A 487,587-nucleotide genomic window follows, 5' to 3' on the forward strand; every position below is an offset into this window, starting at 1 on the left:
AACAGGTAAACGCAATTCACCACTCCTACTGGAGATGACTATGTTGAAGTGTTAAAATAATCACTAGGTGGCTCTGTACTCTGTTTCCTCTGTATTTGCGACAGAGTTTCACCCATCCTCTGCCAGGCGCTCAGCACTAGATGGCACCAACAGCTGACAATGTGGGGTTTTTTTTTAATCTTTCGAAGTTAATACTGCTAAACATAGAAAGTATTTATTTTCCCTGTACAGCAAGAAATACATGATCAATGTCTGTTTTTATTCCCAGAATGCTAAATATTTACTTTACTGTCAGCTTTCAAACTGGGACTTACCTATATATCCTACCAAAAGGAACATTTTTGAATAATGATAGATTAAAATAATGCATTTGGCTAATAGAAGCTATACGGTTAGGAGATACAGAAAATTAACCTAACACATTAAAGTAGTTCCCAAGTATCTACTTCTAAATTCTATTTTGTAAAACATGTAGACATGAAATAATTTAGTAATGCAAAACTAAAGTTGACTTCGCTGCTTTTGTATTTTGGGTGAAATGAAGCTATCATTTCTGAAATCCAAAGAAATGATATATTAACGCACCCTCAGTGAAACAGAATCAATCCTACAGGTCACTGCTTGACTTTGTGGGTTAAAATTGCTTTCAAAATATTATTATTAGCATTGTTGCACTGGAGGCTTCTAAATCGATTAAGGTAGAGGCAGGATTGCATTTTTTTTTATAAGAGCTTGCTAGCTTTCAAAATGCAAAGTTAGAAGTACAGGCCACTTTGAGTAGACTTGATTTTTCTAAACTGAAGGAGATTAAGTTCAGTGTCTTAACTTGTCACAAAGGCAAATTTTCAAAATTTACAAGTTAAAAGTGCTGGAATAATATATAAATAAATAAATCACTGGCACATTTAAAATTGAAATGTTTTTGAAATAGCTGGCTTTATTTATGATTTGCTCATTTTACCTTCTTTACCACCTTCTTAATTTAGATCTGCCTCAAGCTGGAAAAGAATAAATGAGGGAATCCAATTATGTCATTTAATTTTACTGCCAAATCCATACTGTAATTTCTTTTCCACATGCTGTTTTCCAAATGTCATGAGATTAGAAGGTTGTTTGTTTTTATTCAACTCTAAGTGGTTCTGTATATGAGAAATGAATTGCATTATGTGTGTGCATAACCGGTGCATCTCCAAGAGAAAGAATAGCTCATCAGTCAACAGATTTAAAATCTAATAAAAATATTTTCAGTGAGATACAATTCATTGCATCAGGGTTAAGCAAAGCATATGTAGTTATCTCTGCTTCTTCATTCCTTTTCATTTCCATATGAAAAATGAGTTTTGCTTTGATCTCTTTTTATTCACGTGTACATTAAATCTACATGATACATTCTGGAACTGATAGAATGCTGTTACCAACTCAAAACAATGTCTACTTATTGTCATAACTATGTACCAACAGAGAAATAAAGGTTACCCATTGTCAACTACAAATTGGCACTTGCCATGGGCACTTGCCATCTACCTCTACAATGATTAAATCAGGTGCCACTGCAGCTGCTGACCCTCAACACCCCCTGAAAGGAATTCAGGGTGGAGATCAGGAATGAAGCACTCAGTGCTTTGAGCAAAACTGGCAGAACAGGTCTTCAGATAGTTAGATATTTTCAGGAGCTGATTTTATGAGCCCAATTCTTGCATCTCCTCATATCTAGAAAAGCACTAAATTCCTTCATGGTGACGTCTGCTTCTCGTCACCATGTGCTTGACTGCATGTATTCCCCCTTCACCAAAATCATATATATTGACCTCCCCCCAACTACCTCTTTGAAGCATTTTTTCAGAGCTATGTGAAATGCTGTCTCCGGGCTGCAGTCCTCATTTTGCCCCAAATAAAACTTAACTCGCAACTCTCACATTGTGCATTTTTTTCAGTCGACACCGCAGTTCTTGAAGTAGCATCTCTAATGATGCTAGCTTTGTTTGTTTGTTTGTTTTTTGGCCCTGCCACTCAGCTTGCAGGATCTTAGTTCCCCAACCAGGGATTGAACCTGTGCCCCCTGTGGTGGAAGCTCAGAGTCTTAACAACTGGACCACCAGGGAAGTCCCAATGCTAGCTTTGTTTTACATTGAACATAATTTCATTTCTCCTTATCATTCTTTAACTAAACTATATTCATCTGAATAAAAGATCTGAACACATTATTTTGATTAGTCAGAATATTTTGTTCCACTAAGGAAACTAACTTTGCTCTTTCTAAGAGATTTTCAACTGACTTTTTGGGAGTAGTATATTAAAAACAAACCAAGGAAGGATGTCTGTGCTTTAAATTTCACTTTCTTAGTGAAAATCTCATGTAAACTACATCTACACAGCATAAAGTTGGAAATGTAGTTGACAGTTATATAGACAATTGAGGTTTAAATGTTAAGTCTAAAAATAAAATTCAGATCTCAATGATTTTCTAAACTATTTTCAAACAAGTTCCCTTAATATCATTAAACTTCTGTTTTTTAACCACATGCAACTGACAGACCAATCCTATAAACTAATCCAACAGGCTTCTGTCTCCATCCTTATATGTGGTGTATTAAGCACAATGGTAGTAAAATGGCATAATCCTAAGGATAGCTGTCAGTATAAGTTTATGTTCCACTGTTAAATGTTCCCTTTAGCTCTAACAGTTTTGTCGGTTATCCTGAGTTGTTTCATAAATGATATTATCTGCAAATACAGATTCCCAACTTTTTGAAAGTTCGTTTTTATGCCACTTCACTTTTACTAAAGGCCTACATTATTACGTGTTTTTGCTAACCAAAAGAAATCTGAAAAGGGTTTTTGTTTTTACAAAAAAAAGGCGAACAGTGAAAATGGTGTTCAGCATTTGTTTTACAGCCAGCTGTTAAACAGGCAGCACGCACCCCAAGCAGAGAGAGTGGCCCCTCCAAGCTCCTTCCCTGGGAACTACACTCAGCTTCTCAGCATCAAGCCACCCTGGCTTTGAAATGTGTCTGTGAACATCTCTGATTTATCTCAATTTATTTTGTGCATCTGTCAGCAAGAAGCGTCCTAAGGTAATTGCTTCTTCACGTTATGTCATTTTGGTTTACGAAAGGTTTCATAGGAACGCTCTACTTTCATACAGTGGGGGGAAATCTGTAATATTTTTTTCCTCTTCTTTAACTTTTACATCCATGCTCCGTATTTTTTCTCTTGTTTTATTGTAATGGGGAGGATTTTTAGCACAATTTTTTTATAAGAGATGATATTTTTATTCCTGCCTTTAAGGTAAAGTATTCGAGAACTTTGCATCTTAAATTGTATATATATTTGTTATAGGTGTCTGGTAGATACACTTATGAAAGTTAACTTTGCCAAAAATATTTATCTTTAATTGTTACTACATTTTATTCAATGGTATGACAATGACTGTTAATGAAATATTTCTCTCATTTGTTATTTTAGTGAATTACTTTAATAAAGTATCTAATATGGTACTATTCTTGCAATTTTGAGATTAGCCCTTCGTTTTCATGTAATTTTTATAAAAAACTGTTGATTGTGTTTTGCTGATAATTTATTCAGCTCTTAGTTTTGTTGATCTTTTCTATTGTTTTGCTGGTCTCTATTTCATTTATTTCTGCTCTGATCTTTGTTATTTCCCTCCTTCTGTTGACTTTGGGCTTAGTTTTAAAGTTCTCTTTCTATTCAAGTTCCTTGAAATATAAAGTTAGGTTGTTTGAGATTTTTCTTTTTTCTTCAAGTAGGCATTTATTGCTATCAAATTCCCCCTTAAAACTGCCTTCGCTACATCCTACACATTTTGGTAGTTGTGTTTTGATTTTCATTTGTTTCAGAATTTTAAGAAATCTTTTCTTTTGAGTTCTTTTTTGACTCATTCATTTCTCAGGACTGTGTTGTTAATTTCCACGTATCCATGAAATTTCCAGCTTTCCTTCTACTTCCTGGAGCTGTTTACAGGTCTACAGCTAAGAACATGGTCAGCACGTCAGCTGCCTGGGTGTGGGCCTGTCTTCTCAAAATGGCTCTCCTCATTCTTGGACTGCACTGGGTTTTCACAGCCTCTTACCTGGATCCCAAAGCTCCCACAAAGGCACTTTTGTTCATGGATGCATGGCAAATTATTGCTGTTGAGGGAGGGATATTTGACCATCTTGCTAACATCACTCCTTTTCATCCTAAATTCTAAGCTCTCACAGACTTTTCTTACTTTTCACACTTCCACTATCACCCTTCTTCCCAAACCAGGGAATCTTTTTTCTACTTACCATAATTTCTCATTAATAAATCTCCGAATACAAATTATACCTTATTTTTCTGATCTTAGATGTTTGAAATTGAAAAGGCAAATTTGATTATTTGTATGTCCCCCTCTCTTCATTTCTGCTGAGTCGTGCACAATGGCTATTTGACTGAATGAGTGATAGTCAAAGGGAAGAAAGAACTATCCAGAAGAGCGTAAATTTATTTAGTTCTTCCTAAATATCACCCTGTGATGATATTTCCTGGTGTTGACTGCACTTCCATTTCTTTTTCATGACCTGCTCTTCCCTTCACTCCTTCCTTCTGCCACAACCTGCAAAATCAGGCACTTTCGAGAATGAAAACACTTTTTGGTCTTTATTAAGAATAAGAACATGTACCACTTCATCACTGGGCATAAGAAACTGCAAAATGGAACTTTTAATATTATAAAGCTATTTAGAATACAGATGGCATAAATAATTTCATATGATTTTCTAAAGATCTATGGAAAAATAATGACCCTGAAGAATCTGAACTGACAACCATGGGACAAAGACATGTGGGAATAACTTGTAACTATATACTTAATTGACCTTGAAGGAAAATGAGTCTCATATTTGGTACTGAATACAATTTAATAAAGATTCAAATATATTATAATCCAAACAAGTTACCTAGGCTATTTTATGATATTATTAGAATCATATAATGTTTACGCTCTGAATTCTTTTGGCTGTCCTAACAATCACTATCCTGATTTAGAGCAAAAGTAATGGAAAGTAGTTAGATAAAATAAAGCATACCATCCATCAGTATTTTTAGTAATTTATTTTCACACATCACTTTGAAATGTTATATCTGTAGTTAAGTGAGATAAAATGTATAATTTAAGTTGGCTTACTGAAATTATACAATTTCTTGTAGTTTTTGTTGGAAAAGATTATACTTAACTCTCTATAAAAATATTAGTATTGTAGAAAGTGTTACATCTCTAAATATTTATTACCTTTCAAATAATGGCAGACTGAACAAATTCCAAAGTATACCACTGTTTGTGAAGAGTGAAACAATTATTTACTTACACACACACACACACACACACACAAACACAACGTCAATGTGTTATGATTATTCTGACAAAAACAAATTTTGAATTCTTATACATTAACAAAGTACTGAATTTTAGATTTTGAGAGTTTTCCCAAATATTTAAAAAACACTTAAATTATTTATATATTATTTATATACTTATTATATTTATACAACATATAATTACATATATCCACATATATATATCCTTAAATATATACATATATATATATATACACACACACATCCTTAAATAACAATGTGGTGGTAGATTATGCAAAACTCCTTAAGTAACAATGTCTGTAGATGGGGATGATAACATTGTAGCCTCATTTTACTAATGATAAAAAGGATGATTTTAGTTACAATTCAGTTTAAATGAAAAACATGATATGATATTTACATTTGTGTTTTATTCTGCTTGTAAATATAAATTTTATTTATATTTAGGAATATGATATTTAGGAGGAACTAAATAAATTTACACTCTTCTGGATATTTCTTTCTGCCCTTTGACTATCACTTATTCAGTCAAAAAGCCATTGTGCATGACTCAGCAGAAATGGAGAGGGGGGACATACAAATAAATATAATTTTTTCATTTTTAACTTCTTACATTACATTATTAATCCTCATCATATACTGTAATTCTCATATATTCACATATGTGTATTTAGCTCACATTTCAGCTGTAATCAGAAAACTTGGCTGTCAGAACAAAACAGACTTTGATGGTTCCCACACTGTATTTAAAGGCATTAAGGTATTCAGACATTGGAACTCTTCCAATGTTGGTAGCAGACAAGAATTAAAAACATGTCTTCTGAATCCTTTTCATATGCTTAATAATTTAGTAGTCCTAATGTTCATGTAAATATTATTTGCATGGCAGGCATAAAAAATAAAGACCAAGCATGCTTCTGAGGCAAAAATACTATGAGCACATAAACAGCTGTTCTCTTTGACACTGCTCTTTGACGCTGGTATCAAAAATAGTATTTTCCAGGTCAACAAAGGGAGAAATAACTAAATGATGGAGTTATGTATCCTCTGGTGACAAATAAACAAACACTCTGTAGAAATAAACACTTTGCTCTGCCATCCCACTTCTCCCCTACTCCCATCATTTCCTCTAGTGAGTTTAGATGTAGACTCCCTGGCAACAATATTTCAAGGCCTGTGACACTGCTAGTTAACTTCAGGTTGAATACATTTCCAGGAAAAAATGCCCCCTTCCCTAACTCAGTTTCCTGGTATCTACCTTTGTGTTATTTACAACCTTGTGAAATCAGTAAGTTTTCTACATGTGCTGTCACGTTGGTCAGAGCTAAGAGAATTGTTGTTGTTGTTGTTGTTGTTGTTGTTGTTGTTGTTGTTTTGCAGTATGCGGGCCTCTCACTGTTGTGGCCTCTCCCATTGTGGAGCACAGGCTCCGGACACACAGGCTCCGCGGCATGTGGGATCCTCCCAGACCGGGGCACGAACCCGTATCCCCTGCATTGGCAGGCGGACTCTCAACCACTGCGCCACCAGGGAAGCCCCTAGAGAATTGTTGTTTTAAAGAATGATTAATTCTATTTTTTCCAAGGGCATATGTCCTAAGAGCCTGTTCAGAATCCTTTAGAGGACTAAAAAGATAACAGATATAAAAAGAAACACATTAGCTCATCTAAAAATAGAACTCAACTAATATCCTATGTATAAGGGGAAATGGAAAGAAAAAACTTTTAGAGGTTATAAGGTAAGAAATGATCACTATTTAATATGAGAGAAAGCAAAAGTATTTTCTCAGACCCAAGACATAAACCAGGCAGTCACTTGCTGTGATTGGCAAAGATTTGGGGTGAAAATAGAGAACTCTAAAGGCACATAGGAACTGTGAATTACTAGAACTGCATCTCAGCTATTTATAAATACATTTCCATTTAGAAATGTGTTCACTGCAGTGATGACTCTCAGAATATAAGCCACGAAACATCTGGCAATGTTTAACACCACAGCCTATCTGCCTCCATCTTGGGCTGTATTAAAAGAAGTAGTGTCTAATTCACAGGAAGGAAAAGTCCCACTGTAATGATCAGAAACCACATCTCTGAATTCATCCTAGGTGTACCCCAAGGTAAGTAATACAGAATAATGACATAAGGAATTCTTTGATTTGACAGTATTCTTGATTTCATTTTTTTAGTCAGTGTAAAGAAGATTTCAGGAACACCAGTTATATTCTTCTAAAGAATCTTAGAACTCTCATGGAAAAAATAATTCGATTTAAATGCTTTTGTTTTACCAGAAAGTAAAAAACATTTTAAAAACTCAATAACAAAAAAACAAACAACCCAATCAAAAAATGAGCAGAAGACCTAAACAGACATTTCTCCAAAGAAGACATACAGATGGCCAATAGGCACATGAAAAGATATCCAACATCACTAATTATTAGAGAAATGCAAATCAAAACTACAATGAGGTATCACCTCACACCGGTCAGAATGGCCATCATCAAAAAGACTACAAATAATAAATGCTGGAGAGGATGTGGAGAAAGGGGACCCTCCTATACTGTTGGTGGGAATATAAATTGGTACAGCCACTATGGAAAACAGTATGGAGGTTCCTCAAAAAACTAAAAATAGAGTTGCCATATGATCCTGCAATCCCACTCTTGGGCATATATCTGGACAAAAGTATAATTCAAAACAATACATGCACCCCTATGTTCACTGCAGCACTATTTACAATAGCCAAGACATGGAAACAACCTAAATATCCATTGACAGATGAATGGATAAAGAAGACGTAGTACATATATACAATGGAATACTACTCAGCCATAAAAAAGAATGAAATAATGCCATTTGCAGCAACATGGATGGACCCAGAGATGATCGTACTAAGTGAAGTATGTCAGAAAGAGAAAGACAAATACCATATGATATCACTTACATGTGGAATCTAAAATATGACACAAATGAACTTATCTACGATAGAGAAACAGACTCACAAACATAGAGAACAGGCTTGTAGTCGCCAAGGGGGAGGGGACATGGGGGAGGGATGTATTGGGAGTCTGGGATTAGTAGATGCAAGCTATTATATATAGAATAAACAACAAGGTCGTCCTGTATAGCAGAGGGAACTATATTTAATATCCTGTGATAAAGCATAATGGAAAAAGAATATGAAAAAGAAAGTGTATATATGTATAACTGAATCACTTCTCTATACAGTAGAAATTAACACAACATTGTAAATCAACTGTACAACAATAAAATAAATTTTAAAAATATTTTAGCTTACTAGATATACGGTCCAGTGACACAATATACTTCCTATCTACATTACTAACTCTGGGATAGCATGGTAGATCATCAAGGCCCAATTTGCCTAAGGATTCTTGAATAAAATTTATGGGTGATTTTTTTTAACACCTTTATTGGAGTATAATTGTTTTACAATGGTGTGTTAGTTTCTGCTTTGTAACAAAGTGAGTCAGTTATACATATACATATGTTCCCATATCTCTTCCCTCTTGCATCTCCCTCCCTCCCACCCTCCCTATCCCACCCCTCTAGGTGGTCACAAAGCACCGAGCAGATCTCCCTGTGCTATGCGGCTGCTTCCCACTAGCTATCTATTTTACGTTTCGTAGTGTATATATGTCCATGCCACTCTCTCGTTTTGTCACAGCTTACCCTTCCCCCTCCCCATATCCTCAAGTCCCTTCTCTAGTAGGTCTGTGTCTTTATTCCTGTCTTACCCCTAGGTTCTTCGTGACACTTTTTTTTCTTAGATTCCATATATATGTGTTAGCATACGGTATTTATCTTTCTCTTTCTGACTTACTTCACTCTGTATGACAGACTCTAGATCCATCCACCTCACTACAAATAACTCAATTTAGTTTCTTTTTACGGCTGAGTAATATTCCATTGTATATATGTGCCACATCTTCTTTATGGGCGATTTTTAAAGTCCTCAGACACTAGAAATACAATGTTGCATAAAAGAGAGAAATTGCATAATGCCTGTCTTCTATGTAATGGAAAGAAAAAGTGCTCCTATTGATGCAGGGAACAATAAAGACATAAGTCCCTCTTCCCAACACAGAGTCAGAGCAGGAAGAGGAAAAGTAGGTGTGCAGGACATAGTACCACCATTCTGAGGAGCTTGCCAGCCAATCTCCTGAGAACTTCATTCATTCATTCTTTTAGCATCGACAAAGGGGAAGACACTGAAGACGAAACAGGAAGATAGTGGGCTAGAAACTCTGAGTACAAAGAATATGAAGTAGTTACTAGAGGTGAAATTTCTGGAATGATGGAGTAAAGAGCATGGCAAACCCCCTGCCTAGCAAAACTATTTATCCAGTAAAAATTACAAAACAAAAAAATCTTTTTATTAAAGTCTCTAAATTTTCCTAAAATCATACAGCATAGGAGAAACATTTATTAAAGAAAATCTATGGAATCGTGGTAAGAATGGTGAGAGTCTGCGGCGTCTAAGCTGCAACCTGCTCCATTACCCACGCATTCCCAGTTCTGTGTTACAGATGTTCTACCAGGCATGTAAAACAAAGAACATGGCAGATCCCTCTCACCCCACCCCGCAGTCTGTGGCTATATTTTCATCCCAGGAGGGTCAGACTGCTGGTTTTCCTCACTCCTCTCACTCCCAAAGTGCAGAACCTCTATTCTGAGTGGGCAGAAGAGAGGAATGGTCTTCCTTCTCATATCCAGTCTCCACTCATAAGATGAAAGCTCTATCTCAGGTGCTACGGGCCAGGAACCCTGGCCCCAGATCAGTGATAGAGTGGAGGTTTCATGCCTGGAGGTACAAACTGAGAAGACCAGGCCTAATGTTTCAGTCCCCCAGGGCCCGTTCTTAGAATGAGGCTGTTGCACTGGAAAAGCGGGTCCTCACCATCAGCTCCAGTGCAGTGGCAAAGGGATTCATCCAGGAGTAAAGGAAAGATTGATGGGACAAAACCCCCTCGGCTCTGCCTGAGAGGATGGATGGACATTATTTGGATCAGTGAGTAGAGAACTCATGCCAGAGAGTGTTGCTGAGAACAATGGAGACCTTAGTGGACTAGAGATGTAGTTCAGATATAAACAAATTGGCAGAATGGCCAGAAGTTTAATAGCAAGGACCAGGGAATGACAGCACAATAAAAAGCCCTCCTAGGATCAAAGTCAGTCCTAGAGCTTGAGAAGGCTGTGCATATGCATTATGTTGCATCCACTCAGAAGCAATCAGAGCAGGACATGAGGCAGAGCCACACATAGACCCATTAATACAGGGCAGAAGTCTTACTGGCACAAGAGGCTTAAACAAAACCTCTGACAAAACACTGACTCTCCAATGAGCTCCTTGAACCCAGGTGTGACTCCTAAGAAAGGCTTAAAAATATCACAATCATCGCTGGTAGTATGGCACATTGTATACATGCCTAAGGCTGCACTCTATCTAGAGTTATCAGAGATGAAAACTTCAAGCCACTAGTGCCAGCTGAATGTGGCACAAAAAAAATGTAAATTCCCCGAACTCACATAGCAGCCTCCGAACCATACAAATATCCCATGGTAAAGATTAAAAATCTAACTGGCTAAGGGTTCTTAAAACACAGCCTTTGACCAATAAGTGCTTTATGACAGCAAAAGGTAACTCCAGGTAGCCAAACTAAAACATAAAAACAAAGGGAAAAATAACTCAGAGCCCATACACTGAGGGGGAAATAGACTTTTCAGAAATAGTTGAGCCATGTTACTAAACAAACAAACGAGAAAAAAAACAACCATAGTTACCTCTGGAGAGAGGTCAGTATCCAGAGTTGCTATAATAAATTATCTAAAATGTCCAGTTTTCAAAAAAAAAAATTATGACACATAGAAAGAAACAGGAAAGTGTGACTCACACATAGGGAAAAAAGCTGGCAATAGAAACTGTCTATAAAGGGTCCATGATGGTGGATTTATTAGATTAAAAACTTCAAAGCAGCTATATAAGTATGTTCAAAAACTAAAGGAACGCATACATAAAGAATTAAAGGAAGGTATGATGATGGTGTTTCATTCAAAAAAGAATATAACTAAAGATACAGAAGTTATTAAAAAGAACAAATGGAAAATCTGAAGTTGAAACATATAATAATTGATTTTAAAAATTCAGTAGAGGGTGTAACAGTAGTTCGAGCTGGCAGAAGGATCAATGAACTAAAAATATAGATTGATAGAGATTATGCAATCTAAAGAACAGAGAAAACAAGAATGAAGAAAAATAAACACAGCCAGAGAAATAGGAAACCATTAATCACACAAATATACATATAACAGGAGCCTTTGAAGGAAAGGAGATAAAATGACAGGAAAATATTTGAAACATAATAGCTGGGAATGAAACACTAATTTACAAATCCAAGAAGCTCGAAGAACTCCAAGTGCTATAATGCAAAGAGATCCCCACCCAGACACATTATACTCAACAATGTTGAAAGCCAAAGAGAATTCTGAACGTAGCAAGAGAAAAAAAAAATGGCTCATCACATTTAAGGGAACCCCATAAGATTAACAGATGACATCTTATCGGAAGTAATAGAGGTCAGTGATTTTAGCAAGATGGCAGAATAAGAGGACCCAATGCTCATCTCTCCACACAAAAACAATAAAAACAATGGCTAAACAACTGATAAAACTAGCTCTGAGAGAGTTCCAGAATGAAAGAAGGCTGCAAAAACCCCATAGAACACAAAAAAACTCAGGATCACCACATAGAAAGGCATAGGAAAACATTTTTCCTGCATCATCTAATCCTCCATTCTGGCAGGACTCAGCATCAAGAGGAATTTCCTTAGCTGCAAACATGCTTCACATGGGTAAAAGAGAGCAAGAGGACTCTAGCGACCCTTGTCATCACTTCAGACACTTGCAGTTTTTGCCACTGCAGACCCCTGTAGTCTTCACTGATGCTGATACAAGTTGATGGTACAGCCTGGAGTCCATACTACCCCCCCATTAAACTGATATCCCACATTAAAATGAAAGAGAAAACACATGTGATCCTTGCCCTAGACACAGAAAAAGTATTTGACAAAGTTCAACGTGCATTCATGATTAAAACACTTAACAAAATAGGTATAGAAGGAACTTACCTGAACACAATGAAGTCTTTATATGAAAAGCACACAGCTAGTATCATAATCAATGAGGGAAAACTCAAAGCTTTCCCTCTAAGACCTAGTATAAGACAAAGATGTCCACTCTGACCACTTCTATTCAACATAGTAGTAGAAGTCCTAGCAAGAGTAATTAGGCAAGAAGAAATAAAAGGCATCCAAATTGGAAAGAAAGAAGTAAAATGATCTCTGTTTGCTGATGACATGATCATATATGAAGAAAACCCTAAAGAATCAATAAAGAATGTTTTAGAACTAAGGAATTCAGTAAAGTTACAGGAAACAAAAATCAATCATGCTTCTGTAAAGTAACAATGAACTATCAAACAAGGAATTAGGAAAACAATCCCATTCACAAGAGCAACAAAAGGAATAAAAGACATAGGAATAAACTTAACCAAAAATGTAAAAGATTTGCATACTGAAAATTATAAAACTTTGATGAAGGAAATTAAAGAAGACACAGATAAATGGAACGACATCCTGTGTTCGTGGATTAGAACACTTAATATTGTTAAAATGTCCATACCACCCAAAGTGATCTACAGATTCAATGCTATCCCCATCAGAATCCTAATGGCATTTTTTTACAGAACCAGAAAAAACAATCCTAATATACATATGGAACCACAAAAGACCCCTAAAAGCAATTTTGAGCAAGAAAACAAAGCTGGAGGCATCACACTTCCTGATTTCAAAGTATTCAATGTATTACAAAGCTACAGTATACTGGCATAAAGACACACATACAGACCACCGTAATAGAATAGAGAGCCTAAAAGCAGAACCACGCATGTACTGTCAGCTGATCTTTGTCAAAAGAGCCGAGAACAAAGAATGAGAAAAGGATAGTTTATTCAATAAATTATGTTGGGAAACTGTATGTTTCTATGTCATATGCATTAGAATGAATTTGAACCCTTATCTCATACCAAGTACAAAAATCAACTCAACATGAATTAAAGAATTAAAAGTAAGACCTGAAACTACAGTATACTATAAGAAAACAGACAGAAAAAACTTCTTGACATTTATCTGGGCAACGATTTTCTGGATATGACACCAAATGCACAAGCAAGAAAAACAAAAGTAAGATAAGTGGGACTACATCAAGCTAAAAAGATTCTGCACAGCAAGGAAACAATCAACAGAGTGAAAAGGCAACCTACAGAATGGGAGAAAATATTAGCAGACCATATGTCAGATAAGGGGTTAATATCTAAAATATATAAAGGAACTCATACAATGCAAAAGCAAGAAAAATAAAACAACCTGAGTAAAAAAATGGGCAAATGATCTTAATAGACCTTTCTCAAAGTAACACAAAAAAAGGGCCAACAAGTACAGGCATATCTCAGAAATAATGTGGGTTCAGTTCCAGACTGAGGCAATAAAGCAAATTTTTTGGCTTTTCAGTGCATGTAAAAGTTATGTTTACCCTAAACTTTAGTCTATTGTGTGTGTAAAGCATTGCGTCTTAAAAACGTACATATCTTAATTAAGAAGTACTTTATTGCTAAAAAAAATGCTAACCATCATCTGAACCTTCAGCAAGTCATCACCTTTTTACAACAGTAACATCAAAGACCACTGATCACAGATGACCATAATGAATATAATAATAATGAAAAAGTTTTAAAAATTAACAAAATGGGACACAGAGACACAAAACGATCACTGTTGGAAAAATGGCACTGATACACTTGGTCGATTCAGGGTTGCGATAAACCTTCAATTTGTAAAAAACACAGCATCTGTGAAGCACAATAAAGTGAAGTGCAATAAAACAAGGTAGGCCTGGATATGAAAAATTGCTCAACATCACTAACCATTAGGGAAATGCAAATCAAAACCACAATGAGATATCACCTCACAAACCTCACATTAAAAAGACAAAAGATATCAATATTGGTGAGGATGTGGAAAAAGGGACCCCTTGTGTGCTGTTGATGGAAATGTAAATTGGTACAGCCATTACGGAAAAGAGTATGGACGTTCCTCAAAAAAATTAAAAATAGAACTAACGGTGATCCAGAAATCCCACTTCTGGGTACCTATCCAAAGGAAATGAAATCAGTATCTTGAAGACATATAAGCATTCCTATGTACACTGCAGCGTCATTCACAATAGCCAAGACAACAATCTAAGTGTACATTGAAAGACTATGGATAAAGAAAATGTGATACATATCACAAAAAAGAAGGAAATCCACCATTTACAACAACATAGATGAAACTAGAATATGTTATGCTAAGTGAAATAAGCCAGACCTAAAAGACAAATACTCCATGATCTCACCTATATGTGGAATATAAAAAAGTCAAACTCATAAAAGCAGAGAGTGAAATGGTGGTAGTCAGAGGATGATGGGGGTGGGGGAAATGGGGAGATTTTGGTCAAAGGGTACAAAGTTTCATTTATGCAGGATGAATAAGTTCTGGAACTCTAATATACAGCATGGTAACTATAGCTAATAGTATGCTGTATACTTGAAATTTGTTAAGAGAGTATTCTCACCACAAAAAAACTATAACTATCCGAGGTTATGGATATGTTAATTAATGTCATTTTTGTAATCATTTCACAATATGTACATATATCTAAACATCATATTATATACCTTACGTATATACAATTTTTATTTGTCAATTAAAACCTTGACAAAGCTAGAGAAAAAAGAAATGAGATGAAAAAGCAGCGAGATGACATATTCGAAGTGTGGCAATTTTTTGAGCATGAGCCACCTGTCCTCCTTGCTTGGACCTGCAATAAACCCTTCTCTGCTCCAAACTCTGATGTTTGTTTGGCCTCACTGCATGTTGGGCACACGAACTTGTGTTTGGTAACAAACCAAGTCATCACATCTATCGTAAATGGCACTGAGCCTGGTCCTTAGCAATCCTTAGCAAATGATACTTTTCTAACTATTTAGAAAAGTTTGGAAATCAAACTTCATAACCAAATAGTTTATGATCAAGAGTTTTATAACCAAGTAACTGATTTGGGAGTATCTTGTTCCTCCTGGAAATCATGTGTAGAAAAAAGGAGAAATGAAAACCAAAAAACTTTAAATTACATTTTCAGTGAAACTAGGAGATAAGAGAAAACTCAGACTCAGTTGCATATAGATTACATTGAAGGTGAAGCTGCACAGGAAGCTGGTGGCTGTGAGAGGACTGAGGGGGTGGAAGGGGGGGCAAAGAGCTTCAAAGAGCTCTGGGATCTCAGCCATCTCCAACCAATCGTTGCTTCCCAAATGAGGGCATCCTATCTGAGCGGGAAATATCGGGAGCATAACTGAGACTGAGAACCTCAAGGGCCCTGGGGAAGGAAGAGAGAGACAAGGTCCAGAAAGAGTTCGGGAGCCCAGAGGAGGCAGACAGCAGGACATGCCAGCAAGAAACAGCATCTAAGCGTGCGTGATGGTGGAAGAAAGGGCCGTGGAGGGAACTAGGAAATCCAGGGCTGGCAGGAGAAGTTCGCTGTTATCAGGCTGGACTCAGAGAGTCAGAGCAGGGCTGGCTAGAGTTGACCATATTGTAAGGAACTCACTGTAGTGACAGAGGAGGGAGGTGTGAGCTGTGAAGCTGAGAATGATATCATGGCACATCCCCGTATTCCTCACACCAGCTCCCTACTAGAAGTCCAGGAAAATTCATCTCATTTACATGAAAGCAACAGGAAAGGAGGAAGCTCTGCCCACACAGAAAGGTACTACAGAATAAAGCATGAATGAGAGGAACATTAATTCCTATAGATAATAGGAAAACTCACCTGAAAATGGTTTTGATGAAGCAGATAAAAATTATAATTTAACATTGCAATAAAAAAATTTTAAAAAGGAAAAAAATAAAATAGAAAACAAATAAAAACAAATGCTTGAAAAAGCAATTATAGTTATGTGGGAATATCATGGAATACAAACGTAAGAACTCAAAGAAAAGGTGGCCAAAGAAACAGGAAGTGATGGCCTGAAAATAGGATGATATGAAATGTGAATCAACAGAATTCAGGAAACAAATTAAAAAAATATTTTAAATGAAGATGAAATTACAAGGAACACAAGAATAACCACTACAGAAAGCACAGTAAAGGATAGAGAAGAAATAAATGAAGAGCAAAGTTTATGGAAACGTAAGTAAAAAAAGAGATTTAAAAAATTAAAAGCAAGTCTCCCTGTAGAAATGGCTGATTATATACCTGAGGATGAAAATGTGGAATGTGAGCCTAGAACATCTGTTCATACTAGGAGATTATTAAATAATATTTGAATCATGTCACACCAACTAGAGAAGAATTATACCCTGCCAAAAATGGGACATTTAGGGCATGGATAATAAGCGCAAAGAATGAAAAACAAATACATTTTAAAATATCTTTAAATGCATTTGTACCTCTCCCTCCCTCCCTCCCCCCCCCCACACACACCCCATCACACTCACTGGTCAACTCTGAGGGATGCAAAGGAATGAATTCATTACTTAGAAAATAAATAAAAGGAAAGAATTAAGTATTTATCTTGCCATTCTAGAATTAACTGGAACTTCAGGTACTTCTTTATAGAAACATCCTAACTAATAAATAAATGAAAAAAGAATAACAGAATTAGAATATCATCAATTTGCAACCATTATTGAAATAATGGAGCAAGACAATGCCTATCAATGGCTGTTACTCTAACAAAGATAGCATCAGATACTCTGTGCCTTCTAATGAAAGTACACTATACCACTTACGAGGCAGTTTTGTTAAAAATGCAGATCAGAATCTAATGAAAATTCTATATCTAATCAACAATTTACATAAAATACAAGAGACAGGGGAGCATGTTAAACTAAACTATAGGGATTCAATTAGTAAAATCCAGATTGTGTGAAAGAGTATAGAAGAAAACATTCCGTTATTTGTCGCTGTTTTTTGATTTTCTTTTTTTCAAAAAATAAATGGCAAGAAAATAAAGGAAAGAGAGGCATTTTATCAATAAAAAGAGTCAAGAGACATAACCTATTGCAATGTATAGGCTTTACATGGAACATAATTCAAACTAACTATAACAAAACATGTACATGGGGCTTCCCTGGTGGCGCAGTGGTTGAGAGTCCGCCTACCGATGCAGGGGTCACGGGTTCGTGCCCCGGTCCGGGAAGATCCCACATGCCATGGAGCGGCTGGGCCCGTGAGCCATGGCCGCTGAGCCTGCACGTCCGGAGCCTGTGCTCCGCAACGGGAGAGGCCGCAACAATGAGAGGCCCGTGTACCGCAAAAAAAAAAAAACAAAATAAAACAAACAAACATGTACAAACTGGGGAAATTAAAATACTGACTAGATATTGGATGATATTAAGCTATACTTACTGCATAGAGGTGAGTGATATTCCTGTTTTTAAAGAGCCTTTTTCATTTAGAGATACATTCAGAAATATCTACAGATAGAATAATATGATGACTGGGACCTGCTTCAAAATAATTGAAAGGGTATGCTGGAAGATGGCTTGGATGTTTGCTAAGAAAGTGGGTAGGTATATGGATGAAACAATATAGATGTCCATTATTTTTTGTCTATCTTATTTTTACTTTCTCATAATAATAAAACATGAAAATATTTCTAAACTTACTAACTAATAAAAGGAATGCTCCTGAATGACATTTCTTTTAGGAATTTTACAGAAATTTTCTTTAGGTTAAGGAAATTCTCTTATCTTCTTAGTTTACTATGTTTTTATCACAAAATGTGGTGAGCTTAGTAAAAAATTTTCTGCTTCTGTAGAGATGTTACTATTTTCTTCTTTTAAGCCACTGATGTGGTTTTTGTAGATTTATGTCTTTTACATACTTTCCAAAGTTGAGCTATTCTTGATTCCTGAGAGAAACTTTATTCGAATCCAATGCAAAAAAACTCTCACAAAACTATAGAAATTAGTCAGAAAAAAGTTTCAACATGCACATAACTTGACTCCTCAAAGAAGTTCAAAACAATTCAACAAAACAAATATTCAAAACTATTATTTAAGAAAATGCTCCTGAAATAAAGGAAGATTTGAATATACATTTGAATACCAACTTCATGTACCTGATGAAAATGATCCAGGATAATAAATCTCAAGACATATCCTGGTAAAATCATTGAACTTTTGAAGGTATTTTTTTAATATATATTTTATTTATTTATTTTTATTTATTTTCTTTTGGCTGCGCCAGGTCTTAGTTGTGCCATGCGGGATCTTCCTTGCGGCATGTGGGATCTTTAGTTGCAGCATGCAGGATCTTTTAGTTGTGGCATGTGGGCTTCTTAGTTGTAGCATGCGGACTCTTACTTGCAGCACGCATGTGGGATCTAGTTCCCCAACCAGGGATCGAACCCAGGCCCCCTGCATTGGGAGCATGGAGTCTTACCCAATGGACCACCAGGGAAGTCCCAAAATCACTGAACGTTTAAGATGAAGAAATAATTCTATGGCCATCCAGGTAAAATGCAAAGGTAAAGGAAACTGGGTTGGTATTAGATCTTTTTCAATAGCACCGTTAAATATAAGAAGACATTGAAGTAAGACTACAAGATATTTTTTAAAAAAAGTTTGAAACAATGATTTTGTATCCAAGCAAGCTGTCCTTTAAGAATTTAAAACATTCAGTAATAGAGGGGTGGGATAGGGAGGGTGGGAGGGAGGGAGATGCAAGAGGGAAGAGACATGGGGACATATGTATATGTGTGACTGATTCCTTTGTTATAAAGCAGAGGCTGACACACCATTGTAAAGCAATTACACTCCAATAAAGATGTTAAAAAATAAATAAATAAATTTTAAATAAACAAATAAATAAATAAAACATTCAGTAACCAGGGTGTTATCATTTTCATGTGCCTTTCCTAGAGAATGAGCTTTAGTCAACTAGTGATGATCAGGAAAACTTTTGGCAAAAAGACTGCTGATAAACATAAGTAACTATATATTTAAGATAAAATAATGGCTTGAAACAGCATGTCAGAGTATGATTTAAATATTATATGTTCTGAAATTATATATAATACAAATAACAAAAAAGAGAAAGGAGGAGAAAGACAGGAAGTAGAATAAGCTTACAGATGACCTCATGTGTATGAGCTGTAAATCAGATACAACATTAGGTTGATAAACCAAATAAGGTATACATAGCCTCAGGAGAATCATAGGATTCTACAGTAGAACATCTGGCAGGTACTAATATATTAAAGGAATTAATTGTAGGCATTCACCAATGTGGTTTCTGAAAAATACAAATTTGAAGCAATGATTTTTAAGTAAAAAAAAAAAAAAAACCCCAGGTAAAAATCTGGACGATCATTTGCTAATATGGCTTTTCCACTAGTTATGTGATTTTAGGTAAGGACTCTATTCTTCAGCTTTCAAGAAGTGATTCATTAGGCGAATGAAGGGGTGGACTTTTGCTCTCCTAGTCTGATTTGAAGGAAAAAGCAAATGTTTTCAACCAGTCAGCCCTGTGTTAAAATATTCTCTCTTCCACTTATTATCTATGACTTGGGAAAGTAGCTTAAAATGGCTGAGACTTATTCTTCATATGTACAATGGAAAGATGGGCATTATCTGCTAGTGGCCCACCTGGGATCTATTTTTCACTCTTCTTTACTAACATAACCAGGATGTTGTCCAGGCAACATGTTCAGCTAAAACACTTGCTTCTTCAGCCTCCCTTCCCATGAGAGATGCCCTTTCACACAGTTGTAGTCAATCACTATTATTATAAAATACTCTTCCCCTCATTACCTTATTTTCATACCAAAGAAAAAGATAAATTATTTTAAAGCAACATCTATTATCTTCTTTCTTGCTCTCTGGGCTTTGTCTGGAGCTTTATTGTTTGAAGACATGTTTACTAAGGTTTCCAAGTTGTTTTCCAAAATGCTGTAGCATCTGCAACGGAATAGGCTACACTTGAGTAATATTTATCTCAAGTTATTGCGGTTTAAATTGAAAGTGGCTTTTCACTCCCTCACGATTAGCCATATCCAAATAAATCTCGAAAGAAAGGTCATCGAGCTTTCTAACCCAAAGAATCTCTTCACCTCCCCTGTCATTAGCATTAAGCTTTCCTAAAAAGCACGGAGATAGCAAGTTCCTTTAGAACACCTATTAATCACGCCACCATGTCTGTGCCCTGGGAGGATGACCTCAATGCATTATATCAATTGGGTCCCTTTGAGTTCTGGCTTCTGGTTGGGTTTAGGCAAAGTGAGACACCAACAGGAGATCAGGATACACATTCTTTCAGCCTCCTGTCTCTTGGGTCAGGATTTTGTACGGTCTGCTTTCTTCTCCCAAGGACTTGAGTTTCTAACACGTGGCTCTCACCTGCAATTATCAGTTCTCTTGGCGTTCCAGGGGCTGACTCCCCCTGCTTCTTCACACCTAGCTGCTACTTGTGATCCACTATTACAGCAACGGGAACCTTCACCAAACCCTATCAGTTCCCCTTAACTCTGCCTTTCACTCAACCTCAATTACCACTTTCTGAATGTGGCATTTACTTCAGGCCACAAAACTGACCTACACCGCCCTACATAACACAGTGCTTAGCCCATAATCAGTGCTTAACAGATGCTTCTTGCTATTATTGTTTTTATATGGACAATGTGGTTAATACATCTAAATTTGATTTTGTCCAATTTCAAGCCAGGGTTTTTTTCATCTCAGGGTATTTCCAGCACTGGAGAATTTCTAGTCATTGCCAGTCTTTACAAAACTTCAGCTTAAGGAGTACAATGTGATGATTAGAGGGGCCAACACATATGGATGTATTTCCAAAAGTTCAAAGCATGGAAGTGAAAAACAGTTTAAAAATCTCACCCATATGAACTCTAAGTGTCAATGTTTTTTTCATTTTATAAGAATCTGTCAAAACTATTTTTGCTGAGAATATTTGTCTAGTTGGCTGAAGTCTGGAATTCTCTGCATTTTCATTTTATTAGTTTTAGGGACATATTTACTGTTATTTGGCTTTGAGTTTCTAAGACCTATGTCTATATGCTTCTCCTTGTAATTATCATGACACAGCACCCTCTTCCTCTTGTTAGTTATTTTCCATGTGCCTAATATTTACTGATAAGTTTCTGATCTCTTTGAAAGCAGGGATCATAAATTTTACATCTTATTTCATCCACAGTTCTTAGCGCAGTATTTGACCCATGGCAGGAGAGTAATTGATATTTACTGAAATAATACTTAAGTGTAGAATATCACATTTATGGGATAAGACTGTGTGTGTGTAGGTGCATCTACGAAATGTTCAGGCGATAATAAAAGATTAGGTGATTTAATAATAAAGTACTACACAATGGGGTACAGAGTTCACTGAGAGAATGCTTCATGGGAATTAGAATAGCCAAAGAGTCATTAAACCATCCAAGGAAATAAAAGCTTAACCTTGAGCTGCACCTTGAAGTTTGTAGGAGATCTGGCTAAGAGAAGAGGCAGGGACTGACATACAACTGCCTGAAAATGGTGGTTCCAGGTGAGTCATATGTAATGAAAAAAGTGTGGAGACAAGTAGCAATGAATAGGGACTTCCCTGGTGATCCAGTGGGTAAGACTCCGTGCTCCCAGTGCAGGGGGCCCGGGTCTGATCCCTGGTCAGGGAACTAGATCCCACATGCATGCCGCAACCAGAAGCCCACATGCCTCAACGAAGATCCCACATGCTGGGCTTCCCTGGTGGCACAGTGGTTGAGAGTCCACCTGCCGATGCAGGAGACACGAGTTCGTGCCCCGGCCCGGGAAGATCCCACATGCTGTGGAGCGGCTGGGCCCGTGAGCCATGACCGTTGAGCCTGTGCATCCGGAGCCTGTGCTCCGCAACGGGAGAGGCCACAACGGTCAGAGGCCCGCGTACTGCAAAAAAAAAAAAAAAAAAAAAAAAAAAAGATCCCACATGCAACAACCAAGACCTGGCGCAGCCTAAATAAATAAATATTTTTAAAAATAGCAATGAATAAAAGATGTGGGACTGAAGAGGAGAGAGAGAGAGTCGAGTAAGTGAAGGTTGTTAGGGTTTGGAGAGTTCAAAGAGCCTGGGGAGTCTGGGCTTGGTCTCCTAAGTGACTGGCAACCACTGTAAGTGTGGGGGACAGGACGGCTGGGGTGTAGTTGTCTTGCCCCTTGATGGGAGGGCTGTAGGGCTGGGAGGCCAGAGAGGACATAATAAATTTAAGATAATACAGGCTGCACGGTCTCTTTTTCCATCGAGTCCAAATGAATCAGAAAGAAGTTCTTCATGTCTGCCTTCTCATTATGGGCCCTGGGGCATAAGCCAGGCTGTGGACCAGGGTTTGGAGTCTAGAAACTCTGTGGGGAAGTGGAGACCGTTCAAACTAGCCTTTAGTCTCTACTACTTTGGAAACGCCTGTCTTCTTCTAAATCCCCACAATCCACAACTCTCTGTGGACAGAGACTTCTACAGAGAATGATCTTTTAACAAAAGAAAACCATTCAGGGACTTCCCTGGTGGTCCAGTGGGTAAGACTCTGTGCTCCCAATGCAGGGGGCCCAGGGTCGATCCCTAGTCAGGGAACTAGATCCCGTATGCACGCCGCAACTAAGAGTCCGCATACCGCAACTAAAGATCCCACATGCTGCAACTAAGGATCCTGCATGCTGCAACTAAAACCCAGTGCAGCCTAAATAAATAAATAAATATCAGTTACAATTGATAAAAAGAGAAAACCCTTTATTATTTTGAGAGAGGCACAGGGAGGTTGTCTTTTGCCCAAATACATCTCTATTTTACTTTAATCAAATGCACGAAATGTGGTGAGATAGTTGCACAGAGGAAAGTGGCAGTGTTAAAATCATGATTTTTTTTTTCCCCTCGATCAACCCCATCTTATGAGTAATGTGAGCCTGACTAAATGGCAAACACGTTCTCTTGCTTGAGAGGACCAAGAGCATCACACATTTTGAATAGGAGCACAAGTTGTAGAGCAAGATATGCCACGGTGAGGGTGGGTGACATTACGGAAATAGAAAGTAGCAGTTATCTGCGTGGGCTTGCCACCCTAGCAAGACGTGATTGCCCTTCTTTCTGTCCTGCCTACTCCCAGATTTTCACACAGTTTCCACTGCACTCGCCAAGCTCAAGTCAGGCCCAAGATGTTCTATTACTAAACTGTTTTCAGAACAACAGCATAACCACCTGCGTGCTACGATGCTGCCTGTGTGCCTGGCTGATGGGAGCCAATAAACACCCCACGCACCTGTGTTTCCACAGTCGTGAGGCAGGAGAACGACAGTATTTCCTAGGGGAAGAGAATAAAGGCAGACATGTCACCAATCCAGCTGTGAGTGAGGTTAAGTCCAGGAAAGGAGCCTTCTAAGGCAGCGCAGAGACTCATTTCTAAGGATCTCTGAAATCAGGAAGTCCCCTCATTCCAATTCGCAGTGATATCTGGTGACAGAAGTTTCTTGCATTCAGGCAGTTGAGCGAACAGTCAGCCAGGCGATATGGGAATGCTCGCAACGAGACACCTGCCGCCGAGATAACGCCCAGCTGTGATTTTTATTTCTCTCTGTTTGGGTAACACGACTCGTTCTTACTGCCTTCACTGAGATAGACTGCCAAAGAAACGGACAGTTTGGAAGAACACACACTGAAAACTCAACATTCCCGACTCATCGTGAGATCATGGCAGCAACAGGAACGTATTTCCAAAGATCCAGAATAAAACAGCAGCAAGTCGAGGAGAGATGTGGTCTTGCCAGACTATGGCATCATCTCACACAAACACACAGAACTGAGAGGATGAGGGTGGGCATGAGACTTTCACTGCAATATTATGGATTTCTTGGAAATATCAAATGTCAAGCACAACACGGTCCCCACTGCAGCCACCGATCTTTCGGTAACTTCCGTTTATTCCTATTTCCCTCCTCTGTTCATTTGCCACTTGCACAAAATAAAAAGATGCCAAATTGGTTTCATTTTTAAATCCTAATATTAGTCAATATATATGCCCCTCAGGAAATGGGTTTGGCTCATAAATGCAGAGCCTTGCTCATTTTTCCTCTTAATATGGATGTGATTACTCAAAATGCAGGGTGTTCTTATTGTTATATTTCTGATAAAACTGTGATTATTACATAGTTGATTTTAGCAACAGAGTTTTCTACTTTTTTAATATTTCATTTCTGGGAAACCAAAGATTTTAGTAGACTGGATTCTGTGCAGAACTGAGGCAGAGACAGGGATGAAAAATTCAGGATTTGCAATGATAATTCACCTCATGAATTTCATCTACTTCTAAAGCATATCCAATAGCAATAATGTAGAGGATTTCTACACAAAAACCTGGCTACTTACATTTTATCTCTAATATGAGCAAAATGGTACAGGAGCCTTAGCTTAGCACACCCTTTCACCATTTCTTTCTTTCTTTCTTTTTTTTTTTTTGCATGAACCTCTCCGACTCCATCCCCACCATTATTCATGTTTCAAATGTATTTTCCTAGATTCGACATAACTTCTAATTGTTCAACATATGTCAATAATGTCATGCTTTCCACCATGGAAAGCCTTCTTCCCTGATTTTTCCTACAGGAAAAAAATGGAAAAGAAAAAAAAATTGTCATATCAATGTCATGTGATATTTGTCTTTCTCTGTCTGACTTACTTCACTTAGTATGATAACCTCTAGGTCCATCCATGTTGTTGCAAAAGACATTATTTCATTATTTTCTGCCTTTTTTAAACGAAGTACCAGAAAATTTTAAATTACGTATGAGGTTCATATTATATTTCTATTGGACAGTGCTAGTACAGACTATTAACTACAGTTGTTCTTCTAAGTAACTGCTTTGCAATGAGAAAGCCAGTTCATGTGAGATCATGTGATTTTAAGGAGTTACTAGTGGGTAAATTCAAAGCCTTCTGTCAGCCCTGGTACTAGTTCCTTTTCAGCCTGTTTGCAACAGTAGAGATGAAGGATTTATTCAAAAATAATGTGTGGAGCACCTGCTGTTTGCAAAGTGCTGCATCAGGTACTGTGAAAAGACACTGTTATTTCATGGCCCAGATGCTCATGGAAGTTAAAATCTAGCAGAGGTGGTAAATAATTGCAGCAATAATTATTCAATTACAGTTGTGACGAGCTACAAAGGAAATGCACAGGATTATTGCATTTAGGGCTAGAGGGGTGACTGGATAAAAGGGCCAAGTATAATTTCCAGGTAACGTGGTATTTAAGCAGCATGGTGTAGTGTGTTATATGTGTGTATATGGTAGTTAATGTTAGAGATGTGTATCTCGGATTCCAACCCTGTTCCTGCTATTTTTAAACAGCATGTTCTTAGGAAATTCACTTATAACCTTTCAGAGTTTTCACTTTTCTCATCAATAAAACAGGGATAATTATATCTACCTTATAGGCCTAATGTAAGGGAAAAATGAGATACGATATGATAAACAACTTGCATGGTGTTTGGTACATTAGGCACTCATCAAAATTAATGCCCACCTTTTCATCTTTGCTTTCCATGCTTCTGGCTCTGTGCCTCGTTTCTTATTTCACACAGTCTCCTTGCCATCTATGATATCAGTCATCTCTATGTTGATGAATCTTAAATCAACATCCTCAAGTTTGTTTCTAATTCAACGAACATCCCAAAAGTTTGACAGACATAACCAGATAAAGGTACCATATTATACATGTATTTCGAAAAGTAAAGGTTTGTTAGTGACCAATTATTTCAGCTTTTGTATATCTGAAAAAGTATTTTGTCTTTGTTTTTGAAAGATGTTTTTGCTGGCAACAGAATTTTAGGTTTACAGTCTTTCTTCCTCAGTGCTTTCTTCTCACTTTTATGGTTTCCAACATGATATGTGTTGTTATCCCTAAATTTATAACTTTATGTAACACATCTTTTTTCCGTGGCTGCTTATAAGTCTTTCTCCTTATCACTGGTGTTGAGCAATTTGATTATGATGTATATGGGCGTAGCATAAGGATACCCTGAAGATATTGTGGGTTTGGTTTCAGACCACTGCAATAAAGCAACTATAACAATAAAGCGAGTCACACAAATTTTTTGGTTTCCCAGGGCATATAAAAGTTACATTTACATTATACTGCAGTGTATTAAGTATGAAATAGTATTATGTCTATTAAAATGTACATACCTTGATTTAAAGGTACTTTATTGCTAAGAAATGCTAACCATCATCTGAGCCTTCAGCAAGTCATAATCTTTTTATAACAGTAACATCAAAGGTCAATGATCACAGATCACCATGACAAATATAATAATAATGAAAAAGTTTAAAATATTCCAAGAAGCTAATGGCTTTTACTAAGTTTGAATACAAAGTTTATCATAACAACAAAATACTACTAAGATAACTACTACTGTTCCCAACCATGTCCCATACTCCCCCCTCACCCTGAAAAAAAAAATTTTTTTTTTTCAGAGACAGGGGGATTGAATGAAAAAAAAAAGTAATGTGTTCCATTTAAAATTTTGGTATATGGCATTTTCTAAGTTAGGAAGCCGCAATGTTCTTGACCCATCGTGACATTGGGTAGCATTAACTGTGAGTTTCGTGCTTCCAAATCACTTTTGTTTTTAAGAATTTCTTGATACTCTTATAGCCTGCCTTCAATTTTGATCCTTTATTCTTTCTATTTGTCAGGTGCACAGGATTACCTTTTTTAAGCCTTGTGTCTTGTCACCAACTGTTCCTACTTGGTGGCCATGTACTTGGGGAAAAGGCCACATGATCTTTCTGGCTCCACTCAATGCCTAAGGATACCCTGCTTCCTTTGCTTGCATCCCACAAACTATTTCCCTCATCCTATACACTGCAGCAAATCTCTCCTTAGTTGATGAGATTGTGTTTCTCTCTCTGTAAACCCTACCTATACTGAATGGTCTGTCATTGTCTTTACCTTTAAAATCCTTCCTCTTCTTCTCTTTGAATAATGATGGGGCTAAGTTATACCCAAAACTCACCCTACAAGCTATTTCCTCAGTACCTTGAAGAAAACACCAAACAAAAATACCATTTTAAAAGAGGTGTTTTTTTTCTTTTAGAATGTAAGCTCCTCGAGAGCAGGGGCAATGTTTTCTGTATGTTCTATTGTGCCTAGTACACTGTAAATGCTCAATAAATACTGATGATGGGGGAAGAAAATTGCAAGAATTACCAAAATGTGACAGAGAGACACGAAGTGGGCAAATGCTGTTGGAAAAATGTTGCCAATAGACTTGCTTGACACAGCGTTACCACAAACCTTCAATTTGTAAAAACCACAATATCTATCTACTAAGTGCAATAAAATGAGGTACACCTGTACTTTATGTTTCTTTTGCTTCAATTTTGTTGAGTTTCTTGGATCTATGAGTTTATCATTTTCACCAAATTTGGAAAATTTTTGGTCATTTCAACAAAAGTTAAGTAGCTTATGCAGAAGTTCTTGTTTGATAAAAGGGATATTTCAAGTCAAGTGGTGAAGCTGGTGGCAACACAGAGGTATTTTTTTACCTTTTAATTTATATGAGTTCCCCTTTTCTTCAATAAAATGGTATCACTTATGTAATTTAAATAAGAAAGAAAAACAACAAAAAAAGAAAACAAAAGAAAACAAATACTCTGATATTTGTCAACATAATACAGGCACACCTTGGAGACACTGTGGGTTCAGTTCCAAACCACTGCAATAAAGCTAAAATAGCAATAAAGCTAGTCACAGAATTTGTTGGTTTCCCAGTGCATATAAGTTATGTTTACATTATACAGTTCTCTATTAAGTTCTCTATTAAGTTTGCAATAGCGCTACATCTAAAAATACATACCTTAATTGAAAAATACTTTATTGCTAAGAAATGGAACCATCATCTGATAAAACAGGGTTGCCACAAATTTTCAATTTGTAAAAAACATAGTATCTGAAAGCACAATAAAGTGCAATAAAACGACGTATGCCTCTAAGTGAAAAGATATTCATTATAGTGCATAATGTCTCATTTTTTGACACTCTCCTCAAGAAAAAAAAGTCGTATTTTTGCAAGGAGTAAGTGCTCTTGGGTAACTATTTTGTTTAATCTGGTAAGTATTTTGAATTATGCAATTGTCTAAATTTACTTCTATATCGAATGTTGGAAACTTGTGGCCCACAAAATGTAAGTCATAATTGAATGCATTTTAGCCTAATTTGTCAGTGTGCTTTGTCCTCACTCTGCATTTTCTGTTTTCTCATGGCACAACTTTAAAAAATTTATCATACAGTTTCCAATCTTAGATATTCTTTTTAAGCTTCCTCAAATTTTTGGAACATGTTGTATAAAAACACAAATTAATAAACAAAACGTGATTAAGTGGTTAGTTCTGTTAAATAGTATTATACATGGATACACCCTATCTATACCTGTCAAAGGGCCTAGAATATTCATGGCAAATGGTCAAGTTACACTCTTGCAAAATAGAACAATTCTTACTCTCTAACTAATTTCTTAAATTTCAACAAATCACTTCCCTTCATATTACAGAAAAATACACAAAGCAGGTGGGCATTATTGTCAATTTCACATTCTTTTACATGAATTACATTTCAGTGTCTCTGTCAGAGACTTGAGATTTGTCCTAATCCATACGTGATGATAGGGAAACATGCTAACTTCAGCAGGAATATTTTCACAAATCATCTCTAAGGACTACTACCCCTATATATGTCCCAATGTTTCAACTATCTCTTCCTGATTAACAATCTGATCCATATTAAGTGGTGTAAAATAAGAACAATTTCTAATTATTATTTCTTTACAGTTCTAGGGGTTGACTAAGCTCAGCTTGGTGGATTTCACTTGGAGTCTCTCACTGTGTTGCACTCGAACAATGCCTAGAGTTGGAACCACCTCTGAGCCTTCCTTACTCGCACGTCTGGTGGTTGATGTTGGCTGTTGGTTGGGACCTCAGCAGGGGCTAACAACAGAAACACCTACACACGGCCTCTCTATGTGGACTGGGCTTCCATGCACCGTATCAGCTTTGTTCCAAAGGGAAGTGTCCTAACAGAGCCAGTCAGAAGCCGAGCTGCCTTTTCTAAACTAGCCTCAGAAGTTATACACCATCACTCTAGCTGTATTCTCTTTAGTAGCCACTGTTAACTAAGGCCAGTCCATATTTAAAAGGAGGTGAGGTGGGAAATTAGACTTCACCTCTTGGTGGGAAGAGTGTCAAATAATTTTCAGGTATGCTTTAAAACCAGACACTCATCTTGCCTCTGTGATATTGAGACTTACTAGTATCAATTTGGGATGACTACCTTTCTCTTTCTAAGGGTTCCTCCATTCCTTACTAGGCTTCTTCAAAGTTTAGTGACGAAGTAGTAACTTTGTCTAAAGTTAAACTAAAGTAGTAACTTTAGTTTAGTGATGAAGTAGTAACTTCATCACTACACAGCATACAGCATAATTACCTACAACTCCCTATCTGTTGTCATTGTGCTTTGTCCTAAGACAACATTGCTGCATTCTGTCTTAACTTTCTTGAGCTTCAGGGGACAACGGGCTGTGCCCAGATTAATAGGAGCTCTCACTCTGTGTTGCTGATGGTAGGGCTTTGGTAGGGCTAAAAGACTCTCTGGATACATTAGTTTCTGGAATCAATTCAGATTTCTGGAAGTTTATCATTATTCTATTGCTTTCAGTCCATGAGGTGCTATTCTTGAATGATGCACAAAGGCAAGAAGACTCACTGAAGACCATGTACAGTTATGCTAAGTGAACTAAGTTGATTTCAAATTTGATTTAATTGTCAATCTGTCTGGTTGAAGAGGTTCTGATCAAAGATCAATTTATTCATAGTATGGTTCCAAGGATCAAAAGGTTTGAGTGTCACTGTAGTCATGTGAGATCACTGGAGAGTCAATAGATTGACCTTTCTAACTACTGTCCCTTTATGACCAGGCTTCCAAGAAATTACTGTTTGGGATAGTACTCTCTGCTCTTTGAAATTTGAAACCTTGAAAACTTTCAACAATACAAATTTGTCATTAATAAATGCAAGACCGTAAATATTTCTACAGTTAGAAAAGTAATGAGAAATACAATAATTGTGATTATCCTCCTATTTGTTAACCTTATTTGCAACCAGTTTACTGCTTATTTTTTAACCAGTAAACTACAAGTTTTAAATCAGGTTGACATCCTACCTGATTAAATTTGCTTTATGGGATTTAATTTGCTTTAATCAACATTAATAAAGAAAATTAAAAACACAAATAAGTGGAAAGACATCTCACGTTCAAAGACTGAAGAATTAATAATGTTTACATGTCCATACTACCCAAAGTGATCTAAGATTCAACACAATCTCTATCAAAATCCCAATGGCATTCTTAACAGAAATAGAAAAGACAATCCTAAAATTCATATTGAATCACCAAAGATCACGAAGAGCCGAGACAGTCTTGAGCAAGAAGAACAAAGCTGGAGACATCACACTCCCTGATTTCAAAATATTTTACAAAGCTATATGGTACTGGCATAAAGACAGATACACAGACTAATAGACAATAAAGAGTCCAGGGGCTTCCCTGGTGGTGCAGTTGTTGAGAGTCTGCCTGCTAATGCAGGGGACACGGGTTCGAGCCCTGGTCTGGGAGGATCCCACATGCCACGGAGCAACTAGGCCCGTGAGCCACAACTACTGAGCCTGCGCGTCTGGAGCCTGTGCTCTGCAACAAGAGAGGCCGCGAGAGTGAGGTCCGCGCACTGCGATGAAGAGTGGCCCCCGCTTGCCACAACTAGAGAAAGCCCTCGCACAGAAATGAAGACCCAACACAGCAAAAATAAATTAATAAATTAATAAACTCCTACCCCCAACATCTTAAAAAAAAAAAAAAAAAAGAGTCCAGAAATAAATCCATGCATCTATGGCCAACTGATCTTCGACAAGGGTGCCATGAACACAAAATGGGGAAAAGATAGTGTCTTCAATAAATTGTGTTGAGAAAACAAGATATTCACATGCAGAAGAATGAAAGTAGACCCTTAATTCACACCATATACAAAAATCAATTTAAAATGGATTAAAGAGTTAAACATAAGACGTGAAATCATAATACTATTAGAAGAAAACATAGGGGAAAAGCCTCTTGACATTGATGGCCTGGGCAGTGATTTTTTGGATAAGATACCAAAAGCACAGGCAAAACACACAAAAAATAGACAAGTCAAATTGCATCGAACTAAAAAGCTTCTGCACAGCCAAGGAAACAATCGAGTAAAAAGGTAACCTCCACAATGGGAGAAAATATTAGCAGGTCATATGTCGGATAAGGGGTTAAGAACCAAAATATAAAAGTAACTCAAACAACTCAATAACAATAAATAAATAAGTAAATAACTCTATTAAAAAATGGGTAAAGGACCTGAATAGATATTTCTCAAAAGAAGACATGCAAATGACCAACAGGTATATGAAAAGGTGCTCAATTTTACTAATCATCAGGGAAAGGCAAATCAAAACCACAATGAGATATCACCTAACACCTGGTAGAATGACTATTATCAAAAAGACAAAAGATAACAAATGTTGGCCAGGATGTGGAGAAAAGGGAACCCTTTTACACAGTTGGTGGTAATGTAGATTGGTACAACCATTACAGAATACAGTACGGAGATTCCTCAAAAAATTAAAGATAAAACCACCTTCTCAACCAGCAATCCCACTTCTGGGTATATATTTAAAGGAAATGAAATCAGTATCGCAAAGAGGTATCTGCACTCCAATTATCATTGCAGCATTATTCACAAAACCAAGATATAGAAGAAACCTAAATGAAAAGGGGTGAATCTAGAGGACATTATGCTAAGTTTAATAAATCAGACACAGAAAGACAAATACTGCATGATCTCATTTGTACGTAAAATATAAATAGTCAAACTCATAGAAACAGAATAAAATGGTGGTTGCCAGGGGATGGAGGGAGAAATGGAGAGGTGATGGTCAAAGGGTACAAATTTTCAGTTATGCAAGATGACCAAGTTATGAAGATCTAATTTACAGCAATGTGACTAAAGTTAACAGTATGGTATTGTCTACTTGAAATTGTCTAAATGTTCTTATCACAAAACACAACAGAAGAAAACAGTAACTATGTGAGGTAACAGATATGCTAATTAGCTTGACTGGTAGTTATTTCACTATATATGTACATCAAAACAGCAAGTTGTGTACCTTAAATGTATACACTTTCGTCAATTAGATCTCAATAAAACTCGAAAAATTAACGTGTTCAATTTGAAGCACAACTCAAATTCATTTGCCTAGCACGGCTATATGTAATTTCTAACAGAGGCGGAATCTCCCACTGTGTTAAACTTTGAAATATAGTTAAAGAGGATTAAAAAAATCCTAGCACTTTATAGTCATTTGCAGGTGAAAATTGCCTTTGAAATAATTTATGAAGTGGGAAAAATGAGATTTTAATAATATGAAATATAAACCAGTTTCTGGTAACATTTGTACAACATTAAGGGATATTTAGTGTGTAAATATGTTTAATAATATACTTTTGTGTTATGTTAGCATTTTCATTAAAGACCCTAGAGCATTTTAAATAGGCTTATTAAAATTTCCAGTTCTCTGCTCTGATTAGGGAAATGCTCACATCTTATACCTGGTATTTCCCTCATAGTTCTAGAATAGTTACACAGAGGATTATAGAGCAAGTGAATCAGACCGCTGACTGTGAAAACAGAATTATTTATTACGATGACCATAGGTGAGGAATTTTGAATAAATCCAAAAATATACATATGAAACGTATATTATCACCATCTGCTTTGTTCTTTGACCCTAAAAGATAAATCAAGTCTCCAGGAATGGAAAGCCTTTGTACAATGCTGTCTCTCTCAGAGTTAGCAGTCAAATGTTCTTCCAGCAATGAAAAAAAATCAGAGGACCGCCACCTCCACCCCAAACACTCAGCTCCAATAAAACATGTTAACATACACAGTGTCAGAAACCCTAGTGCTCTTCCTGGTTGTGTTTTGCTATCACAAATTGACACCATTATCACAATTTCTTTATCAATCACTTCTCCCTCAACTAACAAGTTAGTCTCTTTATGGCTTCCTTTGTAAACTATGATTAACTTAATTTTTCCTAGGCATCCATCTGTCTGAGGGGTGAGTGTTAACTGGTTACACAAGACCTAGGTAATATTCGTTCATTTTCTAAATTGGATTATGACACTAGGTGGCAGCCTTGCAAGACTCGTATTATCTTTAGAGACTATTTTCCAAATCTTAGGCTATGAAGCATCAGCCATACAAAGCCAATTTATAGTTATTCCTTATCCCATTCATGAATGACTTTAGGCTCTTAAGTTGACTTTTCAATGGTACAAGGAAAATAGAGCATAGGGGGAGTTTAGAGAAATACTGCCCTTTTCTGGCTAAGAAATGATGTAAAGAGGAAGAAAAGAAAGGAGAGAGGAAAAGAAGGAAGCAGTCACCTATTACCCAGCTTATAGCTGCAGATTACAGGAAGGAGGTACGTTTTAAAAAATTTAACTACAGTTGATTTACAATATTGTGTTAGTTTCAGGTGTATAGCTTCAGATTCTTTTCCATTATAGGTTATTACAAGATACTGAGTATAGTTCTCTGTGTTATACAGTAGGTCCTTGTTGTTTATTCTAAATATAGTAGCATGTATCTGTTAATCCCTTTCTCCTAATTTATCCCTCCCCCTCCCCTTTTCCCTTTGCTAACCCTAAGTTTGTTTTCTGTCTGCGAGTCTGTTCCCGTTTTGTAAATAAGTTGATCTGTATTCTTTTTTAAGATTCCACATATAAGTGATATCATATGGTATTTGCCTTTCTCTTTCTGATTTCACTTAGTATGACAATCTCTAGGTCCATCCATGTTGCTGCAAATGGCAATATTTCATTCTTTTTTATGGCTGAGTAGTATTCCGTTGTGTATATATACCACATCTTCTTTATCCACTCATCTGTTGATGGACACTTAGGTTGCTTCTATATCTTAGCTACTGTGAATAGTATTGCTATGAACATTGAGGTGCATGTATTTTTTTGAATTAGAGTTTTCGTCTTTTCCAGATATATGCCCAGGAGTGGGACTGCTGGATCATATGGTAACTCTTATTTTTAGGTTTTTAAGGAACTTGTATACTGTTTTCCATAGTGGCTGCACCCATTTATATTCCCACTAACAGTGTAGGAGGGCTCCCTTTCCAGGAAGGCGGTACTATTGATAAATAAGGATAACATTAATGACTGAGAAGGAGGATACTGCTTTTATTCTCCATTGAGGGATCTAGGAAAAGTCAGTTGTTGGGCTGTCCCTCTCCCAACAACCTTGAACAAGACTCTAAGAATTTGGCCCGATAATGAGATCTGACAGAGGGAAGCCCTGAAGTTTGCTTTTAATGAGCCAACCCCAATTCCCATATGGCACAGACTGAAATCTGACTGGCTTGATAAGGGCGGGGGGTCACTGTAGCTGTCAAGCCAGCAGGTGTGAAGGGGCATTAGTTGCAATCAGTAACCTGCCACTGATGGAGACCAAGCTGAGATTCAATTATTCTGACCAAGTTAAGAGAGACCAGATCATTAATTGAACCAATAAGAAATTTCTCCCACACTGTTAGCCAGGTTAACCACGCTCATGTTTACAAGGAACCTTGTCCCACAGACCAGAGAAATAGAGGGCATCATATCTGAGGCCTCTGGATCTTTCTCATGTCAGGGAGATCCTTAAAACCCTTCTGTCCATCTATCCTGGCACCACCTGAGGGAGGGGAGCAAGGGGAAGGGAAGGCTCCCTGAAATATGAAATATTTCATTCAAAGTCTGATAATCTACACTTCTGAATGATGTTCCTCAATATTTTGGGATCACACTAATTTTATACCAGATTGAATACACAGCGATGTTTTTTTCTCCGCTGACAAGCTGGTGGGGAAGGGGGCTCTCTGAATGATAAAATAAATTACATTTTATTCTGAGCTACTTTACTCTGCCAGAAGAGTAGAGCAAGTGTTCCCCTAAGCTGCCCTCTACAGAAAGGGTTCCTATCGAGTCAGTGAGAAAGAGAGAGAACATTATAGGATCCCTGTGCTTCTGACACACTTTGTGAGTCTGAGTTGATGTGCAAATGTCTACTCATCTCGAGATATAGGAAAAGAGGCTCTAAGCTCCACCTTTGAAATAAAAATTAGTTTTTAATCAGAGTACAGTCTACTGAGCGTGAGAAGCTGTGCTTGGGGCTGTAAATGCAAGTGTTCAGTACAGGTTGTCATCCTCAGGGTGAAGTCTGTCCCCTCCTCTTGTTCCCTATCCAGTCTCTCACACACTAAACCAGTTCTCCCCCACTGCTGTGAGTGCTCCCTCTCTGGCCGCCACGTCTATCAGTCCATCAGCTCCTTTCTAGTCTCATTGTGCCTTCCTAGCTTGGACCCCATGAGTAGCTGTGTTAAAGATGAAAGCCCAAATTTTATGCCCTAAGTTGATGCCCTCCAGAGAGAGACCACCAGGGACACTTAGAGTCCACAAAGTTAAGTTTAGTGTTGCAACAAGGGAGACTGAATCAGGGGAACAGTGGAACACTCCAATAAGGAACTGGGGGATTATTCTAGGATTTGGGTTTATGCTAATTGATTGCAGGGAGGCTCCAAGGAAGTATATGTCTGTTCTGGAGTGCATGTTGTCAGAAAGCAGGAATAACTTGAGGATTGGGTCACTGTAATTACTTTCTAGGTGGCAAGGAGGAAAGGAGTAGGGCTAAGGTTGTTACTGGGGAAGCAGCAGCAATTACTTATATTAGCTGAAAGAGGGAGATGTTTGGTTATTTTTGTGCTTGCATGATTATGGAGTAGGTTTGTTCTTGTCCTGTTCAATCACAGTCATGGAGAATCCTTATCTGATGATGATAATCTGTGATTTTATCTTCAGCAGAGGAACATCATGGCTTAGCTAGAAAGAACTAGAGCAACTATGAGCTATCATTTCTCAGAGCTCTTATTTTCTTTCCAACAATGAAGCTTTTATGCTCTGAACCACCGGTCGGCCTTGCCACGTACCAACCTTTTGCTGTCAAGTTGATGTGAAGAAAATTATGATCATTTGCTTTGAAAATCCACTACAAATTAATGTTTCCTAACTCCAAGTGCTCCTTCACTGCTCCTTGACAATTAAAAAATACACTTCTTGTTGAATTTCTATTACAATGACCATAGAAGCTATTTCAAACTCTTCATGCACTCCTCGGGGTATAATTTAATCACAGTATCTCTTACTCTTGATAAATGAATACACTTACAAACTACTGAAAGAATAAGACCATGTAATAATAAAATCCTCTTTGTAATTACCTCCCTTCCTCATTGCCTGTAAATGCCTCTTTGTATTCTAGCTCTTCTTCTTCCTCTCTATAAAGAAGAATTCCCACAATCCTGTCAGATCTACTGGAGCTTCTAATTCCATGTCATCTAATTGCTCATGTGACGCTGTCTAATCCGTCGTTTCCTCTCTGTCCACCATCTTCTTTTTCTTCTTTTATTTTCATATACTTATTATGGGCTGAATATTTTTGTCCCGCCAAAATTCTTACGTTGAAGCCTAACCTCCAATGTTACTATCTGGAGATAGGGCCTTTTGCAGAAGTAATTAAAGTTAAAATGAAGTCATAATGGTATGGCCCTAATCTAATGGGATGTGTGTCCTTATAAGAGGGGGAGGAGAAACCCGAGAGTCCTCTCCCCACCATCTAACATACAGGGACAAGGCAGGCTTCTGCAAATTGGGAAGAAAGATCTCAGCAGAACCCAACCATGATGGTATGCTGATCTTGAACTTCCAGCCTCTAAAACTTGAGAAAATTAATTTCTGCTGTTAAAGCCACCTAGTTTGTGTTATTTTGTTATGGCAGCCAGAATTATTACATACTATATACCAATTTCCCCTTATACACATATATTCTCATCTTTCCCCCAACTAGAAATTAGCTAACCTATTCTTCCTTGTGTTCTCATTTCTTAACAGACTCATTTACTCTCCTTGCCTTCATTTATTTTCTTTTGAAAAATGAAAAAGAAATCAGAAAATTACAGAGAAAAATAGAACACCTGTGTTTTTACTGTCAGGAATTAATAAGTGCTCATGTTATGTTAAAGACTTTTTTAATCCAAAAATTTACAAAAAATTATCAAAGTGTAACTGACACTTTGTTGTCTCATGGACACTGCAAGAATTACCCAGGCTGAAGGCCAATATAATGTTATAAATACCAAAATAATAATATAAAAGCAACTAAGTTCTTCCCTGGAATTTCATTTATTTTCTGTTATAATTACTTTGATCTCTAAGTCACTATAGTCTGAAATTCTGTCTGTTGCCTCCAGACGAGTTCTTTAAATCCTAATGCTTTTTCCTTCTCATAATCTCTCACAGTGGTACCATCTTTCTATGGAAAAGATCAATATCCAAACCCAAGCCTTATTTCATGCAGAAGCTAGTCCAATATTTTTCTTATTAGCCTCCAAGGTCTAATCCCAAATAATTTTAATGTGAAAGTCACATGACAAAATTAGCCATTTTAAATTGAACAACTCAATGTCATTTAGTGCATTCACAAGGCTGTGCATCCACCACCTCTCTTTAGTTCCAACACATTTCCATCACCCTAAAAGAAAACGAGGAACCACTAAACAGTTCTTTCCATTCCCCCTTCCTCCTAGACCCTGGAAACCACCAGTTTGCTTTCTGTTTCAATGGATTTACCTATTCTGAATATTTCATATATATGGAACCATATAATATGTGATCTTTTCTTTCTGGCTTCTTTCACTTAGCATAATATTTTGGAAATTCACACATGTATCCATGTATCAGTGCTTCATTCCTTGGTATGGCTTAAAATATATATATATCTCGGGGCTTCCCTGGCGGTCCAGGGGTTAAGACTCCACGCTTCCACTGCAGGGGGCACGGGTTCAATCCCTGTCTGGGAACTACGATCCTGTAAGCTGCGGGTGTGGGGTGTGTGTGTGTGTGTGTGTGTGTGTGTGTGTGTGTCATAATTTATTTGCTCACCTATTGATGGATGGTTTCATTACAATGTGTCCCAGTGTATATCTTTCAATTTATCATATTTGGAGTTTGTTGAGCTTCTTGGATGGGTAGAGTCATGACTTTCATCAAATTTGCAAGTTATTAGCTATGATTTCTTCAAGTGTTCTTTCTGCCATTTACCTTCTCTCTTCTCCTTCTTGTACTCCCATAATATGGATTTTGGTATACCTGTTGATATTCCACAGGTCCCTTAGGCTCTTCATTTTTCTTAATTCTTTTTCTTTCTGTTCCTCAGACTGGATAATTTCAATTGTCTTATCAATTGCCAATTTTTTCTTCTGCTTTCTCGGATCTGCTGTTGAAACCCTCCGGTGAATTTTTCCTTTTGGGTATTGTATTTTCAGCTTCAGAGTTTCTGTTTCCTTTTTATAATTTCTACCTCTTATTGATATTCTCTGTTCATACACTGGGTTTCCTGATTTCATTTAACTCTTGTCCATGGTTTCCTTTAGCTCCTTGAGTATATTTAAGACAGCTGATTTAAAGTCTTTGTCTAGATTGGGAGTTTGGGCTTGAGATCCACACACTGCTATTTTTAAAACAGATAACCAACAAGGACTTACTGTATAACACAGGGAACTCTGTTCAATACTCTGTAATAACCTAAATGGGAAAATAATTTGAAAAAGAATAGATACATGTATATGTATAACTGAATCACTTTGCTGTACACGTGAAACTAACACAACATTGTTAATCAACTCTACTCCAATATAAAATAAAAATAAAATAAAATAAAGTCTTTGTCTAGTTTGTCCCATATCTGGGCTTCATCAGGGACAGTTTTTGGCAACTTCCTTTCTCCTGTGCATATGCCATATTTTCCCATTTCTTTGTATACTGTGTAATTTTTTTAAATTGAAAACTGGGTATTTCAAATATTTTATATAGTAGCTCTGGAATGCAGATCCTCACCCTTCTCCAGCGTTTGCTGCTATTGATTGTTGTGGGTTGGAGCTGTCCATTTGTTTAGTGACTGCTCCAAACTATTTTTTCAAAGACTGAATTTTTTGTTATGTGTGGTAACTGAAGTCTCTGTCCTGTTATGAGAGATCAGCCAGTGACCAAACAGAGATATCCTTAAGTTCCAGGAGCAAAGAAGCAAAAACAAAAATGTCTCCTGGTCTTTGCATATTGGCTCTGAGTTGGAGTACTCCTTCAACTTTAAGCCAGGATGCCTACAACTCTGTTTCAGCCTGAATCTCCTGCCTGTGCCATCCACAGATCAGCCCAAGGTACAAAATCTGGGTTCCTCTTACGTTTTCATTGAGCATGTGTCTTGCCCTAGGCATGAGATTACACTACAGTTTCTTCAGTATATACAGTAGCCCAACCAAGGCCTTATTCCCCCAAGTATCTTCCTCCTGACTCCTCCTTCCCAGACTTTTGGGTCTATCTGCCATGTGCCCTGTCTTTTATCCTGTGCTCTAGGTTACTATGAATAGTGTATATCTTTAAATGATTTCAGTAGATGCTGCCACACAGAAAGCCCCTCCAGCTGAAGTTTAGCAAAACAAAGGTCCGCTTCTGTTATGGTGCCTCAGTGAACCACCAGACAGGAAAAAGATACAACTACAGTTTTTTGAGAATAAGGTCTGCACTGACACCAGAAAGCCACATCAGGATCATGGGCTGCCATCTCTATGGACTGCTGATGCCCAGGGGGATGGGAGATGATTGGCTAGTAAGTAAAATCACCATGACACTTTTTTTGGTTAATATTTAGCAGCCTGTTTCTTCATTAAGCACTTACCTGGTAGCTGTATCTTTTTATATTACATTCAAGAGCTCCAACAAATTTGATACTCTCAATTTTTTGGACCTTAATGATTGCTTCAGTGGAAGGACTGATTCTCTGAGCCCCTAGTTTGCCAATTTTTCTTCAACTCATGATTTATATGTCCAGATTTACCTTCCTGAAATACCTCAATGAGAGTACCTCTTGTTTGTTAAAACAACAATCAGTTACTCTCAAAATGTGCCCATATTCTTTCAGGTGCCCATATTCATCAAATTTTATGAATTGCAAAAGAGAATTTCAAGCTGCTACTCTGGTGAAAGAACGCTAAAATCCAGCCAGACTCAAATACTCACCATTCTTCAATGATGCACTGTTTTTACTGTGTTAACTTCTGTTCCCATGTTTTTTATTTACCTTGTATAGAATTCAGTCTTAATTATTTCGTTATTAATATCTACCCATTCTTAAGGCTAGTTGGCTTCCTCCACCTTGGTGATTTACCTGCTTAGCCCAGGTCTTCTTAATTACAACTTGGTATATGCCAGTTTGTGAGTCTGGTCACATACCATCATGCAGCAAAAGCAACACTAAGAGGAAATTTTATACCAATAAATTTAAAAAGAAGAACTATCTCAAGTAAACAATTTAACTTTACACCTCAAGAAGCTACAAAGAGAAGAACAAACTAAACCCAAAGTTAGCAGAAAGAAGAAAATAATAAAAACTAGATAGAAATAAATGAATAGAGATAAGAAAAACAATAGAAAAACTCAACAAAAACCAAGAGGTGGCTATTAGAAAAGATAAACAAAATTGATACAACTTCAGCTCAACTAACCAGCAAAAAAAAAAAGACTCAAATAAATAAGAAATAAAAGAGAAGACATTATAAACCATTGCCACAGACATACAAAAGATCATAAGAGACTACTACAAATAGCTATATACTTACAAATTGGATACATTAGGAAAAATGGGTAAGTTCCTAGAAAAATACAACCCTCTAAGACTGAATCATGAAGAAACAGAAAATCTGAACAGATCTATAATGAATAAGGAGATTGAATTAGTAATCAAAAAAACCATCCAAGAAAGAAAATCCCCAAACCAGATGGCTTCATTAGTAAATTCGGCCAAATATTTAAAAAGAACACCAATACTAATCAAACAATTATAAAAAATCAAATAGGGAAAACACCTCCAAACTCATTTTATGAGGCCAGCATTATTCTGATACCAAAGACAGAAAAACACACTACAAGAAAAGAAAATTACAGGCCAATATCCCTAATGAACACTGATGAAAAATACCTCAACAAAATACTAGTAAACTGAATTTAACAGCACATCAAAAGGATCATACTCCATGATCAAGTGAGATTTATCCCTGGGATGCAAGGATGTTTCAATATATGCCGATCAATAAATGTGATATGTACATCACATTAACAAAATATAGGATAAAAATCACAAAATCATATCAATACATGCAGAAAAATAATTTGACAAAATTCAATACCCTTTCATGATAAAAATTATCAGCAAACTAGGTATAGATGGAATGTACCTCAACATAATAAAGGCCATATATGGTAAGCCCACAGCTAACATCATGCTAAACAGTGAGAAGCTGAAAGCTTTCCCTCTAAGATCAGGAACAAGACAAAAATGTCCACTCTTGCTACTTCTATTCAACAAAGTACTGGACATCTCAGCAAAAGCAGTTAGACAAATAAAAGAAATAGCAGGCATTCAAATCAGAAAGAAAGAAGTAAAATTCTCTCTTTTTTCAGACAACATGATCCTATATGCACAATACCCTAAAGACTACACACACACACACACACACACACACACACACACACACAACTGTTGGAACTAATAAACAGGTTCAGTAAAGTTGCAGGATACAAAATCAACATACAAAAATCATTGTGTTTTAGACACCAACAATCTAAAAAGGAAATTAAGAAAATAATCCCATTTACAATACAATACTTAGGAATAAACTGACCAAAGAGGGGAAAGACTTATAAACTGAAAACTAAAAAACATTAACAAAGAAAATTAAACGAGACACACAAAAGTGGAAAGACATCTTGTTTCATGGATGGGAAGGCTTAATATTGTTAAAATGTCCATACTAGTCAAAGTGATCTATAGAATCAACACTACTCCCAACAAAATCCCACTGGCATTTTTTACAGAAATAGAAAAAATACTCCTAAAATTCACATGGAACTACAAAAGACTCAGAATAGCCAAAGTGATCTGAAGAACGAACAAAGGTGGAAGTATCACACTCCCTAATTTAAAATATATTACAAACATAGTTTTTAAAACAGCATGGTCCTGGCATAAAGACAGATATAGAGACCACTGAAACACAAAAGACAGACCAGAAATAAATCCATGCATATATGGTCAACTGATCTTTGACAAGTGTGTCAAGAACACACAATGAGGAAAAAATAGTCTCTTCAACAAATGTTGCTAGGAAAACTGGATATCCACATACAGAAGAATGAAATTTGACTCTTACTTTACATCATAAACAAAAATCAACTCAAAATGGATTACATACTTATATGTAAAACATGATACTCCTACAAGAAAATTTAGGGGAAAGCCTCTTGATATTAATCTAGGCAAAGATTTCTTGGATATGATACCAAAAACACAGGGAACAAAGCAAAAGTAGACAAGTGGGACAAAATCAAACTAAAAATCTCATGCACAGCAAAGTAAACAATCAATGGCATAAAAAGGCAAGCTACAGAAAATATTTACAAACCATATATCTGATAAGGAGTTAATTTCCAAAATTTATAAGGAATTCTTACAATGCAATAGCAAAGAACTCAAATAATCTGATTAAAAACGGGCAAAGGACTTGAAAAGTCATTTCTCCAAAGAAGTCATACAGATGGCTAACACGTTCATGAATAGATGGTCAATATCATGAATTATCTGGAAAATGAAAATCAAAATTACAGTGAGATATCACTTCACACCTTTTAGGATGACTATTATTTAAAAAAAGATAGCAAGGTTGTGGACCCCAAATGTGACCTTCTTTTTATCAGGTTCTGAGGAAATACCCCAGAATGAAACAAAATGGTGGTACTAAACTTGGAAAGCCTAACTACAGCCTTGATCATGTGTGGACCGCCAATAATCCCTGGGACTACCACTGTGTGGGCCACTTAGGAAGTTCACTGAAATTCCCACATTTTCCATGCTTTACTCTAGGAAGTAACCACAACTCTGACATCTCACCAAAACCACCAGCATCATCACCAGAGGGCTGCAAGAACCCCAACGTGCAGTCCTTCACAATCATCTGGCATTGGAAATGATCTGGCTTCCCCAGAGGGTACTTACACAGTGGTTGCAAGTAACTGTTCCCCAGAACCTCTGACATCTGTACCATCGCTTAGGGTATTCAGATCACAAACTGGGAAATCACTGCACCACCACAGCTGCCCTCATACCACTGACCTGAGATACTTTTGAATCCATGGCCTGGAATCCATTGAAAGATTGCCTCCTAATGTAAACTCTTGGTGTTAACCTCTTATCCATCTACTAATCTTTCTCCTTCTCTTTATTTTTAAATGCATTCACTTGATAAAATGCCTCATCAAAGAACCATCCAGCAACTATCCGTCAGGCAACACACCCAACAAAGGGTATGAATGGTCCTCCAGGAAGAAAAACACCATGTGCACTCTGGACCTGAGGACTGTTTCACTCAGCCGTCCCCTACTTATCTTTGAGTTGTCAAAGAACAATCTCTTTGATCAAATGTACCCGACATAACCTTAGACTGGCTTGAATAAGACAGCTTGACCCTAAACTCTTTACATGAACTTCCTACACTATAACTTCTTTTCTCCATATTGGGCCCAGACCCCAGCCTCACGTGCCTAAGAAAGACAACATTCTCTGCCTTGACTGTCCTGTTAATGCAATGCTTGATGCAGTTCACTGGCTTTCTAGAACTCTCCTAGCAGTATTTAGCACCCTGCTTCCTCTTTCCATACCTACCATCTCTGCATATAAAAGTTTTGCTTCTCTACTCCTTCCATGAGATGTTTCTGACTTAGGCTTTGAGGGTCTCCCTATTACAACAGCCTCTCTTAATTAAGTCTATCATTAATAACATCTGGACTTGCATTTATGTTTATTCTTGACATTCACAGTACTGCCTACACCCCCCAACCATGCACTTCCTGCTAAGTCCTCCCCTCGCCTTGATGCCACCTCCTGCCAGGCACTTACTACAGAGCACTCACCTAAGCTGGATGCTCCTTCCACCTGAAGACTTCCTGTCGGAACCTTCGTTAGGCTGGCTGGATCTTCCACGTGAGCATCTCCTGCAGAGTCCTCCCTTTGGCTCTATGCTGCTTCTACCCATTTGCCTCCTGCCAGGTTGCATAAGCTGAATGTTCTCTCCACCTTTGTACTTCCTTCTGGGTCATAAATTCGGATGGCTGCACCATGCATCCATTCACCTCTGGTCGTGTCTTCTAACAGGCTGAGGGCACCATCCACCATGCACCCCCTGCCAGGTCTTCCCTTAGGCTGGTTGCAACCTGAACACATGAAACTACCTTCATATCTTCCATATGATGGTCGCACATTCCACTCATGCACCACCAACTGAATCTTCGCATAGGCTGGATGCTCTGACCACCCATCCACTTCCTACCTGATCCTTCCCCAGGATGACTGCTTCCTCCATTTATGCATGTCCTCCAAGTCTTCCCCTAGGTTGGAAGGCCCTAACCTTATGCACCTCATGCTGAGTCTTCCCCTAAGAGGACAACTGCACCCACAGACATCAACTATGTCCTCCTCCAAGATCACTGCACACTCCATCCATCCACCACCCACCAAGTCCTGTCCTAGTCAAGATTCACACTCTACACATGTACTTCCCATCAGGTCTTCCTCTAATCTGTCTGTATCCTCCACCTGTGCACTTTCTGCCAGGCTGTCTGCTAGGCTGGCTGGACCATCCACCCATTTACCTCTTGCCAAGACCGTCTATAGGCTGGATGCTTCCCGCACACATGCACAGCCTGCTGCATCCTCCTTTGAAGGAATGTTCCTTCCACAGATGTACCTCCTACTGGATCCTCCCCTAGGCAGGATGCACCATTCCCTAATGAACATGCAGCAGGGTCCTCCTCTAGGCTGGCTACATTCTGCATTTATGCACTCCCTGCCATTTCCACACGTGAGCTGGATACAACATGCACCCATACATCTTTAGCCATGTCCTTCTAGAGTGGATGTTCCTTAGCACTAATGGACATCGTGCCATGATTTCCCATGGGATAAATATTTCTTCCTCTGGAGTCCTAACTTAGGATGACTTCATCCTACATTCATGAACCAAATGATTAGCCCTGACCCCTAGGTTGGCTGCATCTTCCACCCATGCACTTCCTGCAGGCCTCTCACCTAAGCTGAATACTCCATCTACCTACACACCTTCTGTCATGTTCTTTCCTGGGCTGGCTACACTCTCCACCCATGTTCTTCCTGCCATGTATCCCAAAGTGGGCTGCAACATATACCCCTGCAGTTTCTGACAGGTCCTCCCAAAGGCTGACTACATTCTGTACCCATGCAACTCATGCTGGGTCTTCTCCAGCCATGTCCTCCTCAAGACTGGATGCTCACTCCACTCATGCCATCTCCTGGCTAGTCCTCCACTAGGCAGGCTGCTTTCTCCAGCCATGCACCTTCTGCCATGTCCTCCCCTGGGCTGAATGTTCCCTCCATCCATTCACTTCCTACAGGATCCTCCTATAGGCTTTCTGCACGATTCCCCCATCCAAGGTCTGCTGAGTCCTTCCCTAGACTGGATGCTCCTTCGACCAATCCACTTGCTGCCATTAACGCAACTAGACTAGCTGTAGCCTCCACCCATGCATTTCCTGCAGGACCTCCTCTGGGCTGGCTGCATTCAACACATATACACTTCCTGTCATATCCTCCCCTAGGCTGTATACTCCCTCTATCTCTGCATTTCAGCCAGGTCCTAGGATGACTGTACCATGCAGCTATACACCACCTTCCATATCCCCACCCACCAGGCTGGCTTCTCTCTCCACACATACATCTTCTGCCAAGACCACCCTTAAGCTGGATGCTCCCTCTATACTTCCTGTTGGAGCTTCCCCAAGGCAGGCCACAACCCACAAACACACACCTCCCTCCACTGACTCGACTAGGCTGGAAGCTAGCTTCATGCACCCACTTAAGCTGGTTTCACTGTGCATTGAAGCATACCCTGACAAGTTCCCTCCAAGTCTTCTTGCACTTTCAACCTATTCATTTCAAAGTCCTTAGTCATTAGGGAAATGCAAATCAAAACCCAGTAAGACACCATTTCACACCCACTGGGATGGCTATAAGATAAAAAAAAAAAAGGAAAAATAATAAAGTTTAAAGTGGATATAGAGAATATAGAAATCTAATAACATTTCTTGGGATAATATAAAATGGTGCAGCCACTCTGGAAACAGTTTGGTGGTTCCTAAAGCAGTTAAAGATAGAATTACCATATGACCCAGCATTTTTACTCCTGGATACATACCCGAAAGAACTGAAAACAGGTGTTCAAATAAAAACTCGTACATGTCTGTTCATAGCAGCACTATTCACAACAGCCAAAAGGTCCAAATATCCAAACAACCCAAATGTCTGTCCACTGATGAATGGATAAACAAAATGTGGTGCAGACACTCAATGGAATGTTATTCAGCCATTAAAAAGGAATGGAGTACCGATTCATGCAACAACTTGGATAAACCTGAAAACGTTGTGCTAAAATGAAAGGAGCCAGACACAAAAGGTATGATTCCATTTACATGAAATATCCAGAATAAGCAAATCCATAGAGACAGAAATCAGATTAGTGGTTGCCAGGGCCTGAAGAGGGAGGAATGAGGATTAACTTCGTAATTGGTATGGGTTTCATTTTGCAGTGATGAATATGCTCTGTTATTAAATAGAGCTGATGATTTCACAGCACTGGGAATGCAAAAACATTCCCCCCAAATCCTAAAATTCAAGTGGATGAGGACAAACCATCAAGAGACACATTACCTGCATGGTATCAGTGTCTGTATGTGAGTTTAAAAAAAAAAAAAGAAGAAGCAATGGCACAGCATCTGACTAACTTTATAATAGAGAATAGCAAACTAGTCACTAGGTACTCACTGGAAAGAACAGCTGCAATTGGGAGGGTTTTGGCTTTTCCATAGCAGGCAAGTGCAAGGAGCACACCTCAAGAAGGACCAAAGGTACTAGAGCAGAAGACCACTGTGAACTTTCAAAACTGGTACCTCAGTGTTTCCTTCTAGGGCAAGACTCCATGATTAGCAGAAACTCTGGGGTTGGAAACAATTCAGGAGGAAATTGACAAGAGAGATGAAGGAAAGGAGAAGGTGCAAAATTGTGTTGTCCACACATGTGGCCACTGAGCACTTGAAATGAGGCTAGTCAGATTTGAGATATGATGTAAGAGTAAAATATGTACCAGATTTCAATGATTCAGTACAAAAGAACGAAAAATAGCTCATTAATAATTTTTATATTGTAGTATTTGGGATAGACGGAGTGTTAAAAACATATTATTAAAGTTAATTTCACGTTTCTTTTTACAAAGAATTTTGACTACTAGAAAACTGTTAATTACATTGTGTGGCTAGTATTAAATTGCCCATGGACAGCACTCTATTATTACTGACGTCTGAGATGCCTCTTAGACCTCAAATGGAAAAACCGATTACACAGCTGTATGAATGGAAGTACAAGGGAATGAGTAAAAATAAACATACATATTTGAAATTCATCAACTTAAAGTGACATTTTAAAACATGAGTCTAGATAGGACCCCCTAGGAAGTGAATGCGTGTAGAAAAAAATGACCAAAACCTAAAGCCTTGGAAATTCTAACACACTGAGTATGGAAAATGAGGAAGTTCCAGAAGAATACAAGGTGAACACAAAGAGAGAACTCTTTAAAGACCAAGAAAGAACATGTATCAAGGAAAAGGAGTGATCAACTGTATTAAATGCTGCCAAAAGGTCAAGTAAGATGATGTCTAACATGTTTCCATTGGATTCTGCAGTGTGAAGGTCTGCTATGTGATGGTATTTGGTCCTTTCTTAAGGAGAGAGAATAGGAAGCTCTCAAGGTCAAAGGAAGGAAGAAGAGTTTGTGGGCAGCTGGGGCTATGTAGATTTTGGTGTGGAGGACCTGAGTTAAGGACACTGGATTCGTGTCCAGACTCAGGCAGATCAAATGCCAAGGAGACCTATTAAAACCATAGGATGAAGTAGGATGGTTGGGGCTTTGATTCCGCCTGCAATGCTGGCTCACTGAAGGAAGGAACCAGACCTAAGGCCTGAAGTACTGCCTTCCTCGACCTCTCGTATATGAGGGGGTGTTCTGTGGTCAGGGCTACCTCCAGGAATAAAGTGTAGCTTCCTAGATATACATCCCTGGGTGTTTCTAACTCTCTGGAGCTGGGCTACAGAGCTAACGACACATACACACCCACCACTAACTTTTGCAGTGCCTATGGCAAAAGTAAAATGGAGGCCACCAGCCCATGTCCTGGATCCCTTCTTCTCATGGCCATTATGTCCTACACCATGCAGTGCTTCACACCTAACACTAACAGCACCTCAACCCACACCTCCAAGCTTTGTCTACCCCTTGCTCCCACAAACAGTGACCACCTAGCCACCTTTTGTGCCCAAGATTGAGCATATCATAGGCCCAGCTCTTCTTTCCTCTGGAATGACTTTGAGAATAGGACCTTGCTGGCCCTGGAAGTATCCTTAGGGAATTAGGGTACCTGATATATTTCCTACAAAAGTAACAGGGTGTCAGGAGACTCATCACCTTGTCCCTGTGGACTTTCAGCTCTAGCATGAAAAGCAGATAAGGAGGGCCTAATACAGGGCTCAGCACTATGACCCTTCTTGACCAGGTCAAATGCCAGTACTGGCCATATACCACAAAAGTAAAAGAAAAGAGAGGAGAACCTAGAGATTATTGTACTAAGTGAAGTAAGTAAGAAAGAGAAAGACAAATAGCATATGATATCACTTATATGTGGAATCTAAAATAAGACACTAATGAACTTATTTACAAAACAGAAACAGACTCACAGACTTCAAAAACAAACTTATGGTTACCAAAGGGGAAAGAGGGCAGGGGATACATTAGGAGTTTGGAATTGGCAGATACAAACAACTATATATAAAAGAGATAAACAACGAGGACCAACTGTATAGCACAGGAAACTATACTCAATATCTTATAATAAGCCATGATGGAGAAGAATATGAAAAAGAATATATATCTATGTATAACTGAATCACTTTGCTGTACAGTAGAAACTAACATAACATTGTAAATCAACTATACTTCAATTAAAAAAAAACACTACTCAGAGTATATGTAAACCTGGCCAAAAAAAAGAGAGAGAGAGAAAGAGGAGAAATATGGGAAAGGAGGGAGAGGGAGTTCATTTTAGTGTTTGTTTGTTTGTTTTCCACTCCACTCACTTCAATGTGGTTTCCTACCATGTTTCCACAACTTAAATTTTTGAAAAACAGCTAAGTTCAGTCGCATCACAGAAATGACGCTATGATCAAGGTGAAAAAACAACTGAATATATATCTTGTTCACAGCATGTTATATGCCCATCCAATTCTATACAAGTGTCTACACACACATACACAATCACGCTCACATATCTACTCAAAAACTCAGTCACAACTATTTTTTAAACGAGATTATGCATTAACATCCATTAATCTTAATATCCATTAATATTAAGCGAAAATCTTTTTTTGCTTAATATTTGACCATTTTAGCACGTCAGTCATTAACCGTGAATAGTTGCCCAGCCCCCTTCCTCCCCATCTTGTAGGCTTCAAAAGCCCCTGTTTCCTCCTCTAAAAACCAAGACCTTCACCCCAGGCTTCTAACCTCTGTCTGCTGTTTCCTCCTTCTTGATTCTGAATCTTCCTCCCAGCCCTCCCTATTCCTATCTGGGTTATCCTCCTCTCTCATACACTTGATCATGCACTGCCTCTTTCCTGAGGCTGGGTACCTCCATCACCCCTCCCTTTCTCTAGACACCTTGGGTTAAACTCTAGTTCTCTTGTCCAAGTTGTAAATTACCTATGCTAAGAGGGTATGAACTGTCCAAATGGGAATTTTAGGGTCATAACTCCATTTCAAATAAAGGACATAAATGATGACCCTTTGTCCCTTCTAAAGAGTCAACTAGCATGCTACTTTCTTTTAAACCTCCAAATATGACATAAAATTAACAATTTTAGAGACCACAATAAAAAAATTTACATTAAAAAATGAAACCAACACTTCAAGTTTTACTTATTAAAAAAAATCATTCTATGAAGAGATAATTGCCTATAATTTTTCAAAACTGACTGAAGATATCAAGCTGCAGGATTAAAAACCCCTACAGACCTCAAGCAAGATAGATACAAAGAAAACCACGCCTGGAAACATCAAACTAGTGGGAAAAGTATAAAAATGTCAATGAAACACACACACACACAAATCGCTAGATAAATGGTAATATACACTATTTTCATGGACAAGAAGATTCATTATTACAATAATATAGACTTTGCAAAATAACCTCTAAATTCAAAGCAATTTCAAATAAAACCCCAATGGGATATTTCATGCATTTTGACATACTAGTATGTATATGAAAAAGGAAAGGGTCATGAAGTATGAACAGTATGAAAATACTCCTGAAAAAGAATGATGTGAGATATTTGCCCTACAACACAGAGGCTTTTTATAACAGTGTGGTATAAGTGCAAACAGAGACAAATGACCCAGCTGTACAGAAAAGAGTCTAAACATAGATCCATGCATAAATTAAAACCTATTCCACTTCAGGGCTATGGTGCTAGATCATGGGAAAAGGAGGAAATTTTTATTTATTTATTTATTATAGATTTATTTATTTAATTTTGTCTGGGATGGGTCTTCACTGCTGCGCACAGGCTTTCTCTAGTCGCGGCGAGCGGAGGCTATTCTTCGTTGCGGTGCACGGGCTTCTCATTGCACTGGCTTCTCCTGTCGTGGAGCACGGGCTCCGGGCACGCGGGATCAGTAGTTGTGGTGCACGGGCTTAGTTGCTCCGTGGCATGTGGGAATTTCCTGGACCAGGGCTCGAACCCGTGTCCCCTGCGCTGGCAGGCAGATTCTTAACAACTGCGCCACCAGGGGAGCCCCCGAAAAGAAGGAAAATTTTAAATGCTACTGGACAATAGGTTATCCATATGGAAAAAAGGAAAAAAATGGGAATCTCTCCACTAAATTGTACACGGAAACAAATTTCAGGTAGATAATTCTGTGACAAGTAGGACTTAAAGCATACAGAAAAAAATAAGACTATCTTATATACATTGGGACTAGTAAAAGATTTCTTAGTTAAAATATAAAAAGCACGAACTATAAAAGATAGTCAAGGGCCTCCCTGGTGGCGCAGTGGTTGAGAGTCCGCCTGCCGATGCAGGGGATACGGGTTCGTGCCCCGGTCTGGGAGGATCCCATATGCCGCGGAGCGGCTGGGCCCGTGAGCCATGGCCGCTGGGCCTGCGCGTCCGGAGCCTGTGCTCCGCAACGGGAGAGGCCACAAGAGTGAGAGGCCCGCATACCGCAAAAAGAAAAAAAAAAAAAAAAAAAAAAAAAAGATAGTCAAATTCAGCTGCAAAATAATTTTAAAACTTTTAGTTATTAAAAGAGAGTATTGGGACTTCCCTGGTGGCACAGTGGTTAAGAATCCGCCAGCCAATGCAGGGGACACGGGTTCCAGCCCTGGTCCGGGAAGATCCCACATGCGCCTGAGCAACTAAGCCCGTGCATCACAACTACTGAGCCTGCGCTCTAGGGCCCACGATCCAAAACTACTTAGCCCGCGCGCCACAACTACAGAAGCCTGCGCGCCGAGAGCCCGTGCTCCGCAACAAGAGAAGCCAGGGCAATGAGAAGCCCGCGCACCGCAACGACAAGCAGCGCCCCCTTGCGCAACTAGAGAAAGCCCGCGCGCAGCAACGAAGACCCAACGCAGCCAAAAATAAAATTAAAAAAATTTTAAAGAGAGTATTTACAAGGTTAAAGAACAAGACCAAACAGTGGAAGTATTTGCTCCACATGAACCAGAAAAAGGGTTATTCATAATGCACGTTTTTTTCAAATAATGAGTATAAATAGGCATTTTACAGAAACATAAATGCCCAAAGACAAGAACAAAAGAAGTGTTTACTTTTACTTGTAATTATGGAAAAGCCAGAATGAGATACCATTAAAGAAAATTTTGTTCTATAAAAGGCAACTTGGAAAAGGGAAATTTCAGCTCAGGAGCAGAGGCAGGCCATTTACAGGGAGCGGGGGCTGTTAATCAAGGGTTAACAGCAGATTAACTGCCGACTGCTGGAGCCATGGGGAGGAGAGGCTTTTAAATTGCTCTAAATCTTGGTTAGAACGCTTGGAAACCTCACAGGTGAACACGATCAGGCAGCCCAATCACTGCAGTGGCTGGCTAGCTGTTCCACGTTTGCTTCTAGGAGGTTGCTTACAGAAGGTCACAGCACAGTAGGTGGGGGGTAGGGGTGTGCCGGCTCTCCTGGAGAGGCAGGGCTCGGGCGCATCAAGTTCAGGCAGCAACACGGGCCTAACTCTCGGAGGACTAGGCTTGGAGTTGAAGCTCAGGCAAAACGAATCATCATCACGGTACGACGGACAGCTGAGCACAGAAAACCCCATGAGGGAGGAGAGGGGCGCAAACCAACAGACTTGAAGGAGGAGATGCTCTCAACGCACTGCCCAGCAAAATGAAAGGAGAATGTGCCACGAGAGCATTAGAGGAGGCACTGATGCAGACGGCATTACCACCAGGGCACAGGGGAAGAGCAGCCTTCCTCAGGTCAATCTAGGGGGGAAGCAGGACTCAGGCCAGCCGGCCCGGAGTGGAAAAGGGCAGCAGCGAAGCACCGTTCTTACCTGTGTGGCGGCTCAGGAGGGTCGGGCCTGGCGTGGGGTTGCGGCTGGGAAGACCAGGGTCTGGCCGGGATGCTGGACTCCAGACAAAAGCCTTGAGAAAGGAGTCTGCTGCTGGGCTGAGACTTTGGAGTAAATAGCAGCAAAAGCTCAGACCTCTGAGTCCTGGAAGCTCTAGGAAACGGAAAGCACGTTGGAGGATTCCGTATCCCGGCAGGCTCTTCCTGGTGGAGCTGCTTTTGGGCCCACGTTTACCCTAAACCACGGTCCGGGCTCGTCCGTGAGGGAGCCAGTGCCCCTTGTGGGTCGTCCCGTGGCGGCCTCGCTCCAGCGTGCACGTTCTTTTTCTTTTTTTCTTTTTGCGGTACGCGGGCCTCTCACTGGTGTGGCGTCTCCCGTTGCGGAGCACAGGCTCCGGACGCGCAGGCTCAGCGGCCATGGCTCACGGGCCCAGCCACTCCGCGGCATGTGGGATCTTCCCAGACTGGGGCATGAACCCGTGTCCCCTGCATCGGCAGGCGGAGTCTCAACCACTGCGCCACCAGGGAAGCCCTAGCGTGCACGTTCTTGATTCTGGTTTTTCTGGGCCCACGTACCTCTGAGGTCTGAGCGAGAACCCGTGCAGCCCTGTAGATCAGAACCTTGCCAGTCCTAAGATATCAGTAGCGGCAGGGGCGACCTCGTTCTTAGACACACTGGCCACCTCATCCTGCATGAAATCAGACTGCTGCTGCTTCTCTCCTCCTCCTAGCTGACCGGGCGGCCATAATGCCAGGTTCTCAGAAACAGGGAGTCCGCTGCAAACGCCGGCTCAGGTAGAGCCAGGGTTAGTAGAACGAGGAAGATGGGCGGGCCCTGGTGGAATCTTCACTTCTGATTGGTGAGCTGGATATCACATGACACTCATCCTCCTAGAGTCCAACCCAGATCCTTCGGGCAGCAAATAGGAGAGTGCACCACCGCTTTGGGGTCTGCCCTGGGCTGGTCAGTTATATGAATTTCCTCAGTATTTAAACATAGCCCCTAAAAGTGTGTGACTGTGTGTAGGAGGGTGGGGTCTCTAGATAAACAATTTGAGTGACCCCCAGCGTGTCAGCATCACGCTGGTGGCTCAAACCGAAGAAATCACTTGAAAGAAATACCACACTGGTCAGAAAGAGATAATCCCCTAGCTAGGTCGTCCTCATGGAACTGGTCAGAACACTGGGTCCATGGATGACCCCAGACGGAACAGTCCTGGGACTCCTCCTGGAATCTGGATCACCCCACGCCAAACTGGTGTGGGTTTAAGAGTTGGAGCGTGGCTTTATGAAAGGGTAGAAATGGGATGGGGCCCCACACTGTTCTTTTTTTTTTTTTTTTTTTTGCGGTACGCCCTTTTGCGGGCCTCTCACTGTTGTGGCCTCTCCCGTTGCGGAGCACAGGCTCCGGACGCGCAGGCTCAGCGGCCATGGCTCACGGGCCCAGCCGCTCCGTGGCATGTGGGATCTTCCCGGACCGGGGTACGAACCCATGTCCCCTGCATCAGCAGGCGGACTCTCAACCACTGCGCCACCAGGGAAGCCCCCCACAGGGAAGCCCCCCATGCTGTTCTTGAAATGTTCTGCCCTGCTGCCTCGTGTTTCCCAGGCACCAGAGGGAGTTTTAGACATTTTCCCAGAAGACTGCTTTGGCCCACCTGGCTCCTTCAGGCAAAGGCAAGGGTTGCCTGGAATTAAAAGTGGTACTGCCCTTAAATACACATCAACATTTGTATAGGCTACACAGTGATGAGTGTATGCTATGTATCTGACCTAGTCTTCATTCTTGGCCACCGATGTCTAGTTTCTGTTAATATAAATATGTTGTGATGCACAGACTTCAAGTTTAACATTTGGACATTTATTTTTAGTCATTATCACAAAAGGGTTGCATATTTAGTACCCAAAAAAAGAAAAGCAAATGTAAGAAAACTTGAACCTAAATTTCCACACACCCATAGGTAACTACTGCAAATGTTTGATTATATGTTGGCAGAACGGCCATTCATTTATTTCGTAGTTTTTGTCTTGTTTTATAAAGGTAGAATTATTTATCCATACAAATTATTTTTTAACTTGTGATTTAGACCTAGAAAACCCACTTTCCATGTCAATTAATAAATTTACACAAGGCCATTTTTTAACTAGAAAATACTCCATTTACAGAAGAAACCTACATTTCCAAATATTCTTATATTGCCAACATTTGTGTTGTTTTCAACTTTTCACTCTCTAACACATCACTGTGAGACACACCCTTCTTGCTAAAATTTGTTCATAAGTTTGCCATTGTTATGCATAAATTCCCAGAAGTGGAAATTGTTGGTACATATGTAATTGTACCAACACATATGTACCAGGCACATATGTACTTCTTTGATAAAAATATTGGGAAGCTGATCTCCTGGAAGTCATTTTTATAACAATTTTGGCAAAATGGAATGGGATGTTTAATGGAATTCATGAACAACTGGAAAGACAACACAAAACAGAATGGAGTGGTATTTGGAGTCTTAAATAATATGGAATGTAAAGTGGATTTGAAATGTAGTACAGAAGGGGATGAAATGGAGACTGGTTGCAGAGGAAACTAGAATGAAATGAGGAATAGAATATGGACCTGAACAGGGTATGGAAAGGAAAATTGAATAGGATGGAAATTGAATGGAATATAATGGGAAAATGGAATGGAAAGGAGAATGGAAATAAATATCTAATGGCATACAGAACATAAAATATAATGTCATATAAGAAAAGGAATGAAATGGAATATATAATAAAATACAACTTTAAAGAAAAAGAACGAGGGCTTCCCTGGTGGTGCAGTGGTTAAGAATCTGCCTGCCAATGAAGGGGACACGGGTTCGAGCCCTGGTTGGGGAAGATCCCACATACCGTGGAGCAACTAAGCCCACACACCTAGAGCCCGCGCTCTGCAACAAGAGAAGCCACCGCGATGAGAAGCCCGTGCACCGTAATGAAGAGTAGCCCCCGCTCGCCACAACTAGAGAAAGCTGGCGTGCAGAAACGAAGACCCCATGCAGTCAAAATTTAAATAAATTTATTTTGAAAAAAAGAAAAGAAACGAAATTGAAATTAAATAGGAAGGAATATAGAATGGAACTGACAATGCAGTGGCATGAAATAAATGGACTATGAAATATACACTGTAGACTTTTAAATAGATATAGAAAAAATGGAATGGGATTTGGATTGAAATATAAAATACAACGTTTTGAAGGATGGAATAGAAATTGAATAAAAATGAAACGGAAGATGGAAAATGAAATACTGATGAATCAGAGGATGCACTAAAATGAAGAATAAATTAAAAGAATGTATTTAAATCAGTTACTGCTCCATAATTTGGTGTTGTGAAATGACAATTATAGATTCTGTACATCTAGAATTCAGACAGAGCTTGTCTCTATTCCACTATATCTGGGCCCTCAGCTGGTAAAATTTGAATGGCTGTGAGGTCATGAGGGAAGAACAATCAGTGATGACTCCTAGACTTTGGCCAGAGAATCTGGGTGGATGATGGTACCACTCAACTGAAATGGGGAAAACTTGCTCAGTAGAGGAGCAGATTGGGGAGAATGGAAATTGGTGATTCTGTTCTGACCATGTTGACCACTACAGTCCGTGTGGTTGTGCTAGTCATTTAGAGGAATAACCCCCCCCCCAACTTATCTCATAACATTCCATTAACTCTAGAGGACAACTTTCACCAGTTTCGTGGATCCAGTTAGTCCTCTAGGGTATCATTTCAGGTTACTCTCTGATATCTATCCCTTTACTCCTTTCTGGAATCTGTCTGGGCCTTAGTTATGATCCTTGACTTACCAAGATGCCTCCATTTGTCCTTGCTCTCATTTAAAGATTTTATATATATATATATATATATATATATATATTCCTATATATATATATATGTAAGGAGAAATATAGAGAGAAAATATATATTTCTCCTTATATGTATATTTCTCCATACATTTTCTATATATAAATATATATTTATATAAAATTATAAAATTATCTTCACATATATAAAGACAATTATTTTTAAATAAAAATATATATATTTCTATATTTTTGTATATAAAGAGAAATTATATATATATTTCTCCTTTATGAATATAATTGCATTAAATATATACTTTTATATACAATATATATAAACATTATTTCTCCATATATATATTTCTTTAGATGAGGACAATATATGTATTTTTTTCTTTCACTAATTGATTTGGCTATCCTCTAAGATCTCAAACTTTCTTCGATAGAAGACCCTCTCCTCTTTAACTCTTCTGGTGTATCTTTAATGCTGTCTTCTTTCTCTTCCCCAACTGCTCCTGTTTAAACAGTATATATATATATATATATATATATATATATATATATGCTTAAAGAGAAAGAAAATTCTGGAAGGAAGATTTTTTTCCTCTTCATACTTTATTTTCTGAATGTTTTCAATGAATATACATTACCCTTATATTCAGAAAAAAACCAGCTTTTTACATTTTGAAAAAATATGAGTTTTAAATGTTTAATTAGGTTTTAAGCTGTTGTAAGAAAGCAGACTCTCTCATGTACTACTAGATGGGGTTTTAAATTCATAACATTGACAGATGGAAATTTGACACTATATATTTAAAGTCATAAATATGAAATCCATTTGACACTATAATTCCTCTTCTAGACATTAATTCTGAAGGAATACTGATGTATACCCACAAAGTTGTATGCTCAAAGGTGATTATTATAGTGTCAATTATTTTTAAAAGTCTGAAATGATCTCATTTTCCAAGAGGACCCCGGATGTCCATAAAATAAACTTACGCAGCTTCCACATTGTTGTTTCTAAGAAGTTTTAATGACATAGGGAAAAAGCTATATTATACATGTAAAAAACATGATAATTGTGTATACCGATCAATATTTATATCTATTTATCTATCTATGTATCTGTCTACCTACTTACCTATCTATCCATCCATCTATCTATCTTAATTTCCTTTGGTTTCTGTAAAAAATTACCACAAGTTTGGTGACTTAATATAACAGAAATGTATTCCCTCAAAACCCTAGAGGCCAGACATACAAATTCAGTATCACTGGGACAAAATCAAGGTATGGGCAGGCCTGTAGTCCCTTTGGAGGCTCTAGGGGAGAATCTGTTCCTTGCCTCTTCCAGCTTCTAGTGCCTGCTGGCCTTCCTTAGCTCACTGCCATTATCACCCCAATCTCCACCTCTGTCTTCACATAATCCTTCTCTGTGTATTTGTATCAGATCTGTCTCTGCCTCTCTCTTATAAGAACATGTGGTTGCATTTAGGGCTTACCTGGATAATACAGAATAATCTCCTTACCTCAAGATCTGTAACTTAATCACATCTACAAAGTCCTTTTTAGCCATATAAGGTAACATTAACAGGTTCCATTGATTAGGACATGAATATCTTTTGGTGGATCATTATTCGACCAACCACACTATCATCACTCTCTCAACCTACCTATCTTTATACCTACACCTAGCTTTTTACATATATTAGGATCTCATTCTCTAAGGAGCAGTGGTTCTCAACCAGTTACATTTTGTCCCTGAGGAGACATTTGGCAATTCCTGGAGATATTTTTGGTTGTCCCAACTGGTGAGGGTGGAGGTGCTACAGGCATCTAGTTTGTAGAGAACAGAGATGCTGCTAAACCCCCTCAATGCACAGGACAACATCCTACATGGAATTATCTAACTGATCCATAATGTCAGGAGTGTCAAGGTTGACAAACCCTGATGGAGAAAATTTAGACAATTCAGAAAAGTTGATAACAAAATTTAAATCCCAAGCAATCCTGCCAGTGATTGATAACTATTGTTAAACACTTGATATGTCATCAGAGTGAAGTCACAGGAAGATGGCAGAGTAGAGAAATCGAAAAATCTATCCCTCCACAAGCAATGATTAAGTTGGCAAAACTATCAGTATCAATTTGGTTTTGAACTCTGGAATTTAATTTAAAAAACTTAGAACAATCAGAGAGTGCTTAATGAAAAAAGATTTCTAATTTTGGTAAGAGATCTCTGTGGTGATTTTGGTTACCTGCCTACCATCCCCATTCCCCAGCTAGGCAGTGGCTATGTGGATGGCAGTCTGTATTCCTGGTTCAGCTTGCTGGTGTCAGAGGGAGAAATATAGACATAGTTCTCAGAGTTGTGGTTGTGCATTTTGGCCTGTTTTGTGGTTCCCTGAGGAATCAGCTCAGAGATTTGTCTTTGCTTCACCAACCTTAGAACTGTTAGGGCTGGAGCAGCCTCCCAGGTGAGCATTTGTTGAAAGCATTTAAAAGCAAATACTACCTCTCACACAACTCAATATCTAAAAAACAACCAACCTAACTAAAAAATGGCAGAAGATCAGAATAGACATTTTTCCAAGGAAGACACACAGATGGCCAACAGGCACATGAAAAGATGCTCAACATCACTAATCATCAGGGAAATGCAAATCAAAACCACAAGGAGCTCTCCTCACACCTGTCAGGATGTCTATTATCAAAAAGACAAATGTTGGGCTTCCCCAGTGGCGCAGTGGTTGAGAGTCCGCCTGCCGATGCAGGGGACACGGGTTCGTGCCCCGGTCTGGGAGGGTCCCATGTGCTGTGGAGCGGCTGGGCCCGTGGGCCATGGCCGCTAGGCCTGCACGTCGCGAGCCTGTGCTCCGCAACAGGAGAGGCCACAACAATGAGAGGCCCGCCTATGGCCAAAAAAAGTTCTCATCACAAGAAAAAAAAATTCTGTAACTATGTATGGTGATGGATGTCAACTAGACTTATGGTGATCATTTAACAATACATACAAATATCGAATCACTATGTTGTATATCTGAAACTAATATAATATTGTAAGTCAATTATACCTCAATTTAAAAATAAATAAATAAATAAAAGTATGGTATTGGTAAAAATAGACAAATTTATCAATGCAACAAATTGAGAGCCAGAAAATAGACCCACACAAATATAGACAACTGATCTTTGACAAAGGAACAAAAGCGATTCAATGGAGAAAGGACAGCCTTTTCAATAAATGATGTTGAAACAATTTGATACCCATATGCAAAAAGAAAATATCTAGACACAGTCCTGACAACTTTCACAAAAATTAACTCTAAATGGATCTTAGACTTATAGGCAAAATGCAAAAATATAAAACTTCTGCAAATAGGGAGTTCCCTGGTGGCCTAGTGGTTAGGATTCCAGACTTTCACTACTATGGCCCAGGTTCAATCCTTGGTCAGGGAACTGAAATCCCGCAAGCTGCACGGCACGGCCAAAAAAAAAAGAAAGAAAGAAAACTTCTGCAAATGACAGGAGAAAGTCTAAGTGACTTTGGGTTTGGCAGTGTTTTAAAATATAACACCAAAAGTACATTACATGAAAGAAAAACTGACAAGTCGGACTTTATTAAAATTTTAAAATTCTACTCTGTGAAAGACACTGTTAAGAGAATAAAGAGACAAGCCCAGAACAGGAGAAAATACTTGCACAACACATAACTGATAAAATGACTTGTATTTAAAAATATACAAAGAGGGACTTCCCCCGTGGTCCAGTGGTTAAGAATCCATCTTGCAATTCAGGGCACGCCAGTTTGATCCCTGGTCAGGGAACTAAGATCCCACATGCTGCAGGGCAACTAAGCCCACGTGCTGCAACTACTGAGCCCACGCTCTCTGAATCCAGTGTGCCACAACTACAGAGCCCACGCGCTCTGGAGTCCACACACCACAACTAGAGGGAAGCCCGTGCACCCCAACGGAGAACCCACGCACTGCAAGGAAAGATCCCGCGTGCCGCAACTAAAACCCACCCAACACAGCCAATAAATAAATAAACAAATAAATAAATAAACATTTAAAAAAATTTTTTAAATAATAAAATATACAAAGAACTCTTAAAAATCAACAATAAGAAAACAAACAACCCCATTACAAAATGGGCAAAAGATCTGAATAGACACTTGACCAAAGAAAATATACGGATGGGAAATAAGCATGTAAAACCATGTCCAACATCATTTTTCATTATGGAATTTCAAATTAAAACAACAATAAGATACCACTACACACTTATTAGAACAGTTAAAATCCAAAAAACTGACAGTATCAAATCCTGGCAAAGATGTGAAGCAACAAGAATGTTCATTCATTGCTGGTGAGAATGAAAATGATGAAAAACTGTGGAAGACAGTTTGGTAGTTTCTTACAGTCTTACCATATGACCCACAATTGCACTCCTAGTCATTTACCCAAATGAATGGAAAACTTATGTCTACACCATAACCTGTACATACATGTTTATAGCAGCTTCATTCATAATCACCCCATACTGGAAACAACCAAGGTGTCCTTCAATAGGTGAATGGATAAGCAAACTGTGGTACATCCATACAATGGAATATTATTCAGTGATAAAAACAAATGAGCTATCAAGCCATGAAAAGACATGGAGGAAACTTGAATGCAAATTGCTGAGTGAAAGAAGCCAATCTGAAAAGGCCACAGACTGTATGATTCCAACTATATGACATTTTAGAAACGGCAAAGCTATAGAGACAGTAAAAAAAAAGTGTGGTTGCCAGAGTTTCAGGCAGGGGGAGAGGAAAGATGAATGAATAGCGAAAGCACAGATGAAACTGTTCTGAATGAACTGTAATGGTGGATATATGTCACTATGTATTTGTCAAAACACATAGAATGTGTAACACAAAGAGTGAACCTTACTGTAAACTGCTGACTATAATTAATAATAATGTATCAATATTGGTTAATTGTAACAAATGTGCCACACTAATACTACCATCTCAATTATTCTGTAAATCTAGAACTACTAGAAATTAGGTCACTTAATTGTTTTAATGCTCTTAGCATACAATCCAGCAATTGCACTCATGTGCATTCCTTCAATACAAAAATCTTACACAATCACAGCATCCTTATTCATAACAGCCAAAAACTGGAAACAACCAAGATGTCCTTCAACTAGTGACTGGTTAAGCAAACTGTGGTAAATCCATACCATGGAGTGCTATTCAGCAATAAAAAGGAACAAACTATTCATATATGCAACAATCTGGATGAATCTCCAGAGAATTATGCTGAGTAAAAAAAGCCAGTCCCAAAAGGTTACATACTATATGATTCTACATATATAACACTCTTGAACTAACAAAATTATAGAACTGGAGCACAGATTATTGGTTGCCGGGGTTAAGGAGGGAGAGGGGGAGGAGGGAAGTGGGTGTGACTATTAAAGGGCAATATGAGAGATCCTTGTGGTAAAGGAAATGTTTTGTATGTCAATATCCTGGTTGTGATACTGTACCAATACCAAGATTTTGCAAGATGCTATGATGGGGGAAACTGGGTAAACAGTACATTAGTACATTGCATTTGAATCTACAATTATCTCAAAATCAAAATTTGTCTAAAAAGTAAAAATTTTTGTCTAAAAATTTTTTTAAAAATAAAAAAATGGGAAAAAATAGGCTCCTCTTACTTACCTCAAATGATCTGCCAGGTTGTCCTGGAACCAGGGCAGGAAACCTCGGGGGTGATTTCCCATTAGCTGGCATGTTGACTCTGAGTACCAGCCCACCTTCCAAAGCTGGAGAGGCCTTTGTACGTGGGCTGCAGTCAGAATAAATGGAAGATCCTGCAACCTCCAATATGCGGAAAGTTCAACAGCTCCACAGAGACACCAACAAATCCTAAAAGGACAGTATCCATGTCATCATTGTCATTCCACATTCGCCCCACAAAGTTCAGCAACTCCCACTCTGAGTATTAGTGGGGGTAGATTGTGGAAACAATCATGATATTTGGAGTCAAATTAATGAACTCAGAGTTCGTTACTCTTGGGTGGCTCCACAGGGGGTGCTTCACACTTTACCCAACCAGCTCATCCCTCAATTCCGGCAGATCTGGGTTTGGGGAGAAGGTGGAAGTGAGGCAGTGAATGGTGCTGAAGCCCCATGGGGTAGTCAGGGGAAGGACTTGTCCATGGGGTCCTGGTGAGTGACTGTGGAGGCAAAAAACCTGGAAACCTGGTAATCTTAATGAAAGGGGTCTCTTCTGTCCACTTTAATTATTTCACCATTTTAGGGTGAAAAATCCCTCTTAAATTCTTCTGCGGAGAAGCTCTGAGCCTCTTCTTTCCAGAAGATGATTCAACATTAATAATATTTATTAAATCAACAAATTAGAGGGGGGGGAGGAAACATGCTGCTTTTAACTTACACCAAAAAAGCATTTGACACAATTCAGCAGTCATTACTAATAAAAACTCAAACTAAAATTAGGGAGGAAGTAAATCACTTAAATATCACGAAAATCATTTACAAAACATATCCCTGAAATACTATGCTAAAAAGTAAAATGATGAAGCAACTGCCATTAAAATTAGTAAAAAGATAGGGATGTCTGATACAACTCAAAATTGTTTTTTCTGGCTCTAGCTCACACAATAGAAGATGAAATAATCAGAATAAATACTGCAAAGAAATGAAAATGTAGCTTTCTTTGCCAGTGATATGATTTTATACATAGAAAACCTACCCCAGACTCTACCATAAGTCATAGGGTAATTTGATAAGGGGCTGGATACAAGATAAAATTACAGGAGCAGATAGTTTTTTCCCAAATGAAAATGGAAAAAAAATCCATTAGTAATGATAATAAGAAAAATATAAAATATGTAAAATAAACTCTTTAAGGAGCTGCACCTATAAATTTAAAAAGTAAAAAAAATTGACAAATATAAAATAGTCACACAGACATATCATACCCCTAGATAAAAAATTTAATTAAAATGTCAACCCTCCCAAAACATTATAGTTATGTAAAGAATAAATAAAAAAGAAAAATTAAACACAAAGCTCAATAAGATGGTGCATATAACATTTTGTGGAACGCACCTAAAGAGACTCTTAAAGGGAAATTCATGTTTTCAAATGCCTTTTAACAAAGAAAGGCTGAACATTAATGAATTAACAACCAATTTAAGAAGTTAGATAAAAGAGAAAATAGCATAGATAGCAGGAATTAGGGAAAGAGAAAACAAAGGTACATCAGAGAGGATCAACAAAGCCAAAAGTTGGTTGTTTGGAAAGGCTAATAAAATTAGCAAATCTCTGGGGAGACTGAGGAAAAAATCTAAACGCACTCACACTATTAGGACTTGACAACAAAATGCAGCAAGGAATCTAAAAACTGACTACCTCAGAAGCCTCCATCCCTCCCTGACCCGCATACACTCCCATTCACCAGACCCTTTAATTCCCCACCAACTGACCCCACAAACTGTCATTCCCAAAAGCCAACAAAGCCATCACCTCAAAATCACTGATGACTGTCACGCCACAAACCCTCGTGTACTGGCTTTAGTGCCGTGCGCCAACAAGGCTTAAACAGCCTCTAAGGGCCACTTCTGTTTCCTGTCCTCACCTCTGAACCTGCCCCTTCTGGGGCTGTTAATTTTGCACACGATCACATAAGAGCTGTGCGACTGTGGTCTATTCACTCTGAACAAGGTGCATCAACAGAGGAATGGATAAAGAAGATGTGGTATATATATACAATGGAATATTACTCAGCCATAAAATGGAACGAAATTGTGTCATTTGCAGAGACGTGGATGGACCTAGAGACTGTCATACAGAGTGAAGTAAGTCAGAAGGAGAAACACAAATATTGTATATTAATGCATATTTGTGGAATCTAGAAAAATGGTATAGATGATCTTACCTGCAAAGCAGAAGTAGAGACAACGACATAGAGAACAAGGGGGAGAGGGGCGGAGGGATGAACTGGGAGATTGGGATTGACATATATACACTACTATGTATAAAATAGATAACTAATGAGAACCTACTGTATAGCACAGGGAACTCTACTCAGTGCTCTGTGGTGACCTAAATGGGAAGGAAATCCAAAAAAGAGCAGATATATGTGTAAGTATGGCTGATTCACTCTGCTGTACAGCAGAAACTGACACAGCAGTGTAACACAACTATACTCCAATTAAAAAAAAAAAGTCATGAGGCAAAAACTGATAGAAATAAAAGCAGAAATAGACAAATCCACTATTATCCTTGGAGACTTCAACATTCCTCTGTCAGTAATTTATAGATAATTCAGGCAGAATATAAAGATATTGATAACCTGAACAACACTACTAATCAACTTGATCTAATTGTCAGTTATGGAACACTCCATCCAACAACAGCAGAATATATTTTCTTCTCAAGTTCACATGGGATTGTGACCATGATAGACCATTTTTCAGGTCGTAAAACACACCTTAACAAATTTATAATAATAGAAATCATACAAAATCTGTTTTCAGATCATAATAAAATTATATTAGAAATAAGTAACAGAAAGATAGTTGGAAAATCCCAAAATATTTGAAAATTAAACAGTATACTTCTAAACCATGAGTCAAAGAAGAAAACTTAAGAGAAATTTTAAACTATTATGAATTAAATAAAAATGAAAATACAACTTAGCAAAATCTGTTGGCTACAACTAAAACAATGCATAGGGAAATTTATAACATAAAATGCATATATAAGTATAGAAGAAAGATCTAAAATCAATAACCTAAGCTTCCACCTTAGGAAACAGAGAAAGAAGAGCAAATTAAACTTTAAAAAAATTTATTTTATATTGGGGTATAGTTGATTAACAGTGTTGTGTTAGTTTCAGGTGTACAGCAAATTAACCTTAAAGCAAGGAGAAGAACTGAGTAATAAAAATTAGAGCAGAAATCAGCAAAATTTTAAAAAGGAAAACAATAGAGAAAAATCAATGAAACCAAAAGCTGATTGTTTTTTAAAACTCAAGAAAATTGATAAGAAAACAGACAAATCTCAATTCAGGGACATTATAAAAAATACTTGACAAGGTACTCCTCAAAATTGTCAAGCTTGTGAAAAACAAGGAATGTCTGAGAAACTATCACAGCCAACGATGAGCCTGAGGAGACATGATCTAACATGCTATCCTGGATGGAACCTTGGAGTATATAAAGAACATTAGGTAGAAACTAAGGAAATCTGGAAAAAGTATGGACTTTAGATAATAATGTATCAGTACTGGTTCATTGATTGTGACAAATATACCATACTAATGGAAGATATTAACAATAAAGGAACTGGATGTAGTATATGTATATGGGAAATCTCTATACTATCATCACAAGTTTTCTGTAGATTAAAATTTTCATAAAATAAAAATTTATTAAAGAAATAAAAGACTAAAACAGGAGCTATTATTGCAAGTACACTTGTTACATTTATAGAAAAAAGTTTCTATTTCAACTTTTTGACTCAACATGTATCATGGCCATTGACAACTGTGCTTACTATACTATTAAAATACCCCACATTAGTGTAATTCAGAATTTTACCCATTTTAAAGTACTTTTGCTTTAAGATGAGACATGGTATAGATGCAAATACTACATGAAATAAAGAAGGAATCTTTAAAATTCCAGTTGACATTAATTCTACATACTCAACAAATAATGTCTCTCTAAAAAAACCCCAAACATATAGGAAACAGAACAGAAAACATTTTATGTTAATAGTATAGTTCATGAGAGTTGACAAAAAGAATCAAATGAAGACATAGAAACTTGATTCTGCCTTACTCTCATATCCCAGTCTCAAAAAAGGAATGCACATAAACAAAATACATCTAAAGAGCTCTAAAATGATTCCAAGGCAAGATGGACTAGGTGATGAAACTGCCTCACAGTATAATCTCTCAAAAAGCAAATGGAAAACCCCCTCACTGGACCTTGTGCTTGAGACTTTAAGCTTTTGCCTGAGCTTTACAATATGCTACTTGGCATTTAATCACTGTGATCAACAGCACTTTGTGGGCTGATCTTACAGATCAAGAACTGGAAATGCAGAGGTTAAGTCTATAAAAAACAGAGAGGTAGAGTATAGCAATAGTCAACCTTTTAATTTTATTGTTTCTCATTTCTCATAGCCTAGGGAAAGAAAGGTCTACTGATTCTCATAAGCAATACTTAGAACACCAATTATATATCTCAATACTCTTGGTACCTCAAGACAATATTTTCAGACAAATATGCATTAGAGTTTTAATTATAGGCTTAGTCATTTATTTTTTTAATAAACAAAAATGCTAAATCTATATATACACAGAGGTCCTGTAAAGTCTGGAAATATAGACAAATATATAAAATGTCATTGAGAACATGTTCAGTCTGCAAAATATTAATAAAATAATGTTGTCTGCGTTTCCTGACTTTAGGGCCACTCTGAAGACTGTTACTGTACATGCTTCAAGATGCATTACTAATTGGGGGGGGGTTGAAAATCAATATGTACTTTATTATTATATTTATGTAACAGTCATAAGCACATTTCCATCCATTCAGAATAAACTCATAATAAGGTTATATGGTGGTGAGGATGAGGGAGGGGATTCTCAAGACAGAATTTTGTTATGACAGTATGTTTGGAATTCTTATAGTGAGAAAATAGTCATAGAGCACCACTTCAGTATTTTTAACCCATCAGTAACAAATCACTTGCAAAACACTCCACCCCCGCTCTGAAGCCCCAGTCATTTTGAGTACAAGGATGGAAACAGCGGATGTCAGTGTGAATCCTCCTTCTGGCACAAACTGTGTGATCTTGGACAAATCACCCCCTCCCTGTGCTCCAGGCTCTGCATCCACAGAATGACATTTGTTAGGTTCTTTCCTACTTTGCCATTTCAATTATTTATCAAATGATTAGAAGTCAAGTAAGAACATATATCCACCCAGTGGGCCTATGCTGGCTCTTAAAACTCTTCACTTCAGTATTACAGGAAGTGGTACAATGTTTCCAAAGGATATGGACAAAACTACCTTAAAAAAAAATGTGTCTACATGAGTCTGCACCCTGTAAATCTTTTGGAACAGAAGATTCCCAAGTGTTTAAGTCTGGCTAGAGAAGAGACCTCTGACGGGGTGTGTGTGTGTGTGTGTGTGTGTGTGTGTGTGTGTGTGTGTTCTCTGACAGTCCAGCAGTTGTTCTGGACACATACATATAAAAATCTAGCCTGGGACTCAGACTCAATCTCTATGAGAGTTGCAGTTTTGACACATGTGCACAGATTACTTCCTTAATTAATAAGAAATCTTAATCAAGGAAGGAATTAATCAAAAGGACTGTAGCCAAGAGAAGGATCTTGAATGAGGGCTGAACGTGGCCACTCACCCCAGAAGAGAGGGGGCCCTAGAGAGCCAAGCCGCAACTGTTCGCCATGGGAAGCTCCAGGTAGAGGTGGCCGGGTGTTGCAACCTTTTGACTGTCTCCTAGGGGGTTTCATCCAGGCGAAACCCCCTTGGGTTGCCTTGCCAGTTTCCATAATCACAAGAGCCCCTCTTCCTCTCTTCCTCTCTCTCTTCCTCTGGCCGGCCTTCCTTCCTTCCTTCCTTTCTTTCTTTCATCTATCTATCATCTATCTATCTATCTATCTATGTATATCTCCTAGTGGTTCTGCTTTTTGGGATAACCCTTACCTATACATAACTTTACAGATATAATTAAACCCCTAATTAGTTGACTTTAGTAAGAGAAATTATCCTGGATAATCTGAGTGGGCCTGATTCATCAGTTGAAAGACCATAAAAGCAGGGTTGCGGGGATACATAACTAATTAAACATTTGAAATCAGTCAATGTAATCCACCATATTAATAGGCTAAAGAAGACAAATCACATGATCTTATCAACTGATGCAGGAAAAGCATTTGAAAAAATTCAACACCCATCATGATAACAACTGTCAGAAAAACAGGAATAGGGTGTAACTTCTTCAAGTTGATAGAGACCATCTATAAAAAAAATCTATAGCTAACATTATTCTTAATAGTGAAAGACTGCTTTCCCCCTAACACTGAGAACAAGACAGGGATGTCTGCTCTCACCACTCTTGATCAACATAGTGCTGGAAATCCTAGCCAGTGAAATAAGGAAAGAAAGGGCAATAAAAGGCATACAGACCAGAAAGAAGAAATAAAACCATCCCTGTTTGCAGATGACATGATTGTCTATATACAAAATCCCAGGGAATCTACAAAAAAAGTAAAATACCCCCTTGGGCTAAGAAGTGTGTTCTGCAAGGTCACAGGACACAAGGTAAACATATATAAAACAATTGCATTTCTATACACTAGCAATGAACAAGTGGACACCAATATTACAAATTTAATGCCATTTACAATCACTTAAAAATTAGATACTTAGATGTACCTTTAACAAAACATGTACAGGACTTGAATGGTTAAAACTATTGAGGCTGAAATTCTGAAAGAAATCAAGGAAAATCTAAATAAACGGAGAGACACACTATGTTCATGAATTGGAAGACTCAACATAGTAAACATGTCAATTCTTCCCCAACTGATATATTTACTGTAATTCCTATAAAAATACAACCAAGTCTATTGTAAAAGTTATAAGGAAATGTAAAGGAACTAGAGTAGCTAAAACAATTTTGAAAAAGAAGAATAACATGGGAGGAATCTGTTTATCAGACTTTAAGACATTATATAGCCACAGTAACCAAGGTTGTGTGGTATTGGCAGAGGGAAAGACAAATAGACCAACAGAATAGAGAACCAAGAAATAGGCTCACCTAAGTAAGTGTGCCCAACTTATTTTTGTCATCTGCAAAAGCAATTCAATATAGGAAATATAGCCTTTTCAACAAATGGTGCTGGAGCATTTGGACATTCATAGGCAAAAAAAAAAAACTGACCTTGACTTAAGCCTAACATTATATACAAAAATTAACTCAAGATAAATCATGGACTTAAATTTGAAACTTAAAATGATACAACATTTAGAAAAAAAGGAAGGAACATTTCAGGATACAGGGTTAGGCCAAGAGTGTTTAGACTTGACCCATAAAGCATGATCCATAAAAGGAAAAATTCATAAATTGGCTCACACCAAAATTAAAATCTTGTGTTCTGTAAAAGACCCTTTTAAGAAGATGAAAACACAATCTACATACTATAAGAAAATATTTGCAAACCATGTTATCTGAAAAAGAACTAATATCTAGACTATATAAAAACTCTTAAAACTCAACAAGAGAAAAACAATCCAACTAGAAAATGGGCGAAAGGCATGAACAGACATTTCACTGAAGAGGAAATGCAGATGTCAAATAAGTACATGAAAAGATGTTCAAAATCATTAGCCATCAGAGAAATGCAAATTAAAACCACAATGAGCTATCACTACACACCTACCAGAATAACTAAAATAAAATAGAGTGACCAAATGCTGGTGAGGATGCAGAGAAGCTGGGTCACTCATATGTTGCTAATGGGGATGTAAATGGTACAGCTGCTTTCAGAAAGAATTTGGCAGTTTATTATAAAACTAAATATACAACTACCACACAACCTAGCAATTACACTCTTGAGCATTTATTCCTGGGAAATGGAAATGTCTTTTCACACAAAAATCATGCATAATTATTTATAGGAGCTTTATTCATGATAACCAAAAACTAGAAAAACCCCAGATGTCCTTCAATGGATGAAAGGTTGAACCAACTATGGTATATCCCTTCTACAGAACACTACTAAGCAATAAATAGGAATGAACTACTGATACGTGCAACAACCCAAATGAATATCCAGAGAATTATGCTGAGTATGATTCCATTTATTTAAATTTTTAAGATGATAACTTTATAGAGATGGAAAACATATTAGTGGTGGCCAGGCATTGAGAAGGGAATGTGGGTGGGAGGGGGGTGGTTGTGGCTGTAAAAGGAACAACATGAGGGATCTTTGTGGTAATGAAAAAGTTCTGTGCCTTGACTCTATCCATGTCAATATCCTGGTTGTGTTACTGTGGGTTTGCAAGATGCTGCTCTTCAGGGGAACTAGGTAAAGGGTATATGGCATCTCTCTGTATTATTTATTTATTTGGCCACACCACGTGGCATACAGGATCCTAGTTCCCTGACCAGGGATCGAACCCACGCCCCCTGCAGTGAAAGTGCGGGGTCCTAACCACTGGACCTCCAGGGAAGTCCCCTCTCTGTATTATTTCTGCTTCTCTGGTTAAACCCTGACTGATGCACTGAGGAAAAACACTTAATAAACAAAGCAAAATGAAATAACAAGGCACTTAATTCGAGCTGTCTGTGTGAGGATGGTGAGGAGGAAACAACTTGGAGAGCGTGAGATAGTCAGTGACTGTTGAAATAGTGTATGTGTGTGGGTGTCCATAATGAGAATTTTGGCTGACTAAACTGAAGTTATTCCTCTTAACTGACATTTAGAATAGAGACTAGAGGAAACTGGGGATAGAGAAGGAGGGAGAGTTGGTGGCGATTTGAGTTAGAAGCAGACATGAGGAAGGGGGTGATGGTTGAGGTCAATGTGAACCACTTAAGGTTCTGTGGGCTGTGTAGGTGGAGATGTCCAGTGTGCAGTAGAAAACATGGGTCTGGTTATCAGAAGAGGGGTCCAAGCTGTAAATTAGGCTTAGCTGCATTAGTAGAGATCATTTAAGGCCAAAAATTTAGGTAAAATCAAGTGTTGTATATATAGTAGCCCACATGCTATAGTATGTCATACTCTCTCCTGTAAACACAGTTGGAAACCCAAATTACATGGCTTATTAAAATTAAAAGCTTAAGAAATCCAGGAAGAACTTCAAAGGGGAAAGTACTCACCCAGAAACCCACCAATCAGAGACTTTTCCTGTTTCCTTAAGCTTTCTTTTCTAAGCATATAACTGTGCCTTTGCATATGCCTGTGTATTTGTGGCTTATATATAAAGTTAACTACCCTGATTGTTCAATTTCACCTCTTCTACCTTGGGTGCCCTTTAGGACTCTACTCTTGACAGCCTTTGTCCAAGGTTGACCTTACACTCTGCACCAGTACCCAGACACTTATCTGCTATCATTACTCTGTTTGTCTTAGTCAGCTAGTAACTCTCCATTAACTCAAGTTTCTCTCCACATACAGAGCAGGGTGTTGAAAGCAACTTTGAGCACAGGTCTCTGAAGGCTGAGACTCCATAATGCATGCCGTATCTAACCGCCAGACAGTGGACATGAACATTTTTGACATGAGACTGCTTATTCCGGCTGAAGCTTTCTCCAAAAATCCAAACAATGAACATAAGGAAGGCCGAGCAGTCTGGGTAAAGTGGGGATGCAAGCCCACAGCCTTTTCTTCCCCCTGGGGACAGTGGGCCCTGACACCCACAGAACTCTTGGCTGCTGCCTGAATACTGCTGGGAAAGCTTGGTACTAGAAGACCCTGCCTCAGGCATGGACTTCATCTAGGGATGGCAGCCATCCTAAACACACAGAACACATCCTCGATGTGATTTTGTCCTGCATTCTATATTGGCTTTGTCAGGACACCCTAAATGTCCTGTATTCAGCTTTTTCAATAAGTTACAAAAATTCAGCAGTTAGAGCTATTTTTCAACCACAGTAATTGGCGATTAAATCACTTAAGGCAACACTAGCTGAGAAGCATACCTCCACAAATAAACATCTGGTCCCTTCTGCAGGTTTGGCTGAGGGAAGATCAAAAGGGTGGGGGGGGATTTAGAATTAAAGGAAATATTCACAAAAGAAAAAGCCTGTGTTTCTGGCCACAGTCCCAAGTTATGAACAGGTAACCACCACTAATTAGAATCAGCCCATAAGTGACTGCCTTTCTCCAGTAATAGGCTTCTGAAAGACAGCAAATCAATGACAGAGCCAGGCTTCTGAAAATCCAGCCAATCACACTTCTAGTCAGCAAGTCCATAGCAGCCTTACTCTAGTGGCAACAAGATCACCCCTGAAAGTCTGTCAGTCCCTAAACGCTTCCGCTTCTGAATGATCACCAATCCTCGAATCCCCAAACTAACCAAAATCTTACATAGCATCGGCTCTGGATTGTTCCGGAAGACTGAAACTTGCAGGGACATTTCTCCCTTTAGGCAAGCAGGATGTTCAACTTTTTGCATCAAATACCGAGTTCGGGACTTCCCTGGTGGTCCAGTGGTAAAGAATCCGCCTTCCAATGCAGGAGACGCAGGTTCGATCCCTGGTCAGGGAACTAAGATCTCACATGCTGCGGGGCAACTAAGCCCACGCTCCACAACTACTGAGCTAGTGCGCCTCAACTAGAGAGCCTGCGTGCCGCACCACAACTACAGAGCCCACCGTGTGCACTCTGGAGCCTGCGTGCCACAACTAGAGAAGAGAAAACCCACACGCCACAACTAGAGAGAAGCCTGCACACTGCAAAGAAAGATCCCGTATGCCTCAGTGAAGATCCCGCATGCCACAACTAAGACCCGAAGCAGCCAAAAATAAATAAAATAATAAATAAATCTTAAAAAAAAATACCGAGTTCAATTTATTTATACTCCTAAGTTCACAGCCCTTTCAACCATTCAACCCTTGTTTACCTGTGAGTGACAGACACTAACATGGCCTTGAGATTTTCAAATTCAGTCTTTTCAATTCTTGCAATGGTTGCATTCATCTAGTTTTATCTGTGTATATTTGAACCTTGAAATGCCCAGACAAAAGTGTAAATATTGTGACGAATTTTATGAATAGTACACTTTTATTCAATGAGAAACAATCCCTTTCAAAGATATTTGTGCAGCATACAATTGTCCATTCAATATAGAAAATGGTGGAAAGTCGGTTATAGACCAGCAAATACTACAGCGCAGCACGAGAGATGTATGATTTCCTCAGCCAGTACCAAAGACAGTAAAACAAATAAACAAAAAAACAACCCTTTAACTGATTAAGAGAAATTCACATGAAGAAGATAAAATAGTCACAGTGGAAGTTGTAATGGTCTTCTACACTATATATGAAAGATATCAGTTTTCAGCTCAAATGACTGTTTGAATATACTACCACCAGAATTATTTTCTGATTCCAAAACTGAAAGCAAATTTCAAAATGCCAGGGTGAAATCATAAAAAATGTAATAGCTCCATTTACTATTACAAAGATTATCAAAGATCAAAATGGTAAATCTAAATCATCCATGCTAAGATATCTAAACCTTTTTACAACATGGCCACAGATGCATGTGATGACAATGCAGGAAACGTTTTTTTCCTTGGCTTGTGTAATAGTTTTCTTATGAAAAAGGCTATTTTGAATAAAATCCCTTCCAGATGAAATTTCATAAACAGATGATTTTTACAGAGACTCTACTTGAGTTTGGAGTGAATTTAAAAAAATGTACTGGTTTTTGTAGGGATTATACAAGTTTTGGTGGAGACTGTATATATCAATACTTGTATATAGGTGCAAAAAAATTTATTCAAAGTTGAAGCAGAACATGAATGATTCTACAGAAAGTGTTGGCTGTACTTCTCATATTCTGCATAATTGTACTCAAACAGTATCTGATATCCTTTCTATTGACATTGAAATAACGGTCATAAAATTTTTCTCTTATTTCAGCATTTATACAATTTGAACATGGGAATTCCCTGGCGGTCCAGTGGTTAGGACTCTGCACTTTCACTGCCGAGGGCATGGGTTCGATCCCTGGTCACCTGGTTGGGGAATTAAGATCCCACAAGCAGTGAGGTAAGACAAAGAAAAAAACAAACAAAAAAAACTGAACATAATGACTAAATGATTTTAGTGATTTTATTAGCATCCAATATTCTTCAATTCCTTCTCATTCAAAAACCCATTGGCTCTCTTTAACAAGTACAATTGAAAGCTCTTCAGGCTTTTTTTTTTTTTTAAACACTGAATCATACTTTAATTGTGAAGGGAAAAAAAACCAAATTCTTTTTGACTTTTTAAATTATCTATTGAGGGGAAGCCTACTTATTTCTTGCTCAGACTTTTAACTATCTCATTTGCAAATGGATTTTACAAAGTGAAAGAAAGACAGGGTTACTGAAGTACTCCATTGCTTAAAGGAACTTGTTGAATACGTTAAATAATTGATGAAAAAGTTCATCTCTTTAAGTGTCAAGGCTTTTCATAAAAGGGACAACATTACCTACGAAGGGGAAAGAAATTCTGACTTGAAGTGGATAATTATTATGGCACTTGCCATGAGTATGTTTTGAAATGGACTTCATTGCTTGAAGAATCTGCTTCTTTCACTCGGATATTACTATATACACTTCCAGCATGGGAACAAGTGAAATCATACGTAGCGCTAAAGAAAAAGGGGATTAAAAAATGAAAACAATGTTCTGTTCTGTCAGTGGACAACAGCCGAAAAATTTGTGGATCAACAGGTACAACACAATCCGAAAGAAAGGAAAAACAAGTTCTATTATGCTTATATCCAATTTGGAGAAAAATTCTCAAAATTGTTAACTTTATGTCAGTACATGTTCAGTATGTGAACTAAAAAAGCTGCCTGCCATGTCAGTAAACAAAGGCTGTTGCAGCCATCAGCCACTACAGCTGTCCTCGACAGTGAGCCCTGAGGGAACTCAGGATGAGAAAACACAGGATTCCCTCCCCAGATAGCTGAGGCGCATATCAAAGGAATGATTTCAGTGAGCCCAGACTCGTTTCTTCTCCTACACAGAAAAGCGCTGAATTATTTAACTTGAGATGTCTGGTTTTCTTTCATTAACAGTAAGCTTTTGATGTTCCCACTACCTGGTCTTTGTTGCAAACACTCCTATATATCTTGGCTCCCCTAGTCTCCTCTTCAGAGCAGTCTCTCAGAGTTATCTGAGATGCTGTGTTCTGGGCTTAAGTCCTCACTTTTGTCCACCAAATAAAACATAACTCTCAACCTTTACGTTGTGCTCGTTTTTTCAGTCGACAACTATACTGGCTGATAATGCTAACACTGAATTTATGTTCTCATTAATGATTCTTCAATGAATGAAAGAATGAAATAAGTTGGCAGTGACCAGTGTAGAAGCTATGCTACAATGTAAATAGACTGTAGCTGTCAGGAATTTTATAAGCAAATTTTGCAAAACAAGGAATTGTTAAAGAGAAGCAAATAATCAGGGAAATATAATTAAAGAAAGAGCTATATAATTTACATGTTCATTATTTCAGATAACCAAAAGACAATTTTTATACGTATCTTCCAAGCAATATTTTTCTTTTATCTCTGTGCATATATACACATAGGCAATTAAAAATTATTCAATTCAATTTTGAAAAAAAGAAGACACAAAAGGGCACATCCAGTTCTGTTTATATAACGTTCAGGCTAAATTAAACAGTATATTCTTTATGATTTCGTACATATGTCATAAAACTAAAAGGAAAAGCAAGGAGGAAACTCAAGACTCAGAAGGTAACTCTAGTGGAAAGAGAAGGGGATACAGTAAGCAATGAACTCACATAGGGTATCTGATGTGTTGGTGGTCTCTTTTCTTACATATGAGGTTCACACTCTTTTCTACCTTTTAATTATTCTTTAAATTATGCATATATACATCTTTCTATACAAATATATATCTCAATAAATATTTAAAACATATTTCATTATAAAGTTATCTCATAAATTCCAGGAAGTCTAAGAAGGAGATTTTAAAAAATTATTCAACTTACTATTGATAATAAAATGCAAAACTGCAAGACTTTGTAGACACAATCTCAAAACTTGGATTATTATCATACAGAAACTACTGACTGATATGAAACCACTGACTGGATTAATAAAGATGGGTTTTACAATGAAATATTGAATTTTAAAATAAAATCCTAAAGAGTTGGCTAGCATTCCTAGACACATTAAAGTTTGCCCAGCTTTACCTCTATGGAAGTCCTGGTTTTCAGAAAATTATAATGAACTACATAACTCATTATTGCAATGTGTTAATCCAACAAAGTATCCATGTTGCTGCCATAATTCTCTTTTAGTTTCACCATCACATCTTTACTCCACACAGAGATACATTTTATTTCAATGCCTATGTCAAACTGATAACTGGAAGTGATAAGTCACTCTAAAATGAGGAAAGCTGTCCACAAGCAGTTGCTCGAGAAGCTAAAAATACATTTTCACAGCTGACGTGTTAATGGGGAAATTAACTCTGCCAGCAACATGAAATGAGATACTCAAGGCATTTTGAGCATTCGAGAGGCAGCTGATCTCCATTTCACTGGTATTTACCCTTGCTGCGCTGGGACCTCTGGCTGGGGACCAGCCTGCTACCTCTACTGTGACTGTAAGGCCCCCAGTCCATCTCTGTACTGAGGGCAGAGGACTGGAGGAACCAGCAGGGCTCTGAAGATACATCTTTCCTCCTACCTACCACGGAGAGAGAAAACAGCGCTTTTCTGTGAGGGGAAAACCTGCTCCTCTGTATATGAATGAGCTAGATGTTGTCAATAAAGCCTTCGGAAAGAAGGAAGCCTAAAAATAATAACCAAATCACTTGGAAGATTTCCCAAGATATTAAAGCAGCATCCTCAGTTTCAAGGCCACCGTCTCCACCGATTTCTCCTGAAGTTCCCTAGGTCAGGGAGCCCTAGTGCCCGGAGGAGCCGGTCAGGGAGGAGGAGTGTGGGGGGAGAGTGAGGAAATGGCTACAGGACTCGGAGATACGAGGATACACGGGAGAAGAGGCTCAGCCTTGCCTTCGAGTTACTACGGCCTTTCTTCTTGGTCCTGAGTTATCCTTTTTGTCTATTTTCATTGATTGAATAATGGCATTCTTGCAAAAATTCACTCCACCCGTTGCTCTGTGATCACAGAAGGGCAGATGTACCGTAACTGGATCTTCATTCCTCTCTGAGGTGGAGCACACCACCGCTTTCAGAGCAAATGAAGAGGATATATTGAATTCAGAGCAAGAGTCTCCTATAAATGAGCACACCATCATCCGGAGTGTTGCCTAAGTGTAGATTGAGTGTAAATGGCCTTCGGTGGAGTATGTAAATAATTCATTAGGCAGGAAATGAGAATTGGCCATTTTACTATTAGAAACATAGTGAGATTCTTTTTTTCTTTATAAGAAAGCTTTTCATGACAGACGGGAATCAATCATCTGATCAAATGCCTTTTCGGCCTTTTGAAACAGCAGAGTGCTAATGCATTTTCCCTTCTTCCTCTTCATAAATGTGAATTCTTATTACACACAGTCTATTGTTGGTAAAGAGAAACTATCACTCTGGCTTCAGAGTGAGCAAGACACTCTCCAGAGTCAGAGCAGTGCCCCACCCTTTCTCTGACCTGATCTGCCTCAATTTAGTTCCCTCTTCCAATATCCTGAGGTTCTGTAGCCCAACACTTCTAGGGTAGGATTTATTTCACTGGAACAGAGGATAGGTTTTTCAAAGGACCTGACCTATGAAATCTGTACTTGAGCAGCACCAATCTCCTCAATTCTTCTGACAGTTTTTCCAACCAGTAAGCAGTAGTTTCCCTAAAGTTCTCTGAAATGAAGTCACACACACACACACACACACACACACACACACACACACACACACCCCTGTAGATACTGTGTCGTAATAACATATTTCAAATTTAACTTAATGCCTGGAAGAGAATGTTTAATTGCTTAATAATAGGTTCTTATTCCTTTAGACTGAAGGGAGAAAAAGGTAAGAAACTAGAGAGAGAGAAACAGAGAGAGAGAGATCAAGGTGGGGAAGACAGAGAGGTAGGGAGGGAGGGAAAGTGGAATTAGGAAAAGGTGATTTGAAAACAAGAAGTCTGAGAAAGGGGCAGCATGAAAGAATATTCCTCTTTGGTCTGAAGAATCTATCATAGTGTTGCTGATGGTCTTGGATGAGATATTTCTGGGGAGATGGGGCTGGGGAAGTTCTGAGATGATAACACTGCCTCTGCCTAGTCACCACCACACAACCCAGATGCATATGGTTCACAGGAGCCTCCTAGGAATTATATGACAACAAAAACGTAATGGTGTCTGTCTTTGGATTGTGATTTTTACCATTTTCTTTGTGCTGTTCTACCCATTCCACAATGTGGAAACTATTCAAATATTAAATACTTTAAAAATGATCATTCAGACTCTTTTAGGTGTTATCACAGATCCAACTCTATGATCTATCCAACTCTTTGGGTCTAAGAGGGCCTCATCATTTAATGAGTTACTCCTCAGAATTATTAGTGCCTTAAAAAGTAACACACTGGGGCTTCCCTGGTGGCGCAGTGGTTGAGAGTCCGCCTGCCGATACAGGGGACACGGGTTCGTGCCCCGGTCCAGGAAGGTCCCACATGCCGCGGAGCGGCTGGGCCCGTGAGCCATGGCCGCTGAGCCTGCGCGTCCGGAGCCTGTGCTCCACAACGGGAGAGGCCACAGCAGTGAGAGGCCCGCATACCACACACACACAAAAAAAAACCACTGATATTTTTATGATTATACAGACATTATTATGGAATTTAGATAAGCTACAAGCATAAAAACAGAATTAAAAGACGTACCTAAAACCTCATCACTTCATTACTCAGAGTTACTATTAATATTTTATGTATTTTAATATTTTTTTAATATATAAAATTTTTATTTTATTTTTGGCTGCATTGGGTCTTCGTTTCTGCGCGCTGGCTTTCTCTAGTTGCGGCGAGCGGGAGCTACTCTTCATTGTGGTGCGTAGGCTTCTCATTGCGGTGGCTTCTCTTTGTTGCAGAGCATGGGCTCTAGGCACGCGGGCTTCAGTAGTTGTGGCTCGCGGGCTCTAGAGCGCAGGCTCATAGTTGTGGCACATGGGCTTAGTTGCTCTACGGCATGTGGGATCTTCCTGAACCAGGAATCGAAGCCGTATCCCCTGCATTGGCAGGAAGATTCTTAACCACTGCGCCACCAGGGAAGTCCCTGTATTTTAATCTTTTAATTATCCAAATACTACTACTACTACTGATGATGATGATGATAATAATAATGGCTAGGGCCTCCCTGGTGGCGCAGTGGTTGGGAGTCCGCCTGCCGATGCAGGGGATACGGGTTCGTGCCCCGGTCCGGGAGGATCCCATATGCCGCGGAGCGGCTGGGCCCGTGAGCCATGGCCGCTGAGCCTGCGCGTCCGGAGCCTGTGCTCCGCAACGGGAGAGGCCACAACAGTGAGAGGCCTGCATACTGCAAAAAAATAATAATAATAATAATAATAATAATAATAATGGCTAAGTGCTTTCTTTGTGTCAGATCAGTTTTAAGTATTAAATGTATTAACTAATTTACCTTTCACCCAATTCCATGTGTAGATATATCATTATCTCCATTTTGCAAGTGGGGATATGGACACTTTAAACAATTAGGTGACATGGCTAAGGTCCCAAAGTTAGAGATACAGCCAGAGCTTAACCACTCTAAACTGCCTTAATTGTGCGTGTGTGTGTGTGAGTGTGTGTGTTGGACATGTGACTTATGCATGCATCAAAACACAACTCGAGGCTTGTAGCTCACAGCTGTTTCAAAACCCAGTTAAGAGGGTGAGTGGGGGTAATCTTTCTTTGCTACTGGGTGAACATTTTGTTTATTCATATATCCATGGATGGACACTCTACCTCTTGGCTATTGTAAATAGTGCTGCTATTAACATGGGTATGTAAATCTCTCTGAGATCCTGTTTTCAATTTTTTCGGATGTATATCCAGAAATGTAATTGCTGGATCATACGGCAATCTTAATTTTTTGAGCTGTTTTCCATACCTGCTGTATCATTACATTCCCACCAACTGTGCACAAGGGTTGCCATTTAACCACATCTTCACCAAAACCTGTTGTTATTTACATATTTTTTTAATGTTAACAGTAGCCATCCTAAGGTATGAGGCAATATCTGATTGTAGTCAGTTTAGTCTTTTGAGGGAGGCTTTGTCTCCTTCTGGGAATCTGACACTTCCATTAATCCTACAGTGTTTATAAGCGAATAGAAAATATAAACTATGTAAATTGTACTATCATTAGTGGCATGCAGATTTTAAGATAATCAGTAACAACTGCCACAAAGAGAGAACACATTAAATGTATTTAGAGGGAAATTTTTCGAAAGGAGCGTATTCAGAATCTCCTATCTATATACTCCCCATGATCTTCAAGGAATCACCCACAAACAGATATTCTAAATTCTCAAGCCCTGAGATGATCTTTACATTTTAATTTCTTTCCATCCAATGAATAACCAATTGCTATATCTAGTCATCTTTCTTTGTGGCAATGACAGATCTCATGCCAAGCCCCTTGTCTAAGTCTTGACTCTGACTTTCTCTAAACCAAAGCATAGCAAGCCCTAAATTTTAAATCATTTTCCATTTTCCATTTCAGATATACTGTACTTGCTCACAACAATTCAGGAGCACCCCAGGGTTAGATACAAATTTCTGGCTAATCTTCAACATTTTCACCCAAAATTCAGTGTTATGTGTGTCCTCACTTTTGAATGATCACCCCAAATTTATGGGTACAATTCCCACATTATCCCCAGAAAACATCTTCATCCATTTATTTTAAGAATACAATTCTGTACTTAGAATTATAGAATCTAGAATCCTTTGGAAGGATTAATAGTAGTTTAGCCCAACCATTAATATTTTATAAGTTTTCTATCAAGCTTGCCCTAATTAAGCTTCAATTTCTCCAATGAGTAGAATTGTCTCTGCCCACAGTTTGCTAACCAGAGCTTCCTGTGAAGGAAATGACCTCTGATGGTAGGAATAAGAAGAGAAGGTAGGGCTTGCTGCATGACAAACGGTGTGTCACTACTATTAGTTCTAATTCCTGAAGCTCTGTACCAGAAGGGAAATCTAAGTCAAAACTGAGGAATCAGAAGAATAGAAGTTTGGAGGTACAAAAAAAAAAATTAAGAATATATCTTGAAGAAGTTAAGCAGAAGCAGGCAAAAGGAGAAGGGAAAAACTCAGTAATGAGGAACTGAAGCAAATTATGTACAGTGTAAAAAACTTTAGCCCTATATACTGCCCCTGTGTGCTTCACAGACTGAGGGTGGGGATGGAAAGGGGTTGTCCTCTTGTCTGGCTCTTTTGTGAGGTGCTTTTTCAGATCTGCCCATCAAAAGGCTGCTGGAGGGTGTCTATAGGCTGTCACTCCATGAGACATTGCAGGAGACATCAGGAGTCCAGAATGGCCTAAGCATCCCTTCCTGTGTCTCAGCAGCTCTTCACTAATGACTGAGGTGGGCGGGTTGTGAAGAGGAGCGGTGCTGAACAGCTATCTGTGGGGGATTAGAATTAAGGTCCATCATCTAAAAAGCAGTACAAATGAACTTATTTACAAAATAGAAACAGATTCACAGACAGAGAAAACAAACATGGTTACCAAAGGGGAAGGTGGGGAGGGATAAGTTGGGAGTATAGGACTAAAAGATGCACACTACCATCTACCAAACAGATAAACAAGGATTTTCTGTACATCACAGGGAACTATATTCAATATTTTATAAGAAACTATAATGGAAAAGAATTGAAAAAAATACAATAGATATATACATGTGCATAACTGAATCATTTTTCTGTACACCTGAAACACAATATTGTAAATCAACTATACTTCAATTAAAGAAAAAACAGGAAGCCATCCAGATTTTTCTTAACAATGTATTTATGGAAAAGATTTCTGATTTTTCTGATTTACAGATTTATCTATAAAATATCATTGCTTATTAAAATCAAAGTTCTTCATAAAAAAAAAGAGAATTAAGGTCCATCAGGGCTTAACTGAAGAAAGGGAAACTAGCATGCAAAATAGAAAACCAGAAAGAAGCCACCTCTTGTCTACAAAACTCAAAAGTAGGGAGCTGGAAGCCTGGCAAACCCTTGGCACGTCAGGTGCAAGGCTTTGAGGAGTATGACTGCCAGATCTGGGAATGAAGCTAATATGTTACCAGCCTTGGTCAAGATCTAATTAAGATCAGAAGTTAGGGACTTCCCTGGTGGTCCAGTGGTAAAGAATCCACCTTACAATGCTGGGGACGCTAGTTCGATCCCTGGTTGGGGAACTAAGATCCCACATGCCGTGGGGCAACTAAGCCTGTGTGCCTCCACTAGAGAGCCCGTGTACCACAAACTACAGAGCATACGCACCCTGGAGCCTGTGCACCACAACTAGAGAGAAGCCCACACGCTGCAACGAAAGATCCGCATGCCACAACAAAGATCCCAAGTACCGCAACTAAGACCAGATGCAGCCAAAAAAAAAAAAAAGATCAGAAGTTAGATGTGGCTTGAGCCTACAGTATGAGTGATCTCAGTGTGTGCGGCTGAATGAAATTTTGGTAAGAGAGCAATGGATATTCACTATTAAATTGAGGAGCACACAGTGAATAGAATGATTATCGGTCAATATTCATTGTAAACCAAATGAATACTAGCAATTTAATCACAATGCAAACTCTCAATTTTTTTTGGTGCCTTAAAAAATATGTCCTTAAAGGAACTTTTCATTCTTTTTTCTCCTACTCTCATCTCACATTTTGTCTTTTGGCACGTCAACCTTGAGGATACCAAGTGTTTGCCTTTGGAAAGAATTTGGGTGGCTTAAGCCAGATGGGAAATTGGACCATCTGGGGTTATCTCTGCATGCAATGTAAGTTTAAATACTGTAAGAGGGACTGGCTAATTGCCCAGATAACACCACCGATTCTCTAGATTTATTGGGTTTTTCCAAGAGCTTCACTTCACCATGGGAGTTTATTTTCAAGCAGAGTACTGTTCCGATTTCCTTGGAAGAAAAAAAATTAAAGGAATGGATGAAAGAATAAGACTTAAAAATGCAATATTTTATTGTTATCATATATCTCGTACTAGGCTTTCAGCTTCCTAAAATTATTCAAATTAGCACCTCATGAGGACCAAACCTTCTAGAAAGATATGAACACTGTAACCTTGAATATATGTAGTATCTCTTTTTCTTATCTAATGTAATATTTTTTTTCCAACTAAGGAGATTCCTTTTGCAAGGTTGTCTCAGGATTGTATCAGGGGAATTCCCCTTGGATGCTGTAGTGTAGTAAAGAAAATTTGTTTCCTCTACTTTCTCACCTGGTGAGTTCTCAAGGGGTGTATAAAATCAACAGCAACAAGCACAACAAAAAAGAAGTGTAATGCCTCTAGAAGGGATGTCACCAGTGGGACTACTTCACCTTTTGCCAATTCACCTTTAGAAAAATTCTTGCACGGTGACCCATAGGCACTTTGTCTCTTGAAAAAGTCAGGTTTTGTGATTCTAGTGCATTGACCAGGTTGGATTTTAAGAGATACTCTAAGCAGGAGCCCAAATAAAAGACTCACTCAAGGATTTGTGGACAGAGACCATAACTTTCTTGTTCTTTAGCTTTGCTGAATACCTAATACAGAGCTTGACATAGAGCAGTAGTTCAAAGATTAAATGAACAAACTATTTTCTTATCTGTTCCTACCTCACTCCTAACTCCATATTTTTTATTTCTTTTGCCTAAACAACTCATTACTTTTCATTATATCATCATTTCTTTTTATTACTGTTTCTCCTGCTATATATGCTCCCAAACTTCCTGGGTGTCACATCAACTTTTCTCCATGTTTACTTTCATCTTTCCATTAGTGTTTGACACATTCATAACACTGCTAGGTAATTTCACCCTAGCCAGGTCCCAAATACTCCTTTCTGCATATGCTTACTAAAGGTCACCCCCTCCCAACATTTAAAAATTAAAGTATCGGGAACCACCTTATCTACCTTCATAATTCCTAAAGAAGATTTAATTCTTATGGTTTAGGTTAGGGAAGAAGATCAATTCAGATTTATTTTCATATTGGGTTGGCCAAAAAGTGCCTTAGGTTTTTAAGTAAAAACAAAAGACACATTTTTCATTTTCACCATGAACTTTATTGAACAATGTATTCACCCTTTTGTTCCACTACCTTCTGCCATTTTTCAGGCAACTTCATAATTCTATCTTCCCAAAACTTTTTACCTTTTTGAGCAAAGAACTGTTCCAGGTGCCTTTTACAGTCTTCCAGGGAACTGAAATTTTTTCCATTAAGAGAATCTTGTAAAGACTGAAACAAATGGAAGGTGCAATGTCTGGTGAATATGGCGGATGAATCAGAACCTCCCATCCAAGCTATAAGTTTTTGCCTGGTCATCAAAGAAACATGTTCTTGTGTTATGTGTTCAAAGAACATGTGTTCTTGTGTTATCCTGAAGGAAGATTATGCATTTTCTGTTTACTAATTCTGGACACTTTTCGTCAAGTGCTGCTTTCAGTTGGTCTAATTGGGAGCAGTACTTGCTGGATTTAATCGTTTGGTTTTCTGGAAGGACCTCATCATAGAGGACTCCTTTCCAATCTCACCATACACACAACATCACTTTCTTTGGATGAAGACCGGCCTTTGGTGGGGTTGATGGTGGTTCATTCCACTTGCCCCACGATCTCTTCTGTTCCACATTATTGTACAGTATCCACTTTTCATCACCCACCACAATTGGTTTTAAAAACGGAACGTTTTCATTACGTCTCAGTAGAGAATCCCATGAGTAAATACGGGGTCAAGAAGGTTTTTTTCACTTAACTTATGTGAAACCCAAACATCAAAGCGATTCACAAAACCAAGCAGGTGCAAATGATTTTTAGCATTTGATCTGGATACTTTGAGTATGTCAGCTATCTCCTGCATGGTATAATGCTTATTCTTCTCAATTAATGTCTCGATTTGATTGCTATCCACTTCAACTGGTCTACCTGACCGTGGAGCACCGTCCAGTGAGAAATCTCCAGCACGAAACTTCGCAAACCACTTTTGACACATTCGATCAGTCACAGCACCTTCTCCATACACTGCACAAATCTTTTTTTGCGTTTCAGTTGCATTTTTACCTTTCTTGAAATAATAAGGCATAATATGCCAAAAATGTTGCTTCTTTTCTTCCATCTTCAATATTAAAATGGCTACACAGAAATTCACCAATTTGATATGTCTTTCTTAAATGCACGCTGACATGACAGCTGTCACATACAATCTAACAAAATTGTTTTGAATGAAATTAAAGACAACTAAGTGCTACTACAGCCATCTTACGGAAAAAAACGGAATGAACCTTTTGGCTAACCCAATAAAATTCACTTTTTGTAATTACGTAACTCCTCAACTAAAGCTAAGAACATATGTGATTGAGGCCAGCTTTGAGACCCAGTGCCGTTTATTGGAACTGATTCATATGGTAGAACATGAAATGATAAATCAGCAAATGTTAATAGCCAACAATCTATGTCAGGGCATCCTTATTAATTTGGTGTTATATTTCAGCCTAAATCCTGTACATGTGTGAGTGTGGGAGTCATGGTTTATGTTGATATGAGTTACAGAAATCACACATCAGATGAATTTTCTATTGACAATTTCCTTAATCTCAGGGGAGGTAAATTCAGGCACCTTTTCAGAAATGGTTGTATCTGGCTATGTGTTGCAAATAACTGATATAAGGGAAGGATCATAGCAACAGAAATGTATACAGAACTACCTGTTCTCTGAGTTATTATATTTTGAGATGAGGGCATTTCAGTCAAACCTATCTTTCCTTTAAGATTGAATCATAAATTCAGGCTTCTTGGTCAGTACCATGTAAATACAGGTAACCTGGTATATGCTTCATTCTTTTCTAGTTTTTCTTAGAACTAATCAGTAACTTATCAGTAACATTCTAACATCCATTTCTTTATCCATACAGGGGGTTATAGTATATACTACATGTAACACAGCTAAGAAAATGACTACTGCTTTCATCAAATATCAGTGGATTTTCTCCACAAAGACTCCATTTGTGGAAAGACTATTCATGTGGATGGTTTTGAACAGTTTGGTTTCATACGGTGCCTTCTTCACTTTTTACCTGCTATAAACATATACGATGGCAAGCAGTTTATTAGTGATCTAATTAAATAAAGGTGGATCCAGAATATTCTCAAATGTTAACGTGCTCCATGGCTGACTCTACTCATTGGATATAGTACTTTTAGCTTTGGGGCAAGTGAAAGCACAAAAAGCCAAATGCTGAATGAGACAAGATGAGGGAAAGGAGTTGGAATGAGAAAGTGAGGAGCATCAAGAAGAATTATGTATCTGCTTGAGGAGGCCTATGGAGTATCCCTGGATGACCCTATCCCTCTACTTCCATCCTTCGCCCACAGCTCACAGTGACCCAGGCAGCATGGCGTGTCTCTGTGTGCAGTACAGCAGTGGTGCTAGACTACTGTGTTCCTTCCCCACCCACACCCCATCCCAATCTATCTGGTTTTGGAACAATCATCTGATTCATTTGTGACCCTCCTATGGCCTCATTAGAGTCAGTATATATTTTAATTCCAGGAAAAGCAGGCCAGACAGTACTGGAAATAGGTAGGAAGGGTCTCTCTACCCTTCTAAGCCATCTTCCTCTGTAGTCAGCTGAGCACCCAGATGGTGAATTCCAGGAAGTAGACCAAGCACTTCTTGCTATCCAAACCATTTATTTTAAATGACGAGCCTACTCATTGTTCAAGCTGACAATCAATTCCACTCTTATACCAATAAATAGTCTCAAGAGATGACCATCTGTCACCAACATTTTCTGAAACAGTCTATGCTCATTTTAAGTTTCCAGAAGAGTATCAAGTTAAGTATAAACAAAGCAAAATACTCTAAATGACTAGCTCCTTTTCAAATTCTGGTGGTACACATGCCCCTCCCCTACACACACACACACACACACGCAGGCACACACATGCACGCACGCACTATCAGTACCAGAAGCTGGGTAAGCATATCAAGCATGTGAATGTGAGCGTGAGGGAGCCAGGGCACAAACAAATATAATTGTAATCAGTGACTAACGCAATGGAAGAATGCCTTCTCTAGACTTGAACTAGAACACATACTCTACACCAGTTGTGTTCAACCTTGACTGCCCATTAGAATCACTTGGAAAATAGTTAAAAATCCGGATGCTAAGGCCACAACCCAAACCATTAAATCAGAATCCCTGGATGTTGGGTCCAGTCATCAGAACTTTGTTTTTTTGTTGTTTTTGTTTGTTTGTTTGTTTTTGGCTACACTTCGCAGCTAGTAGGATGTGGGATCTTAGTTCCCCAACCAGGGAATTGAACCCGGGCCCTCAGCAGTGTGAGCACAGAGTCCTAACCACTAGACGGCCAGGGAATTCCCTCACCAGAGTTTTATAAACTCTGCAGGTGATTCCAATGTGCAGCCAAGTTTGAGAATCACTGCTTTATAAAACAGTTTGCAACTAGAAAAGCCTTGTTGAGGACTATCCCTTCATAATCATCTATTCCAGTAGTTTGTGCTTCTATAATGGACATGGATCTGAATAGATCTGACATAACACAGACCTCCAAAGATGCAAACTCACTTTGATAAGATATGAATTTGTGGCAGGTGTGATTCTTTCCTAAGTCAGATGTTTTAATAAGTGCTATGGTTCTAAGAGCACGTCCTTTGTCCACAAACTGCTCTCAGAGCTAGGCGTTCTGATATGATGCATCTTTCCCGTGGTGCATATTAGCACGTGCAGTAAAAGTCCACAGAGGCAGGTGTCATTAGCAGGATGCCAGTAGAGTCAGGAGAAAAAATCAATGCGGCTCACTCACTGCCACCATTGGGAGTATTTGATATTTAATATTCACTAAAGTGCATGCTGAAGGGCCATTTTCTATTGATTTTCACTCTGCAGTGAGGCAGTGGGGAGGCACAGCAGTCCTTTAAAGAGCTCTCACAAGCCCATCAGTGAGGTCTTCATGCTATTATAGTATTTAGTGTTGTAACTGGTCTTAGTCTTATATTCCCAAATTCTGATGGGGTTACACATGCTACTTATTACTGGAATATTAAATAAGAGTTCAAGGCTTCCCTGGTGGCACAGTGGTTGAGTCCGCCTGGCGATGCAGGGGACATGGGTTCGTGCCCCGGTCCGGGAAGATCCCACATGCCGCGGAGTGGCTGGGCCCGTGAGCCATGGCCGCTGAGTCTGCGCGTCCAGAGCCTGTGCTCCGCAGCGGGAGAGGCCACAACAGTGAGAGGCCCGTGTACCGCAAAAAAAAAAAAAAAAAAAAAAAAGAGTTCAGTTCTACTCCTCAAGAACCTTAGCACTTCTGTAAAATCTTTATTTCCCAAATTTATGCACTTCTGAAATCTGCATAACTTGAGATGGAGCACTGAATCATCCCAGGTGCTTACTCTGCCAAAGCAATTTCCCACTACTCTTTGCTCTTTATCCCTTATTTTTCATTTCTTTACCTCAGTGTTAGGAAATAAAGAAAGTAAAGGTGGGGAAGGAGATGGAATAGTATATTTCTTATTGACAACTCTCTTGAACACTTACCATATAAAACTTGGTTTAGCATCTAAAACACTGGTGGAGTTAGAATTTAATCAGTGCCCCATATCTCTAGAATTCATAAAAATCCCAAACTCTTAACATTGCTTAGTTTTAAGGATTATAGGCTTTATTTTAGACCTACTTCTCAGGGCATGGCTCAGATTCTAAATACATCATGTATCAATTCAGCCTGGGGAACCATGATTTAACCAAATGAGTTTGAACTCATTTTTCTTCGAAACTAAATCCATTCTCAACATTAAAATGAAAATGAGGACAAAGTTGTAAAAGGAACTCTTTGTGGAAACATTTACTGTTTCCATTGTAGAGGAATAAAGATGTTACAATTGGACTAGATCTCCAAAGTGTAAATGATCTTCATGAGTGCAGAAGAAATTTAGATTAAAACGCGTGATGTATTTCCCAAGTTTATGTTTCTGGGTCCAAAGCAGAAGTTCTTGGAAGTTATACAGGTGGACTGATTCAATTATTTTTGTCAGAATTATTCAATGAATACCTGGTATTTTCCAAAAATTGACCCAGGTGTGAGGATACAGTATGTGTTCTCAGGACATTTCCAATATAGAGAAGAAACACAAATAAATACACTCAATTGGGACTGCAATGGCTGTGCGTATGAGGATGCTATGGGACCACAGACCATGCTGCATGGCTTGCAGAATCTTAGTTCCCCTACCAGGGCTGGGGTACCAGCCCTCGGAAGTGAAAGCACGGAGTCCTAACCACTGGACCACCAGGGAATTCCCTAATGGTATTTAAATAGAGGAATCACTTATACTGGAGAGAACTAAATGTAGATGACCCTAAACTTAGTGTGAATATTGTTGCTGTTCTTCCTTTTATAAAAGAAAAACAATCCTCAATATGCTCTGTTGTTATTGAAATGAGCCCAAACATCAACTGTGGTCATTTTCAGGAGCTCCACATTAGTCATTCTATTTAACGCCAGATATTTAGTGCAGATTAGAGAAAGATGACAAGAGGAAAAATATAGCTTTTTGTTTAATGAAAATGAGTTTGAAAGACAACCTATGAAATGGGAGAAAATATTTGCCAACAGGGCTTAATTTCCAAAATATACAAACAGCTCATACTGTTTAATATACATATTAAAAAACACAACCCAATCAAAAAACGGGCAGAAGATCTAAATAGACATTTCTCCAAAGAAGATATACAGATTGCCAACAAACACATGAAAAGATGCTCAACATCACTAATCATTAGAGAAATGCAAATCAAAACTACAATGAGATACCGTCTCACACTGGTCAGAATGGCCATCATCAAAAAATCTAGAAACAATAAATGCTGGAGAGAGTGTGGAGAAAAGGGAACTCTCTTGCACTGTTGGTGGGAATTTAAATTGGTACAACCACTATGGAGAACAGTATGGAGGTTCCTTAAAAAACTACAAATAGAACTACCAGATGACCCAGCAATCCCACTACTGGGCATATACCCTGAGAAAACCATAATTCAAAAAGAGTCATGTACCAAAATGTTCATTGCAGCTCTATTTACAATAGCCAGGAGATGGAAGCAACCTAAGTGTCCATCAACAGATGAATGGATAAAGAAGCTGTGGTATATAGAGACAATGGAATATTACTCAGCCATAAAAAAGAATGAAATAATGCCATTTGCAGCAACATGCATGGCCCTAGAGATTATCATACTAAGTGAAGTCAGACAGAGAAGACATCATATGATATTGCTTATATTTGGAATCTAAAAAAATGATACAAATGAACTTATTTACAAAACAGAAGTAGACTCACAGACATAGAAAACAAACTTATGGTTACCAAAGGGGAAAAGGGGGAGATAAATTAGGATTATGGGGTACATACTACTATAAATAAAATAGATAACCAACAAGGACCTACTCTATAGAACAGGGAACTGTACTCAATATCTTGTGATAACCTATAATGGAAAAGAATCTAGAAAAGAAAAGAATGTGTGTGTGTGTGTGTGTGTGTGTGTAACTGAATCACTTTGCTGTACACCTGAAACTAACACAACATTGTAAATCAACTATATTGGTGCTGGGTTCTAAATGTCCTAACTACCTTTACCTTTTGCCACTCATGAGGTATCGAGGGCTCCAATGAAATGAAACTTATGCATTAAGTAAGAAATTGTCAGGAAAATGGTCACTTAAGCCCATGGTCTTCCCTGTTAGTTCCACATTTTCAAATTACTGCATTCTGATGCCTTACCGTACTTTACCATTGTAGAAGTCATCTGTGACAAAAGCTAGAGTTAACTCCCAGACTGCCACTATCAATAAATCTGTTGTTTTCATGGATTAAAAAAAGGAAAATAAAAAGATTAGCAAAAAAAAAAAAGTGGAAAATATGCGTTCACTCATTCATTGAGCAAACATTGCTAGATACTTCCATGTTCCATACAACTTCCTAGGGCCAGAGAGGAAATATGGTACATAGCTCCTATTCTGAAGGAACTTACAATATGTAAGTTGACAGAAGACAAATGTGTGAAAATGGGAGAAAGAACCACTCAAGGAAGAACACAGTGCATTCATGTATTATGGGCACAACACTATATTTGTAGTGGCCCAGTCTGGATAGTTAACATTCATTATGTCACAAACCAATCTGAGGGGTTTAACACAATAATGGTTTAATTCTCATTCATACAAAGCCTGGTCATGTGGTTCTTCTGCAAAGGTGATGGAAGTCTGTGTAGCTATATCCTACACAAATGGTGTCAAGACTGCCATTACACCATCCATTTGGCAGCAAGTGTGGAGAGTGAACATGAGTCACACCCACTTTTAAATGCCTCGATCCAGAAATAGCATACTACTGCCACCTGCTTTTCATTTGCAAAAACTTGTTATATGATTCCAAATAGATTCCAGGAGTGTGAGGAATACAGTTTTAGCAGCGTGCCTAAGAAGAGGGTATAGTTTTGGTGAGTATCTAGTCAGTTTCTACTAATCTACACTTCTGGTCATCATATGTCTCTTTCACTTCTTCCCCACATAGAAAACAGTCTCCCTTTCAGCGAGATACCTCAAGGTCCCTCTCATTGCTCCATTCATATGCACATGTTCTAAGCACTTTCTGCAGTTTTGAGTGAAATTAATCTTCCCTTTGATATCTTCATCAATTCTCCCCACTCTTCCAAACCCTTTATATCTCTTAAAGATAAGGAGGTTCTTTTAGTTTTCTTTTCTATTCGGATGAATCTATTCCTAATTTACGAAGCCCTCGCCTCTCTAATCCAGTCTTTCTTTCTCCGGCTTTGAAAGGTGATTCTTTAAATACCTAAGAGTCTAGGATCTTATGAAAATTTTCAGTTGAGAAATGATCTTTCTTGTTGGTAAGGTAAATTATTACAGCTTCATGTACTTCTGTTTACTGCTTAAGGGTTTTGCACAATCTTTCTAATTACAAACTGGAACTAAGTATATTTGAAGCCTGTTGTGCTGGGGATTGATGTGGGAGCTTTATTGGCAGAGAATATTCCCAGGTGAAAAGAGAACACAAATATCTCTAATCCCATGTTCCTTGGGCTTCCCTTAATAGTACCAAGAAATTTCTCAATGACCTGCAAACTTTCCTTTTCTTAACAACTCTGTCATTTTGCCCTTTATTGCTCTTCTTATTTTTCTATATTAATTCCCTTTCTATTCTTTTTCCTTTTTTTATCTTGATCTTATATTTGAGCCAGGGATACCCATATCTTGTCCAAATTTCCTAGGAGAGAATCTAGATGTTCTGGAACATGAAGCTAATATAGTCTGGCATGGGGGACTCTTTAGGAAAAAGCATATAACATTATCATAACCACTCAGAGCCTCGGAAGCAGCCTGCTCAAGTTAAGGGCCCTGAAGATTTAGCTTCATTAGTTTAATGGTAAATCTGCTTATCACAGTCCATTCCAGATCCGTTTTTCTTTCACATTCATTTCTTATTATATATTCACTAGAGGCCATATTAACAGAGTTTCTGCTACATTTATTCAGCATCGCATTTTTACCTATTACAAAACAGCTACTTCTACAAAGAAACAGCAGTGGACTTGTCAGAAACTCTCAGAGATTTAGTTCTTAATGTAAATCTGCCTATGAATAAAATTGGAGCTAGATGGGATTCTGAACTAGACAGGCAATGCAAATTTTCCTTTGAAGGAGAGGGAGCTGAAGTTAGAGAAGCACAGATGGAGAGAATTGACATACAGTTTTGTATTACTTATTGTGAAAAAGAATATTTAAATGCAAAGGGAATTTTGGAAGTAGTTGACAACAGTCAACTTTTTCTTTTGATCTTCAATTTCCTATTCCTATTGCTAAAGAAATGCCGTGAATTGATAGAAAGGCTTCAGGCTTTAGTATTAAATAGACCTCAAAGCAAACCCTGGGTCTGACACTTACTAGCTATGAGATTATAACATCTCTGATGCACTGCTGCATCGAGTATGAATGTAGAGGAGAATATCCAGTTTGTTGTTAGGATTTCTTATAATATTTGTGGGTATGTGTGGTTACTAAGTGATACTAAATGAATCAAAGCCATCATGTAATTACTATCATTAATCAATCAATATATGTGTATGTATATATACATATATATGATGTTAGGTATATAATGTATACATATAATTGATGATACAGTAGGCATTTAAGAAACATTAGATAAAGGCTTATAGATATTCATATTTAAGGCAGAACAGTAAGCCTGTTATTTAAATGATTTTTCTCTGTAACTGATTCTCTGAAGATTTTTTCATAAGAATTTTGCTTTATTATCATTGTAGTAATAACTTCATAAATTAACAAATGTGTCTTTCACTTCTTGAATTTCACAGCTTGAATAAAACTGCCACACCCCATCACTTGCCCCTCTCTCAAAGGTGCATGCTAGCAAATTTAAACTTATGTCCTTATTACACATTTGTTTTAGGAGAAATAGTCATCCAAGTGCCAACTGCATTTCCATTGTCATAAGCATTATTCTATTTAAAGTTATGAACCATCTTGAGTTCTGAGTCATAAGCAGAAACTGAGTTAGGCTGAGATCGAAAGGTAATTTAGTGGAATCCTATGTAGAGCTCACAGAATTGACAGTACCAGTACTGGAAAAGAAACAAAAATCTAGGTAACTCCTGAGGAATTAGCTGAAAAACCTGCATCAGAAATCCTGTATCGCTAGTAGTCTAGTCCAGTATTTTTCACACTTCAGGTAAGGGCTTATAATGAGACAGGAAGTCAATTTGTGAGTCCTGACCAGAATTTTTAAATGGAATGGAATGAAATGGAATAGAATGGAATGGAATAGAATAGAATAGAATAGAATAGGATAGAATAGAATAGAAACAGGAACAGTACATTACATGAATAACTGTAATGAACAGTCCACATCCTTGATGATTCACTAAAGATTCAATATATCAAGAGAGGGCCCAATTAGACAAACCTAAGTCATGATCTTGCTCTATAACATTTTCCAAAATTCATTTCATTCTACTGCAATAAACAATGAGCCCTGAATAAAGTCCAATATTACATTAAGAGGGCCTAAAAACACTGGGCCTCTGAACCAACATAACTTACCTATGCCTGGCACGAAACACACACACTGTTGGTCTGTATCCCTCATGATTCATTCTGCTATTGGAAGTTTAAAAATTTCAGCATGTATATCTGGCTGGGAAAATAACAAAAGTTCTCACTCTCAATCTCTCTTTTATTCCTTTTGCCCTATGCACAAATACTTGGAAAGTCCAAATACTTAGAAAGCTCAGCTTGTTTTGATATAGGCATTAACTAGGACTAAATGGTTTTCTTCTTCGGTCATTTAATCCTTGTGTTAGGACAGACCGCTTGGCTAAAAACTAAGCTGATGTGGGCCAGGGTGAGGTCAACATGAAGCTCTGTTGTCTATGCTTACTGAGGCTTGTCCCACCTGAACCACCTGAAAACCCACAAAGATCTAAAAAAAAAGAGCAGATATATGTACATATATGTATAACTGATTCACTCTGCAGTACAGCAGAAACTAACAAACATTGTAAATCAACTATACTCCAAAAAAAAAAAAAAAAAAACCCACCAAGGTGAAAAATCACATGACTTATGAAAGCCTTGAAACCTGATGCCCCCTGTCCAGGCTGTGTCAGAAGCATGGATCTTTTCTTCCCCAAAATATCAGTTCAAGATTTCCAGCCAATGTGGCCAAGATGTTGGGGTATTAGGTTGCCGATGAATAGCACACTTATTCCTTTCACCCAAGTTAGAAACTAATTTAGTGACAGGCAAAGGAAACTAACGGAGAAAAAACATCAAAGTAATTGTTTTATTACTGATAAGGCTGAAGGAAAGATTCAACTCCTAACAACAGAAAAATATACAAAGTATAAATAACTTTAACAAATAGTGCATAAGAATTGAATGGATAAAATTACCAAATATTTTTAAGGTTCTAAGAAGAGTTTAATAACGAATTATATATCATATTCTAGAAAAGACACCATATTGTGATATGTGATATCAGCTATCCCTCAATTAATCTATAATTTTAAGACAGTTCCAGTAAAAATCTCATTGGTTTCTTTTTTCCATGAAACTTAACGAATATCATTTTAAACTTATTTGAAAAAGCAAGAGACTAATAATAATGAAGACAACTTTAGGGAAGCAAGAACAATGACAGAGACTCGTGCTTTCAATTATTACAACATATCACAAAAATTCATTGTGGTTAAGAAAGTAACGTTTCAGCAAAAGGATAGAAAATCAGACAACAAAGAATACAGAGTACAGAAAGATGCACAGAAATAAACAGGATCTGTACATGTGACAGTGACAGAATAATCAGTGGAACATGGGTTACTTATTTATCTATATGAAATTAATTGCCCAAATGAAGTAATAAAATTAAATTAGAATCATTACACCTTACCCATAAAGCAGTTACAGGCAGATTAAAACATGAATTTTTTAAAAAATCTAAAGAAGTATAGCACTGGACATGTATTTGAGACTTTAAGTTAGGGAAGGATTTCTTAATCAAGGCAAAATATGTACAATGTATCAAGGAAATCAATTTAAAATTTGACTCCCTTGATATTATACATGTCATAACAATAACCACAATAATCAAAAGGATAAAAGCTGGATCATTTTTCTTGGATCACTTTTCCCAAGTTGTGGCCCACATTTCCCTCTCTGAGCTACAAACAACTTTTGGAGAGATGCCAATGGTAGACAGGAGCCACAGAAGGAATCCTTGGTGCAACTTAACTGCTTGAGAAGCACAATGGAATCCAATGCTATCCAAAACACTTCCATCTCTGTCTCCAGAAGGATTATTCAATTACTACTGGAAGAGTCCCACATTTCTCCTGGCAAATCTACACACCTTGGATAATTTCTTATCACTAGTAACTACTGTATACTGATAATCTCTTATCAGTAGTAACTACTGTATACTGACAATTTCTTATCACTAGTAACTACTGTATACTGATAATCTCTTATCACTAGTAACTACTGTATACTGACAATTTCTTATCACTAGTAACTACTGTATACTGATAATCTCTTATCACTAGTAACTACTGTATACTGATAATCTCTTATCACTAGTAACTACTGTATACTGACAATTTCTTATCAGTCTTAACTACTGCCCTTCTTTCTCAATTCCATGGATCCAAAGTGAGTTTTATGAAAAATTTTCTTCTTCTAAAAATGACACATTAAGTTGGATATTTAAGTACAGTGAAAAGGTAGGGTTTCAAAAAACCCATAACCCCTGTGTTTAATGCTCGTAGCAATGTTTTTGTCTTTTCTCTCAGACAGAATGGTCACCTGTGTTAACCATTTCCCAGATGCTTCACCATTTGGCTGTATCCTAGTTCAACTCCCATGCGTTTGGAAGATGCATTGGAGTCACCTAAAACTTCCCCCACGGTAGCCATTGACAAATTGGTCAGGAAGCATACACTGATGCTCTGATAATTGGGATAAAAAAATGAAATCAATTCTGTGCTAAATGCGAACTTTCAAGAAATACTCTTCTAATCACATTATAGTAGAAAGAAGAAACCAGATAACTCTTCAGTTAGGTTCTAAAAGATTTAGTTCATTTTAATACGAATAAAAGGAACTCCCTTCATAGACATACATTACAATATAATCAGTCCTTTACATCATTTAATCCAGGAGAGAGAGTGGTAGGAAATTGGACCCTAAGGCAGTTTTCTTTTACTGTTGATGGCTGGATGATAGAGCAAACTACCTTGCAACTCTCAAAAATGAGGTATTAATTAACAGGTTATACACAACAACACAAAGACATGATGCTTTTCAAAGGAATGAAATAGGACATAAGAAAGCTGGAATATCCTCCCTCCCATGCACCCTCACACCTGCATTTAGCAATCTCCATTTGGGTGGTATGTGCAGTTTTAATAAGTAATGAAAGGAATAATGAAGCTTTCAATCCAGAGCATAAGAAGAGCACCCATAGAGATTCAGCAGGGCCAAAGATAGCCCTGAGGCTGTGCATTATTCAATGGATCTGACTCTGTGATTACACACATGCAGTCACACTGCCTGTTACAGTTATAAAGGCTGACAGTCCTTAAGGTTAACCCACTCCATCCCCCAAACTTATTCTCCTTTCCTCCTTGAGCGCCACCCCCCAGGTAAATATGTTTAAAAGTTTAGAGTTTCCAGTTGCTGCAATTGATTTGACTTGTCTTTTTTCAAATTATTTTAACTTTGGCACATTTAATGTAGCACAGCCGTGTGATGAGAGAGACAGCTGGCCCAAGAGAGGGCTCCATGGTGAACACCGTGCTTCTTCCCAATGTCAGGTCCACAACCTTGAACTCAAGGCAGCCCCTCCATTCCCAGAGCAGAAGGAGAAGCAGCCAGGAATGGTGAACCTTTCTGCATGTCATTTTGCTAATGTCCTGCAGCTCAGCCTGCAGGGATCGCTTCCAGGTGTAAGAGGATAATTCAGTGTTCACAGCCCGTTGATTTCCTGGCCACAGCTGCAGAAATGTCAATAAGGTGCCGACCGTAGCAGGGGTTGCTGAGTGATCCATTCTCTTTTCTGCTGAAACTCAAGTTTGTCAGGGCTGCCAGATAGTCCAGGACGATGTTTTGTCACTATGGCCTGGGCTGGATTTGGGTCATCGACTTGGTTCCCACATTAGTTACCTAATGTTCTAGAGTGTAACCATTGTGCATATTTATATCAGGGTATGTATCTTGGACAATTACGATGTTTGGAGATTTCAGGCCTCTGCTTTCAGAGTGTTCAATGATATGTATTACAAGATGCATGACAGGCTCTGAGCAGGACGGCAGGAGAACTGGTTTTCCAGGAACTATCTCAGTGGTGTCTGTCAGGTCCCATCACACGCTGGGAAGCAGATCGTCCATTGCGGATGAAATGCTTTATGACACTGTGACTGTAAATCACACCATCTCGAAGGCAAACGTGCAATTCCCCAGGGGGCCCTGCAGAGCAGCGCTACAGCCCTTACTCGGGAGGGGACTGCACTGCCTGCATCAGTGTCATCCCGGCTCCCCCGGCAGGGGTCCAGGGGCAGGACCCGGGCTAGTCAGAGCGGGTAGGTAGGCGCCTCCCAGGGACTCCACCGAGTGCATGGGGCGGGGCTCCTGCTGGCTGCCTGTTTCCATATCCCGCCCAGCCTCCCCGTTGTACTAACGTTGAGGGGCTCCTATTTGCCTCAGAAGTGTCCCCTGTTAGACCCCAGCAGCGATGCTTCAGGGCTCCTCCTCTTTGCGCTGTCGCACCCCCTCCCAAGTTACACATGGCCCTGGGGGTCCGCGCTGCTCCTATTCGCCTCGTTCACACCTTCAGTGGTTGCGCAGCTTCTACCTCCCGGGACAGGTCCACCATGGCCCTGAGGGGTCGCCCTCATCCTCTGGGACCTGGTCGCACCGGGTCTGGACCCATCACTGCAGTGAGTCTGGCTGTGCTCATCCTCGGCCCGGTCTCCCCTCTGGCCAAGCGCAGTGCCTGGGGGAGGCTCTTCCGCTTTGCTCTGCTCGCACTCCCTGTGCACTCGCGCAGGCGCACTGAGGACAAGCGGCTGCCCCTACTGGCAGCTCTCCTTTCCCTTTGCGTCAGCTTCTCCTCTAACCTGTTCACAGCCCGACCAGTTACGGAGTTACGGAGTGCAGCGACTCTCCTTCCGCTTTCACACGCCCCGCCTGTGCGCTCCAAGGTGACGCCCCCGCGAGGACGGCCCTTTGCGTCTCAGCACCCGCCGCCGTGCACTTCCCCCGCTGCACCGACCATGCCTTCCTCTACCCTGTTCACATCACCCGCCCAGGGACCACGCTGCAGGCTGCTGCGCACACACTGGTTCCGCCCCGCTCGTATCCTGTGCAGCGTAACCACCGTGCTGGTGCTGCGGGGTTCCTCCTCGGGGCCCCGTTCACATAACCCCGCCACGTTACATGGTTTGCCCCGTTCACGGAGCCTGTCACCTTCCACCTCGGCAAGAAGGGTGTGAGGATCCTCCTGTTTCGTCTGTTCACGTCCTCATGGAGAAACTCCCCCTCTTTTCCCTTCTCACCTCCCATGTCAGTCCCATCTGTGCACGGACAGACCAGGGATCACCCTCTTTCCCCATTCGCTTTTCTAGTCCAGTTGTCCCACTGCACCGAGCGTGTGGGGCTCTTTCTATTTGCCTTGTTCACATCCCTGCCCACGGACATCATGGTACTCACGGGTGGTACCTCATCCGCTTTTGTCGTGTTCACATCCTCTGGCCACTGAAGCTATTATAGTTACGGTGCTGGGCTACTATTCTTTGCACAGAATACCCTGGTCAGTTATGCCAGTGACACCAGCATATGGTTGAGGCAGGGCTCCACCTCTTTGCCCCATCTGAATACTCTGCTCAGTGACATCAGTACACTGATGCTGCCAGAATGCATCACATCCCCTGATCATATCCCCGGTCCAACTATCCTTCTACACTGATGGTGGGGGGTTGCTCTACTGCCCCGTTAATATTCTTGGCCAAGTCACACCACTGGTTACTGCTCAGGGCTCTTCTTCTATGCCTTGCTCACATCTCTGTGCCCTGGGCCCTGTTCCCCCTCTGCTCTAGTGAGAGATGGTGCTGGGTCCTTCTCTTTGCTGAGTTCACATCGCCTGTACACTCGCAACACTCTCTGGTGCTACAAGCCCTATTCACTTTGCCCCAATCACATACCCTGCTCATTTACAACACTGCACTAATGCAGTGATCCAGCGCTCTTCCTCGTGGCCCCGTTGGCATGCCCTGCACTGTATTTTGTACTGATGAGAGAGGGAGGTTAATTCTCCTTGTGCCCTTCACATCCCTTGTCATTTATACCACCACACTGATGATGCTGGGCTCCTTTTCTTTTTTCTTTCTTTTTTTTTTTTTTGTGGTACGCGGGCCTCACTGTTGTGGCCTCTCCTGTTGCAGAGCACAGGCTCCGTACGCGCAGGCTCAGCAGCCATGGCTCACAGGCCCAGCCGCTCCGCGGCATGTGGGATCTTCCCGGACCGGGGCATGAACCCATGTCCCCTGCATCGGTAGGCGGACTGCCAACCACTGCGCCACCAGGGAAGCCCTGGGCTCCTTTTCTTTACCATGATCCTGTTCTCTGTTCAGAGTCACCACCACATTGATGGTATGAGCATGTGTCTCACTTCCCGTACACCTCTTCCATCCGGGAACTGACGGTGTAGGTGTCCCCCTTGCCGTACCCACAATGTTTGGGGCTTCTCAGCTCTGCCCCTTTCAGAAAGCTCCTCAAGCTGCACCACTGCATGACTGACTGGGGATCCTCCTCTATTCCCGATCACTCCACTGCTCTGATAGAGTAGGGTTCTTCCTCTTTGCCTGTCCACATCCCTTGACCAGTTACTCCACTGCACTGATGGTGCAGGGGTCCTACTGACTGGCCTGGTCACTTCTCCTCCTGCCCAGCTGCACTAGTTCTCTAAAGGTTCAGGGAAGCACCTCTTTGCAGCTTCACATCACCTGTCCGGTTACATCACTGCATCTGGTTTAGGGCTTCTCCTCTTTACCCCACTCACTTACATGCCTTGTCTAGAGACCCACTGCATTTATGGGACAGTACTCCTACTATTTGTCGCATTCATATCCTCTGTCCAGCTGCTCTAATGAACTGATGATGGAAGCCCCTTTTCCTTTCCCCTTTTTACATCCCCTGGCCAAGTACATCACTACAGTGATGGTGGGGGCCTCGTCTTCACTGCCTTGCTCATATCGACTGTTCAATTCCTCTTTGCCTTGTTCACAATCTGCCATTAATGCACTGATGGTGCATGGGTCCTCCTTGTTAGCCTGGTCAAGTAGCCTTTCTAGTTACTCCCCTGGACTGAAAGGATGGGCCTTCTCTTTCCCCGTCCACATCGTTTGTCCATTTCTGGCATTCCACTCCTGGGACAGGGCTCCTCCTCTTTGCCTTGTTCACATCCCCTCTCCCTCACAACACTGTGCACATTGGACAGAGCTCCTTTCTTTGTTCTGTTCACATACTCTAATTACACCAGTGCACTGATTGTGCAAGATCCATTTTTTCCCAATCACATCTTCTACCAAGATGCCCCGGGGCACTAATAGCACATGACTCCTCCTCTTTGTAATGTTCATATGTATTCCCTTCTTTCTTACTCCACTGCACCCATAGTGCAGGTATCCTCATTCATATTCACTGCCAGGATAAACCAATGTATTGATGGACGGCCAGTCGTCCTCCTGGCCCTGTGCACACCGTGTCATAACTCCACTACACTGATGGTGAAGGGTTCTTCTTTGCCCCCTTCACATTGCCCACCCAGTTCCTCCACTCCAGTGATACACTGGGCTTCCTCTCTGCCCTACAAAGAAATGACCAGGTGCACTCTGCATGTCATTAATAACCTCAATAATGGTAAAAAAAAAAAAAAAGAGGGGGGGTGCCTTGATGGACAGAATGACTGCACTGAGATGGAGATCATCTAGAGTTAGGTGTAATCTACACCCTAATTTGTCTGCCTTTAGCTATGGCCAGACAGGGCTATTAATAGGACAGATGGCAGGAACCACGACGCCAGCTTTAAAAAGATCTGAAGTAATGGGCCTCTGTCCAGCCGGACCTTGTTGTAACTTATCCTGAGACGTACTGACAATCTTAATGGGAGATGGAAAGTCCACACGTTCCCACCAAGCAAGTTCCACAGCAAGTGCTACCGATTTTGGCTTGTTCCACTTTAAGAGATTTCCCAAAATGGTGTCCATGCCTATGACTAGATGGACCAGAGACAGGGGCAACTAGCACTGGGAATTTAGTTAATTTGATAGATCTGATCGTAACATCGAGCAGGACCTATATGCCCTGAATGGGGTGACATAATACGCCCTGGATTTTAACTGAGTTACCACAGTTTTTGAAAAGGGAGGAGTTACCCAGAATAACTGTGACCTGTGCCCCAGTATCTAAAAGGGCCAGGAAAAGTTGGTTACTTTGTGGGATCCAATGGACCATGAGAGTAGTTTATGTGTGATTATCCCCAGGCAGTGGGACAAGCTCCAGGGAGTTGCCGTCATCCTAGGTGAGGTGGTTAGGTGACTGTTACTGTCGAAGGGCAGGGCAGGGCATGGGGCATTAGGGCCCCTAGAACTAGGAACTGACACTGCCTCCCTCTGGCTGCGTGGAACTTCCCCTATCCAACAAAGGGAACTCCCTCCTGTATGAGGTTTTTTAATTGTTGGATTTCATAGATGGATTAGCCCCAATTTTTTTCATGAGGGATGCCCCTGTCTCCAAGTTGCCAACAGATAGGTTTGTCGGGATGATAGTTGAGAGCCTCGAGGTGTCACTGCAGAAGCTGACTGTGGATTAGGAAAAGGTCCTAAATTAAGAGATGCCTCCTTTCTTAGAAAAGGGAACCCACCTACACTGCTGGTGGTCATGTACATTGGCGTAGCCACTGTGGAAAACAGTAGGGAGGTTCCTCAAGAAACTAAAAATAGTTGCCATATGATCCAGCCATCCCACTCCTGGGCATATAACCAGACAAAACTACAATTCGAAAAGACACACGTACCCCTATGTTCACAGCAGTACTATTCACAATAGCCAAGACATGGAAGCAACCTAAATGTCCATCAACAGATGAATGGATAAAGCAATGTGGTACATATATACAATGGAATATTACTCAGCCATAAAAAAGAACGAAAGAATGCCATTTGCAGCAACATGGATGGACCTAGAGATTATCACACTAAGTGAAGTAAGTCAGAAAGAGAGACAAATACCATATGATATCACTTATATGTGGAATCTGAAATATAACACAAATGAACCTATCTATGAAAGAAAACCAGACAAACAGAGAACAGACTTGTGGTTGCCAAGTGGGGGAAGAGGTGTGGGAGAGGGATGAAGTGGGAGTTTGGTATTAGCAGATGCAAACTATTATATATAGAATGGATAAACAACAAGGTCCTACTGTGTAGCACAGGGAACTATATTCAATATCCTGTGATAAACCACAATGGAAAAGAATATGAAAAAAAGAATGTCTATATGTGTATAACTGAGTCACTTTTCTGTACAGCAGAAATTGACACAACATTGTAAATCAACTATACTTCAACTAAAAAACCATAATGGAAAAGGATATGAAAAAGAATGTATACATATGTATAACTGAATCACTTTGCTGTACAGCAGAAAGTAATACAATACTGGAAATCAAGTATACTTCAATAAAATAAATTTTAAAAAAAGAAGAGAAATGCCTCCTTTCCAGAGTTTGAGTTTTTGAAATGGCTGCCCAGCTATGAGGTATTGGTGAACTACCATTACCCACTGATCCCCAAGGAGAGATTTATCTGGGGGTCCCTGAGGGAGGCAGTCAGGAAGTAGAGGTCGCCGCACAGAGGGAGAAAACACCTAGAGGGTCAAGCCAGTGCTGGCTCTGATAAACTAAAACCTGTTAATTGTTGGGTGAGTTGTTCTCAAGTCAACTGGGATAGCTATTCCCTCTAGGGTCTCCTGGACTGTGTGGGCTGAGCCATAAGAGAAACAAAGGCAGGTTTATAATTTGGTGAGAGGGGAGGGGCCTTGGAAAAGTTCCTTGGACTGTGGGTCAAGGAGGGCAGACTCTGGGTTTGAAATGGCTTTATGATCTGCAGGGTCAGGGTTTTCTACAAAATAATAAACTGGCCCAACCACGCCAATTTTGTGTAATAATGTTTTGGCCTCCTGTACTATTTGCCATTTATCACTGGCCTTAGCAGTGATTGTGGCTATGCTAGGGTAAGCCCATTCCCAGACCATAAAAATCCACTGTAATAATAGAAGGGGCTTGCTCCACATAGCGATTTTCTAGGGGCTCTTCTGATCTGCCTGACCAGTGGCACTTTCATCTGTTTGACAGGTGTGCTGAGTACAGGTGCGAGTCTAGCCAGAGTGGACAGAGGATCCCTGAGTACAGTATGTATTTAGGGGTCTCAGGCTATTCCCACTGACTGCCTCATTTCTTAGACCATGAGCCTGAGTGTGGAGCCTATAGTAAAGACCCTTACAAACCATTATGTGCCCTTTTCCTGAATGCTCTGTACGAAGTCCCTTAAGATGGTTTGTACTTCTAGTCTTATGAAACTTCAACTCTCCATCTCAATTTCTTGCTCACTCCCAACAGTTTTTACCAGTTGGGTGTTTACCAGAAATACCTGCAGCAGTGGTTTGGTGTCAGCCTCCCATTCTAAGGCATCCCAGTTGACCTCCACAGTGTTGGGGTCCGCCTGCAAGAGGGCAATTGTGGCACTGCCTGATCTGTTCCTATGCTTTGTTCTGAAACCAGTTCTCGGAGTGCTGATACGCTGCGGCACTGACAGCACTCCAGAGTGTTCTCGTGGTATTTCACAAGTCTTAATCAAATCGAGCACATCAGCAGGAGTTTCTGGAGGTGCCAGGACAAGATGTTCCATATGCTTCTGGTTTTTTTCATTCACTATTGTGCCAAAGGCCTCTAAGGATACAAACTCTTAGAATCCACAGGGTCCGGGGACAAAGTACACTAACAGCAAGGCAGACAATAGCAGAGGAGTTTGGGAGTGACACGGCAATGTTTGCAGGGAGCCATGGTCTCAGGGGAAAGAGCGGACCACATCACTGGTCACCAGGTCCTTTCAGTGTAAGGATATCTAGTTAGGCAGTTCCCTGCTACCCACAGAGATAGGCCCGTGGAGCTCACACGTATGAGGAAGGGAGTTGGTTTTAGTTGAGTAGCCTCTACGGCCTTCTGCACTAGTGAAGGTTTGGTGGATCAGATTCACTTGTACCAGGAGAGTGGTAACCACTTCTTATTCCTTTGGGAGGACTTCCACATAGTACAATAGCTAATTACCCTAGACTCTCCTAGGGACCATGCCCAGATTAGCTGCATCATAAAGGCTTAAGGGAACCCTCCTACACTGTTGGTGGGAATGTAAGTTGGTGCAGCCACTATAGAAAACAGAATAGAGCTTCCTCAAAACACTAAAAATAGAGTAGCCATATGATCCAGCAATCCCACTCCTGTACACATATTTGTACAAAACTATAGTTCAAAAAGATACACGCACTCCCTATGTTCATAGCAGCACTATTCACAATTGCCAAAACATGGAAACAAGCTACATGTCCATTGGCAGAGGAATGGATAAAGAAGATGCGGTACATATATATATAATGGAATACTACTCAGCCATAAAAAAGAATGAAATAATGCCATTTGCAGCAACATGGACGCAACTAGAGATTATCATACTAAGTGATGTACGTCAGAAAGAGGAAGACAAATACCACATGATATCACATATATGTGAATCTAAAATATAACACAAATGAACTTATCTATGAAACGGAAACTGACTCACAGACATAGAGAACAGATTTGTGGTTGCCAAGAGGGAGGGGGGAGGGGGACGGATGGATTGGGAGTTTGGGGTTAGCAGATGCAAACTATTATATATAGAATGGATACACAACAAGGTCCTACTGTACAGCACAGGGAACTATATTCAATATCCTGGGATAAACCATTATGGAAAAGAATATATAAAAAAAGAATGTTTATATGTATATAACTGAATCACTTTGCTGTACAGTGGAAATTAACACAACATTGTAAATCAACTATATGTCAATAAATAAATAAATAAAAACTTTTAAAAAAGACTTAAGGAACCAACTGGAGACCACTCTGCCCAGACCACAGCACTCTGAGCTAGACAGCTGCTCGGGGAGGACTCAGCTTTTTGGGCTGTGCTACAACATAGATTGGAGAACCACAGCAAAACCAGACAAACATAACACAACGCAATGGCCACTGAAGCACAAGCTGGCCAACAGCCACCAGTGCCTTCCCACATAGTATTTGCTGTCTAATGAATTCAGTTAGTAAACCGAGAGGCCATGTCATCCCTGTCACCACTACCCTGCTCTCCACACCGACCGTTTTAAAATACACTCAAGATTTGTTTTAATCGCATTGGGTAAAGTATGGACATGAAGACAGCTGCCTTTCAAAGAAGAGTTGATTACAAAGGGTTGCCCAGTGGACAGGAGGCCCAACATGCCACAAAGGGCCACATGAGGTCATGTGCAGGGAGAAGCAGAGAGAGAGAAAGAGGAACCGGGGCTTTTATCACTACAGTAGTCAGAAGTAGCTCTACTGGGCTACTGGGCCAGAAGCAAAACAGGCTGAAGCTTGTTGAAGGTTTGTAATAAGATTCCTTCATGCTCACGAAAACGCAGGGATGGTGGAGATGTAAACAACCTTGGGCCACTGGCACAGCCCAATGATTCCAAGATGTCAAATCAATTAGAGAATACCAAAAATAGTTATTAAGTAAGTTATCACAGCCTGCTACCCATGAACCTCCTGCTGAGTAAGCCCCTGGGCTGCACACTCCTACCAGCCACACATTTCCTATCAGGACCCCCCCGCCAGCTTCTCTGTACTCTCCACCCTTACACCTCTTGCTGACTGCTCCCCCAGGCTGGCTGAATCCTTCACTTACAAAGTCTTACATGATCCTCCCCTAGAATGGCTATTTCACCCATGCACCTCCCTTCTGTGTCTCCCATCCACTCCTCCCACAGACTAGATGCTCTACCTTTCCATGCACCTCCCTTCTGTGTCTTTCCCTGGGGTTGGTGTTCCATCCACTGCTTAGGTCCTACCAAGTCTTCCCCATTACAATACTCCTTCCTCCCTTGCACTTCCTCTCAGGCCTTAGCCAAGGGTATCTACACCCTTCACTCAAGAACGTCTTGGAGGGTCATCTCCTAGGTTGGCTACATTGCCCGCTACTATACTTATTGTTGCATACTTCACCAGGCTGCTTTCCCTCTACTCACTCATAGCCTAGAAGTCCTCCCAGAGGCTAGATGCTCCCTCCACTCATGCATAGCTTTCTAGGTCCTACCACAGGATGGATATTTCCATCACTCATGAAACTCCTGCCAAATCTTCCTCTAGGCTGGTTTCTCCCTCTTTCCATTTGCCTTCTAATCCATCAGCCTACAGAATGGCTGCACCTTCCACAAACGTACCATCCTCCAATAGATCCCCTAGAGTGGCTGCAACCTCCACTCAGGAACTTCCTGGTGAGTCCTCACCTAGGCTGCCTGCTTCGAGCACCCATGCACCTCCTGCTAGATTGTCAACTAGGCTTACTATGTCTCCTCTGCCAAGACCTTTATTCACATAAAAAGTTATTGATTTTTAAAGGTTAACAGATAACTAATTTTCTCTAAAAACATTTGTGTAGGACTAGCAAACCCATCTGTGGTCCAAATTAGACATGTAAGCTGCCACTTTGAAACTGCTCAGAATGGCCATCATCAAAAAATCTACAAGCGATAGATGCTGGAGAAGGTGTGGAGAAAAGGGAAACTTCCTACACTGTTGGTGGGAATGTAAATTGGTGCAATCATTATGGAGAACAGAAAACTGAATATAGAACTACCACACGATCCAGCAATCCCACTACTGGGCATATTTCCAGAAAAATCCATAATTCAAAAAGAAACATGCACCTCAGTGTTCATTGCAGCATTACTTACAATAGCCAAGACATGGAAGCAACCTACATGTCCATCGACAGAGGAGTGGATAAAGATGTGGTACACATATACAATGGAATATTACTCAGCCATAAAAAAAGAATGAAATAATGCCATTTGCAGCAATGGATGGACCTAGAGATTGTCATACTGAGTAAAGTAAGTCAGAGAAAGACAAATATATGATATTGCTTCTATGTGGAATCTAAAACAAAATGGTACAAATGAACTTATTTACAAAACAGAAATAGAGTCATAGATGTATAAAACAATCCTATGGTTAGCAGTGGAGAAAGGTGGCGGAGAAACTGGGAGATGGTATTGACATATATACACTACTATACATAAAGTAGATAAAAATAAGAATGTACTGTATAGCACAGGAAACTCTATTCAATACTCTGTAATGACCTATATGGGAATAGAATCTAAAAAAGAGTGGATACGTGTATATGTATAACTGACTCACCTTACTGTACATCTGAAACAAATACAACACTGTAAATCAACTATACCCCCCAAAAAAATTAATTAAAAAAGATAACTGTAAAATAGATAGCTAGTGGGAAGCAGCCACATACCACAGGGAGATCAGCTCCGTGCTTTGTGACCCCCTAGAGGGGTGGGATAGGGAGGGTGTGAGGGAGGGAGACGCAAGAGGGAAGAGATATGCGGACATATGTATATGTATAACTGATTCCGTTTGTTATAAAGCAGAAACTAACACACCATTGTGAAGCAATTATACTCCAATAAAGTTGTAAAATAAAAAATAAATAAAAAAAGAAAAAAAAGAAAAGAAAAAAGGAAACACAAGCTTTAAATGATACATTAAACAAGATGGACTTAACTGATATTTATAGGACATTCCATCCCAAAACAACAGAATACACTTTCTTCTCAAGTGCTCATGGAACATTCTCCAGGATAGATCATATCTAGGATCACAAATCAAGCCTTGGTAAATTTAAGAAAACTGAAATCATATCAAGTATCTTTTCTGACCATGACACTATGAGCCTAGTTATCAATTACAGGAAAAAAATCTGTAAAAAATAAAAACACATGGAGACTCAACAATATACTACTAAATAACCAAGAGATCACTGAAGAAATCAAAGAGGAAACCAAAAAATACCTAGAAACAAATGACAATGAAAACACGATGACCCCAAACCTATGGGATGCAGCAAAAGCACTTCTAAGAGGGAAGTTTATAGCAATACAATCCAACCTCAAGGAACAAAAAACATCTGAAATAAACAACCTAAACTTACACCTAAAGCAATTAGAGAAAGAAGAACAAAAAACCCCCAAAGTTAGCAGAAGGAAAGAAATCATAAAGATCAGATCAGTTATCAATGAAAAATAAATGAAGGAAACAATAGCAAAGATCAATAAAACTAAAAGCTGGTTCTTTGAATAGATAAACAAAATTGATAAACCATTAGCCAGACTTAACAAGAAAAACGGGAGAAGACTCAAATCAATATAATTAGAAAAGAAAAAGGAGAAGTAACAACTGACACTGCAGAAATACAAAGGATCATGAGAGATGACTACAAGCAACTCTATGCCAATAAAATGGAAAACTGGGAAGAAATGGACAAATTCTTAGAAAAGCACAGACTTCTGAGACTGAACCAGGAAGAAATAGAAAATATGAACAGACCAATCACAAGCACAGAAATTGAAACTGTGATTAAAAATCTTCCAACAAAGGGCTTCCCTGGTGGCGCAGTGGTTGAGAGTCCGCCTGCCGATGCAGGGGACACGGGTTCATGCCCCGGTCCGGGAAGATCCCACATGCCACGGAGCGGCTGGGCCCGTGAGCCATGGCCACTGAGCCTGCGCGTCCGGAGCCTGTGCTCCACAACGGGAGAGGCCACAACAGTGAGAGGCCCGCGTACCGCAAAAGAAAATAATAATAATAAAAAAAAAAAAAAAAAATCTTCCAACAAACAAAAACCCAGGACCAGATGGCTTCACAGGCAAATTCTATCAAACATTTAGAGAAGAACTAACACCTATCCTTCTCAAACTCTTCCAAAATATAGCAGAGGAAGGAACACTCCCAAACTCATTCTACGAGGCCACCATCACCCTGATACCAAGACCAGACAAAGACGTAACAAAGAAAGAAAACTACAGGCCAATAGCACTGATGAACACAGATGCAAAAATCCTCAACAAAATACTAGCAAACAGAATCCAACAACACATTAAAAGGATCATACACCATGATCAAGTGGGGTTTATTCCAGGAATGCAAGGATTCTTCAATATATGCAAATCAATCAATGTGATACACCATATTAACAAACTGAAGGATAAAAACCATAGGATCATCTCAATAGATGCAGAAAAAGCTTTCCACAAATTTCAACACCCATTTATGATAAAACCCCCCCAGAAAGTAGGCACAGAGGGAATTTACCTCAACATAATAAAGGCCATATATGACAAACCCACAGCCAACATCGTTCTCAATGGTGAAAAACTGAAACCATTTCCTCTAAGATCAGGAACAAGACAAGGTTGCCCACTCTCACCAATATTATTCAACATAGTTTTGGAAGTTTTAGCCACAGCAACCAGAGAAGAAGAAGAAATAAAAGGAATCAAAATTGGAAAAGAAGAGGTAAAGCTTTCACTGTTTGCAGATGACAGGATACTATACATAGAGAATCCTAAAGATGCTACCAGAAAACTACTAGAGCTAATCAATGAATTTGGTAAAGTAGCAGAATACAAAATGAATGCACAGAAATCTCTTGCATTCCTATACACTAATGATGAAAAATCTGAAAGAGAAATTAAGGAAACACTCCGATTTACCATTGCAACCAAAAGAATAAAATACCTAGGAATAAACCTACCTAAGGAGACAAAAGACCTGTATGCAGAAAACTGTAAGACATGGATGAAATAAATTAAAGATGATATAAACAGATGGAGAGATATACCATGGTCTTGGATTGGAAGAATCAACATTGTAAAAATGACTGTACTACCCAAAGCAATCTACAGATTCAATGCAATCCCTATCGAACTACAAATGGCATTTTTCACAGACTAGAACAAAACATTTCACAATTTGTATGGAAACACAAAAGACCCCAAATAGCCAAAGCAATCTTGAGAAAGAAAAATGGAGCTGGAGGAATCACGCTCCTTGACTTCAGACTATACTACAAAGCTACAGTAATCAAGACAGTATGGTACTAGCCCAAAAACAGAAATACAGATCAATGCAACAGGATAGAAAGCCCAGAGAAAAACCCACACACATACGGTCATCTTATCTTTGATAAAGGAGGCAAGAATATACAATGGAGAAAAGACAGTCTCTTCAATAAGTGGGGCTGGGAAAACTGGACAGTTGCATGTAAAACAATGAAGTTAGAACACTTCCTTACACCATACACAGAAATAAAGTCAAAATGGATTAAAGACCTAAATGTAAGGCCAGACAGTATGAAACTCATAGAGGAAAACATAGGCAGAAAACTCTATGACATAAATCACAGCAAGCTGCTTTTTGACCCACCTCCTAGAGAAATGGAAATAAAAACAAAAATAAACAAATGGGACCTAATGAAACTTAAAAGCTTTTGCACAGCAAAGGAAACCATAAATAAGATGAAAAAACAGCCCTTAGAATGGGAGAAAATATTTGCAAATGAAGCAAGTGACAAAGGATTAATCTCTAAAATTTACAGGCAGCTCATGCAGCTCAATATCAAAAAAAACAAACAACCCAATCCAAAAATGGGCAGAAGACCTAAACAGATATTCCTCCAAAGAAGATATACAGATTGCCAACAAACACATGAAAGAATGCTCAACATCATTAATCATTAGAGAAATGCAAATCAAAACTACAATGAGATATCATCTCACACCAGTCAGAATGGCCATCATCAAGAAATCTAGAAACAATAAATGCTGGAGAGGGTGTGGAGAAAAGGGAACACTCTTGCACTGCTGGTGGCAATGTGAATTGGTACAGCCACTATGGAGAACAGTATGGAGGTTCCTTAAAAAACTAAAAATAGAACTACCAGATGACCCAACAATCCCACTACTGGGCATATACCCAGAGAAAACCATAATTCAATAAGAGTCATGTACCACAATGTTCATTGCAGCTTTATTTACAATAGCCAGGACATGGAAGCAACTTAAGTGTCCATCAATAGATGAATGGATAAAGAAGATGTGGCACATATATACAATGGAATATTACTCAGCCATAAAAAGAAACAAAATTGAGTTATCTGTAGTGAGGTGGATGGACCTAGAATCTGTCATACCTAGAATCTGTCATACAGTGAAGTCAGGCAGAAAGAGGAAAACAAATACCATATGCTAAAACATATGTATGGAATCTAAAAAAAAACAAAAAACGAAGTGGTTCTGAAGAACCTAGGGGCAGGACAGGAATAAAGACACAGACGTCGAGAATGGACTTGAGGACATGGGGAGGGGGAAGGGTAAGCTGGGACGAAGTGAGAGTGTGGCCTGGACATATATACACTACCAAATGGAAAATAGATAGCTAGTAGGAAGCAGCTGCATAGCACAGGGAGATCAGCTCGGTGGTTTGTGACCACCTAGAGGGGTGGGACAGGGAGGATGGGAGGGAGATGCAAGAGGGAGGAGATATGGGGATATATGTATATGTATAGCTGATTCACTTTGTTATAAGCAGAAACTAACACACCACTGTAAAGCAATTATACTCCAATAAAGAAGTTAAAAAGAAAAGACCTAAAAAAAAAATTCAACAAGCCCCCACACAATGAAAGTTGGCAAAGAATCTGACACCCTACTTCAATGATTAACTGAAACTAGCTTCCTCTTTCTCCCTTTAAAAACTTTTATGGCCAAGCAGAATCTTCAGAGTTGGTTCTGGGACCTGATTCTGCCTTCTCCCCAGGTTGCCTGCCTCCTGAATAAAGCAACCTTTCCTTTTCCAACCAACACTTGTCTCTCAAGTACTGGCTTTCAAGTGGCAGCTGAACCTGAGTTTGGAAAAATTTCAGTGACCTTGGTCAAGTTAATTAATCTCTCAAGGATAGATAAGCAGATGCTTATTTGAAGGAGATGGATTAAATTATTTTGAGAATAACTCTAAAGTCTTATGAAACTATACCTTTTTCAAATAAATTTATTTATTTATTAATTTTTAAATTTTTGGCTGTGTTGGGTCCTCATTGCTGCACACAGGCTTTCTCTTGTTGCAGCAAGTGGGGGCTGATCTTTGTTGTGGTGCACGGGCTTCTCATTGCGGCGGCTTATCTTGTTGCAGGGCAGGGGCTCTAGGCACATGGGCTTCAGCAGTTGTGGCACACGGGCTCAGTAGTTGTGGCTCCCAGGCTTTAGAGAGCAGGCTCAGTAGTTGTGGTGCACGGGCTTAGTTGCTCCACGGCATATTGGATCTTCCCAGACCAGGGCTCAAACCTGTGTGCCCTGCATTGGCAGGCGGATTCTTAACCACAGCGCCACCAGGAAAGTCCCATATCTTTTTTATTGCTAAGTACAATCACTGATATATTGAGAATTCTTTAGAAACAGTATCATAAATTCTGATATTCATAATCTTTCCATAGGCAATGGATATATAATGAAGAAGATAACATAAATAAAAGATTTTGACAAGTGACCATAAACTCAGCCACGATAAAGGATTTCCCTAGCTTCATCATGGATATTACTAATAGATTCTGATTTTTAGGTGCTTTCTTGTAGTGCCCCATTACCTCTAATAGGTGATGTAAGGTACTTCTTTGATGATGAGATACTTCCTTAAAGAGTAGAACACTATAGTCTTCTCTATCATTGATTAAAATAGGTGATAACTTTAAAAAGTTGCATCAGAAGTTAAATAATTTTATAGATCGGTCTCATCGGCTTCTTTAATGATTAATGAGAAATTATTCCAGAAAGAGTGAAGGCAGATCTGTGTAGGTTTTGCTTCACTGTCTTTCTCTGGCACCAATCCTCTGTGATGCTCCAAACTCCCCTCCTATTTGGTCTGTACCGCAAGCCCAGCACTGTGTCCCCTAACAACGCCTCTTACTTTGAATGCATCTGTCCCTTTCCCTACAACTCAAAATGTATTACCTTCCCAATCGTTCTTTGTGTCCTAGATCACTGACAACCAAAATGATTGTTTGCGAGGCCCTGCTGATGGCCCCAAGTCATTGTTTCCTGTTATTCATGGTCAGCATTCATTTCCACTGCCTCTGTTCCGAGGGTTTCTATTTTCTGATAGGGGAATATCCCGTACTCCATTGTATGTAATCATGCTACCTTGCTTTTTTCCGGCCTCCCTCCCTCCCTCCCTATTAAAAAGAACTGCCAATCTATAAACTATAATCAGTACGAAGTTACAAAAGAAAAGAGTTTCTAAGGTCTGAACCCAAAATCAGTTAGTTTGTCGGTACAAGATCTGATAGAATCCAATGCGTTACAATTTTTATACATTTGAATTAATGTATTTTGCTTTTATTACCATTTTAAAATATTTTAATATTATGTTAAAATGTATAATTCAACAAAACTTTTATAGAATCCTGAACATAAAATGCAGAATCCAGGCAGCAAAGCACTGATATTACTCTTTCCCTATCCTTCTAATGTGTTTCAGGATCAAAATGGTTCCTTCCTAAAACAACGCCTTGCAGCCAAGAAAGGGGCATACCGAAGTGGACAACTGCAAATGTAATTTTGCCAAAGGGGATTGCAATCTGATTTGGGTGACATTTATAAATTAGAGTTTGTTGTTTAATTTTTTGCAGGGCAACTGTGTTTTGCTTAATGGTAAGAGTTAATAGAACCCAGATAATTTTGTAGCTGAAGTCAAGGGGCAAATGGATTAAAAACCACTGCAATGTAAAAAAGCAAGTCTGTTGGAAAAATAATGATGTGTAAATTGGAAAAAGTATATTACTTCGTAAGAAATACTTAAAGGTGAAAACTAGCCTCTATGTGATAATTTCAGAGCAAACACTGAAGATGGCTAATTGCTTTTTTCTTCTTTCATAAATAATTTTCCAAGTGGGAAAATTTTAGCTCAACAGTGAAATAGGAAGTGTAAATGCTAGTCTCATTTAATTACTAATTTACATATTACCTTGTAGGAGCTATTAATTTCTGCATTAAAAAAACAAAATAAGGGGCTTCCCTGGTGGCGCAGTGGTTAAGAATCTGCCTGACAATGCAGGGGACATGGGTTCGAGCCCTGGTCTGGGAAGATCCCACATGCCATGGAGCAACTAAGACTGTGTGCCACAACTACTGAAGTCCGTGCAACTAGAGCCTGTGCTCTGCAACAAGAGAAGCCACTGCAATGAGAAGCCTGCACATAGCAATGAAGAGTAGCCCCCACTTTCTGCAACTAGAGAAAAGCCCACATGTAGCAATGAAGATCCAACACAGCCTAAAATAAATAAATTTTTAAAAATAAAATAAAAATGATAAAATAAAGTGAAATGAGACCAACATTTACAATGAACCTAGAAAGGGCTTAGATATCTTCTCTCACTTAATTTAGATATTTAGATATCTTCTCTCACTTAATTCTCTCAATAATCTCAATAGGAGTATGTTGTATCTCCATTTTGCAGACAAGAAAACTGAGGTTGAACTATATTAATTTGCATATGTTAATACAGCTGTTAAGATATCCATCTGGATCTCAAACTGAGGATTTTCTAACTTTATGATAGATGCTTACTACTCTGCCACTGCTCTTGTGTATATACAGCTACTTAGGAAACTTGACAGATACATGAACTCTGAATTAATGTATATGTTATTATCATTGCTTGAAATATATTACAAACTTGGGAGGACTCTACCTCAAAGATTATATTATTTAATAGTCATTAGGAGATAAGGAAAACATACTATTTCACAATTACTAAAGAGACAGAATCTAGTTAAATAGAAAAAATCATACAGTGGGGAATAAAGGGAATAAATAGTCTTTTGAAACATCTGATACAAATGAATAAGCACTAAGCATGTTTTGTCATGAAAAAAAGAAAGGAGGTAAAATTACCAGTATCAGAAATTTAAAAAAAACAACAATACAAACCTTGAAGGCATTAAAAACATATGAGAAGATGTTGGTGGAAATGTAAATTGGTTCAGCCACTGTGGAAAACAGCATGGAGGTTTCTTGAAGAACTAAAAATAGAACTACCATATAACCCAGCAATTCCACTACTGCATATATAAGTGAAAAAAACCCAAAAACAGTACTTTGAAAAAATATGTACACCCCAATGTTCACAGCAGCATTATTTACAATAGCCAAGGTATGGAAGCAACCTAAGTGTCCCTCAACAGAGAAATGGATAAAGAAGGTGCGGTATATAAACACAATGGAATACTACTCAGCCATAAAAAAGAATGAAATTTTGCCATTTGCAGCAACATGGATGAACTTGGAGGGCATTATGCTAAGTGAAGTAAGTCAGAGAAAGACCAATACTGTATGATATAATTTAAATGTGGAATCTAAAAAATACAACAAACTAGTGAATGTAACAACAAAAAAAAGAAGCAGACTCACAGATACAGAGAACAAACTAGTGGTTACCAGTGAAAAGAAGGAAGCAGGGATGGGCAACATAGGGGTAGGGGGAAAAAAAGGGTTATTATAGGAGTATATGAAATCATGTGTGTGAAACTTTAAAAATTGTAAAGCACTACAGAATTTAAAACAACTTTCATTCAATAAAAAAGTAAATTAAAAAATAAAGTAAAAAACATATGAGAAGACATTAATAGCTTTTTAGCAATATATTTGAAGACTGATTATATAAAAAAAATCATAAACTCAAATTACCAAAACTGATACAAGAAGGAATAAAAAACCCAAATATTTCTATATCTTAAAAAAAATTAAATTTGTAATTTAAAATCACCTCACCCCCACCCTCACAAAGGTATTGTCTGGCCCCAGATGGTTTTACCTATAAACTCTACCAAATACTTAAGGAAAAAAATAACAGCAATAATATGCAAAAGATAGAATACTTTGGTGCCAAAAATGAAAATGGTATTACCATAAAGAAAAATATGGGTCAGTCTCTTTCTAGAGCACAGATGCAAAAATCCTACATAAAATATTAGAAAATAGAAACTCTTAACCTATAGACATCTGGGTTAATACACCCCAAAATTCTGCAATCTCCAATTTTCTCTGAATTCTCTGAACCTACAGAAGTGGTCCACTCCTACCTCCTAATGACTAGCACTACACCCTTCTTTGACAAGGATTTGAAGATGATGCAGAAGTTTCCTCTTTATAGGGCAATATGCACATCAAAACATATCATGTGGGCTTCCCTGGTGGCGCAGTGGTTGAGAGTCCGCCTGCTGATGCAGGGGACATGGGTTCATGCCCCGGTCCAGGAAGATCCCATATGCCGCGGAGTGGCTGGGCCTGTGAGCCATGGCCGCTGAGCCTGTGCATCTGGTGCCTGTGCTCCGCAACGGGAGAGGCCACAACAGTGAGAGGCCCGCGTACCGCAAAAAAAAAAAAAAAAAAAAAGTATTTATAAATCCGCCAATCCATAGAATGCTGATGCAAAACATAGTTGGTTTCTTCTTAGTTTTTATTAGAAATTAAAGGTTTCTAAGGGTTAAAAATTCTAATATGTAATTAAAACTACTAGAAATAATTAAGAAAAGGAATTTTATGTGTGAATAAGATTAGAATAAATTTAATTAAATATGAGTTTTAATTCAAAAGTTAGGTGGTGCAAAACTAAAATTTGGTTTTCTGCTTGTTAAAAAGACAAGGTTTTATTGGACTACTGGTCTCCTCTTGATACGGAATTGTGAAAGATTTTCTTTAGCTTTTAAAATAATTTGCCTAGAAAACAAAGATTCTGTATTTTGTCAAAATACTTTTTTTTAAGAAAACTGAATCTTCTCTTAAAAGAGTAAAGTTTTGGTTTTTGTTTTTTAACTATTTACCTTTCTGTATTTACCTTTAACATCTTCTATTATCACTTTGGTTAAATGAATAACTATGAACTGTTTTACAGTGACCTATGATCCTATTTGACTAGGTGTTTTAAAACCTTGTTGATATTTTTGAAAAATTTACCAAAATAAAATTCTAAATGAAGTCTTTTTTTGACTTCCAACTAACTTTGAAGTTTTCCAGAGCCTCCCTGGAACATTTCAAAAGATTTGCTCTCTCTCTCCTTATAAAAAGGGAAGGTGTTAAACTAATTAGGCTTATTTGATATGGTAAATTACATGCAAAGCATTGTCAAATAAGAAGTAATACAAAGCCTTTTAATGTTGTGCTTATATAAGTATATGTTATAAGTATTTCAGTAAATGTGTGAAATTCCTGGAAATCTATTTCCTGGTATAATGTTATCAGTCATAATTCCAGTTATTATCTTAAAATGTTGTGTGTCACAGAAATACCCAGATCTCCTTATCAATTCCATCATATCTTTAGTAATAGGCATTTTTAAGTCTTCTGTAATTTACAGAGAGTTATTGTTTTATTCTGATGCTCTGCAAAGGTGTTCCCACAAAAGTATTTCATCTTCAGAAAAATTCAAGAAAAGGACTTCTTGACAAGTGAAGGTTTCTGATAACTTTAAGATCATAAAACTGAACTGGTAAGAACAAAGACTGCCCTTGAGTCTTCTTGGAAGGGACTATACGAGGTCCTCCTCACTACCCAGATGGCAGCCAAAGTTCAGTAGTCAAGCCTTAGGGACACATTTCATAGCTAAAGAAGACTCCACTTGACATCTGGTTGCATACAAATGCTAAAAAGCTCAAATGAAATTGACTAGGAAGAGAAGTAGCTAACATTAAAGGAGACTGCTTCCTCCTAAGATGCCAGATCAAGACTTCATACTTTTATGAAACATGAAACTTCCTCTTTCTTTCCTCTACTTTGACATTGGCCTAGAAAGATACCACCATCATCTGTATCTCCCAAGCCACTGTTAAGAGGGGTGGCCTTTCAGACTGCTGCATCTGTCAACAAATCTCTTATCTGTCTATGATAGTAGAGACTCCCTGGTTCATTTTTCTGCCTCTGGTTAACACCCCAAACTTTGCAGCCAGGCTGTATTCAAAGGAAGGGACACAAGGCAAAAGTAACCAAAATAAAACTGCCTGTGTGGGCTACAGACCCTTAATACCAGATGGCATTCATAATTCAAAATTAGTTCCCTTTGACAGATCCCTACTTTCCTGGTTAAGAGGAAATGCAAATGAGGAATGTCTCCTTAACTCCTGAAGCTATTGCAGTTTCCATTGCTAAGAGAACAGTTGACCAACAAAGATCCTTAGATTCTCTGGCCAAAGTTGTTCTTGATAATAGGACAGACCTTGATTATCTTTTAGCTGAGCAAGGAGGAGTCTGTGCTATGGCCGACACCACTGCTGCACCTGGATTAACACTTCTGGGGAAGTTGAATCTCAATTATATAAGATCACTGAACAAGCCACTTGGCTTAAAAAGCTGACTCCTTCATTAGGGTCTTTTCTTTGATTTTGATTGGTTTGGGTCTTGGGGACTATGGCTCCAAAATGCACTCCAAACATTGGGAATTATCCTGCTTACTACAATCACAGAAATCTCCCTGGTGCATTGTGTTCTTTCAAAAGCTTTAAATGTGTGTTTGCAGTCACTAACCACCAAGCAAATGCTCTCCCTAAGACTAGAAGGTCAGAAGAGGAACAAAGAGAATGACCAGCTTAAAGATTATGAACCTGAAGTGGTGACCTGTGAATATGACAAGGATTAAGCAAAAACATGACCTGTGAATACCACACAGAGGATCAACAAAAGCTCTGAGAACTACAGAGCAGTAGCTGAGACTGGTGTTAATGCCTTAACTTTTGATCACATCTCTCAGTTAATGTGGGAGTCTGATCAAAAGTGGGGAACTGTTCAAAAGGAGTCATGTGCTAAAACTAAGACTTAACATGTAACCTAACTGCAGTTACAACCTTCCCCAGGAATAAGACCCTTTTGTCCCCAAAGGGAGATGACCTAGTCTGAAATAATTTGTTTCTGACTTCCTTGCCTTGCCTTTAAAACATTCTCCCTTTTGGTAGCCCTCTGAATCTCCCTTCTATTGATACTTGCTAGATGGGATGCTCCTGATTCATGATCACTGAAAAAAAGCCAATTAGATCTTTAAAATTCACTCAGTTGGATTTCATTTTTTAAAGGGAACTAAGAGGAAGGAATAAATTCTTTGGAAAAAAATCTCACTCTAAATTAGTTTGGAATTAGTCCTTAAATCAAAGTCCAACATAGCATCACTTGACTATCAGCTACTGAAGATGAAGAAGCTATTTGCTCTCTGAAATTGAGATTTTTATTTGACCTTAACAACTGTCCTCTTTCTTTGAAGTGTCTTTGACTTTTCAACCTAAATTTTTCTTCTATGAAGAAAAGGATAAGTAACCCAATGGAAGATCTAAAGACATGAACAGGTATTTCACAGAGGAAGAAGCACATATAGGGGAAAACTGTGCAAAAGTGGTCAGCCATGAGTGTGAGCAAGGAATCACAAACCAATACAAGAATGAGGTGCCATTTCATACCCATTTTATTGGTGAAAGTGAGAAATCGGATAATTCCAAGTGTTGGGGAAGATCTGCATTGCTGTGATTTTTGGACATTGCTGGAAGAAGTATTGATTACTACAACCACTATGGAAAACACGTAGCAATATCTTGCAAAGATGAACATTCATATTCTCTACAGCCTAGCAATTTCCCTGCTAATCATATATCCCAAGGAAACTTTGCACACATACACCACTACCACCACCATCATGAGATATGAACAGGAACATCCATCGAAGCTCTTATATAGTTGTAAAAATATGAAAAAAACTCTCAGGAGGAAAATGGATAAATAATAATATAGAAATGATTGACAGCAGCTGTATGCAATAAGGATGAATGTTAGCACTATAATTTTGAATCAAAAAACTAACCCCTGGAGTTGCAGCCACTGATGGCTGAGCCATGTAGCTGACAGGGTCTTGGTGCTCCAGCCAGGTGTCAGGCCTGTGCCTCTGAGGTGGCAGAGCCGAGTTCAGGACACTGGCCCACAGGAGACCTCCCAGCTCCACGTAATATCAAATGGCAAAAATCTCCCAGAGATCTCCATCTCATTGCCAAGACCCAGCTCCACTCAACGACCAGCAAGCTCCAGTGCTGGACACCCTATGCCAAACAACTAGCAAGACAGGAACACAACGCCACCCATTAGCAGAGAGGATGCCTAAAATCATAATAAGGTCAGAGACACCCCAAAACACACCACAGGATGCGGACCTGCCCACCAGAAAGACAAGATCCAGCCTCATCCACCAGAACACAGGAACTAGTCCCCCCCACCAGGAAGCCTACACAACCCACTGAACCAACCTTAGCCACTGGGGGCAGACACCAAAAACAATGGAAACTACGAACCTGCAGCCTGTGAAAAGGAGACCCTAAATACAGTAAGTTAAGCAAAATGAGAAGACAGAGAAACACACAGCAGGTGAAGGAGCAAGGTAAAAACCCACCAGACCAAATAAATGAAGAGAAAATAGGCAGTCTACCTGAAAGAGAATTCAGAGTAATGATAGTAAACATGATCTAAAATCTTGGAAACAGAATGGAGAAAATACAAGAAACGTTTAACAAGGACCTAAAAGAACTCATAACGAGCAAACAAACAATGATAAACAACATAATAAATAAAATTAAAAATTCTCTAGAAGGAATCAATAGCAGAATAACTGAGGAAGAAGAACGGATAAGTGACCTGGAAGATAAAAGAGTGGAAATAACTACTGCAGAGCAGAATAAAGAAAAAAGAATGAAAAGAATTGAGGACGGTCTCAGAGACCTCTGGGACAACATTAAACACACCAATATATGAATTATAGGGGTACCAGAAGAAGAAGAGAAAAAGAAAGAGACTGAGAAACTATTTGAAGAGATTATAGTTGAAAACTTCCCTAATATGGGAAAGGAAATAATCAAGTCCAGGAAGTGCAGAGAGTCCCATAAAGGATAAATCCAAGGAGAAACATGCCAAGACACATATTAATCAAACTATCAAAAATTAAATACAAAGAAAAAATATTAAAAGCATCAAGGGAAAAGCAACAAATAACATACAAGGGAATACCCATAAGGTTAACAGCTGAACTTTCAGCAGAAACTCTGCAAGCCAGAAGGGACTGGCAGGACATAATTAAAGCGATGAATGGGAAAGACCTACAACCATGATTACTCTACCCAGCAAGGATCTCATTCAGATTCACTGGAGAAATTAAAACCTTTATAGACAAGCAAAAACTAAGAGAATTCAGCACCACCAAACCAGCTTTACAACAAATGCTAAAGGAATTTCTCTAGGCAGGAAACACAAGAGAAAGAAAAGACCCACAATAACAAACCCAAATCAATTTAAAAAATGGTAACAGGAACACACATATCGATAACTACCTTAAATATAAATGGATTAAATGCTCCCACCAAAAGACATAGACTGGCTGAATGGATACAAAAATAAGACCCATATATATGCTGTCTACAAGAGACCCACTTCAGACCTAGGGACACATACAGCCTGAAAGTGAGGGGATGGAAAAAGATATTCCATGCAAATGGAAATCAAAAGAACGCTGGAGTAGCAATTATCATATCAGACAAAATTGACTTTAAAATAAAGACTATTACAAGAGACAAAGAAGGACACTACATAATGATCAAGGGATCGATCCAAGAAGAAGATATAACAATTGTAAATATTTATGCACCCAACATAGGAGCACCTCAATACATAAGGCAAATACTAACAGCCATAAAAGGGAAATCGACAGTAACACGTTCATAGTAGGGGACTTTAACACCCCACTTTCACCAATGGACAGATCATCCAAAATGAAAATAAATAAGGAAACACAAGCTTTAAATGACACATTAAACAAGATGGACTTAACTGATATTTATAAGACATTCCATGCAAAAACAACAGAATACACTTTCTTCTCAAGTGCTCATGGAACATTCTCCAGGATAGATCATATCTTGGGTCACAAATCAAGCCTTAGTAAATTTAAGAAAATTGCAATCGTATCAAGTATCTTCTCCGACAAAAACGCTATGAGACTAGATACCAATTACAGGAAAAAATCTGTAAAAAATACAGACACATCGAGGCTAAACAATACAATACTAAATAACTAAGAGATGACTGAAGAAATGAAAGAGGAAATCAAAAAATACCTAGAAGCAAATGACAATGAAAACAAAACCTATGGGATGCAGCAAAAGCAGTTCTAAGAGGGAAGCTTATAGCAATACAATCCTACCTCAAGAAACAAGAAACATCTCAAATAAACAATCTAACCTTATACCTAAAGCAATTAGAGAAAGAAGAACAAAAAACCACAAAGTTAGCAGAAGGAAAGAAATCATAAAGATCAGATGAGAAATAAACGAAAAAGAAATGAAGGAAATGACAGAAAAGATCAATAAATCTAAAAGCTGGTTCTTTGAGAAGATAAACATAATAGATAAACCATTAGCCAGACTCATCAAGTAAAGAAGGGAGAAGACTCAACTCAATAGAATTAGAAATGAAAAAGGAGAAGTAACAACTGACACTGCAGAAATACAAAGGATCATGAGAGATTACTACAAGAAACTCTATGCCAATAAAATGGACAACCTGGAAGATATGGCAAATTCATAGAAATGCACAATCTTACGAGACTGAGCCAGGAAGAAATAGAAAATATAAACAGACCAATCATAAGCACTGAAATTGAGACTGTGATTTAAAATCTTCCAACAAACAAAAGCCCAGGGCCAGATGGCTTCACAGGCGAATTTTATCAAACATTTAGAGAAGAGCTAACACCTATCCTTCTCAAACTCTTCCAAAATATAGCAGAGGGAGGAACACTCCCAAACTCATTCTACGAGGCCACCATCACCCTGATGCCAAAACCAAAGATGTCACAAAGAAAGAAAACTACAGGCCAATATCACTGACGAACATAGATGCAAAAGTCCTCAACAAAATACTAGCAAACAGAATCCAACAGAACATTAAAAGGATCATACACCATGATCAAGTGGGGTTTAGCCCAGGAATGCAAGGATTCTTCAATATATGCAAATCAATCAATGTGATTCACCATATTAACAAAGTGAAGGAGAAAAACCATATGATCATCTCAATAGAGGCAGAAAAAGCTTTGAACAAAATTCAACACCCGTTTATGATAAAAACCCTCCTGAAAGGAGGCATAGAGGGAACTTACCTCAACATAGTAAAGGCCATATATGACAGAAACACAGCCAACACTGTTCTCAGTGGTGAAAAACTGAAACCATTTCCACTAAGATCAGGAACAAGACAAAGTTGCCGACCCTCACCAATAATATTTAACATAGTTTTGGAAGTTTTAGCCATGGCAATCCAAGAAGAAAAAGAAAAGGAATCCAAGTCGGAAAAGAAGTAAAACTGTCACTGTTTGCAGATGACATGATACTATACATAGAGAATCCTAAAGATGCTACCAGAAAACTACTAGAGCTAATCAATGAATTTGGTAAAGTAGCAGGATACAAAATGAATGCACAGAAATCTCTTGCATTCCTATACACTAATGATGACAAAATTGAAAGAGAAATTAAGGGAACACTCCCATTTACCACTGCAACAAAAAGAATAAAATACCTAGGAATAAACCTACCTAAGGAGACAAAAGACCTGTATGCAGAAAATTATAAGACACTGATGAAAGAAGTTAAAGATGATACTAACAGATGGAGAGATATACTGTGTCCTTGGATTGGAAGAATCAACATTGTGAAAATGACTATACTACCCAAAGCAATATACAGATTCAATGCAATCCCTATCAAACTACCACTGGCATTTTTCACAGAACTGGAACAAAAAATTTCACAATTTGTATGGAAACACAAAAGACCCCAAATAGCCAAAGCAATCTTGAGATACAAAAACAGAGCTGGAGGAATCAGGCTCCCTGACTTCAGACTATACTACAAAGCTACAGTAATCAAGACAGTATGGTACTGGCACAAAAACAGAAATATAGATCAATGGAAGAGGATAGAAAGCCCAGAAGTAAACCCATGCACATATGGTCACCTTATTTTTGATAAAGGAGGCAAGACTATAAAACGGAGAAAAGACAGCCTGTTCAATAAGTCGTTCTGGGAAAACTGGACAGCTACATGTAAAAGAATGAAATCAGAACACTCCCCTAACACCATACACAAAAATAAACCCAAAATAGATTAGAGACCTAAATGGCAGGCCAGAAACTATCAAACTCTTAGAGGAAAACATAGGCAGAACACTCTATGACATATGTCACAGCAAGATCGTTTTTGACCCACCTTCTAGAGAAATGGAAATAAAAACAAAAGTAAACAAATGGGACCTAATGAAACTTAATGGCTTTTGCACAGCAAAGGAAACCATAAATAAGATGAAAAGACAACCCTCAGAATCGGAGAAAATATTTGCCAATGAAGCAAGTGACAAAGGATTAATCTGCAAAATTTACAAGCAGCTCATGCAGCTCAATATCAAAAAAACAAACAACCCAATCCAAAAATGGGCAGAAGACCTAAACAGACAGTTCTCCAAAAAAGATATACAGATTGCCAACAAATATATGAAAGGATGCTCAACATCACTAATCATTAGAGAAATGCAAATCAAAACTACAATGAGGTATCACCTCACACAGGTCAGAATGGCTATCATCAAAAAAACCTACAAACCATAAATGCTGGAGCAGGTATGGAGAAAAGGGAACCCTCTTGCACTGTGGTGGGAATGTAAATTGATACAGCCACTATGGAGAACAGTATGGAGGTTTCTTTAAAAACCGAAAAGAGAACTACCATATGACCCAGCAATCCACTACTGGATGTATACCCTGAGAAAACCATAATTCAAAAAGTGTCATGGGCTTCCCTGGTGGCGCAGTGGTTGGGAGTCTGCCTGCCGATGCAGGGGACACGGGTTTGTGCCCTGGTCTGGGAGGATCCCGTGTGCCACGGAGCGGCTGGGCCCATGAGCCATGGCCGCTGAGTCTGTGCGTCCGAAGCCTGTGCTCTGCAATGGGAGAGGCCGCAACGGTGAGAGGCCCGCATACCGCAAAAAAAAAAAAAAGTGTCATGTACCACAATGTTCATTGCAGCACTATTTACAATAGCCAGGACATGGAAGTAACCTAAGTGTCCATCGACAGATGAATGGATAAAGAAGATGTGGTACATATATACAATGGAATATTACTCAGCCATAAAAAGAAGCAAAATTGAGTAATTTTTAGTGAAGTGAATGGACCTAGAGTCTGTCACACAGAGTGAAGTAAGTCAGAAAGAGAAAAACGAATACTGTATGCTAACACATATGTATGGAATCTAAAAAAAAAAAAAATGGTTCTGAAGAACCTAGCAGTGGGACATGAATAAAGACGCAGACATAGAGAATGGACTTGAGGACACAGAGAGGGGGAAGTGTAAGCTGGGACGAAGTGAGAGAGTGGCATGGACTTATATACACTACCAAATGTGTAATAGATAGCTAGAGGGAAACAGCCACAGAGCACAGGGAGATCAGCTCAGTGCTTTGTGACCACCTAGAGGAGTGGGAGAGGGAGGGTGGGAGAGGGAGGATGGGAAGGAGACCCAGGAGGGAGGAGACGCAGGAGGGAGGAGACATAGGGATATATGTATATGTATAACTGATTCACTTTGTTATGAAGCAGAAACTAACACACCATTGTAAAGCAATTATACTCCAATAAAGATGTTAAAAAATAAATAAAAGTCAACTCAACCAAAAAAAGTATTTATTGCATATATTTGAGGAATGAAAGCAATCACAGGAAATAAAGGATTGATTTAATAAAAATAAAAGGTAGTAACATTTTATCAAGTAAATGTTTTGGATTCTACAAAAAACATTTCAGCTACGTTAATAGAAAAACTGAAAAGACCTTTGATTCAGAAAATTGATTTGGAGAGGAACAGCATCTACCAGAACAGTTTGTCTTCCTTTATTTTTTTTAAAGTTAAACAAAACATCTTATTCTAATTAATTAAAAACTAATACCCCCAAGAAGGGGAGAGAGGGACACAGAAGTTTGCATTCCTGCTTGCAACAAGAACCAATCCAAACTCTGTACACTACTGAAATGGAAGTAAAATGGACTACATTGGTTAAGAATAAATCAGTGAATATTTTTGTGAGTATGTAGTAGGGTTAAGGCACTTTCATAATTACTGGAGGAAAGGCACATTTGACAAAACTCTCAAAATTGCAAATGCACATATCCTTGCAATCACCAATTCCACATTTAGGAATTTATTTTGAAGATACCTTTGCATACATTCATGGGAAATGTTACATGTAGAAGATTATTCCTACAGCATAGTTTGTAATAGCAATCTGGAAACAAATGTTCACAGATAAGGGACTGGCTCTGTAAATGACTGTGTATCCATAGAAGAAAATATTATTGAACAGAATGAACAAAGTCATGGTGTACGTGAAGGAAATAATTTCCAACTTGTTTTAGATGAAAAAGGAAATACACAGAAAATGGATGGGTAATATACGGATAAAATATATATGAGTATGTAAAGATATTCATGTGTATAATACTTTGTGTGATATCTTTATCTATCTATCTATCTATCTATTTATCCATCGATCCATTCCCTGGTATAACTCTAGAAGAAACTTATGGCATTTGCTGCCTTTGATGACTGAGGGTAATGTTAGAGTAGTGTGACTGGGAACAGGTCAGAAGACAAACCTTGATTATAAAACGATTTTTTAAAATTATAAGCAATGTGTAAGCTATTACCTATCTAACAAAAGAGATTTAAAATATATAAATTAGTGAAAATCCTGAAATCTGATGTGATGAAACAGGTTACTACCTCTTCACAAACGGATAATGCACAACACTGCGTACTCTCCTGGAAGAGGTTAAATTCAGCATCTGCTTTCTGGGTGAGAACAATCCCTTTTGTTCTCTAATAGGTACCACTTCCTTTCCACTGGATATTGGCATTGCTGCCCATTGTGGAACTTAAATCTCACAGACATCACCAATGTCAGCATTAACATCAGCAATAGCTGGCAATAAAGCCAACATCTGGGAGTTTGTTTGCAGAAAGGGAGCAGCCCACCTCAGGAAAGGAAGGCAGAGTAATTCGTTGTACAGGTCAAAATTCACATCGAAGAAGGATGTCATATAATAAGAAATGAATGAAACCTGGGGCGACATCATTAATCAGAGGAGTTATCAGATTGCCTCCCAAATCCTCACGATCAGCTCTGCCAGAAAAATACACATATCATACAGGAAACACTGATAAAAATGCTGCATGACCCTTATCTCAATGTGTTTGGGATATAACATGAAGCCAGAAAATGTGAAGGTTAACCCAGAAGCCATTGCAAGGAGAAGACTCCACTTAGGCTACTAAGTGGAATGGCAAAATGCTCCATGTGACAATGACACAGAAATGACTAACTTCATGTGGGAAGGGTGATGACAGCGTTACTTTGAAATATCTGTCTCTTTTATAAAATTAATACGTAGAACTTCATAAAAATGTTTTACTTGTCCTAAATATATACTTCATAAAACTATATTTTTCTTTCTTGTTTTTCTGACCTGTTATCATAATAACATTTATCCCATACCCATCCCATGCTCCACTGAATGTATGGAATATTGAACTTCTCTGAAAAGGAATGCTCATTTAAAAAACTTTGACATATGGAATTCTGAAATCAAGTCATGCCAAATGAAGTCCCTTTTTTTCTGTGAATGAGTGACTTAGTTTACTACCTTATCTAAAATCTTGTAATATGATTTTAGAGTGTTTAGTTAAAAAAATAAAACAAGAAATAAAGCTGAAGGATAGAAAGAAAAACGGAGAACTGGACATCAGAAGATCTATGGTAAATTTAGAAATATACTGCCAAATAGAAAATCAGGACGAAAACGTTTTAAGCATCTTGGATTGACAATTTGCAACTATATTCATGTAATATAATTTTATCTTTAGTGAAAATAATCTGTTCACTACTGCAACAAGTTTACTAGATCAGGGTTGGTGAGATGGCACGCGGCTATACCATGAAATCACATATGAGTGACACCAAATATAATAATTAAAAACTGACAATGGTTTCCTCTTTTCTTTCCTTTTCTCTTTTTTCCTTCCCTTCCTCCTTCCTTTCCTTTCTTTTTTAATCTCTACCCTGAAGTACAGGCTAGTCTAGTTTATATACCATGATTTACGCAAGTAGTTTTTGGTAAGCGTGAGTTAACCACCAATCCAATTCCAATTTATTTTAGTGGTGTTTTATCAAGCCCTCATACCTTGACACCCTCCAGGAATGTGTCTTGATGGGCCAATCCTCAATCAATTTCTGAGCAGTGAGAAGCATATACAGTGTTATGCAGCATGTGAGTGCTCTAATGAAGCTGTGTACATATGTGTAATATGCTATGGGATGATAAGAAAGGAGGCAATTGATCGAACCTGGGGGAATTTGGAAGACTTCCTCTAAGGGGTGACATTTGATCTTGCATGAAACAGTAAATAGAAATTTGCCAGACAGACAAGATGGGGAGGCATACAGAAGGGAGTTAGGGAAAAATGCCGTTAATTCAGTCAATAACAACAGATTAGTTGATTTAGGAAATATTTTTTGATGTGAATTTGTATAGCCAGAGTCTAATCCTACTTGGTCCCTGCTGGAGTTAAGTGAGTTCATGTTGAGACCACATTCAAATAATGCCAGACTTAGCCTGAAAGGACAAGAACGTGCTGTTGACCATCTCATAATGTGGTTCACACGGGGCTGTCAATGCCAGGATGACCTAGACTGCCCTCAAGGTGATCAAGGAAGACTCTGGAAATGTTAGTGCACCGTGATGACAAGACGTTGGGGAAACATCCTGAAAACAGGCATCCATAAACGCACGTGCTCTAATTTGGGAGATTTCTCGAAAATCTGAAACTGTTTGCTCTCAGTTAAAGTATCCAATGGCTCATGCAGGGCACTATTTGGACGCACTCAAATATTTCTTTGCACATCCAATAATATTGATGAAAACTCTTAACCATTTATGGAGTTTTCTTTTAGGAGCAAGGAAGAGAGATTCTTTGTAGTCATATTAGACTTTTTATTTTCCCTAGACTATCGGCACCTTCATGTAAATATAATTCCCAGGTTGCATGTACTTGAGTTTATTTGTTGTATAAATCCACTTTTATATCTTTTTGGTTGTCTAAACTATATTTATCTATAAATATAGCCCAGAATTCTATTCACAGATGTGTAGGTATGTAAATTATAAAGAAAATGGATTTATTTCTGTATTTTCTTTACATTGTTGATCTGAAACTTGAAAACTGTAACTTGATCCCAAATCATCTTTATGCAATGAGATTCAAATGAATTAAAGTTATAGAATTGTATAGCCTGTAGTCATCTTAAAAATGATTTACTTCTGTCTCCTCATATTGAATAAAGGAGACTTAGGTCAGATGAGGTCATGGCTTGCTCCTGATTCCTCAGTTATTGTAAATATCCTAGAATTAGAATATCAGTTTCTGGATTCCCAGCACTGTGTTCCTTCCCTTGCTCTATTATGGATACTCCTATATGCCTACCTTTTCTTTAAATATAATCATAAAATTAGAGGTGTTGAGGGACACTCAAAGATCACTTAGTGCCTCTGTTCTTTGAGTGGATAGAACTATTGTGTTCTGCACAGACTTTAAGCTATTAATTTCTGAAACCGACATATAGTAAATTAGAGTATTATTCAAATGTCATCCCCGAATTATCATCTTTCCCTTTAAATAAATGAAAGTGAGTTTCATTCTTAAGGGGGATATTATTATACCTTGGCACAAATATTCTTTTGTATTATAGAAAAATTCGATGGAAAACGGGTTATAATTTGTCAGCAACATATCCATTCTAAAATTTTTAAAAACTCATTACTGTCTTTGAAAGAGCAGTATCATTAAAAGATGCTTATGAATTGTCTCGGTTGCCAAGGATTCATTTAATCCTAATGAGTCATTATGTGGTAGAAGGTTTTTTTGTTTTAGTTTTTTCTCTCTCTGGGATTTTTGCTGTGAAAATCAGCCTAGATATATTTCTGCAAAAGAGAAGCAGGCTACTCTATGATCTGGTGCCATCAGTTCCCAACAGTTTGTAAGCCAGCTCAAAAGCACCAGGAACAATTTTGCTTATAAAACCAGTCATTCTCCAGGTACCACTGTACACAGGCAGGATTACTATTACTACATTATTCAAAGGATCTACCGAGACCATACTCCATGTGGAGCACTGTACAACAAAAGCACTCTTACAAATTGGGCCTCAGACTCTACCATCATGCTATCTTGGGCCACTCTCCCCTATGTCTTTGAAGGGGCTTTGAAAGCAGAGGATCTGGGTTCCAATCCCTGCTCTGGCACATGCTAGCTGAGCAACTCCTCTCTAATCCTCAGTTTCCTTATCTATAAAATGGAAACAAGAATCCCTAGTTCATGAAGTTTAAAGGAAGGTCGAATAAAATAATACTTCAAAAATACTTAAGAAAATTGTCTAGCGTATATATAGTGTGGAATTGGAAATGTTTAAGCACCAAATATTGTGATTCATTTTGGTTAGAACAAAACCATAAACTAAATATTTCAATAGTATTTAATAAGAAAATGTTAGAGGAAATCATTGATTTTGATACAAGTGCATTGGGGAATGTACCATACAGGGCCCTTTGTTAATCTTTATTGAAAAGATAATAGAGAAGGCTGGGAAATATTTGCAAAACAATTATCATTAAGGCACAAGGTATAAAAAGCATTAGCCACGTACTGATTTAGCTTAATCTCTATATATTCTTTATCCCATCATTGTAAAATTGATTTTTGGCCAAATCTGTTGCAAATGGAAGAAACTCTCTTGTAACATTCTGTTTTCTTTTACAGAGTTTTATTTTTATCCCTAGTGTAATATAATCTTTAACCTCAAGACTATAATTACAAGGGGCTTCTCGTACCTGTTTTCTATAGAAACTGTCATCTGTTAGCGTACGTATGACAGGAAATTGGATTTACTCAACAAAATTGTAAAGTACAGACTAGCCCTCTGATGTTTAACTCAGTATCTATGTGTGTCCTTGGTAAATGTGGTAACACATCTCCTATATATGTGGTGTAAATTTACTTGTCCATGAGAAAGCTTTCTAAGGTTAAATTTCTCCTTTTGGGGCTGTCTGCAAAAAGAGAAATCTGTGACTCTAACACACTCATCTCAAAACAAAACACAGAGATTCTTTCTTCTACAATGAATGGTATGTACAAAGCCAATGTTGACTGTGGCTAGTTATACTTTCATTACTTGTTCTCCCTTCTACCATTTGACAACTGCTCTAAGCCTGATGGAGTAATGAGAGCAGAGTCACCAGGACTCACAATTGAGTTAACTGTCCTGCTGGAACCTGGGGTTTTGTCCTAATCCTTGTCCCTACCTTGCTATAGTAATCACCTACAAATATCAAGCCCCCCCTTTAGAACTTGGGGCCATATATACTCTCGCTATTTCCCTAAGTACTGGTGTCCTGACCAGAAACCCAAGATTATGGCTGGTGTCTGACACCTGCTGAGAGTTCTCCGAGTCCCAATGTCTGCTAGTCTGTCTGCATCTCTGAACAAGATCTTCCCCAAGGTGCCCTGAGCACTTGCTTGTCAAAGAAATAACAACCAAACACCAGCTTTTGTTATATTGTGCCTCGATCACATCCCACAGTGAATAAAAGTAAACATAAAATTCTGCAGTTTGAATCATGGATCTGGTGTTGCTTTTCCCTTTGAGTGTGAGGATCATCCTAGGTAATGGCATCAAGACTGAGGCTGTCAGTTTAGTAATTGGTTAGCCTTGGGAACAGAAAGGTAAAGAGAATCTTAATTGGTGAAGAAATTTCTACACTCTGTTTTTTGTTTTGTTTTTAACAACGTTGAATTTTATCTGAAACTTGCGCTCCTGGAAAATACGGATGGTTAAAGAAATCTCATCCATCCATTTGTGTTCAAGGAGATGGCTTACTGCAGAGAAATACCCTCCCCCAAATGACTTGGAAAAGACTCACAATGCTCGCTTTGTTTCTGTAAGACAAGGCCGGACTCAGACCCTCCAAATCCCCATTCTTTGTCTCATAAAAGATGAGCTAAACTGATTTTTCCTACTGATCAATTAGAATAAAATGCTTGTTAACCAGACTTTGATTAAGCTTCTCTACTTCCCCAGGTCCCTGAACTTTGACCCATCCTCAGCCTGAGCTAACATATAATCCCTCCTGTGTTTAGAATGGCCTCAGGGTAAAATATTCTCTGATCTAATGCCCGATTTCCCTTTCATCCAACTTCCCCACACCTAATTATTTCTAGCCATGTTTATTCTTCCCCATAAAAGAAAAACCCTTTGTGCCTAACCCTTGAGAGGCTTGCAGACCTCATGATGAAAGCATTCTCCCTATTGCAAGTCTATTCCCTCTTGCACTATCCCCCCCCCTTTTTTTTTTTTTTGCGGTACGCAGGCCTCTCACTGCTGCGGCCCCTCCCGCCGCGCAGGCTCAGCGACCATGGCCCAGCCACTCTGCGGCACGTGGGATCCCCCCCCAACCCCGGACCGGGGCACGAACCTGCGTCCCTTGCATCGGCAGGCGGACTCCCAACCACTGCGCCACCAGGGAAGCCCCGCACTATCCCTTTCTTTATTCAACTTTATTCCAGATAAAGAAATTACCTTAGTATGGATTTTTTTTTTAGTTTGATGGTTTATTGGTTTGCTTTTTGGATGGGGAGCTGGGCATGAAGGGTAGGTGGGGAGTGGTTGGAAAACTAATAGAAGACAGAAGCAATGAAGGAAATTTGCAGGTTTTGTGTGTTTGTTTTCATAGACAATATTCCCCTTATGGGAATGAGAGGTGGAGTGAGAGCAGAGTCGAAGGAGGGTGTTCCAGAGGCTGTGAGGTAGAAGCTGGCTCTGGATCTCTTAGTTCCAGGTTGGGTTCTGCACTCAGATCTGTGACTATCAGGGCAATCTCACCCCTGGAGGTAGGGGCTGCGTGCAAACACTCCCCCTCCTCATCATTCCTTCCCTTGAGAGCTCAAGTGTAAATCTTCTCTAGGCTGACTTTCTGGGCAAAAGTATTTCCCGTCAAGGCAGCAGGAGTCAGAGGAGAGAAAAGGAAATGAATCTTGAAACAAGCTGATTAAGCAAATTTCAGCAAAGGTCAGAGGTGTACCTAAGGACTGTATTTTTAAAATCCCAATGGCTCCTGGAGTTTATAGTTGTATTATTTTGAAATTTAGTTTTATCAGGTCCTTCTCACTTCCTGGGGAGAATATTAACTGAATAGACCATTTTCTATCTACACTATAATCACATTCTATTCTCACCATTCTTTTTACTCAATTTGCATTGTAAAGACTTAACATTGACAGTGAACTTACTGTGTTCCAGGCACAACACACACAGTGTCCTATTCAGTCTTCACAGTAAATGAGGCATCAGTGAGGCATTATAATTTCCATTTTATAGATGAGGAAACTGAGACTCAGAAAAGTTAATTGCAGGAGATTCTAGAGCTAGCAGGCAATGGAGCAGAAACTTAAATCTTTCAATTAATTATATCTGACTCAAAACATCCTACTATTTCTATTATACCATAATGCTTCACTATGTACCTATACATATCCTCATCTTCAGTATACACAAAACATCTCATGTGTTACCCATTTTATGAAGACTATTCACATATTTTGTTTCATTAGTATTTCTCACCAGTTCTGTGAAATAGGCCAAATTGTATTATTGTCTCCATTATAGATGAATTATTTGAAATTCAAATTGAAAAAGGAACTTTTATAAAGTGAGAGACCTACTAAAATGGCAGCATCTAGACCCGAACCTAAAACTTTGATTCCAAATCCATGACCCTCAAAAATACAGCACATTTTCTTGATCAATTCTGTGTATCTCTTTGTATACTGTAGTGTCTAAGGAAAACATCATAATTTGTTAACAAACTATTTTCACTGTGAGGCAAAGTACATATCAGAAAGGAATACGTATGTTATACTCAACCAACAATGGAACCAGAGTAAAACTAGTATATCTAAAGAACATTAGACATAAAATTTTAAGTTATTCTTTTAAAAATATTTAATTTTATTAATTTTTGCATATAGAATTGTACAAAAAAACATAAATGTAAAGTTTAAGAAATGATTAAAATGTAAACATCTAGTCGAAACTGGAACCTTACCAGAACTTTCAGGCTATAGGTATAAGAGAGAGGAAAAGATTCCAGGTGGAAGATCCAAGAGGCAAGGAGGAAGAACAAAAAATAGTAAATACAAGTGTATTCACATTGACTGTGTTAAATTATTATTAATGTCTAATAGGTTTATAAATAGAATTAAATGCAGGGCAGCATTACATGTTAGGATGAGATTAATTCAAGTATATAGGCTTACTGTATTATCTGGGAAGATGGTAAAAATATTGCCCTTATTTTTAAATTAACTTTATTGTGAAATGTAGCAAACATATAGAAAATCCATAAAACATTAAAGCATAGTTTCATGGAATACTGGAAGTGAATACCTGCATAACCATCCCATTTGCCTATTAATCACAACCCCTCCCCCACCCTCCCAACTTCCCCTACCAGAGTAAAGCCTTCCCTGACTTTCATGGTAATCACTTCCTTTGTTTGCTACTATAAAAATTAAGTTTGTCCACTTTGTGGTCAATATTTATAAATATTCTATGTGTGAGTAAAAATAACGTGCATCATGTTGTTGGTGCATGCACACACACGCACATAACCATTAAGCTATGTTTGTTAATGGAGTTCAAATCTTCTATATCCTAATTGATTTTTTGTGTGACAATTACCAAAAGAGGCATACGTTAAAATGTCCCACCATCAACAGGAATGGATAAAGAAGATGTGGTACATATACACAATGGAATATTACTCAGCCATAGAAAAGAATGAAATAATGCCATTTGCAGCTACCCGGATGGACCTAAAGATTATCACACTAAGTGAAGTAAGCCAGACAGAAAAAGACTAATATCACATGATATCTCTTATATGTAATATCTTAAAAAATGGTACAAATGAACTTATTTACAAAACAGAAATAGAGTCACTGATATAGAAAACAGATTTATGTTTACCAGGGTGGAAATGTTGGGGAGGGATAAATTGGGAGATTGGGATTGACACATACACACTACTATATATAAAATAGATAACTAATAAGGACCTACTGTATAGCACAGAGAACTCTACTCAGTACTCTGTGATGACCTATATGGGAATAGAATCTAAAAAAGAGTGGATATGTGTATATATATAACTGATTCACTTTGCTATACACCAGAAACTAACACAGCATTGTAAATCAACTATACTCCAATAAAAATTTTAAAAATCCAATAAAATACATCCTACCCTAAAAAAAAGTCCCACAGTGATTGCTGAGTTTACCCATTTCTCATTGGAATTCTGCATCTTTTAGGTCTATATATCTAATTTGTTTTATCTTCTTAATGAAATGAGTCTTTCATCTTTATGAACTGACTCTGTTTATTTCTCTTTATCTCCTGTAAATTTTTTTTTTTTTTTTTGCCCTAGCTAATTTACAGTAGGGCTGACTCATGACAAAGTGTCCTGGATTTTTTTTGCTTTCCCTTTTTTTCCCACTCTGGTCAGCACCAAGATAGCTTTTCTGTACCCGCTGGGGATGAAATTAACTCTGGTTTACTTTAACACTAAGGTTGTAACCCTTTGCGATCCTGGACTTTCCTGCTTGGGCAGGCCCTGGGCCCTTACTTCTGTCCTTCCATCCTTCTTTCCTTTAAAGGGGGAACAGAATACATCATCCCAAAATGCGCCACTTTGGCATGGTGACTGTATGGAGCTGAAGACAATGGAGAACCAGCAGACGTATGAAAAGCTTTTTACATCTCCCTTAACTGCCTAAAAGAATTTAGACGGGGGTCCTGTACCAAGAAGAGAGCTATTATCAGAGGTCATTTTTACATCAGAAGGACTTACTGAAGGGCAGGGCAAACATTTGTTTACCAAACATTTGCTCTTCCCACCTTTCTGTGAATCATCTTCCTCCCCTTTGAAGCCCCAGACCCCTACCCCCTTCTCCTTAGCTCAGGATGGCATATAGGCCTCAGTGACCTGACTATCTTTGAGTCTTCGTCTTTGTGGGGCTCCTGTGTCTACACAGTTAAGTTTGTTTTTCTCCTGTTTATCTGTCTTATGTCAATTAAATTATTACACCAGCCAACAAAATGAGAAGGGAAGAAGGAAAAAAAATTTCTGCCTATAATCCCTCATCCCTACTCAAGCCAGAGAATCTAACCCCAAATGAAGGAAGCTCAAAGTCTTTGGGTATGAGGGAGGGGGAGGGGAATTGAGTGTTCTGTGTTCTGCTAAACTCCCTGGGTTCTCATTTTAAAGTATAACTTTGGCCTGGAAAGTCTTCTATAGTCTTACTTGCTCTTTGATGCTTTTAAAGTGATGTTTTAAAATTTTTATCCAAAGCTTTCAGTTGTTTCTAATGGGAGAATTCATCTAAATAATTTAGCCTACCATTACCAGAAACCAAAATTCAACAGATACAGCATTCTAGCATGGAACAAACAAAAATACTTGTTTATCCATGGAATTTAAAAAACTCAGACAAAATATTCTTGATATCCAAGGCTTTTGAGTATAAGAGGTGAGCTCTCTGTATTGAGGAAATAATTAGAAACAAAATTTCCTGCCAATCCAGAAAAACCCTCTACAAAAGTACAAAAGAAAGAATAAACAAGACTGTGATGTGCATCACAGACATCAGCTCAAGTGATTAGAAAGACAGAAATCTTACCATTTTACATAGCCAAACAGATATTACCATTACATATATGTTCTTAAGATAAATGATAACTAATCCTTAAGAGGACATGACGGTGCCATTTGTTACACATAATTTATCCTAAGTTTACTTGGTAATTGAGGTGGCCATCTGTATCAGCTAATTGCTTTTATCCAAAGAAATAATACAACTCCTCATACGTATATAACAGGTAACTAGTTACAACCTGGTGTCAGATGCCTAGGTCAACCTCTCAGGGAGACTAGAAGATGGGGTGGTATCTTTCTTAATGCTTACATTTCAAAGAGATGTCTTCAGGCCTTTAAGAAAAATATCTCTGGGGTGTAAAATTGGCAAGAGGATTATTTAGCCTTTTAAAAGCCTTATATATTTACATTTTGAAGAGCAAAAAAATATATATACATATGTTTTATACAGGAAGTATTCTAAGAAAATGGATGGGAAAGTTTCTTTGCTTTATTATATCATGGAAAATTAATTTTTTCCTTATTTTGGGTTTGTGTTTACTCTAGCATTTCAAAAAGGAAACTTTTCCCCTGGCTTCCAAAATCTCCGCTTTGAACACTGAGAGGTAAGTCTCACAGAACAACAGGTATAGAAGAACGCATATTGATGAAAGAGCTGGTCTTTCCTACCCTAGGAATATAACTCTTTGGAAGAGAAGATAGAACTGGGAAAGGAGCAGAAGAGAGTCACTGATGTAGGTCCAGAAGAGGATGCCACTAGGTGGAGGCAGAGCTCCCAATTTGAGATGAAATAGGCTCACAGATATGATTTATGCCCCACTTCCTACTTAGAACTCCAGGAGTGCAACATGCTAACATCTACAGCCTCACAGAAGAAATGGCCATAGGTCAAGTGTCATTGTGGAAAAATCCTGAGACTGTCCCAAGTTGCTTGCATTCCTAAGTTTTTTTCAGTCTATGATGGCTATCTAAGAATGTAGAAGGTTTTGAACCAGAGAAGATTTCTGGTGAACCTGAAAGGCGTATGGAGAGAGTCTGAGGAAGACTCGGTGGATGTGAAGGGACTCAGTGTTTTAGATGAGGAAGATGACGTATGCCCTTTGTAGATCTGGTATCAGAGAGCAGACATCAACATGTCTTCATGGGACTGATGACAAATTCAGAGGCATCTCAGCAGAGGCCATAGTGTGCAGGAAGTGACAGGGACAAAATACAAAGCCTAATATGACAATATAAAGTATTCCACTGTAGGAAGAAAAAACAATTTTCCTTCTACCCTTCTAGGATCTTTTTTTTTTTTAAATTTTATTAGTTTCTGGTTTATAACAAAGTGAACCAGTTATACATATACATCTGTTCCCATATCCCTTCCCTCTTGGTTCTCTATCCCTTCCCTCTTCCTTCGAGGTTCTTGGTTGAGACTCCCCTATAATAAAAGACAGATTGACAGGAAAAAAAAAAAAAACAAATAGAAGTTTAATGACATGTATACTTCCTTTATACATGGGAGATGCCCAAGAAAACCAGGTACCTCCCTCAAAAGGCCCAAGCTAGCACCTTAAATACCATCTCCAGCTAAAGACAAAAGAAGATGTTGTGGGGGAGGAGTGGGGAGTCAGTTATGGGAGGTTTGGGGGGGTGGGGGGGAAGCACAGTAAACATGGGTAAGATTGTTATGCAGATTTAAGTCACTGTCTTCTCCATTGATGAGAGTTTCAGAGATTCAGTCATCCTTCTCTTCCTGGTAAGAGAGGGAGGCACCCTTACAAATGGAGATTTCGCTGGTAAATCTCAATATCTCTTACAAAAGGGTAACTTAGGTTTCGCAACTTTTCCTATGTTTGCTATTTCTTGAAAATAACCAGCCTAAAATAATCCTTATGCCAAAGAGACATATTTGGGGGTGGCAAATTCTGCTCTCCTTTACCATCATCCACAGTATAAGTATCCCAGAGGAAAAAAAGATGATGAAGGTTAAAATCCAGAATTTCCTCCCTAAATAATACTGATAGAAATCTAGAAGTGGCTGAGTTCACCATAAATGTTCAGGGTTGTTTTCTTTCCTTCGCAAATTGGGAAATGGAAAATGAGGTGTGCTAAAATGTAACACAAGTTGCATAAGTGTACACCGGATTTTATGATTTTAGTATTTGTAGTACCCTAAATGAGGCCTGGTCTGAGTTTCCAAAGAATTTTTATGCACTATAACAATACATCTGCCTCAAGGACTAATACTAACAGATGGGAAGGGGTGTGGTTAGCTTGAGGCCAAACTGCCACCTTGTGAGAGAAATGAGACTCTCAGAAGTATTTAATGATTTGCAAACAATGGGTTGTAATGAGCCTGAGTATAAGAGTATTGCATAATCCATCATGTCTCCAGGGCTGACACAGGAATGTCAGCATAAGGAAAAACACTATGGATGGCTATGGGAAAATACCATGAAGGCCTCTATGTGAACTCTGAGTTGCTCCTGCAAGTACTAAACTTCTTCTCAGAAAGGAAAAGACGTTTCAGCTCACGGTATAAGTGTGTTACCTGACAACGTTGGTTTTCCAGAAAGAAGTAGGAGTCCACACCTGAGCTAAAAAGCCCAGTCAGTCCCTGGGTTGGGAGTTAAAGGTCTGGTCACCAATTCCAACATGTGGGTGTATGTGTGTGGGGACGGGTGTTCCCACACCAATAAGCAATTCTCCAACACCAGCTGGGTGTCCTACAATTGAACTCAATTCTGACACTATCTAAGTGGGGATAGTGTCATACCCCACAGGTTAAGGGGTCAATCCTACAAAACTGCCCCCCTCCTGCAGATGCTGTAAGCAGGTAGGGTATGGGGTCCCTAGAGAAAGAGAAGCAGCATGGCTTTCTTGACATAAGAGAGGCTATTTTTGGTCTAAGTCATTTTGTGATCTAAGCCACAATGCTTTCCCTTGAACAGATCTCAGTAATTTATGATCTTAAGGGAACAAAGGAATGTGGGAACAAAGTAAAAGCAGTCAAGAAACAATAGTTCAGTGATAAAACAGAGTCCTACTTCCTCCTCAAGGGATATACATAACAATCTGATACATATCTTTGAGTTATGCAGGAACAAAGGTCCCCACCCAGGTGGAGGATGGTACTACACCTTGAGACCCCAGATTGGCCAGAACCTGAGGAATGATGATGTTGACCTTTACTGATCCTCGTGACTTCAATCACCTAAAGCTTAGGCCCTGTCAACCTCTGCCCCAATTCTATGCTGAATTCTCCTCTGCTCAAGCCCCTTCATGAATATACATGTACCCTTAGCTTAAAACCTCCCCAATTTTGCTGTTCAGGGAGACACTGCTTTGGGAAAGATCCACAGTGCTCTCTTTACTGGCTGCAAGTGATAAATCCTTCCTTTTCCTGGTCTTTGACTTGGTTGTGTCTTCTGGCTTGACACCCACCAAGAGGTAAACCCAGTTTTTGGGTAATAATCCCAGTGGCAAGTCTAGGTTATCACCTGTGCTTCTGACTGACCAGCTATAGACTGGAGGTTCCAAGGACCCCCTCCTTGGGCTCAACTAATTTACTAGAGCAGCTCACAGAACTCAGAGAAACATTTACTGTGTCATCAGTTTATTATAAAAGGATGTAACTCAGGACAGCCAGATGGAAGAGATGCACAGGACAAGGTATGGGGAAAGGGTGTGAAGCTTCCATGCCCTCTCCAGAAGTACCACTTTCCAGCACCTCCATGGGTTTATCAACCCAGAAGCTCTCTGAACCCCATCTTTTTGGGTGTTTATGAAGGCTTTATTACACAGGCATGACTAATTAAATCCTTAGCCATTAGTGATTGATTCAACCTCTAGTCCCTTTTCCCACGCCAGAGGTCAGGGTGGTGAGAATAAAAGTTCCAATGCTCTAATCACATGATTGGTTCCCCTGGCAACCAGCCCCCATCATTAGGTGCAGTTCAAAGGTCACCTCATTAGTATAACAAAAGACACCTTTATCACTATCATCACTTAGGAAATTCCAAGGGTTTTAGGAGCTCTGCGCCAGACAGGAGACAAAGACCACACATACATTTCTTATTATAAATCACAGTATCACAGAAATGGTAGAGCATTTCCACAACAACTGAAGCTCTCATTATACCACAGCATCCTACTCTCTGTATTCCCTTAAAAAAAAAAAAAGCAAAACAAAAATTTATGTAATAAGCTATAACTATTAAGATAACATGACCAGTAATATGGAAGGTGAGGCAGGATTAGGAGGTCACTGAGGCCCAAGTGACTTCAGGAGTAGGGTCAACATATTACTGAGACAGCTTGAAGCTGTTCTTACCTATGCTTCTTTGGAGCCAGACAGTTAATGCCAAGAGACAGACCACGACTCTCCTCTAGACAAGAGAGCACGGCCAGAGATTTGTGTTTTGAAATCAGGCTATTGTAACTGAACTTTCCAAACAAAGACAACACTATGCTGTTTTCTCAAGGCAATTTAAGACTGAACACTACTATTACCGGGATTAAAAATTCGTTGTTGAGGTGGGAGGAAGATGAAGCAACTGCTTAGAAATGCAGTCTTCTGGGAAAAACAAATATTGACTTCCAATGGAAGAAGTTGAGAACATTCCCTCCCAGTAGAAGGAGTTGTAAATGGCACCCAGGATCCAGGCGACCTATATGATGACAGTGGGCAGGGGTGTTATACTGTCTACAATTTATTTAAAATTTTACACACAAGAAACTGAAGAAGACACAAAAAAAATGGAAAGGTATTTGGTGCTCATGGATTGAAAGAATTAGTATCATTAAAATGTCCATACTACCCAGAGCAACCTCAGATTCAGCACAATCCCTACCAAAATTCCAATGGCATTTTCCACAGAACTAGAACAAATAAATCTAAAATTTGTATGGAATCACAAAAGATCCTGAATAGCCAAAGCAATCTTGAGAAAGAACAAAGCTAGAGGTATCACACTCCCCAATTTCAAACTTTGATGCAAACTGATAGTAATTAAAAAGTACAGTATTGGCATAAAAACAGACACAAAGATCAGTGGAACAGAATAGAGCCCAGAAATAAACCTGCACATATATGGACAATTAATTTATGACAAAGGAGCCAAGAACATATAATGGAGAAAGGACAGTCTTTTCAATAAATACTGTTAGAAAAACTGGACAGCTACATGCAAAAGAATGAAACTAGACCACTATCCTACACCATACACACAAAAAAATAACTTGAATGTAAGATTTGAAACCATAAAATTTATAGAAGAAAACATAGGCAGGGAACTCCTTGACATTGGTCTTAGCAATGTTTTTGTGGATCTGACTCCAAAGGCAAAGGAAACAAAAGCAAAAATAAACAAGTGGAACTATAGGCAGTTAATATCCAACATATATAAAGAATTCATACAGCTCAACAACAAAAAGACAAATAACCTGATTAAAAAATGGGCAGAGGATCTGAACAGACATTTTTCCAAAAAAGACAACAAATGGCCAACAGACATATGAAAAGATGTTCAACATCACTACTAGGGAGATGCAAATCTAAACCACAGTGAGAAATCACCTCACACCTGTTAGACTGGTAATCATAAAGACAAGAAATAACAAGTGTTGGAAAGCATGTGGAAAAAGGAATCCCTGTACACTGTTGGTGGGAATGTAAATTGGTACCGCCATTGTGGAAAACAGTATGGAGATTCTTCAAAAAATTAAGACTAGAACTACCACATGATCCAGCTATTGCACTTCTGGGTATATATGAAGAACAAGAAAACACTAATTCAAAAAGATATATGAAGCCCCGTGTTCACTGCAGCTTTATTTACAATAGCCAAGTTATGGAAACAACCTAAATGTCTGTCAAGGTATGAATGGATGAAGAAGATGTAGTATACAGAGAGAATGGAACACTACTCAACCATAAAAAAGAATGAAATCTTGCCATTTGTGACAACATGGATGGACCTTGAGGGTACTGTGTTAAATGAAATAAGTCAGATGGACAAAGACAAATACCATATGATTCCATCATATGTTTAACGTAAAAAAATACAAAAGAAATGAATAAATAAAACAAAAACAGGGTTTCCCTGGTGGCGCAGTGGTTGAGAGTCTGTCTGCCAATGCAGGGGACACGGGTTTGTGCCCCGGTCCGGGAGGATCCCACATGCCGCGGAGAGGCTGGGCCCGTGAGCCATGGCCGCTGGGCCTGCGCATCCGGAGCCTGTGCTCCGCAACGGGAGAGGCCACAACAGTGAGAGGCCCGCATACCGCAAAAAAACAAAAACAAAACAAAAACAAATTCATAGATACAGAGAACAGAGTGGTGGTTACTAGTGGGGGAGGGAGCTGAGGAGTGGGCAAAATGGGTGAAGGGGGTCAATTGCATGATGATGGATGGTAATTAGACCTTTGGTGAAGATCACATTATAGAGTACACAGATGTCGAATTATAATGTTGTACACCTGAAAACTACATAATGTTATATACTAATTTTACTTTAAAATATTCTACACACACATACAGATGCACACACACACACACATATATTTTACATGTATTATTTTAAAAGTTAGTTCAAATACTAACTCGGGTCCAGATATCAATGTACAGTCTAAGTGTGGTCAGCTGGCACTCAAGTAGGAAGTCCATACACAAGAGGCGGCTACTGAGAGTGCCTTTGTTCCTTGTTTTTCAGTCAACAAACTGCGCTTTGCAAATTAACATATTAAATGCCAGGAATGAAATCTTATTGGTGAAATAGGCATGTTGTCTAGAATGATGTTTTTTTGTAAATGGACTCACATAGGTGAAATAAAAAGTAATTAAGGTTTATGGACTGGCTGAATCTAGGGCGGAAGTTACTGCCCATCCCCGCACAAAGAGTTTTTAAGAATCTAATGAGGTTGATAGACTTTACCCTTTGGAATGCAGCCCAAGATCATTTCTCCTGCTATTTGTTTAGGAATGCAGTTCTTAAACTTGGCTGCACATTAGACGTACTTGGAATGCTTTAAAAAGCTGCAAATGCTCAAGCCACACCTCAGAACAATTAAATCAGAATCCTTGGGGGAGCAGTCCAGGCATTAGGGGTTTTTTTTGTTGTTGTTGTTTTTTTGTGTGTGGTACACAGGCCTCTCACTGTTGTGGCCTCTCCCGTTGCGGAGCACAGGCTCTGGACGAGCAGGCTCAGTGGCCATGGCTCACGGGCCCAGCTGCTCCGCGGCATGTGGGATCTTCCCGGACCGGGGCACGAACCCACATCCCCTGCATCGGCAGGCGGACTCTCAACCACTGCGCCACCAGGGAAGCCCATAGGGGTTTTTAAAGCTTCCTAGGTGATCCCCATGTGTACCCAAGTATGAGAACCATGAATCTGAGAGGATATATAGTGATAATTATTATAGTGTTTGCAGATTCCAGCCTCTGCAATGGTTTTGGATCTGTCTAGGACCCTTTCATGCAAGGAGGTAGCTGAAGTACCTAGAGGGACAGAATTCTGGAGTTCATGGAACCCACAGAATAGGCTGTATGAACCGTTTTATGTCTGCTTGATAATCAATGTTTGATTACTCTATGTTTGTATTTATGGCAGCATTTGTTCTAAGACTTAAGATATCCTGACAGAAAAGTTAAGAGGAAGCAATTACCCTTACCCACACCCAACTTTTGAGCAGCACTGTCTGTCAAAAATAAACTAAGCATTGGGCAAAAACCAAATAGGCCTAAGTCAGATTGCAGTGGGTGCTGGGGATGTAATCTGTTACCCAGGCAACCATGAGCTGTTTTTTCACTATTTATACAGATAGTCACTATTTTAGGATACTAAATTCTGGACAGAGACCTAATTACCATATTCATCAAAGGGTAGAGACATTAGATAATAAGTAAATAATTTGTCTCTAATGAGGAAAGCAATGCTGTCCTAGGGTAGAGAAATATTTATTGGATACAGTCACCAACAACAGGAGAGCAAACATGTCCCTGTATTTTTGCCTCCATAACTAAACAAAATTTTGAACTTGAGCTTTCATTTCAACTCAGTGGTAGAAAATTTAATCTTTCAAATTCAAGGTACATTCAGTAAGTTCTGGTTTGAAACTCAGTCTCTCCTAAGGTAGAATTTCCTTTTTTCCCTTTCCTTCTATTTGTCCTGATCTATATTCCAGGGGGATTTATAAATAAGCTGGCATTTGGGATGGATGAATGGATGGGTGGGGGGATGGATGGATGGATGGATGGGTAGATAGATAGATAGATAATGTATAACTTAACATTAGAATTAAGAACCCATGCTGGCTTTGGCTGAGATGTATAAGCTTAATCAATTTTAATGATTGACATCTATCAACTACCTCTGTGGCTCAAATGCCCATATTCTTTCTGCTCTGCCATGCCCAATTTATTACAAGCCGATGCGTGCCTTCATTTTCCTGTCATTTTGAGGCTTCTAAGTCTCCAGGCCACTCTTATTCATTTTTATATCCCTCTGAAGGGAAGATGCCATTTTAGATGCTCTCTGACCTACTACATTGAGGGACATGCACTTACAACTTGCCACTCTAGATTTCAGATGCCAAAGTGGCTTTGGGACTTCTCCAGGGGCCTTTCACTAACCCCTCTTTATGTTTGGGTCCCACTAACTCTGTCTAGATTTCTCACACACACTAAACCCTGGAATATTTAATCCACAGTTTAACTCCCTTGATTACCTCTGCCAAATACATGGGTTCTTTACCTGCCCATAGGCAGAAAACTGTTCTTACATCCTCATACAAACTTTTGAGTTAAATACATATGGCATAAACTCTAGGTCTGCTTCCTTAAAGGCTGAGTTTCTTGGCATTCCACAATGTCAGGTTTTCACAACTTGTGTGTTCTATGAGTTTATAAAATCTACTCAGAAACTCGCTTAACTTCTTTAATTCCCAGCTGAGTTAGCCCTTTCCTGACTCATGGAATACCGGCAACCCAATTGGGTGGTGTGCCCAAGATTGTTAAAAATAACAGGAAAAAGAAAACCTTGGTTACTGTCAAAATATTGCCTCCTGCTATACCTGTAACAAAGACTTGTGCCTTTGAATGACTGGGATAAAATGGATAACATTTTATCAGAATATCTGTATTAGCTTGTATTTAAAGTGACTTCTTGTAAGAAAACCGAAGCTCTGATATATCAAGTGACATGTCTGAGATTGCAATGCTAATTAATAGCAACTCTGGGAACAAAAATGTGCAGTGTTTTCCTGTTGCTGGAAGCTCTAAACTTGGATTGGAGAAACAGAAAGTGGCTTCTAGCTGTACAAAATTAATAAACAGAAACCTCAATTAAATAGTCGGAAGACCAAAAGGGGAGCTCTCATGCCCTACGATGATTGCAGAGTCCAGCAGGTAGAAAGAAGAAAGATTCCTGTTCTTTCATGGCAAGGACTCAGCCAATGAAAAGCCATGGACTCTTTGTTTACTATGGGCCTCCCAAGTCCTTCCCCCCCCACATAAAAGCAGTTTCCTTCCCTTGCTGGGCAAGCACTTGCACAAGGCTCGTCATGGGTGCAGGCCCAGAATTGCAATTCTCTGCTGATCCTGAATAAACCCAAATTCGCTGGAGAAAGACCTGGCAGTCTACTTGCTTTAGGTCAACACAGCTAGCTCCGTATCAATGATTCACAAACACGGCTGTGCGCTAGAATCAACAACAGATCTTTTGCAAAATACATGAGACTCTCCCACAGCATGCATGCAGGTTCACCAAGCGTGGGTTAGTTTCCATACCTCTCTACTTAAAAACAGCTTCCACAGATAATTTCTATGCTTTGTAAAATAAACAAAGCTGAAGAGCATGTGTAATACACATCCAATCGGCTTCAAATATTACCTTCCCTCGACAGCCTTCCAGTAGCTTTTTCCCAGTCTCTTCTAGCTCCTAAAGCTACATGTGAAAGAACGAAATTAGAACATTCTCTAATACCATATTCAAAAATAAACTTAAAATGGATTAAAGGCCTAAATGCAAAACCAGATACTATAAAACTCCTAAAGGAAAACATACGCAGAACACTCTTTGACATAAGTTGCAGCAATATTTTTTTGGATTCGTCTCTTAGCATAATGGAAATAAAAACAAAAATGAACAAATGGAACTTAAAAGCTTTTGCACAGCAAAGGAAACCATCAACAAAACAAAAAGACAACCTACAGACTGGGAGAAAATATTTGTAAACGATGTTACTGACAAGGGATTGATTTCTAAAATATACAAACAGCTGAATATCAAAAACAACCCAAACAACCCAATCAAAAAATGGGCAGAAGACCTAAACAGACATTTCTCCAAAGAAGACATACAGATGGCCAACAGGCACATCAAAAGATGCTCAATATTGCTAATTATTGGAGAAATGCAAATCAAAACTACAATGAGATATCACCTCACACTAGTCAGAATGGGCATCATTAAAAAGTCTACAAATAATAAATGCTGGAGAGGGTGTGGAGAAAGGGTACCCTCCTACACTGTTGGTGGGAGTGTAAATTGGTGCAGCCACTATGGAGAACAGTATGGAGGTTCCTTAGATAACTAAAAATAGAGTTGCCATACGATCCTGCAATCCCACTCCTGGGCATATATCCAGAGAAAACTCTAATTCAAAAAGATACATGTACCTCAATGTTCATAGCAGCACTATTTACAACAGCCAAGACATGGAACCAACCTAAATGTCCATTGACAGATGAATGGTTAAAGAAGATGTGGAACATATATACAATGGACTATTACTCAGCCATAAAAAAGAATGAAATAATGTCATTTGCAGCAACATGGATGGACCTACAGATTATTATACTAAGTGAAGCAAGCCAGACAAAGACAAATATTACATGATACCATTTATATGTGGAATCTTAAAAAATGATACAAATGAACTTATTTCCAAAACAGAAAGAGACTCAAGGACATAGAAAACAAACTTTTGGCTACCAAAGTGTATGTGTGGGAGATAAATTAGGAGTTTGGGATGAACATATACACATTGCCATATATAAAATGTGTAAACAACAAGGAACTACTGTATAGCACAGGGAACTATATTCAATATCTTGTAATAGCCTATAATGGAAAAGAATCTGAAAAAGAATACGTGTGTGTGTGTATATATATATATATATATATATATATGAATCACTTTGCTGCACACTCGAAATTAACACAACATTGTAAATTAACTATACTTCAATTAAAAAAAGAAAAAAAGAGACCAAAAAGGAGGGGACTAAGGTAGCCATTAGCTCTGATGTAGGCACAGCTTGAGGCAGTGGTTTTAACACTGTTGTGTGCTTCTGGATCATCTAAGATGCTTGTTAAAAACGCACTTATCAGGTGCCACTCCCAAGTTGCCTGAACTGCTTTATGGACACTTGATAATGGGTAATTAAATAAATGGGTATATGCTAGAGTTTGATTCAAAGCTGGCTTTTAGTATGACCTGGAAGTGAGGCTCTGGGGCTTCTTCAGCCGTTATCCACATCAGAACTGTGCCTGCTCTTGTGTATCTACCAAAAACAACTTAATATCTGTGCGTGAACAAATCGGTTTAGGTTGTAGGGTTTATTTATTCAATCATCTGTCTCTAATAGTTGAACCTTCCTTCCTTTGGAGGCTACAGTCTGTTTCCTGGTCTTGGCTTTGGAACATAGTCTGGCAGTGAGTAGGAAGTGAGAATTCTGTTGGGGGATTTGGCAGGACGGCATGTAAAAGCATTTCCCAAACTATTTCTGAGCCTGCTCAGAGAAATACCAACACTTCCAAATCTATAAAATGAGCTGTGATGTTTACTAAGTGGTGAGTTTGAAAGCACTGAATTTGCTGATTGATAAATGCCTGTTTGGAGAACAGAAAATACCTGCCAAGCACAATCTGCCACTCAGTAATTTTCAGGAAACACAGATGGCAGGCGTATTTGGACCTTAACAGCTCTGGTGACCTAGAGAATTTGTTTGTAGTTTAATTACTTTGCAGGTAAAACAGAGGACAGATGTATCACACTAGGTCCAGCAGCAGGATGAGCCTAGGTACTGGCCCAAACCATTCCTCCTTGGCTCCTTGCATGAATCCCTGGGAATATGGAGATAAAGAGTCCAAAAATCTGTGTGATGAGCTCTGCAGCCTGTGCTGCCACACAAGGCAGGTGAGAACCATTAGAAATGCCCCTGTTGGGATAATTATTAGGGCAGCCTCCTTACCAATAGATTGACATCCAGTGGGAGGAAAACCTGAGAGAATGGGCTGGGGGCAGGGTGGCGGGGGGAAGAGTAAGAGAAATAAGACAGAAAAAGAACTGGAAGATGAAACTGCAAAATTAAAGGTGATCCTGGCAAGACAGTAAGGAAATCCTATTTTGGCCAATCTTATTTTGGCCTACTGATTTGCTTTGCTGTCTGCTCCAGATCCAGAGAAGCCTAAAGATAGCAGAGAAGTCAGAAAACATAAAAGAAGTGATACCTGAAGAGCATGGAAAGGAAACAAAACAAAAAGTACTTATGGAAAAAATGTCATCCTTTTTGTGACGGGTTTTATTCACAGAAGTGACAGCGATATAATTGTCTTGTTATATAAATTAATGTATATTACCCTCACTGCACTCTGAAAACTCTGAATGGAGGCAGGATGTGGTATTTATTGTGGTATTCCCGGCACAAAGCATAATGTTTATAAATGGCAGGTGTTTTTTAAGTGAATGAACATAGTGAAAATGTCTCTGTTCAAGTGGAGGGGTAGTGGGCGGCTGGAGATGAGATATGAATTCTATGGGCACATGTAATAACACTCATATTTCAGAAACTGTGTCCCTTTGTTCCCTTACTGTTTCTTTCCTCTGTCCCTCTGCCATTTATTTCCTTCCCTTCCCACATTTCTTTCTCTCCCCCCCATTCATTTCCCTCCTTCCTTCCTTCCTCCCTCCTTCTCTCCTGAAATTGAGGCAACTGAGGCTAAAAAGGGCTAGCTGACATTTCCAACTTCCTCCATGAAGGTGATGATAGAGCTGGGACAAAGATAATCCCTTTGGTCACCCAAGCCAGGTCTCTTGTCTCCACATCACACACACTCTCCCTAGTTTAGATTTATGTACCGTCGAAGAGAGCCAAGCTGTCACCATAACACTGAATGAAGCTCCTAATTACTCTCTCTACATGGCTCTGAAATTATGACATCAAAGGAAATTAGTGGCACTTCACACTCTGCTGTATTTCAGGCATAGGAAATACTTGGTTGTGATGGCCATTAAGAGGACAGACATGAGTGATAGGAAACAAATTTTGTTAATAAGTATGTATCCAAAAGTACAATACGTGTAGATGATCAACACAGTAAGTGTTTTCTAAAATTGACTGCTCTGAATTTCAATTACTATCATGGGCTTTGTCACACTTCAGCTGTATGCTCACAACACCCAAATTAAAATGAAAATATGAAAAATCTGTCAGTTCATATTTGTTTGAGTATACAATTCCATAAATGTGCATGTTGTTTTTCTAGCTAAATCCATCTGTTATTTTGGTATCGTGTAGATGTATCCGTAATTATAATTTTAGTTTTGTATTGCAAAGTGAATGTTTCAGGAGGCAGAAGAGTTGAATACTATAAGCCTCTCAGTAACCTGGAAAAAAGTTACTTAGCCATAGTCCTACCCACTAATATTAAAACTAGTAATATACACCCTTACACTATTTCACGGAGGATTATGAGCCAAATTAAATGACATTCAATGCATAGAGGAAGTTTTCCAAAGGCCAGTAAAAAGCATTATTCATTTTACTTTTTAAGTGGAGTGAAATGGTAATATTTGCTGAGGGAATAGGAAGCACTATGAGGAATCAACCAACTTTACTTGCCCTCGTGCATATTCTTACTTTCCCCCAGAACTAATGAGCCCTGACTCTGCTCAGCAATACTGAATAATCGCATCTGAAGTTCTACTGAGATTTTGCTCTAGTGTTGGTTTTTTTCCTCTTGCATTTGTACCTTCCATTTACATTTACTTTCTCATCTATGCTTTGCTTATTAGAAATTGTGCTTTAGGGAGACTGTTTTAATTTTTTATTCTTTTACCCTGAGCAATGATTATTACTTGATGCAATTTAATTTAAAGGATTGGAAGGGAAGAAGCCATAGGCAGGGAGGGTAATTTGGAGGCTGCTAGCTTGTGAATCAGGTAAGTCCTTGATGAGTGATAATTAAGAAAGCCGTGACTTATAAATAAGAAACATAATATACTGTGTGTGTGTGTGTGTGTCTGTGTGTGTGTGTGTGTGTGAGAGAGAGAGAGAGAGAGAGAGAGAGAGAGAGAGAGAGAGAGAGAGAGAGAGAGAGATAAATGAGGTTAACATTTTTCTAAGTACTGGAACTTTAGAACAAGTATTTTACAAAGAAAATATCTGGCCAATACCCTTCAGCTTTCTCTCTCATCTTATACGAAGTGTTAAAACTGCAAAAAACACAAAAAAAAGAGAAAGCAAAATGAGTAATATAGAAAAAGTAGGTAGTTGAAGAAAATTTATTGACATAATCTGCCTTAGAAATTGTTCTTATTGTTCCACCTAGGGGAAGGGTAAGAGGGAGGGATAGATTGGGAGTTTGGGATTGACATGTACACACTGCTATATTTAAAATAGATAACTGGACTTCCCTGGTGGCTCCGTGGTTAGGAATCTGCCTGCCAGTGCAGGGGACATGGGTTCAAGCCCTGGTCCGGGAAGATCCCTCATGCCGTGGAGCAACTAAGCCTGTGAGCCACAACTACTGAACCTGTGCTCTAGAGCCCGCGAGCCACAACTACTGAGCCCACATGCCTAGAGACCATGCTCTGCAACAAGAGGAGCCACTGCAATGAGAAGCCCATGCACTGCAATGAAGAGCAGCCCCCACTCACTGCAACTAGAGAAAAAGCCTGCGCGCAGCAACGAAGACCCAACACAGTCAAAATCAATCAATCAATCAATAAATGTTAAAGATGTATAAAATAGATAATCAACAAGGACCTACCGTAAAAAAAAAGTACAAATATAACAAAGTTAAAAATATAAAAAATAAAACTCATCCTGTCACTTTAAAACCAAAAAAAAAAAAGTAATTGTTCTTATTACTTGCAATAAAGAAAACATGGCAAAGTTGAATCTTAAGCACTGGAAGAGATAAAATTCCACAAATCACTGTGTACCATGGGAAAGTTGAATGAGATGTTAGTGAGGGGGTGATGGAACCAGCTTGTAGGGTTTTGCTGGGTTTTGGGGGGTTGAACATAAAGTTATCCTGGAGGGAGCTAATATGCCATAAATCCCTACATCTGACTGGGTTTGGAAAACTACCCCCTGAGCATGTATGGAGGTTTCCGTTGACTAAACAAATTTAGGGCTTGTTAATATGTTTTAGTCAAGGCTTTTCTAATGGGCATCTGGGATTACTTCAGAGACAGAATTATGATCCCATGCAGAAATTGGTGGAAATTAATCTCTCTTTGAATGGTATACTTATCAGATTTAAATCAACTTTAGGTTAAACATTCTTCTTCCCCCAAAGTCTAAGAATTTCTGAAAATGTTTTGTATGTGTAGCTATGTTATTTAATGCTTTATTACCTGTGACTTTCTTGGTTTCCTATGATGTTAAACAATAAAATTCAGGTTAACTCACAAAACTAAATAACCTCCTGGTTTTTGTTTTGCTTTTTTGTTTGTTTTTGGCTTTTACATAATCCTACAGTTTCAAATACTAAAGACTTTGAAGCAACTTGTTAAACCGATAGGCCATGGATTTAGATTGCCTTGGTGCAAACCCCATTCCTACTATTGACTAGAAAAGCACCCTTAGGCCACCCTCTTTCAGTTTTCTTATTGGGTAAATTGGGAGAGGGAAGTGGTATTTGGAATCTTTATAGATACAGTTGTGAGAATTTTATCACACAGATCTTCCTTGACTCATGATGGGGTTATGCCCCTATAAACCCATCGTAAGTTGAAAATATCATAAGCTGAAAATGCATTGAATACACCTCATCTACCAAACATCATAGTTTAGCCTAACCTACCTTAAACATGCTCAGAACACTTACATTAGCCTACAGTTAGGCAAAATCATCTAACAGAAAGCCTATTTTATAAGAAAGTGTTAATAACTCATGTAATTTATTGAATAATGTACTGGAAGTATAAAACAGAATAGATGTATGGGTACAGAATGATTATAAGTGCATTGGTTATTTACGTTCATGATGGTGTGGCTGACTGGGAGCTGTGGCTCGCTGTCCCTGCCCAGCATCACAAGAAAGTATCGTAGGGCATATCTCTAGTCTGGGAGAAGATCAATATTCAAAATTCAAAGTACAGTTTCTACTGAATGCGTATGGCTTTTGCACCAACATAGAGTTGTAAAATCGTAAGTTGAACCATCGTTAAGTTGGGACCATCTGTATACCATGTGTCACCCTCATAGTAAGCATTAAAGAAAAGTCAACGACTATTTTTTTTTTTTTTCTTTTTGCGGTACGCGGGCCTCCCACCCCGTTGCGGAGCACAGGCTCCAGACGCGCAGGCCCAGCGGCCACGGCTCACGGGCCCAGCCGCATCCGTGCATGCGGGATCCTCCCGGACCGGTGCACGAACCCGCGTCCCCTGCATCGGCAGGCGGACTCCCAACCACTGCGCCACCAGGGAAGCCCTCAACGACTATTATAATAATTATTCAGTATATAAAACTCATTTCTCTTCTCCCAGTGACCTGATCCTTATCATAAAACACAAATGAAGATTTAGGACTGATGTCAGTGAGATGGCAGAATAGGAACCCTCAGACCTTGCTCCCCACAGAGACACTGACTTACCAACAATATATGGCCCAGAAAGCCTTTATGAGAACTCCAGAAACCATTGAAGATGACTCAGTACCCCAGGAAAGGGGAAAGCCAAGAATAGTCACATTGAAATGGGTAAGAAAAATTGTTACATTTCACCCATGATAGCCCTTCCCCAAAGCCAGCACAGCTTGGGGTGACTGGAAGAAAACACTCAACTCAGTGCTTGTCCTTTGGAGGGTAAGAGAAAAGTGGAACGTATACCCAGTATTCCAGCCATTCAGGGGGCTGCCTGAGGGACTGGCTTCTGTCCCCCCTGAGTTGGAGTGTTGATGGGGAACCAGCTTACTTTTGAACCCTGGGGGCTGCTGAGAACAAAGTAAAGCTTGGTGGCTTGTTGAAGCAACAAAGCACCTAGAGAACCATAACGGACACTGGAGGGAACAAGACATTACAAGATCCTGAAAAGCAAACTGGAAAATCTGTACAGTTGGGAAATTATATGCACAAGCACAGAGAAGACACATCGTCAGAAAATGTTTGAGATGCCCCTAGAATCTCTAGCCAGGTTGACTGGTGAAGGTCTTCTGTACAAAGCCAGTTTGTAAAGACCGGAAGAGGTGGATTTTTTTTTTTTTCAAATACCCAAATCCCAGCAAAAACCAACAAGGCATATGAAGACACAGGGAAACATGGCTCACTTAATAAAAAAAAAAAAAAATCTCCAGAAACTAAACCCAAAGAAACAGACATCTATGAATTAAATGACAAAGAATTCAAAATAATTGTCTTTTGGAAGCTTAATGAGCTTCTGTTAAAAAAAGAAAAAAAAAAGAAAATGATGTGTTGGTGAGGATGTAGAGAAATCAGAACCCTTGTACACTGTTGGTGGGAATGTAAAATGGGGCAGCTGATGTGAAAAACCGGCTCCTCAATAAATTAGAAACAGAATTATCATATGACCTAGGAATCCCACTTCTAGGTATATATCCAAAAGAACTGAAAACAGGATTTCAAAGAGATAATCTGCACACCTATATTCATTGCAGCATTATTCTCAAGAGCCAAGAGGTTGATATCTATCACAGATAAATGGATAGAGAAAATGTGGCATATACATGCAATGAAATATTATTCTCCCTTAAAAAAGGTGAAAATCCCATCATATGCCACAGTATGGATGAGCCTTGTGGATATTATGCTAAGTTACATAAGCCAAGAGGACAACTACTGCTTGATTCTACTTACATGTGATATCCAAATTAGTTAAATTCTTAGAAACAGAAAATAGAACGGTAGTTGCCAGGAGCTATAGGCATGGGGAAAAGGGGAGTTGTCTTTCATTAAAATCAAGACAACACACCCAAACTGGAGTCGTTCATGCTAAGCCCCACGTCACCAAACTGAGACTTAACTGAATTATAGTTTTGGCTTTCCCACAAAACGAATCTTAAACCAGTCAATCAGGAATCACCTAATCAGCATTAGTTAGATAATCTGTCTGAGAGACCCCAGACACCGCCTAAAGGAAAGAGACCTTGCAATAATCAACCCACTTTTTTTTTTTGGCCTAGTATAACTTCCTTGTTCCCATTCCCTTCTGCCTATAAGTCTTTCATTTTGTACAGTTCCTGAGAGCTCCTTTCTACCTGCTGGATTGGGTGCTGCCTGATGCATGAATCATTGAATACAGCCAATAGGATCTTTAAAATTTGCTCAGTTGAATTTCATTTCTTAACACTTTCAATGAGTATAAAGTTTCAGTTTTATAAGACGAAAATTTTCTAAAGATCTGTTGCATAGCAATGTGCTTATGGTTAACACTACTGTACTTAAAAATGGTTAAGATTTTAAATTTTGTTATGTGTTTGGTTTTTTTTAACACAATAAAAACAGAAGATTTCATGCTAGGGTAAGCTCTAAAAATTTATACTTCATCTATTCCCTTCTATTCCTATGCCGGCATTTTGTCACAATTTCTCTGTCTCTTCTCCTTGAACTTACCACTACTTCCATTTCCTTTGTCTTTTGAATTTTTCATTCAGTGCCAAATGTTTGAGAATAACAGAGTTCAAATTTCTTTAAGAGATGCTTATAAGAAAAGTACACAACTCTGAAGATTCAATCAACAGATGCTGGTCTAAACCACAATTGTTTCTCCATGCTACACCAACCTGTAGCTATAATTAACTCTCTGAGTAATCTATTTTGGGGGAGGAAAAATAATTTTCTCTCTTCCTTTCTAGTTGCTTGGCTGTAATAAAAGACAGATTAATAGGAGAAAAAACAAACAGAAGTTTAAAAACATGTATAACTGCTGTATACATGGGAAAGACCCAAGAAAACTGAGTAACTCCCTGAAATGGCCCAAGCCACCACCTTAAATACCACTTTCAGCTAAGACAAAACATATTGGGGGTGGGGTGAGACAGTTATGGGAGGTTATCAGGCAAAGCACAGTAAACAGGGTATGTTTGTTCTGCAGATTTAAGTCATGGCCTTCTGTATCAGTAGTTGTTTCTAGAGTTTTAGTCATTCTCCTCTTACTGGTACAGAAAGGGAGAAACTCTTACAAATGGAGATTTCCTTAATAAATTTAAATTTACCTTACAAAAGGGTAACTTCTACTTGGTTTTCAGAGCCTCTCTTGTGTCTATTTCTTAATATTAAGCAGCTCAAGATAATCCTTATGCCAAAGAGACATATTTTGGGGTGGCACATTCTGGCCCCCTTCAGTATACACCAATTCTAAAACTAGGGAAGGTATAGTAAAATGTACCTCCAGTGTTAGTAACGGCAAAAGTATATCACACAAAACAAAAAACAGACCAAAACAGAACAAAACATGAACTGAGTGTCCTCATCCTAACATTAGTTTCCTATCTGGATGGTTTACCTTTTTGCCAATTGCCTCCCCTGTCTCTTTGAAGCCCATCTTGTAGATTTCCCTTATCTTGTGTGAAAACTTGCTAAAAAAATAGTTAAGTCTGACCTTCCTTTGTAAAATAGAATTCCCCATTTCCATTTACCATTCATTAAAGAAAGAAGGGGCAGGGGGTCAGTATTTGAGGCCACTTTTCAATTTATTTTATTTTTTTTTGTTTTATTTTTGAGTTTCTATTCCGTGCCAAACACTGTATTAGGAGCAGAAGATTAAAACAAGACAAAACAAAACATACAGTCCATAGTTTTACGTTAAAGATCCTAGTCAGGGACTATCCTAGAAACTCAACGTGAATAAACTGAGGCACAAAGGGACTCGATCTGCTGCAGTAACCAAGGGAAGGTGGGCAGTGGTGTGGCCAGGCCTCTGAGACAGTGGGAACAGTGGTGCTCTCTCTGCCAGGCTCTGTTTCTCTGCGGTGGGCTCCTTTAACTTCTGTAAGCCAGCGTCTTCCACGAGTTCTTCAGCCTGGCTCTCACAGCTCTTGTCCTCACAGCTTCACCATCAGAGAGGGGCTGAGCAGAGCCCAAATCCCAGAGAAGCACTCTGACTTTCTGGCACAAAGTCTGTACCCATCACTGTGTCTAGGAAGATGCACGCCTGTGATTGGCAGCCTCTGTCAGGATCCTTTGTTGCAGTGAGAGCACAAATGACTGAGCTGTGTGTCTGTTTTGAATGTTAATAAGTATTTTGTTAGATCAAAAATAGATTTGGAAGAGAATCCCCTCCCCCAGGCCTAGGTTGAGCAAGACAAAAAGGTATGGATGGATTCATATATTATCCCCTGAGGCATTTCTCAAAATTATTTTTCACCCATCTATTATTCTCTTTCAAAGAGAAAGTTTAAAACAGCCTTGCTTGGAGTATATAACTACTTTTCCATCCGGACATAAGCATAATCATCTGTAAGTTCTTGGTTTAAAATTACTGCTGGTATCCTGCATTTTGCTTGTGATGTTTTATGTCTAGGCATCTATTTGGGTCAATTCTGTTAACTTATTTCTCCACAGGAAGAAGAAAACCATGTCCTGCCCTAGCATGTGGGAAGATTTTATCTCATTTTATAGAATGTTTTATATGGCATTCATTTAAATTTTCCTTCATATGATGGATTGCAGATCTCTCTCTTGTATAATGTCAGTTTGGTGCTAAAGTAAAATGTGAAGATTTACTGGTATCTTTCCAAAAGAAATATTATCCGTGAACTCTAAAGCAATAATATGAACAAAAAATTCACTAGAGGATGTAGCAGAATGAGGGAGAAATCTGGATGGTGGGAAGAAAAGAATCCCAGAAATAGCATTCTGGTTTGTTTGACCAAAGGGGGATAATCTGAAATGCTGAGCAACACAGTGTGCTGAGGTATTTGCATGATGATAGGGCACACAAAAAGGTGAAGCTCCGTATGATGGGTGTTTGAACCAGGTCATAAAGGGCCAACTTGGATGCCACAGACTGATTTCTGCATCATAGAAACATCCTCAAGGAGCCTGTGCTGAGCAAACATGCCATACAGGCTGAATCTGCAAATGCTTCACAGCTTTCACTTCTCCCCTAAGTATAATCTCTTGTGACCAATGAATCATTGTTTTCTCCCTGGTAATCCCAAGTGGTTTTACCAGTGATGTTCTGTTACTTTACTCTTGATTTGCTACAGACGGTTGTGAAAAGATGAATCACTTGTGAGTGCAGTGAGGAGATAAAACTCAAGACTTCAGTGCCTGGTTTACTGATGACTGTACACCAAGTACAGCAGCCCCCGATGGCAGCAAATGTCCATGAGTCCTTACGGGGAAGCAGAGAAAGGCCACTTCCTTCTCGGTCTAGTAGATGTGAAGCTATCGTCAGATGCCAACTACCAGGCTGCTGGTACCTGGTTAGGGTGGGAATTGCTTGTTCATAAGAAGCAATTGATGAATAATAAGTCATAAGAACATCCCTGCAAATACCTACCAATAAGTATGACCAGCAGATAAGGCTTCCTGTTGCTTTTCTTACAAAGAAATTTAATACTCTATTCCTGGGGAATAAAACTGGATCTGGGCCCATCAATTCTGGCAACTTATGCTTTCACTTGTGTCATCAAGCCACTTTTTTTCTGAAAAGGGTGTAGAAATTTGGTGCACTATCCCAAGCAAATTTATTCGTTCTCTGTTGACTTCTTCCTTCTTGTGGAATTTCTGTTCCTTCATTCCAAGAAGACTCTGATGGTTTTCCTAAACAATCACCCATAGCCTCTCATTCCTGAGCATCACCGGCTCATGCACTCATTTCATACATATTAAAGGCCAGGCACCGAGCAGCCCTGACTTTCGAGATGCTCAGCATAGAGAGAGGACATGTGGAAGAACATCAGTCATTGTCATACTGTACGATGAGATGAAAAGGGAGCATCCCCTGAGTCAGCCTGAGGACTGTGAAGATGCTTATGGGGACCCGTTAGCATCAAGTGAGCTGATTCTTGAGGGACAAGTAAGGATTAACCAGAAAAGTTAGCATACAGGCAGAAGAGGAGGAAAAGAAATTCCAGCAGATGTAACAGCATGGCCAAAGACCTGGAGGTTTGAGGGACCTTATGACACTGAAAGAATTGAAGATAGACTAGCGAGTCTGAATCTGGGACCTTATAGGTCACCTGGCTCAGTAGTGTTCAAATGTTTTCAGGGGGTAGAAGATAATCCCACTGCAAACAAGGCACGGGAAAACATCTCTATTCTCCCATGAATGTGGGCATGAAATGGAAAAAAAAAACTGAACCAAGCATGTGATTGCTTTTAAATAGGCACAAATCCAGAGGGAGATGGAAGAAATTGAAGACTGAGATAGAGGGGCAATTTCTAAGCCCCTCTTGCACTGAATCTTTTCAGGATGACTTTCTTCTTCCTCTTCCTCTTCCTCCTCCTCCTCTTCTTATCATTATAATTATTTTTGAATTGCTGCATGTTTTTTTTTTTTTTTTTTTTTTTTTTTTTTTTTTTTTTTTTTTTTTTGCGGTACGCGGGCCTCTCACTGTTGTGGCCTCTCCCGTTGCGGAGCACAGGCTCCGGACGCGCAGGCTCAGTGGCCATGGCTCACGGGCCCATCCGCTCCGCGGCATGTGGGATCTTCCCAGACCGGGGTACGAACCCGTGTCCCCTGCATCGGCAGGCGGACTCTCAACCACTGCGCCACCAGGGAAGCCCCTTGCTGCATGTTTATACTGCTCTCTATGTCAACCCCAATATTCAATTAAAAATCCAACTAGAGACTGACTCCAATTTGTAAATACATTATGTCCCCAAATCCCATTTCTAAATCAGCTGTTTTACTCACAATGTATTTGCCCATAGAATTAGTGTTTCAAAAGGCAGCTTTTGAAAACAGTGGTAGTTGGTGTATTTCAAGGAATTGGTCCACTTCATCCAAGTTATCAAACTTATGGGCATAGTGTTTTTTGTAGTGGTCTTTTATTATCCTTTTAATACAGGCATACCTCATTTTATTGTGCTTCACTTTACTGCACTTTGCAGATATTGCATTTTTTATAAACTGAAGGTTTGTGGCACCCCTGCATTGTTAGATGATGGTTAGCAATTTTCAACAATAAAGTATTTTTACATTAAGTCATGTACTTTTTGGGGGGGCTGCATTGGGTCTTTGTTGCTGCACGTGGGCTTTCTCTAGTTGCGGTGAGCAGGGGCTACTCCTTGTTGTGGTGCACGGGCTCTAGGCACGCGGGCTCAGTAGTTGTGGCTCGTGGGCTCTAGAGCGCAGGCTCAATAGTTGTGGCACACGGGCTTAGTTGCTCCGTGACATGTGGGATCTTCCTGGACCAAGACTCGAACCCATGTCCCCTACATTGGCAGGTGTATTCTTAACCATTGCATAACCAGGGAAGTCCCCAAGTTATATACTTTTTAAAAGACATAATGCTATTGCACACTTAATGGACTACAGTATAGTGTAAACATAACTTTTATATGCAGTAGGAATTAAAAAAATTTTTTTTGTGCAACTCACTTTGTGATATTTGCTTTATTGCAGTGGTCTGGAACCAAACCTGCAATATCTCCAAGGTATGCCTGTATTCTTGGATCAGTAGTGATGACCTCCCTTTTCTTATATTGCTAATTTGTGTCTTCTTTTTTATTAACTTCTCCTCCAGGTAAACAGATCTTGGCTCTCTTTCTCTAGATGTGCTTGTCTCTTCAGATTTAGGGGTAGCAAGTTGCCCTGTGACCTTAGTTCTTTGGTGGGTCCAAGAAAAGTCATTAATTTCCAGTCTGTCCAGCTTCTTCTGATTGTAAGGATAGGTATGACGACTTGCTCTTTATGTGTCTGTGCTAAAAGTAGAAGTGCAAATGTTTCTATGTATACATTAGGCTATTTGTATCCATGAAGTCAGATATAAAATGTATAATTTATTCTAGTTTATTCACAAAATTAAAATTCAAAGTTAAAATATTTTTAGGAAGAACGTTTTATGTCCAAAGAAAACATACATGGCAGAGCTGAGATAAAACTAAGCTTACACTAAATTTATGCTAGTATAATTGCATCTGTGTGAATTTGGTTCCCAGCAAACACTTATATACCCCAGACTGTGTATGAAACATGATGCTGGGCTCCACCAATATAGGAAGCACAAGGATAAAACCACCAAACTCAGGAAGCTGACATTCAGTCGGAGATAGACCAGTGAATAAAGAATATGACATATGTTATAAAAAAAAATATGAGCATGGTGTTATGGGAAGAATGAGGTGATCCTCAATATGAAAGTACAATTTCAGAAATAATTTTCCATATATCCATGTAGATTTCTGTCCTCAGCACTCTGAAATGCACTGAGTAATGGGGTTTGTCCCCTGGAGACCATGAGACTTTGGAGGATGCCAGAGACATATGTTAAAAGGAGTTCTGCACACAAATTGCATTAGCATCAGTGTTAATCCCCATTTCCCTAATCGGCTTATGGAAAGCCATCTCCAATATTGACATTTCTCTATTTTATCTTCTTTTCTAAAAACCTTATGATCTGGTTTTGACAGGAATAGACATATTTCATTCTCAAGAAAAATATGTATGTTTGAGATTTCATAGTGTTAAATGGTTTTTAAAAAAGGAGTATTATCGCATTCTTGGAGAACAAAATGCCATACATAGTCTCAGAAAGCAGAGAGAAACTCTACAAAGAATAATAGAATCACCTGACTGGCATCAGGACAGGCATTGCTTAGCAACCGTCTGTAATTTGCATTGATCAAGTCAGCAGGTTCCATGGTCCCAAGGAAGAAGGAGATCTCTACTATTCTTTAAAATACTTATTAATTTGGGGTCCAAAGTTTATGCTCAATTATTTCCTTTTGCTTTTATATTATCCTCCAGATCTGGGCATGGAGTGGTATGTGAGTCTCCTTTGCATTTTGACAACACATACAGACTACCTGTTTACAAAAAATGCTACAACTCTGAGATATCTCCCAGGCCACTTAATAAAACTGTCATTTTCCCTATGCCTCTATTATTATTTTTTAAATTTTCCTTTTCTCACACCCTCACCTCACAGACAATATGTGCTTCATTTACAAACCACACCAAGGATACTGATTTTTCTTGATAAGTTAACAGTACTGCCTCTTGGTTTTTATACTCTCTACAAGGCTAAGGAAGACTAGAGCTTAAAAGACAATACTGAAGTGCTTCCATAATTTAAACTGGAGTCACAACATCTTAGTTTTCATCTTTTGAGGGCCACCATTTGTTCTCTTTTGCTAGATCAAAGAAATGGAACAGACATATGAGCCCAAGTGGATGATTTACTAGAGTCCTCTTCAGAGAATAGCCATGGGCTTTTGGACTCAGCGTTCATGCCAAAGCCTAGTGAGCAGTGTCCCTTTCCTGCCCTCCCTTCTTATGGCCCTCTCATGAGGCTGTGGAAAATTTGAGAGGACCAAACTTCTTATAATTCTCAGCACACTGTATTCCCCTCCCGTATGTTTACAATCTTAAATGGTCTTTAAAATGTCTCTGTACCTCTGGCTTTCCCCTTTCTAAATGCTCCAACATGAAACCTGAATGGCTCCCAAGGCGAGCCCTTGGCTTTGCCTTGCAAGCCCTGGCTGGCCAGCCAGTGTAGTTACAGCAGGGCCTGATGCTGGCCTCTGTGATATGCCATGTTCAAGGCTGTCACCTGTGAGCTCAGTCTCTCCATCCATAAGCACACTGGACACAGTTAAAGATAAGAAAATAAATCTTTACCTGTCAAGTTGCAAAGAGACATATTTCTCTCCTCCTTTATTAAAGGGACTTGCTCAGTAATCCTGAAAATAAAACCCTGTAGTTCTAGTGCTTTATGCCTTGTCACATCACCACATATAAAATGAGCTAACCGTATGATCTGTTCTTCCACTGAGAAGAGAGGGCAGGTTTCCCAGTCAGAGCAGCAGAAGCCCTTCACTTGCCCTGGTGGAGTTAGGAATGGGCCAAACTCTGCAGTGAACTCACTCCTGTTCTGTGGAGATCAGAATCGCCAATATCTGCATCTACATAGTCTCCCTTGATCTACCAGGACATACTTGAAGTTGATTTGAAGGATGCTTAGGAACCAACATTAGCTTAAAGCCTTAGAATATGCTGTCTCTACCTGAGTAATTTTCTTATTAAAAAGTTTTTGGAAGAGAGAGCACATGAAAAAAGCAGAAGCTGAATCTACCAAATGTTCACTGGGTTGTTCTAATATTTTCCTGTGAGAATAAACTAATGAATTCATGGATCACTGATATATAAACTGCTCGAAAATTCCTTTAGTCTTTTGAAGGCCACAAAAGTGAGAGGAGGACCACAATGATCCACTTATTTCTTTCATTTAGCATTCACTGATCATCTGAAACACGATACCCAATGCCATAGACATGAGAAATACAAATACTACAAACAACTTCTTCTATAGTATATGCTTAAGAAATACACAGTCAACCAGAAACTGGCATATATTTCTCAAATCAAGTTGTAGATGTCAGTTTTCTATGCACATTAATTCCCGGGATGATTTAATTTCAAGTGCTTTTACTCATAAAATTACATATTTGGCTCTTCCCCACCCCATTCCACATTCTTAAGCTTATGTTATTTAAATCTGAAGAAAAAAATAAAAATAAGTAAAGACACTACTTTCAGTAAGAAACATACACATCAGGGGAACTTGAGGGCTTGATCTGTTCCCACAAGTAAGCTACAAAATGGAGCATTTGAGCTGTTCCACACATATCAAGCTCAAAGACTACTTATCTGAAACATCCAACAAATGGAGGCTATGGTGTTCTCTTGGCTTAGTCAAAGGATTTCCTCCACCTTCCATCTTGTTTTGCATCAACAGACCCAACCGAAAATCAGAGAGAAACCTCTTTGTTGCAAAGCATATCCTCCATGGTCACTGCTTCTATTGTGACTGTTGGAACTCATAAGTGCTAGTGAAGCAGGAGATAGATGGGCGCCAGGCTGAGCAGCTGGCATCTGTCCCCTGTGGACAGATACTCCAAGATAAAGATAATGGCGGGTCCTGCTTGGACAAAAGATAAAGAGACCATGTATTTCTTATTCTTGAGGTCAAGGAGACCTCCCCAACTACACATCCACAGAAAGGCTCCTCGGGGGTCAAAAAGGGAGGGGCACCACCCCATAATAGGTGTGTCAACCTCCCCATAGTCCTCTGTGCTGGAATCCCTCGACAAAAATATGTGCACACATGTTGGGAAGGGATCTAAGACAGGTCAGGTGTGGAAAAAGAAGTGAGATAATTAGCCAAAGGTAAACAAAGACAGGGAAGAACTGCCCTATATGGTGCGCTCCTCCTTTCTCTCTGGGTGTGCATCTCTGCCTTGCTTCTGTCTTAACCAAACGAACTGTTTCTCTGTGTGCTCTCCCACTTGTGCAGTGTCTCTAATTATAAACTTTGTATGTGTTTTTACAGCTTTTGCCTCCCTGAGAAATTCATTTTTCAACAGGGGCAAAGCCAGCAAAAGCCAACTTTGCTTCTAGCCTGTAGCCCCTGGTGGACTGGTGGCTAGGATTCCTGGTTTTCACCCAGGCTACCTAGGTTCATTTCCTGGGCAGGAACTAAGATCTCGCTTCAAGCCACCACACACTGCTGTCTCTTCAAGGTCACTAGGATTGTTGATCGGGGCCATATTGTTTAAGGCAGGTTTGCAAAGGCAGATGTAAATGGTGGAAGAGCCATTTTCCTGTAGGTGGTTTGAACTCAGACTTAATTGAGGGCTTCAGAAAGGAGGGATGATTCCCCAGAGAACATTAAAGAGAACTGACCAGCCTGACTTTCAGTGAGATTAGAGGCATAAAAGATCATATTTTAAAAAATGGCACCATACGTATGCCTCCAGTCAAGATATATTAAAGGATGAGATTTACGTTTTCACATAAAACAAACTTAAAAAAAAAACTGGCCAAAATATATGAAGAACTAGTTCTCAAGTCATCATGCAATGAAGGACAGTGATTACTGAGATTTGAAAACAAACTAGTCAACCTAACTATTGATGAGATGTATGAGGTAAATATGATGAAAAAGTGGCAACAGATATCAAATGTTTGGAGATGGGACAGGTCATGAGCCATAAAAGTAAGGAAGGACTCAGACAAGCCAAGAATGTAAAGAAAGATGAAGGGTGATTCTTCAGTTTGGGTTTTTATTTTATTTTGATTTTTGCTTGTTTTGTTTCTGTTCTCTTCTAGACACATGCTCCAAGTTTAGAGGTGAGATGGAGAGGCCCTAAATACAATGCAATTTGTGGCCAAAGTTCAGCAACTCAGGACCAGGAAAAAATGAATTAAAAAAAATCTTATCGACTGGTGGCAGCTGTATTTAAAGGGGATATGAGTTCTGTAAGGGATCTCAAACCAAAAGAATTGAACGATAAGACTGACCCATTTTCCCTACAGAGTTGTTGAGATGTATTTCATTTTATCTTATGCTAGATCTTTAAAGCCCAAACTGTAGTGGAGGAGTGGCGACTGTCCACTGAGTTGAGGTAGTAAATAATTCAGCTTCAATCCTCACATGGCTTCAATTTTTACATAATAGAGGTGAAAAGCAAACGTCTAAGAAATAGTTCTCAGGGACTTCCCTGGTGGTCCAGTGGGTAAGACTGTGCTCCCAGTGCAGGGGGTCCAGGTTCGATCCCTGGTCAGGGAACTAGATCCCACATGCATGCCTCAACTAAAGATCTCGCATGCCGCAACTAACATCTCGCATGCCGCAACTAAGACCCAGTGCAGCCAAAACAAACAAACAAACAAATAAATAATAAAAAAAGAAGAAATAGTTCTCATTTGTCTGTATTTGGAAGATTTTCTTATTATTATCAGTGCCCTAAATAAGAAGAAATTTCACAAGCTATTAACACTATTTAAATATTCAAATAATAGAAAAGAAAACTCCCTCTCCAGAAGACCTGGATAGCACCTCCCAGCCATGCTGAACTGGCTCTGGGCTTTCCAGACACCGGGTTCCCTCATTTTCTTCTGCTGGGTCAGCTATGGTGGCCGTGAAGACCCTGAACCCCAAGGCCGAGGTGTCCTGAGCCCACGCGGTGTTGGCCGTCAAATCAGCGTGGCCTGGGGGCTGCAGTACGTGCTGAGGACCAACTTGGGGCCTAAGGGCACCATGAAGATGCTTGTTTCTGGTGCTGGAGACATCAAGCTCACTAAAGATGGAAATGCGCTGCTTCATGAAATGCAAATTCAACACGCAACAGCCTCCTTAATAGCCAAAGTAGCAACAGCCCAGGATGACATAACTGGTGATGGTACTACTTCCAATGTCCTAATCATTGGAGAGCTCCTGAAGCAGTTGGATCTCTACATTTCTGAAGGTCTTCATCCCAGAATAATTACAAAAGGGTTTGAAGCTGCAAAGGAAAAGGCACTTCAGTTTTTGGAACAAGTCAAACTAAGCAAAGAGATGGACAGGGAAACACTTATAGATGTGGCCAGAACATCTCTACATACTAAAGTTCATGCTGAACTTGCTGATGTCTTAACAGAGGCTGTAGTGGACTCCATTTTAGCCATTAAAAAACAAGATGAACCTACTGACCTCTTCATGGTTGAGATCATGGAGATGAAACATAAATCTGAAACCGATACAAGCTTAATCAGAGGTCTTGTTTTGGACCATGGGGCATGGCATCCTGATATAAGAAAGAGAGTAAAAGATGCGTAGATACATACATCCTTACATGCAATGTGTCATTAGAATATGGAAAACCAGAAGTGAATTCTGCCTTTTTTTTTTTTACAAGAGTGCAGAGAAGAGAAACTAGTGAAAGCTGAAAGAAAATTCATTGAAGACAGAGTTAAAAAAATGATAGACCTAAAAATGAAAGTCTGTGGTGATTCAGATAAAGGATTTGTTGTTATTAATCAAAAGGGAATTGACCCCTTTTCCTTAGATGCTCTTGCAAAAGAAGGCATAGTAGCTCTGCGCAGAGCTAAAAGAATAAATATGGAAAGGCTGACTCTTGCTTGTGGTGGAGTAGCCCTAAATTCTCTTGATGACCTAAATCCTGATTGTTTGGGACATGCAGGACTTGTCTATGAATATACATTGGGAGAAGAGAAGTTCACCTTTATTGAGAAATGTAACAATCCTCCCTCGGTCACATTATTGATGATTAAAGGACCAAATAAGCAGCACACACTTACTCAAATCAAAGATGCAATAAGAGATGGTTTGAGGGCTGTTAAAAGTGCTACTGATGATGGCTGTGTAGTTCCAGGTGCTGGTGCAGTGGAAGTGGCAATGGCAGAAGCCCTGATTAAATACAAGCCCAGTGTAAAGGGCAGGGCCCAACTTGGAGTTCAAGCATTTGCTGATGCATTGCTCATGATTCCCAAGCTTCTTGCTCAGGCTCTGTTTTTTTTTTTTTTTTTTTTTTTTTTTTTTTCTTTTTTTGCGGTATGCGGGCCTCTCACTGTTGTGGCCTCTCCCGTTGCGGAGCACAGGCTCCGGATGCACAGGCCCAGCAGCCATGGCTCACGGGCCCAGCCGCTCCGCGGCATATGGGATCCTCCCAGACCGGGGCACGAACCCGTATCCCCTGCATCGGCAGGCGGACTCTCAACCACTGCGCCACCAGGGAGGCCCTCAGGCTCTGTTTTTGACCTTCAGGAAACACTAGTTAAAGTTCAAGCAGAACATTCAGAATCAGGTCAACTTGTGGCTGTAGACCTGAATACAGGTGAGGCAATGGTAGCAGCAGAAGTAGGCATAAGGGATAACTATTGTGTAAAGAAACAGCTTCTTCATTCCTGCACTGTGATTGCCACCAACATTCTCCTGGTTGATGAGATCATGAGAGCTGGAGTGTCTTCTCTAAAAAGTTGAATTGAAGCTTCCCTTGTATCATCTGAATCATAGACTCTACAGAGCGATCCTAAGAATATAGCTATGGAATTTTTGTCCAAGCTTCAAATGATTTTCAAAGGATTTTCTTTTCCCATATAAAAAAAGGAGAGAACACTGGCACCTATTCAGATTCTGAGGTTCTGATACTATAATTACAGTATTTTAAAAATTGCACTGTAGTGTACACATACAGGCCATACTTGCCAATAAACAGGATGTTTTGCTTTAGCTTCAGTGATATAAAAATACATGTTAGATAAGCATATGTTATCTACCTTGTTATTAAATATTCCTTGAAAAACAACACCACCAAAAAAAAAAAAAACTCCTTTAGTTTCAGCATAAACACACAGGCACTCCTTCCCACCAAATGCTCTCTCATCTTTATGACATCCTTTTGCTAATTTATAGCTGGGATTTCTGCCATGCTTCTAGTGAAATAAGACATGTTTATGACTAAGGCTTTCACACTTTCAAAATTTTTTCAACTACATACTTGAGGAACTTAACAATATCTTCCTTCCCTAAAGTCAGTATAATTCATAGAGATATCAATATTGAGCAATTTTAATTTCTTGTGGTTGTCAAACTCACAACCATATTTTACAGTTAGTGGATTAAGAACACCTTTAGCTCTCTCTTGAGTTTGTCAGAAGAGTAACTTGATTTCTTTGACCTGCTTTCATACTTTTCACCTTATGTTGTTAGACCATGGGATTTTATATTATTTCTCCCAATGGAAAATATAAGATTTCCATAAATGAGGGCCTGACATTTAAAACGTTTGTTTATTAGGTATATGATTTGCAAATATTTTCTCTCATTCTGTAGGTTGCTTTTTCATTTCATTGATTGTTCCTTTTGCTGTGCAGAAGCTTTTGAGTTTAATGTAGTCTCACTTGTTTATTTTTGCTCTTGTTGTCTGTGCTTTTGGTGTCATATCCAAAAATTCATTGCTAAGACCAATGTCAAGGGGCTTTTCCTGTACATTTTCTTCTAGGAATTTTATGGTTTCAAGTCTTAAATTTAAGTCTTTAATCCATTTTGAGTTGATTTTTGTGTATGGTGTATGATAAGGGTATAATTTCATTCTTTTGCATTTCTGTATACCATTTCCCAAACAACATTTATTGAAGAGACTATCCTTTCCCCGTTGTGTATCCTTTTTTAAAATTGACATATAACTGACATAAAACATTATATTCATTTCAGGTGCACATCAGAATGATTCGATATTTGTATATATTGTGAAATCAACCACTGCAATAAATCTAGTTAGCATCTGTCACTATACATAGCTACATGTTTTTCTTGTAATGAGAACTTTAAAGATTTACTCTCTTATCAACTTTCATGTATGCAATATAGTATCATTAACTACAGTCACCATGCTGTACATTACTTCTCCATGATTTATTTATTTTATAACTGGGTGAAATGGGTGAAGGTAGAAATGGATGAAGGTGGTCAAAAGGTATAAACTTCCAGGTATAAACTTCCCATTGTGTATTCTTGGTGCACATGACAAAGTAAATACTATATAATCTCACTTATATATGGAATCTTAAAAAAAAGTCAAACTCACAGAAGGAGAGAGTAGAACAGTGGGTTACCAGGGGCTAGAGGGTGACAGAAATGGAGAGCTATCAGTCAAAGTGTATAAACTTTCAGTTGTGAGGGAAATAAGTTCTGGGGATCTAACCTATAGCATGGTGACTATAGTTAATAACACTATATAGTATATCTGAAATTTGCTAAAAGAGTAGATTTTAAGTATTCTCACCACACACAAAAAATGGTAACTATGTGAGGTGATATATGTGTTAATTAGCTTCATTGTGGTAATCATTTCATACATATATATATATATACACACACACACATATATATATACATATCAAGTTGCAACGCTGTATACCTTAAATGTATACAACTTTAATTTGTCAATTATACCTCAAAAAAGCTGGAATAAAATAAAATACAATACAGGTTCATTGCTTCATAATGTTTTCATTTGGCAGTGAGACCCAGGGTTGCACTATCAGTAGATATGCAACGTATTTGAATATAAAAATTTTCCTCAGCATGCACTGTCAACAGACATAGATAATTTGGCTTTGTTTTTGAACATGTTACAAACAGGATATTAATTCTTAGATGACTTTAGCTCAAAGGTCAATTCCAGAATAGACTCTGGCAATATCCACATACTCCTATAATAGGTTCTAATAAGAAACACAAACATATCACGCCTATAAACCCAAGTTTCAATCACTACTTTGGACCCAGAATTAAGGATGATGGTGAAACCAACACTATTGCGCTTCCATACAGCTTCTCTACCAGGCCTACAAACTCATCTGACAGCCCTAAGATCAGCCAGTATATCTTACTTCCTGATATATATCAGGTATTTTTAAAATATTTTTATTGTAAAATTAATGATCCATGTAGAAAATTCAGAAAATCCAGAATTGTAAAGAAGAAAATAAAATAACCTATAGTTCTATATTCTAAAGATAACTTCCGTTATTTTGGTGTGTTTCCTAGAAATATTTTTTATCTTTTTGTTTTTGTTATATTATCATGAACACCTTTTCATATCCTTAGACATTCTGTAAAAGGAATTTTAATGGTTGTATAATGTTTTACTGTATTCAGGTAATACATAATTTATTTAACCTCATTGCTATAGTGAAGAACCTGTTTTAAACATTTTTTAATATTGTAATGTGGTACATGTGCTGGAATATAATACATAATTTATTTAACCTCATTGCTATAGTGAAGAACCTGTTTTAAACATTTTTTAATATTGTAATGTGGTGCATGTGCTGGAATATAATCCTCTAACTCACAGGAGATACACACTTCATGCATTTCTCTTTTAAATCATCTAGCATCCTTGTCTTGGCTCACCAACACTCTCTATCACACTATCTTGGAAATAATAATTAGTCACGGGGTGTTTTCGTGACCTAAGTGCAGGTCAATCCAAGACATTTTCTGGTTTGATAGAGAGATGCTATGAAAATAGGGGAAGTAATGCTCTTTTATCTCTGGAGTTGCTAAAGCAGACAGGGTGGAAACCTGCAGCTGCTGGGGTTCGTATTTTCTTCTTTGAGAGGAAAACTATCTGAAGAGTGAAGTCAAGTAAAACGAACAGAGAGAAATGATAGATGAAGTACAGGAATGTCCTGGCATATTCTGGTTCTTGCTGCCTGACCCTGGGAGCTGGGGATTGCTACTCCTCCTTCAATTTTGTGAATTTCCTTTGTAGTTTTTCTAGCTTTAGGAACAGCCACATTTCCACTTTTCATTTAAATTATTTTGGGCTGGGTAACTGTCACAATTGAAAAAAAACTTTTGTTTATTTTGGCATCTATAATTTCTTTCTGAAGACTACTTTTTAAAGTAGAACTTAGCATTCAAAGAATAATATTTCAAAGCTCTTGATACATATGGCAAAATCGAATTACAGAGAATTAACATCAACTTGCACTGTCAGTAATGAATGTACGCCATAGACAGGTTTCTGAAAAAACTCCAAATGATGATACAACTGTTGTTTTGAGGTTGCTTCTAATTCTGAATTTTTATTTTATTTATTCCACCAATATTTATAAAGCAGCTGCTACAGTGTGCCAGGAATTGTCCATGAATTAGAATGCAAAAAATGACGACACAGGCCTGACTTAAATGAGTTCACATCTGGTTGGGGAAGAAGAAGCCTTCCTATCCAAATATATCATGGACTTCCCTGGTGGCGTGGTGGTTAAGAATCCGCTTGCCAATGCAGGCAACACGGGTTCGATCCCTGGTCCAGGAAGATCCCACATGCTGCGGAGCAACTAAGCCCATACACCACAGCTACTGAGCCTGCGCTCTAGAGCCCATGAGGCATAACTACTGAGCCCACATGCCACAACTACCGAAGCCCGTGCATCTAGAGCCCATGCTCCACAACAAAAGAAGCCAACGCAATGAGAAGCCCTTGCCCACAAAGAAGAGTAGCCCCTGCTCGCCACAACTAGAGAAAGACTGCGCGCAGCAATGAAGACCCAATGCAACCATAAATCAATCAATCAATCAATCAATCAATCCAAATATATCATGATGCAATGAGTAATATACCAATAACATGCTTGGAAAGTGAGCAAATGGGAGGCTATCAGCACCTGGACTGGCTTTGTGGAATTGATAGAAGGTATACAAGTTTAAGAGTCTCCCCACAAGAGGGGATAAGAAGTGTGGAGCAGGCATACCCATAGAAAAGATCTGAGAAAGCTGCAGAATCCCTAATAGGGTTGAAGGAAGGTATTTTTCTCCTGAAATCAGTCAGTAGAGACTGCAGGAGGTGACTGCTTCTTCAAATGCAAAGTCAGTAATGTAAGACTTCAAGGAACATGAAAAAAAATTAAGAAAGCATGATACTACCAAAGGAACACATTTTCCAGTAACTGACCCAAGAAATGGAGATATGCAATTTGCCTGATAAAGAATTTAAAATACTTGTTTTAACATACTGAACCATTACATTGTATACCTGAAATATAATGTTAAATATCAATTATGCTTGTACGAAAAAATAAAGCAAAAGAGTTGTTTTCACAAAACTCAGTGAGCTACAAGAAAACAGAAAGACAATACAATGAAATCAGGAAAGCAATACGTGAACAAAATGAGAAGGTTAATATAAAGATAGAAATAATAAAAAAGAATGAAACAAACTTGGGAGCTAAATATTACAATGAAGAAATGAAAAATGCAATAGGGAACATCAATGTCAGAGTGGATTAAGCAGAAGAAAAAAATATGTGAAGTAGAATACAAATCGTTTGAAACTATCCAGTCAGAAGAGAACAAAGGAAAATGAAAAAGAGTTCAGAAAGCCTACATGAACTATAGGAAATTATTAAGAGAAGCAATCTAATGATATCATTGAGAAATGATCTATATATTATTGACATCCCAGAAGGAGGAAAATGGGAAAAAGGAGTAGAAAGGTTATTTAAAGAATTAATGGCTGAGAACTTCCCAAGTCTGGGGAGAGATCTGAACATCCAAGTTTATGAAATTCATAGGTTGCCCCAAAATTTCAACACAAGATCATCTTCTCCAAGGCACTTTATTAAAAACAAACAAAAAAACTGTCTAAAATCAAAGACAAAGAGAGGATTTTAAAAGTAGCAAGAGAAAAAAAAATTACACACAAGGGAACTCCTGTAAGGCTATCTGCCTATTTCTCAGCAGAAACTTTGCAGGGCATGAGAGAACAGAATGACATAGCCAAAGTGCTGAAAGAAAAAAAGTGGTAACCAGAATATTTTACCAGGCAGAGTTGCCCTTCAGAAATGAAGGAGAGACAATGACACTACCAAACAGACAGAAGCTGAGGGTGTTTATCACCACTACACCTGCCTTACGAGAAATGCTGAATGGAATTACCTCTGTTTGCAGATAATTTGATCTTACATATAGAAAATCCTAAAGACTCCATCAAAAAATTGTTAGAATTAATAAACAAATTAAGTTGTAGGATATAAAATCAATTTAAAAAATTAGTTGCATTTCTATACATCAACAATGAAATACCTGAAAGAGAAATAAAGAAAACAATCTCAATTACAATAGCATCAAAAACAATAAAATATTTTGGCATAAATTTAACCAAGGATACAAAAAATTCATACACTGAAAATTATAACATGTTTAAGAAAGAAATGTAGAGATACAAATAAATGGCACAATATCCCCTGTTTGTGTATCAGAAGAATTAATATTGTTCAAATGCCCATAATACTCAGGCCATCAATAGATTTAATGCAATCCGTATCAAAATTCCAAAGACATTTTTCACAGAAACAGAAGAACAATTCTAAAATTTGTATGAGACCATAAAACCCCCAAATATTCAAGGCAATCTTGAGAAAGAACAAAGCTGAAGACATTATAACTTTCTGATTTCAAAATGTATTACTAAACTATAGTAACCAAAACAGTATTACTGGCAAAAGTGGACACATAGACACATGGAACAGAATTGTGAGCCCAGAAATAAATCCATGCATATATGGCCAACTAATATTTGACAAGGGAACCAAAAATATTCAGTGGAGAAAGCATAGTCTCTTCAATAAATGGTGCTGGGAAAACTGGATATTCACACGCCAGAAGAACGAAATTGGACCCCTATCTTAAACCATTCACAAGAATTTACTTGAAATGGAATAAAGATTTGAATGTAAAACCTGAAACTATAAAACTACTAGAAGACAAAGGGAAAAACATCATTGACACTGGTCTTGACAATGACTTTTTGGATGTGGTGCCAAAAGCACAGGCCACAAAAGCAAAAACAAAAAAGTGGAACTGCATCAAACCACAAAGCTTCTGCATAGCAAAAGAAACAATCAACAGAATAAAAAGGCAACCTACAGAATGGAAGAAAATATATGCAAACCATATATTGGATAAAGGATTAATAGCCAAATACATAAGGAACTCATATAACTCAGTAGCAAAACAACAAAAAACAATCCAACTAAAAAATGGGCAGAGGACCTAAATAGACATTTTTCCAAAGACATACAGACAGCCAATAGGTACATGAAAAGATGCTCAACATCACTAATCATCAGGAAAATGCAAGTCGAAACCATAATGACATATCACCTCACACATGTGAAAATGACTTTTATAAAAAAGACAAGTGATAACAAGTGTTGGCGAGGATGTAGAGAGAGGAAGCCTCCTACACTGCTGGTGGGAATGTAAATTGGTGCAGCCACTATGGAAAACAGTATGGAGATTCCTCAAAAAGCTAAAAATAGAGCTACCATATGATCCAACAATCTCATTTCTGGGCATATATCCTAAAAAATGAAAGCACTATTAGAAGAGATAGCTGCACTTCCATGTTCAGTGCAGCATTATTCACAATAGCCAAGATAGGAAAATAATCTAAATGTCCACTAAATGTCCACTGATGGATGAACGGATAAATGGATCAAGAAAATTATATACATATAATTATTACATTATTATATATATTATAATTACATAATATAATGGAATATTATTCAGCCACGAAAATGAAGGAAACCCTGCCATTTGCAACAAGCTGAATTGGCCTTGAGAGAGCATTATGCTAAGTGAAATAAGTCAGAACAAAAAAGATAAATACTTTATAATCTCACTTATAGGTAGGGATCTAAAATAGCTGAACTCATAGAAACAGTAAAATACTAGTTGCCAGGGGGCTGAGGGGTGTAGGAAATGGCAATATTTTGGTCAAAGGTACAAACTTGCAGTTATAAGACGAATAAGTTCTGGAGATCTAATGTACAACAGGGTTACTATAGTTAACAATACTACATCATATACTTGAAACTGCTGAGAGAATAAATCTTAAACATTCTCACCACAAAAAGTGGTAATTATGTGAGATGATGGAGGTATTAAATAACCTTATTGTGGTAATCATTTCACAATATATATATTTATCAGAGCATCATACTGTACATCTTAAACTTACACACTGTTACATGCCATTGTGTCTCAATAAAGTTGATTTTAAAAAAAAGTGCTAAAAAAGAAGTTGCATGACCCCTGCTGGTTTTCCTTGATATGCTCTGCTGGAAAAAAAAACGTGTCAGTAAAGCTGTTGGCAAGTTCCTTTTGAACCCCATCTCTTGATATCAGAAATGACTAGCTTGTATATTGTTCTGAATCTAAAACTAATCTAGTGAGAAAATGAACAACATTGTCTGCTGGGGTTTAAAAAAAACTTTTCTGGGAAATTTTCCCCAGCTGAAAATTCCTTTACTGATTTAACTGACCTGGTTATTTCTTTTGTTATTCATTTTATTTACTCCTATATTACATACCTCACCATTACATTTTATTGAACAGTCTTTCTGTGAGTAGTGGGCCTCAGTCTTGAATTTCACTGGTCTATAATACCTTTCTTTATATTTAATGTTACTAAAGTTCATTGAATTTCCAAATGAATCTCCTTTGTAACATCTCTATGTCTTTTTCTATCAAATATAGTCATTTTCCAAAATGGTAGCATGAAGTATCATTTACATATAATATTATTCAACAATTCTGTGATGCTAAACATTTCATCAGCCTCCATAAACAGTGTATGATTTTTAAAAGTTAAAAAGAGGATGTCACCAGTAAAACAGCAACACTGACCTCTATCAACCAAGCTTCCTGGGCAAGGATCCAAAAAGTCTAGGGACATTCTATCTAATAATACTGGCCTAATCAAAGATATCTGCCCAAGAAAAGGAAATTCTATTTAGTGTCTGGTTAACAGCTAGTCCAATTAATGACATCAATTCTGCTTGTGAGAACAAAGAACTTGGAGAGGAGGTGAGTTAGGGAGGCACATGGGGCTGTGGAGGGGTCACCTTCCAACAAGGCTGTCATTCCATCCTCCCTCTTATCTGTCTACACTGGAGAAAGATAGGAAAGTAGTGAAGAGCCTGATACAGGACATTCACTATAAAGCTGTTGAGGCATAGAGGAGTCTGTGAAATATCCAGCAGCAAAAACACAAGCTGAGAGAGAGAACGGACTATTACTTCCTCATATTTCCACTCACAGATTTTCAGACAAGAAACTATTTAAGCCAAGTTGACTGTATTATTTTTTACCAGATGAAGAAAAAAACCAAATATATATATATATTATATATATATAATATATATATATATAGTATCAACTGGTTTTTATACCGTTTCCAAAGATGGAGGCATAGCTCCCCCAAATGCAAACACTCCGAATGCAAACCATTTTCAGTCTTGAGGGTAATGGATGTGGAAGTATAATTGCTCCCATGGTCAGGGAATAACTGATAAAACTGAACGCTGCAGTTTATCCCTGGCCCTGGGAGTAGTCTGTCTGCTCCAAGTACCAGCACTAAGAAGATACATCGTCTGGAGATTTTAACAGAAACAATAACAAAACCAACTAAAAGTCTCTTACGTAAGCTGTCCATTATGTAGGATGGGCAATTCTAAATATCTGGGATAAAATATTCCTATCTGAAGAGATCTTCTGTTGGTTGGTTGAAGTTCTGTGGTCATTGTTGAAATTTAATACTAGAGATGAAAGCTTTAAATTAAAACACTTATCTTTCTTATCCTCTTATAAACATCGAGAGTTAATTGGGAAAATCCCCATTAGACAGTCATCCCTCAACAAACGGGGACTCAACTACACAGGTTGTTTGAGCAAGTCCCTAATGTTCTGAGCTCTGTGAGCTTGCTTTATTCAGAGCTCACGTCACTCATCCCCGTGCTCTTGCCTTTTCTTGCACATGAACAGGAGATTAAAATTGAACTCTGCAGGCACAGTGAGCAACCAAGCAAAGAAATATAACTTGAGTTACTTCAATTCTGTCATTTTAAGCTACCAGTTGGAATTTGCACGTGTATTTAACATTTTAAACAGTGAAAAATAGTGTGAACTGCAAAGTATAATGATTTTCTTCTGTTAAGTAAACATTTTGACTTGCACATGAACTGTTTTTTATGAACTTAAATCTTTATTATTGAGATTTAGTCTTCTAAAGTTGTTTGTTCTTCAGCTTTAAAACAATTAACAAAAAATCAGTTCGCTAACTGAACTGATTTCATATTTCCGGATATGATTTGATATAAAAAAATTCCAATAATAAATACTCCATTCTCTGTTTTTCTATTATATATTGATATTTTCTGTTTTATGATGATTACTGACAATACTTTTCTATGTAGATAAATGCGGTCTTAAAAATGATCTTTTCCACGTATAAAATATATTAGGCATGCCACCATCTCATCCATATCATAGCTGCTTTACTCCCTTTTACCTCTGTGGATTTTTGCTCATTTCTTCCACTTGTACTCCTACCGGTTAAGGTCTGCCATCTTCTCTACACTCTGATGAAATCCAATACTTTATACTATATTGACACTGACTGACACCAATTGTCTGTGACACCTTTTTTTCCCCCCTTTTAATTCGGAGAATTTATGTTTGAAGTCTTGTGGTTACTCTCTGATAAGCACAAACACTCTGATATGTTACAAACAAGTGAATAAACACAGTTCCTGGGTATGCTTATTCATCCAAACATCTACCCAACTGGACTTTCAGTACTCCTCTTCTGCCACTTCATCACAAACTCCCACCCTGAGACACAATAAACGGGCACCAGACCTGGTTATGGGTTATCTCCTCTGCTTATCACCTAGATGACAGCATAGCTTGTTTCTTGCTTCACTCAGGTTCTCAAATGACAGTTTATCAGAAAGAATTTGTCTTTACCACCGATAAAAATAACTCCCATCCCTTTTACTCTGTTCCCTTTTCTCTACTGTAGTTTCTACTATTTGTTCACTCATTTACTATAATCTTCCAATATTCTGTGAGCCCCAAAGCATGAACATTGGCCATCTTATTCACCACGATATTTGGTAACATTGCCTAAAATAGTGCCTGGCCCTAGGAAGCACTCAATATTTGTTGAACAAATGCTCTGATCTCCAGGAGACTCTGGAAAGGAAGACAACTTGTAAAATGCATTGTAGGAGACCCACCTTCACCCCATTTTTGAGTTTGATGAGTGGGAAACTGGAACGAATCTTTTTAATTTGGAGATACAAAGGTAGAAAGAGAGTATAGCCTCTGTATTAGTTTGCTAAGGCTGCTGTAACTAAGTACCATAAACTGAGTAGCTTAAACAACAGAAATGTATTGTCTCATAGTTCTGGAGGCTAGAAGTCCGAGATCAAGGTATCAGCAGTGTTGGTTCCTTCTGAGGGCTGTGAGGGACAATCTATTCCAAGCCTCTCCCCTAGCTTCTGCTGGTTTGTGGGCAACCTGGCAATTCTGGCTTCTAAGAAGCATCACCCTGATCTCTGCCTTCAACTTCACATGGCATTCTCCCTGTATGTATGTCTGTCTCCAAAATTCCCTTTTTATAAGGATGCCAGTCATATTGGATTAGAGCCCATCTTAATGACTTCATCTTAACTAATTATATCTGCAAAGACTCTGTTTCCGAAAAAGAACACTGAGGGTTAGGATTTCAACATTTGAATTATGGGGGAACACAATTCAATGTGTAATAGCCTCCTTGGCAAATCTGAGGGAGATGGGAAGTCTTGTAGAAGGTCTCCTGAAGAATCATGGAGATCCAGAACAAGATTAGAAATGGCGGGGTGGCATGTTCCAGGCATAAGGGGCAACAGCCTTCCATTTACCCTCCTAAGGGTCCTATGGTTTCAAACAAATAACAGAACATCCAAAAGCTGAAGTGAGAGCCCAAGAGAATATTAGTTTAGAGAGAAATTGCCGGCAGACCTGTAAATGTCTTGAAACTAGTTCAAGGGAATGCTGCTACAGAGGGTGCATTTTGCACTGGCTTTGGGATTCAGCCGATTTTGTGAATTTCTGCTGATGGCAGGGTGAGCGGAGACAAACCCAAAGGCCAGACTGCATGAGTTATATCACTTTAGATGCCAGCAGGAGACCAACATAGAGCAAGATGGAGAAAAACACTGACTTCCCACTGGTAACAGTGGCGCTTGTGTAAGCCAGTAGGATTTAACATCAATCCCAAAGAAAAAAAAGAGTCCAAGTACAGAATTTTTCTGAGTTAAAGCTGAAATGAGTGAGAAAAATCACGAAAGTAACTAGGCTTATCTGGAAGTGGTAAGATCCTAATAATAATAATAATAATAATAATAATAATAATATAATGTCATTATTGTATCAGAGAGAAGCAGGGACTGGTATAGAGTATGTTATGATAGAAGTTAATTTGTGGAAAAGAAAGAAAAGTTACATCTTGTCACATAAGGCCTAAATTTGTGGTCTATTAAGTCTGTACCCATCAAGTTTTCTTTAACCAAGGAGAATATTGGAAGGATAACTTGCTATTGATGTACTATTATGAATAATACCTAGACAATACAACATAAAAATTAAAGGTTTCATATATTTTACTGGCTGGAAAAATACATATTATGGGTAAAATCCATATGTTTTTTGGTGTCAACATAATCAATATTCCCACTAATCTCCATTAAATATCATATAATAAATGGATCACCTAAAATAATACAAGAATAAGACTTGTTCTTTTTTCTGTAATTTTAACTCCCTCTACAATATACCCTTCTAATGGTTACTTATGACCACTTGCTCACTCTTTAAGGCAGATTTGGCTCCTCTAGGAGACGTGACCACAGCCACCCTTGCATCCCACCTGCTGGTTCTTGGTCTTTCTCATAGCAAGCTGACTCAGGACAGGGTCAGTTCTGCCTTCCTTTCCCTAGATGCCCTTCCAGGTTATGTACAGCCATTGTACCCATTCCCAGCTTATTGGTCATTTTTTTCCCCTTGACTGAAGTGAAAATGTTTTCTTCTGGAAAAAAACTGTGGAGACCCTGGTTTTATAAGTTTGATGGCTCTTATAATAACATCATTTAAAACAAGCAAAAAAAAGGTCCTTCCTAAACCAGCTACATGTTTTACACTATTCATATGTTTAGGAGTATCGCTCTCTTTTAATTTTCACTTCTTTCATCCCTTCTGTAACAGGATCTTCTTTTCCTTTGGGAAGTCTTACCTGCCATTTGTGAGGATGAGGTACACGAGGGTTACAGGAATCTCTCTTGGGGCTCCATGTATGCTTCCTTACTTCAGGGCACCACAAATCAGGGTCCTGATTAACGTGCAAGTCTCCCCTGACTGCTGAGTTGGATGCGCCATCTCACAGCCACCTGCGTAATAAGAACACTCTTGATGACTTGGTCCCTCACTGATGGTCCCTTCCTTCTTAGCCCGGGGGCCCGTTTTGCTTCTTGTATTTTCCTAGGATATAACGACTACATTGAGGAATGTTTCCTCTCTCTCCTTATTCTCACTACCTTCTTGTAGGAGTTTATGGGAATCTGCACACTAAATCATCCCACAAGGATGTAAGACCCTCTCTTTTTAGGGTCTTTCTGATATTTAAAAATAAAGATTGGAACTTGTGACAGTAGTTAGGACCACTATACAGGAGCAGATAGCCTGTGTTTACTTGATTGATGGGGCTCACTGAAGAGGTTTTTACACCAATTTGCAAGGGACAAAAGATGCCTTTATTTTGATTTGCTTTTTATTCTTGTTAAATAAAATGAGAAATAACTTGCAAAATATTAACCTTAAGAAGAGGGTAGTTTGTTGGCAATATTTCAACATATATGTGAATAAGCAAAGGTGACTTATAAAGAAAAATGTGTACTAATCAATAATTATTGTTACCATTCATACTGCCCTGCCACATAATTCTCAACTTAAGTATTTATGTACACACCCAGATAAAATTTAAACTCCTCCAAGAAAGAGGAAAGTTTTATCATGTATTATAATTTTATCTAGGACACCCAACAAGGGCTTATCCCATAGTGGGGCTTTCATATATATGTTATTGTATATGCAGAGATGTATATATACTAACTGTATCACATATATAATATATGCATATATCTTATATATATCTTCAATATTTTCATATATTACACATATACTAAATCTACCACATATATCTACTATATATTTACTCTATATCATGTATATATACTTAATATATATTTACATATTTTGTAAAATACACCTTACATGTATGCATCTTGTGTAGCTTATAAGATATGCATTCATGTATTATAGTTCACATATATCTTATAATATCTTCATATTTGGTGCGATTCTTATTTTAACAGACAATTATTTTCCGTAGGAAGCAAAAGCCAAGTAAAAAGATTTGGAATCTTTAAAAGACCCATGTTTAGACTTTTAAATGTTAATGATGCTATGAATTCCTAAGCTGTGTGCTAACCAAACACATTATTAAAAGTGCTAATATTCAAATGTTGTGAAAATCACCGGGTGGGACCACAACAGAGGACTCTGGTTTGCAGGGTAGCCCTCATCCTGGGGACACAGGGTGAAATAAGGACGCTGGAGCAGAAGGTGATGTGATGTAATTGTGAAAATTCTCCCCGCAGCAGGATACAGATTCCTCCTCTCACTTAGTCTGATGCCGTAAACAGGGTTCATTTCACCCAAACCGGAGGTCTCCTCATTATCCCTTCACACCCGGCAGACACAGCCTCTGAAGCAGTTTTCTGCGGTGCTTGCCGGTCCAGACGGGCATGATTTGCTCGGATGCTGAGAGGTGAAGGGGCGGAGCCCGCGAGGCTCCCTCGTGAAGTTCGCAGGCAGGTCTCTTTAATTCAGTCACTTGCTGGACCTGCCAACTGAAATGGGCGTGTGAGAGAGAAAGTCAGCTGTCCAGCAAAGGGGCTGCAGTGCTGGCTTCATCTCGGCCTTTATCAAGTGCGACTGTGTTTTAATGCGGTGGCAGTAATTCCAGAGGGAAAGATGGAGCTGTGGCAACTTGTTTGGATCTAACATGAGGCTTCAAGACGTGCCTGGAGAGACTCGCGCTGGGAGGAGCATGCGTCTCTGGCCACGGCCTGTGGAGACGCTGCATTGGCTGCTGTCTGTGCATTTGCACATTCTCAGCTGTGCTTGTCAGCTTGTCATCCTCAGCTGTAATTGCCTCTTTTCTAGCTTATTCTCTGATCGGCATCACCTGCACTGCAAATCGGCTTCCCACTGCACATGCTCCGTCGGCCTTTTGGTGATTTCAACACCCCAGGCGCCTTGATAAACAGTCAGAGCACCAGCGTCCAGTTTCAACGCTGGAGAAATGGGTTCTCCTCCTCGCCTTTCCCTCCCTTCCTTCCTTCTCATTTTGATGGGCTTTGTCCATACAAATATGGTCTATTTAAGGCTAAAACTACATTCCACAGCACACCTTCTGGCCCCTTCGGTATCAAAAGTGAATTATCTTTGCCTTAATTTTCCCCCTTTGGTAAGGGGTAGGAGGATTAGTATAGGGAAGCCAGGCAGGACAAAAAACCAAATTCTTCCACACTTCACATTTTCCTAAATGGATTACTAAATGCATATTACCAATCACACCATTTTGTTTAGGCAAAACAGAGAGAGAGAATATCAAGCTGTTGTTATACACTACTAATTACGGATGAGAGAGGATTAAATTGGAAGGAATCTCACTGCAGGAAAATGGCAAAGGAAAAAAAAAGCCTAATATTGTTATTATTCAACAGAGACAACACACAAAGAAAACACAGTTTAAGCCTTTCTTCAAAGGAATTTTAGAGGTAATTTGATGGATTTTTACAATGCAATTATTATTATTATTATTTTTAAGAAACAAAAGTACATTTTTAAACAAAAGAACTCATGGAAGGCCAAAATCTCCCCAGCATGGACAGGAGAGAAAAGGGTCTCAAAAATTTCACAGTAAGGGGTTCTTTACTATGAAATCCCTGATTTCTGTCCCATTTTGGCTACCTCCTGCCTAGTATCCTCTATTCCCTTCTAATATCATAAGCTTTACACAAGCCATCTAATCAGGCATACTTCCCAATATGATTTTGAAACTTTGTTGGTCAGGCTAAATGAATCTTAGCCTACAATGTAGAATACATGTTCTCATGCCTCAGAAATGCATTTGTTCATTTTCAGGTGTTTCAAGGAATAAATTACTTTGCTGCTTGATGCAGCGTAACAGTTCCGTGCCTGTGTTCTTTATGCTGATTGAACTAGTCTGCTAAGTTTAACAGCCTCAGACCTCCCAACGCAGTGAATTCATATTATCTATCCCACAAACATGTGTGACCTGCGGAACTGACAAGGAAAATACTTGGGCCAATTGCCAGGTTTTCAATGGATTTTCAATTTCTGCAAGTCTCCATCATTAAGGAATAAAATGATCCCTCTTTTAATTTAAACTAACAGTTTTAAAGTGGGATAGTAGAAAATAAAATTTTCTTACAATTTTTGAAATTATTTTGGCACACATACCTCATGCTTTACTTGATTTGTGTCCTATAATGTGTAATGCAGCTAGACTAAGACTTCCATGATCCCGCAATAAATAGGGAAATATAACTAATTATGAATATTTACAAAAATGGAAATGTTTCTTTAGAGAAGTTATGATGAGCTGAGTTTTGTGGGAAAACAAGCAGAGCAAACTAAACGCTAATGTGATGTTTTTTTGTCTGCTAATGCAGATCAATCTGCCCCTAATAAAAGCCAGAGGTTTACTGCAAAAAGCAGTGGCAGAGGGCTTTCCTGGTGGCGCAGTGGTTGAGGGTCCGCCTGCCGATGCAGGGGACACAGGTTCGTGCCCCGGTCAGGGAAGATCCCACATGCCACAGACTGGCTGGGCCCGTGAGCCATGGCCGCTGAGCCTGCGCGTCCAGAGCCTGTGCTCCGCAACGGGAGAGGCCACAACGGCGAGAGGCCCATGTACCGCAAAAAAAAAAAAAAAAAAAAAAAGCAGTGGCAGAGGAAAGTTGATTATGATTTTAGCTCAGAGGGGAAGCACAGGTAATAGAAATCTTTAGATCATTTTCACACTTTAATTTTAGATATTCATCTCTAGTTTTCCCAAAATAAATACTGTACCATATCTAGAGTGTTGTAACTTTTCCATATAAATCTAATGGTAACAGAGACACTCGGATTTAATTCTTTAGAACTGGTGATTCATTGGATCATTTATTTCAAATTAATTATTGAGCGTCTACTGCACACCATGAGTGCTAGGGGCGTTACAACTGTGATGGGACATTCACAACCTGAGCCCCAACAGAGATCACCGCTTAGCGGTTTTGAGTTTGCACTATTTCTCCTTCTTCCAAGGCCGACAGTCATCCCAACCTCCTTGGACTCATAGCTGTCTCCATACTAGAGCTGTGATCTGTGGCTGTGGCACAGATTTTTCTCTTTGAGAAGAAGAGATCTTATTGGGGGTGAACAGGCCAAGGCTGCCAGCATCTCTACCCCAGAAACAAATGACACAGCAGATCCACCTGGGCAACTTAGAACACCAAAGTTTGGGCTTCAGTTTCTCCTGAAGTTGGTTTGCAGGTCAGGAGGAGGTGCTCATATTCTAAGGAAAACCAAAATGCGTGTGCATCTTCCTCTTCACTCCATCTCCTTTCCTCCCAGCTAGGCTGTGACGTCTTCCCCCAGTGTTCTGCTGCAAGGCTTGCTGAGTAAGAACCTAGGTTTCAGAGGTGAGACGGTAGAAGTACTGTTCTGCTTGTGTTTTCCTTGACAGGTTATGTAGCATTCTGTTTGTTTTTTCCAGCTTCAGTGAGGTGTAGTTGACATAAAATAAACTACAGGTGTTTAAAACATATAGTTTGATAAGTCTGGGCACATGTGTATATCCATAAGGCCATTATCACCATCCAGATAATAAACAAATCAATGACCTCAAAATTGTTTCCTCATGTCCGTTAGATACTTAGCATTCTAAGCCCCAGATTCTTCATCTGTAAAACCAGTATGAACATAGCAACCTCATAATGTCATGAAAAATTCACAAAACACAGGTAAAGCGAACACTATATAGCAGAAGAGGGGTCTGTGTTAGATCCTTACCCCCACTTTGCATTAGTGAATATTCATGAATTGTCAAGTTCTTAAGTGATTCTACCATTTTATGCTTCTCATTCTTTTCCCCCAGTAAGAAATCTTTTCTCATGCTTATAACCAGAAATAAAAGATTCCTAGGTAAGCTCTATAGGAGGTCTTCTCAGCTAGTTGGGGAGAGGAGAAAGCTGGGCATTTTGAACTACCCAGGCAGTGGATGGTAACTAAGGACACAAGCCCTACTGCTGGCTGACAGCTGAGCAAATGTGTGTGAGAGCATCTGGAAGGGAGGGGGCACATCAAGGGCACTGATGTCTCTACCTGAAGAGAGTCTGATCTTATATCAGGAGCTGGCACCAGGTATGGGGATTCACAAAATTCTGTCAGCAAGGAAAGTGCTATCTGGTTGAACAAGATGGGGTAGAGAGGCAGTTAGCTCCCAGGAGGAAGCTGTGCTTACCTGAGTCCACATGGAATCAGTTCGTTTATTTCCACAGACATTCAAAGTAAAATGGCTGAGATGTGGCACTCATAGAAGAATAGATTGTTTCCCTGTACCTGTGTAGGAAAAGAAGGGAAGAAACTATCTTAAGGAATCCAGTTGCATGTGAGAAAAGGAAAAGGAATAGATGAGAACTATGTCATATTTTACAGACGTACAAGGGAATCCATGGCTGACTAACCACTGCCTAGGTTGAAAACTGCCATTTAGAGAGTTATTTACAATTGATTCTTACTCCTTTTCTAACTATAAAAATGCACCTGTTTAAGTAATGTTTGAGCACCACATGACTCAAAGCAATAAAAGACTGTCCAAGTGGCATTTGGAAAATTTATTTTAAAAGCACCCTATGTTATTAAATGATTCATACCCCCAACACACACAGGCCTACAAATTATTTTAATTCATTGTTTTCCAACTTGGGATCTCACATTTCTAGCACAGTCCATTTTGATACTTTTTTTTTTTTTTTGCGGTACGCGGGCCTCTCACTGCTGTGGCCTCTCCCGTTGCGGAGCACAGGCTCCGGATGCGCAGGCTCAGCGGCCATGGCTCACGGGCCCAGCCGCTCCGCGGCATATGGGATCCTCCCGGACCGGGGCACGAACCCGTATCCCCTGCATCGGCACGTGGACTCTCAACCACTGCGCCACCAGGGAGGCCCCATTTTGATACTTTTAAAAACAGTCAGTATTCTGAAGAATCTTGGAGACTAGTAGAGTTGGAAATATTTTAAAAGCTTCAAAGACAGATGAAAAGCTATTAGATTCAACCATAAGAAATTGCCGGGGAGACCTTCAAGATGGCGGAGGAGTAAGACGCGGAGATCACCTCTTCCCAACAAACACATCAGAAATGCATCTAAACGTGGAACAACTCCTACAGAACACCTACTGAACGCTGGCAGAAGACCTCAGACCTCCCCAAAGGCAGGAAACTCCCCAGGTACCTGGGTAGGGCAAAAGAAAAAAGAATAAACAGAGACAAAAGGATAGGGACGGGACCTGCACCAGTGGGAGGGAGCTGTGAAGGAGGAAAGGTTTCCACACACTAGAAGCCCCTTCGCGGGCGGAGACTGCGGGTGGCGGAGGGGGGAAGCTTCGGAGTAGCGGAGGAGAGAACAGCAACAGGGGTGCAGAGGGCAAAGCGGAGAGATTCCCGCACGGAGGATCGGGGCCGACCGGCACTCACCAGCCTGAGAGGCTTGTCTGCTCGGTCGCCGGGGTGGGCGGGGCTGGGAGCTGAGGCTTGGGCTTCGGTCGGAGCGCAGGGAGAGGACTGGGGTTGGCAGTGTGAACACAGCCTGCAGGGGGTTAGTGCACCACGGCTACCCAGGAGGGAGTCCGGGAAAAAGTCTGGAACTGCTGAAGAGGCAAGAGACTTTTCCTTCCCTCTTTGTTTCCTGGTGCGCGAGGAGAGGGGATTAAGAGCGCTGCTTAAAGGCGCTCCAGAGACGGGGCGAGCCGTGGCTAACAGCGGGGACCCCAGAGACGGGCATGAGACGCTAAGGCTGCTGCCGCCGCCACCAAGAAGCCTGTGTGCGAGCACAGGTCACTCTCCACACCTCCCCTCTCGGGATCCTGTGCAGACCGCCACTGCCAGGGTCCCGAGATCCAAGAACAACTTACCCGGGAGAACGCACGGCGCGCCTCAGGCTGCTGCAACGTCACGCCGGCCTCTGCCGCCGCAGGCTCGCCCTGCCTCTGTACCCCTCCCTCCCCCCGGCCTGAGTGAGCAGAACCCGCGAATCAGCGGCTCCTTTAACCCCGTCCTGTCTGAGCGAAGAACAGACGCCCTCAGGTGACCTACACGCAGAGGCAGAGCCAAATGCAAAGCTGAACCCCGGGGGCTGTGCGAACAAAGAAGAGAAATGGAAATCTCTCCCAGCAGCCTCAGAAGCAATGGATTAAATCTCCACAATCAACTCGATATACCCTGCATCTGTGGAATACCTGAATAGACAGCGAATCATCCCAAATTGAAGTGGGGGACTTTGGGAGCAACTGTAGACTTGGGGTTGGCTGTACGTGACTGACAGGTTTCTGGTTTTATGTTTATCTTAGTTTAATATTTAGAGTTTATTGTCATTGGTAGATTTGTTTATTGATTTGGTTGCTCTCTTTCTTTTTTTTCTTAATATATAGATATATATTTTTTTCCGTTTTCTCTTTTTGTGAGTGTGTATGTGTATGCTTCTTTGTGTGATATTGTCTGTATAGCATTGCTTTTATCATTTGTCCTAGGGTCTGTCAGGTTTTTTTGGTGTTTTTTTTTTTAGTATAGTTTTTTTTTTTTTTTTTTTTTTGCGGTACGCGGGCCTCTCACTGTTGTGGCCTCTCCCCCTGCAGAGCACAGGCTCCGGACGCGCAGGCTCAGCAGCCATGGCTCACGGGCCCAGCCGCTCCGCGGCATGTGGGATCCCCCCAGACCGGGGCACGAACCCGCGTCCCCTGCATCGGCAGGCGGACTCTCAACCACTGCGCCACCAGGGAAGCCCTTTAGTATAGTTTTTAGCACTTGTTATCACTGATGAATTTGTTTTTTGGTTTGGTTGCTCTTTTCTTTCTTTTTCCTTTTTTATTACATTTTAATTTTTAATAATTTAAAAAAATTTTATTTAAAAAACTGTATTTCTTTTATTTATCTTTTTCCTTTCTTTCTTTTTTTCTCCCTTTTCTTCTGAGCCGTGTGGCTGACAGGGTCTTGGTGCTCTGACTGGGTGTCAGGCCAGTGCCTCTGAGGTGGGACAGCTGAGTTCAGGACATTGGTCCACAAGAGACCTCCCAGCTCCACATAATATCAAATGGTGAAAGCTCTCCCAGAGATCTCCATCTCAACACCAACACCCAGCTCCACTAAACAACCAGCAAGCTACAGTGCTGGACACCCTATGCCAAAAAACTGGCAAGATAGGAACACAACCCACCCATTAGCAGAGAGGATGCCTAAAATCATAAAAAGGTCACAGCCACCACAAAACACACCACCGTACGCAATCCTGCCCACCAGAAAGACAAGACCAAGCCTCATCCACCAGAACGCAGGGACTAGTCCCCTCCACCAGGAAGCCTACACAACCCACTGAAGCAACCTTAGCCACTGGGGGCAGACACCAAAAACAACGGGAATGACGAACCTGCAGCCTGTGAAAAGGAGACCCCAAACACAGTTAAGTTAAATAAAATGAGAAGACAGAGAAACACACAGCAGATGCAGGAGCAAGGTAAAAACCCAGCAGACCTAATAAATGAAGAGGAAATAGGAATTCTACCTGAGAAAGAATTCAGAGTAATGATGGTAAATATGATCCAAAATCTTGGAAAGAGAATGGAGAAAATACAAGAAACGTTTAACAAGGACCTAGAAGAACTAAAGAGGAAACAAAGAATGATAAACAACACAATAAATGAAATTAAAAATTCTCTAGAAGAATCAATAGCAGAGTAACTGAGGCAGAAAATGGATAAAATAGTGGAAATAACTGCTGCAGAGCAGAATAAAGAAAAAAGAATGAAAAGAATTGAGGAGAGTCTCAGAGACTTCTGGGGCAACATTAAACTCACCAACATTCAAATTATAGGGGTCCAGAAGAAGAAGAGGAAAAGGAAGGGGCTGAGAAAATATTTGAAGAGATTATAGTTGAAAACTTCCCTAATATGGGAAAGAAAATAGGCAATCAAGTCCAAGAAGCGCAGAGAGTCCCATACAGGATAAATACAAGGAGAAACATGCCAAGATAAATATTAATCAAACTATCAAAAATTAAATACCAAGAAAAAATATTAAAAGCAGCAAGGGAAAAACAACACATAACATAAAAGGGAATCCCCATAAGGTTAACAGGTGATATTCCAGCAGAAGTTCTGCAAGCCAGAAGGGAGTGGCAAGACAAAGTGATGAAAGGGAAAAAATAAATACTGTATGCTAACACATATATATGGATCTAAAAAAAAAAAGGTTCTGAAGAACCTAGGGGCAGGACAAGAATAAAGGTGCAGACATAGAGAATGCACTTGAGGACACGGGGAGGGGGAAGGGTAAGCTGGGATGAAGTGAGAGAGTGGCATGGACATATATACACTACCAAATGTAAAATAGATAGCTAGTGGGAAGTAGCTGCATAGCACAGGGAGATCAGCTTGGTGCTTTGTGACCACCTAGAGGGGTGGGATAGGGAGGGTGGGAGGGAGATGCAAGAGGGAGGAGATGTGGGGATATATGTATATGTATAGCTGATTCACTTTGTTAAAAGCAGAAACTAACACACCATTGTAAAGCAGTTATACTCCAATAAAGATGTTAAAAAAATTAAAGAAAAAAATTGCCATTTGCCAAGTGAAAATCATTCAAATATAGGTGATTTTACATGGCTCATCCTAAATAATTTGGATTTTTTAAGAGAATCTTAGCACAGAGTCTATTTCTAGAAAAGCACAATTTATACATTTTGGGCTTTTTTGTGAAGCTCCTATCGACTATGAAGAAAAGGCACATGAGCAAGTCCAGCAGTAGTCACACTAATTTAGACCTGTGCAACTGTTCTTATGTTTTTTCAAGCTACTGAAATAATATCTGCTCATTTGTTTTTTCTATAATTAAAAAAATATCATTGTTATTTATGTTTATCTACATTGAGTGACATGTCCTAATTGTTATAAGACCAAAGTTTCCCAGGGATCTCGTTAAATGCTGATTTCTGGGCCATGTTCCAGACATACCGAGGGTGGGGGTGTTTTAGTCAGCTATAACAACATACTGAAGTCTGGTTGGCTTAAACAACAGAAGATTATTTTTCATAGTTCTGGAAGCTGCCAAGTCCAGGGGATCAAGGTCTTGGCCGAGTTGGTGTTTGGTGAGAACCCACTTCCTAGCTTTTAGACAACTGCCTTCTCGCACTATGTGCTCACATGGCCTTTCCTTGGCATGTAGAATAACTATGAATATCTCTCGTCCTTTTTCTTATAAGGACACTAATTCTGTGATGAGGATCCCACCCTCATGATGTAATCTAAACCTAATTACCTCTCAAAAACCCCATCTTTGTGAATTTGTGCAGATATAAACATTCAACCTATAACAGGGTGAGAACATGGAATTGCAATTTTAAACAAATTTCCTGAGTGAATATTAAATGCATATTTTTTGAGACAATGTTATATACTTTTTATTTATCTTAATTTAAAATTTATAGCACTTAGAAGTGGTGCATTTTACAACTGGAATTTTTAAAAAGAGGACTGAAAATTCAGCAAAGCTGAAGAATTTGCCAAGATCTGACAGCTGCAAAGTTCTGATTGATTTGAAATATGTGAATTCCCTCCCCTACATGTTTCAAGCCCTTTGTATGCCTATTAGTTTTCATCCTTCTGGAACCTTTTGCACATCAGTCTAAGTCAAATAATAGTAGCTTGAGGGCTTCCCTGGTGGCGCAGTGGTTGAGAGTCCGCCTGCCGATGCAGGGGACGCAGGTTCGTGCCCCGGTCTGGGAAGATCCCACATGCCGCGGAGCGGCTGGGCCCATGAGCCGTGGCCGCTGAGCCTGCACGTCCGGAGCCTGTGCTCCACAACGGGAGAGGCCACAACAGTGAGAGGCCCGCGTACTGCAAAAAAAAAAAAAAAAAAAAAAGTAGCTTGACTGTATTAAGGCTGAAAAAAATATTGGCTACCTGAAAAGAACTGCTGTATTCTTGGAAAAATAGATGTGGTTGGTATTTCTAAGTATGAATCAAAACTACAACAATAAGGGGCTTCCCTGGTGGCGCAGTGGTTGTGAGTCCGCCTGCCGATGCAGGGGACACGGGTTCGTGCCCCGGTCTGGGAGCATCCCACATGCCGCAGAGCGGCTGGGCCTGTGAGCCGTGGCCGCTGAGCCTGGGCATCCGGAGCCTGCGCTCCGCAACGGGAGAGGCCGCAGCGGTGAGAGGCCCGCATACCACAAAAAAAAAAAAAAAAAAAAAAAAAAAGTACAACAATAAGAAGTCACCAGAAACAACATAAATAGAGCCATCTGGACAATCTATTCTTCATCATGATACTTTGTCTGTTAGGCATTGGCTGTTGATAGGAAGATCATAGTTCCTCTGTTTACAAAGGCTGCAGTAAACTGAACCTGGATTTAATGACATATAATTTAGTGAACTCAAATTTTTAAGCGGGGGATAAATTGGGAGACTGGGACTGACATATACACACTACTAAATATAAAACAGACAACTAATAAGAACCTGCTGTATGGCACAGGGAACTCTACTCAATACTCTGTAATGGCCTATATGGGAAAAGAATCTAAAAAAGAGTGGATACATGTATAACTGATTCAATTTGCTATACACCTGAAACTAACACAACATTGTAAATCAACTATACTCCAATAAAAATTAAAAAAAAAATCTGAACATACACAAAAGAGAACAATATTATGTGCCAATCTCAAGACTAAGGACTTCTAACACAAGGTCATGTTTAACTGACATAAAATATATGAGGAATTCCATCCCCTTTTGCACTGCCACAGATCAACTCCTATGCAAAGATTCTGGGGTAAACAATATAGGAAGAGAGAGCTCTGCCTGTTAGCCTCTGCTGATGATATTTGAGCTGTTTAAGAATATAATTTTTGGTGTAATAGAGCCAGCACCAGGTAAAAATATGTAAGTTTATGCCCTGCACTGTTTGGTATCCAATAAGTCACCTCCCCTGACATATTTTCACTGTAAAACATGAAGGGATGGACCAGGTGATGTGTGGCATCATTTCCTGAAAAAAAATTTTTTTTAGCTAGATTAAGAAAGAAGACTCAAGTTAATGAAATTAGAAATGAAAGAAGAGATTACAACTGAAGCCACAGAAATAAAGAGGATCATGAGACTATTATGAATGATTATACAGCAACCAACTGGACAACACAGAAGAAATGCATAAGTTACATAAATATACAAACTGCCAAGACTGAGTCATGAAGAAATAGAAAATCTGAATACACCTATAACTAGCATGGAGGTTGAATCAGTAATTAAAAACCTCCCAACAAAAGAAGCCCAGGACCAGATAGCTTCCCTAGCAAAACTTGCCTAACACTTAGATAGGCATTAATGACTACAGTTAATTAAACTGTATTGTACACTTGAAATTTGCTAAGAAAGTAGATGTTAAGTGTTCTCACTAAACCAAAAAAAAAAAAAAAGGTAACTATGTGAGTCTATGGGTGTATTAATTAGCTTGATCGTGGTAACAATTTCACAATGTACATGTACAGCAAATTATTCTGTTGTACACCTTAAATATATATAATTTATATGATTTTTGTCAATTATACTTCAATAAAGCTGGAAAAAGAATTAATGCCAATCCTTCTCAAAATTTCCCAAAATTGAAGAGGGAACACTTCCAAACTCATTTTATGAAGCCAGAATCACCCCAATACCAAAACCAGACAAATAAACCATAAGAAAATAATTATAGGCCAATATCCCTGATGAATATTGATGCAAAATTTATCAACAAAATACTAGCAAACAAAATACTAGCAAAATACAGCACATTAAAAGGATCATACACCATAACCAAGGGGGATTTATCCCTGGCATGAAAATATGATTCAACATATCAAAATCAGTAAATGTGATACACCACGTTAACAGAATGAAGGATAAAATTCACATGATCATCAGTAGATGCAGAAAAAGCATATAATAAAGTTCAACATTTTTTATGATAAAAATATCAACAAATTAGGTACAGAAGGATATTACCCCAACATAACAAAGGCCTTAAGTGAAAAGCCCACAGCTAACATCATACTCAATGATGAAAAACAGAAAGCTTTTCCTCTAAGATCTGAAACAAGGCAAGGATACCCACTCCATTTATTTCTATTCAACACAGTGCTTCAGGTCCTAGCCAGAGAAATTAGGCAAGGAGGGGAAATAAACGGCATCCAAATTACAAACAAAGAGGTAAAATTGTCCATGTTTGCAGATGATATGATAATAAAGAAACCCCAAAGACTGCAGAGAAGATTGTTAGAACTGAAAAATAAATACAGAAAAGTTTTGGAATACAAAGTCAACACACAAAAGGCGACTGTGTTTCAATACACTAATAAACTATCTGAAAAGGCAATTAGGAAAACAATCTAATTTATAACAGTATCAAAATAAAATACTTAGTAATAAAATTAAGGAAGTGAAGGATTTGTACACTGAAAACTAAAAAACACTGATGAAAGAAATTAAAAATGACACAAATGAAGATATCCTGTGTTCATGCATTTAAAGACTTACTCTTGTTAAAATATCCGTACTACCCAGTGTGATTTATAGATTCAATGCAATTCCTATCAATATCGCAATGGCACTTTTTTCCCAGAAATAGAAAAAAAAATTCTAAAATTCATATGGAACCACAAAGACCTCAAATAGCCAAAACAAATCTTGAAAAATATGACTCAAGCTGGAGGCATTACATTCCTGATTTCTATATGTTCTAATGCTCTAGTAATCACACCAATATGCTACTGGCATAAACACATATAAATCAATGGAACAGAATAGAGAGCCCAGAAATAAATCCATGCATATATGCTCAACTGATCTTTGACAAGTATGCCAAAAATACACAGCAGGGAAAGACTAGTCTCTTCAACCAATGGTGATGGTAAAACTGGTTATCTACATGCAAAAGAATAAAACTGAAACCTTCACTTACACCATATGCAAAAGTCAACTCAAAATAGATTAAAGATTTAAATGTAATATGTGAAACTATAGAACTCTTAGAGGAAAACATAGGGGAAAAGATTCCTGACATAGATCTAATGATTTCATAGCTCTAACAGTAAAAGCACAGGCAGCAAAAGCAGAAATAGACAAGACAGACTACATCAAACTGAAAAGCTTTTGTATAACAAACGAATCAATCAATAGAATGAAAAGCCAACTTAAGGAATAGGAAAAAAATTTGTAAACCATGTATCTGATAAAGGGTTAATTTCAAAAAAAACCCAAAGGACTCGTGTAACTCAGTAACAAATAAACCCATTAATGTGATTTTAAAATGGGCTAAGAACCTGAACAGACATTTCTCCAAAGAAACATACCAGTGCCCAACACATATATGAAAAGATCCTTGACCTTGCTAATCAGGGAAATGCAAATCAAAACCACAATGGGACATCACCCCACACCTCTTAGGATGGCTATTATCAAAAGAACAAAATACAACAAATGTTGAGGTTGTGAATCAACTGGAACCCTTTCACACTGATGATGGGAATGCAAAATGGTGCAGTGACTTTTGAAAACTATTTTTTGTTTTCAAAAACCTCAGACAACTTTTTGAGGTTCCTCAAAAAGTTCACATTAGAAAAATCATATTATCCAGCCATCCCACTCCTGGGTATTTATCCATAATAAATTGAAATCAGGGTCTTGAAGACGTATTAGCACTCCCATGTTTATTCTAGCTTATTTATAATAGCCAAAATGTGGAAACAACCTAAATGTCCATAGATAGATTAATGAATAAAGAAAATGTGGTATACACATACAATAGACTATCATTCAGCCTTTACAAAGAAGGAAATTCTGCAATACATGACAACATGAATGAACCAGGAGGGCAATTTTGCTAAGTGAAATAAGCCAGTCACAGAAGGGCAAATACTGCACAATTCCACTTATATGAGATATGGAAAATAGCCAAACCCATAGAAGTAAACCATAGAATTGTGGTTTTCAGGGGTGAGTGGAGGGGTAAATGGAGTGTTGATAATCAACAGTTATAAAATTTCAGTTATGCAAGATGGATAATTTGTAGAGATCTGCTGAACAATATTGTGCCTATGGATTATGATTCTGTATTCTACACTTAAAAATTTGTTGCGTTCTTAAGTTCTTACGTTAAATGTTAAGTGTTCTAACCACAATAAAATTAGTAATAAAAGGAAACAGTCTTGCTGGCACCTTGATCTTGCACTGCTAGCCTCCAAAATTCTGAGAAAATAAATTTGTTGTTTAAGCCACTCAGTCTGGTCCTTTGTTAGGGCAGCCCGGATAGACTAATACAGCAGGGAAATCACTGCCATGTTGTTCCTCAAGTCCCAACGTTCCTAGTCATCTCACCAGCTTTCTGCCTTTCAAAGTCTTCCTATGGTTTTTTACTGTGTCAGGTTTAGGACTTTTCATTTTAAGAATGAAGACCTAGAAGAAAGGAGGTTTCTCCAACTTGGCTGGAACCAGAAGTCTCCTGCTAAGGGTCACCAGGCAGAAGTACAGGATGACTACATTATGTAAACCCTTTCCAATTTGTAAGGATCAAATGAAATAGGCATGTGTCAGCTATGTGTCAGGATTAGCTGTTTCTTTTGTGACCCTCCTGTTCATATCACTATATGCGCAGCATGAATGGGAATAAAATAAGCATCAGATTCAGTCCCCACTTCACTGTTCTACTCTTTTAATTTACTCTCTAAATAATACCCAACTAGAGACCCTGACCAGTTCAAACACCTAGACTTGTTTCTTCTTTGCTAGTTCGTGCATCCATGAGGATTTAACTTGCTTTACGGCACATCAATACTCATCTGTGCCTTTGTTATAAATCTCCAGAGTGGCAGCATTGCAAGCCTTACATTTGCCCCTTGTGCAGCTTAATTCCAGCCTATTGCTGTCAGTATCTGCAAGGATTAAATACTGATTTTTTGGTTTTTTTAAAAGTTAAGTATCTCCTTTATCCACAAGACACTTTAAATCTGTAAATAATAGACCACTATGGGATGCAAGGTGCTTCCTGTGGATTTTTAAGGAGGATGTTTGATCTTTTTCTCAGGCCTGGATACTGTATTCTCTGGTCTCCCATTAAATTTTTGTTTAATATTGACTGAAAGGGGTGAGCAGTAACACTAAGAGGTGCCCTGGTGGCTCAAGGACCCCAGAAATGTTACTATCATCCATGGAGCTGCAGGATGTGATAACAAAGGAAGATCTGGCCTTCTTCCTTTTAGCTGAATCGCATCTGAGAAAATGAGCTTCTGGCTTCTCCTGCTTCCCAACGTGGCACTCAGCAACATACTTTCAAGTCCAGTATGCTTTTTTTTTTTTCTCATTACTTTGCTGTTTTTAAATGCTTAGCCTCAAGAGTATCCTGGCAATTAACTGTGGCGCTTCATAGAAATTATTCTTAACCCTTGACCGCCCCCCCTCCAGTTCATGTAATCTCTGCCCTCCCTAAAGATAACTGGGAGTGGCCAAAGTTTCATGACTCTTGTAAATTTTAACATCATTTTGTGAACCAAAGGAGGGTGACTGAATTGGGCAAATACTTGACAACGTTTGGTGCTAAAAAGTCCTTTAACAACACTTTGTAGATTCACAACAAACTCTTATCTATAGTTATAATTAAGAGCATACTGTTAGTTTCTTAAATGTGTTCCAGAAACTGTAAAACCCTCCTCTGCAAATAGAACGCAAAGCTATAAAAACACAAGTAAATTACCCCGTCATCTATACTTAATAATATCTAAACACCAACGACTATTGTAATGAAAAACATGAAATACTTTCTATTTGTGAAACAATATTTACACTTTCAAACTGTATTTGGAGATGAAAATGAACTCTCCCAGCTATACACAGAGAATCCATTAATTAAAGACAATTGTTTAATTATTAGCAGTTTGCATAGTTAACCAAGGCTCATAATTTTCCAAGTTCAGAGATCAGTTTCCCAGAAACCACATTTTCTCACTTAAGCTGTGTATACCAGAGTCATCCTCAAAGGCCAAACTAGAAAGGGCTCAGGAGGCCATAAAACTCAGATTTCATTAAGAGATAAGGAAACTGATGCTCAAGGTAAGTGGCTTGTCCATGGTTATAAAACCAGTTGATCCTAGACTCAAATTCCGACCTCTTAACTCCCGGACTGTCGGTTTCAAACCCTGGGCGCTCCCTGGGTAAAATGTGAAACTGGCCCCAGTACAGGGAGAGCAAGGAGAAACCAGAGAAAGAAGACCACTCCAGATTGGTAGGTGGCAGGTTTAAAAACAAAAAACAGGGCTTCCCTGGTGGCGCAGTGGTTGAGAGTCCGCCTGCTGATGCAGGGGACATAGGTTCGTGCCCCGGTCCGGGAGGATCCCACATGCCGCGGGGTGGCTGGGCCCATGAGCCATGGCCGCTGAGCCTGCGTGTCCGGAGCCTGTGCTCCGCAACGAGAGAGGCCACAACAGTGAGAGGCCCGCGTACCGTAAAAAAAAAAAAAAAAGAAAAACAAAACAAAAAAAAACAAGGGAACTTAACATGTGAAGTTTCTCTCCAGCGGCCGCAGGATGATCTCCTCACCCGCCTGCCAGAATCTTAAAGAGTTTATATAGAGCACTTCTGAACGTTTGAGAGGAAGACTCCAGGAATCTGTCCGGTGAGAGAAGGAGAACACACGGCGTGCCTCAGGCTGTTGCAAAGTCACACCGGCCTCTGCTGCCACAGGCTTGTCCCGCATTCCAATTATAACTACTGTACCCCTCCCTCCCCCTGACATGAGTGAGCCAGAGCCCCCTAATCAGCCGCTCCCTTAACCCCCTCCTGTCTGCGCAAAGAACAGATGTCAGAGGGTAACCTACACGCAGAGGTGGGGCCAAATCCAAAGCTGAAGCCCAGGAGCTGCGTGAGCAAAGAAGAGAAAGGACATATATACACTACCAAACGTAAAATAGATAGCTAGTGGGAAGCAGCCACATAGCACAGGGAGATCAGCTCGGTGCTTTGTGACCACCTAGAGGGGTGGGATAGGGAGGGTGGGAGGGAGACGCAAGAGGGAGGGGATATGTGGATATATGGATATGTACAGCTGATTCACTTTGTTATACAGCAGAAACTCACACAACACTGTAAAGCAATTATACTCCAATAAAGATGTTAAAAAAAGAAAACTTTAGAGGCATTCACGAGGTTCTGTCACGTATATGCCCAGATGGTTTCAATAACATATTATGATCTGAGGCTGCGTCCTTGAAGCAGTTCCTCAGAGTGGGAGTGGGGTGTAAGGAGCCTCTGATTGCCCAAGTCTAGCCTCCATTAGGGAATCAACCTCCAACACAGGCTAATCCTATTTTCATTATATTAATGATTTTCACATTTTAGTGGTATATCAGAATCACCTGGAGGGCATGTTAAAAAAACACAGACAGCCGGCTCCTATCCTCAGAGTTTCTGATGCAATTTACCTGAGGTGGGACCCAAGAATATGCACTGGAAACAAGATTCCAGATAGCTGTTGATGCTGCTGGTCCCAGGGACCACTCTGAGAACCACAGCAGTACAGTGGTTTCCTCTTACGTTTATGTAGTATTTTACTTTTAAAGGACTTTTAAAAACTTTTTATTTTGGAGAATTTTGTAAATACACAAAAGTGGACAGATACGTATAAGGAACCCTCACAAATCTATTGAGTATGGACAACCATCCAACAATGGGCCATCTAAAGGACTTCTTAACATGCCACTTTATTTTTTTCTGCATTTTCTCCTGGGAGACAGGCATTCTCATAATTTCCAAGATGCTAACAAAAATTGTTTTGTATTATTACTCTGCTAATGTTTAGTTTGCAGTGTTACTTAATGTACACTGTCTCCACAACTCTAAGTCGGAGACAGTGGTTTCCCAGCTTCCATGTTACAATGAGGGAAATGGAGGCTCAGATGGTCATTAAGCAACTCACCCAGGACTCATATTTAAGTCCAACTCCAGAACTTATCATGACAGACACTATATTCAATTGTTTCAGTTAAAGTCCAACTCACCTATTTTAAGACAAAAGCACATTTCAGCTGCACTTACTTTCATATGTGTAGCTGGTAATGGTGATACAACCTAAGCACTTGTGGCCGAGTGTTAATGTGGTTAGTGGCCCAGGAAGATTCAGACCTCCTGGTGGAATGGTACTGGCTGCATTTTCAATCAAACCCCCAGTGTGGTTAATTGCTATTAGGATTTAGACACCATCACCTGACTCATTCTTCATGCCAGAGTTGGAGTTCTTCCTTTAGGACCTGAGTCTCCCTGGGACTTGTTGAGGAGAAAGACATTTTCCTCTGCCCTTCGAGGTTCTTCTGGCTGCTCTAATAATTAAATTGACATGAGACAGATTAATGGGGGAAAATCAAACAAAAATTTAATAACATGTCTAAACGGGAGAGACCCAGAAGAAATGAGTAACTCGCCAAAATGGCTGAAGCCCTCACCTTAAATACCATCTTCAGCTAAAGACAAAAGAGGATGTTGAGGGAGGCGAGAGTCAGGAGAGGTTACCAGGAAAAGAACAGTAAACAATCTTTATGCAGATTTAAGTCATCATCTTCTCCACTGATAAGAAACTCTAGAGATTAGAGTCATCCTCTTCTTCCTGGTACAGTGAGGCAGACATAACTTACTAATGGAGATTTCCCTTATAAATGTTCATGTTTCTTACAAAAAGGTAACTCCTATTTGGTTTTCTGAGTTTTTTCCTTATCTGTTGCTTCTTAAAAAACAACCATCTTAAAATAACTAATGTGCCAAAGATATATTTTGGGGTACCAAATTTTTCTCACCTACAGACTCTTGCCTCTTGTTTTCAGAAATATGCATAGTTTTTGTCATCTGTGTGTCTCAGATGACTTGTGAGGCTCAATGAATTATTAATAACTGTCTAGATGAATGCTCATTTATAGTAGCATGGTCTTGAAATAATTCTCTGTACTACATATTCATATGCATATACATTATGAGTTATACATCTGCATTTATGACTCAAGGCTCACACAAAATTTTAAAACATCTATGTATGTCAAATAAAATGCCACTGATCACGGTTAATGAAATCTTATCCTAAACTGCTAACCTTTGCAATGTTCCAATAGTTATTACCTTTGAGACATAATTGATTTAGTCAGTCGTGTTACATACGTCTCTTTTTGTGACGGACATGATGCTCTGTACATTTTGTGATTAGAACAGAACAAACAGAAAAGGTAGAAAAAGCTCTGTCTGAGATAAAGCTTGGCAGTTACAATACTTTCTTAACACTGACCTGTGACTTTTTAAAATGTGATTCCAGTTTCTTTTCTTCAAGTTTATTACATTGGAATAGTAAAGAATGGTTTTAGGGAATTTGTGAAATGACATCTATTTTTATCTAAGATCTATGAAGAAAAAAGAAAATATTTAATTTATGATACTTTTTATTGAGATATAATTTACATATAACATTGTGTAAGTTTGAGGTGTATGTGTTTATATATTGCAATGATTACCACAGTTGTGTTATCGAACACCTTTATCATGTCACGTAATTATCATTTCTTTTTTAGTTGAGAACAATTAAGATCTAGTCTCTTGGCAACTTTGAAGTTTATAATACAGTATTGTTGACTATAGTCACTATGTTGTGCATTTGATCCCCAGGACTTATGTATCTACTAGTTGCAAGTTTGTGCCCTTAACCAACATCTCCTCAATTTCCTCCCCTACCCCCCAGACCCTGGCAACTACCATTCTACTCTGTTTTTATAAGTTCAGTTTCTTAGATTATTATTTTATAATAAACCAGTAATCCAGTAAGTAAAATGTTTCTCTGAGTTCTGTGAGCTGTTCTAGCAAATTAATTGACCCCAAGGAGGGGGTCGTGGGAACCTCTGATTTAGAGCCAGTTGGTCAGAAGTGCAGGTGACAACCTGGACTTCTGATTGGCAGTCTGAGTTGGAGAGGGTTGTTGAGTCCTCCAGTTTTTAGATTGTCTGCCAGAAGTACAGGTAACAAACTTGGGCTTGTGCTGGTGTCTGAAGTGGAGGGTGGTCTTGTGGGACTGAGCCCTTTACCTGTGGAATTTCATTCTATTTCTGGGTAGGTAGCGTCAGAATTGAGTTGAATTCTTGGACACCTTGCTAGAGTACAAGAATTGCTTGTTGGTGTGGGAAAGCATCCACATACACATATTGGAATTGAGTCTGGGAAGCTTATTTAGCTGAATACACGACAGAAATGTCTACACATGTGCACCAAATGTCGGACAGGAATGTTCTTGGCAGTTTTGTACATAAAGACCAAAACCTGGGAACAACACAAATGTCCAACCACAAGTGAAAGGAAAAATACATACGATACATTCATACAATGTAATAATGTGATATATATAATGTGATTCATATAACAGGATATAACTCACAATGAAAAGAATAAACTACTAATAGATGCAAAAGCATGGATGAATCTCACTGACAAAATATTATGTGAAAGAAAGCCAAACAGAAAAGAGGACAAACTATGTGATTCCATTTATGTGAGATTCAAAAGAGCCATAATTCTTCCATAATGACAGCATTTGAAATCATAGTGACCTAGTGCAAGTGATGCTTAAATGTAGATTTAGTATCATTTCTTTTCATTGTGAAATGTCACTCAGTCATATAACTCATTATTTTCTTTCTTTTTAAAAAAATATTTATTTATTTATTTATATTTGGCTGCGTTGGGTCTTCATTAGTGCACGAGGGCTTTTCTCTAGTTGCAGCGAGTGGGGGCTACTCTTCATTGTGGTGCACAGGCTTCTCATTGCGGTGGCTTCTCTTGTTGCAGAGCACAGGCTCTAGGTGCGTGGGCTTCAGTAGTTGTGGCATGTGGGCTCAGTAGTTGTGGCCCACGGGCTCTAGAGCACAGGCTCATTAGTTGTGGTGCAACGGCTTAGTTGCTCCAAGGCATGTGGGATCTTCCTGGACCAGGGCTCAAACCTGTGTCCCCTGCATTGGTAGGCGGATTCTTAACCACTGCGGCACCAGGGAAGCCCCATTATTTTCTTTCTTAAACACAGAAGTAACAACTTGAAAACAATTTACAGACTGTATACATCTATGTAGCCAGCACAATTTATACAACTCCTTGTAAGCTATTGTTTAAGTAACTGCAAAGGTGTATCTATTCTTGGAGGACTGCGGTATAAGTCTAAAAGAAGAGCTTTGCTTCAAAAAATATTTATCTTTTTTGAGATTTACAAAAATAAATGTCTAATAAATACCTTATTTCATAATTTTTAAATATATGCCTTATTTTCAGACACATTATTGTTTCAAAGAATGATAAATAACATGCAGACCTGGAAGAAAGATACAGCCCCTATTTCTAAACCATACATAGATAGATGCGACTATTTTCTACCCAAGCTGGACTATTCTACAAAGGCACACAAGGCAGGAAGGTGCTCTAGACACAGGAAATTCAAGCCACAAAGACATCTGCTGAGGTGTTGAGTTTTGGTTTTGCTAAAGTTTTGCAAAATCCTCTGTCGTGGTTGTCCCAGATACAAAATTACACAGGGAATTAATTCTCAGGGATGAAGCTGAAGTCACAGGTTTTGTTTGTCTTTAGAGATCTCAGGATTCTTTTTCAGTACTGCCTTTCTGATCTTGGAAATGGAGCAAAACTTCATACTCTGGAGATGATTTTTTACACCAGAGGACAAGCTTAAATATCATTTTTCTTTTGGGGAGTGACTGTTTTTTAAATGGTAACCTTGACATATTATTAAATGTGTCACCTCTCCCAATTAAAATATCCTTTTACAAGCCAGGTGCCGCTCTCAGCATTGCAATGGCTGAACTAAAGTGGAATATGAAGGAAGATTTTTCACATCAGTGGAAGTGGTAGAGGCAGAAAATGAATTGGATTCCTTTTAGATGAATCTTTTATGGATCAGCAGATTTATTCAGAGTTACTTAAAAAGCAGTTAACATTCCATTAGCAACAAACTGTGATCTGTGTCAGCAATAAGACACTCTTCGGTCATTTATTTTAACACAAGAAGTCACTTCAGGAAAAAATGCAATTATTGAATCTCTAAAAGGCAAATAAATACTGAGGCAAAACTAGGTCATTTTTCTTACAGAATTATGAACACTATGCTTGATTCTTTGCTTCATTTAATCAAAGCATTTGTTTTATTTTTGTAAGTTTATGATCGGGAAGGAAAGATAAATGATTTTTTTTAAAAAAAAAAGAACAGTAATGTTAACATATTTTCACAAAGTTCATAGCAATGATTTCAGGAACAAGTGGTTGGAGCTATTGCTTGAAGGGATGGGAGATGCTATTTGGAGTTTCCCAAGCCTGTGTTGTAGGACGGGGTACTACCAGACATGAAGAGACGCCTGGCCTCAAGTGCTGGGGAAACTTGGAGAGGTTAGCGTTCAGAGGCTTATTAATGCAGAGTGCCCTTCACCTTGACTGTGTTGGGCCTAACCTCAAGCCCCTACACTTTAGAATCTCTTTTGGCATTAGCAAGATGGAAGCAGATAGTAGAAAAATCCCAAAGGGGTCTATGAGTCATGCTGAAAGTTGGCTTCTCATAGAGTAGAGAGGTAAAGAGCCCTGAACCCCTTTTGACTTTTGAAATAAGTGGATGGCAAGGATGCTGGAATAAACTGAAAGCATTCATGTTATTTTTTTCTCTGAGTTAAATTAAATGAATATGAAGCTAGATCTCCTCTTCTGGGAAAATGGAGTAAATGTATTTGTCCATTTTCCTCCCAATAAGTACAACTAAAACACACACACACACACACACACACACACACACATATATGTAAGTATATATATGTATATATGTATGTATGTATAAATATGTATATTACTCTAAAAGATGGAGAGAAGGCAGATGGACTAAGGACAACCTTGGAACTCTAGGAACAACATGGCTATGAGTTCCCAAGGAAAGTCTGCTCTCTTTAGAGAAAGGACTCAGAAAAGGTCAGCCTAGCAGAGAGAAAACTTAAACAATAGCTTCTCTACTCCAACCAAATACTACAGAAAAAACTATTGCCTCACACTCACCCTCACCAATAAAGGCCAAATGGGGGCCTAGACTTTCAGACTAACATTTGCTAGGCTGTAAGGAAGTGTCATAATTCCCCACTGGAGTGGTGTCAAAGAAGGTTGAGTAGGGGCCAGGGCTTTCATAGTCAGCCCTGCTAGGTGGTAATAAGGCTCTGCCTTCAACACTGTCAGGGGAGACCGCTGCGTGGAAAGTCTGAACATCTACCCACACCCTGCAGCAACAAGATGCTCCTGCCCCTCCCAACTGGGGTAGTGGAGAGACAAGACTTTCACCACCTCTCTCTCGCTCATGATGACGACACCAGCAACACAATGGAGGGGGGCAGAAAAAAGGGTTAGTGAACTGAAAGATAGAACAATTCTAATTCTAATCTGAATAACAGAGAAGAATCTAAAAAATGAAGAGAGCCTTGGGAATCTGTGAGATTATAAAAAAAAATCTAATATTCATGTCATCAGAATCCCAGAAAGAGAGGGGAAAAAGGATAAGGCTGAAAACGTACTTGGAGAAATAATGGAGAACTTCCAAAATTTGGCAAAAGACATATACCTACAGTTTTTAAAAGCTGATAAAATTCCAAATAGGATAAATCCAAAGAAATAACAACACGCAATAGAGTCACACTTCTGAAAAATGAAAACAGAGTAAAAATCTTGAAAGCAGTTCAGAGAAATGACACCTTACCTACAGGGGAAAAACAATTAGAATAACAATGAATTCCTTATTAGAAACCATGGAGGTGACACATTTTTTTTTCCAGTGCAGAAAGTAAAGAACTGTCCACCTAGAATCCTACAGACAGTGGAAATATTGTTCAGAAAGGAAGCCCAGATATTCTTAGACAAAGGAAAATTAGTGGAATTTGTCACCTAGAGACTGACTCTAAACGTGAGAGAATTTCTCTAAACAGAAAGAAAATTATAAAAGTAGGAATATTGGAACATAAGAAAGGAAGAAAGAATGCAGTGAGCAAACACGTGGGTAAATACCAGAGACTTTCCTTCTTCTCTTGAGTTTTCTAAATTATGATTGATGTTGGAAGAAAAAATTATAACATTCTCTGATGTGGTTCTAAATACCTGTAGAGGAAATATTTTTAAAATTATATAATAAGGGAGCATAAAGGGAGGTAAGAATGCTGCACTTCACTCAAACTGATAGAATGACATCAGTAGACTGAGAAGTTATGAATATATAATACAATAAGTAAGCTATCATGAAAATTTTATGCAAAGAGTTACTCTTAAAAAACACTTTAGATGAATCAGAATGGGACTTAAAAAATCTACAAGTAAACCACAGCAAGACAGGATCATAAACAGAGAAACAAAAAATGGAGTGAACAAAGACAAATTAAAAAAATAAAATGCTTAAAAATAGGGAGAAGATTGGCATTTTTCTATTAGGTAAGAAACGTGTTGTATCATTACAGACCCTGTAGGCATCAGAAGGTTAATAAGGGAATAATACAAAAATGTCTACACACATACTTTTATCTACACAGTTGGCAAGGATGTGCAGAAAGTGGAACCTTTGTGAATTGCTGCTGCAATTGTAAAATGGTGCATGGAAAATAGTATGGTGGTTCCTCAAAAAATTAATAATAGGATCACTATATGTTACAGCAATTCCACTTACAGGTACATACCCATTAACTGAAAGCAAGGAATCATACACATATTTGCACACCCATTTTCTTTTTTCTTTTTAATTGAAGTATAGTTGATTTACTGGTGAACAGCACAATTATTCAGTACATATATAACATGTTCTTTTCATATTCTTTTCCATTATGGTTGATTACAGGATATTGAATATAGTTCCCTGGGCTATACAGTAGGACCCTGTTGTTAACCTATTTTATATACAGTAGTTTGTATCTGCTAATCCCAAACTCCTAATTTATCCCTCCTCTGCCCCCTTTCCCCTTTGGTAACCATAGTTTGTTTTCTATGTCTGTGAGTCTGTTTGTGTTTCATAAATGTTCATCTGTGCCATATTTCAGATTCCACATATAAGTGACATCATATGGTATTTGTCTTTCTCTTTCTGACTTACTTCACTCAGTGTGACAACCTCTAGGTCCATCCATGTTGCTGCAAATGGCATTATTTCAGTCTTTTTTATGTCTGGGTAATATTCCAGTGTATATATGTACCACATCTTCTTTATCCATTCCTCTGTTGATGGATATTTAGGTTGCTTCCATGTCTTAGCTATTGTGAATAGTGCTGCTATGAACACTGGGTGCATGTATCTTTTCAAATTATAGTTTTCTCTGGATATATGCCTAGGAGGGGGACTGCTAGATCATATGGGACTCTATTTTTAGTTTTTTAAGGAACCTCCATACTGTTTTCCATAGTGGCTATACCAATTTACATTCCCACCAACAGTGCAAGAGGGTTCCCTTTTCTCTACACCTTCCTTAGCATTTGTTATTTGTAGATTTTTTTAATGATGGTCATTCTGACCATGTATACCCTTTTTCATAGCAGCATTATTCACAATAGTCAAAAGGTGGAAGCAACCCAAGCATCCATAGATGGATGAAGGGATAAACGAGATGTGGTATATATATATAGACACAGTGGAATATTATTCAGCTCTAAAAAGAAGGAAATTCTGTCATATGCTACAACAGGGATGAACCTTGAGGACATTAGGCTAAGTGAAATAAGCTAGTCATAAAAGGACAAATACTATATGATTCCACTTATCTGAGGTGTCTGGAGTAGTCAAATTCATAGAGGCAGAAAGTATAATGATGGTTGCCAGGGGCTGTAGCGAGGGGAGAATAGGGAGTTATTGTTTAATGGGTACGTAGTTTCAGTTTGGAAAGGTGAAAAGTGTTCTGGGATAGATAGTGTTAATAGCTGAACAATGTGAATCTACTTAATACCACTGAACTGTAAACTTAATGGTTAAAATGGTAAATTTTGTATATTTTACCACATATAACACAAAAATGTTAAAATGAACAAAAGTACTTGACTCAGATATATAAATAAGGTGCCACATAGTATTTATTTATCTCCATATCTGTTATATACCTCATCTCCCTCACTGCAACTTTGTCTGACCTTGGTATAATGTGGAGGTCATCAACCTTCTACACCCCTTATTCCATATATCAGTGTTCTTGTGCTTTCTCTTTAAATAGGTCCAGAAGGAAATCCATCTGGCAAACACATTCAGAGTGAAGAATTAGTGCCTGAAGTTTAAGTGTAAAGGAGAAATGTCAGGATTCAGGTGTAACCCAGGGATAATCAATATAGACAGACTTCCCCAGCGGTACGATCAAGCAACTCGAATGGTATTAGTAAGCAAGACACAGCATAGAAGCTCCAGTTTGTTTCTCTCTGTATGTTTACCTTATTTCTCTATCTGGAGTTCAGCCTTACTGATATTTTGTCTGCTGCATACACTGTCATGCCTTGGTTCCCAAATTTTCCTAACTGAATACTTGAGACCGAAAGAGCTTCTCCCGTCCCAATGCCAAATTCCTAGAGAGAGAATCTGATGGCTTTTCCCAGGTGAGTTCCATGCTCTTTTTCCAATTGATTTGTACGGTCATGTGGGAGGATGAATAAAGATACTGAGGACTCAGATCTAGAATCCAGTGACATTTATCTTTTGAAAGAAATGAAGCTATTAGTAAGAGAGAACCATAGGCATGAATGAAGCAGATAACTTTGGATGAACCCTTTCTTGGTGCCTCACAAATACCACTGCCTGGACAGCCTATGCATGTAGTGGGGATGCCCTCACCTCTGTGATACAGATGTCAACAGTTCCTACATAAGTATTAGAGGATGGGAGTGATTCATCAGTTCCTGTTAGTACCTCTCCCATACTCATTCAACACTCACTGGCCAGTACATAAACAACCCTGATCCATTGCAAATTTCTGCTGAAGGGCTTTCTTTCAGATACTTGCGAATTAATGCCCTTAGAAAGTAAATGTTCCTATGGAGCAGCCCTTAGCAATGACAAATGAGTACTGGAGGATGAATATGGACCCCACTTGGCTCTGAGAAAGAAGGGGGATTACTCTGAGGCATGTTCTGTCTTGGACTTCAGAGATCCTGAGGAGAAGTGATATCCATTTGGACACAGAACAAACCCGTTAATAACTCACCCTCTTTTGGGCTTCCTCCCCTTCCACATATCATCTCACTATCTTCTTCCCCTAATGGTGCTTTCTGTGATCAACGCCCAAATAAACTACCTCCTATCACATACCATATAAAGATTTCCCTCTTTGGGATGCAATGTAAGATAGGGGGATAGGACATAAATTGCCAAATGCCTATCTTCAGGGCTGGCACAATGGAGGGAAACAGGAGAGGCCAGTAGTTGGCAAAGGTAAGAGAGAAGCAGGAGCCGTGAGAAAGCTTCAGGTCTAACATGGACCTGGCTGAGTCAGGGTGCAGAGTGTGAATACAGCTTGAACACTGGAGGAAGATCTAATCTATGCAGAGAAGGAAAAAAGAAGCATTGGAGAAGAGGGGACAACGTCCTCAGCCACATCATGGAGCAAGATCAGTAACAGACAAGCTAAGTAAGACTCATCCCCTTGAAATCTTAGCAGATGGGAACACAAAGGGAGCAGGGCCCTGCTGGCTGCCTGGAGACATGGGATTCATGTGGTCAGTAACCTGAGATGTATTAGAGAAACTTCTCAGCTGAGATCCAGAGGAGTGAATTAACAGTCCACTAATATATTCTTAGTTTTCACTTGAGTAATTAATTGTTAACCAGTCAATATGAAGATACTGCCTTACAAATGAAACCATTGGCTAATGTTTCACTTCAGTAAAGTGCTTCTTGTAAGAGGAAAGAATCCTTTCCTTGTAGATATAATTTTAAAAAGATAAGGCCTTCATTTGAAAACTGTATAAGACACCATATTTTAAGGCTTAAAAACAGAGAACTTCAGAGTTTTACTCAGGAACATGTTAATTAATAAGCAAACATATAAAGACCCAACAATCTGATATGTATTCACTGAGACTACACTAACTCTGACAGAAAAAAAGCATAGAAATTACTTATCTAATCCTAGGTTCTTTTCAGTGATAGCTGATGAGAAAGAACCAGTTCCAATATCCTTCACTAGTTGACTGAATTGCAAAGTTTTACATAACTCTTTCAAAGCTACGTATTTCCTGAAACAGAGGAAAGAAAAAAAACTTTAGTAACTGATTATAATCTATATAATTAAACCTCTAGAAACTCCATAGCTATTCCTACTTGAAAGTGATTGGATTTCCTTTATTAATTATATTTCCAACATTCTAATAAAATTTGTAGTTAAAAATTAACCCAGAGACACTAGGAAAAAGGCACTCTGTTGTTTCTTTGATGTATACCCTTTGGCTCTAAAAACTTAGCAATATAAAGAATCAAAGAGACTGAGACAAAATAAGCATTTTCGTACACAAAAGACAATATAGAAAGCTGGAGTGGTTAATGGAGCTGATGGTCTATATTCCAAAGCAGGCAGTGGGAGATGCAAATTTACCTTTTTGGGATAAGAAGGACTAGAGATCTTCCATGTGAAATGGAGAAAAGGAGTTGGCTTCACTGCTTAAATCCAGGGGCTATGATTTCTAAAAGTAGGGTGAAAAAAATACTGGTAACTGCTGCCCAGAGCTGCAGGCAATGTAAGCTCCAGCTGCCTGAGGCTCACTAATCCGTCCTGTATATCTTTCATATCCCTACCAGGGAGGAGGCCCAAGCCTTCGTTATGAGAGCTATTTGTCAACTGAGGGCACCAGGACATTCCTGGAAGTAGCCTCATAACTCCTTGTCAGAGAGGAAAGAGCCCAGAAAGTGAAAGAAAAAGAAAACAATGCAAAGCAAAAAAATACATATTCCCTTTAGATAAGCCTGTGATCCACCATTCTAAAATGCATGAAGAAACCAAATGCTAAGAAAGACAATCAATAAGATAAACATCAGAACAGGAATTATCTCCTCATGATATTAACTTTATGCAATATTTTGACAAATGCTTTATAGTAAACACTGCTATGATACTCAGAGATAAAATCTTATTAAGGAATGAACAAGAAAATATCAAACAAGAAGCTACATATATTTAAAAGGTGAATATAAAAAAACTAATCAGAATACAAGAAATAAAAAATATCATCAAAATAAACAATAAAATCAATAGACAGGATAAACTCTAAACAGAACACCACTGAAAAGACTATTACTGACTTGGAAGATAGCACTGAACACTTCATCTACCACACAGCTAAGAGATAAAAAAGGTAAAGCATATGTACAAGCTGTTAATATTCCCACAAGATTGATTGAGATCCTTTACACTTAAGCTTCAGGCCCTAAGCTCTTGGGATCTCTTTCCAGAATACAGAGAATGCAGGCAAGGAAGAGAAGGAATATTTGATAAGATATTAGCTGAGAATTTTCTGACATGGAAGAGAGATATAAGTATTCAAAATGATAGCACACTTTGAGTACCAAGCAGAATAATAACAATAATAATAACAATAATAAAATAACATAATAGACACATTGCTAGATACGTAATAGAGAAATTTTCAGGAAATCAAGAATGAAAGAAAAAAACCTTAAAAGCTAAAAAGGAAAGTCAGTTTACCTTTTAGGTAAACTTGACATATAACAGATTTCTCAACAACAAGAAAAGTCATAGAAGATGGGATAATAACTGCAAAGTGCTGAGGGGAAAAATAGTTATGAACCCAGAAATCTATGCCTAGAGAAAGTGTAAATTGAGAGTAAGTGCAAAGATGTGGCGTGTGTGTGCGTGTGTGTGTGCGTGTGTATATATATATATATATATATATATATACACACACATATATGAAATGGAATATTACTCAGCCATAAAAAAGAATGAAATAATGCCATTTGTAGCAACATGGATGCAACTATAGATTATCATACTAAGTGAAGTAAGTCAGAAAGAGAAAGACAAATATCATATGATATCTCTTGTATGTGGAATCTAAAAAAATGGTACAAAGGAGCTTACTTACAAAACAGGAATAGAGTCACAAATGTACAAAACAAACTTATGGTTACCAGGGGGAAAGGGGAGAGGGAGGGATAAATTGGGAGATTGGGATTGACATATACACGCTACTATATATAAAATAGATAACTAATAAGTACCTAATATATAGCACAGGGAACTTTACTCAATACTCTGTAATGACCTATATGGGAAAAGAATCTAAAAAAGAGTGGAAATATGTATACGTATAACTAATCCACTTTGCTGTACCGCAGAAATTAACACAACATTGTAAATCAACTATACTCTAATTTAAAAAAAAGTCTTTCTCTGTGTTATACAATAGGTTCTCATTAGTTATCTATTTTATGCATAGAATCAATAGTGTATATATGTCAATCCCAATCTCCCAAAAATAAATAAAATAAAATTGATTAACTGACAAAAAAATTCAAATAATTTTGCAATAAGTGATGCTGTGTGTGTTTGTATACATATAATATATATAATCCAAATATAAATATATTCCTAAGAAGTTGTTCATGTCCTTTATCTCAATACTTTATATAGTATAAGAACATATTTATTTTATAAAGATTAAATATTACAGTTCTTATATCTATAGTTAACTTTCTTCCAATTGTGAAAAGGACTCATGTTTTTGAAAACATTTTAAAGATATAGCTCTATATCCTCTATACTCAATCTCCCTTTGAAAATATAAATAAAAAAAGCAGAAGTGAAAATAATATAAGAATAAACCAATACCTCCATGTAGCTAATGTGTCAAAGAATCACTGTGCTGATTCTTACAAAAGAATGCCAAACTGACAATTATACTCAACTATTTATTTAAATGAATTTTAAAAAACAAGTATTTTTTAAACAGATGTAAATTCCATATTTAAATAATATCTCTCTAGTTTGAAAAGGAATCAGCCAAAGCCAATGAACTCATGGAATAAATTCCCAAAGCTATGTTTTAAAGGCCACATTCTTATGAATGGAAACATTAGCTGATGTGGCCTGTACCCAGGTACATCCCTCAGACATTTCCATTTCATTGCTGACCAATTTCCAATTGCCAGTATCTGCACCTCTTTGACTTGAAGTTTTTCAGAAACTCCAGAAGGCTTCTGTGCTGCCAGGGAATTAACAATTCCTGGGAACATTCCTCAATCAATGCCTGAACAGTAGTAGTTGGTGTATAAACCCTCCAACTCCTTGGCCCCCTCAGCTGTAAATATTCTGAGGTGTGAGTTCCACATGATTTCCCAGAGAACTCCCATGGCTTTAAATTCCAGGAGCCTACTCTGGTAATTGCCTTGATAAAAGCACCCTTTATTGGTTTCTATTCCTTCTGTGTCTCATATCCTGGCTTCTCTACATCTGTTTCCTGTGATCACATGGTAAATATGCTACATGGACTTGAATCCTTATTTCAGGATCTGCTTATGAGAAAATACAAACCAAGAGACAGATATATATATATATATATATATATATATATATATATATATATATATATATAAATATAAAATCCCACAGTTTCATGGCAATGGCCAATTCTTTTAAAACCAATACAATTACATACATATTACTTATGCCTATGCCTAGCTATGTCTCTAGTTATACCAGGTCCCTCTACATATAAGTATTTCTTTTGTACAAGCCTTATATGTTTTATCTTGGGTAATTCTGATAGCCCTCAGAAGTTTATATAAATTATTTAAGATTCATCATGTCCACCACGGAAGTTGAGTGCACTGTCGACTCTCTTTGAGTCACACTGCTTTTTGTAATACTCTGACCAAGTTAACTTAAGTCTCACAAAGCTACATGCCTTGTATAACAGTGGGGAAGGGACACTTTTTAATCTTTCCAAATATGGTTTAATTGAAAGGGAACTTATGAAGCTTGCTACCATGGTTGTTGAAGTTTGTATAGGGTAATATTTAACTAAACTGTTCTTAAGAATCCTACTTTTTATTTCCAAGTAAAGACCATAGGTTTCATATATGCTACAAGTATTAATTGACTTAATGCTTAAAACCAACAGTTTACGGGCTTCCCTGGTGGCGCAGTGGTTGAGAGTCCACCTGCCGATGCAGGGGACGTGGGTTCGTGCCCCGGTCCGGGAAGATCCCACATGCCATGGAACGGCTGGGCCCGTGAGCCATGGCTGCTGAGCCTGCGCATCCGGAGCCTGTGCTCCACAATGGGAGAGGCCACAACAGTGAGAGGCCCACGTACCGCAAAAAAAAAACAAAAACAAAAACAACAGTTTACAAAAGATGATAATAATGTAAACAATGATTTTTATTTAGATAATGAATTAACTTAAAATTCTTCACATTTATCATGTGAGACATCATGGTGTTATCATTAATAGCAGGGTTTTGGAGTCAGAAGATAGACAATGTTTGAACCATGATTTCAAAATCATTGATTTGATATATATAATAATCTTTATGAACCCCAAGGGTATGATACTTAGCATAAAAAGCCAATCTCAAAATGTTACATATAATTCCACTTATAGAATATTTTAGAAATTATGAAACCAAAGGGATGGAGAAAAGATTACTAGTTGCCAGGGGTAGAGAGGGAGTTACAGTATTAGACATGACTAGAAAGGATTAGCAAGACATAGTTCCTTTGCTGTGATGGAAGAGTTCTCCATCTCACTTGTGACTGTAGTTATACATGGGTTCAAACTGTCTAGAACCAGACACACACACACACACACACACACAAACACACACAAATGCATGTGAAAAATGTAAAAAATGGAATAAGGTCTCTAGCCTAGTTAAAACTATTTTGTTAGGTTAATATCTTTGTATTGATATCTTACTACAGCTGTATAAGATGTGACCATCGGGAGAACTGGGAGAAGGATTCATAGGACTCTGTGTACTATTTTTATGTCTTTACATATTTATTTAAATTAAAAAATATGAGATTTATGAGTCAATTGAAAATTTGAACACTAAATGGATATTTGGTAGGTACTGATGGTAAGGAATTATTGTTAAATTTTAGATGTGATAATGGTATTATGGTTAAGATTTTTGTCTTTTAGAGATTAGCAGAAAATATTTGCAGATAATAGGATGTCTGGCATTTTCTTCAAAATAATATGGGAAGTCAGGAAGGGGGTGGGAATATATTTGAAGCAGGAGTGGCCTTGAGTTGATAAGTGTTCATATGGGATGATGAGCACGTGTGGATTAATTATTCTCTCCATTTCTACACGTATTTGGAATTTTCCATAATAAAAATAGGATCAACAAAATAGTGACTTCTTAAATCCAAATAGTGATTTCTCAATTTTCCCCGTATATACTTTATAAAACTATACTACTTCAGACTAAATGAAAATGTTATATTCTAAGTTGATCCCATATACTAACTTATTCTTTCACAGAAACCCTTCAATTCTGCTGCCACTGATTTAACTGTCAATTCTGCATAGGGAAATCAGAAACAGAATTTTGTTGGTAAAACCTCCTAAGTAGTTAATTTCAGAAATGTCCACCATATACTATAAACTGAATATAATTTTATTCACAAATCTATTTTAAAAATATCATTTTAAGAAGGAAATACATCAACATGATCATTTAAAATCAAATATTAACACAGGAGTGGGTTATGTGCAGCAAGTCTCCAGAGGCTTTATATATTTATTACCTGGGTTGTAAGGACTCTAGGATGAAAAATAAAAATAATTTTCTCAAGCAATATTCAACATTTTTCTCTATTCATTAAAACAGTAACAACACATTTTTCTGCCAATGGTGCTGCTTAATTAGTGTCTGATTCAGAAGTCTAGTAGACACTTTGGCATCAGTAGTTGTGTCTCAAAACAAGACTACAAGTCCCTTGTGCCTGTGCTACTGAAAACAGACAGTGGCAATAGGTATCTTTTCAGAAATAACTTGAAAGTTACCTTAACCAAAAAGTTCCTAGTGGCATATATGTGGGAAATTTTATGGAGAAGTGTTGCTTACTGGCTAAATTTTCAGAATTGTATTTACCTTAACTTTTAATAAAATGATCACTTTAACATTATTTTACATTAATGGCCCATTTCACATCATTTTTTTTCAATTCAAGATAAATTTTATCTTCTATTTAATTTTCTTCATTTTACACTTTAACATTTTGACAACATCTTATCCCTTAATCAAAGGTTTCAAAATCTCTATCGCAAATCACCTAAAGTCTTTGAATTGGTTATTACAGAAAACAATACATGACTATACAAATCACTTTACAGTCATTATCTCTTTCACAATTCCTTAATATGGAAGAGAAATAATTTCCTATTTTCACTGGTGATAACAATATTTTTGGTTATACGTCACATTTAAAATTTCTTTATTGACCAAAAGAAAATTAAAACAAGACAGAGCAGTTGAAATATGTTGACTTTTACAAGATAATGTTGCTATTCTTTATCTGTGATCATTGGGTGAAACCTTTTCTCCCAAAGTCATTTAATGACTTTTGTGACATCAAACATTCTTGACTACTGCCTTTGTAGAACTCACCTGTATTGCTAATGTTGCTTTGTATTTCCTGCTGTACATTTTGGGTTTAAAACCCACAATGGTTAGAGTTCCTTCAGTGTCAAAAGGAAGAAGTTCTTCAACCTGAGGTTTTACGAAAAACTCAGGATCACTGCCAGGTAGGAAGTATGCTGTGAATGGCTCGGGATTTCTGGAACAAAAATATAATATCAACCTTTAAAACTGTATCATTACCCTGTTCCCTTTATGAGAACTTGATGGGTAGGGCTTGGTTTATATCCTGTTGCATAGGACTACAGTTAAACATTAATGCTGTTATGCAGCTGTGAGTCTGATACTTGTTACTTTATGGAATGCTTACAGAATAATAGTGAGGAGGCATTTTTAAAATTATCGAAAAGTGTCATTCTTTGTAGGGTGACAAAAATGGAATCTTAAAGATATTTTTAATCACATTTTATTTTTATAGTGTACAAAGAATACAATGCTGTCCCTATAATAACTGAATAACTGAATAACAAATGAAAATTCAATTATTTTAAAATAAATTAATATCTAAAATGCCTGACCACAGCAGCTATCATAAAGCCTTTGTTTTTACTACTATTCCAATGTGATATTTGCTCACTCTCCTTCAGTTTTCCACTTGCTAAGTAAGACATAAGTACTTTACAGGTTCATTAAAGATTCTTGGGCCTGAAGACGAGCTGCTATGATCTGGAGTGAACTGAGTGACATTTAAGATTCAAGTGACCATCTTGAAGTCAAGGTAGATTACATTTGAGATGAAGACTGTGAAAGAATTTGAGGAACTTCTTGGTAGAAGAAAGCAGGAGAGAGGCACAGTACATGGGAGGTTGTGAGGAATTTAAAATCCAAACTGACAGGGGAGATACAGGCAGAAGGTAAAGAACAGTTTCCTAGAAAAGATCCAACAGTGAAACATAGAAGAGCAGATGGGAGATTCAGGTTGGGACTCACTGATCCTTTCAGTAAATGTGTACTGAGTCTCATAGCAGGTGGTCTGAAAAAGTGGACTAAGGATACAGATGGCTTAGACCGGAATCTTAGCTCTATCTGGGAGCATGACTTCAAGCAACTTGCTTAGTCTTTCTGAACCTCAGTTTTCATTCTGTTAAATTAATAATACCCATAAAGTTTATTATCTTTCCTGGCACATGGAAAGTACCTGACAAGGACTAATTAATATTAATATAGTCATTATGATTGTTAATGTTTTAAAACATTTTATTACCAGTGCTAGGCAATGATGCATGATCCAATAAATAAGAGATGTATAAAACAGAATATCCAGAGGGGTGATGTCAGGGAGATGGCCAATTTCCATTGTGAGAAATTCTGAAACCAGTTAAGAGGCTTCTGCCCTCCAGGTGAGTGCAAAATCAGCTGCTCTGAAGCTATTAGGAAAATATGTGGATCCTGTCACCACAAGCTCTCCCTCCTGAGCACAGTACCACAGGATTAGGAGGAAATTCTCAGGTCTCACTTCTCCCAGGTGAAGAAAAGAGAAGAGTGGACCAGACATCCAACATCTGGATATTGGAGGTGTGGGGCTGCTGGGGGACTGGCTTCTATCTTGCCTATCTTGAAGTATTGATGAGACCTGACACACTCTAGAAGCATGGTAGTTTCTGAGAACAAAAAAGAGCTGGGCAGGGTACTGGTTCTACAGAGGTCTCATGGTATGGCAGACAGAAACTGATATAGCTCAGAAGGCTCTCCATATGTGCAGAAAAAGAAGAGTGGAACATGCATCCAAATTTCTGGCTTTTCAGTGGGCTGCTTAAGGTTCTGGTTTCTGTCTTGCTTGTCTTATGGAACTGAGAGAACATGACAAACTCTAGATGCCTAGAGGCTGCTGAAAAAAAGATCTGGGCAGTGTGCTATTTCAGAGTACTCACACTACAGAAGACAGACACAAGAGGGAGCAAGAGATTACAAACTCATGAGAAAACAGAAGCTGGCAAGCTCCTCTAATTAGTAATCTTCATACACAAGATCAGAAAGACATATTCACAGAAAAGACCTGAGAGGCCCCCAGAGTCTCTAGTTGCACTGCTTGGTGAAGATCTTTCCCTGTATAAAGCCAGTCTGTAAAGAATGGGAGAGGTAGCTATTTTTTCAAATGTGTAGATACCAACACGAAGTTAAAAAGAATATGAAGAAACAGAAGAAAATTACCCTGTTAAAGAAACAAAATAACTCTCCAGAAACACACCATAAAGAAATGGAGTTATAGGAATTACTTGACAAATTATTCAAAATAACTGTCATGAAGATGTTCAACAATATCAGGAAAACAATGTATGAACAAAATGAGAATTTCAACAAAGAGATAGAAAATATAAAAAAAGACCAAACAAATTTTGGAGCTGAGGAATGTAGCTGAAAAATTCACTGAAATAAAAAATTCACTAGAGGTTCAACAGATTTGATCAAGCAAAAGTAATCAGAGAATTTGAAGAAAAGTCATGTGAAATTATCCAGTCTGAGGAGCAAAAAGAAAAAATAAATAAAATAGAGTGAAGAAAATCTAAGGGACTTACACAACAATATCAAGAGGACCAATATACACATTATGAGTCTCAGAAGGAAAAGAGAAAAATAGAGGCAGAAAGCTTATTTAAAGAAATAATGGCCAAAAACTTCCCAAATCTGAGGAAGGAAATGGACATCAGATCCATCAAGTCCAAAAGGCTCTAAATAGGATGAAAGCAAATAACTCTACAATGAGACACATAATCAAAATGTCAACGAAGCCAGAAAGAGAATTTGGAAATAGCAAGAGAAAAATAACTTATCACATACAAGGGAGTCCTTGTAAGACTCTCAGCAGATTTCTCAGCAGAAACCTTGTAAGCCTGAAATGAGAGGGATGATATATTTAAAGTGATAAAAAACAAACTGCTAAACAAAAATACTATAACCAGCAAAACCATCCTTCAAAAATGAAGTGGATACTTTCCCTGACAAAGAAAAGCTGAGGGAGCTAATCACCATTAGACCTGCCTTACAAGGCATTCTAAAGGGAGTCCTTCAAGTTGAAATGAAAAGATGCCAAACAGCCACACAAAAGCATTCGAAAGTATAAAGCTCACTGGTAAAGGTAAATATACAGAAAAATACACAAAACTCAATAGTGTAACATTGGTACATAAATCACTTTTAATTGTGGCATAAAAGTTAAAAAACAAAAGTATAAAAATACTATAATTATAAAATATATTAATGGATACACAATATAAAATATGTAATTTGTATATGACTAACAAAGTGTACAGATTTTGTATGCAACTGAAGTCAAGTTATCAGCTTAAAATGGATTGTTAAACTTATGAGATGTTTTATGTAAGCCCTATGGTAACCACAAAGAAAACACCTATAGAAGATACCCAAAAGAAAATGAGAAAGGAATCAAAGCATGTTACTAGAAAACAAAATCAATACAACATAAAGGAAGACAGCAAGAGAAGAAAAGATGGACAAAAGAGCCATAAGACATACAGAAAACAACAAAATGACAATACTAAGTCCTTCCCTATCAATAATTACTTTAAGTGTAAATCAAACTCCCCACTCAAAAGAGACAGTAGCTGATAGGATAAAAAACAAGATCCAAGTATATGCTGTCTATAAGAGACTAACTTTGGGTTTAAAAATACACATAAGCTGAAAGTTTTAAAGGGAAGAAAGACGGCAAATGGTAAACAAAAGAGCATGGATGGCCTTACTTATATTAGGCAAAGTAGACTTAATAAAAAACTGACCTTATATCAGATCAACTTGCCAGAATGATATAACAATTATACATATTATAGCTATACATATGCCCAACAACAGAGTATCTAAATATATGTACCAAAGATTAACAGAAATGAAAGGAGAAATAGAAAGCAATAGAATAATAATAGGAGATTTCAAAATCCCATTTCCAATAATGAATAGAAAACCAAGAAAGAAGATCAATAAGAAAAAGGAAGACAGGAACAACACTATAGACAAATGGTTCTAACAAATATACGCAGAGCATTCCACTCAACAGCAACAGCATTTACATTCCTCTCAGGGGCACATGGAACATTCTCAAGGACAGACTGCATGTCAGGTCACAAATCAAGTCTAAACAAATTTGAGAAGACTGAAATCCTACCAGTTGTCTTCTCCCACCACAGTGGAATGAAACTAGATATCAATAGCAGAAGGAAAATTGGAAATACACAAATACGTGGAAATTAAAAAATCAAATTTTAATTTAAAAAAAAAAATGAAATCTTGAACTACCAATGAACCAAAGAAGAAGTCAAAAAGATGTTAGAAAATATCTTGAGACAAATGAAAATAAAAACACAACATTGCTTGTGGAATGCAGCAAAAGTAGTACTAAGAGGGAAGTTTATAGTGATAAATGCCTACATTTAAAAAAAAAAAAAGAAGAAGAAAGAACTCAAATAAACAACCAAACTCTATACCTCAAGAAACTAGATAAAGAAGAAAAACTCAACCCAAAGTTAGCAGAAAGAAGGAAATAATAAAGAGTAGAGCAGAAATAAATCAAAGAGACACTAGAAAAAAATCAACTAAGAGTGAAACTAAGAGTTTGTTTTTTGAAAAGCACAAAATTAACAAAATTACGTAGACTAATAAGAAAAAAAGAGAAGACAAATATATAAAATCATAAATGAAAAAGGACACATTACAATTGATGCGCCAGAAATAAAAATGATCATAAGAGACTGCTGTGAACAATTATATATCAAAAAATTGTATAACCTAGAAGAAATGAATAAATTCCCCCCAAAATGTAATCTACCAAGACAGAATCATGAATAAACAGAAAATCTGAACAGATCTATAAATACTAAGCACATTGAATCAGTAATCAAAATCCTCCCAACAAAGAAAAGCCCAGGAACAGATGGTGAATTCTACCAAATATTTAAAGAAGAATTAACATTAATCCATCTTAAACTCTTCCAAAATATTGAAAAGGAGGGAATACTTCCAAATACTTCCAAGTATAATTTATCCTGATGCCAAAGCTAGAAAAAGACACTACAAAAAAAGAAAACTACAGCCAATATCCTTGATGAATATAGATGCAAAAAATCCTCGACAAATGCTATCAAATTGAATTCAATGGCACATTAATAGGATCATACACCATGTCCAAATAGAATTTAACCATAGGATGCAAGGAAGGTTCCACATAAGAAAATCAATTAATATGATAAACCACTTTAACAGAATGAAGGATAAAAAACACATGATCATCTCAAGACATGCAGAAAAAAATTTGACAAAATTCAACACCCTTTTATGATTAAAAAAAACCCCTCAACAATCTAGGAATAGAAGAAAATTAGTTCAACATAATAGAGGCCACATATGCAAAGTCCACAGCTAATATCATCCTCAATGTTGAAAAACCAAAAGCTTTTCCTGAGATCATTATCTCTGTTAGCAGATGACATGATTTTATTTGTAGAATGATTCCAGGAAAAACTGTTATAACTAATAAATGAATTCAGTAAAGTTGCAGGATACAAAATCAACATACAAAAATCAGTTGCATTACTATATACTAACAATGAACTATTTGAAAAAAGAAATGAAAAAAAATCCCTATTCAAAATAGCATGAAAAAGAATACAGTTGACCCTTGAACAACACAAGTTTGAACTGCATAGGTCCACTTATACATGGATTTTTAAAAATACATATACTATAGTACTACATGATCTGTGATTGGTTCAATCTGTCGGTGTGGAGTCACATATAGGGAAGCCTGACTGTTGACTGCTAGAAGGTCAGCACCCCTAACTCCCATATTGTTCAAGGGTCAACTGTACTTAGACATCGATTTAACCAAGAATGTTAAGATCTGTACATTGAAAACTAACAGACAATGATGAAAGAAATTAGAGAAGACACAAATAAATGGAAAGATATCTCCATATTCATGAACAGGAAGAATCAATATTGTTAAAACATCCATACTATCCAAAGCAATCTAAAGATTCAATGCAATCCCCACCAAAACCTCAATGGCATTTTTTGAAAAAATAATTAAAAAAATTGTAAAATGCATATGCAATCTTAAAGGATTCTGGATGGCCACAACAATCTTGAGAAATAAAAACAAAGCTAGAGGCCTCATACTTAGTAACTTCAAAATTTATTACAAATCTGCAGTAATCAATATGGAATGATACAGGAATAAAGACAGACATACAGTCCAATGGAACAGAACAGAGAGCCTGGGGATAAATGCACACATATAGAGTCAACTAATCTTCGACAAAGTTGCTGAAAATACACAATGGGGAAAGGATAGTCTCTTTAATAAACGGTGCTAGGAAAGTGGAATAACCATACACAAAAAAGTAAAATTGGACCCCTATCTTATACCACTAACAAAAATTAACTCAAAATGGATTAAAGATATAAACATAAGACCTAAACCCTGTATAAATCAAAAGTAAAAATTTCAGAAGAAAACAAGGGAAAACATACTTCACCTTAGTCTTAGAAATGATTTTTTGGATATAACATCAAAAGCACTGGCAACAAAAGCAAAAATAAACAAGTAGGACTATATCACACTAAAATTTTTCTGCACAGCAAAGGAAAAAAAAATCACCCAATGAAAAGGCAACCTCTGGACTGGGAGAAAATATTTGCATACCATGTATCTGATAGGGGGGTAATATCTAAAATACATAAGGAACTCATACAACTCAATAGCAAGAAAACCCACAAATAACCCTATTAAAAAATGGGCACAGGACCTCAATAGATATTTTTCTAAAGAAGACAGACAAATGGCCAAAAAGTATATGAAAAGGTGCTCAATATCACTGATCATCAGGGAAATGCAAATTGAAACCACAGTGGGACATCACCTCACACCTATTCAAAAAGTCAAAAAATAAGTGCTGGCATGAATGTGGAAAAAAAGAAAACTACTGAACACTGTTGGCAGGATTTAAAATTGGTACAGCCATTGTGGAAAACTGTATGAAGTTTCCTCAAAAAGCTAAAATTGAATTACCATATGATCCAACAATCCTACTTCTGGATTGTATATCTAAAGGAAATGAAATCAGTATCTCAAAGATATATCTGCATTCCCATGTTATTGTAGCATTAGTCACAAAAGCTAAGATATGGAAATAATCTAAGTGACTGTCTACAGTTGAATGGATAAAGAAAAATCTGGTATATACAGAGAATGGAATATTATTTAGCCATAAAAAAGAAGGAAATCTGGGCCTCCCTGGTGGCGCAGTGGTTGAGAGTCCGCCTGCCGATGCAGGGGACGCGGGTTCGTGCCCCGGTCTGGGAGGATCCCACGTGCCGCGGAGCGGCTGGGCCCGTGAGCCATGGCCGCTGAGCCTGCGCGTCCGGAGCCTGTGCTCCGCAACGGGAGAGGCCACAACAGTGAGAGGCCCGTGTAACGCAAAAAAAAAAAAAAAAAAAAAAAAAGAAGGAAATCTTGGGACATTAATTGATATTTACAGAATATTCCGTCCAAAAACAACAGAATACACATTTTTCTCAAGTACTCATGGAACACTCTCCAAGACAGATCATATCTTGGGTCACAAATCAAGCCTTGGTAAATTTAAGAAAATTGAAATTGTATCAAGTATCTTTTCTGACCACAACGCTATGAGATTAGATTTCAGTTACAGGAAAAGATCTGTAAAAAATACAAACACATGGAGGCTAAACAATACACTACTTAATAACGAAGTGATCACTGAGGAAATCAAAAAATACCTAGAAACAAATGACAATGGAGACACGATGACCCAAAACCTATGGGATTCAACAAAAGCAGTTCTAAGAGGCAAGTTTATAGCAAAACAATCCTACCTTAAGAAACAGGAAACATCTCGAATAAACAACCTAACCTTGCACCTAAAGCAATTAGAGAAAGAAGAACAAAAAAACCCCGAAGTTAGCAGAAGGAAAGGAATCATAAAGGTCAGATCAGAAATAAATGAAAAAGAAATGAAGGAAACGATAGCAAAGACCAATAAAACTAAAAGCTGCTTCGTTGAAAAGATAAAAAAATGGATAAACCATTAGCCAGACTCATCAAGAAAAAAAGGGAGAAGACTGAAATCAATAGAATTAGAAATGAAAAAGGAGAAGTAACAACTGACACTGCAGAAATACAAAAGATCATGAGAGATTACTACAAGCAACTCTATGCCAATAAAATGGACAACCTGGAAGAAGTGGACAAATTATAGAAATGCACAACCTGCCAAGACTGACTCAGGAAGAAATAGAAAATATGAACAGACCAATCACAAGCACTGAAATAGAAAGTGGGATTAAAAATCTTCCAACAAACAAAAGCCCAGGACCAGATGGCTTCACAGGCGAATTCTATCAAACATTTAGAGAAGAGCTAACACCTATCCTTCTCAAACTCTTACAAAATATAGCAGAGGGAGGAATACTCCCAAATGCATTCTACGAGGCCACCATCACCCTGATACCAAAACCAGACAAAGATGTCACAAAGAAAGAAAACTACAGACCAATATCACTGATGAACATAGATGCAAAAATCCTCAACAAAATACTAGCAAACAGAATCCAACAGAACATTAAAAGGATCATACACCATGATCAAGTGGGGTTTATTCCAGGAATGCAAGGATTCTTCAATATACGCACATCAATCAACGTGACACACCATATTAACAAATTGAAAGAGAAAAACCATATGATCATCTCAATAGATGCAGAGAAAGCTTTCGACAAAATTCAACACCCATTTATGATAAAAACCCTGCAGAAAATAGGCATAGAGGGAACTTTCCTCAACATAATAAAGGCCATATAGGACAAACCCACAGCCAACATCGTCCTGTGGTGAAAAACTGAAACCATTTCCACTAAGATCAGGAAGAAGACAAGGTTGCCCACTCTCACCACTCTTATTCAACATGGTTTTGGAAGTTTTAGTCACAGCAATCAGAGAAGAAAAGGAAATAAAAGGAATTCAAATCGGAAAAGAAGTAAAGCTGTCACTGTTTGCAGATGACATGATACTATACATAGAGATTCCTAAAGATGCTACCAGAAAACTACTAGAGCTAATCAATGAATTTGGTAAAGTAGCAGGATACAAAATTAATGCACAGAAATCTCTGGCATTCCTATACACTAATGATGAAAAATCTGAAAGTGAAATCAAGAAAACACACCCAGTTACCACTGAAACAAAAAGAATAAAATATCTAGGAATAAACCTACCTAAGGAGACAAAACCCCTGTATGCAGAAAATTATAAGACACTGATGAAAGAAATTAAAGATGATACAAATAGATGGAGAGATATACCATGTTCTTGGATTGGAAGAATCAACATTGTGAAAATGACTCTACTACCCAAAGCAATCTACAGATTCAATGCAATCCCTATCAAACTACCACTGGCATTTTTCACAGAACTAGAACAAAAAATTTCACAATCTGTATGGAAACACAAAAGACCCCGAATAGCCAAAGCAATCTGGACGACAAAAAATGGAGCTGGAGGAATCAGGCTCCCTGACTCTAGACTATACTACAAAGCTACAGTAATCAAGACAGGATGGTACTGGCACAAAAACAGAAAGAGAGATCAATGGAACAAGATAGAAAGCCCAGAGATAAACCCACGCACATATGGTCACCATATCTTTGATAAAGGAGGCAGGAATGTACAGTGGAGAAAGGACAGTCTCTTCAATAAGTGGTGCTGGGAAAACTGGACAGCTACATGTAAAAGTATGAGATTAGAACACTCCCTAACACCATATACAAAAATAAACTCAAAATGGATTAAAGACCTAAATGTAAGGCCAGAAACTATCAAAGTCTTAGAGGAAAACATAGGCAGAACACTCTATGACATAAACCACAGCAAGATCCTTTTTGACCCACCTCCTAGAGAAATGGAAATAAAAACAAAAATAAACAAATGGGACCTAATGAAACTTAAAAGCTTTTGCACAGCAAAGGAAACCATAAACAAGACCAAAAGACAACCCTCAGAATGGGAGAAAATATTTGCAAATGAAGCAACTGACAAAGGATTAATCTCCAAAATTTACAAGCAGCTCATGCAGCTCAATATCAAAAACACAAACAACCCAATCCAAAAATGGGCAGAAGACCTAAATAGACATTTCTCCAAAGAAGATATACAGACTGCCAACAAGCACAGGAAAGAATGCTCAACATCATTAATCACTAGAGAAATGCAAATCAAAACTACAATGAGATATCATCTCACACCGGTCAGAATGGCCATCATCAAAAAATCTACAAACAATAAATGCTGAAGAGGGTGTGGAGAAAAGGGAAGCCTCTTTCACTGTTGATGGGAATGTAAACTGATACAGCCACTAAGGAGAACAGTATGGAGCCTCCTTAGAAAACTAAAAATAGAACTACCATAGGACCCAGCAATCCCACTACTGGGCATATACCCTGAGAAAACTATAATTCAAAAAGAGTCATGTACCACAATGTTCCTTGCAGCTGTATTTACAATAGCCAGGACATGGAAGCAACCTAAGTGTCCATCGCCAGATGAGTGGATAAAGATGTGGCATGTATATACAGTGGAATATTACTCAGCCATAAAAAGAAATGAAATGGGGTTATTTGTAATGAGGTGGATGGAGCCAGAGTCTGTCCTATAGAGTGAAGTAAGTCAGAAGGAGAAAAACAAATACTGTGTGCTAACACATATATATGGAATCTAAAAAAAAAAAAAAAAAAAAAAAAGTTTCTGAAGAACCTAGGGGCAGGACAGGAATAAAGGCGCAGATGTACAAATGGACTTGAAGACACGGGGAGGGGGAAGGGGAAGCTGGGACAAAGTGAGAGAGTGGCATGGACATATATACACTATCAAATATAAAATAGATAGCTAGTGGGAAGCAGCCACATAGCACAGGGAGATCAGCTCGGTGCTTTGTGACCACCTAGAAGGTTGGGATAGGGAGGGTGGGAGGGAGACACAAGAGGGAGGAGATATGGAGATATATGTATATTTATAGCTGATTCACTTTGTTATGAAGCAGAAACTAACACACTGGTCTAAAGCAATTATACCCCAATAAAGATGTTAAAAAAAAAAGAAATAATCTATTCACCTCAACAGCATCAAAGAAGTAATGCAACTGAAATATAGAAATATGTAAAGAAAATATCACATTATTTATTTTAAAACAGTAATAATATTGTTTAAAGAAAACAGGGGTAAAAGCAGGTTTACCTCAATGGTTTCTTTGGTGCAAATATCTGACTGAAGACCAATGCTACCCTTTCAGCCTTGATATTATAAGATTTTTTAATGTAACATAAAGCCATGCAGGATTCCAAATTAGCCTTCGCAACTTCAGATTCAAATTGAATTTCGTATTCAAATTCAAGTTTTACAAGTATATCTAGGAAAATTAAAATTAAAATGCATTTTAATTCGATTAAATATGTATAGGTTGAAAATCAATTATGTCAGCATTAATCATGCACAAGTATTTAGAGGGAAGAAGATGGTATATGTTATTTAGCTTTGTGTTCATAATACCTAGTGCATTACCAGATATATAATAGTACTCAGTATGCTTTTGTTAAAAGGTAAATAAATGAATGAACATAAAAAATACATGCACCCATCATCCTTAAATACCACCATCTTAAATCCTTAAAATTCAGACTTATAAAACAAGAAATGGCCAAGTAGAAACTAAAAATCAATATTTACTATAAAATAAAAATAATGACGTGCTCTCTATAAAAAATATATTAAAAGCCTATAGACTTGTAATTTATAAAGAACAATTTGAATTAAGTTCAAACAATATTAAAACTGCATCCCAGTCTATTAGGGCAGGATTTTCAAACACTGGTATATTTTATTTTTTATTTTTTGGCTGCATTGCACGGCTTGCGGGATCTTAATTCCCAGACCAGGGATTGAACCTGTGCCCTCAGCAGTGAAAATGCAGAGTCCTAACTACTGGACCACCAGGGAATTCCCTGGTAAAGTTTAATACAAGAGAGAGTTCTTCATTAGTCTTGGGTTATTATAGACAATATGGTTAACTGTATTTTCTTAAGCAGTAGTTTAGCAGAGGAAAGTTAATTATAGCAGGGTTTTGTTAGGTACATGTGAAAAATATCTTAAATTCAAGACTGGCATGTAGAAGAGAAGCACAATCATTTATTATATTTATGCTCCATGCCCATGTAAGGAACCCAACTTGCAAATCAAGAAGTTTGTTGCATATAGATCATGGAAGACAGCTCCAGAGAACCATGACTTGACCTGGTCCACAGCTGAGCTAATTTCTAAAGTCTGTCTCTAGTGTGTAAAGGTAAATGGTAAATGATTCTTGGATTCACAGAACTGACGGCCACCTCTAAGTAATCCTAACAGAAACCAGACCACCTTTCAGAAGTAGCTGATTGGAATTTCTGCCACAGAACTCTGAAAAATAGCTTGGCTATAACAAGCCTGAGTCACATTTAATGATTACTCAGCAAACCTTATTAATGTAAAATAACTGACTGACCCACACCCTTACAAGATCTTTTTTTTTTTCCCATGTGTAAAAATAAATCTCTGACCTCCTGAATTGCTAGTTCTTATCCTGTTGACAAAATCAGCAATTGCTGTTCCTATCAATAACCATTCTTTGTTGTAGCAAAATCCACATGTCTACTTTAATGTGTCTATTTGTTTCGGGGACAGGATATGGAAATGTATAAGCAGCAGCATTCCATACAGAGAAGCAGTATTTAAGAATTTTAGAGTGTTTAGTGGGAGATGAAATTTCCACTGCATTCAAATGACATATTCTTCAAAGTAAATACTGTATGTAGTTGAGATTTGCATCTGTTTCTGCTCAATTATTGAAGCCTTTATGGGAACGGCTGTGTTAGAATGAAGATAGGAAATGAGAAGCTAAATTTAGTTTCAGAAGCAGTGAACCCTTTGTGGGGAATCGTCTCTATGGATGTCATAATGCCAATCATAAGAAAACCCACTGGTACAAAACACAGAGATGATTATCTGCAAGGGACAGTGGGTGAGGCAACTAGGAACCACATTAGTATTTTTTCAAACTACACATATCCCCCTTACCTGTAACTCAAATATGTTGATACTAGCACCTAAGGGAGAGGGACAGAATTGGGTTGTACAAAATCATAAACTGACATTCTGTATCGTGTCTTAAAGCTATCATATTAGAGTCTCTGCATTTTACTTGAAAAGTCATATTATCAAGTTAAAATATGCCTTTTGCTAAGTGGAAGAGAATCTGTATAGTACTTTTATGTGGACATGGTTGATAAGAGGTACATCAGTGAGGCCAGTGTAAATTAATTATCACCTGATTGTTGTATAAAATTAATCACTCATGACAAACATAGCTCATAACTTTAAGAGAGTAATTGCACATTTCTAAAAAAATATCTAAATAAATATAGTTGCTCTTAATACAGTTTGTAATTTCAAAGTTACAGGTCAACAGTTCTTGGGACTCCTGTAACAAATACAGGAGGAAAATTCTGTCCTTGTTTTAGCAGTCCCTTAAAAAGACACATGATGATGGCCATTCTGACCGGTATGAGGTGATACCTCATTGTAGTTTTGATTTGCATTTCTCTAATGATTAATGATGCTGAGCATCCTTTCATGTGTTTGTTGGCAATCTGTATACCTTCTTTGGAGAAATGTCTATTTAGGTCTTCTGCCCATTTTTGGATTGGGTTTGTTTTTTTGTTATTGAGCTGCATGAGCTGCTTGTAAATTTCGGAGATTAATCCTTTGTCAGTTGCTTCATTTGCAAATGTCTTCTCCCATTCTGAGGGTTGTCTTTTGGTCTTGTTTATGGTTTCCTTTGCTGTACAAAAGCTTTGAGGTTTCATTAGGTCCCATTTGTTTATTTTTCTTTTTATTTCCATTTCTCTAGGAGGTGGGTCAAAAAGGATCTTGCTGTCAAAAAATCTAGAAACAATAAATGCTGGAGAGGGTGTGGAGAAAAGGGAACACTCTTGCATTGCTGGTGGGAATGTGAATTGGTACAGCCACTATGGAGAACAGTATGGAGGTTCCTGAAAAAACTACAAATAGAACACTACCATATGACCCAGCAATCCCACTACTGGGCATATACCCTGAGAAAACCATAATTCAAAAAGAGTCATGTACTAAAATGTTCATCGCAGCTGTATTTACAATAGCCAGGACATGGAAGCAATGTAAGTGTCCATCCTCTGATGAATGGATAAAGAAGATGTGGCACATATATATAATGGAATATTACTCAGCCATAAAAAGAAACGAAATTGAGTTGTTTGTGGTGAGGTAGATGGACCTAGAGTCTGTCATACAGAGTGAAGTAAGTCAGAAAGAGAAAGACAAATACCGTCTAACACATATATATGGAATCTAAGAAAAAAAAATGTCATGAAGAACCTAGGGGTAAGACGGGAATAAAGACACAGACCTACTAGAGAATGGACTTGAAGATACGGGGAGGGGGAAGGGTAAGCAGTGACAAAGTGAGAGAGTGGCATGGACATATACACAATACCAAATGTAAAATAGATAGCTAATGGGAAGCAGCTGCATAGCACAGGGAGATCAGCTTGGTGCTTTGTGACCACCTAGAGCGGTGGGATAGGGAGGGTGGAGAGGGAGGGAGACGCAAGACGGAAGAGATATGGGAACATATGTATATGTATAACTGATTCACTTTGTTATAAAGCAGAAACTAACACACCCTTGTAAAGCAATTATACTCCAGTAAAGATGTTAAAAAAAAAAGACTTGAACTCATGAAATTAATAGGATAAATATATATTTAATTTCAATTGTGTTTTAACAGGTACTGAAATATTTACTAACCTCTTTTTTTTTTTTTGTATTTTACAATATATAATGGTTATCACCGGCTTGTCTAAAAGTACTTCCCATTTTCAATGGTCTCCCATTCTCTGAAGATTTTCATAAACTGCTCACTAAGACCTGTAGAATTTGCCCCAGTAAAACTTCCTAGCTATTGATAAATTCATGAATATGAGGCAGATAATTTTGTTTCCACAGCCAACATCTAAACAGACTTTTAAAACGTTTTTCTTATCATTTATATTTTCATTTCTTTATTCATTCAATGAATAATATTTGAAAGCTTTCCTTGAAATGACAAATAAGGTTCTTGTCCTCATGGAGCTTTATGATTGGGAGGGAAAAACTGCCAATAAACTACCAATTATATCACTAGTTTTTAAATGACTACTGTGATAGCGGCTACTATGGAGAAGCAGAAGAGGCTATGACAGCAAAGGTCCTGGGAACTTGACTTCTAAGGTCCTGAGGAGGTGACCAGTACACCAAAGTTGAAAGGCAATAAGGGTTTCCTGGATGTAGAGAGAAAGTAAATGCCTCCTAGGCATCAGAGCAGCATGGGGAATTTTTCCATGGTGGAAACCACCTCGGCCCATTTGAGAAAGAACTTAAGCAGGTGGAGCAAAAGTGAATGGGAAGAACTTGTCAAGAGATGAATTGGGCAAAATAGGCAAGACCATGCAGGGTACAGTGACAATTTGGGACTTCTAAGAATACCAAGAGCCTACTGAATGTTTTAAGTATGGAAGTGATGTGATCGTTGAATGGTAAATTGAGCAAGAGGGGATTAGGAGAGAAGGTAATGAAATTTCTGCAGTAGTTCAGGCCATGTGGTGACTTTCACAAGGGTGAGAGGAAGATGTAGATTAAGCTCAAGCAATGCCCTGTGATGTGTGAAGTGGCAGCTACACGAGCAGTCCTGACTGGTAACTAGAATCATGAGCTTATCACTTCAGTATTGTATTCATAGCCTTAACACATTGATACATACAAAATATTTAATCAAACAGGTTTCAGAGAATTGTAGAGTATGAGATATCTATATCTGTATCTATCTATCTATCCATCTATTGATCATCTACTGTCTCATAAAATAATGATGGTAATAATCATTTGGGTATGACAGCAAGGTCATTATATTGAATAAGAGGGGTATGTCTCCATCCAGATATTATGTCTGCATAATTATCATTCAACCTAATGTTTGTATCATCATGCCCATAAATCATGCAATGGGCACTATGTTGGCCAAGGGTGCCTATTACTTGGGTGAATTTTCTCAGGGCAATGACTGCATTTTATTCAATGTGGAAGAATATTAGTAATTTTTAAAAAGAGAACCCTTGATTAAATATGATAAATAATCAAAAAGTACTGAATTTTAACCAATTTATTTACAAAATGTACTTTGAAATTATGTATTTTTTACCATATATATTTTAATCAGTAAGAAATACGTTTCATAGCAAACCGAACCAAAATGTCTCAATTATAGAGAAATGAATATCAAAGCATAAAGAACAATATTATTCATGTTCTTTCCCTAAATTTCTATAGTTGTCTCTTCATTAATAACAGGCATCTACATTTGTTTGAAAGAACACAGTAATCATACAAGGAATGAATGGAGTACTGAAGACAAATCTGAAATAGGATAACGACAACAAGGTATTCAAAGAAAAGAGAGGATACTGGATAAACTACCTAAAGCTATTTTCTTTGAACAGATAATGAAGAATGTGCCATCTGCACATTCTTATTATTTTTTTTACAAAATTGTGTACCTTTTTGAAGGGGTATTTCATTTACATGCTTTACTTCACTTTCATAAGGTCATTTAATAGACCAAACATTTTGATTAACTTAAAATAACTGCATGTTCCTTTAATACAAATGCAAGTACAGTAAACTACAAAATGAAAATTAAAGGAAGAAAGTGGCCACATAGCTGATGCTCTTCTTATATGTTTCATTTTAAACAAGAAACCAGAAATAAAAGATAAAGGAACTTCTTGTAACATAAGTATTTTATCTAAGCTTTTAGCAATTAGCACCCAATTTCAGACTCTAAGATTTAGGTACCATATTTTTGTACTTTCTTTTTTGATAGAATATTCTTTTGTGTATTAATGAAAAAACCCACTGAATGACATTGAAAGAATCATGTTTCCATCTCAACATGTTATTTGTCAGTGACTGAAGACGGGCCCTCTAGTTACATCACTGTCAGAGAATGCCCAACCAGAGCTTTTAAATGATAATAATGGTAATATCTTACACTTCTGAGACACTTACTGAGAATCAGGCACTTTGAAGGATTCTATGCATTTGCACTTAATCTTAAAAAAATATCCTATGAAACAGATACCATTACTATCTCCATACTACAATTGAAGAAACAAAGTTTATAGAGAACTAAAGTAATTTTGTCAAGGCCCTACAGAGACTAAATGGAAGAACCCAAGCTGTCTGTGTTCAGATGTCACAACCTAGGATACCAGGCCTGTCAAGTGGCACAACTGCTGAGAAGATGCCATCAGCAGCTGCATCTGGAAATGTGCAGGCCATACCTGCGCAAGGGGGTGTGATGGCCCTCAGGGCAGAGGCCTGGGTCACTCAAACATTTAGATCCTGATCAGAGGAAGAGGAGCCAACAACAGAGATGGAGAAGGGAGAGATAAATAAAGCTAGTCATGAAAGCCAAGAGCAGAAAGTTCTTTAACTGGGTCAACTGGTAAATGCTGCCGATGAGTAAGCTCAGAACACAAATCTGACCACTGGATTCGGCATACTGGATAAGGTTGACAATCTTGTCAGGGGTACTCTCATTAGAGTAGTTAGGACAGAAGGCTTAATGGAGTGAGTTGAGTAGAGAAAGCAAAATGAAGAGAAGCAGAGGAAAGGATCAAGTCTAGAGGCCAGTGTGGGGTCATGGGAGTACCAATGACGAGCTTCTCGGGAGCTGTTTGTGATCACAGACCAAACCCAACAGGGGTGTTTACACTCAACATGTAAACAACATGCAACAAGATGACTGGCCTGGGGGGGTGAAATGCGACCAGTGTGACACATAAATCAGCAAATCAGGCACAAAAAAAGACAATAGATTAATCAAAGAAAAACAGCCTCAAGCTACTGAACACTGGGAAATAACAGGAAGAGGCATGAATCTGTTATGCAGTTAAATGGCAAAACTACTCTCACAGAAAAAGTCCCATAGAGAGAGAGTCACAGAACTAATCTCCAGAGAGGCACAAAGAAGGCATGGACTAGGAGTTACTTAGGAAGAATCAACACAACTATAGGGGAAATTCTGCCCACACGGTATAATTTGTAGTCTTATAGAAGTGACATTTCAAAATAATACAGTCTAAAAATATAAGTATTATAATATCCCAGTAGGGCAACACCAATTGATTTAAATAGTACAGGTGCATAAATCCAACATATTGGATAGATGTTTTTTGAATTCCTTGACAACAGTTTGTGTCTTGTTAATTTTGGCATCTCTGGGACTCAGCATTAATACCTGGCAGCAAAGATGCTCCCTAGATTGTTGTTGAATAAAAAAGATATGAAAGTGATCAATCTTCATTAACTCAATGGTGTGTGTGAGGAGTCAGGGTGGAAAGAGAACAGAGAGGTCCTGGTATTTTCATTTAATGAGGTTTGATAGTTTTATTGGACTCTCAGGGAAAGAAGATGATGAAGATAAAGGGAAATAATGGGAAGGCAGTGGTGGGGATCCTTATTTCCTACTGATCATGTTTACATAGTGAGGCTTATTCGCTCACTAGAAGGGAAAGGTACAGGAGGAAAAAAAATCTCAGCATCAATCTGCCTCCTCCATCATGATTTGCCATCCGAGGGAAAGCAACATATCTGATCAGTGAATTTGGGTGAAGAAATGAAGCATGAGCAGATGAGCAGACCCTTTTTTTTCTTTCCCGATGTCCTGAATCCAGGATGTACACTTTCTCTTCCTTCTTCATGTGTTGGTTGTTTATTCCTGTAGGGAGTCTACAACTGGCTAGGTTGGGGTTAATGCACTCGATTTTGGTGGAAGGTTGATAGAATATTCAACCTTGGCTTATTAATAAGCCCAAACGAATCCAAAGTCATTTTCCAGTTCACCTTTATATAAAGGTAACTTTTGATCTCCATCTGCTTTATTTCTACATCTATTTCTCAGATGCTTATAAATTCGGATGAGGGAATACAGGGTGTAATTAATGATCACACCTAAAAAAGCCACATCAAAGTTCAAGCCACAGAGTGAAGTGCTCTAATTTCCATCATAAGGGATTTAAGAGACTATAGGAAGTACAAAATGGCTTAAACAACATAATTCTTTTGAGTTCTATTTAATGTGTTGAGTAAACTATAATTAAATGACACACATAGGTGAAAGTAGCTGGTTTGCCTTTGCATAAAGTCTAAAATAGTATTCAGACTTGTGACCAGACTCGTCCCTCCATAAAGAAATAGGTGAGAAGGAAAGGGCAAGCAGGGAGAATTACAGAGAGTGCATGTAAGTTGGTTACATCTTTGGAATAACAGCAGTAAAGGAATCCAGTTATTACCAGATGCTTGTAAGGAACTCAGAAAAGAGAGAGGTCAACTGATTTATTAAATATTCAGAGAAAAGACACTAAGAGAAAAACATTAAAGTTGAGATGGGACTGAACAAATGTACATCTGTATAGCAAGACATGCTTCAGAACAGAAATAAATGTTCACAAATTAAAATGTCTTTTGCCAAAAAATAGATAGCTTCTTGCGTTTGGTGGTACTGAGCAGAGAAAAAGCTATTTTAGAGAGAATGATGGGAAGAGATAAGCCTGCAAGCCTTCCAAATAGTTATTTTCAATAGTAAGCATTATTTTTCATCATGAAAAGTAATGAAGCAGTAAAATATGAACCATATCAAAAGGTATATTTTCAAGAGCTATTTGAGAGAGACTGTTTTCCTAACATGCCTTTCAAACCTCTCAAAATGATGTTGGCAGCTTCCTTATAGACCTTGCTTATCTAGGAGGAAGTGGATTTTTTTCAGGTAATAAGATTTAATCAATTTCTATTATCAGAATTATAATTTCTTTAGCTTGCAACCTGACAAGAGTACAATTTAAGCAATTTAAAGTATCAAGAACATAGTAAGATGAGTCCTGGATACAAGCATTTCTTTACCTTCCTTTCCACTTCATGTCATAGAAGCATCAACATTTTGCCTTCAACAGGATAGATTTCAAATAAAAATCAAGGCTTGAACACTAAACTATTAAAATTCACTGAAGCAGACTTCCCTGGTAGTGCAGTGGTTAAGAATCCACCTGCCAATGCAGGAGACAAGGGTTCGAGTCCTGGTCCGGGCAGATCCCACATGCCACAGAACACCTAAGCCTGTGCGCCCCAACTACTGAGCCTGCGCTCTAGAGCCCGTGAGCCACAACTACTGAGCCAGCGAGCCACAACTACTGAAGCCCACGCACCTAGAGCTCGTGCTCTGCAACAAGAGAAGCCACCGCAGTGAGAAGCCTGTGCACCACAACAAAGAGTTGACCCAGCTCGCCACAACTAGAGAAAGCCCACGTACAGCAACAAAGACCCAACGCAGCCATAAATAAATTTATTTAAAAAAAGAATAAAGAACCCCCCCTTAAAAAAATTCACTGAAGCATAGCAGGATGACACACAAAACAATGGTTTCACTTCAGAAAGAAACTGGACATTCACTGGGGTATAATTATTATAGGTTGGCTGCTTATTAAAATTATTTTCTATTTTAATAAGAAAGTACTTACATTTATTTATCACTGGAAATTGGAAGTTGTATTACACATCTGAATTCTGAGGTTAATCTACACTAATATTCTTATCCCTGATATGCATAAACAATCAGAATTTTCTTTGAGTATTGGCTATCGGTTGAAGAAAAGAAACCCAACAGAATTTCATTTACTTAAAGATTACATTTCCTACATTTGTCTAATGTCACTACATGATTCACTAAGGCAAAATCTATATCCAATTTATAATAACTTTTTTGAGATAAATGGAAATGCTTTGGATCAGTCTGATTCCATTATTAATGGACAGTTCTTTGAAATAGAGAGTAACTGAACAGGCATTGAAATGGAAAATTTCCCTCTCCTCATATAAATTTATTTCACTTTTTATAAATTTAAGCAGTTCATGATTACACTGGCATTTTGCAGTGACAAAACTAAAATTCAACCAAAGGGAAAAAATAAGTAATAAGTTAATATAATTAAGAATTAAGTATCTCATTGTGCAACCTAGTAACTGCATTACTATCTCCAACTCTCACATACTTCATACTATCAATAACTAGCCAGTAAATAAAAAGAACACAGTTAGGGTGAACTAATATTTTTGGAATTCCAAAGATCTTTTGAAATACGTTGGATACATATAACATAGATACTCATTTCATAATTCCACCTCCAGCTTTTCAAATATTGCCTTGCAAATTTTATAGTGAAAGTGTGTAGGGGAGATTATTCTGACATTTTTGTAATTCATTTAAGAAATATTTATTATTTCTAGATCCTCTTCTACATTTACTCTCAGAATGTTTATTTGCAAATAATAGAACCCCAGTTTGAATAATCTTTTTTAGAAGACACCAAGGGTTTCATGAAGCAAATGGGAAGTGTTTATTAAGCGTGATGGAGCCACGTGTATAAGTCGATGAGCAGGCAGAGAAAGGAGACCTGCAAAGAGAGGAGAAAGCAGGCCTGCATAGAAAAGCAGAGAAATAAATATTCCCTAGCTCTACATATTACAGCTTCAGCAAATAAAGATAAACAGGCTGGAATGACAGTAGGGAACAAATGGTGAATGTAATTCAGGATTATTTTCTATAGATTGAATCACATCAAAAACATTTTAGTAGGTAAAAGTCATCAAATATCATTTCATATGGAATAGATATTTTTATAGGTGAAAAATTGATGGGTATTGGTACTTTTATATGTTGCAAAGTCATTTTTTATTCAGCAAGCAATGTATAAACACTATTACTGAAAAAAAGAGCAACAGGATAAAACAGGGTACAAAGTAAAATAGAAGAGAGTGTGATAATAAAGGGAAAGCTGAAACAACTCTTTGTTTATTGATTGGCCACTTTGTACCAGGCATTATACCTTATGCTAGGGAACCTCTCAGAAAGCTTTTCCCTTGTAAAAGTTTTTGATTTCTACAGAGCTTTAAAAGAAAAAGCAATTAGGTTAGGCCTGATGCCAATATGGACAGCTCAGAACCTACTATTTCATCTTTAGGTTTTAAATCTAAAGTATTTTTTGAAACGGTTTTAAAAAATAGTCAGGCCTGGATTCATGCATTATCCCTTCCACTGCTGCATTGTAGGACCCTGGACAAGTCACTAAACTTCTTTTACTTAGATTTCCTCACTTGTAAAATAAAAATACAGGGATACTATGTGCTTCATAGGGTTTCTTTGATGATAAGTCCTATAATAATATAATAAATACAAAACATAAAACACTTAGCACTGTTCTTGGAAGACTAAGTGCTTAATAAATAAACTGGCATGGATATCAGAAAGGTTCTAATCTGGGTTTGGAGTATGGTAGAAGGCACAGACAGAGTGACAATACTTTATATCAGATAGAGAGAGAACTGGAGAATGGAGGGTGGTACTCGGTTCACGGCAACAGCGGCTGTGCAGAGCCAGCCAGTTAAACCTGGATCCTCATCTCAGTAGGCGATTTGAGATGTTGACCAGAAACTGACTGGAACTCTATCCTACAGAGTGGGGATACCAGTCTGATAGTAGGAGAGGGATAGGGGTACGTGTGAATTTCCGTGCCCAGGAAAACACTTGATGTATAATAGATCCTCATTAAGTACTTTCGGATGGACTGATGATAGATTTTAACAGTTCACAGCAAATAAAATATGGCAGAGACTGCTAATTGTCTCTCCAATATTTACTTTCTCTCTTTTCCTCTTTTTTCATAATCGAATGCCCCCCAATTTTATTTGGGTCTGTCAAGAGGCATTTCCCAGCCTCAAGTTCAACTAGGTGTGCCCATATGACTGAGGTCTCACCAGTGGGATACAAGTAGAAATCACATATGCATCTTCAGGTCATGGCTTTAAAGGGAACCAGCTTGCTCTTCACTGTGGACATGACTATAGAACTGATCATGCAGATGAGGACAACTTAGTGGATGGTGGAGCAACAAGAGAAAAGGAACCTGAATCCCTGATAATCTCAAGGGGCAGAGGCACTATACTGCCTAAACCATGCACAAGTCCAGGCTTACATGTGAAGGAGAAATATGCCTGTCTTGTTTGTCACTGTTAATTGGTCTTAGTTAAAATAACTGGTTAAATTCCTAACATGTTTCCATCACTCAAGTATGGCCGGAAGTATGAGAGGGTATATATCAAGTTTATTATATTCTAACACCATCTGAATGGGGCTGAATTGAATTGAGGGGCTGCTATCCATATTACTTCAGGAATTTCTTGAACCATTTAAAATGAGCATTTATAACTTAGTAGAAATAGCTGCTATTATAAAAAATTAAAAACTATTTTATATCTCTTGTATCCTCTCTATACTCTTGTATACTCTCTCTTCAGTTATACCTCATTTACATTCTCTTATCACTGAAATAATTAGATTAGACACAGGGATGATAATAGTGAGATTAAAGTAAAAAACTATACATATAAATGAGAAAACTAGAGAAGATATTTTGTTTCTGCAAGGAATTTCATACTTAATTTTGTAGTTAATTTGCTTTTTAAATAATACACAAACATAGATTTCTCCCCTTGATTCTAACAAAACACTGCGATGGGAATTTCCCTTTCAGTGTGAATAGGAGCATTCTACTTTAGTTCATCTGGGAGATAGCTGAAAAATAAAGTTTGCATCACTGAGATTTGATTTTGCCAGACCATAGTATTAACTTTTTGAAAAGTCTTATTTAAGACTCTAAATGTCAGAGGGGTAGTTGTACAAAATATATGTGGGTATTACATCTAATTTATGTCAATTTTTATATTTCTTTAAATAAGAAACATTTTATTCAAGGTTCTGCTTCCAAGTTTAAAGCTGAAGCCATGGCTTCAATCTTATTCCTTAAATCAGAAAAAGAGAGTAAAGGAAGAAACTCAAGTTGAAGGGAAATGAAAATTACAGTTACTGTAACTTTTTCTTTCCTCACTGATGACAAAATCACGACCTATTTTTATAAATCCACTGATAACCATAATTATTGTCGTTTTGGAGAAAACTACTATGTGAAGAGAACAAACATAAACGAATACTCGTTGGGCACTATTTTAATGATACTGTATGTGAAAAATAAATGGGAATGGATTTTCATGCAACTGAGTAATCAGCAACCTGAAATTTAAGGAAAACTGAGTCTTTATTTATTATAATTTTTTATACCCATGACTGTGGTTCTCTTACCTTTGATATCTTCATAAGAATCATATGATTTTCTTTTTGGAATCACTACAAAGTCTGTCAGATCTAAGATAGGATTTTGTCCCCAAAAACCTCCATCCAATGTGACTTCCACCTCCTCTTCTACCCGCTTCCTGGACTGACATTTTATGACAACTACAGGAGAGAAATACTTTTCAGTTAATTTGACTATTGGGTTATATGATTGTTCTTGAGATAGAAAAAATGAATTATGTTATGAAAAATAAAAGTTCCTTTGGCATACTTTAACATGTCATTGCATCTGGTATTAACACACATATACTCATTCAGTATCAACATACATTGACATTTTGGAAGCAACATGAATATTAAATAATATGTAAAAATAGCATGACGAGAGATGAATCTAGAAGATACACACCAAAGTATAGAAGACTACATCAGGATGTAGAAATGTGATTCAGGGACTGGATTTTTCAGCTAGTTGTATACTCATTGTGGTAAATACCAAACTTTACTTATATAAAAATACTACAGCAAACACCTTCAAATAATTTAAAAAATAAGTTGTATAATATTTATTTTGTAATAACACTTTTAAAATATATTTTATTAAAATATCTCCTAAACCAAAAATATTAGTTTATTTACATGCACCTTAAAATTCACTTAAATTATTTAAGTAAAATATTTTGATTTCCATTTGTGAATTGCTTTTAAATTTACAAAATACACTATTTAGTAGTTAGAAATTGTAATGAATTATTTAAAGTTAATATTAAAATGTTATTACATATTAATTTAGCATACAGCACTAAAACATTAAATTAATATGTAACTTTACATATTTTATATATATATAATTCCAACATTTTCTTATATAAAGTGCAGAAGTTGTTAATGATCTTGTGAGCAACCAAAATATTATGTCTATATCAACTACTAATTATATAAAGGAATAGTAATATATTGGCATTAGCTGTATAATATTATGGGGCCATGTATGCTAGAGTCCATATTTAAGAATATTATTTCTCCAAAATATATTAACTGTTATATTTTTATCAGTTCAGATGCACATAGGACATAAATTGAATATGAGATAAAAAGGGAGTCATAATACTAAAAAAGCTTTGAAATGGATTACACTATGCTTTCATGGCATCAATAATATTGGTAGTACGTTCATCTCAACAGCAAGATTGGATAATGTCCTCAGATTTATGTGTTTTCGCAGTATAGACCACATTTATAGTAAAGAAATGTTTAAAATAAATTTATTTTTAATTCTTAAACTTACAGGTTAATACTGAATATTTTTGACTTAGAATTAATATGTGAAATGTACAACAAGGGTACAAAGTTAGATGTAAATTAAGTGGGTTGAAATGGCTGAGGAAAATGTACAAGCTTTTCTGGTTATAATTAGCTTCAGTCTTAAAGCATTAAATTGGAAACTAGTGTGATCAAAGTTACAATTAGTATCATGTCATTGGTCTTGTCCTGTAAGTCCTTAGGAAATTACTGCCCTAGCAATGCCAGGATTACTAAACCACAGTGGATTCACATTCCATTGTCTTTACACTGTGATAGGGAGTACAGTCCTTTTCCAATTATCTACCCCAAAGGACAGGAGAAAAGGTGGTTCACAGAGCAACAAAAGTACCCTGGGCTTGAGAATAACCTGGGTTATAGATACATAGAAAAAAAAAGAAACAACAAACATTGATGGTGACACAGTTGAGCAGGGAAAGCAATGGGTTATTTCTGATGTGTTCTTAAGAATGAAGAATGGACTGTACCGAAAGTAAATAATATTTACTTATAAAATCATACCCATTTGTTTCTCAAGGGCATTTGTAGAGAAAAAGAATTACTAGAATAGGTTTTAGACTTTTGGTAAAATTTAATTTTTAATAACTAGCACACAGTCTATTCAGAACACAGATGTTACTACTTGGTTGTGCTAATGTAACACAGGCTATTTACAGAACTTACATTTACTTTAAAAATCTAATAATTATCAAAAGAAGTGACTTGATAGAAAATTTCTATGTTTCTGGAGCACATTTAACCTTCTTTGAAGAAAACTGTGCAAGAAATTTGTTTTTATTTTCTCATAGGCTTTATTTTAGACTTTAAAAAATCTGCTTTACGTCTTTAATCTGGGGAAAAAAACAAGCAGTGTCTGGGGTAGACATGAGCAACACTGCTGTTAGAATTCCAACAGAGTAATATCTAGGCTGTATTACATCACTTTGATCAGAAGACTATTATAAATTTTAAACTGTTCAGCTCTTTGGAAAGTATACAAACAACTATGTTTTGAAAGAAATAAAAAAACATTTTGACATGTTTTTGAAGCATTCTGAAGATAATTTAGTATATTTGAAATATTTATGTGTTGATAATTTTTTAACTCAAGAGTAAAAATATTTCAAGTAAAACAAATGACATTTATTGTCAAAGGTACTGTTAGTTATGTGGATTTTCACTCCAGTTAAAATTAAACTACATAAGGAAATATATAATCTTGGCCTTCCCTTATAACCAGTGTCTCTGGGGAAGTGCTGTTATTCACAAGCAAAACTGACTATTTTCTCTTCTAAGTGTGGTGACATAATTTGTATCAGTAAAGACTAGCTCTTTTTCACTAGCAAAGATTGGCATTGGAGGGAGAAGAAAAATTCAAAATTTCAAGACTTCTTTTAGCTTATCTGTGTTGCTCAAGGTGGAGATCAAAAATAGATATCCCTTTGCTGTGCAATTCAGTGATTCTTAGTTATGAAGAACTATGCCTAGAGCCTGGTAAGAGGTTGGGATACTAAATTTCACCTTATGGTTATCTAAGAGGAGTTGTGATTCTTACGCTGACCCCGGGAACAAAATGGGAAAATGAAAGTATGCAGAAGAAGTGAGAAGAGTGTTGAGGAAAGAGAACATACAGAAACTTGAGAGAAGCCTGGAGTATGTGGAGGAAAAAAAGGGGTCATTGAGGAAAAAAAAGGCATTTTAAGAGTAGGGATTTTACGTTGCATGTGTGGTGGCCAAGCCCACCTCCCTAAAATCTGTAGTACATTCTGACTGGTTTTTGGAGAACATCATAAAAGTTTTGTATCTGGGACAACTAATAGAGGAATCATTGCCCCCATGAGTTACACAGAAGCTGGAATATGGTGATTAAATGTGATCCAAGAACCCAAGTACCCAGGAATCTTACAGATCTAGCACAGGGCTCTGAGCACATCAAAGAATATGAAATAAAGGGGTCTGAATTTAACGTTATTTCAACCTTAGTTGATTTGTAGGTTTCACCAACAAGGAAAACAACAGGAAATGGTATGGTTTTGTGGAAAGACCATTGGACTTATTGTTAAGAGACCAGATTCAGTCCTAGCATTTCCACCAATAGGGCTGGGTCACTTTACAACCTACTTTCTCTGGACCTGGATTTTCTTACTTGTACAAAGAAGAGGTGGGATTAGAAGACCTCTAAGATACGTAAAATCCCGGTGTTCTTAAGATATACCTACCTTGGGGGCATTTAGGATGTGGTGCCTGTGGGAATCCAAGAATAGGGTATATCCAGCATATTCCTGGGATTTCTTCACTGTCTATCCCCAAAGCTCTAATTAGAAATTAAATTATTAAGAGTGAACAAAAGCATAAACACTTTCAATATTAGCATGAAATGACATATTTTTTAGTAACCTAATGGTATTTTAGCAAAGCTTGTGAATTTAAACTTTGGCAGTGAAAAACTAAGTATGAAATATAAAACATTTTCTGCAAATGTTGATTTCATTTCAAACCAAACCCTGGTAAACTGTCACAAAGAAAAATGTAACACAACCATTGTGAGATGCAAGTTAAAACTGAAGAACTTTTTTCTCTACATTCAAAGGTTGGTACAGCAGTTGGCCCTTCATATCTGTGGGTTCCAAATCCACAGATTCAACCAACTGTGAACTGAAAATATTAAAAAAAAAAAAAAAGAAATTCCAGAAAGTTCCAAAAAGCAAAACATGTATTTACATAGCATTTACATTATATTAGGAATTATAAGTAATGTAGAGGTGATTTAAAGTATATGGGAGGATGTGCATAGGTTATATGCAAATACTATGCCATTTTATATAATGGACTTGAGCAACCATGGATATTAGTATCTGCAGGGGTCCTGGAATCGATACCCCATGGATTCTGAGGGACGACTGTATTGGTATTTACCGATGTGACTAAACTGTGATTAATCAGAGGTAATACAGTTTCCATGGGTTATGTTCTAAACTGGATGGGCAAAGCACAGAACACAAAAAATGCCATTAAGTACAGGACTTCAGAAAGTTATCAGGAACTTACTTTTGGAGGCTACCAGTTAAAAGAAAAAGGGCATTTGTAAAATTATTCTACGTCCATCATACACCATCAGGAGAACAGCAATACTAGAAAATGATTCTGGTTGTTGTTGAACACAGGTTTTTCTTATGAAAAATGGAACATAAGACACGAAAGGCAGGACCAGCTTCATGGGCATGTGACGTATGCAAGAACTCCACACTTGGAATTGCTCATGTTTGTTTAATGTCTTGAAATTCTTAATACTTTTTGAACAAGGGCATCCTCATTTTCATTTTACCCAGATCACGTTGGCAGTCTTGATCGCAGGAGTGGTGAAAAGCATGGGAGAATGGACTCTGAGCCCACAGGAAAGAATTTTTTGAACGTGAAGAAGAAATATGCACATATAGGGCAAAGTAAGAATTTCTTTTTAATTAATAAGGTTTCTAGACAATTATTTAATTAAAATTATAAAAGCAGAGAAAACATTTAAATTTTGCATCATCACTGGAGTCTGCTTAAATTTCAGCTAAGCAAAGAGGGGACAAGTAACCTGCATTCTGGCAACGACAGCACACCCTAGTCATGGCAGTATTTCATCAGGACGTCATATACCTGGCACAGTGCCATCACTTGGTGAACACGAGCATCAGAAGTCCTATGCTTTGCCCAGACAAGCTGTTCCAGGTTGTTCTCTAGATACAGACTCAAAAAGGAGTCCCTTTGCATGTATCTGACTATGATTCACTGATACGATACTTAGATTGACTTGTTCCTCACTCTGAACTTCAAATCAGCAATGATATATATAATTCCCATGTATCAAATATATTTTCCCCCTCTGACCATGTAAATTTGAACACTTCATGAACTTCACATTGCATAACATATAAAAGAAACCGATCATATCAATGCTAGTCAAAATGAAATCATGTTCCTTCAATGTGCTATGTAAATGTTACCTTTTCACCTCTGTGCGCAATTCTTTAAAATTGTCAATAGGCCATCTTTCTCCACTTGCCTTCTTCATTTGAACAATGACCATTGTTTTTTGTAATTTCATAACCTGGGGCATAAATAACACCTGGATATCTACAGTCCCTTTAGGAGGCAATGCAATTCCTGAAAAAAAAAACACACACACAAAAATAAGTTTTAATGTGGTAAACGTTTTTAGAATATAATAATTTTAACCACAGAAAGTAACCTCTCCTTACTGATGACCTAAATGTTTCAAAGTCACTCCTGAACAAAAAAACACATTATGCTAAATTATAAGTGCACTTCACTGGCTTCACTAATTTTCCTCAAATGTCACCAAAATTCTTTAAAAAACACATTTTATTCTGAGCCAAGAAGGTTCTCCTGAAGAGGCTGGAAGAATTGAAGAAATGTTGATAGTGGTGGCTTGAGTTTCCCAGAGTGATTAAAAAAAACCCCATAAAACCCATGGATCTTTTCAAGTCTTACCACATTTTGCATAAGGCAAAGTACAGCAATTTCTGACCCTTTCATTTCTTTGCATATTTTTGTTCTAGACCATAATAGCTCCATGTTTCTGCTTGGAGCCCCAGAATTGCTACCAGTAAACTGTTCATTTCTTTAACTGATTCACGAAGGAAGCCAAAGCTTATTTGTGAAAGAAAGGGGCATCCACTTCAGGTTATAAAAATCAGAAGACAGAAAAACAGACAGCAATTTCATGTGTTCTAGTGGATTAGAATTTTTCAACCCTTGCTTTGAATAAGTACCACCTGAGAAAAACTTGTTAGACATGGAGTTTGCTAAGGTCCAACTACAGAGATTCTGATTTGTTTAGTCTGGGCTGGGGCTGCAAAGCTGCGTATTTAAGTAGCAGCTCATGAGATCCAGAAGCAGGTGATCATGAGACCATACTTAGAAAAAAACCCTCTATCTATTGGACAAGTATTGAGAGGTTGGAAGAGTAGTGAACTTCTAGCCACTTATAACAGTGAAGATTTCCAAGTGATCGGTGTCTTCCTTTATTTTGAAGAGTAACACTCTTTACAAGAAAATGAGGGATTATTGACTATATTGTTTTTTTAAAATTCTTTGTTATAAGATTGATGATATTCAAAGTCATTTTGTCTCAGATGAGAATACTGTACTAAACTATTAAGAACATCAAGAAAGAAAATAGAAAATGGCCCCTCTGCAAAATATCCCAACTCAAAGTTCTTATAAATTTTCAAATTTTAAAGTTTATTCCTTCAGGAAATGAAAATTTTCTAAGGTGTACTGTCATACTTAACAATAACTAGTAATTAATATGATTACTAGTTAATATTTATTCACTACTGACTCTATGCCAGGCTCTGTGCTAAGTATTTTTCACACAATTATCTCATTTCATCCTCAGAAAATCACCATAAACAAGTGTTATTATGTTTCTCATTTTAGAGATGGAGATATTGAGACAATTTGGTTAAACAACTTGCCCAAAGTCCCAATGAAAGATCATGTTGTTTACTAAGATATCTGAAAAATTTCTATCTTCAACTTTGCCTTTATGAGTTCTGTATTTTCAACGAATCGCTGCATTCAAATAAGTAAAAACAGCAAGAGCCAGAATAAAATAGGATAAAGAGCTGGAATATGATTTTAAAAAGCAGAGCTGAGTCAAATAAACCACACATTGCATCTCCAAGGAAAAGTTTAGAAATGATCATTTACCCTTACAAAAGTATATTACCACTAAAAATAGATTATATTATAACTAAAAATAAACCCAGACATTTAGATGGTGTAAGGAGTCAAGACAAAGATACAAAAGGGTACTTCATTGCTAACATCATGCTTTCTTATAATATTTGAAATGAAAGATAATGCTATAACCAATAAGCCCATTTAATTGAAAATCTAGTAGGCTATTTGTGGCTGTAACTTTTTACCAGTCTACAAATAGAACTATAGTTCCCTACTGAATTCACCATACATTTCTTTAACTATTATTACATGCTTGAATAGTAAGTTACTGCAATGTTAATAAACTTCCAAGAAATCACTGAAACTTAGCAATGAAAAGAACTTTGAGAATTTATCAAATTCATTTCGTGTCTCACAAATAATTTATATTTCCTGTGGTTTTCCCATTGTCCTTTGCAATACTTTTGAGTAGAGACAGAAAAGCCGTCCATACTTCTATCTTATAAAGAATCTAACCTATGTTTTCTTCTAATATCTATATATTTTCATCCTTATAGTTAAATACTCAATCCACTTGTAATTTATCCATATGTAAGGAATGAAGAATGAATCCAACGTTGTTGATTTTCTATATGAGACTAATTATCCAAAAACCACTTATTTAAAAGTTCAATGATTTGAAATGCCACCTACATAGCATTTCCTTATATATTTTTGTCTTTTTCTGGAGTTCCTAGATTTCTCTTCATGTGTAAGTACCACACTGTTTTAATTATAGATGCTTTATTTTCTACTAGAACTGTCTCCTCCCCTGGCTCATTTTTTTAAAAGAATTTTTCTAAATTTGGAATGAACAGTTAGCTCCAAGAAGGGGATGGCCTGGCAAACAGTTCTTTTAATGGGATTGCCCCACATTTACGCTTTAGGAATCACTGACATTTTTGTCCATTCACGATCTATTCAAAAGCAAGGATATGGCCTTTATTTTTCTCATTTGAGCATTATATTAGGTGCTTCTAGGTTCTTGGAATAGGTTTTCAGCCAGTGTTAGTTTTCAGTGTTGCTGGAGGCTCATTTCAGCATCTTCATATGTGTTTAGCAGGAAGCTGGGAGAAACTACCTCAGTTGTTTCTATCTTCTGACTGGGAAATATAGCTAGTGTGATGATTACTACATCTATTAGGTTAAACAATCTAATAAAACATATTCTAAACTCAAAACATTTTCTAAGCTTATCTTTTTCTGTTTTACTCCATTTCCATATAGTAACTACACAAAGTAACTACAGATGTATTTACTTTTTTCTATTACAGTTACCATTCGGGGATTCAAAATCCTAATAAGCATCTAGGGGGAAATATGCACATTTTATTTTACATAATTGATTTTAGGTACTTATATATTTTATGAGAGAAGTATACATTATTTATATAATTTTGAGACCCTGATAATACGTCATGTTTAGCATCTGAGAAATATTAAAAAGAGTGGCATTCATTGTATTATTGTTATTTTGCTTTTGAAATCTGCTATGGCCTAGCTGCACTTAACATTCAAATTTTATTCAGTGTATTCTAATACTGCTATTTTGATCAAACGTAATAGAAATATTTATGCACTGATCTCCAATTTGAAATATAGAAATTGTCCAATACTTTAATGGTATAAGGTTACTTGCCTTCTTAGAAGAAAATCTCCTCAAGAGCGTAAAGTGAGCATAATACTCATTTTAGTAATGAAAATATTTCATTTGGGGAGATTAATTTTTAATCACTTTAGTGGTATTACACTACTGCTCCCCACAGCATAATTTCTAGTATTTAGGATGGAATTAGAAATAGCCCATGTCAGGAAATCAAAGAGATACTTAAACATTCTAGCTCCCTAAGTGATGCTATTATTTTTGTTATAGTGGTTTCTTTAATTAATTAATTTATTTATTTATACTTTTGTCAAATGTCTATTTGGTTTTTTGAATTGAAGTACAGTTGATTTACAGTATTGTGTTTCAGGTGTATAGCAAAGTGATTCAGTTATACGTATATATGTGTATATATCTATATTCTTTTCTTTGATTTTATCCCATTTGTTTATTACAACATATTGATTATGGTTCCCTGTGCTATACAGTAGGACCTTGTTGTTTATCTATTTAATATATGGTAGTGTGCATCTGTTAATCCCCTACTCCCAATTTATCCCTCCCCCATCTTCCCCTTGGTAACCATAAGTTTGTTTTCTATGTCTGTGAGTGTCTTTCTGTTTTGTAAATAAGTTCATTTGTACTATTTTTTTAGATTCCACATATAAGTGATATCATATAATATTTGTCCTTCTCTGTCTGACTTACTTCACTTAGTACGAGAATCTTTAGGTCCATCCATGTTGCTGCTATAGTGGTTTATTTTAAATAAGTGGTTTATTTTAAATAATATAGTGGTTTATTTTTAAATAAATGATCGTGAATGGACAAAAATGTCAGTGATTCCTAAAGCGTAAATGTGGGGCAATCCCATTAAAAGAACTGTTTGCCAGGCCATCCCCTTCTTGGAGCTAACTGTTCATTCCAAATTTAGGTCCATCCATGTTGCTGCTATAGTGGTTTATTTTAAATAAGTTTTTATTTTTAAAACATCAAGTCATCAAGAATGTGACTTTTCATCAACCACTTTCACACATGAAATGTGTGTACTTTCTACTTGAATACTTTATATTTTCAATAACTGATTTAATAATCTTTAAATTATCACTAAAAAATAGAACAGAATTGTTAATGTGGTAGTTTGGAGAAAAGTCCTTTCATTGGTTCTTCAGAGATATTATAGGTGAATTATGCCCCCCTCCCCAACTCATATGTTGAAGTTCTAATTGCCAGTGTCTCAAATGTGACTGTATTTGAAGTTGGGGGCCTTTAAAGAGGTGGTCAAATTAAAATAAGACTGTTAAGGTGGGCTCTAATCCAGTCTGACTGGTGTCCTTATAAAAAAAGGAAATTTTGACACACAGACAGACACCAAGGATGCCCACATACAAAGGAAAGACCATGTGAGGGCACAGCAAGAAGGCACCCAGCTACAAGCCCAATAGAGAAACCTCAGAAGAAATCAAATATCCTGGTCCCTTGATTTTGAACTTCCAGCCCCCAGAACTGTGAAAAAATTAATTTATTTTGTTTAATCCACCCCGACTGGTATTTTATTACTGCAGCCCTAGCAAACTGATACATAAAATTATCTTTCCTTCTATGTTATCTCAGAGGCTGAGGCATGGGATACCACTGAACTTGCTTAGAGACTTTCTAATTCCAGGCTCTCAAAACAGGACAGATAGAGAAATTTGACTCTGACTGCCATTTGGCTGCTGTGATCATGGAAAAGCTAGGGACGAAGCAGTCTTCCCATCCAACCTGTATCTTGCTGACTGAGGTGCATGTATTGAATGGAAGCATCTATTGAAGAGCAAGAAGGGCATTTCATGGATGGAATTTTCTTCATGAAGGATTAGAGACTGCTGCTGCTTTACTCCTCCATCTTTTATAGAGTTAGCTAATGTCTGAGATTTAATAAAGAACTTGTCCAAAGAAGACACCATTAAAAGGACTAGTGTACAAAAAGTGAGCACTAAGTGGAAGGTCACATTTACTCGTATAGGTCATTGGGGAATAGATACAAATCCATGCTTCTTAGAAAAAAATGTTCAGTTTGAGACATATAATGCTTTCAAAGTAGATTTTTGGGATTATTCAACACAAATATGATTGCTAAGGTAAGTCTTACATCATGAACTAAGCACCTGTAAGTTAAAGTTTTATGTTTGCTTTTTAAAAAATCTAAGAATACATTAGTAAAAAATAAACAAATAAAACTTAAAGGAAATACTGATTCCAATGTAAACATTCCATTGCTGGGTCTAAAATGAGTGAAAAATCCACTATCAGAGCCTCCTGACCAGAGACACAGTAAAGGACAGAGTTTTCTGTTATTGAAGGCCTACAAGCATATGCTAATAACCACTGACAGTGATGACCAAGAGAAGGGTTTTGAGCTTTACATGAATATTTAGAATATCTTAATGTGCCTTCCAGTCTTAATATTCTATGATAACATTTTTCATTATAAATAGAAAAGATAACTAAGGTTTTAAAAATTAATGTCAGGAAATTGAATATTTTCTTGGAAAGTAACTAATTTTAATTTCAATTAAAATAATATCCCTTATTGATCAATTACCATGTCTTCCTTGTTCTCTGCACTGCTAAGCTGTGTGTGTGTGTATGTAAAATCTCTCTCTTCACCTGCAGGAATACTCTATGATATAATGTAAAGCATTTGAGATTTACAAATTTAAATCTATGATCTGATATTCATTAGTTCTGGGAAACTGGGAAAGTCATTTAAATTTCTAAGTGAGATTTTCCTAATACGAAAAAGGAAGCATATATATATATGAATATAACATACATATCAAGATTTTGCTATGGCAAAGGTACTATTTCAGTTCCATCCAGATAATCCCATTTTGTACAGTATACATTGATTGTACACTATTTTATTCTTTCACTTATTCATTCAGAAAATACTCTGTGCCATGCATTGTAATAAGGGATAAAATAGCGAAGAAAATAAATCCCTTGCTTTTCAGGATCATGCATTCAAGAATGTGTTGGGGGTGAGAAGTCAAACAATAAATAAAATGTATTATATGTATGGTGTTGTTAAGTAAAACAATAAAGAGTTAGAGAGTGATGTGGATGTTAATACAGGGTGGTCCAGGAAGGCCTCTCTGATAGGTGTCATTTGAGCAAAGCACCTAAGGAAGTCTGAGAAGCCTTGTAGACATCCATGGGGGGAATACTAAGATAGCAGGTGGCTATATGAGTCTGAATTTAAGGGGAAATTGAGGCTGGGGCTATCAATTTAAAAGTTGTTTGAATTCACTTGTGACTGAATGAGAGCTCATCAGGAACAAGTATGGATAGAAATGAAAAGAGAAGATAGGGCCTTGGGCTTCTGGGAATTCAGGGGATAGGAACAGGGGAGAAAATGCAAAAAAGACTGAGGAGGCCTTTCTAGAGAGACAGAAGGAGAATCAAGGGAGAATTGAATCCTGGAAGCCAATTGTTTCCAAAATGGTGAGAGATCAACTGTATCAAGTAGAGCTCATGAGCAAGATGAGGATGCCATAGATGATTAGATCTGGCAGTGTTATTTTACTGATGAACTTCAAAAGAGCAGAATCATCTGTAGACTGATGGGGAATAAAGTAAGATTAGCTTTTGCAATAACTTATAAGGGAAAATAATCTGAAAAAGAATCTATCTATCCATATCTATATCTATATCTATATATCTGAATCACTTTGCTGTACACCTGAAACTAACACAACATTGTAAATCAACTGTACCTCAATAAAAAAAATGAAAAAAAAAAGATAATGTATAAGAAATGAGGGCCATAAGTATAGACAATCTTTCAAGTTTTTTGCCATAAAGAGGGATCAGAGAAATGGGATAGTACCTGGCAGGGATAAGGGGTAAAGAGAGGCATGTCTTTTAACATTAAGAGGTATTATTGCATGCTTGCTATGTTGATAGGCATAATCCCACAAGAATTATTACACAGAAGACAGAGGAAAGAGCTGGAGAGCTCCACATAGTTGAGTAGGCGTGGGATTCAGTGAACGGGTCGAGGGCTGGCCATAAGAACACAAAGAGCTTTTCCAATGTAATGGGAGGAGAGGCAAGGCACATGGATGAAAATAAAATTAGGCTGGTCGATGTAATGGAAGAACCAGACAATTAGATTCTGATTTGACTTTATATTCTTAATGAAATAGGAAGAAAGAATATCAGATGAGAGAAGGGGAGGAAATGCTGAATGTCAGTAGTAGTCATCAGGTTTCAATTCATTGTAGGAAATTTTACTAAAGGAAAAGAATGTGTCATCAAAAGTTCATCATTCACTCACAGTTTACTTATTTCTCTATCTCCCTTTCTATCTATCCATCTCTATATCCATCAACCACTCTACCTACTGAAAAAGCCCCAAATTCTCTAAATCCTAAAAAGATATTAGTCCTCTCTCTGTTAGAATATTTATCTGTATTTCTGAAGCTAAGAAAATTGCATAAAATGACAGAAAAGAGACATGGTACTGTAAGCCTTGGGTTCCATTTTACAAGCCCAGACCATATAAAATATTTTAATTAGTTCGATTTTCATTCTCTTCATAGAAATATTCTAGTGGTAGAAGTAGGTCTAAATTTCAGGTTATAGAGATTTTTCTGAAGGGCAGGCATCCAGGCATCTTTGCATAACAAAATCTATAGCTTTGTGTTTTACAATAAAATCAGCAGCTTCACTGACTAGCTTAGAAATCTGCTTGCTTTATGCTAAAAATCATAATTACAAATCTGTCTGATTGGAACCTGAGCTCATTTGTGTGGAAAACTGGTCATCTGACATAATAGGAAGGGAAATTTTACAAAAAACATGAAATTATGCTCAGCTGCCAACATAATTTAATAAACATTCATGACAATTATCTGGAGACCTGGGTATGCTTTACCTCAGGCAGCAGCACACATTAAATGCCACTAAACACTGAGTTCTTGGAGACATTTTCCAATTCACAAGTAGCAACATTTAATTTGAAAAAATTTTTTTCTGCATACAATATTTTTATTATTCATTGCCAAACTGCATGATATATGTTAACTAAAATCAACATGAGACATAGCAATTATCTCTCATAAGGAAAAAAAACATACGTCTTTTCTAAATGCTTATTTAGCTCTAATTATTAACAATCACATAAATTATATTTTATCTTTTAAAAAGTAGACATTATAGATACCAAACATAGTGTATATCATTATCCTTCTGATTATTCTCTCTTATTATAATATGATATAACCCTTATCCATTATAAAAACATTTGAGATAATTATAAACATGCAGTTTTAAGAAATGAAAGTACGCTTTACCCAGTTACCTCCCATGGTAACATCTTGTAAAGCTATAATGCAATACAAAATCCAAAATATTTACATTGAAATAGTGAAGATATAGAAGTTTCATCACCACAAGTATCCCTCTGGTTGACCTTTTACAGACATCCCTACCTCCCCCACTACTCTAACCCTGAATACTACTATTCTCCATTTCTGTAATTTTGTCACATCAAGAATACTCTATGAATGGAATCATATAGTATATAAATCTGGGGGATTGGCTTTTTCACTCAGAATAATACCCTGGATATTCAATCAAGTTGTTGTACTTATCAATGATTTGTTCCTTTCCATTGCTGAATACTACACAGTGGTATAGATATAACACCATTTGTTTAACCATTCACACTTTGAAGGGCATCTAGGTTGTTTGCAGATTTTGGCTATTACAAATAAATCTGCTATGAACATTCATGCACATATTTTTTTTTTTTTTTTGCTGTACGTGGGCCTCTCACTGCTGTGGCCTCTCCCGTTGCGGAGCACAGGCTCCGGACACACAGGCTCCGCGGCCATGGCTCGCGGGCCCAGCCGCTCCGCGGCACGTGGGATCCTCCGGGATAGGGGCACGAACTCGTGTCCCCTGCATCGGCAGGCGGACTCTCAACCACTGCGCCACCAGGGAAGCCCCATGCACATATTTTTGTATGACATAAATTTTTACTTTTCTGGGATAAATTCCCATGAGTGTAATTGTTGGATGGTAGGGTAATTGCATGTTTACTTTGATAAGAAACAACCAAACAGTTTTCCAGAATGGCTGTACCCTTTTACATTCCCACCAGCAATGTATGAGTGATCCAGTTTCTCTACATCTTTCCTAATACTTGATGTCACTATTTTTTATTTTAGCCATTCTGATAGGTTTGTAGTGAAAACTCCTTGTGTTTTTATTTCGCACTTCTCTAAAGATTAATGATGTTGAACATCTCTTCATGTGCTTATTAACGATCAGTATATTTTCTCTGGTGAAATGTCTATTCATATTCTTTGCCCATTTTCCAAAAATTGTATTTTTATTAGTGAGTTTTCAGTATGTTTTATATATTCTAGATACTAACCCTTTGTCACATATGTGGTTTGCAAACATTTTCTCCCAGTTTATAGCTTTCTACTTTATTGTCTTCTCATGGGCTTTTATGGAGAAAAATATTTTAGTTTGATGTCCAATTTATTAATTTTTCCTCTTATGGAATTTTTTACTGGTTAAAAGCAAGAACTATTTACTTAGCATTGTGTCAGTTTTTGCATAAGGTCTGAGCATCCTGGCTGGAATTGCATTAAACCTATAAATCAAGTGGGATAGAACTGACATCTTTACTATATTGAGTCTTCCAATTCATGAATAGAGTGTATCTCTCTACTTATTTAAATGTCATTTGATTTTGTCATTTTCAGCATACAAGTCCTGAACATGCTCTGTTAGATTTACTTCTAAGTAATTTATTTATTTGGAGAGATTACAAACAATATTAGATTTTAACTTTCAGTTTCCACATTTTCGTTGGTAATATATATAAATACGATTGATTCTTTGTGTGTCGTTCTTATTTACCATGACCTTGCTGAATTCACTTAATACTTCTACAAGCTTTTTTTTTTTTTTTTAAGTTTCCTTGTGATTTTCTGGTAGATAATCATGTGATATGAAGATAAGGACCATTCATTTCTTTCTTTCATTCTATTTGCCTTTCATTTTCTTTACTTGCCTTATTGCACTGGCTGGGACTTCCAACAGTATGATAAATGCTGAGAGTGACATCCTTGTGTTGCTCCCTATTTTAGAGAGAAAGTATTCAATGTTTCGTAACGGAAAGTGACATTATATTTTCTATACTGAATGACCTGTGATTTTTTTCCTTTATTCTTTTTAAGAGAGTAGATTACATTAATGAAATTTCAAATGCTCAACCAGCCTTTACATTTGGAATAAATGCCATCTGCTCATGGGTATATTTTTTTGTTATATCTTTTGATGGGTTCATTTTATTAACATTTGTTGAAGATTTTGGTGTCTAATTTCAGGAACAGTATTAGTCTGTAGCTTTCTTTAACTGTGATGTGCTTCTAGTTTTTGTATCAGGGTAATGCTGTCCTCATAGAATAAGTTGGAAGGTGTTTTTTCCTCTTCTCCATCTTGAGAAAGATTGGTGTTAATTCTTCTTTACATGTTTGGTAGAATTTGCCAGTGAGGCCATTTGGGCCTAAAGATTTCGCCTTGGAAGTTTCCCAACTATTAATTTAATTTCTTTAATAGACGACTACTCATATGATCTATTTCATCTTTGGTGGATTTTGGTAGTTTGGAATTTACGAGAAATGGATCAATTTCTCCTAAGTTGTTGAATTTATGTGTTTATAGTTGTTCATAATACTGCTTTATTTTTCTAATGTCTTAGGTTATCTGTAGTGATGTTGCCATGGGTTACTTGAACATATTTTAGGATTTTAACTGATTTATAGTGTTTTTGAGTCTATCACTTCATTAAGTCTATCACTTAATTTTCTTAGTTGTTTAAAGTGGTAATTCAATATACATACGCAACTTATTGCTTTCCATAGGTATCAATGTTTAATTTGAATGAAATGTATCAATATGTACCTTATGTTTTAAAATGTACTTAGGATTTGTTTTAATCAGGTATGGTGAGACATACAGACACAGAAATGACTGTCATGAAGAAAGAAGTTTTATACTCACATATCCCTAGGAACGGGAGGCATAGCATGCCATGCAGGGACACATGGGGAATCATCAAAATTAGTCATGGGGTGAGGGAATGGCCAAGAGCCTTTACTGCGGTTTTCATGGGAAGGCTAAGCAGGTTTAGAATAGAGGGTATTTTCCTTACGATAGATCACAAATTCTAGAAGATGGTGTGGTAAAGTTTTAGGATTTAGAAAGGAGTGAAAGTGTGGTTTAAAAAAAAAAAGTGGATGTACACTGCCACTGGGGATATGAATGTTGAGAATGAGGGATGACCTGGAAGAACAGGTGCTCATATGGTAACAGATACAAAGAAGGATAAATACATACTTATATACTTCCTGATGAAAGAAAGATAGATGGTGGTGGTAAGATCTCACACTCGTACTATGGGGATGAGACTTTAGAGGTGGAAAAGAATGGATAACTTAGCAAATATACATTACATATAAGGATTTGCTAATGGCGTGAAAAAAGTCCATCAATTATTCAACATTCTCTAACTATGTAAACATAGGCATATACTTTGCTATATATAAGCTTAGCATTCTTAAAGCTCAGGTCTCATAAATAACCAACTAATGCCAAATGCTGAATTTGCTAACATACCTATGAATTGAGTGCTTGTCTGCAAGACAAATGTCTCAGCATCTGCATTTTCCTCCTATCAGTTTCTTCCTGATAAGAAGTTTTGATAAAGATTAAGGCACCATTTATATTTGATAATAAGATAAATAACACTCAAAGTTGGCATCTTCTGATGTTATCGAGGGGTTAGGGATTTCAGAACATGCCCATTTGCTACAGGAAAAGAAATCAATTAGAGCTACAAGAATTCAGGAAGAATACAAGTGGCAAAAGGTAATGAATGGTTGTGCCTAGTCAAAATGGGGAAATCCTAGAATGGATGTTTTCCTAAAATGCATTCACCATATTCCTTTTATGACATAACTGAAAAAACAGAAATCTAATCCTTTTGTAAGATTAAATTTTGACTTGTCCACAGAGCTGGTGACAGTAAAGTTTTGACTGTGTACTCATTTCCTACACATGGAGACCATGACAACTTATATCCATCTGATTTTCCTTTTAGACTTAAATATAAATAGGGGTGTCAGCTAAAAGAAGAAGAAAAAATAACAATTTCAGTTCAGGTGTAATGGATTTTTGACATATCAGAGCTCTCATTACATTTGACAGATGCATACTGATTTTCATTTTAAGCTCTTCTTATCCAACATACTTGGTTATTTCTGGAAATTTTTTGCTTTAAATTAAATAAAGGTTTGAAGTGATAGAAGATTTTAATTAACTTCACTGACAATGTAATACCTACCCGGGAATTGGAGTCTGATATTATATTTTTTCATACAAAATAAACATAATGAGAAATATCATATTTATGTAGCATAAAGCAGGAATTTTGTTTTTTAGAATGCACTAAACAGGTCATAAGGTATGGCTTAAAACATGTTCTCACTTATCAGAGTCTAAGAATTAAAACAAAAATGTGAAGTCTACAAAACTGCATTGTTTCTCAAAAGTGACCCAAATGTGCTAAAGCTGTCACCACTGTTACTCTCTCTCCACACTTTATTTACAGCTTCCATCTCTTGAGGCTCTTGCATAGAAGCTAATGCATTGTATGTTTTTCCATACCCGTGGATTCTGTACCAGTGATCTTCAATAGTCTTACCCTGATTTCTCCTCTATCTCACACATGTGGATAAATGCCTAATGTTAAGCTTTTTTTTTTTTTTTTTTGCGGTACTCGGGCCTCTCACTGCTGTGGCCTCTCCCGTTGCGGAGCACAGGCTCCGGACGCGCAGGCTCAGCGGCCACGGCTCACAGGCCCAGCCACTCCGCAGCATGTGGGATCCTCCCAGACTGGGGCACGAACCCGTGTCCCCTGCATCGGCAGGTGGACTCTCAACCACTGCGCCACCAGGGAAGCCCGTTAAGCATGTTTTATGTTTTCCCCAAGACAGGCACTTGATACTTGATCCGAACATAATAAAAACATCATTAGACCAATAAAATGTGAAAGAGTATATTCCATTTACAAAACAAAATTTCACTCTCTAACTAACATCCTGTTGTATTCCAAAACTAGTAGAAAATTATATAATTGACTTTTCATTTTACTTCTGAGCACTTTTATTCTAAATTTTTCTTTTTTATGCCTTATCTAGTACCTAAAGAAAAAAGGGTTCCATTTTTTAAAGAAAATATTTTAAACTTAACATTGAAATTAGCATAATTGTTCCAAAACAATTATCCTGATCCTATACAGATCAGTTTTTATTAATGTTACCAACAGAATGATAGAATCTTTGAGTTCTAACTTAATGGTCCTCATTTATAACCTCCCAATGAGTGTAGCAACATATTGTAAGAAGTCTATGCAAGACAGTCCTCAGCAACCATTTGGACCCATCATCTGATGAGGAGTTCCTATTTCTTATGGTACTCAGTTCCTTCATGAAACAAAATTAGAAGGTTTTTCCTTGTTTGAACCCCTAGTTCTACTGCTTAGAACTAACCAGTCTCTGGTTGAAGTTCTGCCCTCAGCAGGGATACAGAAAATTAAACTCTTATCTTCCACACTTGGAGAAACTATTTTTCCAAGCTCATTATAATTTATCCCCTCAAGCACTAGACCCAGTTCTATATGTTTGCCAGTATCTTGCTAGTTATTCAGATTTTCAAGGACTTAACATCCTGACTATCTTGTCTCTGCTGGGTCCTTTACTAGGCAGTCCAAAACCGGTAAGCTCAGCTACGTGTTATATTTCACCTATGATGAATGATTTCCTGGATCTCTAAATACTGTCCTTGAATTTCTAACTCCATGGACTACCTGCCCATTAGGACATCACCACTTATACCTAGATTATAACATGTTGTCTGTTGCTTTATCCTTAATGCAAGATTTTCCAAATTTCCAATTTCACTCTTTCCTAACAGGTATAATTATGTCTGGTTTCTGCAGCACCAGTGTAAATTCAATCAAGAGGTCTAGTTGGAGGTTTTGGCTACAAGTAGAATTGTCTAGCTATTTATCAGGTATTTACTAGCCATTTCCTAAGATATGACAAAGGATCCTTCATCAAGCAATATCCATGCAAAGAAGCAATCTATTTTATAATATCTTAATAGATAGCATGTTTAATAGGCCCAAATTATCTAGGTATGATCTAATTAGTTCATAGCAATTACCTATATTCTCATACCTGAGAAAAGCAATTTTACTATCATGATTGAAATTTACTTTACATTTGTAGATAATCTTACTACAAAGTAGGTTATCAAGAATGAAGGGACTTCTCTGGTGGTGCAGTAGTTAAGAATCCTCCAGCCAATGCAGGGGACATGGGTTTGAGACCTGGTCCAGGAAGATCCCACATGTCACGGAACAACTAAGCCCACAAGCCACAACTACTGAGCCCGCGTGCCACAACTACTGAAGCCCGTGCACCTAGAGCCTGTGCTCAGTAACAAGAGAAGCCACCACAATGAGAAGCCCGCACACTGCAACGAAGGGTAGTCCCCACTCGCCGCAACCAGAGAAAGCCCGCACACAGCAACAAAGACCCAACACAGCCATAAATAAATAAATAGATAGATAGAAAGAAAGAAAAATAAGAAAGAAGTAAGCCAAACCCAAAAATGTTCTCCCAAGCCACACACCACATATTCAATTTATGCTACTGGTGCTTTGAACCCACACATGAGACATTCTGATCTCCAAAATACTATGTCTTGAAGACCACAGTCAAACATTGTAGAATACTGAGATTAATTATACATTTGGCATTCTAGCATACTGACTTTCTCTTCCTGTTTTTTGTAATACATAAAGTTGCTTAATAGTCTATGGTTTTACGTAAGACGTAGATGACATGGACTCCAACAAGACTCTGTCAGCAATTTACTATAGCCATCAGTGCAGGTTAACTCATGCATTCACTTTTTCCCTTCGGTAAGGACTTTTCTAGCCACCCTATTCAAAATTGCACCTCCAGCACTATGACTGTCTTTAACCCCTTCCCCTGCCTATTTTCTCCCCCCATCCTATTTGATCATTGTCTGTCTCTTTCCATGAACATGTAAATCCCAGGAAGGCAGAGATTTTTGTCTATTTGGCTCCCTGTGTATCTACAGAACTTAGAACGGGATCTTAGCATATGGTAGTTCTTAATAAATATTAGTACTTAAATGGATTCAGCAAGGAACTGTTCTAGTTGCTGGGGATACTGTAGGAAATGAGACAGAAAATCTCTCTCGCATCATGGAACTTAACTTCTAGTGGAGAAAAAGAAGAGAATAAATAGATAACTGCATAATAGATTTCAAGTTAATTATTTAGGGAGAATTAGTGGAGGGTGCTTTCAGAGAAAACTCCTCTAAAGAAGTGACGTTTAGTGGAGGCTTCAAGGATTTGGAGAAAGTTAAACAAGAAGTTGGGTAAGAGTGTTGCAACCACAAGTGTGAGCAATGTAAAAGCTTAAATAGGAATTGGCTCAGAATGTTGATGCAGTCAGTAGCTCAGTGAAGGGTGGGAAAGAGTAGAGAAGGTAAGGTCAGAAAGAAAAGCACGGACCAGATCATGGGGGGCCTTTCTGACCTCACCTCCTAATGTTGAACTGGAAAACATGGGAAGGTTTTAAACAACACAGTGATACAACCCAATTTTTGTTTTACAAGAAATCGCTCTGTCTTCTGTGTGGAGATTAGAGTATGGGGTATACGACTGAAATACAGGAAGCAGGTGCAGTAGTTTGGGTAGTATAGTCTAGGGTGGAGGTGCTAAAAAGTGATCAGAATGAGATATATTTTTATGGCTTTGCTATCGGTATTTACTCACGGGCTGGAAATTTGCAATGAGAAAATAAAAGAAATCAAGTATGACTCCTAGGTTTTTGGAAAGATAAACTGGATAAATAATGGTGCCATTGACTAAGATGAAGAATTATTCGGGGAATAAACTAGCATAGGTGAGGAGACAGGTATATCAAGCATAATATTTAGTAAGAGATACCTGTAAGATATCCATGTGAAGATGAAAACATGCAGCTGAAACTCAGGAGGAAGTTTAGAGTTGGAGATATAAATTAAGAGGCCATGTATAGATGGTATACACAAGGCTGAAAAAAAATGTCCAGGAAGATATTATAACTGGGGAAGAGACTGGGATAAGCCCTAAATCAAGCCAACATCTAGAATTCTGATAGCAGGTAAGAGACAGAAAAGAAGATTTAGAGGAACTGAACAATGACATCGGAGGAAAACTAAAGCCAAGTGAATATAACATTTTAAGGAGAAAGAAAGACAACTACACCAAAGGCTACTGAGAGATAAAGTAAGATAAGGACATAGCACTGACCTACAGATAATGAAACATAAAAGTCGTGATTACCTAAACAAAGGCAATTTCAGTCAAACTGTCAAGATTAAATCCTCACTGAAATGAGTTTGAGAATTGGAGAAAAAGAAGTCAAGACATTCTGTACAGCAAAGGAAACCATCAATAAAATGAAATGGCAACCTACTGAATGGGAGAAAATATTTGCAAATCATATGTCTGATAAGGGATTAATATCCAAAATACATAAAGAATCCATACACTCAATGGCAAAAAAAAAAAAAACCCACAAACCCCAAAACAATCCGATCACAAATGGGCAGAATATCTGAATGGATATTTTTCCAAAGAAGACATACAGATGGCTAATAAGTACATGGAAAGATGTTCAACATCACTAATGCAAATCAAACCCACAATGAGATATAGCCACATGCCTGTTAGAATGGCTATCATCAAAATGATATAACAAGTGTTGGTGAAAATGTGGACAAAAGGGAACCCAGCACAATGCCCTAAGTGCCCACTGATGAATGGATAAAGAAAACGTGGTATATACAATGGAATAGTATTTAGCCATAAAAAGGAATGAAATCTTGCCATTTGCAACAACATGGACGGATCTCAAGGGTATTACACTAGGTGAAATAAGTTAGACAGAGAAAGATAATACAATATTATCTCACTTATATGTGAAGTCTAAAACAAAAACAAAAACAAGCTCATAGATACAGAGAACAGATTGGTGGCTGCCAGAGGGGAGAGGGGGGCAAAATGGGTGAAGGGGGTCAAAAGGTACAAACTTCCAGTTATATAATAAATAAGTCAAGGGGATGTAATGTACATCATGGTGACTATAGTTCATAGTACTTTACAGTATATTTGAAAGTTGCTAAGAAAGTAGGTCTTAAAAGTTTTCATCACAAGAAAAAAATTTATTTGTAACTATTGTGTGGTGACAGATGTTAACTAGACTTATTGTGGTAATTCTTTTGTAGTGTATACAAATATCAAATCGTTGTACACCTGCAACTAATATAATTTTATATGTCAATTATATCTCAATTTAAACAAAGAAGTAGAGACAATGAGTATAAACAACTCTTTCTAGGGATTTTACTTCAAATAAGAAGACAAAAATGGACTGGTAGCTGCAGAGGCCAACAGATCAAGGTGTTCATTTAAAATATATTGATATTATAACATGCTGGTAAGTACCATGAGAATCTCCAGTCAGTGGAAACACCGTAGATATAGGTGAGATGAAAGATAATTGAGAGGTAAGGTTGTTGTATAAATTAGGAGAGGTGGGATCTGGGGATCAAGTGGAGGCGCTGGCTTGTGAGAGGAGCACAAACCATTTGGCCCTAGTAATGGGAGTAAAGTCAGAGTTTTTTGGTTTTGTTTTGTTTTTTCTTTTTCTTTGTCCTTCAGCCATAATCAGTTATATCTGTGCAAATGTAGAAAGGGCAGAGAGTTAGTGTCTGATGTAGCAGACTAGATCATTTTTCCTGATTATAATTATATAATTATAATTATAATTTTACTCCTCTTTATTATAATTATATAATCATGGCCATACTTTTATGTTTCCCATGTTAAGTTAGGGAAAATATATCTCCCACTTCCACTGATATTAAACATACATTAATTTGAACAATGGAGTGTGGGTGTAGGTGAAATATGCAAATGAGACCTTAGGAAGTATTTTGTATTTCCACTTGCCCTCTCGTGCCTCTTCCAGCCACGATAAGAACATATTCTAGGTATGTCCCAGAACGAGTAAACCTATCGAGCAGTCCTGAACCTGATGCACAATCTAAAGCTGCCCAGCTGATCAGCAGATCCATGAGGAAGAAAAATAAATGTTTCAGGTTATAAGACACTGACATCATGGGGTTGTTTGTTATGCAGTTTTAATGCAGCAATCACTGACTAATTCACCATGGCTGTGGTTTTGCCTAGTGAACAGAAGGAGGAAGATGGACAAAAGAGTTCAAAGCATAAAGAAGGAAGTGACTATAATGACAGACAGAAGGTTCTGACCCTTCACAGAAGTTTTGGCTATAAGTGTTCAATATACGAAAATGCCTGTACTTGTATCACAAAGATCTTATAATGGAATTTGTCCAATGCCTTGTGGAAAATGAAGAACATAATTATTACATATTTCTAAGATGTAAGAGTTTAGTAAAATAAAATTAGGTTAATGTGTTAGAACTTGCTCTTAATCGATTTATCCATGCTGTTATTGCTCTTCATGTTTATTTTTATTGTAAATATTCTACATGATTTTAATGATATGTCAATAATTTTTTTAGGAATTAAAATAGCTGTCTAGCCTTAGAATTCTCCTTGTTCTACTTTTTGTATGGTAACAAGCAAACTCAATTTATCATCACAATATCATCCTAAATTTACTTAACACAAAAGACTCATATAATCTTACAGAAATTATAAAACATGCCATAGATTTTTAACAATGAAATTCAAAAATCTTTGGTGTTTGGAATAATTCCAGAGATGATATTATCCAACAGACTTTAAAAAAATTTTACTCAGAAATGCACAACTATAAAAACTAAGACAGTAACATTGGTACAATACGATTAACTAACCTATATACTTAATTCAGATAACATCAATTATTTCACTAATGTTATTTTATATCACAGGATCCAGTCCTAGATTCTACATTACATTTAGATCCCATGTCCCCTGAGTCTCCTTCAATTTGTAAGTCAGCCTTTCCTTATCTTTTATGACCCTGACACTTTTGAAGAGTACTGATAAGTTGTTTTATAGAATACCCCGTTTGAGTTTCTCTGATGTTTTCTCATGATAAGATTGAGGATATATATTTGGAGGAAAATACCAGAGAGATTATTTTCCCTTCTCAGTGTCCAATAATCAGGGGACACACGGTGTTGATATATTTTATTACTAGTCATATTAATCTTTATTATTTGGTTAAGCTGGTATCTGCCAGGTTCTCCAATGTAGACTTAGTATTTCCCCTTTGTTTTCAATAAATACTTTGTGGAACTACTTTGAGATGGTGCAAATATTCTCTTTTTATTTGAATGTTCACCTTCTAATTTGTTCATCCGTCAGTGGACCTTGTTTGTACCAATTATGTATTTAGTACTTCTTCAGATTCTAAAACATTCATTTGACTATATCTGTTTGAATCTAAATTTGAGTTTCTCTTCTGTTCATTTGACCTCTATGTCTGTTTAGCCAATACAAATTAATGTAGTTTTTAGGTCCACAAAGGATAATTATTCAAAAGTTTCTCCAGTCTTGTCTGGAGTGCCAGTGAGTTTTTAGGGGGTTAAGCTTCTAAGAGGGTAACACTGTCCCTCTATCTTAAGCCCTTGGGATCTTTCTACTCCTTTATCAGTGCACATTCAGTATCCCAGTTCTCCAAACTTCTTAGCTGAACTCTTCTTACAAGTGTGCCAATGTAGCTTTATCCACAGATAAAACTACTTTGCCTCTAGTATCTCTCTGCAGGTACCCAGTCCTTGTTCAGATTTTGAGCCGACTGATTCCTCTGTGACTTTAACTCTGATTTTTTTTAAAAAATTATAACTTTTCCATTTTCCCGTCTTTTCATTGTTGCTATGAGTGTGAACAGTGCTTTTTTCCAATGCTAAACATTTAAACATTGCTGAGCAGAACATGCAAATGCCAAGTGACAGATTTTTTAAATGAGAAAACTTAAAAGGTCTAGAAGACGTCTCTTGTCTAAGGTTATATTAATTGGTGGCAGAGTAGAGTTCACAGTAACCATATCAGCAAAACACTATTTATATGAACCTTTTACTGGGTCATTAAAATATTTTATTACAAAGAAACTTTCTCTGAAACATATTTCTCTTAAATGGTATTTATGATAATGGAATTTTGTTTATACAGTGATACCTAAATATGTACTAATTTTTAATCCATTTTGGTCTGTTTCTCTTCTGGAGAAACTTATTTTATTTTCTGAAGTCATATTCATAAAAATCTGTTTTAAATGTAGCAGCTTTTATTTCTGGATGAAATGGATTTTAACTGGCAAGAAATTATTTATATATTCTTTTAAGATACTGGTGTTTTATACTTCACTAAATATCCAGTGAATAATAACTGAGAAAACATGGTTGTTGTCATTAAAACTATTAAATTCTGAAATACAAATCCTTTGAGGATGTAACTTCTACTGATTATAGCAAAAATTCCAAAATTAGAATAACTTCCATATTAATAATGAAAGCAGTAGCAACAACAATAAAAGCAAAATTATTATCCTATAAATTTGTATATCCTTCTACATGTATCAAATGCTTTGAGACAGAGTTTTGGCTTCACATTTATTATCCAGATTAATGCTGAATTAGAATATTGTCTTAAATCATCACTAGTATAATTCATATTGCTTAAAGATATACTTTCTCATTTTGAGGATTATGCATAATACTTTATATAAAAATATAACAACATAAAAAGAAGAAAAATTGTACATTTTTATTCTGGAGAAGGATTTTGGCTTTCATTCACTGGCAATAATATAACTGAGTTATAACTATGAAATCCTCTCTTGAGAATTTTGTGAAGCCATTATGTGAAAATAAGCATTTAAGGTGAATGATAAGTGTCAGCATTTAAATATTACAGACTGGTAATATAACAAGAAAAATTAAATGACTTACCAAAAGGCACATATAAAACTGTAAGAGTTACTGTTTTAAGATGGATTAATATAGTCAAAGATAGAATTGTGTTCTTAATTCCCAAATACCCTATGCTGATGATGGGCTATATTTTATGCGACATCAAAATTAATAATTTATATTGCTGGTTCCTATTGTGTCATGTTGAGAATAGAGAAAGGGACTAGCCGTATTAGATATAAATACAATGCCACAAAAATCACAATTTTAAAAATGGAACTGGCTAGTTATAACCAAATTAATTAATGAAACAACATACAGAATGACCATAAAGAGATCTGGAAGTATGTATTTATGAAAATATTATCTTATTAACATCTGCATCAATTAATTAATATATGAAAATACTAAATATATTAAAGAGTTAATATACTCAAATATGTATCACTATATTATAATCATGATAATACATCTTCAAATAAATTAACTTATAAATTATTATTTATTTATATAAATTTTAATAATTAATATATAATATATAACTTCTATATTAATGGTGTTTCCATTCAGTGGGAAAGGGCTGGTTTATTTCACAAATGATACAATCACAACTTGATACCTAGCTAAAGGAAAAATCAAATGGGAAATTTTGCACACCAAATATAATACAAAGATAAATTCCAGATGAATTACATGTTTAAATATATTTTTTAAACTCTACAAGTCTTGGAAAAAAAATTACTCATCTATTTTCACAATGCTTGAAGGAGAAAATCTTTCTAACCAAGACAGGTGACCCAGGGAATATAAAAGACAGCACTATTTAACCATAAAATTGCAAAAAAACTTATGGGAAAAATGCTACAATCAAACATAATAAACAAATAATAGATTGAAAGAAATATCTCTCAGTGACATATCAAAAATGTTTTTTTAAATTGAATAGGAGGGAACACTCTCAAATTCATTCTATGAAGCCACCATCACCCTGATACCAAAACCAAAGAAACCAGAAAAAAAGAAAATTATACACCAATATTTTTTATGACTATAGATGTAAAAATCCTCAATAAAATATTAGCAAAATGAATCCAACAATACATAAAATGGATCATACACCATGATCAAGCTGGATTCATTAGGGGTTGCAAGGATGGTTTGACATATACAAATCAATCAATGTGATACACCATATCAGCAAAAGAAGAAACTACATGCTCATCTCAATAGATGAAGAAAAAGCATTTGACAAAATTCATATTTTTTCGTACTGTTAAAATGGCCATATTACCCAAAGCAATCTATAGATTTAATGTGATCCCTATCAAAATACCCATGACATTTTTAATAGAACTAGTAGAACAAATAATCCTAAAATTTATATGGAACAACAAAAGACCCAGAATTGCCAAGGCAATCCTGAGGAAAAAGAACAAAGTTGGAGGCATAACCATTCAGACTTCAGACTATACTACAAAGCTACAGTAATTAAAACAACATGGTATTGGCACAAAAACAGACACATAGATCAATAGAATCTCAATAGAACAGAGAGCCTAGAAATAATCTCAATCCACACAACTATGATCAGTTAATCTATGACAAAGGAGGCAAGGACATAGAATAGAGGAAAGACAGTCTATGCAACAACTGGTGTTGGGAAAACTGGAAAGCTACATGTAAATCAATGAAATTAGAACACCCCCTTACATCATATACAAAAATAAACTCAAAATGGTTTAAAGACCTAAATATAAGACATGACACCATAAAACTCCTAGAAGAGAACATAGGCAAAACATTCTCTGACATAAATCATAGCAATATTTTCTTAGATCAGTCTCCCAAGGCAAAAGAAATAAAAGTAAAAATAAACTAATGGGGCTTAATCAAACTTAAAAGCATTTGCACTGCAAAAGAACCAATCAACAAAATAAAAAGACAACCTATGAAATGGGAGAAAATATTTCCAAATGATGTGACTGACAAGGGATTAATCCCTAAAATATACAAACAGTTCATACAACTCAATGTTGAAAAAATAAACAACCCAACCAAAAATTGGGTAGAAGACCTAAACAGACATTTCTCCAAAGAAGACATACAGATGGCCAACAGGCACATGAAAAGATGCTCAACATCACTAATTATTAAGAAATGCAAATCAAAACTACAATGAGGTATCACCTCACACCAGTCAGAATGCCCATCAACAAAAAGCCTACAAATAATAAATGCTGGAGAGGATGTGGAGAAAAGGGAACCCTCCTACACTGTTGGTGGCAATGTAAATTGGTATAGCCACTATAGAAACAGTATAGAGGTTCCTTAAAAAAATAAAAATAGAGTTTCCATATGATCTAGCAATCCCACTGCTGGGCATGCATCTGGAAAAGATACAAACTCTAATTCTAAAAGGTACATGCACCCCAATGTTCACAGCAACACTATTTACAATAACCAAGACATGGAAACAACCCAAGTGTACATCAACAGACGACTGGCTTAAGAAGATGTGGTTTAGGGGGCTTCCCTGGTGGCACAGTGGTTAAGAATCTGCCTGCCAATGCAGGGGACATGGGTTCGAGCCCTGGTCTGGGAAGATCCTGCATGCCATGGAGTAACTAAGCCCACAAGCCGCAACTACTGAGTCTGCGCATCTGGAGCCTGTGCTCCACAACAGGAGGCACTGCGACAGTGAGAGGCCCACGCACCGTGATGAAGAGTGGGCCCCGCTCACCACAACTGGAGAAAGCCCTCGCACAGAAACGAAGACCCAACACAGCCAAAAAATAAATAATAAATAAATTTATTTTAAAAAAAGAAAAAAAAGATGTGGTTTATACACAGACACACACACACACACACACACACACACACTAGAATATTACTCAGCCATAAAAAAGAAGTATTGCCATTTGAAGCAACATAGATGGATGTAGAGGATATTATACTTAGTGAAGTAAGTCAGACAGAGAAAAACAAATATATGGTGTCACTTATATGTGGAATCTAAAACATAATACAAATGAATCTATATAGAAAACAGAAACAGACTCACAAACATAGAAAAAAAAATTTATGGTTACCAAAGAAAAAAGGGAGGAGGGAAGGGATAAATTAGGAGTATGCAATTAATAGATACAAACTATTATACATAAAATAGATAAGCAACAAGGATTTACTAGATAGCACAAGGAACTATATTCAGTATCTTATAATAACCTATAGTGGAAAAAATATATATATATAACTGAATCACTTTGCTGGTACAACTGTAACTAACACAATATTGTAAATCAACTGTGCTTCAATTAAAAAGTTTTTAAATTAATGATATGGAAAAGTTTTGCAAGTTAATGGCAGATGTAAAACAACGCAGTATCATTAAAAATTGGCAAAAGTTATGAAAATACAATTTACAAAAAGTCAATTGTAAACATTAATGTTAGATCTGAAAGTTCTGCTTCCTGGAACCCAATGGACTTCTTACATTAGCCAACTGAATGGCTTCATGCTGACAACAGAGGCATTAATTTTCAAAGAAGGGGATGTTACCTAACATTTATCTATCTGTCTACCTACATATCTATATTTAAATAAAGCTAAAATAGAACACTGACATTTTTAAAAGTCACATAAAAATGACACTAACTAAAATTATATCTGATTAGTTTCAATTAGATAAAGAAAATTATGTGGAAAAACAAAGGCCTGATGTTTTAAAGAAAAATATAACTAGAGCAACACAGTTAAATGTATCTTCCCTATGTGATTTTCTGCCAGGAATCTTTATCTAACCAGAAGTAAGATTCCCTAATATTGCAATTACTCTGTGGACAACAATCTAAATTAGGGCTCTAAATATTTTCTTTTAAATTGAAGATAAAATTTAATTAGCCCTTACAGAAATTATTTACACTGTGTAAAATGTTTTGAATAGTGTGCTAATCAATCCTTTTACCATTGCATCATGGAATATCAAGAGTACTAAAGCGATATGATAGTCATTATATGAGTACTTTTAATTATATTACCTTTTCTCATTAAAATGACTAAAGGTTTTCTATTGTTGAGTAAAGTGTTATTTTAAGCAAAGCCTTTTTTGTTATCTGGGAAGCAATAAGGGAAAATATAATAGTGAGCTGTTACACTTAAAATCAGTAATAAAATATTAAGTATAAATGATCATAAAGGTAGCTTATATTATGTGACAACAAACTGTATATTTTCTGTTGCTCTAATATCACAAAAAGAATGAGATATATCGTTAATACTGTCACTTTTTTTTTTTTTTTTGCGGTACGCGGGCCTCTCACTGCTGTGGCCTCTCCCGTTGTGGAGCACAGGCTCCGGACGCGCAGGCTCAGTGGCCATGGCTCATGGGCCCAGCCGCTCCGCGGCATGTGGGATCTTCCTGGACCGGGTCACGAACCTGTGTCCCCTGCATCGTCAGGTGGACTCTCAACCATTGCGCCACCAGGGAAGCCCATGTCACTTTTTTTAAAAGGTGATCTAAAGTGGTTTTAAGCATGATTTGTCCATTAGAACACATGCAAAAAAAATTAAAAAAATAAAATTTAAACATTTTTGAAGGCACAAAGCTGCCGAACTAGTGAAAATACATGAAATGACATTGATACAAAGATTCAATATCACAGAAATGTCATTTCTTCTTACATGTATAGAGTTATAATTTAAATTATAAATTTAAAATAATTCCAGTAAATATTCTATCAGGTTGTCTCTGGAGGTAGTCAAGTTTATTATAAGGTTCCTACAGATAAATAAATAGGGTAGAACAGCCAATAAAATCTTAGAAAGGAAAAGCAATATGAGAGAGCCATCTTCACCACGTATTAAAGCACATTATAAAGACTCTCTAATTAAAACAGTGTAGTTTTGGCTCTAAAAGACAGATCAGTAGAATAGTAGAGATAACGCAGAAAGAACCCAAGTACATATGGCAGTATAGTCTATGATAATGTTGGCATATCAAATCAGTAGGGATAAGATGGGCTTTTAAATAAATCTTGAAGAAATAGATAGCCATTTGGGTAAATTAGGTGGAGAGAAACACCATGTTCTTGGATTGAAAGACTCAATAACTCAGTATTTCTAAGATGCCAGTTGCCCCCAAATCAAAGTATAGTTTCAATACAATTCAAAGTCCTCACGGGGGTATGTGTGTGTATCTGTGTTCCTGTGTGTGTTTGTAAATTAACTAGCTGATTCTGAAATTATTATGAAAGTGCAAAGGATCTAGAATAACTAAGAAAATCTTGAAGAAGAGGAAAAATTTGAAGGATTTACATTACTACGTGTTAAGACTTGCCATATAGCTATAGTAGTTAAGACATATGGTATTGCTGCAAAAATATATGAATAGACAACTAGAAATGAATAGAGTACAGAAAGAGACTCATACACATTCTGCCAGTGGATTTAGGAGAAAAGTGTCACTGCAATTTAAGGAAGGAAAGGATGGCTTTTTCTTTAAATGGTGCTAGGACAATTAGGTATACATAATGAATAAAATGAACGTTGACTCTGATATCTTATCATATTTAAAATTATTGATATAAGTATCAGGAAAAGTGAATAATGCTTCTAGTAAAAAGAGGAATATATCTTCATGACTTTATGTCCCAAGCTATCAAGATTATTGCCAGTATACAGTACCTAGATATCAGCTTTCTGGGAGAATTGCCTTCAGCTGAAGACAGTCACCTGACCAAGGTTAAACTCCTTTCCAGGATTAGACTACATTTCATGATGGATTGATGGGATGGGGGGTGGGAGGTTGTGGGTGAGGAAATGAGATATAAAATTCTGGCTTCCTCATGCAAAATTGGGGAAACTCTGAAGAACTATCCTAGTTTCGGTGCTTGCCAGGGTGTGAAATGACAGCTTTGTCCCCACCTCCCTCTGTTCAGTTTTGCTTCATCCTCTTCTTCCTCCAGTGCTGTTGATCCTCATACACTTCTCCCTAATACAATTCCTGCATGCTAACCTCCTTGTCAGAGACTGCTTCCCAGGAAAACCTTTTTTGCAACAGTGGCATTTAAGATACTTCTGAGTGAAAGTTGGACAGATATTTAAAATTTTTATTTTATTATTTACTTATTGACGTTTTAAATCTGTCTTCTATTTATAACAGTATTTTGTAGTTGAGTAAGAGCCCAAGCCCTACATTCAAACACAAGCTCCAGCACATACTGTGGGTGTGATCTTGGATATAACTCCTACACGTCTCAGTATACTCATCTCTAACATAGGGTTATTAACAGAATCTATCTCATAGGGTTGTTGTGAAGACCATACGAATTAATATTTGTAAAGTGCTTAAAATACTTCCTGGAACAGAGTACATTGCTACTGCTCATGACAAGTGACTGCTTTCTATTAAAATACAATTAGGTAAATTATTATATAGGTGATACAAGGGAATGCCAAAATTTGTGAAAGTGGTATATGAATTTGCTGATTTTTTAAAATTAAAATGTTGAATGAATAGAATACGTCAAGGATTAGGGATATCGAAAGGAAGAACAAGGTTGAATTATTTTTTAAATATAGGTATCTACAAAGTTGGATACTCTTAAAATATAGATATAAATACAGAAATATAGATATCTACTGTCCTGTAAGATATCCTTTTCTAGAAAAGGTATTCATCAAGGTAACAAGACTGTTTCATCAATGAGTAGTTGATGAAAATTAAAATCATTTGTCTCATAACTGTTTCACCTAAAAAACAAATGGATTTCAGAAGAAAAATAACTGCTATTTATTTCTTTGTTCATTTTTCAGAAATATATTTCCTGGCATGTACTGGCAGTGTACTAGGTCTTGTTTCATCTAAAACTGAAGAAAATCAGGAATCCATCTTTGGGTTTACCTATTTTCACCTATACAAGTAATACTAATAAACAATACTTGTATATACCTTTAGTGTTTAGACATTTCTTCACATGCACAACTGTGTTTATTCTTCAAAAAATATCCTATTAGGTAAAACTGATTTTCATTTTTTCTGATGTCTAAAACAGGGTCCTGAGAGTACAGAAACCAGCTCAACCTAACACAGCTTTTCCACATTACAGTCAAAGCCAGAACACAGATTCTCACACTGCAAGTCTAATGCCCTATCCCTGCAGCTTGACTCCTTTACTAAAGTCCTACGTCTAATTTTATACATATATAGATTTGTAAACTAGTACCTTACTCCCTAGCGCTACACTATGATATATAATAATGCTAATCCACCACCCCCATTTTTTTTAAACTATCACAGTCAGAGGACCCAGGAAAATGTTTCAGCTAAGATTTTTTTATCAGGAGTTTAATCTTGATTTTGCTTCGGTGACATTTGATTACTTCCTAGTAAAAGAGAAAAGGAACACTGCAACTCTTATACATGTATCACCATTGTAGAAGGATGGCTTCTGAGATCACAATTCACCTATACTCTTGTCTCATCTTTGGTTACTCGACCTAATTAGATGTGTACACAAGAATGAGCTTCAAACTGAAAACCTGGCAGGTTAAGATTCTTTGCTGACAGGAGGACCCTTTTTTTTTTTTTTTAAACTCCTGTCTAGTTTCTGTCAGCAGTTTTGAAAGAAAGATAATGAAAAGAACAGTGAAACTACTAAAAACAAAATGAAGTATAGCCTACTACGGAACTCATTCTAAGGAAGAAAAATTCTAGGAAAACAAAAATGTTTCCTTGGAGGAATGAAATGGATGTGAACATCTTTTTCCAATGTAAAAAAATAGTGTCAATGGCTAGAGTTCTTGTCTTGGTATGTATGTATTTATGTATATATCTATCCATCCATCCATCTATCCATCTATCGATCCATCAACCCATCCACCCACCCATCCAATTTTATTAAGGGATTTCAGAAATTTAAAGGAACTTAAAATTTCAGAAAGAAGTTAATATGAGGAGTATTTACAGAAATTATTTTTATCCATGTCCTTTTGTCATATATAGAACAAAATGTTGGTAAAGTCAGGCTGTGACTGGGATGATGCATAGATTAGCTTACCATGGATTGAAGCATTAGCATTCACATTTGAGGAATATATACTAGTCTTACCAGCTATCACTTGGTTTCCCTTTAATGCCTAGCACTTAAACTGAATTGAACTGAATGTACTGTCACATTACTTGGCAAACTGGACGATACAAGTTTAGAACCTCTCCACTCAATCAATTCATCTGATATCGTGTAGATGTAGAAAGACTTAGTTTTAAGAATACAAATGCTTTATATCGTATATGAGATTTTCCCTAGAAGCAATTTTTACAATATGGTTAATGAATCCCAAAGTCTCTAAAAATGCCAATAGCAGTGTAAGAAACAGAGATCTCATTTCTGTTGTACCCTTACTGTTTATGCTCCCCAAACCATCAGGGATGTCCATATCACTAATATTATACCATGTAAGAATATCAGAGCAAATAACAAATTTCTTGAAAATAAACAAACCCCTTTGGAGATTTTATTATATAGAGCAGCAGAGAATATATTTGGAACTGTCAACCCACTGCACAGTCAGGGTTGTCCATTGCTAGTTGAAAAATCCAGCAAACACGGCATTAAATTTGAAAACCATTTGAAGACAGCAAGAACAATATAAATTATAATTAAGGAAGTATGCTTAGGGACTTCCCTGATGGTCCAGTGGCCAAGACTCTGCTCTCCCAATGCAGGGGGCCTGGGTTCGATCCCTGGTCAGGGAACTAGATCCCACATGCCGCAACTAAGAGTTCCCATGCCTCAACTAAAGATCCTGCATGCTGCAACTAATGATCCCACGTGCTGCAACTAAAGACCCTGCATGCTGCAACTAAAGATTCTGCATGCCATAACTAAAGATCCTGCATGCCACGACGAAGACCCCGCACATGGCAATGAAGATCCCACATGCTGAACTAAGACCCAGCGCAGCCAAATAAATAAATAAATATTAATAAATAAATAAATATCTATGTACCAAACAGCATTGCCTTAAAATATACAAAGCAAAATTTTAAAAAAAGAGAGTACATCTATAATTTTTCAAATTTGAAGATTTTAAAATGGAACACAAAATGTTGGTCTCTGTGTTGCATAGAAATTACATTATATATAATTGCTAATTGGATTATTTAGTTAGTTTTTAATTTGAAAATTACTTAAAAATTACTTACTGCAGAATAAAGAACCAGGAATTCAAAAAGAAACTAAAAATAAGCAGTCATTTCAATATATAAGTAGTCCAAAATTAGTAAACAAAGATGAAAACTTTATAAACTAATGCAATAAGATTGTTGACTTTGGTAAAAGAAACAATAATTTCCCTAATTCCCATACTCTATGTTTAGAGTGGATGATTCCCTGCCATTTTATTAATTTATTTACCTTTTGACCACCTCTACCCATTATTTGTATTATTTAAATAAAAGTACTGCCACTGGAAACTTTATGTTTTTTTCATGGAAAAATGAACTTTATTAATATTTATAAATACTGTGCTCAAAAATATTGAGGAAATAAGTGGTCATGGATAAGAAGATTAAATATTATAAAGATGTAGTTCTTACCAAATTTGTCTATAGGTTTAATGTAATTTCAATCAAATGTTTACTGGTACTTTTCAGAACTTGTTAAAAAGTTGTTCTAAATTATTTTCCAGAAGGATAAATAGATGATAAAAGGAAAGAAATGATTTAAATGATAATGAGAAAATAGAAATAAAATAAGAAAACATAAACCTGGAGGATTTAAACCGTATGGCACTGGAACAAGACCGGAAATACAGATCTATGTAACAGAGTATAGATGATTGAATATAGGATGTCACATTGCAAAAATAAATAACAACAGAATAATAATTATTATTCAATTAAAAGATGGAAATCTTGCTAATTAAGGGGGAATCAAATTAGATTGTAATTACAGAGCAAAAAAGCAAAATCTGGATGAATTAAAGGAGCAAATGGGGGGCTTCCCTGGTGGCGCAGTGGTTGAGAATCTGCCTGCCAATGCAGGGGACACGGGTTCGAGCCCTGGTCTGGAAGGATCCCACATGCCGTGGAGCGACTAGGCCCGTGAGCCACAACTACTGAGCCTGCACATCTGGAACTTGTGCTCCGCAACAAGGGAGGCCGCGACAGTGAGAGGCCCGTGCACCGCGATGAAGAGTGGCCCCCACTTGCCACAACTGGAGATAGCCCTCGCACAGAAACGAAGACCCAACACAGCAAAAATAAATAAATTAATTAATAAAAAAAAGGAGCAAATGAAAAAGACACCTACCTACCTATAACTCTTTCCCCATTATAAACAAAGGAGAAGAAAAAAAGAAAACAGAGGTGAAGTTTCAATTGATTCAAATGTAGAAAGGCTTTGAAAGTGCAGAATCAATGGAAAAAATGAAATAAAAGAAAATGTCTCATATATTTAATGGCTAAGTAAAATTAAAATATAAGCAGACATATAAATAGTTACTACAGATACAACAAAGTTGTTATTTGGCATTGAGGTGATTTCCAATTTTTTGCTGTTATATATAATTCAATATCAAACATCTCTGTGGATAAATAATCCATCTTTTGATTATTTCTTGAAAAGATCTCACTGGAATTGGAATTACTGGGTCAAGAAGGTGATAATGTCTAAGTTTCTTTATATACATTACACAAAGTGCTTTTCAGAAATTATGTAGTGATTTATACTCCACTAATCAGTGTTTGTTCCAATTTCATCACAGTTTAATTGAAATAGAAAAATTTTTTTTTTTTTTTTTTTTTTTTTTTTCTTTTTGGCGGTATGCGGGCCTCTCACTGTTGTGGCCTCTCCCGTTGCGGAGCACAGGCTCTGGATGCGCAGGCCCAGCAGCCATGGCTCACGGGCCCAGCCGCTCCACGGCATATGGGATCCTCCCAGACCGGGGCACGAACCCGTATCCCCTGCATCGGCAGGCGGACTCTCAACCACTGCGCCACCAGGGAGGCCCGAAAAATTTTTTTAAAAAGGAAAAAGAAAACTTAGCTGGCTATCATTTAAATCAAGATCTATTTGAATATTAGTGACTTTGAACATATTTTCAGTCATTCTTTGGCCATTGGTACTTCCTCTTTTGTGAACTGCAGTTCATACTCCTTTTAACATATTGCAAAGAAAGAGAAAACAGAGATGTTGAAATCAGACATATGGTAGTTCGGCTTTGCCAGTAAGCAACTGTTTTGATTTTGTGTAAGTTAATTTTTCTGAATTGCAATCTCCTTGATTCAATAATAATAATAGTAACACCTATACAATGGAGCTGTTGTGAGTATCAAATGAAATAAATTAATGAGATTTAGGATGCTAATAAAAATGACTATAGTAAATATAAAAGAAAGTCATGAACCCACTTATATTGGAATGTTAGTAGTAGTTACTGATTTTAGTTATTATTTTTGTAATAATTATGTTAAGATAATTTGTATTTTATATGTACAATAATTATTATGATTAGTTTTTTGTAATGAAAATTATTTTAAGCAAATTCATATTTCGTGAGCTTTAGATTTTTAAGCAAATTCATTATTTCTTATGCTTTAGATTTTTTTTCGTATTCATCAATATGCAGTTGGGATTACTAATACCTGTACACCCTATAATACATTTTCAGGGAATTGTCAGCTTTGCAAAGATGGAATTATTTTCATAAGTGTGAGCAGCTTTAGCACACTAGGTTTTGTTTTGTTTTTGTTTTTTTGCGGTATGCAGGCCTCTCACCGTTGTGGCCTCTCCCATTGCGGAGCACAGGCTCCGGATGTGCACGCTCAGCAGCCATGGCTCACGGGCCCAGCTGCTCCGAGGCATGTGGATCTTCCCGGACAGGGGCACGAACCCATGTCCCCTGCATCGGCAGGCGGACTCTCAACCACACTGCCAACAGGGAAGCCTCACACTAAGTATTTTTAATTTTCCAAAATCTTCTTTGACTCACACAGTTATGTATTAAGTGGTATGACATTCAACCATCCACAGTCTCAGAGATAAGATTTTTTGCAAGTTGTATTCATGCAATAAGGAATGAAAAAAAGTGAAGATATAATGACTATATGTAAAGGTTATACTATCCATGTTTTTCTATCAACTTACTAAAATTTGTGTCAAAATTTTTAACTTGTACATTTAATTTTCATTAAATATTTATTAAGACAACAAGACATATTTCATCATCTCTGAAATGCGATAGCATATAGAATGACAGAATATAAGGCAGAAATCCTGTACCTTTTGTGTGACTCAGACCACTAAGCTTGAAGGTAGAAGTCTCTTAGAGGAAGCTGTCCCAGTATGGAGCCAGGACAAGACGCTTGTGCTTCTCCTGACCTAATCAAAATATAAAGAGATATTACACTTCAATGTCACATTAAAGAGGAAAAACATCAGTGGAGATTGAAATAGAATCAAAACTTCCTTCTAATGGGAAATTTCTGAGATGATCATTTTCAAAGTACATTTTAAGATGAGATTTAAATAGCATTTTTTTTTCTTGCAGTATGCGGGCCTCTCTCTGTTGTGGCCTCTCCCGTTGCGGAGCACAGGCTCTGGACACGCAGGCTCCGGACACGCAGGCTCAGCGGCCATGGCTCATGGGCCCAGCCGCTCCGCTGCACGTGGGATCTTCCCGGACTGGGGCACGAACCTGCGTCCCCTGCATCTGCAGGCAGACTCCCAACCACTGCGCCACCAGGGAAGCCCTTAAATGGCATTTTTGAAGAACATATTCAACACTACTAATGATTTTTTTTATAATACTCAAAAAATATTATAAAATCAACTCATAAATTCTTGGAATTTTAATTTAAACTATTCAAGTAAAAGATATTACTGAGAGCCTGTTTGAACCTACCATATAAAAATGGATTGTAGTAGTTAATATTTACACATGCATAAATATACACTTTTGCAATGTTAATAATTTTTTTTTTTTGCTGTACGCAGGCCTCTCACTGCTGTGGCCTCTCCTGTTGCGGAGCACAGGCTCCGGACACACAGGCTCCGCGGCCATGGCTCGCGGGCCCAGCCGCTCCGCGGCATGTGGGATCTTCCGGGATCGGGGCACGAACCCGTGTCCCCTGCATCGGCAGGCAGACTCTCAACCACTGCGCCACCAGGGAAGCCCTGCAATGTTAATAATTTAAACTAAGATACGCAAAAATCAATCAATTTTTCAAAACGTGCTTATGGGCTACATAACACGTACCGGCTTTTAGTGCTACCATGTATAAAAAGTAAAAAAACTCAGTCAGCACAGAAATTTATAATTTTAAATATATTGAACTAGATATCAGCTGATGCCTTGGAAAGGAATGGGAGTGTTACAACTTCTAAGAAGGGGATTTTTGTAACATACAGTAAAATTGTATATATATTTACCATTTTGCCCATCAATACTACTTGTAGAAATACAGCTTAAATATACAAAGGCATTATTTGCATAGCAATAGTTGTATAGAAAATTATTAGCAATAATGAAAAGATCTATGCACTAGAGACTAGTTGTGTATACACAATAGTGCAGGAAAAAAACTGAGGTACTAAAAAGTCATAAAAATCTATGAGAAAGATGTCCATTAACTATTTTACTAGGATCCCAGACACATTATTAGGTGAAGTTAGCAAGTTGCAAAAGAAATTATACAGTATCCTACCTTTGTATAAGATAGAGGATGAAACAGAACCATGTGTGTACATATGCATTTATTTATATATACTCATTTTTGCAAAACTAAACACAGTATGGATAAATCAGAATCAAATGATGATGGTCATCTATATGATTGTTTGAGAAAGTGGTGGATGGTTGAGTTATGGGAATGGGATTTCTTTAAGTAGAACATTTTACATAGCTTTGAGTTTTGAACAATACGTGTTTTACAAATTCAAAAATAAATTTAGAAAGTGTGAAAAAGCAAAGCTAAAACTGAATTCAAATTAAAAATTAAAGAATCCATCTTTATATAAATTGACAACAAAACTATACAGAATAAAGAATTAATTAAAGAATATTTTGGCCATAGTTCTCTGACTGTTCTATTGTAGTACAATATATTCCAGGAGGAAAAATCAACTGCAAAGATAGCTTTAGATTTAGTAGTTTTCAGTTCCTTTTTCTTTTCTTCTCTCTCTCTCTCTCTCTCTCTCTCTCTCTCTCTCTCTCTTTTTCTTGGTAGTTAAGAATATAGTAATTTAGAAAATATAAGGGGTATATAGGTATGATAGAGCAAATGGGTACTGAATTGATGTGTTGGGAGTGAGGTTTTTCACATGGGAGAAGAGAAAGTGAGGTGAATTGAGGAAGAACCCTATGGTGTAGGATCGGAATAGGAGGTATCAGTATGAGATAACTGTTTTTAATAACTATTTTAATAATTATACTTATTTGTTCTGTCCCCTGAAAGGAACATCCTAGCAGCAATGAGCACATCTAGTGCCCATATCTTGGACACTAAATACCTTGTCTCTGTATAGCAGACCATTGAAAAATGCCGAATTCTAGTTTTACAGCAAGTTGAGTGCTAGGTGAAACTAGAACATCTTATACTGCCAGAAAGTAACAAAATATTCAAAAACTAATGACGATAAAAAGGACTTAGGGATTGTCTTGTAAAGCGTCCCACTGGCCAAATTTGGGAGTGTCCAAAAGAATAATAATAAAAATCCACAAAAATGAAGTAGCCCCATTCCTCCTAGGCCGCCCCTCTTACAAGTAAAAATTGCCAGACATAACACACAACAGACAAGGATAGGGAGACTCTGAAATATGAAAGAAGAAGGCAGCCTGCTTAGGGACCTTGGGACTTGAGGAACGACATGGTGGTGGGTTTCCAGGTTTCCATACTGCCTCTCATATATACTGGACAAGGCACTGAACAAGTCTCCAACCCAAATCAACTAAGAGCGGCAGAAAAATAAAGGGGAGGGGAGCTGATCTTCTATCTCTTGCTTGGTAGAAACAGGCGGCACTCCAATTCTCTTGCTGGGGTAGCAGGCTGAGGGAAAGGGTAGCTAGCCAGGGTAGAGTTAAAATATTTATATATAACATGGTCCGACAATGTTCTATCTAAAACAGACTTCTCCAATTTAATGACATAGGTAGTTTGAAAGAAAAAGGATGATAAAAGATGTACCATGAAAATGTTAATTTTAAAAAACAAAAATGGGGCTTCCCTGGTGGCGCAGTGTTTGAGAGTCCGCCTGCTGATGCAGGGGACACGGGTTCATGCCCCGGTCCCAGAAGATCCCACATGCCGCGGAGCGGCTGGGCCCGTGGGCCGTGGGCGCTGGGCCTGTGAGTTCGGAGCCTGTGCTCCGCAGCGGGAGGGGCCGCAACGGTGAGAGGCCCGCATACCGCAAAAAAAAAAAAAAAAAAAAGTTACATTACTATCATATAAAGCAAACTTCAGAGAAAAGAAAATTACTAGAGACAAAGAGGGGCAATACATAATTATAAAATATGGATACACCAGGAAGACATATAATACTAATGTGTCTATAATAAATAACAAAGCCTCAACTTACATGAAGCAAAATTCAATAGAGGGGAAAGAAGAAATAAATACACCATTATAGTTGTGTGATTTAATATCCCCCTCTCACCAAGTGATAGGTAAAACTACTAGTCAGAAAATCAGCAAGGATACAGAAGACCCAAATAACAAAATTAACTGAGGATTTGAATGACATATGTAAAACACTCCATAAAACAACAGGATACTTATTTGTTTCAAGTCGTATGGGACATTTACCAAGAGAGACCATATACTGGGTCATAAAACAAACCTTAACAAATTTAAAATACCCTAAATCATACAGATTGTGTTCTTTCGACCATAAGGGAATCAGTAACAGAAAGAAAAAGGTCTGGAACTGTCTTTTCCCAGTCTGCTCTGGCACTACTCTTTTCTTTTTTTTTTTTTTCCTTTTTGGCTGCATAGTAGGTCATGTGGAACTTCCCCCACCAGGGATAGAACCCATGCCCCCTGCAGTGGAAGCACAGAGTCTTAACCACTGAACCACCAAGGAAGTCCCTCTGGCACTACTCTTTGAATGAATGTCTTTTCAAAAACCATAAAAATTTGCTATAATTCAAAAACACGGCAAACAAGTTTAATAGTCTTCAATGCAAGAAGAAAAAGGAAAAGGAGTGAGAGATTATTCTTTTCTATTGATATAATAGCTATGGATTTGTACAAATATTAGCTCTAGTATTTTTGAATTGCTCGTTAAGAGCCACAAATTCCTCCTAGAGATCTGGATACAGAGAAATCCAGAGAAGGAAGAGGTAGGTGTCAAAGTCATTTCTGTTAACATCTGGCTTTGTTTCTGTTTTTCCAAACTCAGAGGCATTACTCAGAAATATAATGATAATGATAGAAATCAAGGAGCCTCCCCTGAATAAAGAGTGGGCCATCAAACAGTACACATGCAGTGGTCAAAGAATCATAGAATCACCAGCTAGAAGCAAGCTCAGAGATTACCTCCCCCAGTGTTAGGAGACACAAAAGCCAAAAAAATAAAAGTTCCTTACCCAAGGTCACACAGCTTGTGTCTTCTGAATTTAGATTCCCTCACATTTTTATAAATTAAATGTTCAGTGGTTAAATATGATAATGTGATGGGGATTTGAAAACAATAAATGCTGAAATATAAAAGATTTTAAAAATCCATGAATCTGTACTCGTACTTAAAAATAAAGAGTTGGGGGGGAGGAGAGAAGCAGAGAAAAAGCTTTATTCTTTCATTGAAAAATCTCAGCTAATAAAAAATAGCAAGGATAATGGACATAATAATTGATACTGGTAGCATATCTGAAACTATCAAATGAAGGGTTGTAAGGGAAGAGGTTATTCACATTGTCTCAAATTATCACTCCCCCAAAATTATTTATTAGTTATAAAGGGAAAAGATAACCTTTACAATATAAAGATCTGGCAGACACAACCTTAACCAAGTGATTAACTTAGTATCCCCACTAATGGGACTTTGTGTCTCCGAATGTGTTGCAATGAGAAGTACACAATATGTGATATTCTTACCAAATTGTTTAATCTGAATTGAATAATGAAGAAACAAAGATAAGATAAATCAAAGTACATCAGTGCAGTGTAACATTATGGAGCTGTAAATATATTTAGGTGGTTTTTTATGTCTTAATATCATATGACTTCCAAGATATGCAATATGAAATAAAGACAACGAAATTTTCGTACAGAAAAAAAAAAAAAAAGAAATCCATAACATGCAATATTCTACAAGACAACTGGCCTGGATGCTCCAAAATACCAATATCATAAAAGACAAAACAAGGTAGAAGGGAATTTTTAGATTAAATGAGATGTAAGAGATTGGAAACCAAATGTAATAAATAATCCTTGATTGAATCCCAGACTGGAAAAAAGATAACATTTTTTAAAGTTATAAGGAACATTTTTGGGATAATTGGAGAAGTTTTACTGTGGATATTTAATATTTTAAAAATATTAATGTATCTAGGTTAAATCTTAGTGTATGATAATGGCATTGAAATTATGTTGGAGAAAGTCCTTTTTCTAAGGCCATACATACTTTAGAGACGAAATTATATGTCTACAGATAGAGATAGGATATAAAGCAAGTTCCCCAAAAGTTAACAATTGATGAAATAGATGAATCTGTATGAAAAATATAGGACCATTCATTGTACTATGCTCTTCTGTAGGTGTGACATTTTTCAAAATAAAAAGTTGTGTTTTGTGGGGAGGAGACTAAAGACTAAATGCAAAAAAACATTCCTATAGCTTTAATTAAATGGAAGCACATTTTGTTATCTTTAAAATGGGATTTCGGGGCTTCCCTGGTGGCGCAGTGGTTGAGAGTCCGCCTGCCGATGCAGGGGACACGGGTTCGTGCCCTGGTCTGGGAGGATCCCGCATGTTGCGGAGCGGCTAGGCCTGTGAGCCATGGCCGCTGAGCCTGCGCCTCTGGAGCCTGTGCTCCGCAACGGGAGAGGCCACAACAGTGAGAGGCCCGTGTACCGAATGAATGAATGAATGAATGAATGAATGAATAAATAAATAAATAAATAAAATGGGATTTGTGTAAGTTGAACTACTGGGTCATGGGGGAAACATAACTTATAGTTAATTCTCTATGGAAAGGAGATAAGCTTTACTGACATTAAATATATGAGGTGATGATGCTATATGTAAATATTTCACAAGTAAATATGCATACATTGAAGTGAAAGCTGAAAAATATTTACTAATTGAGGTGCATGATATTAAAATATATTTCAAGACCATTGTGTAAAGAGCAATATTTCTGAAAGTGCTGTCTTCTGACAACCTACATTGGAATAATTTGTGATGGTAGGGTCTTACCCCAGACATAATGAATCAGAATAACTGTGAACCTGAGAATCTAAATTTTGATAAGTTTCCAATTACTGCTTACTGAATTTTGAAAGCTACTAAGTGAGAAAAAAGGAATTCCAAATATTAAGGCTCCCAAACAGTATCTAAAAATAATTAAAGTAATTATAAGCAAGTTGAGTCTCAGATTACTTATCTGAAAAGTGGCTATAACAATAATTCCACGTCTACTTTTCCACAGTATGAGTGTTAGCTATTTGTTATGAGCAAAGCAAACTAAGACAAATAATCCAATTAAACTAAGGTATAAGTAGACTGTTATATATTTGATACTCCAACTTTCCTGCCCACCAATCTCAAATCTCCCAGTGATGTTTATTAATTCAAATATTTAAATAGTTGACTATGTGAATTTGGGAGAGATTTTGAGAGCGTGGGACTTTTTCTTACACCTATTTCTCTCTCTTATGTATTAAGCTATGCACACCTTGATTGGCAATGTACAATGATCACTACATATTTAACATAAATATTTATTCAACTCTGGAGGTACTTCAGATAAGATTCAGAGGCCTCCAAGGGCAAGATTTTCATAAACTAATTCAAACATGTGAAATCAAATGCACTGGGTATTACCTCTCCACATCCCATAAGTGTGATTAACTTATCGTAACTGTGTTATATTGTTTGCTTTATTACTATATTACTAGTGAACACCATGGTCATAATCAACCTGAGTCAACAACAATTCAACAGAGTACCTTGTTTATATTTTATCAACCCTCAAAATGAAAGTTGATATTTGTAAAACTAATATGTTAACTGGTATGCACACCTTTATCCCTGATGTTATTCTATTTTGCTCTTTAATAAAACTACTAATGTCTGGAATAGAATCCACTTATACTTAAACATTTGAATCAAATCACTAATATTGCATTTAAATTTGTATTAAGTAAAAGATCAAATAATCTCAAGACTAACAGCTACTTTAACATAAATAATAAAAACAACTACTCTGCATACATCTATTACTGCTTCATTCATTTATGCAACTTTTAGGTATATAACCCATAGTGATATTTCACAAGTAGAATACCACATAAAATCAAAATACAATGTGTATATATTTTTGTGTGTACGTATATCCCACACATGAGGTAGCTTTGAAATGTGCATATGACAGCTTTCAGCACAAAACAGATGCTCAATAAACAGTGACTTAATATTCAACTCCTGCTTTATCAACATACATGCCAACACTGAAATACTCATTTAGTTAGGAGCAAATCTATGAGTTAATATAACCCCCGCCCTTAGCAAGCATATAAAGTAGCAGGTGTGGAATACGGTTATATGAACAAGGGCACACACATACATATAATGGAGATGGGTCCTTAAATTCTTAATGTATACACTGGGCCCTCATTTCTAATGTTTCAACTCAGATGCTTGCTTCCCACTCACAGCTACCTTCCCTGTTTCCACCTTTACTTCCAGCTAAGTAGGAAGGAAACTTAAGAGTAGGGGGCTGGGGTGAGGACATAATTACTGATGAGAGAGGATTGTGGGAATTGAGTCCATGGATACCAGTCGCTGAGGAAGGGAACATGTCCTGGCCGAATAAGGCGGCCAAGATGGGAAATCCAAGCATATGCGAGCTAGGGTCTGATGGCAATGTTAAAAAGAGAAAGGAGAGTCCCGAAGAGCTGAGAAAATGTGAAAGGAGTGGTAGTCAGGGGCATTTCTTGAGGTCCTTTGATAGGATGCAGGGAGGCCTCTTTCCCTGAGATCTGGGGGGAGGAAGCAAAAAGAAGGCCAAGTGCCTTTCTTTAGAGCCTTATCAGTATGGGGCTTTTATTTATTTATTTATTTATTTTAAATTTATTTTATTGAACTATAGTTGATTTATAATGTTGTGTTAATTTCTGCTGTACAGCACAATGATTCAGTTATACGTATACATACATTCTTTTTCATATTCTTTTCCATTATGGCTTATCACAGGATATTGAATATACTTCCCTGTGCTATACGGTAGGACCTTGTTGTTTATCCATTTGATATATAATAGTTTGCATCTGCTAATCCAGTATGGGGCTTTTAAAGCACCATCTGGAAGCAGACAACTTAGAAAGACAGTGAGGTGGTCCTGGAGAAGATGAGTTCAAGAACCTGTTCCATCACTTACCCACTGCATGGCTTTAGGAAATTTCTAAGCCTCAGGTTCCACATTGAAAAAACCTCCAAGAGTCTTTTTGTAAAGATTGGGTATAGTCACATTTATAGAGCTTAAGTGTGGTACATAGTGGATGCATAAAAAATCCTAGTTTTCTACGCTATTTGAAAGCTTTTCTGTAGCATTCTGGTCCTCATGGGACTCATTAATGGTGTGCTTTGGACACATCTCTAGTATTCTCCAGGTGTTTAGGCCATCTCCTCTCTAGCCTCCCTATCTCATTACTTTTTTAAGTTGGCATAGATTCAGATATGAATAGATCCCTCAAATATAATCTTTTTGATACCTTGCCTTGCATAATGGTCAACTGAATGTATAGACAACACACAGTAGAATTAAAAGATTAAATAGAATTTAATTAAAGATAATAAATAGATTATTTGAATATCAAAGGGCAATATATCTGAGAGAAGTGATTAAAATGAAAACAGCCAAGATAGCAGAAGAAAAGACGTTAGATAATTGGGCAATATAAAAGTTTTGATGATGAGTTTACAATTCTAAAAATGTTGCCTTCTTGGAAAAACAGTGACTTTTGAAAGATATCTTCATCTTTATATCTTAAATATCTATAAAGTCTGTCTGTCTATCTATCTATCTGAAAGAGAGATGAGGAATGCAGGATCTGAAATACTGTGGGATCTCTCAGACACATCAACTACTCTCTTGGGGCTATATTGAGTCTTCCTATCAACCTCCCTAAGGGGATTCTGTGAATTATATAGCATCTGCAGGAACATTTACATCTTCTTTTGAAAGACAGCAAGGTATTCCATCATCCTATCATGAAATAATTTTAAGACATTTACAAATATTTAAATGAGAAGGTATTAATGTAGTACTTTCTCTAATGAGTATATTTGGCATATGTGTTAAATATTTTTATTCTTCTTATCAGTCATATTTCCTTGTGGTCCTTCAACAATTCAGGCCAAATTATGAGGCCAGGTTGCCAAGAAATATGATTACAAGAAGACATGTACATGGTGGCTAGAAAAAAAATAAGTCCACAAAAGAAAGAAGGAGGAGGTAATGACAGAGTGACAGAGAGACTCCATCACCAAGAAAAGGAAAGGAGGAATCTTTTCATAAACTAATGGAGAAAGTGGAAGAGAGAAAGATATCAGATGTCAGTGTCTTTCTTATTCCCCAGACTCCATGGGTTGAAGGAAGAAGGGGGAGAACCTAAGAGTCTAAACATTCACCCGAGAGAGTGAGTTTACTTTTAAAAGACTGTTTTAAACTACAAGAGACTAATACATTTTTAATTATCAAGCTGCTTTTTCCTGTTACATAGTAGAAAAAATTTTTGACCTATTAAAGAAAATTAAGAAGCCACAAATTATTTCACAATTTATTTTAATGTTAAAATATCGATCTAATATGCTTTTATAACACTCTTATAGCTATGCAGCTGCCTTGAAAATTCCATTCCCTGGAAAGTTCCATTAATCAGCCTTGCGTGTTCCCACACCAGGAATTCTAAGTTCTACAACTGGTACAAAGTTTACAAACACATATTTTCTTGGCGCCTACCTAAACTTGTGTTTTCCAATTCCAGCCAAATACAATACCTTTCCTATTTGAATTTTGTCAGTTCCAACTTCCTTTCCCTCCAGCAGTTATTTCAACCCACTGTGCCACTCTTCAAATCTCTTACTATATCTCCTTTTCTCAGCAGATGAAAATATAAATCCAACTGCTCTTAATTCCAAAGCCCCTCTAGTACCTACAATTTATCTACATTCACATTTGTTTTAGCTTACCTCCACCTGTTCAAAAGTAGAAATGCCCCTGCTGTTCATAGTTCTTCCTTCTACCTCAACCCTGATACCAGTCCTCCCAGAGCCTTGGCCCATTGGTTAAACCCTATGTCCTTTATAGCTTTAACTCTTTCTCAACCCTGGCTTCTTCCATCTGCTTATATATATGCTCAAGTCTCTTCCACATTAAAATACTGACTTCCTTGAGCCTGCAGTCAAGTTTTACTAAACAGCATGTTTCTCCTTCTCATCATAGCCAAAGTATTCATAAGGGAATTTTACATGAGATGACATTATGTTCTTAATTTTTCTTATTTCATACCACAAGCATGAAGAGATGATCAGGAAAGATGAGAACTCTAACAGGTAAATGATAGTGTTCAGCTTCAGCATTAATAAAAAATAGAAAATTTGCAATGATGATAAGATACAATTTTCCCACAATGAGACTGCTGGAAATTAAGGAGAATGTTGATACTCAGGGCTTACAAGGTTCAAGAAAATAAGTAGTTATGTCTGTAATATACTCCTGATGGCAGCATGAAGTGCAATAGGATAACCATTCAGGAGAGTAAATTGGTTATTTATATCAAAAACCTTAACATATGTGTTCCTTTTAGCCCTGAAACTGAACTTTATAAAATGGATCACCGTAGTAGTAGCAGTAGTTGTAATTTTAGTAGAAGTAGTAAAAATAGTTGAAAAGTTAAAATTATTAATGTTCAACATCACATTTAAAATGTGTTTCAGAAAACTTATAATGAGTTGATTTTTATTTCAGACCCACATTATTGGGTCATTTAATACAAAGTGATCAAACATTTCACACAATTGAATTTCAAAACATGCATCTTCAATATGACATGAAAAAAGGAACAAGCTTGGTTGGAGCCAAAATTTAATCCAAATATGCTGTCTATTTATATAGAAAAGGGGCAAAGGAAACAAAATTAGAACACTGGAATTTTTATAAACTTTGAGGAATAAACATTGGCATATTTGAGTAATATCATAAGAATTGTACAAATTTACTGATTTACATATTCAAGTTTCCAGATAAAATTAGAAGAACTTGACTTGGCATACAGATTCCTAATTTCTGATCCTGGAGTTTAGAGTTGTGATTTTGGCCATGATACTTCATCTCTTAAACATATGCTTTCTCTTTAATAAAATGATGTTGTTGAACTAACAGATCCCTGAAGTGTCCACTACCTCTAAAATGCTTGGACTCTATAATAGAATAAGTGTGATTAATAATTACAAAATGGGCTTCCCTGGTGGCGCAGTGGTTAGGAATCCGTCTGCCAATGCAGGGGACATGGGTTCGAGCCCTGGCCCGGGCAGATCCCACATGCCATGGAGCAGCTAAGCCCGTGCGCCACAACTACCAAAGCCCGCGCACTGTGCTCCGCAATAAGAGAAGCCACTGCAATGAGAAGCCCGCGCACCACAACGAAGACCCAACGCAGCCAAAAATAAAAATAAATAATTTTTTAAAAAAAATTACAAAATAACATATGTAAAGTAAAAGAAAAACAACTTACCTGTTAGTATGATATCGATTAAAACATCTTCTTTGGTGGGATTTTGGAAAGGTATAAGAACAGATGATTGAAGACAAAGGTATGTGGTCATTCTTTCTATTTCTAGAGGCTGGGGGAATAGTCCTATTCCAGAGATGTAGAATATCCATTCTTTAAACTATATAAAGATAAACATCCATAACATATATGTACTAATTACATACTTTTTATTTGTACCACTTAATAAATATAGTACACATAAAAATTTTGGCAGATAAGTTTTTTGTTAATATTTAACATGCACTGTTTTTATCTTTCCTTCCTTTTCCAAATTCCTTTTGATTTTATTGAAAAATCAATGTGTTTTTACACTGAAAAAAAGGCAAAAGGCCAATGTTCAAATATTAAACATATTTCAATACATACAAGCTTACTGATAGCAATATAAAAGAGAAAATTTAATGAAAGCCATGCATTTCTGCTCAAGATTTTTAAAAAAATCAATTTGTCTAACAAACTGGGACTAAATGCTCTATGAAGTTTCCAAAATATTTATCACAGGAAGGCAAACAAGGTGAGACACAGATTGCAGTCCCATTAAAAAGAAGTGTATACAACTTACTGCCAAATTATTTACGCCCATCATCTAGTACAGTGTATGTTTTATCACATGATATGAAAAAATGGCTCAAAAATTATGTGAAGAAGAGTGAATGTGGCCATTGTTCTTATCTGTGTTTCATAAGCCTGCAAAGTTCTGTTTGAAAATGTTCCCTTTGTATTCATTTAGAATAAAAGTCCCTTGAGACTCTGTTCTACACGGAACACTTTGCTAATGTTACCGATGAATGACGAGGTCATTAACCAAAAACCAGCGAACAATGTCCTGGTTTATCACCTCTCAAACTACATAGATGTTTCCAAGCTTAAGTTCCAATAAAAGAGGGAAACTTGCTTTGCTTCCAAAGTAGGATGGGTGGTGACAGGAAATTCATAAAATGCTGTCTCAGTAAGTGAGGATGAAAAGGCAAGTTTTATCTGCACATGTCTTCAAATGACTGTATTATTTTTAGTTAGAGAGTCTACAAGCATAAATTCACTATATTTTCACTTATGATGCCTGAACTTGATCACATGTAATTGACTGCCTGGAATCAAATGTCAGGGTTCAATTATAGTAACAACTGTTTTATGTAAATTACTTACTTTTTGGCTATTTTATAAAATAAATCATGGATGACAGAAATTAGGTTAATTTAAACCACTGGAAATAAGCCAAACTACAAAACCAAGAAGGTCATGTTTTCATGTTTTGCCAAGTGGCCTGGAATACTGGAGGTTCTAAGTTAAACCATTTCCTACCATTCCTGGACACTAGTATCTAACAATTACCCTGGCATTGCTTAAATTATCCACCTGGGTTCACAGAGGGAAATTAAAAAGTAGCCCAGGGAACATATGCATTAAAAAAAAAGGTAACATTTTTAGTCCATCTTTATCTCAAACTTCTTTGAAAGGAGACAGAGTAAAACAATTAAAGATCCAATTCCAATGTGTTTCTGAAAGAAGAAACAAGTGGAGGTAAAAGATAGTAGATCTGGCTTGCACACTGAGTAGAGCTCAAGGGCATTTGAGCTTGCTAAGAATCAAGAGAGTCTGCCATAGACACGGGCTGCAAGGACCATAGACACATGCTGGGTAATAAAATCACTCTGATTTTAAATCTTTTTCCTTTATTTTCACTGTTTTGACCTTTAGATGCAGTGAGTCCCACATCAAGTATAAATGAAATAAATAATGGGAACTATTTGAAAATAAATGACTGAAAACCAAGAGAAAATCTCAGAACATAATGTTTGATATCAGAGAAGGCCTGTTTATCCCATTTGCTGCTTACTATTGTTCCTCATCCTGTTATACAGTAACAATCTCATTGAGAGATTCTGGTAGCATACTATGAGTTTATGATATTTGCAGTTGTGATGCCCTAACCAAATTAATCTCAGGATTCAAAATCTATACAAACAACTTTAGCTTAAAGTTAGATTTTTTTACAATGCGGAGTTCTTCACATGGATACAAACTGGAAACAAATGAAACAAATAATAAACCATAGCCATTTCCTTAAGTTCAGCAAAGAGTCATATTCAGAAATAGTTAAAACTTATCCTACAAGCACTACCATACTAGATTTTTGATTAATCAGCTACTCAGTTGTGTGTGTTAGTTCAGATATATTTATCAGTGAAATCAAGAGAGGGACAGAGTTTTTCCCTAGTGGTTAACCTAATTGCAAACTCTCAGACTTAGAAAAGTAAGCCCTAAAATTTTCTTCTTAAAAATATCTTCTTTAGATGCCTACACATACATAATATATACTGCATTTTCAAAAGTTCATTCAATTAATACTTTAGGATAAACCAGTTTTGCCTGCAAAGAATGTCAACTAGATGAATTAAAAGAAGAGGAAGACCTGACTTATTCAGGGATAGAAAGGAAAAAAAAATTAAAGGCAAAATATAAAAAGAAAAGGCAAGAAAAATCACAAAGGTTAGGGCAATACATTGAAAAGGTTGAAGCGGTCTAGACTCAGTAGCTAAATGAATGAATTATTGATTTAAGTCTAACCAGAGATAAAGCCTTGGAGATTTGCTACAATTTGGAAGGAGAGGCTTAGAGTGACTGAAATCAAGCCCCAGTGTTAAAGTGATTGACAAAAAGGTTTGAGTGGATTACTTACTTGTTTGAGTTCTTTTGTATTTGATAAAGAATTTTGAGTTCAGCCTCTAGGCTAGGATTTTCTAAATCTATTAAGATGGAGAACTGATCACTATCCTGCTGATGTGCCCAGACCACCTTAAGTAGATGTAATTTCCACCAGAAATGCAAGCAACTAAGTTATCTCCAAGAATTAAGATGAAAGGCCTGACCCTGCTATGAAGCAATGATTTAAAAGATCAGCTGTGTTAAAATTATTTTTGTGAAAGAAAATATCTCTACTATACCTGCCCTTCTTTATGAGAAGGAATACTGGTTTGTCTGTTTTCTTTAATATCTTTGAAAGTCAAGCATACTTCCACAGTATTGCTTCAGGTCATGTATAAGTCAGTAATCATGTAAAAAATTGATTAGCCTCAAAAACTTTTTTCTAAATTACACATTTTTGGGGAAAAAGAGGGTACTTCAGTTACATACAGGCCTTGCACTGACATAGGAACCCCTGTATTATATTTGATTTCACTCCCTCCCAGATAGCAGGATTTTGTAAGCTCCTTGGTGTCCCATAGGATATAAAGTATATACCTCCATTTACTTTACTCCCGCATCAACACTTGAAGAAGTAAAAAATAATAATAACTGTAAAATTTATGAAAAATTTTCATTGGCAGTAAGAGTTATGCCTAGGCAATCTGTCAGTAGCTGTAAGAATAGTCATGAAGATGGGTTGAAGCCAGATGTCCTGGGTTCAGGTCTGGGTTCGACCTCCTACTAGCTGCCTGGTCTTAATTTCTGTGTGTCTCATATTCCTGATCCATAAAATGGGGTTGGCCATACTTCCATAGGACTCTGGACAATGAATTGAAATAATTCTTAGAATGGCATGTAGCGAGTTTAGAGATACTTAAAAAATAAAGTACTGTTTTAAATTCTTATTATTCAGATGAAAAAAGAGTGAAAAAAATAACACAGTACTTGCAAGAGTACATTTTATACCATTTTATATTTAAGTTCATGAAAATTTGAGTAATAAAATCCAAGTCAGAAAATTAACATAAATCCAAGTCAGAAAATTAACATAAATGCTAGCAATTTAGCATTTACATTAAAGTCCCTACATTTTAAATCTGGGTGTATATTCTCTTTCAGTCAAGTGATCTAAGGATTTAAAAATGCCTTCTTAAATGCCTGTACATACATAATGCATACTGTATTTTCAAAAGTTCATTTAAATAATAATTTACAATAAATTTGTTTTGCTTGCAAAGATGTCAAGTGGACAAATTAGATTTACTTGTGTATTGACTTTAAAATTTAATTAACTTGTCTTGGTCCAAGAATACTCTATTGTACCTGAGCACAGTGGAAGGTGATAGAAGTCTGATGACCAGCTCTTCCAAGAGCAGAAGGACGAAAGTGAACAGATATGCCTTTGGTGGAGTGAGGTGGTATGATCAGCTGTGTAAATTAAGAAACAAGAAAGAGAAACAAAAATCAATACTTTTGCTTGAGTCAGCATCTTTGTGTGCTAGGTGTATACCAGGTTGATGTTCATGTGATTAACGTGTTGCCTTATACACATTAACCATTCTCAGTATGCCTGCTTGGGGAATATTGGTGAAACAGCCCATAGTAAACAGTGTTTATTAGTGCTCACACAATGTTCTTCCACCAGACAATAACCACATCGACCAATAAAAGGAAATCAGGATGAATTTTTTAATCTGAGTTGGAATCCCCAATAATAGAAATGTACATTTTATTTAAAGAACCCATAGCTTATTATCCATCCCAAAATACCTGTCAAACCACTGGGAACCTAACTTGCAGTGTTGGCGAGGTCAAAAGAAATGAACTGAGTCTAAGTGCAGATGCAAGACATGCTTCTTTGTTGTACAATAAAGTGTTTTCTTTGTCCTATTACATAGACCCTCAAGGTGTGACCTGCTAGAATAACTTGAGTCTGAAATGTATTAATCTGAGTTACCTCTTTAGAGATTGTGAAAGAAGCTAGAAACTCCATCATAATATAATGAAGGCTTGAAGATCTTAAGTAATCAAAAAGCTACACTGTGAATAATGTAATATTTATTATCAACCCTTATAGAATGACAGAATGAGTGGCACATTTGAGAAGTCAATTATTTTTTCACTAATGTATTTTGCCAGATAACTTTTGAAAAAGGACACTTGCAATATGGCAAAGTCATTCAATCCTTGTAGAATACAGCACTTGCTCTTCAATAAACTCTGAAAACGACCATGAAAAAAAAATACAAACTTAATTTTAGAACAGAGTTACCTCCTTATTATACATGTGGTTTATCTACAGCAAATATTTTTTATCTCAGGCTGGGTGTCCCTCTGATACTTCATTATCAGTTTTGACATTATCAGTTAATGCACATTTAAGGAGTTCAAATTAATATCAGAATTAACTTTAGCAAAGAACAAAAAAAACAGAAAAGTTGCAGTTCATATGTTCTTTCAATTTAGCAAATGTGACAAAAATATTTCTCTCCCTCCCCCCATATATATATAAAAGAAATCATTCATTTCATCGGAAAAATGTATAATACTATATTAACTTAGATTTTTAACTCTAGTTCTACGACTGACTAATCATGTGGTTTAAATATTTTAGCCTCTCTGGCCTCAAATTCCTTTTCTATAAATATATGTCAGAGGTATGTGGTGAAAATTGAGGTAGTGTATACAACTAAGCAATAACTCAATTCCTTTATTTCCACCTAAAATTTACTGAAAACTGCATCTCCCCTGGTTTCAAGGAAAAAAAGATAAACACGGTTGGATGGAATTTAACTGTAGCAAACCTACTGGTTTAGTGTAATGGGATATATAAATAATATGTTAAACATATCAGCTTTTGAAACTTAAAAACATTTTATTACAAGCAAGTGTCATCAGGAGTACCAATTCCCATGTCTGAGCTTACACTAGATCCTAGTTCAAGAGGGAAAGATATTCTTGCAACAGTTAGGTAAACTGAAATTTGGACAGGATATTAGATGATGGAGGAGACTAATATGCTCTTAAGAAATATAATCTAAAGTATTTATTGTTAAAATAGCATCTACAATTTACCTTTAAATTGAATAGTAAGAAATGTAAGAGAGAAAAGAGAGGAAAAAATGTAACAAATTGTTACTATAAGAACAAAGATAGAAGGTATAAGTTTGTGCATTGTATTATTCTTTCCACTTCTGTATCTTTTTGAAATTTCGCATAATATATAGATGGAGGACAATAAATTTTTAATATCATTATTTGCCTTGATAATCAATCTATGCTTACTTATTGAAGCATTTACAGGTAATCATCAATATTTTAAAATCCTTACCTATGTAAACATGAATATTACACAACAAAACCAGGAATAAAGTTATATATACATATCTATATAAAGTATATACATATATATAATATATTTTCCATTTATTATCATTACCATTAATGTATGTTCCTATTTGTTCTATAACATATAATAGTATTTTTCTCACCTGTAAATTTATTTTTGAGTTGTTTCCAAATATTAAATTAATTGCGTATTCTGTGGTCAATAATATTTGATAAGTGTACGAAAGAATGAATGGACTAGAAAACCATGGTTGGAAATGTTAAAGCCGAGACCATCTTTTTCATTATGCAACGTTAAGATGGCATCTGTAATACAATGCATTTGTTTTCCCTTGGACCACAGTTTACATTCTCTATAAAAGTAGTGATACGAAGGATATGAAAACACCACTAATGAGTAATTTCTGTTAAATGTAAACTATAGCCTGAACATCATATTCTGTTGAATTTATGGAAAATATGGTGTTAAGTAATACAAACATACATGTATATTTTAAAATAATTTTTCTAAGATTACACTATATACACCAATTTTAGCAATGTAATACTTAGCGATATCTGATTTGACACATCATGGCAGTTAAGAACTAATTTCATATCATATTAGTTGGCAACCAGTGAGTGACAAGAGACAGGTATTAAAATATAAAGAAAGAAATCACATTGTAGATTCGTTAAACAATCATCAAACAGCAAATAGTAAAAGCCTTTTTCTAAACACCGTGATTTACTGTGAGGTCCTCTGAAGAAAATAATCTATTGCAGTTATCATTTCGAAGTTTACTTGAAAGCAGGGTTTTGGCATTCACTATACATACTTGGTATCGTATGCTTTGGAAATACAGACAGGGATGCTGAACCTTCAGATCTTGTTTTGCTACTTGGGGGAAGATAAGGTGATTGAGGCCCACTGACTGGCTCTAGTCTCTCCCAGGAATGAAGGAATGAGAAAATGAGGTATAGAAAGAGAGGGGCAGAGCTGTCAGCACTGTCTGTGGGGAGGGGGTGATGGGTAGGAACTAAGGGAAAGCTAAAAAGAACTGGCGTCCTGGGACCTGGACACATAGAATAACCATTGAGTCAAATCATATTCCTAAAATGCACCACTTCGGTGGGGACGTTGATAGCTGGGGAGACGCAAGAGGGAGGGTGGGTCTCCTTTGTGGACTCTTCTCACCCCTCTACACTCAAGGGTCAGTGAGGCTTGGGGTTTTCTACTTTTCTATATACACAGACCTCCCCCCATATACTCCCCAAATTTCAGTTATCATTTTGGTGCAGATGATCCTCCAAGTCTTCATTTCTAGCTTAATATTCTACCCTGAACTTCAGAGCCACATAGCCAATTGCCTAAGAATATTCCCCGAATTTATGTTCCTTTGAGATACTCTCCAAACTGTACATATCTTAAATCAGTGTTCTTAAAGTGTGCTCTTTCTCCAGCTGCAGCAGCAGCAGCAGCAGCAGCAGCAGCAGCAGCAGCAGCAGCAGCAAGAGAACTTCTTAGAAAAGCAAATTCTCTGTGCCCCATATACACTACCAAATGTAAAACAGATAGCTAGTGGGAAGCAGCCGCATAGCGCAGGGAGATCAGCTCGGGGCTTTGTGACCACCTAGAGGGGTGGGATAGGGAGGGTGGGAGGGAGACTGAGGCAGGATGTATATAGGAAATCTCTGTACCTTCGGCTTAATTTTGCTGTGAACCTAAACTGCTCTAAACAATCGTCTCTTAAAAAAAAAAAGACCACTCCAATTAAAATCAGAAAAAAAATCATATTATTGGGACACTATTGCAAAAACTGGTTACTGAAGCGGTCAGAAATAAAGCACAACCAATTTATTTAGGGTTCAGTGAAAATGAGCATGAATCTAGCATATATAATTTCAAAAATTGACATGAACATGATATTGATTTTCTTGATAAATTAAAATTGGCAATGTATATGTTATATTTAAAAATTTTAGCATTTGAAACCTTATTAATAATTCAATTGCTATTACTCCATGGTGTCCCAAAATCAGAATTGGAAAATGTTCTAGTAGTGGTAGATTACTCGGCTTTCTGAATATACTTACTGGTGATCTGTTCATCTCCAGGACAAAATTATCAGGATTACTGTTTGTTGCTTTCAATTCTAAGGTTTCGTGTGTAGGAATTATCTGAGTGACAAACCTGAAAGGAAGAACAAAGCTAGTAAAGTTGTTCAATGATAATTTCACAAACTTGATGACTATTATGGGTTGAACTGCATCCCCAAAAAAGATGTAGTAAAGTTCTAATGCCCAGTACCTCAGAATGTGACCTTATTTGGAAACAGCGTCATTGCAGATGTAATTAGTTAAATTGTGGTCACACTGGAGTAGGGTGGTCCTTAATCCAACATGACTGGTGTCCTTATGAGAAGATGATGTGAAGACACATGAGAAGGTCATACGAGAAAGGAGGTAGAGAATGGAATGATACATCTACAACTCAAGGAACACCAAAGATTGCTGGCAAGCACCAAAAGCCAGAAGAGCCAAGGAAGGATTCTCCCTTTTGGGTTTCAGAGGGAGCATGGTCCAGCTGAAACCCTGATTTCAAACTTCTAGCCACTCTAACAAGTACGAAAATAGAGCCACACCAATGTATATCATTAAGAATTTTAAGGACATTAGGTACAATTAAAGACCATGAAAACTTCGGAAGAGGAAAAAAGATCCACAAGACTGGTTAGAAATACAGCAACTATCAAACATCTTTTAATATTATGCAACTTTAAATTATACACAGTATGACTTAGATAAAAAGTAGTTGTTTTAGAAAAACGTAAAGAACAACAAGAACTTGAAAGAAAAAAAGGCTAGCACTTTTAGGTAGAATGAAAAAAACATGAATGAAAAAAACATCTGGCACTGGGAGACTTGAACACTCTTTTGGTGTGCTGAGGGAGAGACATTAATGAGAGGGCACTGATTTGCCCACTGGTACACGTACTCTTTAAAAGCAGGAAATGTGACTTGATTATCCCTATGCATCAGCGCCAAACGACGCCAGACATGTACGAGGAACTCAATCACCTAAATATAAAGGTCATATTTCAAGGGCATATGGTATTAACCAAATGACCAAGTATTCTCAATTGCCCAATGCTTACCCTCTGCTTTGCCTTGACCAAAGTTTAGTCAGCTCTCTATCTTTCCCATAGGCCCCTGAATTCTGCTTGTCCCCAAGCCTGAGCAAGCACCAAAAAAGTAGAATGTGCCTCCCTTCTGGGCTTCTCTTGGGAATCAACTGACCACGGCAAAACCCTTTTTCCTATCAGTCCCCACCGGTCATTTTCCCTTCCTTGTCCAGCTTTCCCTCCAAAGATTCTGCTTATTTCTGCTTGCCCCTCCTTTAGCCTATAAAAGAAAAAGCTTGCTCGGTTTGATATTGAGTAGCTTGTAGATTTCTGAGAGGGGAATGTTCTCCGAATTGCAATAGTACCCCGCTGACTATTTCAATAGTCCCTTTTCCTCCCCTGCAATAATCATTTTGAATAAAAGCCTCTCCTTACTAAGTCCTGACTTGTTTTTCTTTTCACACAAGTTTTCCACAAGGTCGTTTAAATATCAAACCTCCCTGGAGAAGAAAATCAATTACTAAAAACATATTTATGTCTTATTTTAAAATACTAAATGCATTATAACAATATTCGTTTAGATAAACATTTTTTTCTTCCATGAAATAATTTTATCTATTAAATAGAACTTACTTTCCAAGGTCACAATGTATTTCTGTGTCTTTTAATGTATGCCGACAAAGAAAATCCAAGATTCAGTCTGTGTTCACAAAGCCTCTATAGTCACAATGCAGAGAGGAGACAAGCCCACGTTTCTAATGGTAATCTAGCAAAATAGTGTCTTTTATATACATTATGGTCTTAATTTTCATGCTTCACATTATAAAAATGTTTATCCTTTAAAATTTCACAAATATATTTATTTATTCATCATTCATTAAAATAAGAATTATTCTAACTCTGAAAGAGCATATAAACTAGCAAAAGACATTTTCATGGAGTAATGGAATGCACTGTACACACCAATACTAAGTACAGTCTTTAAAACTATAACAAATAAATTGGATATTACTGTTAAAACAAAGAAAGTTGACTATTTTACTATAAACTGAGTTAGTCATGAGCATAGAGGCTATGTGTTTGTGTGTGTGTGTGTGTGTGAGAATACATAGTGCAAAGTTTTTCATAATTATGCCATAAGAACACTCGTCATTGCACTGTTAATATACGTGTGTGTATGGGTGTATGTGATTTGCATTTAATTGAGAATATAAGATATAAATGAATTTTTATCATGAAAATTGGAAGTTTAACCCCTAGTCCTTACAGAATCATTTTCATTTGGTGCAACCCAGAAAAATATGGTTCACAAAAAGTGAAGTGAAAGAGAGTATATAAGGGGCAACTTAGGAATTATTTAACTTGATATTCTAATAAGTAATATCTTTGCATTAAAGAAAACAATGGTAATTCTAAATTAGTACATTTTACCAATGAATGGTATTAAACAAAGCTAAAACTATGAGCGAGTGTAATCTCAATGATTATACCATGCAAAGAAATAATTTTAAAGGTAATTTCAAAAGATCAGCAATAAGTATAATGCCACACTCAAACCATACCTTTCTTCTCTGTAGCCTGTAGTCGCTGGAGAATACCGTAAGTTGAGAGAATCTAGTGGAAACAGTACAAGTTCCTTGAGTCCACTAACAGCAGCACTCGATAACAGCACATCTAAGTGAATGATTTTCTCTTTTGGATTAAAGAGACGTATTTCAATACAAACACTCTCCTAGAATTACATAAGAAATATAAAATTAGCTCTTAGCGTCAGCATAGAGCCATTGTCCTATGAAAGCCGATAAAACAATGGCCAAATGTATAAAAGTTTATTTTTCTCCTTGACCCACTACTGAATGCACCTCACTCTCTTTTAATCTCTTATATATTTTCTTCGTTTAGCCTTGCTAAATGGTGACAATATTTTTTTCAACAACAAATAGTCCAAGAGATCCACCTCGCTAAAAATACTAAGGAAACTGCAAAATTACATTTAAAATATATTTGTCTTCAGTACCATTATTATTATGAGGTCTGTCTGTCAATGTTTCTTCTTGCTGTGGTACTCAGACTTATCATCCGTAGAGGTTGCTAAAATATAGATTACTGGCCCTCTTCCTCAAAGATTCTGATTCAGTACATCTGGGATGGGGCCCAAAAATTTATCTTTCTAAAAAGCTGTGGCTGCTTCTGCTGATTCCGAGGATACACTTTTAAGTAGCTCTGCACATCAATAGCAAGTTCTAGAGACAATCTGAACTAAGAGGCCAAATTATGCTGATGACAGGACTACCTTCCTGTTTAGATTCCTCCCTTCTGTAAGGTTTCTCCTGTCCTGCCTCCCGGGCTACATCCACTCAGCCATGGAAGGCACACTTCACGTTCCAAGACATTTCCTGATTCTCATTCTGATCCATTCTGGCTGAAGACTTATAACTTTTTTTTTTTTTTTTTTTTGCGGTACACGGGCCTCTCACTGTTGTGGCCTCTCCCGTTGCGGAGCACAGGCTCCGGACGCGCAGGCTCAGCGGCCATGGCTCACGGGCCCAGCCGCTCCGCAGCATGTGGGATCTTCCTGGACCGGGGCACGAACCCGTGTCCCCTGCATTGGCAGGCGGACTCTCAACCACTGCGCCACCAGGGAAGTCCCAGAATGCTATTTTTTGCTACTTCAACATTTCATGAGGATCAAAAATTTCAATAACATGTACAAATACTCATGATATATTATCTTTAACACAGAAAAAATTAAGAATATAAAAACCTGAAGGAAAGAAGAAAATACATAAATTGAAAACCTCAAAATACAGTTTTCATATGATGGAGGCTAAAATTTTAAACTAAAAACTTATTGGAAATGGTTGGCAACTGATACATGTTGTTATATTTGATACCAAGTGGATTAATAGTGTTTTTAACTCTGCTTCTCTCTTACTAACTTGTGGAGAGGTTTCTGGGCCTCACCATTAACAATATAATGAATTTAATTGAAGGTTGATTATAGAATGAAAAAATACGTAAAGAAATGGTCATGCAGGGCTTCCCTGGTGGCGCAGTGGTTGAGAGTCCGCCTGCCACTGCAGGGGACACGGGTTCATGCCCCAGTCCGGGAAGATCCCACATGCCAGCGGAGCATTTGGGCCCGTGAGCCATGGCTGCTGAGCCTGCGCGTCTGGAGCCTGTGCTCTGCAACGGGAGAGGCCACAACAGTGAGAGGCCCGAGTACCGCAAAAAAAAAAAAAAAAAAAAAAAAAAGAAATGGTCATGCAATTTTCAGACAAGACAACAAATATTATGAAGGCTATGACTGACCTAAAATTTAAAGCCTATAAGGTTTTATTCACAAACTCAAGATTTGTTTTCAGCTCATTGCTATATATTGAAATTATTGACTGTCAATGGGAAGACAGTAGATTACACTCATCATTCTCCCACACCCAAACTATATGATACACAAGAGATTTTTGTGTTCAAAGAAAATGGAATAGCAGCTATTACCCATTAAAATTTCCAAGACAGTAGTGGTCATTTTGTAATGTATAAAAATATTGAATCCCTATGTTGTACACCAAACAAACAAACTCATAGAAAAAGAGATCAGATTTGTGTTTATGAGAGTCAGAGGGTGGCGGGAGGAGCAAAAGGATATAGGTGGTCAAAAGGTACAAAATTCCAGGTATAAGGTAAATAAGCACTAGGGATGTAATGTACTACCTGACAAAGATAATTAACACTACTGTATGTTTTATAGAAAAGTTGTTAAGAAAGTAAATCCTAAGAGTTCTCATCACAATGAAAAAAATTTTCTTTTACTTTTCTTCTTTTTTTAAGGAATATGAATATTTATTAAATCTCCAGATTGGCAAGGGTCTCCATGTTTAACAGGAAAAGACAGGGGAAAAATCACATAGGAAAAGAGCAATTTGTTTGATTACTTATAAAAGCGAAACCTAAAATTTAAAGGCAAATTCACACAACTAGAAATATAAATGCCCAACAATCGTACAGAGAGAACAATGATCAAGGTCATTAATAAGCAAAGAATTAAAAGCTCATACAGGATTCCACTTTCACACATACTCTGTATGTTTGTTTGCTTTATTTTCAGTTATACAAATCTTCTTTTTCTTTTATTTTGCATCTATATGAGATGATGGATGTTCACTAAACTTTCATAATGTACATAAGTCAAACCATTATCCAGTACACCTTAAACTTATACAGTGCTGTATGTCAATTATATCTCAATAAAACTGGAAGAAAAAAGATTCAAAAAGACATCCTAAATACTTTATACAAAAGAGAACGGACTACTGTCAACAAATTGTTGTTTATTATAAATGTAACCTGATTTTTGGAACCTGCTGTAAGAAGTAACCAAATTTATGTGCCTCGAGGATGTAAATATTTCTTACAAAAACCCTATTTAAAGAGATTCTAACCATTCATTCATCTCTAGGGAAGGTGTGGAAATTGAGTTGAATGTAACAAAAGCTGAGATACAGATGGAAAATCAGAGAAGACTTAGTGTCTTGAAACCTTCATTGCCACATCTGATGATCTAAGGATTAAGTATAGTATTTCTCAAAAGTTTAGCAAACACAGCAAATGCAGTCAAAAATATTAGGAAACTATATATAGGTGTGGACAGCCATTTTAGTCTACTTCTGAAAGTATTCAGAAAGCATGTTCTTCAAGAAGTGCACAAAGGTTTATTTGATGGGATTATTTAAAACAACCCATACCGTCTCCAACTACTACATCTTCATGTCCGAAAGTTATAGAGCTAACAAGTTTTTACCTTAGGTAATTACTATTAGAAAGGTGGGAAAACTTAGTAATTTGGCAACATCACTGTCATTGGTAGCCTATTTGGGCAGAGTTACTTGAAAATGGCTCCCCTTCTCCACCAACTTCTATTGAAAGTGAACATGTAATTAGTACAGCACATCTGCCTGTATTCGCAAAGAGAGCAATCTAGCATCTGATGGTGCTAAGTCTTGCTCTTTATTAGTAAGGAAGCCAATGTCTCCCTTTTTTTTTTTTTTTTTTTTTTAATGGTACACGGGCCTCCCACTGTTGTGGCCCCTCCCGTTGCGGAGCACAGGCTCCGGACGCACAGGCTCAGCGGCCACAGCTCACGGGCCCAGCCGCTCCACAGCATGTGGGATCTTCCTGGACCGGGGCACGAACCTGTGTCCCCTGCATCGGCAGGCGGACTCTCAACCACTGCGCCACCAGAGAAGCCCTAAAAATAATCTTTAATAAAGATTTTATTCTGCAGTGATAACAGGGTCACAGAAATAGGACATTTTCACTGAGTGAAATGATCCTATCGTCATCCCATTAAATAATTTTCTAGGTAGAAGAGAAAGCTTTTGCAAGGGGCACTTGAGTGCATTTCAATAGTTTAACCATCCATTTTCTATGCCTCAATGGAGATTTACCCAGAGATTAGGTGAGCAAATAATTGATTTACAGACAGAAATAATTTATTTTCTGTTGGAGCAAAAGTTGAAGATTCTAAATAATCATTCTATGAAGAAATTCATCTGCATATTTAAAAATGAAAATAATCATTATTTATCATAAGTTTAAATATTTGATTTAAATAAATGAGTACTAATAATTGAAAATTAATCAAATTAAATTAAAATGTGATTAATAACAATTAATATTGTCCTCATATTTTATTTAAATGAAGACTCAATATTTGACTTTATCAAATAATTCTGGACATGGATTTAGTAATACTTTAATAATTCACATAAGACAATCCTACTCCTTGTCAGTATTTTTTTTTTGTCAGTATTATTTAAAACCCCAAATATATGCCAATTGCTTGAAATATATTTCAGAGTGAAAGGCCTGCTATAGAAACCAGGAAGAATCAATACTGAAAGAGTCCAGAGAGCACAATCCTGCTTTTATCAGATGTGTGAGGAAAGCATGCAGGCTAAGGTTAATTTTGCTCTAGTAATTCTTGAGACATGCAGGTAAAATGCTTATCGGGGCAGCCACTATGATACCATTGAACTAAAAGATGTTTTCTATAAGCACTTAAGGTGCATTTTACTGGATTTAAAATAAAATTGCTGTAATTTGAATAATTTATCCCAAAATGCTCATTTAATATAGATATTTTTTAGGAATAGCAATTTAGGTTTACAATAAATGCCCCAACTGTTTGCGAAAAGGAGTCTATGAACAATTAATGGGGCTCTTACCAGAGCAATACATTTCACTTCAATAGTGCTTAAGGGTGGTCCAGGAGCAATATGGATTTCAAGATAATACCAGATTTGTAAATTGCTAATAGCATCATCTGAAAAAAGAAAAAAACATAGCACATCTTAATCTAGGTTTCAGAAAGCCATATTTAACATAAAAATTTGAGAAACATGAATTAGATATCATTTTCAAACTCTTTCTGATGGACTCATTTGTCAAGAGAGCTGTGAAGAAGGTGAAAAGCTGATTTCATCAGTTTGTGAGCAATAAGAGAAGCCCCAGACTGCATGGCCATGAGAATTGGCTGTGAAAGCTCCCTGCCTCATGCCTGCCCCGTAACTCACTAAGTTCCCCACAAAAATAAGAGTGTTTTACTTTTAAGGATTAATATTTCAAAAGAAATAACTCATCTTTCCCCCTTAATTCCCAAAGTATTCACATATTATACGTAGAAATACCTAACTATGGTATTACAATATACAAGGCTACATTTCTAGTACCATAAAAATTTAGCCTAAGGAAAAAATCAGAAATAGTTTATGAAATTTCTGGTTTTTTGGGAGTGTGAAAGAGGATCCTAGCAATTTAGCCCAACAAAAGCTGAAATGGGTATGGACTGTTAAAAAAAAAAAAAAAAAAAGAAGGAGGAGGAAAAAAAGGAGAAGGAGGGGAGGGGGAAAAGAAAAAGAAGAAGAAAGAAAGAACAGGCCCAAGGTGGAGCCACTTGCCTCTGGGACAGTAAACCAAGACTTAATTGCAGTTTCAACCTCTCCTGGGAATGGACTTTTTGCAATTTCCTGGTCAGCTCTAGTGAGGTAACCCTGCCTGAAACAATCCTTTCTTTTGTTCTGCTAATAACCTCCTTGTCCATAACCCACCCCCTCCCCCAGCATTTCTATAAAACCTGGTAGTAACTTTCTGTTTGCTAGATGGGATGCTGCCTGATTAATGAATTGACGAATCAGGCCAATTAGATCTTCATATTTACTCAGCTGAATTTTGTTTTTTAACAGGACTAAGCAGTGAGAAAGTAATGTTTACATCTGGGTTTTCCAACTTTTTTTTTTTTTTAAACAGGCCTTTCTGCTGCCAGTGATGTCCAAAATCACACCCTTAAAACCTGAAACCAGAACCCTGGTCAACCATAAAAGCCCTGTATAGCAGGGTTTGTACTGGCATCAAACCCACATGTTTTCTATTTGTTCTCATCTGCTCAGCTTCTCACTTTGATATTCTTTTTTTTTTCACTTTGATATTCTTTATTCTCCAATGTTGAGCTAGATTACAGTTTAAGATGACCTTCAGTTTCAGTTAATTGTTTGCATATCATATCAGTATTGTCAAGTTTTAAAGATTCCAAGAACTGCAATGTTTGATTAACTTACTTAGGTAAATCACTAAGCCTCTCTGGGCCTTAATTTCCTTATCTATGAAATAAGGGGCCCAGACCAGTGCAGTTCTCAGACTCTCTCTTCTGAAAAAGTGTTTTGTTTTGCACTGCATTGCAATGCATTGCATCGTATTATGTTGAATTGTTGAATTACATTGAATATATTGAATTGTATTGCGTGGCTCAAATAGTTGGTTCAGTAAGTCCAAAATCTGCAGGTTAGTCCAGCAGGTTGGAGACCCAGGGAAGAGTTGGAGTTCAAGTCCAAAGGCAGTCTACGGGTAGAATTCCTTTTTGCTCTGCAGAGGTCAGTCTTTGTTCTATTAAGACCTTCAACTGGTTAGGTAAGACCCACGCACATTATGGAGGGCAACTTTCTTTGAAAGTCTAAAGATTTAAATGTAATTCTCATACAAAATCACCTTTACAAAAACATCCAGAATAATGTTTAACCTAATATCTGGACACCATGACCCAGCCAAGGTGACACATAAAATTAACTATCATGGGGACAAGAACACCTCCTATTTGTAATTGCTGTGTCTATCACATAAGGTAGTATTGTGATGAAGCTAATTTAATTCCTACAGAGCTAAAAACATATAATGAATATGAATTTATTGGTGAGAGTGGGATTAGTGATAATTTATTAATGAGATGAACAACAAAAATAATAATTATTAAACTTTGCTTAACTACAAGCTTTAAACATATTAAAACATTTTTCTAATTATAAAATTAGGAGTATTCACTATAGCAATTTAAGAAATTACTGAAAAACTTTAAAAACTAAAAATTATTCACCATCTCATGACCAAGAGTACTTATTTTTTTGTATAAAATTTCAAGAGTAATATATCAATAAAGACATAGATATATAGACACATACATATATAAATACACTGGAATATACACATATATAATTAATAGATCCATATATATGTGTGCATTTGTATATACACATTTCTATCATTCAGAGAATATTCACTATTAAATTTAAGTTCATTACTAGTCATTAGGGAAATACAAATTAAAACCACAATGAGATATCACACTTGTTAGAATGGCCATGATCAAAGAGACAAGAGATAACAAACGCTGGCATGGATGTGGAGAAAAGGGAACCCTTGTGCACTGCTGGTGGGATTGTAAATTCATATGGCCACTACACAAAACAGTCTGGAGGATCCTCATAAAATTAAAAGTAGAATTACCATACGATCCAGCAATCTCACTTCTGGGAATATATCCAAAGGAAATGAAAACACTAACTCAAAAAGATATCTGTATCTTCCTGTTCAAAGCAGCATTATTTACAATAGCCAAAACATGGGAACAACCTAAGTGTCTTCAACGAATGAATGGATAAATACATTATAGTATATTCAATGGGATCTTATTCAGCCATTAAAAAACAAGGAAATCCTACCATGTGTGACAACATGGATGGACTATGAAGGCATTATGCTAAGTGAAATAAGTCAGATAGAGAAGAAAAAATACTGTATGATCTCACTTATATGTGTAGTCTAAAATAAACAAACAAAAAACCCAAACTCATAGAAAAAGAGATCAGACTTGTGGTTACCAGAGGCAGAGGGTGGGGGTAGGGGGAAATGAAGGAAGGTGGTCAAAAGGTATAAACTTGCAGTTATAAGATAAATAAGTACTAGGGATGTAATGTACAGCATGATGACTATAGTTAACACTGCTGTATGATACATAGGAAAGTTAAGAGAGTAAATTCTAAGATATACCACTATTTATCCATTCACCTACTGTAGGATATCATGGTTGCCTCCACATTTTGGCAATCATGAATAAAACTGTTATAAACATTCATGTGTAGATTTCTGTGTGGACATAAATTTTCAACTTATATGGGTAAATACCAAATGGGCTTGTGATTTCTGGATAATGTTATGAATATGTTTAGTTTTGTAACATACTGCCAAAATGTCTTCTAAAGCACCTGTACCACTGTACCATTTTGTATTCTCACCATTAATGAATGAGAGTTCCAATTTTTCTACATCTTTGTCAGCATTTGGTATTGTCAGGGCTTCTGAATTTAGCCATCCTAATAGGTATGTAGTGTTATCTCATTGTTGTTTTAATTTGCAGTTCCCTAAAGACATATGATGTTGAACATCTTTTTGTATGCTTATTTGCTATCAGAATATTTTTTTTTGGTGAGGTATGTCTCCAGATCTTCTGCCAATTTTTAAAGTTGACTTATTTTACTGTTGTTGAGTTTTAGTACTTTAAAATATATTTTGGATACCACTCATTTATTAGATATCCAGAAAGTTTACAAGAGACAAATAAGGACACTATATATTAATAAAAGATTCAATTAACTAAAAAATCAAAAAACAAACAAACAAACCTGAGCTTATATATAGATACAGAGAACAGATTGGTGGTTGCCAGAGGCAGGGGTTGGGGGTGGGATAAGTGAAATGGGTGAAGGGGGTCAAAAGGTACAAACTTCCAGTTAAAAAAAATAAGTCATGGGGATGTAATGTACAGTATGATGACTACAGTTAATAATACTGTATTGCATATTTGAAAGTTCCTAAGAGAATAGATCTTAAAAGTTCTCATTACAAGAAAAAAAATGTAATTATGTGTAGTGATGGATATTAACTAGACTTATCGTGGGGATCATTTTACAATATAAACAATTATCAAATCAAAAAAAGATTCAATTCAGCAAGAATATATAAAAATTATACACCTATGCACACCTAAAAACAGAGGCCCAAAATATATGAAGCAAAAATTGACAAAACTGGAAGGAGAAATAGACAATCCTACAATAATAGCTGGAGACCTCAATATCCCACTTTCATTAATGGACAGAACAACCAGACAGAAGACAAATATGGAAATAGAGGAGGTGAACAATACTGTAACATGACTAGACCTAACTGACTTACAAAGAACATTCCACAAAACAAGAGCAGAGTACACGTTCTTCTCAAATGACCAAGGAACAATGTCTAGGATAGATCGCATGTGAGGCCACAAAGCAAATCTTAATAAATTTTAAAATACTGAAATTGTACAAAGCATTTTTTTCTCATCACAATGGAAAGAAATTATAAATCAATAACAGAAGAATGAAATTTATAAATTTGGAAATTAAACAACATACTCTTAAACAACCAATATTTCAAAGAAGAAATCACAATGAAAATTAGAAAATATCTTGAGACAACTGAAAATGAAAACACAGTAGACAAAATTTAAGGGATGCATTAAGAGCAGTGCTAAGAGGGCAATTTATAGCAGTAAATGAATTCGTTAAAAAAAAAGAACAACCTCAAATCAACAACCTAAATGTACACTATACGAACTAGTAGAGTTTGTAGAAGAGCAAATTAAACCCAAAACTAGCAGAAGGAAGGAAATAATAAAGATTAGCATGGAGGTAAATGATATGGAGAATAGAAAAGCAATAGAGAAAACCAAAAAACCCAAAAGTTGGTTCTTTATAAAGATCAACATAAGTGGTAGACCATTAGCTAGAGTGACTAGGAAAAAAGGAGAGGAGACTCAAATTAAAGTAGGACATTATTATTGTTTTTACCAAAATAAAAAGCATTATATATATGTAAAGAGAATATTATAAACAATTATGTGCCAAAAATTGTATAACTTAGACAAAATGGACAATTTCCTAAAAACACACAATCTACTAAAACTGACTCATGAATAATAGAAAACTTCAATAGACATAAAATTAGTAAGAGGATTAAATCAGTAATCAAAACCCTCCCTACAAAGAAAAGCCCAGCACGAGATGGCTTCACTGTTTAATTCTACCAAATATTTAAAGAAGAATTTACAAGATTTTTTCTCAAACACTTGCAAATTATTGAAGAGGAGAGAAAACTTCCTAACTCATACTAGGAGGCCAGCATTGCCATGATACAAAAGCCAGACAAACACAGTGTAAGAAAACTAAAATCCAATATCCCTGGTGAACACTGATGCAAAAATTTTCAATAAAATACTAGAAAATTGGATTCAGCAGCATATCAAAAGGATTACATACCATAATCAAATGAGACTCATTTCCGGAACGAATGAATGAATGAATGAATGAAGGGTAAATTTCTGTACACTAGCAATGAACAATTAGAAAACTAAGGAAACAATTCAGTTAAATAAAACCATTATTTGGATAACCTTATATGTGTTAATACATGTGCATTGAATAATAAGGAAACCTAATCAATATTTCAAATACTATGAAATATTCTCAAGAATTAAAAGTACACATTCTCCATTCTTTCTCATTTCAGTTCATTTATATACTCAGCATATTTTTCTTCCTCCAACTCACCCACTTAAACATTTCTGCATTTTTATTATCCCATAGCAAATAGAAATTGGACAATCACTTGTAAAACAACTCAAAAGCCCTATATAAGACCATATATTGTTTTATTTCCCCTTCATTAGGGGACCAGAAGGCAAGGTGGAAAAACAAAATTATGTACTGATAAAAAACAGAGATAAAGAAACCCAGTGCTGTGGCTACAACTGCCATAAACAGAGCTCTTGTCTCCCACTCTTTCTAAATGCTTAATTTTTAACGATAAAATGTACAGCAGTTTAGCACCCAATGGTAGTCCTAAAGGCTCCATTTTTGTGTGTGTGTGGAATTATACTGTTTGTTCTTTCTATAATACATTTTGGCATGAGTATATCAAGACACTAAAGACAACAGGAAAGGATTATAAAGGATTGTTAAAATCTATAGGATTCAGATTTCTGTTGTAGAGAATGGTTGATTACATTTTAATTTTAACAAGAACCTATGCTTTCATTTCTGGGGCAAGCAATGATAGTCTAGATTGCAATTAAAACTGCATGCTTCTTCCTGATCCATAGAAGAAAAAACTGATAAACTGCATTTCATTAAAATTAAAAACTTCTATAACCATTTCATAATGTATACACATATCAAATTGTCACATTGTGCATCTTAAATATATACAATTTTGTCAATTATACCTCAATGAAGCTGGAAAAAAATAAAAACTTCTGCTATTTAATAGACACTGTTAATCAAATTAAGAGGAAAACTACATATAGGATAAAAACTTATAAAGCACATATCTGATAAAGGGAATATATCCAGAATATATTTTTAAAAACTTCTAAAATTTCAACAGTAAGAAAACAGACAACTCAATAGGGGGGCTGGGCAAAAGACTTGAAAAAAATTTTAAATTCAGAAGGCATATGGATGACAAACAAGCACAAGATGTTCAACGTTATTTATTATTCATCATGGAAATACAGATTAAAACCACACTATAATAGCACTACAACAAATTAAAATGGAAAAAATTGAAAGGACTGACCCTACTAAGTATGGTCAATGATGTAGAGAAAGTGGAACTTTCATACACTGCTGGTGGGAATGGAAAAAGGAACAATCTCTTTGAGAAACGGTCTAGCAGTTTCTTTAAACATTATAAATTCAATAACCATGTTACCCAGCCATCCAACATATAAGTGATTTACGCAAGAGGAATGAAAGTATATGCCCATAGAAAGACGTATACATGAATGCTCATATCAGCTTTATTTGTAATTACCAAAAAATGCCAAAACCCAAATGTCCATCAATAGGTAAACAGATGAACAAAGTGTGGTATATCCATTCCATGGAGTATTACTCAGAAATAAAAGGAATAAACTATTGATAGATACACTGTGTGGATGGCTCTCAAAAACATTACGATGCACAAAAGAAAACAGCCAAAAAAGGGGGGTACAATGTGTTATTATATATAATATATATATACACAATATATAGTGTGTATATATACACATATATACAATATACACAATACACAATATACACAATACACAATATATTATATATCTTATAATTCTATTATATATTATATATTTATAAATATTTGTATTTATATATAATTTTTATATAAATATATTATTTATAAATATTTGTTATATATTTAGTATAATATATAAAATATTACATATTATGTATATATATTGTGTGTATATATATAGTATATATATGTATATAGTTATATATATATAGTATACATGTGTATATATATATCTGTGTGTGTGTGTATATATATATATATATATATATATATGTATATATATATATATAAAATGCTATAAGATGCATATAAAGTGACAGAAAACAGATAAATGGTTGTCCAGGGCAATGGTGGCATTGGGCAGGAGGGGAGCAGAGGCAAAAAGATTAAAAATGGACACAAGGAAACTGCAGGGGGTAAAATATATTATTTGAATTGTGTCAATGGATTCATGGGTGTACACATGTTAAAACTTCTCAAATTGTACTTTGAATATGTACAACTTATTGTATATCAATTATAATGCAATAAAGGTGTTAAAAAAAATACAGTGTATTTCAGATATTATACCCACCACTTCTGAGCAGAATATTGACAGAAGTTGAGAACTGTCACCCCAAATTGGAAGTACTGTATAAGCAGGGTGTGTTTAAGAGAAGTTCACAGCCACCAATGAGTATCTTTTCCGCACAAGGCAATGTCAAGTGCAAGATAATTAATACAGGATAATTAATGAAGCCATCATATTAAATAGCCAGAAGACTTTTATCTATCTATCTATCCATCTATCTATTTAAAATCTCTATCTATATCTCCTCTTGTTCTATAAAGCCATGCATGTTCCATTGATATCAAATATAATTGTTTGCTCATTTGTCTGGATTCACTGCACTGTGAAGGTGGCTTCTTAAGCCTCCACGTAAAGCCCTCATTTTTTTTTCATTTTATTTTCAACTTATTTCTATGATTAATTTCTGCATGAGATAAAAATGGATTTTAGCATTAAAAAGCATCCTTAGACCCCATCCACACAATAAAAACAGGAGTCACATTTTATAAAACTGCAGAATGTTAAGAGGGAAATGTTCACCAGTATTCACAAAACTTTTTGAAGTAGATCCATGTTAAGAAAAAATATTTAAATACAGATGGCCAAGAGGCACATGAAAAAATGCTCAACATCGCTAATTATTAGAGAAATGCAAATCAAAACTATAATGAGGTACCACCTCACACCAGTCAGAATGGTTATCATTAAAAAGTCTACAAATAAGAAATGCTGGAGAGGGTGTGGAGAAAAGGGAACCCTCCTACACTGTTGGTGGGAATGTAAGTTGGTGCAGCCACTATGGAAAACAGTATGGATGTTCCTCAAAAAACTAAAAATAGAGTTGCCATATGATCCAGCAATCCTACGCCTGGGCATGTATCTGGACGAAAGTATAATTCAAAAAGATACATGCACCCTTATGTTCACAGCAGCATTATTCACAATAACCAAGACATGGAAACAACCTAAATGCTCACCAACAGACAAATGGATAAAGAAGATGTGGTACGTATATACAATGGAATACTACTCAGCCATAGAAAAGAACGAAAGAATGCCATTTGCAGCAACATGGATGGACCTAGAGATTATCATACTAAGTGAAGTCAGAAAGAGAAAGACAAATACCATATCATATCACTTATATGTGGAATCTGAAATATGACACAAATGAACCTATCTCTGAAACAGAAACACACTCACAGACATAGAGAATAGACTTGTGGTTGCCGGGGTGGGGAGTGGGGAGGAATGGAATGGGAGTTTGGGGTTAGCAGATGCAAGCACAGGGCACTAAAATCAATATCCTGTGATAAACCAAAATGGAAAAGAATATTAAAAAAAGAATGTATATATATGTATAACTGAATAACTTTGCTGTACTGCAGAAATGAACACAACATTGTAAATCAACTATACTTCAATAAAAAAAGAAAAAGTATTGAAAAGACAAAAAATAGTTTTAAAGTTTCAGAATTTCTGAATGTTCTTCTAACCCTTTTAATTCCAAGAGGTTATGTTTAATTCCTCACATAATAGAAAGCCTCTTTGAATGATGCTTTGAATTTGAAATTTTTTTTAAAAAGTGTATGAATAAATTATTTACAATAAACCCCTTTCTCTGAGATTCTTCAGTAAAAGTTTCACTTGAGAAAAGCCAATGACTTGGGGGCTTCCCTGGTGGCACAGTGGTTAAGAATCCACCTGCCAATGCAGGGGACACGGGTTCGAGCCCTGGTCCAGGAAGATCCCACATGCCGCGGAGCAACTAAGCCTGTGCACCACAACTACTGAGCCTGTGCTCTAGAGTCCGCGAGCCACAACTACTGAAGCCCGCGCGCCTAGAGCCTGTGCTCCGCAACAAGAGAAGCCACCGCAATGAGAAGCCCGCGCACCTCAACAAAGACTAGCCCCCGCTCGCCACAACTAGAGAAAGCCCGCACGCAGCAACGAAGACCCAATACAGCCAAAAATTAAATACATGATAAATAAATAAATTTTTTTAAAAGCCAATGACTTGCCAAATCATATTTTCATTTTACTATAAATAACTCCTTACAAAATACACAAATTCTTTTGACTAGTAAAGCAGGATACACACACACACACGTGCACACACACACACATACAACATACACACACACAGGAGGGGGGATAAGAGAGAGAGGTGGCGAAATGAGGGAGAAAGTTTTATTTTCTTAATAACGATATATATGTATGTGTGTATATATATATATATACATATACATATATATACATATATCACTAGTTCAAAATTCAAATATAAAGCTTTTAACCAGAATATCATGGGTGGATTGGGAAGCCACTAGAGCCTTCTTCTGAAAGCAACCTAAATTCATATTCAATAGAGCATCTACGGCCTACCTTGCACTCCCAGGGAGAACTATGTCTCTGACACATGACCCCACGGCAAACACTGGAGTTGCAAGAGTGTCTTCCTTCAGTTTGACAGAATATATGCAGTTTTCAAATTTATGTTTTTCTTCAAGTTTGTAAATCTTCCTTGTTCTCATATTTTACTGCACTCCTATTACTGCACTACTAAGCAATTTAAAAAATATTTTAGAAATAATTTTATTTTTGAAATGTATTGCTTCTTCCATTTGACACTGACCAGATACCTGCTGCTATATGCCAGGTGTTGGTCTGCAGGCCAATGTTAGTCTGGCACTCAAAGGACAGATCATCCCGTGTAAAGGCAGAAAATGCAGGATTTGTTGTTGCTCATTGATCTATTAACGTGCATGAATTTACCTCTAGCCAATCATCTGAGTAGACCTTGAGACTAGAGTTAATACTAATTTTGATTTTGGGGTCAGGGGCAGGAAAAACAAATCTAGTGTTCACAAGCCCCCCAGGGTAATACCATGCAGGTGGCTAGAGCTTTTACGAAACATCAGAGCAGAGGCTGCCTGGGAAAGCAGAGATGGTGAAAGCAAAGAGGAAATCCCAGAAGACCATGAGAGGATACAAACAAACCCAATTCATTCTCTCTGCAGTGCCTCAAAGGCCCTGTTTTTTTTTTTTGTAAACCATATTTTTCAACTAAAAGAGCATGAAAATGCTTTATGGCATTTAAAGCACCAACATTTGTTTTGAAAGACCAGTGGCATCTAATTGGTTTTTATGCTCCTATAACTGTGCACAGTCTAAAACACTGGTGGGAACAGGCCAGCAAGATCCAAATTCAGTTTTAGCCAAGCTTTTGATAGCACTTTCTTTGGCATTTTCATTGAGACAAACTAGGAGAGAGTGGAGACAAAAGAAGCCCTAAATCCTCCCATATATCCATATCATGTTAGGGAATTTTCAAAAATGGGAGTTAGCATATTAAATAAGAGTGATAAACATTAGTTGAGCACCTACTAGATGAGTACTTTTCATATATTCCCATTTTATGCCCATAACTACCCTGGGTTAAGGTTAAGGAAAGGTTAAGTATTATCTATATTTTACATGTAAGAAACCTGATAATCAGTGATGTTAAGTATACTGCCAAGGTCGCCCAACCAGAGAATGATATAATTGGAGGTTGAAGTCACACGTGACTTCCGAAAGTGTTCCTTTGCAACACAATAGCAGTAAGATAAGAGATATCAAAGGAAAAGATGTTCAATTATGCCATTGTGATGTGCTGGTTAGCATGAACATACTGCCCAAACTTTAAATGAAAAAATGCAAATTTAAATAGCACTACTTTTGCTCAGCATCACATTCTGAAAATACACATGACAAGCAGGCTTCTCATCACATACAATATTAGAAATCAAATTTTGAACTGAATTTCTATTTCAAAGATGGCAACTGGTAATACATATCTGTCTAGATGGTGGAGAGTAGCAGGACGCCAGCTATAAAAACTATTCCTATCTTGTTTTTTTTTTTTTTTTTTTTTTTTGCGGTACGTGGGCCTCTCACTGTTGTGGCCTCTCCCGTTGCGGAGCACAGGCTCTGGACGCGCAGGCTCAGCGGCCACGGCTCACGGGCCCAGCCGCTCCGCGGCATGTGGGATCTTCCCGGACCAGGACACGAACCTGTGTCCCCTGCATCGGCAGGTGGACTCTCAACCACTGCGCCACCAGGGAAACCCCCATCTTGTTTAAACATAGGCCTAACTTAAGAACTTTGTTATGCTCACATTAAACATTCCATTTTGACATTAAGCAGAAGTTCATTGAAAAGAAATTTTTAAAAATCTTTAGCAAAGCTGACTAAAAGCTTGTTTGCAATCATTTAGAGTAGGCTTTCTTGTGCCAATGTCATAATAGATCTCATTCTAGCATAAGGACTTCTGAATTGCAAATTTGCAGAAATAAATCTTAGCTCTAATTTACAGTTGTGTTGAACTGAATGAATGCAATCACTTTTCAGCAAGTGAAAAAGTACTTCCGGCTGCTGCTGAAAAAATACAAGGTAACTGTGGGCTACATCAAAATCACCATTGTTACCAACTTTCTAGAGCTATCAGCTTGTCAAGGGGCACAGATATAAGAGAGAATTTAAGACTACTTTATCATGAATGCTCAGGGTAGAGACTAAATTTACTAATATGACTGGAAACCACCTTAAAACGTGGATTCTCAGCATTTAGTTTTCTACTGTAGAATAAACAGTTAAAGCACAGTATTGAACTGTGTCCATGTAGTATCCTGAACAATTAAATACTTGACACTGTAAGTGAATGGTTTATGAAAATATCCTTTAAAAATTTTAAATATTTATTCTTAATTGAGATAAAATTGACATATAACATTATATTAGTTTTAGGTGTAAAAATACTCTTGTTTAATGTTTAGAGATCATTTTAGGCTACCATGCCATGATCAACATATTAAATTATTTCAGTCTGATTTTAGTTCATAAATTTAAATAGTTCAATAAATAGTCCTTGTGGACTTCCATGACTCTGCAGACAAAGATAAGATATTCAACTACCCAAGTTCCCCCCCCCTTTTTTTTTTCACAAATAAATGTCATTAACAATTGGAAGGATTTCTAAAGACTTCTTCCCTGGAGATGAAAGTATGTTCCTCACAACTGGGGGATCATAAGGGATAATTACGAAGTCTTATGCTTAGGTTAGATAAATCAACTGTATTGGTTAACAGTAAGATAAAAGCTGTTTAAAGATATCTAGGGATCGCCATTTCCATAATATGTTGGAAGAGATGTTCAGAGAATCCTCTCTCAACTGCCAAGTTTAAGTTAAACACACATACAAGCTAAGAAAGCAGGAATCCACTGCACTGAGCCATCACTGGAGATATCTGTTCTGGAATATGAACTACTCTGTGGTATCCTGGAGTCTTGCCTTTCGGGGTCATAATTGGGAATCAGAAAACAAATCTGTCAAAGAGCCCAGGCTTGCATGGTTTGGGGTCCCGATTTCACATTATATTTTTGGACTACTAAACCCCAAATTAATTATTTAGCTTCATAACTCTTCATTTCTCTTCACAGAAAGGGGGCCCTAGGGGTATTCCCACAAGTTTAGACAGTCACCTGTTTGTTTTTATTAAAATCTGCTTTTTAAAGTTATATTATCACCCTGATATTCACAAGCTGGAGGGCACTGAGCTGATTACTGTGATTTCCTCATAAGAAACTCAGAACAGTTATGCCAGAGACATATGTGTTCCATGTAGATTATTGAAGAGCAAATGGAGCAAACTATTAGAAAAAATGATATGTAGGTTATATCAAATTATATAACCTTAATTCTTACAAGTTCATTTTCTTAAGTGCTATATTAGGAGTGAGTTGCTCTATGTTGTGAACATGCATGTTTACAGCCATCTCTAAATCATATTTGTGAATCATGTTATTGCAATCAAAATAAATTTAAGGATTATTGTTACTAAAGTATATGCTAACTGTTAATGCCTAATCATCTTCACTAAATATTGGCCTTGTACAAAAAATCAAGTTTCTACCTGAGACGAATGGAAATTTAGTTGCATATTTCACTACTACAAATAAGCCACAGGCCATTACTACATGTCTATATTTTGTTACATACTAATCCTGTAATAATGGACAGTAATATTTGCTTTTTGCATTCTAATGACCAGAGAGGTCATTTTCTGGTTGTTAAGGAGAGAATTAGGCCATTACGTTTTAATGCATTTAGTCATTAACACATTTCTGCCTTTACACACGGTGTTTTTGTTTGCTTGGTTTTGTGTGTCTGTTTCCCTTTAAGGTTCTATGCTTTCATATCTAGGTTGACTGATTCAATATTTTTCCATTTTTATGAAATTTACTGACACAAAAAAAGATAATCTTCAAATCAAGATAGAACTGGGCTTTCCCTCCCTAACTAGTAAATCTAACCTGCTGATCTCTCTTGCAGTTAATGGTATCACCTTCCTTAGAGTTGCTTACTATCAGAAGTACACTTGACTCGCCTTTCTCCCTTCTCTCTCCTTATTCAATCTTCATCAAATGCAGCTGTGATAGACATTATGCTACATCAACCATTTTCCTTTTCAGGAATGAAGGACTTATTTCTGTTGCTACTAGGAATAATGCTGGAAAATGACTATTTGGTCAAGCCCTCTTTAGGCATGGCACCTTGAGTGAAAAAAAAAAAAAAAAAAAAAGCCTCACCCAAGGTCAAACCTCCTTCCACATGTAGTCCACTTTTAATGACTGATCAGCACAGCAGCATAAAGGCCCAGTCCCCTTATCCTAACTTGGGACAAGTCCAGAGGACCATCCCAGATTCAGAGGCCCCAGTGAGTTGACTAAAAGCCTTCATTCCACCTGTCCGGAAACTCAACTTTTCCCTCCGGTCAGTATGTTTTCTTACCTTTTCCTTTCACAAGTGTTGATCACAACACATTCCCTAATAAATGTCCTATAAGCTAATCTCCCATCTCAGAGTCTGATTCCCTGGAAACCCAAGCTGCTACAGCATCATTTTCCATTGTTACTTTTCTTGAAACTTCACTTCTGTTTTTTTTAACCCACTAGCACTGGCTTAGTTTGGTCTGCCCTTAATGTTCATTTAAGTGGTCAACCTTAACTTTTTGTTCCATGGCCAAAGAGGCATTCAAATTTAAACCTCCACATAGGTATGCCTGAAACATGATTGTAGTTCACTGCAGGCTCCTGTGATAATTCCAGTTCCATCCATTTCTCAAAATTTCTACCTACCAATCAATATGCCATGACACCTACTTTAGTATATGCCACATATGACTCAGTCCCCTCTGCAGACAGTTCGCATTCACACCAGTGGTTTGCTATGACTCTTCCAGTGGGAATTCACTGCCAGGGGAATCTGCCCTAAGAACAAACTTTAATCATTGAGGGAAAGGAGGTAGACGATGTTTACCCCAATTTCTTTACCCTTCAGCCTGACAATTCTCTCAGAAAGTTCCCAGTGAGGTTCCCCAGGTCTCAGCAGTAATCTGATATCTAGCTCATTTTCTGACTTTTTCCCTTCAGCATCTTACTTCCCCATTTGGTCAGTGTGCTTCCTGTGATCACCTCTCAAAAAAACTACTTGCAATTAAACTCTTTTCTCAGGGTCTGCTTTTGGGAGAAGAGGCACAAACTAATACTGAGAACTAATCAACCAGAATATTGCTAAAGGCCCCTAAACGATCTCTCAGATCTATCCACCCTCTCTTGTACCTCCTATCCATTTTATATGTTACCTCCAGACTTTTCTTTCTAAAACTCAGTTGACTCATGCCTCTCAGAAATTTTCAATGGCTCCAACTGCAGTAAGAAGTAAAACACAACTCTGTCCAGCAAAGTCTGCCTGGTTTTCTAACTGTATATCACTCTGCATTGGCTACCACAAACACACACTCCAGACACACCCCTCTATTCATTATTTACAGAAAGTAACTTCTCTGTGTTTTCAATAAGGTTGTTTCCTCTGCTAGAATGCGCTCCCCACCATAACGGCTGATAAATCCCAGTTCATCCTTTAAGGTCCAGATCAAACCCATTATCTCCTAAGATGCCCTCTTGGACTCCCACTGTTAGGGTTAACGTTTCCCAATATCATGCTCTGCAGTGCCATGTTTAAACTCGTGGTACATCAGTGTGTACCTTGTACTGAGATGACTTATGGATATCTATTTCTACCACCAGATATGAATTCCTAGGAAGTAGGAGCCATATGAGATCTATCTTTTATCCAGTGGTAATATTTGAAATAATTACCAAACCTATATTCCAGCTCTGACCAGTCAGGAAGGACACTGGATCCAAGTCCTGAGGCATGTGTTAACACTTTATTTGTTGCTGAATTGTTGGGAAGTCCGGGTGGGGGGGCAAAGGGAGGGGCTGTGGTGGCTAGAGATCAAAAGTTACACCTAAGTGGAGCTCAAACAATTGAGTATTTGCCAACATATGAGGAAAAGCATCTGTGAAAACATTTTAACAAACAGAGCATAATTGGTTAAAGATCAGCTTTGTTTATAACTACTATACTTATCAAGACTTTCCAAATTATAGGCCTTTTGTAAATAATTGTTTATATAACTAAGGACAGAACTGAAAATGTGCACCAAGTTTTTTCTTTTTAAGATGGGTGATATACACATGCACATTGACATACTTCTTTAACCAGCACAAATAGGAATGTTCTCATATATGTATGAAAATTTTAGTCTAGTTTTCTTTATATTACAACAGACTAACAACTGTTCAGAAGCAATTACATTTACACTGCTTAAAATATTGTAGCAGCCTTCCAACAGTAATATCAATAAAAATGGAGTTTACCTTCTTTACAGGCTCAGCCTGTCCAAATCATAATGGCAACATTAATTCAAATTTAAAGGACTGCCCTGGGAAGAACAATCACGAACATGTCTTGCAAATATTTTTCAAAATTATGAAGCCTGCAAAAGCTCTTGTGTAGCCAGCAATATTTCCCAATTCATCCTCACCTAACGATGTATCCTGAGTTGCCTTTAAGTTCCCCAAATTTCTTCTAAAGTCCTTCAAATCAGCATGCTAAGAGTCCTTATCTGATCAGTGAAAATACGTTTTGAAATTTTATGGTCTCAGAAATGCTGCCAAAATCAACAAAAATGACTATACAAAGGAAAGATATATTAAATCTGATTATTTAATTCTTCTTAGCTCCCTTTCTATAACTTTAAGAGTCTGATTCATGGATCAGCAGCTCCGTTTTGCTTAAAGGAGTCATAAACACTCCCAATTCAACAATGTTCTACCGTTTCAAGTTCCTCTTATGTTCCTTCTCACACATAGCAGACCTCACTGCCTTTTATAGAACAGGAAACTCAGATTTATTACTTACATAAAAAATAATAATAGCAATTCTGAATCACTTGCTACTCTTTACAAAAGACTAGTTAAAATTCCAGAACTAAGGAAAATTAGGATTGTCATTTGACGATTAAAATGAAAACTGAAATTTACATTTCTATCCTGTGAATTACATTAAAAATGGCAAAAAATATGCTACTTTATTGAAATGCCTGGAATAGGCTCACTCTAGTTCAAAATCTACCTATCACATGGAGAATTGTTAATGGACTCTGTAAAGCCAAATGTCTGAAAAGTGACGGGAAGATTTCACAAGATGCTAACAGCTATGACTATGGTGACATTATTTTTTTTTAATTTTTTAGTTTTTCAGTACGCGGGCATCTCACTGTTGTGGCCTCTCCCATTGTGGAGCACAGGCTCCAGACGTGCAGGCTCAGCGGCCATGGCTCACAGGCCCAGCCGCTTCGCGGCATGTGGGATCTTCCCAGACCGGGCACGAACCCGTGTCCCCTGCATTGGCAGGCGGACTCTCAACCACTGCGTCACCAGGGAAGCCCCTATGGTGACATTTGAGGTCAAGCCAACTAGAAGTAGAGAGTGGGGATAGGTGGGTTGGCTATTCACCCGTAGCATATTCTATTACAGTGGTAGTAACTGGATCACTGTGGTTGCCATTCTGAAATTTCCCTTCTGCTTGTTAACAGCGCTGGCATTCAGCCTACTCTCTATGTACTTTCTTATTTGGAGCAGCTCTCTACAGCTCCTATGCTAGGTACAGACCTTTTCCTAAAACATTCTTTGTTGAGGCAAGCAAGGATGAGGGGCTACTACTTCCAGGCAGTACAAGATTGCTACTGGCTGTATGCTTTCTACATTTTTAAACTGTATCCATTTACCAACATTTTAATAATTTCCTCAGCAGGATCTAACCACCATGGGACACTGAATTCTCTCCCGAATAGAACAATTATTCCTTTGATGAATTACAGTCCCTCAGTTCTTCCCTGTTAGTCTTCTACACCTCTCACCTCCTCTCTCATCAAAAGCTTTGTAGGAATACCCCTCACTCCCATTCCCAAGCAAGCAATTCTTTTCAGGGACCATCAGGCAATTTGCATAAATGAATGTTTTACTAGGGAGAAACGAAGAAAACTTCACATATACCAAAGCCTTTAACCTATTTTTCATGTTCAATTAAGTATATGTACATGTTTTTATAATACTTAGTCCTATAAGGAGATATTCTCATAGGACGCTGTCTGGCTCATAAATTGATATAACTATTTGAAAGTGTTTACCACAATTTTAAATGTAAATGGCTTAACTAAATATTTCTACTTCTAGGAATTTGTCCCACAAATAAATTTTAAAAAATGGACAAGAGAGTATAGCACTATAGACATAAAATGTATGCCCCAAAGCTCTGATTATTTAGAAAGGTAATGACTGAAATGGAAAACTAAATTTCCCTCTGGGTTATTTATTAGAAAGGGGAAATTTAAGTTACTTTTTAATTTATTCTCATCACGCATCTTTCCCAGTATGGTAGTTAATAACATTTCATTAACAATTTTGTTACCTTTGAATATACCACGTTTCCAAGGGCATACGTGTAGAATATAGGGAATTGCATTATCAGGGTCTATGGTGATGTGTGGGTTTCCCCACACCATCAGAAGATCTGAGGACACCTAAAAAAGAGAATTCAAAAACAGGAATTATATAATGTCAACATTTCCATGAAATTAGTATAATAAGCTAAAGCACAGGCAAAGCTGAAATTTAACTTAAATACTTCCATTAAAACTGTTCACTTTTAAATGAAAAGCAAACCAGAAAAATGATACATACAGCAGAAGAAAAATCTGAGACATATGAAAAAATAGAACAAAAGAACAATGTTTATTTTCTGTTGCTACTTGTAGCAAGATCACTGATGCTTAGACAATCAGACTAGCTTTTATAGGCCATGCAGAATTTTATTTATGTAATTTGATGTACAAAAGATAAACCATTTCAATGAATTTCTACATCAATATTACTACAGCATATAAATAATATTTAAGCAGCATTTGGCCACAACTCTTGTTGGCTAGATTCAACTTTCACCTTAGTGAGTACTTTCATCTTGCTGCCCCCCCACCACTCACCACTGCCCAGGCAAACACTAATCTACTTTGTCCCTCTATAGATGTGCCTATCTTGAACAATTAATAAAAAAGAAATCATACAGTATGTGGTCTTTCGTGACTAGCTTTTTTTCACTTAGCATAATGTTTTCAAGGTTCATCTATGTTGTGGTGTTTATCAGTACATCACTTTTTTTTATTGACGAATGGTATTAAATTGTATAACAACCACATTTTGTGTATCCATTCATAAGTTGATGGAAATTTGGGGTGTTTTCATTTTTGTCTATTATGAATAATGCAGCTATGAAAACATGTACAAGTTTTTGAGTAGACACAGATTTTCTTTTCTTATGGACATACATCTTGGTGTGGAATTGCTGGGACATATGATAACCAGATGTTTAAGCTTTTAAATTACTGCTTTCCAAAACTCTTTTCCAAAATGGCTGCACCATTTTTCTTTCCCACCAGCAATGAATGATGGTTCCTGTTTCTCTACAGCTTTTCTCAAAGTTTTTGTCTGTCATTTCTATGATAGCCATCCTAATGAGTGTGAAGTGGTATCTCACTGTGATTTTGATTTGCATTTCCTTAAGGATTAATAATGTTGAGTAACTTTTCATGTGCTTATTGTTCATTTGCATATCCTTTTTGGGGACTCTTTTCAAACTCTTCACACATTTAAAAAACTGTGTTACTTGTCATTTTATTATTAAATTGTAAGAGATGTTTATATATTCTAGAAACAAGGCCCTTATCAGATATTGGGCATGTGGATATTTTCTCTCATTCTGTGGGCTGTTTTTGTACTTTCTTCAAGGTATCATTTGCAGCACAAACATTTCAACTTTGAATTTGTTTATTGTTTTGCCACACCAATGTCATACCTAAAAAAATAATTGCCGAACCCAAGGTCATGAAGATTTTACTTGTATGTTTTCTTCTATGATTTTTATAGTTTTAGCTACTAAATTTTAGTCTATGATCCTTTTTGAGTTTACTTTTGCACATGGTATGAGTTAAGGGGTCCAAATTCATTTTTTTGTACGTGACTATAAAGTTGTCTCAGCATGATTTTTAAAAAAGACTATTTTGTCTCACTGAATTCTCTTAGCAACCTTGTCAAAAATCGATTAACCATTATTATAAAGGTTAGTTTCTGCACATTCTATTCTATTCCATTCATCTACATGTCTACCTGATGCCAATACATTTTCTTTAATATTATAGCTTTGCATTTAAGGGTTTGTAGTAAGTTTTAAAATGAAAAAGTGTGAGTCATCTACTTTCTTTCTTATTGCACAGGATTGCTTTGGCTCTTCTGTGTCCCTTGCATTTCTACAAGAATTTCAGGATTACCTTGTAAGATTCTGCAAAAAAGTCAGTTAGGATTTTGATATTGTGTTCAATTTGTATATCAATTTTTTTTTTTTTTTTTTTTTTTTTTTTTTTTTTGCGGTACACGGGCCTTTCACTGTTGTGGCCTCTCCCATTGTGGAGCACAGGCTCCGGACGCGCAGGCTCAGCAGCCATGGCTCACGGGTCCAGCCGCTCCGCGGCATGTGGGATCTTCCCGGACCGGGGCACGAACCTGCGTCCCCTGCATCGGCAGGCAGATTCCCAACCACTGCGCCACCAGGGAAGCCCTCAATTTTTTTTAGTTTTGCCATCATAACAATATTAAGTCTTCTGACCCATGAGCAAGTGATGTCTTTCTATTTATTTAGAATTTCTTTAATATCCTTCAATAATGTTTTGTAGTTTTCAATGTATAAATCTTGACCTACTTTTGTCAAACTTGTTCCTAAGCATTTTGTTCTTTTTGATACTATTATAAATGATTACTAATTTCATTTTGTATCACTAGTGTATAGAAATGATTAATTTTTGTATATTCATCTCATATCCAGCAAATCTTCTGAACTCATTTATTAGTTTTGATAGTATATTTAGTGGATTCTGTATAATTTTCTATTTATAAGATCATATCTGTAAATACAGATTGTATGATTTCTCCCTTTTCACTGTGCATGCCTTTATTTCTTGTTCTTAACTAACTGCACTAGCTACTACCCTCTAGTACAATGTTGAATAGAAGTGGCAAGGGTGGAAAATCCTTGTCTTGCTCCTGACCACAGGGAAAGTTATTCAATGTTTTACCATTAAGTATGATGTTAGTTGTGGGATTTTAGCATGTTTCAAGTACACATGGAATATTTTCCAGGGTAGACCATGTCTTAGGACATAAAAGAAGCCTCAATAAATTTAAAACGGCTGGAATCATATACAGTATGTTTCTGACAACAACAGAATTAAATTAGAAATCAAAAATGGAAAGAAATTTGGGAAATCCTTAAATAGGTAGAATTTAAAATAGCATAGTCCTAAATAAACAATATGTCAAAGAAGAAATCCCAAGGGAAATTAGAAAATATTTTGAGCCCATATAGTGAATGTTTCCCTTTTTTATTGTACTTTTCAGCTGTAGAATTTATCTTTTTATAATTTCTATATATTAATACTTACTGATACTCTTTATTGAAACTTTTCATTAATTCTTCAGATACCATTTCTTTTAGTTCATTGAACATATTTACAAAAGTTTTATTATAAACTCTGTCCAGTAATCCTACATGTGGGCCCCTTCAGAGACAACTTCTAGTGACTGCTTATTTTCTTGTATATGGGCCATACTCTCCTGTTTCTTTATTTCCTTTTTCTTTGTCTCATAATTTTTGTTGTTGAAAAATATACATTTTATATAAGATAATGTAGCCATTTTTTTTTTTTTTTTTGCGGTATGCGGGCCTCTCACTGTTGTGGCCTCTCCCGTTGTGGAGCACAGGCTCCGTACACGCAGGCTCAGCGGCCATGGCTCACGGGCCTAGCCGCTCCGCCGCATGTGGGATCTTCCCGGACCGGGGCACGAACCCGTGTCCCCTGCATCGGCAGGCGGACTCTCAACCACTGCGCCACCAGGGAAGCCCTATGTAGCCATTTTTGAAATCAGATCACTACCTCCCCATAGTTTATGTTGTTCTTGTTTTTGTTGCTTTGTTCTTTGTTGATTTAGTGATTTTTCTGGATGAACTCTGTAAATTCTGCATTCACTGTAGTGTTTGTCCAGTAAATAGCTTAGTGGTCAGTAATACAAGCATACTAGCATTATTGTGCTTTGCTTTACTGCATTTTCTTTTTTTTTTTTCTTTTACAAACTGAAAGTTTGTGGTAACTCTGCATCGTGCAAGTCTATAAGTGCCATTTTTCCAATAGCATTTGTTCACTTTGTCACACTTTGATAATATTTGGAATATTTCAAACTTTTTCATCATTTTTATATTTATTATGGTGATCAGTGATCTTTGATGTTATTATTGTAATTGCTTTGGCATTTTTTAGCAATAAAGTATTTTTTAATGAAGGTATGTACATTGTTCTTTTTAGACATAATGCTACTGTGTACTTAAACTACAGTATAGTGTAAACATAAACATAACTTTTATATGAACTGGGAAACAAAAATTCGTGTGACTTGCTTTACTGTGATATTTGCTTTATTGTGGTGGTGGTCTGGAACCCAAACCAAATATCTCCAAGGTATGCCTGTAGTTTGTCACAGGTTTCTTTACATGTCTGAAACAATAAATCTTTTACCCTTTGTCAAGGAGCATTGCATACATATTGTGGCATACCTTCATCACTCAGGTAGTTTACAACTCTACCTTAGCCTTAGCTTCCAGCTCACACAGCACCTCTCCATCAGCCAGAGATGAAAATACTGGCACCCTCTCTGCCTTCCCTGGGCAAGCGCACCACTCCGCACGTGTACGTGGCTGGCTTGTTCCCCAGGGATATGTCAGAGTTTTAAAATCCCCTATGGACATCTTATTCCCCAGATCTTCCTTTCAAGTTTTTAGCCAAACTCTAGCTGGCCACAACTGTTACTGCAGCCTCAGGCAACTGCAATGTAAAGCTACTGAATATTTTTGGCAAATGTCCTGAGGATAGGGCCTTTCCATCTGAGCAAGATATGAAACGAGTCAAAAGATGACAACACCTTGCTCGTGGGGTGGGGTGTTGCTAGAGAGCTACAAGAAAGGTCAAGTTAGTTGTGACAATGTACTGGGGATGGGAATTGTGAGGAGAGCCATACTCAGTCTGCCTCTTCCTTTGTTTGCAAGGTTACAGTTTTCATAGCTACTGTGATTGCAAGATTGCAGAGCTGAGGAGAGAGGGATAGAAATGGGTCAAGTCAAAATGTCACAAATCACCCTGCTCTTACCAGGATTCAGAGTTTTTCTTGAGTAAATACTCCTCAGATTGTTTGAAATCTTTGTTTAATTTCAAGATTTAAAAGTTTTCATTTTGACAATTTTTGTTAGTGTTTTTATTGCTTTTAAGGAGGAACAGATTTATGAAACTCCTTGCTCCACCATTTTGGAAGTCCCAGGTCTCCTGTTTTCTTTATTGCACAACTATTTCCTCCTCCTTGGTCACTTTGATAAAATGCCATAGTATTTTACCTGTATCTCAATTATATTCTCTGATTTTTTTATATTCTCTTTCCTGTTAGGGAAGTCTCAACCTTCTATTGCAAACTATTCTTGTAGCAATGAGATTAAATATATGTTAAAAGGCTTTTTTTAAAAAAAACACAGCATCATAAAAATCAATACTAACAGCAATGAAAAATAGAACAAGGAAAAGACATGAAAAGAATATAGTGAGTCTGAGTTGTTAGCAGACTGTCAAAGTGGAGGTGTACAGCAAGCAGTCAAAAATGAGGGGCTGAAGCTAATACATCTTGAGTAAAAGTATGAATTTGGCATTTGTACCTAGTTGATAGTTTGAAGCCAAAAAACTGCCAAGTGGGATGTTGTACAGACTAAGAATGCTTTAGAAGGTGGAAACTTGAAAAGAAATGAGAAGCCTAGAGGAATAAAAGGACCAGATAAGTAACAATCCAGAAATGGCATGGAGATTAGGAATATAGAATGATGTAAAATAAAGGGTGAAGAGTGTTAAGAAGGCAGACAGACAGTGCCAAACAATATAGGAGTTTTGAGGCAGATAACTTGGGAAAAGAACTGATTTTTCTTGACCAAAAGTTATGGGTGATCTTTGTGGCAGAAGTTTCAACAGAGTAGAGGAGATACAAATGGACCACCATGAAATAAGAAGTGATCATGTAAATACTGCTTTTTCAAGAAGTTTAGCAATCACAGAAAATATAGAGGGTAATAGCTGAAGGGCTATTGTTAGAGACAAGTTTTATCTTATAATGGAAAATCTTTGAGAATATTTATAGATTAAGAAAAATAATCCAACGATGAGGAAGGTATTGAAAGAGAGAGAAAGAGAGAAAGAGGTGGGGGGGAAAGAATGAGAATCAGCCTTGAGTGCACAGAGGCCAACTTCATTTTACACATTGAAGAATGAAGATGGAGAATCAGAAGCATTTCAGTAGTCTCAAAGGAAGTGCAAGATGAATCCTGACACTATAAAGCAAAGTTTCTCAGTCTAGCCTTTCTCCTTAGCAGCACCTCAGTTGTTTCTCAATAGAATTTCCATTGAAATACCAGCAATAAACTAAATATTATGAATGAAAAGAAAGGGCAAATTGGTAATGTTCATTAGTACATGCTGATTAAAAATAATGGGGATTTTCAAATTAAGAAAAGTGATACTTTATTCATAATATCTCTAGGGACAAATGTTTCTTCGGTCTTAAACATGTTTCTGTTCCTTTATAATTGTTGATGCTATTTAAATATAGAAATATAGAAGAACTGGAATACATGAACAGTATTATTAATATCTTAATGAAATGACATTTAATTAATTTAATATGTAGTATCTTTAATTACAGAAAGGGCCTCACTGAAAACTTACACTCTAAAGGTAAAATTAACCAGATTCTTCAGTTTTATTTGTGTATTGAAACCACAGAAATATAGACTTTGATTATTATTTCCTGTAAGTACAATTCTGTTATGAATAGAATTCCACTTCTACATTTAATTAGAGAAATATAGTTAATATAGCATAATTACTATTTTTAAAGGCCTACATTTTTAAAAAATGCATTCATTCTGAAGAATAAAAATTTTAAAAACCTACAGACATCACCTCTGCCATAATAACAAAATGAAATAACCAATGTTAAGGAATTAAGCAACTTTTTCTTTAACCTGTTTTCATCAAACTCATAAGACAGGATTTCTTGCTCACCAGAAAATTCTGGAAGGGGAAAGGGAGTGGTGGAAAAATGATTTTTTTCCTTAGTTATAGCAAGTGCAAGTAGTCATGCTCTTTTCTTTTCTTTTCTTCCTTCTTTCCCTCGTTCCTTCCTTTCTTCCTTCCATTTGAAAAGCCATCCATTATGTTTGTATCCGTTCATTAAACAAATCTTCCTTGAAAAACTATTATGTGCTTGATACTATGATTTATGCTAAGTACAAAAGTATGGATACGAGGGGCATGCCCCTTTTCTCACAGTTCATAATCTGGTGGAGAAGAATAATCTGGTGGAGAACAGGTAATAGCAATAGGATGTAATGTACATGATGGTGGGAAAAGTAAAATAAAATGCCGTGGAAGCACATGAAAGGCATCTAATCCAGGTTTATGGGGATGTAGAAGGAGTCTTGGAAAAGTGGCATCTAAGCTTTGTCATAAAGAATGAAAAGGAGTTAGACATACACAGAGAAGTGGAAGATAGGGAATTGGATAGAGATTTCCAGGCAGTAGTAAAAGGAAATACTATATACAAATGGCCTAAGTGTGGCTGGAGCCAGGAGTGCTAAGAGAGAAAGCTGAGCAGATAGGCTTTTGAAACACGTGAAAGCCACTTCAGGGAGCCTGGACTCAATCCTGAAGGCAAGAGATGACAGTGAAGAGTTTTAGCAGGGGAGTGAGAAGATGAGATTTTCATTCATAATATTCACTCTATTTGCAATCCAGTAAGGAAAGAAGAAGAAAATCAAAGCATATTTTTCAAGATTACCAAAAAAAGCAGAAGACAAACCCAGAGAATTTCTAAACTTCTGATGTACCCTCTAAAACTAGATTCAGGCATCTATGGATAGATATTTGAAGCTTCTTTGAGGATTCTATTGGGCACATAATTTGTAGATAAATATGGGAGTGGGGAGTAGAAAAATTTATTTTCAGATTTGCTTAAACAAATCAAGTGAGGAGGGCCAAGTACAAAACCTCATAAAAAATAAAGATGTAAATAATTATGCATTTCTTCACATTCCCACTATTATTCACACTGGTAAATGATAGGACACACTTTTGAAATTTCATGCTTGCAGATATCACATTACAATTTTAAAAGCTGTTTAAAAGTTTTTTAAAAAATATCTTTCATTGTCATGTACAATTTCTTCAAGTGAAAATACACATGACTCAAATAAGTAAATTTTAATGTGTTTTATGATTATATACTAATATTTAGATATAAAACTTGTTTGGTGCTAATTCAACTTTATAATCGAAATGGCATTTTAAAAGCTGTTGGACTAGCAGAAAGGAGAATTCTAACCATCTCCTTATGTCACACTGCTTCACCTAGTTAAGTAAAATTAAATGTTTTTAAATATATAATTCAATATACTCCTTCTGAAAACACTTTCATACCAAAAAAAAAAAAACCCCAAATCTTACCTTAAATGTTAGGATGCTTGTTGTATAATTGGGCACCATTATGGGTTTATTTGTTATCTCCCCCACTTGACAGTCTACGGTGATGTGTTCCAAGGCCAGCGGTCTTTTTCCAATCACTTTTATGTCAAAGATATGCTCCATACCATCTACTTCATTTTGTAGAGTAAGTTTGCCCTGTGACAAGTCAGCCAAATTTCAGCTCTATAGGAGTGACAGATGGATGCCAACAATCTCTTCTATTTTAGTAATCTTGAATCTGATCAATGAAATGAGCTTTCAAGGAGGTGCCAGTCATTAGCTTTTCCAGTTTATATATAAATACTTCTACTGAACGAATAAAGATGAATTTCCTGTGAAAAGCTCTTCATTTCTTTTCATTTTCTCTAAGTGACAGTTTAATAGGCATTCTCATACATAGCAATTATATGCCTGTTTACATCCTTGTCAAAGAAATATGACTTAAGAAAATATTTTCTGAAGTACAAACTTCCTTACTGAATACAAAAAGCAATGATTTTACTTTGTTAAACATATTATGTAAAAATAATCTAGACATAAATATTGACAGCCTATGACATTGTGACTTTCAGAATATTTATCCCTCAAGTTACAACATTTATTAAAGTTTCAAGCAGAGTGAACACTAATGATCAAATTCATAGAAAATATAACTTTTCTTTTTTTTTAATTTTTTAGTTTAATTTTATTTATTTTTTTATACAGCAGGTTTTTATTAGTTACCCATTTCATACGTATTAGTGTATATATGTCAACCCCAACCAATTTCCCAATTCATCACACCACCACCCCACCTCCGCCAGAAAATATAACTTTTCTGCAAGAAAATTTATCACAAATTATATATGTTAACATCACACATTGGTTTATTGACATGTTAAAGCTAGGGGAAAAAATCAATGAGTTCATACCATAATCTCACATTCCAAAATAGGTTTGAATGTGAGAGGATAATTCACAGTCTCACTTGGTCCAACATGTAAAACGGGAGGTCCATAAAACCACTCTCCTTCTATAGTAACTTGACATTTCCATTCATTCTTTGTTTTATTATTCTAAAGCATGAAAATAAAGACAGAAAAATATCAGAGAGATAGAAAAATATCAGTGTAAAAAATTCAAAATTCCTTACAATTACATTACCTTCCTTGATGCTATTATCACCCACGAATAGCCAAGCTACAGCCAATCACTGTTCTTAGTGCCTATAAGCCCATCTTAATCAAGTATTCAGATCACAACTGAATCTGGAGCAGAGTGATCTGAGAGATCATGACTCTGCTTGGTTTGATGATAGGTTAAGGAAGTTAGAATTAATTTTTTAAGCAAAGAGATCCAGCAGGAGTGATTAATCAGGTGAGTAATATGATAACATTTATATTCGGGAATAAAACTGTGACATCAATATGGAGAAACAAATGGCCACACATAATGCAATTAGGAATCGGTAAGAGTTCAGATGAAAGGTCTGAAGGACTTTAATTGAGACAGTGGCAGTGGGAATGAAGAAAAGTACGAAAAAAAAAAAGTCTGTGCTTACTGTTGGAATACGCTGGGTAAGGGCTTCAAATGCTGGTGTTGCAAAATCAAATCTGGCCTCCGGACGTTCTTCATTTACCACACCTTCAATGCAATAGACACGCACATCATACCTTGATGTCAACAAGATTTTACAAGGGTAGCGTCCAGGACTGAGAGGAACAAATCGTAAAGGAACTGGAACAGATCCATCTGTAACTAACAAAACAATTAAAAAGTGGTTTAATCATTTCTGATGCTATAAATCCTAAGATTCATTTTCAGGTAAAGCAATATTTTATTTTTTTGGATTTAACTGTATTATATAATCCAGAAGAGACTAGGTTATAGCAAGGTAACACAGTACCCCTCAGTCTCCTGGGCATTACAAGCAAGTTTATTTTTTATTAATGACAGAATATATCCTGCATAGGTCAGAGGAAGGTCTGCTCCATAAAGCCACTGAGGGACCCAGGCACACCACTCCTCCTTCGTTTACAGGTCAGGGAAGAGTAACTGAAAGTTTGCTCAAGGGCTTTTTAGTGCTCAGCCCAAAGTTAACACACATCACAGTTAACTGGTCAGACCCAACCACAGGGTTCTATCTCAGCTGACAGGGGCTGAGAACTGAGAGATATATGGAATATTTGGCAAGCATTATTACCTGCCACATTTCTATGACATAGAAATGCTCTGTCCCATAGCAATCAAAATAAGTTGCAACTTGACCAGCAGATAGAAATAATTTTTCATAGTTAATAACCAAGGGAAGCCAAAAGAGGCATGTCCAATGAATACTTCTCATATCACCTTGTTATACCATATACCTTAAGTTAATAGCTAATATCATTTCTTATGGTGGGCAGGCTGTCTATGCTGGTCCTTTCCTTCCAAGCAATACTACTTTTTCTCTGAAGGTCACCATTTTCTTATTCTCCAGGAAATGAGAAAATAGTTATAAAAATCTCTCAACCCTAAAGGAGGATGCAGTATAATACTATAATACAAATTTCACTGCTAAAGCCAAAGTATTTAAGTTACAGATGAGAAACAAGTGCTAAAAAATGTTCAGAAGCCTAATTCTGTGCAAGGAAATTCTCCAAAACCAAGAAGACAAATCAAGCTTATCAACCAATGGACAAGTATTATGATACTACTGGCTATAATTTTACTTCACTCACATTTAACACCTCAAATGTTAAAAATGGCAAACTTGTTTTCAAATACACTGAAGTCTATATGCCAAGAAGACCAGTCATTCTTGCAAGAACATTAACTGTTATAAATCATTTTCAAAACATATTGAAGATGTATATGTATGTGTTATATGTTCTGTGTTACATATTTTAAAAATATATTCATCATATATTATATAGAATGTATTACGTGTTGTATATATCATATATTATGTATAATGTCGTAGTTATATGTTAAAAAACACTGACAGTGGATCACACTTGAAATCTATATTACATCTAACCAAAGTCCAAGATTCTCAGCTGGTCTAAGGAGGAAACAAAGGCTGTCAGAATGTTGGAATTTTTATTCCATCCTTTTCAAGTACAAATCTAATTTTAGAATAAAATTTTTTTTCTTGTCAAAAAGGACTCCAGGCACATTTTATCATCTGTTGTTCACTGATTACTTTCATTCTGAGAAAAGCATTTGAATTGTGGCAACATCATTAGAATAAAACAGGTGAGATAATTATTTGATTAAAATTTGTTGCTTTATTATCAGAAAGGAAGAAACCACATTTCTCTCTTGTATGAACAGATTGAAATGAAAATACTTAGATTAGGTAATTTAAATAAAATTAAACTGCTTAGAATATGAAATTTAATCAACTTAACAGTAATTTTTTTAACATCTTTATTGGAGTATAATTGCTTTACAACAGTAATTATTATTTTCATCATCGATAAAGAATAACTAGCCATTTCACGGTAAACAATAATTGAAATGCAGAAGCTCAAGTATAAAGCTTCTATCGAAAGCTTTATGTTATACACTATTTCCTTTTCCCTAAAAATATGCACTTCCTATTGACACTGAGTCTGAAAGTGAAAGCCAAGGACATTCTTCAGTGTACATTTTCCAACTCATGAAATGTTCATGAGCAAAGACGCTAAGAAGTAAGCCATGCAAGCCCCTCTCCCTTACAAGTCCAAACAGAAATTCATCATAATAGTGGAATTCATGGAAATTATGGTTTTGTTGAAGATATATTGATAAAACAATATTTCTTTTTCTTAAACATCTGAAATAATTTAATTAATTCATGCTAGAAAAAAAGAGTTGGAATATTATCATATATTACCAACATGAAGCTACTTGTGGATTAAGGTATTCATCACACAGTATCCTCATCACCTTAGATGTAAAATAGCAGAGGTAGAGACTTTTCATATTTAGAAACTTGGAAATTTTCCTGGCCACACTGTGCCACCTTAACATCATTCTCCTTTAAGGACACGTTTTCCCAAAGTCTTTTCCAATTCTGCTCTGTAGCAGATGTTATCCATGCCCTGCCATGTCTCCTTGGCATTTAATCCTCCCTGCAGGCCAGTGGCTTTATGGAAAACAGCTACTTTCTCCTTGAGGCCTTCCTCTAGTCATAGGAAGGTGCTTAACCCTCACATGGATCAGGCCAGAAGTGACAGTTAATGCCTGCAGTTGCAGTCCTTGACAAATAATGTATCAAACTGGTGGAAAAATAACCCAGCTTCTTTACCCTTGGGTTGGAATAACTCTGAGGTGAACTCTACACCAACTCACAGAGATTCCCCAGTGCAACTGAGCCCAAATTGCTCACAGTGGCAACTGCTCATGAACACTCCCTGAATTGGCTTCCTCTCTTTGCTGTCTCTCACTCTCTCACACTTCTACCTATGGTTCCTGAGATCACTTCTCAAACTACTTGCTCTCAAGACCTGCTCTCAGGGTCTGCTGTTGGGGATCCCCAACCTAACACATACCCTTAGACCAAGGAAAGAGAGCTTGCTGTCCTGGGCCTCATGCTTTCTAGAGCCTTACTCTGAATCTCCTGTCATTGTCTCTCTGCATATGCAAGGAGGACATGGGCCCACTGGGACAGGCCTATGTTGAGCCCAGCTCCATCCTTGTTCCACGTTCATGGGATGTCACAATTCACAATCCAAAGTGCTTTGATCCCATTTCCAGTGCCTGCACAGAACTCTTCCCTATGTCAGTCCTCCTGCTGGAAGACTCTTAGAATTGAAGAATTCTAAGTTAGAACAGCCACCTCTAACTAAGAGGTGGCTATTAAGGGGAAGATGTCAACCAAGATTAATTATGTGGGCTGAGGTACCTACAAATTTGTACACAAGCCCTCTTACAATACATGTTAGATGTGAAGGAAAAAAAGAGAATGGGGTGGGCACATGCCCAGGGCCCAGCTATCCTGTGTTTTCATGTTCTAGTGCAAAACTCTGAGGAGGCCAAGAATTCTACATTCAAATTTGGTCTTCTAGGTTGGTATAAAGCTTTATTTCTCAAGGCGGAATAACAGACCATATTCTATTTAAAAATTTGTTAGTTTGATTTACCACTTTTAAAATTTAGATATATGGTATATGGGCTTCCCTTTGTACTTTTGACCTGGGCATTACAAATGTCAGGGACAATCTGGACCTGTCCCTTCCATCCTTACTCTACTAGATGTAGTTCACCTGGGGCCTTTTCTTTACAGGTGATCCTAGTAACTATGGGAGTTGCTAGGGTTCTGTAATTAAAGATAACCAAAGATACGTAAATTTACCAGATTATAGTTACTAAAGAAAATAAAGGAACATAAACAGAGAATCTCTCTAATGAAAAAATACTTAATTTTATATAACTTTAGCTACTGGAAGAAGTGAGTGTGACCTATCATTTTTAAAATAACCCATAAAAATGGGCATCCAGCACATATGATCTAACAATCCAACTCCTGCGTATATATCTGGAGAAAACTCTAATTCGATACATGCACCCCAATGTTCATAGCAGCACTACTTACAACAGCCAAGACATGAAAGCAACCTAACTGTCCATCGACAGATGAATGGATAAAGAAGATGTAGTATAGGTATACAATGGAATACTACTCAGCCATAAAAAAGAATGAACTAATGCCATTTGCAGCAACATGGATGGACCTAGAGATTATCATACTTAGTGAAGTAAGTCAGAGAAAGACAAATATCAAATGATATCACTTATATGTGGACTCTAAAAAAAATGATACAAGTGAACTTATTTATAAAACATAAACAGACTCACAGACATAGAAAACAAACGTCTGGTTACCAAAAGGGAAATGTGGGGGAGGGATAAATTAGGAGTTTGGGATTAGCAGATACAAACTACTATACATAAAATAGATAAGCAACAAGGTCCTACTGTATAGCACAGGGAATTATATTCAGTATCTTGTAATAAACTATAATGGAAAAGAATATGAAAAAGAATATATATATATAAAATATATATATATATATATATATATATATATATAACGAATCACTTTGCTGTACACCTGAAACTAACACAACACTGTAAATCAACTATACTTCAATATAAAAAAAATTCAGTGAGAGAAAGAGCTTGGATTGAGGGGTGTCCATGGGTCACAGAGTTTCCAGGCATTCTCTCTATATAGAACATACCCTTGTATTTCATGATTTTTTCCTGAAGCATGTATTGACTTTGTCAGGATGCCCTAAATGTCCTATATTCAGTCTTTTCCAACAAATTGCAAAATTTTGCTGTTAAAAAAAATGTGCAATTTCAGATCCTAGAATAGGTCATGGTTGGGACAATAAATCAATACCGCTGTTTTGGTCAGCTAAAACAGCATAACAAACTCTCCAAAACTTAGTGGTTTAAAAAAAACCAAACACCGCTTATTTGTTCATGATTCTGTGGCCTAACCTCATTTGGGAAGGCTTACCTGCTTCATGTGGTATTGGCTGGGCTCACTCATGCATTAGGACCTCAACTGGGAATTCTGTCCATGAGCTCTCTAATCTTCTATGAGATGAGCCCAATATTTTTCATACAGTACAGAAGAACTAACCAGTAGCAAAAGAATGAGAGCCCTGTGCACAAATGGTTATCATATATCTGCTTCTTTCGAATTCCTTAACCATCCATTGGCCAAAGCAAGTCACATGGCCAAGACCAGGGAGCTGAGACCACATATAACATGTATACAGGCAGACAGGATCCAACTGGGCTTTTACTGAAACAATCTACCATGTCTTAACTCCAAAGCAAGATACATGCATTAAACTGGTGAGGTGAAAGATACAATCAACTAACAGTTAAAAGTTCTGTTTTCAGGCTTCCCTGGTGGCGCAGTGGTTGAGAGTCCGCCTGCCAATGCAGGGGACACGGGTTCGTGCCCCGGTCCGGGAGGATCCCACATGCCGCGGAGCGGCTGGGCCCGCGAGCCATGGCTGCTGAGCCTGCGCGTCCGGAGCCTGTGCTCCGCAATGGGAGAAGCCACAACAGTGAGAGGCCCGCGTACCGCAAAAAAAAAAAAAAAAAAAAAAAAAAAAAGTTCTGTTTTCTAGTTTTAGTTCCTCTTCTACATTGTGTGATCTTGGGCAAACAACTTAGAGGTCTTTTTCAGAATTCAAGTTCTTAATCTGTTTAAATTAAGGAGTGAGATTTGATCAGTAGCTTTCAAACATTTTATTTTTTGGCTTGGTGGGGCGGGGCGGGGCGGGGTGGGGAATGTATTCAAACAATACCTAAGACAGAATCTCAGTATATAAAACAAGTTAACCTAGAGTCAATCTGGTTGAAGTAAGACACTAGAAGCTCCTATTCACTTCCACAGCCTCCCTATAGACAAACCAAAGCACTTCAGAAGAATGTTACAGCTCTAAAGAATATAATTTCATTAACTGATCTCTTAGGTTTCTTTCTGCTTTAACATTGCATGATTATATGAAAGTACATCAGAAAAGTGGAAGAGACTAAGTAATACAGTAAATTGGTCATTATCTTCTATAGTTAATTATAAAAGGATATTACTAGCAAACAATAGACAGAAATCCTTAATTCAGAAAATGAGGTATCGAGAGAATGAATAAATTTATGATATGAATTCATTTATAAAATGAACTTATAATAAACAGATATTTGTTATAAATTAATGTATGAGTAATTATATTTTCAAATAATGTTTTGGCCTATTTGCTAATCCCACTTCCATCTACTACTGGAAAGATTTAGTGTCGATTTTTTTTCCCATTACACAAGTAAAGGACCAAATCACTTGCTAGTTGGAATTTTACCCATTTTAGTTACTTTATTATGTTCTTTTTGGCACATGAGCATCTACCTCACGAATACTCTGGCAAAGTAAGTGATAGATTCACTGTGTGCTAACAATTTCTCATTACTGAGTTTACTCATTAAATATCAAAATCATGAAGTGTGCCAAAAGACTTCATATAAAAAAGAAAAAAAGTTCAGCAACTGCAATTTAAGAGTGTGCTTGATTTACTTTGTAAAATGTTTTCATTAGCATCATCCACTCAGGTAAAACCATTTTCTGAAATGGTTCACTGCTTAAATTGTCAAATTTAGTATACTATTCAATAAAATAACAATAATTTAAAATGATAGAAACCCATACTAATTACTGACAAATTCAATTTTTGAAATATTGGTTAAAATGGGTCTTATCACTTCAAAAGAGGCTGGCTGAATTACTTTTGCTTTTCTATCACCAGGAAGATCTAAAATAATATTTAAGGGTGAAAAGAAAGAGATAGGAAGAGAGAGGGAAAGGGGAAAAGGAAAAAAAGAAGGAGGCTTCCCTGGTGGCACAGTGGTTGAGAGTCCGCCTGCCAATGCAGGGGACACAGGTTCGTGCCCCAGTCTGGGAAGATTCCACATGCCGCGGAGTGGCTGGGCCCGTGAGCCATGGCCGCTGAGCCTGCGCGTCCGGAGCCTGTGCTCCGCAACGGGAGAGGCCACAACAGTGAGAGGCCCGCGTACCGCAAAAAAAAAAAAAAAAAAAGAAGAAGAAAGGAAGATACAAGGAGGACAAAAATAAAGGAGAAAGGGAAGTTGGAATTGAGGAAGGAAAAATAATGTTTGGGGGATGCTAAGAGAATGGCATGTGACCTTTCCTAACCAACTCCAAATGGTTGAGAGCATCAGACTTGTTGCCCCATGAAGTTTCTAAGTATCTGCAAGCAGAAAAGACTGGTATGCAGTTCCCTGTCAGATTTTGCTGAAAGGCAATACCTATACATCCCCCCAGGTGCCCTAAAGCACAGGAAAAAGACCAGAGAGGGATATCAAAGTGCTATAAGTAAATGGCAAGAACTGCCTATTATTTCCAGCACAGTCAAGCTAGGTTTAATAGGTACAGGAATACCTAATCTTATTAATTGCATTGGTCAAGACTGGTAGGGCCTTACTAATGTTCTGTTGGCTTGATGTATCAATTATTGAGAGATGTGTAATAAAATCTCCCGCTCTGTGGATTTGTTCATTTTTCTTCCATATTTGCCAATTTTTGCTTTGTACATTTTGAGATTATGTGATTAGGTGGAAATAAGTTCAAAATTTCTCTCTACATTTGAGTATTCCTTTCTAAATTAACACATTTATTTGCCTTAAAGTCTACTTATTCTTTTTTTTTTTTTTTTGGCAGCACTGCATGGCTTGTGGGATCTTAGTTCCCTGACCAGGGATCAAACCTGGGCCCGGCAGTGAAAGTGTTGAGTCCTAACCACTGGACCACCAGGGGATTCTCTAAAGTCTACTTATTCTATATTTATGCCAGCTGTTTTTTGATTAGCTAATACCTGGCATAAGTTTTTGGATATTTTACCAGGTAATTTTGTAAACAGCATAAAGCTGTATTTCACTTCCCATTGTGAAAATATCAACTTTTATATTTATCGTGACTAATGACATATTTATGTTTAGTATCTCATTTTGTGATTATTTTATTAATTACAGCTCTTTGATTCCAAGTTTTTCTTCTGAATTCAATTTCCTTCATCCATAAGTAGATCCTCCTTTGTTCTTTTAGCAACTATCTGTGAGTTTTAAATTCTCCGAATTTCACTGTTGAATTGAAAATAATTTTATTTCAATCTTACTCTTGAGTGATAGTTTACTGGGATTTAAAATTCTAGGCTGACAGTTAATTTGCTTCAGTACTACAATACCATTATCTTCTGGCTTCTATTGTTCCTATTGGTAATTCTGCCTTCACTATAATTTTTGTTCCTTTGAAACTAGTATGTCTTTTTCTCTTGTTGCTTTTCAGAATTTCTCGTCTTTGCCATTCAACTGCTTCACGATAAACTATTTAAGTGTGAATTTAGGTGTCACTCTTAACTTCTAGCATTTAAAAAACCATTCTGTCTTTTCTTTTTTCATTTGCTTCTATAAATAGGAGAGGGTTATCTTTCCTAAGTGGTCACTTGTACAGGGTCTCACTCGCCTTTCATTCTGTAGCGATCTCTTAGATCTAAATGTGGAGGTAGCTCAATGTATACCCTTGGGTCAATTTCCTGTATCAAACAAGCATATGTCGATTAGATGTAGGGGGGATACTTCTTATATCCACTGGCAGGTTTCAAATCACCTAAGGGAAAATTTACATCTTAGAAAATTTCATGAACTTACTGTTACTGGATAAACTCTAATCCCAACAACAACATGTACCAAAAATCACTTGGACTCTTCCAATCTCTGTCACCAACACCAGATCTACATGCTAGATTCTATACATCCTTATGATAGAATGATGTTCTTCCACATTTCCCTCGTACAGTTACAGTCATTTTAAGTTCAGGGGGTTTGTTTTCTTAAGAGAGGTGCAAACAAAGAAGTGTTAATAGAGGATGCCCTTGGAGAGTATTTCACTTATATTCATTCATTAGAAAAATATTTTAAAACACCTACGATGTACCAGGAGATATGCAATTAGGAGGCAGCTTCCTAGTTTTCTGGTATGTTGCAGAAAATAAATTTCTGAGGAAAAGGCAGATCATGGGACTAGACTGTTTTCTTTTTATACCTAAATTATGTTTTAATTGAGCATGAGCCTATGGAGGTTATTAAATATGTTTTTCAATCAGGCCACATCCTTTCAGTGACTACTGGAATTCCTCATAGGATTTATGCAAATGAGGCTGTTATCTTTACTTTACATTGATATTGAATTTCTGAATTTCTGTATGTCTTCATGGATCATTTAATGGAAAATTAGGACAAAGCCTATCATGGAATTGTAGCTTGCTGGTATTTAAACTAGGAAGTTGTCTTTTTCATATAACTTTTCTCAGAAGACAAAATTTCCAAAAGAAAAGAACTAAAATAAGATTTCACTTTATGGGCTTCCCTGGTGGCACAGTGGTTGGGAATCTGCCTGCCAATGCAGGGGACATGGGTTCGAGCCCTGGTCTGGGAAGATCCCACATGCCGCGGAGCAACTAAGCCCGTGAGCCACAACTACTGAGCCTGCGCATCTGGAGCCTGTGCTCCGCAATGGGAGAGGCCGCGACAGTGAGAGACCTGTGCACCGCGATGAAGAGTGGCCCCCGCTCACCGCAACTGGAGAAAGCCCTCGCACAGAAACAAAGACCCAACACAGCAATCAATCAATAAACAAACAAACAAACAAACAAATAAATAAATGTAAGATTTCACTTTCTAATTAACCCCTCCATGGGGAAGGAAGCAAGAGATTGCAGACAGCAAATTAACTTTGTGTTTTGCATTTTTAATTCTGAATACCATAAACTTTCTCTAATTGTCTTGTATTAAATATAAAACGTTTTGAACAGAGTTTTAAATAGACTGATTTACTAAGTATGTAAATTAGTCTGAATGAACTGTTAGGAAGCCAATAAAAAGCACATTCTCTAGGACTTAGACCAGGGGAAAAGGTTATACAATTTTTGACTAAATGACTCCCTAAGCGTACTATTGCACAGCATATATTCACTATTGAACACCTAATAGGAAGAATAAGACACTGCTTAAAGTTCACATTTTTTTACTTGCAGGCTTTATGTCCACAGCTATAAAACAATAAAAGGCAAAGTAAGACATTTATCAAAGTGAAAATATCTTATATTAAAACTATAAGGATAAAGAATACACACTCATGGATAATTATTTTGACTTGGCTATGCAAATTATTTGACTTAAAGTATATTTTCATTGATAACATAGGACACAATCACATCTCATTACTGCATGGTGCAGAGTAAAAAGAAAGAAGCTGGAGCTGGCAAAAACCCAAGCATTAGGACAGGACACGTATAGGCAACTCAACAAGCTGTAAACTCTGACTATGGGAGGACAGGTATAGGAAGGTAGTCAGATAAGAAAGTCATTTTAGTCAAACAATAGTTATGACTGGGATTTTCAAAAGTAGGAAGTGAAATTATAATCACGTAAGTGGTCCAGAGAAAAGGGGAGCTAGGTCAGGCTGACGTCAGAGGCCAGTCTGCAGTCAAGAAAGACCCAGGATCCCAACCAAGTTCAGGGACAAGATTCTTGTCTGAGGGGCTTTGGGCTGTCAGAACAAGGGTGGATGGCAGGAAAAGTGTACCAGTATCCAGGGAAGGAGTCTGGAAACAACACACCTGGATTTTAAGAAATAAAGTAGAAACCTATGCCTGGGTAGTGGAACACACCAGAAAGAGGGAGATGCATCACAAGGATGACAGCATATGAATGAGGAGCCACGGCTGCCAGATTTAATGTCAGAATGGAACCGAGAGGGACCCTATGGGGACTTCCCAGGACAGACACCACCACCCCCACCCCACCCCCCACCATGTCCTCCACCTGCCTCTTGTTTGTAGAAAAGCTTTAGTTTCCCAGGCCTGCCCTGAGTCACAAAAGGCTGGCTCAAGAATTAATGACTGAAAGTATGTGGACATACAGTAACAACAAAAAAAAAACAGCAGTTAGGCCAGGAGAACTGGTAACAATTTAAATGATAAATCGGTCATATAACGGTCACAAAATCTTTAGTTCCTCCCTAAAGGACAAAGATAAGTCTGATGCACATTCCTGAGTTGTTTTGCAGACACTAAAACCTCCACCAGATGGAAGAAGTTAACTGCATGATGACTATGAGCACATAGTCCTCAGACCAGCTGGAGCCTGAGGATTGATGACGTTAATCCCTGTGACACTGCCCTGTTACCTCACCATCAACCAATCAGAGAATTGTGCACAAGCTGATCATGCACCATGTGACTCTCTCCCTCACCTTGCCTTTAAGACCCCTTCCCTGAAACCCATCAGGGAGTTTAGGTCTTTTGAGCATGAGTTGCCTGGACTCCTTGCTTGGCACCTGCAATAAATGCTGCATTTCCTTCACCACAACCTGCTATCAGTAGATTGGCTTTACTGTGCAGGTGAGCGGACTCAAGTTCATCTCAGTAACAGGAATAGTATTCATGAGACAACGTGGATGACACTGGAGACTGGGGTGGGGGTGGGGGTTCAGCATAGATGGGCCCCTAGGTGCTGGGTCTGAGAAGAGGTTTGGCTCAGGGCCTGTGATTGAACTCAGGGATCATGTTCACATAAAGTAAAATATGTGATGAACATAAAGTTTCCTCATCCATGTGGTTTCAACTGTGTTGTTTTATATGTATCTGTTGCTTAAGAAGACCAGTTTACAGAGACATTTTACATTTTTAAATAGGAGATCCTTTTTTATGCCATCTAAAAGATAATTTCAGCACTTTACGGCTCATTTGAGAAGAGGTTATTTATCATGTGGGGAGATATTAACAGAAGTGACTCTGAAGAGGAGTATCAGTTAGTATACGCTAGGTCATGCTACAGTAACAACTCCACATCTCAGTGGATTAACACAATAGTTTATTTCTTGCTCACACATGTAGTGATCCTTGGTGAAGGAGGCCTCCATTTCTAAATGTGCCTCTCTAATAACTGTGGCAGGGAGAAAGGACAAGAAAAATTGCTCACTGGGTCTTAAAGCTACCACCTGGAAAAAATAGTCAGCAGTTCTCACATGCCATTGGCCGACTGAGTTATGTGTTCATGGATAACTTCAACATTAGTGGGGAAGTGCAATATTACCATGTACCTAAAAGAGGAAAACAAGGATATTTGTAAAAAAGCTCTAAAAATAATCCAGTTAGCTTATGGAGATTTTAAAAAACATTTTCTTGTTCTCTTATGTTACCTTGATGATTAAACCTAGAGACCACACTAGGGCTTTATTGAGATAATGTAATACTTATTATATGGTGTATTACATATGAAAGTTAATCATAGAGGTACTGCACCAGACTTCCATTCTGGTCATGATTGAAATGCATGTTCTTAAATGTTATTTGTGTCTGGAAATCTGTTCAAGACAAACATTAAGGAGAGCTTTAATAAAAATAGGATGTGTCACATTATTAAGTATTGTTTTTGGGTTTTTTTGGTTTTTTTTTTTTTTTTTTTTTTGTGGTACGCGGGCCTCTCACTGTTGTGGCCTCTCCCGTTGCGGAGCACAGGCTCCAGACGCGCAGGCTCTGTGGCCATAGCTCACGGGCCCAGCCGCTCCACGGCATGTGGGATCCTCCCGGACCGGGGCACGAACCCGTGTCCCCTGCATCGGCAGGCGGACTCTCAACCACTGCGCCACCAGGGAAGCCCTAAGTATTGTTTTATTAAGATTATATTTAAAGATCAAAAGGCCTCATTATGCTGATGAAGCCAGATTGATGAAATATTAGATAACGTTGTGCTATTTGGAGGAAAAATGCCCTTTTGTGTTCCCCTCACGGTGGAACTTGTTGGTTGCCTTCCCAATAACCCCTGGCCCTTCCCTCGTCCCTGACAAAACCCTCATTTTCTTTTGATGTGTATGTGGAGAAGGGCAGTTTCTCAGTCTTCCTTCCAGCTAGGGCTGGTCATCTGATTAAGATTGGATCAATGGGCTACAAGCAGAAGTGCTATGTGGTATTTCTGGGAAGCTTCCCTAACAGAAAAAGGGCACACTCTTATCCTTCCTGCTGCCTATAAAGTGGACTTGATTGCTGGAGTTCTGGATACTTCAGCTGATCCTTGAGAAAATAAATAAAGGCTTGCCTGTTACATGAACCGGAGCCTGGAGGTGTTACACAGAAAGCAGTCAGGACCCTAGAAGAAGGAGCCACAGCAATGCTTCTAATAAATCTGTTCAGAATTGTCAGAAAAGCAAACTTTTTAGTGAACTTGAGACTATTCTATCACAACTCAACATATGGATTTGGGGCTCAGTATTCAATCCATGTCAATGCTGAAATGACATACCAAGGAGCAGCCCTTTTCCTTGAGGAACTGTGTGGCTTTTGCCTTTGTCTCACCCTTGCCTTTGATCTGGGAGACAGTCTTTGTGTGTGTGTGTGTGTTAGTTTCTGCTTTATAACAAAGTGAATCAGTTATACATATACATCTGTTCCCATATCCCTTCCCTCTTGCGTCTCCCTCCCTCCCACCCTCCAGGCGGTCACAAAGCACTGGGAGACAGTCTTTACAGAGGTGCACAGGAGTAAATCTGTGATCCTTTAAATTAATGGCTCTGAATTTTTCTTTGAGAGTTAATCTGCCAAAGCCTGACTACTCTATTTTCTCCCCGACCCAACACTCAATGTCACTGCATCTTTATGTTTCTTTCCTCACAGGAAGACTTGAGAGAAGAACTAAGACAGTATAGTATTATAAATACAAATGGAAGAGACTATATGAGAAATAATGATCAATAAAGTTTGAGACTGTGGTAGACACACTTCTTAAGCGATACTTCATGCTGAATTGGGATTTATTTTGCATGAGTACTTCCAAAGTTTCCTTCCTTTCCTAAATTAAATTACAAATGCTTTCATACTTGTTGACTCTACTTTGTTTTTGATTTGAAAGGCATGACTTAAAAAGATATCTTTACTTGTAGTTTGAGATTCTATGGTTTCAATAATTCTGGAACTTTGGGTCTAACTAAAACCATTTCAAAACATTGCATGAAGAAAAATCATATTAAAATCTGGATACAGAATTTCCATATTATGTTCCAAATTATGAAGGTAGACTCATTATTCTTGCTCTTCATTAAACAGATCCACTTTGAGTTACTTCTGCTCACAGATACCTACAGCATTTCTTTGAGATTTGACTCTAGTTTAATTATGTGATACTATAAATTATTTGCAATTAATGTAAAGAAATTGTTTCAAAGCCATTCAGGCAAAATCTGTGACCACAAAGCAACTTCTTGATCAAGAAGCAAGGGACTGAAAAAAAAAATCCAGGAGAACTGTTTACCGAAGTTTTTTTGGCAATACTAGAATTTCACACTACAAAGAAATTAACATAAATGCCTACAATACTCCATTCCTATGATATCTATAATGTTGCCTTATAGCTCAATGTATCAACACTGCCAAATCCTTGCCTCTTGGAATGTTTTTCCAGCTAAAAGGATGACACTGATGCTGTCAAGCATTACACAGAGACAGTGGTATAAAATAAACTAACGACACAGTAGTAACGGTAGTAGTAACGGTCATGTGCACTTCTATAATAGAAACCTGCATTATTTTGTTTCTGCCTGACTTTCTTCAACCTTTATAACATTGTTTTATCCTACTTCACTTTAAATAGCTATTTTATAGTTTAAAACAGATGAGACACACGAGGCAACCTAACTTTAAAAAATTCTACTTCTCTATTGAGAAGTTAAAGTTCCTTTCTAAACTAAATACAGACTTCATAACATGGGTCAAATAAGCTTAAATACAGTCAATCCTCATTATCCACCAATTCCGTATTTGCAAATTCACCTCCTCACTAAAATTGATTTGTAACCCACAAATCAATACTCATGGCACTTTCACAATTGTTCGCAGGCATGTGCAGAATGGTGGAAAGTTCCAGTAGCTGGTCACACAAGTTCCCAGCTGAGGTCAAATAAGGTGATATTGGGCTTTTCTATTTCAGTTTTCCAGCATAGATAAGCAGAGGATGGAGACAGTAGAGGGTAGTACACAAGTACAGAAGTGCAAGCCGAGGGACTTCCCTGGCAGCTCAGTGGTTAAGAATCCACGTGACAATGCAGGGACACGGGTTCAATCCCTGGTCCAGGAAGATCCCACATGCTGTGGAGCAACTAAGCCCGTGCGCTACAACTACTGAGACTGCACTCTAGAGCCTGAGAGCCATGACTACTGAAGCCCATGCGCTAGAGCCTGTGCTCTGCAGCAAGAGAAACCACCGAAATAAGAAAGCCCGCGCACTGCAACGAAGAGTAGCCCCCGCTCACCGCAACTAAAGAAAAAGCCCGCGCGCAGCAATGAAGACCCAATGCAGCCAAAAATAAAACAAATAAATAATAAATAAATTTAAAAAAAAAAGAAGCACAAGCCACTCTAGCTCTGAGGTCAGGAGGACAGGGTTTAAAACCCTTCTCTTGTACCTGTTAGTGGGACTGCCTCAGGCAAGTCATTTAACACTTCTGAACTTCATTTTCTCTGTGTAAAGTAAAAAAAGTGGAATCTACCAGGATAGGCTGTTTTTAGGATTTACAATTATAATCTATGTGGTTATATATACTTCTCCTCGGAGTAATGGTGCAATATTCACTAATTGAGTGTTTATGGCAACTTTATAGAACATAACTACCATGAATAATGAGAATCCACTGCATTTAATAAAGTGCATATGTATTCAATTTTCATGCACATAAACCTAGAAATATATAAAGAGAATAAGTGTGAATAATATAAATTATATATATAATATAAATTAAATATTTCAAATAAATGAAAACTACTGTGTAATTATATAACAAGTTTACTTGAATGCTAATTTCTCAGAAATTTGCCTCAGATAATTATGAGCATAAAATATATAGACATTTACCCATCATTCATGTGGTCAACAAATTCTCCAACTTCAGTTAACTGGGATGGCAAAGAGATAAAAGTTGAGGATTCCATAAAAATTACACTAAAATAAATGAAAAAAGGATTATTTTGAATTCTACTGTAACAAATTTCAGATGACCACAAAACATTCTTCTTTTAAATTATTTTCCATCATACATAAACTATAATTAGAATAAATTATACTTCAAAAAGTCCATGTGCTCTCATTCTGCAACTCAAAACATATGCTAGAAAGAAAAGATCTGGAATGGAAATAGGTAAAAAATGCTATTTTTATATGGAAAGTCAACACTGAATTCTCATAACAAGGAAATTTAGAGCAAAAATGACCACCCAAATTATACTCCAGAAAGAAAGAGGAAATTACACAGTGGTCTTAATACACTGTCAGAGCTATACACAATTAATAATTTCTAATCCTATTTCCAGAAAAGAGAAACGTTTCTTTCAGGAGTGGACATGAGATTTGGGTACCTAGTTAAATCAGTGCATTAATAATTATGCCATCATCTGGAATCACATAGAAATTCCGCCCTTCCTATATAATAATGCTCATTCCTTCAAGAAACAGTTTTGGAGACTCCATTATGTGTTAGGTGTGGGACTAGGTACTGGAAAGTACGAACATGAATATGTTATCCTCTCAGCCCCCCACAATGTAGAGAAATGATACTCTAGCAGCAGGTGAAAGATATCATGAAGAGTCATGTCAGGAATGCTTAATCCCTCCTGCAGAGTTGAACAGAATCTGTATAATATTGTTAAGAACAGATTTATCCAAACTTGATTTGTTAAAGGAAACCTTTTTTATTATGTAACAGTTATTAATATCTCACAATACTAGCTTTACAATGAAAAACAGATCAGTAATAAAATTAATCAAATGTTTTAGTCTTAAAACACACACACATTCACAAACACGCATATACGAACTAAACTGCAACACATTTATATATCCTAACATTTGAATGTTGACATCAGTTTTTGTCCTTTTGTTTTAACTTGATATTTCTGGTGCCTTCATATAAGGGTTGTAAGGAATTTTATAAATATTAAATAATAAAAAGTTTTAAACAGACAAAATTAACTGTAATAAAATGTAAACTATGAACAATGCAAGCTATGTATCAAACTAGCAGACTTGCTTATATCACTGTAAAGTTACAGTTAAGCAAATGTAGGAATAATTCCTCTCCAGAGAGCAATTTAAATGTAAAGTCATACACTAAATTCTCATTTAAATATCATAAAATGATGAGGCAAAAAACAAAATGTTTCCTTTTATTTCTATAAATCCATGGTGAATCATTGGGCAATTTATTTTGGTGATAATTTGTTCTGGCTAAAAAACAATCACACGGATAATATTACTTGACACACAAATAAAAAACTAAACCACTATAACAAATATTAGATTTTTCATATACTATACATGTACCATTTTGAGATAAAATAGCATCTGTATGCTTCTGTTTGAAAAGTCCCTGCTTAATTACAATGAACCTGCTTTCCTCAAAATAGACATATTAATTGTAAAATGAAATATAAACTGTCATTAAAGTGGAAAAAGATCCTGTTTCATTACTGCAGTTTCTAAATCAGTGGTTCTCACACTTCAATGTGCATTACTATTATCTGGAGTGCTTGTTCAAAATGCAGATTCCCAAGCTTCTATTTGAATGAATTCTGACTTAGTCTGGCATGGGTTCCATTTAAAACAAGATCTCCAGGTGTTTTTAAAATAGGCTGTCTATGGATTAAACTCTGAGTAATCTTGACTTAGACCAGCACTGCTCCAACATTAATGCACAAACAAATACTCTGGAGATGTTGTTAAACGCAGATTCTAACTCAATTGGATTGGAGTGGGCCTGAGAGTCTGTTTTTCTAATAAGCCCCCAGGTGATGTTGATTTTGCTGACTCAAGGATGACATTTTGAGAAGCACGAGTCTAATCTAAAACAAAAAAAACCCCAAATATTTTAAATAATAAAACCAGGCCACCAGAAAAAGAAAAGCAGGGAATGGTTTAGAACGACCATATATTCACTACTGTATAAAAGCAACAAAAACACTGCAAAAATTTGTCCAAATTAACTTTTTCAGAATTCTAGTTCACTAAAGAAAGGCCTGCAGCAATCTAAGTAGTGTTTATTCAAGAAAAGCTGCCAAACCTTGGCAAGAACAGTAGAGTTTGTGGCCTTGTAACTTTTATGTTGTAACTCTCCCTCCACCTTCCCATAGCACTATAGTAGCCTTGAAAACTAACAACCTTGCAACCAAGGTAGTTGTAAAAAATGCTCAGGCTTGCAGCCACAGGAGGGAACAGACTGAGACTGGAGCTCTTCAAAAAAGTCCCATCCCTGATCATTGTTCCTGTGTAACCCATCTCACAGTTCCCTAGAAGAGCTCAATATGCAAGGTGCTGTCTTTAATCAAACTGACTCAAAGAAAAACACCTATCCCCCAAGATGTTAGTTGAAAACAATCAGTAGCAATTATGCTACTGATAATTGAGGCTGCAACAGCAATTGGATCAAATAACAGCCTGACAAAACATAAAAGGAAGATCTGGGGACAAGATGCCCATAGGCAGAGTCGCCACAGCTTAGTAGAGACCCAAAATATGTCAAAGACCTTCAACCCCACTTATGGAGACAATTAATAAAGAATATCAATAAAGAGATATTATACAAAAGAACTAATTATAAATTCTGGACTTAGAAAGTACAATACCTGAAATAAAAAAGCACTAGAAGGACTCAACTGCAGGTTTGAGGTGGCAAAAGGACCAGTACACTTGAAGATAGGTCAAGTAAAATGATTAATTCTAAAGACTGGAAAGAGAAAGAATGAAGAAAAATTAACAGAGCCTCAGAGAACTGTGGGAAACCTTCAAACAGACAAACATAAGCCTAATCAGAATCCTGAAAAGAGAAAAAGAGGCAGACAGAAACTGTGAAGAAATAAATGAAAACTTCCCAAATTTGATGAAAAGTATTAATTTATACATCTAAGAAGTACAAAAAATTCTATGCAAGATAAACCCAAGGTGATCCATAGCTAGACAATAAGAGTCAAGTCATTGAAAGGCCCAGACACAGTAAGAAGCAGAACAAAATTGACTCAATACCTATGTTGCTCCTCAGTAAGATTAACAATAGAATTCCCATTTAAACCCTAAAGAACAGAATGCAATGGGATGATGTATATACAGTATGCTGAAAGAAGACTATCAATAAGGAATACTATATACAGCAAAACTATCCTTCAAAAATTAGGGAAAAATTAAGATATTACCAAACAAACAAAAAAATGAAAGAATTCATTGCTAACAGACCTACCCTACAAGAAATACTAGCAGAATTTCCTCAGGCTAAAGTAAAAGAACACTAGAAGTTAACTCTAAACCACATGATGAAATAAAAAGCATAGGGTAAAGGTAACTACATAGGTAAATACATAAAACAAATAGGCTATAAATGTACTTTATTTGCAATCCTTTTTGTTCTCCTTTCTGATTTAAAATAAAACAGTGTAAGACAATAAATGTAAAACTGTTTTATGGGCTTATAACTTATAAAGATGTAATGGGTATAACAATAATAGCACTAACAAGAGACTAGGAAAAGGAGATACACTGAAGCAAAGTTTCTGAATTCTACTGAAATTAAACTGGTATCAATCTGAGCTAGATTATTTTAAATTAGGGTGCTAATTATAATCTTCAGGATAACTACTGAGAAAAAAAACTAAGAAAACATCCAGTAAAAGAAACAAAAATTTTAAAAGGCACACTAAAAGTAAATATTTAAAACAAAATCAAGCAGTAATAAAGAAACAGATGAACAAAGACACAGGACTTATAGAAAACAAGTATCAAAATGGCAGACATAAACCCTACTGTATCAGAGATTACATTAATTGTAAAGGGATTAACACTCTAATCAAAAGGCAGATATTGACAAAATGGAAAAAATAGCTTAGAAAAAAGACAAACATTGGTTCAAAGACACAAACAGACTGGGAACAAAAGAATTAAATAAACAAACAAACAAAAAATACCATGCAAACAGTAAAAAAAAAAAAAAAAAAAGAGAGAACTGGAGTGGCTATACTAATAACAGACAAAATAGAACTTAAAGCAAACATTGTTCCAGCATGACAGCATGAGAGCTCCATGGACTACTTACCAGGGAAATGAGTTAAAATATAAAAATCAACTATATAAACTCTCTTGAAATGATCTTGAGGGCATATAGCAAAAAAAAAAAACCCCAAAAAACACACACCTCTTCAGTAATATTTACTAAATTCAGTAAGAAAAGATGCAGTCTGTGGCATCTGAACCAAGACCACTCTCTTCCTCCTCCTTCCTCACCCAATTAAGACATAAACTCTACTCCAGACTAGTACAGCTAAGAATATAGGGCTCATTCCTCCCTAGCTCCCAGATAAAGAACTATCTTTCTGAGAGATGTGTGACATCAACATTTCTCATCCTGCCCCAAGTACATGTTGCTGAGGCTAAGTTCTGGGCAGATGCAGCTGAGAGGAGTCAAGGGGCTCCCTTCTGCCCAGCACCAAATCATGGACCACAGGCTCTACATGGATGTGAAACTGCCATTGCCCTACCTTATAAAGTGGTGGATCTATGCTGGAAGAAGCAAGCCAGGAAGACCTGAAGCTACTGTCCCCCATCCCACCTAGCACTCAGCTCCTAATGTGGGACTGATTCTCCAAGAAAAGTGTACCACTGTCCCCAGTTCCACCAAGAGAGCCGTGGCTCAGAGATTTTGCCTAGAGGGAGAAGCTGACCTTAAAGCATATAGTTCTTAATCTCTTCACAAAGGAACTGATTCCATTTTCAAAAACGTGAAGATCAAGGGTGCCCTTAAAAATAGTTCAGTTGGAGCTTCCCTGGTGGCGCAGTGGTTAAGAATCCACCTGCCAATGCAGGCGACACGGGTTTGAGCCCTGGTCCAGGAAGATCCCACATGCCACGGAGCAACTAAGCCCATGTGCCACAACTACTGAGCCTGTGCTCTAGAACCCATGCTCCACAACAACAGAAGACACCGCAATGAGAAGCCCATGCACCACAACAAAAAGTAGCCCCTGCTCATCTCAACTAGAGAAAGCCTGCGTGCAGCAATGAAGACCCAACACAGCCAAAAAAAAAAAAAAAAAAAAAAATAGTGCAGTTGTAGTGAAAGGCAATTGGGAGGATCCCTGCTAGTTTGTTGGAGAAACCTGGGGCAAGAGACCACTGGGAGGAGCCCTCCTGGGGACAGAATAAATCTCAAACACTGACCTAATGAATTATTATTTCAAATGAGCTGGATTTGATTGAATTGGCCTGAGGAGCAATTTATGCCTTCCATAGAACTGTAATTAGGGGAATTTAATAGCTAGGTGTGGACAGAGACACAGAGAGTCAATTCGAAAGCCCCGCCAAAACCACTGTTAACCCAGAGTGACTGTGTGCATACCCAAGGCTGTATCCCCTAGAAGCAACATTAGAAGGTTCACACTATGTATGTGGGGTTTTTTTTGGGGGCGGGGGATGGGGAGTAGACATCACTAAAATAAGCCAGCTACTCAGTAAACAAACAACCAAACAACATTAACAATCCTGTGGGAAGTGGGACCAGAACTCAATATATTTTCAAAAACGTCCAGTTTCCAACATAACAATTATGAAACAAGCAAAGAAACAATAAAAGAGGCATGCAAGAAAAACTGCCTGTTAGAGTGATCAGCTACCATATTTAACAGAACAGTTATTCAAAATAGCCATTGTAAATGTCTTCAAAAACGAAGGAAACTATGACTACAGAAGTAAAGGAAGGCATGATGACAATGTAACATCAAATAGAGAATATCAAAATAGAATGAAATTAATAAAGAACCAAATGGAAATTGTGGATTTGGAAACAACAATAACAGATATAAAAAAATCACTAGAGGGGCTCAAGAGATTTGAATTGGCAGGAAAAAAAGAATTAACAAACTTCAAGATTGATAGAGATTATGCAGTCTGAAAACAGAGAAAAAGAAAAATAAACACATATATATGGTACACACTTAAATGGACCAACACATGTTTAATGAAATTAACAGAAAGAGAGGAGAAAGAGAAAGGAAAAGAAAAACCATTTGAAAAATGAGATGGGTGAACATAGCTGTGTCACACTCCCCAATTTCAAACAATACAAAGCTAGAGTAATTAAAACAGTATGGTATTTGCATAAAGACAGACACACAGATCAATGGAAAAGAATGGAGAGCCCAGAAATAAATCCACACTTATATGGTCAATTATTTACAACAAAGGAGCCAAGAATATACAGTGCAGTACTGACAGTCTCTTCAGTCAGTGGTTCTGGGAAAACTGGTCAGCCACATGCAAAAGAATGAAACTAGATCACTATTTTACACCATACACAAAAATTAACTCAAAATAGATTAAAGACTTGAACATAAGACTTAAAAGCATAAAACTCCTAGAAGAAAACACAGGTTTATGTAAACTCCTTGATATAGGTCTTAGTGATATTTTGAATCTGACACCAAAAGGAAAAGCAACAAAAGCAAAAATAAACAAATGGGACTACATCAAACTGAAATAAAGCTTCTGCACAGTAAAGGAAATCATCAACAAAATATAAAGGTAACCTAATGAACTGGAGAAAATATTTGCAAATCAAATATCTGATAAGGGGCTAATATCCAAAATATAAAAAAACCCAATATCTAAATCGCAAAAATCCAAACAATCTGATTAAAAAATGGGCAGAAGATCTGAATACACATTTTTCTAAAGAAGGCATACAGATGGCCAACTGGCACATGAAAAAATCCTTAACATCATTAATCATGAGGGAAATGCAAACCCAAACCACAATGAGATATATCTTATACCTGTTAAAATGGCTACTATCAAAAAGACAAGAAGTAATAAGTGTTGGTGAGGTTGTGGAGAAAAAGGAACCTTTCTGCACTGTTGGTGGGAATGTAAATGGGTGCAGCCACTATGGAAAATAGTTTAGAGGGTCCTCAAACAATTAAAAATAGAACTAGCGTATGATCCAGCAATTCCACTTCTAGGTATTTATCTAAAGAAAACAAAAACACTAACTCTAAAAGATACATGCACTTCCATGTTCACTACAGCATTATTTACAATTGTTAAGATATGGAAACAACCTAAGTGTCCATTGACAGATGAATGGATAAAGAAATTGTGGTGTATATATACAATGAAATATTACTCAGCCATAACAATGAAATATTGCCATTTGCAAAACCATGATGGATCTCAAGGTCATTAAGTAAAATAAGTCAGACAGAAGAAGACAATACAATATAATCTCTCTCTCATATGTAGAATCTTGAAAAAAACAGGCTCATAGATATGGAGAACAGACTGGTGGATGCCAGACTTAGGGGATGGGGTGCGTGGGATAAATGGGTGAAGGGGGTCAAAAGGTAAAAAGAAGAAAAATAAAGGGAAAAAATTAAACATTTATTTTACTTTTCTTATATGAACTGTACCACTGGATAACCAAAGAGATGAGAAGATGTTCTCTTTGTAAAAATATTCCAACTAATACATTTCATAAATGATAGAAATGGAATATCACCATTTTGTAACCACTCACAAATAATGGAGGTACCCACTGAGTATCAATGGCTACTAACATTCCAAAAAGAGACAAGATATTATATGCTTCCTAAAGAAAGAATGTCATTTCCTTTAATCATGCCAAAGCAACTGAACCTGAGTCTAATCATTCCTCTGTATTCAGCTGTGAATTTACAAAATATACAACTGAAAAAAGAACATGTGAACCTATACCATAAACATGAAATCAGCAAAATCCAGACATGGGAAACTGCAGCTCAATCAGCTCATGTTCTTCAACTGATGATTGTAAGGAAAAGAAAGAAATGGAGGAGGAACCTGTAAATCATTTAAAAGGCACATGATTTTTTTTTAATCAGCAAGAGTAAACTCCAGTGCCCAGAAATTCACACTTGTGTGTGTCACTTCCTTGATTACCATGAAAGTCAAGATAGCAGTTTATTCAAGAAAGAAAGAGGAGATTTGGGGATGGTTGACAAAGTCCTATTTCTTGACTCAGATACAAGAGTGTTTACCTTATAATAGTTTATTAAATGATACATTTGTTTTTCTGTGAAAGAGAGGAAGGGAGGGAGGGAGGGAGGGAAGGAAGGAAGGAGTGAGGTGGGTGAGAGCAAAGTGGGACTGGGCTATGGATATCATTCCAGAAGGTAGCATGAATCTATAAGAACAATTAAAGAAAAACAAAAATGATAAATAAGAAGATTAATATAATGAAGGCTATAAATATGTACTTTCTGTTATGAATTGAACTGTGCCCCCCCCCCCGCAAACTTCATATGTTGAAGCCTTAACCCCTAGTACCTCACAATGTGACTACAGTTGGAGATAGGGCCTTTAAAGGTGATTAAGTTAAAATGAGTCCATTAGGGTGGGCCCTAATTCATCCTGATTGGTGTTCTTGTAAGAGGAAACGTGGACATACAAAGAGACACCAGGCATGCACACATAGAGAGAAAAGACCATGTGAAGACACAGAAAGAAGGTGGCCATCTGTGAGCCAAAGAGAGAGGCCTCAGAAGAAACCTAATCTGCCAGCACCTTGATCTTGGACTTCTAGCCTCAAGAACTGTGAGAAATAAATTTCTGTTGTTTAAGCCACCCAGTCTTACAGTATTTTGTGCTGGCAGCCCTAGCAAATTGATATACTGTCCTTTTTTCTCTCAGTTTTCTTAAAATCATAAAAAATACACAAAATAAATAAAAAGAAATATTCATAAATATTATGTAATATTACTGATTATTGTAACATTATTGATATAATACATATGACCAAAAGAAACACAAAATAGGGGGAAGGGAATAGAGCTATATGAGTAACACTTTGTGAATCTCAGTGGAATTAAGTTACTATTTACGTGAGGTATCTTAAATAGTCAAACTCAAAAAGCAGAGAGTAGAGTGGTGGTTGTTAGGGGCTGGGAAGAGGATGAAATGGGAGTTGTTGTATCAAGTTTCAGTTATGCAAGATGAATAAGTACTATAGATGTTCTATGCAACATAGTGCCTATAAATAACAATATGGTATTGTGCACTAAAACATTTGTTAAGAGGGCAATTCTCATGTTAAGAATTCTTACCACAAAAAAGGAAAAAAAAAAGAGAGAGAAAAGGAACACAGGGAAACTTTTGGAAGTGATGGATATGTTTATTGCCTTCATTGTCGTGATAGTATCATGGTACATGCATATGTCCAAGCTCATCAAACTGTATACTTTAAAAGTATAGGGGTTTTTTGCATATCAAATATACCTCAAAATAAGACTTTTTTTAAAAAAAAGATAAACAATAGAAAATATCAAGGAAACTAGAAGAAGGGTCTTTCAAAAGATCGATAAAATTAACAAATCTTTACCTAGATTGATCAAGAATAAAGGAGAGAAAAATCAAAGTAAGGGATGGAAGAAGGGGCATCACTACTGCCTTTACAGGGGGAAAAAAAGGATTATAAGGGAATACTGTGAAAACTTCCATGCCAACAACTTAGATAATTTAGAGGAAATGTATAAATTCCTACAATGGCACAAACTACCAAACTGATTCAAGAAGAAATGGAAAATCTGAGTATGCCATAACAAGAGATGAAATTAGTAATAAAATAAAGTTTCCACAAAGCAAAGCTCAGACCCAGATGGCTTCAATTCTACCAAACATTAGAAGAATTAATACCAATCCTTCACAAACTCTCCCCAAAAATAGAATGGAAAGGACCATTTCCCAAATCTTTCTCTGAGGGTAGTACTGATGATATAAAAAGCAGATAAAGACATCACAAGAAAAGAAAATTACACTAGTAAATCCTTTGGTTATAAATGCAAACTTTTCAACAAAATACTACTAAACCAAATCTTACAACACATAAAAAAAGAATTATACAGCATAAAATAGTTGCATCCTGCTAAAGAGGAATTTGAGAACTACTGATCTGGTACACAGAGGTGTGGGAGCTAATCCTGTTTCTGTTAAATCTAGACTGGATAGCGGATTAAGAAGTGCAAACTACCATGTATAAAATAAATAAGCTACAAGGATATATTGTACATCAAAGAGAATAGAACCAATATTTTATAATAACTATAAATGGAGCATTACCTTTAAAAATTGTGAATCACTGTACTGTATACCAGAATATATAATACTGCATATCAACCACAGCTCAATAATTTTTTTTTTTTAATCTAGACTGGGTCACCTTATTTGTTAAAAAGAATATCAAATTTTGACAAAGTAGAATCAAATCTGATCACTGTGCTGCATATAAATTTTTGGAAAATATATGAAATTTAAAATTTTACTTTAAAGTACATTTAACATGAGATTGTTAATAATAAGCAAATTCTGATCATTTTTTGTAAGTATAATATGAAAGACTAGGTCACTTATTGTTATACTGTTTATAACATTAAAATAGTCTCTATATGAATTATTTGGCTTTAAATTTCCTTTCTTACTCATTCTCTTTTATTACATTTTATCTTTAAAAGTAATATATGTTTACGGTAAATTACTGATTTTACAAATTTTATGATTGGCCTTAAATTTCTGAGTTCATATGCCCACTGCCTAAGTTTGAGGGCCACATTCAAATAAGAGAGGAAGGAGTCAAAAGTCCCCAATTAACAATCTTGTCCTCTACCAAATCATGCATTCCTCACAAGAAGTAACAATTTTAATTCAATCTGAGATAAACCATAAAATAACAATAAAATATTATAATTGTATGAGAAACATACAATTATAATATCCTACCAATTCCAGGAACTTTGAGATTTACTTTCAGTTCTACAACTAGAATAAGTCTAAACATGTTCGATCCTGATTTCCTCCAAAGAACTGCAGTCATTTGGTTTATTTAAGGGCATATTTTAATACTGGATTAATGCCACATATTCTGGTATTTTTTATTCCTTACATTCTGATATAACACTTTAATAAAATTAAGGTAAATAAAATTCTCCCTCACTGAACATGGGAACCATAAATTCACCAGCTGTTTTAAAAAAAGAATTTTTGTCTTGTCAACAATAAATGACATTGTTAATAAGAAATTACCAAAAGCCTAGACATATAGTGATTTAAAAACTGGAAATTATCAACTACTAAAATAATAAGCATACATACAACTTCTAGTCTCAACACAAGTACTGCTGTAAGGAGCTGATTTTTAAAGCTGGTGTTAACAGAGTTCATAATTTAAGCGATACATAAGGTAAATTTATATGTAAATTTATAGAAAGATATTTTTCTACTTGCGACCTTAAATAATACTTAAGCAATTTATTGTCTTTTAATTTCAAATATATGCTGTTGTTATTGTTGTTGCTAAATCTCAAGATGCACAAATGCACGTTTAATGTGCAGTTTTAATTAATCATGATGCTTTAGGTAAAAATAAATTTTCCGCTTGAATCAACATTTCACTTTTGGAAATTAACAGATAGGATAAAATTAGAAGTTAAAAAGTCTATTAATTATAAATTTTAAAAAATGAAAGAACTGTAAATCTCAATAAACAGAAAGCTTAGAGACAAAATTCATAAATTTGATATGATCAGCCTTAGCTTTGTAGAGATCAAATAGCATTTCAAGGAAAACTGATTTACCTTCATTATTTGTTCTATTTTACCTGCTGATGCTTATAAATTTATAGCAATGTAAATATTTAAAATTTCTCCTCAAAACAGTTCATGTTGAAGAAAATTACATACTTCTCTTAAGATTCAATATGGCTAATTGCAATGAATTTATGTCACAACAATAACTTACCTGAAGTCCCCAGCAGCGTGGAAGGGATTTTTAACATTCACAGTGACTTCTTTCCATTTATAACACGGAGATTTGCATTTTATAGTTGCCTAAGGTAAAAAAAATAAATAAAACATACAATATGATAATAACAAAAAATAATATCCTTAATTACAAAAAACAAACTTGGGCTTCCCTGGTGGCGCAGTGGTTGAGAGTCCGCCTGCCAATGCAGGGGACACGGGTTCGTGCCTGGTCTGGGAAGATCCCACATGCCGCGGAGCGGCTGGGCCCGTGAGCCATGGCTGCTGAGTCTGCGCATCCGGAGCCTATGCTCCACAACGGGAGAGGCCACAACAGTGAGCGGCCCGCGTACCGCAAAAAAAAAAAAATGAATGACCATAAGCTAAATAACATGCACTTAGTAAATAAATTTATGGAACTATACTTAAGTTTTATGAAACATTTTAAAATAGAGTATCCTTTTTATGAAGCCAACAGCTGGTTTTAGGACCATCAAGATTTGAGCTTCTCCTGAGTATAGATATTTCTTTTATAAATTTTGTAGTCATATTTAAGCATGGAAAAGACCAGTATTCCTTCCTGAGCATGTTACAAATTTCAGAATCAAGTGGGTTGTCTTTTTCAGGTAAGTGCCTTATGTCTCCAGATGCGTATCATAATTATGGACTTTATCTTAATTTTCTTATCTTTTATTTTCTTTTTGTTCCAATTGCCTCCCCCTCATTTAAAAAAAGTCTCCTTGATATTACATGTACCTCATAAACTACTTCAACATGGCTTTTGGATGGGATGGAAAATAAATATATGACACATCAATGTCAGTGCCCAGATGGCTCAATGAGAATAATGAGGAAAAAAAGAAACAGAATGGTTTTCTAAAAGTATACTTTCACTTCTATGACAGTCAATCTATGATTAGAGCTATATTTAGTCATCAAGTTAGATGCAGAAATGTTTGTTTATATGCTGGTATAGCTGTTTAATGTTTTCTATATAAATGATATCTCAGGGAATTTAAATCCACAACTGGCAGAAAGAGCCATTATTAATCATGATTCAGACAGAATCTAAGACAGGATATGGTGCACATAGATAATTATATAATATCTGATAATGATAAACCTACAGATTTTTTAAAGAAAATAAAATATTTTCTGAACCCTATGTGTAAAAACCGAAGTCTTTTAAATTATTTAGTCTAAAAAGATATTTTTATATCACCGAGACCAAGATAAACAAACATACCGACTGATCTCAAAGAAAATAAAAATAATACAGGTCATAGATGAGAACGTAAAAGTCAGAATATAAAAACCAGAGATGCTTATTAAGATATTATAACTCCAGTTTAAGAACAGGACGCTATGAAATAGAGATACTCAATGCAAAAGAAAGTATTCTTATAAATATATATAGGAGATCACCTATCTATCTATCTATCTATCTCCTAAAGGAAACAGTTGGAAAATAAGGCTTGTTGATAAAGAGAGAGAAAAGCAATGAGCTGAAAAAGATGAGTGATAAGATAGGATATACAGAGGATCCAATTAACAGGTAGTATCCAACAACTAAAGATTGGAAAATGAGCACAATGAAAATGGAGGGAGAGAATGATGAAAGAAATTATTTAAGAGAATTTTCCAGAGCTTATGAAAAACAAGTTCATAATTAAAAGACTCACTGTGCACCCAGATAGTGAATTTAAAAAGTCCCTCCTTGATGCATTCTGGAACAATATCACAACACAATGGAAGATCCTAAAAATGTCCAGAGGTGTGGGAAAACAGAATTACAGTAGACTTTCCCATCACAAATACTGAATACCATGAGGAAGTGGAACAATTATCTCAAGAGTTACGAGGAAAAACCTTTTCATCTTGGAAAAATATACCAAGCAAAATATAAATCAAGTGTAAGGGTAGTCAAAAGACATGCTTAAAAATAAAAATTTTAGGAAATTTACCTCTCCCATACTTTTTATTAGAAGGTTTCATAAAGGAAGTTTTTTAGTAAATAAGTGAGTACATTAAGAAAGAGAAGGATATTAGTTTCTATCCAAAGAGAAATATAGAGTGCCCAATACTAAGCTCTTCAGTAGGTCTGGAAAGCACTCAGTCCAAATAAGAATGAAAGGTGGGCCTCCCTGGTGGCGCAGTGGTTGAGAGTCCGCCTGCCGATGCAGGGGATACGGGTTCGTGCCCCGGTCTGGGAGGATCCCATATGCCGCGGAGTGGCTGGGCCCGTGAGCCATGGCCTCTGGGCCTGTGCGTCCGGAGCCTGTGCTCCGCAACGGGAGAGGCCACAACAGTGAGAGGCCCGCATACCGCAAAAAGAAAAAAAAAAAAAAAAAAGAATGAAAGGTAAGGTGCTCTAGAATGTGGTATACTTGAAGGAAGGATTTTACGCACTTCTTTAGAATTTATTTTCTCAGCTTAAAAAAATAATCAAAAGATGCTTTGTACACTGATTGCATAAGAAATATTTACAAAACACATTTTTACTCTCAGAACAGTAATGAACAGAGGATAAAACTAGTGATGTTTGGTGAGAGGGTGATCCATCTAGAGTAATAAGTAAGCAAGACCATCAAATATTATAGCTATATATCAAGACATTATTTCTGAAGTTGACATAATAAAAATACTGGCAAAGATATATAGATTATTTATATTTGTGGAGGTAACCATTGGAAGAACTAAAATTAGACATAGTTGAAAGAGTTAAAAGTAGGCACTCAAGAAGTGGATCTCTAGAGATGGGAATATGAGGGGAGAAGGATTTCCTTTGCATGTTAAACTCTTCAGTATCTGAGTTGTTAAAGCAGATGTAAATTAAATTTTGATAAAAAAAGATAAGGAAGTTGAAAACAAGAATATATGTACATGTACAATATGGTCAAAATATGAATACATATATTCATGATTACATGTATAAGTGTACATGGATATATGGTCAGTTAACATTCACTTGGCATGTGTTAAAAACCTCAAGAAGCTAATATTCATAAATATGTCTGTATTGATGCAGACCATTAAAGGTACAATGGTGAATAAAAAGAAAAAAGCACTGCTGAGCAATTAATGGGAATTCCGTTCACCCAAGTGAAATATTCTCACAAACCAGCTCCCGGAGAAACAAAAATGATATAATTATATGTCATGGATCTTCAGGATTTCTTACAAATAGTCAAAGTCACATTTCACTGAATGCCAAGGGCTTTGTATGAATATGATATACACAAACACACACACACAGTATTGCAGGTGTTAGTTTAATAAGAGTACTAACTCTGGATTTACATTGGCTGGTTTTGAATCTCTATTTCACCATTTAATAGCAGGGAAAATTGGGCAAATGATTTAATGTCTCTGTGCCCAATGTCTTCTTTTGTAAAACGAGGACACTAGTATGGTTGCAAGAATGATTAAATATGAAAAGGTACATAAAAGTGTATGCTATATAGATTTCATACATAACAAATGTTTAACATATATTGTTTTAATATTTACATATATAATGCATTTACTTTGTAAACATCTAATTATGCATATGCTATAATAAACACATACTTGTTCATATAAAAAGACTGGAAAGAAATGAATAAATTAAATGTGTTTATCTGATGGAATTCTAGACAATTTTTGTTTTCCTTTTTATACTTTTCTGTTAAGTGCAAAATTTTCAACAATGCAGGTATACAGGTTTTACATTTATAATAGAAACTATAAATTTAATTGTTAATTTAACTAACAAGAAAAATGGTCTTAAGCTAAGACATCAGAGGTTTAGTGTGGTTGTTAGGAAGAATTTCCACATCATGAGAACTTTGAAATACTGGAAGAGGCTATCAGGTTTATGAGTGAACAAAGGGTCGGGGGGGACTTTAATCCTTTTCACTTGTATCATCCTATTTGAAGGGCAGAGAAGAGATCATTTATCAAAGTACTGAGGGAAGACAAATGGTACTGTGACAATGTCCAAATGAATTTGTATTACCAAAGTTGTGTTTTATAACAGACATATAAGAAATATAACTTGGAAAACGAATGGGCTGTTTTTACAAAGAGTTTTATTCTGGGATTTGATTTATAATATAGATAGAGGTGAGTGGAGAATTGTTTTTGTTATATTTAATTCAATCTGGACATAGTCTCAACCATGAATATTCAGACTTTATAAATTATATACTCCTTTAGCATGGAGCAGCAACTGAAGAAAATGAACAGAGGCTAATGACACAAGTCAAATGTACTACTGCAACTGGGTTTCTTCGTATTTTAAATACAATTAAAGCTGGCTCCCATTTCCAGTTATTTCTGTGTTTGATATATTAGAATAAAGACTACATGTGAAAAGTAATTCAGGTTAAGGTATAGTTCAAAAACCAAAAAGATAATTAGCAGTTATAGTCTGTTGCTTTGTACATGGAAAAAATAATTGAATACAAAGACAATGACTAAAATTTAACACTGGTTAAAGTCCATTACTGGTTATCAAATCTGTCAACTCCTGTGGTACTGACACAGCTATTCTCATATCATCGTTGTAATATGTAATAAGAGTATTTGCCATCATTAACACATTAATATATGAAGTAGGATTTGTTGATCTAGGAAGAATTATATATTATGCTCGTATTTAATTTCTCAAGACTATTCCCTGAGGGTTTCATTTGTTCCTTATTTTTGAGAATGGTTAGTAATTGAAACATTAAACAAGTATCATGTGAACAGAATCAAATAAAAATGAGACTATATAGAATACCATCACAATTTGGGAGTGTACATGTATGTATATATCCATACATAAATATACAATGATAATGAAGTGATAGAGAAAAATAGAAACATTGGGGGTATCTTTGAGGTAGGATTTTTAGCCTTTACTTTTATTTTTCTTCATTCTTTCATAGTTTCTAAATTTTTACAATGAGCATGAAGTGCATTTATAATCAGAAACAACTAAATATTATATATATATATATATATATATATATATATATATATATATATATATATATATATATATATATATATATATTTAGCACACACTGGTTCCAGTTTCCTGGACTGGGACTGTAGTACATAAAGAACTTAGAGGCTATTCTCTACGGACCATATGCATGCAAAATAAATTAAAATTAAATGCATACATAAAAAGCAAATGCTTTATATTGTTAGAACTGTTTTAACAAAATTGGTGAGAAATCTCAGTAACATCTGAATAACTTATCTATATCAGCAGTGGCGATCTTTTCATTACACATATATATCTGTTAAAAACAAATCCAGGGACTTCCCTGGTGGCACAGTGGTTAAGAATCCACCTGCCAATGCAGGAGACACCAGTTCGAGCCCTGGTCTGGGAAGATTCCACATGCCGAGGAACAACTAAGCCCGTGTGCCACAACTAATGAGCCTGCACTCTAGAGCCTGCGAGCCACAACTACTGAGCCTGGGAGCCACAACTACTGAAGCCCATGTGCCTAGAGCCCATGATCCACAACAAGAGAAGCCACCGCAATAAGAAGCCTATGCACCGCAACGAAGAGTAGCCACCGCTCCCCACAACTAGAGAAAGCTCTCGAGCAGCAATGAAGACCCAACTCAGCCAAAATTAAATAAATAAATAAAATAAATAAATTTATTTTTTAAAAAAACAAATTCAGCTCACTCTTTTGTAATCATTACACACATTAAATCTCTAGGGTTGATATGTTCAGTGAAGCAAAATTAAAAGAAAAAAAACACTTACTTTGGAGAAACTGTCACAACCTTCCCTTGGGAGAGGGAGAAGTCAGTGGCATCTCTTCCGATAATTGTAGCATTATACACTAAGTTTTTCAAGCTTGAATTTTTCAGTAGAATCTATGTTGAAGAAGAGTATAAATGAGATCCTGAATTTTAAAAATATACAACTTAACATTTCTTATTTTTATCAGAGTTAAATATTTTAATCATGAAAATACTTACTCCTAGTGTAGTAACTGGAAGAAAGCAGAATTTGTGTTCAAAGATAGTGTGTGTGTGTATTATTGATTTTTTTCCAGAAGTGGGCAGGGAGAAAGAGCTATCAGTCAAGGAAATGACAGATGTAAGAACACCTGACCATTGAAGATTTGAAATCCAAAGTTAGCAACTTGGATTTTAATTGTACTGCAAAGGGAAATCTTTAAAGAATTTGAAACAGAGAACTTATATAATCCAATTTACAAGAAGGTTACTCTGGCTGCTCAGTGTAGAAAGCATTATAAGGAGTGTAGGTTTAGTATCAGAGGTCCAGGCTGAAAACAATGGTGGCCTCATTTAGAAGTGGTAGTAGAGCTAAGGGTTGGCTGTCCTTTCCTTCCTGATGCCAAGATATGGAGAATATTCGAGAATGAGTTACTTCATTTTTAGAGAGCATTTCATGAAAAATGTGAGTATATAAGTGTTTATGCAGAATATAATGGGGATTAAAAAATATACACATTAGAACGACACAGAGTTATCATGGAAAGTACTGACCCAGAGGATGGAGAAGACCTGAGGGAAGTGAATGGTTGGCCAAATTAGAGTAACGAAAAGGTGACAGCACTTAGGCAGTCCAGGAACTATAGTCATAGATAGAATATGGTAGACAACTGTTGAAAGATAAATTAACTACTTTTATATTTCAATAAGAACTTTGGTAACCACCAAGACAAGTATGTTGTTGCCGAAGAGTTTCTACCCTTTGTTTACCCTCAAATTTGGGGGCTCTCATGTTGCTTACCTGTTTACAGATCTCAGTAACAATCGAGGCAAGACTCCTCTAGTGTCTTATTTTTTATGTATGTATGTGTGCATTTAAAGTATTAATTAACAGATCTAGTGATTTTAAGTCACAGAGAGCTAATTTCCATTTTCTGGAAGGAAATGTTGAAAATAATAGTAGATGTACCATGAACTGTTACTGGTTTATACTTGGAACTTCCATAACCAGCCCTGAGATCTGAAGAAAGCTACTCATTCTCATTATGTCATACACATACATACACACACACACACACACACAAATAAATTTATATAAAAATAAATAAACAAATAAATGATGCAAAGGCATAGGGCCCATCTGTGGTCAGATTATTCCACCCAACTCCAGGATTTCATGTAGGGGTCATGTGAGTGGTAGATGGGGAGAAGGGAAAGCTGTTCAAGGAAAGAAAGCAAGTTTTGAAACCTCAATTCTCCTTTTGCAGTGACAGCCATTCTTTAACTATTGTGCTCCTCTGTAGATTTTGTTTCAAAAAGTAAAAAAAAAAAAAAAAAGATAGTTCTATTGCTTTTAAAAGTATCTCAGAAAATCACTGCACTCTACATTTTTTCACTGATCATTATATTGTTTAATGGTCCCAGTATTCTATTTGTGACACATAGCTACAAAAATACTTTTTCAATTACAGTAGCCATTTCTTGAGATTTTTCTTTATACTGGAAGGTTGAAAGGGCTGATAGGAATGACATTCTACTACTTAGGCACTGACATTTACGGTGCTGATGCATACGGGCAAACTATGCCACAGATTCTTAGCAATTTCCAAATCAGTGATTTTCTTGAATGAAATTTAAAATCAAAGCATGTTGTAACTGATATTTTATTTTGCATTTCTATTTAATTTTTATTGTTTCCTTCAAAAGCTGTTTATTATATTTGTGAAAAATAAAAGCTCTACATAGAATCGCATCTATAATCTTAAAGTGTGAACATTATTCTTAGTAAAAAGTGTGGAAAGAAATCATGTTTCCATTTTAATATGCTTTAATCTGATTTTTAACATCACAAATAAAATTTATGTTTAAAAATTAGCTTGTGTTATTAACTTTTTCAAAATAATGATCAAACGGCATAAAGAAATTCAAACACGTGTACAGAATTAGAAAACTAGTAATAATACTTAAGTGAAATAAATCACTGCTTAAATCTAATTCAGACCTCTCCTATCTTCTGCAGGCTTAAGCAAAGCATTTCTAACTCTTCAGAAATTTGATTCTGAAGTCAAAAGTCCTCTTCATTGTAATTACAGCTCTAGGCCAGTTAGTACCCAAGGCCCTTAATTATCATTGCACGTAGTGAATTACAGTACAAAATACTGTTGAAAAAGTTCTCTGAAGAGTTTTGTTATCTCTTTTTCCAACAAAAAAAGGGAAAGGAATAAAATTTTTAAAAAGGGATCATATCTCAATGTTTGCTAATAGAAAATCAGGAGTGGCTTTCCTTTCTCTAAATTGAGCCCTTTACACTTTGAGACAAGGACCTGAGTTTTTCCTGATTTTTAACTGAATTCTTATTAACCATCACTCATACAGTCACAGAGCCTGCACAGTTATTTTCTCAAAAAGGTTACATCTACAAAACACCAGGATGTATCTTTTGAAGACCAAATATGGACATGTTTTGCATCAAAAGTATCAAATTACCACCCCCCCAGCTTAACATGAGGAATACATAAAACAGCCTGAGGACAAGGAATAAAAATGATCTGACCAAAGAGGTAAATTAACTTCTGTACATAGTAAGATTCTAACAGCCCAGACTGTCCTGAGAAAGAAGGAGAGAACTATAAATCTGGTTGAAGATTTTATAAAAACTAGTAGAAGGAACAGTCTTAAACAAATATAAGAAATCAAACTGTATGCTCAACATATTTCACAAGTATTCATATGAAACATATTGTTTGAAAACCAAAGTGATGTTGATGATCCCTGACAAGATATTTCTCAATCAAAGAAAACATGGACTTATTTATATAGTTTTGTCATGGTCAAAGGACTGAAAATTTCATTTTTAATTTTTCCTGCATATTAAAAAATTCACTGTTACACATTTAGCAGCTCCAGCATATATAAAAACCCTTAGTGGGAATTAATAGTGGCCCTGGTCAGGAGTGCTTTCATTACTACTTCCCTTTCCATATCCTCATTTGAACAAAATCCATCTGGATGTGTAAAGTTCCCTAAAGGAAAGCCAAGCATACTCTGATCACAAGTTTCTACTTACTGCATCAGTCTTCTTGTACATGAAATGGATCTCAAGTTTCCTGAATGATTTGCCCTTCAAAGTGCTTAACTTTCATTTTCCATCTCCCCAACCCATTCCTCAAATGAATGAGTCATCATTTCATTGCAGGTAGTGACTACTATTAAGGAAAAATTCTCCATTTCACTCTGCTATACCTTTAGTTTAGAAGGAAAAACATTTAAGGCTTATTTTATCATACTGATACTTTTGTTAATTTTGGGTTGAGAAAGAAATATCTAAAACCCACTTAAATGTTTAACTCCACGTATATTTTGGCCCCAAAGATATCCTTACCTCTCTCAACACAGTGTCATGAAGAGTACAACGAAAGGGCACCACCTTCTTGGGGAGATATGCAGGAAGTCTTTCATACAGACACAAAACATGAGCATCAGGATTGGATTGGGATCACAGATGTCAGTAGCCTAGTTTCAAAGAAGAGAATTATAAATTACAGGAAATACAGATAAAATATATAAAAAGAGCTAAAGCACAGTACATCGATTGTTGAATTACTTAAAACATCTTAAAATGTTATTGACAATGATGCTGAAATGTTGCTACGAGCAAACAAAATATTGCTGTGAATCAGAACAGCTTCACCTATGTGTTAAAAGATAAATTAGATGTATTCTAAATATAATAATGACCTCACAGCCTCAAAGATGTCATAAAAGCTAGTCAGAAGTCAGATAAAATACTGTGCACTAGAAATACTGACTAATGTGATTAAGATACCATCCCTGACTTAAAGTATATAATATGGTAAAAGGTAATAGTAGACAAACTACTAAGGTAAAAGATGGCAAGAGGTTTTCAAGCAAAAGCCCAAAGGAGGAGGTAGCAGATGGGACGGCCTTGAAGAATGCTTGGATTTTAAATAAGTTGGTGTTTTGAGTGAGAAAAAGGTATATTCTATCAGAAAGGTAAAGAACTCTAGGACAATGATATAAGAAGTATAGTGTTCATTCGGGAAAGAAAAAGTACAATCCGAATCACGCATAATAAGATAAGAAGGGGCCAGTTGTGGAAGAAAAGACTAAGGACTGCCACGGCCACATAGAGGAGGGTGTGGATGCCAGGGTGAGGGACTTGATTTCAGAACAAGGAATAACACAAGAGCAACAATTCGGGCAGATCAGGTAGGGGCAGGGGGAGGGTGGCTGGGGAAGTACTTTGTCTAGAACAAATCACAGTAAGGCAGAAAATGTAATTATACTGATAAACAACATAAATTAGTGCTGGTTGTTGGAAGAGATTTGAGAGAAAATCCAGAATTAGAGAGGAATAACAGCAGGGACAATCAACATAGCCAGAATGTGCATTAAACCCCAAATGTAGAGTCAGGAGCAGAAGGAGGAAGGATTCTTTCTCTCAGTTTATGTAGTGTCTATGATCTCCTAGAGAAAGGCGGAAGTAGTGGGGAAGCATTATTCACAGCAGTGAAGTACTGGGATTGGTCTGAGGCAAAGACATATAAACACCACTGATCAACAAGCAGCTCTGTCATTGTTAGTCAACAGGAAGCTCCTAACATTTCCAAAAACTGAAGATCTACTATGACTTAATGGCACACATTCACATAGCAACTGAAAATTATCTGGGCCTGGCTTGAAAACACAAATAGTGCCAGAGCTAAGGATATCTAAAGTGTTATGTGGAACTAAAGCACTTGATTTTGAAATCTGGCAGCAGTTACCACAAAATAATGACAGCCCCTTTGATCATCTGCTAGTCCACATTCCTGAAAACATTCTTTTCCTTCTTTGAAAGAACACAAAGGTTTATTCTTTCTTGTTCTGTCAATAAGCAGTAAGGCTAACCAGTAAAGGTGCCCGGGGAGGAGACTATTAGGGGGAAAAGGGGGAGCCTTGGCAGGGTAGAAAACTGTTAGTGAGTATGATGTGAGGAAAACTGAGAAATATATCAGGACCTCAAAGTTTCTCATCAGTATTCTGTCATCTCACATTTGTTCACTAAAGACAATGTTAGTCAACATATATAGGAAAATTATTCAACATAAGGACAAACTGAAAAATGGAATACAGAGTTTAATTCCCACGAAATGAAGAATATGGGCCAGCCTCTGGGTGTGATCCAAAGAGAGCTATCTAGAGTGATGGGAAGTATGTTCACTGGGGAAAGGGTAGAACTAGTGGCAGGATACTCTGGTTCCCAAGTCTGAGGCCAGTAAAAGTCTTCTGAACAGTTATAGTGACTACAGCACACAATATATAGGCAGCAATACAAAATTATTCCAAAAATTCACCTTTGAAAAATGTGTAATAGGATGAAGAGGCAGTATTTTGGAAATGAAAAAAAAAAGTTTATCTTAATTGAAAAATACATTTGATAATCAGGGTATTAGAGTGAAAAACCACAGAAAAGCACAGTCTTACCTTTATGATAAATTTCAATGAAAATAACCTAAAGAAATTGCATTTTAGTCAATCCTAGGCTTAAAAAGCCAAATGTCAAAATAAGTTATGTTTGTTTAAAACAAGATTTTCGCTGGAGAGGGTGTGGAGAAAAGGGAACACTCTTGCACTGCTGGTGGGAATGTGAATTGGTACAGCCACTATGGAGAACAGTATGGAGGTTCCTTAAAAAACTACAAATAGAACTACCATATGACCCAGCAATCCCACTACTAGGCATATACCCTGAGAAAACCATAATTCAAAAAGAGACATGTACCAAAATGTTCATTGCAGCTCTATTCACAATAGCCCAGAGCTGGAAACAACCTAAGTGTCCATCATCGGATGAATGGATAAAGATGTGGCACATATATACAATGGAATATTACTCAGCCATAAAAAGAAACGAAACTGAGCTATTTGTAATGAGGTGGATAGACCTAGAGTCTGTCATACAGAGTGAAGTAAGTCAGAAACAGAAAGACAAATACCGTATGCTAACACATATATACGGAATTAAAAAAAAATGTCATGAAGAACCTAGGGGTAAAATGGGAATAAAGACACAGACCTACTTGAGAATGGACTTGAGGATATGGGGAGGGGGAAGGGTAAGCTGTGACAAAGTGAAAGAGAGGCATGGACATATATACACTACCAAACGTAAGGTAGATAGATAGTGGGAAGCAGCAGCAGAGCACAGGGAGATCAGCTCGGTGCTTTGTGACCGCCTGGAGGGGTGGGATGGGGAGGGTGGGAGGGAGGGAGATGCATGAGGGAAGGGATGTGGGAACAGATGTATATGTATGACTGATTCACTTTGTTATAAAGCAGAAACTAATAAAAATTTTAAAAAAAGAAAAAAGAAAAAATAATAAATAAATAAATAAATAAAGATTTTCATGTGAGATGTATTTCAAAGATAACCATCACTTTCTATACACAGTTCTAACCTAGAAGAACTTTACTTGTATTGATCCATTTTTCCCCTGATATTTTCAAATTGGACTAACAAAAGACAGGGAATTTTTTTTTAATGCCATAATAGAGGAAAATGGTTGAGTAAAAATCTAGTAAACTAAAATCAAGTCCTGCTACCACAAAGTGCCATAATCTTTACTAAATCAATTGGTTTCTCTAGGTCTCAATGTCCTCATCTGGGTTTAATTTGCTATGACTTCAAGATATCCCAGCTTTCAAACTAGATACCAGTCAAAACTAGTAGTACCCAATGACATACCATAATCCTACAGAGAACACTACTGGTTGCCTTGCCAACAGCAATTTTCTCCTTTCTTCTTTACTAAGACTCCCAATTTTTGTGGCTGTTCCATTACCTTTCTCAAACACTGGTTTAACTACAAACATGGGATGCAATTATGGTCAATGATATACGATGGGAAGTATGCTGTGGGACCATTGGGAAAGTTTACTTTATGGAAAATGAGAAGCACAAGAAAAGGTCCTATTCAATCAGACCAGGAACAGCTGTATAATGGTGTTATGTAACATTTTCAGCAGGAACTTTGTGGTTATTAGCGCACATGCTTAAAACAAAGCCAGCAGGCTGAGAAGGGCTGGGCAAAAATGAATCTTTTATAACTTTGTTGAGGAAATGAATGACTATCCCTACAATCTTCTACTGCCTGAATTCATCTTACATACAACATTGACCTTCTTTACTTTTAAAACACTTTTATTCATGAATTCTGTTATTAAGGCTGAAAGCATCCAAGTTGATATAAAGTAACAAAATTTTTAAGAGAAAAGTTAGATTATCTATTCACCCTTAACTTCCATCAATACTCAGTGAATTATGTGTAGGAGAATCTCTCTCTCTCTCTACATGAGGGAATAAAAATACATTCTATGATGAGTCCAAATAATTTGCACAATATCTTTGCTTTAAAAGGGAGGATATGTAATAACTGTTACATTCCAGCTGGCATGATTCCACAACAGGGCATAACTCTGGCACAGAAACTTATCCAACTGATTCAATAGTTGCAAAGAAGGACATGATGAATCAGGAACTTAAACATTAATAAGTAAGTCCAGTGGTGAATTTCACAAGATTCAAATGTGGACCAGTGCTAAGCATCAGCATTAATTCACTATGGATAAGTTCATTTAAGGGTGATATTTTTAAAACTTTGACATTTAATGCAGTGGGTAAATTCAGGCTGATAAAAAGGTAGGGAATTGGAACTGGCTGGTTAAAGCTTGGTAATTATCAGCTAAGTTCATGGTCAACTTTTCCATTCATCAAATCTTAGACATCTTCTCTACATTTTTTATGTAGTAGATACTCAAATTTTAAAATCTTGTTTTTTGGCTACACAATAAAATAGATATATATATTTTTTAAATAGACATTTTGAGTCAATTTATCTGAGGAAGTCAAAAAGCAAAGGAGAGAATCACAATGTACGATGAATTATATTTTCTAACCAAACATATTTTAAGTTTCTTGTAAACCCTTACCGAATTCTCAAAGGTTACCTTAAACACCAAAAGTCCTATGCAACTCTTCCTGGTTCCTTTTTCAGAATGATTTCTCTCCCCCTTTGATTCCCAAAGCATACTGTATCTATGTCTTCTTGGCATGCACTGGCTGCTTTGTACCAGATATATGTGCAACTGTGAGTCAGTAACATATTTGAAAGCATGAGTATGGTTTCACCATATCTGTATCCCTTGCAGGGTCTATCCAGCATATTTCATGGAGGATATTCAATCTGTCAAATTGACGGGAACTATAATATCTTTTTTCTTCCACACTAAAGTATTTAATTAGAGTTTATCTTTAAAACTCTTATAAAAGAACTCTCTGGCCAAAACCCTTGATTACAGTATCTCTTTATAGCTCTACCAATATAAAAGATAAATGTCAGACCTGGTACAAAATGACTTTAACATATAAGTGACTTTAATACAAGGAAAAAGCAAGCCGTTATGAAACACCACTTCTCCACCATTTCTCCAGCAGGTGTAAGGAAGCATTTTGTACCAAGCCACACATGGGCACTGGCATCATCAATCTCTCTGAATCATAGAATGGAAAACTCAGAGTTTGCTGTAATGGTCCTCTTGTGTCCTTTTGTGTCTGGTCACCAGGTCTCACAAACCTCACAATATCTCCCCTATCAGTTTATTATTTTAAGTCCCCATTAAAATGATATGAGTAGAGAAACTACTTTTCTCCTTGACCAACTGCAATGGCATTTTTATTGTACTGTGTTCCCTGCTTCCAGTGCCTTTCGCCTAGGTCCATCCTCACCACTGCTGTAAGAGTAAACACCTTTATTCCCACAACACCCACATAGTAAACTCCTGACTTTTTATGCTGATACCCAAGATCCCAGTATATGCCCTATGTCTATTTTTCCAATCCCAAACCCCAACTAAGGCAAACTATTCACACCATTTCCTTAATGTATGTCATCTGTCCACATTCTACATTCTGCTTATGCCTGAATAAACACCCTCTCTTACCACTACCAATCCGAATCCAACCCACCATTCAAGACCCCAAGTAAGTCCTGCCTTCTCCACAAAGTCTTTGGTGGATCAATCTAGATCACACTGATATCTTCTTTTATCTGAATTCTACACTTTATTCTTTTCCTACATTGACAATTAAATCAGTAGAACATTATTTATCATTTAACTTGCATATATCTTGAATATTCAATGAGTTTGCATATTCTTTGAAGTCAGGAATAACTTATTATACTACTTCATTACTCTAAAGTAACAAACTAAAGGCTCAGAAAATGGTAAGCATATAATATGTTTTTGATTGTTGCTATAGAGGACGATGTGAAAGGCCAGATGGAATTATAGCTTGGAGGTCTAAACATAATAAAACTCTGTATTGACATTGTGACCTCTACATCAATACTTATTTTAAAACTAAGGTGAAAATTCTTCTTTTTTGCTACCAAATAGGAAAACAATAATAGAACATCTATATTAAACAATCTGCTGCTTTAATTCATTCTTAGAACTCAGATAATATTAATAAAGCACTTAAATTTCATTGTTGGGGTTTAAGAAAACTGGACCTATCACTAGAACTGCTTGCTTATTACACAGTCAGATGTACATAATTACATACATTTAAAAATAGCCAGTAGATTTCTATGAAGTCATACTTTAATTTCCAAATTTTAGCAATATCCCATGAAAAGACTGTTTCAACTTAGATTTTAAATATATGAACAAAGGAATATTATAAAGGAGTCAATCAACATTTTTCCAAAGAAGACATAAAAATGGCCAACAGGTACTTAAAAAGATGTTTAACATCACTAACCATTAGGGAAATGTAAATCAAAATCTCAAGGAGAGATCATCTTATACCTGTTAGAATGGCTATTATTGAAAAGACAAGAGATGACAAGAGTTGGTGAGAATGTGGAGAAAAGGGAACACATGCACACTCTTGGTAGGAATGAGAACTGGTGAAGCCACTACGGAAAACAGTATTGTAGTTCCTCAAAAAACTAAAAATAGAACTACTACAAAATCCAGCAATTCCACTTCTGGGTATATATCCAAAGGAAATAAAATCAGTTACATCACAGATATCTGCACTTCCATGTTCAACTGCAGCATTATTCACAAAAGCCAAAATATAGGAACAACATAAGTGTCTCTTGACAGATGAATGGATAAAGAAAATGTGGTATATACTTACAATGGAATATTATTTAATCATAAAAAAGAAGGAAATCCTGTCATTTGTGATGATATGGATGAACCTGGAGGACATTACAGTAAGTGAAATAAGCCAGACACAGAAAGACAAGTACTGTATGATTTCAATTATATGTGGAACCTAAAAAAGTCAAACTCAAAGAACCAGAGAGTTAAATGGTAGTAGCCAGGGGATGGAGATAGGGGAAATGGGGAGATGTTGGTCAAAGGGTACATATCTTCAATTATAAGATGACTGAGTTCTGGGGAAGTAATGTAAAGTATGGTCATTATAGTTAATAATATACTGGACTGTACACTTGAAATTTGCTAAGAGAGTAGATCCTAAGTATTCTCACCACAAAAAACAAAGTAACTGTGAGGTGATGGATGCTGACGTGTTAATTAACTTGATCATGGTAATCATTTCACATTGTATATGTATGTTAAATCATCACATTGTACACACAAAAAATCACATTGTACAAGTTAAATATACACAATTTTTATTTGCCAGTCGTAACTTACAAAGCTAGAAAAAGAGAAGAAATTCATAAAACATTTATAGAATGTGTGATTTTAAGGCACCCACCTGTATGTCCATGTCAAAGCCAATTTCACGAAGAATTTTCACAATAATCAGGCAATTGTGCAGATACTATTCAGAACTTTTCAGTTGTGTGTACACATTTACAAAATGAGACTCAACCTGGAAAAGACAACAATCAAATCTTTTAGTAATGGAATAAAAATTACTGCTTTTTAACTGTTCTCTGTAGTTCAGCAAAGAATCATTTAAATACTAGCATTTGTCAGTAGAAGATTATTATAATCAAAATAAAAGAATAAATAAAAAGGGAATGCTAGCCATTCAGATGTAGGTATGACTTAAAATTAAAACTTCAAAAGAATCAGTTTGCAGAAAGTATTTCAAATTTTAATTACTAAGTTCTTTCAAATAAGAGAAGACCACTCTGCATAAAAAGGACTCTTACCAAAAATAGGCAATAGGCTCCTAACAGTGTTGCAAAAACAAGGCCATCTAAAAGGTCTCTGTCAAAATTTACTATCCATCTCTCAGAGGGAATAACATCTGCTCCAAAAAAGAGAGAGAGAATAAATATCATAATAATTTTACTTTTCTAACAATATATCTTATGGAAATTTGAGCAATAGTCAAAGAGAAATTTGCCTTAGCTTGGAAAAGAAAAAACATATTATTTTGGAAATAAAACAATAAATAAATAAACCTCAGAAGCTTAGTAACATGAAATATATCTGTAAGGTATTACAGGCAACTGCAAGCTGTCTCTTTTATTTCTATTGGAACCACTTTGAAGAATATACGACCATGCAGTAATAGATAAAAAATCTGATATTTCAAAATTACTCATTCTGTTGAGTACCGTGAAGTTCAAATGTTTGATCAATGATCATCAACATGGGTAAGGAGGCTCGGAAGGCGTGAGGTTTCCTGTAACTCTAAAGTTGTAGTGTGCCAGTTTCACTATTTGTTGCAGAAATTCCTCTACATGTAGGGTAAGTATGTGAAAGGGGTTGGAGATTTATGGCTTAAAGAAACCAGAAATGACCTATAAAAGATAATACAAGACGGAGGAATAATAAAAGAAGTTTTCAGTTACAGAGATGATTACTATGCTGAGACTAGGAAAAAAAGTGAAAGTATCTGGATATTTAGTGAAAAACAAAACAAAAACAAACCTGTCCTATATTTGGGAGGAAGGAAAGATGATTTAAACATCAGAAATTATTGCTGTGATGAATGTGACACTTCCTTTTTTAAAATGTTTCCAAAAGGGCCTAGATTCTTAACAGTTTGAGATAATTTCTTGTCTGAAAAGAGGGGGGAAAATGGGTGATCTTCATAAACCCCCTCAAGTCCCTTGATTCTCATTTTCCGTGAAGAAGAAACCATGATGGGATATGTTCATGACATGTATATGACTTCACAAAGTAGGACTGTTTTACGTCTGGAACTGGAAGACTTAATTTTCTCTGGAACCACAGATGTCCTGGATATTTCACAGAAACAGTGCCCAGTACTTTTTCATCTGAGACGCTGCAACACTGAACATTTCTAGAGGATTTCTATAGTATATTATTGCAAAATCAGTCTAGCAAACAAAGATCACTAGGAATTTTCAACTAACACACAGCAAACAACATTCTGCACTATATTTTTGAAAGTATTTTTTTCCTGGCAGAAATCTATAAATAATTGTATGTCTGATATAAGATGTGATACAACCAAAGTAATTATTGTAAAATGTACATTTCTAGTTGTCTGAATAATTATAGTCTAAATGTACTTCTTGATGTATATTTGCCACTCATAGCTTTTAATAAAAAAGGTCTCAATTTGTAGCCAAAATTCATTTTTCTATGAACTAGAAACAACAATTCTAACTTAACTCTGAAAAAGGCAATTGACTAGCCTTTTAAGTTTATAGTGAAACAGTCAGGTGGCAGTGGATATAGACTGTGACCTCTAAGTATCTCATCCTTATCTTGTACTGACATAGACAAGGGACAGAAATTCCCCTGAAAGAGTTTAACATCTTATTGAGGAAAGATTACAACCACAAGAGGAAAACTAATGAAATACTTCCTAACTAGAAGTTAATGAATAGATAACAACACAGCAAAACCTAAGTGTTACACTGTTACTTCCAATTCCACCAACTGCAATCCAGCATCACAGGATTCATTATGACCTTCCCCCTTTGCCTATTTCTAACTTGTTTCTTTCAACAGTGAAAAACATGGTTCTCACTATCGAAAATAGATTTACTTATTTGTTGAGCCACGGTATACATATAAAGTACTTTCAGGGCTTCCCTGGTGGTGCAGTGGTTGGGAGTCCGCCTGCCGATGCAGGGGACGCGGGTTCGTGCCCCGGTCCAGGAGGATCCCACATGCCGCGGAGCGGCTGGGCCCGTGAGCCATGGCCGCTGAGCCTGCACATCTGGAGCCTGTGCTCCACAACGGGAGAGGCCGCAACAGTGAGAAGCCCGTGTAACGCAAAAAAAAAAAAAAAAAGTACTTTCAGAATTGCAAACCCATCCCCTTGTAAGAAACTACAGTAACATGTATATGTACAGTTCTATTTGTCTTTAGTTCTACATTATGCACTCATGGTACTATATTCAAGAGACAATTTAGTCAGCTCCTTTCTCCTCCATTACATTCAGTGAGGTTGTCAAACATCTGTAATGCAGTTAGATTCATTTGTCACAGTCTGCATTCCATCCTGGATTACTACTTCTGTCTCTTGGTTGATTAAAATATATATATACACTAACATTCACTCTTTCTGGATTTTGAGAGATACACTTCTAGGATTTTGAGAGATACATTATCATGTATTCACCATCACATTTCCATACAGAAAAGTTTCATCACTTCAAAAATTCCCACATGCATTTGAGAGTCAATTTATTGATATCTACCAAAAAAAAGGGTGGTAGGATGTTCACTGGGGTTACATTGAATCTACAGATCATTTTGACATCTTAACGATATTGAGTCTTCCAATACCACGTGCATGGTGTATTTCTCTATCTAGTTATCTTTGATTTCTTTCATCAGTGTTTCGTAACATTCAGCACATATATTCTACACATATTTTGTTAGGTTTACACTTAAGAATTTAATGGTGCTATGATAAATTATATATATGTATAAATATAGACAGATAATTTCAAATTCCAACTGTTTACTGCCATTACCTAGAAATAGAATTTATTTTTGTATACTGATCATGTATCCATCCTACAACCTTGATAAACACTTATACTAGTTTAGGAGCTTTTCTGTAGATTCTTTGGGATCTTCTACTTGATTGTCATGTCAAATTCCAGCCTCTTTCCCAGGGGGAGAGGTGGGGTTTTTTGAAGCTGCAATGAGTTTTCACCAGGGCCCTAAGGATGACAGGCTCCAGACGCGCAGGCCCAGTGGTCATGGCTCATGGGCCCAGCCGCTCCGTGGCTTGTGGGATCTTCCCGGACCGGGGCACGAACCCGTGTCCCCTGTATCGGCAGGCGGACTCTCAACCACTGCGCCACCAGAGAAGCCCCACTGCAGCATTTTTTATAATATCCAAAATATGGGAACAACCTAGATGTCCATTAATGGATAAATGGATAAATCAATAAATAGATAAATACTAAAAAAATTGTGGTATAGATACACACACACACACACAATGGAATGTTATTCAGTCATAAAAAAAGTGAAATCTTTCCATTTGTCACAACATGGATGGACACTGAGGACATTATGCTAAGTAAAATAAGTCAGACAGAGAAAGACAAATACCATATGATCTCTCTTCTATGTAGAATCTAAAGCAACAACAACAAAAACCAAGCTCATGGACACAGAAAACAGACTGGTGATTACAAGAGGTAGGGGGTACGGAGGTAAAATAAATGGCTGAACAGTTTTTTGTTTTGCTTTGTTTAAATAAAGTGAATAAAATTTTTTTTTAATTCTAATGACAGTAATGTACCAGTTATAAATCAATGTTACCTCAATAAACTAAATAAGTCTTTTTTAATAAATAAATTAAAGGAAAAAAATTAAAAATAATAATTTAAAAAAAGGAATGTATCAGCCCTGACCTAAGTGAGGTGGAGGTGCTGATAGCAAGACCTCAGCAGATACGCAATATGCAAAAAACCTGTCAGGCTGGTTCCAATGCTAAACTCGCAAGAGTTTCTGAGAAACCCATTATCAACGAAAAATTATTTATTTGTTGCCCCATCAGGTTGATCAAGGACACACTGTCCTTAAGGTTGACTCTACAAGCTGCCATCTAATCAGTTTACCCAAAAAAGTGTGTAATTGAGGCCCACTATCTATTCTCTGAAATGTTTCTCCTTCACTATTGAAGGATAATTTCAGAGTACAGAATTATAGGTTAGTTTTCCCTCAACACTTTAAATATTTCACTTCACTCTCTTCCTGAATGCATGATTTCTGAGGAGAAGATGGATGTAATTCTTATCTTTGTCTGTCTACAGGTAAGGTGTTTTTTTCCTGTGGCTTCCTTCAAGATTCTTTCTTTATCTTTGATTTTCTGCAGTTTGAATATAATATGCCTCGGTATAAAGGTTTTGGGGCATTTATCCTGATTGGTATTCTCTGAGCTTCCCAGACCTGTGGTGTGATGTCTGACATTAATTCGGAGAAGTTCTCAGTCATTATTACTTCAAAGGAATTGTTGTTTAAAGGGACTTCTTTTTCAAATATAACTGGTAAATAAATACCATTCTGTGAACAACTTAAAAGCACTAATTGCTTTTTGTGATACTATGGGAAGTTTATAGCAATACAATCCTACCTTAAGAAACAGGAAACATCTCAAATAAACAACCTAACCTTGCACCTAAAACAATGAGAGAAAGAAGAAAAAAAAAAAGTTGGCAGAAGGACAGAAATCATAAAGATCAGATCAGAAATAAATGAAAAAGAAATGAAGGAAACAATAGCAAATATCAATAAAACTAAAAGCTGGTTCTTTGAGAAGATAAACAAAATGGATAAACCATTAGCCAGACTCATCAAGAAAAAAAGGGAGAAGACTCAAATCAATAGAATTAGAAATGAAAAAGGAGAAGTAACAACTGACACTGCAGAAATACAAAAGATCATGAGAGATTACTACAAGCAACTCTATGCCAATAAAATGGACAACCTGGAAAAAATGGACAAATTCTTAGAAATGCACAACCTGCCAGGACTGAATCAGGAAGAAATAGAAAATATGAACAGACCAATCACAAGCACTGAAATTGAAACTGTGATTTAAAATCTTCCAACAAACAAAAGCCCAGGACCAGATGGCTTCACAGGTGAATTCTATCAAACATTTAGAGAAGAGCTAACACCTATCCTTCTCAAACTCTTCCAAAATATAGCAGAGGGAGGAACACTCCCAAACTCATTCTACGAGGCCAACATCACCCTGATACCAAAACCAGAGAAAGATGTCACAAAGAAAGAAAACTACAGGCCAATATCACTAATGAACACAGATGCAAAAATCCTCAACAAAATACTAGCAAACAGAATCCAACAGCACATTAAAAGGATCATACACCATGATCAAGAGGGGTTTATTCCAGGAATGCAAGGATTCTTCAATATATGCAAATCAATCAATGTGATACACCATATTAACAAAACGAAGGAGAAAAACCATATGATCATCTCAATAGATGCAGAGAAAGCTTTCGACAAAATTCAACATTTATGATAAAAACTCTCCAGAAAGTAGGCATAGAAGGAAACTACCTCAACATAATAAAGGCCATATACGACAAACTCATAGCCAACATCGTTCTCAATGGTGGAAAACTGAAAGCATTTCCTCTAAGATAAGGAACAAGGCCAAGATGTCCACTTTCGTCACTCTAATTCAACATAGTTTTGGAAGTCCTAGCCATGGCAATCAAAGGAGGAAAATAAAAGGAATACAAATTGGAAAAGAAGAACTAAAACGGTCACTATTTGCAGATGACATGACACTATACATAGATGAACCTATAGATGCCACTAGAAAACTACTAGAGCTAATCAATGAATTTAGAAAAGTTTCAGGACACAAAATTAATGCACAGAAATTTCTTGCATTCCTATACACTAACAACGAAAGATCAGAAAGAGAAGTTAAGGAAACAATCCCATTCACCACTGCAACAAAAAGAATAAAATACCTAGGAATAAACCTACCTAAGGAGCTAAAAGACCTGTACTCAGAAAACTATAAGACACTGATGAAAGAAATCAAAGATGACACAAACAGATGGAGAGATATACCATGTTCTTGGATTGGAAGAATCAATAATGTGAAAATGACTATACTACCCAAAGCAATCTACAGATTGAATGCAATCCCTATCAATTTACCAATGGCACTTTTACAGAACTAGAACAAAAAATCTTAAAATTTGTATGGAAACACAAAACACCCCGAATAGCCAAAGCAATCTTGAAAACGAAAAATGGAGTTGGAGGAATCAGGCTCCCTAACTTCAGACTATACTACAAAGCTACAGTAATCAAGACAGTATGGTACTGGCAGAAAAACAGAAATATAGGGCTTCCCTGGTGGCGCAGTAGTTGAGAGTCCGCCTGCCGATGCAGGGGACACAGGTTCGTGCCCCGGTCCGGGAAGATCTCACATGCCGCAGAGCGGCTGGGCCCGTGGGGCCGTGGGCCCGTGGGGCCATGGCCGCTGAGCCTGTGCATCCGGAGCTTGTGCTCCGCAACGGGAGAGACCACAACAGTGAGAGGCCCGCATACCGCAAAAAAAAAAAAAAAAAAAAAAAAAAACCAGAAATATAGATCAATGGAACAGGATACAAAGCCCAGAGATAAGCCCACGCACATATGGTCACCTTATCTTTGATAAAGGAGGCAAGAATATACAGTGGAGAAAGGACAGCCTCTTTAATAAGTGGTGCTGGGAAAACTGGACAGCTACATGTAAAAGAATGAAATTAGAACACTCCCTAACACCATACACAAAAATAAACTCCAAATGGATTAAAGACCTAAATTTAAGACCAGACACCATCAAACTCTTAGAGGAAAACATAGGCAGAACACTCTATGACATAAATCACAGCAAGATCCTTTTTGACCCAACTCCTAGAGTAATGGAAATAAAAACAAAAAATAAACAAATGGGACCTAATGAAACTTAAAAACTTTTGCACAGCAAAGGAAACTGTAAACAAGAGGAAAAGACAACCCTCAGAATGGGAGAAAATATTTGCAAACGAATCAAAGGATAAAGGATTAATCTCCAAAATATATAAACAGCTCATGCAGTTCAATATCAAAAAAACAAACAACCCAATCCAAAAATGGGCAGAAGGCCGAAATAGACATTTCTCCAAAGAAAACATATACATGGCCAAGAGGCACATGAAAAGCTGATCAACATCACTAATCATTAGAGAAATGCAAATCAAAACTACAATGCGATATCACCTCACACAGGTTAGAATGGGCATCATCAGAAAATCTACAAACAAGAAATGCTGGAGAGGGTGTGGAGAAAAGGGAACCCTCTTGCACTGTTGGTGGCACTGTAAATTGATACAGCCACTATGGAGAACAGTATGGAGGTTCCTTAAAAAACTAAAAATTAAACTACCATATGACCCAGCAATCACACTACTGGGCATATACCAAGAGAAAACCATAATTCAGAGAGACACATGCACCCCAATGTTCATTGCAGCACTGTTTACAATAGCCAGGTCATGGAAGCAACCTAAATGCCCACTGACAGACAAATGGATAAGGAAGATGTAGTACATATATTCAATGGAATATTACTCAGCCATAAAAAGGAACGAAATTGGGTCATTTGTAGAGATGTGGATGGATCTAGAGACTATCATACAGAGTGAAGTAAGTCACAAAGAGGGAAACAAATATCGTATATTAACGCATATATGTGGAATCTAGAAACATGGTACAGATGAACCGGTTTGCAAGGCAGAAATAGAGACAGAGATGTAGAAAACAAACGTACGGACACCGAGGGAGGAAAGCAGTGCAGGTGGGATGAATTGGGAGATTGGGATTGACATATATACACTAATATGTATAATATGTATAAAATAGATAAGTAATAAGAACCTGCTGTATAAAAAAATAAATTAAAATAAATAAATAAATAAATAAAGAGGCTGAGGAGTCACCTGCATTCATTTTGGAAGTTCACTAATCTTATCAACATTTAACAAATGCCTCCTATTCAAGGCAGATTATTTCTCAGGATGGTTTCCACAAGTCTTATCTATGTAAGGGACTTCCTGTTATTCTATTCAGGGAACATTTCTTGATTAATTCCCTAATTCTAGAGAGTATAGCCTATTTAAGACTTGTAGCTCTGAATGTGCTTCATATAATTATGAACTAAATACCTTGGTACATAAGGGCAATACAGAAACTAAAATATTAAGTTCAGAAAAAAAAAAACAGAAAACATATACTAGATACTCAAAAAAACCCACAAAAAAATCAGAAAACATATTCTAGCCATTTTACTCAGATAACTAATGGAGATATATATATATATATATATATATTGCTTCTCTCTCTCTCACTCTCCCTTTGTCTCTCTCACTAGCACATACACTCAAACACATACCCCTACAGTATTACTTCATATGCCAAAAGTAAAAATAAGGAAAGTCAAGAAGAAAATATTGAAGTGATGAGCACATAAGGAAGATAATCAGTTAATCTAAAATAGAGGTTAATTCGAAAAGCAGCAAGGAAGGAACTGTATTTTACTGTTGGGTTCCTTGACTCCCTCAAAAACCATTCTTTTTTTTTTTTTTTTTAACCATAAAATAATACTTTTTTATAACTTAGGAAATAGATGGAAAGGCTGGTTATTAATTTTGGAAGACAAAAATTACAACAAACCAGTGTCTTCTGTATTTAGAATATCATAGCTAATCAGATAATTCAGCATAAACAAGGACATTACTTTAGTGGTGCTACCCAATATCTAGGTGATGTTAAACTAAAGAAAACTCTAAATAATTTATCTTAGAAACACAATGGCTAGGAATATCCATTCTGGTTCTGCAAACAAAGACTTTGTTTCTTTTGAAAGTCACAAAAAACATTCTTAATATCATTTAAGCAACTCTAAATGGACATAAAAATCCCACATAAAACCATAAACTTCTAAAATAAGATATAAATTTGATTCAGTAATAAGTATATGCTTTTTTTGTAGGAACATATTTTAATTTTTACAAGGAATATGTTTTTCATTTTGAAATTTTATTGATGTGAAATGTACAATTTCAAAAGAGCAGTTTAGCATTGGTTTTGGTATTGGGTTTCAATTTCATAAGCTGATTTGAAGTCTTTTGTAAACACTATTAATTTAAAATATCTAAAATAGTTATATGATATCTTACAAGTACCCATATATAATACATTTATTTTTAAGTAAATATCTTCTGTAGAGTTTACTGATGGCAGTTGTAAAACAGGCTTCTTCAGTGAAACTATAAACATTCACTTCATCCTATAACTATGGAGACAATTTATGGGTTTTTGCCTCATCAATAAATTAATATATCAATAAAAATAAATGAATAACATCTCAGTTTTTATTGAGTAACTTTAATTACTATCATTACTATATATCAAACATGGAATATTTATTAATGTATTCTATTCAGGGGATATTTCTTGATCACTTCCCTAATTCTAGAACATATAGCCTATTTAAGACCTGCAACTCAAAATGCACTTAATTATAAACTAAATTTCTTGGTACTGAAAGGCAATATAGAAACTAAAATGTTATTTACTTAAAAATAAATTTATTATATAAGGGTACTTATAAGATAGGGGTGTGTGTGAGAGGGAGAAAGATGAGAGATGCAAAGGAATAGGAAAAGAGGAAAATGTAAAGTTTCCTTTTCTTATTCTTTGTAAAGTCTATAGCTGACATATGACAGTGTTATTCTCAAAAGAGTGTACCTATAATAAAATTTCTATATGATTCTATACAATCTAAGTGGTGTTAAAACAAGGTGACTAAGTGCATAATCTTTGGAAACAGAAATTTGGTTCAAATTCCTGGCTCTCCCACTTAACGTGTGAGTAAACTTGGGCAAGTTATCTCACACTATGGGCTTTATATCTCTTCTGTAAAACAGAGATGAAGATCTAAAAACATCCACATCTCAGGGCTGTTGTGTGGATTCCATGATATCCAGCCTATGACCTAGAATTTGACCTGTGTTAATTGATAGCTGTTGACCTCATGATTCCTGTATTTATCCAAGCTTTGATTTCCATAAAATCAGCCTCTCCCAGTTCTCGTCCTATGTCTTACTCATGGATAACAAAGCAGATTGTGCAAGACTCTCATAATCTGCTCCTGCTATTCTTTCACCTTCATCTCTCAGCTTTGCCTGGCCAGTATCCATCAAACCAAAAAAACCCAAAAATATTCCCCAAATATAAGCCTGTTTCAGCCTCCATATCCAGTGCTTTTTTTTTTTTTTTTTTTTACAACTTGTAATACTCTGCCCACATCACCATCCCTTCCATAGCTATATGGAAGATATATAACCTCAAAACCCAGATTTTTTTGGAAATTTAGGGAAAAGAAAAGCAGGATGTGCAACCACCAAGCTGAAGACACATGAGTGTGGAGGAGACCAGCAGCCATGTTAGCAGGCTGTAATTAATAGCTCTACAGCCAGGTGAGCCAAACCAAATGTGACAAAGTCAAAAGAAGAAAACAAAATTAAAAGCCAAGCATGTTCACCTCCAGGGGGAGCCATGGTATGAAATGGTCTTACCTAAGTAAAAAAAACCCAAAACATGAAGAAATGAGTGTTTCATTTTTTCACTGAACCCATGCACCTCAACACGGACACACCAGATGCAAATAAAGTCTTTAATTTAGGACAAACATCAGCAAGTGTAATTTGTCCTTTGAGACTTTACTCAGAGCCCATGCAGCCGACCCCAGTCCCACCCCCACCCCAGGACATTATTAGTTGCTCCTTTTGTGTTGCATTTTCTCTTTACCTCTATTGGTACCAAACACTTTTTTAAAGTCTACCTTCCCTACTATATTGACCTCCATCAAGGAAAAGCCACTTTCTATTTAATCTTTGCTTACCCAGTACCTTGGGCAGAGCTCACAAGGATTACTCACAAATAAATATAAACTAACAGATAAAAAGCAATAAAAGAATCAAAAGAATCAAATTTATTCCAAACAGGCTGAGGTGAAAGGGAGGCTTTTGAGGACGTTCTTGCTGGAACACCTCATTTATCTCAATGGGATCAAAAACGTGTAGTGAGAGAAAGGCAAAGACAGCTTCGGAGAGTTGAGAAGGAAGAGCTGATCATATGCCCTATGGGAAACCAGATAAGGAGTTAACATGGCATCAGTAAAAGGATTTGTTACTATTAAGGTTCCAGGGAATGTTTCCTTGTACATGGAAAAGTCTTTTGTAGCCCATTTATGATTTCCAAAGGTTCTAAATTAGTTCCAAAAGCTCTACCTTATCCCAAACCTGCTAAATGTTGAATTGGAGTTTAGGGTAAGGAAAGAAGGGTGGGGAAATCTACTGAAGAGCAAATGAGTCTCAAGGCTGAAAGGAAACACACAACAACAAAAAGACAAGAAAATCATCAAATATATGACCCTCCTCTTTCTGAAGACTGCTGTCAGGTCTCCTTACATCCTGTTTGCTGACCAGACGTCAACACACTGTAACAATGAAACCTGTTTATGCCTCTCTTAGAGGCAACTGTATCACCGTCCAAGAAGCCATCTAGCTCACACAGCATGTACTGAAGCTATTTTCTTCCTCACCCTGTGAACGTGGTCTGAGCCTTCATTAGCTTGAAGACATTCATGGATAAGTTATTCATGATTTTTATTGGTGAGCTCAAAGGTACACCTTACTTAGTGCTTTTGGCATTGAATTTGTGGACTAGAGGAAAGTAAAGTTAAACTTCTATGAACAAGGTCAGTAACATAGAAAAAGACAGAATACCTCCCAGGATGGAGGCATGGAGTTCAGTTCTTGATAGAAGCCTAAAGCAACGCCAATTTTTTTAAAAAAAGGGTTTTTTTTTAATGTCAACAAAAGATGGACTGTGAGCATCAAAAGAGAAAAATAGGAGTCTGAGAGGTATAATTTAGATAATTTTATCCGTCAACATATGTGAGAAAGGGACATGGAAGCTGGAGCTCAGAACTCCACGAACCGTGTCCTGGATACAGTCACGCTTTGCCTTGGATGCAACATTCCAGTACCATCTGTCTTTCTCACCCTTCTAATTCCTAATGCATAAATCAATCCTTAGACTATAAATATGCTATACAGCAATGACCTCACTAAAAGTTAATAAATTATCACATAGAGTACATATTCATCTTTAGTATACAATTCACTCTACACTATAAACATTTTTAACAAACTTTATTGCTCTATACATTCACCTCTTGCCCTTTGGAGAGTCAAATCATCTCAGGGTATAATGTAAAAGTGAAATTTCTGGTCCTACAAGGTAAGAAGTCCAGAAACATGGTTTAACCAAGGTGTACTTTAATTTCCTTGAGTCTGTCAAAGGAACGTGTAACAAAATCATATTGTTTGGAAACTCGTTATGCTGATGTTTCTCATTTTCATTTAATACTGACTTAGCATTTCCTTTGTGCCAGTTCCTGTACAATTACTCAATAAAAATTAACTCAATGAATTTCTCATTATTACAGATGAGATAGGTTCTGCTATGACCCCCATTTTACAGATGAGGGAACTGAGAGGCTCAGAAGATGACATAACTTCACCAAAGTTAACAGAGCCAGGATTAAAATCCAGGCAGCTTAGTCCCAGAGAATAGGCTGGCAGCCACTATCACCCTGTTTCTCATGAAAGCAACACTGCATTTGGAACTTTCTTAAAAAACCTTTATGTCCAAAGTCATTATTTTAGATGTCCCTCTTTTTAACATTTTATAATAGTGTAGAATATAAATCTATTATTCTTCACTGTCAGATACAAAAGAATCTACATTTAAATGTCTTACCACTTATCCCTGCTATTGCAGAAAAGAACACTGGTGAAAAATGACATAGGTTTAGATGATTTGAAGCTGAGATGACAGGTGAGAGCAGCATTAATTCCACTGGGAGAGCACATAATGACTCTGCCTTTTGGAAAATTCACAGAAAGAGGTTGAATCACATCACCATCAAGAAGCCTTGTTGGGGAAATCTGGACACTGAAAATTGAATCCCTGTTTAAAATTAAAAGAAAAAAATAGCTCAAAACACGTACAAGTAATTGGATTTAAATGTGGTTTCCTCTGTTTTTTGAATCATTAGAAAAATTAAAACAATAAATATTTACAATAATATGCCCAACTACTAAAGATATTTTTCTATCATCTCTCATTTTCTGGTCACAATATAAGTAAAATCGATAATATGTTGATTTAACCAAGAACTACATGAGGTGATCAAAAGTTCCTTTTGACCTGTCAGGATTAAAATAACAGGGTTGGGCTTCCCTGGTGGCCCAGTGGTTGAGAGTCCGCCTGCCAATGCAGAGAACATGGGTTCGTGCCCCGGTACGGGAAGATCCCACATGCTGCGGAGCGGCTGGGCCCGTGAGCCATGGCCGCTGAGCCTGCGCGTCTGGAGCCTGTGCTCCGCAACGGGAGAGGCCACAACGAGAGGCCCACGTACCACAAAAAAATAAATAAATAAATAAAATAAAATAAAATAAAATAAAATAACAGGGTTAAAATGCCTGACTAAGTGCAATGTGTTTTTAACCACAGCCATGCTGAAAGCATTATCCTTAAATATGTCCTAACAAAAATTTACTAGAAATTACTGCTTTAACAGCTAAAGCTTTAATGCATGTAGACTAAATATTAACAAATGCATATACACATATTTTTCTTTAATTTGGGTACAATTAAGCACTTGTACACATATATCATGAATATTTTTTCAATAATTACTATCAAAAAATTCTACCAAATGTTTGCATATTTCATTATATACTATAATTTATTTAGCCAATCTAAAATGTTTGTGATTTTTAGTAGCATAGTATGTAGTACTCACCTGAGGTGAGTACTACATACTATGCTACTAAATTAATACTTGGTAAATTTTAGTTGTCAATAAATATTTCACCATGTTACTTTTATTATATATATAGGTTCCTATAGCAAATAAGAAGTGCTATCAAATGGGAATCATATTTCCTTAGTACTTTAATTAGAATGAAGATTATTCAGCTAATTAACTAGAAAAAGTAAAGAAAGCTCTCAACTTGAATTAGTTAAACTCATATGGTTCACTGGATAAAACATGAAAAAGCAGTTTATAAATCAGGTCTGAATCCAATTCTGTTGCTAATTAACTGCCATCAGATAAGTCATTAATGCTATTGACTTTATTGTATATATAATGAGAATAGGTTACATCATCTCTACAGTCACTTTTACATGCTCATTTCATTATACCATGTTTTGTAAGACTCAGCTTTTAACTTGAGGTATTTTTAAAATTTATACCATTATACATTAATTTAAAAGCTGAAAGATTACAAGATTAATTCATATATGAGACGTTTCTTGACCAAAAAAAAGTACTTTCTAGTACAATGTAATTCAAGTCATGTCTATTTCCTATTTAAGCAACAAAGTTTAGTGTCTACTTACAAGATAGGGTCTTGGAAAAACTGTGAATCCCAAAGTTGTAAAGTTAAGGTTGAGGAACTACACTCTCTCACAAAATGGCATTTAAAGCAAGCCCCCGAGGTATAAGTAAGCACTCATTATATCTTGCAGGCCAAATGTTAGAAACTAAAGGCTGTTCTATGCTCCTCAACTTGGACAATTTTCATTTATTTCCAACCATTACATCACACATGGAACTCATTTTCTCTGGATCTCAGAATGCTTAACTATAAAGTAAGGTATTGAGCTAGAGAAGCTCTGAGGTGGGTCCAAGATCTGGTAGTTTATGAAAATAATGCTAATAGGCAATTCACATCGGTATACAAATCCTCACAATTTATATAATTTTAAGATGTACACCAGCCACTCTTTACATCTATTTCTTTGTATATATAGACAGGCGTATATTTCTAAATAAAGATTTGTTTCACTTTCCTTTTTTGTCATTTTATATAAAGGATATCAATATATGTAGTCTTCCTTAACTTTTTATTAATCTCAATATTTTGTTTTCTAAGATTCATAATACAGTTTTCTCATTAGTTGAAGTTCCTCCACTTCACAGCTATAGAAATATTCACGTACACATATATCACAAATTATTTACCCCTTTACCTGTCACTGGACATCTGTGCAGTTCCCAGATTTTGCTATTCTGAATAATGCAACTATGACTAATTTCAAACATACCTTGTAGTACACATGTGCACTTTATTTTAAGTATAGTTGATTTATAATGTTATATTCAATGTTATATTCAGTGATTCAATATTAAAGTTATTATAAAATATTGGCTATTTACAATAGCCAGGTCATGGAAGCAACCTAAATGTCCACTGACAGACGAATGGAAAAGGAGGATGTGGTACATATATATAATGGAATATTACTCAGCCATAAAAAGGAACGAAATTGGGTCATTTGTAGAGACATGGATGGACCTAGAGACTGTCATACAGAGTGAAGTAAGTCACAAGAGAAAAACAAATATCGTATATTAATGCATATATGTGGAATCAAGAAAAATGGTAAAGATGAAGTGGTTCGCAAGGCAGAACTAGAGACACAGATGTAGAGAACAAACGTATGGACACCAAGGGGGGAAAGCGGGGTGGGGGTGGTGTTGGTGGGATGAATTGGGAGATTGGGATTGACATATATACACTAATATGTATAAAACAGATAACTAATAAGAACCTGCTGTATAAAAAAAAGAAATTCAAAAAAGTTATAAAATATTGGCTATCTTCCCTGTGTTGTATAATATATCCTTGTAGCTTATTTATTTTATACATAGTAGTTTGTACCTCTTAATCCCCTTCCCCTATCTTGAGCCTCCCCCTACTTGTCTCCCCTCTGGTAACCACTCTGTGTCTATGAATCTGTTTCCCTTTTGTTATATTCATTCATTTTATTTCTTAGATTCCACATATAAATGAAAACATACAGTATTTGTCTTTCTCTGTCTGACTTACTTCACTAAGCATAATACCTTCCAGGTCCATCCATGTTGTTGCAAATGGCAGAATTTCATTCTTTTTTATGGCTGGATAATATTTCATTCAATATGTAGAATATATACACATCTTATTTATCCATTCTTTTGTTTTTGTTTTTGCGGCACGCAGGCCTCTCACTGTTGTGGCCTCTCCCGTTGCGGAGCACAGGCTCTGGACACGCAGGCTCAGCAGCCATGGCTCGCGGGCTTAGCCGCTCCGCAGCATGTGGGATCCTCCCGGACCAGGGCACGAACCCGTGTCCCCTGCATTGGCAGGCGGACTCTCAACCACTGCGCCACCAGGGAAGCCCTCATTTGTTGATGGACACTTAAATTGCTTCCATACACTGGCTATTGTAAATAATGCTGCTATGAATACTGGGGTGCATTAATCTTTTTGAATTAGTGTTTTTATTTTCTTTGTATATATACTCAGGACTGGAATTGCTGGATCATATGATAGCTCTATTTTTAATCTTTTGAGGAACCACCATGCTGTTTGCCACAGTGGCTGCACCAATATACATTCCCACCAACAGTGAATTAAGGTTCCCTTTTCTCCACGTCCTCGTCAACATTTATTACTTGTTGTCTTTTTGACAACTGCCATTCTGATAGGTGTGAGGTGATATCTCATTGTGGTTTTGATTTGCATTTCCCTGATGAGTTTTTCTTGTATATACTGTGAAGTGTAAATGTTGGGCTATGAAATATGCCGATGTTACACTTTACATAGTATTATCCAGTGTGATCCTACTCACTGACACCGTGACTAGTAACCTGATTTATTAATGTTTGCCTACCTAGGACAAGCAAAATGTTATCTTATTGCAGCCACTAATTTTTACTTCCAAGTTTACAAACAGGTCAATTATATGTTTTCATGTGTTTATTTTCTGTTTTATCTGTGAAACAGTGATTGAAACTTTTTGTCAACATTTCTGTTGAGTTACTTGATATTTTTCTGATTAATCTGTATCAGTTATTTTATTGTTAGCATGATTTTAAGGCTTAAGAAATCTTTCTCTACCCACAGACATTAAAATTGTTTTAAATTTTTTTTTTGCCTATATTCAAATTGGCTATCTTTTTTTAAATTTATTTATTTATTTTTGGCTGCATCAGGTCTTCGTTACTGCGTGCGGTCTTTCTCTAGTTGTGGTGAGTGGGGGCTACTCTTCATTGCGGTGCGCGGGCTTCTCATTGCAGTGGCTTCTTGTTGCGGAGCATAGGCTCTAGGCGCACGGGCTTCAGTAGTTGTGGTATGCAGGCTCAGTAGTTGTGGCTCATGGGCTCTAGAGCACAGGCTCAATAGTTGTGGTGCACAGGCCTAGTTGCTCCATGGCATGTGGGATCTTCCTGGACCAGGGCTCGAACCCGTGTCCCCTGCACTGGCAGGTGGATTCTTAACCACTGTGCCACCAAGGAAGTCCTCTAATTTTTTTTTTTTTACATTTGACCTTTGACATTTAAGCCTTCAATCCATGTGTAATGAATTTTCGTGTATTAAGACAGGAATCCGGGCTTCCCTGGTGGCGCAGTGGTTGAGAGTCCGCCTGCCGATGCAGGGGACACAGGTTCGTGCCCCGGTCCGGGAAGATCCCATATGCCACGGAGCAGCTGGGCCCGTGAGCCGTGGCCGCTGAGCCTGCACGCCCAGAGCCTGTGCTCCGCAACGGGAGAGGCCACAACAGTGAGAGGCCCGCATACCGCAAAAAAAAAAAAAAAAAAAGACAGGAATCCAGTTTGAAATATTCCATAGAATCGATTATTCCAGCACCATTTATTGAATAGTAATCTCTTTGCTCCATAGATCTATACTACCTTTGTCATATATTCAGTATCCATCCACGTGTGGGCCTTTTTCAAGTCTATTCTACTCCTTTGCACATTTTCTCTATCACTGCACCGCTATCACATTGATTTATTAGTCTTGATATTTAGGAAGCCAAGCCCTTCTCACCTTATTCTTTTCCTTCAGGGGTGGCTTGGCTACTCCTGACCCTTGATTTTTTCATATAAAATATAGAATTTTATCTGTCAATCTCTATGAAAAAATTTATTTGAATTTTTATTTCAGTTATATGAAATATCTAAATTGATTTGTAGAAAACTGTCCTTTTTACAATATTAAGTATCCCAATTCATGAATATGTGTAAATCTTCATTTATTTATGAGTTCTTTGACTTAAATTTTATAATTTTCTCCACAAAGTTCCATATAATTCTCCCTATTATCTTTAATTGTTAATGTTTTTATGATTAGTAGTTTTACAGTTGCATGTTCTAAATGTTGTAAGCTGAAATGCTATTGAATTTTAAATACTGGACTTATATTTGTCTATCTTGATAAATCATCTTCATAGTTTTAAATATCTACATATACATTCTTTTAATTTCCTATACAGAAATTCAGATTCCGACATACACCAAAGTTTAAGAACCACTGATCTAGAGAAGATTTGCTTGCTTCTGCTGAAAGACAGAAGGGCTTACTCACATGGAACCATTTTAGCCTCTTCCAGATTAATCCAGGAATCAGAGATTAAGTTTTCTTATCTTGAAGTTGTCCCAATTTAAGAACAAGCTTGCATTTGGCATGTTATTACAGTTCACCACTCCTACTCTAGTTTCAGCTTATAAGAATGTATTCTTCTGGTTTGGCTTGATCTGATACCCTTTAGAGACCTCCCACTCTTCTCAGCAGCCCAGCAGTTTTATATATATATATATATTTTTTTTAATACATACATACATATATACACACACACACACACACGCAAACACAAGCTCTATTTGTTCTGTAATGTGAGGGTTCATAATATATCTAGGCCAATACAGTCCTGGGATTTGCGCTGTTCATAAATTTTAAAAAAAATGAAAACAGGGCTTCCCTGGTGGCGCAGTGGTTGAGAGTCCGCCTGCCGATGCAGGGGACACGGGTTCGTGCCCCTGTCTGGGAAAATCCCACATGCCGCGGAGCGGCTGGGCCCGTGAGCCATGGCCGTTGGGCCTGCGTGTCCGGAGCCTGTGCTCCCCAACGGGAGAGGCCACAACAGTGAGAGGCCCACATACCGCAAAAAAAAAAAAAAAAAGAAAAGAAAACAGATTGCATTCTCTATAGTGTGTGCACATGATAGGCAGAATTCTGTGATGGCCACCAAGAGTCCTGTTCCTTAGTGTACAAACTGCATAGTTCCCACTCCTTGGGTGGCAGGATCTATAAATATGATGAGACATCACTTTGGTAATTAAGTTATGCTATATGGCAATAGTAAAGGAACTTTCCATAGGTAATGAAGGTCCCTAGTCAATGGAATTTGAGTAAGCAAAGGGAGATAATCAGGGCCAGATCCAATTTAATCATGTGAGAGAGAAAAGTCAGAGAGATGGTGTACTTCTGGCTTTGAATGAGTTAAATGCCATGTTGTGAGGAGGGGACCACATGTCTAGGATGTGAGGGTGGCCTCTAAGAGCTGAGAGTTGTCCGAGCCAACAGCCAGCAAAAAAACGATGTCTGAGTCCTACAATTACAAGGATTAGTTCTGCCAACAACCAGAAAGCATGGAGGAGAACTAAGCCTCAGATGAGACTGCTGCTATAGCCCACACCTTGAGCTCTGCCTACTGAGACCTTGAGCAGTGGACACTACACTAACCTGGACTCCTGACCCACCCACCACCTACCCCCCCAAATAAACTGGGAGAACAAATTCATGTTTTAAGGCACTAAGTCTGTGGTAATTTGTCATACAGCAAAAGAAAACTATACACTGAGTTTTTAAGCTTGCTTCTCATACCACAAAAAGAGATATACCAAAAATTTTTACCAGAAAATTAAACGACTAATGGTGAGACAATTAAATGGGCTTTTGGGGGGTATTTTTAATTTAAATGTACAGTTAAATATTTCAGTAGTTCACTCCAACTATAGAAGCAAGTCAGACATTGTTCATGACTCATATAACACAGACAGAAAGAAAAAAGCACCTAAAGAAAATGTGGTCAATTCACATTAGGCAACTACCTGAAATAGTTTTGAGGTAAAATGTTGACATCCAGCATAGTTGTTACATCCAAAGGAACAGGATTAAAAATTATGAAAGGAGGGTCAAACAATAACTTCAGTAATTTTACCTCTCCAACCAGACATAACATTCGATAGCAAACTGGATTATCATTTAAATATATAGGAATATCAGCTGTGTATTTTCTAGGCTGCTCTAATGAAAGAAAAACATTTTTTAAGTATTTTAGATTAGTTCACACACACCAAAAAACATTTACATAATTTAAACCTTACTAAATATTAAGATGTACTATGAAGTTACGGCTCAATGGAGCAGAACAGATTACCCAGAAACTGGATTTATCCTGCCAAGGAACTTAAGACTTGTAATGAGGTGTCATTGATATAAAAATCTTTTAAAGTGCACTCTGTCTAGAAATAGAGTACGTCTCCTTACAGTAGATATTCATTATTATGGGAAAATACATATACCTTGGGGAAACAGTACAATAGGACTTCTTTTTATCTTTTATTCAACAGGACTTCTTTTTTTAATTGTTTTCCATGACTTAACAGGAGCTGCCCATCCCTTTAGTATATGCAGCATGAAGATGAGGTCAAATAACTGCCATAAAGATCTCAGGGAATACTGAGAAATGGATATGCTGAGAGGAAAGGAATATGCTTTCTTGCAGATTTTTAGGTTTATGTAAGGCTGTCAGGGTCGACTGGCCAATTTCACCTGGTAGGAAAAGACAGGAAATTGCCACATGGCAACTCACAGGAGGAAAGGCAGTTTCTGTAGGAGAAAAAGGCTCAGCACAGAAGCAGCAGGCTGCTCTTGGACAACAGGTGCCATCAGAGCCAGTTGCCAATGCCTTTTAAGACCCAAATCCCCAAACATAAGTCTCATAGGCAGAAAAATGTGATCTCATGAGTATGAATTCAAGGTTATATTTTAGAAATCAAAAACTTACTGAATTCTGAGTTTTGAATGGATTGCTTTGAGATTATTCCTGGGTTTTAGAAGTGTTAAAGGTTTCTGGGATAATGGAGAAGGGGGTTCCTTGCGTAACCTAAGACTACTGGGGATTCAGTAACACATGTTTTTAAGCTCAGGTATGCCTTCTCTCTCATCTGAGATGTAAGTTATATAAAGGTGTTATAGGCATGTTTAATTTTTTTTTAAGAGTTAGGATGAGATCCTAAGGAAGGAACTTATAGGTTTGACTGCTTGGGCTCAGCCCCATACTGAAGGAAAAGGCAAATGGAAATGTTTCTTATTTCCTTCTAGATGATTCAGTCCATTTCATCTGGATATAAATGTTGATAAGGACATAAAGGAGAAGCTCTGTATAGAAATACAGGTGGTGGTTTTAGCTGGACTACCTTTTATACTATTTCTTTTAGGACCAGACACATTAGAAACTAAGAAGAAATACGAACAAATATATAATGAAACCTAATAATTTTTATAAAGTAAACTTCAGAATGCAGGGAATATTTGATGTTTTCTATCATCTTTTCAGAGTTCTAAACAGAGGTAATAAAAGATGAAACATTTAAAAAATCTACTAATCACAGTATCCTATGTACTGTCTTTCACACATAAATCGAAAGTGCATATACAAGGCCAGGCTAAGAGATATGCTGGACATAGATTTAATGCAATACCGTGCTAACAGAATATTATGGAGAAAGCGAACACACACAGCTCAATGAACTCTCTAAAAAGCTTAAAAGCAGTAATAGGTTCTTAACCTGCCTTTTCTATTGTTAACATAGCTAGCCGCGGGTATTTTATTAGATTGCCACATGTGTAAAACATAGTAGTGTCCGAGAGATCCCAATGCAAGTGATTTACTGAGGGAGTGCTCTCAGGAGGAACCTGTGGGTAAAGGAGGGAAGCAGAACAGGGCAGGGCAAGAAGCTATGAGAAGCTGTAGTTTTAGAATCCAGATTCAACCTGATTCCATAGGGAGCTCTGGGATGTCAGACAGAGCAGGGGGAGGGGGTGGGAGGGAGTGGGTTGGGTCACCTGAGGTAGTAGTGGTGGTTAGACTTAATCTCCTTGGTATCTCTTCATGAGGTATCTTCCTCCAGCCAAGGGCAATCCCCTGGAGAAAGGGACAAACATAACCTGCCAGGAACCAACACCCACAACTGAGAGAGGGATGGAAAAGCCCAGTAATGGGAATCTGAATAGGCCCAAATAGCATATACAAGAGCCTGTAATCCTAACATTGCTTCATAAGTAAGAATAATTAGGAAGAAAAACAGGTAAGTTACTATAACACCCTTTTAAGTAGAAAAATAGTCTGGAAATGACATTTGGTATGCTTTAGTTATAGTATATAAACTATAAAGGTACTTAAGCAGATGCTTTCAATTAGAGACAAATAGTAGTATAGACTTTCTCAAAGACAGAAAAAAAAAAGTGCATAGATGTTTTTACAAGTAGCTTCCTGCTGTTCCTTTGCTCCTGTCTGCTTAAAAAAGCTAGTTGCCATACCTTCACTTACTAAAGCTCATTATCTGAAAAATTCTATGTTTTAATGTAGCACGGATTCTCATGTTGAGAATCTTCTAAGATATGCGCATCCTGGGTGTCAGGCTCAGGAAACATTGAGGGTATTTACGTAACTAAGAACAATCTTATCCAAGGGGAGTGAGAGTCTAGCCACACAAATTAGATTCAAGAACAGAGGTTAAGATTCAGAAGGGATTGATGATTTGCCTACATACCAGTGTGGATAACACATACTATCACAGCCCTGCCTCTATCCCTGTGGCAGTCCAAGGAAGAGCAATAAAGGGGGAGTGAAAACTAAAACCCACCTCACTCAAACGCTTGAAAGCCCTGACAGTATAAAGGAGCCCTGCTTGGTTAGCAGTATAACAGGGTCTACCCAAAGTGGAGATAAAATATATTTGCCCCATTTTAAGTGATATTGATGGCAAAGGTTCCATCTACAAGGCAAAGGAAATAGGAGACATAAAAGCCCTGACCATGGTTTGAAATAAAAGGCTTATACCACAGTCAGATTACAAGAAGAGAAAATGGCAGAACAGAAGTGTAATCAATCACCAATGCCTGCTAGAATAAAACGGCAGATGCTACAGGATAGCACAAAGAACAAGGACAAGATCTCACTAGGTGTGATTAAAAGAAATCTTAAGTCAATTAGAGACCCACATCTCTCAAGAGGCTGGGAAAAGTAAACAAGTTGCTTTCTGTGCTGCTTATTACGCTGTCCTTCCAAAGCCCTGTGACCTGGGGGTGAGAAGTTATGTTAATAAGATCACTGGAATCATGGTTTGCACATAAGTGGGGGGTGTGTAAAAAAGTTAGAAAATGGATCAGATTTAGGACAAAGGGATTCGTTCTGGGGCCAGGGGTGGACAGAAAAACAGACTTTCAGTCAAAAATCAAAATGCTACCATTGTAACTTGTCCAAAAGGAGACTAACTTGTCCTAACAGTTTTCTGATTAAAAAAAAAAAAGACTAGAGGAATTTTTTAGTTATTTGAAATGTATAGATGCAGAGAGATACCTCTTATCCCCACATTTAAAAAAAATTATTGTGATAAGAACACTTAATACGAGATCTACCATTTTAAAAGATTTTAGGGGTATATTACAGTATTTTTATATGTAGACACAATGTTGTACAGCAGATTGCTAGAACTTATTCGTCTTGCATAACTGAAACTTTATACCCACTGATTAGCAACTCTCCATTTCCCCCTTCCCTAGCCCCTGAAAAGCACCATTCTTTTCCTTGTTTCTATTAGTTTGACTAATTTAATATCTCACATAAGTAGAATCACACAGTATTTGTCTTTCTGTGACTGGCTTATTTCACTTAGCATAGTGTTCTCAAGATTCAAACATGTCACACATTACAGGATTTCCTTTTTTTTTTTTTTTGGCTGTGCCCTGCAGCATGTGGGATCTTAGTTCCCCCAACAGGGATCCAACACACAACCTCTGCAGTGGAAGCGTGGAGTCTTAACCACTGGACAGACAGGGAAGTCCCCTTTTTTAACGATGAATAATATTCCATTGTAAGGATATACCATATCTTCTTTGTCCATTCATCCATCAATGACATGCCCCAACACAAGCACAGAATCCCTCAGCAAAGTATGGGCAACTTATTGATTTAAAGCATTTAAGGAAATCACTGTTTAATCATTAGATGAGCACTAAATTGAGAGTTCAGTGGACACATAAGGAAAATAATACAAATCTTACAGAATTAGTTCTGTAATGTCATTAAACAAACAAACAGTAACAATAATAACAACAAACCAAAAATTGCAACAACTACTGAGTGGAAGTGAAGTTCTCATTTCCATGGTAGCCATATTACATTACTTATAATGCCCCACTTTCAAAAATAAAATTTTGAGACACACGAAAGACCAACAGTGAATGATCTATACACAGGAAAAAAGATTGTCAGTAGAACCTGTCCCTGAGAAAGTTCAAACATTGCACATACACACACACACATTTATATATAAATATATATTATACATAAATTGCGGAGTTGATGTACAGTAAATGAAATGAAAAATTCATTCAACATGGTTTCACCAGTAGATCTAAACTGACTAAAGAAAGAATCAGCCAACATGAAAAAAATGTAAGTTGAGTTCCTCCAGTGTGAGGAACAGAAGAAAACAGAATGAAGAAAACTGAACAGAGCCTCAAAGATCTATAGGACAACATCAAGTAAACCAATATACACAAAACAAGAATCCCAGAGATAGAGAAAGAGAGGGCAGAAAGACTATTTGAAGAAATAATGGCCAAAACCATACAAAATTTGATGAAAACCATTAACCGAAACATGTAAAAATTTCAATGAATTGCATGTAACAAATTCAAAGAGATCTACTCTCAGACATATTTGTCAAATGGCCAAAAACCAAAGGAAAGAGTCTTCAAAGCAGAAAAAGAAAAGTGACTCATTATATATATGGGATCTTCAATAATGTGAACAGCTGACTTATCAAAAACCATGAAGGCCTGAATGCAGTATGAAGACATATTTAAAGTACTGAAAGAAAAAGACTGTCAACCAAGAATTCTATATCCAACAAAATTATCCTTCAGAAATGAGGAAGGAATTAGGACATTCCCAGATAAACAAAAACTGATAGACTTCATCACCAGCAGACCTTTTCTAGAAGAAATACTAAAGGAAGCCCGTGAAACTGAAATAAAAGGATACTAGACAGTAAACTGGATCACAGAAAGAAAGAAAGAGGTAAAGGTAAATATATGAGTAAATATAAATGATAATATAAAAGTAGTTTTGTTTTTATTTTTCTTGATTATCTGATTTTTTTTAAATGCATACTTATTTCACTTAGCATAATGCCCTCCAAGTCCATCCATGGTGCTGCAAATGGCAAAATTTCTTTTCTTTTTATGGCTGAGTAGTATTCCATTATATATATATATATATATATACACCACATCTTTATCCATTCATCTGTTGATGAACATTTAGGGTGCTTCCATATCTTGGCAATTGTAAATAATGCTGCTACAAACATTTGGGTGCATGTATCTTTTCAAATTAGTGTTTTTTATTTTTTTCGCATGTATACTCAGGAGTAGAACTGCTGGGTCATGTGGCAGTTCTGTTTTTAGTTTTTTGAGAAACCTCCATACTGTTTTCCACAGTGGCTGCAGCAACATGGATTTACTTCAAGGGCATTATGCTAAGTTATATAAGTCAGATGGAGAAAGACAAATACTGTATGATATCATTCATATGTGGAATCTGAAAAAAAAATACAACGAATTAGTGAATATAACAAAAAAGAAGCAGACTCACAGATACAGAGACAAACTAGTGGTTACCAGTGGTGAGGGGGGCAGGGGCAATATAGGAGTAGGGGATTAAAAAGTACAAATTATTAGGTATAAAATAAGCTACAAGGATATATTGTACAGTATGGGGAATATAGCCAATATTTTATAATAACTATAAATGGTGTATACCTTTAAAAATTGTGAATCATTATATTATATGCCTGTAACTTATATAATATTGTACAACTAAACTTCAATAAAAGGAAAAAAACCCTTAAAACTACACAGAAAAAAAGTATAAGAAAGTAGTATAAAACTGTGTTGATGTGATTATATTGTGCAAAGATGTAATTTGCATGACAATAATAGTGCAAAGGAAGGGGATGCTATATTGGAACAAAGTTTTTGCATACTGTTGAAATGAACTTGCTATTATTCTCAATTACATTTAAAAAAGTAACATGTTACTAGTATTTTCCAGGGAAGTCACTAAGAAAATACCTCAGAATTTTATTATGAAAGAAACAACAAGGGAAGTTAAATGTAAGTAAAAAGACAGATATAAATCTTTCCTTAACTTCATTAGTAATTAATCAGTAAATATAAAATAATTCAGTACAGCAATGAAAAGGCTGAGATAAGTAAAATAAACTTTAAAAAATAATCCAAATTCATGTAATCTACAGGAGACACGTTTAGATTCAGAAACACAATTCAGTTGAAAGTAAAAGAATAGAGAAAGGATATACAGGCAAATAATAACTAAACAAGAGCTGTGGTGGCTATGATAAATTTAGAAAAATATAAATATTAAGAAAAAAATTGCTACTATAGATAAATAAGGACATTATATGTACGGATAAGAGGACAAATCATAAAGAAGATATAACAATTTTAATCAAATATGCACTTAACAGAGCCACAAAGTACATGACGAAAACCTGGCAGAACTGAAAGCACAAATAAATAAATAATAACCCTATAAAGCTTCAATACTCCACTCCCAATTGTGGGTAAGTCAAGTAGGTAGAATCACTAAAGAAATAACAGACTTAAACAATACTGTAAATGAACTACACCTAACACACATCTATGGAACATTCCACCCAACAAGAGCAAAATACATACACTTCTCAAGGGCATGTGGAACATTCTCCCGGGTAGACCATACTTTAGTGTGTAAGGTAAGCCTCAATATATTAAAAATGACAGAAACCATACAAAGTATGTTCTGCAACAACAATGGAATAAAAATAGAAATCAATAATAAAGTGAAATTTGGGAAATTCTCAAATACGTGAAAATTAAACAACACACTCCCAAAAAACGAATTCTTAAGAAATGGCAGGAGGAGCTTCAAGATAGCGGAACAGTAAGACGCGGAGATCACCTTCCTTCCCAGAGATACCTCAGAAATACATCTACATGTGGAACTCTCCTATAGAACACCTACTGAACGCTGGCAGAAGACCGAAGACCGAAGACCTCAGACCTCCCAAAAGGCAAGAAACTCCCCACGTACCTGGGTAGGGCAAAAGAAAAAAGAATAAACAGAGACAAAAGGATAGGGATGGGACCTGCACCAGTGGGAGGGAGCCGTGAAGGAGGAAAGGTATCCACACACTAGGAAGCCCCTTCGCGGGCGGAGACTGCGGGTGGCGGAGGGGGGAAGCTTCGGAGCCGTGGAGGAAAGCACAGCAACAGGGGTGCAAAGGGCAAACCGGAGAGATTTCCGCACAGAGCATCGGTGCCGACCGGCACTCACCAGCCCGAAAGGCTTGTCTGCTCACCCGCCGGGGCGGGCGGGGCTGGGAGCTGAGGCTCGGGCTTCGGTCGGATCGCAGGGAGAGGACTGGGGTTGGCTGCGTGAACACAGCCTGAAGGGGCTAGTGCGCCATGGCTAGACGGGAGGGAGTCCAGGAAAAAGTCGGGAGCTGCTGAAGAGGCAAGAGACTTTTCCTTGCCTCTTTGTTTCCTGGCGCGTGAGGAGAGGGGATTAAGAGAGCTGCTTAAAGGAGCTCCAGAGACGGGCGCTAGCCGTGGCTAACAGCGCGGACCCCAGAGACGGGCATGAGACGCTAAGGCTGCTGCCGCCGCCACCAAGAAGCCTGTGTGCGAGCACAGGTCACTCTCCACACCTCCCCTCCCGGGAGCCTGGGCAGCCCGCCACTGCCAGGGTCCCTTAATCCAGGGACAACTTACCCGGGAGAACACACGGCGCGCCTCAGGCTGGTGCAACGTCACGCCGGCCTCTGCCACCGCAGGCTCGCCCCGCATCCGTACCCCTCCCTCCCGCCAGCTTGAGTGAGCCAGAGCCCCTGAATCAGCTGCTCCTTTAACCCCATCCTGAAGCAACTTTAGCCACTGGGGACAGACACCAAAGACAACGGGAACTATGAACCTGCAGCCTGTGAAAAGGAGACCCCAATAACAGTAAGTTAAGCAAAATGAGAAGACAGAAAAACACACAGCAGATGAAGGAACAAGATAAAAACCCACCAGACCTAACAAATGAAGAGGAAATAGGCAGTCTACCAGAAAAAGAATTCAGAATAATGATAGTAAAGATGATCCAAAATCTTGGAAATAGAGAAAATACAAGAAACGTTTAACAAGGACTTACAAGAACTAAAGAGCAAACAAACAATGATGAACTATGCAATAAATGAAATTAAACGTTTTCTAGAAGGGATCAATAGCAGAATAACTGAGGCAGAAGAACGGATAAGTGACCTGGAAGGTAAAATAGTGGAAATAACTACTGCAGAGCAGAAGAAAGAAAAAAGAATGAAAACAACTGAGGACAGTCTCAGAGACCTCTGGGACAACATTAAACGCACCAACATTCGAATTATAGGGGTCCCAGAAGAAGAAGAGAAAGAGACTGAGAAAATATTTGAATAGATTATAGTTGAAAACTTCTCTAATATGGGAAAGGAAATAGTTAATCAAGTCCAGGAAGCACAGAGTCCCATACGGGATAAATCCAAGGAGAAACACGCCAAGACACGTATTAATCAAACTGTCAAAAATTAAATACAAAGAAAACATATTAAAAGCAGCAAGGGAAAAACAACAAATAACACACAAGGGAATCTCCATAAGGCTAACAGCTGATCTTTCAGCAGAAACTCTGCAAGCCAGAAGGGAGTGGCAAGACATATTTAAAGTGATGAAGGAGAAAACCCTACAACCAAGATTATTCTACCCAGCAAGGATCTCATTCAGATTTGATGGAGAAATTAAAACCTTCACAGACAAGCAAAAGCTAAGAGAGTTCAGCACCACCAAACCAGCTTTACAACAAATGCTAAAGGAACTTCTCTAGGCAGGAATCACAAAAGAAGAAAAAGACCTACAATAACAAACCCAAAACAATTAAGAAAATGGGAATAGGAATATACATATTGATACTTACCTTAAATGTAAATGTATTAAATGCTCCCACCAAAAGACACAGACTGGCTGAACGGATACAAAAACAAGGCCCGTATATATGCTGTCTACAAGAGACCCACTTTAGACCTAGGGACACATACAGACTGAAAGTGAGGGGATGGAAAAACATACTCCATGCAAATGGAAATCAAAAGAAAGCTGGAGAAGCAATTCTCATATCAAACAAAATAGACTTTAAAATAAAGACTATTACAAGAGACAAGGATACTACATAATGATCAACGGATCAATCCAAGAAGAAGATATAACAATTGTAAATATTTATGCACCCAACATAGGAGCACCTCAATACATAAGGCAAATACTAACAGCCATAAAAGGGGAAATCGACAGTAACACAATCATAGTAGGGGACTTTAACACCCCGCTTTCACCAATGGACAGATCATCCAAAATGAAAATAAACAAGGAAACACAAGCTTTAAATGACACATTAAAGAAGATGAACTTAATTGATATTTACAGGACATTCCATCCAAAAACAACAGAATACACATTTTTCTCAAGTGCTCATGGAACATTCTCCAGGATAGATCATAAATTTAAGAAAATTGAAATCATATCAAATATCTTTTCCGACCACAACGCTATGAGACTAGATATCAATTACAGGAAAAGATCTATAAAAAATACAAATACATGGAGGCTAAACAATACACTACTTAATAACCAAGTGATCACTGAAGAAATCAAAGAGGAAATCAAAAAATACCTAGAAACAAATGACAATGGAGACACGACAACCCAAAACCTATGGAATGTAGCAAAAGCAGTTCTAAGAGGGAAGTTTATAGCAATACAATCCTACCTTAAGAAACAGGAAACTTCTCGAATAAACAACCTAACATTGCACCTAAAGCCATTAGAGAAAGAAGAACAAAAAAACCCCAAAGATAGCAGAAGGAAAGAAATCATAAAGATCAGATCAGAAATAAATGAAAAAGAAATGAAGGAAACAATAGCAAAGATCAGTAAAACCAAAAGCTAGTTCTTTAAGAAGATAAACAAAATTGATAAAATCATTAGCCACACTCATCAAGAAAAAAAGCGAGAAGACTCAAATCAACAGAATCAGAAATGAAAAAGAAGTAACAACTGACACTGCAGAAATAAAAAGGATCATGAGAGATTACTACAAACAAGTGTATGCCAATAAAATGGACAACCTGGAAGAAATGGACAAATTCTTACAAATGCACAACCTGGGGAGACTGAACCAGGAAGACATAGAAAATATGAACAGACCAATCAAAGCACTGAAATTGAAACTGTGATTAAAAATCTTCCAACAAACAAAAGTCCAGGACCAGATGGCTTCAGAGGCGAATTCTATCAAACATAAAGAGAAGAGCTAACGCCTATCCTTCTGAAACTCGCCCAAAATATAGCAGAGGGAGGAGCACTCCCAAACTCATTTTACAAGGCACCATCACCCTGATACCAAAACCAGACAAGGATGTCACAAAGAAAGAAAACTACAGCCCAATATCACTGATGAACATAGATGCAAAAATCCTCAACAAAATACTAGCAAACAGAATCCAACAGCACATTAAAAGGATCATACACCATGATCAAGTGGGGTTTATTCCAGGAAAGCAAGGATTCTTCAATATACGCAAATCAATCAATGTGATACACCATATTAACAAAATGAAGGAGAAAAACCATATGATCATCTCAATCGATGCAGAGAAAGCTTTGGACAAAATTCAACACCCATTTATGATAAAAACCCTGCAGAAAGTAGGCATAGAGGGAACTTTCCTCAACATAGTAAAGGCCATATATGACAAATGCACAGCCAACATCATCCTCAGTGGTGAAAAACTGAAACCTATCCACTAAGATAAGGAACAAGACAAGGTTACCCACTGTCACCACTATTATTCAACATAGTTTTGGAAGTCTTCGCCACAGTAATCAGAGAAGGAAAAGAAATAAAAGGAATCCAAATTGGAAAAGAATAAGTAAAGCCACCACTGTTTGCAAGTGACATGATACTCTACATAGAGAATCCTAAAGATGCTACCAGAAAACTACTAGAGCTAATCAATGAATTTGGTAAAGTAGCAGGATACAAAATAAATGCACAGAAATCTCTGGCATTCCTATACACTAATGATGAAAAATCTGAAAGTGAAATTAAGAAAACACTACCATTTACCATTGCAACAAAAAGAATAAAATATCTAGGAATAAACCTACCTAAGAAGACAAAAGACCTGTATGCAGAAAATTATAAGACACTGATGAAAGAAATTAAAGATGATACAAATAGATGGAAAGATATACCATGTTCTTGGATTGGAAGAATCAACATTGTGAAAATGACTCTACTACCCAAAGCACTCTACAGATTCAATGCAATCCCTATCAAACTACCACTGAGGGGCTTCCCTGGTGGCGCAGTGGTTGAGAGTCCGCCTGCCGATGCAGGGGACACGGGTTCGTGCCCCGGTCCGGGAAGATCCCACATGCCGCGGAGCGGCTGGGCCCGTGAGCCATGGCCGCTGGGCCTGTGCGTCCGGAGCCTGTGCTCCGCAACGGGAGAGGCCACAACAGTGAGAGGCCCACATACTGCAAAAAAAAAAAAAAAAAAAAAAAAAAAACTACCACTGGCATTTTTCACAGAACTAGAACAAAAAATTTCACAATTTGTATGGAAACACAAAAGATCTGAAACAGCCAAAGCAATCTTCGGAACGAAAAATGGAGCTGAAGGAATCAGGCTCCTGGACTTCAGACTATACTACAAAGCTACAGTAATCAAGACAGTATGGTACGGGCTCAAAAACAGAAATAAAGATCAATGGAACAGGATAGAAAGCCCAGAGATAAACCCACGCACATATGGTCACCTTATCTTTGATAAAGGAGGCAAGAATACACAGTGGAGAAAAGACAGCCTCTTCAATAAGTGGTGCTGGGAAAACTGGACAGGTACATGCAAAAAGTATGAAATTACAACACTCCCTAACACCATACATAAAAATAAACTCAAAATGGATTAAAGACCTAAATGTAAGGCAAGACACTATCAAACTCTTAGAGGAAAAAATAGGCAGAACACTCTATGACATAAATCACAGCAAGATCCCTTTTGACCCACCTCCTAGAGCAATGGAAATAAAAACAAAAATAAACAAATGGGACAGAATGAAACTTAAAAACGTTTGCACAGCAAAGGAAACCATAAACAAGACCAAAAGACAACCCTCAGAATGGGAGAACATCTTTGCAAATGTAGCAACTGAGAAAGGGTTAATCTCCAAAACTTACAAGCAGCTCATGCAGCTCACTGTCAAAAAAACAAACAACCCAATGTAAAAATGGGCAGAAGACCTAAATAGACATTTCTCCAAAGAAGATATACAGATTGCCAACACAACACTGAAAGAATGCTCAACATCATTAATCATTAGAGAAATGACAATCAAAACTACAGTGAGATATCATCTCACACTGGTCAGAATGGCCATCATCAAAAAAATCTAGAAACAATAAATGCTGGAGAGGGTGTGGAGAAAAGGGAACCCTCTTGCACTGTTGGTGGGAATGTAAATTGATACAGCCACTGTGAAGAACAATATGGAGGTTCCTTAAAAATCTAAAAATAGAACTACCATATGACCCAGCAATCCCACTACTGGGCATATACCCTGAGAAAACCATAATTCAAAAAGAGTCATGTACCAAAATGTTCATTGCAGCTCTGTTTTAAATAGCCAGGGTATGGAAGCAACCTAACTGTCCATCAACAGATGAATGGATAAAGAAGATTTGGCACATATATACAATGGAATATTACTCAGCCATAAAAAGAAACGAAATTGAGTTATTTGTAGTGAGGTGGATGGACCTAGAGTCTGTCATACAGAGTGAAGTAAGTCAGAAAGAGAAAAACAAATACTGTATGCTAACACACATATATGGAATCTAAGAAAAAAAAAAAAGGTCATGAAGAACCTAGGGGCAAAACAGGAATAAAGACACAGACCTACTAGAGAATGGACTTGAGGATATGTGGTGGGGGAAGGGTAAGCTGTGACAAAGTGAGAGAGTGGCATGGACATATATACACTACCAAAGGTAAAACAGATAGCTAGAGGGAAGCAGCCACATAGCACAGGAAGATCAGCTCGGTGCTTTGTGACCACCTAGAGGGGTGGGATAGAGAGGGTGGGAGGGAGGGAGACACAAGAGGGAAGAGATATGGGAACATATGTATATGTATAACTGATTCACTTTGTTATAAAGCAGAAACTAACACACCATTGTAAAGCAATTATACTCCAATAAAGGTGTTAAAAAAAATCCAATAAAAATCAAAACAGAGTACACTGCAAAGACAGATGATCACAAATAACAGCAAAAGTACACTTTACTCAACCACGAACATTCTTCTAAAATTATAAACTTTTTGATCTGATTCAGATTTGTACCTTAGATATCTATACTTGTTTTAAAGTGGAAACTATGAAGAATTCATATATGCGAAGTAGAGGAATGGTCATTGGGAAGCATGCATAAAATCTAAGCCAGAAAATTATACATACCACATTGATCCTTTTCAGTCACTATCTCAATTAGTGATTTAATCCCAATAATTTTGTGTCCATTTTTCTGATGACAGCCAGGTATTTAGGGAGCTTACCAAACAGAAATTTGTTTGACTCTGAAATTTGACTCTCAAAAGTCTGAATCCAAAGACTGTTCAGACTCCCATAGAATACATCATGATGAAACAAAGTAGTCGGCCATTTTTACCAATTAAAAATAGCTTACAATTATCATTAATACTATAAACACATTTATGACATATTAAATGCTAAAATATAAGAGCATAACGAAAAAGCAGAATACTATAATGTACACGTGTTATTCCTCAAATATTATAGTACAGTATATTATAGTATATAGTATACTATGTGTATAGTATATTATAGTATAATCAAGCCTTTGCTGATGCAGCTTCCATCTAGTTGTGGACTTAAAGAAAGCCTATCCAGAATTATTGGATGACTGCTGGAAAGCCTACATCTTCAATGAGAAAAGTCATAACAATCTGAAAGATGAAGCTTTTGTAGTGGATATTTGAGTGAGGTCCAGCAATTCAAATGATACCTATTGCTAGGCATATCACCCACTAGACCAATGTAACCAGGCCCAATGCCTTTGTTCAAACCAGTGAGAATGAAGCAATCTCTTTTTCAACAGATCTGCACATGAGAGAATGGAAGCCTGTTTTAAATGACCACATGACTCTGATAATGATTTAGCAGATTTGAAAAATAAGAAAGAAACCAGGTAATCTTTAGAGCACCTGGTTCCAGCCATGCCTAAAGACAGGAAATCTATTCCTAGGTTTTTGCATTAGATGAGTCAAATAAATTAACTTTTACAGTTAAGATAGTCTGAATTGTGAGAGGATCCTTAAGTCCTTCAAAACATTAAATTTAAGAATCTCTCATTGGGCTTCCCTGGTGGCACAGTGGTTGAGAGTCCGCCTGCCGATGCAGGGGACACGGGTTCGTGCCCCGGTCCGGGAAGATCCCACGTGCCACGGAGCAGCTAGGCCCGTGAGCCATGGCCACTGAGCTTGCGCGTCCGGAGCCTGTGCTCTGCACAGCAGAGGCCACAACAGTGAGAGGCCCATGTACCACAAAAAAAAAAAAAAAGGAATCTCTCATTAATAAGAACTGTTTAACCATGGAATGGATAAATGTAACAAATTGCTATTGGAAGCAAATGCCATAAAATAAATAAATTTGCTCTTGGGAGCAAATCTCAGATGATTTAAGGACAAACAATGTAAGACAGCAGGAAGAGCTCAGATAAAATATTTGTCATGATAATAGAAGCAAAAGAAAATACAAAAATATTTTTGAAAGAAAAGCAATGGGTGGGAGGAAGAAATAGATCAAAAATGATTATTTTCCCCCACGTTTAGTATTAAACGCTTCATCTTTGTATCTGAAAAGAATAGAACTAAAAGGGAAAAATACAAGGAGTAAACACGATAGCTGCCAGATTAGTGAAACTTCCCATCAAAACAATGAAAATGTGTGCCATTCTAATATTATGTAAAAAGTATTAAAATATAATCAACCTGTAGGCTACCTCCAGATGGAGAGAACAGAACTGAATACATTGTACAATGTTTTCTCCCTTGCTCCCAAGCCCCTTGCTCAGTAGTTGTGGGTTCTCAGAATAATACCACTGAGGACACACTGTTGACCAGCAAACGTCAGAGTGAAGAAAAAAAAAAAAAAGAAATGGCAAAGTAAATTTTTAAATATAATTGTAGATTAAAAGGAAAACAAAACATATCAAAATTTATGGGATGCACCTAAAGCAGTGCTCAGAGTGAAATTTATAGCTATAAATGTCTCCATCTAAAAGATATTTCAAATCAATACCTAACACCTTGCACCATAAGAGACAAGGGGGAAAAAAAATTACAGCCAAACAAAGTAGAAGAGAGAAGATAATAAATATTAGAACAGAAATTAATTAAAGTATAGGGAAAAATTAAGAAAATCAAAAGTTGGTCTTTGAAAACATTATCAAATTTTAAAAACCGTTAGCAAGAATGACCAAGAAAGAAAAAAGAGAGAAGATTCAAATTACAAAAGTCATGAATAAAAAAAAGGGAAAATAATACTAACTTTTCAGAAATTTAATAGAAGGATTATAAGGAAACACAATGTACAGCTGTATACAAACAAATTAGATAACCTAGATGAAATGTGCAAATTTCTAGAAAGACACAAATTACTTAAACTGACTCAAGAAGAAATATAAAATCTGAATAGACATAGAAAGGGATCGAAGTAGGAATCAAAAGACTTCCCACATAGAACAGCCAAAACACAAACAACTTCATTGGTGAAATGTACTAAACATTTCATGAAGAATTAATATTAATCTTCACAAAAACAGAAATGGAGGGAATACTTCACAAGCCATTCTCTAAGACCAGGTTAAGAGAAATAAACAACTCTGTTTATGGTCAACTGCATTTCAACAAGGTACCAAGATAATTTAGTGGGGAAAAGATATTCTTGTTCTTTATATAATGATGCATATAAAATGACACCTTAATTACTGTAAAAGCATGTTATTCTTTGAAGGGAAAAACTCAATTACATGCCGTTTTCTAGAAACTGGAAAAAATAATCTACAGTTCATTTAGAAAAGCAAATGTGTAAGAATTGCCAAAAATGTTTGAAATATATGTTTAGTGAAAGAAAATTTGCCATACCAATTATTAAAAGGTACAAAAAACTTTTTGTAATTAAAAAAAAAAACAGAAAAGTGGAAATATAGATAAACAGACATCCTGGCCAGCTTTCCCCAAAGCAAGCAATCCAAGAGGAAAAGTCAGATGTTGCAGTGCCTTTTCTGATCTAGCCTTAGAACTCACACACCATCATATCCATAATATCCCATGGGTCATATATTAGCTCTATTTGATGTGGGAGGGGACTATATAACAGCATGAATACCAGGAGGTAAGGATCACTGGGTGTCATTTATAATGACAGTTACCACAAAATTTTAGTAAGAAATTTCTTAAAACTGTTTTAAAAACATATAACAAATAATCTAAACTTTTATATACTTGATAAAATATGTGAAGGATAAACTGATATAGAAACAACAAATACAGAAAAAAGTACTTACCTGGATAGAAATTTATAGAAACATTACACTCTTCAATTGGTCACAGAGTCCTACTGAGTATGCTAAATTTGAATATGCCATCTTCGAAAAGTTTACCAGTATTACTAATATCGAAATTCCACTCTTCATCTTTTTTTTGAAGTATTACGTAAAACAAGATCCTGTTCACACATAAAAAATAAAAGAAGAGATTTATAAAGATTATAACATGCAATATAAATTTAGTTTGTATTGCTATAGCAACTTGATAGTCCTAGGCACAAAGTCAAGCAATTAAATGTGGTAATCATAGATAAAATGTTTTAAAAGTGATGTTAGGCAAACAAAGGGGTATGCAAATATGTTCGAAGCCTGTCAACAACTATGAAAAGTACTCAAAGGAGCTATGCTAGTTATCAAGGACGCAGAGTAACAAGAACCTTCATTCATGATGGTGAGAATGCAAATTGGTGCAGTCACTTTGGAAGACAGTTTGACAGCTTCTTATAATGTTAAACATATGTCTACCAAGTGACCCAGTAATCCTACTCTTAGGTATTTTTTTAAATTGAAAATTTATGCTCACACAAAAATCTGTATGTGAATGTTTATAATAGCTTTGTTCATAATCACCAAGCAATGGAAGTAGAAACAAACAAGATTTCCATTGACAAATGAATGTATAAACAAACTGTGGTACATCCATACAATGGGATAAAATTCAGTGACAAAATAAGTAAAATATTAATTCATGGGCTTCCCTGGTGGCGCAGTGGTTGAGAGTCCGCCTGCCGATGCAGGGGACACGGGTTCGTGCCCCGGTCTGGGAAGATCCCACATGCCGCAGAGCGGCTAGGCCCGTGAGCCATGGCTGCTGAGCCTGCGCATCCGGAGCCTGTGCTCTGCAAGGGGAGAGGCCACAACAGTGAGAGGCCCGCCTACCGCAAAAAAAAAAAAAAAAAAAAAAAAAAAAAAAAAAAAAAAATATTAATTCATGCAAAAACATAAGTGAAGATTAAATATATTTTGTTAAGTGAAAGATGCCAGACCCAAATTTCTACATACTGTATAATTAAATTACCTGTCATTCTGGAAATGCACAATTTTGTGGGTGGGAAAAAAAATCAATTGTTGCCAAGTGTCAGTGGAAAGAGAAGTAGGTGATTGCTAAGGGGTTATACAGATAATTTTTAGTGTAATGAAACTGTTCTGTATGGCACTGAAGTAGTAAATAAATGATTCTATACATTTTTAAAATCTCATACAACTGTATACTGCAAAGAGTGAACTTAAAGGTATGTAAATTAAAAACAATCAACCAAGATGCTGGGGATCCCAGCATGGACTGTAGACTGTGACAAGCTATATCGCAAATGTAGGAAATAACCTCACCAAAGGTAGTGTGGGTGGTAAGGAGTGTCCTAAATAATTCTGGAAAACTGTGTTTTGACTGGAAACTATAAAGCTAAAGACAAAAAGATACTCTTTATAAACACTGTACCCTAGTTGGAAAATATGTTAAGAATTCTAAAAGGGTACAGGTTAAAAATTCTGAAACTTCTTTACTAAGTCTACCAGGGTTAAAAAATATGTAAATATATTATAAACAAGAGAGTCAGATTTCTCACTGTCAGAGTTAAAAATGAACAAGGGAGAAAGACTGAAATGAACCTTGTGGTGCTGGATTACAGTCAGAGTTATCAGTTTGAATTCATGTTTAGATAGACAAATAGGAAAAGACAGATATAAATAGATGATAGACAGGTAGATAGACAGATAGATAATTACAAATATATGTGTACTCATGGATTAGTACACATACAAATACTTCCTGGCTCTATTTGCCAAAAGGGCCTAGAACACGTGACACCACAGTAGCCGCTAGCACACCTAGTGTACAGATCTTGGTTTCTAAATACCATTCTCCTGTAAAAGATAATGAGGTTTCTTCGAGAAAATGTTGACTCAAGAGCTGGAACAACTAAAATAAAAGTCACCCTGGGAGGGAGATCTTCAAGATGGCAGAGGAATAAGACGGGGAGATCACCATCCTCCCCACAAATACATCAAAAACACATCTACATGTGGAACAACTCCTACAGAACACACACTGAACGCAGGCAGAAGATCTCAGACTTCCCCAAAGGCAAGAAACTCCCCATGTACCTGGGTAGGGTAAAAGAAAAAAGGAAAAACAGAGACAAAACAATAGGGATGGGACCTGCACCAGTGGGAGGGAGCTGTGAAGGAGGAAAGGTTTCCACACACTAGAAAGTCCCTTCGTGGGCGGAGACTGTGGGTGGCGAAGGAGGGATGCTTCAGAGCCACGGAGGAGAGCACAGCAACAGGGGTGCAGAGGGCAAAGCGGAGAGATTCCTGCACAGAGGACCAGTGCCGACCAGCAATCACCAGCCCGAGAGGCTTGTCTGCTCACCCGCTGGGTCGGGAGGGGGCTGGGAGCTGAGGCTCAGGCTTCGGAGGTCAGATCCCAGGGAGAGGACTGGGGTTGGCTGCGTGAACACAGCCTGAAGGGGGCTACTCCGCCACGGCTAGCCGGGAGGGAGTCCAGGAAAAAGTCTGGAGCTGCCGAAGAGGCAAGAGACTTTTTCTTCCCTCTTTGTTTCCTGGTGCGCGAGAAAACCATAATTCAAAGAGTCATGTACCACAATGTTCACTGCAGCTCCATTTACAATAGCCAGGGCATGTAAGCAATCTAAGTGTCCACTGACAGATGAATGGATAAAGAAGATGTGGCACATATATACAATGGAATATTACTCAGCCATAAAAAGAAACGAAATTGAGTAATTTGTAGTGAGGTGGATGGACCTAGAGTCTGTCATACAGAGTGAAGTAAGTCAGAAAGAGAAAAACAAATACTGTATGCTAACACATATATATGGAATCTAAGAAAAAAAATGTTTTATAGAACCTAGGGACAGGACAGGAATAAAGATGCACACATAGAGAATGGACTTGAGGACATGGGGAGGGTGAAGTGTAAGCTGGGCCGAAGTGAGAGAGTGGCATGGACTTATATACACTATCAAATGTAAAATAGATAGCTAGTGGGAAGCAGCTGCGTAGCACAGGGAGATCAGCTCGGTGATTTGTGACCACCTAGAGGGGTGGGATAGGGAGGGTGGGAGGGAGACGCAAGAGGGAGGGGATATGGGCATATATGTATACGTATAGCTGATTCACTTTGTGATACAGTAGAAACTAACACACCATTGTAAAGCAATCATACTCTAATAAAGATGTTAAAAAAAAAAAAAGTGACCCTGGACCATTTTGTAGCAAAGGAAGTAAGAGAATGCTTTAAAATCATAAAGAAGGGACTATATCAAAGGGCCAATCTAAAAGAGGTCCTTATGGCCAAAGCTGGAACAGTTTTAGCAACAAAATAAAAAATGTAACATTGGATTAAAACTAAAAGTATGGAATAAATATATGTGAGGTCACAGTGATATATTAAGTAACTAACTAACTAAATAAATAAATAAATGGAGAGAAGAAATAACCTTTCTTACAGAAAAATTCCAAATAATATATGTAAATATCCCCTCCAGAAGGTGGAGCTTGTCCCCTACCCCTTGAGTCTGGGCTGAAATAGATGACTCACTTCCAAATCACAGAGTGTGGAAAGGGAAAAATAGTTTCTCCAACTTTACAGTGGAAAAACCTGGCATGTATACTGATATCATGTCCTCCCTTCACATGATATGACAAAAAGCGTATTTCACCTCTGTGACATTCTTCCCCAAAGTCCATGGAAAATAAGAACTGAGCCTAGTCAGGTGGAAAATATAAGACAAACTGAAATTAAAGAACATTCTGGAAAAAAAAAGCCAGACCAGTATTTTTTTAAATTAACATGGTCATAAAAAATTAGTAAGATTGAGAACCTGTCATACATTAGAGGAGACTAAATGCAATATGGTATCCTGGATTGGACCCTAGTACAGTAAAAGGACCTTAGTAAATACCTGGTGAAATGTGAATAGAGTCTGTTGTTTAGTTAATAATATTTTACTAATGTTAATTTCTTAGTGTTAAAAAATTGTTCTCTGGTTGTATAAGGTGTTAACATTAGGGAAAGTTGTGTAAAGTGTATGCAGAAAGTCTCTGCACTGTCTTTGTGATGTTCCTATAAATCTGGGAGCTATGTACATGACTTGTGTGCAAACTCATCTTTCCTGTGCAACTCACTATGAAAATAAAAGCTTCAATCAGGTTTTTTTAAACTTTACTCTTCCAAATTGGAAGTGTGTAGAATGATCCATGCAATTGTCACCACAACAAAATAACATACTTTGTTTCTTTCTAAAGCATGATTTATTTAAAATATTCAAGATTAAAAAATGAGGCAATTTTACCCCCAGATGTCTCTAAGTACTGAGACACCTATTTAGCTCTAATATTTGTGTACTTTATAACAAAGTTCATTTGCACCTAATAAAGAAAACATCTTTTAATACAGAAGGTGAGCATGGTATCATACTAGTTATATGAATGCCTCATATTTCTCATTCTGAAATTGAGGAAATGGTATAAGATCTCTAACATACTATCCACTTTCTATATCCTAAGAATTGAACTGTTCCAGTCATCTATGGAGAAGCATCGTTTAATTAGTTTAGCATGTGTAGTATGGTTATTTTTCTTTATAATTTCATCAAAATGATACATGTGCATAGCTTACACAAATAGTTGAAATACACTTATAAAAAAGTTGGCCCGGGCTTCCCTGGTGGCGCGGTGGTTGAGAGTCTGCCTGCCGATGCAGGGGACACGGGTTCGTGCCCCGGTCCGGGAAGATCCCACATGTCGTGGAGCGGCTGGGCCCGTGAGCCATGGCCACTGAGCCTGCGCGTCCGGAGCCTGTGCTCCACAACGGGAGAGGACACAACAGTGAGAGGCCCGCATACCGAAAAAAAAAAAAAAAAAAGTTGGCCTACTCAGCTCCTCCTCATCAACAGTCCTGCTTCCCAGAAGCAACCAATTTTAACCAATTCTTATTTCAACTTTCTCTAATAGTTATAGCCTATTCTAAATGTGATGCTGATATAGCTTACTTTAGGATTTTTATTGCTGCCATAACAAACTACCACAAAGTTAGTGGTTTATTAATTAATTTATTTATTTTTGCTGTGTTGCGTCTTCGTTTCTGTGCGAGGGCTTTCTCTAGTTGTGGCAAGCGGGGGCCACTCTTCATCGCAGTGCGCGGGCCTCTCACTATCGTGGCCTCTTGTTGCGGAGCACAGGCTCCAGACGTGCAGGCTCAGTAGTCGTGGCTCACGGGCCTAGTTGCTCCGCGGCATGTGGGATCCTCCCAGACCAGGGCTCGAACCCGTGTCCCCTGCATTAGCAGGCAGATTCTCAACCACTGCGCCACCAGGGAAGCCCCAAAGTTAGTGGTTTAAAACAGAACAAATTTATCACATTACAGTCTTGTAGATTAGAAGGTCAATGCAGGTATCACTGGACTAAAACCAAGGTGTTAGAAGGAACTGCGATACCTTCTGGAGGTTCTAGAGAAGAATCTGTTTCCTTGCCAGTCTCAGTTTCTAGAGTTCAGACAAATTCTTTGGCTGGTGGCCTCCTTGCACTATCTTCAAATCCAGCAACATCACACCTCTCTGACCCCTCTTCTATCATCACATATCCTTCTGACCACAGTCAGGAAAGGTTCTCTGTTTTTAACTCTTCATGTGATTAGACTGGGACCACCTACATAATCTCAGATAATCTCCCATGCTCAGGATCATTATTCTAATTACATTATACATCAGCAAAGTATTTTTTACAATATAAGGGACTGTATTTATGAATGCAGGAAAACTGATACAAAAGACAAAAAAAGGAGCACTACAAATACAAATTTCTACAATGCATGCCTGAGCTTCTTTCTTATGCATGTCTTTTTTTTCCTTTCCAGATGGATTCATAATTAGAAGAGAGGCAGAAATATAAGAAATAAAGAGTAGATTAACATAGAAGTGACTGTATTATATATCTGGACTTTTTCAATTTTTATTCTTGCCTCTCACATTTCCTCACCTGTATGGAACATATTTCATGTTAATTTTAATCATAGCTTCCGTTTGTATAAAGAAAGAGGGATAACCATTCAATTTAATATATTTTGAATAGTCCTATTAAAATATACATATATAAAATAAGTGGCTTTATACATTTGTATACTTTATTACTTCTGAGAAATACGGTCTATATATACATATATATATACATGCAAGTTCTCTAAAATGAAAGTATTCTTACAACACATGCTTCAGAATAATCACCTTAATGAACTGAAAACCATAATCAGAAAAAAAATTGTAATTGCATCAATTCTCTATACACACCTGAGTTTTTGTGACACTTTTATTAGGATCCATAGTATGTAATGGGATTTCAAATATAAAATCAGTGCTGGAAAACGTCATTGGTGCTTGCAACACTGTGAGAGGAAAGCAAATATACTGTTAAAATACTAATAGACATAAGCTCACAGATAATTTTTACTTTACATTTAAATTTTCTACCTATTTTTGTATTTCCAGCCAGAAAACAAAATTATGTTTAAAAACATTTCAGGAATATCTTGGTTTATCACATCTGTAAGTTCCAATTTTGTAATGGCAGTTAATTACAAGTAAAATATAAAATGTACCCTTGAGTCAATAAAAGAGTATAAAATATACTAAATATTAATCTCAGGGAAAAAATACACAAAGTTAAAATGATGTCCACAGTAAAGTTTCACCAATGCAGAAGTGCAGAAGTGAAAAGAAATATAGAAGGAAAAATTATTGGAATAAAGGGAAAATATATAGATGGCATATCATAAAACATTTTATACATGAAACAGGAAAGCTCTACAGAGAAAATGGCTATTCTATGGAAGATCAGGAATGGAATCATATGTAAAAATACATTAGAGAAGATATTATCTGCTGGAAACTCCTATATATATATATATATATATATATATTTTTTTTTTTTTCCCTATACGTGGGCCTCTCACTGTTGTGGCCTCTCCCGTTGTGGAGCACAGGCTCCAGACACGCAGGCTCAGCGGCCATGGCTCACAGGCCCAGCCGCTCCGCAGCATGTGGGATCTTCTCAGACTGGGGCATGAACCCGTGTCCCCTGCATCGGCAGGCGGACTCTCAAGCACTGCACCACCAGGGAAGCCCTATATTTTTAATAGATGTTTAGAGCAATTTTAGATTCACAGAACTGCACAGAGATTTCCCATATAACCCCTCACCACTGCCACACACACAGCCTCTTCCATTATCAACATCCTCTACCACAGTGGTACATTCGTTACACAGGAACCTGCAATGACACATCATTATAAGCTAATGCCCACTGTTTACATTAGTGATCATTCATGGTGTACATTCTCTAGGTTTGAACAAATGTATAATGACATCTATCCACCACTACAGTTTCATACACAGGAGATTCACTGTCCCCAAAATCCTCTGTGGTCTACCTATTTGTGTCTCTCTCCCCACAACCCTTGGAAGCCACTGATCTTTTTACTGCCTCCATAGTTTTACATCTTCCAAAATGTTATATAGTTGGAATGATACAGTATGTAGGCTTGTAAGATTAGATTCTTTCACTTAGTAATGTGCATTTAAGGTTCTTCCATGTCTTTTCATGATGTGATAGCTCATTTCGTTTTAGTGCTAAATAATATTCCACTGTCTGGATGTACCACAGTTTATCCATTCACCTACTTGGATAAACAGGATTTGGAAGGACATCTTGGTTGCTTCCAAATTTTGGCAATTATGAACAAAGCTGCCATAAAATTTACATGCAGGTTTTTGTGCAAATATGAGTTTTCAACTCCTTTGGGTAAATACCAAGGAGAGTGATCTGCTGGATCGTATTGTAAGAGTAAGTTTAGTGTTGGAAGAAACCACCAAATGCCCAACTGTCTTCCAAAGAAGCAGTATTATCTTTCAGTCCCATCAGCAATGCAATCTCACTAGAAATTGCATTCAAACCAGTTCCTGTTGTTCACATCCTCATCAGCATTTAGCACTGTCAATGTTCTGGATTCTGGCCATGCTAATAGGTGTATAGTGGTAGCTTATTGTTGTTTTAATTTGCATTTTCTTGATAACATATGATGTGGAGCATTTTTTCATGTGCTTATCTCCCATCAGTATATCTCCTTTAGTAAGGTGTATGTTCAGATCTCTGACCCATGTTTTAATTGGTTTTTCTTATTGTTGCATTTTGAAGAGTTCGCTGTATATGTCTTTTGCAAATATTTTCTCCCAGTCACCAGCTTGTCATTTGGTATCTTAATAGTGTCTTTTGCAGAGCAGAAATTTTTAATATTAATTAGGTCCAGCTTATTATTTCTTTCTTTCATAGATCTTGCCTTTGTTGTTGTACCTAAAATGTCACTGCCAAACCCAAGGTCATTTTAGAGATGTTTTCCTATGTTATTTTCTATGAGTTTTATAGTTTTGCATTTTACACTGCGGTCTGCAATCCATTTTGAGTTAATTTTTGTGAAGGGTATAAAGTCTGTGTCTATATACATTTTTTTGCTTGTGGATGCCCAGTTATTCAGTACCATTCTTTAAAAAGCCTATTCCAAATTGTACTGCCTCTACTCCTTTGTCAAAGATGAGTTGACTATACTTATGTAGGCCTGTTTCTGGGCTCTTTTTTTCTGTTCCATTGATCTATTTGTCTAGTTTTGTCAGTACTAAACTCTCCTGATTATTGTACCTTTGTAGTAAGTCTTGAAGTTGGGTAGTGTCTGTCCTCTAACTTTGTTCTCTTCCTTCAATAGCATGTTGGCCACTGTGGGTCTTTTCCCTTTTCATATAAACTTTGAATCAATATGTCTGTCAATACCCACAAAATAACTTGCTGGGATTTTGACTGGGAATGCATTGAACCTCTAGATCAAGTTGGGAAGAACTGCCAACTTGACAATACCGAGTCTTTCCATGCATTAACATGGAATATTGCTCCATTTATTTAATTCTTCTTTGACATCCTTCATCAGAGTTTTGTAGTTCTCCTCATATAGCTCTTATTAAGTATTTTGTTCAATTTATACCGAAGTATTTCATTTTTGTTGGGTGCTAATATAAATGGTATTTTGTATTTAATTTTAAATTCCATTTTACATTACTTGTATACAGGAAAGCAACTGACTTTTGTATATTAGCCTGTATCCTGCAACCTTACTATAATAGCTTATTAGTTCCAGTTTTGTTTTCTTTTAGTTTACTCAGATTTTCTATAGACAATCATGTCATCCACGAACAAAGGCAGTTTTAGTTCTTCCTTCCTAATCTGTATACCTTTCAATTCCTTTTTGTGTCTTATTGCATTAGCTAAGGCTTCCAGTACAATGTTGAGAAATAGTGGTGAGAGGGGATATCCTAGCCTGGTTTCTGTTCTTAGTGAGAAAGCTTCAAGTTTCTCACCATTAAGAATGATGTTAGCTGTGGGGGGTTTTCGTAGATATTTTCTGTCAAGTTGAGAAAGTTCCCCTCCATCACTCATTTACTGAATTTTTTTTTTAGTATATGGGTAATGGATTTTGTAAAATGCTTTTTTTCTGCATCTACTGATATGATCATGTGATATTTTCTTTTTTAGCCTGTTAACGTGATGGCTTAATTTTTTTCTTTCTAATAAAAAAGTTGTATGTTCTTCATAAAGAAAACTGTAAGAACGCAAAAAAATCACCCCCCCAAATTATCTATACTCTACCCACTCAGAAATCATTACTGTTTATGTTTTGTCTACATACAATTTTTCATATACACATATATATTTCCATAACCCAAAAGTGGGGCCATATAACCACATGTTTTGTAATCTGTACTTTTTTTTAATTTAATAAGATATCATGAATTTTCTTAGAAGTATAGCATTCCTTAATAAACTCATAGTATAATCTAATTAGCCAATCCCCTATTGCTGGACATTTAGGTTACTCCCAGTATTTCACCATCATTGGTAATGCTCTAATGAACATCTTTATCTATTCCTTTGTTTTCTTAGGATAAATTCCTAAGGAATGTTCTTAACAGAGAAAACTGATATTTCGGGGTTGTATCTATAATATATATTATTTCACTGGTTTAAGTTATAGTTTGCTGATTTAAAATATACCTTCAATTCCTCTAGTGCTTTTACTTTGCACAGTGCTTTCCACTTTGCCAAGTATGCAAGGAAGCTACCAATTGTCCTTTTTTTACTGATAAGAAAACTGGTTAATTGAGTTTTGAATGTGAACCAGCCTTGCATACATGAGATACCCCTATACCTCTATCTTTCCCCTTCCCACTGGTAACCACCAGTTTGTTCTCTATATATGTAAGTCTGTTCCTGTTTTGTTATATACTGGGTTGGCCAAAGAGTTCATTTGGGTTTTCCCATAACATCTTATGGAAAAAACCAGATGAACTTTTTGGCCAACCCAATATATTCATTTATTTTTTATATTCCACATACAAGTGATAACAGAGTATTTGTCGGACCTTTTTAATACCAAAATAATCCTAATTCCTCCCTACCTTCCTTAACATACTTATAGCATAATTGTTTGATTACTTTCATTGTTTCATTATTGTCATTAATTTCACTTACATATAAGTATACATAAACATATATATAAATAAATACCGTTGCATTATTATGTTGAATAAACTTAAATGTCAGATCAAGAATATGAAAAATAAAAACTCTTATTTTACCTTTATTTATTTTGTCTCTAGTGCTCTTCTTTTCTTTATATAGATCTAAGTTTCTCACCTATAACATTTTTCTTCTCGCTAAAGAACTTCTTTTACTATCTCTTTCAAGGCAGGTCTATTGGCAACAAATCCCCTCAATTTTTGTTTTTCTGAAAAAGTCTTTATTTCTCCTTCACTTTTGAAGGCTAATTTCTCAACGTACAGAATTCTAGATTGGTGTTTTTTTTTTTTTATCTCTCAACACTATATATATTTCCCTCCATTCTCTTCTTGCTTGCATAGTTTCTCAGAGGAAGTCACATATAATTCTTATCTTTGCTCCTCAATATAGTAAGGTGTTTTTTCCTCTGAATTACTTCAGGATTTTTTTAAATTAATTTTTATTAGAGTATAGTTGCTTTACAATGTTGTGTTAGTTTCTGCTGTACAGCTTCATATTTCAGCAAGCTGTATGACTTGTCATTTCCAACCAATACCTGGCGCTTCTCCCTTCTGTCTTTATCAAGGTGTCTCTTCTGTCAGAAGGCCCTTCTCTAACTTGTAATTGCCTGATAAAATACTATGCATCCTTCAAACACCAGTTGGATAAGCCACAATTAATTACAATATGATCGGGACTACTTCTGTTCCTTATGTTTACTCACATTATATCATGAAGTCCATTTATTTGTTTATTTATGTCTCTTCTAGTGGACCTTAAGCCTCATTCATTTTTACATCTCTAGCACCTATCTGACATCTAGCTTAAGTACATAAGGAATGTTTACTGAATGTATCTTAACTTTAGCTTATATGCCAGGCATGTGTACCCCACAAAACTCTGCAGGGTTCCTCTTCTGGTAGAGTAACTATATATACTCTACAGTTCCTTAGTAAAAGAATCACATACACCATTAAAAGAGAAAGAGGCAACAGTATCCTAATGCTGAGAAAAACATGGCATTAAGGTCAACTGTCCACTATTTGCTTCACTTAAAATATCAACCCAGTTCTACAGGTGAAATTTGTGAAATCCAAAACAGGTAGTGAAAGTTTGATGCTTCGTATGCAAAAAATCACTCCTCTTATCCCATTTCTGGTCTTTCCCATAGGTTCATTTGGATAAAATTTCCTAATTGTTATTAAGACACACAGTCAATGCCACACAGTTATTAGATATATTGCCAACAATATCTGGTAATACTAGAATATTGTTTTTAAAAGGTAACTAGGCAGCAATGTTTAAAAATCCAACGTAATTAAGAAATATTGATAAATATATATTAAAGTTCTATAAATTACTCAGTTGTACCATAACATACAAAGCCTGCCACAAATATCTTTAGGACTAGGAAATGCAGTATTTAAAGTCTCCATCTTTGTCTAACATTGTTCAAGGAGGGACACCATATCAACTGAAAAAAAGCACTCTGGATACTACAGGAATCACCACTGTCTTAGACAAGCTAGCTTAGTATCCATCAGTCTATCTGGACTTACCATTCCTTCAACACTGAATAAAAGAAAGGTTAGAAAATTGTAACTTAAAGCCTAGAATTGTGGTGATGCCGTTAAAGTGCAGACTAGTGGTAAGGCTCTACCTGAGGCAACCAGCAGCCTCATCAATTTCTACTCAATTTAGTTCAGCACCAGAATGGTACTAGGTACTGGGGATAGAAAAACAAAAGGGCAGATAACCTGAAAATAAGATGACAATTGCTACAATGGAGATGTTCCCAGAGTTTAAGATGTTTGTGACATCTAATAAATGTCACAAGAGAGGGGAATATGGGCTTGCTTTGAAGGATCAGGGAAAGTTTCTTTAGGTAGGTAAGACCAGATCTAACTCTGAAAGCCTGGACAGAAAAAAAAAAAAAAAAGCATGTATGTGCACTCTGTCAACTGTAGAACAAAATTTTATTAGGGTACAGAACAATAATTCAAAAAATAAATTTGATTATAGTTCAGAAAATGTAAATCAAGACCACAGTGAGGTATTTTATACTCAATAGATTGGCAAACACTGTGTCTTATAATACAACTTATGGAGCAACAGAATGTGGATCAATGGAAACTTGAGAAGAAAATATGGAAATTATCTTGTGAAGTCAAATATGTACATAATCTGCATCTCAGCAACTCCATTCCTAAAGAAACTCTTTCATAAGTACCTTAGAAGATATGTACATGAATGTTCATAGCTATAGTATTTGTAATACCAAGAAAACAGACACTAATTGGATGGACAATGGAATGAGTCTACAAATTACAGTATGTCTACATAATGGACTATTAAGCAACAGGGAAAATGAATAACATACAGCTACACATAACCTAGATAAAGTTTAAAAACATAATATTCAATTAAAAGTAACCCACCCAAGACAATATATCTTTGTTATAAAGCTCAGAAATGAACAAACTAAACTAAATAATGAGCCGTTAAGGAATTCATACATACGTGGTAACCTAATTAGAAAAAGTAAAGGGAGAACAATGACAAAATTCAGGAAAGTAGTTATCTCTTAAGAGGGGTAGGATCATGATGAAGACTACAGATAATTTAACGGTACTGGTACTGTTCTGCTACTTAAGTTCAGTGGTGAATTCTTAAACCTTCATTAACTGGCTTAATACTCTGCTTCATCACTTATATTTATATTACATAGATTAATTTCTATGTGACAAATTACTACATAATAAAAAATTTTTAACCTAAATGGGCTGACTAGGGACACATAAATAAAAATCACCACACTCATAAATTGATTATACAAATAGGTAACATACTCACCGGATTGATTTCAACATCAGCAATCTCAATAGATCCACCAATCCTAAGGTCTATGTCTTTTGCACGGCAAATAGCAATCTATTTAGGAAAAACATAAAACTCTGTAGAAACCACACTAAAATATACTCATATACTGCTGACGTATTACCTGGCATTTATATAACATTTTATAATTTAAATAATCATAACTTATTATAAATATCACAAGATTTATTCTGGCAGTTATCATCCAATTTCTTGTGATGTAGAATTGATATTCCTAAAGGAGTGAATTTTCAACTCTTAAAAACTTCCATCACAAATGGGACCAGCTGATAGCTCATGAATTTGACTGAAGAGTTCTACCCATTAGTCTTGACATTATTGCTTCAAACTCTGTGTGAGCCTTTTGTATTTACCTAATTCCAAAGGAATATTCAAAATTAAAACAAGCAAGAAACTGCGTGCAAACATAGAAAGATACTAATATCCAAAACAACCATAATTCTAATGAGAGCAGCTAAAAATTGCTGAGTATATGGCCCAAGTATACTGCTAAATACATTATCTCCCTTTTAATCTTCAGTATTCTGTTAATACCCTAATTTCCAAGTGAGGAAAACTGGGGCTTAAGGTCACAAAACTTGAAAGCAGCAGTGGCTAAACTTGAACCAAGAACTGCCTGAGCACTCAATTTCTTCCAAGAAATTTAAGACAGTGAAATAAGAATTTAGTCATGTAACTCCTACAAAATAAGAACTATAGATTACATGAACATATAATTGTCTAATCAAAATCTCAGAAGCACAAAAATATCATTCCCTGAAAGCCCTACCTGTATAAGAACAGGTTAGCAGTCAACTTCGAGATTTAAATCTAAATGTATATTTAAAAAAAGAGATATGAGTGTATTTCACTCTTTCAATAGAATCAGTGACATTGTTTATATGTAAAGAAACCACAAAATACCATTTTTTCAGAATTATTAAGGAAAGTGAGTGCCATCTAGACAATCTTATTAACCGAATTGCTTAATTCATACTACTATATGATTTCTATATTTTATTTACAGAATATATAGTACCTAAAATACTTGACTAAAATCATAAGAAGCATAACTTAATGCTTCAGAAGTAATTACAAATCAATATATGCTTCACTGATGAACGCCATATGTAAGTCTCAACACCCCCATTGCTGCCTTTTACTCACCTCCCCTTTCGTGGGTAACTGAAGATTCCAGGCTGCCATAACCCATTTACTACCCTCACCAATTGCTCGCTTGACCTTTTCATCTCCTGAGACTTAATTTGTACCCTGGACAATATCACCCGTCACAAATCCATGGCCTCAGAAACCATACATTCATCTGTCCCTCTCTTTCTCACAACCCTCTCTCATCCCTGCTTTCTCACCCATTTTCAGAGACAAGAGTTCCATGATGTCACATGTGTGATGTTTTCCTGATCAGTCCCAACTAACCTGTCTCCATTTTCTCCTTTATTCAACAAAGTTTATTATTCCAACTTCTCATCAATATATTCGATCCACTTATACTCATCTTGATTTTCACAGGGGTAACAGAAATAACCTCTATCATCTCTAAGATGAATCCTTAGCCTTCAGACCAACATGTATAAGCAATGGCCTCTTTACTAGACATCTCTACATAGGGATGCAAAAGGTGCCTCAAACTCATGATTTCCCTCTAAAATCTGCTACTCATCCTCTAATCTTTCTTTGAATGTTGTTACCACCTGTCTCACACTTGACTTACCTGTTTTATTTATATGTGATCCCTTTCAATCATCAAACCCTAAATGTTCATCTCCTAAATTTGACTAGAATTTGTCTAGAATCCTACCTCCTGAGAACACAATCTTCTCCTGCTTGGACATCATCAGCAGACTAATAACTCTGCACTGGTCGCAGTTTAACACTGCTCTATAACCAAAGTGATGTCTGAAAAATGCAAATCTGATTGTGAAACTCTCTATGCTTAAAAACTCCAAGCTCTTAAGATGAAATTTTGACTTCCTAAGTTGTTGCTAAGGACCTGTATGACTAAAATTTATACAGGTCCCTAAATACATCTTTCCCCACTATCATCCATTCAATCTATAACCAAGTCATGTTAAACTAAGTTTTTCATATCTGCCTTGTAGCTCTCTCTCTCCTCCCATATGCCTGAACAGATTCAATTTTGTCTTCCTTGAATACTCTTTCCTCCTCTCCTCCCTCACCCCACTACTACCCCTTTCCTCTGGCTGATTCTTAACTCTGGTGTCTTTCAGATGTATCTTCCCCTAGGAAACTGCCCCTGACCATTTAAGCATGGGTTGCAAACCTCTCCCGTGTACACCCTCAGCCTACTGTATTTCTCCATCATAGTACTTATTACACTATCTTTTAATTTTGAGTTGTTTGCATCCCCCATCATATTGTACACGCTTAGAGATGAAGGACCCTAGCTATCGTGTTCAATTTTGCATTCCTAGCAACTGCAGCAGAGCCTAACACATAATATGTGCCCAGTAAGTACGCATGGAATGGATGAATAAAGGAATCTCATTATAGTATACTGTTAAAAAGGTAAGCTTTGTAAAAACAGCATGGTTCTCGAAAACACAGTGGAAACTAATCTCAGTAAAACCTATATTTTAGTGGCTATGTTTTTTATTTTTTCCAAAATAATATACAAAAATTCTGACCAAATATCAGACCGTATACCACAATATACACTTATAAACATCTTTCAATATATACTTTTTTTGTAATTTATTTATTTTATTTATTTATTTTTGGCTGTGCTGGGTCTTCGTTGCTGCGCATGGGCTTTCTCTAGCTGTGGCAAGCGGGGGCTACTCTTCGTTGTGGTGCACGGGCTACTCATCGTGGTGGCCTCTCTTGTTGTGGGGCAGGAGCTCTAGGCTCATGGGCTTCAGTAGTTATGGCGTGCGGGGTCTAGAGCGCAGGCTCAGTAGCTGTGGCGCACGGGCTTAGTTGCTCCATGGCTTGTGGGATCTTCCCGGACCAGGGCTCGAACCCATGTCCCCTGCATTGGCAGGCAGATTTGTAACCACTGTGCCACCAGGGAAGCTCCCTATACTTCTTTATAAAAGATATAATTATTAGGTTGTTTATTTGGGGGCCAGGCAAATTGGTGTTTATTATATTAAGCTAAATGTTATTTAAGAACTAATGGTTATGGGAAATTGAAGGATAAAAGGGAGGATATGTCTTAAGCCATTCATTTTGATCTGATGATAGTGCACATATTACTTTTTTAATGTGAGTAAATGCACACAGTTGATCATCAAATTGAAGATTAAGAGCATTCCATTCCATGAGTTTATAATAAGTAAAATTTACTACAGACTGGTCTTACATGTTTTATTTATTCTGTTTAATGAACACTTAAAGAAGTCCCTAAAATCAAGGTAATATCTTTTCATTTACATAATTCCCAGAACATAAAATAGTAAAACATTTTATGTGTGCTATAAAATATAGATATTAACGTCATATACAATTTGCCTATAATTCCTATAGTCATTAAAGCTATTTAAAATTAGCATTCCAAAATTGATTATTTTTTCCTTAGGTATCTAATTAACACCATGGAAAAAACAATCCTTTGCTCTGTGACTAGTGAGGGCTTGTCATAAGTTACAGATGCCAAATATTCCAAGTTCATGTGAAAAATGCCTCATATCAATGAAATGTATCCATTTCAACTTAGTAGAAACTTCCATTAGCAACTTTCACCAAAAATATTTTCTACAGATCCTCTTGCCAAGTTCTGCTAATCATTTTTACAACAGATGTATAAGTAAAGTTGTTTATTTTTTAGATTTCTAAAAACTGCACCTCTTTAGAGCTAACTCAATTAGAAATTTAGAATAGAAAAATAACAGAAAATTTAAAAATTACTCTTTAGTGTCATAATATTAAAACCCATCCCCATTAGAAGAAATCATTAAAACAAGCTTTCTAAGAATAAACATGTATATAACATTTTATAGCATTATACCTACTATTATAAATATCATAACCAAACAAATCCACAGATACATATATAAGGAGTGAACAAACATATGCATAAACATACCTTTGCTCCTGTATCAAATTTTCCTGCTACGGTAGGAGTACAGTTACAGAACAGTTAGCCCCCCAATGGAATGATTCCCTGTGATGGAACAACATCAATCACAGACAAAAGACTCTGGTCACAAACCTATAATCAAAAATTTGCAGAAATGTCACTTATCCTTTAAAGTTATTGTTCCAAAGCTTTCATAGGAAAACTTCTAGACCACTACATAGAGAGAGGACCTATAGGCACACAGCATGAGATGATATTGAAATAGATTTTCAAACACCAGACAAACAATTTGAGCTTCAACAAGGATTTGCACCCCTAACTCAGCAAACAGAACTTTTAGCAATGGCATCTTCCAATTCAAACAGGACGATGAAACTTATTATCTGAAGTGTTTTCAAGACTTTGCAAAACTTACAAGGAAAGGATGAGATGTATCTGTTGGAGAGATACCAAAATTCTAGATACTATTTTGATAGCCTGTCTTTTCCCTGACCCTAAAAAACTGAAAGCAAAGTTAGTGGGGAGGCAAGATGATAAAGTAACCTACTCTTCTTTATTATTTCCTTTATAGCCTAATGTCTAAGATATCATTTTGACCTTCAAAAAAGTAACTTACCAAAAGAGTTAAGGTATGGTTTGTCAGAGGCCAATTTAGGCTTATCTATCATGGCTTAAGTCAGAATAATTTGAAGGGAAATTGGTTAACATATTTTAGGGGATGAGGGAACAAACAGACTTCAGAACTAATTCTGAAGCAACAGAATAGAAAAGGGTATCCTCCTTTGCCTGTTTGGGCAGAAGACATGTAAATACAAGCTTGAAAGAAAGACCTCAAATGCTAACCTCTACTGTCACTATTAGGAGGTCTTAATGTTTCTCAGTTAAAAAAAAAAAAAAAAAACCTCTATTACCAATTTAAACACCACCCGCCCCACAATTTAAATCAAGAGTAACAACTATAAATAAAATATCTGTAGAATGGTCTTGATCTAGGTCCCAGTTGCTACCATAACAGTCTTGATGACAAAGTGAAAATGAGGGAAAAAAGGAAAAGCATGTAATTAAATACTGAATGTAACATAAACAGTGCATATTTTTTAAATGTTAGTTTTTTTGAAATCATCTTTTTTTCCCAGTAAAACAAAATAACAGAAAGAAAGCAAAAGAGAGGTAAGAGGAGAAGGAAGGGAGAGATTAAGGAAGGAAGGGAGAAATAGAGACAAATTTTATGGGAAACTGAAAGGATAAAGTAGATGAAATGTATTCGGATAAATCTGATATGAAATACCTAAATATTAGCATTAGTCAATCTATAAAGACTAAAGTATTAATGGCATAGAACTCATGGCAATAAATAGTTCAAATTATAATGTGATCTGATCCAAGTAAGATTTCCAGATTCTACATTACCTTGAAATAAGTATGGTTGTGTCCTACATTGTGAAGAATGGCTTTCCTCCAAGTTGTTAAACCTTGAGGGCTATCACTGAAGAGTATCCTTGGCTCTAAAAGAATGACCTTGGTGTGACCAAGCTAATAAGAGGAAGAAAGGGAACATGAAATTGAAATAACAGTAAACATTTTTTTATCCCCCACCAGATAACTCAAACTTTTTTAGCTTCATAGAAATTTCTAAAATATGAAGCGTTATCAGATTTTATGGTGTGCTTAAGAGAAAGGAAAAGAGTGGAATATTTACAATGTACTCCTAAACTGAGGAAGGCAGAGAGAGTAAGATAACTCTAAGGACAAAGTAAATCCATGACTGAGAATGATGTAGATTAGTCACTGAAGGGGATATTAGAGACCATCTGCCTCACTACATACAAGGTGTTACCATGTGCTACACAAAAGGAAAAAGTTCAAGGGTCATGTAAGTATGGGAAATAACATGCCAAGAGAGATTATCCAGGCATGTTTCTACTAGAAGTCTTCTCATAGGGCTTAATATGCTGATAATGTACACTTTGCTTATCTGAGAATGGGGAGGTAGTACACTGTGATTCACAGAATTACTTAGGCACAGGACTCCCTCGCCCTGTCCTACACAAACCACTTCACAGAACTACGGCAACATAAAACACTTTTTGGAAACATTGATATTATCCACCTCTCCCATTTTACAGGAAAGCAAACAGTAACCAAGGTGAACTAGAACTCAAGATGTCTAATTCCTCATTCAGTGCTCTTTACAATAGACCCTACTATAAATAATATATATTATTTCTTATTGTCTTAGGAGATTTTAATACATTCGTATAATTAGTTGAAGAACATGATTCGGATAACTGGAAAAATAAACTTTCAGAGAAAGCTAACAAAAGATGAAATGGTCAAGTAAGTCCTTCATAATTAATGAAAAACCTTAAATGGACATTTTATTTAATTGTTTCACATTCCTCCTTCTTTACTTTCTTAAGAGTAACACTTCACTTACTCTTAAGTAAGTTCACTTAACCTTAAGGGCTTGAAAAATTGGCCAAAAATAATCTAGTTCAGTACGCTGATATCTCAGAGTTTAATTCTTAACCAATCCTAGTGTAGGGAAAGCGGAAATCAAATTTTATGAGAGGGTAACGGCAAAGGCTGTGGAGGCAGATCACTTTGGATATAAATTCCAATAGGGCGGGCCTCCCTGGTGGCGCAGTGGTTGAGAGTCCGCCTGCCGATGCAGGGGATACGGGTTCGTGCCCCGGTCTGGGAGGATCCCATATGCCGCGGAGCGGCTGGGCCCGTGAGCCATGGCCGCTGGGCCTGCGCATCCGGAGCCTGTGCTCTGCAACGGGAGAGGCCACAACAGTGAGAGGCCCGCGTACTACAAAAAAAAAAAAAAAAAAAAAAAAAAAAAAAAAAAAAAAAAAAATTCCAATAGGGCATTTACTGCACGTGTGAACCTGTACTAGATAATTAACCATTCTAATGCTCCATTTCCTCACCCATCAGTTGAGTTATTAATACATTCCTTATAGAGTTGTTGTAAGGATTAAATGAGATAATACAAGAACGTCATTTTGCATCGTACCTGAGACACAATAATTAATCAATGATACCTTATGGTTATCAGGGGATAAGGGGAGGAGGGATAAATTGGGAGACTGGGACTGACATATACACACTACTATATATAAAACAGATAACTAATAAGAAGCTGCTGCATAGTGCAGGTAACTCTACTCAATACTCTGTAAAGGCCTATATGGAAAAAGAATCTCAAAAAAAAAAAGACTGGATACATGTATACGTATAACTGATTCACTTTGCTGTACACCTGAAACTAATACAACATTGTAAATCAACTATACTCCAATAATTTTTTTTAAAAATGATACTTATTATTAATGCTAAGTCTACATTACTAAAATGCTCATCTTTTATTTGTCAGAAAAAATACACATGGGGTGAGTATATGAGCAAATTTCTATTAGTAAACTTGTCAAACACAGTTATGTAAATAACAGTTAAAGAACTGTATACATATGTTCACCAAAAGGCAGAAGAATGTTAACAGAAGCACTATTACATTAGCCAAAAATCTGAAACAATCCAAACCCTCATCAGCTGTGTGATGGAAAACTGACTGTATAGTCTAACCAAATGGAATGCTATTCATGAGTGAGAATGAATAATCTGTCACCACATGTATCAGCATAGATGCATCCCACAAACCTAATGATGAACAAAAGAAGCCAGGCATAGAAGAGAACATATGGTGTGATGACATTTATATAAAGTTTAAAACCAAAATTAATCTATGCTCTTAGAAGTAAGGATTGTGATGATCCTGGGAGGGACACATAGTGACTGCAAGTGTGGACTAGGGGGGTCCTTTTGTGATGCTACTCATGTTCTGTTTCTTCATCAGGTTGATCTGGATGTGAGTTACAAGGGTGTTACTAGTTTATAAAAAATAATTGAGTGATACATACTTTATAATATGTGCACCTTTCTGTAGTATACTATACTTCAATACAAAGTTTTAAAAAGAATTAATAAGTGATTTAAACATAGTGAAAGCAGTAGCTTATTTCAAGCCTGGGGCAAAGGAAAGACCCTACTGATTTCTGACTGCCACTTGCCATCATAAAAGTGGATGGATCTCTTATATCTTAAGGCTATAAGTTTCTTCATAGCTAAAATATGTAAGAACATGATCATGGCCTGGAGACAGAGACGGGATTTAGTAAAACAGCATTGGGTTGTGTTAAATTACTAAGAACATTGGGAAGGGAATTTGGTACACATGTAAAGCATATCCTTGGTAATTAAGAGCCATTAAGTTAAGGTCTTCTGGGTTCTACCACAGAAAGAAAGTTAAAATTACATATTGCAGCCTTCTCTTTACTTACATTTTTATTATAAGTATATTCCATATGGAATATGGAAGAATTTTCTATATTTCCCTGCTATATAAATCACATGATCCATTTCACACTGAATTATTAATTACAACTAAATACGAAAAATGCAATAATATAATTTTCTCTATTTTTCTTTGGCATTTATTAAAGAAATAATTTAATTTCAAGTGGCTCCCATGGTATTATATATTTATAGAGTCTCTAATAACAATCTAGTATTGTTGGCACAAAAGCCTTGGATTTCTGAGTTAATTCTAGATAATACAACACATTTTTTAGCAAAGTCTTCATTTATGGTAGAGAAGTAGCTCCAAGAAGATGCTAAGACAGTTTAGTTAACTAAGTATTACATGTAAAATCAGTTTTTACTAACATAGTATATATATGCAACTATATACGTATATGTATACTCAACCAATTTGTAGCCCTCAAAATAAAAATAATATTCAAGGGAAATCATTACATGTGCAAGACATTTCATTGTCAGCGTGTTTCCTTCATTGATGTGAAGAATAAATTCTCCCCTTTCCGGAGAATCAAAACCCGGCCGCCATGTCACTTCACATTCCAATAGGGAGTATGGTTCAACAGTGCCTACAGAGAATTTAGAGAGAACAAGAAATTAACCACATTTTAACTATATTTATTTTTTAATATCCAAAATAAGAGATGGCATAAAAATGTAATGACATTTTATAACAAATTATTTAAATTAAACAAAATACAGGGAATACCTTATGCTCCAACTTTAATAGGCAGATCAAAATATCTGACAAAAAGTATGCCAATATATAGCAAAAAATTTAAAATTTATCAATGAAGCAACACTCTAGGATTAGAGATGACTTTACATCTAGACAGTAGAAAACCATCTGCGATCCCTGATCAAATGTCCCCTCCACATTTCTCAAACACTCTGAAACACACCAGACACTCATTCAGTTTTTGGAGAAAGGAATTATCATTACCAGAGGCTTTTTTTTTTTGTTTTAATGTTCACATCCCTAGAGATATAACTTTTGATGTAGCTGTTAGTAATTAACACATTTCTATAATTCAAATGTATTTAGAACCCAGGAGGGTATAAGACACATTTACTGTGAGCTGCTTTACCTGTTTAAATTCATCATCTCCTTTGGTCTAAGAAAATAATACCTGATGGAAAGAATGACTTAGAAGCTCTTCCCTCAGGAAGAGGGGATCATCTCAGATTTAAATGCACAGGATACTGAACAGAGAGATGTATGACCATCACAACAAACTTTGCCTTGAGTCAGGTTGACTCACATGCAACAGTAGTTTTCTCAACCTTGAAAAAGGTATAGTGCCTACCTCCTAGTTTTGCAGTGGCCAGGTAGGGAGATAACAACACACATAAAGGGATTAACATAGTGTGTAATGCCCAGAAAGCACCCAGTGCCAGATGTTATTATTAATACTCTTGAATGCCAATACTATGGTTGGCACAATAATTTATAAAAAGAAGAGAAACTACTCATGGAAGAGCTAACAGTCTAGTTGGGATCCATCAGAATTATATTTGTCTATAAGTAACAATAAGCCCTGTTACAGTGGGTTAGGTAGATAAGGGTTTATTTATCTTATGCAATCAGAAGTCCATGGGCAGGTATTCCAGGTCTGCCTTAACAGGTTGACAATGACTTCAAGGAGCAATGCTCCTAGCTTCCCACACTGCCATTCCTTATCACGTGGCCTTCCTCAGTGCAGAAAGGTATCAAAGCACAGTAGTTAAAAAGAGCACAAATTCTCTGGTCAGACTCCCTGGTTCAAATTTCAGCTCTGACACTTACTAGATGAGACTTTGGACGATTTACTAAACCTATGTAACACAGATTCCTCATACATAAAGTGGGGATAACAACTGTTTCTTAGAGAACTGATATAGGGATTAAATAAGCTAATATAAGCAGAAGTACTTCAAACAGTACCTGGCATGTAGAAGGGGGATGAAGCTAAAAGAAATTTCTGTCCATATCTCATTGGCAAGAAAGGCTGGGGAAAAGAGATATGTAAATAAGAACATTGCTTCCCCAAACAAAATGAGGGTCCCATAAGGAAGGGGAATGGATATCAGATACGGGCTTAGTAACATCTAACACAACAGGAGATGGACATAAACAAATAACTGTAGGTGATGTAACGAATACACAATGGGAGTGGAAAAGAAGTTGGGTGGGGAGTTCTAAATTAGCCCAAGAAAGTGGAGGAAACTTCATCATAAGGAGATGGCATTTGAGCTGTGACTGAATGAGCAGGAACTCTGCAGGAGGACAAAGTCTGCGGGAAATGTAGAAGTCAAGTGATGGTACTAGAAGAAAGTGATGTGTAGAGAAGACTGTGATGGGAAGTAACTCTGACAAAGAAGAGTCAATGCTATTTATTAAGACACCTAAGCTTTCAGAGAAGAGTTGAGAGCAGCACAAGGATTATAGATCCATGTTGAGAGGGTTAGCTTGAGGTCAATACTTTCCCTTCAGCCAGCATGGCTATATATTTTTCTCCAGGAATATTACGTATATCATGGGACAGGAGAAATAAATTGGATGGCTGAATTGAGCATGGCTGGGATTGGCAGGGAAGGTACTACAAATGCCCAAGGAGTGACAGAATTGAGAAAGACAATGAGAGTGAACTGACTGAAGAGAAGTCTGAGGATTGAGTGAACTCAAGAGTTCAGTATGGTTAACGACAACAAGGATGAACACATAACAAAACAAGCAGAAACATAAACAATATCTAATGAAAAAGTCAAATGAGAAACCAATTCTATCTTAGAAAACATCAATCCACTCTTCCATTCTCCCCTTATACTATCCACTATCCAAATACAAATCCAAAATGTACCATGCCTCAGGAAGAAAGGACAATCACAACATAAAATTTAAATTATAACTCTTCACTTTAGTTTACAAAAATATAGAGAATGATATGATTAAATGCATTATGTAGGATGTAAAACCAATTCTAGGGACACAAAAATTTGCCACCCCAAAATGTGTCTCTTTGGCATGAGGATTAATTTAAGCTGATTATTTTTAAGAAACAGAAAACTCAGAAAGTTTTTTCTTGTTACCTCTTCCTTAACTGCCTAAAAGAATTTAGGTAAAGGCTTAGTTCCCAGAATAGAGCTATCACCAGAGATACATGCAAAGAATATGGGCTGGCTGTGATAGGGGAGACTCAGCTGGGCCTAGAGATCAAGTCCACTCTGTGTACCATGACCCAGCAAACATCTGTTTACAAAACATTTGCTTTTCCATCGGCATGTGAATTCCCTTTCTCACCTCTGAAGCCCCAATCCACTACCCCCAACATCCTCTTTTGTCTTTAGCTGAAGATGACATTTAAGGTGAGGATTTGGCCACTCTGGCAAGTTACTGGGTTTTCCTGGGTCTGTCTCTTGGATACATGTTATTAAACTTTTGTTTGATTTTCTCCTGTTAATCGGTCCCATGTCAGTTTAATTCTTACACCAACTAGAAGAACCTAAGGGTAGAAGAAAACTTCTTCTTTTCCAACACGATATAACAAAAAGGGATGTAAGAAAAATAACTCAATAAAAATATTTATACAGGAGACCTTCAAGATGGCAGAGGAGTAAGACATGGAGATCACCTTCCTCCCCACAAATACATCAGAAATATATCTACATGTGGAACAACTCCTACAGAACACCAACTACTGAACACTGGCAGAAGACCTCAGACCTCCCAAAAGTTATATATATATTTTTCCATTTTCTCTTTTTGGGAGTATGTATACGTATGCTTAGTTGTGCAATTTTGTCTGTATAGCTTTGCTTTTACCATTTGTCCTAGGGGGCTGTCTGTCCATGGTTTGTTGTTTTTTTTCTTGAGTATACTTTCTAGAGCTTGTTATCATTGGTGGATTTTTTTATTGGTTTGGTTGCTCTCTTCTTCCTTTAATGACTTTTTAATTTTTTAACATATTTTATTTTAATAACTTTATTTTATTTCTTTCCTTCCTTCCTTCCTTCCTTCCTTCCTTCCTTCCTTCCTTCCTTCCTTTCTTTCTTTCTTTCTTTCCTTTCTTTTTTCTCCTCCCTTTTCTTCTGAGCTGTGTGGCTGACAGGGTCTTGGTGCCCTGGCCGGGTGTCAGGCCTGTGCCTCTGAGGTGGGAGAGCCAAGTTCAAGACACTGGTTCACCAAAGACCTCCCAGCTCCACATAATATCAAACAGTGAAAGCTCTCCCAGATATCTCCATCTCAAGGCTAAGACCCAGCTCCACTCAACAAACAGCAAGCTACAGTGCTGGACACCCTATGCCAAACAACTAGCAAGACAGGAACACAACCACACCCAATACCAGAGAAGCTGCCTAAAATCATAATAAGGTCAGAGACACCCCAAAACACACCACCGGATGTGGTCCTGCCCACCACAAAGACAAGATCCAGACTCATCAACCAGAACGTAGGCACCAGTCCCCTCCACCAGGAAGCCTACACAACCTGCTGAACCAACCTTAGCCACTGGGGGCAAACACCAAAAACAATGGGAATGAAGAACCTGCAGCCTGTGAAAAGGAGACCCCCAAACACAGTAAGTTAAGCAAAATGAGGAGACAGAGAAACACACAGCAGATGAAGGAGCAAGGTAAAAACCCACCAGACTAAACAAATGAAGAGAAAATAGGCAGTCTACCTGAAAAAGAATTTAGAGTAATGATAGTAAAGATGATCCAAAATCTTGGAAATAGAATGGAGAAAATACAAGAAACGTTTAACAAGGACCTACAAGAACTAAAGAGCAAATAAATAATGATGAACAACACAATAAACGAATCCTATGTCTGTATCATTATATGAGTACATGTGTTTCCTAGTGAAATCATAATAATAATTAACTGAGGCTAAGTCTTTTAGAAAATACCTCAGTAAATCAAAATATTCCCCATAGTACATGTTGTTACTGACCCACTCAGATCCACTGAAGCAGACAGAAGCACTAATCTGCATAAAATTGCCCTCTGTTGAGGTGACCCCATTCTCAAACACCTCCTCAAGGAAGCTACGCCCACCCTACTATACCCAAGGACAGCTCACAATGACTCAAGGCAGGAACAACAACATGGTATAATTTATGCTCAAAAGACCCTAGGTATCAGGCTGAGAGTAAACTTTATTTGAAACACATTATTTCTGAGTTCTCTCTTCTGCCCTCTCCTGCTTTCCTCATATTGTGCAGGTTTCTCCCAAAAGAACATTCTCCAAAAATCACATGTGTTGGAATTCCTGTCTCAGAATCTGCTTCTGGGGAAGCCCACCCAAGACATTCCCAAATCAAAAGTAAAAAAGGAAATAAATGCAGTTAAAGTAGTTCAATGTTTTGCTATTTTCATACATGAAAAGTCATTTAAGTCACTAAAAAGAACCTAAAGAGTAAAGAAAAAAATTCTGGCTCTACAGGCACCATGCTCTGTTTCACACTGTTTGAGGAAGTGAACTTTACCTCTGTTCTTCTTTCTGCAGGCGCACATTTCTTAAATATTTAATGTATCCTGCATAATACTTTTCATGTGCTTTCTTTTCTATTTTTTCAAATTTAGTATATGCAAAACTCAGGATCCACAAAGTTATATCTTGGAATCTTTGTGAAAATCGTCCTACAATATGAGCAAGACATGTTAATATTTAGGTGTATATACATGCATTTATTCAATCAGTATTTACTGAGGGCCTCCTATGCCAGGAGTTGGGCACAGAATGGTGAACAGGACAGATTCTAGTCCTTTTATATACCAAGACATTATTACATATAGAAATAGAATGATATCTAATTTTCTTCTTAACCTAATCACAGGAAATCCCTAAGATCATTGGGAAGAAGTAGCACCTACCTTAAACCCACTCTTGGAGTATTAGTCAAGTAGGCAATTTGGGCAGTTCTAGATTACAGATGGAACTAGATCTGAATCTGATTAGTGTTTCCTAATAGTTAATTACTTTTAGATCACTGGGATCAAAATCATAAAAGAATATATAGAATAATGAATCCTTTTGTTAAATCATGCTTTCTTAATATCTCAGAGCTTATGAAATAACCATCAGCAATAAATCTATACAGAGAAAAAAAATCCAAAGAAGAACTGCAAACTACTCTACATCTCACATTCACTCAACTGGGTGCATGCACTTCCTTTCACCTACCACATATTTTCCATAAAAACAAAAAGTACAATTATTCACATCTTTTGGCCTTAGGCTACCACAGTCTTCAGCAAATTTTATTAATCATTGAGATTCTCACCCTTAATAATTAACTCCTAAGTATAAACCTAGTAGTCATATACAGTCAAATGAAATTTAATCTAATATCTAATATTTCTTCCTGTTTTTGATAATTCCTCAGTGGTAACAGTAATATAGCTTGAACTGAGTTAAGTCTTTAAGAGACTGAGGCAATAAGAGAGAAACAAATGCTTTGTTACTCAGATAGTTGTTGATATATTTAAATCTCCCTTCAGGCTCTGGGATCCTTAACCACCTTTAGAACCTAGAAATAATTCCTATATCTGAAGTCCCTACCTCTGTAACAAGGAGAAAAGGAGGGACTTAAAAGAAATAGTACAGGAGGTGCCTGAAGTGACAAAGAGCTGGTTACTAGCATATCTAAATGCTTATCAGCTCTTTAAAGAATAAACTTTAAGAAATACCTCTGCAACTTTGAGTAGGTGGTTTTTTTTAAATGTGCAAAGTACAGACAACAAAAATTGCTATGTAAATAAGGCATTTTTCCTCATTTATTAAAAAAATTTTTACTGAATGCCTACTATAACATACTATTCTAAACACAAGACATATACTGCATTAAATAAAACTAGACAAAAATTCTTACCTTATTTTCTTCTCAAAAATTGAAAAGGTAAAAAGCATTAAAAAAAACCCAGCAATTATAATTACCAACAACTTAATACACTATAAAATTTCATTACTTAAATTTTCATTACTATTTGCTAGCCAGAAAATAACTGGACTAAATTTTGTATTTCTGTTAGCATGGAAAAGAGTAAATTGAGAAAAATAATTATGGCCATGGGATGCTTATGTTAGCCTTCTTCAAAAAAATCCTGGCATTTTGAGATCATCTGATTAATACTTAGGAACAAAATGTTAATGTTGAATTAACACATTATATCTATACATAGATATATTTGTATAAGCATAGGAAAGAATTGAAAATGATACATTTAAAAATTATTTCCAGGGCTTCCCTGGTGGCGCAGTGGTTGAGAGTTCGCCTGCCGATGCAGGGGACACGGGTTCGTGCCCCGGTCCGGGAAGATCCCACATGCCGCGGAGCAGCTGGGCCCATCAGCCATGGCTGCTGAGCCTGCACGTCTGGAGCCTGTGCTCCACAACGGGAGAGGACACAACAGTGAGAGGCCCGCGTACTGCAAAAAAAAAAAATTATTTCCAGCAGCTACCTCTGTAGGGTGGGATGAGTTTTCCTTTTATTATACTGTATAATTATTTTAAATGGAGTCTGCATAATTTTTATGTTTGTGTGTTTTATGGTACTTGTCAAGTAAAAAAAGAGAGATAAAGACTGCTGTGGATGGAATTTGTAAAATAAAATCATAAAACAGACTATATAAAAACCCAGAATTTTTCAATTGTGGACAATAAAACAATTATGGACTAAAAATTCAAATGGTATTTTAAGAAAATGACTATAAAAGTAAGTGAACTTGAAGACTCCCCAAAGGTAAAGAGACAAGTAGAGAAAGCCCAGGGACATGGTCAAGTTTAGACAGTTAAACAAGCAGACAGAAAAGAAACCCAGTTCATCCTCAAATGTATAAAACCATTCCTGAGCTAATGGCCCAAATAAAGATGTCAGGTTGACTGGGTTTATTCTCACTAAGCATTGACATGGTAGTAATTTCTTTGAAAATGGGATAATTTTTAAATTGAGGCTTACCATCACTCATAGTCCTTATAATTGGGGAGGTTTTAGTTCACTTTGGTAAAGGTTATTGGAAATGTGATTTTGAGGGGATTGAACAAAGATGATAGCATAGGGATGAAGATAATGACAATGAAGATGAGAACAACTTGTTTATCACAGTTTAAAATTTTTAATCTTAGATAAATACAGGCTCTCAGCCATAATTAATGAACATGACTACTCTGAGGACTGTATACATTTCCAAAAGTGATTATTTCTATTATTCTTCTCTACTTGTTAACAGCATATTTTAAGAATCATCTGGTAAACCATTCACAAGTCCTGGCAAGTATGCAATAGAGATGAGAGGTTAGATGACAGCATTCAGCAACCACTCCTCTGATGTAAAAGAAAAAAAAAAGGGGGGCTTCCCTGGTGGCACAGTGGTTGAGAGTCTGCCTGCCGATGCAGGGGACACGGGTTCGTGCCCCGGTCCGGGAAGATCCCACATGCCGTGGAGCGGCTGGGCCCGTGAGCCATGGCCGCTGAGCCTGCACATCCGGAGCCTGTGCTCCGCAGCGGGAGAGGCCACAACAGTGAGAGGCCCGCGTACCTCAAAAAAAAAAAAAAAAAAAAAAAAAGAGAGAAAATTAAATTTTACTACTATTATTATTATTACCATCACTAATTTGTTACAGCAGGATGTGATAAGATCTCTGCATGTCATGCTGGTTATTGTATCTTACAAAATTTCAGGTTTTTAATATAGCACATTACCTGAAATGTTTATGCTCTTCTCCAGACCAGATACTTGCAGCTCGGTCATTGGGAAAGGCTATCAGAGCATCCTTTATTAACTCCTTACTTGTGTTATGATTGTGAATGTGTGTCGTGGTTGATTGAAGCATTGAGACAGGTGCATGGTCCTTGTATTTTGCCAAGTCTTTCACCACAAACTGTCCCATAGGATTACTGATCAAAGGGGATATACCTTTTAGAGAACTGAATATTAAGTGTAAATATGTTTTTTTTTTAATTTCCATGAATTAATTACTACACTAGACCACTGGTTCCAACTTAAAGCTAAATCCCTAAGCAAATTCAGAAAATATGAATAATTCATTTAATAAATGGATCTACATAAAACAATTTAGCAAAATAATGCATGCATAAGTAATAAAAATGCATGCAAAAAAACCAAAACACGGTAACTTGAAGGACTGGGTTGGCACACATGAAACTGAAATTTTTATACGTTAAAGAGAGTTGAATATCAGCAATTGCATATGGTTCAATGTATAAGAGATAACTGAGAATTAGTTGAAACAGCAGCAACCAGAAAATCCATGGAATGGTCAAAACCAGTTTACATTATAGACTCAAACAAAGAAGTAAAAGAATAAAATATAAAAACCATTAAAATATTTAATAAATTTTATAGATCATTAAACCAGTGCTAGTCAAAGTGAGATCCTCAAAATGGCAGCATCAGCATCTACTGGAAACATGTTAGAAATACAAATCTTTGGGCTCCAACAAAGACCTACTTAATAATCAACGCTGGGACATAGGGCAGTCCTAGATGCACACAAAAGTTGAGAACCATTATATTAGACCACATTTGATATATACAGCTAAGCATTAGTATGTTAAGATAATCCTGTATTAACCAAAAATAGATAAATAAATGGTAAGCACCCCCAATAGCATACCAGGATTAATTTTCATCACAACTTTCTTGGTGGAAGGTTTGCAGACACTACTGAAATATAAACATATCTGATGGAGAGTCTTCAGGGACAAAGACTGCAAATTTTCATCTGTCACTGAGCCAATGATCTCTATAAATTGCTTCACTTTAAAGACTCCAACTTGATGTGCAATGAATAAACATGTCACATTCTGAAAAAAGAAGAAAAGTGACCAATTGCTATAGGCTGAATGTTTGTGAACACCTAAAACTCATATTTTCTTTTTTGTTTTTCGCCTTTTTTTTGCCACGCTGCGCGGCACATGGGATCTTAGCTCCCCACCAAGGGATTGAACCCACACCCCCTGGAGTCTCAACCACTGGACTGCCAGGGAAGTCCCTGAAACTCATATGTTAAATCCTCGTATGTTAATAACTCATATGTTAATGCCCTATGGCAGGGGTCCTCAACCCCTGGGCCACAGACTAGTACCGGTCCCAGTCCGGTCCATAGCCTGATAGGAACTGGGCCGCACAGCAGGAAGTGAGCGGCGGGCAAGCAAGTGAAGCTTCATCTGTATTTACAGCTGCTCCTCATCACTCACATTACCGCCTGAGCTCCGCCTGTCAGATCAGCAGCGGCATTAGATTCTCACAGGAGCCCAAATTCTACAAGTAAACTCTGCATGCGAAGGATCTAGGTTGCACGCTTCTTATGAGAATCTAATGCCTGATGATCTGAGGTGGAGCTGAGGTGGTGATGCTAGTGGTGGGGAGCGGCTGCAAATATAGATTATCATTAGCAGAGAGGTTTGACTGCACAGAGACCATAATAAATTAATTGCTTGCAGACTCATATCAAAACCCTATCAGTGGGCTTCCCTGGTGGCACAGTGGTTGAGAGTCTGCTTGCCGATGCAGGGGATGCGGGTTTGTGCCCCAGTCCGGGAAGATCCCACATGCTGCGGAGCGGCTGGGCCCGTGAGCCATGGCCGCTGAGCCTGCGTGTCCGGAGCCTGTGCTCCGCAACGGGAGAGGCCACAACAGTGAGAGGCCTGCGTACCGCAAAAAAAAGAAAAACAAAAAAACAAAAAACCCTATCAGTGAGTGGCAAGTAAAAACAAGCTCAGGGCTCCCACTGATTCTGCATTATGGTGAGTTGTATAATTATTTCATTATATATTACAACATAATAATAGAAATAAAGTGCACAATAAATGTAATGCACTTGAATCATCCCGAAACCATCCCCCCCACCACCCTGATCCGTGGAAAAATTATATTCCACAAAACCGGTCCCTGGTACCAAAAAGGTTGGCGACCGCTGCCCTATAGGATAGAATTAGGAGATCAGAGCCCTTGTTAAAGAGGGTCCACAGAGCTCCCTAGCCCCTTCCACCATGTGAGGATACCACAAGAAGTCTGTGACCAGGAAGAGGGCCCACACCTGACCATGCTGGCACCCCAATCTGGGGCGTCCAGCCTCCAGAACTGTTAGAAATAAATTTCTGTTGTTTATAAATTGTGCAGTCTATGGTATTTTCTTACAGCAGCCCAAATGGATTAAGAAAAACTATTGTACTGTTAGTACAAAATAAAAAGCAAATCAAAAAATATTGCTTACAAATCTTTAAGGAAAGCTAATTTATCATGGTGATATGAAAGTCTTTAGAAATATCATATACAACATTGACAAACCTTCAAGATACACATTATTGGAAAATTATCTAAGAAAAAATTAAGATTAATGGTACTGAAGCACTCCCAGAACGGCAGATTAAAGACCTCCAAATAGTTACTCATCCACAAACGGAAAGAGAACACTAGGAAAATTGTCAAAATCAACTTCTCGTATATTTGAAAATTACCTAAAATATTGCAAAAGTCCAAGGAGTATTTATTTTTTTAAATGGCTGAATTCTAAACAAGTAACAGGCTTTGTGGCATTTTTACCTACTGTAATCACATCCTCTTATTCCAGCGTCGTGCTCTCCTTGAAAAACAACAGCCTTGCAACTATGGTAACTGTGAAAATGATGAGCCTAGCAGCCATCGAGGGAGAATCGGTCTAAAACTCTCCAAAAACCCCATCCCCAGAGAAGTGCTCATATGTGTTCTGTCTGAAAGCTAGCTGAAAAGCCTAGTTTGAGAGCATGGCTTTAACTGACCTGATTCAGAGCTCACTCTGTGTGAACAACTCTCTCCCTAGGGTTTTGCCACCCTCCCCTTGAAAAAGAATCAGCTGCAATTGTTGAACGTCACAACGACCTGAGATAGCATTAGCATTTAAGGCTAATAAGAAATAAGAGGATAAACAAACAAAGCCAAAAATGTTCAGAGGGTATTAGAAAAGCTCTGACATATTCCTGGCAATCTGGATTGCCACACACATGTGCAAGAGAGTGTATATCCCCAGGAAAGATTTGAGAAAGATCTAATCTGGCACCTCTGGCTGACGTTGGGACTCTGTACAAGGAGGACTTGAAGCCATAAAGAGTTATAAACTACCTGGTAGAACACTGAAGTCATGGCCCACCCAACACATTTATACAGAGGTACTCAGCAAAGGCTGTGAGACATATGGAATCAAGGAATTTAAGGGAGTCTCTGCCCAATCATTAGCTGACCACTAAATTAACTGAGCATCACTTGATTGTCTGCACACAGCAAAGAAAACAACCTTTACAGAATCAGTCTAGAAAGTCACTAAACAAATAAAACAACAACAACAAAGAGCAAAACTCCTGTGGGAGATCTGATTTCCAGAGTTGTCACATTATATTATTTAAAATGCTGAGTTTTCAACAAAAAATTACTGGACACTCAAAGAAGTAGGAAGTTACGGCCAATACACAAGAGAGAGGCAGTAAACAGAAACTGTCCCTGAGGAAAAACAACTGTTGGACCTATTAAACAAAGACAGTAAGTACACTACTATAAATATGTTCAAAGGACTGAAGAAAAACATGTCTAAAGACTTAAAGGAAATATGAGAACAACATCTCACAAAATAGAGCATATCAATAAAGTACAGAAATTATTAAAAAGAATAAAGACAAGGGAATGTAGGAAACTCACAAATATGTGGAAATTAAACAATACACTCCTAAGCAACTAATGGGTCAAAGAAGAAATCTCAAAGGAAATTAGAAACTACTTTGAGATGAAGAAAAACTAAAACTCAACATACCAAAACTTACGGAATGCAGCAAAAGCAGTGATTAGAAGTAAATTTATAGCAGTAAGCACCTATATTAAAAAAGACAAAGGCCTTTGTCATGTAATACATGAAATAGAGAATAGAAAACAACAGAGAAAATCAATGAACCTGAAACTATGTCTTTGAAATGATTAATGATATTGAAAAAAAACTTGAGCTAGACACACCAAGCCAACAACGACAATAAAAACTCAAGTTCTTAAAATCAGGAATAAAAGAGAGGACATCTTTACCAACTCTACATCAATAAAAAGGAGTATGAAGGAATACAATGAACAATCATATGCCAACCAATTAGATAACCTATAGGACATGGACAAATCGTCAGAAAGACACAAACTTCTGAAAATGGTTCTAGAAGAAACAGAAAATCTGAATAGCCTAGGATAACAAGAGATTAAAGTAGGAATTTTTAAACTTCTGACAAAGAGAAGTCCAGAACCAGATGGCTTTGATGAATTTTACTGAACATTTAAAGAATTAGCACCAAAAAAAGTCTGGACCTGCCGAAGAGTCAAGTGACCACTAATGGACATTGTGTTTCTTTTTGGGGTGATGAGAATGTTGTGGAATTCGTGCTGATAGCCACACAATTCCGTGAATATACTAATTACCACTGAATTGTATACTTTAAATGTGTAAATTTTATGGTGTGTGAATTATGCTTCAATATAGCTGGTATTAAAAGAAAAGAATAATCTTACCACACTTCCAAATATTCAAAGGCTATTTGACCAGCCTGTGGAAGTCATAGTTCTCCAGTGTCCCCCACATTTCCTACATTCACTTTTTAGTAATTTGAAACTTCAAAGTGCTCGAGAAATCCAGAAACGTAGAGGGCTAAAAATTATGTTAAGAAATTAACTATCAGCTATGGGGGTTTTTTTGGGCCAAGCCACGCAGCATGCAGAATATCTTAGTTCCCCGACCAGGGATTGAACCCATGTCCCCTGCAGTGGAAGCACAGACTCTTAACCACTGGACCACCAGGGAAGTCCCTTATGGGGTTCTTTTTTGAGTTTGAAAATTTTATACAGCATAGGGTGTTCCCAGGAGCCCCTCTCAATGTAAAAGTCCCAAATTGGTTTCAGAGATGCACAAAAGTATATATTTCTTTTTATGCCTGGAAGATTATATGCTGACCTAAATTTAAGTGGCAAATATACTTCAGGTCTGTTTTGCATTATAGAAATTAAAAACCTTTGTGAACAGAACAATTTTCATTTAATAATGAAAGGAAAGACCCTTTATTATACCCTCTTTAAATGTTCCTTTCTCAACAGTGATTCATTATCTGCTGAGCCACATATTTATCAGCTGTCACCCATGTATCTTCTCTAAACACTCAGACTCCCCCTCTACACTCAAACTGAATTAAACTTTTCATATCATGTCCACTTAAATTGTTGGCCATCCTGCACATTTTCTCAACATAACCACTAGGAACAGCCCATCCCTAATCTACTGTTTCTAATATTATGCCTACCATATATTAAAAAACATCCTATTGCTATCATTTTCCACTATATATTTCATGCTGTAAATTTTCTCTTGTTTCCTGGGTACTTAGCCCTTTCTTAAGATAATGCTAATTCAATTGAGGTTGGATGCCACAATAGGTTCTGAAACATTTTAGCTCGCAAAAGTAAAGCATCACAAAGGATGCAGGACATATCCTTCCACATTATAAATTCACCTTAGCCTGTGTTTCCTTTGTGCTATTATTTCCCATCTTTTCTGTAGCACTGCTATTTTCAGTCTTCCACTCATTTTGCTCCTCTCACCACTTTCTTTCTCAACTTCCACCTCCACTCTCTTATCCTGGTGTGAAGAGCTTCTGCAGGAAATTGGTAATCGGTGTCTTTCAAAGTCTTTTAACACTTGGAGCTGACTGCTAAGGGAAATTGACCAGATTCCTGTGATCCTTGTCAGTTTCTCTGATCAGAGGAAATCGGCTATGTTTTGAAAGATATGCAGGTTACTGGAGAAAATGAATTATGCTGGTAGGATTAAGAGACTTAGACTAAAGTCTAAGAAACCATTAAAAAGAAAGCGTTTTGCATAATGTGGTTAACTCTTGTTATTCTGTGAAGACTAATTAGCTCTATTAAAACTGTGGGAGGAGTGTCATTCTAATGAAGCAGGAAGAGTTATACATATGAACTGCATGCATTTAAACATGTATACAACAGTTCTTAACTGCAACTGGGAGAAAGCTTCCATCAATAACTTTATGAAACATATCACTATGCACTGGAGGAAAGATGATAACATAAGAACCTGAGGTGAAACTGAAGGCACTCATGTTTGCTACTGTTTAGAGCAAGGCTCAGCAAACTTTTTCTGTTAATTACCAGACAGTAAATATTTTAGGTTTTATGAAACCATACAACTCTCACAACTATTCAACTCTGCCCTTGTAGCATTAACATCTATAGACAATAGGCAACAAATAAGAGGGGCTACGTTCCAATAGCAGTTTACTTAAAACAAACAAACAACAACAACAACAACAAAAAGAAACAGGCGGCAGGCCGCCTGTGGACCATAGTCCACCAACCCCTGGTTTAGAGGATCTGGGAAAGAGATGTCTGAGTAGCGAGAAAGAGCAAAGCAGACTCTGACATCCACAAGCGGTCCTGGTGCTCACAGGTGTGCTTCGTCATTCAACTTTTCTGCTCTGCACCAGCAGTACAAGGCCTCGGTCAATTAAGTATCATCTGTTTCCAATTAGAAAATTCTACTGAACCTTCAAGGTCTGGCTCATATGTTACTATGATGGAAGACTTTCTACCTGGCTGGAGTTTCTATATCACCTTGTTACAGATCTGTTTTAAGATACCTTGCATTCTTCTTGAACCGTACCTGTTTGTATGTCTTACACTTCCTAATGCATTAAAAAATTCTTACCTGGCGGAGCGTTGGCGGGAAGAAGGCGGCATAGAAGTTCATCCGCCGGGCCATGAACGGGCTGCTCCTGGCCGAGGCGCCGGTCGGCGCGGGCTGCGTCCGGGCCGGGCTCCCGCCGCTACCGCGCGGCCTCATGGGTTCGCTCACCGCGCGGGGCTCGTGGCCGGAGCTGGGGCGCATCCACAGCCCACGCAGCCGCAGCCGCAACCAGCGGGCCCAAGCCTCCGGCGTCCGGGACCAGCCCCTGTACGCCGCCCACCTTGACCCCGCCTGCCGCGCTGCCGTAGGCGGCGGTGGGCGGACGCGTCCCTGCTGTGCCAGCTGGGGGCGCTGTACGAGTCAATCCTGAACTATTGCAAGCACCTGTGACAAGACTGGTCCTCCCTGCGCTCAGCTCCTACCCACCCGACACTGGCCTATCTGATGACGACGAGCCTCCTGATACCAGCCTGCCCCTCAACCCGCCACCCTTCACTGTGCCCCAGACGCACTATGCCCATGACCAGTGGTTGTAGGGCACCTTCCACACCAGCCTCTGAAGAGCTGGCCTTGGGGTTTGCATCCCTCAGCAAGTACTTACTCAGACTATAGTGCCCGCTTTCCCCCCACCACCTCACCTCACAGGAGTGTAAGACCTGGGCCTCTTGGTGGCAAAACTGCCACCACCCCCTCTCTCCTGTCTTGAGTTAGCTGGCACTGGGGCGGACACCTGGGTTCCAGCCTCTGCACATGGCACTGGACCTCCACTTCTCCCACATGTGTGCACCCAAGCTTGAACAACCTTCGGCAGCTCTGCGGTTGGGATGAGTTCCTGGTTCCCACCCCCTTTTCACCTTTTGCTGCTATCAGCAGCCGCTGGCTCAGGTGCATCCCATCTCTGGTCCCTGGGTTCTACTGCCCTAGACAAGGGTTCCAGGACCCATTCCTGCATCCACCCTCGTGTGGGAGGGCCAAAGCTCCATGCTGGATATTTAAGTTTAGGGGCCAACCTCCTGGGCACATAGGTAAATAAATATTCTCTCAGAAAAAAAAAAATTCCTTAGAAGCAGCAACTATGTTTTGTACTTTACATTCCCTACAGTGTCAAATGCTTTTCCTGGCATATGAAAGACACTTAACAAATAATTATGGGTATTGTATAGGTACCAATACAAAAGTATTCATAACTAGGTCACAAAAGAGATAAAATTTATAAACACTGGTACAACAAATGTAGCTTTTAATCCTCTGCATGGCTTTTTAGCCAACCTTAAAATATTTGAAGCATGTGAAAGCACAGAATGATTATCTTACCTGCATATATCCTTCATCTATCTTGCCCTTTTGAGGATCAATTTTAAAATGTGCAGTTTTTTTAAAGCGGTACATCACAGGAAGTGATTTGGATCGATTTTGCATAATACACTGAATCTCTGAATGTCCACCCATGAAACAAGGTGCAAAATTAAGGACCCTTCCTGGATCAAACTGTAATAAGACAGGAAGTCCTGAGCCTGTCAGGGCTAATTCTACTTTCTGAAATCGATCACCTGTAAAAGCAATAATAGCTTTTTAACATTAAAAGTGTTTTGGGACGCCAGAATATATTTGCTCAGTCCAAATAGTGTCATCTGAAAGACTTGATGAGACATGGGTAGCTCATTCAATCTTTCATTCAACAAAGTTATTGAGTGCCAGGGCCTTCTTTGTGCCAGGGACTTTTCTAGGCCTTGGGGGTACAGCAGTGAATAAAATAGACAATGTCCTTGCTCTCATGGGTTTTACATTCTAGTGAGGTGACACTGAGAATAAAATAAATAGATAAGGTAGAGTAAGACAGCGTACAATGTCTTGGGGCTGCTCATTTATATGGGGAAGTCCCAAAAGACCTCTCTGATAGGGAGACGTGTGAGCAAAGATATAAGGGACTCTGGAAGCAAATCATGTGAAAAATCCAGAAAAAAAAGTGTATTCTAAACAGAGAAAACAGCAAGTACAGAGACTCTAAGGTAGGAATGGCTTGGCATGCTCAAAAAGACCCCACAGGAATGAAGTATGGCTGCAGAAGAGCAGTAGAAGAATGGTGAGAAATGATCAGACCTAAGATATACTTTTGAGGGTCCAGTTAACAAAATTTGCTGACGGACTGCATGTAGAATAGGAGATTGAACACGATAATGATAATGCTAAGGTTTTTGGCATAAGCAACTGAAGTGATGGAATTTTCATTTCTTGAGACAGGAAAGACTTCAGGAGATATAGGTTATAGGGAAACCAATAGTTCTTTTTTTGGACATGTTAAGTTTGAGATGTCTAGTAGACATCCAAGTGGAAATGCCTTAATAGGTCACTTAATATATTTGTAACCTTAGAGTGAAGATGAAGGAGGAAGGATTGGAGTTTTGAGGGGAGAAGAGAAGCTGTGTGACATTAATCTCAAATCGAAAGAAAGTGAATGCACGCAGGAACACAGCAGGAATGGCGAACACCAGGACTCGGTTGGGATTAGTGGTTATAGATATAAAGTGAAACCTCACAGCCTGGTTTTGTGTTTTTCGCCAGCACAACTAGCTTCCCAGGTGCAGCGCTAGAGTATGCTAAGAGTTGAATTTAAGCAGATTAGAGGTTTTCCACTCAGCCAAAATGGGAGTTGAGCCAAGAGATTTACGTATACTTGGGAAAAGGTGATTAAAATAATGGATGGTGGAATATAAGCTGAGCAATAACATAAATATGAAGTTTTGGAGATACTAGAAAGAAGCTAGTACCTATGAATTGTGAGCTCTAATTGAGTGAAAGAACTGTTTTGCAGAGAAAGCAATGTAACTAGAATCCCATAGACAGAGTTGATATTTCTTCACTCTTGGTCTTACTAGCCAATCCTAGACTCTAAGCAAAACCTAGCATCTGTATCTCTAGCCAGTGAAAACTAGATTAACTTGCAAGCCTAGAATAAATGTTCTGTCTATGATCAGCAGACAGAGCTCCATATCACCAACCACGGCATAAACAGTAACAGAGCAATCAATTTCTGCCCTAGGAACACAGTTCAACTCTGCTCAATGACATCACTTGTACCAACATGTAAATCTTCTAGACTCTTGACTTGCCATGGCTCATCTTTCTGGATTTCATCTCTCATCTGCCTATATTTTTCTCTTTGATCTCTCTTGCTAAACTGAAGTCCAATTCCATTTTCCTCACTGCAACGCATCCAACATTACCCAAAAATGTAAAAAGTGCCTTGCATCTTTATGTGTGGCCTGCAAAGCACATGCACTTATCAATATCCTATAGCAGGATATTACACTCTATTTACTAGAGCTCTAGTAAATAGGGTGACTAGTAAATTAAGTGACTGTCACTTTATATAGATTCTAAGAGAGCAAAAGGTTTGGTAAAGATGAAATAGGTCATTTGTTCCCATATTAATCTCTAAGAGAAAACCTAGGCTTACAAAGAAAAGAAGGCAGGTTTTTTTTTCTTTTTTTATTCCCTTAACTCTACATCATCATGTTTATCTAATGTTATTTTAAAATAGTAAGGTTGGGACTTCCCTGGTGGCGCAGTGGTTAAGAATCTGCCTGTCAATGCAGGGGACACGGGTTCGAGCCCTGGTCTGGGAAGATCCCATAAGTCGCAGAGCAACTAAGCCCATGCACCACAACTACTGAGCCTGCACTCTAGAGCCCATTAGCCACAACTATTGAGCCCATGTGCCACAGCTACTGAAGCCCGTGCGCCTAGAGCCCATGCTCCGCAACAAGAGAAGCCACCGCAATGAGAAGCCCGCACACAGCAACGAAGAGTAGCCCCCGCCCGCTGCAACTAGAGGAAGCCCGTGTGCAGCTACCAAGACCCAATGCAGCCAAAACTAACTAACTAAATAAATAAATATTTTTAAAAAAAATAATAAAATAAAATAATAAAATCATCTAAATTCTAACTTGGAAAATTATCATGTAAATGATGCTGAGGCTGACTTTTCTCAACGTGCCACATAAGACGTGTTAAGGTCTCTCAAATGTTTGCATTTTTATTCTAGTCCAGAATTATATATTTTTATTAAACTGCCTCTACAAATATTGCTGTCCAAACTTTTAAACAATTTAAACAGCTATAAATTTGATGATAATGTTCATTTCATACTTACTTTTGATGGTTTTATTGTTATCATCTCTCAAAAATCCATCTTTACTTCCTACAGACTCAAATCTCAAAAAGAGAGCATAGTCTTGCCTGTGTGAAGGATCATCCTTTTGACCATTAATGATTCGCCTGTAAAAAATCACAATCAGTTATTTCTAAAGCAAAGATGATAACTTTATTATCTCTCAAAAGGGAATTTCAACCCAATACTTAAATCTATGCAAACAGATGAAATTCAGGAATAAAAAGGTAACTGTGATCCATTTTCCAAAATTACTGCACAAGACATTGAGACTTGCCAAAAAGAAGGTCATACTCATATTATGTGAAGATCCAAAAAATGACTTCATGATGATATTTGTAAGATAAGAGGAACTTAAATATACTAAGTTGTCAAGGTCTTGCCTCCAACGCCACTTTCTATGTAAAGGATTTTCTTTCCAGGGAAACTTCATTGCTAGCTATGGTCTCTGTTCAATTCTCTACAATAGTCCTTCTTACACCAGGGTGAAACTGCGAACCTCTCATACGTACCTGTCTCCTCCCATGGACTAAGCACATATTGCTAGCCACATTCTTGTTAGAGGAGAACAAGTAATTTGGAGAATAAGATTTGGTAACAGCCAAATCTTGGCAGAGGAGGAAAGCAAAGGAAAGATGAGAAGAAGGGAAGTAGGACCAAAGACAGAGATGGGTTACATCACAGGCTTGTGCACTGGCAATCTTTACTTGCCTTACCTAGAGCTCAGCTTTTTAGCAGCGGATGCTCAAACATACACACAAAAGGCTGATGTGAAATATTACATAGGAAACAAAATAGCATAGTGAGAACATCTTTAACTAAGACTACAAATCATATTTATTCCTATGTGTTCATGCTAGACTCTCAAATAAAATGAACATGTTGCCATGAAAAGAATATTTAGAATTTCAAAGATTGTGTATTAAACAGAATCTTACAGATTCACCAAAGAAGTTTCCTGCATGAAGAGGTGATTAATAAGGCAATTATAGGTTGTACAAATAGAACAATTACTTGATTTACTACCCTCCTTAAATTAAACCACAACTCAGTCTTCATCGGACAGTTGGTATCACCAAGTGACCCTGTTGCCACAGAGAGAAGTACATTAAACATTGCCTTCTTACAAACAAGGGTAAACATACTGACAATTGGATCGGTTATTGTCACACACTGCAACCTCTCAAGTGTAGCTGAAATTGCTACTATATATTTAAAACAGCATTGCCAAGGGCTTCCCTGGTGGCGCAGCGGTTGAGAGTCCGCCTGCCAATGCAGGGGACACAGGTTCGTGCCCCGGTCCGGGAAGATCCCACATGCCGCAGAGCGGCTGGGCCCGTGAGCCATGGCCGCTGAGCCTGCGCGTCTGGAGCCTGTGCTCCGCAATGGGAGAGGCCACAACAGTGAGAGGCCTGCGTACCGCAAAAAAAAAAAAAAAAAAAAGAAAAAAGAAAAAAAAAAGCATTGCCAAATATATTTTCAAACTAAATAATCAAACCAAGTACAGGGAAAAATATACATTGGCCAAAGTCCTAAACATCTGTATGAGTTTCAGCAAGCAAGTGTGGTTGATCCCAGCAGCTGCTATAGGCTTAATATTCCTGATACTCAGTAAGCATTTGGCCCTGGCAGGAGCACTGCATCCTCTTTGGAGGCATCTAGAACATACTGCATGCCCCTGGCCAGCACCTGACTATTTCTGCAGGGACAACAAGGTCTTGGTTGAACAGATTGGTTTGCGGCCAAAATCCAAAGCAACCCAAAAATTCCATCACCTCATTTCCACAAGGTCTGGAGAGATTTTTAATTTAAAATGAAGTATCTAGAAACATTTTTAAATATTGTAAATAATATTAACCATGTTAGAAATATTTAGAACCATAATAAGAAAAACCCAATTTGTGCCTTCTGCCAAGTTTGTTTGTTTGTTTTTAATAAATTTATTTATTTTATTTATTTATTTTTGGCTGTGTTGGGTCTTCGTTGCTGCGCACGGGCTTTCCCTGGTTGCGGCGAGCAGGTGCTACTCTTCATTGTGGTGCGTGGGCTTCACATTGCGGTGGCCTCTCCTGTTGCAGAGCACGCGGGCTTCAGCAGTTGTGGCATGCGGGCTCAGTAGTTGTGGCTCACAGTCTCTAGAGCGCAGGCTCAGCAGCTGTGGCAGCCTCACTGCTCTGTGGCATGTGGGATCTTCCCAGACCAGGGCTCTAACCCGTGTCCCCTGTATTGGCGGGCAGATTCTCAACCACTGCACCACCAGGGAAGCCCACCAAGTTTTACTATTAAAATCAATCTGATGAATGTATGGTTAATATACTTTCCATTAATAAGTAACATCATAATGGAATTAATTTTTGCTTACTTTGGGCTGAAACAAAATGTAATTAAAATCTTTTGATAAGGTTGTAACCTCCCTTCATTAGGAAATAGGAGATAAATGTGGTAATATCTATGTTCTTTATTTTCCTTAAGTAGGTTAGATTATTTAAAGCAACATCTGTTCTTTGTTGAACATTTGTACCCTGTAATATAAAATCAGAAATAAAAGAGTATTCAGGCAAAACACAAACAAAATAAAATCTTTTAAGATGAGGTCATAAAATAATTATTGAAATTCCAGAGTCTAGATATAGAGAATATGTATGTTTTAAAAGTAATGTACATAAATTTGATCAAGGCACCTCATAAAATTAAAAGAACTATTGAAAAATTGATAAGAACAGATATAGATTACTATCAGTGTCAGCCGAATTTACTGAACTTTTTTAGGTCACCCTTGGAGACGCATGAAATGAAATCATATCTATCTTCATGTTAAAACATATTTAGAAAAATTAAACAGCTTGTTGGTTATTAGTAAGTTACACTACTTACTTACCAATTCTTCTCCAACAGAATCATCTTGCATTATGGCTGCCCAATTTATAGGTTCTGGGCTATTATTGTATAGAAGTGCATGTTCAATCTTTGACATTCCAAAGAAAACAGGACCAAAGCTTATGCTTTCCAACTTTTTATCATTACTCATGTTTAACAATTCAATCATCTGCTCAACAACATGAGCTTTGATATTCAAGAATATGTCTGGGCGATCTCGCAAACTCACTCTACAAGATAATGAATTATACATACATATTTTAATTAGAATTCTATATATTTTATTTTTCTCCTAAATGTTTATATAAACAGAAATTTTATAAGATCACATAATAATTAAAATTCAAAGGCCTAAGAGCAGTTCCTTTCACATATGTGCCAGAGATTGTCATATCCTTCTGTCTGTCTGAATCTGCAAAGTAGAATAGCATACGTGCAACCTAATTCATTGTCTACAGGAAACAACAAAGATGGAAAACAACTGCATGAATTGACCCCAAAAATCACTTACTGATATTTCCATATCACCAATGATTTACATGGTCACCTCTAGTTCTAGAATTCTGAGATTCTTTTCTCATCCCATTCCCCCAAGTCCAACAGCCAACTTCATCCCCATCCTAATAACCCAATTCCCTACAAAGTAAAGTATCTCAGCAAAACTCCACTTCTTTGCTGAAATGAGTATCCTCCCTCATAAAACTTCACTTTCCAGACTAATTTGAATTCACTGTTGCAACTTCCCTCCATCCCGCATTTACCCCTCTCTGGCGTAAATGCAATCCTTTTGAATCTCACTCTGTCAGATACCACAGATCACTGACCAATTCACAGCCATCACCAAAGTCCTTAACTTTGTATCTCTGTGTATCTCTGTCACATTGGGCATGGTTGATACCATCTCTTTCCACATCTCCCCTCCCTTAGCTTTCTTGACACCATACTTTCACGGCTTTCCTTCTAACTTATTTAGACTCTGCCTTCTCATTCTTCTAAGACTTGGATATTTTGTAAATTCTATGAATAATGCTATTTCTCTCCTACTTTTTTTTATACTCTACCCTCCTTCTCAAAGTTATTTTCAACATTTCATGCTTCATCTACATCTTATGAACTGACGACTCTCAAACCAATATACCTAGACCAAATTTTTTTCTGGGACTCAAGATAAGTAAATCTAATAGGTTCCACAGGATTCTGCAAAGCAAATCAATTCCAGCATTCCAAAACAGAACTCAAGATCTTCTCTCACAGACCTGAACCTCCTCTTACCTTCCCTTTCTATAACAAGTCACTAAATGTAGTCAAATCTACCTCCATAACATATCTCCAATCTGCACACTTCTCTCCCTCCATACTCCCAATTTGTACCTTAAATGAGGCCTTCATTATTTCTCTTCTGCTTTACTATTAGAATTTCTAGTCAGGCTATCCACTCCACATCTGTACTCCTCAATTTTGTACACTGCTATCAACATGACCTTTCTAAAATGCAAAATAATCAAGACACTCCCATCTTAAAACCTTCCTGAGATTCCACTGCCTTTACAATAGAACCTAAGCTCCTATCAGGGCTCACAACTGTTTCTCTAACGTTTTTTAAATTGTGACCTTCAGTTAGAAATGCATTTTACATTACAATGCAGGACACACACACACACACACACACACACACACACACACACACACACGAAACAAATTTTACAAAACGCCACTTGCCCTTACCATGTGAGATGCATTCTGATGTTTTCAATTTCATTGTTTTAATACTGGTGGTGACCCATTATAGTGACTGCACATTCTGCTAATGAACTGAGATATATAGCATTAAAAAATGCTGTCCTGGGCTTCCCTGGTGGCGCAGTGGTTGAGAGTCCGCCTGCCGACACAGGGGACACGGGTTCATGCCCCGGTCCGGGAAGATCCCACATGCTGCGGAGCGGCTGGGCCCGTGAGCCATGGCTACTGAGCCTGTGCATCGGAGCCTGTGCTCCACAAAGGGAGAGGCCACAACGGTGAGAGGCCCGAGTACCGAAAAAAAAAAAAAAGAATGAACAACCCCTAACAAAAGAACATTGCTCAATCTTTTAAATATATTAAAACAGTGAGCTCACAAACATTACTGTGTCTTATGTAACTTTAATATCATTAGTAATAATGAAATATTTGACTGGTTTTTTAATTGCTAACAACAGGAGCAAGAACATCATCCTAGGAGAACGGTGTCATTGAAGAATTTTTGTCATCAAATTTTCATTTCTTTTTAGATGTGAAACTGGCTGATGTGTGGAGAATGAACTAGAAGGAGATAAGAGGTGACTCCAGACAAATAAATTAGGTTGATGTAATTATAAGGCAAGAGAAGATTATGGACTGTTGTAAAAAAGTGACAATGGGACAGAGAAAAGTAGGATTACTCACACTATAAGGAAGTGAACAGACAGGATTTAATAGTTGACTGAGTAAGGGGGTAGAGGGTGAAAAGGAGGGAGGTGTCAAGGACTTGCCAAATTTCTGACTTGGCCATATACACGGTGGTGACATTCAATGAAAAACAGAAAAGGAGAAGTTTGGGGGAGACATTGAGGAGTTTAGTTTTAGACGTGTTAACTTTGAAAAACCTGAAGGAAATGCAGAGTCTTGTACAGACTTCAGTGAAGTAACAGGAATGGAAGTGATTGCCTAGGGAGAGCAGGGTGACTGAGGAAACATGAGGGTCTATGACAAATCCTAAGGAACACTCACTTCTAATGTACTGAAAAAAGGGACAGCAGTCCACAACAGAGAATTAAGGAGGAGGGAGAAGAAGAATTCTAACATCAATAATGAATATTTACTGAACACTTAATATATGTCAGAGAGTGTGCTAAGCATTTTATTAATCATCACCACAATTATAGGAGGAAGGCGCTATGTTTATCTTTAACGTATAAGGGAGGCAATGAATGTTCGGGAAGTGTAAATTCCTTGCCTGGGGTCTCCCAGCCAGTTAATATTGTAACCAAGATTTGGGACCTGGAACACCTCACTCCAGGTCAAATCAATTAAATAAAGGCTTATTGAATTCCTGGTATATGCCTAACATTGTGTTATGCATGAAAAGTATGTTGAGATTTCATGACATCAGTTTCCATGAAAACAAAACAAAAAAATGCATTGACAATAAGCAGTGGGTGCTTCTCTGGGTAGTTAGAGAGGATTCAGAGGACCACTCCTGGGTCTGGTCCAATTTAGCAAATTTTCTGGTTTACAGATGATGCCAGGCTTTTCTAGACAGTGATGTAGAGAGATGATGCTGATGATCAGGGGAAGGAGGACAGCAGACATTAAGAGCAAGAGAAAGGTCATATATTTGGGGCAAAATAACCCCCCAAAACCTAAAGGAGTCCTAAGGTAGCTGTTCAAACCCAGAAATGGTGTGTAAAGATCACACTAGAGACTTTAAAGACTATTCTACATCGTAACACAGTAGTAGAAAAAGTACCCAAAGATTCAAGAGGAGAAGAGGGAAATGTGTGCAATTCAAGGCATGCTAAAATAATGTTTTTTCAATCTTCAATGATAAAAACTGAGAAACAATAAAGACATAAAAGAGAACACGGAGTTCCCCAGCTCACAAAACACTAATATTAGAAACATCTTAAAGATTAAACCATGTCTTTTCAAGATGAAAAGACAAGCACTACTTTGTAAATTTAGGAAACATTCTTATAAGGGGCAAGACAACAAAATGTATTCAACAACTTTCAGCTAAATCTAGGGATGGTTACTCCATAATAGACTATTAAAATAAAACATCATGAAGTTGTTACATAAACTCTGGCTTCTATAAAACTGAAGATAATAACCTCAGTGACACTACCAGAGAGAGAAAACAAAGCTATACAAATCATGAATCTGCTGAATGTGGCTTTTTAATGTCCTCTTAAGTGCACATATACGTTTGTAAACACTTGATCTTTGACTCTAAAACTATAAAATATTTGTCACATAAAATCCTTTTTGAAAATTTTATTAAAATCATCTTTGGTTGCTGAATCTATTTTCTGCCTAAGTGTTTTTCTTCATGAAAATACATTATAATTCTCATGAATATTTATATGTTGTGCTTGTGGGTAATGAGGACTTTATGACACTTTACGGGCACTTGCTACTGTGAATATAAAACATACTATCAGTTTTGGTAAGGGTGGAAAAAATAATATCATTCAACTCCAGAAATGAGGGACAAAGTCAGCACTAAGAAAATGTGTTTCATTGATAACAATTTGTTTCAGTTAGTAAGAGTAATTAACATTTCATAATACTCAATTATAATTTACCAATATAGTATTAACTACAAATACTATGCACACACAAAATATTAATATAATACTAAAAGTCAATGTGGATTACTTTTCCTAAAATGTAGGGACTCAGGTCCACACATATACTTTTATTAAGTAAAATAATATTAAATATTCAATTAAAATTAAAATTATGTATTTTTTACTTACAGAGAGTTTTTATAAGTAATAAAACTGTACAATTTGGTGAGATTTTAGAATAAAGAGAGGATATGATCAAAACTTTAAAGGTTTTGGAATGGACAACAGTTAAGAGAGATTTTGGAAAGTAAAAGAATACAAATAAAATTCTCTCAATTACATATCACTGCTCTATAACCAGACAATCTAAAGGACCATACAGCCCATAGTCAATCACCATAAGAGAGTTCATCCTTAACACTGGAGTCAGACCACAAATGAGCCTAATATTCCACAGTCTGACAGGCATCAGAAATTCAGCCATTTAAAAATCAAAGCATGGAAAGTGAAATGAATAACATTCAGTGAGTAACAACTATCAGTTTTATTTGTTCATATCCCAGAAGAAATCAGTAAAGTGACAGACTGCCTTTGTCTTAATAATTCCCACTGCTCATTCAAGCAACCCCAAAGAACGTCCTCACTTACTGTAAAACGGGTTTGGATTTAAGACCTGTTTTATGTATCCAACAAGCAGTCTCAGAGAGAAATGCCCTCCCTGTCTGGAGCTAGTCCTCATCTCAGCTTGGGGAAAATGTTAGTCTTATCATCCCAGATGCTGACCATCCAATCAACTGAATGACAGGATAAGTGATTTTATGTCTACAGTATATCATCAATGAAGAGTGTGCATACACACATGCGTGTGCACACACACACATAGTCACAGGCACACCTATGCCTTTATGGAAACTCTTAGGTCACAGTAAGAATGTCTAGAAATAATCCAGTATGGAGAAGAGAGAAGCAGTTTTCCTTTCAACAAAATGTTAGTAAGAGCCTTCTAGGGATCATCATGTGAATTCAAAGTTGAATATGATCGAGAAAAAGAACAAATAGTTACTGAGTGCTTGTGATAAGTCAAGTACCATATTACAACCTTAAGTACATACATAATTAAGCACAGTATATTTTATTAGCCAGTTTATAAATGAGGAATCTGAAGTTCAATGTCCTTAAAGATACTTGCCCCAGATCACACAGCTAGTAAGGCACTGTGTCCTAATTCTATCACTGGAAAGCTCTAAGGACTATGTCACTTCCATGACACCACCTTGCCTTCTATCCTCAGGGAGATCATCAGTCATCTGAGAGTCAGGTTGTATTAATAAGAATCATAAGGATGTAGATTCATCTTTCCTGATATTACCTATAGTCTTTTACAGTGATCCTACTTAAGGACCTTCAGTTTTGAGCTTTTTCAAATGACATAATTTTTTTGGAGGGGTAGGGTGAATCAGAGAATCCATTAATTGCAGAAGGTATATATTTCAAACAGTATCAATTTTCTTCCAAAAGTATAGGTTAATTTATATGACAGAAAGTATTTACCTGGTACTCTGCCATGGTTAACGATATTAATCTCTTTACAATATACTTTACTATTGGCAACCAATGTCCCAAAATTAACTTCTGACTCAATTTCCAGTTGACAGGATAGAATCAACCTAGAAGAGGAGAAAAGAGGACCATATGATGAATTTTAACAACTATAACCTCATGGTTAAATCCACAGGGGGACATATATAGATATTTTTATCTTAACTCCTAAAAAGATATTTCAGTTTCCTTATAGGTCTGCTGGTGGCACATCTGTCAGTAAAACAAACTGTAAAATAAAGACATGAAAAAAAGATAATGAGACACATTTTAAATAAAGAAATCAGACTTTACGCGTAAGTACATGGTATGCCTTCCCAAGTACTCACCTTGAGAGGTAACCCACACATCGCAATATTTTTGTAGCTCAAAATATATTTGGAATTCTGTTTTGGAATCTCCAACTAAGCCTATAATACATTCTTTTGCCCCCCCGACCCCAAAAGGGTGCAAGTTATCTGAACAAAGTAAACTAGTTTGGATGATCCAAATCTGATGAAATAAAAGAAGCTGTGATACTATAAAATGTCACTTGGGGACTAAAACAAGGTCTAAGAACAAAAGGATACAATTGATTTTCCATGTGTGTCTCTAATTTAAAGGACTCACTGTAGCGTATCTGTAGCATATGTTTTCATAAGCATTTAAAAAATCCATTCTAATCCTAAATACACATCTCATAATGATATATATATCTGGATAATAATTTATAGTTTATAAAGCACCATTAAGTATATTATCCTGTTTGATATTAACAAATTTCCTGAAAGGTAGGTAAATATTATGGCTCCTAGGTTACAGATGAAAAGCCAAAGACTTAAAAAGCTTAAATGATTTATCTAAGGAATTATTTGGATATAACGTTGGGGAACTTAACCTTGAATCCATTTTGTTAGACTTCAAGTACATTACCTTAGAAACCTAACAACGATAACAACAGCATCAGTAATAAATATAGTAATAACTAATCTTTATTGAGTCCTAAGGTTATATGCCAGACACATGAATTAAATAGTTTACTCCACTTAGGATACAACCTCCAAAGCATAAATGCATACATACATACAATCATATATACATACAAACACACTAAAACTCATAAATAAAAATACCTGAACAAAACATTCACAGATACTGCCTATACATTGGTGGTCTGGGCCTTCTTTCTGGGATCTGTGTTTATATGTGTTTGTGTATTACTGGATAGGTACAGACATTGCAGAGATCAGCCAGGAATGTCCTACTTATGCTTCATAGTCTAAGAAATACCCATGTTCTTCTCATAGAGATTGTAATTTTGTGACAGGAAAAGATCAATGACCTTGTACATCTCTTTACAATATATTTATATGTGTATACATAATTGCAATAATAGTTTACAGGATCTAAAAGAGGAACCAGTTACACAAACAATATAAGATGTGAAGCTGAACGTTTTTTCAAACTTCTTCTCTAGCTAGATGTGGAAAAGTATCTTAAGAAGAATTTCTTAAGAATCTTCACAAACACATACACACACATATACACGTACATACATGCATATACATATATATGGTTTAACCTTAGCATTAAGGGTGTGGTAAAATGGCAATATATAACAGTTTCTCTGGCTTTCCTACTGGTTTATCTTCTCCTTGTATAAAAAACTTTTTCTGGCCCCATATGCACCACAACATATCAAGACAGTTGTTGACCTCTGAGGACAATAAAGTATCTAGCCACCTATCAGAAGAAGGGCCTCTTTACAAAGCTACAGTAATCAAGACAGTATGGTACTGGCACAAAAACAGAAAGATAGATCAATGGAACAGTATAGAAAGCCCAGAGATAAACCCACGGACATATGGTCACCTTATCTTTGATAAAGGAGGCAGGAATGTAAAGTGGAGAAAGGACAGTCTCTTCAATAAGTGGTGCTGGGAAAACTGGATAGGGACATGTAAAAGTATGAGATTAGATCACTCCCTAACACCATACACAAAAATAAGCTCAAAATGGATTAAAGACCTAAATGTAAGGCCAGACACTATCAAACTCTTAGAGGAAAACATAGGCAGAACACTCTATGACATAAATCACAGCAAGATCCTTTTGGACCCACCTCCTAGAGAAATGGAAATAAAGACAAAAATAAACACATGGGACCTAATGAAACTTAAATGCTTTTGCACAGCAAAGGAAACCATAAACAAGACCAAAAGACAACCCTCAGAATGGGAGAAAATATTTGCAAATGAAGCAACTGACAAAGGATTAATCTCCAAAATTTATAAGCAGCTCATGCAGCTCAATAACAAAAAAACAAACAACCCAATCCAAAAATGGGCAGAAGACCTAAACAGACATTTCTCCACAGAAGATATACAGACTGCCAACAAACACATGAAAGGATGCTCAACATCTTTACTCATTAGAGAAATGCAAGTCAAAACTACAATGAGATATCATCTCACACCAGTCAGAATGGCCATCATCAAAAAATCTACAAACAATAAATGCTGGAGAGGGTGTGGAAAAAAAGGAACACTCTTGCACTGCTGGTGGGAATGTGAATTGGTACAGCCACTATGGAGAACGGTATGGAGGTTCCTTAAAAAACTACAAATAGAACTACCATATGACCCAGCAATCCCACTACTGGGCACATACCCTGAGAAAACCATAATTCAAAAAGAGACATGTACCAAAATGTTCATAGCAGCCCTATTTACAATAGCCCGGAGATGGAAACAACCTAAGTGTCCATCATCGGATGAATGGGTAAAGAAGATGTGGCACATATATACAATGGAATATTACTCAGCCATAAAAGAAATGAAATTGAGCTATTTGTAATGAGGTGGATGGACCTAGAGTCTGTCATACAGAGTGAAGTAAGTCAGAAAGAGAAAGACAAATACTGTATGCTGACACATATATACGGAATTTAAGAAAAAAAAGTCATGAAGAACATAGGGGTAAGACAGGAATACAGACACAGACCTACTAGAGAATGGACTTGAGGATATGGGGAGGGGGAAGGGTAAGCTGTGACAAAGTGAAAGAGCGGCATGGACATATATACACTACCAAACGTAAGGTAGATAGCTAGTGGGAAGCAGCCGCACAGCACAGGGAGATCACCTCGGTGCTTTGTGACCGCCTGGAGGGGTGGGATAGGGAGGGTGGGAGGGAGACGCAAAAGGGAGGGGATATGGGAACATATGTATATGTATAACTGATTAAATTTGTTATAAAGCAAAAAATAAAAAAAAATTAAAAAAATAAAAATAATAAAAATAATTTTAAAAATTAAAAAAAATTAAAAAAAAAAAGAAGAAGGGCCTCTTGACTCCAAATGCCCTCTGCAAGATGAGTTACCAGTTGAACCCTGACTAAGGATCAGAGTTGAAGGAAATTCTGGAGAGGGAAATGACCAACACACTAATGCCAAGTACCAGTGGTCTCCAAACTTGGGGATGCTCTGATAGCTAAATAAATACCTTCCAGTGATGCAAAGGAGTAGCTTATTCCTTTCCTAACATGTGTCAGCTGTTTGACTCCTATGCAGAATGGGATGTTGTGAGAAAGCAGAACTTCTCAACAACACTGAGAACCCAAATAATTGCACATCTAAATTTAGTTTATGAAAATGAAAAAATGCAAGGGAAATTATAAAAAGACATATCTAATAGCAATATTAATATTAAATATTAATATTCTAATATTAATTCTGCTGGTGCTAGACAGAGACAAAAGAATAACGCCTATGGAATCATATCTTGCTGGGGAAAAGAAGGATCATGCATGTATATATGTGAAAAAAAACCCAAAAATTTTAACAGTAGCTCTAACAGGTAATTTTATAATGAACAGAACTATACTTATTTCAATATAAAATGAATAGCACAATGTCCTGGTCAAATAAATTATTTGTATTAAAGTTAATCTGCAAACCAGTTACTTAGTTCTGTATTATATTCATTATATCAGTCCATATTTTTCAGCCAATCTCAAAAAAATACCATTTTGATTTTTTTGAAGCCAAACATCTGCATGATTTCAAATTCTGTGAAGTAAATATGACAATAATTTAAAATTAAATTAAAATGTGAATATGGGTCCACAATAATTCATTTAGGAATACATCCATCACAAAAACAGAAAGTAGAAGGGTGGTTACCAGAGGCTGGAGGGTAGGAGAATTGGAGAGATACTGTTTAAGGGTACAAACTGGGAACTAGTAGATAAATAAGTCCCAGAGAGCTAACGTACAGCATAGTGATCATAGGCAACAAAAATGTATTATAAACTTCAAAGTTGCTAACAGACTAGATCTTAATTGTTCCCACCACAGGAAAGAAATGATGACTATGTAATGTGATACTGGTGTTAGCCAACCCTATGGTAGTAATATATTGCAATATATAAATGTATCACATCAACATGTACACCTTCAACTTACACAATGTTATATGTCAACTGTATTTCAATTAAAAAAAATAATAATAACATAGGATGAGAAGGAACAATCATTGAAGAGGTGTAGTAGCAGGGAAATCAAGAGAATAAAGTGGCCCACAAAGGCAGTAATGGTTAATTGTGTCTAATGCTTCTGAGAAATGGAGTAAGATAAAGACAAAGGAGGTACCAACAGACTGGCAATATGCAAGAGTTACTTCACTGGAAAGCTGGGGAAAACAGCCCCTCTGGAGTTTGCTGGAGTGAGAACGGAAAGTAAGATTGTAGAGAGAGCAAAAATAGCATTCTTTAATCAATCTTGCTATCAAAAGGTACAGAAAACATGGTGGAAATAAAGTAGGGTGCAAGTTCAAGGGGAAAAAAAGAAAACATGTAATTGTTGGACATTTTTTTATGATTTTAATTTAAAAAATGGAAAACTGGTCTTCCATTTGTTTTGAACACTACAATTTGCTAAAAATTTGTTCTTTAAGTTCAGGTGTAAGGAAACTGTAGATACAGAAAGCTCTATTAGTCATAGAAAATACAAAATATTACTATGACCCTTAATCTTTGAAGAGTGCTCAAAATATTAGCATGAAATATGACGAATACATACCCAATTAGAAGGATCTCTATTGTTTTATTTCCTATTGAAATAAGAAGTTGGTCAAAAGTGTCTTCATTCTTATCAGGATGATATTCCACCATAGCTGTTGTCTGAAGGCCAGAAGCAAGTGCTTTATCCAGATTGGTCCAAATCAGTTTGAACTTCAGTGGGAGGAAAAAAAAAATCAAATTATACATCTTAAGTCCTAATAAGAAAATAGTATGAGCAACTGTAGTTAGGAGTATACATTATTTCAAGAGATATATCAAGACATAGGCAATATTCCTGCCCTAAAGGCAAAGACTTAATGACCATATCTATACCTATCAGATTCTAGATGCTTCAGATATGCTTTTAATGGTACACAAACTGAAACTGAAAATGCAGTCAGTCAAGAAATATGTAAATGCTCATGGGCTCCTTTAGAAGTATGAGGTACTAGAATACAGAAAAAAAGGGAAGAGCAATCTAATGAAAATGTTACTCAGTCTAAATACATACACAATATAAACATGAACACATACATACAATCATAAATACATATAGCATTTTACATACTTTCTGCATAAAGGACTTGGACTTCATAACTTGGAGGAAATATAAAAAGGAATAGACCAATGAGGAAAAAGAGCTTTTGTTCTTGAAAAACATTTGCTAGACTCCAGGAAAAATCTGAAGGGGGAAAGAGGAGAACTGCTTTGTGCTGAGTATGTCTGGTAGGTGAAGCATTCGATGTCTATTAGCTCACTTAATACACTTCTACAGCCCTGTAACGCTGATATTAAGGCTCCCAGTGTAGAGATGAGAAACTGGGACCTGTAGGTGCAATTAATACCTAAGGTCACTGTGTCAGTGAGGACTCAAAACACACATCTGTCTGACTCTAAAACTTAAGCTCTTTCCCTACAACTAGAAAGAATCTCCTGAATATATAATCTCTTTAAAGAAGTAGACTATATACCCCTTGAAAATTAAAATAATGTAAGCCAGGGACTAATCAAGTGTCATATGAGTGATGCAGACATAAGTATCATGAAAATCCGTGAGAGGACATGATTACTGTGGGCTAAGAAGGAGTACACTCAACCCAGGCTTAGAGGATGGATGTAAAAGGTGGAGAAGAAGCAAGAAAGGTGCTCCCTATGGAGGCGGGAGTATCTCAGGCACACGCAGAGAAAAGAATAAGCAAAATAATCTCTCAGTAGGCAGCTAATAAGCTAGCCTCGCTGGGCAAAGAGCTTCAATGAGTAACAACGGAGGTCAAGTTGAAATTAATTATTCAGGGCTTTTAATGTCAGACTGAGTCTAAGCAGGGCTTTCCAGCAATGAGAGATACAGAGAACTGGAGTGATGTGTTGATACCACTGGTCTGAAAGCATCATACTTCCAGCAAACAATGATTCTGACACCTCATAACTACCACAGCCCAACTCTCAACCCCCATCCATCACCAAACAGTAAGAAAACAAGGGATAGATTATGCCCCACATAGGTCTTTGGGTGCTGGAAGTCCACATAACAGGTTTGACCACCTTCCTTTAAATAAGAAGGGCAACTAGTACTTCAGCAGCATGTGCCCAAACCACAAGTTTCTCAGCGCTCTGAGTGGTCTGCAAAGGTGTGTAAGGCACCACCCCTTCTCTTAGGAGCTTATGAACTGACCATTGAGGTGGAAGTAACACTTACCAGGAGCCATCTGGATACAAGTCCAAGCTATAACGAATGTCTGTAAATGCAATTAGTATCCAGTAGGGGAGAAATAATTTGGAGATAATATAAGAGAAGACTTGTTTCAGAAAATGAGAACTCGCTTTGACCCTAAAAGATGGGTGGGATTTGGAAGGCGGTGATTCTTGCAGGAGGGAGGAATGAAAACATGGGTCAAAAGAAAAGGAAGTCTGAGCCATGGGGGTAAGAGGACAATTACAAGTAAGACTGGCCTGACAGAACCAAAGACCACACGAGTCAGCAAAACACTGAAGATAAGGACTGTGTCTTAATTTTCTAACAGCAACCCACAGTAGGTGGCATTAGCACTGCATATGGCACATAGTGGGTACTCAATACATAGGCAAGGCAGGATCTTGGAAAACGGGGTGGAAAACAAGCACTGCTGTGTGTTAAGAGAATCATTTCCTAAATAATTACAATAGTGATGATGACAATGCCCTTTACGTAGCACCCTGTTTTTATTTTTTCTTTCTTCCTCCAAGACAGTTAATATACTTTTTGCTAATCTATCCCTTCCCTAATTCCCTTTATGCCTGTGAAGGACCAGGAGTGCATATCATGATCTTGCAACAGATATTGAACTCATGGCCTTGGCCTCTAACTAGTAAACCTGTCTGGCCATTCTCTTGCCAATGTCAAGACCTGTGGTCTAAATAAAAACCACAGTAAAACTAATTATGTTATTTTTCTTCTGACTGCATAAAAACCACCCATACAAGTGTCTCCTGGACATCCATAAAATAGTGTTTGCCCACATCTGGGATTTGCTGCCAGCTTGAGTTTTAAAAGAAAATATTTTCAGATATACATTCAATTGTTCAATAAATATGTAGTGAGTTAATGAAATAATAAACTTTTGCCCAAATTTTACAGTGTTTGGAGTAATCAGGTACTTCTTGATTTAAAGAGTAGTTAATAGTCTCTGTGATGTACACTTTTATTACAAAATAAACACATTACTATTGTTAAAACATGTACATACAAAAATCAATAAAGAATGATTCCATTTATATAAAACTCAAGAACTGACAAAATTAATCTGGTTCATTACAAATTAGTATAGTGGTCACCTCCATGGGGTGATTACTCCACGTACTATAGGGAACCTTCTAGAGTGCTCTAAATATTCTATGATTTGATCCAAGTGGTGGCTACGTGGAGATATATGTATATAAAAGTTCATCAAGGTTTACTTTCAAGATTTGTGCACTTTAGTGTAGGTAAACAGTACATCAATTTTCTAAGTGTAAAAAGTAGAACATAAAAGTCCTTTTTCTCATTGCCCTCCTAATCACTACCGTACATTTATCTATATATCTATACAAACAAATATGTGTGATTTTAATTAAATCATAGATACCTTTCCATTTCTGCATATAGAAGTCCAGCTGCATTCAATATCATTATCATTAGAACTACCCCACAAAAAAATGCAGTTATGCATCACGTACATATCAAAAATTCATTTCACCTGTCCTATATCAACCTTCCCTAAGAACAGATGATCACAGTAAACTAATATCCATCCATTTACACAGATAATCTAAAACAACAGTGAGACAGAGATGAAGTTCTGTCAACTTTTAAATCAGAAGATAGGGATAGCCTCTCAGAACATTAATTTTGCTGATTATTAGTACTAACTCCCTCATTAGTTTCTAAGTTTTATGAAAGCAGGACTCTCTCCATTTTACATCCCTAACACTTACTGCCTATTTTGTAGCAGGTTCTCAACAAAGGTTTGTTAGAATACGAAACAATAAACCTTTCCACTATCCTACAGTATCTGGAGTAACAGACACTTTATGATCCAAAGGGTAGTTAATAGAGAATCTGTTGCCATAATTCTACAGTATCATGAAGCATAGATTCTGGGCTGTTAAGAGGAGACGGACGTGAAATCCTCTTCCCTTCTTTCCAAACTCCCAATGAAGAAATTGGGAGGTTCCAGATCGACTTTTCTCCACCTTGTCTCCCAGCCCCAAGCAGAAAGGAAAAAACATCAAAACAAAACAAAAAGGCCAGCACACTAAATTGCCGCTCCCCAGGAAGCTCAATCCTGCCCGCACGCCCCGCAGGAGTCGGGCGCCTACTCCCCAGGACAAAGCAGGTGCCCAGGTGGGTAGGCATGCTCGGACGGCGGCCCTCCTGAGGTCCTGCTCTGAACACCCCTGGGTGTGTTACCTGTGGCTTGACAGGATCCTGAAACCGGATCTTCTGGCTGTATCGGCCGAGATTGTGCACGGTAATTGGGAGGCGGTAGACCCTCCCTGCCATCGCGTCCAGGAACTTCACTTCCGACGGGGTCACCCACAGCTACATATCCTTCTTTGGGGTCTCCAAGTCCCAGGCCATGAGTGAGCTCCTCCCGGACTCTATAGCCGTGCTCTAGGTATCCCGCAAACCTTTGCAGATTTGACTGAGGATTAGTGTGGACGCCGTTGCTAGGCAACCGCCAGACGCTGATTGCTAGCCTCCAGCCCAGCCGGCTTTGGCGCCGCCCAAGCTGAGGGAGTGGGCAACCTCAACCGAAGCTGCAGGCGTCTGGCGAAAGAACCCCAGGATCGCAGGTGTCATCAGAGGAACCGGAAAACTTGCTTTGGTCGCCGAAATCCCAGAGGGATCTCACTTTGCCATTGGCTGGCAGGATTTTAAGATGTCACTGGCGGGTTGGGCACTTTCCTAGACCTCTCTTAAGATTAAGCTTAAAGAGCAGTGGAAGTAATGTGCCAATAGGGTCTATCAAAGCAGCAAGATATAACAGTAACGGAGGAATTCAATGGAAGCAGAGTCAGAGCCCCCTAGGTGTACGGCTCAGTTTCCTTTAGGCTAGCGTTTCTAAAAATCTAATAGCAATCCTCTGGGTCTTTTGTTAAAATGCAGAGTCTGTTTTCAGTAGATCTTGGGCAGGGCTTAAGAATCTGAAACACAGTCCCAGGTGATTCCAGTGCTGCAGGTCCAGGGACCACACACTGCATAGAGAGGATAGGAACTTTAACTATTCTAGGTGTAGAGGCTATAGGAACTTTTTTTTTTTTACTTTTTAAATTTATTTATTTATTTAATTTATTTTTGGCTGTGTTGGGTCTTCATCTCTGCGCAAGGGCTTTCTCTAGTTGCGGCAAGCGGGGGCCACTCCTCATCGCGGTGCGCAGGCCTCTCACTATCGTGGCCTCTCTTGTTGCGGAGCACAGGCTCCAGATGCGCAGGCTCAGTAGTTGTGGCTCACGGGCTCAGTTGCTCCGCGGCATGTGGGATCTTCCCAGACCAGGGCTCAAACCCGTGTCCCCTGCATTGGCAGGCAGATTCTCATTCACTGCGCAACCAGGGAAGCCCCTATAGGAACTTTAACTACTCTAGGTGTAAGTTCCTTCATTTGTGAAACAAGGTGCTGCTCAGAAGACTGAGATCAAACATCTTCATAGCTAGATGAGCACCTTTCCAACAGGTCCAGATTCACACTGCCCAATCCCTACTGTCATCATCCTTCATCTGCTGTGATGGTCCTTGGTTTCTAAGCATATTAGATGAGTGGTATTTCCCTGCCTTAAATTTGCCTCTTACCATAACTTTACAACAGTTTCTTCCACTGACCTTTATTATCTGGAGCCAAGCACTGCAGAAATGGCTTCCCCCCACTCCTTGTTTTAAAAACTATATAGAATTCCCCACTCACATTAAAGTTTGTATATAATTCAGTGTTTTCATTTCCTCCTTGCCACGGCACATGATTTTCACTCTGAGGGCACTAGCTTTTCCATCTGTTGGCCAAACAGTTACTCATCCTTCAAGATCTAAATATCCTTGTAGAAAACTTTCCCACAATTGTTTTACAAGATTCTCACAGTACCAAGATGATCGATAAGTTATTACTTCACTATAAAGTAACTATAAAGAGAAGCTTTAAAATTTCTTGGAATTGTTGTCGTCAATAGTTGAGAACAGTGGAAGTAGCGGTGGTGGACATTATTATTAGCAAATTCTTATGAAATGATTGATTAAAGGCATCTGCACCATTTTTCAAAATTCTATATATTTTGACTTAAGAAGTGGGAGATGTGAGTCACACCTGGATTTTTATGCTAATCGCTACTATGATATTACAGTACAAACCCAGTGCATATCTTTGAGCTCCTATGCAGGACAATTTTACAGCACTGAGAGGACAATAGTGGCCCAAAGAACTTGACTGCCCATTCTGGGCAGTAGGCAATTTTGGGGTTCAAGTCTAGACTTCTGTGTAGATCCTAAAGATACAGTGATGCAAATCAAATGGAGAACAATTTTGTTTCCCTGTCCATTCATACTCTCATCAACTGTGTCACATAGCTCTCTCCAAGTTCCCCAAGCCTAGAGCTGAATCCATTGCCCTTAGTAACTATAATTAAGCCTTCTTGATTTTTTACCTACTTTATCTACCTTAAATGTAAACTTTAGATGAAGTAGTCTAACATTTGCATTACTTGTTTAACTCCAAAATGTCTTGTCCAATTTCCATGATCAAACAATGGCCATATAAAGGCATATTTTGGTGAACTGTAAGCTGTTTTTAGCCAAAATTTTCAACTATGCATGATTATGTAGTTACTTTAAGGCTGGACAAATAACATAACAACAAGAGATTTTTACATAACAGTAATTCAAAAGATAAATAGTACCTTATATATATCATTTTCTAATATCATTTTCTTATATAGATCATTTTCTAATATAGCTTCATGGAGAATAATGCTCGTTATGTACCGTGGATGAAATGTCTGTGTTCATCTTTGTTCAGATTTCCAAGGGAGGATGGTTGGCAGGACTTCTGTATAAAAATCAAAGTAGGCATTCTGACTGGAATACTTTATATATTATAAACAAGGCTAAATTTTATTCCTTATTATAATAAATGGTGAACTATACTATAATGGGGACTTGAAGGTTAAGCAGAGACACGCTAAACGTCCACTGCAGACTTGCCATTCTTCTACTCTGAATTAATTTAAGAGAAAAAACGTAACTCCTATCAATTAACTATAAATTTTGCCATGTGAAATAGACATCAGAAGTCCTACTTCATACTTAACTAGTGGAAACTCTAATGGTGGGTAGAGTTTCTGAACACTAAGGAAGGGGTAACAATGAGGAAGCAAGCGAAATAATCCCTAGTACAATTTTTGGATGTTTACTTCTAGACGTGTTTAAGGGACTGAAAAAGTTGACGAAAAAGGGAAAACAGTGGATATTACTTTCATGATTTAAAATCTTCAAAAGTTCAAATTATTTTTTGAAAAGGGTCTGAATGAAGTCCAGGAAAATCTATTACAGTGGTTAGAGTACTGACTTAGAAACAGGAGTTACTGAAAGAGGGTAAAAAGAACTTCTTTAAGCAGAAGAGTATTAAAAGTGTGGTAACCATCGTGTTTATAAAATAATTTAAAAGTGGAAAGTATAAAATGAAATTCACTAAGATTACATAGGATTAAAAGTTCTTCCAGATAATGGAGAGCCATGCCAATAAGAATAGATTGATGAGACTAATGTCTGGATATAGTAGAATAGCATGAACTGGATGGCAGTAACATAAACCAACAGAAAAATTATCCATTATTTTCACAAGGCATTTAGTGAATGACAGAAAGCCACCAACTGACCCAGGTCAAAGGACACAAGTTCCTCTATCATTAATAACAAGTGTGTCTTAGTACACACAGACATCATTGCAGAGATTGCTAACTGTGCCTTGGTATCCATTTTCCTTTTCTTTAGTGGTAGAATTTTTAGATAACATACAGCTGTACACATTAAGACTACATTTTCTACATTTTACAGCCTCCTTTCCTGCTGAATATGGCCATGCAAATAAGTTCTGAGTATGAGTAGAACTGATGTGTGCTGCTTCTAAATTATTCCCTTCAAGTAGTGCCTTAAAATCAGGGGAGATGCTTTCTCTTTCCTCTTATCCTGCTTTTCTGGCTCAGTGTAAGTATGACAGTGGTTCATCTGATCACTTTAAGGTAAATATAGTAAGAAGATAGAAGAAGCCTGGGCCCTGAAATTGGATAGCAAAGCCACCAACCCAGCTGGGATTTTTATTTGGGAGACAGTTAAAACTAAATCTTGTTTAATCCACTACTGGTTTGAGCCCCTTTAGAATAGCTGAACCTAATCAATACAGACAACAACACAAGGCAGGAACTCAGAAGGACATGTTCCCATGAAGAGGACCAGTTTCAATAACACTATGCTAGTAGACAGAGCTTTGTAACTTTTGCAAAACCTTGTTTTAGCCATCTAAAACTCCTACCAACCCTTCTCACCACCAAACTGCTGTGATGACTCTGCCTTTGCCCCTCATGCTTACTGAGCACAAATACCTGGTGTCAAATAATACCTTTGCTTTCTGAGTAATTACAGGTTACTGAGTGAAACAATGAATTAAAAGTCAATTACCCAGTATAATACATCCCAGCAGAACAGGCCTCACTTGACAGTAACAGGATAGTCACTACTGCATTATCTCACCCTCCTTCAGGACCATCTCCCATCCTACCTGAAGTGATGTTGATCAATCTCAAGAAAGATTCAGCAGAGTTGGATAAGGACATCTAAAGGAATCAAGGAGAAGACAAACAATCTAAAATAAAACAATCTAAAATCATGAATTTCCAGTATGAAAATATGAAGGGTTAGGAAAGAACTCGGCTGAATTTATAATATATATATATATATATATATATATATATATATATATATATATATATATATATTTTTTTTTTTTTTTTTTTGCGGTACGCGGGCCTCTCACTGCTGTGCCTCTCCCGTTGTAGAGCACAGGCTCCGGACGCGCAAGCTCAGCGGCCATGGCTCACGGGCCCAGCCGCCCCGCGGCACGTGGGATCCTCCCGGACCGGGGCACGAACCCGCGTCCCCTGCATCGGCAGGCGGACTCTCAACCACTGCGCCACCAGGGAAGCCCTATAATATATTTTTGCTTTTAAATACTTTTTAATGCTTTCTGCTTTATGGCTTCAGGATTTTAAAAAAGTATTCTTATTTGCTCTTAGAAAGGCCTTCCTTATACACAAGTTCTTCCATGGTTTCTTCTGGCATTTTATTGTTTTGTTTACAACATTTACATCTTATATCCATATGAAAGTTATCCTGGTATAAAAGTTAGATATCAATCCAGAAAACCCCAACATCATTTATTGAATAATTTCCAATAAGAATTTCAAAATACGGGCTTCCCTGGTGGCGCAGTGGTTGAGAATCTGCCTGCTAATGCAGGGGACACGGGTTCGAGCCCTGGTCTGGGAAGATCCCACATGCCGCGGAGCAACTAGGCCCGTGAGCCACAACTACTGAGCCTGCGCGTCTGCAGCCTGTGCTCCGCAACAAGAGAGGCCACGATAGTGAGAGGCCCATGTACCGTGATGAAGAGTGGCCCCCGCTTGCCACAACAAGAGAAAGCCCTCGCACAGAAACAAAGACCCAACAGAGCAAAAATAAATTAATTAATTAATAAACTCCTACCCCCAACATCTTCTTTAAAAAAAAAAAGAATTTCAAAATATGGTCCCTCAAAAGTTTTATTTAGTGCTGGGTTAGCTGCAGTTAACAACTAAACATAAATTCTCTCAATAGCACTTTCCCTTGTTTTTATCCTGGGAATTTCTTGTTGAGGTTCAGTACTTCTGCCAAATACATTATCACTTTTGTACACTGATTTATCTATTTTTTTCTCTTCCATTTGTATTCATAATTGCATTTCTCTGTTATCATTTAGCATATCTAGGAAACTGCTTGAAATTTTTTATTAATAATAATTACTATTCTTTTAATTATTTTCCACTCTTATTTCACAGTTTCAACATACTCTGCATTTCTGCCCATTCCCTTTGTCCTACATTTTCAATTCCATTTTCGTCATTTCCCCCTTTAAGTTTATGCTTTTGCTGAAGTAAAAACTGCCATTTCTTTCTGTTCTTTTATTTGAGTTCAGTATTTGATTGGTGAACCACATAACACCAGGGCTTTAGGCAGGGCTAGTCTCATAGTATAGGCTTTGTATCAAATTTTATTGGGCTATAAGATATTGATGTTTACTGAAGTATAAAATGTAACCACCATTGGGGCTTCCCTGGTGGCGCAGTGGTTGAGAGTCCGCCTGCCGATGCAAGGGATGCCGGTTCGTGCCCCGGTCCGGGAGGATCCCACATGCCACGGAGCTGCTGGGCCCGTGAGCCATGGCCGCTGGGCCTGCACATCCGGAGCCTGTGCTCCGCAGTGGGAGAGGCCACAACGGTGAGAGGCCCGCGTAATGCAAAACAAAACAAAACAAAATGTAACCACCATCAAATCAGGACCTGATAAATGTGACTAGTTGATGGCTGAAATCAATGTGAAAAAAAGCTCCAAAGGGGTGATTATGAAAGGTATTGTTCATCAAATGATTTAAGATTCTTTCATTCCTCAACTCATTTATACCTCTATATGTACTTTATTTTCCTGTTTGACCCCAGTGAATCCCAAAACCCCTTTGGTGTTACTTATTTGAAATAGAATTTTTAAAAATCTGCTTCTAAAGGGCTTATGAGACTGGCAAAATGAATGAGAACATTTAAAAAACCCATTCTGTAACCAAAGGGGAGGAAAAACCTGTAAAACAGGTAATGAAAAAATCTTTTCAATTACTGGTTCTAAAAGAAATATGTATCTATGTATATATGATTTGATTATTCATTTTCAGTATCCTTTCCTTATCTATAAATTTATAAATAGCTGATTTTTCATAATAAAGAGCAAGTCTCTAAAGGGGCACTTTTGAGGGACTTGCTTGGTGGTCCAGTGGCTAAGACTCCGTGCTCCCAGTGCAGGGGGCCCGGGTTCGATCCCTGATCAGGGAACTAGATCCCACATGCCGCAACTAAGGGTTCACATGCCACAACTAAAGGATCCCACATGCCACAACAAAGATCCCGCAGGCCGCAACTAAGACCCAGCCCAGCCAAATAAATAAATATTAAAAATACGTATAAATAAAAGGACATTTCTGAGGCTAAAGTCTGCCAGGAATTCCAGCAATTACAACTTTGGGGCAGGCATGGGGAGGTGAGGGTGAGGAAAGGAAGTTCTGTTCCTGTTAAATAGCTGGAGAAAATATAACTTGTAGTGTATCCAATTCCATCATATAAGTCAATGTTGTATAAACTACCTTTTTCAACCCTGTAAGCATATAGCAGAAACTCTCTCCTCTGTCCTCCTACCCCCATGAAGGAGCTTTTGAAAGTTTTCTTATTTTGTCTCTCCTTCCTCATCTCCCCAACCCTCCCTCTCCCCCTTCTCCTCCTTATTACCCTTTCTTTTTTAGCTTAACCTTCAATAATCTCTCTTGTAACCAGATTTACATGCAGTTTTCACAAATGACAGACATTTCTTTTATATTAATAAAATAAAAAAAGAAATTATGATACCAAGACTTTCTTGATGTAATGTGAAGGGATCCTATGATACATGTTAAGTAAAATAATTTTAAAATTTCTGATAAGAGAAAAGCTGCTGGAAAAAGAGAAAAAGAGAAAGAGAAATGTTTCTGGGTTCAGAAGCTTTAAAATTTAGTTCTCACTCAATCTCCAGTGTTCCACAGAAACATATGTGTGTGTGTATGTGTTGCATGTACATATGTACACAAACAAAGAGAAAGAGAATGGGGGGAGGAGAGGGAGTCGAATTACTCACTGACAAGAATGTTTTTATTCAGGGTATCACATCTCAAAGTGACTTACAGATAGTACTTTCTACGTGTGCCACAATATGAAAATAGATTGGAAAGCCTCTTTGCAGGGAATTTCTGAACCAGTGAAATAATAAAATGGTAACCAACCAGCTATGTCCCTAGCTCATTCACTACCTTCATCCCATTCTACACACATCCCAAGATCACCACTATGCATAATAGATGGCAATAGCATCTCATCAACAACTTGTCATTCATTAGTTCAAAAATATATATTTAATGTTACTGAACACTTTCTATGTACCTGATACTCTGCTAAACAGTTGTGAAAAAAATGTTCAGAAGCAGGCTAGGGACATTCTCACCCTAACAAAACTTTAAAGTCTAGTGTGGGAGAAAGATTCTTATTACATATTATCATAAAATAAATACATTTGATATAAGTCTAATGAAGAAGAGGTATGTGCTGCTATAAGACCATAAATTAAGGAGATTTAACTAGTCAAAGAAATCACAAAGGCTGCACTAAAGAGGTGATTAATGTTTTCCTGAAAGCTAAAGAATGAATAAATAAGTTCATAAGAGATATAGGCCTATAATTTTCTTTCTTATGGTGTCTTTCTCTAGTTTTTGGTATCAGATTAATGCTGACCTCATAGAATGAGTTGACAAGAATTCCCTCCTCTTCAATTTGTGGAAAGAGTTCTTGCATAACTGGTATTATTGATACTGGTTTTATTTCTTCTTTAAATGTTTGCGAGTTCACCAGAGAAGTGATGTTAACCTGGGGTTTTCATTGTGGGAAGCTTTTTAACTACAAATTCCATTAATTTACTAGATATAGGGTTATTCGGGTTATAATTTTCTTGTGTGAGCTTTGGTAGTTTCTGTCTTTCAGGAACTTATAGAATCAT

At 37.2% G+C, this 487,587-nt stretch overlaps 1 protein-coding gene and 1 pseudogene across 2 annotated transcripts; one reads left to right on the top strand and one right to left on the bottom strand.

The window, feature by feature from the left end:
- The first annotated feature begins 168,441 nt into the window (after positions 1-168,441).
- On the top strand, positions 168,442-170,430 carry LOC308609168 (T-complex protein 1 subunit zeta-like; annotated as a pseudogene). The gene is made up of 2 exons: positions 168,442-169,815; positions 170,056-170,430. The product of its transcript is annotated as a T-complex protein 1 subunit zeta-like (transcript).
- Positions 170,431-203,452: 33,022 nt separating this feature from the next.
- On the bottom strand, positions 203,453-479,529 carry CFAP47 (cilia and flagella associated protein 47; the record flags this gene model as incomplete). The annotated part of the gene is given in 57 exon segments (XM_081223108.1): positions 203,453-203,518; positions 218,773-218,941; positions 230,063-230,234; positions 243,183-243,335; positions 246,695-246,789; positions 248,465-248,624; positions 282,198-282,240; positions 282,244-282,296; positions 293,872-294,028; positions 297,922-298,026; positions 302,023-302,119; positions 304,613-304,782; positions 309,278-309,375; positions 327,962-328,073; positions 336,186-336,359; positions 337,115-337,258; positions 337,744-337,940; positions 341,414-341,466; positions 349,768-349,842; positions 353,643-353,729; positions 365,583-365,671; positions 370,104-370,194; positions 371,340-371,452; positions 374,919-375,005; positions 375,008-375,049; positions 382,338-382,403; positions 382,407-382,454; positions 382,741-382,838; positions 392,655-392,733; positions 393,453-393,501; positions 395,378-395,587; positions 402,570-402,765; positions 419,533-419,572; positions 419,576-419,659; positions 419,661-419,693; positions 425,883-425,972; positions 425,975-425,977; positions 433,045-433,122; positions 437,135-437,188; positions 437,192-437,260; positions 438,539-438,661; positions 441,950-442,080; positions 446,303-446,349; positions 446,980-447,086; positions 447,088-447,133; positions 450,196-450,409; positions 451,131-451,320; positions 458,532-458,767; positions 461,371-461,495; positions 463,751-463,817; positions 463,820-463,910; positions 464,267-464,537; positions 470,069-470,239; positions 475,231-475,382; positions 479,137-479,268; positions 479,272-479,340; positions 479,434-479,529. Coding segments are annotated over 57 exon segments (6,267 nt in total).
- Positions 479,530-487,587: the final 8,058 nt, after the last annotated feature.

The sequence above is a fragment of the Mesoplodon bidens genome, assembly GCF_964165515.1.
Source record: "Mesoplodon bidens genome assembly, chromosome: X".
NCBI classification, from domain to species: Eukaryota; Metazoa; Chordata; class Mammalia; order Artiodactyla; family Ziphiidae; genus Mesoplodon; species Mesoplodon bidens.